Source organism: Lygodium microphyllum, chromosome 5 (genome assembly GCF_053477565.2).
Source record: "Lygodium microphyllum isolate KBCC chromosome 5, Lygodium_microphyllum_v1.1.10, whole genome shotgun sequence".
Lineage (NCBI taxonomy): Eukaryota > Viridiplantae > Streptophyta > Polypodiopsida > Schizaeales > Lygodiaceae > Lygodium > Lygodium microphyllum.
The window spans coordinates 66,114,147-66,690,862 of record NC_141139.1 but is presented as its reverse complement, the minus strand read 5'-3'; the positions used below and the strand labels follow the sequence as shown (position 1 = coordinate 66,690,862).

The 576,716-nt window shown below is 42.4% G+C and overlaps 2 protein-coding genes across 6 annotated transcripts; one reads left to right on the top strand and one right to left on the bottom strand.

Moving 5' to 3' along the window:
- The first annotated feature begins 95,453 nt into the window (after positions 1-95,453).
- LOC148035922 (uncharacterized) lies at positions 95,454-448,348 on the top strand. 5 transcript variants are annotated; one of them, XM_087679035.1, is made up of 17 exons: positions 95,454-95,759; positions 98,569-98,718; positions 162,221-162,289; positions 165,933-165,971; positions 190,097-190,156; positions 215,344-215,437; positions 215,520-215,553; positions 225,239-225,317; positions 283,720-283,887; positions 396,814-396,990; positions 398,119-398,205; positions 436,066-436,166; positions 436,900-437,017; positions 437,636-437,668; positions 444,016-444,109; positions 444,220-444,287; positions 447,992-448,348. In XM_087679035.1, the coding sequence occupies exons 1-17, from the start codon at positions 95,571-95,573 to the stop codon at positions 448,133-448,135; spliced, it is 1,704 nt and encodes a 567-aa protein (XP_087535161.1). In that variant the 5' UTR covers positions 95,454-95,570; the 3' UTR covers positions 448,136-448,348. The 5 variants fall into 5 exon arrangements, with proteins under 5 accessions (XP_087535161.1, XP_087535159.1, XP_087535164.1 ...); XM_087679033.1 differs by having other exon boundaries at positions 444,199-444,287; XM_087679038.1 differs by having other exon boundaries at positions 444,237-444,287; positions 447,992-448,128.
- Positions 448,349-448,941: 593 nt separating this feature from the next.
- Positions 448,942-556,257, bottom strand: LOC148035921 (GTP-binding protein, HflX). Its single transcript, XM_087677921.1, has 13 exons — positions 555,543-556,257; positions 555,381-555,445; positions 506,141-506,203; positions 505,963-506,052; positions 482,893-483,005; positions 482,205-482,273; positions 481,954-482,101; positions 481,782-481,837; positions 481,621-481,671; positions 450,431-450,485; positions 450,187-450,243; positions 449,955-450,077; positions 448,942-449,731 (listed from the first exon to the last, which is right to left on the bottom strand). The coding sequence occupies exons 1-13, from the start codon at positions 556,114-556,116 to the stop codon at positions 449,384-449,386; spliced, it is 1,812 nt and encodes a 603-aa protein (XP_087534047.1). The 5' UTR covers positions 556,117-556,257; the 3' UTR covers positions 448,942-449,383.
- Between the last annotated feature and the right edge of the window lie 20,459 nt (positions 556,258-576,716).

The following is a 576,716-nucleotide window of genomic DNA, read 5'->3' as shown; positions in this document are numbered from 1 at the left end:
TAAAATACATGCTTTGTGGAGCACTCACACAAGGCATAGGGGGAGATTGCACCCAATTGGTCTCTTGTTCATGTCGTGAATGTTTTTTACCTTGAGTTTTGTGCAAAAAGTAGAGTTCTTTTGTTCTTGGGGACCTTCCGGCATTCACTACGCAAGCATACGGCATCCGATCTGCACACCAAATTCACTAGTAGTAATAAGGAGACGTCACCTACGTGCAAGAAATATATGAAAATACCCCTTATCTACCCCCTATTTATGGGACCTTACCTTATAAAGTGTGCCTTTCTTCCCTTAAATAACCCCCCTCCCTTACACTCATGTGGTACCATACGATAAACCCTAGTGGACCCCCCAGGTACCCAAGGAGCCTTTGATTTCCCAAGAGGATAATGAGCATCATAGGTGCAACATGTTAGATATGATCAATGCCCCACCCTCATTAGGTACTACCAATGATCCATGGTGCTCAAAGTTGTAAGGCCCCCATTATGAGGAGAAGCCAAATGTGAGCCCGGACATTGGTTGAGTCCTGACTTGTATATCAGATGAGGTCTATGTGACCGGATGGCAAAAAGGTGACTGTTGTGGGTCTAATCTTTGGGTTAGACGGAGTGGTTAAGCTGGTAGCAACTCGAGGCACATTGCATTGAGTTGCGTGGTAAGGGAGTTAAAAGGGGCCCCTATTGTGGGGTCCGGGGGCCGCGGAAGCGGCCCCTGGCTGGGGGGTCCCAGGGGGGCCAGCGGCCCCCCTGGCGGGGGTCCGGGGGCAGCGCCCCCGGCCCGATGGTAAAGGGAATATTCCCTGGAATATTCCCTGGCCGACTAGTGGAGGCTCATATGGTAGGTCGGTCAGCAGGCCGACCTAACGACCTTCGCGGGCTATAAAAGCTAAACCCCTTCGCAGCCATCTCACACTCATCTTTCACCCAGTCAGAGTTGTTGTTCCAGCTAGCCTTAAGCTCTTCACCTATCTTCTGTCTAGATCGCCATCTAAGCTTCATTCATTGGAAGCGCACGGGTGGACAGAGCCATCTTTGTATCAGTTGTTTGGAGTTAAAGAATTTTACTGATTCTCCTCTTATCTGTTGTGTACTCTCTATCTCTTTCTCAGATTCTGTTCGCTGCGCCGTGTAATATTTTACATGGTATCAGAGCCCAGGGGGCTCTAGAGATCGGAGAGAGTGCAAGAGGCAAAGGCTTCAACAGCAAAGAGAAACGATGTCGACTCCGGGAAGCAGTTCTGGCGCATCAGGAAGCGGTGCAGGAGGTGGTGCTGCTGTACCGGCTATTCAAACACTGAGGATTCGTCCACCAACCTTCAGCGAAGGCAAGTTAGATGGTACAAACTACACCTTGTGGAAGTTCAAAATTACTACTATCCTTGATTCTTATGAGCTTCTGGAGACTGTGCTGGGGACTGACGCAGAACCACAGCCTACCCCCGACCCATCAAATCCTAGTGTGATGATTCCTCCGAATGCAGATCTTCTACGAGCTTGGAAACGAAGGAATGCAGATGCATTGTGTGCCTTAGTTACAAGCTGTTCTGACAGTGTTTTGACTCTGATTCAGCATACAACCAAAGCGTCAGAGGCTTGGAATGTACTAAGGAGTCAGTATGAAACACGAAACCAAACAAGGATTCAAAACTTGGAGAATCAACTAGCAGCGGAGAAGTTTGCTGAAGGAGAGACGGTTGAAGCATTCATCACTCGGATTAAGAATCTGCGCGACCAGATGGCTGGCGCTGGGATACAAAAGACTAGCGAAGAGCTAGCTCGGAGGTGTCTTCGGATTTGTCCACAAAAGTTTGATGGACTAGTAACTGCCCTTAATACTCAGGTGAGACCTCAAGCTTTGACTTTTGAGGAGTTTTGTGCATTATTAATGGAGGAGGAGTTGAGGCTGAAAGCCCGAGAAGGAAGCAACAATGGAGATGCTGCATTCTCTGCCAATGCAAAAGGCAAAGGTGTTTCCTCCACCAAAAATGATGGTGACAAAAAGAAGAAGGGCGGCAAGAAGAAGTTTCAAGGAGAGTGCTTCTACTGTAAGAAGAAAGGACATGCAATTGCAGATTGTCGTGTCAAGAAGGCAGATGAAAAGAATGGTACCCTTAAAACTAAAGGGAAAGAGACAGCCAATACGGCTGAAGCAGAGTTGGAATTATTCATGGCGACCATTGAGGAAGTGTGCTCCTCGGCGCAAGAAGAATCTACCACTGACTCTTGGGTGTTGGATAGTGGGGCCTCCCGTCACATGACCAACAAGAAAGGTCTATACAGTTCTATGCAGCCTCTACAAGAATCCATCACTGTGACGGTTGGAAATGATGCTAAATGCCCTGCTGCGGGCACAGGTACTATTTCTTTTGTTGCTGCAAATGGTGAAGTCAAAAAGCTTTCAAATGTGTTGTATGTTCCCGAAATCAGGAGAAATCTCTTATCAGTTGCTGCCATAACTGATCTTGGTCATGAAGTGAGGTTCAAGAAGACAGGTGCAGAAATTATTGATAGTGCTGGCACAATTGTTGGCAAAGGAGAAAGAAGGAACAACCTGTATGAGCTAAGTGCTCTTACAGCCACCGCTGGAGTGGGCACAAGTAAGCTTTGGCATGAAAGGTTTGGACACATCGGATTTGCAGTATTGAAGGAGATGCAAAAGCAAGGTATGGTTGCTCACCTACCTACAATAACTGAATTGAAGGAACCATGTGAAGCTTGTATGATGGGCAAGCAACAGAGAAAGGCATTTCCACAAGAAAGCAAGAATAGAGCACATGCTCCTCTAGAGTTGGTGCATGCTGACTTGTGTGGTAAGATGCCTACACAGGCCTTGGGGGGATCTTCTTATTTTATGTTGATTGTCGACGACTACAGTAGGAAGATGTGGGTGTACTTCCTTCGTGATAAGGCTCAAGCTTTTGGTAAGTTTAAAGAATGGCTAATACTTGTTGAGAATGAAACAGGGAAAAGTGTGAAGAAATTTAGAACAGATGGTGGTGGTGAGTTCAACTCAAAGGAGTTTGAAGGCTTTTGCAAGAGCAAAGGGATCAAGCGTCAATTGACGACGCCTCACACACCTCAGCAGAATGGTGTTGTGGAACGCAGGAATCGTACCATTGTGGAGATGGCAAGATGCATGCTAAAGGGCAAGGGATTGCCTAACCATTTTTGGGCTGAAGCTGTTAATACTGCAGTCTACATTCTAAATCGGAGCTACACAAAGGCTCTCAAGGGAAAAACACCTCATGAGGCTTACACTGGTAAGAAACCATCTGTTTCACATTTCAGAATTTTTGGATGTGAATGTTATGCACATGTTCCAGATGAGAAGAGAAACAAGTTACAACCAAAAAGCAGAAAATGTATCTTCTTGGGTTATAGTGATGAGCAGAAGGCTTACAAGTTATATGACCAAGAGGCAAAGAAGATCATCGCGAGCCGTGATGTGGTGTTCAAGGAGGAGCCGCATACAGTGGAGGAGGAGAAGGCAAGGTCTTCCACTTTATCATCAAGCGAAGAAGTAGTCCACTATGAACCTGTCCCGAGAGCTATCCCTATCCTTAAGGAGGAGGAAGCATCATCTTCAGATGATGAGGAAAAAGTTCACCAACCTGACATCACCCCACCGGAAAAGCCATTGCCGCGCTGGGTGAAGCAGCTCTATGACCACAATAATCCTATGCCTGCATCTGTTGAGGAGAAGGCAGACGGACCAAGGAGGTCTCAGAGAATAGAGGAGCAAAGGAGGGCTTCTGCTCACATAGTCAACATGGCCTTGATGGTTGAGATTATGAGAGAAGTAAAGGAGCCAACTGACTTAGAAGAAGCACTTGCAGATCCATCATGGAAGGCTGCTATGCAGGCGGAGTATGACAGCATAATGAAGAATGACACTTGGGAGCTAGTGGATCGGCCAGCAAAGCGGAAGATTATTGGCACCAAGTGGATCTGGAAGGTAAAGTACAAGGCTGATGGTACCTTAGAAAAGTACAAAGCTAGACTGGTTGCCCAAGGATTTTCACAAGTTGAAGGGTTTGATTTTCAAGAGTCATTTGCCCCAACTGCCAGAATGACCACTATTCGCACGGTACTTGCAGTGGCTGCCCACAAGAAGTGGCCAGTGTACCAAATGGATGTTAAGTCAGCGTTCTTAAATGGTGACCTCAAGGAGGAGGTGTACGTGGCTCAGCCACCAGGGTTTGAGGCCCCCCATTCTGAGAACAAAGTGTGTAAACTAAAGAAGGCATTGTATGGGCTGAAACAAGCCCCCAGAGCATGGTACCAGCGGATAGATAGGTTCTTTTTAAACCTAAACTTCAAAAGATGTGCCTCAGATGCTAACTTGTATGTTTACAGGGATGGTAAAAAGTCTGTAGTGATTGTCCTATATGTGGACGACCTTCTTATTACAGGTGACTATGAAGATATGATCAACCAAACTCGAAAGGCTTTGAGTTTTGAGTTTGAAATGACAGACTTGGGCTTGCTGCACTATTGTTTGGGGATTGAAGTCTGGCAAGAGCCAGGAAAGATCTTCATCTCTCAGAAGAAGTATGCATGGGAGATCTTGAAGGCATTTGGCATGACCGAGTGCAAGGAGATAGCTACACCTATGGAGGTGAATGTAAAGTTATCCGTTGAGGATACATCAGCACTAGCAGACATTGGGAGGTATAGGAGGTTGGTCGGCAGTCTAATCTACTTGTGTAACACCAGACCAGATATCAGTTTTGCTGTTGGTGTTTTGAGCAGGTTCTCAAACAAACCTCATGAGAGTCATTGGAATGCTGGGATGCGGGTGCTCAGATACTTGAAGAAAACTCTTGACTATGGTATCACATACAGTTTCGGAACTTCTCTTGTGGGGAACTGTGACTCAGATTGGGCAGGAGACATTGATTCCAGGAAGTCAGTTTCTGGTTATTGTTTCTCTTTGGGTTCAGGAATTTTCTCTTGGATTAGTAAGAAGCAACCAACAGTGGCATTGTCTTCTACCGAAGCAGAGTACAAGGCAGCTTGTTTTGCTGCATGTGAGGCCGTATGGTTGAGAAGGATTCTATGGCATATGGGAGTGCAGGATGAAGAACCAACTGTGCTGAGATGTGACAATCAGAGTTGCATCGCCATTGCCAAAAATCCAGTGTTTCATGCACGCACCAAACATATAGAGATCCAGTATCACTATGTGCGTGATTTGATGGAGGATGGGATAGTGGAATTGGTCTACTGTCCAACAGAGGAGAATGGAGCAGATATCTTCACCAAAGCACTTACGAAGGATCTGCTTCAAGTTCATCTTCAGAGACTCGGCATTGGGCCGAGGAGATAGTTCACCTATGGGTGGACATTGAGGGGGGGTGTTAGATATGATCAATGCCCCACCCTCATTAGGTACTACCAATGATCCATGGTGCTCAAAGTTGTAAGGCCCCCATTATGAGGAGAAGCCAAATGTGAGCCCGGACATTGGTTGAGTCCTGACTTGTATATCAGATGAGGTCTATGTGACCGGATGGCAAAAAGGTGACTGTTGTGGGTCTAATCTTTGGGTTAGACGGAGTGGTTAAGCTGGTAGCAACTCGAGGCACATTGCATTGAGTTGCGTGGTAAGGGAGTTAAAAGGGGCCCCTATTGTGGGGTCCGGGGGCCGCGGAAGCGGCCCCTGGCTGGGGGGTCCCAGGGGGGCCAGCGGCCCCCCTGGCGGGGGTCCGGGGGCAGCGCCCCCGGCCCGATGGTAAAGGGAATATTCCCTGGAATATTCCCTGGCCGACTAGTGGAGGCTCATATGGTAGGTCGGTCAGCAGGCCGACCTAACGACCTTCGCGGGCTATAAAAGCTAAACCCCTTCGCAGCCATCTCACACTCATCTTTCACCCAGTCAGAGTTGTTGTTCCAGCTAGCCTTAAGCTCTTCACCTATCTTCTGTCTAGATCGCCATCTAAGCTTCATTCATTGGAAGCGCACGGGTGGACAGAGCCATCTTTGTATCAGTTGTTTGGAGTTAAAGAATTTTACTGATTCTCCTCTTATCTGTTGTGTACTCTCTATCTCTTTCTCAGATTCTGTTCGCTGCGCCGTGTAATATTTTATTTTACATGGTATCAGAGCCCAGGGGGCTCTAGAGATCGGAGAGAGTGCAAGAGGCAAAGGCTTCAACAGCAAAGAGAAACGATGTCGACTCCGGGAAGCAGTTCTGGCGCATCAGGAAGCGGTGCAGGAGGTGGTGCTGCTGTACCGGCTATTCAAACACTGAGGATTCGTCCACCAACCTTCAGCGAAGGCAAGTTAGATGGTACAAACTACACCTTGTGGAAGTTCAAAATTACTACTATCCTTGATTCTTATGAGCTTCTGGAGACTGTGCTGGGGACTGACGCAGAACCACAGCCTACCCCCGACCCATCAAATCCTAGTGTGATGATTCCTCCGAATGCAGATCTTCTACGAGCTTGGAAACGAAGGAATGCAGATGCATTGTGTGCCTTAGTTACAAGCTGTTCTGACAGTGTTTTGACTCTGATTCAGCATACAACCAAAGCGTCAGAGGCTTGGAATGTACTAAGGAGTCAGTATGAAACACGAAACCAAACAAGGATTCAAAACTTGGAGAATCAACTAGCAGCGGAGAAGTTTGCTGAAGGAGAGACGGTTGAAGCATTCATCACTCGGATTAAGAATCTGCGCGACCAGATGGCTGGCGCTGGGATACAAAAGACTAGCGAAGAGCTAGCTCGGAGGTGTCTTCGGATTTGTCCACAAAAGTTTGATGGACTAGTAACTGCCCTTAATACTCAGGTGAGACCTCAAGCTTTGACTTTTGAGGAGTTTTGTGCATTATTAATGGAGGAGGAGTTGAGGCTGAAAGCCCGAGAAGGAAGCAACAATGGAGATGCTGCATTCTCTGCCAATGCAAAAGGCAAAGGTGTTTCCTCCACCAAAAATGATGGTGACAAAAAGAAGAAGGGCGGCAAGAAGAAGTTTCAAGGAGAGTGCTTCTACTGTAAGAAGAAAGGACATGCAATTGCAGATTGTCGTGTCAAGAAGGCAGATGAAAAGAATGGTACCCTTAAAACTAAAGGGAAAGAGACAGCCAATACGGCTGAAGCAGAGTTGGAATTATTCATGGCGACCATTGAGGAAGTGTGCTCCTCGGCGCAAGAAGAATCTACCACTGACTCTTGGGTGTTGGATAGTGGGGCCTCCCGTCACATGACCAACAAGAAAGGTCTATACAGTTCTATGCAGCCTCTACAAGAATCCATCACTGTGACGGTTGGAAATGATGCTAAATGCCCTGCTGCGGGCACAGGTACTATTTCTTTTGTTGCTGCAAATGGTGAAGTCAAAAAGCTTTCAAATGTGTTGTATGTTCCCGAAATCAGGAGAAATCTCTTATCAGTTGCTGCCATAACTGATCTTGGTCATGAAGTGAGGTTCAAGAAGACAGGTGCAGAAATTATTGATAGTGCTGGCACAATTGTTGGCAAAGGAGAAAGAAGGAACAACCTGTATGAGCTAAGTGCTCTTACAGCCACCGCTGGAGTGGGCACAAGTAAGCTTTGGCATGAAAGGTTTGGACACATCGGATTTGCAGTATTGAAGGAGATGCAAAAGCAAGGTATGGTTGCTCACCTACCTACAATAACTGAATTGAAGGAACCATGTGAAGCTTGTATGATGGGCAAGCAACAGAGAAAGGCATTTCCACAAGAAAGCAAGAATAGAGCACATGCTCCTCTAGAGTTGGTGCATGCTGACTTGTGTGGTAAGATGCCTACACAGGCCTTGGGGGGATCTTCTTATTTTATGTTGATTGTCGACGACTACAGTAGGAAGATGTGGGTGTACTTCCTTCGTGATAAGGCTCAAGCTTTTGGTAAGTTTAAAGAATGGCTAATACTTGTTGAGAATGAAACAGGGAAAAGTGTGAAGAAATTTAGAACAGATGGTGGTGGTGAGTTCAACTCAAAGGAGTTTGAAGGCTTTTGCAAGAGCAAAGGGATCAAGCGTCAATTGACGACGCCTCACACACCTCAGCAGAATGGTGTTGTGGAACGCAGGAATCGTACCATTGTGGAGATGGCAAGATGCATGCTAAAGGGCAAGGGATTGCCTAACCATTTTTGGGCTGAAGCTGTTAATACTGCAGTCTACATTCTAAATCGGAGCTACACAAAGGCTCTCAAGGGAAAAACACCTCATGAGGCTTACACTGGTAAGAAACCATCTGTTTCACATTTCAGAATTTTTGGATGTGAATGTTATGCACATGTTCCAGATGAGAAGAGAAACAAGTTACAACCAAAAAGCAGAAAATGTATCTTCTTGGGTTATAGTGATGAGCAGAAGGCTTACAAGTTATATGACCAAGAGGCAAAGAAGATCATCGCGAGCCGTGATGTGGTGTTCAAGGAGGAGCCGCATACAGTGGAGGAGGAGAAGGCAAGGTCTTCCACTTTATCATCAAGCGAAGAAGTAGTCCACTATGAACCTGTCCCGAGAGCTATCCCTATCCTTAAGGAGGAGGAAGCATCATCTTCAGATGATGAGGAAAAAGTTCACCAACCTGACATCACCCCACCGGAAAAGCCATTGCCGCGCTGGGTGAAGCAGCTCTATGACCACAATAATCCTATGCCTGCATCTGTTGAGGAGAAGGCAGACGGACCAAGGAGGTCTCAGAGAATAGAGGAGCAAAGGAGGGCTTCTGCTCACATAGTCAACATGGCCTTGATGGTTGAGATTATGAGAGAAGTAAAGGAGCCAACTGACTTAGAAGAAGCACTTGCAGATCCATCATGGAAGGCTGCTATGCAGGCGGAGTATGACAGCATAATGAAGAATGACACTTGGGAGCTAGTGGATCGGCCAGCAAAGCGGAAGATTATTGGCACCAAGTGGATCTGGAAGGTAAAGTACAAGGCTGATGGTACCTTAGAAAAGTACAAAGCTAGACTGGTTGCCCAAGGATTTTCACAAGTTGAAGGGTTTGATTTTCAAGAGTCATTTGCCCCAACTGCCAGAATGACCACTATTCGCACGGTACTTGCAGTGGCTGCCCACAAGAAGTGGCCAGTGTACCAAATGGATGTTAAGTCAGCGTTCTTAAATGGTGACCTCAAGGAGGAGGTGTACGTGGCTCAGCCACCAGGGTTTGAGGCCCCCCATTCTGAGAACAAAGTGTGTAAACTAAAGAAGGCATTGTATGGGCTGAAACAAGCCCCCAGAGCATGGTACCAGCGGATAGATAGGTTCTTTTTAAACCTAAACTTCAAAAGATGTGCCTCAGATGCTAACTTGTATGTTTACAGGGATGGTAAAAAGTCTGTAGTGATTGTCCTATATGTGGACGACCTTCTTATTACAGGTGACTATGAAGATATGATCAACCAAACTCGAAAGGCTTTGAGTTTTGAGTTTGAAATGACAGACTTGGGCTTGCTGCACTATTGTTTGGGGATTGAAGTCTGGCAAGAGCCAGGAAAGATCTTCATCTCTCAGAAGAAGTATGCATGGGAGATCTTGAAGGCATTTGGCATGACCGAGTGCAAGGAGATAGCTACACCTATGGAGGTGAATGTAAAGTTATCCGTTGAGGATACATCAGCACTAGCAGACATTGGGAGGTATAGGAGGTTGGTCGGCAGTCTAATCTACTTGTGTAACACCAGACCAGATATCAGTTTTGCTGTTGGTGTTTTGAGCAGGTTCTCAAACAAACCTCATGAGAGTCATTGGAATGCTGGGATGCGGGTGCTCAGATACTTGAAGAAAACTCTTGACTATGGTATCACATACAGTTTCGGAACTTCTCTTGTGGGGAACTGTGACTCAGATTGGGCAGGAGACATTGATTCCAGGAAGTCAGTTTCTGGTTATTGTTTCTCTTTGGGTTCAGGAATTTTCTCTTGGATTAGTAAGAAGCAACCAACAGTGGCATTGTCTTCTACCGAAGCAGAGTACAAGGCAGCTTGTTTTGCTGCATGTGAGGCCGTATGGTTGAGAAGGATTCTATGGCATATGGGAGTGCAGGATGAAGAACCAACTGTGCTGAGATGTGACAATCAGAGTTGCATCGCCATTGCCAAAAATCCAGTGTTTCATGCACGCACCAAACATATAGAGATCCAGTATCACTATGTGCGTGATTTGATGGAGGATGGGATAGTGGAATTGGTCTACTGTCCAACAGAGGAGAATGGAGCAGATATCTTCACCAAAGCACTTACGAAGGATCTGCTTCAAGTTCATCTTCAGAGACTCGGCATTGGGCCGAGGAGATAGTTCACCTATGGGTGGACATTGAGGGGGGGTGTTAGATATGATCAATGCCCCACCCTCATTAGGTACTACCAATGATCCATGGTGCTCAAAGTTGTAAGGCCCCCATTATGAGGAGAAGCCAAATGTGAGCCCGGACATTGGTTGAGTCCTGACTTGTATATCAGATGAGGTCTATGTGACCGGATGGAAAAAAGGTGACTGTTGTGGGTCTAATCTTTGGGTTAGACGGAGTGGTTAAGCTGGTAGCAACTCGAGGCACATTGCATTGAGTTGCGTGGTAAGGGAGTTAAAAGGGGCCCCTATTGTGGGGTCCGGGGGCCGCGGAAGCGGCCCCTGGCTGGGGGGTCCCAGGGGGGCCAGCGGCCCCCCTGGCGGGGGTCCGGGGGCAGCGCCCCCGGCCCGATGGTAAAGGGAATATTCCCTGGAATATTCCCTGGCCGACTAGTGGAGGCTCATATGGTAGGTCGGTCAGCAGGCCGACCTAACGACCTTCGCGGGCTATAAAAGCTAAACCCCTTCGCAGCCATCTCACACTCATCTTTCACCCAGTCAGAGTTGTTGTTCCAGCTAGCCTTAAGCTCTTCACCTATCTTCTGTCTAGATCGCCATCTAAGCTTCATTCATTGGAAGCGCACGGGTGGACAGAGCCATCTTTGTATCAGTTGTTTGGAGTTAAAGAATTTTATTGATTCTCCTCTTATCTGTTGTGTACTCTCTATCTCTTTCTCAGATTCTGTTCGCTGCGCCGTGTAATATTTTATTTTACATGGTATCAGAGCCCAGGGGGCTCTAGAGATCGGAGAGAGTGCAAGAGGCAAAGGCTTCAACAGCAAAGAGAAACGATGTCGACTCCGGGAAGCAGTTCTGGCGCATCAGGAAGCGGTGCAGGAGGTGGTGCTGCTGTACCGGCTATTCAAACACTGAGGATTCGTCCACCAACCTTCAGCGAAGGCAAGTTAGATGGTACAAACTACACCTTGTGGAAGTTCAAAATTACTACTATCCTTGATTCTTATGAGCTTCTGGAGACTGTGCTGGGGACTGACGCAGAACCACAGCCTACCCCCGACCCATCAAATCCTAGTGTGATGATTCCTCCGAATGCAGATCTTCTACGAGCTTGGAAACGAAGGAATGCAGATGCATTGTGTGCCTTAGTTACAAGCTGTTCTGACAGTGTTTTGACTCTGATTCAGCATACAACCAAAGCGTCAGAGGCTTGGAATGTACTAAGGAGTCAGTATGAAACACGAAACCAAACAAGGATTCAAAACTTGGAGAATCAACTAGCAGCGGAGAAGTTTGCTGAAGGAGAGACGGTTGAAGCATTCATCACTCGGATTAAGAATCTGCGCGACCAGATGGCTGGCGCTGGGATACAAAAGACTAGCGAAGAGCTAGCTCGGAGGTGTCTTCGGATTTGTCCACAAAAGTTTGATGGACTAGTAACTGCCCTTAATACTCAGGTGAGACCTCAAGCTTTGACTTTTGAGGAGTTTTGTGCATTATTAATGGAGGAGGAGTTGAGGCTGAAAGCCCGAGAAGGAAGCAACAATGGAGATGCTGCATTCTCTGCCAATGCAAAAGGCAAAGGTGTTTCCTCCACCAAAAATGATGGTGACAAAAAGAAGAAGGGCGGCAAGAAGAAGTTTCAAGGAGAGTGCTTCTACTGTAAGAAGAAAGGACATGCAATTGCAGATTGTCGTGTCAAGAAGGCAGATGAAAAGAATGGTACCCTTAAAACTAAAGGGAAAGAGACAGCCAATACGGCTGAAGCAGAGTTGGAATTATTCATGGCGACCATTGAGGAAGTGTGCTCCTCGGCGCAAGAAGAATCTACCACTGACTCTTGGGTGTTGGATAGTGGGGCCTCCCGTCACATGACCAACAAGAAAGGTCTATACAGTTCTATGCAGCCTCTACAAGAATCCATCACTGTGACGGTTGGAAATGATGCTAAATGCCCTGCTGCGGGCACAGGTACTATTTCTTTTGTTGCTGCAAATGGTGAAGTCAAAAAGCTTTCAAATGTGTTGTATGTTCCCGAAATCAGGAGAAATCTCTTATCAGTTGCTGCCATAACTGATCTTGGTCATGAAGTGAGGTTCAAGAAGACAGGTGCAGAAATTATTGATAGTGCTGGCACAATTGTTGGCAAAGGAGAAAGAAGGAACAACCTGTATGAGCTAAGTGCTCTTACAGCCACCGCTGGAGTGGGCACAAGTAAGCTTTGGCATGAAAGGTTTGGACACATCGGATTTGCAGTATTGAAGGAGATGCAAAAGCAAGGTATGGTTGCTCACCTACCTACAATAACTGAATTGAAGGAACCATGTGAAGCTTGTATGATGGGCAAGCAACAGAGAAAGGCATTTCCACAAGAAAGCAAGAATAGAGCACATGCTCCTCTAGAGTTGGTGCATGCTGACTTGTGTGGTAAGATGCCTACACAGGCCTTGGGGGGATCTTCTTATTTTATGTTGATTGTCGACGACTACAGTAGGAAGATGTGGGTGTACTTCCTTCGTGATAAGGCTCAAGCTTTTGGTAAGTTTAAAGAATGGCTAATACTTGTTGAGAATGAAACAGGGAAAAGTGTGAAGAAATTTAGAACAGATGGTGGTGGTGAGTTCAACTCAAAGGAGTTTGAAGGCTTTTGCAAGAGCAAAGGGATCAAGCGTCAATTGACGACGCCTCACACACCTCAGCAGAATGGTGTTGTGGAACGCAGGAATCGTACCATTGTGGAGATGGCAAGATGCATGCTAAAGGGCAAGGGATTGCCTAACCATTTTTGGGCTGAAGCTGTTAATACTGCAGTCTACATTCTAAATCGGAGCTACACAAAGGCTCTCAAGGGAAAAACACCTCATGAGGCTTACACTGGTAAGAAACCATCTGTTTCACATTTCAGAATTTTTGGATGTGAATGTTATGCACATGTTCCAGATGAGAAGAGAAACAAGTTACAACCAAAAAGCAGAAAATGTATCTTCTTGGGTTATAGTGATGAGCAGAAGGCTTACAAGTTATATGACCAAGAGGCAAAGAAGATCATCGCGAGCCGTGATGTGGTGTTCAAGGAGGAGCCGCATACAGTGGAGGAGGAGAAGGCAAGGTCTTCCACTTTATCATCAAGCGAAGAAGTAGTCCACTATGAACCTGTCCCGAGAGCTATCCCTATCCTTAAGGAGGAGGAAGCATCATCTTCAGATGATGAGGAAAAAGTTCACCAACCTGACATCACCCCACCGGAAAAGCCATTGCCGCGCTGGGTGAAGCAGCTCTATGACCACAATAATCCTATGCCTGCATCTGTTGAGGAGAAGGCAGACGGACCAAGGAGGTCTCAGAGAATAGAGGAGCAAAGGAGGGCTTCTGCTCACATAGTCAACATGGCCTTGATGGTTGAGATTATGAGAGAAGTAAAGGAGCCAACTGACTTAGAAGAAGCACTTGCAGATCCATCATGGAAGGCTGCTATGCAGGCGGAGTATGACAGCATAATGAAGAATGACACTTGGGAGCTAGTGGATCGGCCAGCAAAGCGGAAGATTATTGGCACCAAGTGGATCTGGAAGGTAAAGTACAAGGCTGATGGTACCTTAGAAAAGTACAAAGCTAGACTGGTTGCCCAAGGATTTTCACAAGTTGAAGGGTTTGATTTTCAAGAGTCATTTGCCCCAACTGCCAGAATGACCACTATTCGCACGGTACTTGCAGTGGCTGCCCACAAGAAGTGGCCAGTGTACCAAATGGATGTTAAGTCAGCGTTCTTAAATGGTGACCTCAAGGAGGAGGTGTACGTGGCTCAGCCACCAGGGTTTGAGGCCCCCCATTCTGAGAACAAAGTGTGTAAACTAAAGAAGGCATTGTATGGGCTGAAACAAGCCCCCAGAGCATGGTACCAGCGGATAGATAGGTTCTTTTTAAACCTAAACTTCAAAAGATGTGCCTCAGATGCTAACTTGTATGTTTACAGGGATGGTAAAAAGTCTGTAGTGATTGTCCTATATGTGGACGACCTTCTTATTACAGGTGACTATGAAGATATGATCAACCAAACTCGAAAGGCTTTGAGTTTTGAGTTTGAAATGACAGACTTGGGCTTGCTGCACTATTGTTTGGGGATTGAAGTCTGGCAAGAGCCAGGAAAGATCTTCATCTCTCAGAAGAAGTATGCATGGGAGATCTTGAAGGCATTTGGCATGACCGAGTGCAAGGAGATAGCTACACCTATGGAGGTGAATGTAAAGTTATCCGTTGAGGATACATCAGCACTAGCAGACATTGGGAGGTATAGGAGGTTGGTCGGCAGTCTAATCTACTTGTGTAACACCAGACCAGATATCAGTTTTGCTGTTGGTGTTTTGAGCAGGTTCTCAAACAAACCTCATGAGAGTCATTGGAATGCTGGGATGCGGGTGCTCAGATACTTGAAGAAAACTCTTGACTATGGTATCACATACAGTTTCGGAACTTCTCTTGTGGGGAACTGTGACTCAGATTGGGCAGGAGACATTGATTCCAGGAAGTCAGTTTCTGGTTATTGTTTCTCTTTGGGTTCAGGAATTTTCTCTTGGATTAGTAAGAAGCAACCAACAGTGGCATTGTCTTCTACCGAAGCAGAGTACAAGGCAGCTTGTTTTGCTGCATGTGAGGCCGTATGGTTGAGAAGGATTCTATGGCATATGGGAGTGCAGGATGAAGAACCAACTGTGCTGAGATGTGACAATCAGAGTTGCATCGCCATTGCCAAAAATCCAGTGTTTCATGCACGCACCAAACATATAGAGATCCAGTATCACTATGTGCGTGATTTGATGGAGGATGGGATAGTGGAATTGGTCTACTGTCCAACAGAGGAGAATGGAGCAGATATCTTCACCAAAGCACTTACGAAGGATCTGCTTCAAGTTCATCTTCAGAGACTCGGCATTGGGCCGAGGAGATAGTTCACCTATGGGTGGACATTGAGGGGGGGTGTTAGATATGATCAATGCCCCACCCTCATTAGGTACTACCAATGATCCATGGTGCTCAAAGTTGTAAGGCCCCCATTATGAGGAGAAGCCAAATGTGAGCCCGGACATTGGTTGAGTCCTGACTTGTATATCAGATGAGGTCTATGTGACCGGATGGAAAAAAGGTGACTGTTGTGGGTCTAATCTTTGGGTTAGACGGAGTGGTTAAGCTGGTAGCAACTCGAGGCACATTGCATTGAGTTGCGTGGTAAGGGAGTTAAAAGGGGCCCCTATTGTGGGGTCCGGGGGCCGCGGAAGCGGCCCCTGGCTGGGGGGTCCCAGGGGGGCCAGCGGCCCCCCTGGCGGGGGTCCGGGGGCAGCGCCCCCGGCCCGATGGTAAAGGGAATATTCCCTGGAATATTCCCTGGCCGACTAGTGGAGGCTCATATGGTAGGTCGGTCAGCAGGCCGACCTAACGACCTTCGCGGGCTATAAAAGCTAAACCCCTTCGCAGCCATCTCACACTCATCTTTCACCCAGTCAGAGTTGTTGTTCCAGCTAGCCTTAAGCTCTTCACCTATCTTCTGTCTAGATCGCCATCTAAGCTTCATTCATTGGAAGCGCACGGGTGGACAGAGCCATCTTTGTATCAGTTGTTTGGAGTTAAAGAATTTTATTGATTCTCCTCTTATCTGTTGTGTACTCTCTATCTCTTTCTCAGATTCTGTTCGCTGCGCCGTGTAATATTTTATTTTACATGGTATCAGAGCCCAGGGGGCTCTAGAGATCGGAGAGAGTGCAAGAGGCAAAGGCTTCAACAGCAAAGAGAAACGATGTCGACTCCGGGAAGCAGTTCTGGCGCATCAGGAAGCGGTGCAGGAGGTGGTGCTGCTGTACCGGCTATTCAAACACTGAGGATTCGTCCACCAACCTTCAGCGAAGGCAAGTTAGATGGTACAAACTACACCTTGTGGAAGTTCAAAATTACTACTATCCTTGATTCTTATGAGCTTCTGGAGACTGTGCTGGGGACTGACGCAGAACCACAGCCTACCCCCGACCCATCAAATCCTAGTGTGATGATTCCTCCGAATGCAGATCTTCTACGAGCTTGGAAACGAAGGAATGCAGATGCATTGTGTGCCTTAGTTACAAGCTGTTCTGACAGTGTTTTGACTCTGATTCAGCATACAACCAAAGCGTCAGAGGCTTGGAATGTACTAAGGAGTCAGTATGAAACACGAAACCAAACAAGGATTCAAAACTTGGAGAATCAACTAGCAGCGGAGAAGTTTGCTGAAGGAGAGACGGTTGAAGCATTCATCACTCGGATTAAGAATCTGCGCGACCAGATGGCTGGCGCTGGGATACAAAAGACTAGCGAAGAGCTAGCTCGGAGGTGTCTTCGGATTTGTCCACAAAAGTTTGATGGACTAGTAACTGCCCTTAATACTCAGGTGAGACCTCAAGCTTTGACTTTTGAGGAGTTTTGTGCATTATTAATGGAGGAGGAGTTGAGGCTGAAAGCCCGAGAAGGAAGCAACAATGGAGATGCTGCATTCTCTGCCAATGCAAAAGGCAAAGGTGTTTCCTCCACCAAAAATGATGGTGACAAAAAGAAGAAGGGCGGCAAGAAGAAGTTTCAAGGAGAGTGCTTCTACTGTAAGAAGAAAGGACATGCAATTGCAGATTGTCGTGTCAAGAAGGCAGATGAAAAGAATGGTACCCTTAAAACTAAAGGGAAAGAGACAGCCAATACGGCTGAAGCAGAGTTGGAATTATTCATGGCGACCATTGAGGAAGTGTGCTCCTCGGCGCAAGAAGAATCTACCACTGACTCTTGGGTGTTGGATAGTGGGGCCTCCCGTCACATGACCAACAAGAAAGGTCTATACAGTTCTATGCAGCCTCTACAAGAATCCATCACTGTGACGGTTGGAAATGATGCTAAATGCCCTGCTGCGGGCACAGGTACTATTTCTTTTGTTGCTGCAAATGGTGAAGTCAAAAAGCTTTCAAATGTGTTGTATGTTCCCGAAATCAGGAGAAATCTCTTATCAGTTGCTGCCATAACTGATCTTGGTCATGAAGTGAGGTTCAAGAAGACAGGTGCAGAAATTATTGATAGTGCTGGCACAATTGTTGGCAAAGGAGAAAGAAGGAACAACCTGTATGAGCTAAGTGCTCTTACAGCCACCGCTGGAGTGGGCACAAGTAAGCTTTGGCATGAAAGGTTTGGACACATCGGATTTGCAGTATTGAAGGAGATGCAAAAGCAAGGTATGGTTGCTCACCTACCTACAATAACTGAATTGAAGGAACCATGTGAAGCTTGTATGATGGGCAAGCAACAGAGAAAGGCATTTCCACAAGAAAGCAAGAATAGAGCACATGCTCCTCTAGAGTTGGTGCATGCTGACTTGTGTGGTAAGATGCCTACACAGGCCTTGGGGGGATCTTCTTATTTTATGTTGATTGTCGACGACTACAGTAGGAAGATGTGGGTGTACTTCCTTCGTGATAAGGCTCAAGCTTTTGGTAAGTTTAAAGAATGGCTAATACTTGTTGAGAATGAAACAGGGAAAAGTGTGAAGAAATTTAGAACAGATGGTGGTGGTGAGTTCAACTCAAAGGAGTTTGAAGGCTTTTGCAAGAGCAAAGGGATCAAGCGTCAATTGACGACGCCTCACACACCTCAGCAGAATGGTGTTGTGGAACGCAGGAATCGTACCATTGTGGAGATGGCAAGATGCATGCTAAAGGGCAAGGGATTGCCTAACCATTTTTGGGCTGAAGCTGTTAATACTGCAGTCTACATTCTAAATCGGAGCTACACAAAGGCTCTCAAGGGAAAAACACCTCATGAGGCTTACACTGGTAAGAAACCATCTGTTTCACATTTCAGAATTTTTGGATGTGAATGTTATGCACATGTTCCAGATGAGAAGAGAAACAAGTTACAACCAAAAAGCAGAAAATGTATCTTCTTGGGTTATAGTGATGAGCAGAAGGCTTACAAGTTATATGACCAAGAGGCAAAGAAGATCATCGCGAGCCGTGATGTGGTGTTCAAGGAGGAGCCGCATACAGTGGAGGAGGAGAAGGCAAGGTCTTCCACTTTATCATCAAGCGAAGAAGTAGTCCACTATGAACCTGTCCCGAGAGCTATCCCTATCCTTAAGGAGGAGGAAGCATCATCTTCAGATGATGAGGAAAAAGTTCACCAACCTGACATCACCCCACCGGAAAAGCCATTGCCGCGCTGGGTGAAGCAGCTCTATGACCACAATAATCCTATGCCTGCATCTGTTGAGGAGAAGGCAGACGGACCAAGGAGGTCTCAGAGAATAGAGGAGCAAAGGAGGGCTTCTGCTCACATAGTCAACATGGCCTTGATGGTTGAGATTATGAGAGAAGTAAAGGAGCCAACTGACTTAGAAGAAGCACTTGCAGATCCATCATGGAAGGCTGCTATGCAGGCGGAGTATGACAGCATAATGAAGAATGACACTTGGGAGCTAGTGGATCGGCCAGCAAAGCGGAAGATTATTGGCACCAAGTGGATCTGGAAGGTAAAGTACAAGGCTGATGGTACCTTAGAAAAGTACAAAGCTAGACTGGTTGCCCAAGGATTTTCACAAGTTGAAGGGTTTGATTTTCAAGAGTCATTTGCCCCAACTGCCAGAATGACCACTATTCGCACGGTACTTGCAGTGGCTGCCCACAAGAAGTGGCCAGTGTACCAAATGGATGTTAAGTCAGCGTTCTTAAATGGTGACCTCAAGGAGGAGGTGTACGTGGCTCAGCCACCAGGGTTTGAGGCCCCCCATTCTGAGAACAAAGTGTGTAAACTAAAGAAGGCATTGTATGGGCTGAAACAAGCCCCCAGAGCATGGTACCAGCGGATAGATAGGTTCTTTTTAAACCTAAACTTCAAAAGATGTGCCTCAGATGCTAACTTGTATGTTTACAGGGATGGTAAAAAGTCTGTAGTGATTGTCCTATATGTGGACGACCTTCTTATTACAGGTGACTATGAAGATATGATCAACCAAACTCGAAAGGCTTTGAGTTTTGAGTTTGAAATGACAGACTTGGGCTTGCTGCACTATTGTTTGGGGATTGAAGTCTGGCAAGAGCCAGGAAAGATCTTCATCTCTCAGAAGAAGTATGCATGGGAGATCTTGAAGGCATTTGGCATGACCGAGTGCAAGGAGATAGCTACACCTATGGAGGTGAATGTAAAGTTATCCGTTGAGGATACATCAGCACTAGCAGACATTGGGAGGTATAGGAGGTTGGTCGGCAGTCTAATCTACTTGTGTAACACCAGACCAGATATCAGTTTTGCTGTTGGTGTTTTGAGCAGGTTCTCAAACAAACCTCATGAGAGTCATTGGAATGCTGGGATGCGGGTGCTCAGATACTTGAAGAAAACTCTTGACTATGGTATCACATACAGTTTCGGAACTTCTCTTGTGGGGAACTGTGACTCAGATTGGGCAGGAGACATTGATTCCAGGAAGTCAGTTTCTGGTTATTGTTTCTCTTTGGGTTCAGGAATTTTCTCTTGGATTAGTAAGAAGCAACCAACAGTGGCATTGTCTTCTACCGAAGCAGAGTACAAGGCAGCTTGTTTTGCTGCATGTGAGGCCGTATGGTTGAGAAGGATTCTATGGCATATGGGAGTGCAGGATGAAGAACCAACTGTGCTGAGATGTGACAATCAGAGTTGCATCGCCATTGCCAAAAATCCAGTGTTTCATGCACGCACCAAACATATAGAGATCCAGTATCACTATGTGCGTGATTTGATGGAGGATGGGATAGTGGAATTGGTCTACTGTCCAACAGAGGAGAATGGAGCAGATATCTTCACCAAAGCACTTACGAAGGATCTGCTTCAAGTTCATCTTCAGAGACTCGGCATTGGGCCGAGGAGATAGTTCACCTATGGGTGGACATTGAGGGGGGGTGTTAGATATGATCAATGCCCCACCCTCATTAGGTACTACCAATGATCCATGGTGCTCAAAGTTGTAAGGCCCCCATTATGAGGAGAAGCCAAATGTGAGCCCGGACATTGGTTGAGTCCTGACTTGTATATCAGATGAGGTCTATGTGACCGGATGGCAAAAAGGTGACTGTTGTGGGTCTAATCTTTGGGTTAGACGGAGTGGTTAAGCTGGTAGCAACTCGAGGCACATTGCATTGAGTTGCGTGGTAAGGGAGTTAAAAGGGGCCCCTATTGTGGGGTCCGGGGGCCGCGGAAGCGGCCCCTGGCTGGGGGGTCCCAGGGGGGCCAGCGGCCCCCCTGGCGGGGGTCCGGGGGCAGCGCCCCCGGCCCGATGGTAAAGGGAATATTCCCTGGAATATTCCCTGGCCGACTAGTGGAGGCTCATATGGTAGGTCGGTCAGCAGGCCGACCTAACGACCTTCGCGGGCTATAAAAGCTAAACCCCTTCGCAGCCATCTCACACTCATCTTTCACCCAGTCAGAGTTGTTGTTCCAGCTAGCCTTAAGCTCTTCACCTATCTTCTGTCTAGATCGCCATCTAAGCTTCATTCATTGGAAGCGCACGGGTGGACAGAGCCATCTTTGTATCAGTTGTTTGGAGTTAAAGAATTTTACTGATTCTCCTCTTATCTGTTGTGTACTCTCTATCTCTTTCTCAGTGCTCATGATAAGGGTAATTGCTCAATAAATCAAATGGTAGAGTTGTCTAATAGCCATGAGCAAATCTTTCAGCCATCACCTAGGAGTCCCAAGTCTCCTACACCCTCTTTCTCTAAATGAACACAGGAAGCACAGCATCAGTTGTCAAGTACAACTACTCAATCTCTATCTCTATCTCCATCTGAGCTTCTAAATGTCCAAGATGCGGGACATGACAACACCCCCTAATTCTCAACCTAAGGATATGCATGTGTAATCCATTGTGACTATTCAATTGATGCTCAATCTGCACAAGTGAATGTGCGAAGGGCAAAAAAAGACATGGCCACTTTTGATCTACTTAAGGACTTAACACCACAATCTTCTAATAGTGGCCAACCCACTGAACTAGCCGCTACTACTTCCAATTAGGAATCACAGCACTCACAACCTTTGGTCGTGATGATACCCCTAATGTGTCCTTAGCAATTCAAATGTGGAAGAGGTGTCGCAACCAACATCCTTGACACCTCTAGCATTGTCGAAGCACCTAAATCCTAGGCTTGAGGAAAAATCTCTCGAAGATTTAGCCAAGGAGATAGCACATATGACCAATGAACCAGAGATGAGGTGCCTGATGAAGCTCGATCACAAGTTGACAGCCATCACATGTGCATACATCCATGTGGACATGGGAAGGCCAACACTAGAGCACACAAAGCTCATAGCTGAACCCCTGACTTGGGATGAGCAACAACATGTTTACTCCCGCTATGCAGCTATTGCTGAGGAAGTCATAAAGGATATCCCAAAGGCCACATGTTAACCCCAACATGAAGAAAGCAAAAGGAAGCGGAAAAGATGCAGGGCAAAGGCAGAAAAAAAGGTAGCCCGACTGAAGGAAGAAGAGGAAAAAAGACCAAATACGCAAGGGCAACCTTAAAAGTCCAAGGCAAATGTCGAAGGGGAAAGGCGCATTTTAAAATGAAAAAGGCGCACCCTGGAATATTGTAAAAGAGCGTCACGGGCTCTCACCCATGCAATTTGTAAATGCAAACAGGCAGTGGAAAGGAAGCTAGGAGGATAGATGGACAATGAAAAAAGGGGCCTAGGCTGAGGGCCGGCCATGTAAAAAAAAAGGGGGATGACCGCCCATGGGAATTAGGGCATGTATATAAATTTAAAAAATGAATAAGAAGAGCATCCTCGTGTGTGGTAGACAGCATCTTCTTCTTCTCCTCCTGTTTCTCACCTTCTTGCCTCCTTGCTTGTGCTTGTGAGAGGGACTGAGAGCGTGTGAGGGAGTGAGGGAGTGATCGTGGGAGGGCAAGAGATCTTGGAGAAGAAGCTCTCCATCCTCTCTCTTCATCTTCTCCTCCTCTCTTCTCTCCTCTGGCCTTGAACATGGCTATGGAGGATGAAGCTCATGGGAGAGGGATTGAGGTTGCTTGAGCTCGCCTCAAGGATCGTGGAGCTACAGGGGTACAAGAGAGAGGAAGGTACTCGATCGAGCATCAAGGTAAGCTCACTACACCCACAAGGTAGGCGTTGCGCGACAGCTATGTGAGAGGTAACCACGGCTGCTCAGTTCGAAATGCTTGAGTAATAAGTGGTCCGTAGGTCTCCGGGATAGAGCTTGAAGAGCTCCCACATTTTGGTTCTGTTGTTGCCGGGACAATGGAATCAAGCTTTGAGTGCCGCGCGCATCAAATCGAGCATGGAAGTAGGGTTTGCAGCCTGAACCAGTGCTCGAGATAACTAGGAGACTTAGGAGGTTTTAATCTGAGGAACATGTAAATATTTGGGTTTGTTGGAAGCATTAGATCAGGACTACTGTTCTGCATTTCTGTTTTTCATATTGGCTGCACTAGATTGAGGTTAGATTAGGGTAAAAACAGAGAAAACAGAGGTTTTAGCTGCTGCTAGAAACAGGAAAGCAGGGGACTAGACTCAAGCTTTTGTGTGAAATAGGGACAGGGAACTGGCTGTAAGGTTTTGCAGTGCTAGGAAAGAACCTTAAGAGGCCTGGGAGGCCAGGACAGATCTCATTTCCTTAGTTGGCTTTGTTTGTGAGAGAGAGAGAGTTTCTGGTTCACGGGACGAGGAAACACAACCTCGATTCTAGGCGTACTCGATTCGTGCTATTTCAGGTGAGTACAGTGAGTTCCAGTAGCACTCTGATCGGTCATGGGGTGTTTTGTGATGATTGAGTGCAACAGATAGTAAGGAGGATTCAAACGAGCCGGAATTGCACCCGCCGCTGACGCAGTCGAACCAACCTACAATGGTCCAATTCTGAGAATTGGACCCACCCCCGTCCGACTGAGAGTGAGTCAGACCATCCTGGTCCAACTACCAGAATCGGACCAGCCCGATCGGACATGCCACGTGGCACTCGGACTACCCTTATAATCGGACGCCTCGTCCGAATGAAGAATCGGACCCAACCATGTCCGCGACTCGGACCAGTCCAGAATCGGACCGACCACCGTCCGACTATTAGAGTCGGACCATACCGAACCATCTGACTCTCAGAGTTGGACCATCCCGGTCCGATTCCCAGAATCGCACCATCTTGCCAGAACAAAGATAAGGATCTTTTGCCGACCTGACCACAAACCTGACCCCAGGACGCAACCTTGAACACCCCCAGAACCCAATTGGGCCATTAGAACCTCGGAGATTTATCGAACTCAGGGTGTAGAAGGACCATAGAATAGCCGGGAACCGAGTTGAAAACTCAAGTTAGGCTCAGAACATGGGTAGAAACAAGGTGGAGTTTGCATTAAACTCTTTGTGCATTGGCGTCTCACTTTTGTGCTCCACTAAACCTGCACAACAAGAAAAGAGAAAAGCCTGGTTTCGCACCGAGCACCACGAAAGCACTAAACACAACGTGTGGGTAAGGATCAACGCTGCTTTCAAATAACATGGAACACATCTAGATACCTAATAACATTAAGGAACCCACTAGTAGGAGGAGATCCCAAGACTTAGACAGGTGCCTGAACACCCTACTAGTAGTACCTGGAGAAGACACAAGACACGGGAAGCAACAAGATAGAGGAGTGGAAGCTACAGGAGCTGATTGGATTCATCGGCAACCTCGTGGAGCTGGAAGCAGAAACAATGTCGGGATCAAGAGGCGATCAAGGGGAAGACCAATTAGATTTAGGAGAATTTCCAACTTTGGTCCAGGAACTGGTACACGACTACGATCTACTCACCAGGACTGAGATCCAAGGTAGACCTGTAGAGGAAGTAGTGGCTAACCTGGAAGAAGAGAGAAGAGCTATCAAGAGAGCATTGGAAGGCTGCCTACAACCATGAGCAGAGGGCTAGAAGGCTACAACAGGACGTGGATATGTACGAGGCTAGACGAGTACTAGACCTAGCAGGGGCAGCCAAGTCCGGACCAAACATAGAGAGGGAACGGGCAGCAGAGGCTGGCATGACATTGAGTAAACTGGTGGCAAAGCGACTCATGGACAATACATCCGTGGAGCAAAGTGCTACTGCCCTAGCCACCGTGCTACTGTCAGGATTGGGAGTCACGCAAGGAGCTACAGAGTAGGCTAGAATCCCCATAGTGGCAAAACAACTAGCTCGATACGAACCTAGCAGTGACCCGTATAGCTTCATGGAGCAGTTCGAGCAAGTGTGTGAGGCGAACGGCCTTACTGACCCTGCGCAGCTAGCTCAAGCTTTCGGCCTGTGCTTAGGCGACAAGGGGAGGACATGGTACTCTAGTCTGGATGACACAGAACGTACAAACTTCGCTCGTCTTAAGGGCCTCTTCATCAAGAGGTTTTCGGAGGCAGGGTACTCGGACAACCTCATCGTTAGGTTGATGAATATTAGTCAAAGGGAGAAGGAGGATGTTGGGGATTATGTTACCTAGGTGCGCAGTCTCTATAAGAGAATCCCTGCCAATGAGCGACCCACCGAGAGGGCAGTGTCTACAGTGTTCATGAACGGGATTCGAAGCGAGGAGATCTACAAGGCTTTGGCCAGTAACTCCACCTTACAACGAGACATGCTAGCTCGAGTCTTCGAGGAGGCAATACGTGTAGATGATCAACTCAGGGAACGCAGCATGAGGATTACCAACCGAGATAGTGTGAGCCAGAGGGACCCTAACAGATCAGCCATCTTAGGGGAAAAAGTAACTACTAGCACGCAAGACAAGGGAAAGAGTGTAGACCACGACCAAGGGATGGCAGAGATGAGACTGGAGATTGCGCGATTGCAAGAGCTCGTTAGAAAGCCTGTGAGATCGCATGTACAATGTGTGTATTGTGGTGGTAATCACCTCCCAATGGAGTGCCAAGATCCTAGATCTCGGCCGTGCTCAAATTGCGGTAGATTCGGACATGATGCAGCGCACTGTAGAATGCCGAGGAGACTCCCATATACGCAGCAGTACAACCCTCCATACTTAGGCAATAGGCCACCTAATTTCTTGGGCAGGGGAACCCAGTTAGCTCTTCCAGCACCAATTGACCCAAGACCTATCGTGCCTAGGCTGGAGATGAACCCAACTGGCATACCTAGGCCACTAGGGCCTTTTGTGACTCACCCACCTAGCGATGCTCCTGTTCACTTTGTGGAGGAGCCCAATGAGGAAGAGGCATATGTCAATCCTTATGTATCCTACGACGAGGAGGGCAACCCAGTCCTGATGGACTATCAGCTAGTACCGGTGATGGCCTTGGGAAGAGGACGAGGCAGAGGCTTGGGAGGGCCAAGCCAGGATCCGGTCACATGCTGACTTGCGGCCACCCAAGACACATTTCATCACACTGCCCAAAGCGAGAACAAGCTAACAAGGACAAAGCGGATCTCCGATGCACAGAGTGTGGAATCACACATCTATTTCCTGATTGTCCTAGGCGAAAGCCATCAACGAGCGCTACCAACATGCCATCGGTGCCTTTGGGGCTCTTTGGAGTTGAGACTTTTGGTAGTGAGGATATGCCCATACCACTACATGCTATGACGCGAGCTCAAACGAAACAAGCAGGCATCTCCTTACCAGGGCCAAGTAACCTTGATGCAACCTCAATAGGGAAGAAAAGCCGGAGGAGACGGAAAAAGAGAACTAATGCGAAGATAACCCTTAAAACCAAGGAAACGACTACGCTGGTAACAGGAAAGAGGGTCACAGACGCAGAGATAGAGACCTCGGCTCCTAAGATAGCAGAGCTGGGGAGTGCCAAGGTAGGGGAATATCCCCATCCCAAATGGCAACTCGAAGCTATAGCCAAGGTCAAGGAGTGGGTCAAGGATGCCCAAAAGCACCTTGAAGATGCTGAACCCATATTGAAGACCCCATGGACGACTTCTCCAGTGTTAGCACACCAGTCTCACCCTCAAAACCACAGGTTGGGAACATGCCTGCACCACTAAAAGCCTCCTCACAACTTTGCTGTCCACCCCAGTAACTCTAAGCCTGGAGGATCTGCTTAGGCAGAATCACCCCTTGTGGAAGGAGTTAAAAGACTCGATCGAGGGACACGCAGAACTTGTGGGCACTGATCCACAAGATCATGACGCAGTTACACGAATCCCAAGTCTAACTCTACACATAGATCCAAAGTCTTTGCACATCAATGCTTTTTGGGAGGGCACTGAAATGCACGTAGTTTTGCCCGTCCTAGCCTTAGGAGACATGACTCGGAAGGGAATTGTAGACACAGGCGCCGGTGTTAGTGTGCTAAACCATGCGGTCCTAGAGGCATGGGGAAACCCTCCCGTAGAGAATGCTAGATTCAATGTCACACTAGCAAACGGAATGAAAGTAAGACCATTTGGGTCTTAAAGAATTGGCCGGTAAAGATCGCCGGTGTGCAATTCTCGGTAAACTTCATTGTCATGAAGGGAGTGGATTACGACATACTATTAGGCCGACCTTGGATGAGGAATGGACGAGTCATAGAGGATTGGGGCAATGGATTGATTTTCCTAGGGAACAGAACTAGTGCAGTGAGGGTAGAGATGGACACTTGGACGACGATGTCTGTTGACCTGGCAACCATCTCAGCCATGCTAAAAGGCAATACTCAACGGACCAAGCCCTATGGATCACTTGCTAGGTATATTCCTTGCCCTGAGGATGAGAGGGATTGGATGCACATACTGGCAACCATTGACCTACCATTCTCGAATTAGGAAGGACCACATCAGCAAGCTACTAAAACCGCCACCGTGCCAACTGAGGAGCCAGTTGTGCCGCTTTGCATGATGGTAGGAAGCTCGCGACCCAGGCAAACCGGCCTCATCTCGCATCCCCAACAACAAACTAGAGCTTGAGGAGATCGTAGAGTATCTGACTGATAAATTGAACGGCAATTTGGCCGCTAACTTAAAGCCTCTACGTGACCTTTTAGCTAAACCAGAATGGAAATGGAACAAAGTCCATGACCTGAACTTGTTATATAACTGGGCTTTAGTTACTGACGACAAGGAGAGTGAACAGGGGAGCTTAGGGGATGATGAGCAGTCAGAAGAACAGGACCAGGACGATGAGGAGTATGAGGACTGTTGCTCTTCGGGAGAAGAGAGTGAAGAAGAGGTAGACACGATAGAGTACGACATAGAGGGAAAAGCGATAGAGCAAATCAGGGCAAACTTAAGGCCTAGGAAAGAAGAACTCAGTCGAAACGAAAAAGGAGTCATACTAATGGAGTGTGACAGATCCTGGCTGGAACGAATAGAAGCCGTAGATTACGAGCAAGCTGGAGTGGCACAACGGTGGATAATCCCAGTGCTCAAGACGGATTCACCTACGGAACTAAGACCCCCTGGGGAAACACCTTCCTCAAGTGAAGGATGCGAGTTCAACTCAGAGTCGGAAGTTAGTACTGAGAGTGATCCCGAGATACCGCAACCCTCTGAGGTCGAACGCACCAAGGGAGACTTGCCAATCCACCTAAGGCACAGGAGGCTAAAAGAGGAGGCCAGGAAGCAAGAAAGGGGCTCGGAAGCGGAAAGGCAGAGGAAACCACAGGATCTACCCAAACGGTTTACAAAATTTAAAAAGGGTGACAAAGTGGTGGTCCTGCTAGGTGCAAAAAGACAAGGTCAGACTAGTGAACCAATAGAGTCAAAGAGGTGAACTTGGCTGGGAAAGGCGAAAAACCAAGACCGGTATTCATCACAGATGACTTGGTGGAAGAGGAAGAGACCAAACTTGTTACGCTCCGCAAGAGTACATCGAAGTGTTTGCCTGGCGAACTTAAGGGAGTCGACCCTAGGGTCGTGACTAATAATATCCCAATGATTCCAGATGCAGTGCCAACAAAACAACGACCTTACCCCATGAATCCTAAACACGCTCATGCAGTGAAGGAGGATGACAAACTCATGAGGGCAGGTTTCATATATGAGATTGAGCACACGGAGTGGGTGTCACCTATCGTGATTGTCATGAAGAAAAATGGAAAGATCCGAGTATGCGTAAGCTACAAAAAAGTGAATGACGCTACAAAGAGGGATAATTATCATTTACCTTATACCAAGACATGATGGAGAGGGTAGCAGGGAAGGAAGCCTATAGTTTTCTGGATGGCTTCTCGGGTTACAATCAGGTGCAAGTACACCCCGAAGACAGGCACAAGACTGCCTTTGCCACGGAATGGGGCGTATTTGCCTACATTGTCATGCCTTTTGGGCTAATGAATGCAGCTGCAACTTTCCAGCGCCTAATGTGCACCATCTTTAAAGACATGCTTAGGCGCAAACTGGAAGTGTTCGTAGATGACTTATGTTTACACTCTAGTTGGAACGAACACTTGAAGAAATTGCGAGCTGTCTTTGAAAGGTGTAGGCTATACCACCTCTCACTAAACCCCTTAAAGTGCCAGTTCTGGGTAAAACATGGATGCATCTTGGGGCACGTAGTGTCAAGGAACAGCATCGCCACTGACTTCTCCAAAGTCAGAGTCATTGTTGACCTACCGCCACCCGACAACTACAAGGGAGTTCAGTGCTTCCTGGGACACACTGGATACTATCGATGATTCGTGCTAAATTATGCATTAATAGCTAGACCTTTCTACAAGCTATTGATAGTGTTTGAGTGGAAGGAGGAGTGCTAGCGCGCATATGAAGAATTGAAAAAGGCTCTTATGACTGCACCAATCTTGCGAGCCCCAGACTGGAATGTGACATTCCATGTGCACATAGACGCCTCTAAGTTCACTATTGGAGCCGTGCTATGCCAGCCTGGTGAGCATAACTTGGATTACCCGGTGAGTTTTTCCAGCAGGCAGCTCACAGAAACCAAGATGAACTATTCCATGCAGAAAGGGAGGGGTTGGCCATGGTATTTGCGGTAAAGAAATTTAGGCATTACCTGTTGGCCACTCCCTTCGTCTTCTTCGTTGACCATCAAGCCCTACTGTATCTTGTAAACAAGCCTTGCGCTACGGGGCGCATAGCTAGATGGTTACTCCTTTTACTGGAGTTTGACTTCTCTATGGTTGTACGCAAAGGAAAGCAGCACTACATGGCTGACCACATGTCCTGCATACCCATAGGAGAAGTCGCTGGACAAGGCGTGCCTGATGATTTTCCAGACGCCCATCTTTTTAACTTGTCTAGTGAACGAGAATTGTTTAGAGTGGATCTGACGCCATATTGGGCCGATGACATAGTGCAAGTGCTAGAAAATGGACTACCAGAGCGACCCATTGAGAAGGCCAGGCTGAAGAGACTTATCCTGAAAATTCAGCCCTACCAACTGATAGCTGGCCAACTCTACAAGATGGGACAAGATGGTTTATTGCGCAGATGTGTGTGTGACCACAAGATGCACGATGCATTAAATGAAGCGCACGATGGAATCGCTGGCAGGCATTTTAGTGGGGACACAACAGCCCGAAAGGTGCTACAATCCCAGTTATGGTGGCCCACCCTATTCCGCGATGCAGCTAAATTTGTAAAGCACTGCGATGAGTGCCAAAGGACCCAAGTGCCTGTGTGAAAGGACAAGATGGAGATGACCCCTGTCATAGCCCGACAACCCTTTGAAAAATGGGGCATTGATTTTGTTGGGTCTGTCAGTCCTACAGCACAATATTCCCAAGCTCGATACATCATAGTGGCAACCGACTATCTAACAAAATGGGCAGAGGCATGAGCCACGAGGAAGAACGATGCTAGGACCACTGCAAAGTTTTTGTTGGAGCATGCCATTTCACGGTTTGGTTGTCCAATCGAACTAGTAAGCGACCAAGGCACACACTTCATTAATGAAGTGATTGCCCACTTTCTCTCTACTTTCCTAATAATTCATCGGAAGTCCTCTCCCTATTACCCTTAGGCTAATGGCTAAGCTGAATCCACGAACAAAATCCTGGTCAACGTGCTTACCAAAGTTGTGTCTACTTCGAGAAGTGACTGGGATAACAAGCTAATGGCGGCCTTGTGGGCCTATCGGATAGCTTATAAAACGGCTATAGGACAGATGCCCTTTAGGCTGACTTACGAAACTGAAGCCATTCTGCCTGTAGAATTCTTCATCCCTAGTTTGAGGCTAGCAGTCCAGGAACGTTGGGAGGGAAGAGAGGCTTGGACCAACCGCTTAGTAGAACTTGAGCGCTTAACGAAGACCCAACTCCTCGCCACTCATTCTCTAATTTGTGAAAAGGCTCGACGAAAGATGTGGTTTGACAAGCATGTCACGTAGAGAGACTTCGAACAAGGGGACCTTGTTCTGTTGTACTCAGTAAAAGGGCATAAACAGAAGATGAAGTTTCGGGGGCTAGGGCCTTTCAGGGTACGCGTAATCGGTAGGACCGAAAATGTCGAATTGGAGACACTCGACAGTGAGGGAATAGGCTTTTTTAATGGCAGCCGCATTAAGAAGTACTATCCTCCTTCACATCCATTGCACGAGCCGCCCATGCTAGAACCCCCACTGAACGTCCGCATGGCTACTGTAACTGACCTGACAGATCAGGACGAAGAAGTAGTGGCACCGGCATACCTGCGGATCACAGTTGTAGCAAGCGCGGTGTATTCTTTCGATGCCTTGATTGATGAAGGTGCTGACTGCAACATCCTAACACATGACCATTGGACACGCATTGGTCAACCGCAACTACAGCCCACTAATGCCCAACTCACCCCGTTTGGGAGTACTGCTTACCCACTCCTAGGGAAATGCAAGGTGGTCATTTCCATCGAGTCTGAAACTTTACCAGCCTTCTTCCATGTGTTGCTTGACACTAAGGACGCTGGTAATGTATCACTTAGGTCGCACTTTCAAGAAACAAACCAAGTGTAATGTGGATTACAACCTAAATCACATACATCTTGCCATCGGCAATGTGCGCATAGTGACGACTTTCAGCAAGGGCTTCCCTAACCCCCCACTTTTACGAAGCCGGCGATAGAAATCCCTACGACCAAGTTCCAGCTCGAGTCTAAACAGACGGAAACTACGGCCACGTGCCAAATTCTCAACCCCAGACTCACGCCCACCAAGAGCACTCCCAAGGCCAAAGAGTCCAAGTTTCTATGGGTGCCAAAACGGCACAAACCACATTCGGGTAAACCACCCAAGTGTGATCCTAAACGTCCAAATCATCAACCGTCCCAACCCAAGAGGCAGTCTCAGCGCTATCGCTGTAGATGCACTACCATGCCGCGTTGGATTCCCAAAGACCTCTTGCGGGCACAAGGATACCACGAGGGCAATCACTGGATTTGGGTGCCTAAAAAGGGTCCGCTAAGAACCTCATCTACAAACAACCTCACTCTAACGAGAGGGGTTTGCACACATGGTGCCCAGAACATAGTTAACGGGCCAGGGCCAACGACGGCTAGCAAACCTCAGCTCGTCTATCGACCAAAGCAAATGCCCCATGCCTTAAACCTACCTAATCTTAAGAACTTACAAACCACGATGACTGCCCGCTCAGAACCCAATACAATCCCCATGTCTCTAGAGCTTCCTACAGCATCTCAAAGTGTTTCCCATTGTGAGGCCCGAACCGTGACACCGATGAGGAAGTCACAACTATCTAGTCCAGTTGCACCAGCACCACCAAAGGGTCTTAAACCCTCCTACGCAATATGACCTTTCCTCTCTTTGGCTAAGGACCTTGCCGCAACTTCTGGGGATGATTTAATAACCTGCATTAAAATGTTAGATGAAACTTTCACTACATTTGCTAGAAGCTACGACAAGCTAGACCTAGGTCTTCTTGACGAAATGCTTGCTTCGGATGTTCGAGCGTTACCATGCACTTGGCAGGAATACGAACTTATGACCACTAAAGTTTCCAAAATTGCTACCGAGCTGATAGCAAACGATGAAATCTCAAAGGATCAGGCTACACTCAGAAGACTTATCACTTCTTACCATAAGCCTCCACATTATGCTCCTGAACAAGAGCTGCAAGAGCTCACGCAGATGGCACGCTCACCTTCCACATTCTTGCAGTAGTGGTTTACACTAAGGATCCAATGGGAGAAAAAAGGTTGTCGCATAATGACCAATGTTGAGCAACACAGGGCAATCAAAACTATCAAATATAACCCCACATACGTGGCACCCATCTCGTTTAGGGTCTTGGCCATCACCCGTGATCAGCATTTGGACGACCATGTGCTCGCCCACCCTTATATTGACCAATTCCTCACCCAAGAGTAATTACATGTTGCCAGTCGCCTCAGTACCAGAGATCTCTTCCACGATGTTCTGACCTACATTTCCCAAGTCTCCATCCAACCATCCACTCTGGATTGTCATGCCCAACTCGAATACAATCCAAACTTCTATAATTGGCTATTGGCAAGGTAAGTCAATCCACGTGAACAAGTGCTTACCTCGCCCTTCCGGTGCTAATCCTAGGAAGGATTCTTTGAAAGGTTCTTGACGGAGGGAGGAGCAAGGTGACCAAGAGCAGAGGAACGATGAAACGTTATGTTATCTAGCTAGCAGATTGTTATAATTAAAAAAGTTTCTATGGAAGAATATTGCAGAATAAGACAATAGCAATGGTCAAGCCTCTAAGCAAATGTGCCCACTTTAAGCCCATCTATTTTTCTCTCAAACTTAGTTCTAATTAGAAATGCGCCGATTGTTGGGCATTAATTATTAGCATGGTGTGTTGACAGGTCACTACCATGGCAGGATAGGACAAAGGAGACAAACTACCATTTTCAGAAGAAGAAATGACCAAATTCGGCATCGCCATCGAGACGCGCGGATTCAGTCACTTCACCTTCAAGCACACACTGAATCTGGACGAAGCCATCATGGAGGAACCCGCGATCAAAGACTTAGTGGACAGATGTCATCTCCACAAGTACGTGGAAAAGGTGGGGCAGGCGGTGGATTATAGTATGTGCGAGGATTTCCTGAGAAATTTCGACAAAAGCAGGAACTGTGGCACCGTCACAGTAAAGACAGGGGAGCAAGAAAGAAGAATCGAAGTGCCCCTCAATGCAACGATCATAGAAAAGGCCCTAGGGCTTATGCCAAAGAAAGAGAGAAGGCCACGGGGAGACATTTACACCATGCTGGGGGTCAAGAAAGAAGCAGTGCGTACTGTGGATGGAATCAGCTTGGCTGACATCTCGGACCCAATGGTGAAACTACAAGCAAAAATGATCCATACCCTCTTCTCGGGCCAGCGTTACAATGCATTCATGAACAGGATCGGGGTCCCACTATTGGAAAGCATAGCAGCAGGAACCCCTGAAGAAATAGACTGGAATGGATTCGTACAGAAAACCATTCAAAGTTCAGCTGCCCTCCTCACCCTGGTGGAAGCATCAGCAGAAGGAGAGTCCTCTGCCTCAATAGCGTGCTCCGCAAGGAAGAAACCTACGTCGAAAGCGGCTAGAATCAGATACAGGGGTATCCTGACAGCCATCATAGATGAAGCAATAAAGAATGGGAGCATCATGGAGGAGGAAGCGGCGCATCAAGGCTCAGCTCACCACGGCGGAGGGGAATCGAGCGAAAGAACGGTAAGCGACAAGGGACAGTAGGAAGTGCCACCTCGACGAGCGACCAAACCCGCAGAACAAAGCAAAAGTAATAGGAGATAGAATGAGAAAAAAGAGAAATTAAGTAAAGAAGAATGGGCTGACATCAAAAAAGCTAAGAAAGAGTCTCGAAGGGCCGAGGAAGAAAGGAGGAGGAAAGAGGAGAAGGAGATCACCAGAATAGGAGAGGAGTCGAAGAAGGCGGAAGAGGATAGGAAAAGGAGGGTATAGGAAGAAGTCGAGGAGCAGCGACTCAAGGAACTGGCCGAGCTAGCAGAAGCCACCCGAAGGTCGGTGGAAGAGACCCATGGGGGCGGAGGACTCAAACCCGCAAGCCCTGGCCATAAAGCCGAAGCCAGCGCAAGTGTGGAAGCAGCACCGGTGGTCGTAGGCAAGGGCAAGTCCCTCCTACACCCACTCCCTCTCTCCTTTGCGCCAACAATGGCTGAAACTGCGACCGCCGCCACTGCGCACCCCACACCTCCTCTCGATGCAGCACAGCTCATGACCATGATGCAGATGCTCGTGAGCAGGGTGGCCAACATTGTCCCTGAAACTCGATTGAAAAGGCCCGCCACAACAGATGCAGAGTCTCGGCAAGACCCCAAACGACTGAGGCTGGAGGCATCGACCCACCATGCCTAGTACTCCCATACCTGCCGCAGACTATGACACATATGTGGCCAAGTTACTGACTCAACTGGACAAGGAAAAAGAAGAAAAGAAGGTGGCCCTGCTGGAACTGGAAAAGGAAAAGGAGATGTCAGCTGCCCTCAAGCTAGAGGTCTCAAGGCAGGAAGTTGACAGACGGAGAGAGATAAAGGCCCTGCAAGACTAGCTAGAAGAGAAAAAGAAGCAAGCCTAAACCAATGAAAGTTGCCTTAGGCAAAGGCTGGAGGATGAGGAGCAGAGCTTGGTGGTAGAACAAAGGAACATAAAACATTTGATGCAGCAATACAGTGATCTCCAGCAAAGGGTGGCCCAAGTGGAAAAGCTCTACCGGGAGGCTCAGGAAGGCGAGGCCATTGTTCCACAAGAGCATGCAGGGGAGCCCCAGTCATGGCACGAACAAGAAGAACAGGACAGGCTAATCAGGGAAATCAAATTCCTGAAAAATGAAGGGCCGGGGGTCTCAGTACAGCTGAAACAAAACGACTACAGGATGAAGTACAAAGATTGCAAGATGCGCTGGAGACCTCCCAGGAAGATGTGGAAGCCCTCATGGCCATGACCTTTAATCAGAAGAGGCTGCTCCGCGCTAAGATCCAGAGTCTAGAATAGTTGGTCCAAGAGAAATTAGAAATCCTGACCGAAGCGCACCACAGGCTCAGCATTGTTGATCAAGCAAGAGGGATCGCTGAAGAACAGCTAGCTCAGAAACTAAAAGAAAGAAACCAGTTATGTTTCTTATCAAATGAGCAGCAACAGGTGGTAACCACCCTGGCGGGCCAGCAAGAGAAACAAAGGCAAAAGATGGAGAAAAGAGCCATGGAGTGGGAAAGGAAGAACTTTGACAGGGTGAGGGATTTAACAGAACGGCTTGCGGTGGCAGAGTGTGAGAGAATGCTGGCCAAGGCTAGGGCTGAGGCTGTAGAGATAACCACTAAGACCCAGTGACAGGCCTTTCTCAACACGATGCTCCATGTGATGCAAGCCGAGGGCAATGATACAGTGGAACAGGTAAAAAGAAAGTTGGAGCTAAGCACCCAAGCACTACGATACGGCCTTCAAGAGCGGGAGCTTCCAACAAGTACAGGAATAACTAAAGAGCAACAGTTCTACTACCTGCGCTGTATAGGCCTTTCCACTGCGGAGCTCAAGGAGTTGGGTTTTCAGGAGCAGGAGCAACCGCCGCCACCATCACCAGTCGTTCCTCCTGTGGTAGACCGAAATGTCGAAGAGGGCTCGGACTTCGAGCAAGATGAGGACGAAGAGCCACCAAGGATGCCGAGTCCGCCTCAACCAGAGATCCCACAGGAGGAACTTGCCGATGCCGAGCTACCTAAATGCATAATTGCAGCAAGGAGAAGGAGGCAAGAGCTAGCAGAGGAGGCCCAACGCTGAGTGCACATACTTCCACGACAACTTCCTGAGGAGCCCATGCCACTGCGAAATGATATGCATCCTGTGGATTGGCCCCAAGAGTTGATCATATGGTGCTAGAGAGAGCTACATAGAAGGCCATTCGAACTTTCATTCTCTTTTCCACGCTCCCTGGACTGGGCCCTACCTCTAGGAGTCCGAGCCAAGATCAAAGATCTGGCTAACGAACTCACAAACAGATGGATGGAAGAGAGAAGCAGGATAACAACCAGGTGGAGACAAGAGCCACGAGAATACTGGGAAGACAAGGTCGGCGGTCTGGTTCCCAAATCCATCCAAGGCTATGAGGCACAGCCGAAATGGTGAAGGAGGATTTGGGACACCAATTTTGATGCCTGGACCGCATTTTGCAGCTCCCTCCCCGAAGAGCTCAATGACCCCATCTACATGCCCTACCCCTGTAGGCATGGAGTGGATTACAACAGAGATCTGCATGGGGATTTTGACTTCCCGAGAATCTACAATGTAAATGCTAGAAGCTTGGAAAAGTGCTTAGTATGTAGGGTAGAAGATTTGCTTCCCTCCATAAATCGTTTCCTTGTAGATTTCTCTTCCTGCCCCGATCCTGCATTCTTAACTACTTGTAATTACCTCAGGCTTCTCAAATTACTACTGCTCCAGAAACTTGCAACAGAGGAAGCCCATCTCCCTCCACTCTTTTTTTATCTTAACCTAGGAATAAACAGTAGAGCCATGACGAGGTTGATGATGCACGCTACTCTCCTCCTAGCTTTCTGCTTAGAGCTATTAGAAAATATGAGTGATACCCATTTTGCAAACTGTAATCACCCCTTTTTGTCCACCACTCCTCTAAGAGCTAGGGCCAGTATTAAGGAATACTTACAAAGTGGCGCATTCTTATCACGAGGCCTACGACCGCCCCGTGACTAAATAGGTGCCCCATACATTGCCCAATGTACTTTCTCTCATTCACCACCAAAAAAAAAAGTGCTTGTTGTCTTCATTCACTATTGTGGTACACCATACTCACTGCATCTAGAGTCCTCTCTAGCCCCTCCCCCACTTCACACTTAGGGCACATCAAGGGCAAGACTTTTCGGACCTATCACCCTGAGTTCCACACCGCACCTCAAAAGCCACACAAACTGGGTCCTCAAGTGTGGGACATTACCAAGGGCTTGCCCAAGGTTAGACCCATCTCCCAGTTCCACTGGCACAGGCACCATGCACTACACAATAAGACAGACACACCCCCTAGGAAGTGCACCACCTTTCTTGCAGGTTATGTTCGTGTTTCAAGAACGGGTTGCTTGGCTGAAGGCGATCGTCTACTACATCCTCCAATGACAAGGAATTTTTCCAGACATCGGGCATGACCCCCTTACAACTTCAGGAGCTTTGCTGTGAAGGTTTCAATGGCACCACAGATTCCATGTTGACAACCATCCGCCTACTGATGGGCTACCATTGGCATAGATCTTGGAACCTCACCGTCCGATGATCCATGCCCACTACCTCAAGATCTACGGATCGCTTATTAGCACCACAAACCTAAAGACCTTCAACTCAAAACGGAAGGTCCTCTACTCCCAGATAAGGATTTTCAGCCTAGGCCACGGTTTTTCAAGGCAAACAATGCTCGGGGGGTTTCTCCAGAATAAATCCCTCCAATATCATCCTCCTAAGGGACTGCTTCTTGTTTCAAGCGTTTCGGATACTCAAACGACGACTGACTCCATAAGGGCACCAGAACAGTGAGAAAGATATCGAGACTCGTCAAGAAAACTGAAACACGCTGGAATCTCTCCTGGTCGTCGTCATCACACCCCCTCACCTCTCATTCACGAGCTCAGTGTCCTCTACCCACCTGGTACACCTAGCAATAGTATCATCTATCCCACTACTTCCCACCACAGTGCCATGGGATTGGCACTCGTCTAGGAGGGGTAATGTTAACCCCAACACGAAGAAAGCAAAAGGAAGCGGAAAAGACGCAGGGCAAAGGCAGAAAAAAAGGTAGCCCGACTAAAGGAAGAAGAGGAAAAAAGACCAAATGCGCAAGGGCAACCTTAAAAGTCCAAGGCAAATGCCGAAGGGGAAAGGTGCATTTTAAAATGAAAAAGGTGCACCCTAGAATATTGTAAAAGAGCATCGGTCTCTCACCCTGCAATTTGTAAATGCAGACAGGCGGTGGAAAGGAAGCTAGGAGGATAGACGGACAATGAAAAAAGGGGCCTAGGTCGAGGGCCGGCCATGTAAAAAAAAAAAAGGGGGATGACCGCCCATGGGAATTAGGGCATGTATATAAAGTTAAAAAATGAATGAGAAGAGCATCCTCGTGTGTGGCAGACAGCGTCTTCTTCTTCTCCTCTTGTTTCTCACCTTCTTGCCTCCTTGCTTGTGCTTGTGAGAGGGACTGAGAGCTTGTGAGGGAGTGAGGGAGTGATCGTGGGAGGGCAAGGGATCTTGGAGAAGAAGCTCTCCATCCTCTCTCTTCATCTTCTCCTCCTCTCTTCTCTCCTCTGGTCTTGAACGTGGCTATGGAGGATGAAGCTCATGGGAGAGGGATTGAGGTTGCTTGAGCTCGCCTCAAGGATCGTGGAGCTGCAGGGGTGCAAGAGAGAGGAAGGTACTCGATCGAGCATCAAGGTAAGCTCACTAAACCCACAAGGTAGGCATTGCGCGATGGCTATGTGAGAGGTAGCCATGGCTGCTCAGTTCGAAACACTTGAGTACTAAGTGGTCCGTAGGTCTCAGGGTAGAGCTCGAAGAGCTCCCACATTTTGGTTCCGTTGTTGGGACAGCAGAATCGAGCTTTGAGCGCCGTGCGCATTAGATCGAGCATGGAAGTAGGGTTTGCAGCCTGAACCAGTGCTCGAGATAACTAGGAGACTAGGAGGTTTTAATCTGAGGAACAGGTAAGTATTTGGGTTTGTTGGAAGCATTAGATTAGGACTACTGTTCTGCATTTTTGTTTTTCATATTGGCTGCACTAGATTGAGGTTAGATTAGGGTAAAACCAAAGAAAACAGAGGTTCTGGCTGCTGCTGGAAACAGGAAAGCACGGGACTAGACTCAAGCTTTTGTGTGAAACAGGGACAGGGAACCGGCTGTAAGGTTTTGCAGTGCTAGGAAAGAACCTTAAGAGGCCTGGGAGGCCAGGACAGATCTCATTTCCTTAGTTGGCTTTGTTTGTGAGAGAGAGAGAGTCAAATGCATATTACTCAAGACCCTAGGAATCCTAGATCTCTATGCTTCCCATCAACACAACCCTGACTTCTTTAGTTGGTTTCATCCAAGCTTACATGACAAGAATCCTAGACTATCTCTTGGTTCTACATTAGAGTCACCTAAACCTCCTGAGCAAGAGAAAAACAATCAGATGAGGAGCTAAATGGAGAGAAATTAGTTGAAGAGATAGACTCTCCAAAAAGAGAGGTAGTTGTATCCTCACAACCTAGCGAGGCTACTCAGCAGTAGGCCGCAGCTATGTCCCATGAGGAGACACTAAAGAAAGAGAATGTTGAGGCCCAACCAAGCACATCAATGACGGTTGACCTAGTTCAGGGTCCCAAGTCTTCAAGGGATACACCTCAATTAGCTAAGAAAAAGAGAAGAAAAGAACCAAAACAATAATGGTAGTTGCAAGTGGTTGTAGATGCCAAGAAGATTGAGACCAAGGGTTTTGAAGAGCTAAGGAATAAAGCATTGAATCCATCCACTAAGGAACCCAATGCCATCTCTCTTAATAGCGGTGAAAACTCAAACACATCCATATGTTCTGATAAATCAAAGCAACCATTACCATCAACAGTTGCTTGCAACACTCAATCCACCGACAACAGAACTTACATTGACCAATCAAGAGTGGATACAACACTGTCATAACAAATTGACGAAACTATACCAGTCACATCCGAGGAGAACCATGATAGAATAGCATCAAAGCCTCAGGCGAAACATGAAAGCCCTGAGAACATAAGCAATCCTAGCATTGACAAATCTTTCTCATCTAGGCTTGAGCCGCCAGCTATGCTAAAGCCTAGGGAAACCCCTAGAACCTTGCATGAGATAGCAAACGAGCAAGCCTTCATAGAACTAGAAGTGTCACAGAGTGCTTGGCTGAGTTGGATGCTAAACTCAAAATATTCGCACGTGTCTATGTCCTTGCAAACATGGGCACATTCCCTAGGGAGTAGCTTGAGGAATACTTTCCATATCCTCTATCTTGGGAAGAGCAAGAATATCTTAACAAGCACTATGACAAGCTCCTACATGAATGCATGCAACTCATCTCTAACGAGGAGGCCGACGAACTACCCTTAACTATGACATTCAATGATGTACAAGTATCATCAAAGGAGCTACTTGCTGGAATCCACCCCACACTTGAGGCACTACAAGTATCATCAAAGGGGCCATCCCTCTACAGCAAATACTGCATGCCTTGTCTCACCCCTCCTCGTCATATGCACATGTTAGCCTATTATTTAATCCCTCTCATGTGAGTAGCTCTATCTTACCTCATGGTCTAACCCTTGGTTCACATTTTTCATGTTCCTCAACAGTCACCAGTCATGGAGCACCCCATGCCACTGGCCTGCAAGGAAGCTCTCCTCGGCAGAAGGGAGCACATGGTGTGAGCTCCACCACTGGAATGCTACGTGCCCACCCTAAAGAGGTATTTGTCCAGATGAGGCCCAAGGCAGAAATTCCCAGGACGCAAGCCAAACACAAGAACCCCTCCCCAAGCCAAGAAGAGGGAGGTTAAAAGGAATGCCCAGAGGGTAGCAACCCATGACGTGCAGACCTTCCACAGATGCTCGGGAACTAGATGCTCAAAAGAGAAGAAAAAGAAGTAAAAATCAAGAATGAAATTGTTGAACTGCTCCAGAGAATTATTAATATGGCAACAACTAGGGACTGCACCATTTGGATCCCAACCGGACTCCTCCACTGCCCTTAGCCCGAATCAAGATGTGCAACTCTCCCCAACTACTCAGACTTTGGCCCCTCACATGATGGATCAAGAAGAGGGTTCACATGCAATACCTCAGTCATCTAGTCACTCGAACTCACCCCACCTCATACAAATAGAATAGCCCCTATCTTGTATAAGATGTTTACCAAGTGCTAACTGTTGAGAATCAGAGTTTGCAGTAGTAGAATGTGTGCACAAGAGGGAGAAGAGAGCTCAAAGTACAAGAATGAAATCTTGCTTACTAAGTTGCTTAGAGTACAACTTGGGTACACTCTCTCACCCTTTGATAGCGACCCATAGGTTGTTTATATAGCCCTTTGCCAACTAGGGTTAGGGTTTCCCTTGCCCCTAGGGCTATTCACACTCATCTGCCCTTATACTCCCTTGCTTACAGTGGGTTTCTATGTCCATCTTCTAACACCCCCCATCAATGCCAAGGTGGCATTGGATTCACAAGGCATGTAAGAGATTCCCCCCTTTTTGGGATGCCTTTATAAATCAGGCTTACAAGGTTGTTTTAGGTAGATGATTTAAATAGTCAAAATAGTCGATCTTCAGATGAATTGAAGACATAGTTGGCCACCAATTCTTTGGGTATTTCAGGAGTGTTGGGGCATTTACTAGTGATATGCCATGTCTTCTTGCATTTGTTACATTTCATCTTCTTGGGATACTTCTTCCAGCAGTTGTTTACAAGATGTCATTTTTTCTTACAGAAAGAACATTTAGTGAGAACTGTATGAACCAATACTTGTTCACAGGAATTTGAAGTTGCCTGACTGTTGCTACTTTCTTTGTGGTTCCTCTTTTCTTCATCCAAATAGGATTGAATGGTACTTGCCAAAGTAGGATCTGGAATGTTGGTGAGAGTGGTTACAAGAGTAGGAAACACATGTTTTACAGCTTTCAAGAGAATAGCAATAGCATCTTCTTCAAGTGTTGGAGCTTGTACAGAAGCAAGCTATGCCATAAGTCCCTTCATATGAGAAATGAATTCTCCCAAATCTTCTCCTGAACGATATTCCAAGCTAAAGAATTCAATTTTAAGGAAGATTTTAGTATTTTTGCTAGTGGCTCCATAGAGCTTTTCAAGCTCATCCCATTTTTCTTTAGCAGTGTTTAGTTGATCAACATGATGAATCAGGGATTCATCTAAGTGTAGCATTATGATTGCTTGAGCACGTTGGTCATCCTCTATATCAATCATATTTGCAGAGTTTATAGCTCTACTGCCTTGAATAAGAGGCCAATACCCTCTCTCCATCATTTTGTATTTTATGAGTACCTGCCATGGGTGGAAATCCTTACCATCAAACTTTCGAATTTGAGGACGGACATCAGCATATGTTGTGGTCATTGGGAAGGTCTTACCACTTGTTAGGACAAGGGCAGTATCTAGTCCCTTACAAACTTTTCACTGAATGCAGAAGCAAATAAGACAAAGTGAAGTCAAAGTTGCAATGAAGAGAAAGGCTGAAAATCATATAAGTGTAATATTTCAAAGTATGACTTTGGTGGTCCTTTCTTATGTGCAAGCTTCTTCCGTGGTTTAATAGTCTTTTTAGGTTTTAATGAAGTAAACCTAGACTGGACTTCAGGCTCCTCCTTATGGTACGGCTTAGTGGATGAAGCTTGTGTTGGACACGGTTTGTCTATGATCTCAATGCTTGTTGCTGATGATTCCGAGGAGAGTATGATGACACTCATGCTATTGATTTCACTGACCAATGTACTTGAGACAAAGTCACTCACTGTATGCAATACACTTCTTGTGCATGATGGTCTATGTGTTAATTTTACACATAACCTTACAACAATATATGAAGAGGAATAAAAAAACTCACTGGGTTTTAATGAATGCCCAGCAAGCAATTAACCTGATGATTTATGATTAGTGTTAAAAAAACACTATTGTCAAGCTTACTGAAGTGCTTGAATGGAACCCGGTTGGAAGTCGGCTTCCCGATGCTTAGTGATGTCCATTGAGCATGCCCAAGAGCTTTAGACTCTGGAATAGGATTCAGAGACTCTGCTTCAGTGATTAGAATCACTATTAATGAAGCTCAGAGTGTAAAAATGACAAAATGTCAAGCTTGGAGCTTGTTGGCTATGGCTGCCCAAAAAAGCACAATTAGGGTTTGGCTTGTAGCAGCCAGCAGAGGTTGAATTTCTCAGAGCCCTCTTAGGGGTAGATGGCCCACTAGGGGGGCTACAAAAGCCCTGTGGTAGCCACCATTAATGCACCTTCTATAGCCCGCATTTCAGCACGAGGTAGTCGCCTGCCCAGAACTACGCCGTTTTTGAAATCCACGCAATGTTGTCCTTCTGCGTGCCTTATTTCACGGTCCAGGGTAATAGGCAGATGCGCCCTGAGATGAGGAAGAGTTCCTCAGAAGAAAGCAGAGGGAGATATGGCCTCCTTTGTCCTCCCCAAGTCCTCAAATGGAGGTAGGTTGCAAGCAGCTATGGAGGAAAGAAGGATAGGATGAAGAAAATGATAGCTCATGTGCACTTAGTGATAACTGATGCTGAGGGAAGCCGAGGAGATCAGAGACTGTTGAGAATCAGAGTTTGCAGTAGTAGAATGTGTGCACAAGAGGGAGAAGAGAGCTCAAAGTACAAGAATGAAATCTTGCTTACTAAGTTGCTTAGAGTACAACTTGGATACACTCTCTCACCCTTTGATAGTGACCCGTAGGCTGTTTATATAGCCCTTTGCCAGCTAGGGTTAGGGTTTCCCCTGCCCCTAGGGCTATTCACACTCATCTGCCCTTATACTCCCTTGCTTACAGTGGGTTTCTATGCCCATCTTCTAACACTAACTTGCCATGACTTTTGGTCTTTAAGTGGTTAAAATGGGCAAGTTCCCCAACTGTATAAACTTTCCTTACCTAGTTCTAATACATTTCACGTCTTTAACAAAAAAAGATAATCAAGTGCCGATGATATGCATCGAAGTCAACACCATAGGATTTAGATAAGTGATGTCTTTTTGCATCGCACTTGTTCATTATAGTTGAAGCATGTGACCTGCATGTACTCTCACAAGTTGTCAAGTGGATACATGATGACACAAGTCTCAATAAGAAAGCATTCAAATGTCCAAGTTACCACAAGACCACCAACCCCACAAAGAGCCATTGCAGAAAAAGTAACAGAAATACCAAGAACAAAGAGCCATGATGAAATCCTCACTGTTGGGAGAGAAAATCACCCTTGCAGAACGCCCACATTGCATTTGAGCATGGCCCAAAGCATAGTCATTGGCTACTCTCTCTTTCTTGGCCAAACTCTACATTTGGCTCACTCCAGTTGCTACCTCAATTGTACCGATATCTCACATATTACAAAGAGGTTTGCAAAGTCTCAAGTGTATCTCTCCATCTCAACAATTGTTCCTCTAGCATCGAGGCTAGTAACACAATCATCATTGTAAAATCCATTTTCACAACCTTCGGATCTCGACATTTCCCAATCCAAATGAAAGGCTGCTAACCTCAACGTATTGCAATGATGTATTCCTATTATTTAAAAAAACAAAAACAAAAAAACAAAAAAGAGAGAAAACAAAAATAAAATAAAATAAAAGCAAATAAAAGAAGAAAGGCACCCACGATCACGACACAACATCTAGGGGTCCTCAAATTGCATACATCCAGTGACCTTGGTCTGCTGGCTCCGCCCCTAGTCCCCTAGGCCCTTACACATCCCCCACAATTGTTTAAGGCACATCAAGGGTAGGACATATCTAGGGATCTTGTCTCGCCTATGGTTAGACCTATCACCCTGAACCATTTACACGATTCTTTTTTGCACTCCATCTCAACACCATTGCAATCAACAGTGGTAAGCAATGCACGAAAGACCATGGAAAGTATACCGTACTCTTCGAACAATACAAGTAGCCACCAACTACCAATAGTTAAGGTGTCAATGAGCTCAATTATGCTAATCGTGTTGTCAAAATCACAAATGATGTCTCAACAAACCTTCATGTGTACTTCTCCTCAACATTGACAACTTTTTCCACCATATGGAACCCTTGCTTCATCCACACATTGCTACGAGGAACCAGATCAGCAGTCTTCTAACTATGTAATATCTAAAAATGCATGAGCACTCACATACTATCTAAACCACAATCTATACATAGTTTGGGTCCTCAAGTGGACAATATTACTCTCAACATGTGCTTAGAGTTCGACCTATCTCCCAAACTAATCAAACTATGTCTTGTGCACCCGATAAGAAGACTAGCACTAACCCCTAGGGAGAGACCATATGAGAGGTTTTCAATTGCAGGCATTGACGACTCCAACAAAAGTATTGTCAGCTCTTCACCAACACTCAACTCTGAACTCTTGTCCTTTCTCATCATGCAAGCCCACCAAAGAATCATCGAGTACAAAATCCCCACAAACCCACACATGTGCCCGCTATCATTGCGATTCCCAACAATGAACATCCCTATCCCCAACTCCAACAACCCGACCACCAGCCACCCAGGCCAACAACACATGCTCCCAATGGCCTTCATCCGCACCACCACCAAAACTCCTCCAAGGCAACCACATATGTCCTTTCCATCCACTCTTTAGTGAATGCCAAAGCCTACTACTTATGACAGTGAGTGCCATGGGACTGGCACTCATCTAGGAGGGGGGTAATGTTAACCCTCACACGAACAATGTGGAAAATCTAGAAAATCTAAAGTGAAAGACAAGGCCAAGGTAAAGGAAAACAGAAGACGAAGGTGTGCTAAGAAGAATCTGAAAACACAAGAAGTGCAGAAAAGTCCTAAATCAAGGAAAAAGGTGCACAAGAAAAAACGCACGTCAACACTTTTGTAAAAAAGTGCAAGGCGCACCATGATTTATTTTTAGAGTGCCCATGCAAAATGTAAAGGTAGATGGGCAGTAGAAAGAAAGCTAGCAAGATAGGAGGACAATGGGAAAAGGGGCTTGCCATGTAAAAAAGGGGATAAGGGGATGACCGCCCAAAAGGGATTTAGGGTTTTGTATATAAAATTGAAAAGTGAATGAGAAGCTCATTCTTGTGTGTGGCCAAAAGTAGCTCTTCTCCTCTTCTTCTTCTTCTTGTCCTTGCTTGCTTGAGCTTGTGCTTGAGAGAGGGAGTGTGAGAGTGTGAGGGAGTGAGTGTGTGAGGGTAAGGGACCGTGGTGGAGAAGCTCTCCATCTTCTCCTCTCCTCTCCTCTTCTCTTCTCTTCTCTTCTCTTCTCTTCTCTTCTCTTCTCTTCTCTTCTCTTCTCTTACTTGTGGCAATGGAGCTTGGAGCATGGAGCTTGCCTGAAGCTTGCACTTGGATTTGTGGAGCTACCGGAATGCTCGAGAGAGGAGGCAACTTGATCGGACATGAAGGTGCTCAGTACGCTCATAGAGATGGATAGAGCGTCGGCAATGTGATAGGTAGCCATTAGTGCTCGACTTGGAACACTTGAAACAATAAGCGGTCTGTGGTTCTCAACGATTTATCACCTCTACAACCAAGCTCGAGTTGTTGAGGAAGATGGTTCTGATATAACTTGAAGGGAGTGAGCCATGAAGTGGAAGCACGGACTTGAAGCGAGAGAGAGAGAGAGAGAGAGAGAGAGAGAGAGAGAGAGAGAGAAGATGTGGGAACTCCAATAGTCACAATATGTGGCCAGCCCTTTATTCAAAATGCCACTGAAAGAATAAAGAATGGAGTGACAGTGATGGGCGCCCGCCATACACCTGCAGTGTACAGGTATGCAAGCATGTAGGTACTATCGGTGTAACTAATACATAGGGACTACTAGGCACATGCGCCTTTACCCCCAACACTGATCACATACATAAATAATAATACACTAATACACTGTAATTATAAAAGCAAGAAAAAGAATTATTAGACAATGCTCTTTCTTGCACATACATATATTTCTTGTTCTATTTTCAAATGGTGCACACACAACATAGCATATAGATAAAGTGAAACATATATCATAGGTATAGTAGGAACTTCCAAAGACAATCATGTTGGCTTGAGTTTGATGTTAATATGATGTTAAAAGATCATGCACTTATCTTTGATCAATGATCTAGAAAACTATGTTAATTATATTATAATATAATTATATGTGTATAATATGTGTGTGTATAATAAATCATTAAATATGTTTAGTTATTAACCTGACTTATTGTATATTATATATTTATTTATTTATATTTATATTTATATTTATATATTTATATATTTATGTATGTATGTATGTATGTATGTATGTATGTATGTATGTATGATATCCTTTAAACCATTTAAAATTACCTCTATATGTGTGTGCGTGTGTGTGCGCATGCGTGAGAGATTTATTCTTTGTTTTTTAATTTTAGAAAACGATTTTGATACTCTCTCTAACCTTATATTAGTGATTCTTTTTCTTAGTTCAATTTTAGATGCACCCTAGAATCATACTGAAAAAATATTTGAATATGTTGGTACATTTATAGAGAAGTGCTTTGAGCTTCAGTACAAATCAGTAAGAGAACATTAGTGCAAAGCATCGATAGAACATTGGCGTGAAGTGCCATGAGAATCTAGATACATTGTGTCTCAATATCTATCTGGATCACTATCTAAGCTTCTTAGTGAAAGTGAATGGGTAGACTAAGCCATGTTTATATTAATATGTTTGGAATTAAACAAGTTTCTATTCTTCTTATATTTGTTATATTACACTTCTATTCCTTGCAGAGATTCTATTCACTACATATATAATGTAATTTTTACATGAACTTGGATTCTTATAAGTGTATTTTGAAAATGGATTGGTAAATCCCGAGTAAATTCCCAAGGATTCACAAATCCATTGTGAGAAAGGCCAAGTGTCATTCCATAATTTGAAGGAAAATCAAGTATGTACATAGGGTGAACCTATAAGTAAGCCAAAGATTCAATTGGATAAAGTCTCACGTATTGATCAAGGTAAAAGAAAATTATTATTTTTCTTAATTAATCTCCTCATCTTAACTTCTTGGATGAACGAGTATGCGGATGTGTTCCCCATATAAAGTTGACTAAACTTCTTTGCTAAGAGGGAAGTTGAGCACAAGATCAAGATAGAAAAAGAAGCTAGACTAGTGGAAAAAAGACCTTGACAAATGTCCATTGTTGAAGACATTGAGTTGAAATAACAACTCAAACAACTCTTGGATTGACCAAGTAACTCCCCTTTGCAAGTGTTACTCTTATTTCAAAAGAAGAAGCATACTTTGAAGCCTTTCATAGATCACCATGAGCTAAACCACATGATAGTGAAAATAAACGCCTAAGTCCCAAGATTGATGAGATTCTCGACAAAAATTGTAAGGGAAAAAAATCTTCTCAAAGGCTACTATAAAATCAAAATCAAAGAGGAAGATATGCCAAAAATTGCATTCAATACAATGTATGGATATTATCACTTTATTGTAATGTATTTTGATTTGACTAATGCTATAGCTACTTTCAATAGACTAGTATAATAAATATTTATACCTTACATTGAGGAGTTTATCCTTGTCTTCTTATTCTAAAGAAGTAGACCATGAAGAAAAAATGTGAAGTATACTTGAAAAAGTATAAATGCACAAGCTAAGAAGACAAATTATATGTTCTTTGAAAGGCATACAAGTATCCTGCATTTGTAGTACCCAAGAATAATTTTTATCCAAGAAGAGAATTCCAATAGACATATACAAGGTAAAAAATATTTGCGAATGGCCATCTTGAAAATCACTCAAGAAATTATGAAGATTTATAGGCTTAACTTGATGGTATCGAGTTTCATGAAGGATTATATCTTAATAGCTACACCTCTTCCTCATTTTCTTAATAAGCAAACTTATATTATGTGGATCCTAGTTGAGCAATCTAGCTTCATAAGGCTCAAACAAAGTTTAGTGATAGCTCATATCTTAAAGCTTCCTAACATAAGCCAAGACTTTTAGATCATATGATAGATGCCTCAGAGAGGGGTGTTAGATAAGCCAAGACTTTTAGATCATGTGATGGATGCCTTAGAGGGGTGTTAGATATGCTCAATGCTCCATCCTCGTAAGGTGCCACCAATGATCTATGGTGCTCAAAGTTTTAAGGCCCCCAATATGAGGAGAAGCCATGTGTTATCGTAGACATTGGTGGGTCCTGACTTGTATGTCAAATGAAGTCTATGTGACTAGATGGCCAAAAGGTGACTCCTATGGGTCTAGCCTTTGGGTTAGACCTCGAGGAGGGAGTCCACCTTTTGAAACATGTAAGATACCACATGAGTTCAAAGGAAAGGGTATTTTATTTGGTAAAATTTATAGGATTATATTTACAAAAAAGGGTTTTTCAATTATAATTTGAAAAAAATGCATTAGGAAAGTAAAAGGGATCATTTTATGACCTTATAGCATGTAAAGAAAGAGTGTTTCTTAATATCCTTTGAACACACGTTACATAGATGATTTCTTATCGATCTACCCCCTTGAGGGTTAGACAAAGTAGTTAAGGAAGTTGGTAGCAACTCAAGGCACACCGCATCTAGTTACGAGTTTTGAAGGACCCCTATTTTGGGTCCAAGGACTATTAGAGTAGCCCTTGGCTAAGGATAGGGAATATTTTATGGAATATTTTTTGGCCAACTAGTGGAGGTGCATATGGAAGGTCAATAGACACATGTGCACATGGAAGATCAATAGACGCATTTTTAAATGGAAGGTCAACAAGCATAGATGCATATGAAAGGTCATCTATTATGACCCCCTTCATAGGCTATAAAAGGTAGACCCCTTCACAACTTTCATGATCCATTATTTCACCCAATCATAGAAATTCTAGCTAGCCTTAAGCTCTTCACCTATCTTCTGTCTAGATCAATATCTAAGCTTCACATTGGAAGCGCATGGGTGGACAAAGCCATCTTTATATTAACTTATTTGGAGTTGGAATAAATTTTTGTTCTCCTCTTATCTTCTATGTACTCTCTTTCTCTATCTCTTGATCAAATTCTATTTAGTCCGTTGTGTTATTTTTACATGGTATCAAAGTCAAGTGGCTCTAGGGATCAAAGAGTGTGTGAGAGGCAAAGGCTTCAATAGCAAGGAGGAGTGATGTTGACTTCTGCAACTAGTTCTACCGCATCAGGAAGCAATTTTGGAGGTGTTGCTATACTAACTATTCAAACACTGAGGATTTGTCCACCAATTTTCAGGAAAGGCAAGTTAGATGGTACAAACTATACTTTGTGGAAGTTTAAAATCATTATAATCCTTGATTCTTATGAGCTCTTAGAGACAGTGTTGGGGACTACTGTGACCAAGAACCACAACCGACCCTTGACCCATCAAAATTGAGTGTGGTGATTCCTCCAAATGTAGATCTTCTACAAGCTTGGAAATAAAGGAACGTAGAAGCATTGTATGCCTTAGTTACATGCTATTCTGATAATGTTTTTACTTTGATTTAGCATACAACCAAGGCATCAGAAATGTGGACTATACTAAGAAGTCAATATGAAACATGAAATCAAACAAGGATTCAAAACTTGGAGAATCAACTAGTAGTGGAAATTTTTTTTGAAGGAGAGATGGCTAAAGCATTCATCACTCGAATTAAGAATCTATGTGTAGAGCTGAGCACAAGCTCAACTGCCAAGACCCATGGACCGCTTATTGATCAAGTGTTTCAAGCAAGCACTAATGGCTATCTCTCATATAGCCAACGTGCTATCACTCTCTACGAGTGTAGTGAGCTTACCTTGATGTCTGATTGAGTTGCTTCCTCTCTCAAGCATTCTAATAGCTCCACGACTCACCAATGCAAGCTCAAGCATTCTTAAATGGAGCTTGGCCTCACATTCAATGGGTTGTTCTTTAGGTTGGAGCTTGGCCTCACATTAAATGGGTTTAGTGGGAGTTTCAGTTGGCGTGCCACTAGGTGCATTCGAGATGTGAGAGGTATCATTAGCGCTAGAGCTGGGCATTTTGCTAGTAGTGGACTGCAATTTTGGAAGATAGATTGGTTCAAGCCCTACTGAGCTAGACTTTGGAGGTTCTACAGACTTAGCAGCCTGATTCCCTTGTGGTGTGAGTGACTTGGGCATGATGTTTTGTGTGGTCAAGTGTCAGGGTGGCATTTGAGTAGGGTCTTTGGTTGTTTTGGCTTTAGGTAGCCAAAACCAAGTGTTACCCACATAGTATCCTTGCGCTTGCAATCAGGTCTTGGGGACCTAATTGTGCGTCGATGTTTATGGCAAAGCCTTGGCTTCCTAGGTTTTGGATGCTAATGATTAGCCTTGCAAGGCCATGGGTTTCTATTCCTAGGTGGCCCTCCCTATTTAGGTACCCATTTGAACCAGGGTTCATGGGCTTTAGTGTGGGTTCTAGTGGGTTGCTAGCCTCGAGGCTGGGTAGGTTGTGACGAGTCACGACCCCCCTCCTTCGCCTTGGTAGCGGGTTTCTCTACCGGTGGCTTTATAGACTTGGAAAGGGTCACACCCCCTTGCTAAAAGCTATAACTATGCGGACGTTACCCATGGCAAGGTGGATGCACTGCGACTCATGGTCGACATCGCAACGAGCTTGCTTCTTGAAAGTTTTTCCTAACAACGATTCTGTGACTGCATTCTTAGTGTTGGGAAACACATAGAAAATTATTAGCATGCTCTCAATCTTGATAGAAACTGTAACCTCTCACTTTCCCATAAGGTTGTAGGGTTGGCCTCCATAAGGGGTGAGACTAGTATTAGTAGGCTACAACGACGTGTCAAGATTTTGGGAGAGAAGGAAGGAATCTCACTTGTAGCTTTCTTGCTTGCACAATGGGGGAATATTGCTGCTTTATGCCATGCTCCTGCAGGAACCTTGCAAACTCATTTGAGAGGTACTCTCCCCCTCCATCTGACCTTAGGCATTTTATTTGCAGGCCTGTTTCTTTTTCAACCATAGCTTTAAGAGTTTTGAAAAGCCCAAAAACTTCACTTTTCTTTTTCATAAAATACACCCAAACTTTTCTGCTGTAGTCATCAATAAAAGTGACAAAATAATGACAGCCTCCAAGAGATGCAGCTTTAGTCATCCACACATCAGAGTGGATTAATTCCAATGGCTTCTTACTCTCTTGAACATGTCTAGGAAATGGTTTCCTTACCTGTTTTCCAAACTGACAGGCTTCACATACCTTATGCATTTCTGCAACCTTGAATTTAGGCAATCCTGCAACAATGTTTTGGGCCTGCATTGATTTAAGTCGCTGTATATTAACATGACCAATGCGTTTATGCCAAATATCAATATCTGCAACTACACCGGTCCCATGTGCAAACATTGTTGCACTCAATTCAGACATGCCTGCATCCAACGTAAACATTCTGCCCTTCTTCTTTCCTTTTGCTATCAAGCGACTTTTATTTTTCATATCCTCAACAAAGCATCCATGAGGATTAAATCTGACCTGCAAGCCCTGCTCAACCATTTGGCCAACAGAAACCAGATTCTTGGTGATATTCGGGACATGAAATACATCGGACAGGTATTTCTTTTTCCCATCCTGCATAGACAAAGGAATTTTTCCAATCTGCACAATAGGATGTGCAGTATCATCACCAATCTCCACAAATCCTGGTTTTTCCATTTTCCTTGCATCCTCCATCCATTCTGCATGACCTGTCATGTGGTTTGATGCACCTGAGTCAACATACCATACATCATTGCTTTCTTCTGCACTTATCACAGAATTGTTCATGTGCTGCACCATAAACAAATGCTCATTTCTGTCATCACCCTGTCTACTAGAAGATGCATAATTTCCTTGTTGCAGTTTTCCATTCATGATGTCATTCTCCTTTTTATAGCAATCTTTAGCCATATGACCCATTTTACCACAGTAATAGCATTCAACATTACTGTTTGCATTTTGCCCTCTTTGCCATCCACCACGACCTCTTTGGCTCCCCCTGCCTCTAGAGTTACCACGTCCTCCTCCATAGGACTGGTTTTCTTGAGTTTGCTGCATATTCTGATTTCTACCACGGCCTCCAAATCGGCCTCCTCTACCTCTGCCTCTACCTCTTCCAGCATTTGAGTAGAAGACAGTTTCTTTTGAAGTTCCTCCTGAAGAAGATGCACCACCATTTCTCTGCTCCTCAGAAATTAGAAGAGCAATCAACTCCTCAAAATCAGGAAACCTTTCAGGAACTGAAATAGATGTCCGAAACTGTGCATAATCCTTTCCTAGACCATTCAAGGTCACAGAAACTAAATCATCATCTTTCACTGGCGACCCAATGGAAGCAAGTGCATCTGCAATCTTCTTCACCTTCATGTGGTAGTCATTGATGCTCATACTTTCTCTTTGCACATTATGCAACTCTTGCTTGAGCTGCATTTTCCTGGCTTGAGTATTTGTGCTATACATTTTTGACAAAGTATCCCATGCCTCCTTTGGCGTACTTGCATCCTGAATATGCACAATCATAGAGTCTGAAATACTGGCTCTCTCATGCCATGCTTTAAATGCCTGCATTTGCTGTTGATTGGGAACATCAGGAAGAACTGGTTCTTCTTCATTTCCTGCAACAAATTCCCAATATCCTTTTCCCATAAGGAAATTCATCACTCTAAACTTCCATGCTTGGAAGTTGTTCTTGTCAAGCTTTTCAGTGACAATCTGTGAGAGAGAATCAAACGCCATTATAGAACACTGCAAAAAGTTCTGTCACTGCAAAGAACACAGCTTCAGCCTCACAAGGGCTAATCTGCAAAACTGACGAAAGTGGTATTTGACCACACAGTCACTTCCTAGTGACGATTTTGCATCAATAGGCAACAAGGATGATTCTGTAACTCCCAATGTCTCTGCACACAAGCATACGACGCAATTTCTACAGTAACTTTTCACCGACCTGTAGAACAGTCGTCGCACAGCATAAAACTGGGCCTTTTCCTGAGTGCGTGCAGAAAACTTCCGCCTCCAAAACAGGCCCCGAAATGGCCTCAAATCAAAAAAACAGGGTCGCCAAGGGCTAAAGCCCTTACCTGCAGCATATACTGCCCTCTTGGTTCACCGCGAAGGGCGTCTCAACCTAAGACAATGCACTCTTGCAATTTCCGGCTGTGCTACCTGCAGAGATCTGCTCCCAAAACAGAAAATGAAAGCAACACTGCTCCTCTTACCAGAATACCGCGAGCTTAGCTTGCTTTCTTGAGCTCCTTACCACGAACAAGGCTCTGATACCATGTCAAGATTTTGGGAGAGAAGGAAGGAGTCTCACTTGTAGCTTTCTTACTTGCACAATGGGGGAATACACACAAGGGTGGAGGCTGAAAACAGTTTTCCTCTTCTTAGTTGTGTAAGCCAAAAGAACTCTCATACAAAGAAATAGAAGAACCCTATATATGGGTCTCAAACCAAACTCAACTAACTAAGGTGGCATACTAACTGAGCCACGAACTAGAGTAGATAAGGATAGCTGTCATCTAGCTATTATTCATGGGCGGTGTACCAACCGCATCTGCAAACAACTGACAAGTTGGTGACATAAATGCACAACGGTCACCCTGGCATATCACGAGTGGAGCTCGATCGCTCAACACGATGATTTGCCAATTTGGGTCCAATGGTCATGGGTTAAGATATTAAAATCAACTCCCTCATCAATCAATGCGTTGATGGTGCACGTGTGCTTAGTAGTGACTGTCATGTTGAGATAGGCTAGGGATCTTGCTTCCTCATCCTCACCGTCTATTTCAGTGATGGTGGCTACTCGTACGTGGATAGGTAGCGTTGGCATTGGGGGCTCATGCAATGGGTGCATGGGGGAAAAGTACTTATTTATGTGGCTGTGGAGCCCCAAGAGGAACACCAAGGAAAAGGGGATTCTACTACAAGAAAATCTATCTTGTAACATCGACAAGCTTTTATTTCATTCTTTTGATGACCAAAACAAAGAAAATAACAAGTCTTCACACAACATCATAGTAAATATCTCCCACGGATTTGATAAAATCAACCATAATCTTCAACATCTTCTTAGAATCCATGAATAGAACAAGGAACATAAAAGAATACACCATTTTTGAATGGAAATCAATCACATAGTATTCATCTTCAATGTCTTCATAGTTTTCTCTCTCAATCTCTCATGTACAGTTACATTGTTTTGATAGAAAAATTGACTCTCTCTCTCTCTCTCTCTCTCTCTCTCTCTCTCTCTCTCTCTCTCTCTCTCTCTCTCTCTCTCTCTCTCTCTCTCTCTCTCTCTCTCTCTCTCTCTCTCTCTCTCTCTCTCTCTCTCTCTCAATAGTACATCATCTCCTCACTACAATACTCAATAATAACTCTCAATAATCCTTCTTAGGTCGTGGATGCACCTCCCAAGAGGTATGTCTAATGCGAAGAGGCACCAAAGCCACTACAGTGTCTCTTCATAGCTCACTGCTGTCACTGTCACTCCAGTCTTCTCTTTAGTCTTCAGCATCTGCTTCTTCCATTTGTTTTAGCTCTTTTGAACTTAGATTCATCCTTTCCAAAAGTTAGAAAACTTTTTCAAAGTCACACATATATTCTACAGAACACTTACAGAAGATCTACAGAACATAACAGAACAGGAACAGAGCAGATACAGAGCAGAGAGTTTACAGAGGGTTACAGAAGATCATCAAAGAATAGTAAATCCTCATAACTCATATTAAAACCATTCCAAACTATCAAAAACTATTCAATAAGCTTTCAAAATATTTCAACCTTCATCAATCATCAATGCATGCTTCATACAGAAGAAAATCAGAACAAAACAAAAGCTATATAGAAGGCATCAGAACCAATCAGAACTTCAAGAGAACCTATCAGAACATCACAGAGCTTCATATTTTTACTAAGAATCATCATGAGCTTCCAAAACATAATCAATATCATCTAAAACACTCTCAAACACTTCCATTAATAATCATACATCACTCTAAATCCATCAAAAATCAATCATTCAGACCTCAAAAGCAACAAAAATCAATTAAAATTTCAGTCTTTTTCCACTCTCAACATATCCCCACACTTAGAAAGGAAGCTCCTCACGACCTAAGGAAAAGAAGAATATAAGTTCACTAAAGAGGTCAATTTAATCTTCTTTATTATCTTCAATAATCACTCCACCACGACCCCAACTTATCACCTATATCTCTAGAAAAGAATACTACTAAATGAAAACTTCATTATTCATTAATACATCTGATAAACAATAAAAAGTCATAACAAATTTGTAAAGGATATAAGAGGTTCTTCAACTTTCCATCGTAGGCTTGCCATCCTCCATCACCATCAATAGTTGAAAAGAGAGCTCTTGAACAAATTATTCAACCAGTACGAACTCGTCACATACAAATTATTACAAACACACACAAACACAACCATCTGAATGGCACCTCCAAAAAATGTCTCATTAAAAAGCACAGAAGATACATCCAGGGGTATCAATGAAGATGATCCCTCTTGAAGGCTTGATGATTTCAAAAGTGATCCATGAATAAAGACTCATCTACAAAAGATTTTGGAGGATTCTGAAAGAATTGAAGGCAGCACATCCGTTCTAGCAAAACAAGGTATTTGTTAGGTAGACAAAGGGCCTGAAAATATAGGACATCCAACTGTTGGGAATCAATGTTCACATTGACATTCATACAAAGCTTTAGAATGGCCTTTTGATCGTTATGGGAATGCCTATGCATATATGCTAAGTACCAAGCAAAATGGGCTGTCAATCTCACTGAAGGATCTAGAGATTGTGAATATTGTTGAGAAAAATGGAGGTAATTTTGGTATGCTTCCCCTGGAATTAATGGCCAATTAATATGTGGTCCCGTGAGAAAATCAGTTGAGCTCCATCCTCTTCTTCTCGGAATCTGCTGATCAAATCCTTCGTACCCACTAACCAACTGAGGGGGTTGAGAAATAGAAGTGGCAGGAGATGGAAGTGGAATAAGTAAAAGAGAATGAAGAGATGGATAGGTAAAATCATAAAATGAGGAGTAAGCTATAGAAGGAGTGGCTGAAAATTTAAGCAAATCAGTTAGGAAAGGTATCAATTGATAAGCAGGAAAAGTAGAAGGTATATGCATAGACGGAGAAGGGCATGGCAGAGAAGGGAAAAGACTCAATATTCAATGAAATAACAATAGGTAAAGATTGGAATTTGAGGAAAACCCTGAGGTTGAAAAAGGAGAGATAAGATAGCTGCTGAGTTAGATTGATAAAGGGAAAAATAAGCATCATAGTGATTGCCCATTTGTTGATAGTACAATAAGCTAGGAACAGAGGTACCTAAAACAGATCGTCGATGGTAGGCATCAAAGAAGGATGAATCAAATGGATGGTTCTTGGAAAGATAAGCTAGGAGATCCACCCTCAATTGGTTAGTGCTCTGCACATAAGTAGAAGCTATATTTTGGGGTTGGTTCAGGACTACAGAATCAATCATTGAATGCCATAAAGTATCAGGGCAAGTAGCCACTTTAGAAGAATAGCACTGGAACATGTCATCTATCCTCAACTCCAAATAGTTGACATATAAGGCAGCTTGTAAGACCACATCCCCCACATACCAAGCCAGATCTACATCATTTGGAATTAACAGATCACCTCGTAGATACATATAAGACAGCAACATGGTATCCATCGTCACGGAATCTTCAAAGACCATACTGACAAATTCTATTAGCAAATCGGAAGACCAAACCTGACTCCAACCATCCTCTGGAAGAGGGAGATCCATCATTGAGAGCTTAATATAGAAGGCCAACTTCTGCAGTTGATAGTGGACAAAAAAGGAATGGTCCGGAGGAAAATACTCCTGAAAGTGCTCAAATGTAGACCATAATAAATCCATCCTGGACTGCAATCTTTCCATTTTATCTTAAAACAATAGACATAATGTGGCATGTCTTTGGAGAACTGCCAAGTCCTACTAAGATATAGAAGGAATCATAGGAACATTAGGACTTGGAGGAATGGACCGTGACTGCGCCAGTTGGTCCTGCAATTGCTTAATCTGGGAAGCTTGGGATTCCAATGTATTGTGAGCAGTCTGCAAAGTTGACAGTTTCGTATCTAAAAGTGTCTTAAACTCTTTAGCTTCTTTAGACATTTGCTCTTTCTCTTCAGAAACTCTAGTGACCTCTCACTGAGCCTCTGCTAACTGAATTTTCAAAGAAGATATTTCTTCTCTTTGGGTCTCAATCATTTGTGTCTGCTGCTCCATCTACTTAAATAGATCAGCAAGAGTGCCTTTAGCAGAGGTTAACTCTATGGTTGCCTTATGCAACTAATCTTTTGATTGCATCAATTCTTCATAGAAAGAATCATATAACTGTTGAACACAAGCTATCACTCAGAGTTCAATAGAACTCCGGATGTCGTTACAAAGAAAAGGAATAGCATCCCCTGACACTAAACTATTCAGCAAAGGAACTGATATTTCCAAAGAACCCTCTCGATGTGCCCTGAATAAGTTATTGCATGTGAGATAGGCAGGGAGGTCACTTTCAAAGGTGTAGGAACTATTACTGAGGGAATGACTGGTGGAATTTTCTCTGCCACACGCTTCAAGCGCTTTTGCTGAATGACCAATGGAGGAGGGGAATCAAGATCCTCTATGTCAATGGGTTCTGAATCCTCTGAAGGTGGAGGGGAAGGGACTTAATTAATGGAGGAGGAGGAAGCACACCCTTCTTAAGGCCTGAGTATGTCAAGAAAGCATATAAATATGAACCACATGTTGCATCGGTAACATTTCCTCTGGTCACTTTGATAAAATGTTGGTCCATCTTCATAAGAAGGTAAGTACTCTAGTCAATGGAAACCCCTTTTAACACCATCCTAGAAGCTGTGAAGAGCTCCTTGGATAAATAGTGAAATGGTGTCTTGGCAAGCATGACTTGTCTTGGAGAAATTGGCAGACTGGCAAAGAGGATCAGTGATCATTGAGAAAGACACTCCTGAAGTGTTAATCACCTCTTGACATCAAGGATCTCTTTGGTCTGCTTCTGTAACAGATTGAGAATCTCGTCATTTGAGAATAACTGTCTGGCTGTAACAAAGGGTTCTCCTTTGTAGAGAAGAGACAACAAAGCCTTCCCTAACCCTCTAGGTGTCAAAACCAAGGATGTACCACGAACCAAGCCCGATTTCTTACTGTATGATGCAAGGAACTCATCACATAGGGCTGGATCATCTAGAATCAAAGGGAGTGAAGCAACCACAAAAGTTGCAAGGCCTGCTTTTGCTATAAGCTCAAAATTCAATAGTGAAGAATAATCCCGACTGACCAATGGGACATACTGAATAGGAGGAGGAGCTTGAAGTGCCATTCAAATGGAATATACACACACCAAAAACACACGCAATCACAGAGAATGTCTGTAAAACAACAAAATAGCTATCAAAAAGAAATCAATCAAAATAAGCACACATAGGTGTAACTAACCAATTGACCACCCCAAACAATCCACATCCTAGAAAAAATTCTGCATGACCCCTACACATATGCGACCGAAAGGTTCATGCTATGCAATAAGCAGGCACCCAAGACCCCGTAGGCAAAAAAAAAACTATAGACCCCACCCGTAATCGTATCACACAATCAAACCATAATACCTTAAAAACCTAATCATGACATAGCCAGAACTTTGATAAACAATGTCAACTTAAAGGACTATACGTGCCCATCCCACGAAGCATATTTATTAAAAAGGGAAAAAAGTGCAGTGAGGGGAATGATTTTAATGAACACTACAAGATATAGGCCTTATACCAACGTTAAAAGCGACAAAAATATAAATAACAAAATTTGTCCATGTCGTCGCAAAAAGCATCATTATTGGCGACGCCATAGAACAATTGGTATCAGCGTCGGTATTAGTGTCGCTATTTGCATTGGTATCAGCGTCGCAATGTGACGCTGATACCGATGCAAATAGCGATGCTGATAACGACGCTCTGCAATGCTAATAACGACGCGCGTAGGTAAATTTGCGACGCTAATAGTAACGGTAACAGGGGAAAAAAATTTTGTGGCTACCATATAGCACTGTATGCTTTATTTGGGCCATACAAAATAGTTTTTGCACTATGTACAATGCTCATGTAAACAAAAACAAAGTGTACTTAAATCATAACACTGATACATCAAATAAATACATGATCACATAATGAAAGTGACTGGTACAATCATGACAAGATATCACTACTACATAGAAAATGCCTACACAGATCAGGCGACCAAAGAAGAAGGGTGTGTGAGCTCTAGGGATCCAAGGGCGAGCTACATATCCTCACCATCCGAAAGCTCATCCCGTCGCTAAGGAGCATCGAACGGACTCTGCAAAAAAAGAAACAACTACACATCAGTCTACCATACAATAATGCATTCTAAATAAACATGGTAACTATGGACAAGAAAGACGAGTGACTTATATGGCCTCCGTGTCTATACAATCGATCGATCAATGCAGTGAGACCGTGCCTCTCTGCATATGGAGTCTCAAGGCCGGTCCGATCGCGAGTTGTAATGGAGTGCTACAAAGAAAACAAAATACTAACTGTTAGAAACATGATTGTCAGTACAAAGAATATTGCAAAAAAATAAGCAAGCAAAACAAAAGAAAAACTTACAAAGTCCTCCAGATATGTCCTGTGGCTGCCACTCCCAAGATGATGGACCACTCCGGCCTCTAGTCGTACCCTCGCCGCTCACCCTGCTAACTCCAACGTCCTAGAAATCTGTAGCCTCCTCCCTCAGTCGGCACCAATCGTCCGCGTCTAGCCACTCGAGCTTTGCAGCCCCACTCTTGAATGCCTTGCGTGCGTCCGATTGTCTATGTGATATATATGCATGCATGCAGTCCATCATCCAACCCGTAGAAAATCTATTTGATGTGACTAGAACCGGAAACTCCTCATACAAGGATGCTACTATGTAGTCCTTGCTCCCCTCTGGTGTGTTTTTCCAATGATCTAAGATGTTGTGCCGAAAAACTTCTTGGCACAACTCTCTCATGTGAGCCATCACCCTCCTCCCCTCATCATTCATGATGATGGCTCCTGATCTATCATCGACAAGATAGGCATATCCCTCTGGGTATGCCTAAGATGGGTCCTCTCCCACCTGCGTCCACGCTCCTAGGCATATCCAGGAGACCCCTGTACATCCAGTGTACCGACAGGGTAGTATCTATCGATGTAGCACCCATAGGGGTGCCACCTACAGACGGCAAAGCAAAAGCCGGAGTAACTGGAGTAGACATCTCCACAGGTGTAACAAATCCTGGAGGTGACGCAACTCCAACACAACGACGAGACGGAGACACTACGTCTGTGCCTCCATAGCAACCACCTGAGCCACGCTCCGTGGAACCGCCACAAGAGCGAGGTGTCACACCTGTATCCCATGCTGACCACGGGCTCACTGCCTCCGTGTCTCTATAGCATCCCCTTGACCCTGAAGCACTCCCTCCCTCTAGCCCAAGTCTGGAGCATCGACCTCATTTGCTCGAAGCTGAAGCATCTAATCGTGCCGAAGTAGATCTAGTAGAGCGGCCTAATGATGTTCGAGATAGCTCCTAGTCCCCGTCATGTCTGTGAATCTCACAATCTGATCTGGGAGACATGCGCATGAAGATATCCTGCAACTCCTCATCGCCTGGGAAGGTAGAGTCAATGTGGCTCCATGCACGTGAGTCCGCTGATATTCGTTGAACTCCATCTATGGACCTATTATGTGCATACCACGTTGTCAAGCTCACCATGCCAAACGTACAAAACATGTGGTTTATGCAGGGGATAAGTGAAAAGTGTCTAAGAAATTTTTGAGGGGATGGTTTGCCCTTGCAAGTCCTGTCAATACCTATAAGCACCACACTTTGGACATGTCTCCATAGTCTCGTATTCTCCTCGAAATAGTATGCAATCATTGATACATGCATGGATGCTGTTGTAGTCCATGCCAAGCTTTCGTAAAACATGTCGCGCATCATCACGAGACTCATGCATGGTATTTGCAGGTGGTAATATATGATATTTCAGTAAACTGAAAAAAATCATGAAACACCTTGAAAAAGCACAAATGTTTTTAATGATAGTGCCGAAAAGAAATCAGCGAAGCATACACACAAGGTACTTGAATAACTTGGTCACACTCGCATCGCTCCACCCGTATTTTGCTTGCATACTTAGAAGTGCAAGCAGTGTCTTCAGGCGAGATACTCAACACCCATCATATAATGGTATGGATGCTTCCTCTCTAAGTGGATTAGAAGTCTCAACATCCATGGGAATCAATGCATCGATCATTGCCTCCATCTCAGGCTCCAAGATTGTAGGTAGGTCTGGAAGGCTGCCTGTCTCCTTTGGTATTGACGGTATAGATTGGGTAGTACCTTTCAAGTGGTATAGATTGACGGTATAGATTGGGTAGTACCTTCCAAGTGGTGGATTGGCTCAAGCACTCCATCCATCGCACGCCCACAAACTCTTCTAATTGGTCGCAAAGGGTGCACTCCTCCTTGGGACGAGACGTCACCTCCCTAGATAGAGAATTTTCCAGCCACACCCAATCTTCTTGTATATGGTATTCAATTAGCTTGCGAGTATAATGCATGATTGATATTAACTTTTCTTATCATTTGTTGAAAATCCAAGATCGCCTAATCAATGATCTCAAATTGAAACTCGTTGAAGCGTCGTACGTGTTCTATAGACAATCAACGTTTTCATCTAGTTGCCAACTTGCATTAAGAGCAAGGACATGGGACACGTTGATTAAGATACGCCTCGCGATCTTGAACAACAAGACCTTCATCGTTTTCCATTTTGTCTACGTTACGACAAACAATTTGTTTTTGTTATTATTCTTTTTTTCTTTCTTAAATTGTTTGAGAAGGGATTTATTCTCTTATAACTCAGCAAAAATTAACGTATATAAAGTCTCCACCCACCCACCCACATATTAATGTATATATGTCGGAGTGTTTTCCATCTCGTGGTGTTGCACCCAACCTCCCCACCACTCTCTCTTTGTTTTTTATCCATTCATTATCTCCTCTCCTTCCATCTCTCTCTCTCTTTCTCTTTCTTTATTATGTTGTATGTTTATTCCCTCTCTCTCGTTCCTTCTTCTTTTTTCTCTTCCTCCCCCTCTCTCATTTTCTTTAACGATCACGGCTTACGACTACGATGAAGACCACGACCATGACTACGACTACGACCATGACCACGACCATGCCATGACCATGACCATGACCACGACCATGACCACAACTACAACTACGACTATGACGACCACGACTACGACTACGACCACGACTATGACTATGACCACGACCACGACCATGACTACGACTACGACTATGACTATGACTATGACTATGTCTACAACTACGACTATGACTATGACTATGACTATGTCTACAACTACGACTATGACGACGACGACCATGACCATGACCACGACCACGACCACGACCACGACTACGACAACCACGACTACGACCACGACCACATCTACGACTACGACCATGACCACGACCACAACCACGACCATGACTACAACTACGACCACGACCACGACTACGATCACGACCACGACCACGACTACGATAACCACGACCACAACCACGACTACCACTATCACTATCACTACCACGACTACGACCACGACTACGACTACGACCACCACATCTACTACTACCACTACCATGACTACAACCACTATAATAAACAAGAAAAGAATAAAAAAACTACTACTACTACTACTACTACAATAAAAAACAAGAAAACTAAACAACAATAAACAAGAAAAAAAAAACTACTACTACTACTACAACAAACAACAACAATTAATTTCCTTTTCTCTCTTCCTCTCCCTCTCCTCCCTCTCCCTCTCTTTCTCTCTTTTCCTATCAGGTTTAATGTTTTTTCTCTCTTTTTCTCTCTCCTCTCCCTCTCTCATTTTTTCTCTCTCCTCTCCTTCTCTCATTTCCTTTTCTCTCTTTCTCTCTCTCACTCATTTTCTCTCCCTCCCTCACCCTCACCATCTCTTTCTCTCTTTCCTTATTATGTTTAGTTTATTTTCTCTCTCCTCTCCCTTTCTCGTTTCCTTTTCTCTCTTCCTCTCCCTCTCTCATTTCCTCTCCCTGCCTCACCCTCTCCCTCACTTTTTCTCTTTCCCTATTAGGTTTAATGTTTTTTCTCTCTCCTCTCCCTCTCTCATTTTTTCTCTCTCCTCCCCCTCTCTCGTTTCCTTTTCTCTCTTTCTCTCCCTCTCTCGTTTCCTCTCCCTCCCTCACCCTCATCCTCTCTTTCTCTCTTTCCCTATGAGGTATATGGGTTTTTTCTCTCTTTTTCTCTCTCCTCTCCCTCTCTCATTTTTTTCTCTCTCCTCTCCCTCTCTCATTTCCTTTTCTCTCTTTCTCTCACTCTCTCGTATATGCTCTCTCCCTCACCCTCACCCTCTCTTTCTCTCTTTCCCTATCAGGTTTAATGTTTTTTCTCTCTTTTTCTCTCTCCTCTCCCTCTCTCATTTTTTTCTCTCTTTCTCTCATTTTCTATCCCTCTCTCATTTTTTTTCTCTCTTTCTCTCCCTCTCTCATTTCCTCTCCTTCCCTCACCCTCACCATCTCTTTCTCTCTTTCCCTATTATGTTTTGTGTATTTTCTCTCTCCTCTCCCTCTCTCATTTCCTCTCCCTGCCTCACCCTCTCTCTCTCTTTCTCTCTTTCCCTATTAGGTTTAATGTTTTTTCTCTATTTTTCTCTCCCATCTCCCTCTCTCATTTTTCTCTCTCTTCTCCCCCTCTCTCATTTCCTTTTCTCTCTTTCTCTCCCTCTCTCGTTTCCTCTCCCTCCCTCACCCTCACCCTCTCTTTCTCTCTTTTCCTATTAGGGTTTTTTCTCTCTCCTCTCCCTCTCTCATTTTTTCTCTCTCCTCCCCCTCTCTCATTTCCTTTTCTCTCTTTCTCTCCCTCTCTCATTTCCTCTCTCTCCCTCACCCTCACCCTCTCCCTTTCTTTCTTTCTTTCCCTATTATGCTTAACATCTTTTCTCTCTTTTTCTCTCTCCTCTCCTTCTCTCATTTTTTTTCTCTCTTCTCTCCCTCTCTTTCCCTATTATGTTTAATGTTTTTTCTCTCTTTTCGTCTCCCTCCCCCTCTCTCATTTCCTCTCCCTCTCTCATTTCCCTATTATGTTTAATGTCTCCTCTCTCTCTCCCTCTCCCTCTCCCTCCCCCTCCCCCTCTCTCATTTCCTCTCCCTCCCTCTCCCTTCCCCTCTCTCTTTCTCTCTCCCTCCCTCTTCCTCTCTTTCTCTCTCATTTCCTCTCCTCTCTCAATACAGACAAATTATACCAAAAACAAGTAAAAGAGAGAGAGAAAACTCTCTCTCTCATTTTCTCTCCCTCCCCCTCCCCCTCTCCCTCTCCCTCTCTTTCTCTTTCTCTCTCCCTCCCTCTCCCTCCCTCTCCCTCTCCCTCTCTCAATACACACGAATTATACCAAAAACAAGTAAAAGAGAGAGAGAAAACTCCCTCTCCCTCTCTCAATACACACGAATTATACCAAAAACAAGTAAAAGAGAGAGAAAACTCCCTCTCCCTCTCTCATTTTCTCTCCCTCCCCCTCCCCCTCTCCCTCTCTTTCTCTCCCTCTCAGCAAGATGCTCGCTCTCCCTTTTGCTCTCTCTTTCGAGAATGGGCGAAAAATGACGCGCTCAGGTTTCGGCCTGCGTTTTTTTCCTCTAGTTATCGTCGCTATTTCTCATCGCTATACCCTCATATCCTTGTAGTGGAAGGGTTCATTTTAAGAAATTATTAACAATGGTTGAAATTTTATTAGGTTGTAAACCTTAATAAGAAAATGGCGATTCATTTTTAAACTGTTAGTTATAATTTATTAATGTGAAATTGTACTTTTAATAAAACCTGGACTATGATCCCTAAACTGTGGTCTCTAAATGCATATTCATTTATTAAAAATTTAATGTATTTGAAGCGCTCTTCTTTTTCAACCCATGTATTTTTGTGACGACTGGTTTGTTTTTATTTAAAATTAAAGTGCCTCTGAAGCACACGTAGTGCATTCAAAGTGAACAGCGTGTTGATTTCAATTTATTAGAAAAATGTGTATTTGACGCGAGTGTGCGTGAAAAAGTGGGTGAATAAAATTCATTTTAACAATTAACTGTGGATAAGGGATGATCAAAATAAATAAAGCACGAAAAATAGATACATGGTAGGTGTGTGTATGCAAAAGATTGGGGGCGCACTGAGTAGTCCCAAATGCAAGGAATCCAACCAAAAAAAGTAAAAACTACTAACTGGAAAAAATAAAACACATTAGTATTTTTTTTAAATAAAAAATTTATCAAGGCAATGTTAGTGGCATCTCATTTGGTTTAGGCAATGTTCATTACTGTTTGGGTGAAATTGTTATTATATATATATGTATATATAAATTATAATTTAGGTGTATTTGTATTTTTTAATATTTTTTTAAAATAATTGATTTATTAGAATATCAATCAAACCTAATTTAAAATAAAACCATCAGGCTTCAACAATGGATTTTTAATTATTTTTTAATTTAGCAACTTATTTTTGAAATTTAAAATAATTTTTTTATAAATTCAGATTTAAAAAGTATCATTTAGGTCCAAAAATAATAGGATGATAATGTGCCAAGGTATTTTCAGTGTAGAAAATATTTTAAAAGCAATCAAATGCATTGATAGAAATTTTTGTGATTTTTTAAACTTTAATTCTGATTTTTAAATATTTTTAATGAATTTTTCTCAATTTTTAGTGAGTTTTAAAAGAATTTTAGATATTATTAATTTTTTGTAATTAATTATTTATATTATAATCAACAAGATCAACCAAAAAAATTTCCAATTTAGGAAAGAATATTCCAGTAATTTTTTAAATTTTTAATTTACTTTTTATGAATTCTTTAATATTTTTAAGTGTTTTTAGGTATTTTTCTCGGGTTTGTGAAAAATCAAAAGAGATATTCGAGCTGCGTGTGAATAACTATGTGTGCTTTGTTTTTTTTTTAAATTTGAATTTGTGTTTTTTTTTTTAAAATTTTGATTTTGGTGTTGGTTGGTTTTTCTTCTGTTGTTTTGTGGTGGTCTTTTGTGGTTTGTATGTTTTGCTCTCTCTTTTTTTCTTCATTTTTTTGTGTTATTTATTTTGTGTTTTTTTTTAAAAAAAATTAGTTGTTTATTGTTGTTGTGTTGTTGTTTGTTTGTGTTATTATTTGTGGTGGTTGCGGTTGTTTGTGGTTTTCTATGTGTCTTGTTTTTGCTTTTTTTCTTTTTTGTTCTTGGTTTTTGGTTTCTTTTTTCTTTTAGTTGTTTTTTTTGTGTGTTTTGTATTTTTTTTGGGTGTTTTGTGTCTATGTATATATGCGTGTGTGTTTTTTTTCTTGTTTTTGTTGTTTTTGTTTTGTTGTGTGGCGAAATCCATTAAAAAGTGAGCGCCACCCCCGTCCCGTGCGCATGCGCGGGGCGAGAGTAAAAAAATTTGCATCGGCGGGATCAGACAGGGCGGGGACAGCGACACGCAATGCATATAAGCCACGTGGGCGTGCCCAAGCGCTTAAAACCAAAAACGTGCGCGTTCACGTGCGACACGAGAGACGTGGCCACACGTCAAGAGGAAGAAAAATTAATAAAACCCAAACCATACACCAGATTGAAAGACCGTAAAAAGGAAAAATGTGCCGGGAGATGAGGGGAAAATGATAGAAAAATGCGACACGGGTTCTAGGGCAAAATCTGGGTGTTCACATGGAAAAAACACAAAATATAGCTCTAAAAATACATTCGAGGATTAATATAGAGAAATCCGCTAGCCGGAACGCATGGTGGAAAGAAGGAAAAATGTGCCAAATAATGTTCTTGTACATAAGCTTCTTCTTCTCACGCCTTGAGATACCAGGAGGATACTGTTGAGTTGCTAGGAGGTTGGCTATGTCTGCATACCAGAGAGTAACTGCTTCAACTAGAAACAAGGAAGCATCAGGAAGGTCTGGATCATCCTGTTCCTCTCTTGCAGTTTGAGGGATCCGTGATAGATGATCGGCTAGGACATGGGAATGACTAGGCTTAGTGACCACTTCAAAATCAAACTCGTGGAATAGGAGCAACCATCTCATCAGTCGTCCTTTAGCATCTGCTTTACTCATAAGGAAGGACATGGATTCATGATCCACGTAGAACTTGAAATGCGTTGACAATAGATAGTGTCGAAATTTCTCTAGTGCAAACACCATTGCCAAGCACTCAAGCTCTGTCACTGTATAGTTCCATTCCCTATCAGTGACCTTCCAGCTTCCATAATATATAGGTTGATCTAATTTAGAGGAGGCATTTTGACATAGGACAGCACCTAGCCCTTATGGCCCAAAAGAACTCCTGATGAGACATCAAAGACACATTTATCGGGGTTGAGAGAAATCCCATACTCTCGGCATCTATCAAAACATTACTCTAGGTGTCCCCAATGCTCACGGATTAAGCTATAGACACAAAAGTCATCAAGGTACACCTCAATGAAATCATGCAAATGATTTTGAAAAGCAGCCATCATTACTCGTTTTGAAAGGTGACAGAAGCATTACAGAGCCCAAATGGCATCACTCTATAGGCACAAGTCCCCCATTCTATGGTGAAGGTTGTTTTGGATTGGTCCTCTTGTGCAATTTGGACTTGGTTATATTCGTTGAATCCATCTAAGAGGGAATAGAGCTCATGGCTTGCCACTATATCCAACAGTTGGCCTGTAAAAGGGATAGGGAAATTATCATTCTTTGTCTTCATGTTCAGCTTCCAAAAGTCCACACATATTCAAAGTTTCCCGTTCTTCTTGGGTACAACCACAATGGGCGAAACCCATTCACTGTTAGCCACAAGATAAATGAACTCGGTTCAAGAACTTTCAATAATTCAGCCTTCACCAGAGCAGAATAATTCGGATTCATACGCCTTTGTCTTTGCCTTACAGGTTTGTCATCGAGCTCTAGGTCAATGTGATATCAGTTGGCATACTGTGGGATCAATCCCCTTTAGATCTTCATATGACCAAGAAAACACGTCTAAGTTCTCTTTGAAAAGGTCTCACAGGACCATTAGTTCTTCTTCAGGAAGATTGAGACCCACTTTTAAGTGAGGTTTAGTACTGTCAGTATCCAAGAATGTTACTTGTCTTTCACCTTCCACTTCGTGGATAAATGTCCCACAAATTGCTTCTGAATAGATGTCTGACTCTTTCAAGGGAGTAGTGTCATCGTTTGATGTTCCACTAGAACCAATGTCCTCCTTCTGAACAGGTGACTCATTTGTCAATTGAGGTTGCTGAAAGGGTATCAGAGCTTTGTTTGCTTCTGTGTGAGTGGTGATTTCTTGTGGACTTAGGGATTCATCTTCAGAGGATGCATCCAGGAATATCACATAGCATGGACCTTCTAGAAGCTGAGGCTTTGATAGCTCTGGCTTCTGTTGGCAAGGGGCATCATCATCATCTTTTCTCTGGACTGAACAGTCAGGGCGACATGAGCCACTGGTGAACTTAATTTTTATGCCTTTGATCCATTGCTTATACAGATTCTGCATACTTTGTGGTCCATTGGCCAACCCAAATGGAACCATGGTCATTCCATCCAACACCCCAAGATCTTCGGCCTCTGAGGTCTCTGTAGGGCCATCAACAAGATCATCCACTATCAGAGGATCTTCTTCAACTGCACTTTCATAACCTGCTTCGTTTTCTTTCTCATCATATCCATCCTCTTCCTCTAGAGGCTCTGTCTCTACTTCTATAGAGGCTATGTAGGAGAAGAACATATCTTCTGCCTCTGCGTTTGCTTTTTCTTTTGCTTCTATCTCTGGTGGATCCATTGCCTTTTTGTGATCTATACAACTTCAACACCACTTTGTTGGGTCCTCTGCCTAGGGTTAGGGTTCCTTTTAACCAGTCCGTCCTGGCTCTCAATTCAAAAAGCCAAGTTCTTCCTAACAGTAGAGGGTATGAGGTCCCATAAGAATTTGGTTTGACCACCAAATATGTCAGCCAATAGTCTCTTCCTGCAAGGGTTGTTTTTACGTATGGGAGGATGCCGAACGGTTTAATTCTACTTTGGTCAGTCAATCTGATAAGCCATTGTGTAGGTTGAATTCCTTACAACCCTAAGTCCTTCATTGTCACATCCATCATTATGTTTACTGATGAATCTCCATCAATCAATGCATTTGATATAAAGCATCCTTCAATCCATACACTAATCTCTGGGGTTCCAGGATCTAGGAAGGTGTTAGCCACATCTACTTCCTTCACAGGTTCTGCGGCTCTCTTTGACTTTATTGTTATTGGGGGAGCAATCCTTAGTCTGCGTCTTCTCGTCAAAATGCTTTTGAATTTCTTTCGGCAACTGGGAGATAGCATCAGCAACTGCCGGAAGGTTAAGTTTGGTTTAAAAGTGTCTAGGTCTTTGACCAAGTCATATTCTTTGATAGGATCCACGGGCTTCTCCAACCTGCTAGGAAATGGGGCTACACCCATTTTCATCTTTCCTTTTTCTTCTAGCAATAGCAATATCAGCATTTCTTGTATTTCTGGAAGTGCTTCTATATCATCCATCTCCTGGACCTCTAGTACTGTTTCTGGGACTGTCTCTGTGACTCTCTGTGGCACTGTAGTGCTCTGTATTGCACTGTTCAGTCCCTTTGTTAACAGGTTGAACTTCACAGTCTTAGCAAGAGAATTATTTTTGTTCTGAACAACTGGTTCCTTCTTCTTGGCGTGCATGACAATGGTAACTTCCAACTCTACCAAATTGGAGGTAGGCTCTTGTAGCTTCTGTTGGCTATTAGTACCATTGGCCTTTACAAGGGTTGGACTTGGACAGTTCTTTATAGTGTGGCCTTCTCCTTTGCATCAGATGCATAAGGGCTTGTAATCCATAGATCGTCTAGGGTTTGGACAATTCGGGGAGATGTGACCCTTTTCTCCACACCTGTAACATTCCACCTCTGATCTCTGACCACCGCGAGACCGTCGTCATCTGTAACTTTGAGAGGGAAACCACCTTGGACCGAAATTAGGACCAAATTCCCTAGCCTTTGGTCCAATATCCTATGTTGTCATTTTGGATTCTAGCAAGTTGAATCTTGCATTTTCATCCTTCTGTCTTCTTTCATGCATCTCTTTCAAAGAGCAAATATCCTCTGTATGGTTCTTCTGCAAACAATATGAACAAAAGGCTCCAGGAATGGTTGATTTTCGGATATATTCGGTGGCTAAATGTCCCGCTTGATGACACTTTCCGCACCATGTATTAGAGCGCATCACATCTCTTCTAGCTCCCATAGGGGTGGATATATTGGCGGTATTCACCTTCAGCGTCTGTAGCTACTCTGTAATCACATCCATAAGCTCTTTCTTAATACTTGCAACTAAGTTGGATAAGTAGTCCTTCAGATTTTCACCTCTTGAAGTACTTGTAGTAGGGTTTTGTGAAGCTTCTATAATTACTGCATACACTAGTTGGGTTGATCCAGGTCCTTTGTTCTAATTCTGGTTCAGAGCTCTTGCTAAGACTTGGGATTGTTGATTCCAGTTGGTAGGGTTCTGTTGTTGAGTTGCCATTGAAGGAACTGTTTGAGGCCACTGTTGTTGTGGTTAACAATCATTTGAGGCACTGTCGTCTATGGCGACCACAGTGGATTAGGTGCATTATACTGTGGTATTGTTTGCATCTAGGGATAGGGGTAGGGAACTGTCCCTGGGATTGCATTTGGTGGGTATACCATTCCTGGCATGGGAGGAGGTAAGACTCCTCTTCCTGGAGTCATTGACAGCCTTGCTTCAACTTCATCATACAATCTTGCACCTTCCACTGCAGCTTGCAAATTGATTGGTCTTCTCAATTCTACGAACTTGCAAACTTGTGGTTGTAGGCCTCTAAGGAACATTCCTTTCTGAATGCATTCATCTAAATGATGGTTAGTCCATCTCTTCAGGATGGATTCCATTCGCAAGACATAAGCTTCTACTCTTTCTCTAGAGGACTGACTTAGGTTCATGAACTCCTCTCGCATACGCTCTTCAAAACCTTCACTCCTAAATTTAGTGAGGAAGGCCAACTTAAGGTCGTCCCATGTGCCAAAAGTTCCTGCTGCTTGTCTCTCATACCACTGAAAACGCCGCACCTTTGAAAGTGGCGGGGAATATTGGTAACCAATGCTTAGGGGTTCTTGCATTGTTAGCCACACATGCGACCATAAATTCTGCTACATGAAGATCAGGGTCTTCATTGTACTCTCCCTTAAAAATTGGCAATGGAACTACATTTGCTAGCATGTCATCAATATTTCTAGGACGAATTTGACTAGGAAGGGGACCTTGAGTTGCCATGGGGACTTTTGTAAAGAGTGCTTTTAGGGCGTCAAAGGAGGCTTCTGCTGCTGCGAGCTCGTTTTCAGCTTTGATTTTTGCATTCTCCCTTCTCACGTACCTCTGGACTCATTCTAACGCTTGCCTCTTGATTGCGTCATTCATCAGGGGCTTGGCTCCAAGCGGTTGTTCAGTACTCAATAGAATAGAATCGGAGAGGGGCTTCAATCTCTGGGGGATTCTGTGGCCAACATATCCTCTACTTCCTTCTTTTCAACATCTTTGAATTCGAGTTTCAAATCACTATAGAGGGGGAGATATTCCATTATGAAAGTATCAAAACTCATTTTTCTTAAGATCATTGTTGTGCCAACATTATAATAATGCCAGCTTCTTATGGTTTCAACAGTGTATGTTGTGAAAAACACTCTGTCTACCAACTTCCACTAGGTTGCTAATTGGACAAACAGAAGATTGTCAGTGCACCAAGCATCCCACGTATCTTATTGTTGAGCATCCACGGACAAATTCCAACTCTTTTCCTTCTTGTTTTTGTGGACCTCCACATACCACGACTCCTGAAGCTTCTTCACGATCTCCTACTTGATGATGTCTAGAAACTTCTCAATGAATACCAAATCTTCCATGGATAGTCATTCTCTTTGCTTCTACTCTTTAGTTTGTTCCCAAACAATTTTCCACCAAGATGCAAGTTTCTGCTGCCTCAACAGGAAGAGGAAATAGTCCACCACATAGAGCATGCATCATGATGGTAATATGTTTCTGCCATTGTGGGATAAACTTCTTGTGGAAAGTGGCTTTGATAATCAGAATCTCTAACTCTTCAGTGGAAGAAGGAACTTTGCAAACATCTATTGAATTCTTCTCTTCTTGGCAATGCCATTTCCTTCATTTTCAGTCTCTTCTAATGCTTGTTGATGGCAAGTTTTCCCCGGCTGCGCACCAAAAAAAAATGGAGCCCCAAGAGGAACACCAAGGAAAAGAGGATTCTACTGCAAGATAATCTATCTTGTAACATCAACAAGCTTTTATTTCATTCTTTTGATGACCAAAACAAAGAAAACATCAAATCTTCACACAGCATCATAGTAAATATCTCTCATGGATTTGATAAAATCAACCATAATCTTCAACATCTTCATAGAATCCATCAACAGAACAAGGAACATAAAAGAATACACCATTTTTGAATGGAAATCAATCACATAGTATTCATCTTCAATGTCTTCATAGTTTTCTCTCTCAATCTCTCATGTACAGTTACACTGTTTTGATAGAAAAATTGACTCTCTCTCTCTCTCTCTCTCTCTCTCTCTCTCTCTCTCTCTCTCTCTCTCTCTCTCTCTCTCTCAATAGTACATCATCTCCTCACTACAATAGTACATCATCTCCTCACTACAATACTCAATAATGACTCTTAATAATCCTTCTTAGGTCGTGGATGCACCTCCCAAGAGGTATGTCTAATGCAAAGAGGCACCAAAGCCAATACAGTGTCTCTTCATAGCTCATTACTGTCACTATCACTCGAGTCTTCTCTTCAGCCTTCAACAACTACTTCTTCTATTTTTTTTAGCTCTTTTGAACTTAGATTAATCCTTTCCAAAAAATAGAAAACTTTTCCAAAGTCACACATACATTCTACAGAACAGAACAGAACAAGAACATAGCATATACAAAACAGAGACAGAGGCTCTACAGAAGGTTTACAGAGGGTTATAGAAGGTCATCAGAGAACAGTAAATCCTCCTAAACTAAAACCATTCCAAACTATCAAAAACTATTCAATAAGCTTTCAAAATATTTAAACCTTCATCAATCATCAATCCATGCTTCATACTACAGAAGAAAATCAAAACAAAACAGAAGCTATACAGAAGGCATCAAAACCAATCATAACTTCAACAGAACCTATCAGAACATCACAGAGCTTCATATCTTTACTAAGAATCATCACGAGCTTCCAAAAAATAATCAGTATTATCCAAAACACTCTCAAAAACTTCCATTAACAATCATACATCACTCTAAATCCATAAAAAATCAATCATTCAAACCTCAAAAACAACAAAAATTAGTCAAAAATTCAGTCTTTTTCCACTCTCAACAGGCTGCCATTGAAGAAGCCTATGCCCTCGCCCTCTTGGGTTTCAAGTTCTACATTGCCAGTTTGGCTAATGGTTCAAACCTTGAAAGGTCCTAGCCCCCGAAATTTGAGTTTTTTCTTATGTCCTTTAACTGAGTACACTAGTATAAGTAACCCTGTTCGAAGTTGCGCTACTTTACATGCTTGTCAAATGAGCTTTCGCATCTTAGCTTCTTGCATATAAGCACATGGGTGGCTAGAAGCCAGGTATCCGTTAAGCATTCGAGTTCAATCAAGAAATTTTTCTATGCCTTGTTCCCATCCCATCTTTCTTGAAGGGCGATCCTGAGGCTTGGTACGAAGAATTCCAAGGGAAGAATTGTCTCTGTACCATATGTCAATCTAAAGGGGGTCTGTCCTACCACCCTCTTGTAAGTCGTGCGGTAGGCCCACAAGGCCGCCATCAATTTATTATCCTGTGGGTAATATGGTGAAGATTTATGATGGGTGATTAGGAAGGAGGACAAGAGGTGAGCTATCACTTCATTGATGAAGTGGGTACCTTGGTCGCTAACTAGTTTGATGGAGCAACCAAATCGTGAGATCACATGCTCTCATAGGAACTTAGTGGTGGTCCAAGCGTCATTCTTTCTTGTAGCTCGCACTTCTACCCATTTGGTTAGATAGTTGGTGGCCACAATGATGTATTTAGCCTCTGAATATTGTGTCATGGGACTAATGGGGTCGATGAAGTCAATCCCCCATTTCTCGAAAGGTTGTCGTGTGATAATTTGGGTTATCTCCATGCAATCTTTACGGATAGGTACTTTAGTTCGTTGGCACTCATCACAATGCTTCACCAATCGCGTTGCATCTTGAAAGAGGGTAGGCCACCACAGCTTGGACTGCAACACTTTGTGAGCTGGTCATGTCTCCGTTGAAATGTCCTCCTACAACTTTGCCATGTGCCTCTATCAATGAGTCATGCATTTCATGCTTACACATGCATCTGTGCAGTAACCCGTCTTGTCCCAGCCTGTAAAGTTGGCTAGCTATCAATTGATAGGGTTGGATTTTTAGGATAAGCCGCCTAAGTCGAATCTTTTCTATCGGTCATTCCGATAGTCTATGTTCAAGCACTTGAATTGTATCATCTGGTCAATAAGGCGTCACATCACCTCTAAACAAATCTTTTTCGCTGGACAAGGGGAATAGATACGCGTCTCGGAGTTCATCCACAATGCGTTGTCTAGCCGGCTCTCGCATGGGGCGGATGCGAGATAGATGGTCACCCATGTAATGTTGTTTCCCCTTACACACCATCACAGAGAAATCAAACTCCAAATGCAGAAGAAGCCATCTAGCAATGTGTCTTGTAGTGCACGGTTTGTTAACTAGGTACAACAAGGCTTGATGGTCAACAAAGAAAGTAAAAGGTGTGGCTAGAAGGTAATGCCAAATTTTCTTTATGGCAAACACCATGGCCAAGCCCTCTCACTTTGTTGTCGAGTAATTCATTTCGGTCTCAGTGATTTGCCTCCTAGCAAAGCTCACAGAGTAATCTAGGTTGTGTTCACCGGGTTGGCACAATACTGCTCCTACGGTGAATTCTGAAGCACTGATGTGCACATGAAATGTGAGTGTCCAATCTGGGGCTCATAGAATTGGTTATGTGGTCACAACCTTTTTTCAGCTCCTCATATGAGCGTTGGCATTCCTCGGTCCATTCGAATATGATCAACAACTTGTATAGAGGTCTAGCAACTAATGCATAGTTCAATACAAAGTGCTGATAATGCCTTGTATGTCCTAAGAAGCACTGAACACCCTTGAAATCAGTTGGGGGTGGAAGATCAACAATGGCTACCCTGACCTTTGAAAAATCTGTGGCGGTCGGGCTAGGCCTGCTCGCTCATAGTAGATTGTGCCCGTGTGCTCCAACCAAGTTCGATTGCAGTCCTTGTGCCTGACTCCTTCCCCTACTCTAGGTGCACTTTGCTTACGTAGTCTGGGGTCAACTTGTACTTGTTCAATCATATCCCCCCCTCAGTGTTGTGCTCTAGGGTATCAACTTCATTTTCATTCTCATCATTGAAGAAACAACAGTCCTCATATTCGTCTTTGGAGATATCTTTGTCATGTTGTTCCTGATTGTCCTAGTTCTTCTGACTATTCCCTTCTTGTTGGTCGAGAAATAAGGCCCAATTGTACTTTAAGTTCAAATCGTGCACCTTGGACCATTGCCATTCAAGCTCATCTAAGAGATCTCAAAGTGACTTAAGATTCGTTGCTGAGTTGCCCATCAACTTATCGCTTAAGTACCTTAGGATCTCCAGGATTTCTTGTCCATTGTTTGGGATTTGGAATGCAACAGGGTCGGGTTTTCCACGTAGGCTTCCAATCATCATGCAAACCAGCACCGAAGGTGTGTCCTTGAGTTTGTGAGTTTCCTTGATGGCTTGTTCATACTCTTCAGTGTGTGAGAATGGTAGGTCAATGGTAGCAAGAACATGCATCCAGTTTCACTCGTCCTCAAGGCATGGGATATACTTGGTAAGAGCTCCATAGGATCCCCTAGTCTATCCATTGCCCTTCAACATGGTGGAGATGGTATCTAGGTCGACTAGTGTGGTCTTCCAAGTGTCCATCTCCACTCTCACAGCTTCTCTTCCCTGAAATCTTTACTAGCCAATTCTTCAATACTCTGAATGGCTTTACCTACATTCCATTTGCTAGTGTGACATTAAACCTAGCAGTCTCGACTAGTGGGTTACCCCAAGTTTGGAGCATAACATGGCTTAGCACACTTACCCGTGCCCCTGTGTCCACAATTCCCTTTCTTGTGACATCTCCCAGAGCTAGGACTAACAAGACTGCATTCATTTTTGTGCCTTCCCAAAAGGCATTGACGTGAAAGGATTTAGGCATGGAGTGTGGTGTCAGACTCGGTATTTAAGTTTCTGCATCATGCTCAAGCAGGTCCATGGTAATTGGGTGTTATCTAAGCAGGTTGCCTAAGCTTAGAGTTACAGGGGTGGTCACCAGTGTATTGAGGAGGTTGCTAGCTGCTTGCCTCTCTTCTAACTCCACGGTTCTTGGCCAATGGCTTGGTGGCCCGAAGCATTTAGACTTTGTTTGGGTGGCCCAGCTTGTGGTGCCATCGCCTCCCTTCATCTTGATCGTGGGGGAGAGATTAGCATGCTTATGCTTGAGAGATCATCAATCTCGTCCTGTAGTATAGGTTTAGCATCCTTTAGGTGTTCTTGGACCTCCTTCACCCACTCCTTCGCCTTCTTGATGGCTTTGAGTTGGTGCTTTGGATCGGGATACTCCCCGACCTTAGCACTTCCCTTCTCAATTGTCCATGGAGCTTATGTTTCTTCCTCTGCATCAATGACTTTCCTTCCAACTGGCAGTGTTGTGGCACTTTCAGTTTTGAGGGTGACCTTGGCATCCGATCTTTTCTTCCTTCATCTCTAGCTCTTCTTTCCAACTAAAGTTGCATCAAGGTTGCTAGGCCCTGGCAATGATATGCCGACATGCTTCGTCTACTCTTGGGTCATGATGTGCAATGGGATAGGTGTGGCCTCCCCGTGGAGTGTCTTGACAATGAAAATCCCCAATGGAATTGATGGCTTGGTTGTCGAACTAGAGGATGGCCTCCATTTAGGGCAATCGACAAAGAGATGAGTGATTCCACACTTAGTGCATCTCAAGTCAGCCTTATCTATATTTGCTTACTCTCTCTCCAGGCAGCGTGAAGAAGTATGTCCGTAGTGACTGCAAGTCCAAAATACCATCAGTTTTTGGGCTTGCCTTCCTAAGCCTCTGCCTCTCCCTCTACCTAATGCCATCACCGGTACTGGTTGATAGTCCATAAGGATAGTGTTGCCTTCCTCATCATATGACACATATGGGTTTACATAGGCCTCGTCGTTGCTAAGTGCTCGTCCACATAGTGGATTGGAGGATCACTCAGTGGGTGGGTCCCGGTGGTCTAGGGATGCCTGTAGGATTTATTTCCATTCTAGGGATGGTCGATTTAGTGTCATTAGGTTCTGGGAGAGCCAACGGGGCTCCCCTTCCGAAGAGGTTCAGTGGCCTGTTCGCAAGGTAGGGTTGATCGTAAGAGTGCGAGTATAGGAGCCTCTGAGGTAATTGACAATGCATGGTGTTATGGTCGAACCTACCACAATTAGCACAAGGTAATGACATAGGATTGTGACACTCATCTGGCAAGTGGTTCGTGCCACAATGCACACATTGAACGTGTGGGCACATTGGCTATCTCATCATCTCATGTAGTTTGGTTATGTCCATCCTGATCTCTACTAGCTCTTGTCTTGCATCAGTACCCTTCCCTTTATCTAGCATGCTTGGGTCTACTCTTTCACTTGGTGTTGAGGTTCTCTCAAAAATCCTGGCACTCGAATCTTCTTGATTCAAGCCTCTGGAGCCTCTTTCCTTGAGCTGGTCATCCACTCTAATAGCTTCTTCAAAGACCTTGGCCAATGCATCTCGCTGCAAGCTTGAGTTGCTAGCTAAGGCTTTGCAGAGCTCTTCGCTTTTTATTCTGTTGATGAATACCGTGGATACTACCCTTTTGGTTGGTCTCTCACCCATGGGAATTCTCTTGAAGAGGCTCCTCACATGGGTCACATAATCTCAAATATCCTCCTTCTCTTTTTGCTTGATGTTCGTGAGTCACACCAACAATTTATCGGAGTATCTAGGTTAAGAAAATATCTTAATGAAGAGATTTTCAAGCCATTGAAATTAGCATGCTCTATAGCATCTAAACTTGTGTACCAGGTCCCTGACCCTTGTCGCTTAAGCATAGACTGAAGGCTTGGGAGTGTTAAGTAGGATCAATAAGGTCGTTGGCCTCGCAGACTTGCTCAAACTACTCCACAAAGCTGTATGGGTCATGAGTAGCTTGGTATTTGTCTAGGTGCTTTGCTACCATAGGGACTTTTAATTGACTCTTAGCACCTTGGTTGACTCCCAACCTCGTTAGTAGCGATGTTGCCAATGCTGCAACGCCTTGTTCTGCGGTTGTGTTATCTAGCAGCCGCTTTGTCAAGAGCTCGCTCAGCCTGAGATCTCCTTCTAGCGTTCTCTCACTCTCAGACCAATTCCTACTCGCTAAGGCTAGCACTCCATTTCTAAGCTCTAGCGTAAGTTCCTAGTTTGTTGATCATTGTTGTACCTAGCAGCCCACAGGTCTTGCAGAGCCCTGTGGGCTTATGTTTAACCTTTAGAGATTCAGTCAAAGCCTTAATTAATTTATTCAAAAAATGTGTCCCACGATCAGACATAAGCTCCTTAGGTGGACCAAAACGGCAAACAATCTGCTTAAAAATAAAATTAGCCATCTCCTTGGCATTATCTTTCATTATAGCATGGGCTTCGGACCACTTCGTGAAATAGTCAGTCACCACAATAATATAATGCTTTTGTGTAGTTGACAAAGGGTATAAAGGGCCAACAAAATCAATACTCCACTTCTCAAATGATAGTATACCCATGATAGGAATCGATGGGTGCTTTTTATTCTCCCTGTTGTCATGTCTTTGACATGTATCACATCTCTTAACATATGCAAATGCATCCTAGAAAATGGATGACCACCAATATCTGGCTCTCAAAGCTTTCTGCGTAGTCAATTTTTTATCAAGTTCCCCTCCACAAGCAAATTCATGACACTCTTTAGGTATGATACATTGACAATAAACATCATCGACCCCTTGCCGATATAGTATTCTTGCAATCAAGGCAAATTTCAAGGCTTGCTGTCTAATTTTCCTCTTTTTAGCCTTTGACAAAGCAGCTCTAGCCTCTCATATGGATAGATTATGTGTTACATTAATATACCATGACGGAATGGAGGTCGTATCGATTTTGAATAGACCCTCAAGGTCACTTCCTTCAGCTAAGAATTCCTTCGGCTCCTCCAAATCCACAAGACATTCAATGATGCCCTGCAACTTTGGAAGCTTACTCGTAATTTCATAGTCAAACTCCAACAAAGTGATTAATCACTTCGCTAGGTGGTCATGCGACTACAACTTATTCAACAATACCCTTAGCCCCTTTGCCTTCATATAAAATACTACCTTTTCGTACAGGATGTAGTGTTTAAATTTCTTCATTGCAAAGACCATCTCCCAAATCTAGAGTAAATAGCACAACCGATATTATACATCGTAGTTGTTGAAAATATATTAAATATCTCACCCCTCTTAGGTGCTTTCAAGATTGGTGATGTTGCCAATTCTTGCTTCACATCCTTAAAGGATGCTTGATGCAGATCACTCCAAACAAAAAGACAGGTAAAGGACAATAGATTCATCAATGGCAATGTCCTCTCAACCAGTGCATTAATAAAGCATCAATAATATCCGACTAACACCAGAAAGCTATGTACTTCTCTAGGAGTGCATGGTGGACTCATAGTGACGACAACCTTTATCTTTTCAAGATCGGTTGCAATACCAAAGCCAAGCTAACTACATGGCCCAATAGCAATTTATAGGGCACTCCAAAGATGCACTTTCTTGGATTGAGAACAATGCAGAATTGCATGCATTGCTCAAAACATTTTCTCAAAATAATCAATTGTCTCTCCCTTATGGTGGCTACCCCCAGATTGTCAATGAAGACTTTTAGATTCTCTAGGGAAATATCAATGAAAGTTTTATCAACTGTACGTTCCCAAGACCCTGGCGCATTGCATAATTCAAAAGCCATAACATGATATGCAAATGTGCCAAAGATAGTGATAAATGTCATTTTCAACTTTACCTTCCTCTCTACAATAGCCGAAATATCAAGCTAGCCTTCGTAATTTTTGTAGCTCCTTAAATAGTTCATCCCTTAGCTCAAAAGGCATAAGCCTTACTTTTTGTCGAACAAGATGACTACCCTCCTTGAGGGGAATAGTATGCACATCTAGTCTAGGAGGAATACCCCTCAGCTCATCATAGCTCCATGCAAAAATATCATGGAATTCTTGGATCAAGGATACATAGTCCTTCCTCTCTTGCGAATTGAGCATAGATCCTAATTAATCGATCGTAGCTCATCCAACGTACCAAGATCTAGTTCAATCACATTCGTGTCTCTGATTATGTCTTACTTTTATCAGCTCATTCAGAGTCACCTAGTAGACATCTTTTGTGGTGGACCCTCTCTTGATTCATTGTTTGATGAAGTTTCACTACGAGAAGGATCCTCTAATGCATCTAATTTTGTCAAAGATAAAGCTCCTCTCTCGCTTTAAGGAGATTCGGGGTATGTATCCACAATTATGTGTTTGGCACCTCTACCAAAAATCAAACAACTAAAGGATATATTAACTTGATAGCTAGATTGGAGGATTCATGGCCTTTCTAATAATGCTTGATAGCTTGGTTGCCATGCAAACCTAATAACCCTAAAGTCCAAAATCCATTCCACATCAGCAACAATCATGTGGACTTTGGTAATGCAGCCTTTTGCTTGTCTTAAATTGTCATTAGCCACCCCATCGAGGAATTATGGAGGCATCCTTTTGGATTTCCAATCCCAATCTTTCTATCAATTTTGAACTCATAATGTTGACGGAGGATCCCATATCCATAATGGCATTATCCACTAATTGCCATCAACATATGATGCCACCCTTGGGCAATGCTTTTCAGCATATTCAAACCAATCATCTCTCACATGCACTATTCCCAAGGGTTTGATAATATACCCTAGTGCGAAGGATCTTCTTAAACTCTTTACGCACTCCTAGAGATAACTTGATCAGTTGACTACATAAGATTCACATCAGGCTTTACCTCACAAAGAGAATTGACTAAGTCAGATTCATGATAATTAGCAATGGTTCTCTTCTCCCACTAGACCATCATTTCTCTTGGTCATTGAACAAGCTTAGGTGCCTCTTTCTTGGCTTTCACCTTCTTCTTTGCTTGCTTCATATTGGAGTCAACTTTGCTATCAGTAGCTTTTAGAGGACCGGCTTCCACATTAGGGGTAAGAACTTGTGTCCCCTTATCATCCTGTTTAGGGTTTGCCTCAATAGGTTTTACATTATCCTTATCACCTTCTTTAACCTTCTATCCTCTTGTAATGACTCATAAATTGGAAGCCTTAGTGGTGTTGACACACACAGCTTCGATAAGGCTGACACCACTACCACTAGGTAGCTCTTCTATGATAGCTTTCCCTCTCTGCAATATTTGCTTTGGTCCCTCATCCTGTTGAAGGTTATTCTCCTATGCTCAATGATTAATTGTAATTAGCTGACAAGTTCCTTGCTAAAGAGACCTGATCTTACTTCAGCAAGTACTAGCTAAATGACCGAACTTCCCACATATGCCACATTTGATAGTAGGGTAATTTCTTGAAAAGTGCTGACCACCACACCACTTATAGCTAAATCTTCATGGACCACCCTCTTAAAGACATCGACTTCCTATCAAGTTTTTTTGCTTCTTTAGGAAATTAACATCTATGGCTATTTGTCTATACTATTCCATTATCATATCAGTATAATGCTTCATCATGTCCCTGACTTTGCCAACAACATTTGATGCACTAGACTCATAACCGTGATCATTCGCTTGCTGTTCAGCTGGTCTAACCACCTGATTAGGGAGGATTGACTACTATTGATTAGTTACTATGACATTAGAGTTCTTCACTTGGATTTCATTATTTAGTGGAACCATTTGGCTAGCCATTGGCACAACAACATTAAGAGGAGCTAGAAGCACGGGCATATTCTGCATTATGCTTCCTCTTCCATTCGAATTGGTCATAGGTGTACTGCTCACACCTTGACTTCCATTGATCAATGTCAATTTATTTCCAGAACCTAGTCTTGAATTTAGGTTTTCCCTAGATGCATATGCCACTTTTAAGCATGACTCTACCTCCTTTGCTCATGTATTAGCATTGTCTATATAAGAAAGAGTAACACTACTCAACTGCACTTGGATATTGAAGTCTAATCCATGTAAAAAGTACTAAGTTGGGCAATAGGTGGAATAGGAATAGAGGTTTGCAATTTGTGAAACACCTCGTTCAATTTCTTGGCATACGCTCAAGCATTCTCATGGGGCTCTTGACATGTCACATTCAGAACACACAATCAATACTTACTGGCTCTCTCAGGTGTGAACTCTATTTGAAAGGGTGAAAATAATAAATTTATTGTGGTTATAGTTCCAGCTTCCAAGCCATGATACCACATTGCAACTCTTCCTTTCAAAGTCATGTTGAAGAACATAATGAGATGTCCTTTGTCGTCCTAAATTCAGCAATTGAACATTAATTTTTGGAACTCATTGATGTGGAGCTTCACATCTTCCTCTAGGTAGAGGAAAACCTAAGGCTGGCAAATTCGACATTCTTGTAGGCATTACAATGGGTTGCACCATCATGATGGCCGTGTTTGCTCTAGGGGTTTGTATTGGAAGGGTTACACTCCCACTCAAAGTAAATTGACTTTCGGGGAAAGTGGAATGCTAGAGCTTGCTTCTCCCCTTAACTGACTAATTAGGATATTAATTGGATCAACAAGACCTCTCTTTCTCAAGGATATTAGACTATTACGCTTAGAAGAATACCTCCTAATGATCTTAGCTCACCGTCTAGCCCTTTTGTCTCTTTTCTTGTCATTGAATCTTGGCTTGATGGTATCCGAAAATAACGGATCTATTTCAATGCTCTTTGGCATACACTAATTGATTGGTCCCTAATTAACCAAGGTTCGGGAACTGCCACTTATTAGTAGCTCTCGGGAAAACACACCATCTGTGGGGACCTAAAGTGTGCCCAACACTGGCTCTAGGGATCTAACCGGGCTCCTATGCTCACCAAACCACTCTCATGACCTTGTGGCTAGGAGTGTCTAGAGGCTATACACTGATCTAGCTAAATCATGCATTTGTATCGATTTGTACTCCAACGGTTGTGCTCATCCCAACCTCAATAGAGGGAGTATCCAAATATATAGGTGATCAACATCTCATATCACATACATAAAGAGCTTATCCCCAACAAATGTGGCTCTTACAACTCTCATATGCCCTGGATTGGCCCTAGGATGTACTTCTAGACATAGAGAACAATTGTAACATTGTCCACTCTTTGGATAAAGCATTCGAGGAGATAATTTTTTTTCCTCACATAAGAGTCCCCAAAGGAAATTGTTCTATCCTACAACTCGAAAATCCTCACATGCTCGTCGTTTGTCAATAGTTTTAGCAATCAAAAGCCATGTATCCATAATATTTTCTCTTAATACCATCTATAAGAAGGAAAATGCAAGGTAGAATGTCATATATTACTCAAATAAATTAATCACAAATCAATCAATGTGTCGTGCATAAAACATTCTTTCAATGATTTCCTTTCTAATGTATTGTTGTGTTGCTCGGAAACAATATTGAACAAATCCGTGCTATTATCCCTTTAAAACTATTGAACGAACCCTATATACTTTGTTTCAATGCGCAAGCACTTATATTCATATATAAATCTCTTAATATTTCAGCTTCTTCACATGTTCACTTATTATGTAGGGCATTTTCAATGTTTCACGATATTTTTTTCCCTAAAAACACCCTCTAAACAAAAACTTTAACACAGAAATGGGTGTAGATTGAGGCCAATCTCATGATCTACAACCATTATACACTCACAAGCTTTCCTCTAATTTTTAGTAAATTTTATCATCCTTTAACTAGAAATTTTCCATTTTTCTCTACCCCAAAACTTCAGTTTTTGGTAATTTTCTTTATTTTATTTATGTAAAATGCTATATGTTCTAAATTTTTACTCCCAAAAACTAATTTGGATTGTGTTCCATCATCACATTTAATATCATTCCATACGAACATCGTATGATCACTTGAAACGAAAAATCATCATTTTTACATATAAAACAAGTGTTTTGAATTTTAATTAATTAATAACACACAAACATGGATACAAATTACACATTTTATGATTTCTAGCCCTAAGATACATCACAATCAAGCTTCAAACAAATTTTCACCACATAAGAACATGATTTATATAACAAAATGACAAAAAGATTCAATTGATAAAAAAGAATTACCATCATTTTGCGTGTTTTGGGTCTCAAGAATTGAATAGATGGACCACAATTGGGCTCACCATTGGTCTCCAAACAGCACTGAACATCACTTCTCAACATCGTTATTATTCTTTATCCATCCAGACCCATTGGTCTGCATCTTGCTCTTCTCTTGATAATCCCCAAGCCATTTGAGAAGCCGAAGGTAGTGAGGGAGAAAAAAATTACTAAAGGGGGATGGTATGTTCGATTACTATATGTATGTTGAAGCTTTCCATGGCCTATGACTCCCCCCCTCTCGTTCTCCATTTGTCTGCACCTGCCGAGGAGCCTTTATTTTTTTTCGTCAAGAAAAAATGCCCCCCCCCCTAATCACATGTTTTTTTTTTTTTTGCCGGCGGGGGGGGGGGGGGGGGGGGGGTGCGAGAAGGGGCCCCAAAGGTCATGCCCCTTCCCCCTCTTGCCTCTTCCAATCTTTCTTTGGCCCTCCTGCTTAGGCACTCCCTGTTTTCATGTTTGGCCTCCGAATTGAGGTTTGAAAATTTTTGCATGTCTACCTCAAAGATACTTGCCATCATCCATTTTGGTGCTCAAAAAATTTTCTAAAAATCCATGACTGCTACGAAGTCCATTGAAAGTGCTTTGAAAACCCATCTTCCATGGTCACTTAAAATCGTGAGGTCCACATCCACCGCTTCCGGTGGACTTTCACTTTTGCCTCCAATTGACAAATTTTGGCACATTTTGGGCCCTTTCCTAGTCTCAAAATCTTGCTGTCAGTCAATGTATACTCAATGTTGGTGGTTGATAGATTTAGGGGTTTTCTTTCATATGTCCCCTCATAGAGAGTGGTTTCACTCCCATTGCAGTTTGACTAGATCTGCTCATTTGGGTAATGATCTAGCACTTGAGATAGTTGGTATTGGTGATGTGATTTAGGTTGCGTGTTTACTCTTCATGATGTATGTCATGTACCAACTCTTAGGAAGAGCCTTATCTCTACTGGCACTTTGGATGATGCAGGTTATGTGGTTTCTTTTCATGATTCCTCATGGAAGATTACCCATGGGAATCTTGTCATTGCATGTGGTGCTAAGTCCAACACTCTATATCCCTTGCTTGTATCTGGTTCGGTTGACCATATTTTGGCACTGGATACAGTTCCACATGTGTCTCTTTGGCATCATCGCCTTGGGTACATGTCCTTGAAAGGATGCTTACTCATTTGTAGTATCTTCCACCCCTTGACTATAAGTGCTTTGAGTCTTGTGATTATTGTTTATATGGTAGGCAAACACGTAATATGCATAAAAAATTGGTATGGCATGCATGGGTGAGCCATTAGCTCTCATTCATTAAGATGTTTGTGGTCCCATGCCCTACAAGTCGTTAGGTGGAGAGAAGTATTTCGTTACTTTCATTGCTGACTATACACATAAGGTCTTGGTATACCCTATTAAGCAAAAATCAAAAGTCTTGGCTAGATTTTAGTGTTGGATTGCTTTAGTTGAGAACCAATCTGGGTATAAGTTGAAATACCTAAGGTCAAATAATGGGGGTGAGTATGTCTCTAAAGCCTTTGAGCAGGGAGGGGTGTTAAGCATCAATTGATCACCCCCCTACACCCCACCCTAGAATGATATGGTGGTTGAGCGCATGAATAGGACAAATCAGGAGCCCATTGAGAGTATGTTTAGCCATTCGAATCCCATTTGGAGTATGTTTAGCTAGGCATGCTTACCACAACATTTTTGGGCTAAGGCAGTTACTATTGCTAAACACTTGATAAATTGATCCTCATGCACTGCTCTTGACTATTAAGTTGTAGAGAAGATATGATTTGGAAAACCTCCCTCATATGCTCATTTGTGTGTCTTTGATTGTGAGGCTTTCTGTCGTGTACCCAAGGACAAGTGCAATAAGATGGATCCTAAGTCTAGAAAGTGCATCTTTCTTAGTTATGGGGGTTCAGGTGAGATGGACTATCGCCTATGGGATACGCAGGCTTGAAAGGTTATTCGCAGTCATGATGTTGTTTTCCATGAGGAGAAAATGCATAAGCAGCTTGAGTCTATCGTTGAGGTACACATGGTGATATTTCAAGAGGAGCCTCCTGCTACTATATAGCCCACTAGATAGCCTGCAATAGTAGCTAATGCTCCCATGACCTAGGTCCCTGATGCTCCATAGGATGTATAGGTCCCACAGCCAAGTGGTCTACTAGAGATAGATGACAACCAGCACGGTTCAAGCCCTTTATGGATTATGTTATGGTGATAGATGCTAGTGAGCCTCTTACTTATGATGAGGCCATGCGCAGAGGTGATAGTCACTCTTGGGAGAGGGCCATGCAATTAGAGTATGAATCACTACAAAAAAATCATACGTGGGATTTGGTTCCTTTGCCTAGTGGCAATTGTGTTTTGCCATGCAAGTGGGTGTACAAGTTGAAAAGTATCCTTGGACGCCCCAAGCCAGCGGGATACAAGGCTAGATTTGTTGCTAAGGGCTTCAAGCAGGAACATGGTGTGGACTTTGATAAAGTCTTTTCTCTTATTGTGAAGATGATTACCCTACATTTGGTGCTGGCTTTGGTTGCTGAGCTTAACTTAGATCTTTATCAGTTGAATTTCAAGATCACTTTTCTTCATGGGAACTTGCATGATGAGATTTACATGGAGCAGCCTAAGGGCTTTGCAGAACCTGGTAGAGACCACCTAGTGTGCTTATTGAAGAAGAGCCTTTATGGCCTTAAGTAGGAACCTAGTGAATGGTATCACAAGTTTCATGCCTTTATGTATTCACAGGGATATTCTCGTAGTGATATGGATCCGTGTTTATACATGAAGAAGGCTCATGATGGTAGCCTTATGATTTTAATCCTCTATAGGGATGATATATTGATACTGGGAGTGCTCATGATGAGTTGAATGCCTTAAAAGGTTAGCTCAAGAAGGGCTTTGAGATAAAGGACATGGGACATGCCTCACATTTTCTTGGGATGCGTATTATGCATGATCACTCTAAGGGGCTTCTTTGCTTATCACATAACGAGTACATCTAGAAGGTCCTTGAGCGGTTTCATTTGTAGGATATTAAGCCTATTGGTTGTCCTTTACCTTCTTATGTGAAGGTTAGTTAGGCCGATTGTTCATAATTTGATGAGTAGAAGGCCAAGATGGCCAATTATGCATCTGTAGTGAGCAATTTGATGTATGCCATGATAGTCACTCTCCCTGACATAGTATTTGCAGTAGGAGTTGTGGCGTGTTATATGGCTATACTTGGCTGATGACATTGGGATGTCGTCAAGGGTATCATGAGGTACTTGAAGGTCACAATAGCTATGTGCATGAGTTATCATGTCTAGGATACAAGAGTCATGGGGTACACTAACTCTGATTATGCAAGACATGGTGATAGTAAGAAGTCCACCTCTGGCTATGTTTTCACTTTTGCTAGAGGTGTTGTTTCTTGGATGTCTTGGGTGTAGAAATGCACGGCCCTATCTACTACTATAGAGGTAGAATATGTCGCAACCACTTAGGCTCTCTGGCTAGGCCATCTGGTGGTAGATCTTGGCATTACTAATGCGGTCCGTTCACTACATTCAGATTCTATGAGTGCTATTCAGTTGGCCAAGAATCCGGCCAAGAATCTGGTCTTTCATGTGAAGGCAAGCACATTGAGGTACATTACTACTTTATTTGAGAGGTCGTTGAGGATAAGTCCATTGAGCTTGTCAAGAACTCAACTGACCACAATCTTGCAAATCTGCTCACTAAAAGTCTATCAGCGGAGCGATTTTCCTTCCTTAGGAAGTTGATGGGCGTTGGATGACATGGGGTCTTTCCTCATCCTGTTGTACTTATGTATATTTGTACTTTGTCACTTTTTTTGGTTCTCTCCTCACTAGGGGCACATTCGTCTTTAAGTAGGAGGTTTTCAGGGATGAAGGTGCCTGTGCCTAGCTACTCGTATATTAGTTACACTAACAATACATGCATACCTACACATCTATACACTGCAGGTGACAGACCCATCACTGTCACTTCATTATTTATTCTTTTAGTGACATTTTAAATAAAGGGAAGGCCATTCACACATTATGAATGTTGGAGTTTCCACATCTTGTGTGTCTCTCTATTGCTCTTGCTGCTTCCACCATAGCTCTTGCTTTTGCTGCGTGCTTCCACTTCAGGGCTCACTCCCTTCAACCAGTGTGATCAAGGCTTAAATGAGGTTCGACACCACTCTTCTCTATTTCTATCTTTCTCTTGAGTCCCTTTTTTCCTCCCATCTTCTCTCACCCAAATGCACTTGCAACTCAAGTGATTTTGTTGCACTCAAGCACTCCCTCTCTATTCCTTGCCCTTGAGAACCTCTTAAGAAAGAGCTCTTGACTGCTTTCAAATGGATGTAACTCGAGTGCTCTTTAGAAGCGTGCTTAAGTGTCTGTCTTCTCTTCAATTTGAGCGGCCTTGCTCCAGTTTCGTGAACCCTTAGTTAATATAGTAAAAGGATATATGATATTATGTGGTGGTCTAATAAAAGAGAAGGTGATAATGATGGGGTGAAGACTTTTGTGAATGTTTTGGTGCATAAAGAAGGAAGGTTTAGGTAACCTAAATCAAAGAGAGATAGAGAGACACATATTTTTAAATAAAAATTCAAAATTTATTCAACTTTGGATTTATTAAAGGCAAGGAAAAGGAAGTGAGTTGGGTTGATGGCGATGGGATGATGCGAAGTTGACTGGGATGCCAAATCTTTTCATTTTTGAGACCCGGGTTGTCAATAAGGAGAAAAAATAAATATATTTTGTTTTTTCCATTTCTTCCTTCATTTACCTAGAAAAATGAGAGGAGACATATAAGAATTTCAAAAAATTGAGTGAGGGTGCCATATACAAACCAAATGCACACACGGTGTGGCTACAGTTAGTGAGTCCCCCCGTCCTCACTCTCTTATATCCTTGCCCAGTGCATCTCTCTCCTATCCTTTTTCCCTTGTCCACCATAGCTGCTGCCTGGCCCTGCCTTAAGGTGATTGCAATAATGCTTTGAGGCCCATTGCCCTTAAGAGACTGCAATAATGTCAGTCGATCGTCGAGGTTGTGGGGATGCTTGACCTTGCCTTAAGCCACAGCAATTATGCAACCTTTAAGGCAAGAAGAAGAAGATGAATTGATGACCATAGCCAAGAACTCACATATCCACTTTCCAACTTCTCTCAATCACATTCAAAGGGCTGGAAGAGAGTGGATGTGAAAGAGCCTTGCCCTTGACTTTATACTCTCTTAGTTGTTCCGATCTCCCTTTCTACATATGGGACAAATAGAACAAGAGCAGCGGCTTCTTTGTCCCTAGATTTGAACAAATGCCACATGAAATGCATGAGCCATAGCAAGCTAGTGTGATTTGTGGGGGGACGACAGGTCACCACATGGCACCCTAGCAAACCTTTCGTTAATATAGTAAAAAGATGACACATAATTGTCATGGCTACATCTTCTTGGGTTATTTATTTATAAGTAAGATGTTTTTATTTACCCTTTGAATGCTTCAATTTCATGGCTACATTGGTGGTTTGAACATGCATTATGATGAATGATGAGCTAAGAGCCATGTTGCACCCAAGGTTTTGGGAAGGGGGGAGTGGAACACCACTCCACCCACGAATGTTGGGTTGCACCTTGTGCTTCCAAGGGGAGTGGAGTTACTTTAACCCCCACTTTGCCCTACCGGCACCCGCTCAAAAGTAAGTGGTGTACTAGCACGGATGAATGGTATTGCTCATTTGCGAGATTGCTCGTGTAGCAACACATTTCGTAGTTACATTGTCAGCTTGGAGAAGCGGAGCCAATGGGAATCTTTTTTTTTTTCAATTGTTAATTTGAATCTTTGCTTTCTAGCACTGGTGTGACCTCAATAGTAGCTGTGTCTTGCTATTACTTTTTTGCCCCTGCTTCCCTTAGGGTGACTATGCTATGAGATTTTGTTTCCAAGAGGAACTAGAATGATTAAGAAAAATGTAAAATAGAATATTTTGTTTGTCATGTATCTATGTCACAAAGTTGTCTTAGTTACACTTTCTAGGGTTATTTATTTATAAATAACTTGTAATTTATTTACCCTTTGAATGCTTTAATTTCATGGCTACATTAGTGGTTTGAACATGCATAATGATAAGTGATGAGCAATCTATCACTAACTCAATAAAGTGGGTTATGACAAGATATAAGATGCTACACATGGGGGGGGGGGGGGGGGGAGTAAGGAGGGGTTGCATTTTACTCCACCCTATAATAGCAGCTCGATAAAGTGGGTTATGATAAGATATAAGATGTTATAAATGGGGTAGGGAGTAAGGAGGGCTTGCATTTTACTCCACCCTATAATTGTAGTTCCTTCCATCTCTCCACTCTTCTTAGATGTTGTGCATGGATATGAGAAATACATGCATGAGAGAGAGAGCTCCATGAGTTCATCACGCTTCTCTATCCTACCATCTCACCTGTCACATATAGTCATGATAGAAGCCCCATTTTTTTCTAGCATCACCAATGCTTGGGTGTATTCTTTTATATGGATTGAACCATGCATTGGAATGGAAAATTTCTTCCACGTTGTTGATATAGGGAGTAAGGAGGGGTTGCATTTTACTCCACCCTATAATAGTAGCTCGATAAAGTGGGTTATGATAAGATATAAGATGTTATACATGGGGTAGGGAGTAAGGAGGGTTATGATAAGATATAAGATGTTATACATGGGTAGGGATAAGATATAAGATGTTATACATGGGGTAGGGAGTAAGGAGGGCTTGCATTTTACTCCACCCTATAATTGTAGTTCCTTCCATCTCTCCACTCTTCTTAGATGTTGTGCATGGATATGAGAAATACATGCATGAGAGAGAGAGCTCCATGAGTTCATCACACTTCTCTATCCTACCATCTCACCCATCACATATAGTCATGATAGAAGCCCCATTTTTTTCTAGCATCACCAATGCTTGGGTGTATTCTTTTATATGGATTGAACTATGCATTGGAATGGAAAATTTCTACCATGTTGTTGATATAGGGAGGTTATAGCAATTGCCATAGTTGAAGGGGTGATCTATCAATGCCTTACTAAGATGTAACAATGTATAAGCTTTTTTCAAAGGTGATCGGGTTGATATGGCTATCATTGGAGGGGGGATTGTTAGCTTATAAAGATTAAGATTTCATCATGATTACCCATTTTACATTATGCTTCATTATTGAATTGGTATAATGTGAGCATTTTTTACAAGAGCATTATGTGTGGAGTGTGTGCACACACATGTGATACAATAGAAATAGCATACTAGAATTCTGAGAGAGAGAGAGAGAGAGAGAGAGAGAGAGAGAGAGAGAGAGAGAGAGAGAGAGAGAGAGAGAGAGAGAGAGAGAGAGAGAGAGAGAGTTATATTAACGTCTTCTAAAGACCAAAACTGCCCTATAAGACAAACTGTGATACAACTGATGAGGTCCAGCTATCCAAAATAAAAGTGCTGAATGAAAAGCTAAAAACTGAAAACTGAAAATACGGTGTTGTGAGTGTGATAGGTGTCGTGTATGTGTATGTGCGTATGTAGCTCTGGTACTCCAGATAATGGCTACAAAAGGGAAACAAATGTCGGCTGTGATAGGGGAACAACTGTCGGCTGTGATAAAGTGGTGCGATGTGTATATGTAACAGATGCAGGGAGATATACTATCCTGGGATGTAGTAGCAGTCGTCGAAGTTGCTAATAGCAGGTGATCCCTCCTAGATGCAGGATGTGGTACATCAGCGGTGGAGAAAGAGCAAATTGGAGGTCTGAGATCCAATGTGTCGAGTGTCGTCGGATCTTAGTCTGCTGTCGATGTAGATCAAGAATCCTCCAGATCTCCTTGTCGGTGTGGCTGTGGGGTCCGAAACCCACGGATCCTCGTGCGGCGTCGGGTACGCTGGTCCTCAGCCTACTGTAGTGTGAGGCCGGAGGTCTGGCTGGAGGCTGGTACAGTAGTTCTCACTCTGTCTGTCTGAAAGAACTGTGTAATAGTCGTCTGGGTGGGCCCCTCTCTGACTGGGACCCGCTATGTGCTCTGCTCTCTGATGTGCCATGCCTCTCCCAGAAAACGGGCAAATGATCTCTAATCCATATCAGTCATACATCCCTGAAGTGAGCTGCTCAATGTGTATCTAGATCTCAACTCTGAGTATGCCGGGCATCTGAGAACAAAATGCTCCTCACTCTCCAACTCTGATCTGCAAAGGGGGCATATCATGTCCTCCCGTGGGATGCCACTGGCTCTGCCACTCTCAATCATAAGCTGATGTGATGATACCTTGAGCTGTCCAATAAGAACTCTCAATCGATGTGGCATATAGATCTGCATATATCTCGGAATCTCTATGAATCCCTGCTCTGATATACTCAAGAACTGTGTATAATAATGTGCCATCTTCGATGGCAGTGGCTGTGCATGGCTGACCCATGTCCTCTGTATATAAATATGCCATATCTCCTGTTTGATGACTCTGTTCCTCTCAGAGAGAGAAAGGGTGTAAGTGGGAGCCTGAGTATCATATAGAAGAGGTGGGAGTCTATCAATGTCCAGCCCATGTCTGTCAAACCAAGCTCTAGTCTATGCATACCATGATGTGGTATCCCCCGCTCGAGCCATCTCCTGAGATGCCATATATGCAATGCGATCTCTGTCCATATCCTGAAATCTGTTTAGGAAGCAGACTGTCTGAAATAATGCCTCGACTAGCATGGGCGGTGTGGCAAGCTCTGCTCGCACAATGTCATGTGGGACTGAGGCCTTGCTGCGAATCAATCTAGATATCATGATCACCTGAGGTCTCTCCATCAATGTCCATACATAATCGGCAAGGCTTGGCCCCCATATAGCTGCTCCATACATCAGTGCTGGAGTGATTAGAGTATCAAAGAGCCACCCCTTGGTGCGGGGCTCCTGGAAATGTGCCTGATGACACTGTCGCTCCATAAGAGCCAATGCTAAGTATCCTCTAGTGAGGCAGTCACGAGTTGCCTGTGTCATCGAGAAAATCCGTGAAGCTGTTGTAAAGGTGACTCCCAAATATACATATGATCCAGTGACCTCAATACTCCCTCCTGCTACCATGAAAATACTCTGCCTGCGTATGAGAGAGAGAGAGAGAGAGAGAGAGAGAGAGAGAGAGAGAGAGAGAGAGACAGAGAGAGAGAGAGAGAGAGTGTGTGTGTGAGTGAGTGAGTGTGTTCTTCCTAGACATGATTTGCTTTCTTGGCACATGGTGGCTTCTTTAGTCTCATTGTCAACTATATAGGCACTTCTAAGTCTCTTTTTCACATACACGTACTCACAAAGATAGACTTTAACACATGCTTTACACCCATACATTCCCACACATTAAACTATAACACACCTTGTGTGTGGAAACACCCCTTGATACACATAAGCTACAATACCTATACACATACATAAATGGGTTGGTTTGAGAGAAGTGAAGTTGCCATGCTGCTATCCCCTAAGATATATGAACCACAACACCTATACACATATGCATAAACTAAGTGGCATGGAAGAAATGAAATTTGCAACTACAACTTTCCTTCCCTCACACAAGGCCACTCGATAATTACTTGTTAGCGATAATATCATGTAAAGCATTCGCAAAGTGGCCTAATGCTACTAAGTCCAAATAATTGTTGCAACAAAGGAAAATCCGACCAACCACGTGTACTAAATGTAGGCAATCGACAAAGGACGAAGAATTAGTAATAGTTAATTAACAAGCATTTTCGGTGTGATGGATTTAATCAATAGTCAGTTCACTATTCACCACCGCAACGAACAACGAACTCTGGTTGCCCCGAATGAAGGACACACTGTCTCCCTCTCCACTCTAAAATAAAACCCGGCTCAGTCTCCCTCTCCCTTCCTCTGACGAAATATGCACATGAAGTCATGTAGGGGCGCCCAAACATGTCTTCTCCTCCTTCATCTTCTTCCTCTTCTCGTCCTTCCGTCTTCTAGCCTCACCAATTTCGAGCTCTTGAAGAGCGAGGTCCAGTATTGCCTCACAGGCGACTTGAAATGCACCCGCAAGCTCATCGTGGAGCTCGAAACATATCAGGGATTTGTAAGAAAGAATCTCTCTCTCTCTCTCTCTCTCTCTCTCTCTCTCTCTCTTCCCTTTTGCTCATTCTTAACGTCTTCTCATGCCTCTATGTGTATACTTTCTACAGGCGTACATATGTATCTATGATGCATGCATGCATGCAAACACACACGCACAGAGAGAGAGAGAGAGAGAGAGAGAGAGAGAGAGAGAGAGAGAGAGAGAGAGAGAGAGAGAGAGAGAAGACTTGGAGACACATGTAGTTGCTCTTAGTTGGTCACTGTTCCAGGCTTTGTGTGAGGGCCATCACCCTTGGCCTTTGATTGCCAGGTTTTTCCTAGAGGCTCAGAGTATTAAGCATTATTTCTGCATCAAGGTGATTTTGGAAATTGGTCCTTGCTAAATCTTCTTGGCACCCACCTCTAGATCATTTCGAAACTTCTCATATGGAAGGGCAAATGGGGCCTCTGGTGAAAAGACAAATAGGAACAAAGGCTGATGTTAAATCGAATGGCGAGAGTAGGACTAGTTAGTATTGGTGATGCTCTTCTACACACAAGCACAGTTGTCATGTCTTGCCGATCTGTACAATGCTACTTCCACGTTCCTAGAGGCTATAGTCATTTATCAGTCTCCCTTTGGGCCAAGATTCCCCTTGCGTGCCATGGATCCTTTCCCCCTTTGGACCAAGATTCCCCTTGGCAAGAGTGGATGATCAATGGCCTGCTGCGTTTGGGCCATGTTTCAGTGAATCAGATATACCACTTGCTTAATAAGGAATAGCTCTCCCTGAAGGGCAACAACACTCGGGGGTCTCCAGAAAGGTGAAACTTGGTGGAAATCTATGGTAATAATAGGCTGGATCAACAAAAAGCCTTTCAAATACAAGGACTTCATCTCGCAAATGTTGGTTGGTACCCTTCCTCTTGCCTTTGCCCTCTTCATGTCCAATGGCTTCTGTTTCTTTTGTGAGACATGTGTGAAAACCCCTTGCCATTGGTGGAAATCTATGATAATGATAGGCTGGCTCAACAAAAGGCCTTTCAAATACAAGGACTTCATCTTGTGAATGTTGATCGGTGCCCTTTCTCTTGCCTTTGCACTCTTCTTGTCTAGTGGCAAGAAAAGTTTGGTTGCTCCTATCAGACATTTGGTTGCGAGTGGTGGGGCTATTGATGCTTCCAAAGGATTACGTCTTTGGAGATCCCAAGTTCGTGGATCCTATGCAGTCTAACATTCCGATATGAAAGTACTCTTTCACTTTTGAGGCTGTTAGCACATATGGACTATGAGGAATACATTCATCTTTGATTCTTCTTTGGGAGTTTTTATATAGCCTCCTTGGGAGGCCTTCTTCATTGACAGCTTGACATGATTGAGTTGGCAGATATTCTCCCCCGACAGGATTTGCTTCCTTGGCACACAACAAATTTTTTGGCTCCTCTGTGGTCTATCTAGTTCCTTTGTACTTTTGGTTATGCTCTCTCTTTGTACAAGAGAGAGAGAGAGAGGATCACCTATCTTTGACTTTGCCGCAAGCATCTAGGGATACATAGCCAAACTCAAGGGTCTTCTACATTGGTAGTTAGATCTTGTGCAGCATGCTGATCTTCTCCCTAGGGAGGATTTAGCTCCTTGGCATACGGCAATATCTTTTACTTCTTTGCTATGACTTTTTGTATCTTTCATGTCATTTGACTTTTGTATGCCTTTTGTAAATTGATATAGTATAAATTAACCATTACGAAAAAAAAGGAGAGAGAGTCAAGTCTTGTATCAATCATATAGAGCACCAACACATAAAAAAAAGAACTAAAAAGACCAATCCATGACTTAGCACAAGTAAAATGCTACCTTCAATTCCCTGTACGTCTAATAGACTGAAATACTCTCCTTAAATCAATCAAGGTCACTTAATTCCTCCCCAAACCATATAGAATAGTTGCCCATTATACGGCTTTTTAACTCCATTTCATTTATCCACTGACTGGCCCTGCCCTTGTTGTGCCCACTTCATGATCCTCTTCTTTTGTTCCTGTAGCATGGTGTTTTCATAGCCTTTTGGCTTCACAAGTGTTTGTTGCCGCTCTGGCTTGGCTGGCCAGCAGGCCTGGTGTAAATATCTCTATACATTAATTTAAATTTCTTCATGGAGAGAGAGAGAGAGAGAGAGAGAGAGAGAGAGAGAGAGAGGTTCCTCTGCTGTCCGTTTAGTCTATTTGTGACTCTTGTACTTTTCCAGTAATTAATACAACTTCACCGAGAGGGAGAGAGAGAATGGTTTTACAGAAAGCCATAAAGTCTGTATGGAAAATATATACTAAAACTGCAGAGGCAATGGCCTACTGGCTGGGAAATTAGGCTTGTGCACAAGAGATAAATGCTACATGAGATATAGCAAACAGGACATGGTTAGGTCAAGTAAGTTTCCTGTGTGATGAATGATGAATTAACCTCAGCATTGATGGGGCAAGAAACCGTGCCTTGCTCCAGTGGTGTGCTTGTGAGCCACATAAGCATAGACTTATTGAGTCTGCTGCTGAGGCTGGTTCTCCCCAGACTGTGTATATCCCAGGGCAGGTGCGACATTGCATATCAGCATTGTAAATGCTATGGCTCAGGTTGGCTGCAGATCTATATGTCTTTTTGATAGCCACCCTCAATCTCAGCATAGAAGAGTTCTGCTATAATGTAGTTTGTTACTTTAACTCGTTATGTACAAGTCAGTGCAGCTGTCAAATGAGCAGTTATTCAACAAGTTGTAATTGAGGTAGTGCATATTTATCACTGAACACTTCCAACACATTGCCATGACTTTATCCTCTAACAGGACATAGGTGCAGAGGATGCTATATTTGTGATTGACAGTGCTAAAGATCTTACAAGCAGTTCTGGAGAGTATGCATACTTCACAAATCCATTTGGTTTAAGAATTCATAAAACGGAGGCTCTCATTGTATATCAGCTGAACAAACTTGAAGTAAGCTTCATTAAGCACTGAGACCATTAAGTGACGCTTAAAGTTGTATTCACGGTTGTCCAAAGTTGCTGCTGCCTGGAACGTTTTCTTGTTTCAAGCTAGGAAGCATGTTGAAAATGTATGAAATCAGAGTTTGATGCTTTATTTTAAAGAGGAAACCTAGTAATCACTGAATTTCCTGTTTGCAACAATTCTGTTAGATCCTTAAAGTGTGGTGTGTCTTGAACTGTATAAGTTCTAGGATTCGGGACATTGTCTTAGCTTCTTAAACATCATTGTACTGGAAATTGTAGCTTGCTGGAGACAGCAAAAACTGCCCTGATTGATTGGGTCAATGGCTCTGTCAAGTAGTTCTTGTTTTTCTCACAACTTACGTAGTAGATTTTGTCCTGATAATAAAATGGCTCTGTGAAGGCTTCCTATCGGGGCTAGAGAAAGCAACCTGCATGAAGAATTTCGCCCAAGAAAGATAAATCCTTTGTCCAAGAGTGTGGCCAGACTTGCATCTCAGGTAGTGGTTAAAGAGAAGAGGCTGTTAGAGGATGCACCTCCTGTATAGGTGGTCGGGCTAGGCAGGCAGCATGGGCAGGGCAGACACTAGTGCAGCAGAACCCTGAGGATGGGCAGCTGGCAGTAGGCCGTGGGCAGACAGGGTGATGGGCAGACTGATTGTGGGCAGTGGGCAGCAGGATATGGGCAGCAGCCTGGGCAATGGGCAGCAGACTGATTGCAGGCAGTGGGCAGCAGGGCTGGAGAATGCCTGGTGGGGCCAGGATGGTGGGCACGGCCACTTGGCCTGCCTGCCTGCCTGCCACGTGACAGGCCGACCAGGCCAGCCTGGCTGGCTGACTGATTGTGGGCAGTGGGCAGCAGGACATGGGCAGCAGCCTGGGCAATGGGCAGCAGACTGATTGCAGGCAGTGGGCAGCAGGGCTGGAGGATGCCTGGTGGGGCCAGGATGGTGGGCAGGGCCACTTGGCCTGCCTGCCTGCCTGCCTGCCTGCCATGTGACAGGCCGACCAGGCCAGCCTGGCTGGCTGAGTGGATCATTCTCCTCCCCTTTTCTTGGCCTATTCAGGTCCACACATTGGGTGCAGCCCATCATTCGTGGTGTGTACTTGAGATTTGTGTACTTGAGATCTCTGGCTGTCATATGCACACAGCCTTTTGTTCTCAGCATTCTGCCCTGTTTATTCAGCATTCAGTTTTCTGTGTTCTCAGCATTCTCTCTCTCTCTCTCTCTCTCTCTCTCTCTCTCTCTCTCTCTCTCTCTGACGGGACGTGACGAATGCTGATGGGACGTGTGACGAATGCTGACGGGCATGATGACTGCTGTGTGACGCTGGCATGATGGGATGGCGTGACATGTGACGCTGACATGACGGGATGTTGCATGACGGACGGGACATGCCTGGCGTGACGGACGTGCCTGTCGTCGTGAGTGACGGGACCTGACGGGACTGTCAGGTCCGTCCTCCAAGAAGCGGCAGTCTGACAGCAGGGACGGCAGTCTGGCATGAATGCTGATGTGAAGGAGCTGCTCTAAAGGGTCATGTCTCTGCGCAGGGGGACAGCCGCTGTCCTGCAGGGTCAGGTCCCTACACAAGGAGACAGATACTGTCCTGGAAGTTGCAGAGGTATTGGCAGTCGTTTAGGGGTCTCTGCAGGGTCAACGTGGGGCTGTGCAAGGTACAAATGCAAGCACACTGAGTGGATGTCTTGGACTGCGAGATGGCAGAGACTACTGATAAAGAAACCAGTGGACATGAGACTGAAATTGACACACAACCAATTGGGCTAACCACAGGAGGCACTGCATCAGAAGGGCAGTACAAGACCCCCACTAAGGACGAAAAGTTCTACTATTGACAAAATAGAAGGAGAGCCTGTGAAAATGCCACTCCCACAAGCGCCAACAAGCGATGGACAAAGATGCAAAGGCTGATTGCAACAAATGGTTTGGATGACATGAAAGCCCTCATAAGAGCTGAGATTGCAGCAATATGTATGCCAATGATTGACAAGGTATCAAGTGACATGAATGCAATGCATGAAACATGGGGAAAGGAATTGAATGCTAAAATGGATGCAAACCTGAAAGCATGCATGAGGGTGTGTGGCAACGTGCAACAAAAAGTCATGAATGACATGGATACAAAGCAAAAAGATATGTATGGAAAATTACAAGAGACATTCAGGAAAGAACTAAGTGCTATTGTAGAAACAAATGGGAAATCATACTCTAATAGTTAGGACGATGCAAAATATAAAGAAATCAAGGCTCACTTGCAAATGGATATGATAGATAACTTGAACATGGCAAGGGACGCTTGGAAAGCAGATATGGATGCATTGAAAGCTGATACAAATGCATGCATGGCAGCCAAGGACATGGAGATTGCTGAACTCAAAAGGTAGTTAAAGTCATGTAAGAATGAATTAGGGACATACAAGTCAATGATGGATGCACAAACAACAATGCTAGATGCACTAGAATTAAAGAAAGAGATGGAAAGTTTAAAAAAAGACATGTACACATGGGTGAATGTGGTACAGGGAGCTCAAAAGAAAGTAGAAAATGTTTTGCAAACAACGAACAAAAATGCACAATGGATTGAGGTAGTCAAAAGAAACAAAGGGATGCCTCAGAACAAAGTAGAAATGATGAACACAACACTAGAGGAGGAAGCAAAGAGAAACTCCGTGCATTGCGTGTACGTGTGGTGGGATGGGCTAAAAAAAGAAACCCCCAAGAGGATGCAAAAACACTTTTGTGCTAAGATGGGTGCAGATGAGACACGCATTATGGATGCTTGGAGGATAGGTGATCCAAATGACAAAAGAGGTCAAATCCTCGTGCTGAAATTTGAGGACATGGATAGCAAAAAGGCCTTCTTATCAAAGAGAAAGGCTTTGAAGGGCGAAAAGATTTATCTCAATAAGGATCTCACACGCGCAAGCACAGAAGGGCTAGCATGCCAAAAGTGTTGGAGGCACGTAAAGAAGGCAAGTATGCTGTGTATAGAGATGGCAGAGTAGTCATAGCAGAACGGAGGTCACAATGACGGTACAAGGCCTATCATGTATACAGAGACACATCAATGTATAAATTCTAGATTATCGGATGTTGTGGGATACAAATGGGAGAGCGTCTATAGACCTCAACCCCATAGACCAGGAGGAACCAGGGGGTCAGGTGGGGTGGCTATTCTTTATTGTGAGAGCCTCCAAGACATGATTCACGTGGTGTCACGAGATGTGTATGCTAGATATATGTGGGTAAGGCTGAGGATAGGGCACCCGAGGGATCTATATGTTGCAGTATGCTACTTCCCACCTGCCTCTTCAACATTTGCTCTTGGGGAGGGATCACCATTTGAAATACTACATGAGGATATTATGAGATATGCAAGCAGTGGGGACATACTTCTAGTGGGAGACTTTAATGCTCGAATAGGAAGTGAGTAGTCCGCCTTCTACGATACTGAAGATGAAATGTTTAAGTAATTGGCATTGGATGAACTAGGGCTTGTCAGGACATCTCATGATAAGGAGGTGACATCATATGGATTCCATCTACTATCTTTAGGAAGTGCTCACGAATTGGCTATATTCAATGGCCTATTAAGATGGCCGGGGGTGGATGCTTTCACTTGTTGGAACAACAAAAAAGGGGCCAGTGTTGTGGACTATGTAATGGGCTCGCCAGCGTTAATCCCAGAAATTAAGCATTTTGAGATATCTGATAAGCCGATTGGTATAGCAACTGACCATGCAATCCTAAAATTTACTCTAACATGTGGTCAGAGACAAGAAACATGTACACAGTTACACACATTTCCACATTATGAATTTCTAGAGCAAACGTCGCATATCTATAGTGATGCTGTACGAGATGGCCTAAGCTAGCTAGACCAACATGAACCACTGGAAGATGTCACTAGATCTCTAATGAAGGTTTTACATGCTGTAGCTTCAGAGGCATTCCCATGTAAGATGGGCTCTACAGCAACACGTAGATGTACTGCCCCTCAAAATGCTTGGTATGATGATGAGTGCAAACAGACTAGGACCCGTCTATAGAGGGATATTACACTAGAGACATGTACACACAAACAGGCAAGGAATATCTTTCGTCATCTTGTGTGGAAAAAGAAGAGAGATTATTTAGCCAAACTAAAGTCAGAGATGTATTAGCTCTTTTTGAGCAGAGACAACAAGAAGGCATGGAGAAATTTCATGGGTTTCCATCACAAGAGCAGATACCCTATCCATCAAACTCTAGGCTAACACAATGTGGTTCCTTTACGGAAAAGATGGTGAGATATGCCATTTGGAGGTTGAAGAATGGAAGAGCACATGATCAAGATGGCCTTGTGGCAGAGCATTTTGCACATGCATGTTATGCACTGGCCCCTATCTTGGCGAATCTCTTCAATAGAGCCGTACGTGAGGGGTTTCCAGTAAGTTGGTGTGACCACACAATAGTGCTGATTTTTAAGAGTGGATATCCATTGGTTGCTAACAACTACCATACTATTATGATTGGCCATATGCTAGCAAAGATATATGCCTCTATTGTGGAGCATGAGTTGAGTTGGTGGGCTGAAACAAGGAAAATATGGTCCGTAGGACAAGCTGGCTTTCACCGCGGGCAACATGCTAGACCATATATTCACGCTAAGGGCCTTGATTGATGAGGGATGATCATGGAGACAAAAAATCTATTGTTGTTTTGTGGATTTTCGCAAGGCTTTCTATATTGTACCACGTGCAAGACTCATGCAAAGGTTGTGAGCCATTGGGGTCCCAGAGGATATGTAGGGGTGTACTTATGCATTGTATGAAACTGTAATAGGGAGAGTACGAGTGCCTGGAGGTACAACAGACTTAGTATCTAGCACGGTTGGTGTAAAGCAAGGCTGTCCCCTCTCTCCTTTGCTGTTTGGATTGTACATTGATGAGATTTCTGATTACATACAAAGATGGGGTGGTATGGGAGCCAGCTTGGCTGGGGTACTGATACCAAATTTGTTAAATGCAGACAATATGGTGGTTATCTCAAATTCACCCAAGGGACTACAACAACATCTAGATGCATTGCATGTGTTTTGTGATGAAGATAAAGGTCTCAAGGTTAATCTTGGAAAGACTAAAGTTATGGTCTTTAATACCTCAGCAGCTTGTGTGACACGTTCAGAGCATCACTTTAGGTATAACGGTCAGCCTGTGGAAATGGTTAGACAATATGTATACCTTGGGGTCACTTTCAAAGGGCCACAATTTTCATGGAAGGTAATTGCAGAGGCTAGGCTTGCATGGGCATATGTGGCTTTGGGTACCTTAGAGCGGCATTGTGCACACATACAATTTCAAAAGCCTTGTACCAAATTGTGGCTTTTTGACACTTTAGTTATGCCCACACTACTCTATGGGGTAGCCATTTGGGGCGCAAGCCTTTATCATACTAGACGGATGCCACTTATGGATTGTGATGGACTGGAAGCACAACATTATGATGGTTGGGAACATATGGAAAGACCGCTGGTCATGATGATAGCACGTATGATAAGGGCAAAATCTTCGGTACCATAGGAGATCATCCGAGCAGAATTGGGCGCTCACCCATGGTAGTTGAGGCATTATTCCAAGCAATTACTTTTCTCTAGAGGATATGGCAGCTCCCTAAAGATAGATACCCTAGACTAGCCCTAGAGTCTTCAAGACATCTTGCAACAGAGGGGAATAGACAGTGTTGGTATGCACATATGAGCACATGGCTGAACTTACATGGCATGAGTACAGATAGACCGCCACCGTTCGATTACAGCCTTGATTGCCCTACTTTGAGTCGTCTTAGTCGTGCAGAGCTGAATAGTGTGATCAGAGCAGATATCACTAAAGTGGAGACAGGAAGGACTTGGTCCAAGCTCCCTTTCCCATTAGGCACCAAAATGGCACAATACCAATGCCACTTCTTGCAACTCTCTCATGATGGTTTCGTAGTGAGGTTGTGATACATGGATGCTCAACTCTCCCATGGACTCCGAGTTGCTATTGGTCAGATTCGCACCTCATCGCATCAGTTGTTGATTGAGAAAGGTCGATGGAGTGTAGCCAATGAGAGGATGTGCCAACTTTGTGGATGGGAGCTAGAAACGGAGGAGCATATGGGTTTTTTTTTTTTTTTGCAAATAAAGTGTGGCTAATTATATTACTTCAGAAAAAACCCTAAATACAAGGAAGTGCTTATGCTCAATAGATTAGCTCGAGCTGATGCAGATTCACAGATATATTAGATGTACAAGCCTCTCAGGGGGGTCTAGGGGGGATGGGGGCAAGAAGCCATGGAGGGGGGGTGTATCGCCATCTGGGGCTGCTTGCCTGCATCACGAAAAACAGGTCCTAGCCACCCCAATTGTGCATGAGATGACAATGGAGCTCCTGACGAGCCCTGGACTCGCCTTGCACTTGGTCCCATTGGCCATCGAGGGAGTGGATGATGGAGGTCCAGAGCTCTGCTAAGGTCGCCTAATTTGAAAGTCTCTCTCCGCCAAAAGCCTCCTGACTCCGCGCCTTCCAAATATGCCATCCAGTAAGACTCCCTATGATCTCCCATACCTTAGAGCGGTCTGCTGTGGGCTCCAGTACTTGGCGGATGGGTAGAGCCTCCAAACCAACCACTGTGCACATCCCTGCCTCAATACTGAATATCGTTTCTTGCATCCTGATCTCATACAGAAGGTGATGACCCTGGTTGACTGCATGCTAGCAGAAAGCTCCCCATGAGATACATCCTAGACTGGGTGCTATACGGCGAAGGATGCGACATGCTCCTCTCCGCACGAGCTACGCTCCCTCATACGACCAAAGGCAATGCTTTGGGGTTTCCAGAGGTTGCTGTGTGTAGCGCTTACGATTCCCTTCTTCTGTATCTAGGCTAGCCAACTTCCCACCGCCAAGCCTCCATGTGCCACCAGCCATAAGAAATACGATACCCTCCTCGGCCTCCAACTATCCCATAGGCAGCGCCAGAAGTTCTGTCAAAAAGGCTCCGTGATACTGTGCTCCGCCCAGTGCCTGCTACGTGACAGCGCCCAATCCATGTCCTCCTGCATCAGTACGTGTCTGCCAATCCTGGCTGTGTACTCCAGGAACCTCGGTGGCTTCTTGGCGACCGTAGTGGCCGGCCATAGCCACTCTCCCGGCTCCCACTCCAGCTCATCAAGTGGCCTGCGCTTCTAGATTCAGAGACACCACTCCCTAAGCTCCTCCCAGAAGACATAAGGGTCTAGCCACCACATCTTCCCCTGAAGGCCAATCACCCAAATCCTCCTCCGTGAAAGGACAGCTATCCCCTCATCCTGCTGCCCTCTGTCAAGGGCTAGACGCCCTCCCTCCTGCACGGTGAAGAAGGTCCCAAGCAGAGGGCCGCCCACTCTATCTGCCACCTGTAGGGGGATACGTGCTAGTGAAAACCTAGCAGCCCATACCTCCTCGGGCTCTTCCGGCTCTTGTATCAAGGGACCAAGCCACTCCTGAGATATTGCTGCATCTATCTCTCTTCTCCTCAACTCCACTCCTCTCTGGCAGCTTGATACTCGTTGCAGCACCTCCTTGTCCACCATCTTATACACCTCCTACCATGTCTTGATGGTACGAGCCAGGCCAGTCTCCCAACCAGCCCATTGGATGTGGGGGCGCTCGCTAATCTGTGCCCCTTCCCGATCTCTGACCTGGGGGTTCCAGATCACCGGCTGACAGTCTATCTCCTCCTGGCAGCCTGGGGAGCTTTGGATAGGGCCTTATGGAAGCCCTGCCACACACAGAGCAAGCTGCATAGGAAGGGGGATTTGGGGAGGGGGTGATTAGGGCTGTCGTGAAGATCCATCTCAGGGACAGCCTCCATTCATTGCCAAGCCTTGGTCTACAATCTTGAAGACCCTCCTGCAATAGGACCTTCCAGGTTTGCCCTCTTGGTGTGAGGCCACGGACTACTATCTTGCCTAAGAGGGCCATACTCTGATACTTTGGGTCTATGATCCCAAGCCCTTCCTCTAACCGGTGCTAGATTGTGGTCACCCACGCCACCTTGGCCCGGGAATCCTTGGAACCGTTTTACCCGGACCAAAGGAAGTTGTGTACTAGGTGGTGAAGCTGAACTATACAGGATGAGGAGAAGCACCAACATGAGGCGATGTACCAGGCTGTCGCTAGGAGGACCTGGTTAACCACTAGGGCTCGGCCTACTAGGGAGAGGCGAGCAGTACTCCAATAGATCAGCTTCCTCCGAATAGAGTCGAGGACTGGAAGAAACTATTGGGCGGGAGTGATGTCGAGTCCCACCTGGAACCCTAGGTAATAGACGGTCTGTCACCCATCTAAATCCCAGGTGGACGCCCCACTTCGTGCTAGAGTCCGGGTCTGTAAGAAATCCAACTGACATTTGCCATTGATTTTCGCTCCTGTTGCAGTACAGAACACCTCAAGAGCCAGTCTCACTCTCTCCAGCATCAACTCATCGTCCTCTATGTAGTGTTGTATCATCTGCATACTCTGAGTCTAATAACTCCGTCTCCTCTCTCATTGGAAGTCGGAGGCCACGTAACCCACTCACACGTGACCTGAGGAAGTGAGACATCGCCTCTACAAAGAGTAAGAACAGGTACGGGGCCAGGAGGCAGCCCTGCCGGACCGATCTCTCCAGTTGAAACTCCTCCCCTTGCCTACCACCTATGAGAATCCTGCTGGTAGCTGATTTGTAAAGTGTGGAGACCCGGCAGATCCATGCCTGGGGGAAGCCCAACCTCACCATGGTGCTTTCTAGGAAATCCCAGTCCATCGTGTCATAGGCTTTCTTGAAGTCCAGGAGTAGTACCACCAGTCCCTGCCTACTGTGCTGAGCTCACTTTGTCGCCTCAAAGAAGGTGAATATATTATCTAGGATGCTCCTATCTTGGACAAAGCCTGTCTGTGTGTCATGGATGATGTCTGGAAGCACAGGGCGTAGTCACCTACCAATCATCTTTGCTAGTACCTTATAGGCCATTGACAGTAAGGTGATCGGTCTCCATTGGGAAAGCTCCAACCGGTCTCTCCCTTTGGGGAGAAGACTGATGAGGCCTGCCGAAAGAGTCCCTGGCATCTGTCTTGAAGTGAAAATCTCCTAGAAGGCCATCAGTAAGGGGTCCTTCACCACCTCCCAGTGGATAGTGAAGAAAGCCTTAGAAAGGCCATCCTCTCCCAGGCATTTTTACCCGTCTTGTGTATGGAAAGTCTCCTCTAGTTCATTCTCTGTGAAGGGAGCTAGGAGGGAGTGTCCCATCTCCTCTGTGATGAGGGATGGGATGTGATCCCAGACCTGTTGTCTACATCGTTGTCCTCTAGTTGAGGCTCTCTTGTTGGAAAAGGCATTTTTAGTACTCGGTGGCAATCTCCATCACCTCGTCTGGGCTAGAACGAGTCCTTCCATACTGATCTTGAAGGCTGCGTATTGGCTCTCCTGAGGTGCGGGGCTGGTGCACCTGAAAAAACTCCCTGCACATCGTATCCTCCTTTCCCGCCCAAAAGGCTGCTGAGGTGTGGAATGAGAACTCTGAGTGCCTGTCCTCTAAGCAGGCGATGGTTGCTCGCACGTGCACCTCTTGTGCGTTGAGGGTGGGATCTCCTAGTGCCTCCTATAATAATCTTTGCATGGCTGCAAGGTCTCGCCGGAGTGCTCTCTCCTCCTCCCAGCTCTGTTGCGTGGCTTGTAGGGCTGCCTCTTAGCAGATATTGCTCGACTCGGCTAGGACCTCTGCAACCTCCTTTGCGATCTGGTCCCTCCTACCCCACTCCCTAGTCCAAATTTGCTCAATCTATCTCTTCACCTTCTCCCTCCTATAGATCGACTCGGGGATCCGACAAGATTGTGTCTAGGGCAGATGCTGGTGGATCAAGTATCAGGAGAATCGGGCAATGATCAGGGACAACATGGTCCCCCGCCAACTGCCCAACTTGGTCTCCACGAGAGCATCCCCACTCACGCACATAGAATCTATCCAACTGCTCCAACAAGACTCCATCTAGCCGCCTGTATCCCCAAGAGAAGTCCAACGACCTCTCCCTCCTATGGAAGGCAGGGTCTCTCCAAGCATCGCGTGCTCCTACTGCTAGTAGATAGACCTCCCATGCCTCTTGCTCCTCCCCAGCCATGCCCTGGTAGTTTCTGCTTCTGCCCTATTGGTCCTCTAAAGCCTCCATGTTGTTGACGTCTCCTCCAACAATCTAGGAGTCCACCTCTGGGAGTCTTGCCGCAATCCCCACCTAGAACCTGTTGCGTGCCCTAACCTCAGTAGGGGCATAGACATTGAGGACTCCAAGGCATGAGTCCCCAATATCCAATCTGATCCATAGAACCCTCCCTGCCACTATCGTCCCGTGGTCTCCTACACAGGTGGTGAGACTCAGGCCAATAGAGGTGCATACGCCTCCACTCCTACAGTGGGCACCGATGGTGTGCTCCCAGTAAGTGTGTGAATTTCCCGGGAGTACCTTCCCTACCCGCTGGGCCTAGGCGGGAGTGAGCTTGTGCTCCTGTAGAAGTAGGATGTCGATCTATCCGGCAAGGGTTGGCTGTAGCTCCTGGTGAACAATCAAATTTTTGGAACCAAGTGTCCCACTAAAGTGGAGGCTATTCACATTCCACGATGCAAGGTGTAAACTCATAGGGAGACTTGTGACTGACCGAACAAGCATCTGTTTAGTGTGAAAGTTGCTGACAAAGAAGAGGAACTATGAGGCATGTGTATACGCTTCGTTGCCGGCCTGGATGGTGAACTCCATTCCCCCGTGGTAGCCCTCTGGTGGACCATGGGGGTGATGGATGCGCCTGGTGGTACCACCAAGGCATCTATCAACTAGGCTGAGAGGCGAGACTCTGTACATTGGTAGAAACGGGCCACCTGTGCCAGGGGCCACTCGATCACATCCATCGGCACTCTCCACTGTGGAGGGGCTCGAAAGATAATGCTTAGACGAGGGACCTCGGCTCCAGCCCACTAGTTAATGTCCATCATGCAACTTGGCTGCTGCTGGGAGAAAAGTGCCAATCCACCTTCTCCCATCCATTGGGAGATGTGGTCTGCCACTTGGCTCTTCACCTCCTCCTCTATTTGAGTCGTCGTCGAGTCTCCTGTGTGAGAGGTCTGAAGGAAGAAGGCGTAGTTTGGTCCATCCGATGGTGCTAGTAGAGGTCTCCTGTGTGAGAGGTTTGAAGAAAGAAGGCGTAGTTTGGTCCATCCGGTGGTGCTAGTAAATGGACCTTGTTGCTCCTAGACTTGCGTACCATGAAGATTCCCACCTCCAGGGGTAGTGGGAACACTTCGTGCTCTGCCACTCTCAGGTAAGACCACGGCCCATTGTGAAAAAACTCTGTGGTAGGAGCTACGCCTGTCTCGGGAAAGTGTGACGGGCGGCATGGACAGATGAATTGGTGGCTGTGTGGGGGGGAGGGGGGGCTAGACTGCCGGTGGGTGGAGGATGTTGGCGTATGGGGCTCCTCACCTTCTGTGGGAGGGGGAGGGATGGGTGGGGGAAGGGCCACCTGTGCTGGGTGGAGATTAGGGGGGCTGGTCGACGACGGTGATGGTGGGGAGGGGGAGGATTGAGGGGTGGTGGGGTGGTCGGAGGCACACGGCGGGTGTGGGAGGGAGGGTGAGGGGGAGGGGGTGGGGAATGTGGGCCCTCGGGTGAGGCGGCTTGTGACACCTCCGTGGGGGTTGGATGTGCAGGTCTGCGGTCCTGTCGGGTAGTGCGAGGAGGGGGGGGACCGTGTGGTGCTCTGCCGGGGGGTGATGCTCACCCTCCTACTCCCTGCTGCCGTGGTTGTGTCTGAGGAGCTGCTATTCAAGGTAGAGTCATTCCCCGGACAGGCTGTGTTAGGATTTTTGCACAGTACAATAGTATACAGCATACGATAGAGGACACGTTAGCAGTAGGATGCCACCTCAGCACAGTACAGATGCCACGCCAGCAGCTGCAGTCGCGGACTGTCTGCAGTCAGACAGTTTTTAATTGTTTTTACTGCAGTCAGCCGACCTGGTGTGCTGGGGATTTCCTATATTTTGGCTATTTATAGCCAGTTCGTGGTACACTCCAGCATTCATTCATTCAGATTCTGATCTTGAGATCTGTGGGCTGAGACAGACTGTGCTCGGGTTGACGGAGATTGAGGTCATCAAGTCGGAGACAGACACAGATATTTCCTCTGCCCCCATGTATATTTCTGCACTCTTATACAGCATACTGCACTGCAGTTTTTCTGCATTTACACAGTCTCCTTTTCTCTCTATGTTCACTCTATCTCAGTCTTTGTCCTACGCTTCCGCATCGCTGTACTCTGACATGGTATCAAAGCGGTGAAGACGGACTGACTGTGTGCTGAACCTATTTAAAGAGGAGATTTCAGCGCGACACAAGGCAGCATTTCTAGGATTCGAGGTTGAGCGGAGGGCTGCGTATCGGATCAGGGCTGAAGCGAGTGTGGGTGTGCGGGAAAGGAGTCCAACTGATGAATTTGCTGCAGGTTATTGCTATTCGAAGGGGAGGAAGGCTGCGTTTGAGGCCTTCTATTGCAGATTTTACCTTTTCATCGCCTCCGGCGGGTGAAGAAAGTTTGGGCAGCGGAGAAACCAGCCCTAAAAGGCTGCGTTTACACAGTCAGAGGGGGCTGATTTTGCGTTTGTGGAGGTATTGCAGGTTAACGTGTCTACAGAGACAGATTTGGAAATCCAGGCGATCGTGGACAGGAAGGTGCCTGTCCTACCAGCTCTTCCATCGGATCAAAAGCTTGACGGTGACAATTACCGCATTTGGCGGGTGATGATGTTGGCCATTTTGGAGTCTTATGATTTGGCAGAACTGGTGATGGAGGAGATTAACCTGCCCTCGGTAAGAGATGAGTCCAAACTCTCTTTCAATGCTCGTGCGGAGTTGACCAAGGCACAGTCTCACTGGGACAAAGCGAATGCTAGGATTCGATCTTTTCTATTTCTGTCTTGCACTATAGTCGTGATAGCTCACATCGAGCACTTGACGGTGGCTCGAGAGATATGACTGGAGCTCAATCAGATGTACAACCGGATGACCCTGATGAAGAGGGTTTCTTTGGATGTGCAGATACGAACCTTGTCCGTGAATAAGTCTTCTCCGCTTCGGGAACACATCAATAAGCTTTGGAAGCTTCAAATGCAGGTTCAAAATGTGGGGAAGCCTGTTTCCTCCGAAGACATAGCGATCACTTTACTGTCCCAGTTGCCGCCACGATTCGGTACCTTTTATTCTGCTCTTATTGCATCAGGGCGGGTGTCGACTCTTCGGTGGGAAGAGTTGGTTCCTATGGTCTTGGGCCAAGAGGAACAATTGAAGGGACAGAATGCTTCCAAATCGGAGGCTTTGGTTGGTCAAGCCTCTCAGAAGAAGGGGAAGGACCAAAAGAAAAAGGAGGACAACAAATCCAAGAAGGACAAGGAGAAGGAATCGACTTGCCACATTTGTGGTAAGACCGGTCATTGGAAGAAGGATTGCCCCAACAAAGACAAGAAGGACACCAAGAAGAAGAACACGAAGGATTCTGGAGCGGTGGCTACACCCTCATTAGTTGCTTTTCTACACTTAGCAGTCATTGAGGACTCTACATTGAAGATTTCTGATGCTGCGATAGCAGCTCCCCACACAGTCTGAGCTATGGTATGCTCGGTTTGGCCACCTGAACTACGAGTACCTTCGGAAGGCATCACCAGGGTTGTTTGTCCGAGGATTACCGGACATAGTGGTAAGCCATCAGCCATGTGTCTCCTGCATTCGTGGGAAACTGCATCGGGATGCGATTCCCACCAAAGCTTCTAGGCGGTCTACTTCACCCATGGAGCTTGTATCTATGGATCTTTGTGACCCGATGAGGACTGAGTCCCTGAAGGGGAGCTTGTACTTCATGTTGATCGTAGATGAGTACAACAAGATGACTTGGGCCTATTTCTTGACATTGAAGTCGGAGGCTTTCTCTCACTTCAAGGATTGGCTTCTCTTTGAGAAGAACCGATCTGGCCGGCGACTGAAGACCTTGCGTTTAGACAAGGGAGTTGAATTTATGTCTAATGAGTTTGCTCGTTTTTGTGCAGATAGGGGCATGCACTAGGAGTTTGCTAACACCAACACTCCTCAAGAGAATGGCATTTTGGAGCGGAAGAACCCTAGTGTGATCGAGATGGCGCGCACCATGATGGAGCACCGACAGACATCTCAGTTTCTGTGGTCATTGCTTTCAGTAGGAGGAATAGGAACTTTTGGTGGATCAATTGGCAAGGTAGGAACTTCCTTCGGAGGGGCAGCATATGCCAAGAAGACAAAAAGGTAGGAACCAAATGTAACATTAGTTACATTACCCTGTGTGGCTTTGACAAAATGTTGATCCATCTTTGACAAAAGATAGGAACTCCAATCAATATTAATGCCTTTTAACACCATTTTGGAAGCTGTGAACAACTCCTTTGAAAGGTAGTTAGAGGGCATTTTAGCAGGCATAAACCTGTCTTGAAGAAATTGGCACAACTGCTTCCAAATACGATTAGAGATGATGGAGACACTCATGCATGAGGTAGTAATAACCCTCTTAGGGTCCAACTCATCCTGTGTCTGCTTCTGCAACAACTTAAGGATGTCCTCGTTCAAGAACAATTGTTCGGCATTAGTTGGATAACTAGAATGGAGAAAACGTAAATGGAGAAGCAACATGCAATAGAGCTCTTTTGTAAAGAGATTGAGGAACTCAAGAGTGCAGCTACTTCTGGTGTAATGGTTGCCACTCCTTGGTGTACCCTTTGTCAACAAGAAGGGCATGTGTCAAGTGAGTGCCCTCGACGTAAATCTTGTAACTTTTGTCACAAGATGGGCCATGAAGATCGTGAATGCTACTACCTTAAGGGACTCAAACCAATCCCCTAGGTAAGTCCACTGCTAACTACTCTTCCACCCGCATATGCCACCTCTTCGGTACCACCCTTCACAAAACCAAGGGGCCTGACCCTCCCATATTGTGCTATAGGTGTGGAGAATACATACATTATCAAAGTAGACACACCCTCCCCAAAGAAACACCTCCATGCCGATTTTGCCCAATTTCTTGCGACCACTATACTCGAGATTGTCTCAAAACCAAAAATACACAAGCACCTCAAACCACAAACTTGATTGATATCACTTCCCCTACCACTAGCACACCCGCTCCCTTGGTGGCTGTTCTCACATGAGCACAAGCACAAGTAGAGGCCCTTAAAAATTCTTCTAGTCCCATCTCCCCAAGCACTCCCTCCACTTCCTCCTTAGACAATCCACAATTTCCACCAAGAAATTTTGATAAGGTCCCTCCAAGAAACTCTAAACTACCAACATCAGTACATGAATTTGTAGCAAGAGAAAAATGCTCACTATCTTTTGCAGGATAGGTTGTTACTGAGGCACTAAAACAGCAAGAAGGCTACAATGTTATAGAAGAGGCTTTTTGGCAAACTCGAGCAATTATGTTATCCATCCCCGATAACAAAGATGGCCAAGGCCCTTGATGATCGGCCACCAAGTGAATCTTTGCTCTGAAAAATTTGCAACAGTAAGTGGCTTCATCTCTCTCTTCCCCAAGCTTGCGTTTTGAGTCCTCTAGTTCAAGAATATGTGTAGAATATTCTGATCAAGTCAAGGGTCCACAATCTAACCCAATTAGTACTCCACTATCTACTAGTGTCAATTGTCACCTAGTGTTGGACATTCCTATCATTGCTAACTCTCATAGCCCATGACTTTCGGTTGAAATCAAAGGGCATGCTATTAAAGGGGCCAGAGTGGATGGTGGCTCGGGAGTTAACATAATGCCGAAAACAATACTTTTAACATTAGGGCTTACAATTACTCGACCCACCCCTTTTGCCATTCACTCAGATATTTGGGAAGTGCAACCCATGTGATTGGTTGAAGGGGTCCTAGTGCACATACAAGACCTCCAATTCCATATGCCCTTGTAGTGGAAATTCCAGCCATGGAAGAATTGTACCCATTGCTTATTTGCTGCCCTTGGTTGCACATAGCTAGGGTATGCCAAGATTGAGACACAGATAAGCTATGGATTAAGCATGCCAAGGGGCTAACACCACTACAATTAGAGAAAGAGCTAGCCTCTTCTTCTATCATGGTACCTGTTGCGGAAGCTGCCACACCCACTCAACCAACTAGGCCCCAGACCTTTGATGACCTGCCCTCTTAGACTGGCTAGGCACATTGTCATGCAATATGGTGCAAATAAGCGAGCTTCCCCTTGCCACTCCGCCAAATGAAAAAGAGCGACCATTGCAAAACTCTTACAAAGCCTTAGCTGTGACACCCCATCCGACTTCTTAAGATGTCTCTAACAACCTAGATCTTAATGCCATACTTCTGATTGCTGAGACTTGGAACATACCTATGGGTACAGTGTAGAACTTGCTGGTTCAGTGAATGCAAAAGTATACCTCTCTGTGTAAAATCTAATGTGACAGTGAGTGCAGTAGTCGTACATGAAACTGTGAGTACAATAGTTATGCATTGGATACTGTCATGCCAGTAATGCAGTCATGTATGCTCTGCGGTCTGACATTGTAAGACAAGTTTTGAATATCTTTAGTAAGGGGAGTAGGGAAAGCCTGAAAATTGCAGAAATCACAGACATTTCTCTGATTTGACATGTGCCAAATAAAAACTGAGTGGCCTTGCACACAATGTGGTGGTATTGGAGAAATCTACCAAGTTGTCTTCCATCTTGCAGTACTCCACCTCTATGGCACCATTCAAAATCCTCTCTCGGATGTGGTGGTATTGGATCTCAATATGCTTTGTCCTTTCATGAAACACCGGGTTTCAAGCAAGAGCTATGCAACTCTTATTGTCACACAATAGAGTAGTAACTTGGGTCTAAGGAGAGCCAAACTCTCCCAACATCCACCAGAGCCACACAATCTAACATGTGGTAGAAGACATCGCTTGGTACTCGGAATCCATAGATGATAGTGCAATTGTTGCTTCTTATTGCTCCATGAAACAATGTTGGCACCAAGTAGAAAGTAGAAACCTATCATCGATTGGAGAAGATCAACATCATCATCCCAATCTGAATTTGTCCATTGTTGTAACACCAAACTGGTGTCTCCTAAACCTACATGATAGAAGGTACCAAGGTCGAAAGTTTCCCTAAGAAAGCCAAGAACGTGCAAGGCAGCATACCAATGAGTCTTCTTGGGCTCACTCTATGAACCATGCAAGCAAACCAACTAGAAAACAAAAATCAATCCAAGTATTAATAAGCCAAATCAAAGATCCAATCATCTTTGTCCCTAGTGCAAAGCATCAACAACCAGCAAATTTGCATAGGCTAAAGCCTTCCAATTTGGATCCATATGAGTGGAGATCTGTTAACATGTAGACATCTCAAATGCAGTTAGAAACTCCTACACATACCTTTGTTTTTAATGTTGTCGGAGCAAAAGTGTCATCAATATCTACACCTGTCCTTTGAGCAAAAGCTTTTCCCACCAAACCAGCCTTTTTATTTGTCCAACATGCCATCACTGTGACTCTTGGTGTTGAACACCCACTTCACTCTAATCACTTTTGCGATGAACAGGCCTAGACACAAGATCCCACATGCCGTTCCACTCTATAGCCTCCAATTCCAATCCCATGATGTTCTGTTGATAATCATACTTCAACACCTCACCAACTGCTAGAGGTGTCAGAGTGCAGCGGTGCGGAAGCGTAGGACTGAGAGAGAGAGAACGCAGAGAGAGAAGGGAGAGAAAGAGACAGTGTACACTGAAGATCTGCTGTATAAAGAATGCTGAATACAAAGATATACACGGGCGCAGTGCGCTGGACTGCGTGTCTCCACCTCGACGATGCGACCTGCTGTCCACCTCGAAGTCTGCTGCAGTCTGCACTGTCTGCTGTCTGAAATCTGCGAACAGAGACAGAGATCTGCACGGCACCGGTCTGTAATCTGCGACAGAGAATGAATGCCAGACTGCTGAAAACGTCAGCAATAAATAGGCGAAAATCTGCCTAGAATGGGGCGCCAAAATAGGGCGCAGCCAGATAAAAATCAGCTGCAGGCAGTCGGACTGCCACGTGGCAGTCCGACTGCACAGTCCGACTGTGCAGCTGGACTGTGCAGCTCCTGCCTGCCTGAAACCAGGCTATGATCTCTGACACCCCCTCTCAGAGCCTGGACAGGGCAGAAGCCTGAGGGATCTGGAATGTTGCCGAAGTAGAGCCTGAGGAAGCGCCTTCGTAAACAAATCCGCAAGATTATCCTCCGTCTTGCAATACTCCACAGTGATGGTCTCATCCAAAAGCTTTTCTCGGATGAAGTGGTACTGGATCTCAATGTGCTTCGTCCGGGCATGAAAAACAGGATTCCTCGCCAAGGCAATGCAACTCTCATTGTCACATCGCAGCAATGTAGGACGAGTCTGGGGGCACCCAAGCTCCTCCAACAGTCTCCGAAGCCACACAACCTCGCATGTGGTGGAAGACGCGGCCCGATACTCCGCCTCAGTAGACGAAAGGGCTACCGTGGGCTGCTTCTTGCTACTCCAAGAAATAACACCCGCACCCAAAGTAAAGCAGTAACCTGTTGTAGACCGCCTGTGGTCCACGTCACCGGCCCAATCCGAGTCGCTCCAACCTGCAAGTACAAGATCTGACCCATCTGTCCCTGCGGGGTAATGAATCCCCAAATCAGACGTCCCCCTCAGATACCGAAGTATCCTCTGAGCAGCCTGCCAATGCACCGTCTTAGGTTCACTCATGAACCCTGCCAAGAGCCCAACAGCAAAACATAGATCAACCCTCGTGTTGAGAAGCCAAATCAGAGACCCTATCAACTGTCGATAGCGGGAAGCATCCGCCAAAGGAGAAGCTGAGTGGGAAGTGGCCTTCCAGTTCGGATCCATAGGAGTAGAGAGGGCTCGACAATCTTCCATCTCAAAAGACACCAAGAGTTCCTGTACATATCTCTGTTGAGAGAGAAAGATCCCCCTCTGAGACTGAAAAATCTCATGTCCTAAAAAGAAATGGAGTAGCCCCAAATCCGTCATCTCGAACGTCCGATGTAAGGCTGACTTTGTCTCCTGGACCTGCTGTGCATCATCACCTGTGACAATCAAATCATCAACATATAATACAAACAGCACACAACCATCCTCGGAAGTGTGAACATACAGCTGCGGATCGGCCTTGGACCGCCGATATCCCAACTGAGTCTGGAGGAACGAATCAATCTTCTCGTTCCAAGCTCGCGGGGCCTGCTTGAGACCATACAGGGCCTTCTTCAACCTGTAGACTTTCCCATCTGAAGAACCAAAGCCAGGAGGCTGCTCAACGTAGATCTCCTCCTTCAAAGCACCATTCAGGAAGGCCGACTTCACATCCAGCTGATAAACAGGCCATCTCCTATGGCCAGCCAAAGCAAGAACAGCTCTAATGGTTGCCATACGAGCTGTAGGGGCAAAGGTGTCATGACAGTCAATCCCTGGGCGCTGGGCAAAACCCTTAGCAACAAGGCGAGCCTTGTGCTTATCCAAAGTACCATCACTGAGATATTTGGTCTTAAAGACCCACTTGACTCCAATCACCTTCTTCTTCGGGGGGCGTGGCACAAGTGACCAAGTGCCATTCCTCTCAATAGCCTCCAACTCAGCTTCCATAGCTTTCTTCCATGGGGCGGACTGTAAAGCCTCCTTCACGGAGGTGGGCTCTCGATCCTGCATAACTCGGGACATCAAACAATAATTGGAGCACACAAGCTCCGAAGAATGCGCCTGGTGCCTCCGTGACCGCCGCGGACCATCCTGCGGTCCCCACTCCTCAGGAACCCCCTCGATCCCTGAATCACGGAGTGTGTCACGGGCCCAGCGAGGAGGAGGCCGAACCTCCCCTCGTCATTCTCCATCAGTAGAAGACTCTGGAATGTCCACCGGTGGTAACTCCTCAGAAGGATCCGGTGGAACTGTAGACTCTGTGTCAGAAACAGAATCATAATCAAACGGCACAGGCTCCAGTGGAACTGTAGAAGGAGCCAAACTCTCCCCTGGATCTCCAAGAACGGGATGCTCCTCACCCGTTGAAGAAGCCGGAACCTCCACAAACCGCACATCACGGCTAGTATATACATCCCGCTTGACGGGATCATAGAGTCGGTAGCCTTGGGACTGGGAGCTGTAGCCAACAAATACCTTTTTGCGGGAAGCCGCTTCGAATTTGTCACGGTGAGCTTTGGGAATGTGAACATAGGCATCACACCCAAAGACCCGAAAGTAAGAAACATCTGGCTTCGACCCAAAATACGCCTCAAATGGAGTCATCCCTTCCACGGCCGAAGTAGGAGATCGGTTAAGAATGTGGACTGCAGTAGCCACAGCCTCGGCCCACAGAACCTGGGGGGTCTGTCGGTGCTCCATCATGGTGCGCGCCATCTCGATCACACTACGGTTCTTCCGTTCGAGAATACCATTTTCTTGTGGAGTATTTGTATTGGCAAACTCCTGGTGAATTCCTCTATCTGCACAAAACCGAGCAAATTCATTAGAGACAAATTCACCTCCCTTGTCGGATCGCAAGGTCTTCAACTTCCGGCCTGATCGGTTCTCCTCAAAGAGAAGCCAATCCTTGAAGTGCGAGAAAGCTTCTGATTTTAGTGCCAAAAAGTAGGCCCATGTCATCCTGCTATAGTCATCCACGATCAGCATGAAGTACGAGCTCCCACGCAGGGACTCATTCCTCATAGGGCCACATAGATCCGTAGATACTAACTCCATCGGTGAAGTAGACCGCCGCGAAGCGGTGTGGGGAATGGCATCCCTATGCTGCTTCCCCCTTATGCAGGAGACACATGGCTGCTGGCTCACCACTATATCCGGCAACCCTCGAACAAGCTGTCCCCGTGACGCCTTCCGAAGATAGTCATAGTTCAGGTGACCATACCTAGCATGCCATAATTCAGACTGTGACTGTGAGGTAAGAAGAAGAGTAGAGAGGGCAGTGGAAGACTTCAGTTTGTAAATGCCGTTCTCCTCATATCCAGATGATAGAACCTTCCTCGATTCACGATCAAGGACTCGCACTGTAGAACTGTCAAACTCCACCAGAAGACCAAGGGAACAAATCTTATGGACTGAAAGGAGATGGTACCCCAATCCTGGTACATGCAAAACCTCTGAAGTATGGGTGCCACCTCGTCCATCCGGAATAAGCTGCATCTTACCCCGACCTGCAATAGAAACTGAAGAGCTGTCTCCAATGAGAACCTGCCCACGCGACGGGCGCAGCTGGGCAACACCATCTGATGAAGGAGTCATGTGCCGTGAGGCACCACTATCAATAATCCACTCTCGAGATTGGGAAGCCGCCATCGCAGCATCAGAAGCATTCGGTGAAGCGTCCTCAATGACAACTAAATGTAGAAATGCAGCTGATGAGGGTGCAGCCACCGCTCCAGAATCCTTGGTGTCCTTCTTCTTGGTGTCCTTCGAGTCTTTGTCAGGGCAATCCTTCTTCCAGTGGCCAGTCTTTCCACAAATATGGCATGTGGAATCTTTGTCCTTGTCCTTCTCCTTGTCCTTCTTGGACTTGTTATCCCCCTTCTTTTTCTTTTGGTCCTTCCCCTTCTTCTGAGAGGCTTGACCTGTCAATGCCTCCGTCTTGGAAGCATTCTGTCCCTTTAGCTGTTCCTCTTGGTCCAAGACCATAGGAACCAACTCTTCCCACCGAAGAGTAGACTCTCGTCCCGAAGCAATAAGGGCAGAGTAAAATGTACCGAATCGTGGCGGCAACTGGGACAAGAGTGTAATCGCCATGTCTTCGGAGGAGATCGGCTTCCCCGCATTCTGAACCTGCATCTGTAGCTGCCTTAGCTTGTTAATGTGTTCCCTTAGCGAAGAAGACTTATTGACGGACAAGGTCCGCATCTGTACCTCCAAAGAAACCCTCTTCATTAGGGTCATCCGATTGTACATTTGATCAAGCTCCAGCCATATCTCACGAGCCACCGTCAAGTGCTCGATGTGAGCGATCACGGCTGTAGTGCATGATAGAAAGAGAAAGGATCGAATCCTGGCATTCAGTTTGTCCCAATGAGACTGGGCCCTAGCCAACTCCGCACGAGCATCGGAAGAGAGTTTGGACTCATCTCTTACCGAGGGCCGGTCAATATCTTCCTGTACCAACTCCGCCAAATCATAGGACTCCAGAATGGCCAACATCATAACGCGCCAAATGCGGTAGTTGTCGCCGTCGAGCTTCTGATCTGTAGGAAGAGCCGGTAGGACAGGCACTTTCCGGTCCATAATCGCCTGGAACTCCAAGTCCATCTCTGTAGACATCTTCACCTGCAATGCCTTCTCAAACGCAAAAGCAGCCCCCTCTGACTGAGTAGACTCAGCCGGCTAAGGCTCTTCAGCGTCCCGAAGCTCCTTCACCCGCCGGAGGTGATGAAAAAGCAAAACCTGCACTTTTAGGTTGAAAACTCAAACTTTCTCCGCGACAAACAGCAGTAAACAGCAGCAAATCCACCACCTGTACTCCTTTCCTGTGCGCCCACACTCGTTTCAGCCTTGTTCCAAGGCGCAGCACTCCTGTCTGCCCTTAAACGCAAAAAACGCAAATTTGTGTCGCGATGGAAACTCCTCTTCAGGTTGATTCTGCGCTCAGTCAGCCCTCAAACACTGCTCTGATACCATGTCAGAGTGCAGCGGTGCGGAAGCGTAGGACTGAGAGAGAGAGAACGCAGAGAGAGAAGGGAGAGAAAGAGACAGTGTACACTGAAGATCTGCTGTATAAAGAATGCTGAATACAAAGATATGCATGGGCGCAGTGCGCTGGACTGTGTGTCTCCACCTCGACGATGCGACCTGCTGTCCACCTCGAAGTCTGCTGCAGTCTGCACTGTCTGCTGTCTGAAATCTGCGAACAGAGACAGAGATCTGCACGGCACCGGTCTGTAATCTGCGACAGAGAATGAATGCCAGACTGCTGAAAACGTCAGCAATAAATAGGCGAAAATCTGCCTAGAATGGGGCGCCAAAATAGGGCGCAGCCAGATAAAAATCAGCTGCAGGCAGTCGGACTGCCACGTGGCAGTCCGACTGCACAGTCCGACTGTGCAGCTGGACTGTGCAGCTGCTGCCTGCCTGAAACCAGGGTATGATCTCTGACAAGAGGTTCCCGATCCTACATGGCACAGGCCATCAACTTGTAATTGGTGTGTAACGACTTCCCCAAAAGTGCCTAGTTCCAATGAGATTGCCGTAGTCCATTTGCAGCTCCTACTCCTCAAGAAGACCATCTATCCACACAACAAGGAGTGTCTCTCAAACCCAACAGAAAGGAGGCCAATACTCCCCTTGTCGCTCTACCTCTACTAAAATCTCAAGAACATCCATTGAATGTGGATTCTCCAACTCCTTTGCTCTCGAACCTCGAATTCCTTTGGCTCTACATGGCTGACTGAGATGCCCAATTGTCACCTAGATCTCCAAGAACAGGGTGCTTCTCACCCCCCTCTGCAACTATAACCTTGATTGACCAAACATCTGGACTGGTGTAGACATTCCTTTGGCTCTCGAACCTCGAATTCCTTTGGCTCTACATGGCTGACTGAGATGCCCAATTGTCACCTAGATCTCCAAGAACAGGGTGCTTCTCACCCCCCTCTGCAACTACAACCTTGATTAACCAAACATCTCGACTGGTGTAGACATTCTGGGAAACAAGATCACAGAGCCGATATCCCACTAACTAGGAGTTGTAGACAACAAACACCTGCGTTTTGACCTTAGACTCAATTTTATCACACTCTTTTCTCAGGATAAAGTCATATGTGTCACACTTAAGCACCCTAAAATAAGAAACATCAAGCTTGTGACCAGAGTATGCCTCAAAAGGAGTCATGTTCCAACAGCAAATGTGGGTGATTTGTTAAGAATATAGACAGCTGTGGCTACTACCTCTGCCCATAAAAATTGGGTTATGTACCGATGCTCTAGCATAGTCCTAGGCATCTCAATCACGGTCATGTTCTTGCCCTCCAAAAACCCATTCTCTTGCAAGGTGTTGGTGTTCACGAACTCCTAATGAATCCCTTGCTCCGCATAGATGTGAACCATTTCTTTAGAGGTGAATTCCCCAACTTTTTTAGACCTGACAATCTTCAGCTTCTGCCCAAACTGATTTTCCTCAAAGATGAGCCCATTTCAAAAATTTCGCTTGTGGCTTAACTTGCAAAAAATAATCCCAAGTCATCCTGCTAAAATCATCACCAATGAATATGAAATAGGTACTCACCTTAAAAGGCTTGCTACATCCATCCATACAAATCTATAGACAATTCCAAATGGTCTAGCTTAATGAGAAGCTTTATTTTGGATGGTATGATGTTGTTACTTGCCCCTGTTGCAGGATACACAAGGGGTATGTTCCACCCAACATCTGGCATATGAGCCAACCAATCACAGGCCATCTTTCGAAGTACTTGTAGTTGAGGTGAACAAACCATGCATGCCATAGCTCATTCTATGAACTAAGAAGAAAGAAGATTAGAAGTAAGAGCTTCTGCACTCCAAAGCTTGTAGACATCGTTATCCTCCTTCCCTTGACATGCCATCTATCTAGATTAGCCGTCTAGAATCCTTAAGATAGTAGTCTCAAACTCCACAATAAGGCAAAGTCCGCATATATTACTGACCAATAGTTAATGGTAGCCAAGATCAGGGACATAAAACCTTTGATGAATTAACACCACCATGTCAATTGGAAATAATCTGCATATCTCACCAATGCCCTATATCAAGATAAAAAAACTATGTCCAATAGGAATATGTCCTTGCATCAAATGCAAGTGGGCAATAGCTTCCTTGGATAGAGTCATGAGTCAAGAAGCGCCACTATTAACAATCCAGTCACAAGCCTATGCAGCCATCAACATTGCTTTAGATGTAGAAGGTGTCTTGATCACTTCTAGATGAACAAATGCCGATGAAGAGGGAGTAGTGACTGCTCTTGATGACTTAGAGTCCTTGTTCTTCCCCTTCTTGTCTTCCTAGTTGTCCTTCAATGGGCCATCCTTCTTCCAATGTCCTAACTTGCAACATATATAGCAAGTTGTATCTTTCTCCTTCTTGGACTTTGACCCATAAGAGCCTCTAATCTTTGAGGATTGAGGATCTTGAATTGTTTTTTCCTCCTCCAAAGGAACCAAATCCTCCTACTTGATGATATCTATATGCCTTGAGGTAATCAAAGAAGAGTAGAAACTACCATACCCGAGGGGCAACTATGACGGAAAAGACATCCTCATGTCTTCAAAAGATATCATTTTTCTAGCATTCAAAATATCCATTTGTAATTACTGGAGTTGATTTGTAACATGCCAAACTAAGGATCCCTCAATGGCATGATTTAGTGGTCCATCGAGATACTGTTTTTAAACAATGATGCCTGGTACACCTTAGAATAACACAAGGTTTGTTACCTAGGCTCTCTTGAATCCATCGCACAACGAAAGGTTCTAGCTATAATCCATAAGGATCCAGGTCCTAATTTGACACTAAGGTCGCCTATTAGCTTAGCTAGCATCAGTCCTTGAGCCACTGTATTCACAAAGCAACTCAACCCGAAGTAGATCAATGTTGCACTTGGTTCATAGTTAGTGAGAGAAACGAGGAGGAGGAATACGCGTTGACCCCTCTACCTATAGGATATACTCTCAACTCCATTCCCCTAAAACGACATTGATCAAGGTCTAAGACAACACACTAGACAGTCACACATTCAGCCACTCCCTAAATCTAGCACCTTGAAGAAAAACTCTCGGTTCACCGAGACCACCCATCCGTAGGATGGATCCGTCCGGGATCTTGCCCTCCTGCTTTTCTTGAGGGTTTGTTTCAGCTTTCTAATTATCCTAACACATTTAGGTTTGACATGCAAAGACAGCTTCCTTAATTAGCCATTAAACACCGGTTTCTTCACTTAAATTAAGTCACAAATACAAAGATAATATCAAAGCACTTTTTTAAAAGCACTTACAAACAATGTACTTGTCCCGCATCTTCTCCTAGGTGCAATGCCAATCTAGCATCCCATCCCTTAATTCGAGACTCGTGTCCAACCTTAGGCACACGATCCACCAATTGGCCCTTATCTAGCATCAGGGCCTTCCAAGAAATCCATCCCGGGTTATGCACGCCGGTCCTTGACAAACCCAAGGGATTTACGGCCAAAGCCCCCTTGGCAACCTTGTCACCTCCTAGCCTAATGTCCTCCCTACGGAAAGGCCTCTTGCATCTAGGGTCGGTCCTAACCTCCAATATGGTCAAACAGTCCCTTGATAAAGGGCTCCTACTACTAATCTTGGGAGAGGTTTAGTGCATAATAAAAAAAAATCCACCCATGAGGGCACAAGAACTTTTGTGCAAATACATGGCCAAGCAATCAGCCTATGATCAACAGCTAGGATAACATTTCATTTCCATACTTTGAACACTATAAAAATCAGCCACTTATCTTAGATAGCAAGACTATCTATTTCACAAAATAACTAGTCTTTTCTTTAAAGACAAATTCAACAACCCAAACCACATCCTTTGTCCCTGATGCTTTGTGAATGAAGATGCAATCCCTTTTCTTTAAATAATTTGCAAGAAAGATGCAATCTATAACAGCTTCTCCTTACATTAAAGTGCAATTTCAAAGTGCTACATGCCAATCATATAGTAGAGTAACATGTTATTCAACCTTGATCTCTACAGCACAATGATTTGCACCCATGCATAACTCTCTGTGCTTCAGTCCCATGAGTGATCTTTATTCAAATGAGAGACCGTTCCATCATTCCTATGCTAGCTTAGTAAAGAAAGTCAACTTTATAGGAAAGAACTTGGGGTTCCCTTGCAAGTCGTGGATTGCGGTCTCTAGCTTGGCACTATCGGACTTTAGCAGTACTTCCGCTTGTGAAGGACTTGGTACTTGTACAAATTGAACTCTAGTCTTGCGTCTATGGATTGCCTTCCAGTTCTTCATTGCACGATGATGAGAATTGATGGAAGAACTCACGAGGTGATGAAGCTTACTATAGAGAACTTGCATAAAGTATCTCCCTATGCTCTACTTCTACCTCTCTCTTCTATCCTCCCTTCAGTCTTTCCTCTTCTCTTCCTTTTGTCCCCCCCTTCTTCTCCTCTTCTCCTCTCTTATTTCTCTCTCTCTACCTATCTCTTCTTCTTCCCTCTCTCTTCTCTTCTTCCTCTTCCTTAGCTCTTCTTCTCCTCCTCTTCCCTGTCAGAGATCATAGCCTGTCCTGTCTTGGAGGGCAGTACCAGCAGCAGCAGTCGGACCAGCAGCAGTCGGACTGCCACGTGGCAGTCCGACTGCCTGCAGCTGATTTATTCCTGGCTGTGCCCTATTTCTGGCGCCCCAGTTCGTGGCTGTTTTCGACTATTTATAGTCGACGTTTCCAGCAGTCTGTCCACTCTTCTCTGTCGCAGATTACAGACCGGTGCCATGCAGATCTCTGTCTCTGTTCGCAGATTTCAGACAGCAGACAGTGCAGACTGCAGCAGACTTCGAGGTGGATAGCAGGTCGCATCGTCGAGGTGGAGACACGCAGTCCAGCGCACTGCGCCCGTGTATATCTTTGTATTCAGCATTCTTTATACAGCAGATCTTCAGTGTACACTGTCTCTTTCTCTCCCTTCTCTCTCTGCGTTCTCTCTCTCTCAGTCCTACGCTTCCGCACCGCTGCACTCTGACATGGTATCAGAGCAGTGTTTGAGGGCTGACTGAGCGCAGAATCAACCTGAAGAGGAGTTTCCATCGCGACACAAATTTGCGTTTTTTGCGTTTAAGGGCAGACAGGAGGGCTGCGCCTTGGAACAAGGCTGAAACGAGTGTGGGCGCACAGGAAAGGAGTACAGGTGGTGGATTTGCTGCTGTTTACTGCTGTTTAACGCGGAGGAAGTTTGAGTTTTCAACCTAAAAGTGTAGGTTTTGCTTTTTCGTCGCCTCCGGCGGGTGAAGAAGCTTCGGGACGCGGAAGAGCCTTAGCAGGCTGAGCTTACCCAGTCAGAGGGGGCTGCTTTTGCGTTTGAGAAGGCATTGCAGGTGAAGATGTCTACAGAGATGGACTTGGAGTTCCAGGCGATTATGGACCGGAAGGTGCCTGTCCTATCGGCTCTTCTTACAGATCAGAAGCTCGACGGCGACAACTACTGCATTTGGCGCGTTATGATGTTGGCCATTCTTGAGTCCTATGATTTGGCGGAGTTGGTACAGGAAGATATTGACCGGCCTTCGGTAAGAGATGAGTCCAAACTCTCTTCCGATGCTCGTGCGGAGTTGGCCAGGGCCCAGTCTCATTGGGATAAACTGAATGCCAGGATTCGATCCTTTCTCTTTCTATCATGCACTACAGCCGTGATCGCTCACATCGAGCACTTGACGGTGGCTCGTGAGATATGGCTGGAGCTTGATCAAATGTACAATCGGATGACCCTGATGAAGAGGGTTTCTTTGGAGGTACAGATGCGGACCTTGTCCGTCAATAAGTCTTCTTCGCTAAGGGAACACATTAACAAGCTAAGGCAGCTACAGATGCAGGTTCAGAATGCGGGGAAGCCGATTTCCTCCGAAGACATGGCGATCACACTCTTGTCCGAGTTGCCGCCACGATTGGGTACATTTTACTCTGCCCTTATTGCTTCAGGGCGAGAGTCTACTCTTCGGTGGGAAGAGTTGGTTCCTATGGTCTTCGACCAAGAGGAACAGTTAAAAGGACAGAATGCTTCCAAGACGGAGGCGTTGACAGGTCAAGCCTCTCAGAAGAAGGGGAAGGACCAAAAGAAGAAGAAGGGGGATAACAAGTCCAAGAAGGACAAGAAGAAGGACAAGGACAAAGACTCCACATGCCATATTTGTGGAAAGACTGGCCATTGGAAGAAGGATTGCCCTGACAAAGACTCGAAGGACACCAAGAAGAAGGAAACCAAGGATTCTGGAGCGGTGGCTGCACCCTCATCAGCTGCATTTCTACATCTAGTTGTCATTGAGGACGCTTCACCGAATGCTTCTGATGCTGCGATGACGGCTCCCCAAGCTCGAGAGTGGATTGTTGACAGTGGTGCCTCACGGCACATGACTCCTTTATCAGATGGTGTTGCCCAGCTGCGACCTTCGCGTGGGCAGGTTCTCATTGGAGACAGCTCTTCAGTTTCTATTGCAGGTCGGGGTAAGATGCAGCTTATTCCAGATGGACGAGGTGGCACCCATACCTCAGAGGTTTTGCATGTACCAGGTTTAGGGTACCATCTCCTTTCAGTTCATAAGATTTGCTCCCTTGGTCTTTTGGTGGAGTTTGACAGTTCTACTGTGCGAGTCCTTGATCGTGGATCGAGGAAAGTTCTATCATCTGGATATGAGGAGAACGGCATTTACAAACTGAAGTCCTCCACTGCCCTCTCTACTCTTCTTCTTACCTCACAGTCACAGTCTGAATTATGGCATGCTCGGTTTGGTCACCTGAACTATGACTATCTTCGGAGGGCGTCACGTGGACAGCTTGTTTGAGGGTTGCCGGATATAGTGGTGAGCCAGCAACCATGTGTCTCCTGCATACGGGGGAAGCAGCATAGAGATGCCATTCCCCACACCGCTTCGCGGCGGTCTACTTCACCGATGGAGTTGGTATCTACTGATCTATGTGGCCCTATGAGGAATGAGTCCCTGCGTGGGAGCTCGTACTTCATGCTGATCGTGGATGATTATAGCAGGATGACATTGGCCTATTTTTTGGCACTAAAGTCAGAAGCTTTCTCGCACTTCAAGGATTGGCTTCTCTTTGAGGAGAACCGATCAGGCCGGAAGTTGAAGACCTTGCGATCCGACAAGGGAGGTGAATTTGTGTCTAATGAATTTGCTCGGTTTTGTGCAGATAGAGGAATTCACCAGGAGTTTGCCAATACCAATACTCCTCAAGAAAATGGTATTCTAGAACGGAAGAACCGCAGTGTGATCGAGATGGCGCGCACCATGATGGAGCACCGACAGACCCCTCAGGTTCTGTGGGCCGAGGCTGTGGCTACTGCAGTCCACATTCTTAATCGATCCCCTACTTCGGCCGTGGAAGGGATGACTCCATTTGAGGCTTATTTTGGGACGAAGCCAGATGTTTCTTACTTTTGGGTCTTTGGGTGTGATGCCTATGTTCACATTCCCAAGGCTCACCGTGATAAATTTGAAGCGGCTTCCCGAAAACAGGTATTTGTTGGCTACAGCTCCCAGTCCCAAGGCTACCGACTGTATGATCCCGTCAAGCGGGATGTATATACTAGCCGTGATGTGCGGTTTGTGGAGGTTCCGGCTTCTTCAACGGGTGAGGAGCACCCCGTTCTTGGAGATCCAGGGGAGAGTTTGGCTCCTTCTACAGTTCCACTGGAGCCTGTGCCGTTTGATTATGATTCTGTTTCTGACACAGAGTCTACTGTTCCACCGGATCCTTCTGCGGAGTTACCACCGGTGGACATTCCTGAGTCTTCTACTGATGGAGAACGACGAGGGGAGGTTCGGCCTCCTCCTCGCTGGGCCCGTGACACACTCCGTGATTCAGGGATCGAGGGGGTTCCTGAGGAGTGGGGACTGCAGGATGGTCCGCGGCGGTCACGGAGGCACCAGACGCATTCTTCGGAGCTTGTTTGCTCCAATTATTGTTTGATGTCCCGTGTTATGCAGGATCGAGAGCCCACCTCCGTGAAGGAGGCTTTATAGTCCGCCCCATGGAAGAAAGCTATGGAAGCTGAGTTGGAGGCTATTGAGAGGAATGGCACTTGGTCACTTGTGCCACGCCCCCCGAAGAAGAAGGTGATTGGAGTCAAGTGGGTCTTCAAGACCAAATATCTCAGTGATGGTACTTTGGATAAGCACAAGGCTCGCCTTGTTGCTAAGGGTTTTGCCCAGCGCCCAGGGATTGACTGTCATGACACCTTTGCCCCCACCGCTCGTATGGCAACCATTAGAGCTGTTCTTGCTTTGGCTGGCCATAGGAGATGGCCTGTTTATCAGTTGGATGTGAAGTCGGCCTTCCTGAATGGTGATTTGAAGGAGGAGATCTACGTTGAGCAGCCTCCTGGCTTTGGTTCTTCAGATGGGAAAGTCTACAGGTTGAAGCAGGCCCTGTATGGTCTCAAGCAGGCCTCGCGAGCTTGGAACGAGAAGATTGATTCGTTCCTCCAGTCTCAGTTGCGGTCCAAGGCCGATCCGCAGCTGTATGTTCACACTTCCGAGGATGGTTGTGTGCTGTTTGTATTATATGTTGATGATTTGATTGTCACAGGTGATGATGCACAGCAGGTCCAGGAGACAAAGTCAGCCTTACATCGGACGTTCGAGATGACGGATTTGGGGCTACTCCATTTCTTTTTAGGACATGAGATTTTTCAGTCTCAGAGGGGGATCTTTCTCTCTCAACAGAGATATGTACAGGAACTCTTGGTGTCTTTTGAGATGGAAGATTGTCGGGCCCTCTCTACTCCTATGGATCCGAACTGGAAGGCCACTTCCCACTCAGCTTCTCCTTTGGCGGATGCTTCCCGCTATCGACAGTTGATAGGGTCTCTGATTTGGCTTCTCAACACGAGGGTTGATCTATGTTTTGCTGTTGGGCTCTTGGCAGGGTTCATGAGTGAACCTAAGACGGTGCATTGGCAGGCTGCTCAGAGGATACTTCGGTATCTGAGGGGGACGTCTGATTTGGGGATTCATTACCCCGCAGGGACAGATGGGTCAGATCTTGTACTTGCAGGTTGGAGCGACTCGGATTGGGCCGGTGACGTGGACCACAGGCGGTCTACAACAGGTTACTGCTTTACTTTGGGTGCAGGTGTTATTTCATGGAGTAGCAAGAAGCAGCCCACGGTAGCCCTTTTGTCTACTGAGGCGGAGTATCGGGCCGCGTCTTCCACCACATGCAAGGTTGTGTGGCTTCGGAGATTGTTGGAGGAGCTTGGGTGCCCCCAGACTCGTCCTACATTGCTGCGATGTGACAATGAAAGTTGCATTGCCTTGGCAAGGAATCCTGTTTTTCATGCCCGGACGAAGCACATTGAGATTCAGTACCACTTCATCCGAGAAAAGCTTTTGGATGAGACCATCACTGTGGAGTATTGCAAGACGGAGGACAATCTTGCGGATTTGTTTACGAAGGCGCTTCCTCAGGCTCTACTTCGGCAACATTCCAGATCCCTCAGGCTTCTGCCCTGTCCAGGCTCTGAGAGGGGGTGTCAGAGATCATAGCCTGTCCTGTCTTGGAGGGCAGTACCAGCAGCAGCAGTCGGACCAGCAGCAGTCGGACTGTGCAGTCGGACTGCCACGTGGCAGTCCCACTGCCTGCAGCTGATTTATTCCTGGCTGCGCCCTATTTCTGGCGCCCCAGTTCGTGGCTGTTTTCGACTATTTATAGTCGACGTTTCCAGCAGTCTGTCCACTCTTCTCTGTCGCAGATTACAGACCGGTGCCGTGCAGATCTCTGTCTCTGTTCACAGATTTCAGACAGCAGACAGTGCAGACTGCAGCAGACTTCAAGGTGGACAGCAGGTCGTATTGTCGAGGTGGAGACACGCAGTCCAGCGCACTGCGCCCGTGTATATCTTTGTATTCAGCATTCTTTATACAGCAGATCTTCATTGTACACTGTCTCTTTCTCTCCCTTTTCTCTCTGCGTTCTCTCTCTCTCAGTCCTACGCTTCCGCACCGCTGCACTCTGACATTCCCTTGAAATTCTCCCCCTCTCCTCCTCTTCCTTTCCCACTACTCCCTCCCTCTCTCTGTCTCTCTAGGGTACCTGCTCAGCAATGTAGGCATGCTCATATGCGACACATTTGCATCACGATTGCTCGTTATAGACGAAGATTACCACGATGACTCAGTCTCAGAGGTAGCTTGCAAAGCGTTGGTGGATTTCATACACTGAGAGGGAGATACTCTATACTGTTTTCAGTTTTTCAGTTTTCCATATTTTTCATTTTCCATTTCAATTTATCATGTAGACCTAAACATAATTCTATTTTCTTCTCCGATGAGAAATGATGATACCATTTGTATTAGTTATGGTCTCATGGGCCATTCTGGCCTTCTAGAGACATTAATATCTCTCTCTCTCTCTCTCTCTCTCTCTCAAAATGTGTTCAGCAAATAACTAGTGCACAAAAAAACAACAGGCTTAATTGAGATTTAGCTAAGGCTTTTATAAGCCTTAGCTAGAGGCTATGCAGGTAATGGTCGTCGCCTACTCGGAGTTTACTCTCTTCGTGTGGTGGCATGTTGGCTTGGGGGATATCATAGAGAGAATGGACAGATCGCTGTGAGGATTATGAGGTCGAGATCCATTGCATACTTCAAGCAAGTCATGAAGAATGCAAGGCGGGTGGTAGCACCCATTAGATATTGACGACCACTTCGAGTTTTTTCGTGCTTTTCTTATTGGAGAAATTTCCTAAGGTTGAGAAGTTTAAATCTCACCCCCTCAAGCCCCTTGTCACACGCAGGAGGGGGCGGAGATATCACATCGTATCCCCCTTAGAGGAATCAAGATGTCCTCATCTCGAAAGACTTAGGGATTAATGTTTTGATGGACAAGTTCTTAGGGTATCTAGGACCTGTGGATTGGGACCCACCACGCTTCCGTTGCATCACTCTGATTATGCATAAGCATTTAACGTCAAGATAACTCAATGAAATCAAGGACAATCTTATTGCAACATATTATAATTCAATTGTTATTGCATATAATATTAGGGAATCATTATAAGTATAGGGCTTATTACATCACATAAAGAGCTTTCTAGGACTTCTAATCATCTTGAAAGATTTCAGTAGGCTCTAGGTCTTCATCACTATCTAGCTCTTGATAGAAGCCAAATGCAGAACTTATGCGCCTTTGATTTGTGACCAGTTCCTCCGCTTCTTGATCCAATGCAGGGCAATTGACTTGGAGATGTCGTAGCTCATTGGAAAGGAAGCATCGGCGATTTGGGCATCTCTTTTAGATGTGCTCTATCTCACTGCACTCATGACACTTCTTCCCTTGGTCCTTTGGATCATCATAGTTTTCTTCAGTGTTTGTTACGAAGTAGTCATCTTCAAGAAGTTGATCTCCATTAGGCCTGGGGATTGTATGAGAGCGTCTTGCAAATTAGTTGGCCTTAGGGATTCTGAATGAGTATCCAACAGCTCATTTAGTTCATGGCAGAATTTGGCCACTTGTTGGGTAATATCCATAGGTGGTGCATATTTTTATAGTGTCACAAACCGAAAGCCTATAGGCTTAATCCTAGCTAGCGCAAGGAAAAGAACTCGTTCATCTTGATGTTACAATAGGAGGACGGCAGGTATCTCTATCTTATGGCCTTCTTGATATTCTCCCAACTTACAAGTTTTTCGGTGGTAGCATTATCTCAACACGACTGCTTCCACCATAAGCGTGCCTCACCTACCAGTTTCAACTTGGCAATAATTGTCTTGTTGTATGCACTTAATCCACCCTCATCAAAATAATCCTCAAGGATTTTGATCCAAATTTCAGCATCACTCAAAACATTGGATTCTTTCCCTGTAAACTCAGGCGGCTTGACTTGCTTCAAGAGGAACTTTTTTTCTTAGAGCTCAGCATATCGATGTTAACAAAGTGCGTCTCATAATCAAAATCATATCATTTAGACAATTTCTTTAGGATAGCTTCAATTTATTCCACTCTTGAAATTACAAGTAAAAATATTAAGATAATACATGCATAGCCTATTGCTAACTTATTCGTGTTTGCTCTGATACCACGTGTAATGTGCCCGACTAAGGATCTCTCACCAACACGATTTAGTGGTCCATCAAGAGACTGTTCCTAAACAACACCACCTGGTACTCCTTAAAATAACACGAGGTTTGTTAGCTAGGCTCTCTCGAGTCCACCCTGCAATGAAAGGTTCTGGCCATAATCCATAAGGATCGACCTAAATCCGGATTCCTAATTTGACACTAAAATCACCTATCAGCTTAGCTAGCATTGGTCCTTGAGCCACTACATTCACAAAGTAACTCAACCCGAAGAAGAAGTAGACAATATCGCACTTGGTTTATAGTGAGTGAGAAATGAGGGGGAGCAATACGCGTCGACCCTCTACCCATAGGGTATAGTCCCGACTCCATTCCTCTAAAATGGCATTGATCAAGGTCTAAGACAACACAGTAGATAGTCACACATTTGGCCATTCTCTAAATCTAGTGCCTTGAAGAAAAACTCACAGCTCACTGAGATGACTCCATCCATACGATGGATCTGTCGGGGATCTCGCCCTCCCACTTTCCTGGGGGGTTTGTTTTAGTTATCTAATTATCCTAATACATTTAGGTTTGACATGCAAAGACAACTTCCTTAATTAGCCATTGAATGTTGGTTCCTTAATGTAAATTATGTCACAGGCACAAAGATAATATCAAAGCAATCTTTTGAAAGTAGTTATAAAACAATGTACTTCTCCTACACCTTCTCCAAGGTACAATACCAATCTGGCATTCCGCCCCTTAATTTGGGACTCGTTTCCAATCTTAGGCACACAATTCACCAATTCGCTCTTATCTAGTATCAGAGCCTTTCAAGAAATCCAACTTGGGTTATACAAGGGGAGACCCAAGGGATTTACGGCCAGAGCCCCCTTGGCATCCTTGTTGCCTCCTAGCCTAACGTTCTCCCTACGGAAAGACCTCTCGCATCTAGGGTCGGTGCTAACCTCCAACACGGTCAAAGAGCCCCTTGGTGAAGGGCTCTTGCCAATAACCTTGGGGGAGGTTTAGTGTATAATAAAAAAAAATCCACCCATAAGGGCACAAGAACTTTCATGCAAATACACGGCAAAGCAATCAACCTATGATCAATAGCTAGAAAAACATTTCTTTTCCATAATATCAATCCAATAATTACTTTGAATACTCCATAAAAATTAGCCACTTATCTTGGATAGCAAGACTATCTATTTCACAAAATAACTAGTCTTTTCTTTAATGTCCCCTTGCTCGAACTTGTATGCTAGAAACACAACCTTTGTGTCACGCTAAATCTTCCTCTTCAAGTCTGTCCATGCTTGGCCTACTCTGATACTATGTTAGAGTGCTATGATGTAGAAGCATGTGCTCAAACTGATTGAGTGCGTTGAACACGGAGAGAGAGAGAGAGAGAGAGAGAGAGAGAGAGAGAGAGAGAGAGAGAGAGAGAGAGAGAGAGTATATTAACGTCTCTAAAAGGCCAATGTGGCCTATGAGACCAAAGCAATACATACAATGATGGTGTGTTTCTCATCTGGAACGAGAAAAAGATGAAAAACACATGCCTATAAGACTGAAAAAAATGAAATAGTGTCCTATAAAAGGGAAACATGTCAGTGATCTGAAAGTGAGAGTAGAGAAATGAAAACTCTCCATCAATGATATGTCTGCTCTCTAAGGAGGTGTATCTCTGCATGGCTGAGGCGTCTCGGCATCTATCTCCTGTGGCACTCAATGATGGCTTTAATTTGTCTGTGGTGTGGATGTCTAGGCCTTCGTCCGGGTGGACGTGGGTGCCTAGACCAGCTAAGTGCCACTGCTCTATCCAAAGGGACACCTACAGGAGATGAGGTCCAATGATGATGTTCTCCTGTAGGCTGTGTGGCAGTAGTAGTGGTATCTGCCATACTTTGTCGTGTATCAGTGAAAAAGCTAGTGACTGCTCTCTGTCTATGTGAGCCAAGCTGTGGGGGCCTCCTACTCCGTAGAATTGTTGCTCTGCGCCTCTGGAGCTCCAAGAGGAAGAATCCCAAGCATCTTTGATCCTCAAACTGCATGATCCATCTCAGGGGTCCAAAACCCTCTCGAAACAGACAGTGGTATCTACCTCGTATGCCATAATATACAGTGCATCGGCAGATGTAGTGTTTATCTCTCTGGCTCTCTGTCGCATAGCGGGCATATGCGTTCTTCTGTCTGTATACCCTCCCATCTGCCTGTCTCAATCCTCAGGTGGTGGGATGAGGTGCGGATCTGACCAATAACTGTGCGTAGTCCATGGGGCAGCTGTGTGTCCATGTAATTGGGTCGGGTGACAAACCATCCTTGGATACCTGAGGGAAGTGGGTCTGGTAGTGTGCCATCCTCGTGCCATGGGGGGAGGGGGGTCGGATCTAGGTCTTCTCCGTATCTAACTTTAGTATGTCTGCTCTGATCACATCCTGAGAGAGAGAGAGAGAGAGAGAGAGAGAGAGAGAGGAGCAGGCAGAGGAACACGTGAGAGAGAGAGAGATGACGGGCTGCTGCTCCCGCGCCGTGCCGCCCTGCCCTCGCTAGGTCTGGCGCGACCTGCGGGCGCGTTTTCCTGCGCCGCCGCCGCCTGCAAAACCCTACCTGTCGCCACCCCGCGTTTGTCTCATGCGCGTCGTCGCCCCTGTTCGCCAGGCGTTCGAGTTCGTCACCACCATCGCGGCCTGCGTCTCTGCCTCGTTCGACCAGCCACGCCTGCGCCCTGTGCTGCGGGCGTCATCCCTGGTGCCGTCGTCAGGCAGTCCTGCTCCTGGAGCCGGCGGGAGCAGTCGCCCTGCCCCTGGAGCTCGCATCCTCTGTTCTGGCCGCCCTGTCAACGCCCAGCTGCCCTCTCGCTGTTGCCCTATTCAGGATAGCATCCTCCTGACGCCCTGTTCCCGGACGCTGCCGACGGACCCCTAACCGACATCCCAGCCTGTCCCGTCCTGCTGTGGAGACCGCCCGGCCTGTGTTTCGCCTGTCTGCCCTTGCACGGAGACAGGTAAACCTCGGTTTTCATTAGCTCTTCTTGCTGAGTGCACCCCTGGACAGCGCCTCGGTACAGGAAAAAGGGAAAGCGAGAGAGACGGCAAAACAGAGGGTCAGTCCTCATTCGAGAGCAAATCACCATCTACGATGGCTGGTTTGGATCTGGACTTCATAGATCAAACAGTGGCAGCACTGGGCCCGGATTCTGATGCGGAGGAACCCGAGGATATGGTTCCATGCAATGAAGAGATGCCCCCTGGTCCTGACATCCAGCCTGCGGGGAAACGTACCAAGCATGCTTCGGAAGAGATAGGCGTTTCTCAGGATCGGTCCTATGCCCAGGTTGCTTCGGATTCGGTGGACTCTCAGGAAGTGGACTGGGAACACTTGCTGGAATTTGCAAACACTTTGCTGGGCGATTATGTTCAACATAATCAGGAAGCCTTTTCCGACTCTGCACCTGACGATGTGCTGGATGCCACCGTGGACCCAAAAACGGTCCTACGCTCCTTTTCGGTATTCTATGATCGCGCTGTGATACTTTTCTTCACTGGTCGAATCCCGTTGCTTTCCCGTATTCGCCAGTGGTTGCAACATCTGCTGCAAGGGGACTGTGTTGAAGAGATTTTTATTGGCTCCCGGGGTTTTTTTGAGGTCCTGTTGAAATCAGAGACGCACCGTGCTGCTCTCCTGTCGAAACTGCCTTTGTTTTTTGAACGCCGATTGGTTCATGTGGTTCCATGGCGTCCAATGGCAGACTTTCAGCGTCTGCTGCAACGTGAATGCCCGGTCTGGGTCGAGGTGGAAAACTGTCCGGCTGTTTATTGGCCGCTATTGAAGGATGCTATGGCCGCTGTGGGCACTGTTCTGGTCCCTCCCAGTCTCCGGGCTGTGAATCGCAACCGCTTGTGTATGCTTTGGGACACTGCAAGAAAAAGGCCTGCCTGGTTACGCCTCAATTGCCCTGGCATGCACCCTTTACACTTTCGATTGAAATGGGGCAATTTTGCAGGGCATTGCTTCTCCTGTGGACAATTGGGGCACTTTATGGCCGAGTGCCCGGAACAGCAACCCACTTCCCATAATGGCCATGCTGTGCCGCCCATGGAGGAGATGGTGTGTGATGCTCCATCACTGGATGCTACTCATCAGCCCCAAGCTTTGGCCAAAGGTAAACAACAGGTTGCGGGTCTGGATTCTAGCGCCAATAATTGGGTGGAAGTAGGTGCAAAAAAAGGCAACAGGGTTGTTGCGGCCATGCAGAACAATGTGCCTACTACATCTCAAGATTCCATGCGTACATACATGCGAAGGAAGGAAATGCAGTCGGCTGAGCGCTCGGCTCCTGCTATGGTTTCCTCTGGCCCCCGTTATCAGTCCGCCAGGAAAATGTCTTCGGATCATTCTAAGGGTCCCTCTGCGAAGCTCGCATTTGATACCAGAGGTAATGTCATTACCCCGTGGGACCGTCGTTATCCCCCGTCCATCCCAAAGCCAGCAGATATGCCGTCTACTTCCAAATCTGGTCCGCAGAACTCTTTTGCAATGTTGGCAGATTTCTTGGACGAGGGAGTCCTGGACATGCTCGCTGACAAAGTCCAATCGAGGCAAGCAGTGCCTCGCACCTGATTTTGCTTGGAGTATACATGAAAATCGCCACGTGGAATGTGCGTGGAATTTGTTCTCGCCACAAGCAACATGCTATGTGGACTGTGTTGCATGAAAATCAGTGGGATGTCCTGTGCGCTGTTGAGCACAAGAGTCACGATGAAGCCGGAAAAGTGGTAGATTGCCAGGGCTTTAGACTGTTTTATGCTGGGTCACAGGCCATGCATTATTCGGGTGTGCTCATGATTGTCCATGACAAATATCAGCCTGTTCTGATTAAAAATGATGTTCATGGCCGTTTTTTGGTGATTGAAATTATATTCGAAGGCGAAATCTTATGGCTACTTGGCCTCTATGCTCCGAATGATTCCATATCTCGTCGGGCGCTTTGGCAAACTTTGCAGGCCTCCTTGGCGCTTGGTAGACGGGGCTTCTTCATGGGGGATTTCAATATGTGTGTGGATTCCTCCCAGTCCACATCGGAGCATTCGGTGATGGATACGCCGGAAAGTCGTATGTGGCAGGCGTTGGTTCTTGACGTCCTCAAGCAAGATCTCTGGTCCTGGTTACACCCGTCCTCTACAGGGTTTACTTTCCACTCTGCCCAGTATGCAACAACATGGTCGAGATTGGATCGTATATATATCATGCAGAATGATGATTTTCTTCCTGAGCTGCTCGAAATAAAAGTATTGCAGCAATATGCCCTGTCGGACCATTTCCCTCTGCAGCTTGAGCTGCTTGCACAACCCATTGCCCCGTTCAAGCAATTTCTAGAGAGACTCCCTTTGCGTTTCAATTCGTCTTACCTGAAGCATGCCCTCTTTCAGGGCTATATGCAGCAATTGATCGACAGATTTCTCTTCGACTTCGCTTCTCAAGGCACTGCGCCCTTTGACCGATTGCTCGCTAATGTGCAGCGGGTTGCGCGGCAGTATGGGATCCACCATGCCTCTCTTTGTCGGCAGCGTCGCAAGGCAGCTGAGGACATGCTGGCTTTGGTTCGTTCTTTGCTGGGGGACACTCCGGATGATGCCTTTCTGCTCGCACTGGCCATGCGACTGGCGGATCTTATTAAAGAATTCCAATTGAAATCATATCAGCAGGCCAAACTGCAACATCTGACAGAGACGTTGCAAGATAATGCATGTCAAACCCATAAGTTCTTTCGAGCTCTTCACGCCTCTCCTGCTAGAGAAAATATGACCAGACTTGAGGATGCAGAAGGTCACCTTATCATGGATCCGCAGACTATTGTGCAGATGTGCACGAATTATTTCCGTGACCTTCTCGGCACCACTTCTCCACCCTCAGGTCAAATCACTCAGGCCCGTTCGGATTTTTATGACCTGGTCCGCAATCAGATACCGCAGGACATGCAAGCTATTATGGAGTCGGATATTGGTGAGGCAGAGGTTATGGACGTCTTGTTACATTTGCCCAAGGATAAAAGCCCGGGTTGGGATGGTCTCACCAATGAGTTCTTCGAAGCTTTTGCTACCCAACTGGCGAAACCATTGCAGGCCTTGTTTCAGCAGGTGTGGCAAACCGGGATCATGCCTTCCTCATGGAAAGAAGGCCTTATTAAACTGCTTCCAAAAGTTCCTTCGCCATCTACGTTGACACAGTGGCGCCCCATTTCTTTGATGGGTTCAATGTACAAAATCTTTTCCAAAATAATGGCGAATCGGCTTCATAAGCATCTCCCGGCCATTGTGCATCCTCTACAGTATGGTTTCATTAAGGGCCGAAATATTCTGCACAACGTATTGAATGCTCAACTAGCTATTGATTATGCAAGGCATTCTAACCAGGAGGTGGTACTGATTCAATTGGACCTGGAAAAGGCTTTCGACTATTTGGATTGGTCTTTCGTCGCTGAACTTATGTCGGCTATGGGCTTTGGTCCCCGGATGTCTCGTCTAATCTATACTGTTAGCGCTGCGGCATCTTCGCGAGTCATGCTGAACGGAGGTGTTACTGAGCCATTTGTACTTGCCCGCTCCGTCAGACAAGGATGCCCTTTGAGCCCGCTATTCTTTGCCCTCGCGACACATCCAGTTCTTTCCATGTTATCCCATATGGTAGCCTCTTCTCGGTTGGCCGGTCTGTCGCTTCCTTCAGGCCACCACTTCATTAGCCAATCCCTGGCGGATGATACTTTTATGATTTTGCGGGCGGACAAGGACAACCTCAAGCGCGCATTGGATGTTTGGGGCATCTTTGGGCAAGCCTCCGGCCTTCGCATCAATGCGCTCAAATCAGCCATTCCCAGCTGCACGGAGTCGGATTTACAGTCCTTAGACTGGCAGGGTCTGGTTGTTCCTCGTGGCTCCATTGTCAGGCACCTTGGGTATCCTTTGGGTGTCGACGTTCCACCAAAGCAGCTTCTGCAGTGGATTTCTCAGAAAATGGTGGCCAAGTTTATGTATTGGAAATCTCAAGCCTGGCCCTTCCATATTCGTCTCAAAGTGGCCCAGACAATTATGCTGCCAATGCTGACATATTTTTTGCCATTATTGCCCTGGACTACTACCACTCTCAATGCTCTTACTCAGTCTATTCGCTTCATGCTATGGAAGAAGGACTCATTGCATGCAGGTATCTCGTGGATTTCGTGGTCGCATGCCTGCACCCCTAAACGCATGGGTGGCGGAGCTATTTTAGATGCCCAAATTCACATGCAGGCACTCCGTTGGTCTCTCTTCCGCGCCATGTGTTCGGATCATCATCCATGGGTCGATATAGCCCGTTATCTCCTTGAGAGCCATGGGCTTCTACATGGCAATACCCAAATCCGGACTTCTTGGTGGCATGTTCTTAATGCTGATTCGAGGTTCTCCAGTTCCTCTTCGTCGCTGCTCAATCATTTGGTATTTTCCTGGAAACGGGTCCTTCTAAAGGCTCAGTGGCATCCAGCGGAGGATCGCTTTACTACGAATTCTTTTCAATTGGAATTATTGGCAGTCTCGCGTTTACTTGCATGGGAAGGCAAAAATGAGCTTAGACCACAATTCAACCGGATGGCTCGTTTGGGCTTGTCTTCGGTCGCGGATGCCACCCTTGCTAGTCGCAATGTGCTTATCTCATTTCGTACAGCCAGGAGGCTTTACAGGATTCCGCGGGGATATAGGCCTTTATGGGAACAGCTTTTGCGTATGCTCCAGAGCAGACAACCCTTTCCTGCCCTTGCTTCAGATCATCCCTGGCAGGATTGGGACCTACAAGGCCGGCTGCCTTTAAGCAAAGCTTCTGCTAATCAAGTTTATCATATTCTGATCAAAGATCAACAATGGTTACTTACCAAAGCCAATGCTTTATGGGGCCTACGAAAATCCCGGTCCTGGTGGAGGGCAACTGTGATGGAGGGCTGGTTGAACAAGACCCCCTTCAAATGTAAAGTATTTCTTTGGAGAGTGATGATTGGTGGTCTTCCGCTTGCGTCGGCTCTTTCCAAGCGACGAATTTCCAATGGCAACTGTTTCTTTTGCACCACTGCGGTGGAATCAGCCCGCCACAGATTTATTTCTTGCCCTGTCGCAAAAAAAATCTGGTTCTTTTTGTCGGCTGTTTGGCAAGGAGCGGTTGGAGTCACGCTGCGCCCCTTTGATTGGGTTTTCGGGCAGCCCAAATACACCACTCCTGCACAGCCACATATGAAGCTCATGTATCATTTTCTTCGATATTGGGGTTGTTGGCATAACTGGACAATTAGGAATGCTTTTCTTTTTGACTCCGCCTATAATGTTCAGCGACATATTGCGAGGCTTAAGGGCCTTTTGTATTGGCAGTTAGATCTTCTCCGGCATTCTGATTTGCTCTCTAGGGAGGACTTCCGTCCCTGGCTTATGGCTATTTCATCTGCCCCCTTGCCATAACTTTGTAACATGTAGCACTTAGCCCATCTTTACATGATGGCCTGGATTGGCGTCATGTATCTTGTAATCAAGTTATCTTGTACTTTTTTTCGTAATTAATACAATTACCTTTTACGAAAAAAAAGAGAGAGAGAGAGAGAGAGAGAGAGAGAGAGAGAGAGAGAGAGAGAGAGAGAGAGAGAGAGAGAGAGAACATTATCTCTGGTATCAAATGCCAGCTTAGCAGAGGGCCCCTTTGAACGATCCGAATACATTTTCTTGGCGGGCTGATGAAGGGGGGCAGAGGAAATCATAGCAGGAGCCGAGCGCTCAGAAGACTGCATTTCCTTCCTGCGCATGTATGTACGCATGGAATCTTGTGATGTAGTAGACGCATTGTTCTCCATGGCCGCAACAACCCTGTTGCCTTTTTTTGCACGTACTTCCACCCAATTAGTGGCGCTGGAATCCAGACCCGCAACTTGTTGTTTACCTTTGGCCAAAGCTTGGGGCTGATGGGTAGCATTCAGCGATGGGGCATCACACACCATATCTTCCATGGGCGGCACAGCATGGCCATCCTGGGAAGTGTGTTGCTGTTCCGGGCATTCGGCCATAAAGTGCCCCAACTGTCCACAGGAGAAGCAGTGCCCTGCAAAATTGCCCCATTTCAAACGAAAGTGTAATGGGTGCATGCTAGAGCAATTGAGGCGTAACCAGGCAGGCCTTTTTCGTGCAGTGTCCCAGAGCATACACAAGCGGTTGCGATTGACAGCCCGGAGACTGGGAGGGACCAGAACAATGCCCACAGCGGCCATAGCATCCTTCAATAATGGCCAATAAACAGCCGGACAGTTTTCCACCTCGACCCAGACCGGGCATTCACGTTGCAGCAGACGCTGGAAATCTGCCATTGGACGCCATGGAACCACATGAACCAACCGGCGATCAAAAAACAAAGGCAGTTTAGACAGGAGAGCCGCACGGTGCGTTTCTGATTTCAGCAGGACCTCAAAAAAACCCCGGGAGGCAACAAAAATCTCTTCAACACATTCCCCTTGTAACAGATGTTGCAACCACTGGCGAATACGGGAAAGCAACGGGATTCGCCCAGTGAAGAAGAGTATGACAGCGCGATCATAGAATACCGAAAAGGAGCGTAAGACAGTTTTTGGGTCCACTGTGGCATCCAGCACATCATCAGGTGCAGAGTCAGCGAAGGCTTCCTGATTATGTTGAACATAATCGCCAAGCAAGGTGTTTGCAAATTCCAGCAAATGTTCCCAGTCCACTTCCTGAGAGTCCACCGAATCCGAGGCAACCTGAGCATAGGACCGATCCTGAGGAATGCCTATCTCTTCCGAAGCATGTTTGGTACGTTTACCCGCAGGCTGGATGTCGGGACCAGGGGGCAGCTCTTCGTTGCACGGAACCATATCCTCAGGTTCCTCCGCATCAGAATCCGGGCCCAGTGCTGCCACTGTTTGATCGATGAAATCCAGATCCAAACCAGCCATCGTATCTGATGAGTTGATCTCGAGGGAGGACTGACCCTCTCTTTTGCCGGCTCTCTCACTTTTCCTTTTTTCCGTACAGAGGTGCTGTCCCGGGGTGTGCTCGGCAAGGAGAGCTAATGAAAACTGAGATTTACCTGTCACCGTGCAGGGGCAGACATGCGAAACATAGGCCGGGCGGTCTCCACAGCAGGACAGGACAGGCTGGGGTGCCAGGCAGGGGTCCGTCCGCAGAGTCCGGGAACAGGGCGTCAGGGGGATGCTACCATAGACAGGACGTCAGTGATCAGGCGTCTGGGCGTGGACAGGGCGGCCGGAACCGAACACGCTGTAGGAGTAGGGCGACTGCTCCCGACTGCTCCAGGCGCAGGACTTCTGGAAGGCGACACCAGGGATGCTGGCGGCAGCGCAGGGCGCAGCTGCGACTGACAGAGGCAGGCAGAGAGGCAGCCCGTGAGTGAAGTGACGAGACGCAACGGCCTGGCGCACAGAAAGGACGACAAGCCTGAGGCGAACAGTGGGCGTCACCGGGTGGGGCATCAGGCGGCGGCGGCGCAGGTAAACGTAGGTACAGGACGCGCCAGACCTAGCGAGAGCAAGGCGGCACGGAGCGGGCGCAGCATTGGATGTTTGGGGCATCTTTGGTCAAGCCTCCGGCCTTCGCATCAATGCGCTCAAATCAGCCATTCTTAGCTGCACGGAGTCGGATTTGCAGTCCTTGGACTGGCAGGGTCGGGTTATTCCTCGCGGCTCCATTGTCAGGCACCTTGGGTACCCTTTGGGTGTTGACGTTCCACCAAAGTAGCTTCTGCAGTGGATTTCTCAGAAAATGGTGGCTAAGTTTATGTATTGGAAATCTCAAGCCTGGCCCTTCCATATTCGTCTCAAAGTGGCCCAGGCAATTATGTTGCCAATGCTGACATATTTTTTGCCACTATTGCCCTGGACTACTATGACTCTCAATGCGCTTACTAAGTCTATTCGCTTCATGCTATGGAAGGACTCATTGCATGCAGGTATTTCCTGGATTTCTTGGTCGCATGCCTGCACCCCCAAACGCATGGGTGGCGGAGCTATCTTAGATGCCTTCCGCGGCATGTGTTTGGATCATCATCCATGGGTCGATATAGCCCGTTATTTTCTTGAGAGCCATGGGCTTCTACATGGCAATACCCAAATCCAGACTTCTTGGTGGCATGTTCTTAATGCTGATTCGAGGTTCTCCAGTTCTTCTTCGTCGCTGCTTAATCATTTGGTATGTTCCTGGAAACGGGTCCTTATAAAGGCTCAATGGCATCCAGCGGAGGATCGCATGGCTATGAATTCTTTTCAATTGGAATTATTGGCAGTCTCGCGTTTACTTGTATGGGAAGGCAAAAATGAGCTTAGACCACAATTCAACCGGATGGCTCGTTTGGGCTTGTCTTCGGTTGCGGATGCCACCCTTCCTAGTCGCAATGTACTTATATCTTTTCGTACAGCTAGGAGGCTTTACAGGATCCCGCGGGGATATAGGCCGTTATGGGAACAGCTTTTGCGGATGCTCCAGAGCAGACAACCCTTTCCTGACCTTGCTTCAGATCATCCCTGGCAGGATTGGGACCTACAAGGCCGGCTGACTTTAAGCAAAGCTTCTGCTAATCAAGTTTATCATATTCTGATCAAAGATCAACAATGGTTAGTTAACAAAGCCAATGCTTTATGGGGCTTGCGAAAGCCCCGGTCTTGGTGGAGGGCAACTGTGATGGAGGGCTGGTTGAACAAGACCCCCTTCAAATGTAAAGTCTTTCTTTGGAGAGTGATGATTGGTGGTCTTCCGCTTGCGTCAGCTCTTTCCAAGCGACGAATCTCCAATGGCAACTGTTTCTTTTGCACCACTGTTGTGGAATCAGCCCGCCACAGATTTATTTCTTGCCCCGTCGCAAAAAAAGTCTGGTTCTTTTTGTCGGCTATTTGGCAAGGAGCGGCTGGATTCACCCTGCGCCCATTTGATTGGGTTTTCGGACAGCCCAAATACCCCACTCCTGCACAGCCACATATGAAACTCATGTATCATTTTCTCCGATATTGGGGCTGTTGGCATAACTGGACCATTAGGAATGCTTTTCTCTTTGACTCCGCCTATAATGTTCAGCGACATATTGCAAGGCTTAAGGGCCTTTTGTATTGGCAGTTGGATCTTCTCCGACATTCTGATTTGCTCTCTAGGGAGGACTTCCGTACCTGGCTTATGGCAATTTCATCTGCCCCCTTGCCATAACTTTGTAACTCGTAGCAATTAGCCCCTTTTCACATGATGGCCTGGAATTGGCGTCATGTTTCTTGTAATCAAGTTATCTTGTGCTTTTTTTCGTAATTAATACAATTACCTTTTACGAAAAAGAGAGAGAGAGAGAGAGAGAGAGAGAGAGAGAGAGAGAGAGAGAGAGAGGAATCGTCGCCATAGCCATCGTCCGCCGGAGCAGCAAGGCCTCATCGCGCGATACAAGAAGAAGCCTTCTGTCGCGTTCCAGGCCGCAGCTCGCCTATCCCGCCACGACGCAAAGGGGCTGGACACGAGGCTCCTCCCCGATTGCTTCGAACGGCAGAGACCCCTGCCGTCGCCCTGATCTGCGTCAGATCCGCCGCTGGTCGCTGGTGCTGCGCCAGCGAGCAGCGCCCTTCCAAGCTGCCCCCTCGACGCCTGGCCTGTGCCTGCCCCTTTGCCCCCTTCCACGCTGTCCCCTCGACGCCTGGCCTGTGCCTGACCCTTTGATGCCTCGCCTGCCCTGTCGACGTTTGCCCGGTGCAGAGCCCTCCGTTTGTGTTCGGCTGCTCTGCGTCAGCGTGGAAGCCTGTTGCAGCCGCGTTGAAGCCTCACTGTCCTGTTGCTGCAGCCGGGTGGTTCCCTGATTTTGCAGGTTTGCGGGACTTGCACAGAGAGAGAAAGAGAGAGAGTGAGGGAGCGAGCGAAAGCGAGAAGCCAATAGTATGGCTGGCCTGGATATGGATTTTCTCGACCGGACGGTGGCAGCCCTTGGCCCTGATTCCGATACAGAGGAGCCGGAGGACATGGTGCCATGCACGGAGGAGCCGCCTCCGGGTTCTGAACTGCCGCCTGCAGGCAAACGCTCCAAGCATACTTCAGACGAGCCAATGGGTCCTCGGGACCGTTCCTATGCGCAGGTTGCCTCTGAACCTGTGGATTCGCAGGAAATTGACTGGGAACATTTGGTGGACTTTGCCAATACTCTGCTTGGCGATTATGTCCAGCATAATAATGAAACTTTCTCTGCTGCGGTTGCGGATGATGTGCTGGAAGCCACGGTGGACCCAAAATCAGTCTTGCGGTCCTTCTCGGTGTTTTATGACCGTGCAGTTATACTTTTTTTCACCGGCAGGATCTCAGTGCTCTCACATATTCGCCAGTGGATGCACCATTTATTGCAAGGGGAGTGTGTTGAGGAGATCTTCCTTGGACCTCGCGGCTTTTATGAGGTGCTGTTGAAATCGGAATCGCATCGAGCTGAGCTCCTGTCCAGGTTGCCACTATTCTTTGATCGCCGCTTGGTCCATGTGGTACCATGGCGCCCTATGGCTGACTTCCAGCGTTTGCTTCAACGAGAATGCCCGGTGTGGGTGGAAGTGGAAAATTGTCCAGCGGTATATTGGCCATTGTTGAAGGACGCGATGGTGGTTGTGGGCACAGTGCTGGTTCCCCTAAGCCTCAGGGCTATGAACCGAAACCGTTTATGCATGTTATGGGATACAGCCAGGAAAAGGCCTGCGTGGCTTCGCCTCAATTGTTCTGGCATGCATCCTTTGCATTTTCGCCTGAAATGGGGCAATTTTGTTGGACACTGCTTTTCATGTGGTAAATTAGGGCATTTTATGGCCGAATGCCCGGAACGGCAACCGTCTTCTGAGGAGGCGCAGGTTGTGCAGCCCAAGGATGACATGGTGCTTGATGCCCCGATGCAGGAGACCCTTCAGCCACCTACTGCCATGGATAAAGGCCAACAACAGGTCCGGGGTTTGGATTCCCCTAGCACTGACTGGATTGAGGCACGACAAAAAAAAGGTAAAAAGTTGGACGCAAGCCTAGCAGATCCTGGGCCTAATGCTTCCCCGGATTCCGTGCGCACGTACACGCGCAGGAAAGACATGGTCACCTCACAGCAGGCTGCGCGTACTATGGCCCCGTCCGCCCCCCGTAATCCGTCTTCAAGGAAAGTCTATTCAGAGGGCCCCAAGGGCCCACCTGCTAAGCTGGCGTTTGATGCAAAAGGTAATGTGATTACACCTTGGGATAGGTGTTATCCCCGCCCTACTCCCAAGGCAGTGGATTTCCCTTCTACCTCTAAAGCAGGTCGCCCGAATTCGTTTGCAGTATTGGCTGATTTTCTGGATGAGGGTGTCCTGGATGCTCTCGCGGAAAAGGTGCAATCGAGGCAACAGGCGCCTCGTTCCTGACTTCCTTTTTTGAAAATATATGAAGATTGCCATGTGGAATGTGCGAGGCATTTGCTCTCGCCATAAGCAACATACCATGTGGTCTGTCTTGCATGAGAACCAGTGGGATGTATTGTGTGCAGTGGAGCACAAAAGTCACGGTGAGGCAGGAAAAGTTGTGGATTGTCATGGATTCCGTCTGTTTTATGCAGGGACACATGCTAAGCACTATTCGGGCGTGCTGATGATTATCCATGAGAAATACCAGCCTGTTCTTGTTAAAAATGATGTGTAGGGTCGCTTTCTGGTAATCGAAGTCTTATTTGAAGGAGAAATTTTATGGTTGTTGGGACTCTATGCTCCGAATGATCCCACATCCTGACGGGATCTATGGTCGACTTTGCAGGGCTCCATGTCACTTGGCCGCAGGGGGTTTTTGATGGGAGATTTCAATATGTGTCTTGACTCTTCTCAGTCCACCTCAGGGCATTCGGTAATGGATACGCCGGAAAGCCGGGTGTGGAACTCCTTTGCTTTGCACGTACTTAAGCAAGATCTTTGCTCGTGGCTTCACCCTTCTGTCTCAGGTTTTACTTTTCATTCCGCACAATATGCAACCACTTGGTCGCGGTTGGACAGAATGTATATCATGCAGGGGGATGATTTTCTTCCCGAGATGCTGGAGATGAAGGTCTTGCAGCAATATGCGTTGTCGGATCATTTCCCCCTCCAGCTTGAGATGTGGGCACAATCTATTGCACCTTTTATGCAGTTGCTGGATAAGCTCCCTTTACGCTTCAACTCCTCTTATTTGAAGCATCCAATTTTTCAGGGTTATATGCAGCAATTGATTGAGAGGTTCTTATTGGACTTCGCCTCTGAGGGCTTGGCTTCGTTTGCACGCCTGCTCTCTAATGTGCAGCGGGTTGCTCGGCAGTATGGGATTCATAATGCCTCTCTTTGTCGCCGACGTCGACATGCAACAGAGGACTTATTGGCCTTGGTCCGTTCCTTGCTCCTGGACTCCCCAGATGATGATTTTCTGCTGTCACTGGAGCGGCGTTTGGCCCATCTTATTCAAGTATTTAGCTTGAAATCTTATCAGCAGGCCAAGCTGCATAACTTGACTGACACATTGCAAGATAGTGCCTGCCAGTCTCATAAGTTCTTTCGCGCCTTGCATGCTTCTCCGGCTCGCGAAAATATGACTCGACTCCAGGATTCGGAAGGTCGCATGGTCACTGATCCGCAGACCATTATCAATATGTGCAGAAATTATTTTATGGATCTTTTTGGTTCTTCTCCCTTGCCTTCTAGCTAGGTTACGCATGCCCGCTCGGTCTTCTATCATCTGGTTCGCCAGCAGGTTCCATTTGATATGCAAGCCACTTTGGAGGCGGATATTTGCGAAGAGGAGGTTATGGATGTTTTGTTGCACCTGCCTAAGGATAAAAGTCCTGGTTGGGATGGTCTCACTAATGAATTTTTTGAGCACTCGGCCACGCAGTTGGTAAAGCCATTGGTGGTCATGTTTCAGTAGGTTTGGGAAACAGGGGTCATGCCTTCTTCATGGAAAGAAGGCCTTATCAAACTGATTTCCAAGGTCCCCTCGCCGTCAAAGCTGCAACACTAGAGACCAATTTCGTTGATGGGCGCGATGTATAAAATCTTTTCCAAAGTGCTGGCAAATCGGCTTCACAAGCACCTTCCAGCTATTGTGCACCCTCTCCAATATGGTTTCATTAAGGGCCGCAACATTTTGCATAATATCTTAAATGTGCAAATGGCTATTGACTATGCGCGGCACTCCAATCAGCAAGTGGTCTTGATTCAATTGGACCTGGAAAAGGCGTTTGACTGTGTGGACTGGTCTTTCCTTGCAGATCTTATGTCTGCTATGGGCTTTGGTATCCGGATGTCCCGATTGATCTACACCATTAGTACTGAGGCTTCTTCAAGAGTTATGCTTAATGGTGGGGTTACAGAGCCATTTGTCCTTGCACGCTCGGTCCGACAGGGTTGCCCTTTGAGTCCTCTCTTCTTTGCCTTGGCGACTCACCCGGTCCTTTCAATGTTATCCTCCATGGCGGCTTCTGCCCAGCTGGCAGGGTTATCTCTTCCTTTGGGGCAGCACTTCATTAGCCAATCTTTGGCTGATGACTCCTTTATGATTTTGCAGGCGGACAGGGATAACATTCGCAAGGCATTAGATGTTTGGACGCTCTTTGGTCAAGCCTCTGGTCTTCGCATCAATGCCTTTAAGTCAGCCATTCTCAGTTGCACGGAGCCTGATTTACAGTCATTAGGCTGGCAGGGCCAGGTGGTTTCCCGTGGCTCCATTGTCAGGCATCTTGGATACCCATTGGGGGTGGATGTACGGCCAAAGGACCTGTTGGAGTGGATTTCACAAAAACTGGCCGCGAAGTTTATGTATTGGAAGTCGCAAGCCTGGCCGTTCCATGTCCGCCTCAAAGTGGCTCAGACAATTATGCTACCAATGCTGACGTATTTCCTGCCATTACTGCCATGGACGCCCACTACTTTGAAGGCTCTCACTCATCCCATTCGTTTCATGCTATGGAAGAAGGATTCACTGCAGGTAGGCATTTCCCGGATTTCATGGTCACATGCATGTACCCCTAAGCGCATGGGTGGTGGAGCTATTTTGGATGTAGAAACTCATATGCTGGCTCTTCGTTGGTCTCTTTTTCGTGCCATGTGTGTGGATCATCACCCGTGGACCATCATAGCCCGTTACTTTCTTGAGGACAGCGGGCTCCGCTAGGGTAACACACGGCTTCGGGCCTCATGGTGGCATGTCCTTAATGCTGACTCTCGATTTTCCAGTCCCTCTTCCTCTTTGTTACTGCATTTGGTCGGCTCTTGGAAAGTGGTGCTCCAAAAGGCCCGTTGGCATCCTGTAGGGGACCGCTTGCAGACTAATTCTTTTCAGCTGGAATTGTTGGCAGTACCCAGATTACTTTCATGGGAAGATAAACATCAGCTCAGACCAAGATTTAACCGTATGGCCCGTTTGGGTGTGACTTCGATTGCGGATGCTACCCTTGCTACTCGCAATGTTCTCGCATTGTTTCGGACTGCTAGGAGACTTTTCAGGATCCCGCGCGGATACCGTGATTTATGGGGGAAGCTTTCGTCGGAACTTCAGGGTAGGCAACCCTTTCCTGCCCTGGCTATGGATCGCCCTTGGCAGGACTGGGACCTTGCAGGCCGGTTGAGTCTGGAAAAGGCCTCTACTAATCAGGTGTATCATCTTCTCATTAAAGATCACCAATGACTGGGTGTGAAAGCTAATACTGTTTGGGGCCTGCGGAAATCACTGTTATGGTGGCAGGCAACGCTGATGGAGGGATGGCAGAATAAGGCACCTTTCAAATGCAAGGTCTTTCTGTGGCGGGTAATGATTGGTGGTCTTCCTCTTGCCTCGGCCCTTTCCAAGCGTCGAATCTCGAATGGCAATTGTTTCTTCTGCACCACTACGGCGGAATCGGCCCGACATCGTTTTCTTTCTTGCCCGCTCACCAAGAATATCTGGTCACTCTTGTCGCAAATCTGGCGCGCAGTGGTGGGTCCTCACTGACTCCTTTCGATTGGGTGTTTGTGCGCCCAAAGTATCCCACACCGCCACCGTTACATATGAAGATCTTATTTCACTTTTTCAGATACTGGGGATGCTGGCACATTTGGACCACCCGAAATGCTTTTCTCTTTGATTCGGCCTCTAATGTACCGCGACATATTGCAAGGCTTAAAGGGCTCTTGCATTGGCAGCTAGATCTCATCAGGCACTCTGACTTGCTCCCTCGGGAGGATTTGCATTCCTGGCATTTGGCAATTGCCTCTGGGTCCTTGCCATGATTGGTGTAACCTTTTTAGTATACTAGTCCGGGGATTTCCCACACGTTGGCCTAGGGCCCTCGTGTCTCTTGTACTCATGTAATCATGTAATCTTGTACTTTTTTTCGTAATTAATACAATTACCTTTTACGAAGAGAGAGAGAGAGAGAGAGAGAGAGAGAGAGAGAGAGAGAGAGAGAGAGAGAGAGAGAGAGAGTTCTCCAGTTCTTCTTCATCACTGCTTGCCCATTTGGTATGTTCCTGGAAATTGGTCCTCCGGAAGACTTAGTGGCATCCGGCGGAGGATCGCTTAGCTGCTAATTCTTTTCAATTGGAATTGCTGGCAGTCTCGCGGTTACTTTTATGGGAAGGTAAACAAGAGCTTCGACCACAATTCAACCGTATGGCACGTTTGGGCTTAACTTCAGTCGCATGTGTCATCCTTGCCAGTCGCAATGTGTTAATATCGTTTCATACAGCCAGGAGGATTTTCAGGATCCCTCGTGGATACAGGCATTTATGGGAACAGCTTTTGATGGTGCTCCAGAGCAGACAACCCTTTCCTGCCCTTGCTTCAGATCGTCCTTGGCAGGATTGGGAATTTGAAGGCCGGCTGAGTTTAGGCAAAGCTTCCGCTAACCAGGTCTATCATCTTCTATTAAAGATCATCAATGGCTGGTTACTAAAGCTAATGCTCTATGGGGATTGCGTAAATCCCGGTCATGGTGGAGGGCAACTGTGATGGAGGGGTGGTTGAACAAGACACCCTTCAAATATAAGGTCTTTCTTTGGAGGGTGATGATTGGGGGTCTTCCGCTTGCTTCGGCTCTTTCCAAGCGACGAATCTCCAACGGCAACTGTTTCTTTTGCACCACCAGTGTGGAATCCGCCCGTCACCGATTTATTTCTTGCCCTATTGCTAAGAAAATCTGGTCGTTCTTGTCAGCCGTTTGGCGAGTGGTGGTTGGTTTCTCGCTAAGGCCCTTTGATTGGGTCTTTGTGCAGCCCAAATACCCAACACCGGCACAGCCACATATGAAGCTCGTGTTTCACTTTCTTAGATATTGGGGCTGTTGGCATAACTGGACCATTCAGAATGCTTTTCTTTTTGATTCCGCCTGTAATGTTTAGCGGCATATTGCTAGGCTTAAGGGTCTCTTGTATTGGCAGATAGATCTTCTTCAGCATTTTGACTTACTCTCCCGGGAGGACTTACGTCCCTGGCATATGGCAATTTCCTCTACGTCTTTGCCATGACTTTGTAACTCTTAGTACTGGAACCTTTTCGCATGATGGCTTAGTGTCATCATGTATCTTGTAATCAAGTAAACTTGTACTTTTTTCGTAATTAATACAATTACCTTTTACGAAAAAAAAGAGAGAGAGAGAGAGTATATTAACGTCTCTAAAAGGGCAATGTGGCCTATGAGACCAAAGCAATACATACAATGATGGTGTGTTTCTCATCTGGAATGAGAAAGAGATGAAAAAACATGCCTATAAGACTGAAAAAAATGAAATATTGTCCTATAAAAAGGAAACATGTCAGTGATCTGAAAGTGAGAGTAGAGAAAGGAAAACTCTCCATCAATGATATGTCTGTTCTCTAAGGAGATGTATCTCTGCATGGCTGAGGCGTCTCGGCATTTGTCTCCTGTGGCGCTCAATGATGGCTTTAATTTGTCTGTGGTGTGGATGCCTAGGCCTTCGTCCTTGTGGACGTGGGCGCCTAGACCGCGGCTAAGTGCCACTGCTCTATCCAAAGGGACACCTACAGAAGATGAGGTCCAATGATGATGTACTCCTATAGGCTGTGTGGCAGTAGTAGTGGTATCTGCCATACTCTGTCGTGTATCCGTGAAAAAGCCAGTGACTGCTCTCTGTCTATGTGAGCTGAGCTGTGGGGGCCTCCTACTCCGTAGAATTGTTGCTCTGCGCCTCTGGAGCTCCAAGAGGAAGAATCCCAAGCATCTCTGATCCTCAAACTGCATGATCCGTCTTAGGGGTCCAAAACCCTCTCGAAACAGACAGTGGTATCTACCTCGTATATCATAATATACAGTGCATCGGCAGATGTAGTGTTCCTCTGTCTCTGGCTCTTTGTCACATAGTGGGCATATACGTTCTTCTGTGTGTATACCCTCCCATCTGCCTGTCTCAATCCTCAGCTGGTGGGATGAGGTGCGGATCTGACCAATAATTGTGTGTAGTCCATGAGGCAGCTGCGTGCCCATGTAATTGGGTCGGGTGATGAAACCATCCTCAGATACCTGAAGGAAGTGGGTCTGGTAGTGTGCCATCCTCGTGCCACGGGGGGAGGGGGGTCGGATCCAGGTCTTCTCCGTATCTAACTTCAGTATGTCTGCTTTGGTCACATGGTTTAGCTCTGATCGGCTTAGGTCAAGTGTAGGGCAATCCAGGCCATAGTCAAAGGGGGGTAGTCTGTCAATCTGCAGCCCATGTAGACTCATCCATGTACTCATCTAAGCATACCAACAGTGTCTGTCAACGTCTGTTGCTAGTTGTCTAGAAGAGGCCAGGGCTAGTCGTGGGTATCTATCTTGGGGGAGCTCCCATAGTCTATGTATGAAAGTCACTGCCTAGATCAAGGCCTCAGCCACCATGGGTGATGCTCCCAACCCAGCTCTGATAATCTCATGTAGGGTCGAGCTCTTCGCTCGTATCATACGTGAGATCATCATGACCAGTGGTCTCTCCATATGCTCCCATCCGTCATAGTATTCCTTCTCTGGTCCATCCTGGTCTCCCAAAGGCTGTCTCCTCGTGTGAAAGAGACTCAGACCCCAAATAGCTGCTCCACATAGGAGTGTGGGTGTAACTAGGGTGTCAAAAAGCCACAGTTTGGTGTGCGGCTCATGAAATTGTATGTGAGCACATTGCCTCTCCAATGCCCCTAAGGCTGCATATGCTTTTGCCAAACGAGCCTTTGATGTCTCTCTCCAAGAGAACTGTGGTCCCTTCAATGTGACCCCCAAATAGACATACTGCCTAACCATCTCCACTGGCTCTCCATCAAAAGTAAACTGGTGCTCAGCTCTTGTCACCCAAGCAGCTGAAGTGTTAAATACCATAACTTTTGTTTTCCCAAGGTTCACCTTAAGATCTCTATCTCTGCAAAAAGCTGATAATGCATCCAAGTGTCTATTTAGTCCCTCAGGTGAGTCAGATATAAGTACAATATCATCGGCATAAAGCAGTAATGGTATCAGCACTCCAGCTAGGCTGGCTCCGGCCCCACCAGTCCTATCCACATATTCTGAAATTTCATCTATATACAGCCCAAATAGTGTCGGTGAAAGTGGACAGCCTTGTTTCACCCCAATGGTGCTATTGATTGTATCTGAGATGCCCTCAGGTGTTCGTATTCTGCCCGTCACTGTCTCATACAAGGCATAGATACTCCACTGTATCTCTACGGGCACATCAATGTTTTGCATTCTTCTCATAAGTCTAGCACGTGGCACTGTGTCAAAGGCCTTGTGAAAGTCCACAAAACCCGACTCGCCAAGCCCCAATGATGGGTACATCTGTAGCCCCAATTTTGGTGGCAAGAGCTGTAGCATCTTCAATTGGGGAGCTTTTCTCATCTAGTCCAACTACTCTTATGTGGAGTGCGCGTGCCCGTCTTTTTGCCTCTTCTTCCAAGGTGGCATTCATAACTTCCACTTTGTTGCCATGCATTCCTTTGTTCTTTTTTGCCACATCTATCCATTCTGCATTTTCTTTGACGGTATTCTCAATATTCTCCATTTTCTTTTGGGTGCCTTCCACCACACTTGCATAGGTGTGCATATCCTTTTTTAAAACATCCATTTCTTTTTGTAGTTCCGGTGTGGTTTGTGGTTCCTTTTGTGCGTCCAGTTTCTTTTTGCATTTCTCTAGTTCTTCTTGTAGATTAGAGATCATTGAGTCTTTCTCTGCCATGTGTGCATTCAATGTTTGTTGCATCTCCTTTTTTAGTTCTTCCATCATTTCAGCTCAAACCCGCTATTGTATGTCCCTTTCCATTTCCTCCCTCATGGTACGTATTTCAGCATGAAGTATGGTCAACATCTCCTCATATAGTGTTTCATTAATTTTGTGGGATGTCTTCCCATATCTACTCGACGCTGGAGAGACATTCCAATCTCGGGTTTTACACCCGTAGGTTTTGTATCTCGTGTTCTTTGGTGGTGTATGAAACATTGTCTCCATGGTTGGTTTTGTGATTCCTTCATTGTCACTTTCTTCCATCATGATTATAGTATGTGCTATAGCATAAAACTGTTTACAGTCTGAGTAGAGTAGTAAACCAGTAACATAAACTATCACTATAGCATGAACTGTCAGTATATCATAAACTATCAATGTGACTGCATCATAAGATATGATTGTAGCATGAACTGTCAATGTAGCATAGAACTGTCAATCTCACATAAATTGTCACTGTAGCATGAAATGTTAATGTACGTCAGTCTGAAATCACGCAGGTCTCCAGTCTACACAGCATGCAAGGTTCACATCAGTCTGAGTACATTTGCAATCTCAGTACATTCACACAGGTCTGCATTCATGTCAGTCTGAGAGAGTCTACAGATTTCTTATACAGTCACAATCACGGCCCAAAACTGTCCCATTAGTCCTTGTGTATCTCTACAGATACTGCTCACAAGGCCTACCACTGTTTACTGTAGGTACATCCTGTCACTGTTCATTTAGTGCTCATTCGCTGCTGCCACAGTACATTCGTCACTACTGCCACAGTCCGTTCGTCATAGTGCATTCGTCAAACTATATTCGTCAAAGTACACGTGCTACCAGATACGTGTGCTGGTGTCACGTCTGTCTGTCTGCATCTGGCTCATCACGCCTGTTGCGTCAGCATCCGTCCGTCATGCCCGTAGAGAGAGAGAGAGAGAGAGAGAGAGAGAGAGAGAGAGAGAGAGAGAGAGAGAGAGAGGCATGTGTTCGTTTCTACCGCCCGTGAGCTCCTGGCTCTGCATCTGACCTGCACAAGTGGTGATACAACATGGCTGGTCTAGATATGGCTTTTATCGACCAAATGGTGGCAGCCCTTGGTCCGGATTCTGATACAGAGGAACCAAAGGGTATGGTTCCTTGCATAGAGGAGATGTCTCTTGGGCCTGACTTCCAGCTTGCAGGCAAACGTATCAAGCATACTTCGGAAGAGACAACGGATCATCAGGAACGTTCTTATGCTCAGGTTGCCTCTGATTTTGTGGATTCTCAGGATATTGACTGGGAGCATTTGCTGGAGTTTGCTAACACTCTGCTTGGTGATTATGTCCAACATAATCATGAAGCTTTTTCTGACTCTGGAACTGAAGATGTTCTGGAAGCCACGTCCACCCTAAGTAATGTTCCAAGTCTCTCACTTAAAGATATTGAGCACTCTCTTCTTGATGAAGAGAACAAACAGAAGAATAAGAATGCAAAAGATGGTGTCCCATCATCTAGGGAAAATCTCTTATACACAAAAGGGGCTGCTGGACCCAAAGGAAGAGATCGAGGATTCAACACTGACAACAAAGATTGGATGAAATGTCATTATTGTGGTAAGATTGGCCATATAGCCAGTGAATGTTTCCACCTTTAAAGAGCACAATAGATACAGAATGGTAACCACCAGAATCAGTTCATGAATGAAAGAGAAGAAGAAGAAGAAGATGCTTCCGCTACCATCAACAACTTTGACAGATTGTTTTAAAGAATTTTCATTGTATCTTTCATATGTTTTTCCCATAGTGGATCTCTATGTTTCCCTTAGTGGATTTGCTTTGTAAAAACCCCTGCCAAAGATGTAAAGTTTCAAGCTTTAACTTGACTAGGCTGCCTATGAGCTAGTCTCCTGAGCCATGTCACCATGTAGGGGGGGAAAAAGCCAGCAAGTGTAGGAACTCATCATTTGAGGGGGGCATTGAGAAATGACAAATGATGTATGCTCTAGGAAGAGATGTCTTGAATCCCATAAGCATAGTGGTATAGAATGCCACCTACCCAGCTACTATAAAGCATTGTACTTGACTATTACTTTCATATGGAATGAATACAATATCATGATGCTTTCCTCTTTCAGTTGGTGTCATTGTCATTGTCAATCCATTCCACAAGATTGTCTTTATGAGTCCAAGCTTCCATCTTGAAATCTAATTCACTTGTGTAACAGTTGTCTACATTGTCTATGTCAACATGAATCTTGTCTTCATCTTCCATCCTCCATAGCTCCTGCCATGCTCTAGATTCACATTTCTCACAAGAAATACATATTTCTTATCTACCCCTCTACTTTGATATAAGCTACGGAATCAACAGACATGGTCTTCAGGATCTTCAATGGCTAGCTCCTTGAAGGTGGGCAGCTTTATATTTATTATTCCTAGTGCCTTGTGGAGAGGCTCAAGGGCATCAGCCCCTACCCCTTAGCTGCTGCTAGCTCCTGTACGCGTGCTAGTCATTTCGGACTTATGTTTTGGTGTAGGGAAGAACTTCCTAGAACTTGGCGTCTACTAAAAACTCAAAAAAGAGGAGTTTCAAGAGTGGAAACGAAAGTTACCTCGAAGGTTTGCCAGAGCGGGTCGTAGGCATACACTTTGGACTCCCAATGGTTAGCAAATTGTAGAGCTGTGTCCTACCATGATCGCCAAATTGTAGGGGTGGTTGTCATGTGACGGTGCACATATGAGGTGCGGGGGGGTTCCTTAGAGCAATATGCTCACTCTGCAATCAATTCATTCACCTTGGAACTTCTAGACGTTGCTCGTTTATGCAAGATGACCAAGAAACAAGGTCTAGTGAAGAGGGGATAGAAGTGTAGGAGGAAAGGGGAGTCTTGAAGGAAGAGGAACAATGTTGTAGAGAAGTTAGACAAAGAAGTCTGAATGCAAGAAGTCCCAAGATATAGACGTTTGTGAAGGGGTGAAGTCTGGGACAGAGAAGTCTTAGAAAATGGTGAAGTCTGGAGGCAGAGAAGTTTGGGATAGAGAAGTCTGGAGACAGAAGTTTGGATACACAGACAGAGAAGTCTAGGGAGGAGGAGAAGTCCGAGAAGTATGGAGACAAAGACAGAGAAGGATGAGGAAGAGGAGAAGTCTAGAGGTAGAGGAGAAGAAGTTTGGATGCAGAGACAGAGAAGTCTAGAGATAGAGACCGAGAAGTCTAGGGAAGAGAAGTCTAGAGATAGAGGAGAAGTCTAGAGGCAGAGATGGAGAAGTTTGGAGATAGAGAAGTTTAGGGAGAGAGATAGAGAAGTCTAGTAAATTGAAGAAGTCCGAGAAGTTTGGAGAGAGAGACAGAGAAGTTTCGGGAAGAGAAGAAGTCCAGAGGTAGAGGATAAATCTGGAGGCAGAGATAGAGAAGTTTTGGTAAGAGAAAGTTTGGAGGTGGAGAGAGAGAAGTTTGGAGAAGAGGAAATTTGGAGGCAAAGAATTCTAGAGACGGAGAAGTCTGGAGGTGGGGAAGGAAGAGAGAGAAGTGAAGTTTGGGGTAAAGGGGAGAGAGAAGTGAAGTTTGGTATGAAGAGGAGAGAGAAGTTTGGAGAAAAAATGAGAAAAGAAAGATAGTGATGCTTGAGTGGTGAGAGATAGAAGTACATAGATTTGTAGGAGCACACTTCTATTAGCATAAATGATTGCTTGATACACTTGTTGCCTCCCCTCTCTTTTTCTAGCTGACGGGAGGGGAGGACAAAATATCTTCATATAATATCAATATCTAGAGATGGAGTGATGGAGGAGGTTTTCTCCATACTGTTGCCATAAAATCTCTGGTTCAGGAACCTGCAGTCAGGTCTAGTGTGCTTTCAGAAGTCTCCACACACAAAATCCTGGAGGAAAAAATCTCTGACAAGGTGGTTCTCGAGCCAGGTGGACTGCTAAGGTCAAAGAAGTCTCCAGAGAAAGTCTAGTTTGGAGAAAAGTCCAAAACTCTCTCTAGAAAAAAACATAAGTCACTTAAGTAAAAAGTAACCTACTAAACTACCTTGTACATGATAAAGATTGTTCCTATACGATAAAGTGAGTACAACTCAAACACTTGCTGCTATATACAAGTGTGCAATACAACTAAAATTGTTTTACAAAAGAGCTCAAGTGTGGTGTTGACATGCACAATTTGCAAACAAGCTGATACCAAGTGCACCACAACTAAACATGTAACCTTTTTCACTGATTGCACAACAATAACCACAATCTACAATTTGTATGTAGATGCCTTCTATGTTTGCAACCTAGCAAACACCTGAAACCTTACAGATTTGAAACTTGTAATCTATTTTAAATCCTGGACTGGGCAATGCCTAGAGAAGTGTACTTTGGTCTAAATCCAAGCCACCCGGGAGAGTGGCTGAGTGGTTAAAAACGACAGACTGTAAATCTGTTGGAAACTCTTCTTCGCAGCAGGTTCAAATCCAGTACACTTGGCATTGGGGCCACCCTTTGCGTGTTGATGTACAGCCTAAACAATTGCTGCAATGGATTTCTCAGAAGTTGGATGCCAAGTTTCTTTATTGGAAATCTTATGCCTGGCCTTTTCATGTCACCCCTTAAAGTGTCACAAGATATTATGCTGCCCATGCTTATTATTTGCCTCTTTTCCCAAGAGTATCCTGCACAACCTTATGAGGCATATTTGTTTCATGCTATGGAAAAAAGATTCAGTGGATGCTGGTATTTCTTGGATTTCCTGGAGCCATGTCTGTACTCCAAAGAGCATGGGTGGAGGGGCTGTCTTGGAGGTTGAGACTCACATTTATGCTCTCTGCTGGTCATTGTTTCAAGCCATCTGTGGAGATCATCAGCCCTGGGTCTCTATTGCTTGCTTTTTTTTTGGAAAACCAGGGAGTTGCATGGTAATACTAAAATTCAGGGTTCGTGGTGGCACATACTCAATAAAGACTCCTTGCTCTCAATTTCGTTTTCTATTCTATTGACCCATTTGGTATGCTCGTGGAAAACAGTCCTTTAGAGGGTGAGTTGGCATTCACTAGAGTATAGATTGCATATTAATTCATTGTGGATGGAATTATTGGCTTTCTTTTGATTAGAGATCATTATTGGTATATCTCTTGATTAGAGATCATTATTGGTTGGTGGCCAAGGCCAATGTTGTTTGGGGCTTACACAAAAGCAAAGCATGGTGTAATGTAACTATTATGGAAGTGGGGCTTAATAAGACCCCGTTCAAATGCAAAGTCTTTCTTTGGAGAATTCTGATAGGTGGCCTGCTCCTCACCTCTGCCCTCTCTAGGTGCCGCATCTCAAATGGTAATTGCTTCTTTTGTACTACCAGTGTGTAATCTTCCTGCCATAGATTTATCTCCTGTCCATTGGCCAGGATGATCTAGTCCATGTTGTTTGACATTTGGAGGGCTGTGGTGGGTCCTTCCCTCCATCCATCAGATGGCGTCCTTGGCAAGGCAAAATATCCTACTCCGGTACAACCACATATGAAAATATTATTTCATTTTCTTAGATTTTGGGGCTATCGGCACAATTGGATCACACGGAATGCTTTCATATTTGATTGTGTCTTGGGGGTTCAAAGTCATCTTGCTGGGCTGAAAGATCTTCTTCATTGGCAGTTGGATCTTGTTCAACACGTTGGTTTTCTCCCTAGGGAGGATTTAGTCCCTTGACATACAGCAGTCTCTTCCGCTACATTGCTGTGATTCTTGTATTTCTCACATGATTAATAATATGATTGCCCATTACAAAAAAGAAGAGAGAGAGCCTAGAGATGAAGGCAATGAAGGTTTGGAGACAACAGCACGTAACTTGGGAGAGGATGAGGAATGGCTGGAGGCAGGGTAGCTAGGAGAGAACCGCATAGGGGTGGGAAGACAATGAGGAGAGAGGTAAAGGGGACATTCACAAAATTTCATGAGGTAAATTTGGCTTGGGCACTAGAACATAAGAATCTTTTCTACATCATGTATCATCTGGGAAATTTATTTTAAGGCTTATCCTTCCTACAGAAAAGGCACCATTGTATGCTATCCTTTTGCATGGACTTGCAAAAATAATTCCTGCTTACTTACAGATGTTTGATCTTAACATTAATTTTGAACAAATATTCTTATGTTTATATTATTTGTAAGCAATGCTAAAAGTGATAATTTCATTTTATTGCATAAGTCCCATATCTACTGAGATAGCATGAGCTAATTTAGAAGAGAAGAAGAATGAGAAGATACTTTTGCACTCATGTTAGCTGCAATGATAAGTACATGGTAATTCACTTAGCTTGTATCTTTACATCTTAATCACTAGATGCATGCAGACATTTATATTGGATTTTGCTTCCTTCCAGCACGTAACCTATGGTCGGCATTACGAAGCATATGGAAAGACCCAGTGCTTGAATGAAATTAAAACATTGGTACTGGACATTGCTTATACTCTTCTTTACTCGTGATAGCTAATTTGAAAATTTTCCTGGAATTCTCTCAACTTCAGGTCTAGGAACTGGATTATTGTTCCCTCTTGACATGCATGTTTTGTGTTTTTTTACCCATCTTGAATTTATGTATCTTGAAATTGTGGAATGTCCAGATCCAGCATTGTAAAGTTTACCCAGCTAGAGGTCCTCTTTTCAATGTCTAGGATGCTTTGCACAAGTTTCTCTTTGTGTAATGCTTAAAAATTGGGAATGTTGTTCAAGTTTTATTTTTTCTTTTTGTCAGCAATCATGACATTTCTGCCTCAGTGGGAAACTGGTTTGCATTTCAAGAGTACTGTAGAAGATCACAGGTTGTTGAGGGCATTCAATATGTCATAAGAAATTATGGCAAAGGTTATATAGGCTTCATTACAATTGGTGCAAGGGCTGAATCAATCTTGGTCTACAGAAAGTAGCCAACTTACATGTTCTTGATGCATAAAAAATGGATGAAATGGATTGAATAACTTGATCCCGAGAACAGGTGTGGAATAACAGACTTGGCTTCGATAGCGTAAAGATCCAGTTGGCTGGTATGAGGCTTTTTCTTGAGGGACTGAACAGAATAAGAATGGGATAGTGACATGGATATATAGATCAAGGTGTCTTGTTGCTGTAAATAGATATTCATAAAGCTTTTGACTTTTATGTCTTGGGATGTCACAATCATGGCTGAATTGTGCTTTGGACCTAAACCACATCATATCATTTATTTGCTTTACCAAGACAGTAATGCCTCCTGCATTCTAGGATCTGATTTGATGACTTCATTGTGTTCGGAAAATCTGTGAGACAAGGATGTCCTCTCCACTTTGTATTGTATGCTATAGTGATTCATCCACTTTCATGTTGTCGTGATCATATTATGGCTTCTGATTAGTTTCATGGTTTGAGACTTTATGATGGGTCTCAGTTTGTTGCTCAAGCATATGCAGATGATTCTTTCTTCTTGCTGGCAAACACTTAAGGGGATCTCTCTAGTATTGCTTTGGCTGCTGTTTTAAGGGTCAATTCCAAGAAATTGAAATTGCTTCATCTAATTGGCATTTACTGTTGTGGCTAGGTGAGACTTTTGCTTTCCTATTGGTAAGAATTTGATCCTCAAACAAATGTCACGATGGGTGCCTTAAAAACTAAGAGTTAAATGTGATTATTAGAATGAGTTAGAAATTGTCTACTTGGCTTTTGCAGGTTTGTTCACGAATTGTGCAATCTATCATATTGGCCTATATTCAGTTCTTCTTGCCCCTTGTGATGTGGTCAAAATCTGAAATTAACTCCTTTATGTCGATGTCCATGGACTTTTAATGGAAAACTGAGAGGCACAATAAGGGGCTCAGACTGTTAGCCATGCAAAAGCTTTGTTATCCTGAGTCTCATAGTGGGCTGAATATTGACATTTGTATTCATGTGTTGGCTCATAAATTACCCTTGTTACAGAGGTTTGTGGAAGGACAACAATCATGGACAAAAATATTGTCTGCTTGTCCCTTGCCCTTTTACAATTTTTTTTGGTAATTGGATTATTTTGGTAGAGAACTGGATTTTAGGTTGTTTTCAAGCTTCCCTTCCAGCTTGTCCATTTGCAAATGCATTGATTGCATCCTAGAACAAAAAAAGTTTTCGCATTAAATGGAATGGAAGATTTGATGCAATGGAAAATTGTATTTCTGACAAGTGCTTGCATTGGAGTAAAACTTTTGATGCTTCGTTGGCTTATTGTATGAGGCAAAGGTGCAAGATATGATATTAATAATCAAGGTTGGCTCATATGTTGTGGTAGGCCTACAGGCTTTGCCCAGCTGCTAGGTAGAAGCCTACGGTGTCGCTATCCGAGGTATGGGAGCTCATAGGGAACCTCATAGGGTGGCACATCTAGAAGGCATGTTGCTAGATACTTTTCAACATAGAGAGCCTTTCAATGTATGCTACTTTGGTTGCTCATCATGCACTCACTTTGTGGTGGCTCTGAGTAGCTATAGGGTGACTCTTGACATAGACAGGAGCTTTGACCATAGTTTCCTCACACTTGGGGTGGCCATGAAATTTTTTTTACCTTTCAAGGATGGCCAACTTCGGTGGTGCTATATTTATCCTCGACTTCTATCCTCCATCCTTCCCAGACTGCCTTGTGAGGCTTGTATATACGAGTGGTGTTTTTTCTATAGATGGCTCCAGCTAGATTGTTGACCATTTGTTCTTCATTCAAAGGAGCCTCTTAGGGTGGCACATCTAGAAGGCATGTTGCTAGATAATTTTCAGCACAGAGAGCCTTTTGATGTATGCTACTCTGGTTGTCATCATGCACCACTTTGTGGTGGCCCTGAGTAACTACAAGGTGACCCTTGACACAAATAGGAGCTTCGACCATAGTTTCCTCACACTTGGGGTGGCCATGGCACATTTTGCTGGAGGTTGGTTTCACATTGTTGATTTAGGGTGACCAGTTTTTAACCTAGTGATCAGCATTTTCTCTGATAATTTATTGCTTAGATCAGGTTGTCCAGCATTTATGGCCCCATCAGTATACAGTTGGCCACTTTTTTCAGCTTTTTGGCCATTTCGAGCTACCCCCTTTAGTGGCTGATCTCATTGTTTTGCTGATTACAACACTTTTGAACTTCCAGTGGCATTCCTTTGTCATCCGGTGTTTCCTTCCATTGTCAACCTGACTTGGTGCCCTCATTGACGCTTTGCGCTACATGCAGGGGCTTATCAATCCAATTGTATTCAACAATCTCTTGGCATTCAATGCAGATTTTCTTCTTCCATTCTCTTCTTTCATTGCTCTTCTTGCATTGTCCACTCTCATAATAGGCTAGTTTGGAGAATATGGGGAGGAGGAGAGATGCATTCTCAAGACTTGGGATACTTCATTGTCAGGCACCCATGTGTGGCACTATAGACCTCTTGATTGCTTATTCACTCAGGCCTTGTAATAGACTTCTCCTTTGTTGTATATATTTTGTTTTGAAAGTTAGATGGATATTTTTATACTTTTCCTTGAATACTTTATCCCAAGGGGATTCATTAGTAGAACCATTCTTTTCTTTGAGAAAAGAAGTTCTATAGACTAGCTAGCATAATTATGTACACTGGGGTCTAGATTAGGGGCTGCCTATTTTGCAAAAGAACTTGACAATGTACCATTTATGTGACACATGGCACATCAAAATATATGTCATTACAAATGCTATATCGTGGCCCCATAAAAAACCTCAATTGTATTACAAGTCATAAGTCGCACAATAGTGCATGACATTTCATAAATCACATCACACGCTGTGTCACTTCGCAGTAAGCATTGGGGTTTCCGAACAATTTATGGCATTTACCTTTTGTCACAAATTATGCTACAATGACGTTTTATTTTAGTAAGGAACAAATACTGCTTATCGTTAAGGTATTAGGACAATGTGGTTTTTCAAAAATGTATGTACAATCTTACATTTGATTAAAGCAACTAAGGCCAATGGTTGTCTTCACATGATGGCAAATTACAAATCTGCTAGAACTGTTCCTTTATTTGCTATATCTTGACTAGAAGCAAGTCTAAAATTGGACTTTATATGCTTCATTGCAGGATGCCTTAAAAGTGTTGAAGCATCCTTTCTCACCATCTGTAAGATTCCATACTTGCACTTACAAACATTTAGAATATGGAAGTAATAATCTGAACACATAGGAATACAAGCCTAGTTTGTTTAAAAAGTTGAATTGTTTTTGTTTAAGGACCATGAAATAATGAATGTTATATGCTTAGGGAATAGAGTTACCAAGCTAGCCACTCAAAAGGGATAATATGTTATACAAAGGCCATCAGAGTATTTGCGTGTGGAATAAACATCTCCCATGCTAGCCACTGTCAAGGGAGAATGTGTAACAGTAGGGCTGTCAGAATAACCAATCTGGCTGTTTGTTATGTGAAACCATATGAGAAACATGTAGATGTAAAAAGGTGTTTAAAATCCAAGTGACTGAGAAAGTTGAATTGTTTTTGTGTAAGGACCATGAAATAATGAATGTTATATGCTTAGGGAATAGAGTAACCAAGCTAGCCACTCAAAAGGGATAATATCTTATACAAAGGCTATCAGAATACTCGCGTGTGGAATAGACATCTCCCATGCCAGCCACTGTCAAGGGAGAATGTGTAACAGTAGGGCTGTCAGAATAACCAATCTGTCTGTTTGTTATGTGAAACCATATGAGAAACATGTAGATGGAAAAAGGTGTTTAAAATCCAAGTGACTGAGAAGGCCTCAGCCACTTCCTCGTACATGAGTGAGTGCCTTAAAGGTTGAGGAATGGTACCTCTCTGTAGTCTGGTAACATGTCGTCAGGTTATCATGCTAAACATGCATAATATAAATTGTTTTTTAAGATTTCCAAAAGGACTTATTTTGATGTTTTGCAAGTCCAATTGAGAGTATTTTGAAGGTTTTGGGAAAGCATCAAGGGCACTTCTAGTCATGCTAGAGGAGAGAATACATGAGTTAAATGAATAGGGAAGTGTTAGTGGATTACCAATCATTGAATAGGGAAAAAACTCCTATGAGAAGTTTGCCATGGGAATCACGCTCGAGTACTAACCACAATGACAAAATTAGTGTGACCTGAAAGCCTCTTATCCATAGGTTGAGCCTTTGTCTATGACCCAAGGACCCCCAAGTAAACCATCATAGTCTCTCTTGTACCATGGAAGATCATCTTGAGGGATAGAGCAGTGCCATAATTAGTGTCTTTGAGTCTCCTCTAGCTCACCATATCTCACCAAAGCTCTAGGGACCTTGCCATAGCCAAGCCATGTGGCAATTGGCAAACTCCAATGAGATTTTCCTAGGTCTGAATTTATCTTCCAATCTCCTATAAAAGTTACCCAAGAAAGGGGGAAAGGTGCCTTGTCTATACCAATGTAATGTAGCAACTGGTTTCACTTTGACCTTTCTCATTTTTATCCTCTCTCCAACCTGGTGGTGTAATCAAGGAGGGCTGCATGGGAATGTGGTTGGACAGTCCAGATTGTTTTCACCACTCTCTAGGTCCAACTATAATCTCTACAAGGAGATCCTTTGTTGATAGGACTAGTATCTCCATCTCTCCATCTCTCCATCATCCAAGTGTTGAGCTAAAAATGCATTACAAACTGATTAGCTCTTTAAAACAGCCCCAAAACATGCAAATTATCAAAAGTTTCATTAAATGGTGTGTGGTCCTAGAGTTTCCATGTTCCATAAGCAAAACCCTAATTTGGGAGGATCCTTTTGCATCTATATTGTTTTGCAGGGAACATTAGTCCTCACCGCCTCTGCTACTGTTAATGTCCTGTTTCCAGCATGTAGCCCATAGGAGCTTCCAACTTCTGGCAAGTGCATTTACTGCCCCAGAAATCGCTGTCCTAGCTGGCCGCCCTACTCATCAGCATCATCATTTGCTTCAGCTAGCTGCGTTTATCATAGTGTAGGCCTGTGCATCCTCCGATTGACCTTTCTCAGCTGGCGCCCTACTGTTTACAGCCTTAGTGATCAGTTTGGATAGTACATTGCTGCGTTCACTAGTTTTCAGCCTCTAGATTGCTGCGTTTTGGGGTGACCAGACTGCTCCCCTTCCACATTCAGCATTCTTTCATGTCCAACTGGTGGTCAATGAGTGCCACTACCTACTATACAAGATAGAGATATGGAATACAATCTTCATCAAGGTTGGCCCTTGTGCAGTGGTGGGCTTGGAGGCTTTGCCCAACCTCTAGGTATTGGATCCTATTGAATTGTGATCAAAGTTATGGGAGATCATTGGGAACCCCATGGAGTGGCATATCTGAAAGGCACAATGGTAGTTGGATTTTAGTGGTGAGAGTCTATCAATGTATGCCACCTGGTAGAGCTCTGGTCATCCATTATCCACTCCCTTTGTGGCTAGTGTGAGCAACTACAGGGAGACTCTTGACAGTGATGGGAGATTCGAGAATGGTTCACATTTGGGGTGGTCATGGCCAGTTCTTCACATTGTAGGATAGTCATCGTCAGTGGTGTTGTATTCCTCGAGCATCTCCCTATCTCCCAAATTTATATAACCATTATGGATTTTAATCACAAAATTTTGTCCTTTTATGCTATCTATTGTTATATTGCGAAGTAGTGGCATTATCCCAAATGTAGAATTTTAGGGAAGACTCTCTGGTGATTGTATACTGTGTTGAATTATGGGTCTTCTATTTGTGAAGTGCATGTGTATGTATGTGTTTTCAAGTTACATATTTACATTATAAAATAGAATTATTTGGGCTTATATATATAGGCATATACATGAAATAATGTATGCATGCATGTACACTAAAGAGGACTGCCCCTTTTGTTGCCATACATACGATCCCATTGAAGGAAGGTAGTAAGCTAGTGAGATAGAAGGTCTTTCTATCCCCCATTCCCCAAGACTTCCCTAAAAGGCTTGTATACTAGATTGTTGACCATTTGTACTTCGTTGTGTTTTCCCTCAGCATTCTCCCACGAGAGCCATCAGCTGTTGGAAAACTCTCCCCTTGAGCATCTTGTAGACTCTTTCCTTCATTTACAACATTCATTCACTCACTTCAGTAGCTTGGGGAGCTTGTTTGCTGCCACCAATGCTGCAGATTTGCAGATGTTAAGTGGAGAAAGCATTGGATGATAAGTCTGATTAACTTTTAACACACAGTGAACAGTGTGCTGTATAGAGTGAGCGACATACAATAGCAAACAGCAGTGTGCAGATCTGATTTTCAGCGGTAACACTAGGATCTTTTGATGCTCTGATGTGGCAAACAATATAGGTCAGTTGTCGGTGCTAAGCTAAATCACATATGAGCAATTTTGATAACCAAAGTATTGTACAATACGACTTTGGGCAACACCTAGGCTATGTACCTTGTCATGAGGGTGGATCATACTCCAATGGATTTGATCAGCAGTAGTTTACTAGTTCCATCCCCCGAGAGACTATTGCGTTTTGGTTTCAAGCTTGCTGCCCTTCCACTTGCAGTCTCATCCTAGCTCTAATAGGTGGTTATAGCACTCAAGATCCATCTTTAGTGGACATCACATTGTTACTACTCCCTTAGCCTAATGTTTTTGCGTTTTGCATTTTTTCATTTGTGTTTGATTTCTCTGTGATTCAACTGAGGTTGTATACTTTTGTTTTCTTTTGCAAACCCTAGCATATCTCCACATGGTATCAGACCAAATGCTTTTGTAAAGAGGTACTTGAGGCTATGGTGGATTAATTCGTTTGTTCTTGATTACATTATACATCATGTGCTGACTCATGATGGCTCATACCACTCTATCTCGGGATCCTCTAAAGCTTTCTCAAGCTACTCCTTCAATTGAGACTCTATTGAGGCATTATGGTCTCAATTTTTGGAGGACAATGCTCTATCTACTAACCTTATTTTTATGGATCATTTGTCGATGCCTAGCTCTTCTTTATGTCATAACCCTTCACAAGGTGCATCTCAATTGGAGTAGTCTGTTGGCGAGATTGATTGCTTCTCAATTCACGAAAGACTATCCACTTGGGATGAAGCTAAAAGTTGAAACTCTTCGTAATCAAGCCCAGTGGCAGCATTGTATAATCCATTTTTACGTGAGTATGATTAATTCTATATTGTTCCTTTAGTTATGCAGGGATTGGCTATAAGTCATCTAGGAGACCTTGTTTGATATCAGTATGGATTAGAAGAACACTCTATGTTCAAAGATGTTTCACAAGGTAATCCTTCACCCTTTGTTTCATTTGAGCATGAGTTTGGAGCTTCTCATTCACATTCATATTTCTTGCCCTTCCCTCCCACTTTCACGCCACATTTCAATCATCTACATTCAATTTAGACCCTTACTTTAGACCTATAATAGGTTATTTAGTCTTAACTCATGTTGTCCTTGATGCACATCTTGATTTTAGGTCATTAGGAGACCCTAATATTAGAGCGGGTCCTAGTAAAAGGAATAGAGAGAATATGCAGGTTAGGCCTCTGACCTATTTGTGTAATTTCTCATCCATCTTGCCTGTCTCATTCCGAATTTCAAAGGAATCTTCAATTTTTTACACTTAGTGCCAAGAAATTTGGGGGTTTTTTATGGACTTGCCCAATTTCTAAAATTCTTGAAATTTTCATTAACAAGTATGGATTTTGCTGAAATTGAAGTGGGTACCACCTAGCCCATTTACCTATCTTATCCGTCTCTTGCTTATTATTTGAGCTAGGAAGAGTGTTGAAATATGCCTCTCTAATAGACTCATGTAAATCCTCCTAGTTAGTGGAAAAAGGGGGAGATGTATTTAGATCCTTTTCATCAAAAGTAATTGGACCTATGCGATCCTAATATCATTGATGATGCAAGCAAGCCACTTGCCTTAGCCTATATAAGCACTCATTCTCATTGTAACAAATAGCACTTCGATTTTTCAATATGGATATATTTCTACTTTGCAAATAGCTTGTCTATCTTGCTCTCTCCTTTCTCTCTGCAGACACATTTTCTCACACACACAATCATGAGAACTCTATAGTACCATCCTCCATAGCTTTATCCTCAAGCGTGTAAAATCTAGGGATTTATCATTGACATTGGTTATTGGCTGTAAGTAATTTTGAATTTCTGTAATTTCTCAAAATCTGTATAGATATATTTGGGCCTTTTTGCTTTTCTGCCTGGTGGTACATCATTAAATTGCTATTTTGATCAGTTTGGGCATAGAAATTGGGGCATTGACAGCCATTGTTTGGCTACACAACAGCAAGTACTCTTGTTTGCATCGGGACCTCGAAGAAGATTTTGGCCATTTACACCTCTTCTGTGTTGGAAGAGGACAAATTGGATGGTACAAATTAATCCCTCTGGAGTTTTATGATTCAGAACCTCCTTGTGGCCAATAAGTTATGGAATTATGTCACACATGATGAAGTTAGAACCTGCAACGATTGCTCCTGGCACATCTCCTTTCATGCAAGGGAGAGGTGGAGGACAGTTTTTTGCTGCTGCTGCTGCTGCTGTTGTTACACGTGACTAGAAGAGATGGGATTCTAGAGATGCACAAGCTTTGTCTTTGATAGCTCTATCAATGAAAAGAGCCATCATACCTTACATTCAGTCTTGCAAAACCTCACATGCAACTTAGATTGTTTTGGAACAGATGTGTGCAGCCAGGAATGAGGCCCATTCTCTTTCTTGTGTAGAGAGTTGGCCAATGCTCACATGAATGAAGATAATGCTATGACATATCACATCACATACATTTAGGATTTATGTGAGCAGATGCTCAACATTGATGTGAGGTGATTGAATATGGTGAGATGGTGAGCATCACTTTGAACTCTCTTTCAGAGTCGATTTTGGTTTTCACACTTCATTAAATTTGTCATTTAGGGGGATTGGTGAGCCCCTCACATTCATGGAGTAGACCGGCCTCTTGGTATAAAGTCAAAGAATATGGTCCTACGTTCAAGTAATTCACCCATGCTTTCTAGGTTTAAAGGCAAAGGGAAAGGGAAAGAAAATGCAAATCAGCCCAAGGTTGATGTTAGGCAGCCTTCAAATAAGGGCAACAATGATGTAGATAAGTCTAAGAAGGGAAAATGGCACTATTCCAAATAGCAATATACTTTTAATATGTCAGATATGGGGCTGCTTCACTATTTTTTAGGGATTCAATTCACCCAAAATCAGCATGGTATTGTTATGTCTCAGTCATAGTATGTTCAGAAGTTGCTAGTAAGGTTCAACATGCAAGATTGTAAACCTAGGAGCACACCTTGGAAATAGGGTTGAAGCTTTCAATGTGTGATGGCAGTGATCTATTAGATGTTTCTATTTATAGCTAGGTTATTGGTTGTCTCATCTATGTATGCAACACTTGTCTTGACATACAATGTGTTGTATCACAAGTGATCGGATACATGCACAGTCCACGGACACTACACTAGCAAGCTGTTAAGCGCAATTTTCACTTTTTGCAAGGAACACAGTCATATGGCTTGCTATTTTCCAAGGGGGAGACTTACAAATGCATGCTTATAGAGATTCGAATTGGGTTGATGATCACGATACAAGGCAATCCTCTAGTGGACATTGTTTCTTTTTAGGCCAGTCATGCATTTCTTGGCTAAGCAAGAAGCTGCCCACTGTGGCTACCTCATCTTTTGGAGCTGAGTATAGGGCAGCTTTCACAACAATAGTTGAATGTGTTTGATTACACCGTGTATTGGCTGACCTTCATGTTCATTTGGACGGATCCACTCCTATTCTTTCTGACAGTCCCAATGCTATCATAGTAGTACGGAATACAATGTTTCATGCTCATACAAAACGCATTGAGATACATTATCACTGTGTCAGAGAGAGATCACATGCAGGGGAGATTAGCATGATCTACATCCCCAAATAGGAGAATGTTGCAGATATTTTGACCAAGGCACTATCATGTGAAAAGTTTGAGAAATTTTGAAAATTCTGGAACTTACTACCTTTTGGTAATTGATACACTCCTTGTACATTATTAGATTGGTGCTACAAGGGGGTGTTAGAATTGGTCTATTATGGGTAGTTCCCAATGTTTTAGGAGAGTTAGTTTAACTCAAGTTGAGTTAGGGATAGGTCTAACTTACTTAAGACCTATTATACTTTCATTTTATCATTCTAACACTTGCATCTTTTGAGGGTGGGATTGCTGCCCACTCTTGGTCATTGTCTTGTGTTCACACTCTCTCTCTTCCTTCATTTCCAACACCCTTATGTGAAGATCTTTGGAAAGCATACAAGGAGAAGTTGTGCTTCAATTGTTTGTTCCCTCATGAATGCAAAGATTGTCCACAACTCAAGTACAACAGACTTGACAAGAACAAGGATAAAGAAAACGCAATGCACATGGTGCAAATGCTTCCTTTGGAGGCTTGTTCTAAGTATTTTGTTGTACAAGTTAGCCATGAGGCTGACGAGCATGAGTGTTGTTTGACTATCTATTCATGACAATCTACATTTGGCCCCCATGCATTGTTTCATATACATAGCATGATCAATGAATGATGAGTTCGTATTCTTGTGGATGATGGATCAACTCATAATTACTTAAAATGTACATTGGTTAACACACTACATTTGCCTCAAGTGTGTAGAACTTATACCTATGTTGTCTTTCTTATGAATGGGAGTGATAAAGAATATATAGGTATGAAAGTATGCGATGCTTCTTTAGAGGTACAAGGGTATACTATGAAAATGAATTCAAAGTTATGAACATAACTAGGGTAGATATGGTCTTAAGGCAAGAGTGGTTGTGTAAGTTGAATAGTATACTAAAACATAGTTGAGCATAAGACACTTGCATTTGAGGACAATGGTTTGTTTGTAGTGATAAACTTGATTATTTGGCTAAGCATAATGAAATAGGTGTCTATTTTTGTTGTCTTCTTCCTTTTTCTCTTTGTACAAGTTTATGCCGTACATGTATAGTGGAATGTAATGAGATGAATTCAATACATACTCTCTCTCTTTTAACAAAAAAATTCTCACCGTAACATTTTCTTACAGGCTCTCATTTTCTTTCTCTTACACATGTTCATGATTTTTTTTTTCTTTCCAGTAGAATGTGGCTGATTATATTACTCAAAAAAACTGATTACAACAGAGTGCTCATGCTCAACAGAATAAACTGGAGCTGATGCAAAGTCACCACTACATCATGTATTCTCAAGGCTGTCTAGGGGGGATGGGGGCAAGAAGCCATGGGGGAGGGGTATATCGCCAAACGGGACTGCCTGCCTGCATCACGAAGAATAGGCCCTGGCCACTCCAGGTACGCATGAAGTGACCACGGAGCTCCTGACGAGCCCTGGACTCGCCCTGCACCTGACCCCATCGGCCGCGGAGGGAGTGAATGATGGAGGTCCATAGCTCTGCTAAGGTTGCAGGTGCTGAGAGTCTGTCACCGTCGAAGGCCACTTGGAAACACGCCTTCCAAATGTGCCATCCAGTAAGACTCCCTATGATCTCCCATATCTCTGAGCGGTTTGCTGTGGGCTCTAGTACCTGTTGGATAGGTAAGGCTTCCAGACCAACCACTGCGCATGACCCTTCCTCGATCATGAAGATCGTGTCCTACATCCCGGCCTCATACAGAAGGTGGCGGCCCTGGCTGCCTGCCTGCCAACAGAAAGCTCCCCATGAAATATACCCGAGGCTAGGGGCTATACGTTGAAGGATACGGCATGAACCTCTCTACATCAGCTGCTCCTTCTCACAAGATCAAAGGTAGTGTTTTGGGGTTTCTAGAAGCTGATGTGTGCAGCGCTTACAACCTCCCTCCTTCTGCATCTGGGCAAGCCAGCTTCCCACCGCCAATTCTCCATGTGCCACCAGCCATAAAAAATACGACACCCTCCTTGGCCTCCAGCTATCCCATAGGCGGTGCCAGAAGGTCCGTTGGAAGGGCTCCGTGATGCTGTGCTCTGCCCAGTGCCTACACCCAGTCCATATCCTCCTGCATCAGTACATGTCTGCCAATCCTGGCAGTGTATTCTAGGAACCTGGGTGGCTTTTTTGCAACCGCAGAGGCCGGCCATAGCCACTCTCCTGGATCCCACTCCAGCTCATCAAGTGGTCTACCCTCCCAGATCCAAAGGCGCCACTCCTTGAGCTCCATCCAGAAAACATAGGGGTCTAGTCGCCAAGTCTTCCCCTGAAGACCCACCACCTGAATCCTCCTCCATGAAAGGGTGGCAATCCCCTCATCCTGTTGCTCTCTGTCAAGGCTCAGATGTCCCCCCTCTTGAACGGCAAAGAAGGTCCCCTAGGGGGTGCCACCCACTCTACCTGCCACCTGAAGAGGGATGCCTGCTGGAGAGAACCTGGCTGCCCATACCTCCCCGGCCTCAGTTCTCGTATCGGGGGGGCAAGCCACTCCGGAGGTATTGCTGCATCTATCTCTCTTCTCTTCAACTCCACTCCTCTCGTGCACCATGATACTCGCTGTAGCACCTCCTTGTCTGCCATCATGTACACCTCCCGCCATGTCCTGATGGAACGAGCCGGGCCGGCCTCCCACCCAGCCCACTGGATGTGGGGGCGCTCACCTATCTGTGCCCCTTCCCTATCTTTGACCTGGAGGTTCCAGATCACCGCTGACAGTCTATTTCCTCTTGGCAACCCGGGGGGCTCTGGATTAGGGCCTTACGAAGGCCCCTGCCACACGCAAAGTAGGCTCCGTAAGAAAGGTGATCTGGGCGGGGTAATCTGGGCTGAAGTGAAGATCCATCTCAATGACGGCCTCCACTCCCCGCCAAGCCTCGGTTTACAGTCTTGAAGGCCCTCCTACAGTAAGACCTTCCAGGTCTGCCTGCCTGGTGTGAGACCGCGGACAACTAGCTTGCCCAAGAGGGCCATACTCTGATATTCTGGGTCTATGATCCCAAGCCCTCCCTCTGATCGATGTTGTATGATGGTCGCCCACACCACCTTGGCCCTGGAGTCTCTCGAGCCATCAGACCCCGACCAAAGGAAATTCCGCACCAGGCGGCGAAGCTACCCTACGCACGATGAGGAGAAACACCAACACGAGGTGATGTACCAGGCAGTCGCTAGACTAGTGAGAGGCGAGCCGTGCTCCAGTAGGTCAGTTTCCTCCTAATAGAGTGTAGAACAGGAAGAAACTGTTGGGCAGGAGTGATATCAAGTCTCACCTGGAACCCTAGGTATTTGACGGTCTGCCCTCTGCTCACCCATCTAAAACCCAAGTGGACTCCCCACTTTGTGCTGGAGTCCGGGTTTGTGAGGAAACCAACCGACTTTCGCTAGTTGATTTTCGCACCCGCTGCAACACAGAACACCTCAAGAGCCAGCCTCATTCTTTCCACCATCATCTCATCGTCCTCTATGTAGAGTCCTGTGTCGTCTGCGTACTCTGAGTCTAACAACTCAGTCTCCTCTCTCACTGGAAGTCGGAGGCCGCGTAGTCCACTCACATGTGACCTGAGGAAGTGGGACATCGCCTCTGCGAAGGGTAGGAATAGGTATGGGGCCAGGGGGCAGCCCTGTCGGACCGATCTCTCCAGCCGGAGCTCCTTCCCTCGCCTTCCGCCTATGAGAACCCTGCTGGTGGCCAATCTGTACAGGCCGGAGACCCCACGAATCCAAGCATGGGGAAATCCTAACTTCACCATGGTACCCTCTAGGAAATCCCATCCACCCTGTCATATGCTTTCTCGAAGTCCAATAGTAGTACTGTCGCCTCAAAGAATGTAAATACATTGTCTAGGATACTCCTATCCTGGATAAAGCCTGTCTGTGTGTCATGAATGATGTCTGGAATCACATGGCGTAATTGTCTACCAATCATCTTTGCCAAAGCCTTATAGGCCACTGACAATAAGGTGATCGGTCTCCACTGGGATAGCTCCAACCGGTCTCTCCCTTTGGGGAGAAGACTAATAAGGCTTGCCGAGATCCTCCCTGGCATCTGTCCTGAGGTGAATATCTCCTGGAAAGCCCTCAATAGGGGATCCTTCACCACCTCCCAATAGGTAGTGAAGAAGGCCTTAGAGAGGCCATCCTCCCCCGGGCATTTTTGCCCATCCTGTGTATGGAAAGCCTCCTCTAGTTCCTTCTCTGTGAAGGGGACTAGGAGGGCGTGTCCTGTCTCCTCTGTGACGAGGGACGGGATGTGATCCCATACCTGCTATCTGCATCTCTATCCTCTAATTGACGCTGTCTCTTGCTGGAAGAGGTATGTGTAATAGTCGGTGGCAATCTCCATCACCTCATCAGGGCTAGAACGGGTCCTCCCATACTGGTCCCTAAGGCTGCGCATTTGTTCTCCCGCGGTGCGGGGCTGGTGCACCTGGAAGAACTCCCTGCACATCGTGTCTCCCTTCTGTGCCCAAAAGGCTGCTGAAGTACGGAAAGAGAACTCCGAGCGCCTATCCTCTAGGCCATCAATGGCTGCACGTGCGCGCACCTCCTGTGCGTGGAGGATGGGGTCCCCTGGTGCCTCCTGCAACAATCTCTGCGTAGCTGCCAGGTCCCGTCGGAGTGCTCTCTCCTCCTCCCAGCACTGCTGCCTAGCCTGTAGGGCTGCCTTTTGGCAAATTTTGCTTGACTCGGCTATGACCTTTGCAACCTCCTCTGCTAACCTGCCCCTCCTAACCCACTCTCTGGTCCAGATCTGCTCTATCTATCTCAACACCTCCTCCCTCCTATAGATCGAGTCAGGGATCTGACAGGATCATGTATCTAGGGCGGATGTTGGGGGAACAAGTGCCAAGAGAACCGGGCAGTGATCGGATAGTGTGGTGCCTATCAACTGCTCAATCTGGCCTCCGCGAGAACCTCCCCATTCTCCCACATAAAACATGTCCAACCGCTCCAGCAAGGCTCTGCCTAGCCGCCTGTAACCCCAAGAAAAGTCCAACGACCTCTCCCTCCTGTGGAAGGCAGGGTCTTTCCAGGCATCCCGTGCTCCGACTGCAAGCAAAAAGACCTCCCATGCCTTCTGCTCCTCTCCAGCCATGCCCTGGTAATTTCTTCCTCTGCCCTGCTGGTCCTCCAAAGCCTCCAGATTGTTGAAATCTCCTCCAATAATCCAGGAATCCACCTCTGGGAGTCCATCTACAATCTCTACCCAAAACCTGTTGCATGACCTAGCCTTCGTAGGGGCATAGACATTGAGGACTCCAATACACACATGTTCATGATTAAAAACACCAGCTATCTAAAGAATACAACGTTGTGTTTCCTCTTGATTTGCACCAGATTTACCTTTCAATATATTGTAATATATAATATTGATATTCTATCAATGAGTAAATCCATTAGTTGGCCACCTTAATACTTAGAGCTAGTGAAGATAGTGAAGTGGCGAAGTAATTGATTGACTATCTCCAATGAGGAGTTATTCAACGTAGTTATTTTCCATGGGCTTTACCAATATGGTAAGAAGAAGGATGGGTTCATGTGTATATGCATAGACTATCATGGTCTAAATGTGATCACAAAACAAATAAGTATCCTCTTCCTCTATTGATGAGTTTCTTGATCAACTTAAAGGAGTGTGATACTTCACTAAGATTGACTTGAGATCAAGGTACCATCAAGTTCTAATATGCATAGAGGATGTGTCAAAAATAGCCTTTCAAGTACGTGCTTGGGTCATTATGAGTTTTTGGTGATGCCTTTTGGTCTAACTAATGCCCTGCAATATTCATGACACTTATGGATAGTATCTTAAGTTCATATTTAGGAAAAATTGTTATTGTTTTCCTTGATGATATTATTTTCTATAATCATTCAAAAGAATATTGGAAACATCTTTGCTTAATATTTTTGTTGCTCAAAAAGCATAAACTATTTGTGAAAGAAAGTAAATGTGAATTTGGAAAGTTGGAAATTCACTATCATATAGAACATTATGTTATCAAATACCAAAAGTGCTAAGAGAAAAAAGTTGAGTGTTAAAGGCTCTATTACCAATTGTGGTCATAATGCCATTTGGGTAGTAGTGGATAGACTCACTAAGATATGTAGATTTATACCAATAATAATTACTCCCGAATTAGCGTATCCTCGTTGCTATGGAAAAGACACAAGTCTACAGTGCCCTTAAGGCATCTGATGATATCTGTCACAACCTCCCAATGGTGTTGGCTAGGTGTCACCATGTAACAAGCCATGACTACCATTGCAAATGCTATATTAGGTCTAGTGGCTATCATGGCATACATCAAGCTGCCCACTACCGATGCATACGGAATCTTGACCATCTTGGTCTTCTTATCATTTGAGTGGGGACAATCTACCTTGACTAACCTTCATATTAGAAGGTAAAGGGGTACCAATGGGTTTACCACCCTGCACATGGAGCCGCTCAAGTATCCTATGAATGCACTCCTTTTGTGACAAGTAGAGTCCCTTAGAGCGATTGCATGTAATATGCATACTAAGTATATGAGAAGCATGCCCCATGCCCTTTATCTCAAAGCTCCTCTTGAGCCAAGTCTTTAAAGCATCTAGCTTATCATGAGAAATCTTAGCAATCATCATATCGTCAACATGGAGTACTAGAATAATAAGGCTAATATCACGGGCCTTCTCGTGTTGAGACATGGATCCATGGCATTGTGGGAATAAGACTACGAGCACATAAAGGCATCAAACTTATGATACTATTCCCTAGGTGCTTGCTTAAGTCCTTAGAGACTCTTCCTCAACTTATACACTAGTTGTTCCATTGCCCTTTTCCACAAAGCCCTTAGGTTGTTGCATATAAGCGTCCTCATGTAGGTCCCCTTGTAGAAAAGCCATCTTAACATCCATTTGATACAAGTCAAAATCTAACTATGCAACCAAGGCCAAAACCAAGCGAAGGGTAGTCAATTTTGACCATAGGAGAGAAGATCTCATCAAACTCAACTTCCTTTTCCTATTGAAAACCTTTTGCAACCAAACGGGCCTTATATGTTGGCTTAGGGCAACTAGGGATATTCTTCAACTTATACACCCACTTGCATGGCAATGCATACTTTCCACTAGGTAGGGAAACCAAATCTTATGTATGGTTTTTCTACAACGAGTCAAACTGCATAGCCCTCTCCCAAGAAAGTCTATCACCTTTGTGTATAGCCTTCTCAAAAGCAAGGGGCTCAGTAGAATTTGTCACCATGGCATGATCCGTGTAGAGGACTCGTAATGATCAGGAGCACGTGAGGCTCTGGTACATCATCATAGAACTGGCTATGGAGCCTGTACATCATGTCCTCTTATTCGAACATCAAAATGATCCTGCACAATAGGCAGATCTTGGTCTACTAGAGTATCAGCAATAACTGCATATTGTCTAACGGGGGCTAGTTGTACAATAACAGAAGGCTCCTCCTGAAAGATCACCTTATGCACCTCAATCACTTGCTCATGTTTCTTGTGCATCTTATTCTCATGGAACACAACATCATTGGCTGTGGATAACTTTTCTAGCCTACAAATCCCAAAGACAATATCTCACTTGCATCACCATATCTAAGAAATATGCATTTGACAAATATCAAATCCAACTTGTTGTGCTTGTCTTTGGAAATATGATAGAATGCCTCACCTCCAAAGACTCTTAAATGTGCATATAAAGGAGGTTTACTAGACCATACCTCCTATGTAATGCTACCACCAAAGCAGTGCATGGAGATTTGTTAATCAAATGAATTGTAGTAGTAACTACCTCATCCCGAAATGTATGGGATGAGCCTACATGACTGAGCATACTACGGATCCTCTTCTGAATGGTCCTATTCATATGCTTGGCAACACCATACTGGGGTGGGTTATATGGAGTGGTCAATTTGATGTTTAATGCCCCACTCATCACAGAATTGCTCAAAAGCATAGGATGCATACTCACCCCCATTATCTGATCTTAGGCATTTTAGCCTATGCCTAGACTAGTTCTCAACAAAAGCAACAAGGCAGTGAAAAGTAGCTAAAATATATGATTTCTACTTCATGGGATAGGCCTAGACTTTACGTGAAAAATCATCAATGAACATAACAAAATATTTAGCATCACCCAAAGATTGATAGGGCATGGGACGACAAATATGAGAATAAATAAGAGCCAATGGCTCACCCATGTGTGTAAAGCCAAACTTTTTATGAGCATTATGAGTCTGCTTGCCATATAGACAATGATTGCAAGAATCAAAACAAGAATAATCGAGGAACAGAAGATACTGCAAATGTGTCAAAACTTTCATTCCTTGAAGCGATATGTGTCCAAGGCGATGATACCATGGAGATATATGAGGAAAATCAATGATAGCCAATACATGATCCGTAGATCCAAAAACAAACAAGGGATAAAGATTGCCAAAAATCAATGAGCCTATATGAGAAAGTCCCATAATCTCTTAAAGACAAGCTGTGCAATAAAATCTGAAAGTTCTTCCATTGGAAGTAAACCAGAGTATCCAAGAGCAAATCAAGCTTAATACATATATGTCATAACATCCAAAAGCCGAAAGATACCAAATAATACATCCAAGAGAATGTAAATAGCATAAGCATTTGTAATTAAGAAATCACTGGACCATGCAACCTAATCAAAGAGCATTCCTAGATGGCATGTAAGCATAGATTGCGCTAACATTCAAAGCATATGCTTGCTGTCCATAGCAAAGATCATTTCAATGGCTGAGGAAAATGAGCTCTAATCAATCCATAGAGCATCTACACGCATCGATACATCATCCCCACATTGAAATCTTACTGAATAAGCATCAGTGAAGCATAAATATTCAAATGCTTGCTATCCCAAACAATAAAAGCAGGTCTGTCCACAAATGACAGTCAATGGCTGATGATTTCTTCCCCCAATGATTCCAAAGATGGAGCCAAAAGTGCCGGAAGAAGTGCCTAATAGTTGAGCAAAGACTAGGAAGAAGTGTTGGACCCAAATGATGATGCAGGAGGAGCACGACATGACCCAAAAAATGAGCCAAAAATTGTGGGCTGCTGCTTGGGGCCTTCTACTGTAGCTAGTGATCCTCTTGGTCACTTGGTGTTGGGATAAAGGGCAGTGCCCGTGTCTGCCCATAAGGGCCAGGTTGTACATAGTACATATATCTATCTAAGACATTATTGAGGTACACTCTTCAGTACCACAAATCGTGTGTCTCTATCTCTTCTCTCTCTCTCAACATGCATCTCTATATACAGAAGCTCCATTGCAGCTAACTCAACAAACTAGTATCAGAGCATGGTTCAAGCAATCAGGAGCTTGGCATTTCTTTATGTGCAGGAGCTTGAAGTTGAAGAAGAGTTCACTGTGAAGAGTCTGCAGGCAGGGAAGCAAGGTTTGAAGCTTCTTCTTGAAGCTTGAAGCTTCCCTCTTGATTTGAACTTGTTGACAGCCATCGTTGGCCACTTGGGGACTCTCCTCATCATCTCCAACACTTGGACCAGTATTCTAATCCCTTTAGGGCTGAAGGCGCCATTAGCATGGGTATGCAGATCTGGTTTTCAGCAGGCTCAGGACCTACAACAGCTTCTCTTTATTTGGAATCATGGTTGTGCTCCAGACTTTGCATCTAATGCTTAGCATTGAGCATTGAAGTGTAGTATTACACTTGGGGCTGATATACATTCAGCTTCAAGTCTACAATACACAGTATTCAGATCTATAATAAATAGGGCAGCACTTGCTCTATTGAGATTAATGCTCATTTGATGGCTATTGGATGTCAGTGGATGCTGGATGTCTCAGGGATTATGTGGCATTTCCTTGAGGTCATTTGGAGCTAATCTTGGCAATCATTTTGCTCTGTTTGCAGACGTACTTGTGGCTGGAATACACAATCCACAGCCTGCAATTTGCAAGCAGCTCTCTGTCCTTTAATGAAATTGGTCCTTGGACATGCATGTTGATGCGTATACATGCTCAAGTGATGTCAAGACACTGAGGAATGATATGTCTTATTGAAGTGCATTTGGGCTGATTTTGATTGAGATTTCACTCAGTTTTGACAGAGATTTGGCTGCTGGAATAATAGGGCTGAATGACATTTTGACTGCATATGCATTATGTCTTGCTTCTAGACTTGGTCTCGGGCATTCTATACCATGTATTCATGCTTATGGTTGATGTTAGATGCTTGGATTTGATTCTAGAATGCATTTGAGCAGTGATTAAAGGTCATTTTTTGGATCAGCTTTACTTACAGGTCTACTGCTGTACATTCAGGACAGTTTCCTGCATATCCAGGACAGCATACCTCATTGTTAGGAAATTTGATGTTTAGAGCAACTTTGCATGGTCTTTGGAGCTCAATCTCAGTTAGTTTGAGAGGTTATTTCAGTTCTGAATTTTCAGGGCAGATTTTTCCTGAATGTTTGGGGGATGCACTCTTGAATTGCAGGACAACCACCTGTATTGTCAGGATTTTCTGGACTGCACTCTGTTTTTGTCAGGAAATTGGGATGTTTACGGTCATTGAATGCTTTTGAGGTATTTTGGGCAATGAACTGATGTATGTTCTTGCTGTACATACTTGGGGATATTCCTAACATACTACTGAGTGGATTTTGGAGCTTTCATCGCTTAGCATTAGCTGTCATTTACTGTCATACAGTTATTTGGTAGTGAATCATGGCTAGCAGCAATGACAATCATCTTATGCATATCAAGAAGCTTGAAGGAGCACACAACTTTGCAGTTTGGAAAAAGTAGTGCTATAATATCTTGCTGCAGAAAAAGCAAGCAAAGCCGATTAAAGTAAAGGGAACAAAACCAGCTGATGTAGAGCAGGATGATTGGGATGAGTTGAATGAGCTTGCATGCTCAACCATTGAGCTATCGATTTCAACATTGAAGGGTCGGATTCTGCTTATGACATTTGGAAGCGACTGGAAGAATTGTATGCCCAGAAGAGTACTGCAAGTAAAGTCTACTGGCTGAAGAAACTCATGGATTTGCGTATGAAAGAGGGTACTGCAATGGCTACTCACCTTAGTGAGTTTAACTCCATTTTCAACCAGTTTGCCGCTTTGAAATTCAATATTGATGATGAGTTCAAAGCTACATTCTTTCTTTGCACTCTGCCAGAGAGTTGGGAAACCTTCAAGACTACTATGAGCAATTCTAATGCTATGCTTTTGTATGCTAATGTAGAGAGTGCTCTACTCATGGAAGAAATGAATTGGTAGAACAATGCATCCAATAAGTCTTCTATGGCTTTGCATACTAGAGGCAGATCACAATAGAAAGGCAAATCTGATAGCAAGGGACACAGTATATCACGTAATAAGGATGTTGAATGCCATCACTGTGGCAAGAAGGGTCACTTCAAACATGAATGCTATAAATGGAAGAAAGAGAAAGGGAAAGGCAAGAAGATGGATGACAATAAGGAAGAGAAGAAAGAGAGTCAGCCTGCTAAGAAGAGCAGTGTAAAGATCGAAGAGGTGAATGTAGTTAGCCATGAGATCGACAGTGGGAATGATGTACTCTTTGTCTCTTCACGTTTTAGTACACATGCTTTGATAGCCGATACGGATGATGGCATGCACACTTGGATTTTGGATTCAAGTGCCTCTTTTCATGTCACCCCTCACTGTGAGTGGTTTACAGACTATACAGGGGGTTGACATAGTGTTGTCCATCTTGGGGATAATTATGAATGTGACATTGCAGGCTTTGGCAGTATGCAACTGCAGCTTCAACATGGATCTTGTCTTCACTTTTTAGAATGTAAGGTATGTATCTCAACTCAAGAAGAGCTTGATTAGTATTGGATAGCTAGATGACGATGGATTTCATACCACCTTTGGCGATGAGAAATGGAAGATTTGCAGAGGATCTAGTGTTATTGACAGAGGCTCAAAGAGCGATACTTTGTATCCTCTCCATGTATCTAGTATGTATGACCATGTTGTTGCTATGACCGAGCAGCCAAGTGTTTCCTTGTGGCATAACTGGTTGGGACACATGAGTCAAACAAGAATGAAAGTACTTTCTCGTTTGGGTTACTTGCCTTGTCTTCGTTATGGTGATTTTGAGCACTGTGATAATTGTGGTTATGGTAAGCATGCGCAGACATCTCATAAAAAGTCTTTCGCTGAAATCTTTGTCTCTAGTACATTCCGATGTATGTCAGATGTCAAGGTTATCTCTAGGAGGAAAGAAGTACTTTGTCACATTTATCGATGATGCTACTTAGAAGGTATGGGTTTACCCTATTCGTAGCAAGGAAGAAGTGCTTGACAGGTTTAAAAAATTATTGGCATTGATTGAGAACCAGATTGATAACACACTTAAGTGTCTTCCCTCTGACAACGGTGGGGAGTATGTGTTCAAAGACTTTTAGGCATTTTGTGACAGCAAGGGGATAAAGAGGGAGCTCACCTCCCCTAATAATCCACCCCAAAATGGAGTTGTAAAGCGTATGAATCGTACCATACAGGACAAGGTCCAAACAATGTTGTCTCATGCTGCATTACCCCATGGCTTTTGGGTATAGGCTGTTATGACAGCCGTTCATTTGATTAAGAGGCCATCATCGAACAGGTCTTTGGGGGGGGAGAGTCCCTCAAGAAGATTGGTTGGGTAAGACACTTTCTTATGCTCATTTGTGAGTGTTTGGCTGTGAGGCTTTTGTGCACATACGGAAAGAAGAATGCAACAAACTGGAACCAAAGTCCTGTAAATGCATATTCCTAGGATACAGTGACGAGGGTGAGATGGAGTATAGACTTTGAGATCTCTAGAAAAGAAAGATAGTACATAGCAATGATATCATCTTCCGTGAAGATCGCATGCATAAGCAGTCCGAGAAGACTGAAGAAGTCAAGAGGGTTGTTTTCAGGGAGGATGTACCTTTTAGACAATCATTTGTGCCTAGTGGACAGCATCGTATACCTACTGTAAATACTCTTGAAAATGCAGGAAATGGTGCTGGAAATGACCAGCAAGGTATTGCCCATGTACACCACAGTTTCAGCCTGAAAACATGCAGTTAGAACAGCCTGAACTATCAGGACAGCATGTTGGAATTTCAGGACAGCAACCTATACATGCCGAATTACAGGTCCGTATTTCAGGACAGCAACCTGTAAATGCAGATTTGCAGGCCCAGTAGCCAGCAAATGCTGAGCCTTCGCTCCGTAGGTCAACTCGACCATCAAGACCACCTAACAAGTTTATTCCTGGTGTGCAGTATGCTGCAGATTATGTCATGTTGACGGATTGTGGTGAATCGTCATGCTTCAAGGAAGCAATGACTAGACCAGACAGTAAGAAGTGATTCAAGGCCATGTCAGAAATGGAATCACTTGATAAGAATGGTACTTGGGACTTGGTGTAGCTGCCTAAAGGGCAGAAAACTCTTCCACGCAAGTGGGTTTACAAGATGAAGGTCACTTCTGGTTCTTCGCCAAAGTACAAAGCACGGTTAGTTGCAAAGGGGTACAAGTAGAAACATGGAATTGACTTTGATGAGATCTTCTCTCCTGTAGTCAAGATGACTACTCTAAGAACCATTTTGGGCTTGGTTGTAGCTGAAGATATGGAGCTCATTTAGATGGATGTAAAGATTATATTCTTACATGGTGATCTTCATGAGGACATATATATGCAACAGTCTGAGGGTTTTGTTGCTAAAGGCAAAGAGACGATGGTCTATAAACTGAAACGGAGTTTGTATGGGCTGAAATAAGCACCGTGGGAATGGTATCATAAGTTTGATACTTTCATGTAGTCTTAGGGCTTTCAGAGAAGTCAAGTTAATCATTGCTTGTACACCAAGAAGGCAGCAGATGGCAGCCTGTTTATCTTGGTTTTGTATGTTGATGATATGCTGATTGCTGGCAGGGATACTCATGACTTGGATTCATTGAAGCAAAGTCTTCATGGTAGCTTTGACATGAAGGATCTTGGTGATACCAATCACATTCTTGGGATGTGGATACTCAGATAGTTTGAAGGGGTTACTCTATCTATCTCAGTAGGAGTATGTATAGGAAGGTGGGGAGTTGATCTTTATCTCAAATGATTGAAGACATGGCTGCCATGGAAGTTGGGGTTGAAGCTCTCTTTCCCAGTTGAAGCTCCTCGAATGCCCACTCTAATACTAGTTGAAAGGGTGAGCACAGATGGAAGCAAGAGCAAGAGCTATGGAGGTTTAAACAAGAGAGAGCAAGACTAGTGTATGGGAACTTCCAATAGTCACAATGTGCGCTTGCTTTTTCTTTATTATTCCATCATAGTAAAGAATAAGGAATAAAGATGACAGTGATTGGAGGCTGCTGTAAAGAAATACTCTGACACAGAAACACAAATAACAATCGTACGACAAAGCAGAGACTGATAAAAGAACACAGTTAGGGTTAGGGTAACTCAGAGACAATGAACACAGAAAATAACTCAAGTGATATAACTGCTGAATATACAATGCTCATGCAGCAAATACACTATGTAGTGAATGAATACTGAACCTCGAACTCCTATATCTCAAGGATCAGGGCAGGGGTAATGAGCTGGAGAGTGTTGTACTCTAAACGAATCCCGAATCGTAGCAAGGCAGCCTTCGGATGTCGAACAACAACAAACGTAGCAGTGAGAAGTTGGATCTGATGCAGACGATAGTGAGGAGAGAGAAATACTAAAAACGCAAGCTGTAGAAGAGAGAAAGACAAAACGCAGGCAAGACAGCTTGTAGGAGAGAGAAAGACTAAAAATGTAGGGAGGACAGACTGCAGGAGAGTGAAAACTGCCAAACGCAAGCAGAACAGCCTGGCGACAGCATGTAGGAGCTAGTGACTGCTGGAGGAGAGAGAAAACTGCCAATTGATAGGCAAGATAGTTGGGTGACAGCCTACAGGAAGCAAACGTAGGGATGTGATAATGTGGCAGGTTGTACGGCAGCAGCTCTGCACAGGAACAACAGTCGTACAGCTAGAATCAGCTCCAAACTGCGTGAAGAGGGTTGGAAATCAAGCGCCAATTGATGGAGACAGCAATGGATATCTTCGGCTGAGATGTCCTCCGCGTACAGGGTGTGGGCAGCAAGCTGAAACACTTGAAATCTGCAAAAACGAGATTGTAGACTGAATGGAGGGCAGCATACTTATTTATAAAAAGTTTGGGCCCTCCCAAGTGGGTTTGTGCTTATGGGACACATAAACTCTCTAGGATCACGTTTCTTTTAAATAAACTAGGTTTCTTCATTAATATTTAAAGTTTTTGGGGCTGTTTAAGTAAAGGTAATGCATTTTTAGCTCAATAGCTACTACTTGCAGTGTATAGATGTGTGGGCATTGAGTATAAGGTAAATATAAGCGGCCAGGCACAGGCAGTCTTTAACCCCCGACAAGTCCTATCCCTACGAATGACACATCTGAAAGATCTACCAATCTAGATGATATGGAGCAAGAAGTACTCATTGAGGCTAGGAAAATGAATTATGATAGTCGTGCCATTCTTGATCATGTAGTAATCCTTGCCCTCAATCCATTTGTCAAAGACGGCCACTACTATTCAAACATCCAACAGGCTGGTGGCAAGCACCGCTTTGAACTGCTCTGTTGTGCTGAAGTTACCCTAAAACACACCTTCCCTAGCAAGGCTACTCGCATGACCCTTGTGAGGATGCTCGAGAGATGCCTTACTATGCCTTTCAATAAGTGCATTGGTGTCTATTACCTGTAAGCTGGCATGTTAGAGATGATGCCTCCAAGGCCATGACTCTGTTTTGTAATGTTGAGCTCTATATCTGAATTGAACTTGATCATTGGCATGGTATAAGCATGGGATCTGTGGGGGCTGCATTGGAGTCCCTCGAGGGGAAGAGGGACTGGCCACTATCCCACAAATCAAGTTTTCTCTTCCTTGCTGCTATGTGGGCCCTCCGTTGCTGAAATTTTCAACATTGTTGATCTTGTGCAGTTGCTTGTGAGAAATGAAGTAGTGAGGAGGAAAGGGAAGAGATCATTGCTTGAAAACATGCTGCTGAAGTGGGGGGATACACGACCACCCTCAATGCATTGATCGATGAGGGAGTTAACTTTAATGTCCTGTCTCATGCGCATTGGACCCAATTTGGCAAACTGCAGTTACAGCCCACTAACGCCAAACTCACCCCATTTGGGGTCCGATCATATGCCCTCTTGGGAAAGTGCAAAATTGCAATCTCTATCGAGTTTGAGAGCATAGCCATGATCTTTTATGTGCTGCTAAACACTAAAGATGTAGGTATGGACTCGTTGTTAGGACACCTGTTTAAAAAGCAAGCTCATTGCAATGTCGACTATGAGTCCCAACACATTCACCTCACCATAGGCAACGTGCGTATAGTCACTGCTTTTAGCAAGGGCTGCACGACTCCTTCAAAGCTGCAAAGCCACTGGTAGAGAGCCCCATCATCAAGTCTAGGGAGGGGGGTTGTGACTTGTCGCCACCCACCAAACCCCAAGACAAGTGAACCACTAGAGCCAAAGCTGAGGCCTGCAAACCAAGGCTTCAATGGATGCATAAACATCCAAACCCGCCACCTAGGAGCAGACATAAAGGAGGCGGTGGCAGGCAGAGCTAGAGCAGTAGGCAAGGAAGAAGGGGGGGGGGGGGGGGGGATGGCTGGATCTGCTGGGTAGGTGCAGGTTGGTGGCCAGTAGTAGGGTGATGAGCAACAAAGAGTCCAGGAGCAGCATGTCACGTAGGAGCAGGATGGCAGGCAATAGGAGGATGATGGCAGGCAGGAGGAGGACGGCAGCAGGCAGCAAGGATAGGACACGGAGGTGCAGCACAGGGCCAAATGCACCATGCTCATTCCATCAGCTTCATAAGAGTGTGTTCAATTGCAAAACAACATCCTGACACAAATTTAATAAGAAAGAAGGTTATATGTGGAAGTTTAAGGGGCTTTTTTGGATGATATGATTTTAAGGAAAGTAACTTTAATTGGTAAGTATAGACATAATGATGAAGGATGTCACAAGTTCACATTCCCTTTTGGGAAACTCAATGGCGTCTTACCTGTGGTATGAACAGCCTTATCATTTGTAGACAAGTAGTGGTTTCTCATACAATGCTTTGTCATTTTCTTGTCTCCATGAAATGTTAGTATCACACCTCTTTTAATCTAGACTTATTTACTTCTTGTCTCCATGAAATGTTACTAGCACACCTCTTTTAACCTAGACTTATTTACTTCTTGGACTAACATCATTATTCTGAAACAATGTGCAGAAGTACTATGACTATATTTATGTACCAAATTATTTGCCTCCATGCGACCAGGAAGGTTTTGTAAGCCCATTTTCTGTTTCTAAAGACGTGGGAGTATATAATAACAACAAACATAGGTCCAGCAATTCAATTGATGTTTAGGAACTTTGCTATTTCAATCATCCTTGTCATCTTTATGAAGAATATACTATACAATTTTACTTCATCTTAACACAATTCCAAAAGCTGACAAGCACTTTAAAGCATTCAGCCATCTGATGAAATCCAAACTTTAAAGTCTGATGACTCGCAAGTTTTTTGCTTGGTTTTACAGGCTTTTTGTTATACTATAACTAATGGCGCTAAAATCTGATGTTCAAAATCTCTCCTCCAAATCAGAATTTAACAACTCACTTGACATCCACCTTGGTTTGTCATAAACAATGGCTGAAACTGATATGATAATTTTTCTGTCTTGACTTATCTGGGTAATAAAGCAAATAGTGAAACCTAGACTTTCTTATCAGGAATTCAGAGGCTGTGCTAAGTTTGATATTTCTAGGCCATGTAATGGCAGTCTGAGATTTGTGATCCATTAGTTGCCCAGGGTAGGGAACAATAAGTACATGGCTTTTATTTATGCAAAGGAGCATCATTTGAGCTTAGTATATTAAAGTTGGCCTCACAGATTCTAGTCAAAAACTAAAGAGAAAAAGGTTTGTGTGGAGAACCATCCATGTCATGTGTAGGCTGGGGGACCCTTGACATTATCACATATTTTGCGTTTTTCTGGCTCTTAGATCAGTCCCAAAAAGCAATTATTTCATTAAAACAACACGAAGACTTTTTAGTAGGACAACTGGTTCAAAATGTTTTGTAAAAGGGTGAGACAATTGCATTGCCATTCTCGTCCCTTTTCCTTTATTTTTCACCCTCATCAGTGCTAGCCCTCCTCCATCATCTTGCTCATCTGTATTTTCTTCTTCTGTCCATGACTGCTGCCCTGCCCTTAGGAATCTGCCACCCATCCACTGGAAGCTGCTTCTCTCTCTGCAGGCTGCCACCCAGCCAGCTGGTGCTGCTGCTGCCCATACTGTTGAGGCTGTCATCCTGTTCAGCTGCTGTCACATGGCAGATATTGTTTCCTTTTGACTGTTGCTGACACCCTGTTGTAGTCTATCACTCTTGGTGGCTGCCTATTTACCAGCTGGTGACTGTGTTCGCTGCTACACTCTGTCACCTACAGGTCGTGATCATTGTACTGCTGCTCTTCTGCCTCATCACACACCCTCCATCAACTGTGGATTGCTGGTCTTTGCTACTCTCATCCCTTTCCTCCACTCCTTGGCATCCTTTGTTGTTAACATTGGTGGTTTGCTGCACTTAGATCTGTCACATTGGAGAACATTCCAACACTCTCCCTCAGCCTGCTCTTATGACAGGTAGTGACTGTTAGATAGCCTCTGCCCCTTGAGCACTCAGTTGTGTCTCTATCCTCATTTATCATTCATTCATTAGAGTCTTCATCATCCTCTTCTTCTTCTTCTTCTTCTTTTGCATTCTTGTCTGTGTTCACACTGTGTTAGTTGTGTTTGTATGCTCTCTGTGTTTCTCTACTCTAGTGTATACTCACATGGTATCAGAGCTGGTGCTATTTTGAAGAGTATCCTATGTGGCCATCATAAGAAGCTAGGTTTTGCATGAACACGACACATCTATCTCTCTAATGTCTCAAACACTTCCATCTTGGAAGCCTATAGTGCTGAATTGGACTTTTCTTTTCTAGAGGTCTTGAGGTGGCATTATTCTCTCGATGTGGAGAACAACACTTGATATTGTCTTCTCCCTCTTCTTATCCTTTAAGTAGACCAGATTTTGGCGGTCCCTGACCTGGGGGTTCCAAATCACCGGCTGACGGTCTATCTCCTCCTGGTAGCCTTGGGGACTCTGGATAAGGGCCTTATAGAGGCCCTGCCACACACAGAGCAAGCTGCGTAGGAAGGGTGATCTGGGGGGGCGATCTGGGCAGCTGACGTGAAGATCCATCTCAGGGACGGCCTCCACTCACCGCCAAGCCTTGGTCTACAGTCCTGAAGACCCTCTTACAATAGGACCTTCCAGGTCTGCCCTCCCGGTGTGAGGCCATGGAAACTAGCTTGCCTAGGAGGGCCATACTCTGATCCGTGGAGCCGTCTGACCTGGACAAAAGGAAATTCCGCACTAGGCGGCGAAGCTGCATGACACAGGAGGAGAAGCACCAACACAAGGCAATGTACCAAGCCGTCGCTAGAAGGACCTGGTTAACTACCAGGGCTCAGGCAGCTAGTGAGAGGTGAGCCGTGCTCCAGTAGGTGAGCTTCCTTCGAATAGAATCGAGGACTGGAAAAACTGCTAGGCGGGAGTGATGTCGAGTCCCACCTGGAACCCTAGGTATCGGATGGTTTGTCCTCTGCTCACCCATCTAAATCCCAGGTGGATGCCCCACTCCGTGCTAGAGTCCGGGTCTGTGAGGAAACCAACCAACTTTCGCCAGTTGATTTTCGCTCCCGCTGCAGAACAGAACACCTCAAGAGCCAACCTCACTCTCTCTAGCATCAATTGGTCGTCCTCTATGTAGAGCATTGTATCATCTGCATACTCTGAGTCTAACAACTCGGTCTCCTCTCTTACTGGAAGTGGGAGGCCACGTAAACCGCTCACACCTGACCTAGGAAGTGAGACATCGCCTTTGCAAAGAGAAGGAACAGGTACGAGGCCAGGGGGCAGCCCTGTCGGACTGATCTCTCCAGCCAAAACTCCTCCCCTCGCCTCCCTCCTAGGAGAATCCTATTGGTGGCCGATCTGTAAAGTGCGGAGACCCCGAAAATCCAAGCCTGGGGGAAACCCAACCTCACCATGGTGCCCTCTAGGAAATCCTAGTCCACCCTGTCATAGGCTGTCTCAAAATCCAAGAGTAGTACGGCCAATCTCTGCCCTCTGTACTAGGCCCACTTTGTCGCCTCAAAGAAGGTGAATACATTGTCCAGGATGCTCCTATCCTGGACAAAGCCTGTCTGTGTGTCATGGATGATGTCTAGAAGCAAGCGGCGTAGTCGCCTACCAATCATCTTTGCCAATGCCTTATAGGCCACTAACAGTAAGGTGATTAGTCTCCACTGGGAAAGCTCGAACCGGTCTTCCCCTTTGGGGAAAAGACTGATAAGGCCTGTCGATAGACTCCCTGGCATCTGTCTTGAAGTGAAAATCTCCTGAAAGGCCAAAAGTAGGGGGTCCTTCACCACTTCCCAGAAGGTAGTGAAGAAAGCCTTAGAGAGGCCATCCTCTCCCGGGCATTTCTACCCGTCCTATGTATGGAAAGCCTCCTCTAGTTCCTTCTCTGTGAAGGGCGCTAGGAGGGAGCGTTCCATCTCCTCTGTAATGAGGGACGGGATGTTATCCCAGGCTTGCTGTCTACATTGCTGTCCTCTAGCTGAGGCTATCTCCTGCTGGAAGAGGCGACTATAGTAGTCGGTGGCAATCTCCATCAACTCGTCTGGGCTAGAATGGGTCCTCCCATAGTGATCTCGGAGGCTGCATATCTGCTCTCTTGATGTGCGAGGCTGGTGCACCTGAAAAAACTCCTTGCACATTGTGTCCCCCTTTTGTGCCTAGAAAGCTGCTGAGGTGCGGAAAGAGAACTCAGAGCGCCTATCCTCTAGGCCAGCAATGGCTGCTCATGCACGCACCTCCTGTGCGTGGAGAGTGGGATCCCCTGGTGCCACCTGTAATAATCTCTGCGTGGCTGCAAGGTCTTGCCGGAGTGTTCTCTCCTCCTCCCAACTTTGCTCCTTGGCTTGTATGGCTGTCTCTTGGCAAATTCTGCTCAACTCAGCTAGGGCCTCTACAACCTCCTCTGCAATCTGGCCCTTCCTGTCCCACTCTCTGGTCCAAATCTGCACTATCTGTCTCGTCACCTCCTCCCTCCTGTAGATCGAGTTAGGGATTCGACAAGATCGTGTATCTAGGGCATATGCTGGGGGATCTAGTGTCAGGAGAACCGGACAATGTGGTGCCCGCCAACTGCCCAATCTAGCCTCCCCACTCTCCCACATAAAACCTGTCCAACCGCTCCAGGAGGACTCCACCTAGCCGCCTCTATCCCCAAGAGAAGTCCAACGACCTTTCCCTCTAGTGGAAGGTAGGGTCTCTCCAGGCATCGCGTGCTCCTACTGCCAGTAGAAACACCTCCCATGCCTCCTGCTCCTCCCCGGCTCCCTCTGCCCTGCTAGTCCTCCAAAGCCTCTAGGTTGTTGAAGTCTCCTCCAACAATCCAGGAGTCCACCTCCGGGAGTCCTTTCGTGATCTCCACCCAGAACCTGTTGCGTGCCCTAACCTCTGTAGGGGCATAGTTTTAAGGACTCCAAGGCACAAGTCCCCAATTTTCAGTCTGATCCATAACACCCTCCCTGCCACCACTATCGTCCCGTGGTCTCGAACACAAGCGGTAAGACTCGGACCAATAGAGGTGCACATGCCTCCACTCCTACTGTGGGCACCTATGGCATGCTCCCAATAAGTGTGCGTGCTGCCTGTGAGTACCTTCCCTACCCGCTTGGCCTGGGTGAGGGTGAGCTTGTGCTCCTGTAGAAGTAAGACTTCGATCCGTCCGGCAAGGGCAGGCTGCAGCTTCTGTCGAACAATCAATTTCCTGGAACCACATGCCCCACTGTAGTGGAGGCTATTTACATTCCAGGATGCAAGGTGTAAGCTCATAGGGAAACCTGTGACTGCCCGAATAGGCATCTGTTCGGTGTGGAGGCTGCTAATGACGAGGAGGAGCTATGAGGCATGCAGGTGCGCTTTGCCGCCAGTCTGGACGGCGAGCTCCATTCCCCCATGGTGGCCCTCGACCGAACCATAGGGGTGATAGAAGTTCTAGGTGGTACTATCAATGTATCTATCAGCCATGCGGAGAGTCGAGACTCTATGCACTAGTAGAAATGGGCCGCCTATGCCAGGGGCCACTCAATCACATCCCTCAGAGCCCTCCACTGTGGAGGGGCTCGAAAGATAATGCTCAGGTGAGGGACCTCGGCACCAACCCACCAGTTAATGTCCATCATGCAATGAAGCCACTGCGGTGCAAACAATGCTAGTCCTTATTCTCCCATCCACTAGGAGGTGTAGTCCGCCACCTGACTCTTCAACTCTTCCTCTATCTGTGTCATCGTCCACTCCCTTGAGTGAGAGGACTGAAGAAAAAAAGCGTAGTTTGGTCCTTCCGGTGGTGCTAGAAGATGGACCTTGCTCCTCCTTGACTTGCGAACCACGAAGATCCCCACCTCTAGAGGTAGTGGGAACTCTCCGCGCTCCGCAACTCTCAAGAAGGACCATGGGCCATTGCGGAAGAACTCCTGTGGCAACAGGTGTGCTTGTCTCGAGAACATATGACAGGCGGTAGGGGTGGATGAGCTGGTGGCTGTGGAGGGGGAGGACTGCTGGTGCAAAGAGGATGTAGGCGTGTGTGGCTCATCACCTCCTGTGGGAGGAGGGGGGGTGGATCTGGGGGGAATCACCTGAACCAGGTGTAGATTAGGAGGGATGCTCGGTAGGGGAGGTGGTGGGGGGGAGGATGATCGAGGGATGGTGGGATGGATGGAAGTACATGGCGGGTGTGGGGGGGGGCTGGTGGTCCTGGAAGTGGGGGGCTGTGGGCCAAGGTCAGTGGGGGGGGAGGGGCATGGGATGTGGAGGGAGATGGGTGTGGGGGCTGTGGGGACTCAGGAGAGGTAGTTTGTGGTGCGGGTGGTGGATGTGGGGGGTTGTGGTCCTACCGGGTGGGGCGGGCAGGGGGGGCTGTGGAGTGCTCTGCCGAGGGGACGTCACACGCCCTCCTACTCCCTACTAGCGAGGCTAGGTCTGAGACGCTGGCTGTGCCCCCTCCCTGCCGTCTCCCTCTCTATCGTCTCTGGATCCGTGTAAAGCCATCAGCGTCCACCTGCGGGCCTGCCAGCGGAGCCACCTTGCCTTTGAAACGCATGCAACATGTTGCTTGATGCCTAAAGTCGTGGCAGCGCAAGCATTGCCCTGGCTGCCCCGTCACAATGACTTGTTGCCTAAAGGAGTGCCCGCCTGCCTTAATCTCTAGGAATTGTGGGATATTCTTGACCTCTTTCACTGCCACCCATACCTTTGGGACTCCTGCCGCTGTCACTGTATTTGCGAAGGACGCAGAAAGGATAGTGCCGAAGAGCCGACCGAAGTCTTCCAGCAACTGGCGATACTTTATCGCCAGGCCGGGGAAAAGAAGGGTGACTAGGTGCCGGAGAAACCTGTTGTGGAGTGCAAACGCCTCCACAGTAAAGCCGCTATACCAAGGAACCATGTATATGACCCCCTTCGTGGACGCATTTGGTAAACCTGCGAGTAACTCGCCAGCTGTGCCTGCCGAACTGAGCGGGACCATGAAGATCCCTTGGCCCATTAGGACCACTTCCACGATCTGCGCTGTGCCGATGCGCAACGTGGAGTGAAGCCAGTCCCGAAGCTGGGCCTTGGTTGGGGAATGTCCTACTACCTGACCATAAATCGCTGCTTCCTTTAGCTCCAGCTCCTTAGCTCAGACGGCTAAGAGCTGCTCCTCAGAGAGAACGACGTGCAAGGTGTTTGACTGGGGGGCACTCGTTGAGTGCGCCGGCGTCTAACTAGAGGTTTCCATTACCCATCCCTTCTGCGAGGACTACCAATCACGTTGCTGTGCTACCTGAGGGGGGGAAGTTGCTGCAGATCGAGGGAGCAACTTGGAGGGTGGGGGATCAATGGCGAGGGCGGAGACCGCTTCTGTTTTGACACACCACGGACGGATTCGGGGTTGCAGACAGAGGCAGCAGCGCACTATCAGGGCGGGGGGGGGGGGGGGGGCGCTGTCTCGCTTGGGCGGACAGGCGGGGGGGGGGGAGCGGCCAGGCGGAGGGGAAGAATCCAGGTGGGCGAGACGTTCACGACTGGTAGATAGGAAGGAGGAAAAAATGGGAGGAAGTGGTCAGACGGGCGAAGAGACGGGGGGACGGCCAGCGAGACTGGAGGCGCAATCAGACGGGGCGGAAGGAGATCAGCCGAAGCGATGGGGCGTGAAGGAACTGGGGGGATGGGCGAGATCCAACGGAGCCGGGGGAGCATTCGACGTGACGGGTGTCGAGTGGCTTTTGTTAATCATTTCATAGTGTGGGACTTGAGACCCAAAGATATCACGAAGGGGGTCATATACATGGTCCCTTGGTACAGTGGCTTCACAGTGGAGGCATTTGCACTTCACAATAGGTTTCTTCGGCACTTGGTCACACTTCTCTTTCCCAGCTTGGCGATAGAGTATCGCCAGTTGGTGGAAGACTTTGGATGGCTCTTTGGCACTGTCCTTCCCGTGTCTTTCGCAGACGTAGTGACAATCGCGCAGGAGTCCCTAAGGTACGGGTGGTAGTGAAAGAGGTCAAGAATATCCCACAGTTCCTATAGAGATTGAGATAGGCGGACACTTCTTTAGGTAGCAGGTCATTGTGACTGGGCAGCTAGGGTAGTGCTTGTGCTGCCATGACTTTGGGCACTAGGCAGTAGAGTGCACACGCTTCGGTGCTAGGCCGGCTCCGCCGACAGGCCCATAGGTGGATGCGGATGGTTTCACACGAGTATAGAGACAACACAGAGGGAGACGGCAGGGGGGCCGCAGGGAGTTCCTCAAACACAGCCACGGCAAGGAGCTGGAGAGCGATCGTCCACCCCCCCCCCCCCCCCCCCCCCCCCCCCCCCCCGGCAGAGCACCACGCGACCCCCGCCCCCTCCTTGCCTTGCCGGACAGGTCCACAGATCTTCACATCCACCGCCCACAAAGGCGTCACAGGCCACCTCACCTGAGGGCCCACAACCCCCACCCCCTCCCCACAGCCCCTCCCCCGACACCCCAGCCTACACCCCCCTCCCCCAGAGACATTGGACCCCCTCAACACCTCCCAGGTGCCTCCGACTCTCCTACGTCTCTCGATCCTCACCCTCCCCACCATCACCCCCTGCCGCCACGCACCCCCCCCCCCCCCCCCCCCCCCAAGTACAAGTGACCCCTCCCCCACCCATCCCTACCCCTCCCACAAGAGATGAGGAGCCCCAAACGCCAACATCCTCCACCCATCGGCTATCTAGCCCCCCCTTCCTCCCTCACACAACCACCAGTTTATCTATCCATGCTGCATGCCACACTTACTCGAGACAGACGCAGTTGCTACCACGAGTTTTTTTGCAGTGGGCCATGGTCTTATTTGAGAGTTGCAGAGCACGGAGTTTTCCCACTATCCCTAGAGGTGGGAATCTTCGTGGCGCAAGGCTAGGAGCGTGAAGGTCCATCTATTAACACCACCAGATGGACCAAACTATGCCTTCTTCTGTTAGACCTCCCACACAGGAGGCTGGACGACGACTCAGGTAGAGGAGGAGGTGAAGAGCCACGTGGTAGACCACATTTCCTGGTGGATGGGAGAAGGTGGATTGTCACCTTTCTCCCAGCAATGGCTGGGTTGCATGATGGACATCAACTGGTGGGAAGGGGCCGAGGTTCCTCATTTGAGCATTATCTTTCGAGCTCCCCTATAGTGGAGAGCGCCAGTAGATGTGATTAAGTGGCCCCTGGTACAGGCGGCCTGTTTCTACCAGTGTACGGAGTCTTGCCTCTCAGCCTAGTTGATTGATGCCCTAGTGGTACCACCAGGCACATCCATCACCCCCATGTTCCAACCGAGGGCTACCATGGGGGAATGGAGTTCACCATCCAGGCCGGTAACGAAGCGTATCCGGATGCCTCATAGCTCCTCTTCTTCGTCTGCAGCGTCCATGCCGTTGTTCGGTCACTCACAAGTCTCCCCATGAGTTTACACCTTGCATTCTGGAATGTGAATAGCCTCCACTATAGTGGGGCACGTGGTTCCAGGAAGTTGATTGTTCGGCAAGAGCTCTAGCCCGCCCTTGCCAGACGGATCTACAACTTACTTCTACAGGAGCACAAGCTCACTCCCAACCAGTCTCAAAGGGTAGGGAAGGTACTCTTGGGTAGCTCGCACACTTACTGGGAGCACGCCATTGGTACCCACGGTAGGAGCGGAGGCGGATGTACCTCTATTGGCCCAAGGCTCACCGCTTGTGTACAAGACCATGGGACAATAGTGGCCGGGAGGGTTCTATGGATCATATTGGATCTTGGGGACTCATGCCTTGGAGTCCTCAATGTCTATGCGCCTATTGAGGTTAGGGCACGCAGCAGGTTCTGGGTGGAGATTGCAGATGGACTCCTAGAGGTGGATTCTTGGATCATTGGAGGAGACTTCAACAACCTAGAGGCTTTAGAAGACTAGTAGGGCGGCAGAGGCAGAAACTACCAGGGCATGACTGGGGAGGAGTAGGAGAGGCATGGGAGGTCTTCATACTCGCAGTAGGAGCATGCGATGCCTAAAGAGATCCTGCCTTCCACAGGGAGAGGTCGCTTGATTTCTCTTGGGGATACATGCAGCTAGGTGGTGTCTTGTTAGAGCGATTGGACAGGTTTTATGTGGGAGAGTGGGATGCTCTTGCGGAGGCCAGATTGGGCAGCTGGCGGGCACCACGCTGTCCGATCATTACGAGGTTCTCCTGACACTTGATCCTCCAGCATCTGCCCTTGACACGCGATCTTGTCGGATCTCGAACCGATCTATAGAAGGGAGGAGGTGACGAGACAGATTGAGTAGATTTGGACCAGGGAGTGGGGTAGGAGGGACCAGATCACAGAGGAGGTTGCAGAGGTCCTAGCCGAGTCGAGCAGTATCTACCAAGAGGCACCCATACAGGCCAAGCAACAGAGTTGGGATGAGGAGAGAGCACTTTGGCGGGACCTTGCAGCCACGCAAAGATTATTACAGGAGGCACCAGGGGATCCCATCCTCCACGCACAGGAGGTGCGCACGCGAGCAGCCATTGCTGGCCTTGAGGACAGGCACTCAGAGTTCTCTTTCCACATCTTAGCAGCTTTCTGGGTGCAGAAAGGGGACACGATGTGTAGGGAGTTTTTCCACGTGCACCAGCCTTGCACCTCAGGAGAGTAGATACGCAACCTTTGAGATCAGTATGGAAGGACTCGTTCTAGCCGAGACGAGGTGATGGAGATTGCCACTGACTACTTTTAAGTTTTTGCGTACTTGAACGATGACTCAGGAGGAGATCTATGTAGAAGGTCCATGTTCTATTTATAGGCACATGAGTTGTTGAATTGTGTAGGGTAGCGCCCAGACATAATAAAGAGTACAAATAAAGCCTTTTTGGGGCTTTAAATGGAAATAAAAATAGATACTAATTTGATATAAAGAAGTTTATGACTTTGGTTGCACAACACCCCCTCTCATGTCGAGAACGGTGATCTTGGCCATGAGGTGAGGTTCAATAAGGCAGGTGTAGAAATTATCGACAGTGCTGGCAAAGTTGTCGACAAAGGAGAAAGAAGGAACAACCTATATGAGCTAAGTGCTCTTACAGCCACTACTGGTGTGGGCACAAGTAAACTTTGGTACGAAAGATTTAGTCACATTGGTTTTGCGGTGTTAAAGGAGATGTATAAGCAAGATATGGTTGCCCACCCACCTGCAATAACTGAAATGAAGAAACCATGTAAAGCTTGTACGATGGGTAAGCAATAGAGAAAGACATTTCCATAAGAAAGGTAGAACAGAGCAATGAATCCTCTAGAGTTGATGCATGCTGACTTGTGTGGTAAAATGCCTACACAAGCCTTGGGAGGATCTTCTTATTTATGTTGATCGTCGACAACTACAGTAGGAAGATGTGGGTGTACTTCCTTTTCGTGATAAGGCTCAAGCTTTTGGTAAGTTTAAAGAATGGCTAAAACTTTTTGAGAATGAAACAGGGAAAAGTGCGAAGAAGTTTAGAAAAAATGGTGGTGGTGAGCTCAACTCAAAGGAGTTTGAAGACGTTTACAAGAGCAAAGGGATTAAGCGTTAATTGACGATGCCTCATATACCCTAGCAGAATGGCATTGTTGAATACCGAAATGGCACTATTGTGGAAATGGCAAGGTGTATGCTTAAGGACAAGGGATTGCCTAACCAATTTTGGGCAAGAACTGTTACTATTGCAGTCTAAATTCTCAATCGGAGTTACACAAAAGCACTTAAGGGCAAAACTCCTCATGAGGCTTTTTCTGGTAAGAAATAATCTATCTCACACTTTAGAACTTTTGGATGTGAATGTTATGCACATGTTTCAAAGATTAAGAGAAACAAGTCAAATCCAAAAAGCACAAAATGAATCTTCTTGGGTTATAGTGATGAGCAAAAGGCTTACAAATTGTATGACCAAGAGGCAAAGAAGACCATAGCTAGCCACATACAGTGGAGGAGGAGAATATAAGTTCTTCCACTTTATTATCTAGTAAATAAGTAGTCCACTATGAACCTATCCCAAGACCTGTCCCTACCCTCAAGGAGGAGGAAGCATTATCTTCGGATAGGGAAAAAGTAGTCCACTATGAACCTATCCCAAGAGTTGTTCCTACCCTCAAGGAAGAGAAAGCATTATCTTCGGATAAGGAAAAAATCCACCAACTTATAATCACGCCACCAGAAAAGCCATTAAGCTAGCCAACTCCCACTAATCTAGTGCAATTCTTATGCTGAGCCTTTGCAAGACTCTTAGTGAGAACATCTGCAGGGTTATCTTGGGTTTTGATCTTAGACAATGTGACAAGACCATCATCCAAGACCTGTCGAATGAAGTGGTACTGAACATATATGTGTTTGGTACATGCATGAAACATGGCATTCTCAGTCAGACATATGGCACTCTGGCTATCACAACCAAGCATTGGAGTATGTGAAGGGAGATCAAAATCCTTGACCAAACGGCCAAGCCAAATAGCTTCCTTAGAAGCTTCTGTGGCTGAAATATATTCAGCCTCTGTAGTACTCAGTGCCACAAATTTCTGCAACCTTGAATACTAAGAAATAGCCCCACTAGCCAAAGTAAACACATACCCACTAGTTCTAGTGTCAAGATCTTCTACCATGTCCGAATCACAGAATCCTTGCAACTCTAGTGTATCCTTTCCATAGCATATCACTTTTCATGTGTACCTTTTAAGTATCTAAAGCTACATCTCATTGCTTCCCAATGTGGCTTTGCCAGGGTTAGACATGAATCTACTAATAACTCCCACTGCAAGAGCAATATTAGGGCGAGTTGCAACCATGGCATACATCAAAGAACCACAAGCTGATGCATAAGGCACGCCCTTCATAGCACTAGCCACTGCATCATTCTTTGGGCAATTAGCTTTTCTAAGCTCTGTGTGTGGCAGTAAAGGCATACCAAGAGGCTTAGCATCAGCCATATTAAATCTGTCAAGTACTTTGCTGATGTATTTGTCCTATGAGAGAAACAACAAGTCCTACCGTCTTTCTCATTTAATGCGCATGCCCAAAATGTGTTCAGCTGTCCCCCAAATCTTTCATCGAGATGGCTGAATTCAGCTGCCTTTTGAGAGCATTCAAAGTACTCTCATGCTGTCCTGCAATCAACATGTCATCCTCACATAAGACCAACACAATAAGGCTTCCATAATTAGCCTTTTTAGTGTATAAGCAGCAATCTGTATGACTGCATTTAAATCCATGGCTGAGCATGAAGGTATCAAACTTTGTTATATCACTGTCTAGGGGCTTGTTTCAGCCCATATAAGCTGCGTTTCAGCTTACAAACCAAATGTTCTTTCCCTGGAATAGCAAAACCTTCGGGCTGTTTCATGTACAGCTCTTCATCTAGGTCACCATGAGGAAAAACAGTCTTCTTATCCATCTGATCCAACTCTAAATCCAAGAATGTAGTGGGAGCAAACAAAACATGGAGCATAGTCATCTTCACCACTAGTGAAAAAACCTCCCAGAAGTCTATGCCTTCCTTCTGTGTATAGCCCTTAGCAACCAAGCATGCCTTGTACTTGGGGGCTTCCCATCAATATATTTCACCTTGTAAACCCATTTATTAGGGATAGCTTTCCTATCCTTGGGCAAAGGTACAAACTCCCATGTGTTATTCACATACAAAGACTTTATCTCTTCCTATATAGCAAGCTCTCACTTTCTCTTGTTTTCACATGACTGTGCCTCTCTAATTGTCATAGGTTCACCTTCATTAGTCAATAAAATGCAATCCAAAGATGGCTGAAACCACTGTGGCTTCTAGCTCACATGAGGTGATGGAGATTGCCACAGACTACTACAGATGTCTTTTCCAGCAAGAGACAGCCTTAGATGTAGACAGCAGGTCTAGGATCACATCCCGTCCCTTGTCACACAGGAGATGTGATGCTCCCTCCTAGCCCTCTTAACAGAGAAGAAACTAGAGGAGGCTTTCCATACACAGGACAGGCAGAAATGCCCGATAGAGGGTGGCCTCTCTAAGGCCTTCTTCACTACCTACTAGGAGGTGGTGAAGGACCCCTTACTAATGGCCTTTCAGGAGATTTTCACTTCAGGACAAATGCCAGGGAGTCTTTCGGCAGGCCTCATCAGTCTTCTCCCCAAAGGGAGAGACCGTTTGGAGCTTTCCCAATGGAGACCAATCACCTTATTGTCAGTGGCCTATAAGGCACTGGCAAAGATGATTGGTAGGCAACTCCGCCCTGTGCTTCTAGACATCATTCACGACACATAGACAGGCTTTGTCCAGGATAGGAGCATCCTAGACAATGTATTTACCTTCTTTGAGGCAACAAAGTGGGCTCAGCACAATGGGCAGGGATTGGCCGTACTACTTCTAGACTTCGAGAAAGCCTATGATAGGGTGACTGGGATTTTTTAGAGGGCACCATGGTGAGGTTGGTCAGAGGGAGGGCTTGGGGCAGCCCTGCTGGACCGATCTCTCCATCCAAAACTCCTCCCCTCGCCTACCACCTATGAGAACCCTGCTGGTAGCCAACCTATGAGTTTCGGCTGGAGAGATCGGTCCAGCAGGGCTGCCCCCTGGCCCCATACCTGTTCTTATTCTTTGGAGAGGTGATATCTCACTTCCTCAGGTCACATGTGAGCGGGTTATGTGGACTTCAACTTTGAGTGAGAGAGAAGACAGACTTGCTAGACTCAGAGTATGCAGATGATACAACACTCTACATAGAGGACAATGAGTTGATGCTGGAGGGAGTGAGACTGCCTCTTGAGGTATTATGTACTGCAGCGGGAGTGAGAATCAATTGGGGAAAGTCGGTTGGATTCCTTACAGACCCGGACTCTAGCATGAAGTGGGGCATCCACTCGGGATTGAGATGGGTGAGTAGAGGGCAGCAGGCCGCCATCCGTTACCTAGGATTCCAAGTGGGACTCGACATCACTCCCGCCCAGCAGTTTCTTCCAGTCCTTGACTCTATTCGGAGAAAGCTGACCTACTGGAGTACCGCTCACCTCTCCCTAGCAGGCTAAGCCCTGGTGGTTAACCAAGTCCTCCTAGCGACGGCTTGGTACATCGCCTTGTGCTGGTGCTTCTCCTCATCCTGTGTAGTTCAGCTTCGCCCCCTAGTGTAGAGCTTCCTTTGGTCCGCACCAAACGGTTCCAAAGATTCCCGGGCCAAGGTGGCGTGGGTGACCATTATCCGGCATCGGTCAGAGGGAGGGCTTGGGATCATAGACCCAGAGTATCAGAGTATGGACCTTTTGGGCAAGCTAGTAGTTCGCAGCCTCACACCAGGAGGGCAAACCTGGAAGGTTCTACTGCAGGAGGGTCTCTTGGATTGTAGACCGAGGCTTGGCGGTGAGTAGAGGCCGTCCGTGAGATGGATCTTCACGACAGCCCAGATCATCACCCCCCCCCCCCTCCCCAAATCCCCCTTCCTACACAACTTGCTCCGTGTGTGGCAAGGCTTCCGTAAGGCCCTAGTCCAGAGCCTCCCAGGCTGCTAGGAGGAGATAGACCGTCAGCTGGTGATATGGAACCCCCAAGCCAGAGATCGAGATGGGGCATAGATTAGTGAGTGACCCCACATCCAGTGGGCTAGTTGGGAGGCTAGCCTGGCTCGTATCATTAGGATATGGTAGGAGGTGTACAGGATGGTGGATGAGGAGGTGCTACAGCAAGTATCAGGCTGTTAGAGAGGAGTTGAGTTGAGGAGAAAGGAGATAGACGCAACAATACCTCAAGAGTGGCTTGTTCCCCCGATACGAGAGCCGGTAGAGCCCGGGGAGATATGGGCCACTAGGTTCTCACCAGCAAGTATCTCCCTATAGGTGGTAGGTAGAGTGGGCGGCGCTCCACATGAGACCTTCTCCACCGTGCAGGAGGGGGGGCATCTGACCCTTGGCAGAGGGCAACAGGATGAGGGGATAGCTGTCCTTTCATGGAGGAGAATTCAGGTGATTGACCTTCAAGGAAAGACATGGCGGCTAGACCCTTATGTCTTCTGGGAGGTCTCAGGGAGTGGGGCCTCTAGATCTAGGAGGGCAGGCCACTTGATGAGCTAGAATGGGATCCGGGAGAGTGGCTATGGCCGGCCACTACGGTCGCCAAGAAGCCACCGAGGTTCCTGGAGTACACAGCCAGGATTGACAAACGCGTACTGATGCAGGAGGACAGGGATTGGGCGCTATCACATAGCAGGCACTGGGCGGAGCATAGCATCACGAAGGCTTTTTGACGAACCTTCTGCGCTACCTACGGGATAGCTAGAGGCCGAGGAGGATATCGTATTTCTTATGGCTGGTGGCACATGGAGGCCTGGCGGTGGGAAGTTGGCTAGCCCAAATGCAAGAGGGAGGTTGTAAGCACTGCACACAGCAGTCTCTAGAAACTCCAAAGCACTGCCTTTAGTCGTGTGAGGCAGCGCAGCTCATGTGGAGAGAAGCATGCTGCATCTTCAGCCATATAGCACCCAGCCTTGGATGTATCTCATGGGGAGCTTTCTGCTGGCACGCAATCAGCTAAGGCCATCACCTTCTGTATGAGGCCGGGATGTAGGACACGATATTCATTATTGAGGCAAGGTCGTGCACAATGGTCGGTTTGGCGGCTCTACCCATCCGCCAGGTATTGGAGCCCACAGGAGACCACTTTGAGGTATGGGAGATCGTAGGGAGTCTTACAGGATGGCATATCTGGAAGGAACGGTGTCAGGAGGCTTTTGGTGGAGAGAGACTTTCAGTACAGGTGACCTTAGTAGAGCTTCGAACCTCCATCATCCACTCCCTCTGCGGCCGATGGGACTAGGTGTAGGGCGAGTCGAGGGATCGTCAGGAGCTCCGTTGTCATTTCATGCGTACTTGAGGTGGCCAGGACCTGTTTTTTGTGATGCAGACAGGCAGCCCCAGATGGCAATACATCTCCCCTCCATGGCTTCTTGCCCCCATCCTCCCTAGACCGCCCTGAGAGGCTTGTACATCTGATATATCTGTGACTCTGCATCAGCTCCAGCTAGTCTGTTGCATGAGCCCTTGTATTCAGGTTTTGTTTGAAGTAATATAATTAGCCACACTTTATTTGCAAAAAAAAAAGAAAACTGATGTGGCTGCTTTCTGACACGTGTAGACCTTCTTACCCAATGATCTATATTGTTAGGCAATGGGCCTACATCCTCAAGTATGTGCACACCATCACCTGGTGGCTGATTTTCAGCATTTTAGGACAATAGGTTACTACTCATTTTCAGCATCAAAAGGGACAGAATCTTCAGCTAATGGCTGCTGAATGGCTGGCTGTTCATGCTGAAATTTGACCTTCTTTTTGTCAAGGTCACCATGTGTAGCGTTTTTTCAGTAACTTTGCCTCATTAAATACTATGTCTCGGTAGTGTACTATCTTCCTATCCTAAGGAAGGCAAACTCTATAACCCATCTCTCCCTCATCTCCATATCCCATGAAGATGCCCTCGATGGATTTTATGTCTAGTTTAGTCCTCTGATTTACAAGAACATGCACAAAGGCATCACAACCAAAGATACGCAAATGATCATATGAAGCAGGTTTGCCAGACCAAACCTCTTCAGGAATGCCTTTTTTCAATGTACGATTGGGAGAGCAATTGCATACATGAATTGCAGTTTTAAGAGCCTCTCCCCATAATTGCTACAAGAGATTAGCTGTGGACAGCATGTATTTGACTCTCTCACAAAGTGTGCGATTATATCTTTCAACCACGCCATTTGATGTAGGATTATAAGGGGCTATCAATTCCCTCTTAATGCCATGTATCTCACAAATTTTTTTTAACTCATTAGAAACATATTCGCCCCCATTATCCGTTCTTATAGCTTTTAATGTAAGCCCTTTCTGTGTGGTAACAAAAACATGAAACCTTTTAAAGGCATCCAACACTATCTTTTTGCTCTTTAACACATACATCCATGACTTTCTAGTGAAATCATCAATAAAAGTGACAAAGTACTGTGCATCCCTATGTGAATTAACACGCATAGTGTACACATCAGAGTGAACTAAATCAAGAGCATTGAACTTCTTACCAAAGTAATAAGGAGACTTCACATGTTTTCCATATATGCAATCATTACAAAAGTCGAGACGAGAGCCTTTTATATCAAATCTCCCTGAAGAGTAGAGAACTTGAAGGCCTTTCTGGCTCATATGGCCAAGTCTTTTGTGCCAAAGTTCCATCTGTGAATGAACATCAGTCCATAGCCAAAAACTTGTTAGATAATGCTTTACAATGCAAATAGTACAAAGTTTCCTTTTTACTGCCTTTAACAATCAGCATAGAGCCCTTGTGGACCTTCCACGATCCACCACCAAAGGTAGTAAAATATCCCCTTGCATCAAGCTACCCAACTGACAATAGACTTTTCTTTATGCCAGGTATATATCTAACATCCTGTAAAATCAGCTCTTGGACATTTTCAAGGGCCAAGTGAATGGTACCTACACCCTCTATCTCACATGCATAATTGTTGCCCAAGTAAACCTTGCCTAGGCAACTTGGAGTGTATTCAGAAAATGACTCCAAAGAGTGAGCAACATTTGCCTTTGCAACTTCTTTTGAGGGAGAGCTATCATAATCTTTCTTCTCATCCTTCTTTTTCTTTCCTTGCTATTTCTTTCTTTCTTGCTCTTTCTTGTGGTACCGACAATCGGGCTTTTTATGCCCTTTATGCCCACACTGATAGCAAGTAACATCTTGCTATTTGCCCTTGCTTTTACTCCTGCTTTTGCTTTTATTTCTTGCATTACCCCTCTTTTCTGACCTGCCTTGATACGCTGAACCACTGCTTTCTCCACTGGACTTTCTTATAATCTCTTCATTAAGAATAGAGTCCCTAACACCATCAAAGGTTAAAGCCGGATTATTGCTTAGTGAAACAACCAAAGACTCCCAACTATTAAGCAAAGTCATCAACAAGAAAATAGCCTTCGATTTATCATTGAAGGGCTACAAACCAGAGTCCTACAAGTGACTCAAAATCCCTGTGAAAACACTCAAATGCTCAAATGCTGGCTTAGACTCATCCAACTCTAGGTTCACAAGCTTGCGCATGAGATGCACTTGATTTACTGGAGTTGTATTTTCATAAGTGTCCATCAACTTGAAACAAAATGCTTTGCATCCTGTCCTTCCACAAATCAAAGCCAGTGCCATTAAACCTCTTGATCTCAAGAAGGGATTAAGTGTCACTGCTGCTAGAAGCATTAGTGGCCATTGTTCAGCAAAGTGCAAAGTACCAATGCTGTATTTTATGACAGTAAATATTAGACTGAATATTCAGCTACTTTTAGCCCAAAATTTTAGGAGATAAGAGCAAGATTTGATCCAAATACATGTACAACAGTAGAAAGGATGAATTTCATCAATATAACTGAGATTTCCATATACAATCCATGCATACACCATTGCAAGGTGACTCACACTTCAACAATATCACCAAAAATACATTTGCAACAATCCCAGATGTGCAAATGATCACTAAGACTGCTACACCATGAATATTCAGCAATACATCAACTCAATGGGAGCTTCCAAACATGTGTACTACATACATATGTGCCCAAAAGCACTTTTGATACACAAAAACACCAAAATTCTCTGCAATTTCTTCAAAATCTCACAAGTAGGAGATAATAAACTCGAATTTCACTACTTATAGCACCAAGATTGCTTCAGCAATGTCCCCAATGTGTATTTCACACATCAATTTTGCCAAAATTCACAAATTTCCGCAAAAGTCCCAAAATTTCACTAACCAATCTGCCCCAATTGCATTGATATATGTTCCTGAGAGCATAAAACAAGCAAATTTAGCAAAATCTAGTAAAAATTTGCAAAAGCCCCAAATTTCTCTGGTCCAAATGTGCACCAATGTCAGTAAATTCGGCTTAGCCAAGCAAAAGTACATTTATACATGAAAAGCCCCAAAGTTCTCAAGGCTAGTATGCCCAATTTCAACAATTTCCAGGTCCAATGTCACTATTATGCATGAACATCATCAAATCGGGGAAAACCCCCAAAGTTTTGGGGCATAAATATGCACAAATTTGAGAGCTGTGCTTATGCTTGCGAACCCCCGTCAATGAGAAGGGGAACAGACTGCAGAAAATTAAAAAAATGATGGAAAAAAATGATGAATGTGATGCCATTGACTTGCCCGCTATTGCATTGTCTCCGCTAGGTCATTGCCTAATCACACCTGACCTGCTCACGATATCCCCTATTCACGCCGCCTGACCTATCTAGGCTGAAAACAGCCTATCACAGCTGACCCGCTGCACACGCTGGCCTGAAAAGATGCGGCTGACCAACTTGACTAGTTGCCTGGTCAAGACGAATGCCTGCTGCCCATCGACTGGCTGAAAGGTGAATGACCTGACTCCTCCTTCACACGAGCACGCTGAACTAACTCGCACTATCCTCAAGAAGCGCATATGCTCTTGCGGCAGCTTTGATACTAGTTTGTTGGGATGAGTGCATAATGAAGTGCGAGACAGAAATGGAGCAGTAGTGTAGAGAGTGAGAGTGAGAGAACTCCAGGATGAGTGTACCAACTGTTGAGAAACCCTTCACTTGTAGTTTGCATTTTGCGTTTTGCGTTTAGGGTTTCACAGTGGACATCCCCAAAAAGGGGTTGGGCGCCCATAGTGGGGTACTACCCTAGACAGTCGCCGCCCTCCCTCCAGGCGCCACCCTAGATAGTCTCTTGCCTATTCATAGGCTGCCTCTGTCACTCATTCTTCACGGTTGATTCATTCAGTCTGTTACCTCTTCTCTCCAATCTGTCCACTGCCCTTACACTCCTTTAGGAGGACATAGGCTACCTCTGTCACTCATTCTTCACGGTTGATTTGTTTAGTCCGTTATCTCTTCTCTCCAGTCTGTCCACTGCCCTTACACCCCTTTACGTGGTTCGTGGCTATCTTCATCATCTTTTTTTGCTATGGCACCCTTGTTCCCTTGTATCACATTCACTCCATGATTCAAATCAGCATCAGAGTTTCTTCTCTCTTCTCTTCTCTTCTCAGTGTTTGCCAAGTTCACTCTGTCTTCCTCTCCGCAAATCCTATTTTCTCGTTGGTACGTCATCTTTTGATATGATATCAGAGTTGGATATGCTCAAACAGCAGCAAAGATCCTCCACTCCAGTGAAGGCGAAGACCAGTGGCCGGTTCGACATCCACTTCTCTTCTTCTTTCGTTGCATCAACACCTTACTTGGCAGCTGCTCTTCCTTGCACCACCTACTATTTTCTACTAGGTGGCGGCTCCTCCCTGCTATTGGTGGCTCAGCTAGGCTACTAGCGGCTGTTCTCTACAACCTAGCAGCTCAGCCAATTTGCTGGCGGCTACTCTCTGCAAAACCCGGTGGCTCCTCCCTACTGTTGGCAGCTACTCTCTGTAAAACCCGGCGGCTCCTCCCTACTGTTGGCGGCTCAGTCAGTTTGCTAGCAGCTATTCTCTACTCAGACACAATTGTTCTCTGTAGCTAGCGGCTCCTCCTAAACAGTTGGCGGCTCCTCCGTGTTGTTGGCGGCTCAGCCAGTCTAGTAGTGGCTATTCTTTGCAACCCGGTGTCTCTTTTTAATCTGTTGGAACTTGCGTTTTCCAGTTGTGGCATCTCATCCTTCTCAGTCGCCGGCTCCTCCCTTTAGCTGGTGGCTCCAACATACTATTGTACCCTGTGTTTTTCTACTGGCAGTTCTGCCTAGTCCGATGGCGGCTTAGCCTGGTTTGCTAGTGGCACTTTCTGACTACTAACAGCATTCCAACACCTACTTCTATTGTTGAAAGCTGCGTTTGTGGCTGGTGGCTCTTTCAAGTTAGCTGGTGGCTACTCCTAACTGCTAGCTGCAACATCTTACTGCTGGTAGCATCCTCCCCCCACTGGCAGTTCACGTCCAGCCCTTCTACTACCCTCCCACCCCTTGAGGCGGACATTGCGTTTTGTGCTTTGCACTGCTCTTACACCCCTTGAGGTGGACATTGCGGTTCATGGTTTGTGGTTGACCTCCTAGCGGAGGCCTTTTACCTTCTTCTTCCACCCTTGGATGGGGTGGCTTCCTTCCAACAGTCATCGCACCTATTGAGTCCCAGGATCTCGAGGGTCTACCTAGATTGGGGCCTTGGAGATTCAGCCCCAACTTGGTGACAAGGTCTTCATATTCCTTCCCGCATGGATGCATAGAGCTAGTGGCTTCTCTCCCGAGGTTGAGTTTTGGGTTCTCCAATTCACTCATTCTACTGTTCTTTACTACAAGTTACCTTTCAGGTGGAAATCTTGGATCTTAGGGATCCTCTACATCTTCTTCCTCCTCTCCTTCTTGCCTTGGTCCCTTGGTCAACATGGAGCCAACTCCTGAGATTGAGTACGGGCATATCCTTATGGTTGTCGGCACCACATAAAGTCTGACATTCCTCCTATGCATTGCATGATTTTATCATCTTTGTCCTAGGGCGCTTGGGCAAGTGAACAAATTTTCCACGAGCGACACTCTCCAAGTGGCACCTGTTGCATGAGCATTCTTCAACCTATAGCATTGCATCTCCATCTCTCTCTTCTCTTATTCTCCTTTTTGGGTCTAAGGGGGGGTGTTGAGAAACCCACCTACACTTTGCGTTTTGCATTTTGCGTTTAGGGTTTCACATTGGACAGCCCCAAAAAGGGGCTGGGCGCCCACAGTGGAACACCACCCTAGACAGCCGGCACCCTCCCTCAGGTGCCACCCTAGACAGTCTCTTGTCTATTTATAGGTTGCCTCTATTACTCATTCTTCATGGCTGATTCATTCAGTCCGTCACCTCTTCTGTCTAGTCTCTCCATTGCCCTCACACCTCTTTAGGAGGACATTGTGGTTCGTGGTTCATGGCTGCCTTCATCATCTTCCTTGTGCTACGGCACCTTGTATCACATTCACTCCATGATTCAGATCTTCATCATTCCATTCATCAGAGTTTCTTCTCTCCTCTCTTCTCTTCTCAGTGTTTGTGGAGTTCACTTTGTCTTCCTCCTCGCAAACCCTACTGTCTCGTTGTTGATACGCCATATTTTGACACCAACAAGTCCTAATACACAAATAATAAAATGTACTTATATGTTAGGGTATAAATAAGGATGTGTTCACACCTGTATGAGTTTATACACACGGAGATTAAAGGGACTTTACACCCAACATAAAGTCCACAAAGCAACAATATATTCTCTTTACATGTGCTCGTCCCTCCTCAATGATGGCTCTGAGCATAAGTACATTGTCCAAGGTTGTGTAAACTCTCCTAAAGTCATCCTGCCCCATAGCCCTATGTTCCTCACTACCTAGCTACTCAATTCATGCTCAAGGAATAATGTGTAGATTTTTTCTAGGCAGTGACCAATCATAATAGCCATGTACTTACTAGGGATCAAAGGGCCTCCACTCTTGAAGAGTGGTACAATAATATTCTTGGTCCAGCTGCTTGGGAAGCCTTTGCAAACAGCTCTATTATATGTGAACCAAGAGAACATAGTGTATCACAGACATCTGATGGTCCCGTTGCTGTGAGGTGTGTAAGGGGGGTTGCCTCTAAATATCAGAGACATCTTTCACACATGCATTTCACCACTTAAGAATTGTATTATGGGTGGGTGGCCCTCTACTGTCCAGTTCCAAGAATAGCTAAGCTGTCAAATCTAGTTAGGTATTTTGCTTTTTCCTCCGTACCAAACATCAAAAGAGCATTTTATTTTGTTTGTGTATGGTGTTACAAAGTGCAATCTCCTATTAGAATATGTTTTGCATTCTGTGGCAATCATCGTCATACCAACTATTTTGGGGAGCTGAGTAGCACGCGGAATCTCTCTACTCAATGTTTCTATGTAGGAATGCAGAGGTTGTCACATCATGTAGAATATCTGGTAAATCTCTAGTGAGTTTCTCAGGTCATGCATCTGGATAAAGAGCAGAGAGCCTATCAAACAATATATTGCCATGTATTCTGGATTTATCTCTGGTGAAGTGATATTTTGGGTGTCAAGAGAGAGATGCATCCATATCATCTCGTGTAACTGCAAATCATATTGAAATCCAAGAATGCATGATCGTTTGCTAGTCCAATAGGTCTACCTGAGATGGCAAATTTCTTAATGTTCTATAGTAGAGTGAGCAAATTCATGAGCTAGCCCACTGTCATGGCTCCTATGTAGATGTTCCAGCAAGTTAGTGCATGTGAAGCTGGCCAATGAGCCAATCCATTAAAAATCACTAAGCCATGTGCACTGCCCAAGGCAAGAAAATCACTGCCCATAGGCACTAAACTGTGTTGTCCAGAATGCATTCTCATCTATAGTTGCCTTTCTTTGTTTTGTTACCTCTCCAGAGGATTTCATCTCTTTCTCCAACTGTTCTTCAGTACTTTTAGCTTTTCTTGCACTTGGGTTGGTATGGCTGTGCTTTGTCCATCTTTTCGTGTCTCTAACCTCTCTTTGCAAGCTTTTAACTGCCCCTGTAACTCTGAGATGATATTTATATAATTCATCCCATGCAAGCATTCTCTTATTCTTGAACTTCTTTTTGTATCTCTTTCCAGTTCTGCCTTAAGGAGAGAACCTGCTACTTGCATTTCCATTTGGCCATTTTTTTGTGTTTCCAACATTTCTTTGGAAGCTTTTAACTCCCCTCGTACTGCAATGCAGGAATCAAGTTGTTTTTGCATCTCATTCTATGTCTCTGTTTTAAATTTCGCTTCATTTGAGCACTTACTATTTGCCTTTCCATTGGTACCCAGTTCTGCATCCTCACGTTTCATTGTAACACATTGATCAGTTAGCAATTCACCCATCTTTCTCTCTCTTTTTGCCTTCATCTCCTCTTCATGCAACAAACATATTTCCATCCTAACAAACTAGTGTATCTCATCATGCATCTCCTGAATTCTGATCTCATTCAATATTCTTGAATCCTTTTCATGCCTTCTTGACCTTGTCCACTCCTTGCACTTGCTTTACATAATACTTCTTTAGTTGCAACATCTACTCCCGCATAGTGAGGCTAAAGCGTCTCAACCAGTGACTCTTATGGAGACAATAATGGCCCAAAGCTATCGGTAATGAGGGTGGCGAAGCCGTCTTCCTAGGGGTGGAGGATGCCTCCCCTGGCATAGGCCATCCCGTCCCAGGTTTTGGGCATAGGAACATCCGTTCCTGGGTTTTGTGCAAGATGCCATCAATGAGCACTTTACCCCTAGTGCGTCCCCATGTCATTCATTTGTTGTACACATAATGCCTTCAAATTTTGTTCATTTTTAGGTGTTTATGGTCATGTGGGCCGCATTTTGAGGGTGTTTTGGCAAGTGGGTTCAAAGATTATTATTGGTATTGTCCTCAGAGAGGTGGTTACTCTGTGGATGGACAATGGAGATCATCTTTTCCAGTCCTGTTGTGTGCACTGCGTGATTTGCTTTTCTTCTGGTAATAGCCTTGCGGCTTTCTTTTTATCTTTGACAATGCCTCAATGTCCAGAATCCCTTTCGTAAATATCACTATTATTGAAATCAAAATCCTTATAGTAAAAAGAAAAGGAAAGGAATGTTAAGCATCTTGCAAAACCCTTTCAGAAGAAAAAGGAAAAGGAGAGGGACTTGTGTATTTTACAAAATCCTTTTGATTAAAAGAAAAAGGGAGGGACTTGAGTATTTTGCAAATTTCTTTTTCAAGTATTGTAAATATTACTATTACTGTATGGAAAATCCTTTTAAGTATTGTGAATATTACTATTACTGTATAGAAAATCCTTTAAAGAAAAGAGAGCTTGCAGGATCTGTGCTGCACTTGCCAAAACAACGTGGGTGCTTCCAAGGAGTATCCAACGCGCCGCGTGGAACTGGATTGTGGAAAAGAGCCAGAGATATGTATGTATGGACAGCTTTACTTCCTACTTTGCTTTGAAATTATGAGGAAACTTTGAGGTGAACGTTCCTCATCACTTCTCAGGTTCTTGGCATAGCATGCGCGAGGAGGAACCTCTGTAAGTAGCCAACACTCAATCATTTTCCAATAGTTTATTAATCGTGGGCAGGCACATGACTACGTAGAACGCAAGCAACATCTCTAGCTAATATCCTAAGCTTATACTGTTCAAGAGCATTGTAAGTCATCATGAATGTGACAACATATTGTAGCTCTTAAATTTAATCGGTTCAGATGAGGTTGCACTCGCTGTATATTTGCCATACCACATTCTTTGACCATGCTTGCTTCAAAATCAACGAGGGTGGTCCAGAGACACCAAGTTTTTTCCTCGTTAATTCTTCAAAATCTCATACAATCTAAGGGCACAGGCCTATCCTTGCAACCAATGATAGATATGCTAGCATAGAAAATGAGAAAAGACTCACTATTATACTCAAGAAACACTCCACCTCTTATACATATGGTCCAACAATATCTTCTAGTCAAAAGCAAAGAGGCATGTATTAGCCTTGCAGGATAATAGCAATGTATACAATAAAGGGGCCAATATAGTGATGTTTATCTATTCCCCACTAGATTTCCTATATAGGTGAGTTGTATGATATTTTCAAAATATTTTATTCATATGTGTCATATTACGGTCAATTGAAAAGATTTGGGACACTTTCGATATTTTTATCAAGTAGACCTATTATAAATAAAGGATTTCATTTTTACTCACATCAAGCACATATTTACTATAAAAAGTTCGATTTCATAGCTTCAAGTGGGTAAATTTGATACATTTGTTGTATAAAATTATCACTAAATTTGAGTGGGCACATTTTACTTATGGGGTGTATCAATTTAGTGGACTCTGTCTTGAGATGGAAACACTATAAGATGTACTATGGTTTTTACACCTTTACAAAACTCTTATTTTGTTCACAACTTGATCTTAAAGCTAGACTATAGCCAAAGTTAGGGGATATAAGAATTTCTACATGTGCAAATTGTTCAAGATGGACTACAACATTAATGATCCACATGCACGTCATGATAGTTGTGGACCCAACCATGAATAGATGACACTAGGAGATAAAGAGGGATGGAGAAGTGAGAAAGCATTAAGCCTAGATGTTGTGCAAGATTGATGGAACACTCTTCATTCTTTCTAGAGCTCACTCATTCTTTGTTCATCCACCTCTAAGAAGGATGGCTTTATATCTCACTTCACTCTCTTATCTCTTATCTACTTCACTCATTCTCTTATGAATGCAAAATTGATTTAATATTCTTATTCTTTCTAGAGTTGATTCACTCTTTGTCATTTGTCTCTAACAAGGATGGCTTTATCTCTTGCTTTCACTCTTATCTTTGGCCTACACTCATTCTCCTATGAATGTAAGCAAATAAGACAGCAAGAGAATGCTCACTAATAGATCTCCTGGCATAGTAACTTTATGACCTTATTGTCCTTAAGCTCATATTCATAAAGAAGAGAAGTAGTTACCTAACAATCTCAACTGTGTGACATATCTACCCCTAGCCAAGCCATGGCAGAGGATATTTGGTAGTCACTTGGACACCTTTCTTGAGCAACACCATCCAAACTAGAAGGATCAACGTGAGGGACATATGACCTATTAGTCTCTATTAAAGAGAGTGAGAGACAAAGGGGAGTTAAACTCAACCCCTCTACTCAACATGATTTCACTTTGGTCTCCTAAAATAGTGCTAGTTAAGATTTGACACTTCCCTAGGTAGTTAGCGTTTGGCCTTGTTCCTAAAAATTCTATTAAGGGCTTGACTAATCAAGTCTACTCATTTGTAAATAACATGGTTGTGAGACAAACTTTCCACCATGCACCCAGTATTCTTAACTATTAATTAGGGTCCTAGCACAATATGGGAACATATAAAATCAGCTTCATTAAGTAACTCGGTACACATGGTTCATTAGATGTTCTTAAGCATAATACAAAAACAAATGAAAATAATATTTTCTAAACCATGTTTAACCATTTTTGTTAGAATAACTCAACTAGTCCTGAACTTAGATTAAAGGGATGCTTCAATCCATGTCAAGTTCTCCCATCCTCAATCCGGTCTCTTTGATATCCCATCTTTGGATACATTTGACTCTAGCTTGGGTCCATCTCACCCTTATCTAGCTATATAGCTTTGGATTGTGGCATCACCTTGTTTTAGCCTACACAATCTCACTAGCTTTTGGGCATTAGTCCTCTCTAGCTGGAACTACAAGTGGAATGTTGCTCGGGCATTGTCAAACATTGCCCAGCTGTTTTCCACCTCGAACCAAGCTGCCACCTCTTTCTACATCAAAGACTCGAATATGGTTACCTTATGGGCAAGATCCACTTGGGTGGGGATATTGACCATATATGCCACCTTGAATCGCCTAAGGAAGGCACTTGGGTCCTCAATTGATGAGGCAACAAACTTCAATAATGAAACATGTGCCTAGGTAGCCATCCAAGTGTGGACTGGAATACTACAGGGTGGAATGGGTAAAACCATGATTGGTTTAGCTGATGCAAAGAGCTGCCTTGTTAGCATTAGCAATGTCACAGGAGCGAGTGATGGATCAAGGTGCACATTTCAAGGTATAGGAACAAAGTGCGAGTGCTGTTTGTGGGGCTATGGAGTGGACTCCTTCGCTGGGAAATCACCATCATTGAAGAACGAATTCCCCTTAGGAGATGGAATCCGAAGACACTGTTGGTCATGATCGAACCACCATGAGAACACAAGCTGAACGTCCTTTGGTAGACCCTAAGAGTGTGTGCACATGGAAACCTACGCATGTGGGAAAGATCAGCATGGTCACCATGTGTAATGGGATCCAAGTTCTAGTTGTGGTCGCCAGGTGCAAGTGGATTGCACCAGCTTTAGTAGAGCTTGAACATATTCATAGATATAGGGGTATGTTGGCATTGCAAGTTCAATAGTAAAGCATATCGAAAGAAGAGATTACCATATGCACTAACTAAGACAATACATAATCAAAGGGAAGAGGTGCTCATATATTCTAGCAAGGTTTCTTATAGAATTTACTAATAAACTTGGAGCTTGGAGTACATCCCAAGGGGTGATCACTTAGGAAAATACATTACAATGGACTAGTCAATCATGGTTGCCATCGCAACATTGCAATGAATGGAAGAATATAAGGTGATCTCAGAGTTTGGGAAAGGTCAGGACCCAAAAAGAGAGTTGAAGAGGGACAAAGGGGAAGTGAAGAGGGACACAACACTTCTTCTCCGACCCTTCTTTAGCTTCAAGTGCCCACAATGTCAAGAAGTCCCTTTGCCCTAATTTGTGGCTAATTCGCCACCTTCTAATACTGCACCGCTACTGTCAGCGTTGATGGCCTCTTTTAGCCATGAATGCTATTTTAGACCACCAATTGTGGCCATTCTAACAATCTCCACTCACATAGACTCTTTAAGTGTACAAAGCGGTAGATTGCATGGAAATGTCCATTCAAAAGCTAGAAACAGTGGTAAATCAAATGTATAAAAGAAACCTCACTATCTCCAAGTTCACAACTATCATATAATGATTGCTACAATGAGTGATGAAAGAAATTGTATGGATGTATTAATTGAATTCTCATATATGCATGGTTTCTTTGATTTTGAATTCTCCAAAGAGCTCGAAATCTAACCCAAGGAAAGAATTGGTATAGGGAGATAATGAAGACAATAAAATAACCAAGTCATCCTTTTTTAAAGACCAAGGAAGTGAATGAACCATTTGTTTTCCAAAATAGTAGAGAGAGCTCTAATAATTTCTTCTCTCTTTATACATGGCTTTTTTAAGATAAACTTCCTAAAAACACCATAAAATGCACACTTGTAATAAAGTATCCTCCTAACAATGAATTTATCCATTAACCAACTCCATTCACTAAAGGAAGCTTTCTAGGAAAGCAAGTGATCAATGTTGTGTTTGATATCTTCTTTTTCAAGTTAACATGGTGGGTAATTTCATTTTGTACTTAATAGTTAGGACAAGTTCACCCCATCATTGTGCGACTTTGGTGAAGATATATTGGCACTAGAAGTTTCCTTATCAGGAAGAAGTGGAACATCCAATGGCCTTGCTTTGGCTGTAGGAATTGCTCCTTGCACCTACAGACAATTGTGTTTTTTGTAGGTAGTAGTAACAAAGGTAAAGTTGTAACAACAAACACACACACCAAAACACACATTCACAAATAAGGAGCATGGGCCAAAGTAGTTCAAAGAGGGACTAGTTCCACATGGCAAGGAACCCAAAAGAAAGCAAAGATAAAGAGGAGGCTTTGCAACAACAAGAGAAGCCCCAAAGGAATGCAAATATAGGCAAGCAATATAGGATGTAGGCTGTAGCAACCTACAAAAAATAACATGTAGGTTGTTACAACAAAAAAGGGTAGCTCATAGGCAATTATAAACTAAAAGGGAAGCACATAGGTCACACTCTTTACACATGCATGTGTGGGTGCATGCACAATCACACACTCTCTCCCCCATCCTCTCTCTCTCTACCATTGCTTATTATATCATGAATGTAGAAAGTGAGTAGACCTCATGACAAAGTACATTTCAAAATACTACAAAATGGTTGAATAAATCTAGAAGGGCTAAGTTTTGAGACATGTATGGTCTCTTTGGTTACAAATGTTTTCAAATATCCCATAAGTTTGCACAATTGAATAAGTTGTTATATAGAGATAGTCAACACAACAAAAAACTACTGAATAACCATAAGAATTTACCAAATCCTATGCATAGGAAAGTGGGCAAGCTAATGTGGAGAAAATTAATTAAGAAGTTCTTATTACTTGGCCAATACCAAATAAGATGTGTAGTCATCCTTGAAACATGAGTGTCTCAAATAAGGAGAGAATGCAATGTTATGTTTTACCATATTTTGCCCCATTGGCAAAAAACAACTCACTATTGCAATTTTACCAAGATTTAACTTCATTTCAATCATTTACCTAATCACCAAAGATCATTATCATACTTGTCTATTCAAGGTGGAGCCAAACATTTAATTAAGTTTAATCCAAACACCCCCCCCCAAAACACACACTCACTCTCTTGCACACGAATTCTTCTTTTTCTTTTGAAGCATTGTCTTTTATATGATAAATGCGCAAAGAGAGTAGGGTTGATGGCAAAGTCTATCCTTGAAAAGTAGAAATAGTGGTAAAACACAACCAAAGAGAAGCATTGATATCAGCAAGCTAACAATCACCATGTAAAGTTGAGTTTCCAATCATTAAGCATATTAATTTCATGAAGAGGAGTGATAATTAATAGTTATGCCAATAAAGTTGTTATGTTTCTCCAAATAGGCTGATTATGCATGTGAAGAGCATGTGCAGAACAGGCACATGGACTTACAAATAACCTCGTACTTTGAGTTGACCACATCACCCAATATACCTAATATTTGATTTCAAAAAATTGTAAGCTATATCAAATCTTGCATAGCCAATGAATGTTCAAATAGTCCAATCAAATGAATGTATTATTTCCATATGGAATAAGCCTAGGCTAACATGCTATAAAAAACTATTGAATGCCAAAAACTACTATCTTTCAATCCTATGTCATTTGAGTGGAGTATGTACAATGCTGAATTTTCCCATAGAGTGACTCAAAACCATTTCCTACTTATCTATAAATTTCCATCTAAATTAGTCATCATATTTATAGTCATGGCCATCAACATGATTGCCCATGGCTAATTGTTGCTCAAAGAAAGAATATAATAGGAGACCCTTTTGTGCTAGCATATAATATTGAATATTCAAAGTATGTAGTTATCCTTATATCTTTGGCATGTAGATCAAATCCCCCTTGAGAAACCTTAAATCTTTGTGATGCATAGACAATTGTCATAGATGTTCCATGGTCACAAATATAAGTGCATTAGTATCTTTTCTAGTTCAAGGCAAAGAGGTAAGTAGAGCTAAACATAAGCCATAATAATTGGTTGCACTACTTGGAGTCAAACATGCAATTAGCTAAGTGGATTCTATGACACCCATTGTGAGAGTGACTTTCCATCCAATGGCATAATCCAAATGTTATAATTTGGTGTGGCATAAAGATGAGTCTCATCAAACTCAATCCATTAGATTCAAAAGTGTAAAGTTAGAAGTTTAGATCTATCATTCCTTTATCTATCCAATGGTTAAAGAATACTAGTCTCTTGAAGCTTTTGACATTGAACTTTAGGCCATGACAATTTTTGTCTTTCTTGTAACATATATTATTATACATAACCTAGAATCATTTTTTGCATTAAAAAAAGAAAGATATGCCATGGAAATTCTAAGCCTCTTTAAGCATGTTCCATTTTGAGAAAATAGCCATCCTTACCATATTTTAAAGTTTCTCATTGGAAAGATAACTATTCTTTATGTTTAGCAATCTTTGACTATCTTGAGAGTTGTCTTCTATCAACATATCAAAATAGACACCTAACTACAAAGAAGTAGCTAAAGAGAGTAATAAAACCAAGTTTTACATGTATAAGATTCACATTTTTTAGTATGAAATAGATACCATATATTCATTCTAGCCTAATAATTCTTGAATGCATTGTACATGAAACACTTACATCCAAATCAAAAGTTTCCATATGTTTGTTTTTAATGCATAAGTTTAGTCACAATCTAACCTAACAAACAAAAATCAACATGTCAATAAAAATTTATGGACAATTTAGCTTGAAGATATGATTTTTTCTATTGAACTATCAATCTTGGTTGGAAGAGATGCTTGTAGAGAAAGAATAGAGTCAAAAGAAGAAGAAGAGAAAGAACCACTAAGGAATGGGATCTTAATGAAAGATTCATATCTTGAATTTGTACTTAGATCATCTGTGCTAGCAAGGGAAAGAAGGATAAGTATGTTCAAGTGAAAAGTGAAAAAAATGTTAAGGGAAAAAGTTGATTCATAAAGAAATCTCATATAGATTTGTTAAGGAGAGAACATGAAGCACAAGCTCACAAGTCCTACTTTGTAGTAAAGATTCTTAACTAAAAATATATAATCTTAGCTACAATTACATTGACCTATATTTCTATTTCTAAACTTTTAAGCTATTGAATGATAGTTGTCAACAAGCAACATAAATCTTTGTATGCAACAAGATTGTCTAATTGGATCACTCTCAAAATTAAGGCCTAGGAAATCAATTATATTTTATCACTGATCTGAAGCCATCATTAAATGTCATCATCAAAGTAGTGTGAGCTACACATTTATAGATCCAATATATTGTTTCTTTAAAAGATTTAGTATGAGTAAACTTGAAAATCCTTCGACATATGAAATGATAGGTTTAGAATCTAGGAGGGAAGTGCATACATAACTCAACCCATTTTTGAAGCCACTTAGCCTAAACTCTACATAAGTAATAGTAACAATTTAAGAGGATAACACACATATAAGAAAGACATTTGCAAGCCATCAAGTCAAGTAACTATATAAATGGAAGATCCAACTACCAATAAACAATAATCTCCTCATCAAGATCATGGATGCATATGAGCATGGTACTCATAACCATTATGAGTAGGTCTCACAAAATTTTGAAAAGAACATAGTTTATAAATTAAGTATATAAACTCCAAATTTTGGAGACCATAGTTTAGAACCTACTTTTATGTATATTTTATCCATATGTTATCTAAGGGGTCTTGACAAAATATTCTATGCATGTTAGAAGTATCTTATTGTTGCACATTTATAGAAATCTCTTAAACTAGAGGGGTATGTTTCTTAAATAATCACAAGAAAATATTAAAAGGCTTATTTTTCTTGAACAATGAGTAAAAGTGTACCTACATGGCTTCGACAAACTTTTGTGTGTTGTTTGGATGTACCTATTAATAAAAGTAGATGATGATGATGAGGAGGAGGAGGATGACAACGATGCTAGTGGTGGCAATAATTATGATGATGATGATGAGATTAACCCTATGTGCAAAATTTGGTCCCTAATTGAAATAGTGCTAACAAAATCCATTTTCTACAACCAATTGAGAAAAGAAAGTACTTAACATGATCAGATGTAGATTAGCTCATTGTCAAGGTTTGGTGTGTCTTTTACGAGAACACACACTAAAGAGTTGTGATAATGGTAGGTCATCGATCAAATCAAAGTTCCCAAAGTATTGAAATTTAGGCTCCTTATACTTCATGATTTGGGGATTGACCAACTTGTCCAAGCATAATCGGACATATAGAGTTCAACCAACATATATGGTTTGCAATAACATTGTGTAAAGGCATATATTACATAAATGCCCTCTACAAACCATATTCCAAATAAGGAAACCTTTCCACTATGGAAGTACTAGTGAGGTAATTCCTTGAAATTTTGCAAGTCACCATGAGCACACTTAAAATATGGTTTTTTCTTCCCCCTTATGCTTTAGTTTTGAAGCTGTCATATTAGTGAATAATTTAATCCATAAGTGAAGTTTTTTAGTTCTGATTAAGAATCTTGTTAAACACAATAATTGCTAGTGAGTTAAGATTTATGCGAGGCGTTGATAATACATTGGTAAATTGTAGATTTAGCTTGATCTTATCTGCAACTAATTAATAAATGCTAGATTTAGCTTAAGCTTACCTACAACCAATGGGATGTATGGACATTGTTTCCTATGCAAGTAGACACCTCTTTGCTTTGATACCCACAAATTTCTCTAGCATCATAAGCAAGAACTTACATAAAACTCTTAAAGCCAATGAACATAATTTAGAATTCCAAAAAGAGAACTATCTACTTTTCTTGTTGTCTTTATAGATTATATTGCTTCCATAATCATGATAAATGTATTGTCAACAAATTCCAAAGATAAGTGTGGGCCTTTAGACATGCAATCATTAGCTAATTAGATTTGTAATAATCTATCTACTTCTCTTGTTGGCTTTATAGATTACATTTCTTCCAATGATGAATGTACTCTCAAAAAATACCACATGTAAGCCTGGGCCTACATGCATGCAATCAAAAGCTAATTAGTTTTATAATAAGTGAGTGTAGACCATATTTTGTTCATTTTCCTTAGATGAACATTTTTGTATTAGACTTTATTGGGCTTCAGCCCAATACCTCCACCTAAATTTAGAACACTCCAAAGGGTGAGGCACCATGGAGTTGCTTAGTTGTAGTTTTTGAACCTTAGACCTTTCATAATTCATGCATCAATCCTACTAGTGGTGGCTATCACTCACTAGTATAGATCAACCATTGTTGTCAAATATTTTGATGAAAAAATATTTTGTGAAATCTTTTGGTGATCCATGATGTGTGTAAAGCAATGAGGACATGTTTAGAATATGGGATTGGTCACATGTGGTTCTCCTTGCCCCAGATCTATATGTCTAGATTAATATCAAAAGTCACATCTGATAGAGACTAACATTGTATCTAATTGATATGTATCACAAGCTATTTCTTATCCTCCTTTTAGTAAATACAAACCTTGTCAGTTACTCGATAATCAATTTTTATACCATAGAAGGATCCTTACAATCGAAGTACACTAATAAGCACTATATTTCTAGATCATGTTGATTATATAACAAAATTTAACTTTTTCATCTAGAATATATGAAAATTTCTATGTTATTTGCAAAAGTGTTATCTAATGATTTACTCTTAATGATGATATACACCATAAATTTTTCAAGCTCATAGATGTCAATTTTTGTAAATAGTTTTCGTCAATGGACAGCATTTGAACCAAGCTTTTCTTTCGATGTGACTGTGGCCATTGATATCAATGGTGAACTAAAGGTTTCTCTCTCTCTCTCTCTCTCTCTCTCTCTCTCTCTCTCTCTCTCTCTCTCTCTCTCTCTCATTCATAGAGTCTTTAATACATTGTCAAGGGTGTAATGTCTCTATCTAACGAATCCTAATATCATGAATTCTTGGTAGTCCTTTAAGAGGTAATCAAGGTAACTTTCATTTGTAACTCCCATGGGAAACTTGAGCTCCATAGCCTATGCTTCTTGAGCTTATCTAACAAGGAAAGCTCCACACCTTAATCCCACAAGGATCCACCTTAAGGAGGGACTAAATTATTACTACGGTCTCCTATCAGCATTTTCTAACATCAACATAAGGTGGCTCCTTTATTATCATTCCTTAAACGAAAGTAGACCATTGGCACACTTTGTTCAAAGAAAGTAAAAAATGAGGGGGAGGGATACATGTCAACCCCTCTATCCATAAGGTATAGTCTCCACTTCACCCCCCTAACGGACCTTCCTAACTTATCCTTACCTATAATTTTAAATATTTTTTTTCATGTGTAAGCCTCTCGACTAATTGAGACAACCATGCCATAGGAAAGGTCTCATGGATCTAACCACTCACTTTCCATGAAAGTAGTTTTATTTTGCTAATTAACCTAATATATTTTAGTTTGATATTAAAAAATCAATTTTATTAATTAATCCAATAAACAATATTTCTTTACATGAATTTAAGTATAAACATGAATATAAAGAAAAATAATCATTTTAAAATATAAACCATTTATTCAAATTTATTTTTTTCATTGTTGTGACAATACGTTTTCCATCCTATATCAAGACTTTGCTCAAAGGCTAAAAACATCCACAAAGTTTTCCCTTTGCTAGCATAGGGGCCTTCCGAGAGTTTGATGCATGTTGACAAAGACATAGAGAAACAACTTCAGAGGGAATATGATGATGTATGTAATGTTGATTTGGAGCAAGCTGATGTTGAAAATGGGTTAAATGGGAGTGTGGACAGAAAGCTTGTAGTAGCTGAAATTGGTCTTATGGGCAGTAGCAAGCATAGAGAGAAGGCTATGTATAATGGGGATGTCCATCAACAAGTACATGAAGAAGAATATGCTCATTTTATTCTAAGCAGTCATTATTCACGAACACATTGGGCTCGTGCTACAACAGAGACAATTGTTAAAGTGGGAGAAAGAGAGATACCTTGCATAGCTCTCTTGGATCATGGGCAACAAACAATTTATCAGGGAATCTTTATGCAGCTTGTCTGAATGTACCAGTGACTATTGGAGATATTAGGGATGAATATCATTTTTTTGTGCAAGATTCATGTAGGTACTTGGTGATTTTGGGGCAGACCTATATTTCGGAATCAAGGTTGGAAACAAAAGCCCTAGATGATGATTCTTCATATGCTCGGGTTCGGAGTAAAGACAATACAAAGGTGGTACAATTTCTCACTATTTGTGTGAATCATTCCCGCAATTGGGATAGGGTATAGGATAATCCCATGCCACCTAGTGTACAAGAGTTTAAGGGTTTTTAGATAGCAGTGCTATAAGTGGAGGCTATGGTAGTGCCTCTAGGAAGATAATTATGCCTCCAAGAAAGGGAAAAGTCTGGATTGCAAGAATGGACATCATGTAGTCTTAGTAGTTTAAAGAATATTTCAGCCATGTGCAGGGTTGAAAAGAAATATGTAGTATGGGCTAAAAAAGAGCTGAAGACATATGGTTTGATGGCTGCAAATGAAGGTATTTCAGGGCTGGTTGATGTTGATACAATGGTTGAAATTTCTGCAGCAATTAATGCTGAAAATAGGGCAAAAAAAGAGGTTATTTATGTTGACACTTTAGAGATGTATGAAGCCATTCAAGAGTTTGTTGAGCATGAATATTATGGGCTGCAAAACAACGCTGAAGCAAGGGTGGATACAAAGTACAAAACAGTTGCAAAGAAGGTTAAGCCAGTGACTTTGCCTTTACCACCTGAAAGTGATGGGTTGGCTAGAAAAGTGACTCAACAACCTAGTTTGCGGGATCCACATGGAGTAGGACATAAATTTACAACTGAAACTTTACAAAAGCTGAAAATTGGTGATACAAGATTTCTTTTGCCTATAGAAAGAGCTTGTTTCTTGAAGATGTTGGCAAGGCATGGGAAAGCCTTTGTGTTTCAGCCAGATGAAATTGGATGTGTTGATCCTAGTTGCACCTATGGTGATGGTTACAATACCTCATGTGCCATGGAATTTAAAGCCTATTCTAGTACCTCGGGCATATTTTCCTAAGTTGCTGGAGCTTTTGAACAAGAAGATCACGATGCGGATTTTGGATCCCTCTTCAGCTCCATATTCAAATTGGTGGTTTACTATTCCAAAGAAAAATGGTTCTTTGAGGTTTATACAAGATTTACAACCAGTTAATAAGATCACAATAAGGAATGTTGGATCAGGCCTGATAGTGGATGAATTTGCAGAAGCATTTGCAGGGAAGGCAATTTACTCTATGGGTGATTTATTTAGGACATGATCAGTTCCAGCTTGCATTGGAAAGTTGGGATATCACCACCATGAAGACACTGCTTGGATTGGTTAGGATGTGTACGCTTCCACAGGGAGCAACCAATTTAGTGTGGCGCATATCATGAATGCTATGCATAAAGTTTTGAGGAAGTATATTCCTCAGTTGACCTTACCCTTTCTTGATGATATGCCCATAGAAGGGTGCGATATCCCTGAGAAGAATGAAGAGCTGAATGAGCAGGGATGTAGAAGATTTTTGGTTGATCATATTGTTGATTGTGACAAGATTTTGAGCCATCTTGAAGAAGTGCATTTGACTCTGTTAGGAGAAAAGTCAGTTTTTGGAGTGGAGAAAGTATTAGTTGTTAGGCATATGTGTGGACCATATGGGAGAAATCCCTGACCAATAAAGATTGATGCCATAAGCAAGATGCAGGAGACATGTTCGAATGTATTCAAGGTGAGAAGATTTTTGGGTGCATGTGTCTTTTACTTGATATGGATTTTGCATTTTGCTCATGTGGCTGAAAGTTTATATCAACTCTTAAGAAAATGGCAAAAGTTTTGGTGGGGTAAACAACATACAAAGGCAATTCAGAAGTTAAAGAGCTTATTGATTTCAACCCCAACACTAAAGAGAGCAAATTATGAGAATGGGTAGCCTATTATTATCACCGTGTGGATGTAAGCCCAATTGACATTGGTTGGGCAGTGGGTCAGGATGATGCTGATGGGAATAGGTATGCCATTCGGTTTGAAGCAAAGGTCCTCAATGAATGGCAATGGAAATATTCTCAAGTCAAAAGAGATATTTGGGGTATAATGGCATCCCTTAAGTGTGATAAAGAGTATTTTATGGGAGCTCATGTAGTAGTAGAGACTAATTGTCTACCTCTATTGGGCATGATAGCAAATTGCTCAACTCCCGATGTTGCCATGTTATGGTGGATTGCATATATAAAGTTACTTAACCCTGATTTTCAACATATTGCAGGTAGAGAAAACCTTGTGGCTGGCATGCTTTCATGTGCAAGATTTGAAGATGAAGAGGAGCTAATGGAAGATGAAGAGGATGATGTGATAGGTACTGAAAACAACTTTATGATAGCATGGAATGAGTACGCAGCTATTGTTACTGGAGGTACAAGTGTTATAATATGAATTTCAGTAGTAAGAAAATAACTTACAGCCATGGGGAAAAGATGGGCAGTAGAGAGAAAGCATAATTGGTGTTATGCTTCAGTGAGAACAATTTTTTTGGAAGAGTTGTATGAGGATGATTGGCTAAAAATAGGCCAATATCTCAGCCTTATGATAAAGAAGGTTGAGTGGTCTGAAGTTGAATTCAAAAGGATTAAAAGAAAATCTTATGGGTTTTTCTTGAAAGACAAATATTTATGGAATCATGCAAAGAAAAAGAGAGGAGCTCTAGTACGTGTATTGGGAGATAGGGCTTCTCAACAACAGGTGATGTAGGAGTTTCATGAAAGCTTATGGGCTGGACATAGAGGAGTTTGGGCCACATTTGCTAAGATCAAAGAGAAATATTGGTGGCAAAACATGTATAAAGATGTGGAGCATTATGAGGAATCATGCATTGTCTGTCAGATGTATTCCATGGTAAAGCATAGAGATGGGTTGCAACCAACCTATCCATTGTCTATGCATTACAAATGTGTAGTTGATTTGGTTACCATGCCTACAGGTTTATGGAATATGAGATATCTTGTGCTTGCATGAGAAGACTTGACAAATCAAGTGGAAGGTCAAGCTCTTAGTACAAAGACTACTCAAGCAGTTTGTAGGTTCTTATTGGAAGAAGTCTTTTGTAGGTATGGTTGTGTTGGTAAAGTGGTTACAGATACAGGAGAATTGGATGCGGATGAGGCTCGTGACTTATTTTCATGATTTTGTATCAATTTGGCTTTAACTTCAACCTACAATCCTGAAGCAAATGGCAAAAGTGAAAGAGGTCATCAATCTATCATTAAGGGATTAGCAAAGTCATGCAAGGGCAGGATGAAAGAGTGGCCAAGAATGTTAGCCTTTGCTTTATGGGATGATAGGACCACTCATAGTGTAGTTATAGGGTATTTTCTTGTTGAATTAATGTTTGGACAACAACCAATCATGCCTATTGAGGAGACTATTGCTACTTGGAGTGTTATACCATGGGAAGAGGGTTTGAATAGAGAAAAGTTGCTAGTCCTACACATTAGGTAGTTAGAAAGAAGGCCTAAAGACATTGAGACAGCCATAAAAAAGCTGAAGACTGCAAGGATCAAGAATAAGAAGAAGTTTGTCAAGCGACAAAGACTTCGACACGAGCTATACAAGAAGGGGATTGGGTGCTAGTTTATGATAGTAGCTTGGAAAATCACATAGTGGCAATTGGAAGGTGGCAAAGCAGTGGTTTGGTCCATATGTGGTAAGGTTTGTTTTTAATAATGCAACCTATGCATTAAATAAGATGGATGGGACATCTCTAAGGATTTTAGTGGTTGGAAAGCGTATTAAGCTCTTTCAACATAGGGAGTCTTCAGTATATAAGTTGAACGAGTCGGATATTGAGCATGAACATGAGAATATGGAAGAAGAAGAGGTAGAAGATGAATACATTAACATGATAGAGGATACTTCTTTTGACACTGCAGATCTGCAAGACTTTGGCACATGCCAGAGGATGTGCAGGTTAGGAGGGGGTGGATGTCATGCCGCTACATGGTCACAGTGTGAAAAACTCTAGAGTGCATCATCATTTGGCTTTCTTATTGATCTAGAGATCCAATGCCATATTAGTCATTAATGTCAGTGTTCGTAGTGTGGATGGTTCAAAAATACTAGATTTTTAGACAAGTTTAGCCAATTTTTGATATATTAGATATTATCTCTTATCAAGATCCAAAAACTGTAGATAACTTCTAGAACAGGATGACATGTAAAAAAAAGCAAGTGCCTTTCAACCATTTTTGGGGGATTTTATGCAAATAGAAGGATTGGCAAAATTATGAGACCGCAGTTTTTAGATAGTGAACAACACTCCAAGAACTGGGAGAAAAAGAAGGAGTTATCTGGGAGAATCCTGGGCAGGTATCCTAGTATTTTACCCCCCTTTCGCAACCAACATAAGCATTAGATTGGCGGTCTAAGCAATAGAGAGAAATATATTGTTTTATGTACATTTTTAGTCTACAAGAGATTTATCTTCTCAGGATGCATAAATAAATTGACAGGCTTCACCTCTATGAGTATTCTTCTACATCTTTTATTTCTTTAAACCCCTTCTCTTCCATCTAATCCTCTCCCTGAATCTCCCTTCACCCTACTATCTCTTATCCTTGTGGTAGACTTTCAACCCTAAATGTTTTGACAATGTGCCTTCGTGATGTGGCATGATATTATTCACTAGCATATTAGGTGACTGGCATGAGGATATGTTAGTGATTCTGTAGGTAGACTACATCCATGTAGTTCATCCTTTGTTATGGCAAATTTATTGTGCCACCTCTTCTTTCCTAATGGGTTCACACTTAGTGATTGTATGTACATCCATTGTGGTACTTTTATATTAGTCTTTTATCATGTTGAAGACTTAGTTCTTTTGTGTGAAGAAAAAGAAAGAAGAAGAAGAAGAAGAAGAATTTAACCTTATCTCTATGTGTTCTCAAGTGTTCATTGCTTTTGTGTATGTTCTCTTGGGTGCTTCACCTCTCCCCTCTCTTATCTGTTTTTATGGTATCAGAGCCATCCCACTGCTACGTGAAGATTGGTTGAAGGCTAAGGTGAAGGCATTAGAGCAAGAAAGCAAGTAAGCAATCAATGGGTAAAAAGCTCTCCCACTTTGCTTGATTTGCCTTAGGTTATAGGCGCAAAAGGCTCCTAAGGTTTGCACACTTGCAATCTTCGATTGCAGTGAAACTTGGTGAGCAAGAAGAATAGTGTGTATACTATATATTAGCCCTTTCTAATTAATCACTATGATTTTTGGCATCTAAGGTCATTTCGACCTCCATTTAGGGCCTACACGTGGTCTTAATAGCAATTTGTTGGATATACTATAGTTTTATCTGTGTCCTCATTTAGAGGTGCACAGGTTATAGATTTTAAATGTGTAATATTCCAAGTGTCTATTGGGTTGTAGACACAAAAGACATTTATGTACAAATTGTAGATTATAGTTATTATTGTGCAGTCAGTGAAAAAGGCTACGTGTTTAGTTGTGGTATACCTGGTACCAACTTGCTTACAAGCTTTTATAAGGTTTTCTATTTTGTCAATATTCATGAAAGCTTCAACCATCTTGTCAATAAGAATCTTGATAATAACAATTAACCTATATGGAACTTCAGGATGATAATTTTTTTGAACGTCAAAGGTGTTTGGAGTTACATTGAAGGAGACATGAAAGTAGCACCTAAAGTTCCTATATGAAATGCTACTGTAGAATAATTAAAGGCTAGGAAACATTGGGAGCAAACATAGAGTAAGGTCCTGTATTGGTTGTCAGTCAGTCTCATAGATAGCATGATGGGATATTTGTAGGAATCTAAAACTCCCACTATTGCATAGAAGAATTTGGCAAGGCTGTTTTAAGTAAATACAAAGACTAAAAAGCTACAAACCAAGTGAAAAGAGAGAATCTTTCCATTAATGATTATGCCTTGAAGATCAAGAGTATTGTGGAAGCTCTTGGATCTATTAGTGTGGTAGTTGATGATGATGATGTCGTGTGCGTATGCATAGATGGACTTGGAGATGAATGCGAGAGCTTTAGGTTATCTAAGAATATGAGGGATGATATCTTTGATTCCAGAGACTTGATTTCTATGCTGATACTTGAGGAGAATAACCTTGGCTTAGATTTCTCTTCTTCTCAAAGCAAGAACAAGTCTAAATAGGTATTTTACTCTACTAATAGCGGTAAAGGTCATGGCAAAGGCCAAGATGGTGATTGTAGTCAAGGTTATGATGCACAACAAAATAGAGGAGGACATTCTTGAGGAAGGGGGGGAGCTAAAGAGGGCAAGTTGTAGATTCTAATAGGCAACAAAATTTTGCTGATAGCAGAGAGTGTTGACATTGTGGTTAAAAATGCCACATTTCTAATGATTACTTTAAAAACAAGGTTGAAATTAGAAATGGAAAAAAGCAATAAGGTAACTATGCATCCAATAGTAGAAATAGTGATGACAGAAGTAAACAATAGTTTATTATGTAGCACATTATAAACACTATGACTAGTAATGGTTAATCAAAGAATGATGTATGGTATGTAGATTCAGGTGCATCTAACCACATGACTTCTCATGGAGAGTGATTTAGAAAGATGCACAGTCCAGAGTCTCCAGACTATGTGGAGACAAGTGATGGTATAGCTCACCCCATTACTCATGTTGGAAATGTTCCTTTGAGTATGCAAGATAGCAAAACTAAGTACTTGGTTGATGTGCTGCATGTACCAAATATTACAAAAAACTTGGTTTTGATTGGTTAGATGGTAGTACAGGGATTGTTGGTTTGGTTCACATCTGATGGTTATTTTATGTAGAAGATCTTAAAAATCATTGCAGGTTGATTGCAAAAGGAAAACATGCTGAAAGATTGTTTACTCTTGATGTAAGTCTTTCGGAAATGGATACTACAATGTTTGCACAAGGTTCAAGTATTGTGGTTGATATTAAAATTTAGCATATTTTAATCATGTGAATGTGCAGTAGCTGAAGGACATGCAATCAAAATAGATTGCGGATGGATTGCCTAAGTTGAGAGTTGATGGGATGCACAAAGCATGTAAAGCATGCCAACTTGAAAAGAAAGCAAGGCACACATTTCCACATGAAAAGCATATATGCAAGAAGCTACTTAAATTGACACATTTTGATGTGGAGTCCTACAAAGACTGCAACTTTGAGTGATTATAAGTATTACATTTTCTTCATTGATGATCATACTTGCAAAGTATAGGTTAATGCATGAGAAAGTGAGAAGTTCACTAACTTTAAAAGCTTTAAGGCTTGGGTTGAGAAGGAGACATGCTTGCATATTAAATGCCTACAATTGGATGGAGGGGGATAATATCTCTCCAATGAGTTTTTTGATTTTCTGTAGAAAAGTAGTATACATATAGATCTACTTCCTAGTAAAATGGAGTTGCTAAGGAGAAAACATGCATATTGCAGAGGTGGCTCATGCACTGATGTCACAAAGAAATTTGCCTCATTACTATTGGGCTGGAGCAATTGCTACCGCTATATACATTATGAACAGGACACCCACTGCTATTGTACATGGTATGATACCTGAAGACAAGTTTACAGGTAGAAAGCCAAATCTATTCCATTTGAAATTATTAGGATGTATTTCTTAAATACATATTCCTAATGAGTTACATAGGAAGTTGGATTCCAAAGTAGAAAAATGTGTATTTATTGGACATTCTCTTGAGTAGAAGAGATATAGATGTTATAATCTTGTTACACACAAGTTGAGAGTTAGCAGTGATATTGTTTTTTATGAAATGAGTAGCTGGTACAGTAATGTATAGCAATTGGGATTGATGAGCATGAGAGTGTGGTTGTGTAGAAAACAGGTCAGTAATCGTAGACATTGAGTGGACCACAAGAGTCTCCTAATCATAGTTCTATTGATAGACCTTGGAGTGGCAAATTGAGGTCACATGTTACTGTCAAGATTGTGGGAGAGAAGGAAGGAGTCTCACTTGTAGCTTTCTTGCTTGCACAATGGGGGAATACACACGCATGTGGAGGCTAAAAACAGTTTTCCTCTGCTTAGTTTGTATACGCCAAAAGAACTCTAGTACAAAGAAATAGAAGAACCCTATATATGGGTCTCAAACCAAACTCAACTAACTAAGGTGGCATACTAACTGAGCCACGAACTAGAGTAGATAAGGATAGCTGTTATCTAGCTATTATTCATGGGTGGTGTACCAACCGCATCTACAACTAACAAGTCGGTGACATAAATGCACAACGGTCACCCTGGCATATCACGAGTGGAGCTCGATATCTCAACACTCCCCCTCGAGCTCAATCCCAATTCCTGCACAACAAGCAGGTCTCTGAGCTTGCGCAGCTTCTCTGCACCCAATGCCTTCGTAAATATGTCAGCTACCTGATCCTCTGTGCTGACATAAACTAGATCAATAAGACCTAGTAAAACCCTCTCCCGCACATAGTGAAGAGTAGAGATAACAGGTTGAAGCTTCTTAATGTGTAGGAGAGGACTATCTAGGATCTTCTAGACTACTATTCTAAATAGGGCAAACAAGTTGTCTACTATTGTTCATGAGAACAAAGTATTCATATCTACCTTGGATCTATGGGAGATTATTACTTTTTACTATTCCAATAGGGGGATATTGAGGAATGTTTTGGGTTTTCTTGTTCTACTACTACAACCAATTGAAAGCTGATATTTTTGGGCTAAAAGAAGTATCTTTGGAATAGGTTACTTTGGGTCTATATGAGCTTCATAAGTATTGAACTATTCTATTCCATGTTTCGAGCCCATTTTTGAGCCTTGGACATCTTGTTTGATGCCTAATCTCATGTATAGCAAGCACTGATGCATATGGGCTGATTTAAATCGGGTTACTATTGAGTCATAGCCTCAATTTTATGGTCTTTATATGATATATATATTGTATAATGATTTATCACAAGCCCTTATGTAATAAATATATTCCATTATTGGGTTTCATTTATCTCTTAGATTTTTATTGCTTCATACCTTATACTTTTGTAGAGTTTCTTTTCTTTGTGTTGTGACCTCTTCTTACCTGCATTCCATGATAGGTTTTGGTCATACATGATAGATATCGCACATCTTTGTTGAGCTTGATATGAAAGGCTGAAGGAAGAGATTTGCACTATGGAGGATTATACACATTCATTTAATATGTGAGGTAATTGTTGTGGACTTTTACCATGTATCTACAACAATAGTAAGCAATAGTCTTATGTGAAGCATGGGTCATTGTTGTGACAAAAGTATTGCAAGCTATTGAAAGCTAGATTAAATTATTTGATAGTCCTAATGTTTCAAGTTACTTGACGATTTATGCAAAGAAGTTGGATTTCTTTGGGATACCTACTCATAGGATGAGTTAGTATTTTGTGTACAACTTGAAATCCATGAGTTGAAACTACACATAAACTTGCAAAAAGGGATACATGGGATGACTTTAAGAAAGCTCTAAAGGAAGAGTACTTCTTCATGGAAGATACAAGATTGGTCACTCAAAGAACTTTCTTGAAGTGGATTGCAAAACCCAATAAAGGGTTGATATAAAGCTTTTACGTGAGTTTGATTGGAGGTAAGACTAGTTGAATAATATGGAGCAATAGGCTCTAGATTAAAAAAGGATAGAATTATTTCTTCAAAAGATAGATTTTTCCTTGCACTTGAGCCTTGAAGAGCTTTTAGAAGATGAAATTACCGAACATGGATTCGAGACATATTGGCATAATGTCAAGGATGCTCTATCTATGCTTGTCAAGAGATAAAGAAGAAGAGCCAGGATACATGTTGGGTTAATTCCTTCAACTTCAAGCAAGGTATTTGATCATGTAGATAAGCAGCTGGTTTCAAATGGCTATTCTGACAAAAGATGATGTGATGGATGAATTGTTTAAGGGCATGCATGAGTTGCAATCAAAGCTTGAAAAGATGGAGGAAAAAGAATGATTTGCATGACCAAGGGATTCAATTCACTTTGTACGAAGATGTATCTAGTGTGATAGCATCAAGCACAAGCACAAAGATTGTGAAATGTACAAAGATGCATTGGACAAAATATAATTTTCTTCAAAGCTAGAAAGATTCATTGGTGTGAGATAGGTTTACTACTTAACTCAAATTTTGGAAAGGGTGGAATGCAAAAATTGATTAATGATATGGTTATAAAGAATGCATATGCTACAGTTGAAGTTACTACCTTTGGTTTATAAATTGAGAAATTTCTTGCTTGTGTATGTGTGCTTGGCAAGAAGATGATAATATAAACACATGATGCTATGCATACTATAGAAAAGGGAAAATTTCCTAGAGTAGACTTAAATGAAGCAGGGAAGAGTATTAGGAAAAAGACAAGATGGGGTGCTCTACTGGATTCTTTTTCTATTTATGCTTATCTTGCCAGGTCGCAAAATATAGAAGCTATAGTTGAAGAAAAGAGAAAGAGAGATTATGGAGGTCCATATATATCAAAGAGGGAAAGAAAAGGGAGTGGTAGATCTTACTCTAATAAATTGTCACCTCCTATTAGGCCTTCACATGAGCATAATATGGATGATGATTCAAGAGAGAAGTAGTGGGAACATGTTAAACCAAAGGAAAAATGGCCAAGCTCATTTTTGGGCTCACTTTTGAGCCTTTTAAGTAGTTTGGGATTCTATAGAATATTCCATAAGGACAAATGAAGATGAGACTACCATTACAAACTTTTGAGGTTACTTTTTTATTAGAAGGGCATAACTTGAGCATATAAACTCCAAATATGTTGGAGGTTGGTGTGTTAGAATCCTCTCATCAAGATTTCCCATGATATGTTATATGATGTAGTTTTGAGACACAATGTTGGTGGGAAACCTCTCATCTATTTTACAACCTAGTCAGTCAACTCCAAAAAAGCATAAAACCTAACCCAAAAGGATATGTCAACCATCAATACTATTAACCCGATCAGAAGATGCATTAGTTATCTTCAGCTTACAAGCATAAGCATACACTCTTATCATTTGTATGCTTCTGGACAATAAATTTGGTTGCTAATATACTAAATTCAAAACATCAATGACAACTGTACTTAATAGCCTCTCATTGAAATAAGAGTTTATTGTAAAATACTACCCTTCCAATGTCCATGGACACACATCCAAAAACATCCAAGACAATCAGCCTTAAAAAAATAGCATCAGTTGAGCCAAGTTGTTGGGCTAGTTTGACTGACCAAAGTAAGAAAACTTTTTATTGCCAATATACTGAATTCAAAACAACAATGGCAACTATACTTGATAGCCTCTCATTGAAACAAGAGTTTCTTGTTATTACTACCCTTGAAATCTTCATGGACACACAACCAAAAACATCGAAGATAATCACCCTTTAAAAATAACATTAGTTGAGCCAAGTTGTTGGGCTAGTTTAAATGATTAAAGTAAGATTTTTTTTAAATTTAGTATCTATATGCTAAAGAGCAACCAGTTAGGCTTTTAATAGAATACCAACCGCAATGATAAAACATGTCCTTAATACTTTACAACTATAATTGTAGGCATACTTTATTGCCCCTTTTATGCCACAAGATAGCTAGTTAGGCTATGACTAAAATGTAAGACCACTCATATGTGTTTCAAACTAGTCATATAGATCAAAAGTTCCATCAGTTCAGCTAACCATGTCAAGGTAGGTGATCTCACCAAAGGAAGCTCATTGCTCAACAGTATATAGCTACAAACCTAAGTTTTAACACCTATGTGCTAAAGGTGTAACGTGCCCACCTATCGAGAGACGAATCTAAGTGACACCACGTACACTCCCATGGAATGTTAAAGAACTTTCCAATGATAGGTCACATCATATGGTTTTGAGAAACTTATGGTCATGTTATCCGGGTGCCACCTTTTTAGTATTCAAAAAATGGGAATTGGGAGATTTCCAAACTCATTAATATTGTGTTACTACGATCATGGTGTGCGTGATTTCACAAATCCTTCTTTTTTTTGTATTAGATCTCCAAAACAAGCTAAAAAATCACTTGCTTTTTTTTACATGACATCCAATTCTAGAAATTTCCATATCTTTTTAGGATATTTACAATAAGTAAGATCTAAAATATCTAAAATATTCAAGTTTTTGCCCAAAAATCTAATATTTTTGGACCATCCATACTATACACATTAACACTAGTGATTAATATGACTCATAACTCTCGTACATGTTGTAACTTCCATGAAGGGTGGCTACGGTCCTTGTCAATCTGAGAAAAATGCTGGATTATGACTCTCGATTTTTAAAAAATATATTTTTAATTAAATAAAAATTGTTAGTTATTAATGTTAGTTAGTTTTTACTTTAGTTAGTCTTTAGTTAGTAACCTTACTAACTTATTAATTGACTAACTTTTGAACTAACCAACTAACTTTTAATTGCGTGGAAATATTACAAAAGGGTAACTAGATAGGCTATTTGCTGAGATAAAGTCACTTGTGAGACAAGCAAGTAGATCAAAACGAATACCAATGCCCTATAGATGCACAAAGTATTAGTCAAAGGTGCTTATATAAGCAATGAAAAGTTTACCTGATAGTCTTTCATTGAAACAAGAGGTTCTTGTTATTATTACCCTTGCATTTTTCATGGACACACAACCAAAAACCATACAAGAGAGTCACCTTGATTAAAAATTAGCATTAGTTGAGCATGCCAAGTTGTTAGGCCAGTTAAAATGACCAAAGGAATCATCAATAGAAAAAAAAATATTTATTATTTGTATGCTAAAGAGCAATCAGGTAGGTTGTTAATAGAGCACCAGTCATAATAATCAAACATGTCCTTACTTTTCTATAGTTTGTGACTGTAACCATACTTTATTGGCTCATCTATGTCACAAGGTAGCTAGTTAGATTGTGACTAAATTTTAGAACCATTCATATCATGTTTCAAATCAATCATATAGACTAGAAGTTTCATCAATCAAGCTGACCATGTAAGAGTAGGTCAGCTCACCAAAGAAAGCTCATTGCTCAATAGCATATAGCTACATGTCAACTTAGTTCTATCACGTGTGTGCTAAAGGATAGTCAATTTGGTTGTTTATTGATATAAAGCACTTGTGAGATAGTCAATATGACATCTCGACTTTAATTTAAGATCTTTCCAACTTCTCGCAAAATGGACTTCAAGAACTCTAAAACCATTAAATAGAGAAGATCTCGAGAAAAAAGACTCGAGGATCGTACCCTGACATTTTCAGGATTGACAAGGACTGTAGCCACCCATCATGGAAGTTACCATGTGAACAAGAATTATGAGTCATATTAATCATTAGTGGTCCAAAAATACTAGATTTTTGGACAAAACTAGTATATTTTTGATATTTTGGATATTATTTATAGTAAATATCCTAAAAATCTATGAAAATTTCTAGAAAAGGGTGTCATGTGAAAAAAACAAGTGGCTTTTTCAGCCAGTTTTGGAGATTTAATGCAAAAAGAAACATTGATGAAATCATGCGTATCGCGATTGCAGTTTATAAGCAGCAAATAACACTTTCAACATGGAGAAGAAGGAGTGATCTAGAAGAATTCCAACTAGGTGTCGACAGATGTCTTGCAGTTTTACCCCCCTTTTGGAGCCAATGGAACCATTAGATTTGTGGTCTGAGTATTAGATTACTGATTTTGCCAAGATTCCCTCCATAAAGAACTCTTCTTCTTGGCCACAACCCTTCCTCTCTAATTTAGCTATAAATAAAAGATATAGGGAGCCATTGGGAGTAATCTGAGCAAGAGGGGAGAGGTCCTTCTCAGAAGTATAGAATAAGAGAGAGTGAGGCAAGAGAAGCACAAGCATAGGAATTTCTCGTTGAGAAGATAAGGAGGATACTCTGCGAGCTCTCAAATTCAATTCCTCCATCCCTTCTATCCTATTCATTCCTGTGGAATCAAGACTCTTCTCGATTTCTCAAAATCTTTGGTGATCGCTTCCCCCCTCCCCCTGGTCAATCTAATTAACCCTTCACCAAATTTTCCTTTTCTGCGGTTAATTAAAGACCATGTCCCTAAAGAAGAAAGCTACAAAGGTCGTGGAGGCAGGAGCTGCCAATAATGTTGTAGACACAATTACTACAAACGGAATGGCGAGTATGCAGATTATAAATGAAGGCGTGAATACCATCACTGAAGCACTCGTCATGGATCTTCAGGTACTAATCGTCTTAAATAAAAGCAGCTAACAGGCCTTTATCCCATGAATAGGCAACAAAAGTTGCATGCAAAAAATAAGATTTTATTCTATTAATGCATATAATTTCTTTGAGGAATTCTTAACCATGAATTCGAAGGGTTAACTTGGGTCTGTACAAGATGAACCTATGCGAGTACAAGGAAGGTACTGTGTCCCTAAAAGATTTAATATTTCTGATTTTTGTGTTGATCAAATGAAATCTCTGAATCACAAATGCTAATCCTCGGTATATAAGAGACCTTGATATCCAATTGCCAAATGATATTGTTCATAATTAAACTAATCAAGATTTTCTTTTATTGCGGGCAAAGACCCACGAAACTCCAAGGGAATTATCCTCAAGTATGAAATTCTTGCTTAAATTCAATCCAAACTAATCCCCAAGGAAGAGGAAATCCAAGAAGACTATTGAAAGGTATTGCCACTTATGTTGATTTGTCTCGAAGTTATTTTGTCACTTATGTTGATGTGTCTCGAAGTGATTTTGTCACTTATGCTGATTTGTCTTGAAGTTATTTTGTCACTTATAGTTATTTTGGCACTTATGCTAGATTGCCTCAACGTTATTATTTTTGGAAAGAAAAGATTTGTCTTGAAAATAAACTTGTTAAGAGCTTATGTATAATGCATTCGAAATAAGATATTTGTGATTGTAAGCTAGGTTCTAATCTTTCCTAAAATCATCAGGCTAAAAGATGGATGACTAAGTATGGATCGCCGACTGAGGTAGTATTTTGGTAAACATAGAATGCCGGCTAAGGTAGTGTTCTTGATGGCGCTAGACCTCCCCAAGGCCAGTGTGAATAAAACCTACTCCAAGGGGTTTTTCTTATTTTGTTTTGCGTTAGTGACTTTAGACCAATCATGACGCAAAAGGTCTTATTGTAGGGGTTTCTAGTTAGTAGGAAGAGGTGAGGATACCAGGGGGCTTTGGTCATAAACTCCTTAGGCTCTTATGAACTACCAACTACCCTTCGATTTTCAAACTATATTCTGGAAGGTCCAATACTAGTTGGGGAACGAAACTTGGAGAGAATAATACTTCGAACAGAAAACATTCTAAAAGTCATTTTTTTGAAAGGAACTATTAAGAAGGAATTACTTTACTCTGTTTTTTTATCATAAATTAAAGGCATGTAATGAATTCGTATTAGGAAATCATTCAAGGATGCTAATTTTATATGTTGAACCTAAAGTGGTAAGTAATTAAATAACTAAAACTACTCTCTCAAGGAAAGCAGGAGGATGGACTAGATCTATGGCTAGTGGTCTCGGTAAGCTGAGACCTTTCCTAAGAAGGAATAAAAATCACACTTGATGGATCATTAGAAACCAAAAAGACTAATTCACATCACTTTAGAATCTGCTAATATTAACTAGCCACTAGTAATAGATTTGATTTAAAAAACTCAAGTCGATCCTTGTTGGAGCAACTTAAACTTCCACTATGGGGTAGACTCAAACTAGCCTAGTTAGCAAACTTTGAGGGTTTTATCAAAATCCCAGATGGTACTTCCTAGGATATCTCTTGATGGGCTACAAAGAATGTAGCATCGAGGAATAACTCAGGCGGCACGTCACAATTGGTATCAGAGCACATGTTGATGTAGGATATGATGTAAGCAAATAAAATTATTTATATTTATTAAAAAAATTATTAAGTAGTAAAATCTTCTCTTGTTGATATATGTTCTTGATTTTTGGCAGAAAGACGAACCTTGGGAACGATTCGTGATTTTTCAAGTTATGTTTATGTTAGCAATGCACTCCTCTGGCTTTAGCTAGAGAAACCAGATGATGTAGATATTAGATCAGATATATAATCCTTCACTCCTATATTATGAAAGGTGATGGATGTTAAGCAGAGGATATTGTTACATTGACAAAAGCCATCTTACTTACCTCCAGGATAATTTAAAGAGATTAAGGTGTTGAGATGACAAGCTCAACACATGCAGACATTGATGATGGACCGCCTGGTTAGATGGGTCCACACGTCTACACTTAGCACGTCGGTGGTCATTATGACTCTCACATGGCTACTGACTCATTACTTATTATATTCAGGTTGTTACACCTATTTACAGCTGGCATAGTTATAGTGCCAGTCGACTAGTGTAGTCGGTTATGAATTGTTTGACTTAGTAGACCACTTTCATTTTATGTTGTATCTTATCTATACTTTGTGTACATTGTAAAGTGTGTAGAAGAAGAAGAAGAAATCAGCAAGAAAACGTTTTGGCCTCCATCTCTCTTCTTGTCTCTTGAGTGAGCTTCTCCTTGTGCATTCTGTGTGTGTTCGGCGCATCATCTTGAGCAACTCCCCCCACCATGCGATTCTTGACATGGTATCAGAGCCGCACCACTGAGAGAGGCTGATTTCAAAGGTTGAAATAAAGGAGAAGAAGCAAGGTTCGAGCAAGCAAGCCATGAGTAAGAAGCTCTCCCATCCTTCCACTCTTTCTCTTGGATAGTGCCTGTGGAGGCACCGGAAGCAGGGCATAGCAAAAATTTCAGATTGCAGTGAGATTTGGTGTGCGCGAAGAGCGTTGTATATTTTGGGCATTTGAGGCCGTTTCACGGCCCGTTTTAGAGCCGCAAGGTTGCGGACAATAGTTTTAGGGTATGCTGTGACTTCGACTATATTGACCGAAAGTGGGTGCGTAGGTTACAGATTTCAGATCTGTAAGTTCAAAGGTATTTACCAGTGAGTAAACACAAGGTTTATCTACAAACAGGTTACAGATTGCATGTATTGTTGAGTAGACAATGAAAAAGGCTGTCTGGTATATTGCTGTGCACTACAGGTCAAGGGTTGCAGAAGATTTGCTTGCTGTTGGTATTAATTTTGTGATAATAGCAGAGAACAGTGGAAGCCCCATCATTGAGAAGCTCGACAAGAACAACTACCCTTCATGGAAGTTCCGTGTCACGAACTTCCTTATTGGAAAAGGCCTCTACGAGTTTGTTTCAGGTGAAGAAAAGGAGCCGAAAATGAGTGATCCTCCAACGACAGAAGAGACAAAGGCACGGAAAGAATGGAATGCAAAAGATAAGAAGGTCATGTATTGGTTGTCTGCAGTAATTGACAATAATATGCTGGGACGCATTAGAAATGCAGAGAATTCATATGCAGCTTGGACCATACTTGAAAGTATATTTTCTGTAAATACAAAGACACGAAAGATTCAACTCAAGCAAGAGTTGAATACATTGAAGAAAGGGAAGATGTCTATCAATGAGTATGCACTGAAGGTAAGAAGCATTGCAGATGCATTGGCAGCGATTGATGCAATGCCCAATGATGATGATTTGGTGTCGTCTACCTTGGGTGGACTTAACAATGAAAAGTTTTGGAAGTTTTTTGTAACTTCTGTATATGTCAGAAAGCCATTTCCAGATTTCGATGAGTTGGTCTCCCTTATGATCCCTGAAGAGATCAACATGTAGAGTGAGACATTTGAAAGAAGTGGTGAATAGGTCCAAGCTTTCTACTCTAATTCAGGAAGGGGACGTGGCAGGTTCTCTTCAAGAGGCCGTGGTACAGGACGTGGTAGTGACAACCAGCAAAACAGATTGAATCAGCAATTTGGCGATATGCAGGTTTCAGCAGGTCGTGGTAACTTTAGAGACAGGGGGAGCTTTAGAGAAAGAGGTGGATGGCAAAATAGAGGCTCTAACAATTCTGGTATTGTGTGTCACTATTGTGGCAAAACAGGTCATATTGCAGCCCAATGTTATGCTAAGAAAGATGATATTCGCAGTGGTAAGTTGCAACAAGGAAACTATGCATCGTCTTCACGACAGAATGAAGACAAAAATGAGCGTTTGTTTGTTATGCAGCATATGCTGAATGCTGTTATAGGAAAGGGAACACATGAAGATGTTTGGTATGTTGATTCAGGTGCATCCAATCATATGACCAGCCATGCAGAATGGTTTGAAGAGATGCAGGATTTGCAGAATGCAGGTTATGTGCAGACGGGTGATGACTCATGCCACCCAATTTCACACATTGGAAAAGTTCCCTTGTCCTTGCATGATGGTAAGACAAAGAGTCTTTCAGATGTATTACATGTGCCATCTATTACAAAGAACTTGGTGTTAGTCGGTCAAATGGTAGAGCAAGGGCTGCAAGTCAGATTTAATGCAAAGGGCTGCTTTATAGAAGATTTCAATGACAAGTGCAGGTTGGTAGCAAAGGGAAGTAGAGTTGGACGTATGTTTACTCTGGATGCTGGAATTTCTACTATGAATGCTGCTATGTATGCCAAAGGAAAAGGTGTTGTTGCAGACATTGAAATTTGGCACAAACGCATTGGACATGCAAATGTACAAAGGCTGAAATTAATGCAGTCCAAAGGGTTGGTTATAGGTTTGCCTATATTTAAAGTTGCAGAATTTCATAAGGTATGCGAAGCATGTCAGTTTGGTAAGTCGGCAAGACAACCCTTTTCACATGATAGAGATGTAAGCAGAAATATCCTTGATGTTGTGCATACAGACATTTGGGGACCTACACAAAATGTATCTCTTGGAGGCAGTTCATACTTTGTCACATTCATTGACGATTGTTCTAGAAAGCTGTGGGTATATTTTATGAAGGAAAAGAGTGAAGCTTTTGAGCACTTTAGAACTTTCAAGGCTGCAGTTGAAAGAGAAACATGCTTGAAAGTAAAGTGCTTGAGGTCAGATGGAGGGGGAGAGTACCTCTCAAATGAGTTCAGTGATTTTCTGAGGTCTCATGGGATAAAGAGATAGTTCACATGCAGGTATACCCCACAACAAAATGGGGTTGCAGAAAGGAAAAATAGGCATATTGCAGAAGTTGCACGTGCCTTGATGGCTGAAAAGAATATGCCTAAGCATTTTTGGTCTGAGGCTATTCATACTGCTGTTTATATTATGAATAGAACTCCCACAGCTGCAGTTCATGGTATGACCCCCAAAGAATGTTTTACAGGTAAGAAGCCTCATGTTTCACACTTGAAAGTGTTTGGCTGTATTGCGTATGTTCATGTGCCAGATGAGTTGCGGAAGAAAATGGATCCAAAGGCTGAAAAGTGTATCTTTATTGGATACTCTTTAGAGCAGAAAGGGTATCACTATTACAACCTTGTCACATGTAAGTTCAGAGTGAGCAGGGATGTCATCTTTGATGAAATGAGCAGTTGGTATGCATCTAGTGGTGATGCATTGGATGATGATGATGATCATGACACTCATGTGCAGGCTGAAAAGTAAGAATCACGAGCTCTTAGTGGACCAAAGACATCATCTGGTAGTCCTTGGTCTGGGAGACTAAGGAGTAGCTCTACATCTTCAGGTGCATCTAGTAGCACTACATGTAAAGACAAAGGAAAGAGTAAAGTGTCAGAAGGCATTGATGTAGTTCTTGATGGAGACTCCAGTGGCTCAGAGAGCTTGGATGATGAGCTTGGCATTCCTTTAGTGAGGACTCTAGGTGTGCAGAGAGCACACGTTAATGCAAAGACTCCATTGAGTGATCCAGTGGTACGTATGTCTAGCAGGGTGAGATACCCTATTAAAAGATTTGGTTTTGAAGGTTATGCAACTCACCATTATGCTTATATGGTGAAACTAGTTGAGGATATTGAGCCTACATGTTTTGAGGAGGTTGTTGGTCATGCTCATTGGGATGCAGTAATGGATGAGGAGATGGCTGCACTAGAGGCCAATAAGACTTGGGATCTAGTATCATTGCCAAAGGGAAAGAAAGCTATTGGATGTAAGTGGGTTTATAAGATGAAGCACAATGCAGATGGTTCTATTAACAGGTACAAAGCTAGGATGGTTGCAAAAGGCTATGCTCAGACATATGGCATAGATTATGATGAAACCTTCAGTCCAGTTGCTAGGATGACAACTGTTAGATGTGTGATTGCTTTGGCAGCAGCCAAAGGTTGGAGGTTGCAGCAAATGGATGTGAAGAATGCCTTCTTGCATGGTGATTTACAGGAAGAAGTGTATATGGATCAGCCAGCAGGTTATGAAGATTTAGAGCATCCCACGTATGTGTGCAGGTTGAAGAAGGCGCTCTATGGGCTCAAGCAAGCACCTAGAGCATGGTCTGACAAGATCAGAGAGTATCTTGTCAATATTGGCTTTTATGTTTCTGATGCTGATCACTCACTTTATGTGAGAAAGGGAGATGCAGGTTTGGTCATCATAGTCATCTATGTGGATGACTTGATTATTACAAGTGATAGTGATAGTGGGATTGCTAAAGTCAAGGGCTGTTTGAAGATGAAGTTTGAGATGAAGGATTTAGGTGAGCTAAGGTACTTCCTTGGCATTGAGGTGATCAGATGTGATGATGGTATATGGCTGTCCCAAAGACAGTATGGCTTGGATATGTTGTCCAAGTATGGTATGACAGCATGCAAACCACTTTCAATTCCGTTGGAGCAGAATGTAAAGTTGAGTGCTGATGTTGGGGATGAGATAGAAGACCCTACTATGTTCAGGAGGATAGTGGGGAGTTTGATCTACATGACCATTACAAGGCCAGACTTGAGGTACGCTATTGGTCTTGTGAGTCAGTTTATGCAAGTACCTAGAAAGCCACACTTGGATGCAGTCAGACGCATATTGAGATATATGAAGTCCACATTACATTATGGACTTTTCTATGAGGCAGGTACAGATGTACAGGTGTTTGGATACACAGATGCAGATTGGGCTGGTAGTATGTCTGATAGAAGATCTACCAGTGGATACATGTTCTCTCTTGGTAGTGCAACAGTTGCTTGGAGAAGCAAAAAGCAATCTACAGTGGCTTTGTCAAGTACAGAGGTTGAGTATAGAGGTGCTGTTGTTGCAGCATGTGAGGTAATATGGCTGCAAAAGTTATTGGCTGATTTGAATGTGCAGGTGGAAGGTCCAGTTGTCATTTATTGTGACAACATGAGCAGTATACAGTTGGCTAGGAACCCTGTGTTCCATGCCAGGACAAAACATATTCAGGTACACTATCACTTTGTGAGAGAGAATGTACTAGCAGGTGAGATTGACTTGGTGTATGTCAGCACACAGGATCAGATAGCTGACATCTTCACGAAAGCATTGGGTACAGAGAAGCTTCAAAAGTTTCGAAGTTTACTTGGAGTTGCAGAGATGCAGTTGAGCTTGAGGGGGAGTGTTGAGATGAAAAGCTCAACACATGCGGACATTGATGATGGACCGCCTGGTTAGATGGGTCCACATGTCTACACTTAGCACGTCGGCGGTCATTATGACTCTCACATGGCCACTGACTCATTACTTATTATATTCAGGTTGTTACACCTATTTATAGCTGGCATAGTTATAGCACCAGTCGACTAGTGTAGTCGGTTATGCATTGTTTGACTTAGTAGGCCACTTTCATTTTATGTTGTATCTTATCTATACTTTGTGTACATTGTAAAGTATGTGGAAGAAGAAGAAGAAATCAGCAAGAAAACGTTTTGGCCTCCATCTCTCTTCTTGTCTCTTGAGTGAGCTTCTCCTTGTGCATTCTGTGTGTGTTCGGCGCATCATCTTGAGCAACTCCCCCCACCACGCGATTCTTGACATAAGGTGGATGGAAGCCCTTAAGGTTGCCAAGATTTATCTCTTCTATGAGGCCAAAGTAAACTCAAACATGTTCACTAGAGGGCAACACATCAAACTAAACTGATACATCTATGAGGAGGTTACAAGGGTTATACCGGCTGATCGAGTCATGGTTCTAGGATGCTCTAGTTGCGGCAACTACAAGAAAGATGGATTACTTGATCTTCCTTTGAAATATAGATTTTTGGATATCTATTCTCAGAATTCTAATTACTATGCGATGGATGTATTACAATGCCATGCCTAGATTATTGTAGGAAAATATTTTCCAAGCATAATATGAGCTCCCAAACTACTTGAATAATGTCCCTTCCTATTGGTGTAAAGAATTATTTTTGTCCATTTGTTTGTCTCCTTGATAAATCAAAAATAGTAAATAGACTTTTTTTCTTGATTAAAAATCAAATGAAATGGGAAGCTTTATACTCATAGGAAGGAGCAATGAGACTCCAAGGTGCTTTATACCCCACAGGGAGGAGTAATGAGACTCCAAGGTGTTTCTATTGCAACGAACCAAGACATTTCAAGAGGTAGTGCCCAAAGCTTAGCCAAGGTTAGTTTTGCAAACAACGCCAAGATGCTGGGGAAATGTTGCTAGAATAAACCTAAAGGAGGATAGTAATGATAAAGATCCCACAATGGAATCCGATATGGAAAGAGCCAAAGTACATGCCACTCTCAATAAGGAGGGTCCAAATTGCCAATTCTCAGTAATTCAAACACTAGCATATTATCAAGGTAAACCCTTTCGAAATTAATTGATTATGGAAGTACCCACTCTTTCGTATCACCAAAATGTGCAAAAAGGCTAGGCATAAGCACTATTCTTGCACCTAGAATGCTTGTGGAATTATAAAATGACAAAGAAGTTCTATCAACACAACAAACTAGCAGGGTAGAATTTAGCTTGGGTGGCAATTCTTCCAAAATGAACTTTCGAATTATGAACCTCGGGGCTTATGAGTGTTTGCTAGGAATGGATTCGTTAATTCCAAATAATACCCATATTCATTGTAAAAAGGGCTAAATCACATTCCAGAACTCAAAGGGAGAACAAGTAACCACTTAGGGAAAAGCAGGAAACCTTAAGGTTCAGCTGGCTAAAGCCTCCTGCGAATAGTAAAGGGATTGAAGAAAGGATTACCCGTCTATCTAATTAAACTCAACAAGACTGAGTAGGATAGTGAAGCCAAGGATCAACAATTTTGGCTAAAAGAATATGTGGATGTTTTTCCAAAAGACCTGATAGAGCTCCTACCGGCAAGGGAAGTAGATCATGAAATTCAACTCATTCTTGGCACTGTCCCCATCCCCAAATGACCTTACCGAATGTCGATTACTAAAGCCTTTGAGCTAAAAGAACAACTCAAGCAGCTATTAGACCAGCGATATATTTGGCTAAGTAATTCACCATGGGGAGCCCCTGTTTTATTTTAGAAAAAGAAATATAGAATAATGTGTCTTTGTATAGATTACCATGGATTAAACCAGGTGACAGTGAAAAACAAATATCCAATTCCTAGGATAGATGAGTTGCTTGACTGGCTCAAGGGAGCAAAGGTCTTTTCAAAGATCGATCTTAGATCATGATATTATCAAGTAAGAATTAGGGAGGAAGATATCTCTAAAACTACTTTTAATACAAGGTACAGTCATTATGAGTTTATTGGGATGTCATTTGGGTTAACAAATGCTCATGCCACCTTTAATAGGTTGATGCAAGACATTTTTTGGCCCTACCTTGATGACTTTGTTCTCGTATTCTTTGATATCTTAACATATTCCAATAATGAATAAGATCATGAACCACAGCTACGAACAGTTCTTGAAATAATGCGAGCCCACAAACTGTATGCTAAAAAGAAGAAATGTGCTTTCTTCAAGAAGAAGATTGAATATCTAGGATTCATAGTATCGACAAATGGTAGTTCAGTGGATCCTGCCAAGGTCTAAGATGTACAAGACTGGCCACCCCCAACAACGGTCAAGGAAGTGCAAAGCTTTCTAAGGCTAATGGGTTGGTATAGAGTCTTCATCAAAGACTATGCTTCCATCACCACACCTCTCACTGACCTTCTCAAAAAGCAGGTATCCATTACATGGATGCACGTCGAACAATCTAGCTTTGAGGCTTAAGCAGAGTTTAGTAATTGACCCTATCCTAAGGCTACCTGACCTTAACAAAGAATTTGAAGTTATAACTGATGCAAGCTCTCTTGCTTTGGGTTGTGTGCTTATGCCAAGAAGGACATCCAGCAGCCTATGCTTCAAGAAAATTAAAGATCCACAAAAGAAACTATGCTATACATGATCTATAATTACTTGCTTAATTCATGCCTTTAAACTATGGAGACATTACTTGCTTGGTAATAGGTTTTCTCTAGTCACTGATCATAAGAGCCTAAAGTGGATTTTTATTCAGCCAGATTGCAATATGAGACGACGCTGATGGATTGAGACCTTGCAAGAATTTGACTTTGAAATCAATTATAAACCAGGCAAGGAGAATGTAATTGCAGATGCCCTAAGCTATAAATCATTCCTTAATGCTCTAATCCTAGAAGACCCTATAGGGCTGGAACTCTCCTAGAAATAAAACAAGGGCTGGAACTCTTACCACAGGGGCTCTTAACACATTATTCTCTTAACAAGCCCTTGTTTTATTGAAATGCCCACTAACACTCTCCTAGAAATGGCTAAAAAAGAGGCGATGAATGATCCAAGCTATCAGGGCTTGTTAAGAGAAATTTATGTCAAGGATTGAAATCCAAAACTCAAGACTAAGTATCAAGATTTTTCCATAAACGAGGAGCTTGCCTATTACAAGGCAAGACTATGTATTCCTACAAGTCAGGAACTCAAAAGGAAAATACTCTAGGAAGCTCACGATTCCCCATTTTCAAGTCATCCTGGTTATGCTAAGACTCTTAATATAGTCAGAAAAAGCTTCTATTTGGGAAAGACTCAAGGGTGATGTACTCAAGTATGTCACCGAATCCCTAAACTACCAATGAATTAAGACCGAGCATGTCAAGATGCCACGAAAGCTCCAGCCACTTGACATCCCTAAAATGAAATGGGAGTATATTAGCATGGACTTCATAGTTGGATTACCTCGATACAAGGAGGATATAACTCCATAATAGTAGTCATTGATATGTAGACAAAAGTTGCACACCTTATTCTTGTAAAAACCAATTACAAGGCTTCCGATATCACCAGGCTTTTCATTAAGAAAAATTTTAGGTTACATGGATTATCCCAAAGAATCATCAGTAATCACGATTCTCTCTTCACCTCAAACTTTTGGAAGAGTTTGTTTGAAGCTCTAGAAACCCAGCTATGCTTCAATACTGCTTACCATCCCCAAACCGATAGTCAAATAGAGCAGGTCACCCAAGTTATTGAGGACATACTAAGGGCTTATTGTAATAGGGAACCCAAATGATGGATCCAGTACCTACCCTTAGTTGAATTCGCCTACAATGCATCATACCATCAAAGTATTCAAATGACTCTTTTTCAGGCACTATATGGGCAAGATTGTCTTACTCCATTAAAGTTTTTCAATCCTACCCTACGGATAGAAGCATCTAGGCAAATGCTGGAAAAAATGGATCAATAAGTGAAAGCTATAAGTTAAGATATTCAAGCTGCCAAGAATCAATAGAAGACATATGCAGATCAACGAAGGCAAGAATGCATCTTCAAAGAAGGTGACATGGTTTTCCTACGAGTTTTCCCAAAGAAAAGTTCCTTATCTTTAGGGAATTCAAGAAGCGAAGTCCTAGGTATTGTGGGCCATAGAAGATGCTAAAGTGTATAGGGCAAAATGACCACAAGCTGCAACTCCCCAACGACTTGAAAGTATATAATGTATTTCATGTTAGTCTATTGAAAGAATATGTCCCTAACCCAAACCATGTACTTAATGATCAAAAAATTGTGATGCCAAGTCAGGGAGTCCTTGAACTTTAACCATAAAAGATACTTGACATGCGAGAGAAGACTTTAAGAAGAAAAATCCTTAGAGAATATCTCGTCCAGTGGAAAGACTACCCTGAAGAGGATGCCACTTGGATTGATCATGAATCGCTATGTAACCAATATCCCCAGTTTCATTCGAGATGAGGACATCTTGATTCCTCTAAGGGGGAGAGGATGTGATATCTCAACTTTAATTTAAGATCTTTCCAACTTCTCACAAAATGGACTTTAAGAACTCTAAAATCATTAAATAGAGAAGATCTAGAGACCCGAGAATCATAACCTGAGATTTTTTGATTGACAAGGACTATAGCTACCCATCACGGAAGTTACCACGTGAACAAGAGTTATGAGTCATATTAGCCACTAGTGGTCCAAAAATACTAGATTTTTGGACAAAACTAGCATATTTTCAATATTTTGGATTTTATTTATTGTAGATATCCTAAAAAGCTATGAAAAATTATAGAACAGTGTCATGTAAAAAAAACAAGTAGCTTTTTCAGCCAATTTTGGAGATTTAATGCAAAAAGAAGGATTGGCAAAATCTCCTGCATTGCGATTGCAGTTTACAGCCAGTAAAAAACACTTCGAACAGGGAGGAGTGACCTAGAAGATTTCTAACTAGGTATCAAGTATCCTGGGGTTTTACCCCCCTTTCAGAGCCAATGGAACCATTGGATTTGTGGTTTAAGCATCATATTGCTGATTTTTCCAAGATCCTCTCCATAAAGAAATCTTCTTCTTAGCCACAACCCTTTCTCTCTAATTTAGATATAAATAAGAGGAATGGGGAGCCATTGGGAGTAATCTGAGCAAGAGGAGAGAGACCCTTCTCAGGAGTATAGAACAAGAGGAAGTGAGGCAAGAGAACCGTGAGCACAAGAATTTCTCATCAAGAAGACAAGGAGGATACTCTGCGAGCTCTCAGATTCAATTCCTCCATCCCTTTTATCCTATTTCTTCCGGTGGAATCAAGACTCTTCTCAATTTCTCAAAATCTTTGGCGATCACTTCTCCCCACTCCCCCCGTCAATCTAATTACCCCTGTGCTCCTTTGCCAAAATTTCCTTTTTTGCAGTCTCGCGATTAAAGACCATGGCCCCAAAGAAGAAGGCTACAAAGGTCGCGGAGGCAGGAGCTGCCAATAATGCTGCACACACAATTACTACAAATGGAATGGTGAGTATGCAGATTGTAAATGAAGCCACGAATACCATTAATGAAGCACCCGTCATGGATCTTTAGGTACTAATTGTCTTAAATAAAAGCAGCTAGCAAGCCTTTATCCCATGAATAGGCAACATAAATTGCATGCAAAAAATAAGATTTTATTTGATTCATGCATATAATTTCTTTGAGGAATTCTTAACTGTGAATTCCAAGGGTTAACTTGGTTCTGTACAAGATGAGCCTCTGTGAGTACAAGGAAGATACTATGTCCCTAAAAGATTTAATATTTTTGATTTTTGTGTTGATCAAATGAAATCTCTGAATCACAAATGCTAATCCTCGGTATATAAGAGACCTTGAGATGCAATTGCCAAATGATATTGTTTGTAATTAAACTAATCAAGATTTTCTTTTATTGCGGACAAAGACCCATGAAACTCTAAGGGAGTTATCCTCAAGTATGAAATTCTTGCTTAAATTCAATCCAAACTAATCCCCAAGGAAGAGGGAATCCAAGAAGACTATTCAAAGGTATTGCCACTTATGTTGATTTGTCTCGAAGTTATTTTGCCACTTATACTGATTTGTCTCAAAGTTATTTTGTCACTTATAGTTATTTTTCCACTTATGCTAAATTGTCTCGATGTTATTATTTTTGGAAAGAAAAGATTTATCTTGGAAATAAACTTGTTACGAGTTTATGTATAATGCATTCGAATTTGTGATTGTAAGCTATGTACTGATCTTTCCTAAAATCATTAGGCTAAAAGATGGATGACTGAGTATAGATCGTCAACTGAGGCAATATTCTAGTGAATACAGAACGCTGGCTGAGGCAGTGTTCTTGATGGTGCTAGACCTCCCCAAGGCAGTGTGAATAAAACCTACTCCAAGGGGTTTTCCTTTTTTTGTTTCACGTTAGTGCTTTAAACCAATCATGATGCGAAAGGTCCTATCGTAGGGGTTTCTAGTCAAGTAAGAGGAGGTGAGGATATCATGGGGCTTTGGTTATAAACTCCTTAGGCTCTTAGGAACTGCCAACTACCCTTCGATTTTGAGACTATGTTTTGGAAGTTCCAATACTACTTGGGGAACGGAACTTGGAGAGAATAACACTTAGAATAGAAAACATTGTAAAAGTCATTTTTGTGAAAGGAACTATTAATAAAGAATTGCTTTATTCTGTTCTTCTGTCATAAATTAAAGGCGTATAACGAATTTGTATCAGGAGATAATTCAAGGAAGTTGATTTTATATGTTGAACCTAAAGTGGTGACGAAGGAAATTCGGTATGGCAACCTCTATACTATGCCAAACTCCCTTCTGCCACAAAGTGAATGAGGTAAAGGTGCCACCTAGTCATGGAAGAACGGACTAGGATGCTATGCAAGAGGGAGATGAGCTTGTGAGGGAGAAGAGAGGAAAACTAAGACACACAAAGAGAGAGAGAGAGAGAGAGAGAGAGAGAGAGAGAGAGAGAGAGAGAGAGAGAGAGAGAGAACTACAAAAGATAGATGAACCAATAAAACTTAAGAGGGAACAAGAGATAGAGAAACCTCAAGACATAACCAATATACACAATATGGACACCAAAAGCATGGGCTTATTACATTGTAGAGCATGCATGAGCTATAGTAAGGGAATGAACTACATAAGCTCATGAGAGAGAATGGGGAAGACTCAATAGGGCTGAAGAAAGCCTCTTGGCTCTCTCTTTTTCTTGCAAATTACAAAGGAGAAGGCCTCTTTATATAGGCCTTGAGGGTGTTTAGGGAGGAGTTTAAGATATAATAGAAATTAATACCACCAAAGCTGCATTAAGTCGGTTCCACCAATGTGGAAGCTCCATCTACATGTTTTGTTAACCAATTTGTACTTAATCAAGCTCCATCATATGTGAGTTATCTCCATTCTTCCCCCAATATCTTGAGTCCAAGAGCTCTCCTATAAAAAAATATAGAGAATCTTCATAAAATAAGATCATATCTAGCAATAATAGAGAGAGAGTAGTGAGAATTCATACATTACTACTACAATTAAGGATGATTTGAGGGTGATTTAGGATGGGAATTCTAATGGTTTATTAGCTTGAGCGAGAGGAGAAGAGAGGGGAAAGGGTTGGGAGTCTAATGAATGATCTTTTATGGAAGCGTTAAGTGTGGGGAAGAAAGTATGCGTGTGTATAAAATTGGGAAGTGGTCTCCACCACAGTTGGAAAAAGTTGGCATCCACCATTTTGGCTATATCTCCCAACTTGTAGCTCCAAAAAAGTATTAAAAAATATCAGCCAAAACTTTAGCTCATGCACTACAAGTTTCATGTTGAAAAGTTATTTTGGATTGGAGTGAAAGTATTTTTAAAAAATCTTACAAAATTATGTGCCTGATTTTTCTTCCACTAATGCTTCCAAGAAGGGTCCCATTTGGTTGAATTATCATAAGGCTCCAAAGTCATGACGTTATGAGCCTCACATGCCCTTTGGATGGCTCCAAATCCATTTCATATATTTTCTTTTCACATTATACATTTTCCCTTCCACCTTCCTCCATTGATCTTTACTCTTGACCCCCCCTTGGTAAACCGGTCCATGAAATATTTCTATCCAGTGATTTCTTGGATTTCCCAAGAGGTTGTTCCCACCCTCTTCTTTATTTCAAAGCTTCAAATGTATAAAAAATCAACAAAGTGTTAGACAAAGATTTTTTTGTGATTTTCTCGGATCATATAGCCGACACTCTTTGGTATCTTGAGCTGACCCCACATTGATGTGATAGGGTTTTAAGCGCCATCCATTTACCTTGGTCTTGTGCACTTTTCCCTCAATGTCTTGAAGTTTGTAGGAGCCATTGTTGAATTTTTTTGTGACCCAAAACGGTCCCTCCCACCGGTAGAGAAACTTGCCATTCTTTCTTTTATCAAAGCGATTGTCATATCGAAGCACTAAAGATCCCTCCTTCATGTTTTTATCTGTTAGCTTCTTGTTGAACTTTTCTCTATGTTCTCAGCTTCCTGGGAGTAGTGGTTGATGGCTTCTCCACGATCCAATTATAGCCTCTCTAGGTCTAGTAATCTTTGATGTAACTTCTCCTTTTGAGAGCCTACTATGCCACCTAATACCCGAAGGCTAGCTAATTTCACCTCAATAGGCAAAAGAGCCTCTTGTCCATAAACTAGATGAAAATGTGTGAACCCTAACATGGTTTTGAAGGAGGTTCTGTAAGCCCATAGAGCTCCACTAATGTGCTTGTCCCAATCCTAGGGCCTTGAATGTACCTGTTTGCTGATGATTTTACAAATCATTCCATTTACCTTTTCCACCAATCCATTGCATTGAGGGTAGTAAGGGGTAGAGTCTCCTTGTTGAATATTTAGCTTTTTCATGAGTTCACCCACCACATTAGCTCTAAACCTTGGTCCTCTATTTGATAGTATTTCAAGAGGGGTACCAAACCTACAACAAATGTGGTCCTCTATCTGATAGTATTTCAAGAGGGGTACCAAATGTTGGGGGTAAAGGCGCCTCCGCCGTGCCGCCCCGTGTATTACTACACTGACAGTACCCACCACTGCACACTGCAAGTGGCGGGCGCCCGTCACGTCACTTTATTCTTTATTATTTTAGTGGCAGTTTGAATAAAGGAAGGCCCGGTCACACATTGTGACTGTTGGAGTTCCCATTTCTTGTCTCTCTCTTTCTTGCTCTTGCTCTCCCGCCATAGCTCGCGTGCAAGATTCGATCCTTCTCACCTTTCAACTGGTATCAGAGCTTGGCATTCTCTTGCTCGAGCTCGACTCGGTGCTTCCTGACCTTCGCATCGACTCACTTCACGCATTGGGTCTCCATCCCGGCAGCCATAGCCGACCTCTCGAGCTCCCGACTCTCCCCGGCTTCCCAGCTCCATCCCGGCCTTCTTGAGCTTCATCAGGGCCTTGCCCTTGAGGTATTGCTTCAGCATTTGCAGGCATTTGAGTGTATTCTCAGTTTGAAACCTGCTCATATCTTCCCTCCCCTTTGCATTGGGCCTTCATGGCTTGGTATGTCCCTACCTTGGGCCATCATTGAGCCCCCCCACACTCAACATTCAGTCACGTGATTAAAGCAGCACTCCAGGCCTCAACATGCTAAATATGGCGCCCATTTTCAGACTTTGACCTCCACGTTTTACAGCTGAATGCTTTGTTGCTCATGGAGCACTCATCATTGGCCTATTTGGAGGGCATTTGAGCCATTTTTGGATGTCATTTTGATGCTTTGGCTTGACATTGAGATTGGGAGCTGATCATTCTTAGTTTTGAAATTGTCATTTACTGCATAACAGTGCTGGAAACAGGGCAGCACCCCTGACACTGACATTTGTTGCTTATGCCGCATTCCATTGGAGCTATTTGATGCCCGTATGCGGTCTACTTCCTACCCGGATGTATTGGGGATGTATGCATTTGGTTTGACCATGATTTTGGCTTGAATTCGGGGCTGAAATCTACTGTTTAGAATAGTAAATACATGCTGGAATAACAGTGGGCTGAAGGTACTTTACATGCTTTGGCACTTACCTACCAATACAGGATGTATGCTTTGAGCTTTGGCATGATGTCTCTGACATTTGGGGACGACTTGGAGCGATTTTGGCTTGAATACAGGGCTGAAATCTACTGTTTAGAACAGTAAATACATGCTGGAATAATAGTGGGATAAATGTACTTTACATGCTTTGGCACTTACCTACCGATACCGGATGTATGCTTTGAGCTTTGGCATGACGTGTGCGAAGATGATGCCATTATGCAGGCTGGAAATGCCCAAACAGTCCAAAACTGCTTGCTGTTTTACTGCAGAAACTGCCCAAAAATGACCAAAACGGGGTCCAAAGGGCAAGCAAAGTGTGCCAAAAGTTGCTGCCCACTTAGTACTAGGTGCGGTACACCAAATCAGGATATTTCAGCATGAAAAGTACACCTCAGTCCACCAATAACTGCTTGCTGTAATAAATTGCAGGTATGCAGTCTAGAGAGCAAACTGTCCCAAAATAGGATCCAATGTCAAGCAAACAATGCTAGGTCCAAAGCCGGTATGAAACGGACATAAGCAAGGCCAATGATAGTGAAAAGAACATGAGCTCAACACCGAAGTATGTCAAAATAACATCTGCCAGTGAAAGGCACACCCCCAGACACTCTAGGCAAAGTGTTCCTGTAACTGCCAAAACTTGACACAAATAGGTGTCTGCTAAAAAAGAAAGATCCAAATATGAGACTTAGCTCATAAGCATCCTATGAACCAAGAGTACATCAATGCATATCCATAAAGATCGGAGTATGATCCCAAAGTCTCAATGCGTATGTAGCTGCTCAAGACATAAACTGCTCCAAATACATGTAAGTGCTCCAATAGCATGCAACTGTCAAAGGTCAAGCAAGCATGTAAAATGCTCCCACTGGCACAAAAGGCATACAAAGCGAGCTCAGAAGCTCAAACAACCCAAGAGAAAGCACCAGTGATAAGTGACCCTGTCAATGCATCAAGCACATCCAAGAGGGCATGACATACATGAAGCACCGGTCGTATTAACCATGAAGCAATACATAAGCCCAAATAAGCTCTCGGTCAACTCAATGACATCCAAATAGCAACCAAGATCAGTGATCCAGTAAGCCGGGAATGCTCAAATACATCCAAATCCAAGCTCCAAATGTCGGTATGGCATACACAAACCAAATAGCATATGTCACGAACCAAAGCATGTAATGCAAAATGTATTTGAGGAAGCACAGAGTGCATGGGATCTATGGAATAAGATCAAGAATCTTTATGATAAGAAAAGTCCGGCGAGTCAGATGTACTGGTTGAAGCAGCTTATGGATCTGCGCATGAAGGATAATGTGACTATGTCTGCTCACTTGAGCTAGTTCCATGCTATACTGAAGAACCTAACTTCGCAGGATATCACCTTTGGAGAGGAAGTAACTCCTCTTTTCTTGCTTGGGACTCTGAATGAGTCATGGGATGTATTCCGCACTGCTCTTTGTGCCTCTAGTGCTACTCTAAAATTGGCAGATGTTGAGAGTGCTCTTCTTCAGGAAGAGGTGAATCGCAAAAACTTGGATGCCTCTTGTGGTAGTCATGCTTTGACAGTTAGAGGCAGGAATGACATGTATGACCGTGGTAATGGCCGAGGCCGTGACTCGCAGAAGGGTCGGTCTAAATCTCGTGGCAAGTCGCGTAGTAAGTCACGTGGGCGCAATGCAAATGTCACTTGTCATCATTGTGGGAAAAAGGGCCATATTAGACCATAGTGTCATGAGTTGCGCAATGAGAAGCGCAAGGATAAGGGGAAAGATAAAGTGCAGGAGAAGTCCTCTGATCGCAGCATAATACCTGCGAAGTCCAGCGTCAAGATTGAGGAAATTAATGTCACGCAGACTGAGGAGTCCGATGGTAGTGATGAGTTTATACTTGCAGCTAGTTCTTCTGATGCTTCACACTTGACTAAGACATCTAGTATGTATGCACAGTGCTGGTTTTTGGATTCAGGAGCATCCTTCCATGTGACACCTTACCGTGAGTGGTTCCACTCTTACCGCACTATATCTGGTTCGGACTTGGAGACGACAGGTCTCTTGACATTGTGGGCATGGGTGATATTCATTTGCAGTTTTCCACTGGCAGTTCATTTTTTCTTAGGGATGCACGTCATGTACCTGCGCTTACGCGCAGTCTTATGTCTGCAGGACAGTTGGATGATGCAGAGTTTCATGTCTGTTTTGGGGATTCTGCCTGGAAAATTACCAAAGGCAGACTTGTGCTTGCTAGAGGCGCCAAGGCTGGCAGCCTCTATCCTCTTGTTGTATCTGGGTCTTCTGTAGACCATGTTTTGGCAGTGGGCTCTATCCCACATGTATCACTTTGGCATGCCCGTTTGGGGCATATATCTTTGAAGGGAATGAAAATGTTATCTGGTTTGCAGTATCTTCCGCCTTTGGACTATGCACGTTTTGACTCGTGTGATCATTGTCTTTATGGTAAGCAGAATAGGTCTACGCATAAGAAATCGGGTAGGCCACGCATGAGTGAGCCCTTGGCATTGGTGCATTCTGATGTTTGTGGGCCTATGCCTTGCATGTCTATGGGTGGCGCGAAGTACTTTGTTACCTTCATTGATGATTTTTCTAGGAAAGTGTGGGCTTATCCCATAAAGCAAAAGTCCGATGTCTTGGCAGTCTTTCAGCATTGGCTTGCTCTTGTTGAGAACCAGACTGGGTATAGGCTGAAATGCCTTAGGACTGACAATGGGGGAGAATATGTCTCATGTGCTTTTGAGCAGTTTTGTGATGACAGGGGTATTAAGCGTCAGTTGACTGCCCCTTACACCCCACCCCAGAATGGTTTGGCTGAGCGCATGAACAGGATTATTCAGGAGCATGTGCGCTCTATGCTTAGCCATGTAGGCCTACCCCAGAGTTTTTGGGCTGAGGTAGTTAGTACGGCAGTGCATGTCATAAACCGATCGCCTTCCAGTGGATTGGATTTCCAGGTTGCAGAGGAAGTTTGGGCCGGTAAGCCACCCTCTTATGCACATCTCCATGTCTTTGGATGTGAGGCATTCTGCCATGTGCCCAAGGACGAGAGGAGTAAATTGGATCCAAAGAGCATTAAATGATTATTCCTTGGCTATGGTGAGTCAAAAGAGATGGGCTATCACCTATGGGATCCGCAAGCACGAAAAATAGTACGCAGCCATGATGTCGTCTTCCATGAAGACAAGATGCACAGGCAGCCTGAGAAGGTGGTTGAGATCCGTAGAGTGATCTTTCAAGAGGAGCCTAGAGCTCTAGCACAGCCAGTAGTACAGCCTACAGCAGTTCCTCCACAGGGCCAGGGTGTTGGACAGGCAGTTAGACAGGCAGCAGAGCCTGTGGTGAGACGGTCTGCTAGAGACAAACGTCCACCTGACAGATTTCAACCCTCTATGCATTATGTTTTGGTTACAGATGTAGGAGAGCCTTTCACTTATGATGAGGCTATGCGCAGGGGTGACAGTCACTCCTGGGAGAGGGCTATGCAGTCTAAGATAGACTCCCTGCATAAGAATGAGACTTGGGATTTGGTTGCCTTGCCTAAGGGCAAGAAGGCTTTGCCATGCAAGTGGGTGTACAAGCTGAAAAGTACCCCTCGACACCCCAAGCCGGCATACAAGGCTAGATTGGTAGCAAAGGTTTTTAAGCAGGAACATGGTATGGACTTTGATGAGGTCTTCTCTCCTGTGGTTAAGATGACCACCCTGCGCTTAGTCTTGGTTTTGGTTGCACAGCTTGACTTAGATCTATATCAGATGGATGTCAAGACGGCTTTTCTACATGGGGACTTGCATGATGAGATCTATATGGATCAGCCTAAGGGCTTTGCAGAACCTGGCAGGGAGCACCTAGTGTGCAAGTTGAAGAAGAGCTTGTATGGCTTAAAGCAGGCACCTAGGGAATGGTATCATAAGTTTGATGCCTTTATGCAGTCACAGGGCTACAGCAGGAGTGCTATGGATCCATGTCTTTACCCGAAGAAAGCCCGTGATGGCAGTTTGCTTATCTTGGTACTCTATGTTGATGATATGCTGATAGCAGGGAAAGCTCATGATGAGCTAGATGCTCTTAAATCTGAGCTGAAGAAGAGCTTTGAGATGAAGGATTTAGGACAGGCCTCACATATACTTGGGATGCGCATTAAGCGCGATAGGCATCAGGGGCTTTTGTATCTCTCACAGCGGGAGTACATTCATAAAGTCCTTGAGCGCTTCCGCATGCAGGACGTAAAGCCTATTGGCTGTCCATTACCTTCTTATGTGAAGGTATCACAGGCCGATTGTCCACAGACAGATGAGCAGAGGGCCGAGATGGCCAAGATCCCTTATGCTTCAGCCGTGGGCAATTTGATGTATGCCATGATAGCCACTCGTCCAGATATTGCGCATGCAGTTGGTGTTGTGGCACGCTATATGGCTACACCTGGCAGCAGACATTGGGATGCCGTGAAGGGTATCATGAGGTACCTGAAGGGCACAACAGATTTGTGTATTTGCTATGGCAGCCAGGATACAGGGGTCGTGGGATACACTGACTCTGATTATGCAGGACATGCAGATAGTAGGAAGTCCACTTCTGGCTATGTATTCACCTATGCTGGAGGGGCTGTCTCTTGGATGTCCAGGGTTCAGAAGTGTACGGCTTTGTCTACCACTGAGGCCGAGTATGTTGTAGCCACCACTGAGGCTTGTAAGGAGGCCATATGGTTAGGCCGTCTAGTTGCTGACCTTGGGATTGATGCTACACCTACCCTACATTCGGATTCTATGAGTGCCATTCAGTTGGCTAAGAATCCGGTCTTCCATGCGAAGATGAAACACATTGAGGTGAGGTATCACTTCATACGTGGTGTCATGGAGGACAAGTCTGTTGACCTTGTCAAGATCTCCACTGATGAGAATCATGCAGATCTGCTCACGAAGAGCCTCACTACTGAGCGCTTTGCCTTCCTTAGGAGGTTGATGGGAGTTGGATGAGATATCGCCTTTCCTCATCCCTTGTACCTATGTACATTTGTACTGTCTTTTCTTTTTTCTTTTCTCTCTCACTAGGGCAGATTCGCCTTTAAGTGGGAGGTTGTTGGGGGTAAAGGCGCCTCCACCATGCCGCCCCGTGTATTACTACACTGACAGTACCCGCCACTGCACACTGCAGGTGGCGGGCGCCCGTCACATCACTTTATTCTTTATTCTTTTAGTGATAGTTTGAATAAAGGAAGGCCCGGTCACACATTGTGACTGTTGGAGTTCCCATTTCTTGTCTCTCTCTTTCTTGCTCTTGCTCTCCCGCCATAGCTCGCATGCAAGCTTCGATCCTTCTCACCTTTCACCAAACCTACAACAAATGTGGTCAAATATGAATTTACTCACTTCCTTTGCAGTGATTCTTCTAGTTGGCATAGCCTCGTCCCATCTAGTCATGTAATCTACCCCCATGATAATATACTCTTTTCCTAATGGAGTGCATGGTAGAGTCCCTATGGCATCAATTCCCCACTTCTCAAAGGGTCCATAGACCTTGATTGGGGTTTGGGGTTCTGCTATGAGCAGTCGTGGTCCTGATTTTTGACATTTTTCACATGTTTGACACCAATATTTGACATCTCGATGTAGACTGGGCCTAGAACCTTTCTACTTGTGATATCGTGTGCAAAGTGTCCTCCACACACATCATCATGGAAATCTTTTAAGATTTCTTCAATTTTCCATTTTGAAGGCACTTTCCTAAGCACACCATCCTTACCAAGACAATACAAACTATCATTTACCATGCGATATCTTGTAGCCTTCCGAGCTAGCCATTGTCTTTCTCCCTTGGTCAGGTGTTTGGGAGCTTCTCCTTGCTCTAAGAGATGTAGAATATCTTCTAAGTCTTCCTTACCTTGTCGAAGTGGGGGTTTGATAGCCACTGCTCCCACCATTGACTCATTCAGCTTTGATGATGCTAGATGGTCAGCATCTTTGTTCTGGTCTCTTGGCACATGATGTACTTGTGCCTCCCTAAATCTTCTCATAAGAGATTTGTCCTCTCTCATTTTACTAGAGAGGTTTGTATTTTTTCATGCCCATGTACCTTGCATCTGCCTTACCAATAGCATGGAGTCTCCAAAAGCATTCAACCTCTCGATTGAATTACTAAGACACCAACAAAGACCATGAATTAAATCTTGATATTCTGCCTCATTGTTAGAGTGGACACCTTCCAAGATGATTCCTTCACCATAAATTTTCTCTCCTAAAGGAGAGAAAACAACAATGCCTGCGGCTGCCTTATCCTTAGTTCTCTTGTATGCACCATCAAAGTAGAGGCTATAAGCATCTACAAGAGTTTTTATGGATGGGGGTGGTGGAAGGTTCTTTCTTTTCACCCTGAGATTTTTCTCGTAGCACCTGTTTGTCAAAATATCAGCCAAACATGCCCGAGTTGTTTTTTCAACCTGCACTGTATAATCAAACTCTTGAAGTCGGACCACCCACTTTGCTATTTTGTTAGAGATTTCCATATGTTGTAGTGCACTGGGAAATATATCCTCCACAGTGATGATCACAAACCTCTTTGGAAGCAAATATGGCCGAAATTTGGTTACTGCAAACATGAGGGCCAACACTAATTGTTCCATGGAGGTGTAAGCCTTCTCTGAGGCTTTCATGAGGCGGTTGGAAAAATACATATTGGAAGAGAGAGGGAGAGAGACAATGTAATGGAGCAGCAACTTGACCTTCAGGTCGTTCATCATCTTCCATTATTTCATAGACTACTAACATAACATAAGTGTATACAATAGTACTAAGGTCCGTAGGACCATTCACACTGGGTCTAAGACCACCCGACTTATTTAATGTCCCACACTTGCTGATATAGCTGGACACAGCTAATGTCGGTCATACATACTGACAGGAGAGTAATGGGAGCTTGATATTCTAACACTCCCCCTCAAGCTCAAATCATCTGATGAACTCCAAGTAGCTGTCTAAAACTGCTAAACTTATCTTTACCCAAAGACTTGGTAAAGATATCTGCAACCTATTCATTAGTCTTCACATGCAAAAGATCTACTCTCCCTGCAAGAACCATCTCTCTGATAAAATGGTAGTGTACCTCTATGTGCTTTGTCCTGGCATGGTATATTGGATTCGTTGCTAGGAGTACACTACTAAGATTCCACCTGAATATCCAAGTTAGCCATAAGCTTGAGCAGCCATGAAATCTCACATGCTGCCAATGCAGCACCCCTGTACTCTGCCTCTGTACTAGACAATGCAACCATTGGTTGCTTCTTGCTGCTCCAGCTGATCATGCCACTTCCAAGGCCAAAAGCATAACCACTCGTAGATCTGCGATCATATGAGCATCATGCCCAATCCGCATCTGTGTATCCAACTAGTTTCAAGGGCTTATCTCTCATATAGAACAACCCATAATCTATAGTGGACTTAACATATCTCATAATCTGCCTAACATCATCCAAATGTGGCTTCCTGGGCTTCTGCATAAACTGACTTATGAGCCCAACTGCATAACTCAAATTTGGTCTAGTGATGGTCAAGTAGATCAGACTTCCAACCATCTGCCTGTACATAGTCACATCTTGAATTTTAGCTCCTGTGCTAATGTCCAGCTTGACATTCTGATCAAGGGGTGTATCCAATGGTTTGCATTTAGCCGTGCCATACTTCTTCAGCATTTCCATGGCATAATGTTTCTGCATCAGCCATAAACCATTTTCAGCCTTGATTACCTCAATACCCAAAAAGTATTTCAATTCACCTAGATATTTCATGCCAAATTCAAATTTCAGCATCTTCATTACATGCTGTATGCCCAAGTCATCATCACTAGTGATTATCAAATCATCAACATATATGACCAGCACTACCAAGCCACTGTTGGTCTTCTTTGTAAATAGGCTGTGATCAGCCCTACCAACATATATGACCAGCACTACCAAGCCACTGTCGGTCTTCTTTGTAAATAGGCTGTGATCAGCCCTACCAACAATAAAGCCCAACCTCTGCAATTACTGATCCTAGCATGCCAAGCTCTCGGAGCCTGCTTTAGCCCATATAGTGCCTTTTTTAGGTTGCATACATAATGCTGAAAATCAGGGTGAACATACCCTTCTGGATGAACCATATAGACATCCTCTGCTAAGTCACCGTTAAGAAATGCATTCTTAATGTCCATTTGCTGTAATTTCCATCCTCTAGCAGTAGCCAAAGCAATCACAGTGCGTATGGTTGCCATTTTGGCAACAGGGCTGAATGTTTCCTCATAATCAAGTCCATACTGTTGGGCATACCCCTTAACAACCAGCCTGGCTTTGTACCTTTCCACAGTGCCATCTGACTTGCATTTGATTTTGTAGACCCATTTGTAGCCAATGGTCTTTTTTCCTTCAGGCAGTGGCACAAGATCCCATCTCTTATTTTCAGCCAAGGCATTCATTTCTTCATCCATGGCTGCACACCAGTTCTCATTTTCCACTGCTTCAACATATATACCTGGTTCTTTGATCTCCATCACTTTTGTCATGTAAGCATAATGCTTTGCAGTGTAGCCACTATATGTCAACCTGTCAACAGGGTATCTAACCCTCTGTGAGCATCTAAGCTATGGTGCACTGCTCGATTCCCCTCTCTCATGAGGCGGAATGTACCTGCTCTGCCTTGTGCCAGGCGTATAGATAGTCGGAATACCAAGTTCACTATCTAAAGTGTTAGTAGACTCATATCCAGAAGTCATCCTACTAGGTGTCATCATCCCAGATACATCCTCAGTAAATTTTTCTTTTCCTTTATTTGTGACATCATATCTCCCCCTCACTGATATACTGGTGTCAGTGGACGATGAGTTCCTCAATCTCCTTGTCCATGGAGATACTGTCTGACTACTAGGTCCTGTCATAGCACTGCTCTGCTACATATCAACTGTAGATACATGAATGGAAGGCATATCTGATGGCACTGTTGCCGGTGATACATATCAAGAACCCATCTCATCAAAAATGACATCCCTGCTCACGAAGGTCTCCCTGGTAGAGGGATCATAGCATTTGTATGCCTTCTTCTCTTGCGAATATCCAATGAAGACACACTTATGTGCTTTTGGATCCATCTTCTTCCTTTTTTCATCTGGAATATGCACATAAGCAAGACAACCAAAGACTTTCATGTGACTTACATCCGGCTTATAGCCATACAGCTTCTCAAACGGTGTCATCTCATGAATACCTGCAGTGGGAGTCCGATTCAAGATATACATGGATGTCATAACAGCCTCAGCCCAATAATAGAGTGGCATCTTCTTCTCATTCATCATGGCACGAGTAGCTTCCATCAAGACCCTATTCTTCCTTTTAGCTATCCCATTTTGCTGAGGAGTGTAGCTACAGGTGAACTGCCTACATATGCCATTTTCAGCCAGAAAGTTGTCAAACTCATTTGACACATACTCCTCACCGCTATCTGACCTCAAGCAAGAGATATAGCACTCAAATTCCTTTTCAACTTTCTTTTTAAACTGCTGAAAAATGGCAAACACCTCATCCTTTGTCTTCAGAATGTAAATCCAAGTATAGCGACTGTAATCATCAATGAATGTAACATAATACTTCGAGCCTCCCATGGATGAATTATAGGCTGGCCCCCAAACATCAGAGTGTACTAACTGCAATGGACGTGTACTCTGCCTTACATGCCTGACAAATGGCAACCTTGACTGCTTACCAAATTGGCAAGCATCGCATACATGACTAATATCTGACTATTGGAACTTGGGTAAACCTGTAACAAGCTATTTTTTCTGCATAATTTACCGCCTTTCCAAATTTACATGCCCCACTTTCTTGTGCCAAATTTCCAAGTCTCTGATAGTGCTAGAACCATGGGCAAAAATGGCTGAGTTCAGCTCTGGCAAGGTAGCATCAAGAGTAAACATTCTGCCATTCCTGTGACCACGAGCTATTAACTTGCATTCATTACCAAACTCTTGAATAAAGCAACTATGCTTGTTGAATCTAACCTGCAAGTTCTGCTCCGTCATCTAACCAACAGACAGTAGGTTCTTTGTAATCGAAGGAACATACAATACATCATGCAAATTTTTCTTTTTGCCATCATGAACCACAAGAGGCACTTTGCCTTTATGCTCAATGCTATGCTGCGTGTCATCACCTGTACAAACATAGCCATTTTTTTTAGCCACCATATCAGTGAACCAATCACCATGAGGAGTCATATGGTTCGATGCCCCTGAATCAATATACCAAACTGCATTATCAATGGATTTTTCAGCAACTCTGTCTTTTACATACTGCATGGCAAACAATCTATCTCCTGAAGTATCACCTGCCTGACTAGATGTAGCAAAATGCCCATGTTGTTTGCTTTTCTGATTGCCCTGCTTCTTCCAGCAGTCCTTGGCAATATGCCCATACTTACTACAGAAATGACAATCCTTATCCTTGTTCGGATTGTTAGACGGACGTTGTTGTTGCCAGGAGCCTCTACCTCTAGGGCTAGATCTCCCCCTGCCTCTAAAGTTTCCACCACCTCTTGCATTCGATACATGCTGATTGTTATTGCCATAGGATGCATTTTGCTAGCCTCCTCTACCAGATCCATAGCCTCTACCACGGTTGCCACAGCCGCTCTGATTGGAATAGAAAACTGCATCCTTGTTTGTAGAATTGCTAGATCCTGTAGCCAAGCCAAGCTTAACCTCTTCATGGATAAGCAATGCAACCAGCTCATTGAAATTAGGCATTTTAGCCCGCACAGACACAGAAGTGTCAAAAGACTTATACTCAGGCCCCAAGTCGTTCAAGGTCATAGCAACCATGTCTTCATCTTCAACTTGTGAAGCAACAGATGCCAACTGATCCGCAATGGTCTTAACCTCCATGAAATAATCCTGTATAGATCTGCTCTTCCTCTCCATGTTGTTGAACTTCTGCTTCAACTATATCTTCCTGGCACTTGTGGTTGTGCCATAATACTTGACCAAAATGTCCCATGCATCCTTAGGAGAGCTGCAGTTCATTATCTGCATTACCATGGCATCTGAGATACATAAAGAGAGCCAGTGCAAGACTCTACGAGCTCTTTCTGTCCAAGCTTGGTGTAATCGTCTTTGATCAGCCGTAGGTCAATCTGGGAGCTCAGGTTCAGCTTCCGCTCCAGTCACCAACTCCTAATAGCCTTTCCCTATTAAGAAGTTCTCCATGCAAAACTTCCATATGGCATAATTATTACTGTCAAGCTTTTCCCCCACTATCTGGGTTATGTTGTCAGTCCTTTCTGCATTTGCCATATTGTACTAGACACTATTTAGTCACTGCCTGACTTCCTGCAAGCCAACAAGTCACTCTAACCAACCTTAGTCCTAACTATTTATGATAGTTTTCTGCAACTATTCTCTGCAAAAAACCTGTGAGAAATGCGGGATCTAGAGCATGACAGAGGCGGAAGCTATGGAGGATGGAAGATGAAGATACTACTCATGTTGACATTGACAAAGAAGACAACTATTACACAAGTGAATTAGGTTTCAAGATTGAGACTTGAACTCATAAACACAATCTTGTGTAGGACTGACAATGACACAGGGACTTGACACAAAGAGACAAGTACTATTGTATTATCATCATATCAAAGTGATAGTCAAGTACATCATTATATAGGATTGCTTGGTAGCACATTTCATCACTGTGCCTATGGGATCTGTCTCTCTTCCTAGAATGAACTGCATCTTCCTAGCCTAGTTGTTCCATACAAAGGGGCATACATAGGGTGTGATTGGCAGATTCTCAACACCCATCCTCAATCACAACCTGAAAGTACAAAGTGTGTAGAGGCTTTAGTGAGAGCAGCACCTGCAAAGTGTGGGATACCACAAACATGGCAAAACACTAGAGGCTGTCGCAGAAAAGGCTAAGTGTGGGTACCATAAACATGGTGAACATCCAAAGGCTGTAACAGGGGCCTCACAAAGTGTATAGAGGCTGTAGTACAAGGCTACATGAGGAGTTTACAAAGCTTATGAAAGGAACATTAAGGCAGGTACAATGCTTTTAAAACAGAAAATGAGAGACAAGGACCGATAGGCCCTTGTGGTCTTTTTCAGCATATGATTTCTCTTTGTCAGCATGGAAAATCTTCTTGTCTTTCATCTTTGGTTCTTCAGCTTTGAATGATGTGGTCTTTTGGTCTTCATGGCTGATCTTCTTATTGTCCTTCTTCCTTTGCTCTTTGATCTTATGGTCTTCTTGGTCTGGTTCTTCTTTGACTTTTCTTGCAACTTTAGTCTTCATGTCCATGTCTTTGTCCCCCTCAAGCAAAGACATCTCATTCTTCATGATGGCCAAGGTAACTGGAGTGTCTTCAAAAACTTTAGATGGAATCATTGATTGCACTTTAGTATGAGCAACTCCATGTCTCTCTGCAAGTAGATCACAAAAATCTTCTATGTAGTGTAGATAAGTCATGTTACTTTTCATAAAGTGTATCCACATATAAATCTTCTTGGTTATCATAGATATGACCAAGAATCTGCTTTAAATCTGTGAGTAAGTGGCAACCAAATTGATCTTCAATGTGTCAAAAAACACAAGTGAAGATAGTGTTAAATCAACACTCTTAAGTATCAAGGGATACTAGAGTTGAAGATGGTGATTCTTGATGCCGATCCTTTGCTTGATGAACCCGTTGTTTGAGTCCCCTCCTTAATCTTGCTGAACACTGAGTAAATACTCAGATCAGATTAGCAAAACCTTCAGTTGAGTGAAAAGAGTAAGAAAATGAAGCTTTGGAGCTCAAGTCTATGAGAGGTCTTCAAATCTTCAATGGTCTCTAAGTGCTTCAGAGATCTCCCCTCCTTGATTTGATGGACAAATGTTGTTGGAGACTAATCAAATTAGTGAATCAAAGTGGCAGAGTTTAGCTTGACTCAAGCCAATGAGGAAAATCAAGTGAAATGAAAGCTTGAAAGAAAATAGCTATGGAGTCCCACAGTTAGGGTTTTCAGCCTGACTGGTTTTTCTACTACATCAGCCCAGAAATCCGATCATTCGGCGTCAAACTCGAGCTGGAGGTAGCTTAGGTCATGGGCTTACAAAGCCCTATGGTTGTAGGACAAGGCGCAGTACAGACGGGCTCCATGGCGTGTACGATCGGGCAGAGGCGCAGATTTAACAACGATCTCGAATTCACGCAATGCTGGGCTCGATGATGAGCAACATTTGACTGTGATGTATCAAGAGGCTGCGCCCTGATCTAGGCAAGATATCTCTAGAAGAAAGCGGGTCAAAATATTGAGTGTGGAAGGAGATCAAGAAGCTCCAAGGAGGCAGGGTGCAGTCCTGGCTATGGCAGACACAGATCAAGATGAAGGTCAAGTTGAAAAATGGAGTCATGAGCTGACATTGAGTTGGATGTGAGCTGGATAGAGGTTGAGAGGAATCAAGAGAGGCTGGAGAAGCAATGCCACGCCCAACTGGGCTCTGATACCATGTGAGAAATGCGGGATCTAGAGCATGACAAAGGCGGAAGCTATGGAGGATGGAAGATGAAGATACTACTCATGTTGACATTGACAAAGAAGACAACTGTTACACAAGTGAATTAGGTTTCAAGATTGAGACTTGAACTCATAAACACAATCCTGTGTAGGACTGACAATGACACAGGGACTTGACACAAAGAGACAAGTACTATTGCATTATCATCATATCAAAGTGATAGTCAAGTACATCATTATATAGGATTGCTTGGTAGCACATTTCATCACTGTGCCTATGGGATCTGCCTCTCTTCCTAGAATGAACTGCATCTTCCTAGCCTAATTGTTCCATACAAAGGGGCATATATAGGGTGTGATTGGCAGATTCTCAACAAAACCAGGGTATTTCAGCCCTTTACAACCTCAAAAACATCCACACATATAACCCGTAGGTACATCAGTCAGTACATAGACTTTGCAGGTATTGTAACTCTATGTCATGCAAGCTTGTTGTAGTAAAGAGAATACGCAGTTTGAAACCTATAATTTTTCAGTAATCAGCAGTGAATTTACTATCAAAAATCACTTTAAAACATTTCATACATGCTCCAAACTTTCCTAGACATTTGCTAGTATATGTAGACAACTAGACATAGTCATATGGGCACAAAACAGTGCATATCCAGTAAGTACAAGTGACATAAATCTGCTCACAGATTGTATACACCCAATAAACTGTCAAACCAAGATTTATTTCAGCCCAAGAGATCCTCAAGCCACTTCATACATATGCCACTGTGTGTAGAGGTCAGTACATGACCAAACAAGCATCCGCAGACACTCTATCTGTAAGAGGCAATGTCATATAATGCATTCACTGTTTATGACCATCCAATACCCTGTGAATACATTTGTTTCCAGATTCAGATTTTAGTTTTTAAGAGCCTTCAATGCTCATCTCAATGCTCATAGTATTCAACAATCATATCCTGTACCATACTACTCCCTGTAGGTAACAAAAATACATGTACTTCTTCAAGGCCAATGAGTATATAATATTGACAGTTTTATGACAGTTTTCAGTCTGTCATTGGCTTCCCAGAACTGAGCATTTCAATCAAAAATTTCAGTCCACAATCATGTCAGATAGTGCATATGGTTTACAAAGAATGTTTCTTCCCAACAAGGCTGGAGGATTATAGGAAGTGACCCCAACATTTTCTTTATCTCCTTAAAATGTCCTTCACTTTGTTCACTCCATACAAGTGTTTCTTGGCATGTCAGTTGCTGCAGGGGATATATGGCCTGAGAGAGTAAGTGTATAAATCTACCAAAATATCTTAGCTTTTGTAAGAAGGAGACTAATTGTTTGATGGAGGTTGGGGAAGGTAGAGCTAGCAATGTTTCTACCTTATTTAGATCTACCTCAATTCCTTCAATTGACACTACATGCCCTAGTAGTGAGTTGTCCACCCAACCTAGCTAAGCGAGTAAATCCTTCATCAACCTTGCGTAGATGTATGTTCCTTGAGTTGTAAATACAAAAGTCATCTATGAAAACCCTTATGGACTTACCAAAGTAAGGTTGGAAGACCATATTCATGAATCATTGAAAGGTTGCTGGGGCATTTGTGAGACCAAAGGGCATGACCCGAAAGGTAAAACAGCCCCATGGTGTGATGAAAGTGGTCTTCTTTTGATCCTCCTATGCAATGCGAATCTAGAAGTAGCCAGAGTAGCCATCACACATCGTATACCACTCATGTCCTGCTACTTCATTCAAGATTTCATCCTGAAATGGGAGAGGGAAGTGGTCCCTCTTTGTTGCAGCATTTAATGGCTTGTAATCTATGCATACTCGCCACTTACCATTTTTCTTTGGCCTCACTACTACTAGGGAGACCCATTCTGAATCTTCCACTGGGTATATGAATCCTGCATTCAAGAGTCTCTTCACCTCCATCAACAGTGCATCCTGTTGCACAACTCCCAGTCTTCTCAATCTTTGTATTATAGGTTTGCTTCCTTCTTTGAGTTGGATGTGATTCTTCACTGCAGTGACACCTATAATGTGAGTATAATCAGAAATAAACAATGATGCATGATTCTTGAGAACATTCACATAACCCTCACTTTCTTCATCCTTTATATCCTTGGATATCATCTTCTCTAGGCTAGCATCCCACACATCTTCTCCTTGGATTCTTGGGTTGTCTTTTGATGAGGTAGGTTCCTTTAAGGTGATGCCCATAACTTCAAGAGTGTTATCACTCTCTCCACTTGAACTCTCTTCCTCTTCTACCGATGAACATCCACTTGAGCTCCACTCATCGACAGACGTTTCTAGTTCAAGGTTCTCTTGACGCCCACTCTTCAAGTTGTAAACCACCTGTTGATCATGACCATCCACCTTACGTGGCCTCAACTCCAGATCTCCTGTTGCCCAGTCTTGCCTAGCTTCGATGCCCATAAGCCAAGGTCTCCCTAGGATGAGGGGATATCCTTCTCTCTTTACTAGCATCACATAAACATCCACTGTTGCAGTGATTCCAAAAATAAAAACTCTCAAAGCTTTCACTACACTCACACATGTGATTGCATCATTGTTGGCCATCTTTGCCCTAAAGGTTGAGGATTCCATTACTTCTAAGCCTAATTGATGCATAAGCTTTTATGTCATGACACAAACCTCTGCTCCACTATTTATGTATGTTTTTCGAATCCATTGACCTTTTATTTGAGCCTCCACTAAAGGCACTATATCTTTGAGGCCATATGCCTTGATTGTACTAACCATTTTACCTTGCCTGGCCCTTATGCATACCATTTTTTACCATTGTCATCGTAGCTTTGGAGAGGCATGAAGTAGTTGTGGCCAAGTAATTTTTGGCCCTTGAGAGCTTACATCTGTTACCAGATCATAAGGTTGTATCCGAGAACCCAAAGGGAAGTCGGAGATATCAATTTTAGACCTAGCTCGAGTCTTTCTCTTCTTCCCTTCATCTCTAGGTGCCCATGATGTACTTGCCTCATTGATTGCTTCCTTGCTTGCCTCAGTTTGGACACATACCCGCTTGATAGGCATGGTCTCTACTACATCTACCTTCATCAAATCTTTCGCTATTTCTTCTTGGAGCCTTCTATCCCTAACCACCTCCTATATTTTTATGACATTGCAGGTCGTGACTGATCTTGCTCTTGCAGGTCGTGACTGCTCTTGCTCTTGAGTCCTAGCATGAGGAGGGCTTACTTGTTGTCGAGGACCTCTAGTAGGGTGATCATATCTTCTAGGGTGAGGACAATTGTACATGCCATGTTCATTTTATCCACAGTTGTAACACAATATCTCCCTTGTTTGTCGCTGCATTTGTGGTCGATTTCCACCATTCCCCTCGATATGTCTTCGTGCACATTGCACAAGATTCACTCTCAAACCCTCTAGTTGATTAGTAAGATTGTTTATTTGTTGGATCATGTCTTCTTGACCTCTAACAAGGCATGGTGCATTAGATACATTTGGGGGAACTTGAGAGGCCTCCATAGTTGTGATGTTGTCTCCCAAAACTGCTTGGCTAGCTTGGGCTTGGTAGAGAATCTTTCGATTCTTTTCCCTAGTGGTTCTCAAAGCATCTCCAAAAGTGTTTGGAAATTTCACCTTTACCTTCTCCCTGACCAAGGGGTACAAACTTGAAATGAATCGATCCTTTTGAAGGCAGTTTGGAGCTCTCTCTCTAGGTTTTAGTGAGTCTGACCACTGCCTCCAAAGCTTCAAAAACCCTTCCTCATAAGTTGCATAACCATAAGGATAACTTTGATGGAGGGCCAAAAGCCATTGACATAACTCTTCAGCTGAGTTAGTTTGTTGAAATTTCTGCAATAAAGCTGCCTTCAATCCCTCCCATTCACCTCTTTGGGCCGGATTTAGAGTTTGAAACCACATTCTAGCTTCTTCCTTGAGCACCAAAGGAAAATCCCTCAACTTTAATGCTTCATCATCCCTCCCAGAGAGAAGAAAGGCCATCTCAAGGTTGTCCAAAAAATCCACTGCATTTTCCCCATTGCGCCTAAAGAAGCTTGGAAATGCCATGTTGCCTTAGTAGAGTACAAAGATGAATACGTCTAGACTTAAGTTGTATTTTATGAGGGGAAGGATGAATGGGTTCACATATGCATTGATGTTAGCAAGACGTCTAGGCCCCAGTATGCTTCTAACAATGCCTTGGAATCTAAGCTTTGTGCTGGCTACAATATGCACAGTTTGCATAGCAAGAGGTTGGATTGGTCCATACAACTCGTGGTGATTCATGAGAAAATATTATAATAGAATAAAGACATGTACATTGAAGGATGCATCGTAGTCTAGCATTGGGAAGATTATAGGTTCTGGTGATACAAGAATCTCCCTTCATCTTTTAGGCCCAAAGTACATGATAAGATGCTGCTCGAAGAAAATCTTCCTACTAATGCATACATTAACTCAGATGTTTTGTACAGAGTGAAAGGTGTAGAAATTCAGGCCATTATTATTATTCATCAGTGGAGACTATTTAAGGGAGTAGAGGGAATGCACTTTCTTGAATTATAAAGGATTTTTTCCAAATTTTTTCTTTCTAGATCCCACCAACTTTGCTATATAGAGAATTTTCTCACCAATGAGATTGTTCTTGCCTTAATGTGTCTATCCTCGGTGACATATATTTCATAAGGTGTGATGGCCACCTTTTCAACCACACCCAACCTTCGAGCTAGCAACAGTTGAAGGCAGTCTCCATACTTTACATTTCTACAAAACTCCATACTGTTCATGCATAGTTGTCCACCTTTGATGTGGATTAGGCCAGAGAGAGAGAGAGGGATTTGATGATTTGGAGAAATGTGAAAACGTCGTAAGATGATGGATGCCTTCGTTTCTCAACTCCAGTTCCTTATATGTGCGACATCACCGACTGATCTTCTCCGTGTTTAAATCACTAAAGTTTGAACACAAAAGCAACCTATCCAAACTCCTTACCGTTGCTCTCAAAACATCGCTACATCTCGGCTTCAAATTTCCTAATTCCCTTACGAATCTGGTGTAGGGCATTCTTATGTCACAAAATGTCACAGCAGTACTGCAGCGAGGTGACAACAGTCTGTTAGATGAGTCTTTAAACCCTGGTTTGAAGAGTTCCAGACAGTGATTTTATTCGTCAGGTTGCTCAAGCATAGTGCCGTCATCTGATAGGCATACTTCCTTTCTTGGGCTTCCTTGGGAGACCATTGTGGGAGTCGTGGAATTTGACCAGCTTCAAAAAGATTTGGTGAAGGCATTGGAGATGAGCAACTTGGAGCACTTGTTGTAGATGATGCATCACTATGTGTTGTATTGTCCCGCATAAGGAGGTAGAGAATTGTAGATGAGAATGTCCTCAGCTGGGGCACCAATTTATGATGAAGGAAATTCGGTATGGCAATCTCTATACTATGCCAAACTTCCTTCTGCCACAAAGTGAATGAGGTAAGGGCACCACCTAGTCATGGAAGAGCGGACTAGGACACTATACAAGAGGGAGAGGAGCTTGTGAGGGATAAGAGATGAAAACTAAGAGAGAGAGAGAGAGAGAACTACAAAAGAGCCAAACTTCCTTCTGCCACAAAGTGAATGAGGTAAGGGCACCACCTAGTCATGGAAGAGCGAACTAGGACACTATACAAGAGGGAGAGGAGCTTGTGAGGGAGAAGAGAGGAAAACTAAGAGAGAGAGAGAGAGAGAGAGAGAGAGAGAGAGAGAGAGAGAGAGAGAGAGAACTACAAAAGATAGATGAATCAATAAAACTTAAGAGGGCACAAGAGATGGAGAACCCTCAAGACATAACCAATATACACAATATGGACACCAAAAGCATGGGCTTATTACACTCTAGAGCATGCATGAGCTATAGTAAGGGAATGAACTACATAAGCTCATGAGAGAGAATGGGGAAGGCTCAATAGGGCTGAAGAAAGCCTCTTGGCTCTCTCTTCTTCTTGAAAATTACAAAGGAGAAGGCCTCTTTATATCGGCCTTGAGGGTGTTTAGGGAGGAGTTTAAGATATAATAGGAATTAACACCAGCAAAGCTGCATTAAGGCGGTTCCACCAATGTGGAATCTCCATCTACATGTTTTGTTGACCAATTTGTACTTAATCAAGCTCCATCATATGTGAGTTATCTCCATTCTCTCCCCATAGCTTGAGTCCAAGAGTTCTCCTATAAAAAAATATAGAGAATCTTCATAAAATAAGATCATATCTAGCAATAATAGAGAGAGAGTAGTGAGAATTCATACATTACTACTACAATTAAGGATGATTTGAGGGTAATTTAGGAGGGGAATTCTAATGGTTTATTAGCTAGAGAGAGAGGAGAAGAGAGGAGAAAGGGTTGGGAGTCTAATGAATGATGTTTTATGGAAGTGTTAAGTGCGGGGAAGAAAGTATGGGTGTGTATAAAATTGGGAGGTGGTCTCCACCACAGTTGGAAAAAGTTGGCATCCACCATTTTGGCCATATCTCCCGACTCATAGCTCCAAAAAATTATAAAAAAATATCAACCAAAATTTTAGCTCACGTGCTACAACTTTCATGTTGAAAAGTTATTTTGGATTGGAGTGGAAGTATTTTTAAAAAATATTACAAAATCATGTGCCTGATTTTTCTTTCACTAATGCTTCCAACAAGGGTCCCATTTGGTTGAATTATCATAAGGCTCCAAAGTCATGACATTATGAGCCTCACATGCCCTTTGGATGGCTCCAAATCCATTTCATATCTTTTCTTTTCACATTATACATTTTTCCTTCACCTTCCTCCATTGATCTTTACTCTTCACCCCCCCTTGGTAAACCGGTCCATGAAATATTTCCATCCAGTGATTTCTTGGATTTCCCAAGAGGTTGTTCCCACCCTCTTCTTTATTTCAAAGCTCCAAATGTACAAAAAATCAACAAAATATTAGATATTTTTTTTTTGGTGATTTTCTTAGATCAGTGGGGTAGGTAATTAAAACTACTCTCTCGAGCGAAGCGAGAGGATGCGGGATCCAGACCTATGGCTTGCTGGTCTCAGTAAGCCGAGAGTTTTCCTAAGAAGGAATAAAATTTGCACTTGATGGATCATTAGAAACCAGAAAGAATAACTCACATCACTTTAGAATCCGCTAATATTAATTAGCCACTAGTAATAGATTTGACTAGAAAAACTCAGGTCTATCCTCGTGGGAGCAGCCTGAACTTCAACTGTGGGGTAGACTCAAGAGAACCTAGTTAGAAAACTCTGAGGGTTTTATCAAAATCCCAGATGACGCTTTCTATGACATCTATTGATGGGCTACTAAGAATGTACCACTGAGGAATAGCTCAGGCAGAATGTTACAATCAAGTAGCTCAAAAGCAATGGAAATGCCCTACAATTACACCAAGCATTAGTAAAAAATGATTAGGTGATATGCTCAACAAGTCAACAGGAGCACCAATGCTCTATAAACATATCTTATTTTCATCGGTATTACTAAGATAAATTTGCTCTAAATCTCCCATATTATGGATTTAGTTAATTTAGACAAGCCTACCCCAAAGCAGTCACATACATCAAAAGTAATACCAGTCAAGTTGGCAAATTAATATTTTAGAGCATGCCACTTGATCAATTATGACTAGTTTTAGCAATAATCATTTTTAGTATTAGGCAACAACTCTATCCATGATCTAAAATACATCAAAAGTGATTGTTTATGCATAAAATTATACATCCCCTCTTGTTTTGTAGATTCATCATCATTATTTAGTCATTTGCATGATATGTACTAGTAAACTTGTACTACTCAAGATGACTATGTAATCAACTCAATTAAAATAGATATGTATTCATACCTATATCCAAATATGCCATCATGAGTTATTTCTTAATCTCAAAACAAGGTCCACATATAATTTTAAACCATCCTCTAATGTGATTATCAAATCATAAAGAGCACAACAATTATAAACCAAGCCAGTTTTATGATCAATCTCCCATATATCTTTCAAAGGTGACCCATACCCATAGGTATTTCTGTTAAAGTAGCAAATCTAGGAGTGTTTAGGATTTCTACCAATTGCTTTGTAATAAAGGAGTAGAGAGGTTTAAAGTCACGTATGTATGAGATTATGCTTAATATTATACTAGGGACAGTCATATAAATTTATATTAGAAAAATTACATCATATGACTATATTGATTCCCATATCTTAGAGCTTGATGCAGAAGGTACCACTACCATGCTAGGATATGCCCACAAACTTGAGAAAGTCCAAATTAAAGCAATCAGCAACAAAGAGGAAGGAAGTGGGATGAAGACAAGCTAGAGTTGCCACATATTTGTACTATGAAATTACCCTACATATACATGAACATTTTAACATGATTGGAAATTTTCTCGGGGAAGTTACTATATGTATATCCTCTACATCACGTGCGTTCAAAGCCTATTTATAAATATCCTTATCTGTGAATTTTTCCTGAATAAAACATAACCATTTTCTATTCAATATGTAAATAATCCCTTTATATTATACCCTTTTGTATGTAAAACATGCATAAAAATAGTATTTTAAAAATCCCTTATTTTGAAGGCACGTGATGCACACATATATTCATGAGTAACTTACCTGAGGAAATTTGTTCAAGTTTAGAGAATCCCCCACCAATCAAGAGCAAGGGAGAGAATCAAGCATCTAAATTAGTTTTGGTGCTCATGCTTTACAGATCTGCGTGTGTGTGGGGGGGCAAGAGAGAGAGAGAGAGAGAGAGAGAGAGAGAGAGAGAGAGAGAGAGAGAGAGAGAGAGAGAGAGAGAGAGAGAGAGAGAGAGAGAGAGAGAGAGAGAGAGAGAGAGAGAGAGAGAAGTGAACCACAAAGAGGAGTATTGTGACATCCACATAAATGGAGTGGGTGCATGTTTAAACTCAAGTTTGTGTGAAAGCTTCACCCCCTTCCTTTTTATCTAGCCTCATTATGGCACCAAAGTATGCATAGCAAGTGCTTCCCTATAGCACTTACCCCAATCATGTCACATCAAACTAACCAAGTTCTCTTAAATCTCAGCCTTTCATTACTTGTTTTTGGCTTAAATGATTGAATGGAAATCTCATAAAATCATTATACCAAAATAATAAAATTGAAATTACCTAGGTCGAATTTATAACTAAAAATAGGATTAATAGAGAACTTAAGATACTAGCAAATCAATTTATTCTGGAAAGGAATAAAGTAATTATAAAAAATATAAATCTAGATGAAACATTGAAATTTATTATTGGAGAAATGACAAGTGACTCATGTGAACATAGATATAATATTATTTGATTTCAACAACTCAAACAACTAGCATTTTCTATGTATGTATAGTGCTCAAAGTTGAGTTCAACTATTTATGTAGGTGGATAGCTCACCTTGACTTGCATCCCATGCAGTTGACCAAGTCGCATACAATTTCTTACATATATGACATATGGTAATCCAACAAATATTATTTATACCTTCACATGCACTTGTTGAAATTGGTCTCCTATTGTATACTCCACTATCTTCATTACCTCTTTTCCAATTGATTGAAAAATCAATTTTGCATATGACATCCCATAACCACTTGATTCACAATCTTAGATCCCTTCAATGTCTAAAGTGGGAATCCTAATGATGGCCAATGCCTATCATAGCTTCTTCTCATTTGGAGGCCTTACAACATTGGATGTAGATCGCAAGTAACTTAAAAGGGAGAATTTCAAATATCCCCAACAGAGAGTATAAGGCCCAAAATATGTGGATACAAAGTGAGCCAAAGTGAAAGAAAATGACATTTAAGATCCATATATTAATAGTCCTTGAAAATGATATTGACTTAGGAGAGCCTTTGGAGGATAGGTCTTAGACTAGTATATATTTTCTATAATGTATAAACAAAAGGAAAAGAGTGATGAAAATGACTACTAAAAGAATTTCAATGTGCTCTTTATCTACTTATAATGATATGAAGGGCATGCCCTTTTTGCAAGCACACTATTTTGTTAATAACTAGAGTTATACATCCAACTAAATCTTCATCTATGAATATGAAATGCACAATAAGTAATAGAAAATTGGAACAACTCTTCCAACTCAAGCTCAAATATTACATAGATTCTATTGAGTGGGTACACTAATTATAATTGTGAATAGAAAATGGCAAGGTCATGTGGGTGTGTTGACTTGAAGTAAATACAACCATACTAATTAACTCATAAGACCACTATCCCTTTCCACTCGTAAAGAATGTCTTGGTATGTGCCTTAAATGAGTTTTCAAGTTACAATCAAGTGAATGCAAGCATTTTTTCAGAGCACAAGACTTCCTTCACAATCAAATTATGTGTTTATGCTTTCATCATCTAGTCAATTTTTCTAAGTAAGACTTTACATTCCAAAAAGTGTAGAATATAGTGTTATAGAAGCACTTTAGCATTAGTTGAGTGGACAGTCATGGAAAAGGTACTTAACGTGTCATTAAAAGGTGTCAAATGATGAGTTGAGAATATTGTATCATCTCAAATTCCAATTTTTGACTAACTATGAGTTTTTTAATGAGATATTGCATTAAAAATTGGACTAGTTATGATGGTAGTAAGACTTGACTAATGTTAGTATTGTGTCTCCTTATTAACTTCAAAAGAATTTCAGCAATCATACATTATACTTTCCAAAATTTGCTTAGAAGCTGGGAGCTTCTTTTGATTTGAAATATTAGCATTGAAACTTGTAGTTGTTGGAAGTAACTAAATCTAGTAATAGCTAAGTGTTGCATCTATGCCAAATGAATGGCAATACTCTCTAGTGTTAGCTATTGATGATTACTAGTCTTTACTAATATCTCTAATTTTCTAATATTTTGAGACAATGAGTGTTTTATGGAATTATCTGATGTAAGTGGAAAGCCTTTGAAGAAGTCTACATAGCTACACCAATCAACACTTAAACATATTGAATATAGTAACACATTGTGCAAACTCAACCTCCCTAAATACTCCACAACTACACTAACTCCTACTACCTCCCTGTGTAGAACTACTAGTAATGCCCTTGAAAATTTATAATCATGAATTTAGGATATCCTATGAAAAATAGGCTTGGACAAGTCACACCATAGTAGGAGACGCCAACCCCTCATTGGACATTGCTTTGCATGTTGTATATAAAAGATGTTAATAAAGATACCCAAAATAAACCCTCAGCTCTAAAGTATTTGCATACTAGAGGCATTGAAAATCACATATGCCTCCATGAATAAGCAAAAATGTTGATACAACTACATGACAAAATTTGGCCATGGCAATAAATTATGTGTGCATAGCACAAAAATATTGTAGTCAAAGTGCTTCATTGGTACCCAACATAGGCCTACACAAAGGATTCATGTTTCGTTTTATATCACCTTAGCCACATATCACAGTAGGAGTGCTTTTAAACTAGCTCTCAAAGAGCGTCTTCTTCGAGCTTTCTAGAAGAACTTGAATTAAAAGCTTATGTACCTTTATGGGCATGTATTTCAACTAGAGGAAATCTGTAGTGACCATTTAACATGTTTCCAGATGAAAACCTTTCCCTATATGAATTTTAGTGCTCTATTTCATGGAAAATCTCTTGTATGTGTTTCATTAGGTTTATGGTTTCAATATTATGCTTTCCTAAACACTAACAAAAATAGATCTTTGCATCTAAGCATTATGGAAGTGTTATTGTTCTTGGATCTCTCTACCCCCCCCCCCAAATGTAGGTGTCCAATAGGCAATAAAAATGTTTGTATTAATGTGGCCAACCTAACCTTTAGAGTATTCCATTGGTATCATCCAATGTAGGTGTGATTGTAGGTCTTATTTTGTGGCATGGGTAGGCTTTATTTATGGGTAACCCGACAACAATTAAAAACATGCAAATAACAATCTAGCATCAAATTATGACTAAATAGGGACACCTAATGAAATTTTTCCCCATATGCTATAAGGATTTAGGTATGTGAGTCCAAATTTTATGCAGGCAAAATTTCAACTTAACAAGGATGAAAGTATTGGAGTATCACGAGATGCATCAATCAAGGTTACCCTCACTAGCAGATTCTTTTCAGATGAAGTTCTTCCCCCTATTGACTATTCCAAGTATAACCAAACACTTCCTAAACTTTATATACCATGTAAAACTAAACAGGTAAACCTCTCTCTCTCTCTCTCTCTCTCTCTCTCTCTCATATTCTTTCTTGCATTGAGTTGAAACATAGTGTGTTGTTTTGTATTGACATATACAACACATTTGGTTTTACATGCCCTTTTTCCCTTTTTTTGTTTCTTTCACTAGTAGGTCTCCATTAATCACAACTTAATCCTCTAGCTAGCCTTATATTCTACTACTTGTATTCAAGTCTACATTAGTTATCCCATTGTTCTATCCATAACACTCGTGCTATATTCATTATTCCTAGTCACCATCACTAACATCCTCGTAGTAGAAAAATTCTTTGATAGAAATGTGGACACCATATCTAGTTGCTAATCATTTGATTTTATTCCCCAATACCTTTTGGTTTGAGTTCCATTCACCAATCAAAAATGTCTAATTTTTCTCATTGATGATGCTCTTATGTTCAATAAATAATCAACTTTGTGGAATGGGGCCTAATGAACATCTTCTTGATCCATTAATTGATTAGGTATTCCTTTTCCTAGCACCTTTACAATTTCATTAGTCCAATAAAAAGTAAGGTTTGCTTTACATAGATCCTCCTTCTAGGAAATTTTTAATAGATGTGCATCAGGAAGATCATCCATAATAATTTTTTCCATTGGTTCTCCATTAGGTATTCATGATAGATTATTAGCCACATAGTATTGCTTTTCCTTTTTCACTAGTGAATTCAAGACAAAACAGTAACTAATCAAGCTATGTGTCCCGTCGCACATGTTTTGTCTACTAAGTACATCAAAGCCAAATAATCAACAAAGAATGTGAATGGCATCGAAAGTAAATAGTGAAAAAAATATTTAATGAAAAACAACATTATTAAAACCTTTCTCTAAATAATGGATTAGTTTTTCTTGGTATCCATGAATTGGTGGCTAGTGAAGCTCAACCGATAATCTAGACTATGCTCTCCAGGGTGGCACAATATGCTTGCACAATGAATTTTGATGCATCAATGTCCACATGGAAGGTTATGTTTAAATATTCACCTTGTTAAATTGGATCAATGTTAGAGCCTTTTTCAATGCCTCATAAGTATATTGGCATTCTTTGGTCCACTCAAAGACAATCAACAACTTGTATAATAGTCCACTCAAAGACGATTAGCAACTTGTATAATGTTTGAACATTTTAATACAAATCACCTCGCTAATAATACCCTCCATAATCGAGAAAGCATTGAAATCCTTTATAGTTTATTAGTAGTGATAGGTCAATGATCACCTTGACTTTTGAGAAGTCAATAATGATTTTTTTGGAAGCCATCTACCCTAGGATACAACCATGTTTTACCCATAACTGGCACTTCAAGGGGTTCAATGAGAGACCATATTATTGTCAATGTTCAAATATTACTCAAAGTTTTCTATATGTTCTTCCCAATTGGTGTGTTCAGAGGTTGTCCATGAACACTTTCAGAGAGCATGATGCCCATAAAGATTACACAAGTCATTGAAAGGTATCAAGGTTGTTAGTTAAGGAAGAGGGATGATAGTGTTCCTAGCACTTCCAAGAAGACTAAAGGGGTGAGCCTGCAACACTGCCTTCTAGACCACGGCTTGATCAAAGTAAAGAATATCTACAAAGGAAGGATAATAATAGACCAAAGGAACGGTAGGGTTACAAAATTTCTTCAGATAGTGATTCTGTGACAGATCTTTAAAAAGTGCTAGAAGAGAGGATGTTGAATAACAAGGTTGAGTTCACTCTAGGAGATGTTTTAGGGATTGCAAAAAAGAGAGTTTCATGAGGAGATTATAGATATCATTAAGAGGAAGAAACATGTGATTCAAACTACAAAATTATAGATATTAGTAAGAGGAACCTATTATGAAGAATATCACGATTGGGGAACTCGCTGAGGAGAGTGATAATGATATCCTGTTGAGGCTATGCTGAAATAGAGGTGCAAAGTGGTTCCAATTTTGTGCAGGTTCATTCCCTAGATATGTATCATGAGATTGTTGCTTTTGTGTAGCAAAAAGGGTTGGATGGCGAGTCTTTTCAGAAAAAGAGTCATTGGCTGACATATTTTAGTAAATAAAAAGAGGGATGGATTATTTTGGCTAACATATTTCAACCAAAAGAGTTTGATACTAATTCATGTCAACATATAGAGGCTAGGGCTATTTATATCTAGTCCAAAGAGAAGAGGTTTGATTTATGTCAGCCAACAAAGTTGGGTGTTGTGCATTTGTAGCAGGAGCTGAGTTTACTAGAGGAGAAGAGTGAATTGCACCAAGTACAAACCGATTGATAAGAAAGTATTTGTTGATGTTGCGATGATAGAGTGTGTAGATGCCATTATGCAAGAGGAATGATGTTATGGTAATTGAGAATGCAAAAGAAATATATGCTTTGGGAGAGTGTTCAATTGTGCAGATGGTTCATCCAATTATGATTTATGAAGGGGAAGCTGTAGAGTACGAACTATTACAATAGCATTTTGGATTACCATTTGATCCTAGATGGCCTTTGGTTGCAGAGGGTTACATGATAGTTGGATGTCTTGAGCTATGAGTGCCTTATGATCTAAATAGTAGTGTTTGGGATTTTAGTGCATTTCTAAGAATGCTTGTGATTTGGATTTATGATCCTAGAGGAAGGATGAATACACACATGCTTGTCGGGTGATGATCATATGGGTGTTTGATTTGGGTGGGCTATATAGTGTGGAACATCCAAGGGATATGCAAACTCAAAGGGGGTGAATGTCATATGGAAAATCCACCACATCAAAATTGAAGATGCAACATTCTCTAGGACAACTTCAAAGTGCAAAGGATAGAGCTTGAATGGCATTGGAAGGTTTTTGGCATGAAAATTATAACTAGGTGACCTTGGAAAAGCTATACTTTGGCATCTCGAAGAATAGTGAGCACAACAACATAACCAAGGCTTTTGCAATTCATAAAAATTTCTTCCAATGGTTTTTTCTTCATAGCATTTTGTATTTCTTTTAAATCACCTTGGTAATTCAAGTGAAAGATAAGGTTTCATTAGCTTAGCTTTTCTTATCCTAAGGCTACTATGGCCTTAAAGAAATCTTTTGAACCAAAAAGGCAGGCATGGATTTTGAGGGAGGGGGTTGGATACTATTCATGCTTTGGATTTTTTATGGATGGCTAGACACTTGATAGAGACTCGAAGATGTTGTAAATTGGGTGGCTTACCAAACCAGTGAAAGTATGGAGTGTTCTTAGGATCAAAAGCATGTGGGATGTGATTCTAAAGGTAACCAATAGTAGTAGTTGCTTCCTCCCAATATGCTTTTGATAGGCCCACCGTGAGCAGCATTGCACGAGCAGCAGCACCAAGGGTTCGATTCTTTCTTTTTGAGACTCCATTTTGCTAAGGACTGTAGAGAACTGTATATTGTTGCTGGATGCCCTCATCAAGACAAAAATTTTGGAATGCCCTAGAAACATATTCCCCTCCATTGTCTGATCGAAGCACTTGTACAAGTAGATCATGCTGGCGCACAACAAGGCTGCAATACTCCTTGAAACATGTGAAAACTTGGGAGATATGCTTCAAGAAATAGATGGTGGTGTACCGGCTGAAATCATCAATAAATAAGAGAAAATATAAAGAACCTGTAAGAGAGATTGACTTCATGGGTCCACACAAATCAGAATGAACCAATTGGTTCAGCTGAGTGGTTCAACTTTGAGAATGAGGAAAGGATTTATGACTTGCTTTACCCATAAGGCAACCTTCAAAAAGATCAATTTGAGATAGGTTTGGTGATAGCCCAGAGCATAAGTCATTCTTGGTCATGCGATGGAGCGTGGGACCATTAATATGTCCAAGCCTGTAATGCTAGAGTAGTGTAGCTACTGCTTTGGTTAGATGAAGGGAGATAGCTGAATTGGAGGCCACTGTAGCATCGTAGCCAAATTGATTAATTTGAATAGGATACAGGTAGTTCTTTTGAGGAATCTTGAGAATTTCATACTTGCCATTGGGTAGCTTGAAGTGAATCACACAGGATGTTGAGATATCGAGCTCCACTCGTGATATGCCAGGGTGACCGTTGTGCATTTATGTCACCGACTTGTCAGTTGCAGATGCGGTTGGTACACTGCCCATGAATAATAGCTAGATGATAGCTATCCATATCTACTCTAGTTCGTGGCTTAGTTAGTATGCCACCTTAGTTAGTTGAGTTTGGTTTGAGACCCATATATAGGGTTATTCTATTTCTATGTACTTGAGTTCTTTTTGGCTTACACAACTAAGAAGAGGAAAACTGTTTTCAGCCTCCACCTGTGCGTGTATTTTCCCATTGTGCAAGCAAGAAAGCTACAAGTGAGACTCCTTCCTTCTCTCCCACAATTTTGACATGGTATCAGAGCCTTGTTCGTGGTAAGGAGCTCAAGAAAGCAAACCAAGTTCGCCGTGTTCTGGTAAGAGGACCAGTGTTGCTTTTATTTTTTTGTTTTGGGAGCAAGTCTCTGCAGGTAGCACAGCCGAAAAGTGCAAGAGTGCATTGTCTCAGATTGAGACACCCTTCGCGGTGTACCAAGAGGGTAGTATATGCTGCGGAAAGGGCTTTAGCCCTTGGTTGCTCTGTTTTTTTTATTTGAGGCCATTTCGGGGCCTGTTTTGGAGGCGAAAGTTTTCTACACGCACTCAGGAAAAGGCCTTGTTTTATGCTATGCGACCACTGTTCTACAAGTCGGTGAAAAGTTACTATAGAAATTGCATCGTATGCCTGTGCGCAGAGACATTGGGAGTTACAGAATCATCCTTGTTGCCGGTTGATGCAAAATCGTCACTAGGAAGTGACTGTGTGGTCAAATACCACTTTCGTCAGTTTTGCAGATTTGCCCTTGTGAGGCTGAAGCTGTGTTCTTTGCAATGACAGAATTTTTTGCAGTGTTAGTTCAAAATGACAAATTTCCTTATGGGAAAAGGATATTGAGAATTCATTGCAGGAAATGAAGAATAACCTGTTCTTCCTGATGTTCCCAATCAACAGCAAATGCAGGCATTTAAAGCATGGCATGAGAGAGCCAGGAAAGTTATGTATTGGCTATCTATCAGCATTTCAGACTCTATGATTGTGCATATTCAAGATGCAAGTACGCCAAAGGAGGCATGGGATACTTCGTCAAAAATGTATAGCACAAATACGCAAGCCAGGAAAATGCAGCTCAAGCAAGAGTTGCACAATGTGCAAAGAGATATTATGAGCATCAATGACTACCACATGAAGGTGAAGAAGATTGTAGGTGCACTTGCTTCCATTGGGTCGCTAGTAGAAGATGATGATTTAGTTTCTGTGACCTTGAGTGGTCTAGGAAAGCATTATGCACAGTTCCGAACATCCATTTCCGTCCATGAAAGATTTCCTAATTTTGAGGAGTTGATTGCTCTTCTAATTTCTGAGGAGCAGAGAAATGGTGGTGCATCTTCTTCAGGAGGAACTTCAAAAGAAGCTGTCTTCTACTCAAATACTGGAAGAGGTATAGGCAGAGGTAGAGGAGGCCGTGGTAGAAATCAGAATATGCAGCAAACTCAAGAAATCTAGTCCTATGGAGGAGGACATGGTAACTCTAAAGGCAGGGGGAGCCAAAGAGGTCGTGGTGGATGGCAAAGAGGCCAAAATGCAAACAGCAATGTTGAATGCTACTACTGTGGTAAAATTGGTCATATGGCTAAAGACTGCTATAAAAAGCAGAATGATATCATGAGTGGAAAATTGCAACAACAAGGAAATTATGCATCTTCTAGTGGACAGGGTGATGACAAAAATGAGCATTTGTTTATGGTGCAGCACATGACCAATTCTGTGACAAGTGCAGAAAAAAGCAACGATGTATGGCATGTTGACTCAGGTGCATCAAACCACATGACAGGTCATGCAGAATGAATGCAGGATGCAAGGAAAATGGAAAAACCAGGATTTGTGGAGACTGGTGATGATACTGCACATCCTATTGTGCAGATTGAAAAATTTCCTTTGTCTATGCAGGATGGGAAAAAGAAATACCTGTCGGATGTATTTCATGTCCCGAATATCACCAATAACCTAGTTTCTGTTGGTCAAATGGTTGTGCAGGGCTTGCAGGTCAGATTTAATCCTCATGGATGCTTTGTTGAGGATATGAAAAATAAAGGTCGCTTGATAGCAAAAGGAAAGAAGAAGGACAGAATGTTTACGTTGGATGCAGACATGCCTGAATTGAGTGCAGCAATAATTGCACATGGGACCGGTGTAGTTGCAGATATTGATATCTGGCATAAACGCATTGGTCATGTTAATGTACAATAACTTAAATCAATGCAAGCCCAAAATATCGTTGCAGAATTTCCTAAATTCAAGGTTGCAGAAATGCATAAGGTATGTGAAGCCTGCCAATTTGGAAAACAGGCAAGGAAACCATTTCCTAGACATGTTCAAGAGAGTAAGAAGCCATTGGAATTAATCCACTATGATGTGTGGACTACTAAAGCTGCATCTCTTGGAGGCTGTCATTATTTTGTCACTTTTATTGATGACTATAGCAGAAAAGTTTGGGTGTATTTTATGAAAAAGAAAAGTGAAGTTTTTGGGCATTTCAAAACTCTTAAAGCTATGGTTGAAAAAGAAACAGGCCTGCAAATAAAATGTCTAAGGTCAGATGGAGAGGGAGAGTACCTCTCAAATGATTTTGCAAGGTTCTTGCAAGAGCATGGCATAAAGCAGCAATATTCATGTAGTCATACCCCACAACAAAATGGAATTGCAGAAAGATAAAATAGGCATATTTGAGAGGTATCTCATGCCATGCTCAATGAAAAAGACTTGCCAGATTTTTACTGGGCTGAGGTAGTTGCTACAGCAATCTACATAATGAACAGGACTCCCACTGCAGCAATACATGGCATGAGTCCAGAGGAGAGGTATACTGGTAGGAAACTGGATATTTCTCATTTGAAAATTTTTGGTTGCATTGCCTATATTCATGTGCCAGATGAGTTGAGATCCAAGTTGGATCCAAAAGCTGAGAAGTGCATCTTTATTGGTTACTCTTTGCACAGCAAAAAGGGTATAGATGCTATAACCCTTCTACTCGTAAGTTTACAGTAAGCACAGATGTTGTTTTTGATGAGATGAGTAGCTGGTATAAACCAGTAAATGTGATTGATAATGTAGATGCACAAAATGGTAATGCTACATAGAATTCACAGCAACAGTCACAAGATATTAGTGGACCTGGAGCATCCTCTAGCAGTGGTTCACATTCTTTGCCATAGACAGGTAGATTGAGATCAGGAGAATCTTCTCAAAGCAATACAGATAGTGGTATGCAGGTTTCAAGAAAAGGAAAATAGAAGGTAGATCAGCCCATGTTTGATGTGAATGCAGGTCACTCTTATGTGGATGGTGAATCCAGTGGCTTAGAATAGAGCATTGATGATGAGTTGGGTATTCCTTCTATAGTTACACCTGGAGTAAGAAAGACTAGGGATGTTTTGAGAGCACCTGGGAGTGAACCTACTTTGCGCAGGTCTACCAGAGCTAGGTATCCTGTGGATAGGCTGAAATATGATGGATTTATAGCCATTCACTATGCCTATATGGTCAAAGTGATACAGAAACCAGAACCCACTTCTTTTGAGCAAGCCATGGGAAAAGAAAAATGGGAGAAAGACATGGATGAAGAAATGGTTGCCTTGGAAGCAAATGTTACATGGGAATTGGTACCTTTGCCTAAAGATAAGAATGCAATTGGTTGTAAGTGGGTTTATAAGGTGAAGCACAATGCAGATGGTTCTATGAATAGATACAAGGCAAGATTAGCAGTCAAGGGGTATGCACAAACATATGGCATTGATAATGAAGAAACATTCAGTTCGGTTGCAAGGATAGCAACCGTAAGAGCAATCATTGCTATGGCTGCATCAAAGGGATGGTCTTTACATGAAATGGATGTAAAGAATGCCTTCTTGCATGATGATTTGCAAGAAGAGGTCTATATGGAGCAGCCACTAGGTTATGTGCATGTTGTTCATCCTGAGTTTGTTTGTAGGTTGAAGAAATCCTTGTATGGCTTGAAGCAGGCACCTAGAGCATGGTCTGACAAGATAGGATGGTATCTTGTCACTATTGGCTTTCAGATTTCCAAGGTAGATTTCTCACTTTATGTGAGAAAAATAGAGAAAGGTATTATGCTACTTGTCATTTATGTTGATGATTTGATTATAACAGGTGACAGTGATGAAGATATCCTTCACGTGAAAATGCTATTGAAGCAGAAGTTTGAGATGAAGGATTTGGAAGAGCTGCGCTATTTCTTGGGCATTGAGGTGATTAGATCACCAAGTGGGATACGGCTCTTACAGAGGCAGTATGGATTGGACATGCTGTCCAAATATGGGATGACAGGCTGTAAGCCTATTTCAGTTTCTTTGGAGCAAAATGTGAAGCTAAGCGCAGATGTAGATGAGCTTCTGGAAGACCCTACTATGTACAGACGCATAGTAGGAAGTTTGATTTATATGACTATTACCAGGCCAGATTTGAGCTATGATGTTGGATTGGTAAGTCAGTTTATGCAAGCTCCAAGAAAATCGCATTTGGATGCGGCTAGACGCATACTCAGGTATGTGAAGTCTACATTGCAGTATGGACTATTTTATGAGACTGGGATTCAGATACAGTTGCATGGATACACTAATGCTGATTGGGCTGGTAGGATTTCTGATAGTGATCTACCAGTGGATATGTGTTCTCTTTTGGAAGTGCTGTAATCACTTGGAGCAGCAAGAAACAGCCTACAGTTGCCTTGTCGAGTACAGAGGCTGAGTACAGGGGTGCAGCAATGGCTGCATGTGAGGTAGCTTGGTTGCATAAGCTACTTTATGATATACATCAGCCTACAGATGGGCCAGTTGTCATTTATTGTGACAACATGAGTAGTATACACTTGGCAAATAACCCAGTCTATCATGCTAGAACAAAGCACATTGAGGTGCATTATCACTATGTGCGGGAGAGGGTTTTACTAGGTCTTATTGATCTAGTTTATGTCAGCATAGAGGATTAGGTAGCTGACATATTCACGAAGGCATTGGGCACAGAGAAGCTGCGCAAGTTCAGAGACCTGCTTGGTATGCAGGAATTGGGATTGAGCTCGAGGGGGGGTGTTGAGATATCGAGCTTCACTCGTGATATGCCAAGGTGACCGTTGTGCATTTATGTCACCGACTTGTCAGTTGCAAATGCGGTTGGTACACTGCCCATGAATAATAGCTAGATGACAACTATCCTTATCTACTCTAGTTCGTGGCTCAGTTAGTATGCCACCTTAGTTAGTTGAGTTTGGTTTGAGACCCATATATAGGGTTCTTCTATTTCTATGTACTTGAGTTCTTTTTGGCTTACACAACTAAGAAGAGGAAAATTGTTTTCAGCCTCCACCTGTGTGTGTATTCCCCCATTGTGCAAGCAAGAAAGCTACAAGTGAGACTCCTTCCTTCTCTCCCAAAATCTTGACATAGGAGTCATGAAAGAAGTCAATGGAGGAGCCTGTAGATGTGGCTATAGTGACTGACAATATGTTGTGGCTGAGACCCACGATGTGATAAATATCTCGCAAGAGGACAGTAGCCCCACTAGGCAAGGTGACATGGAGATGGCCGAGTCTGACTACAATAAGCATGTGATTATCCCCAAGATAAACTTGAATAGGTAGAGAAAGTTTCATGTATTTCCTAAGCCAATAAGCATTTTGTCTCATATGATGTGTTGCACCAGTATCGAGCAACCATTCTGATGTGGACGACGCTGAAGGCAAGACCTAAAATACAGTGGGATTAATTGAGGAATGAGATAATTACAAGGATTCCATACCATATTGGCTGGGGCCAGATATGTCAAGATGTTGAAGTTGAGCCCCTGGGCATTGGTTATCTCATTGTTGATCTCGCCGTTTGGTTTGGCACTCAGGCTCAAGATGGCCATGGCGTCCACAATAGTTGCAAATTCATGTAGAAGTGAGATTATTGGTAGGATTCCTTGCATTGTTGAAGCAACGAGAAGCCCGCCTCCTAAATGTTGATTGTCGCTGCACATATTGCATAGAGAGTGTAGCAGTGGGGGCAGCTGTGCTTGTGTTGCCTCGCATGACATCTTCTTGATGTATTCGAGAGATGAGTTGCTCAACAGTAAGGCCAACTACTGAGGCTTGTGTAGTAATGAAGGGACGCCAAGAAGAAGGCAGGGTAGCAAGAATGAGCGTGGCTTAGAGGCTTTAATCCAAATAAAGGCCTGATAGGAGGACATTATCCAAGAGTGTACGCCATTCATCAAGAAACTTGGAGGTGTCTTGTTGGTCTATGTGTACAATAACAAAAAGCTTCTTGAGAGTTGTGACATGGGTAATTAAATCCTCATGATGATAGGAGGAATGGAGGAAAGTCCAAATCTCGCTGGAAGTTTGACATTGCCTGACCATTTGGACCTGACGATTACCCAGATGAAGCATGAGTTCAGCCTGGGCTTGTAGGTCTTTGGTTGTCCAATTAGTAGTGTTGGCAGCAAGTTTGGGAGTGATGCCACTCACTATGTCCCAAAGCTCTACTCGTTTGAGTGGTAAGGTTACCTTTGTGGCCCATGTGAGATAGTTGGGGCCTATCAACTTATCAAGATGATAGCTGTGCACAGTGGAGGGAATGATAGAGACATGAGTAGTAGCTTGTTGAGACATGCTTGCTGTCTAGATCAATGAGCAGGCACAAGAAGCTGCGCAGGGGAAGGGGAAGAGTGGTGGGTTGAGAGCATGCTTGGAGCCCCAAGAGGTTCATTGATCGTTATGGGAATGCTTATGCATATATGCTAGATACCAAGCAAAATGAGCTGTCAATCTCAATGAAGGATCTAGAGATTGTGAATATTGGTGAGCAAAATAGAGGTAATTCTGGTATGCTTGACTAGCAATTGTCCAGTCCCCTAGAATTATTGGCCAGTTAATCTATGGTCCTGTGAGAGAATCAGTCGAGCTCCATCCTCTTCTTCTCGGAATCTGCTGATCGAATCCTTTGTATTAACCAACTGAGGGGGTTGAGAAATAGAAGTGGTAGGAGAGGGAAGTGGAACAAGTAAAAGAGGATGAAGAGATGGGTAGGCAAAATCATAAAAGGAGGAATAAGCTAAAGAAGGAGTGGCTGAAAATTTAAGTGAATCAGTTAGGAAAGGTGTCAATTGATAAACAGGAAAAGTAGAAGGTATATGGATAGATGGAGAAGGGCATGGTGGAGAAGGGGAAAATACTCGATCTTTGATGAAAGAACAATATGTAAATATAGGAATTTGAGGAAAACCCTGAGATTGAAAAAGAAGAGGTAAGATAACTGTTGAATTGGTTTGATAAAGGGAAAGATAAGTATCATAGCGATGAGCCATTTGTTGGTATTACGATAGGCTAGGAATAGAGGGACCTAAAACATATCTTCTCTGATAGGCATCAAGAAGGATGAATCAAATGGATGGTTCTTGGAAAGATAAGCTAGGAGATCCACCCTCAGTTGGTTAGTGCTCTGCACATAAGTAGAAGCTGTATTCTGACGTTGATTCAGGACCACAGAATCAATCATTGAATACCATGAATAGTTAGGGCAAGTAGCCACTTTGGAAGAATAACACTGGAACATGTCATCTATCCTCAACTCCAAATAGTTGATATACAAAACAGCTTGTAAAACCATATCCCCCACATACCGGGCCAAATCTACATCATCTGAAATCAACATATCACCTCGTAGATACATGTAAGACAGCAACATGGTATCTGTTGTCACAGAATCTTCAAACACCATACAAACCACTTCTGTCACAGCAAATCAGAAGACCAAGCCCCACTCCAACCATCCTCTAGAAGAGGGAGATCCATCGTTGAAAGCTTCATATAGAAGACTAACTTTTACAACTGATAGTGGACAAAGAAAGAATGGTCCGGAGGAACATACTCCTGAAAATACTCAAATGTAGACCATAACAAATCCATCATGGATTGCAAACAATGGACACAATGTGGCCTGTCTTTGGAGAACTGCCAAGTCTTGTTGAGAGATAGAAGGAATCATAGGAACATTAGGGCTTGGAGGAACAGACTGTGACTATGCCAGTTGGTCTTGCAACTACTTAATCTGGGAAGCTTGTGATTCCAATGTATTATGAGTAGTTTGTAAAGCTGACAGTTTTGCATCTAAAAGAGTCTGAAACTCTTAAGCTTCTTTGGACATCCTCTCTTTCTCCTCTGAGACTCTAGTGACCTCTAACTCAGCTTTTGCTAACTGAATCTTCAAAGAAGATATTTCTTCTCTCTGGGTCTCAATCATTTGGGTTTGCTACTCCATTTGCTTAAACAGATCTGCAAGAGTGTCTTTAGCAGAGGCTAACTCTGTGGTTGCCTTATGCAACTGGTCTTTTGACTACATCAATTCTTCATAGAAAGAAACATACAACTGTTGAGCACAAAGCTGTCACTGAAAGTTCAATTGAACTCTAGATGTCATTACAAAGGAATGGAATAGCATCTCCTAACACTAAACTGTTTAGTGAAGGGACTGATATTTTCAAAGAACCCTCTCTATGTGCCCTGAAAAAATTGTTACATGTGAGGTAAGCAGGGAGGTCGCTGCTAGATGTAGCAGGAATTGTGACTGAAGGAATGACTGAGGGAGTTTTATCTGCCACATGCTTCAAGTGCTTCCACTGAATGACCAATGGAGGAGGGGAATCAAGATCCTCTATGTCAATAGGTTCTGACTCTTCTGAAGGTGGAGGGGGAGGAACTGGATCAGATGGAGGAGGTGGTAGCACACCCTTCTTAAGGCCTGAGTATGTCAAGAAAGCATATAAGTAGGAACCATAAGTGGCATTTGTGACATTCCCTTTGGTTACTTTGACAAAATGTTGGTCCATCTTCGTAAGCATGTAAGTACTCCAATCAATGGCCACCCCTTTTAACACCATCCTGGAATCTGTGAAGAGTTCTTTGGACAAATAGTGAGATGGTGTCTTAGCAAGCATAAACCTGTCTTGGAGGAACTGGCAGACTAACTTCCAAAGAGGATCAGTGATCATGGAAAAAGATACTCCTGAAGTGTTTATCACTTTCTTGACATCCAAAATCTCTTGCAATCTTTCCACTTTATCTTGAAACAATGGACACAATATGGCCTCTCTTTGGAGAACTACCAAGTCCTGCTGAGAGATAGAAGGAATCATAGGAACATTAGGGCTTGGAGTAACGGACCGTGACTGTGCCAGTTGGTCTTGCAATTGCTTAATCTGTGAAGCTTGTGATCCCAATGTATTATGAGAAGTTTGTAAAGCTAACAGTTTTGCATCTAAAAGAGTCTGAAACTCTTGAGCTTCTTTGGACATCCTCTCTTTCTCCTCTGAGATTCTAGTGACCTCTAACTCAGCTTCTGCTAATTGAATCTTCAAAGAAGATATTTCTTCTCTCTGGGTCTCAATCATTTGGGTCTGCTGCTCCATCTGCTTAAATAGATCTGCAAGAGTGTCTTTAGCAGAGACTAACTATGTGGTTGCCTTATGCAACTGGTCTTTGGACTGCATCAATTCTTCATAGAAAGAAGCATACAGCTATTGAACACAAGCTGTCACTGAAAGTTCGATCGAACTCTGGATGTCATTACAAAGGAATTGAATAGCATCTCTTGACACTAAACTTTTCAGTGAAGGGACTGATATTTCCAAAGAACCCTCTCTACGTGCCCTAAAAAAAGGAATGGAATAGCATCTCCTGACACTAATCTGTTCAGTGAAGGGACTGATATTTTCAAAGAACCCTCTCTATGTGCCCTAAAAAAATTGTTACATGTGAGGTAAGCAGGGAGGTCATTGCCAGAGGTAGCAGGAATTGTGACTGAAGGAATGACTGAGGAGTTTTATTTGCCACATGCTTCAAGTGCTTTTGCTCAATGACCAATGGAGGAGGGGAATCAAGATCCTCTATGCCAATAGGTTCTGACTCTTCTGAAGGTGGAGGCGGAGGAACTAGATCAGATGGAGGAGGTGGTAGCACACCCTTCTTAAGGCATGAGTATGTCAAGAAAGCATATAAGTAGAAACCATAAGTGACACTTGTGACATTCCCTCTGGTTTGAAAAAATGTTGGTCCATCTTCGTAAGCAGGTAAGTACTCCAATCAATGGCAACCCCTTTTAACATCATCCTAGAAGCTATGAAGAGTTCTTTGGACAAATAGTGAGATGGTGTCTTAGCAGGCATAAACCTGTCTTGGAGGAACTGACCGACTAACTTCCAAAGAGGATTAGTGATCATGGAAAAAGATACTCCTGAAGTGTTTATCACTTTCTTGACATCGAGAATCTCTTTGGTCTACTTCTATAAACAGCTTGAAAATCTCATCATTGGAGAATAATTGTCTGACTGTAGCAAAGGGTTCTCCTTTGTAGGGAAGAGACAAAGCCTTCCCTAACCCTCTAGGTATCAACACCATGGAAACACCATGAACTAGGCCCGACTTCTTACTGTATGATGCAAGAAACTCATCACACAAGGATGGATCATCTGGAATCAATGGGAGTGAAGCAGCCATGAAAGTTGCAAGTCATGCTTTCGCTATAGGCTCAAAAGCTAGTAGGGAAGAATAATCCCTACTGATCAACGGGACATACGAGATAGGAGGAGGACCGTGAGGTGCCATTTAGATGGAAAACACACACATCACAAACAGAGACAATCACAAAGAATGCCTGCAAAACAACTAAAATAGCTATAGAAAAGAAATCAATAAAAAAAAGGACACACAGACGTAACTAACCAATTGACCACCCCAAACAACCCACATCCTAAAAACAATTCTGCATGACCTCTACACATATGCAACCGAAAACTTCATGCGATGCAAGAAGCGGGCACCCAAAACCCCATATCAAGCAAGAAAGAAAAAAAACTTCAATCCGCACCCATAATTGTAGCACATAAGCAAATCATAATACCATAAAATCCTAATCAGGACCTAACCATAACTTTGACCAATAATTTCAGCTAAGAGGACTTTACGTGTCCATTCCATGGAGCGTGTTTATTAAGAGGGGAAATAAGTGTAGTGAGGAAAAATGGTTTTAATAAGGGTTCATTTTAAGAAATTATTAACAATGGGTGAAATTTTATTAGGTTATAAACCTTAATAAAAAACGACGGTTTCTTTTTAAAATTTTAATTACAATTTATTAAGGTGAAGCCCTGCTTGAACGAAACCCGGACTGCGATTCCCAAACTGGGGTCTCTAAATGCAAATTCATTAATTAAAAATTAATAGTGACGTGGAGCACTTTTTTGCCAGTGCGTGCTTTTTTGTGATAGTTGGTTCATTTTTATTCAAAATTAGGGTGCCTCTGAAGCGCACATAGCGTATGCAAAGTGAACGGATGGTTCATTTTTTAATCATTAGAAATATTGTGTGTTTAGCGCGAGTGCAAGTAAAAAAGTGGGTGAATAAATTTTCTTTTAACAATTAATTGTGATTAAGGGATAATGAAAATGAATAAAGCTAAAAAATAAATACCTGATAGGGGTGTGTATGTAATAGATTGAAGGCACATGGAGTAGTTCCAAATGTAAGGAATCTAGTCAAAAAAACAAACACCACTAACTAGAAAAAATAAAGCACCTTAGTGTTTTTGTGTTAGTTTTATTTTATTTTTATTTTTTTATTTTTTAAAAAATTATTTTAGATGTGTTTGTATTTTGTACGTTATGTGTGTATGTTTTTTTTCTCTTTTTAGTTTTTTTTAAATTTAATAAATAAAACGAGACATAGGACACATGAATATATTGTGAAGTGTAAGGATCAAATTTCAGCAATCCAACAAGTGTCAATAATATTTTGTAATTTATCCATAATTTTTAAGCTAATTTTCAGAATTTAAAATGAATTTTCATGAGGTGAAGTATTAAAATTTAGGATTTTGGCTTCAAATAATGCTTTGGCCATTTATGAAAGCATTTCCAATTGAGAAATTATTGGCAAAAGGGGCAAATGGATTTGTGAAAATTTTTGGACTTTTTTGGAAACATTTTTGAAATTTTACCAATTTTTAATGAATTTTACTCATTTTGCATGTATTTTTGAAATAATTTTGAAGTTTTGAATTTTTTACAATTTATTTTCTTGAATTTCGACTTTTAAAAATAGTCCAAATGATTTCAGCAATGTTGGAATTTTTAAATGAATTTTTATGCAATTCATTTAGATTTTAAATAAATTTTAATGAATTTTTAAAGTTTTTTATGTGTTTTATGTGCTTTTATATATTTTTTGGGTGTGAAAATTAAAAGGTGGTACCCACGCTGCATGCGAACAACGGAGGATGACTGCGTATGAACGGCTGATTGCAACACACCATCGCACGAACAACCTGAAAGCGCGTCCTCGCGTGTGAACGCCCGCGAGCCACACCCGTACACGTGCGCAATTGATGGAGGAACAAAGAAGGAAGAGGGGCAAAGGGGCAGAAATGGGGGCTAACACGGGAAAATGATGGTTAGAAGAAGGGTAATTAGGTTAGTGGAGTAACCTAAATGAATTAGGGAAATATAGTAAGTTAAGTCAAGGGGATTAAGTTAGTAAGATAAGTAAAATAGGTGAAGTTAGTAAGTTAAGTCAATTAGGTTAGTAGACTAACCTAATGGAGGAGAAGAGGAGATTTGGTGGTGGTGGTGGTGGAAGAGGAGAGGAGGAGAGGAGAGGAGTCAGGCGGAGGGTGGGGGAGAAGACGGTGAAGATGGGGTGGAAGGGGGGAAGGAGGAGACAGCGGAACCGAGGTGGTGGGGCGGCGTGGGAGGAGGGAGCCGCGAAAGGAAGAGGCGGGCTGGAGGAGAAGGGCCGGGTGGAGGTGGGAGAGAGGGCGGAGAGGAGGAGTTGGAGGGACAGGCGAGGCGGAGGAGGTGAAGGGGCGGAGAGGAGGAGTTGGAGGGACAGGCGAGACGGAGGAGGTGAAGGAGGAATTGGAGGGACACGCAAGCCGGAGGAGGTGAAGGGGCGGAGATGAGGAGTTGGAGGGACAAGCGAGATGGAGGAGGTGAAGGAGGAGTTGGAGGGACATGCAAGGCGGAGGAGGTAAAGGGGCGGAGAGGAAGAGTGGAGGGATAGGCGAGGCGGAGGAGGTGAAGGGGTGGAAAGGAGGAGTTGGAGGGACAGGCAAGGCGGAGGAGGTGAAGGGGCGGAGAGGAGGAGTTGGAGGGACAGGGGAAACGGAGGAGGTGAAGGGGCGGAGAGGAGTGAAGAAGGTGGAAGGAGGAGGAGCGTGAGAGCAGATAGGTCTGAGGAGGGAGAGAGGGCAGACGCAAGCAGGAGCTTCGTGAGAGGGGAGGTGAACGGAATATGTCGGGGGCGCGAGGAGGAAGTGGAGGAGGGTGCGAAGAACAATCGACACGACAGGGATCAGATAACTGTTTTTTTTTTCTTTTTTCGTTTTGTTTTTTGTTGGTTTTTTTATTTTTAAAATTAGTAAAAATGTGTTTGATTTAATTTCAGTTGTGGTGTGCTCTTTCTTTGGGTTTGGGTTTTTTTTTTGTTTTTTAAAAATTATAAAGGGTGTTTTTTTAATAAATTTAATGTGGGTTGTTTTGTTTTTATGTGTGTTTATTTTTTTAAAAAAAAATGGTGTGTGTTGCTTTTTGGTTTTGATGTTTTTTTCTTTTTTAAAAATAAAAATAAATAAGATATGGGTGTGAAAAAGGAACACACCCCTGTCTCGTGCTCATGGGCAGGGCGGGAGTAAAAAAATTTGCATCAGCGAGATCAGACGAGGCAGAGATGGCAATGCGCGAGCCGCAGACGCCACAGGGGCATCCCGAGGCATGTAAAATAAAAAACAAGCGCATTCACGCGCGACACGAGAAACACGGCCACACGGCAAAAATGAAGAAAAATTAATAAAATCCAAACCACACGACGGATCGAAAAATCGTAAAAATAAAAAATATGCCGGGAGACGAGAAAAAGATGATAGAAAAATGTGACACTGGTTCTGAGGCAAAATCAGGGTATTCACATGGAAAAAACACAAGAAACAAGCCCGAAAACACATATGGGTATTAATATCGAAAAATCTGCGCATCAGAACGAAGTGTGGAAATAAGGAAAATTGTGCAGAATAAGGTGTCCAACAACTTATCATGGCAAAACACAGTTCCGATCGAGATAGGACATGTTCATAAGGGAAAAATCCCAAAAACTGATCTGAAAATAGACTCGAAAATTAGTACGGGAAAAACCGGGCACCGGAATAGAGGACAATAAAAAGAAAAAATGTCTGAAAGAAAGGGATTCACAGGGTTGGTGCATCAAAACTCGGTTTGGGGGAAATTGGGAGGGATTCATATGGAAAAAACACGAAAAATACATTCGAAAACACTAGAAAAAATTAATAACTAAAAATATGGCAGTCGGAAGAGGGGGGAGGAAAAAAGAAAAAGTGGGGAAAAAACTGACAGGACACGGCTATCAAGTTAAACTAGAAGTCCGATGAAAATAGAGCAGGATCACATGGAAAAATGTAAAAAAATATGCACAAAAAATGTCCGAAAACCCGCAAAAATTAATAACGGATAAACCATGCATTGGAATGACACGGAGTAAGAAGGAAAAATGTCAAGGGAAATGGGTAGGATAGGGCTGGCACATCAGATGAGGGTTCCAAAGCAATAAAGATGTGTTCACATGGAAAACCGTCCAATTTACGGGAATTACTTCAAAAATTAATAACTTTAGAACCGTCCATCGGAATAGGGGTTGGTGAAAAGGAAAAATGGGCAGTTCAAAGGGAAGAACATGGATGTAAGGTTGGATGTGATTCTCACTGAACGTAGGGTGCGTTCACATGGAAAAATTGCAAAACAAAGAATAAAGGCAAACGGACACGGAACAGTCTCGAGGATAGGGTGAAATAGAATGGAGGAGGGGGGAAGGGACCCTAGTAGGGTAAAATAAAGTCATGGCATAGATGCGTGATCATAGTAGGGTATATGCATGGAGGTATGCAACATAGACGCGCAGGGACGCGTTCCCATACTTAAAACCTTAGCAAGAAGGGTAAACTAAACATCAAGGACCTTGCACCACACATGAGACCAACCACGAACATCCCCACACTTAAGACATGACCATCACTGAGAAATAGAAGGTGTAGGGTTAGAAAAACTTGGCCCAAATTGCCGAGGAGTAATGTCGACTATCGAGGTTGCGTCTTGGATCGTTGTCGACTACAGGAGGTACCAAGGTGTTTTCACAGCACACGTTCAACGTCCTTTGTGGCAGGGACCACGCGGTAGCACCCAGGGAGGTAGCTGATTGAAGGAATCACTGAAAATTCATCGATGATGACGAGGAATATTGCACTCAACTCACGATCACTCAAATGGAATGAAAGAACAGTCACTCGTCCCATTACTAATATCACTCGAGGAAATAATAATGAAACCCAGATCTCACACTCGGTTTAGGAATCGACAAGGGAATGGTACAGAGAGAGTATGCCAGGGTGAACAATCGATGGTGCATCGGTGCGTTCAATCCGTATGAAGGAAGGCCAGGGAGCCTTGTAGTGCAATGTACAGAACAGGATGACGTGTCCCGTGTTGATGGCAGAGACCCATCCCGTGGATGCATAGGAAATCGAGAACGTACTTGACTCCAAGGGTCGTAACGTCCCTCAATCCTCACCTCTCAATACTTGATTGAAGAAACACCAGTCACACTCAGCCCACCCTCTGTCTCACGCTCTGTTGAAAGATACAAAGGGCATCCCATTCCTGAAACCCATTGATGTAATCCTCACCATCACTTGTGTAGAGGTTGTATGCTTTGTGTGCATTGGATGGTGCAACTGTGCATCCCACCCTGTGTCGGCATACAGTGCAAGAAGGAAGGCCAGGGAGCCTTATGGTGCAGTGCACACAGGAACAAATCATGCATTGTGCATTGAGAGGCCCATCCCGTCTGTGCAACACTCCGTTCACACATCTCACCTCTCATTGATTGGAAGGGAAAGACTAGTCACTCACCCCACCCTCTATCTCACTCACTGATAGATACAGAGGGCAGCCCATACTCACATCCCCATCCTGTTAGGATGAAAGCTCACATCACTTCAAGGGGTTGGTGATGAAGATCATGTCGGCTGTTGTTGTCATCAAGATCTTGAAGACGAGGCGTACCTAGGGGGACATCTTATAAATCTCATACTTTAATGATTTGTAAGAAGAGTCGTCTATTAAGAAGGATAGACGGACTGATATTGCAAAGACATCACACCAAGGGAGGTGGCTTCAAATTACTTATTGAAAAGGTAAAACTGGTGAGTCAACTATCCTGCACTGTGGGGTGTTATCACCTTTTCCACAGTCAGCTTCCCGCCCAAGGGTGTTTCCACCTTTTCTTGGAACGAGTCTTGTTATGACAGGGAATTTCTTCCTTTTCTCCCATAACAGTTTTGTTTGTTTTCCTTTTTTTTTTCTTTTTCCTTTATTGTTGTTTTTTTTTTCGTTAAGAAAGAGAATGGTAGAAATACCATGTGTTAGGACCAACCTCGCCACCGTTGTTGGATCTGAAAAGAAGAGAATAAGGTCGGATTGAGATGTATCTGCGAGGGGCTAGCAGAACGAGACCGCCTCATGAGGAGAATCATAAGGGCTATCAGAAGCACGACGAGAAGGACAATGCAATGCCCAAAAGGGGAAGGGTAGGTCGAATGTGATTGTCAAGATCCCCAGGGAGGGAAGTACTTTTTCAGACGATAGCCATTGATCAGGAAAGGATCATCAGAGGCATCAACGGTCTGCACCTGAATAGAGCCATTAGGATTGACAGCAAGTACCTTGTACGGGCCCATCCACCGTTGTTGAAGCTTGCCAGAAAACTTGCCAAATCTCGAATCATAGGCTAGGACAAGATCACCTTCTTTGAACTCCTTGTGCTTGATGAAACTGTCATGATAGGCTTTGCATCCGCTTGAGTGGTTTTCATGTGCTGTAGGGCCATCTGCCGTATCTCATCCAATCATTCCAAGTGCAGGAGATGGCGTTGCAGTGACTCATCATCTCCCAAATGTTCTTTGACTGCCACTCGCAAAGAGGGCAATTCCAATTCAATAGGGAAGACGGCTTCTATACCATACACTAACTGGAAAGGGGTCTGTCCTCTAGCTATCTTATGGGAGGTTCTGTACGCCCAAAGAGCATCTATAAGTTGATCGTCCCAGTCACGACGATATGCAACAATCGTTCTTTTCAGAATTGAGGAAAGGAGGCGCTTGGTGACTTCAACTTGGCCGTTGGCTTTGGGGTAATAAGGAGTGGACTTGCGATGGCGGATCTTATACAGGTCTGTCAGCTCCTCCATGATTTTGTTAAGGAAATGAATACCTCTTTCACTTACCAGCTCGAGGAGACTGCCAAAACGGATGATAATATTCTCATACATGAACAGGGCTACACTGTTACCATCGTCCCGTTTCAGAGCTTTAACTTCACACCACTTTGTGACATAATCCGTACATACTAAGTTGTATCTATTCTGCTTTTGTCTCATGGGTGGATCAATGTGACCCACAAAATCAATCCCCCACTTCTCAAACAGCTTTAGAGGAAGAATGGGTTGCAATGGCATGGCACTTGTTTTGGTGGGTTTCCCCATTCGTTGACAAGCATCACATCTCTTACAGTAATCATATGCATCCTTGTGGAGGGTCGGCCACCAGTATCCTACTAATAAAGCCTTCCTAACTGTCGCTTCTCTTGCAAAGTTTCCACCACATGGTTCGTCATGGCATGCTTTCAATACTATGCCGATTTCATCCCCTACAACACATCTTCGCAATACTTTATCTTTGCCTCTCTTGTACAGTGCACCACCTAGCAAGGTGTAGGGGGCTGATTCTAATAGAAGCTTCTTCTTCTCATAGCTTGAGATGCCAGGAGGATACTGTTGAGTTGCCAGGAGGTTGGCTATGTCTGCATACCAAGGAGTAAGTGTTTCAACTAGAAACAAGGAAGCATTAAGAAGGTCTGGATCATCATGTTCCTCTGAATCTTCTGTTTGAGGAATCCGTGATAGATGATCAGCTAGGACATGGAAACGGCTAGGCTTAATGACCACTTCAAAATCAAACTCCTGGAATAGGAGCAACCATCTCATCAATCATCCTTTAACATCTGCTTTGTTCATCGGGAAGGAGAGGGCTTCATGATCCATATAGAACTTGAAATGTGTTGACAATAAATAGTGTCGAAACTTCTCCAGTGAAAACACCATTGCCAAGCACTCAAGCTCTGTCACTGTGTAGTTCTGTTCCCTATCAGTGACCTTTCGGCTTGCATAATAAATTGGTTGATCTAATTTAGAGGGGCCCTTTTGACATAGGACAGCACCTAGCCCTTCGACTGATGCATCTGTGTGCACATGAAACTCCTTCGTCCAGTGAGGAGGTTGCAAGATAGGTGGTTGGATAAGGCATTGTTTTAGGGTATTAAAGGCTTTTTCACAGTCATTAGTCCAAAGTAAATCAGCATCTTTCCTTAGGATCTTCTGTAGAGGGGCTACCTTGGTTGCAAGTGCAATAAAACTTCTGTAGTAGCCCATATGGCTAAGAAATCCTCTCAATTGCTTGAGATTTATTGGTGCTGTTAAGACGGCAATCTTTTCAATCTTCGTCGGGTCTATTGCAATCTCTTGTGCAGAGACAATATGGCCCAAAAGAACTCCTGATGAGATGCCAAAGACACATTTGTCGGGGTTTAGGGAAATCCCATACTCTCGACATCTGTCAAAACATTGCTCTAGGTGTCCCCAGTGCTCACAGATCAAACTATAGACACAAAAGTCATCAAGTTACACCTTTCATTACTCATTGAAAGGTGGCAGGAGCATTACAGAGCCCAAATGGCATCACTCTATAGGCATAGGTCCCCCATTCTGTGGTGAAGGTTGTTTTGGATTGGTCTTCTTTTGCGATTTGGACTTGGCTATATCCACTGAATCCATCTAAGAGGGAATACAACTCATGGCCTGCCATAGTGTCCAACAGTTGGTCTCTAAAATTGATAGGGAAATGATCCTTCTTCGTCTTCGAATTGAGCTTCTGAAAGTCCACACATATTCGAAGTTTCCCATTCTTCTTGGGTACTACCACAATGGGCAAAACCCATTCACTATTAGCCACGAGATAAATGAACTCGGCTTCAAGAAGTTTCAATAATTCAGCCTTTACTAGAGCAGAGTAATTAGGATTCATTCGTCTTTGTCTTTGACTTACAGGTTTGGCATCAGGCTCTAGGTCAATGTGATGTTGGCATACTGTGGGATCAATCCCCTTTAGATCTTTATATGACCAAGCAAACACGTCTAAGTTCTCCTTTAATAAGTCTCGCAGAACCACTAGTTCTTCTTCTAGAAGATTGAGACCCACTTTCAGGTGACATTCCGTACCGTCAGTATCTAAGAACGTTACTTGCCTTTCACCTTCCACTTCGCAGATAAATGTCCCACGGATGGCTTTTGGATAAAGGTCTCTTTCAAGAGAGTAGTATCCTCGTCTGATGTTCCACTAGAACCAGTGTCCTCCTTCTAAACAAATGACTCATTTGTCTATTGAGGTTACTAAAAGGGTATCAGAGCTTTGTTTGCTTCTGTGTGAGTGGTGATTTCTTATGGACTTAGGGATTCATATTCAAAAGATGTGTCCAAGAATGTCACATAGCACGGACCTTCTAGAGGCCGTGACTCTGAGGGCTTTGGCTTCTGTTGACAAGGAGCATCATCATCATCTTTTCTCTAGAATGAATGGTCAGGGTGACAAGAGCCACTGGTGAACTTAATTTTTATGCTTTTAATCCATTGCTTATACAGATTTTGCATACTTTGTGGTCCATTAACCAACCCAAATGGAACCATGGTCATTCCATCCAGCACCCTGAAATCTTCGGCCTCTAAGATCTCCGTAGGGATATCAACAAGATCATCCGCTATCAGAGGAAGTTCTTCATCTGCACTTTCATAACTTGCTTCGTTTCCTTCCTCATCATTTTCATCCTCTTCCTCTAGAGGCTCTGTCTCTGCTTCTGTAGAGGCTCTGTAGGAGAAGAATAGATCTTCTGCCCTTGCATCTGCTTTTGCTTCTATTACAATCACTGTCTCTGTGACTATCTCTGGTTCTGTCTCTGACTCTGCTTCTGCTCTGTCTCTGTTCTGCATCTGCTCTGTCTCTGTATCTATTACTATTTTGTCTCTGTTTTGTCTCTGCGAATGTCATGTAACAGGGAGAATAGTATATCCATACTTCTATTTCATTGTCAGAGGTGATTTCAGAAGTCAATTCAAGTTCAGACAGGAGGTATTCTCCCATGAACAAGGACTTTGCTTCCCTTGGCAATTGGCTTATAGTGCCCACTATTAGGGACCGTGCCTCTGTTTCCTTAGGAAAGATTTGTTTAACAGCCTCTTCGTCTCCTAATGTACCATCTGTTACCTCATTGGAGGAGTCCGTTATGACTTTGATGGATGTGGATCCATTGCCTTTTTGCGATCCATACAACTTTAACACCACTTTGTTGGGTCCTCTGCCTAGGGTTAGGATTCCTTTGAACTAGTCCGTCCTAGCTCTTGCTTCAAAAAGCCAAGGTCTTCCCAACAACAGAGGGTATGAGCTCCCATAAGAATTTGGTTTGACCACCAGATATGTCAGTCAATAGTCTCTTCCTACAAGGGTTGTTTTTACGTATGGGAGGATGCCCAACGGTTTGATTCTGCTTTGGTCCGCCAATCTGATGAGCCACTGTGTAGGTTGAATTCCTTGTAACCCTAAGTCCTTCATTGTCGCATCCATCATTATGTTAACTGATGAGCCTCCATCAATCAATGCATCTGAAATAAAACATCCTTCTATCCACACACTAATCTCTAGGGTTCCAGGATCTAGGAAGGCGTTAGCCACATCTACTTCCTTTACAAGCTCTGGGGCTTTATTGGTCTTAGTCATTGTTGAAGGAAAAATCCTTAGTCTACGTCTTCTCTTCAAGATGCTTTTGAATTTATTTCGGCAACTGGGAGACAACATCAGTAACTTTCCAAATGTTAAGTTAGGTTTAAAAGTGTCTAGGTCTTTTACCAAGTCATAATCTTTGATAGGATCCATAGGCTTCTCCAACCAGTTAGAAAATGGGGCTACACCCATTTTCATCTTTCCTTTTTCTTCTAGTAATTGTAGCATCAACACTTCCTCTGTTTTTGGAAGTGCTTCTGTATCATCTATCTCCTGGACCTTTGGTCCTATCTCTGGGACTGTCTCTATAACTCTCTGTGGCACTACAGTGCTTTGTACTGCACTATTCTGTTCTGTACTGCTCTATCCCTCTATTGGTAGGTTTAACTTCACAGTCTTGGTAGGAGAGTTATTTTGTCCTGAACAACTGGTTCCTTCTTCTTGGTGCGCGTGACAGCGGTAACTTCCAACTCTATCAAATTGGAGGCAGGCTCTTGTACCTTCTGTTGGCTATCAGTGCCATTGGCATTTACAGGGATTGGGCTTGGACAGTCCTTTGCAATGTGACCTTCTCCTTTGCATCGTCTGCATAAGGGCTTGTAATCCATAGATCGTCTAGGGTTTGGACAATTTGGGGAGATATGACCCTTTTCTCCACACCTATAACATTCCACCTTTGATCTCTGACCACCGCCAGACTGTTGTCCTCTCTGTAAGTTTGAGAGGGAAACCTCATTGGACAAAAATTAGGACCAAATTCTCTAGGCCTTGGTCCAATATCCTGTGTTGTCATTTTGGATTCCAGCAAGTTGAATCGTGCATTTTCATCCTTCTGTCTTCATTCATGCATCTCTTTCATAGAGCAAATATCCTCTATATGGTTCTTCCGTAAACAGTAGGAACAAAAGGCTCCAGGAATGGTTGGTTTTCAGGTATATTCAGTGGCTAAATGTCCCGCTTGATGACACTTTTTGCACCATGTATTAGAGCTCATCACATCTCTTCCAGCTTCCGTAGGGGTGAATATATTCGCGGTATTCACCTTGAGTGTCTGTAGTTGCTCGGTAATCACATCCATAAGATCTTTCTTTATACTTGCAACTGAGTTGGATAAGTAGTCCTTCAAATTTTCACCTCCTGAAGTACTTGTAGTAGGGTTTTGGGAAGCTTCTGTAATTATTGCATACATTGGTTGGGTCGATCCAGAAGGTCCTCTATTCTGGTTCTGATTCAGAGCTCCTATTGAGACTTGGGGTTGTTGATTCCAGTTGGTAGGGTTCCACTGCTATTGACTCATCATTGGAGGAACTGTTTGAGGCCACTGTTGTTATGGTTGAACCATCACTTAAGGCATAAACCTCTGTGGTGACCATAGCGGATTAGGTGCATTATACTGCGGCACTATTTGCATCTAGAGATAGGGGTAGGGAACTTTCCTTGGGACTGCATTTTGTGGGTATACCATTCCTGGCATGGGAGGAGGTAAGACTCCTCTTCCTAGAGTTATTGATAGCCTTGCTTCGTCATACAATCTTGCACCTTCCACTGTAGCTTGCAGATTGACTGGTCTTCTCAATTCCATGAGCTTGCAAACTTCTCGTTGTAGGCCTCTGAGAAACACTCCTTTTTGGATACCTTCGTCCAAATGATGGTTAGTCCATCTCTTCAGGATGGATTCCATTCGTGAGACATAAGCTTCTACTCTTTCTCCAGAGGACTGACTTAGGTTCATGAACTCCTCTCGTATCCGCTCTTCAAAACCTTCACATTTGAATCTAGTGAGGAAGGCCAACTTCAGGTCATCCCATGTGCCAAAAGTTCCTGTTGCTTGTCTCTCATACCACTGAAATGTCGCGCCCTTGAAAGTGGCGGGGAATATTGCTAACCAATGCTCAGGGGTTCTGGCATTGTTAGCCACACATGCTATCATGAACTCGGCTACATGAAGATCAGGGTCTTGATTATATTCTTCCTTAAAAACTGGCAATGGGACTACATTTGTTGGCCTGTTATCAGTATTTCCAGGACGAATCTGACTAGGAAGGGGACCTTGAGTTGCCATGGGAACTTCTGTAAAGAGTGCTTTCAGGGCGTCAAAGGAAGCTTCTGTTGCGAGCTCGTTCTCAACTTTGATTTTTTCCTTCTCCCTTATCACATACCTGTGGACTCATTCTAACGCTTGCCTCTTGATTGCGCCATTCATCAAGGGGTTGGCTCCAACCAGTTGGTCTGTACTCAACAGGATAGTATCAGAGAGGGCTTCAGTCTCTGAGAGATTCTCTGGCCAACATCTCTTCTACTTCCTTCTTCTCAACATCTCTGAATTCGGCTTTCAAACCACTACAGAGGAGGAGATATTCCGTTCTGAAAGTATCAAAACTCATTCTTCTTAAGATTGGTGTTGTGCCATTATAATAATGCCAGCTTCTGAGGGTTTCAACAGTGTATGTTGTGAAAAAAACTCTATCTACCAACTTCCAATGGGTTGCTAACTGGACAAACAGAAGATTGTCAGTGCACCAAGCATCCCACGTATCTTGTTGTTGAGCATCCACAAACAAATTCCAACTCTTTTCCTTCGTGTTTTCATGAACCTCCACAGACCATGACTCCTGAAGCTTCTTCACAATCTCCCACTTGATGATGTTTGGAAACTTCTCAATGAATACCAAATCTTCCATGGATGGTCATTCTCTCTGTTTCTGCTCTTCAGTTTGTTTCCAAACAATTTTCCACCAAGATGCAAGTTTATGTTGCCTCAACAGAAAGAGGATATAGTCCACCACATAGAGCATGCATCATGATGGTAATATGTTTCCGCCATTGTGGGATAAACTTCTTGTGGAAAGTGGCTTTGGCAATAAGAATCTCCAACTCTTCAGTGGAAGAAGGAACTTTACAAGCATCCATTGAATTCTTCTCTTCTTTGCAATGCCATTTGCTTCATTTTCAGCCTCTTCTGATACTTGTTGATGGCAAGTTTCCCCAGCTGTACACCAAAAACATGGAGCCCCAAGAGGAATACCAAGAAAAAGGAGATTCTATTGCAATAAAATCTATCTTGTAACATCAACAAGCTTTTATTTCATTCTTTTGATGATCAAGAGAAAAGAAAACAACAATTCTTCATGCAGCATCATGGTAGATATCTCCCACAGATTTGATAGAGTCAATCATAATCTTCAACATCTTCATAGAATCCATCAATAGAACAAGGAATATAAAAGAATACAACAATTTTTGAATGGAAATCAATCACATAGTATTCATCTTCAATGTCTTCATAGTTTTCTCTCTCAATCTCTCATATACAATTACATTGTTTTGATAGAATTAGCTATCTCTGACTCTCTCTCTCTCTCTCTCTCTCTATATATATATATATATATATATATATATATATATATATATATATATATATATATATATATATATATATAAATAGTACATCATCTCCTCACTAAAATTCCCTGATAATGACTCTCAATAATCCTTCTTAGGTCGTGGATACACCTCCCAAGAGGTATGTCTGATGTGAAGAGGTACTAGAGCCACTACAGTGTCTCTTCATAGCTCACTATTGTCACTGTCACTCAGTCTTCTCTTCAGTCTTCAGCAACTACTTCTTCCATTTGTTTTAGTTCTTTTGAACTTAGATTCATCATTTCCAAAAGTTAGAAAACTTTCCCAAAGTCACACATACTTTCTACAGAACACTTACAGAAGATCTACAGAACAGTACAGTATAGTATCAGAGCAGATACAGAGCAGAGACAGAGGCTCTACAAAAGGTTTACAGAAGATCATCAAAACCTCATAACTCATACTAAAACCATTCCAAACTATCAAAAAATATTCAATAAGCTTCCAAAAGATCTCAATCTTCATCAATCATCAATCCATGCTTCATACAAAAGAAAATTAGAACAAAACAGGAGCTATACAGAACCAATCAGAACCTCAACAGAACCTATCGGAACATCACAAAGCTTGATATCTCCACTAATAATCATCATGAACTTCCAAAACATAATCAATATCATCCAAAACACTCTCAAAACACTTCCATTAACAACTATACATCACTCTAAATCCATCAAAAATCAATCATTCAGTCCTCAAAAACAACAAAAACCAATCAAAAATTCAGTCTTTTTCCACTCTCAACAGTGCTCTACAGTGATACCATATTATGAAATAGGCATGCCTACAGAGACACATGATAGAGACACTAAGCAGGCAAGAAAGGAGATGTCGATTGCTGCAGCCAAGGGCTGTTTATATATACAAAAGGGGGGCCGTTGGCCCATTAGTTACAATGCATAATAGACTGTCTAAGAAAGTTTTGAGACATCATTTGATTATTAGATAATTATTTCACAACAATTTGAAGGGGCCTTGTGTAATGTTATCAGCTTGTACTAGATCCATCATAGTAAAATCGTCTACTTGAGCTTGAAAGTTTGACAAATTGACAAAGAAGAAGAAGAAGAAGAGATACTGAGAAAGAGCTTTTGCACATTAACGAGTGTCAGATGCATGAAGGAGACGACTAGTTGGCCTATATGTTAAAAGGAGCCAGGACTCCAGTGTGCTTGAAAGAGTTGAATGGATGTTGTTTTTGCCAAGTAGGAAGCATGAAGGAGACGATTGATTGGCCTATGTGTTAAAAGGAGCCAGGACTCCAACGTGCTTGAAAGAGTTGGATGTTTACCGTTTTTGCCGAGTAGTGTGGACAGCTTAAAAGAAAACAATCAAATCCTAAAATAAAACAATAAAACTAAAATAAGCCAAACAGTCAGGAAAAGAGGGTCACACCTTTTCAGTGTGACCCACCTTGTAAATATGCAATCTTCATCAATATGATTGTTACTATGTATCAAGAATCTCTCCCTCTCCTGTTTGTATTCTACATTATGTTCTTGATTAATAGTAGAAAATTAATGCCCACATGGTATCAGTTGTGGTGTATTAAAATCTGTTGTTCCCTCTATGACAAGCTGAATCATTGAAGCCTCCGTTGTAGCCATTCCTTTTTTACTGATCCGGATTTTCTTTACGAGTTATGGCCACTGTAGCATCAGCAATTTTATCTTTGTCCAAATTCTACCACATTGAAAATTTGACTGAACCAAATTGTCTACCATGTAGTCTACGTCTGAAGATGGTTCTTGAAAAAGCAAGGAATTGGGGTATTGTTGATGGCATTGAACCTGACCCAGCCTCTGTTTCACTTGCAGTGGGACAAGCTGCCCCTACAGTCGATGAATTAGCAGCATGTGTTGATATATCGAGCTCCACTCGTGATATGCCAGGGTGACTGTTGTGCATTTATGTCACCGACTTGTCAGTTGCAGATGCGGTTGGTACACCGCCTATGAATAATAGCTAGATGATAGCTATCCTTATCTACTCTACTTCGTGGCTCAGTTAGTATGCCACCTTAGTTAGTTGAGTTTGGTTTGAGACCCATATATAGGGTTCTTCTATTTCTATATACTTGACTTCTTTTTGGCTTACACAACTAAGAAGAGGAAAACTGTTTTCAGCCTCCATCTTTGTGTGTATTCCCCCATTGTGCAAGCAAGAAAGCTACAAGTGAGACTCCTTCCTTCTCTCCCACAATCTTGACATGTTATCAGAGCCTTGTTCGTGGTAAGGAGCTCAAGAAAGCAAACCAAGTTCGCGGTGTTCTGGTAAGAGGACCAGTGTTGCTTTCATTCTACTGTTTTGGGAGCAAGTCTCTGCAGGTAGCACAGCTGGAAAGTGCAAGAGTGTATTATCTTAGATTGAGACGCCCTTCGCGGTGTAGTAAGAGGGCAGTATATGTTGCGGGAATGGGCTTTGGCCCTCGGTTGCTCTGTTTTTTTTTATTTGAGGTCATTTCGGGGCTCGTTTTGGAGGCGGAAGTTTTCTGCACGCACTCAGGAAAAGGCCCAGTCTTATGCTGTGCGACCACTGGTAAAAAGTTATTATAGAAATTGCATTGTATGCCTGTGCGCAGAGACATTGGGAGTTACAGAATCATCCTTGTTGCCTGTTGATGCAAAATCGTCACTAGGAAGTGACTGTGTGGTCAAATACCACTTTCGTCAGTTTTGCAGATTTGCCCTTGTGAGGCTGAAGCTGTGTTCTTTGCAGTGACAGAATTTTTTGCAGTGTTCTATAATGGCGTCTGATTTTCTTTCACAGATTGTCACTGAAAAGCTTGACAAGAACAACTTCCAAGCATGGAAGTTTAGAATGACGAATTTCCTTATGGGAAAAGGATATTGGGAATTTGTTGCAGGAAATGAAGAAGAACTAGTTCTTCTTGATGTTCCCAATCAACAGCAAATGTAGGCATTTAAAGGATGGCATGAGAGAGCCAGGAAAGTTATGTACTGGCTGTCTATCAGCATTTCAGACTCTATGATTGTGCATATTCAAGATGCAAGTACGCCAAAGGAGGCATGGGATACTTTGTCAAAAGTGTATAGCACAAATACGCAAGCCAGGAAAATGCAGCTCAAGCAAGAGTTGCACAATGTGCAAAGAGAAAGTATGAGCATCAATGACTACCACATGAAGGTGAAGAAGATTGTAGATGCATTTGCTTCCATTGGATCGCCAGTGGAAGATGATGATTTAGTTTCTGTGACCTTGAATGGTCTAGGAAAGGATTATGCACAGTTCCGAACATCCATTTCCGTCCGTGAAAGATTTCCTGATTTTGAGGAGTTGATTGCTCTTCTAATTTCTAAGGAGCAAACAAATGGTGGTGCATCCTCTTCAAGAGGAACTTCAAAAGAAGCTGTCTTCTACTCAAATGCTGGAAGAGGTAGAGGCAGAGGTAGAGGAGGCCGATCTGGAGGCCGTGGTAAAAATCAGAATATGCAGCAAACTCAAGAAAACCAGTCCTATGGAGGAGGACGTGGTAACTCTAGAGGCAGGGGGAGCCAAAGAGGTCGTGGTGGATGGCAAAGAGGCCAAAATGCAAACAGTAATGTTGAATGCTACTACTATAGTAAAATGGGCCATATGGTTAAAGACTGCTATAAAAAGGAGAATGACATCATGAATGGAAAATTGCAACAAGGGAATTATGCAATTCTAGTAGACAGGGTGGTGACAGAAATGAGCATTTGTTTATGGTGTAGCACATGAACAATTCTGTGACAAGTGTAGAAGAAAGCAACGATGTATGGTATGTTGACTCAGGTGCATCAAACCACATGACAAGTCATGCAGAATGGATGGAGGATACAAAGAAAATGAAAAAACCAGAATTTGTGGAGATTGGTGATGATACTGCACATCCTATTGTGCAGATTGGAAAATTTCCTTTGTCTATGCAGGATGGGAAAAAGAAATACCTGTTCGATATATTTCATGTCCCGAATATCACCAAGAATCTGGTTTCCGTTGGTCAAATGGTTGAGCAGGGCTTGCAGGTCAGATTTAATCCTCATGGATGCTTTGTTAAGGATATGAAAAATAAAGGTCGCTTGATAGCAAAAGAAAAGAAGAAGGGCAGAATGTTTACGTTGGATGCAGACATGCCTGAATTGAGTGCAGTAATGTTTACACATGGGACCGGTGTAGTTGCAGATATTGATATCTGGCATAAACACATTGGTCATGTTAATGTACAATGACTTAAATCAATGCATGCCCAAAATATTGTTGCAGGATTGCCTAAATTCAAGGTTGCAAAAATGCATAAGGTATGTGAATCCTGTCAATTTGGAAAACAGGCAAGGAAACCATTTCCTAGACATGTTCAAGAGAGTAAGAAGCCATTGGAATTAATCCACTCTGATGTGTGGACTACTAAAGCTGCATCTCTTGGAGGCTGTCATTATTTTATCACTTTTATTGATGACTATAGCAAAAAAGTTTGGGTGTATTTTATGAAAAAGAAAAGTGAAGTCTTTGGGCATTTCAAAACTCTTAAAGCTATTGTTGAAAAAGAAACAGGCCTGCAAATAAAATGCCTAAGGTCGGATGGAGGGGGAGAGTACCTCTCAAATGAGTTTGCAAGGTTCCTGCAGGAGCATGGAACAAAGCAGCAATATTCATGCAGTCATATCCCACAACAAAATTGAATTGCAGAAAGCAAAAACAGGAATATTGGAGAGGTATCTCGTGCCATGCTCAATGAAAAAGACTTGCCAGATTTTTACTGGGCTGAAGCAGTTGCTACAGCAGTCTACATAATGAACAGGACTCCCACTACAGCAATGCATGGGATGACTCCAGAGGAGAGGTATACTGGTAGGAAACCAGATATTTCTCATTTGAAGATTTTTTGTTGCATTGCCTATGTTCATGTGCCAGATGAGTTGAGATCCAAGTTGGATCCAAAAGCTGAGAAGTGTATCTTTATTGGTTACTCTCTGCAGAGCAGAAAGGGTATAGATGCTATAACCCTTCTACTCGTAAGTTTACAGTGAGCAGAGATGTTTTTTTAAATGAGATGAGTAGCTGGTATAAACCAGTAAATGTGATTGATGATGTAGATGCACAAAATGGTAATGCTGCACAGAATTCACAGCAGCAGTCACAAAATATTAGTGGACCTGGAGCGTCCTCTAGTAGTGGTTCACATTCTTTGCCATGGACAGGCAGATTAAGATCAGGAGAATCTTCTCAAAGCAATGCAAATAGTGGTATTCAGGTGTCACAAAAAAGAAAAGAGAAGGTAGATCAGCCCATGTTTGATGTGAATGCAGGTCACTCTTATGTGGATGGTGAATCCAGTGGCTCAGAACAGAGCATTGATGATGAGTTGGGTATTCCTTCTATTGTCACCTGGAGTAAGGAAGACCAGGGATGCTTTGAGAGCACCTGGGAGTGAACCTACTTTGCGCAGGTCTACTAGAGCTAGGTATCCTGTGGATAGGCTAAAATATGATGGATTTACAGCCATTCACTATGCCTATATAGTCAAAGTGATACAGGAACCAGAACCCACTTCTTTTGAGCAAGCCATGGGAAAAGAAAAATGGGAGAAAGCCATGGATGAAGAAATGGATACCTTGGAAGCAAATGCTACATGGAAATCGGTACCTTTGCCTAAAGGTTAGAATGCAATTGGCTGTAAGTGGGTTTATAAGGTGAAGCACAATGCAGATGGTTCTGTGAACAAATACAAGCCAAGGTTAGTAGTCAAGGGGTATGCACAAACATATGGCATTGATTATGAAAAAACATTCAGTCCGGTTGCAAGGATGGCAACCGTAAGAGCAGTCATTGCTATGGCTGCATCAAAGGGATGGTCTTTACATCAGATGGATGTAAATAATACCTTCTTGTATGGTGATTTGTAAGAAGAGGTCTTTATGGAGCAGCCACCAGGTTATGTGCATACTGTTCATCCTGAGTTTGTTTGCAGGTTGAAGAAAGCCTTGTATGTCTTGAAGCAAGCACCTAGAGCATGGTCCGATAAGATAGGACAGTATCTTGTCACTATTAGCTTTCAGATTTTCAAGGCAGATTTCTCACTTTATGTGAGAAAAACAGAGAAAGGTATTATGCTACTTGTCATTTATGTTGATGATTTGATTATGACAGGTGACAGTGATGAAGATATCCTTCATGTGAAAATGCTATTGAAGCAGAAGTTTGAGATGAAGGATTTGGGAGAGCTACGCTATTTCTTGGGCATTGAGGTGATTAGATCACCAAGTGGGATATGGCTCTTGCAGAGGCAGTATGGATTGGACATGCTGTCCAAATATGGGATGACAGGTTGTAAGCCTATTTCAGTTCCTTTGGAGCAGAATGTGAAGCTGAGTGGAGATGCAGGTGAGCTTCTGGAAGACCCTACTATGTACAGATGCATAGTAGGAAGTTTGATTTATATGACTATTACCAGGCCAGATTTGAGCTATGCTGTTGGATTGGTAAGTCAGTTTATGCAGGCTCCAAGGATACCGCATTTGGATGCGGCTAGACGCATAATCAGGTATGTGAAGTCCACATTGCAGTATGGACTATTTTATGAGATTGGGGTTCAGATACAGTTGCATGGATACACTGATGCTGATTGGGCTGGTAGTATTTCTTATAGACGATCTACCAGTGGATATGTATTCTCTTTTGGGAGTGCTGCAGTCACTTGGAGCAGCAAGAAACAGCCTACAGTTGCCTTTTCGAGCATAGAGGTTGAGTACAGGGGTGCAGCAATGGCTGCATGTGAGGTAGCTTGGTTGCATAAGCTACTTTATGATATGCATCAGCCTATAGATGGGCCAGTTGTCATTTATTGTGACAACATGAGCAGTATACACTTGGCAAATAACCCAGTCTATCATGCTAGAACAAAGCACATTGAGGTGCATTATCACTATGTGCGGGAGAGGGTTTTACTAGGTCTTATTGATCTAGTTTATATCAGCACAGAGGATCATGTAGCTGACATATTTACGAAGGCATTGGGCGCAGAGAAGTTGCGCAAGTTCAGAGACTGCTTGGTGTGCAGGAATTGGGATTGAGCTCGAGGGGGAGTGTTGAGATATCGAGCTCCACTCGTGATATGCCAGGGTGACTGTTGTGCATTTATGTCACCGACTTGTCAGTTGTAGATGCGGTTGGTACACCGCCCATGAATAATAGCTAGATGACAGCTATCCTTATCTACTCTAGTTCGTGGCTCAGTTAGTATGCCACCTTAGTTAGTTGAGTTTGGTTTGAGACCCATATATAGGGTTCTTCTATTTCTATGTACTTGACTTCTTTTTTGCTTACACAACTAAGAAGAGGAAAACTGTTTTCAGCCTCCACCTTTGTGTGTATTCCCCCATTGTGCAAGTAAGAAAGCTACAAGTGAGACTCCTTCCTTCTCTCCCACAATCTTGATAGCATGGAGGAAGAAATATTTGGAGGCATGAACTAAGATTGTTCTCCATCTTGGTGATCGTCAGTTACAATTGGTTCGCCAACTCACCGTGGCCAAATCAATGTGGGAATTTCTGCAGCAACAATACCAACGGACCAATGTTGTTTCTTGTGTCCTTCTGCACAAACAACTCAACAAAGTTGTTATGAAAAACTATTCAACAATAGAAGCATTCCTAGAAGCTTGGCAGCAAGCCAATGATAATGTCTCCTTGGTAGGATTAATTCTACCTCTAGAAATTCAAGTGACTACCCTTCTTATCGCCTTGCCCTAAACTTGGCAATCTTTTATAAGTACTCATTCTACCAACTCTACACTGACAATCAACAAACTCTTTGCATTGATTCATCAAGAGGACCAACTAAGAGGTAAAACATCGAATCCAGGACATGCTATGCTTGAGGAGGACCCCAATTTCCTCCTCGGGATAGGTGGTCCTCTTCCTTCCACCCATCCCCAAACCCAAGGTCTTCACCTAATTCGGTTAATCAATTGCATAAATCACCCATGAGTGGTAATCAATCCCAAACCTATCAGCCTTCTTCATGCTTTGGGAATGCAGGTCCTAATCCTTAGCCCTCGTCCTTTTGCACCTACTATAAATGACGTGGCCATGTCATACGGGACTGTTGTACTCGTTGCCATGCATTTGGGGGTTCTTTTCGATCTCGCAATCAAGCGAATATTGCAACCACTGAAGTATCTCAGCAAGAATTTGGTTAACAGGAGGAACAAACTCTTCAGCTGTTTACAACTTCAGCTTTAACCACTGAAGACTCTACCGTATAGTACCTTGATACAGGTGCTACCTATAATATGACAGGGACACTTGACTGGTTGCTGAATTACAGGCCTTTACAATCATAGATGACTGTCCGCCTTGGTGATAATGGACTTTATCATACTAAAGGAGTTGGGGAGGTTCATTTGAAACTTGCGACAGGCGAAATAACCCCTATTCTCCAAGTTTATTACATCCCTAGTCTTGCAAAGAATTTTTTGTCTGTTAGCGAGCTTACACAAAATGGCTCTTAATTGAAATTTTCTCGCATCACTACATAATTAAAACACTTACCAAGAAGGGTCAACTGATTCGGGTCATTTGTCAACAGAGAGGTCGTTTGTATCCACTTTGTGTTGGCACTCTCAAAGCCTCACCTTCAATGCATGCTTCCCTTGTAGCTGAGGACCCAGCAACATCCACATTACGATGGCATTATAGACTTGGGCACCCGCATGTTCAAGCCATGTAGACTCTTCAGAGGTATAACATGGAAAAATGGGTTTAATCCCTCTTTGACTACCATTAACTTGTTCGAGGCTTGCATCAATGGGAAATTAACGCGCATGAAGTTTCCAATATCAAATACCAAAGCCACACAACTATTGTAGCTGGTGCACTCCGACTTGTTTGGTCCAATGCTGATACAGTCCCTAACAAATCATCTCTATTTCCTCACATTTATTGATGATTATTCAACGTACTCAGCTCTCTACTTTCTTAAGCACAAGTCGGAGGTTGTTACTCAATTCAAACACTATTTAACAATGGTGGAATGGCAAACTTCACATAAAATTAAATCCATTCATATTGATAACGAAGGGGAGTGCGTCTCTCATGAATTTTCCACTTATTGTCTTGATCTAGGTATCATTCATCAATTTACAACTCCATACACTCCTCAACAAAACGGTGTTACTGAATGAAAGAACCGTACCTTGCTTAATGCTGCACGTGCCATGCTCCAAGTCGCCGGTGTTTCCTTGGCTTATTGGGAAGAAGCCGTTGCTACAGTGAATCACCCCATATGAGCGGTGGTATAAGTTGAAACCTGCAATGTCTGAATTACAAAATTTTGGATCATCTTGCTATGCCTTGGTACCTAAGGAGAAAAGAAATAGATTGTCCACCAGAGTGGAGAAATGCTTATTTGTAGGCTATGGTGAGCATTTTGGGGTGAAGGCATACAGACTTTATAATCCTCAAACTCGACTTTTCTTTTTCAGTAGAGATATGATTTTCCATGTAGAGCCCCTCTTGAATCTTCCTGCAACAATGGCCTCTACATCACATACCTTAGAGACCATGCCTTTGGTTTTCGAACCTTTGCACCTCGAATGGTGGACCAATACATTACCACAACAACATCGTGGTCCTATGCCTATTGTGTCTGTACCTGCTACCCCTGATCCTCCTCTTTAACAACTTATTCAAAGTGTGCAGCCTGCCGTGGCTACTCCAGAGCCTACGCTACACGTTTCTTCTATCAAATGGGTATCTCCTCATGTTCATCATTCTCTGCATCCCTGTAGCCCTAAAACTGCCCCACATTTACTCGTTTGGAATACCCTGGTTCTATTCAAAATTGTGGGTGCCCATCTATTCGTAACCATGCCATCAACTCTGGAATAGTTCAAAATGTTACACACGGTTCTCCTTCTTCAACCACGTGTTTGACCAATACTAATTCCACTATCAACATTTCGACAACTCCTTCTAGCTTGGTTTCAACCCCTTTCTCTATGCCTCCACTAGCCCCCTCTTCTGCAACAGATGTTGATACACCCTCTTCACGACCTCCTCGCTATCGAAGCATATCAGATATTCTTGCGAAAGGTAACCTTACCCAAGCCAGTAATGAGTCATCTTCTTCTATCAATTCCTTGTCTCCTGATGGGTCCATCCCTGTTCATGAGGCGTTGGCATCTCCAGAGTCTCCTGGTGGGCAGCTATGCATGAGGAAATGTCCTCTTTGCGAGCCAACAATACTTGGGTTCTTGAACCCCTTCCTCCCAGTCGACGATCTGTGACCTGTAAGTGGGTTCTCAGGAAGAAATATAACTCTGATGGTACGGTGGCATGTTTGGTGGCCCGATGTTTTTCTCAGGAGTATGGTTTTTCTCAGGAGTATGGTGTTGATTACATTGAGACCTTCTCTCCGACAGTACGGCTAGCAACCTTTCGATCTCTACTTGCTTATGGTGCATCGGTTGATATGGAGATTCATCAAATGGATGTTCAGACTGCCTTCCTTAACAGATTCCTTGATGAGGAGATATATATAGAACAGCCTCTGTATTTTGAACAAAAGACCTCCACACCTCAAGTCTGTCTTCTTAAGTGCTCTATTTATGGTCTGAAACAGTGGCCTCAATTATGGAATGCACGCTTTGATTCCTTCACGAAGACTTCGAGGTTTATTCGGCTTGAGACTGATGTGTCACTCTATCATCATCCTACCAATGGCAAGTTGGTCATCCTCGCCCTGTATGCTGATGATATTCTTATCATGGTTACCTCTCTTCCTCCTCTTGCTGCGGTCAAGCAAGAGTTATTTGCCGCATTTCGCATGACCGATGGGGGGGAATTGAGTTACATTCTCGGCATGCAAATTCGGCATGATCAACCTTCAAAGACTCTTCATATTTCACAACAGAAGTATGCTGAGGATGTTTTGTCAAAACACAATGTCAAGCCCTTTAGTGCATCAAGCACCCCCTTACCATTGTCACATAAACATCTTCAAAAGATAGGAGCTTCAGCACAACAGTGGGTCAAAAGTGAAGAAGCAACACAATATCAAAGGATACTTGGTAATATATGTTACTTGGTCTCATGTACAAGACCGTATTTGGCTTTCTCCTCCGGTTTACTTTCCCAGTATATGCATGATCCTATTGATCAACATATGGCAGCAGTAAAGAGGTTACTCAACTATGTTTCAAGTACTAAGAATATGGGTATTACATATGGTGGGAGATTAAATGGTGAACTCATTATTCAAGGCTATTGTGATGTGATTGGGCATCAAATCATGAGACAAGGCTCTCAACTAGAGGGTACATCTTTCTCATTGCAGGTGGAGCTGTTTCATGGAGAAGCAAGCATCGAACAACAGTGTCACTATCCAGTTGTGAAGCTGAATACAAATTAGCGTGTGATGCATCAAAAGAAGTTATTTGGCTTGGAAATTTATTTAAGGAATTGGGAATTTCAGTTCAGAGGCCTTATACAATCTGCTGTGAGAGTACAACAACGATAGATGCATCAAAGAAACCGAAGCAATTGGAGAAATTGAAGCATTTGAATATTCAAGACCACTTCATTCGGTAACGAGTGGAAAATCAGATTATAAAGCTAGAATATGTTCCAACTATAGAGAATGCAGCTGATTTTTTTTACAAAATCTCTTTCATGAGACAAGCTAAATGCTTGCAGTGTTCTGGCTGGACTAGAACAGATCTAAACTCTGTTTTATTTTATGGGAAGGTGTGGATAGTTTAAAATAAAATAATAAAATCCTAAAATAAAACAATAAAACTAAAATAAGCTGGAAAGTTAGGAAAAGAGGGTCCCACATTTTCAGTGTGACCCACCTTATAAATACCCAATCTTCATCAATATGATTGTTACTGTGTATCAAGAATCTCTCTCTCTCCTGTCTCTATTGTACATTATGTTCTTGATTAATAGCAGAAAGTTAACGCCCAGAAGGAGGAAGCGTGTTCCAAAGGGGGGCTATTGACATGATTCTGGGAATGGGATTCGACAGAGCTGGAGCCAGTGTAGAATGATTATTGGCTGGTCAAGAAGAATCGAGGGCACTGAATAGATCTGGAAGGAGCGTGGAGCTTTAATGAGGAGGACAAGAGCAGTATTATGAAGAAATCAAAAAGCAAGCTCGTGCTGAAAAGGCACTTAATTCCGAGGGTGGTCTACTTTTTGATGGGGAGGTCGTCATCGTCTTCTCCTCTTCGATCATCATCCTGTGCTCTGTGTTGTAAAACTACAGGACGTATCTCTTCGAGATAAGCTCCTATTCGCAGATACCGCACAACTGTGTTTCTTGTTCTTTGTCAGGTGGGCGACTCAGTTTAACATGCATTACGACAAATTGTACCCCTTTGCATGGTACTGTTGAATCAGAATTTGAAGATCCAATTGCAAGATTCCTTGTTTTGTTACATGAGATCGTGGGAATCAAAGACTCTGAACGGGCTTCATCATTAGGATGATGCTGGCAAAGTTGAAGAACTCTGAAGGTGATCATAGCCGTGTTCATCATGATTGCTAAAGGTTGCCTTATTGTGATTGCAAGTGATATTTCGGAACCGTCCAAGGTGGCGGACTTCCGCTTCATAAACACTAGATTCATTTATAAATTAGCGAGCACGATGGAGTTTGCTTAAACGAGGAAAGTGGAGCTCTGCACAGCTGAAGCAACAGCTCTTATCCACACCAAGCGGCAGGATATAAACAAGTGACTAATTCTTTGGGTAAACAAGTGACTAATTCTTTGGGGCTTGAATGTGGAAATACTCCTTCCATGAAGGAGATGTGATGAGGAAGTGTGATACCTAAATTTTAATTTAAATTTTTTCTAACTTCTCGTAAAATAGACTTTAAGAACTCTAAAGTTATTAAATAAAGGAGATCTTGAGAAAAAAAACCCGAGGATCGTAACGTAACATTTTTTGGATTGACAAGGATTATAGCCACCCATCACGGAAGTTACCACATGAATGAGAGTTATGAGGCATATTAGTCATTAGTGTCAATGTGTATAGTATGGACGGTCCAAAAATATTAGATTTTTGGACAAGACTATCATATTTTAGATATTATTTATTGTAAATGTCTTAAAAAGATATGGATATTTCTAAAATAAGATGTCATGTAAAAAAAGCAAGTGGTTCTTTTTCAGCCAGTTTTGAAGATTTAATGCATAAAAAATGGATTAGCAAAATCGGAACATTGCAATTGCAGTTTACAGGCAACAAACAACACTTCGAACAAGCTGGAGGAGAAGAAGAAGTGATCTAGAAGATTTCTAATCAAGTGTCTTGGTATTTTACCCCCCCTTTAGGAGCCAATGAGACCATCGAATTTGTGATCTGAGCATCAAATTGCTGATTTTGCCAAGATCCCCTCCATAAAGAACTTTTCTTCTTAGCCACAACCCTTCCTCTCTAATTTAGCTATAAATAAGAGGCATGGGGAGCCATTGAGAGTAGTCCAAGCAAGAGGGGAGAGGCTCTTCTCAGGAATATAGAACAAGAGAGAGTGAGGCAAGAGAAGTGCGAGCAACACGGGAATTTCTCGTCAAGAAGACAAGGAGGATATTCCGCGAGCTCTCAAATTCAATTCCTCCACCCCTTCTATCCTATTCCTTCCTATGGAATCAAGACTCTTCTCAATTTCTCGAAATCTTTGGTGATTGCTTTCCCCACCCTCCGTCACTCAAAATTCTGTCAATCTAATTACCCCCAAGCTCCTTCGCTAAATTTCCCTTTTTTATGGTCTCGCGATTAAAGACCATGGCCCCACAAAGAAGAAATCTACGAAGGTCACAGAGGTAGGAGCTGCCAATAATGTTGCAGACACAATTACTACAAACGAAATGGCGAGTATGGGGATCATAAACGAATCCGCGAATACCATCAACCAAGCACTTGTCATGGATTTTCAAGTACTAATTTTCTTAAATAAAAGCAGCTAGCAGGCCTTTATTCCATGAATAGGCAACAAAAGCTACATGCGAAAAAATAAGATTTTATTCAATTCATGCATATAATTTCTTTGAGGAATTCTTAACCGCGAATTCCAAGGGTTAACTTGGGTCTGTATAAGATGAACCTATGCGAGTACAAGGAATGTACTGTGTTCCTAAAAGATTTAATATTTCTTATTTTTGTGTTGATCAAATGAAATTTCTAAATAACAAATGCTAATCCTCGGTATATAAGAGACCTTGAGATGCAATTGCCAAATGATACTATTTGTAATTAAACTAATCAATATTTTTTTTTAATTACGGGAAAAGACCCATAAAACTCCAAGGGAGTTATCCTCAAGTATGAAATTCTTGTTGAAATTCAATCCAAACTAATCCCCAAGAAAGAGGGAATTCAAGAAGACTATTGGAAGGTATTGCTACTTATCCTGATTTTTCTCGAAGTTATTTTGTCACTTACAGTTATTTTGCCACTTATGCTAAATTGCCTCGATGTTATTATTTTTTTGAAAGAAAAGATTTGTCTTGGAAATAAACTTGTTAAGAGTTTATATATAATGCATTCGAAAAAAGATGTTTGTGATTGTAAGCTCGTTACTGATTTTTCCTAAGATTATCAGGCTAAAAGATTGATGACTAAGTATAGATTGCTGAGGCAATATCGCTGAGGCAGTATTTTGGTGAACACAGAATGCCAATTGAGGCAGTATTCTTGATGGCGCTAAATCTCCCCAAGGCCAGCGTGAATAAAACCTACTCTAAGGGGTTTTTTTTTTTTTTTTGTTAGTGAGTTTAAACTAATCATGATGCGAAAGGTCTTATCATAGGGATTTCTAGTCGGCAGGAGGAGTTGAGAATACAATGGTGCTCTGGTCATAAACTCCTTAGGCTCTTACGAACTGTCAACTACCCTTCGATTTGTAGACTGTGTTGTGTAAGTTCCAATACTAGTTGGGGAATGAAACTTGGAGAGAATAATACTTCGAATAGAAGACATTGTAAAAGTCATTTTTCTAAAAGAAACTATTAAAAAGGAATTCCTTTACTCTATTTTTGTATTGTAAATTAAAGGCATGTAACAAATTCGTATCAGGAGATAATTCAAGGAATCTGATTTTGTATATTGAACCTAAAGTGGTAGGTAATTAAATGACTTAAACTACTCTCTCTCGGGAAGCGGGAGGATGGACCCCTGATGGATCTAGACCTATGGCTGGGTGGTCTCGATAAGTCGAGAGCTTTCCAAAGAAGGAATAAAAATCACGCTTGATAGATCATTAGAAACCAGAAATATTGACTCACATCTCTTTAGAATCTGCTAATATTAATTAGCCACTAGTAATAGATTTAACCAGAAAAACTTAGGTCGATCCTCGTGGGAGTGGTCTAAAATTCCACTATAGGGTAGACTCAAGCGAGCCTAGTTAGTAAACTCTGAGGGTTTTTCCTAGGATATCTCTTGATGGGCTACTAAGAAGGTACCCCCTAGGAATAGCTCAAGCGGCACGTTACAAGAAGAGCCACTTTGATTATGCTAGAAAACTTGGAGTGAGGGAGGCCATTATGATAATTGGATAATCGATCTTTTGCCTAGAGCTTATGTATTTGAGGAAGGCTTGCCCAAGTATGAGATTTGATTTCGAGTGATGTTCTTGAATTTGTTTACAAGAGTAAAAGTTCAAAGAGGTGATCTAGATTGCTTTTGAGTCTTGGTAATAGGGACTTTGCTTTGTTCTTAGGCCCTTTTTGAATTCAACCTGCATTAAGAAGGGATTTTGTATCAAAGCAAGAGCTTGATTTTGTTCTCTATTGAAAAACAATTGTATTACAGAGTTTGCTTTGAGACTTTCATGAGTTGATGGTTCTTGAACTATCATAGTGGATTAAACTTTGACTTGGATAGTGCAATATATCTTGTAGGAGCATTTCTCTGAATATAAAGGGTCTCTTTTGGTCTCAATTTGCCATTCTCCTACCTTGTAATTTTTCAATCTGATCCCCTGTGGATTGTGGCTTGTTGCGATACCCCTTCGATAACATGGATCAAGGCCTCTCTCCCCTATCATACATAACCGTAAGATTCTCTCCCCCCCCCCCCCAATTACATTCCGTCGTCGCCGTCAGATCACACCTTAAAAGAATTAATATTAAAATAAATTTGTTTTAACATCACCCCCTGTCAAAGCCGTCGGTTGGCGGAGGGAGGGGGAGTAGAACTCCGAGTCGATGGGAGTGAGAGAAGGAGACGATAGAGGTAAAGGAGGGAGGGGAGGGAGCTAAACATGTAGTTGAGGTAGGAGAAGAGGATGACGAAGATCACGGAGCTGTAGTGGGCATTGACACCGAGAGAGGGCAAGTAGATGATGACAAATTCAATGGGGGGAGGGGCACACGTGTGCCACCTCCAACACCCCCCACTATCTCTCCTTATCCTCCAGAAACTACTGCATGGCGGGAAGGATGTTCTAGCCGCTTGAATGGAGGGAAAGGGAGGGGGCCCCGTATCACACCCCCAATAATACCTTTCTCCTTCCCTATTAAAATCCCCCCTTAAGAAAGGACATGAATCCTCTTCCTTTTCCCCCCCTTAATTATCACCATCTTTCCCTTATAAATCATTTCCCCTTCCCTTCCTTTCGCTGGACACGCTATTCTTCTCCTCCCCTTGCTGCTAATTTGTGAAGGAGAGAAGGAGAGGGAGAGGTAGTAAAGGAGAGAGAGAGAGAGAGAGAGAGAGAGAGAGAGAGAGAGAGGGGAACCTAGGGTAAGAGAGAGAGAGAGAGAGAGAGAGAGAGAGAGGGGAACCTAGGGTAAGAGAGAGAGAGAGAGAGAGAGAGAGAGAGAGAGAAGAGGCCCAAGTACAACTCCTTACCTAGATGAAGCGTCGAGCACCCACTCTCCCCATTGACACTTCCTGAGATCTCTCCATCGATTGCCTCTAGTTGACAAGGAGATCGCGAAAGTCAAGACAAGGCGTAGGAAACTCCGACACCAAGGAGTCCTCTTAGAGGAGTGAAGGATGCATCCGAAGCTCCGAAATGGTCCCAAAGCATAAACTTTCCCAAGTAACTGGAAAAGCTGCAGAAGGAGGATCGGGCAAAGATGCCACCATCAACACGAACGGGTTATCGAGCATAAATGCTAATTCAACACTCCAAAACTAGGTACCACTACTATGTCTAGTACTTGAAATCGAATATTTAAGCATGGACATCATTAGGAAGAGGTCATACCTCGCATTGCATAACTTGCATAACTCGAAAGGTAGTTGAAAAAGGATTAATAACCATGAGTTTTCATGAATAGATTAAGCATCTATGGATTATGGTTATAATTAAGCCAAGTGTTAGGTTCAAGCTTTCGCAAATGCATCATAGATTGCCGGTGTACAATAAATATTCTATATAGATCAATTGCATCCTGTAGACCATTGGAGTGAATTAACTCGCATTTACAATGAACTCATATACACTTGCATTTAAATACCTAGGTCACACATTATGAATTGCATAAAAGCACTAGAAGGAATTATCATGAGTGAGGATCCCGCATTGTATCATCAACTCAGGAAAGACTTGCATCTATATTTGCATGGCATCATGGATAGCCTTAGTTGCACCACATAATAGGGATGCATCTAAAAAGGTAGATTCAAGATGCATATGTGAAATATTAAGCTTAATTGCAAGGGCCGGTTTGGTAAAAGAAATCATGTATGATAAGTGAAGCCAAGATTTAGTTCAACTCAACTAGGACTTTAGTCGCAAATAGGTCAAGTTGTCCTTACGACCATATTTTGACTTAGAGTCAACATACTCTCTAGTCTCTATTCCAATAACTAGCCGTGATGGGTCCAAAACACTCTTGGGTATATCGTTTTCAAAATATGATACACTTCGAAGCTAACACAAGTAAACTCAAATGGCATATCCACAAGAAGAATGAACATTTGCCACGTTACCTTCGATATTCGAAACTATTTAAGGATTGTAAACGGGCTTAGTTTACGCTTGACTTGAGAGAGGAATAAACACAAGTTCCTGCTATCTTGAGGGAAGGAAACCCTGGGGTAAACTTAGAACCCCGAAAAACTCTAAGGTGGGAAAATGGTTACCAATTGACCAATTGAAGTCCTAGACTAGGACCTTATGATAAGAACCAAAGGTTAGTAACTTAGGGAAGCTACCATCCGAAACTATAACATAATTGCTCACCCCTATTACATATGAGTGAAGTCAGAAAGATGGTAATTCTCTATCCCTTAGAGGATAATGGGAACCGATAACTAGGCAAGATGACCTAAGAAGGGCAACGCTAGCCATTCAAAGATGGAAACTCCACCTTAGCATATGTCCGAGCATTCGTCTTCATTGTTGTTTGTGCTTGTAACACTGGATTCAATGTTTGTGAAAGGATTGTATGACCTAAGCTCACAAAAAAAATTCGAATAATGAATCAGGTTGAATTCATGGAGGATACACCAAGCCACCCCCAGTTGGCCGCCAACCCTAACCAAGGGGGTTCTAAATAACTGTGATAGGAACGTGGACCAAACCCATTACAAGAGGTCCCTCCCTGGGTTAGTTTGAACGTAGGAGGACGCTTGGATGCCAGGGGGGCTCTGACTATAAATTCCCTACCTCTGGGTCTTACTCAAACGATCTATCTGACTCGAGATGGACTCTCAAGGCCTTGTTACAAGGGCGAAAACTTGGAAGAAATAAGATGCATCCTCATGGACTGCGGGAAATGTCCTTTTTGGACAAGAATTGTATCTTAGTTAAAATGCTAATATAAAGTTTGCTTCCAAGAAACCTATTGAATTGTTTTCATGTCAGCGCCATAAGTTAAGTGAATGAACCATGATCCTTAAAAGGCTTAATTAAGGAAGCTAATTTTAATTGTCACACATAAATATGATAGGACCTAATCAGATAACTAAAGAATGCCTATTGAGGAAAGCGGGTGGGCGGAACCCTCGATGGGTCTGTCTTATGGAAGGGTGGTCCCAGAAGACTGGAAGGCTTCTCACAAGGTTCTACAGTCATACGATCTTTAGGTTATAGCAAGTTAGAACCTGATTCATGCCGTTTTAGGGGACCAGAATGGGACTATACCCTATGGGCAGAGAGGTTGAGCGGTGTATCCCTCTCGTTTCCCATTCTCTTTGAACCAAGTGCGGTATGGGTCTGCTTTGGCTTGGGTACCTCTGCATAAAGTAGGATGTCCAGGATCCAATGCTAGAATGCTGTTAGGAGACCTTGGCAACTAGGAGCCCAGATTTTAGGCCAATCCTAGTAGGTTCAGCCACGAACGTTGCATTGTGAGGCAGACTCACGAGGTGACAAACCCTAGAACATTCCATGGGAGTGCTAGGCAGTGACACTTAGATTCATTTCTCGATGGACTGCCAAAGAAATGTACGTTACACTCCCTCATGGCCTAAATTGACTTTCTTTGAGGATTCTTTACCTTTATGGGTCCTCCTATCAATTTTCTAGCTTTTCCATATCACTTCACACCTAGCAATACCATGATCTAATATTCTTTTTTGAATTTTGTAAAGCACTTGGTGTGATCCTAAGGTGTTTTCTACTGCTCAACTTCTAATTCTTTGGTTCTTTTCTTCCTTTCCTACGTCAACTTTTCACAATAGAGGCAGACTAGAAGGTTTCCCTTGGTGCATCAAGTTTTAGGTGGTAATGAAATTTCTAAATCACTATCAAAGCTTATTTCCAATTCATAGTTGTAATCAAAATCCTTCACTAGATGAGCATGTTTCATCTCAAAGTCATAGCTCGGATTCTCGACTCCAACTTCATATAGTGTAGAAAACTCTACTTGGTTGAGTCTTGATCTAGTGCTTCGAGATACTCAAGCCAAGTTTGGTCACATTCTATTTTGACTACTCCATCAATAACCAATGTAGGTGTTTCCCTTGCTTTAGAATCAACAATGAATTACTGTATCATATGCCCATCGATTTCATAATCGATTGTTTCAAGTTCATTACATGAGACTTCTCCTTTAGATTCACAATTGATCTATATGCTCTTTGTATCCACTTCATTGTTGAAATATTCATCATTGAATAGTGCACTATTATCTAGAGCATCATTCTCTTTAGAAGGACCCAATTATAAAAAATGCACTTCTTTCACTCACCTCTTCCCTCCTCATCCCAAATCCATCATTGGAACAACTCTAGAGTCCATTAGGATTGGATTCCCCTCTTCATCATTAGATACATAAGGATTCAAGTAAGCCTCTTTGTCCATTGGCTTCTCCATGTAATGCACAAGTGTATCACTTTGTAAATGGGTGATGATGGGTCCAAGTGGTCTAGGTATGTTTGTTGTATTTATGTCTCTACCTTAGGTGCTACAAATTGTTGCTCATTAGGTGTTGCTCGTTAGGTGCTAATAGTACTAGTAGAGCTCCTCATCCATAATTAAGTTCCATGTTCATAAGATGAAACTGTTGCAAGTACCATTGAGAATATAGTAACCTTCTAGATAATCAATAGTATATGGCTTCATGCCCAAACCTTCCACAATTTGTGCAATTACATGGTCATGGATCAGGGCATTCCGCAAAAATGTGATTTCTTCCATAATAGACACATTACATGTGTAGTATTGCAAGCCATTTGAAATCATACTGGAGCTTTGTGATCTCAAGCTTGAGGCCTGCCATCTCTTGGGTGAGATCTATTTCCTTTCCCTTGCATATTGAATGTTGCTTGCTCACTATGCGAACGGTGAATTCTCATTATGTGTGGTGATGATACTTCTTGGGCTGAATAGTCTTAGAATTTATTTCCTTTACGATGTTATCAACTCATATATCTTCTCCAAAGACTTTAGCCATACATGTCTTTATGGACTTGAATTGTTGGGCACTAAGGCTTTGTAAAACTCTCCATTCCTGATTCCATTCAGAAGGTGGCTTAGGTAGTCTCATAATAATTGTGGTCTTGCTCCTAATTCGTACTCTCCATTGGTTGTGTGGTCATTGGATAATGTCTATTTTGAGCATGGGATTTGAATGATTGATTTAGATGTTGAATCTGAATGCAATATTTGAATGGGCACTTTGGACATAAGTGCCAAATGCAAGATTTGATTGCTTAGAATGATCCTAGGAAAGATTCAAGTGTCAGGGAGAATCACAATGTTGGGTTCAATTATGGAATTGAATGGAAAGATATACTTAGCCTTAGTGAGTATAAAGTGGGTAGCTTTTGTGAGCCTGTCTACTACCACATATATGTTGTTCCATCCTTTCTTGGTTATGGGCAAGCCTATAATAAAGTTCATGGTGATGTACATCCATTTTCCCTCAAGGATAGGCAAGGCTTGTAGTAAACCAACTGGTCTAAGAGTGTTGTCCTTGTGGTATTGGGATGAAACATAGCTAGACACAAAGTCCTTAACATCCCTCCATAGGCCCTTCTAGTGAAAGCTTTTGGAAATCCTATCATATGCCTTAGAGACACCCAAGTGACCAATAGTGTGGCAAGAATGCATCTCTTCCATGATCTTCAGTGTGAAGGGAGAAGTGTGGAAGATGAAAATGTGCCATGAGACCATATGAGTCCATTGTTAAGCTAATGTCAGGAGTTTTCCTCCATTGCCCCATGTTGTAATTTCTAAAATATGTGAATGAATTCTAAATTCAACAGCTAGATTTCTTGGAGCTCCTCAATCCATGCAACTTCCATATGAATGACACTTTGCATCATCCATCACAATGAGTCAACTACTACATTGTCTTTGCCCCTATGTCAAAATCATAATTCTATAAAGTTGCCACCCATCACCTCTACTTAAGAGTCAAAGTACATTGAGTCAGGAAGTACTTGGGGACTTGATGGTCACTCTTCACTCTAAACCAAGTACCATAGAGGTAATGGTGCCATTTCTTAACATCATGAAGGATGGCCAATATCTCGTATTCACAAACATTCATCTACATTTCTTTTCATCAAGCTTACGGTTCTCAAAAGCAATCACACCATGTTCTTGCAATAAAAAAGTATCTATATCTCTACCACTATCATCACACTAAATGGTTAACTCTTTTGAGAAGTCATGGCATACGAGGATAGGGGGTCAAGTAAGCATTTCCTCCAATTGATTGAAGCTACAATCAACTATAGCATCCCAAAAAAGTGACTCCTTCTTTAGTTGATCTATCAAGGGTGCTGCAATTGTGGCATAATGCTTGATGAATCTCCTCTAAAATGATCATAGACCAAGGAAACCATGTAAGGAAGTGGTATTGGAGGGTTGGGCTAGTCCTTATAACACATTGCACCTTTTTAGGGTTAGCATGTATGCCATTTTTTCTTGTAATATGCCCCAAGTACTCCACTGATATCTGTATGAATACACACTTTCTCTCTTTAACATGTTATATATCCTCTCTCAAGACATCAAACACCCTTCTTACATGTGCCAACTACTTTTCCATTGACTTTTTGTAAATAAGAATGTCATCAAAAGATACGAGCACAAACTTGAAAGGAAGGGGTGTAAGATTCTATTCATAAGACTCTAGAATGTGGCCAGGGTATTTGTCAATCCAAAAGGCATCATTAAGTCATGATAAAAAGGCCATAATTAGCCCTAAATGCTAATTTTACCTCTTCACCCTTTCTCATGCATATCTGATGATAGCCAAACCTTGCATCAATCTTAGTAAAGTACTATGCATGTTTTAGCTCATCCAGCAAGTCATTAATCTTAGGGATAGAATACGGGGTCTTGACTATAATCTTGTTCAAGGCTTTGTAGTCAATGCATATGTAGAAAGTGAAATCTTTCTCTTTGACTAACAAGACTGGGGATGCATAAGGGAAAGAACTCGGCTCAATAAACCCCATTGCAAGCAATCATTTGACACACTTTACAACTTTTTCATGCTCACACTTGAGAGTATATAAGGGGAAAATGAGGCTATATATCAATGAGGTGATCTGTGTATCTCTTAGGAGGGAGCATTATGGGTATCTCTAGAACAAAGCTTTATACTCTTCAAGGAAGTTTTTCAATGTTGAAATCTTTGTCACTTTCAAGGATTGATCTATGATATCTTTATTCAAGTGCAAAATAGATATCTAGGAGCATTTCTTAAACTCCCATTTGAGTTGTTTTGTTGTAATAAGCTGAAAATTTCATTATATTGACCTCCCTCTAAATGGATGAGCTACCCCTCCATGGCAAACTCCATATACAATTGAGAGAAGTCCATTGAAATTTTACCTAAGTGTTTCAGCTAGTCACAGCCCAAGACAACATTAATGGGGTCCATTTCTAGTGCAATCAAATCAACAAATGCCACATAGTTTTCAACTAAGCATAGAGGAACCTTTGAGTATACATGTGTGTTGATTTTTTCATCACAGTTTGCCACTTGAACTTTAAGGGGGTGTTGTAATTTTGTAGGAAAACATTGTAGCCTATCAAGGGAAGATTTATTAACAAAACTATGTGTACTACCAATATCCACCAAGATGAATACATGCATCCCATTAATTTTCCTTGAATATGCAATGTGTTGGGGCTCCTAGAGCCCATCCATGTGTCCATAGAGATGGAGAAAATGGAATTGGTAGCATGAGTGTAGTAGGACTAATCAAGTCAAGGTCATAAGTGTGATATTTTGACTTTTATTTCAACTCTCTCAACTTCTCATAATTAAGATTTGAGAGTTACACTATCAAAAAGCGAAGTCTCAAATAATATAATCTATATCCTGTAACCTGACACCTTCCGAGACTGATAAAACTACAAACATCCTTACACAAAAATTATCGTATGCATGGTGGTCATGGGTCATAAGTCTAGAATTGACTTAACACATTTAAGACTTGAATAGTCAAAGACTTGACTAGTGGGACTAAGAAAGAAAGAAAGGAAGAAAAAAAGCTTTAAGCTTTAATAAGAAAGCTTAAGGAGAGGAAGTTGATGAGCTGGCACCATCCCCTCTCTTTTTGTGAAAAAAGTACCATCTCTCTCTTCCTTCCCAAATTGGGAAATGTGGAAATAAGAAAAACAATGTGAATTCTCCTCCTCAATTGCAACATAAGACTCCAGCGTTCTCCCCCCTTTTTCAGTTTGACAAGAGGCCCAGATTGGAGCAAGATCACTCGAGAGCCAAGCGAATCAGTCATGGCATCTCTGACAGTCTCTCTAGACCTCAAAGATCAGATTGCCAACATCAAATTACATCTTGAAAGCTTCCAAATATCTGGATTGGCAAGATGCCCGCCATAAAGAACTCATCTTCTTGGCCACAACCCATAAATCCCCTGCCCTTCAATTTAACTATAAATATGGGGCATAAGAAGCCATTGAGGATCAGCCCGAACTAAGAGAAGAGGCTCTTCTCGAACCAAGAGAGAGGAGCAAGAGTGAGAGATGTAAGAGGAGTGCAAGAAAGGAAATTCTTATCACGAAGACAAGGAGGATACTCTGTCGGCTCTCAAAAATTCAATCCCATCTCTTCTACCTTCACTCCCTGTAGAACCGAGACTCTACTCGATTTTCTCTCAATTTCTAATAGATGTCATCTCCATCAATCCAATCGAGACAACCGAAAGCTTTATTATCGAAATCTTCTCTACAATCTCATGATTAAAGACCATGGCCCCGAAGAAGAAAATTATGAAGGTCACGAAAGCGGGAGCTGCTAATAATGTTGTGGGTGCAACCACTACAAATGAAATGGCAAGTACTAAGATTACAAATGAACCTACAAATACCATCAACCAAGCACTCATCATAAATCCCCAAGTGCCATATCTGATTATTAACTTAAATATTAAAAGCAACAAATAGATCATCATCCTATGGGCTACTAACAAAAAGTTGCATTTATTAGAATAGGTTTTCTTTTAAAAATCCCTTGCATTTAAAAAAAATCTTGGATAAATTCTTAACCACAAATTTCAAGGAATAATTTGGGTTTGTATGAGATGCACCAAGAATAGGGTGCAAGGAATATAATGTGCTTCCCAAAAGAGTTAAAATTTTCGTTTGTATTGAACTAATGGAACCTTTGATTGATAAACATGGATGCTAATTCTCTAAAAATTTTCTTGAGATGAAATTGTTAAAAATACTTTTTGTAATAAAAATAACAAATAATTTTGAATTATCACTAAACAAGGACCCACGGAACTCCATTAAGAATAAGAAAGAGATCATCATGGGAGTTTCTCTCAAAAATAGAAGTCTAGGAAAAAAAACCCTAATTTATGTCTAACCCAAGCTAGATCCCAAGCGGAGAGTAATCCGAGAGGATTATTGGAGGATATTGCTACTTATGCTAAGTTTAGCCATGATATTGTTATTCTAGAAAAGGGGTTTGTCTTGGAAATAATTTCATTAAAAGTTCATGTATAATGCATTTGACATAAGATGTTTGTGATTGTAAATTAGATATTAATCTTTCCTAAATTATTAGACTAAAAGAAGGATAATCGGAGACAAATCGTCGATTGAGGCAGTATTCCGATAGGCATAGAATGCCAACTGAGGCAGTGTTCTCTAATGGCGCTAAACCTCCCCAAGGTCAACGTGAATAAAACCTACTCCAACGGGTTTTTGTTTTCACGTAAGTGAGTATAGACCAATCATGGCACGAAAGGTCCTATCGTAGGGAACTCTAATTGACAGGAGGAGGTGAGGATACCAGGGGGCTCTGGTCACAAACTCCTTAGACTCTTACGATTTTTCAATCACCCTTCAAACCCAGATAGTATTCGGGAAGTTCCAAATACTATTCTAGGAACTAAACTTCGTGAGAATAATACCTTCTTTGGGTTGACATTATGTCTAGCCAGGACAAAAAACATTGTAAAAATATATTTTTCTTAAAGGAACTATTGAGAAGGAATTGCTTTACACTATTTTTGTGTCGTGAAATAAAGGCGTGTAACAAATTTGTGTCGGGATATAATCAAAGAAGCTATTTTTATATGTCGAACCTAAAGTGGTAGGTAATTAGGTAATTAAAAATACTCTATCGAGGAAAGTGGGAGGATGAATCCCCGACGGGTCCAAACCCACAGTTGACTGGACTCAGCAAGCTTAGAGCTTTTCTCAAAGGGAAAAATTTTTGTTCATAAATAGGTAAACGAATGACCACTAGATAATAGGAAACCTCACTTGCATTATTTTAGGGGGCCAGAATGGGATTTTGTCCTATGGGTAGAAGGATCAATGTGGCATACTCCCCTTTGTCTCCCGTTCTCTTTGAACCAAGTGTAATGCAAGTCCACTCAGTTCGAGTAACCCTACAAGAAGTGGAAACTCAAATTACTAACACTAACCAACCAATAGCCTAGGTGACTTGACCAATAATAGAAACCTAAAACTCAAGTCGATCCTCATGGGAATGGTCGAAACTTCCACCACAAGGTAGACTATAGCGAGTCTAGATAGCAAAATCTGAGGTATCTATGGAATCTCGAAGGACATTTTCTAGAATATATCTTGATGGGTTACTAAGAATGTGCTAAGAAAGCAGATGGCTTGGGCGGGCATGCCACAATTGGTATTAAAGCCTACGTTGATATAGGATATGGCGCAAGTATAAAAACTAATAAAGATTTGTAATTACAACATAAGATAAATTTTCCTTAAGTTGTGAATTCTTCTCTTGTTAAAATATATTATTGATTTTTGGTAGAGGGACAAACCTTGGGACAATTCTTTTCAAGTCATATTTATGTCAGCAATGCACTCATCTAGTTTCAGCTAGAGAAACCAAATGGTGCAAGTATTAGATCAGATATACAATTCTTTGCCCTTGTACTATAAAAGACGATGGATGTTAAGCGGAGAGTATTATTACATTGATGCAAACCATGTTGCTTACCTCCAGAACAAATTAAAGAGGCTAAGATGGATGGAAACCCTTAAGGTTGCCAAGATTTATCTATACTATGAGGCCAAAGTAAACTTGAACATGTTCACTAGAGGTCAACAAGTCAAATTAAATCAGTATATCTATGAGGAGGTCACAAAGGTTATACCGACTGACCGAGGGATGGTTGTAGGACACTCCAGTTGCCGCAATAACAAAAAGACAAATTACCTAATCTTCCCAAAAAATATAGATTTTTGGATATCCATTCCCAAAACCCTAATTACTATATAATGGATGTATCACAATGCCATGCCTAGATTGTAGTAGGGAATCCTCTTCCAAGAATAATATAAGTCTCTAAGCTACTTAAGTAATATATTCCTTTTCTATTGACGTAAAGAATTATTTTTGTCCACCCATTATAATCAAAGCTGGTTGTCTCCTTAGCAATCGATAATAATGGAAAGATATTATCTGTTGATGAAGTTTTTTCTTAATTTTTGATTGGTTAAACCCTAGTAGAAATAGAGTTAACTAATAGCAAATTATTTCAAGGTGACGAAGTCAGAAGAAATTCCTTGCATTTCAAGCCATGTATATATCCACCATGCATTCATAATAAACGACAAAATAATTTTATAACTATCTTATAATGAATATATGGTCCATATCTCTCCTATCTAAAATGGCCATATGGGATAGATTGATACGTTGAGGCTAATTGCCCCAACTATACCAAAGATCAACCTTAGGTGAATTCAATGGATGGAGAACTCAAAATCTCATTGAACTATCTCTCCTTGATGACCTTGAACATGATCCCATTCTTGATATTAATGACTAACCATATTGTCAAAAATCATTGTGTAAGTAGAGAACCAACTAAGTTCGTCTCGATTGATAGAATTGCTTGAGGAAGTTACTATATGTATGCCCTCTACATCACATATGTTCAAGGACTATTTATAAATATCCTTATCTATGAATTTTATCTAAATAAACCATCACCCTTTTATATTCAATCTGTAAATAACCCCTTTATATTACACCCTTCTGTATGTAAAACATGTATAAAAATGATATTTTAAAAATGCCTTATTTGGAACCCACGTGATGCACACATATATTCATAAGTAACTTACCCAAGTAGAATTGCTATTCTAGGGAGTAACCCTCATCATAATTTCTACAAAGGAGGGCATCTAGACCTACCCACTAAAATACCAAAATATGGATAAGTCAAAATACATGTGCTACCTGAGACCCATGGGTAAGTCAAAATAATTTCTGATTGAAATTAAAACTCTCTTTAAATAAACCCTGATCATTATCAAAAAGACTAAATAGTATATACTTCCCTTCCTAAATTAATGAGATAGATTAAAAGTTAACATCTTTTTGAATATTATTACTAAAGGAGAATTTCATCATGAAAACTGTTTAAATCCCCAAGATGTCACCTCAAACCTCAATATCACAGAAGCTCAAGAGAAGAAATTTCTTCTCAAGCAGTATAAGCCACCGGAATTTGACGGTAAAGGAAAGGATATTCCAATCAAGGCAGAAACATAGATAGAATCTATGGAAGACTATTTCATTGCTGCAAGGATCACCATCAAATCAAGTAATGATCGCAAAACTAAAACTCACAGGTGAAGCTTGTCTTTGGTGCAAACATTTGTGCAAGGACCAAAGAACATTTGAAATTGCTATCACTTGGGACAAGATTAAGGACATTATGAGTGGAAGATACCTTCTGCCCATGTATCAAGCCCAGAAGACGAATGAATTTTTCAACTTAAAGTAGTTAAGCCTAAGCCTAAAAGCTTACTACTCCAAATTCGTAACACTTCTAAAATATGCACCTATAATGGATATTTCACATCAAATATCCAAATTTTTCAATGGTCTAAATCTGCCCTGGAATAAGCACCTTGAGTCAATGAGATCTTTACAGGAAAGAATTACTTCAGCTAAGGAAGGACCAATAACATCCATTCAAGCTATTTATATACCTATGGATAATTCAACTAACCATCAAATTTACAGGATGCATTGATTCAAGTAGCCCCAATAGTTCAGGAGCTAGAACAAAGGCCAAGAAATGCTAAAATTTGGAGCAAAAACCATCAAAATAAGGGCAGCTTCCAAGGATATGCAAAAAGAGCCCAAGGACAGTATCATCTAAACAAGACAAAGAGAGCCAAGTCAAACGCAGTGAGAAACTTTATACCCAGAGGAAAAAACAATGGAGCTCCAAGGTGTTTTTATTGTAAGGAACCAAAACATTTCAAGAGGCAGTGCCCCAAGCTTGGCCCAAACAACCAACAATGTCAGTTTTGTGGGCAAAACCAAGTTGCCAGGGGCAAAGTTGCTGGAGTAAATCTGAAAGAGATTAGTAATGATAAAGATCCTATGATGGAACCTGATATGGAAAAAGAAAAAGTACGTGCCACTCTCAATAAGAACGGTCCAAATTATCAATTCTCAGTGATCCTGACACCAGCAAATTATCAAGTTAAACCCTTTCAAATTTTAATCGACTGTGAAAGTACCCACTCTTTCATATCACCAAGATGTGCAAAAAGGATAGGCATAAACACTACTCCTATACCTAGATTGCTTATGGAGTTAAGAAATGGTAAAGAAGTTATTTCAACACAGCAAATTAGTAAGGTAGAATTTAGCTTGAGTGGCAATTCTTCCTAAATGAGTTTTCAGATTATGGACCTCGAGGCTTATGAATGTCTGCTAGGTATGGATTAGTTAATTCCAAATAATGCCCATATCTATTGTAGAAAGGGTCAAATTACATTTTAAAACTTAAAAGGAGAATGAGTAACCACTCAACCGGAAGTAGGGAACCCTAAGGTTTAGCTAGCTAAAGCTTCTCGAATAGTGAAAGGGCTAAAGTAAGGATTACCCGTCTATCTAATTAAGCTCAATAAGGTCGAGCAAGAAAGTGAAGCCAAGGAACCATCTTGGTTAAAAGATTATGCAGATGTTTTCCCAGAAGACCTGGTAGAGCTTCCACCAGCAAGAGAGATATATCATGAAATCCAACTCATTCTAGGCACTGCCCTCATAGCCAAACAGCCCTACCAAATATCAATTCCTGAAGCCATTGAGCTAAAAGAACAACTCAAATAGCTATTAGACCAAGGATACATCCAACCAAGTAATTCACCATGGGGAGCCCCAGTACTATTTCAAAAAAAGAAAGACGGAACACTCTACCTTTGTATTGATTACTGTGGATTGAACCAGGTAAGAGTAAAAAATAAATATCCAATCCCCAGGATAGACGAGTTGCTAGACCAACTCCAGGGAGCAAAGATCTTTTCAAAGATCGACCTCACATCTAACTACTATCAAATAAGAATCAAGGAGGAAGATATCCCTAAGACTGCCTTTAACACAAGGTATAGTCATTATGAATTTATTGTGATGTCATTTGGATTAATGAATGCTCCCGCCACCTTCAACAGTTAATGCAAGACATTTTCAGACCCTACTTGACAATTTCTTCCTTGACTTCTTCAATGCTATCTGAACATATTCCAAGAATGAAGAAGACCATGGACCATAGCTACAAATAGTTCTTTAGCTTTGAAAAGCTTAAATATTGTTTGGTAACTGCCTCTATTTTAAGGCTACCTAACCTAAGCAAGGAGTTCAAAGTCATAAAACTGATGCAATCTCTCTTGCATTGAGTTGCGTGCTTATGGAAGAAGGACATCTAGTAGCCTATGCTTCAAGGAAATTAAAGATCCATGAAAGAAACTATGACACACATGATCTAGAAGTACTTGCTATAATTCATGCCTTCAAATTATGGAGACATTATTTGATTGGTAATAAGTTTTCCTTAGTCATTGATCATAAAAGCCTAAAGTGGATTTTTACTCAACCAGACCTCAATATGAGACAACGTCAGTGGATTGTGATTTTGCAAGAAATGACTTTGAAATCAAGTATAGAGTAGGCAAAGAGAATGTGATTGCAAATGCCCTAAGCCGTAAATCATTTCTTAATACTCTAATCTTGGAGGAACCCTCTGGGGCAGAAACTCTTGCTACAATGATTTCAATGCCAAGTAACCCTATCATAGAAATGGCCAAAGAAGAAGAAGTGAAGGATCCAAGCTATCAGAGAATGCTAAGACAAGTTCCCATTAAGGATTTAAGTCCAAATCTCAAGTCTAAGTATCAAGATTTTTCCATAAGCGAGGAGCTTGTCTATTTCAAGACAAGACTATGTATTCCTACAAGCTATTGAGTCTTCTATTGGGAAAGACTCAAGGGTGACATACTCAACTATGTTACCGAATGCCTAAATTGCCAGCAAATTAAGGCTGAACGTGTCAAGTTGCTAGAAAAGCTCCAGCCATTCAACATCCCTCAAATGAAATGGGAGTATATTAGCATGGATTTCATGGTTGGATTACCCTTGTATAAGGAGGATATAACTCACTAATGGTAGTCATTGATATGCTAACAAAAGTTACACACCTTATTCCTGTAAAAACCAATTACAAGGCTTCCGATATCGCCAAAATTTTCATTAAGGAAATTTTTAGATTACATGGACTACCCTAGAGAATCAATCAGTGGCCATGATTCTCTCTTCACATCACACTTTTGGAAGAGTTTGTTCGAATCTCTAAGAACCCACCTCTACTTTAGTACTGCTTACCATCCCCAAACCGATGGTCAAACAGAATAGGTCAATCAAGTTATTGAAGACACACTTAGAGCCTATTGCAACAGGGAACCTAAGGGGTGGATCCAATACTTATCCTTAGTTAAATTTGCTTATGATGCATCATACCATCAAAGTATTCAAATAACTCCTTTTCAAGCATTGCATGGGCAAGGTTGTCTTACACCACTAAATTTTTCTTATCCTACCCTATGGGTAGAAGCATCTAAGCTAATGCTAGAAGAAATGGATCAGAAAGTGAAGGCTATAAGACAAGATATTCAAGCCGGCAGCGATTGACATGAGGCATATGCCAATCAACAAAGGCAAGAACAAGCTTTTCAAAGACGGTGACATGTTTTTTATTCGAGTTCACCCAAAGAAAAGTTCCTTATCTCAAGGAGAATTCAAGAAGCTAAGTCCCATGTATTGTGAACCATATAAGGTGCTAAATTGTCTAGGACCTAATGCTTACAAGCTACAAATCCCTGACAACTTGAAGGTACATAATGTATTTCATGTCAGTCCATTGAAAGCCTATATTCCCAACCATGACCATGTCCTTAACAACCAACAAATTGTGATGCCAAATTAAGAAATCCTCGAACTTCAACCAGAGAAGATACTTGACATGCAAGAGAATATTCTAAGAAGCAAAACCCTTATGGAGTATCTCATCCAGTAGAAATACTATCCTAAAGAGGACGCTACTTGGGTTGACAAAGAATCACTATGTAACCAATATCCCCAGTTTCATTCGAGATGAGGACATCTTGATTCCTCTAAGGCAAAGAAAATGCAATATTTTGACTTTCTCAACTTCTCATAATTAAGATTTGAGAGAGTTAGACTATCAAAAAGTGAAGTCTTGAATAAAATAATCTATATCTCGTAATCCGACACCTTCCAAAATCAATAAAATTGCAAACATCCTTACGCGAAAATTGTCATATGCACAATGGTCATGGTTCATAAGTTCAGAATTGACTTAACACATTTAAAACTTGAATAGTCAAAGACTTGACTAGTGGGACTAAGGAAGAAACAAAGGAAAAAAAAAGCTTTAAGCTTTAATAAGAAAGCTTAAGGAGAGGAAGTCGATGAACTAGCGCCCCTCCCCCCTTCTCATGAAAACAGCACCATCTCTCTTTCTTCCCAAATTGGAAAAACTAAAAACAAGGGGAAAAAAGCCTAAATTCTCCTCCTCAATCTCAGCTTAAGACTCTAGCAATCTCCCCCTTTTTTCAGTCCAACAAGAGGCCTAGATTGGAGCAAGATCACCCAAGAGCCAAGTGAATCAGTCATGGCATCTCAGATAGCCTCTCTAGACCTCAAAGATCAGATCGCCAGCATCAAATTGCATCTTGAAAGCTTCCAGATACCTGGATTGGCAAGATGCCCTCCATCCCCCTCCCCTTTAATTCAACTATAAATATAGGGCATGAGGAGCTATTGAGGATCAACCCAAAATAAGAGAAGAGGCTCTTTTCAAACCAAGAGAAAAGAGAAAGAGGGAGAGAGTAAGAGGAGCACGAGAAAGGAAATTATTGTCATGAAGATAGGAGGATACTCCATCGGCTCTCAGAATCGAATCCCATCTCTTCTACCTTCACTCCCCAGTAGAATTGAGACTCTACTTGAATTTCTCTCAATTTCTAATAACTGCCAGCTCCATTAATCTAATCGTGACAACTCAAAGCTCTATTGTCAAAATCTTCTCTACAATCTCGTGACTAAAGACCATGGCCCCAAATAAGAAAATTTTAAAGGTCACAGAAGTGGGAGCTGCTAATAATGTTGCGGGTGCAACCACTACAAATGGAATGACGAGTATTGGGATTACAAACAAAGCTGCAAATACAATCAACCAAGCACTCGTCATAAATCCCTGGGTACCATATCTAGAAATCATAATCATTTATTACTATCATATTTTTTAATAGCTCTACATCATGCCTATCTTTGAAAAATATGAAGGAATTTGAATATAAAAAGCAACAAATAGATCATCGTTCTATGGGCTGGTAATGAAAAGCTGCATTCATAAGAATATGATTTTTTTAAAAATCCCCTACATTTAAAAAAATCCTAGAGAAATTCTTAACCACAAATTCCAAGGAATAATTTGGGTTTTGTATGAGATGCATCGAGAATGTGAAAGGAAGATACTGCGCTTCCCAAAAAAGAGTTAAACTTTTCATTTGTATTAAACTAATTAAACCTTTGATTGATAAAATATGGGCGTTAATTCTCTGAAGAATGTATTGAGATGAAATTTTTAAAAATATTTTTTGTAATAAACATAACCAATAATTTGGAATTATCACTAAGCAAGGACCCATGGACCCATGAAACTCCATTAAGAAAAAGAAAAAGATCATCACAGGAGTTACTCTCAAAAATAGAAGTCTAGGAAAAAAAACTCTTATTTAAGTATAACCTGGGCTAGATTCCAAGTGGAGAATAATCCGAGAGGATTATTGAAAGATATTGCCACTTACGCTAAGTTTAGCCCTGATATTGTTATTCTAGAAAAGGGGTTTGCTTTGGAAATAAATTCGTTAAAAGTTCCTGTATAATGCATTTGAAGTAAGATGTTTGTGATTGTAAATTAGGTACTGATTTTTCCTAAATTATTAGGCTAAAAGATGGATAATCGGCGGATATAGATCACCGATTGAGGCAATATTTCAATGGGCACAGAATGCCAACTGAGGCAGTGTTCTCTGATGGCGCTAGACCTCCCCAAGGTCAATGTGAATAAAACCTACTCCAAGGGGATTTTGTTTTCACATTAGTGAGTATAGACCAATCATAGCGTGAAAGGTCCTATCGTAGGGAACTCTAATTGGCAGGAGGAGGTGAAGATACCAAGGGGCTCTGGTCACAAACTCCTTAGACTCTTACGAATTATCAATTACCCTTCGAACCCAGATAGTTTTTTGGAAGTTCCAAACACTAGTCTAGGAATTGAACTTGGTGGGAATAATACCTTCTTCAGGTTGATATTACATCCAACCAGGATAGAAAACATTGTAAAAATATATTTTTCTTAAATGAACTATTGAGAAGGAATTGCTTTACAATGTTTTTGTGTCATGAAATAAAGACGTGTAACAAATTTTTGTCAGGAGAGATAATCAAAGAAGCTGTTTTTATATATAAAAAATAAAGTGGTAGGTAATTAGGTAATTAAAAATACTCTATCAAGAGAAGCGAGAGGATGGATCTCGACGGGTCCAGACCTACGGTTGGGTGGACTCGGTAAGGTGATAGCTTTTCTCAAAGGGAAAACTTTTTGTTCATAAATAGATCAACAAATGACCACTAGATAATAGGAAACCTAACTTGCATCGTTTTAGGGGGCTAGAATGGGATTTTGCCCTATCGGCAAAAGGGTCGATGTGCTGCACTCCCCTTCATCTTCCATTCTCTTTGAACCAAGTGCAATGCATGTTTGCTCAGTTTAGGTAACCCTACAAGAAGTGGGAACTTGAATTACTAACACTAACTGACTATTAGAAGGTGACTTGACCAATAATAGGAATCTAAAACTCAGGTTGCTCCTCGTGGGAATAATCGAAACTTCCACTACAAGGTAGACTCAAGCAAGCCTAGATAGCAAACTCCGAGGTATTCTATGGAATCCCGGAGAATGTTGCCTAGAATATCTCTTGATGGACTACTAAGAACATGCCAGGAAGCAAGCGGCTCGGGTGGGCACATCACAATAAGGCAAGCAACCTAGGTCAAGGGAAATCCATCCTCTAGGTCAATGTGCTCTTCATAGTTCTTATTTTCAACATGTACTAAGGTATTTATAGCACTTAAAGCATTTGAATCCTCATCTTCATTTTTCTAATCCTCCATAATATACATTTTGTGAGCTTTGATCTTTATTGTTCTATAGGGGCACTTTGAGGCATGATTCATTATGTACTTATCTCCACACTTAAAATGTAAGTCCTATTCTTTTTTGTCCCCTTCTCAACATCCGACGAGATGCACTTTAAACCACTTTGACCAATTAGGTTAATGCATTTCATGGCTTGTTTTCAACATACTTACCATCTCCATGTGTGCTAAGTGTTGTCCCAAAACTTTCATATTTCCTTTCAGCATTAAAGGAGCGATAAGTGAGGATTTTGTGGCCCTTTTAGGGCTACTAATAGGCATGGGACTTCCTCTATAAACACTACCATATTAACCATGTCTCATTGGAGTTCTTGACTGCCCAAAACCTTACTAGAGAACCTTCATTCTTGTGGTATTTTCTTGCATATTTTTCAAGAAATTCAATTGCATCAAATAGGGTAGATGGCTTTTGGGCCATTACATCAATAGATAAGCCTTGTTCTAACCCATAGGTGTATTTGTGTAAGTTGGCATCATTACTAATACTCTTAGTATATATGATCAAGTTCATAAATAGATTCAGAGATTGTGTTGATCAAGTTGGCACCATCGTCTTGCCAACCGCTCCTTTTTCATAAGAGATACAAAGAGTTGAACCATGTGCATCTCAAAGTCTTCCCAATAAATGAACTATTGATTCTCTCTACTCATCTAGCATAAGCATGTGTGGGAAAAACCTTCCAAATGGAAAGAAGAAAAAGTATTTTTTTGGGTCATCAAGGTGCAGGTAGATGTTGAAGTATGACTCACATTTGGAGGTCCATTCTTCCAAGTCTAATGGGGGGATGGTGATTGCTAATTGTACTAAGTAAGAATGATCTTATCATGGAAGTCATTGAGGCCTTGATGCTTGTGAAAAAATTGTTGCCCATACATCCCATGTTGCTCATACATATCATATTGTCCATACATAACATGTTGCACATTTACACCATGCTTCCCATTATAACCGTGCTACGAATGCCATGCTAGATATTAATGCCATGTTTTCCATGATTGCCATGCTCGCCATTAATACCATGCTATCCATGATTCAATTGAGATGCATAATTACTATTGGGGCTTGTAAGGAAGGTGGGAGGGCTTCTGCCAATGGTGGGTAGGGTTCTCACTAGAGGGTTGGCTTCATGGATGATGGGAGAGCTCAAAAGAGACTTGTCATTTATTTGGGAGAACTCACCAACCTCATAAGTGCTAGATGGGATACCCCTAGCTCCAATGATGTCTTATTGACCACATACCCACTTCAATGGTAGATGCATTTGTGTTTCAAGCTTGAACTCATTTGTCTTCTCTTGTGCCGAAGTGGTGGCTAACTAGACAACAAGAGTGGTGAGCTACTCCAATGTTTGTTGAGTCCAAGAGTTGGAGAGGGCCATTTATTTGATTTATTGATTAATCTTAGAGAGAATTTGATACTGGTTGGCAAACATATCATTGTGCCTCTCCATATGGCAAAGTTTATGCTAACATAGTGTATGATTGAGCATTCTGTAGGGGTACGTATCTGGCACTTCTTCATGCATTTCACATTTATACTCTTGGGCTAAGCTAGGTTCATCATTCATTGATTGTTGGGAATCTCTGATCTCCCTTTAGAACTCCTCCCGAGCCTTTCCCTTGCATCTATGTCCTACCATTTTAGTGTAAGTCCACAAGACCTTGTTACACAAAAATGGGCATAACTTACAGCTTGTAACTTTGAATTGAGAACTTTTTAATTCAAATCAAATTTGACTATACCTTCTTTGAGGTGGGCTCTATATCTTTCCAAAAAAAACAATATGGATTTTTCTTGTAAATAGATTTCTATAGCTATCTAAAAATTTTCATTTTCTGGCCTCTTTAGGGGCTAAGAACCCTATGGGACATTGTGCAAGGCATATACATCATTGCATGTATACTAGGAACTCAATACATATACATTGTGTGGCCTCTTTAGGGGCTAAGAACCCTATGGGACATTGTGCAAGGCATATACATCCTATGGGACATTGTGCAAGGCATATACATCATTGCATGTATACTAGGAACTCAATACATAGATTGAAATGTGTTGCAACCCACTAACTAACTAGTACTTGAGCCCAAAATTGCATAGATTCAACCCTTTTTCCAATACATTTTTCAATCATATATTTGCCACTGTCAAAAGGCCTTCAAGTGGGGTAAAGGGAGTGTGAATGGGCTAAAGGAGAGTATACCTACATTTGACAATCATATATTTTCCACTGTCAAGGCCTTCAAGTGGGGTAAAGGGAGTGTGGATGGGCTAAAGGAGAGTATACTTACACTTGCAAATGTGTATTAGAATCTAAGACTTGAGGGGTGTGCAAAGTTACTCCTCAAGCAGGGTTGTACAACCCTTTAGGGTCGTTGGTGGAAAGGGAGGGTCACCTCACTCTTATCTTGCAATCTTGCCTGGCATTAGCCTTTTCCTCAATCAATAATTGATATGGCAGTAGCATACTATGCTAATAAAATAGCATGAAATGCAATTTTGATAGAAAGACTATTTGTGCTTTCAATGCTATGCAAGAGCAATAGAAAAATGGACCAAGGAAGGGATTACCTTAGTAGCTCAGTGACTCACTAGCTACTAGCTTACCCTTTTACAATTTATTTTCAAATTTTAGTAAAGGGGATGACACAAATCAAAAGATGTTATAGTTTAGAATATAAATTGATTCAAGGATGAAGATGAATCCATTCATTGATCATTGATGCATACAATAAATGATTGAAAGGGGCTAATGGTATTAATTCATCCATTTCATGAAATGCAAATGGTTGATTGAAGAAGAGGGCTAAATATCTAAATCTCTCAAACAAATGGCATTCCCTTAGCAAATGGACTAGACAGAAATAGAGATTAGGATTCAAATAATATACCACTTCCATGCTTGAATTGAGTGGAGAAAGCTTTTCCAATCTATAGGCCCAAATCTTTTACCAAATCAGCCCGTGGACCATGATTTCTTCAATAGGTTGTACTCTTCAAGGACTTGAGGCATGCACTAATAGATAGGACTCATGTGAGCTTGTCTAGCTTCCTCTTTAAGAATTGAAAGCTTTAGATGAAGCTTTCATGGCTGCCCATGAAGAATCCTAGAAATTGGAGATCTAGGTCTTCAATCGCGTGCAAACTTTGCCAAGAATGTTTATAGAAGGGTCTTGCAGTTGAGATTCCAAATATTCTTAAGAGTTTGAGAGCTTGGGAGGCTGAATGGCTACCCTTGCTACCCACATCAGGGCTCTTTAAGATTATAGAGAAATGCCAAGAGTGGAGAAGAAAGATATCATTGCAAAGGTTAGAAAAATGCCATTTGCAAGGGGGGGAAAGGCTGAAGGTAAGATCAAGCAATGGAGAGTAGCAGAAGAGCAGAAGGGAGGCAACCTAATTTGCACTGCCAAGTGCATGCTTTCCTCCTACTAGCTCAAATGAGGCTTGCTAATCAATTATGGTACTTAATATACTCCTTGTAGCCTTTGTAATGCTGCTCAAAGGCTACTGAGTCAAGGGGAGGGCAAGTGCAAGAGAGAAATGGAGATCCCTTGGCTATGAATCCATGGTAGCTTCAACAATAAGCAGAGAGAGAGAAGGTCAAGACAAAAAGTGATTGGGTTTTATTCCTTCTCTAACTCCTATGGAAGTCTCATTTTTTAAAAACCCCTAAAATTGAGCACAAAACTTAGTGACAACCTGCTAATCTAACCATGTTACCTCTAAATATATAAAAAATTCAACCATAAACCTACTTATCCTTAAGAGAGCTGATTGCTAAGTGTAGTCCTCTTGGTTATACCTATACTTACTACCTAAGTAAGTAGGGTTTTCCATTTTGAAAAGAAAGCTAGATTGAGAAAGAGAAAGGGGGAAAGGACCAAAGCACTAAGCTCTAATACCAATTGTAAAGAAGAGGACAAAAGAAAGAGGGGAGAGGAGAGAGGAGAGAGAATATTGTATGTAGAAGAGAGAAAGAGAGAGAAATGGGGACAGAAAGCCTAAAAAGGGATAGAGAAGGACAGAAAGAGAGAGAAATAAGGGAGGAAGCCATAAAATCTTAGTGAAGGTGGAGAGATACCCTAACTACGTCTCTTAACACCTTTTATAGCCCAGTCAGTGTGACTGGGTATTTACACGGGGTCTCTGTGGAATCTCATTCTTTACAATAACTACCTGGATCAAAAAGGAAAACCATCAAGCTAGTCACAAACTAATCAATACCATCTACAATTTTTTCCTCATCCACGTGGTCATAAGAATGTTAAACATCCTCCTCATCACCTGATTCCTCCATACCAAATATAGTATTAGCATTGTTCTCCTTTTAAGTACACTTGGTTACATGATCCAATGTGTATTCTTTCCCATATCTCAAACATAAGCCTTTCTCCTTTCTTTTCTTGAAGAGACCCATAGGGATAAACTTAGTATTACCTCTTAAATGGAAGTAGTTTTTTGACATTGAATCATGCATTCTTGTTCTTTTTTTGGCGTTGTTTGAGGGTCTCAATTTGACTTCTTGCCTTGTGGCAATGTAGAGAAGATGTAGAGATCCTTGGCTTACTAATTTGCAAACTATACTCTCCTAAAGAATCCCCAATTTGGCCCTATTTCGCAAAAATTATTTACCAATCAAATCCCTATTGAATGGTAGGTTCTATCTTGTACTTCCTTGCATAATACCCTACTAGCTCAATGGCCTTAAATATAGTAGTAGGGGATTGGGCATGACATCAGCTAAGAGGCTACGTTCTAAGCCATACACATATTTATAAATCTCAGTATCATCACTTGCGCTTTCAGCATACATGGTAAGGTTGAGAAATTTATTTCTACACTAACTAATGATGAGTCCCCTTTGTTCTAACCCATACCATTTGTATGAAAGCTTCTTTTTTTCTTCCAATGAGACAAACATCTAGACTACAAGTGCTTTAAATACCTCCCAAGTCTCTATAAGCTAATGTAGAGATGTCAAACTTAACACAAGCTAACACTCACATATCTAGATGACTGCTTCCACATTTATATCACTAACATGGTTGGTACCTTCATCAACATATCATTCCAATGATACTTCATAGTCCACCTACTTGAGTTATGAGATATCTATATAGTTATATCTTTACTTAGCATGTTCACACTATGGACTGCTTGTATATGATGTATGTTGTACTCTCTTATTCGTGGTAGACTCAAATAGTGAAGAAGAAGAAGAAGAAGAAGAAGAAGAAAGACCTCGGGAAAGTTACTATATGTATATCCTCTACATCATATGTGTTCAAGGCCTATTTATAAATATCCTTATCTATGAATTTTTCATGAATAAAACATAACCCTTTTCTTTTTAATCTATAAATAAACCATTTACATTACACCCTTCTGTATGTAAAAAAAGTATACAATTGGTATTTTAAAAATACCTTATTTTGAACCCATGTGATGCACACATATATTCATGAGTAACTTACCTGAGAGAAAGACTAGGGTTTCAACTTCCTATCTTATGTACATTCTTTCTGTGTGTTTTGTGTCTTATAAGAGCTCAATCTCCCTTCTCTCCCCATCTTTTTATGGTATCAGAGTGGTGTTCAAGTAAGGAGCTATGAACCCACTTATTTTGAGGAAGCTATTAGTCACGTGCATTGGGAGAAAGCCATGGATGAAGAAATGGCTGCATTGGATGTAAATCAGACTTGGAATTTTGTGCCACTACTTGAGGGAAAAAAGCTATATGCTACAATTGGATTTACAAAGTAAAAATAATGTAGATGGTAGTGTGAGCATTATAAGGCAAGGATGGTTGCCAAAGGTTGTGCACAGACTTATGGGATTGATTATGAGGAGACATTTGCTTCAGTGGAAAATATGGCAACTATAAGAGCTTTCATTGAAATGGCTACAACAAGAGGTTGGTTTTTGCATCAAATGGACATAAAGAATACATTCTTGCATGGTGAGTTGCAAGAAGAAGTGTACATGGAGCAACCACAAGGTTATGAGAGCATGCTTCACCCTAATTATGTATGTAGGCTATGCAAAGCATTGTATGGACCGAAACAAGCACCAAGAACATGGTAGGTGCCTTGTAAGCCTCATTTGGACAGTGTGAGATCTACCTTGTGATACCTTAAGGCCACATTGGATTATGGTCTCCTTTATGAGGTTAACTCGATGATGCAGTTATTTAGTCATACTATGCAAATGGAGCACATAATGTATCTAACAAGAAGTCTACCAATGGCTATCTATTTTCCTGGGAGTGGGGCTGTGACTTAGAGTAGTAAGAAACATCCCACTATTACACTATCAAGTATAGAGATAGATTACATGGGTGTTTCTATGGTAGCATGTGAGGTAGTTTGGATGCGAAAGCTACTTGATATTTGGAGATATAGATAAACAGGAGAGTTGTTATTTATTGTGACAACATGAACAATATACAGTTGGCTAAGAACGCAGTGTTTCATGCATACACAAAACACATTGAGGTTCATTACCATTTCATTAGAGAGTGGGTCTTGGCAAGTGACATTGATCTCATATATGTGACCAGAGAGAAGTAGGTTACATATATTTTCACCAAGGCCCTAGGAGTAGAAAAGCTTTGACATTTTCAAAGCTTACTTCAAGTACACTCATGGAAATGAGCTTGAGGAGGAGTGTTGAGATATCAAGCTCAACATGAGCTGCATTCACTTACTTAGATGATGATTTTTGCATTCATATCACTAGCGTGGTTGGTACATGTATCGACATATCATTCCAATGATACTTTACAGTTGGGCATCAATTAGAGTCCACCCACTTGAGTTGCAAGATATTCATCTAGTTATCTTTCTACATAGCATTTTCACACTATGAGTTGCTTATATATTATGTACGTTGTACTCTCTTTTATGCTTGGTAGACTCATATAGTGAAGACTCGAGGGGTTTACTATATATATATTCTCTATATAACATGCGTTCATGGCCTATTTATAAATATCCTAATCTGTGAATTTTTCTTGAATAAAATACAATCCTTTTCTATTGAATCTGTAAGTAACCCCTTTAAATGACACCCTTCTGTATGTAAAAAATGTATAAAAATGGTGTTTTAAAAATCCCTTATTTTGAACTCACGTTATATATACATATATTCATGAGTGCCCCCCCCCCCCCCCCCCCCCGAGAGTGAAGAAGAAGAAAAGAAGAAGAAAGACTAGGATTTCAGCTTCCCATCATGTTTGCATTCTCTTTGTGTGTTTCGTGTCTTGTAAGAGCTCAAGCTTCCTCTCTATCCTGCCATCTTTTCAACTAATTCTCAATGAAGGAAAAAAACACATAGAATTTCAACAAAGGAAAAACACATAGAACAAGAGAATGGAAGATCAAAAGCATGTCTAATAGAGTGCCAACTTAATGCTTGAGGTTGGAGCAATCAAATCATTGATATTTCTTTGCTAAAAATGGAGGATAACAATTGAAAAATCAATGCACATTGTATTGGTTGTCCTAAAGGGTAAGCTTGATCCAATCATCTTCAAAGTGCTACTCTATCTCTTTCAATTGAAGTATAGGATGCTCTCTTGTAGTCCTTTGATGCCATAAAAGGAACAATAAAGTGATAGAAGCCTAGAAATTCATTGGGAGCTTGAAAATGAGCTAAAAAAAAGATAGTTTGAGAAGTAGAAATGACTAGAGTCCCCTCCAAGTCTAATGAAGCTCCTTTTTCCAAAATGACCACCAAGAATGACTCAATATTTAATGATCTACTACATTTTTCCAACTTCCACCATGTTTGTCCATCTGTAATCCCAATATCTCTAGACTTATCCCCTACCAACTAGGGAAGATCCTCCAATCATCCAAATGTAAACATCAATGGTCTATACAACATTATTTTGGATCTTTTTGGATTAAAGATAAAAATTGAGATAGGAATATTAAAGAAATGTGTAAGAAATGGATCAAAGACCTAGCGATGATACCACCTTGAAGAGAGAGAGAGAGAGAGAGAGAGAGAGAGAGAGAGAGAGAGAGAGAGAGAGAGAGAGAGAGAGAGAGTGTGTGTGTGTGTGTGTGTGTGTGTGTGTGTGTGTGTTGGGGGGTGGGGTGGTGGGTCGGTGTGTGTGTGTGTGTGTGTGTGTGTGTGTGTGTGTGTGTGTGTGTGTGTGTGTGTGTGTGTGTGTGTGTGTGTGTGTGTGTGTGTGTGTGTGTGTGTGTGTTGGTGGGGTGGGGTGCCCAAACCAATTGGTTTTTAATGTTTTTAATGTTTTTAATGGTTTTTTATCCTTGGATCTCATTGTTAGCATTTTTCTAGTTAAAGCCAAAATTATGAGTTGACAACTTTGCTACAAAACATTAAAAACCAATTGGTTTGGGCACACCATTACCACACATAAAAAACATATTGGTTTGGGCAAACCATTACCACAAGGACTAATTAGATATAAATGTATACAAAATTGAAGAGTACCAAATACCAATATGAGAAGTGGAGAAAGAAAAAGAAACCACAAAAGAGGTGCAATAAGCACAAAAGAAATCCTAAGAGATGGAACAAGAAACGTTATTGGGTGCCCAAGTATGTACATACCCATGGTTATTGAGAATGAAACCACCCATTTATCTACTTAGTTCCAAGCCAAAAACACAAAGAAACTTGTGAGATTTTGAAATCCATGCATGAAAGTGTAGTCAAGATATTTTAAGATATTGGCGTATTGGATATTTTACCTATAGGTTTATACAAATTGCATGAAAGTGAGCCTAACACTAGGGTTTTGCAAAATAAACATTATGTATGGTATATGTATTCTAAAACTAACATTAAAATGTTGTGGAATAGAATCACTACAAGATACAGGCCTCATATCGATATTCATAGTGACACAAATGTTCATAAAAAAAGTTGCCCCCGTCATCACTAAAAGTGTCAGTATAAACATCTCTACAAAATCATCGTAGAAACTGTCACTATTTGTGTTGCTATTTGCATCACATTTTCGACACAAATAGCAATGTATATAGTGAGGTAAATATTGACGGTTTGCAACGTGCATAGCGATGGCAATAGCGACGAGTGCAAAGAATCCAGCGACGATTACAAAGAAAAAGAAATTGTGGCAAGGCAATAACATATAGCACCATGTGTTGTATAATATTCTGCAAAGAAATTACATATTGGATACCCAATGGTCGTCAAGACGAGCACAAAAACTACTTGGAGCCCCAAGAGGAACACCAAGGAAAAGGGGATTCTACTGTAAGAAAATATATCTTATAACATCAACAAGCTTTTATTTCATTCTTTTGATGACCAAAACAAAGAAAACAGCAATTCTTCATGCAGCATCATAGTAGATATCTCCCACGGATTTGATAGAATCAACCATAATCTTCAACATCTTCGCAGAATCCATCAATAGAACAATGAACATAAAAGAATACACCATTTTTGAATGGAAATCAATCACATAATATTCATCTTCAATATCTTCATAGTTCTCTCTCTCAATCTCTCATATACAGATACACTGTTTTGATAGAATTGACTATCTCTGGCTCTCTCTCTCTCTCTCTCTCTCTCTCAATAGTACATCATCTCCTCACTAAAATACTCAATAATGACTCCCAATAATCCTTATTAGGTCATGGATACACATCCCAAGAGGTATGCCTGATGTGAAGAGACACTAGAGCCACTACAGTGTCTCTTCATAGCTCACTACTGTCAATGTCACTTCAGTCTTCTCTTCAGTCTTCAGCAGCTGCTTCTTCCATTTGTTTTAGCTCTTTTGAACTTAGATTCATCATTTTCAAAAGTTAGAAAACTCTTCCAAAGTCACATATACATTCCACAGAACACTTACATAAGATCTACAAAACATAATAGAACAGAAACAGAGCAGAGACAGAGGCTCTACAGAAGGTTTACAAAGGGCTACAAAAGGTCATCAGAGAACATCAAATCCTCATAATTCAAACTAAAGCCATTCCAAACTATCAAAAACTATTCAATAAGCTTTCAAAATATTTCAACCTTCATCAATCATCAATCCATGCTTCATATAGAAGAAAATCAGCACAAAATAGAAGCTATACACAGAAGGTATTAGAACCAATCAAAACCTCAACAAAACCTATCAGAACATCACAAAGCTTCATATTTCCACTAAAAATCATCATGAACTTCCAAAACATAATCAATATCATCCAAAACACTCTCAAACACTTCCATTAACAACCATACATCACTCTAAATCCATCAAAAATCAATCATTCAAACCTCAAAAACAATAAAAATCAGTAAAAAAATCAATCTTTTTCCACTCTCAACATATCCCCACACTTAGAAAGGAAGCGTCCTCGCGACCTAAGAAAAATAAGAATATAAGTTCACTAAAGAGCTCAATTTTTATTTTCTTTAGTATCTTCAACAATCACTCCAAACCACGACCCCAGCAAATTATCACCTGTATCTCTAGAAAAGAATACTACTAAAGGAAAACTTCGTTATTCCTTAACACATCTGATAAACAATTAAAATTCATAACAAATTTGTAAAGAATATAAGAGGTTCTTCAACTTTTCATCATAGGCTTGCCATCCACCATCACCATCAATAGTTGAAAAGAAAACTCTCGATCAAATTATTCAACCAGCACGAACTCATCACATACAAATTATTAGAACACACAAACACACACAACCATTTGAATGACACCTCCAAAAAGATATATCATTAAGAAGCACAAAAGATACATCTAGGGGTATCAATCAAGATGATCCCTCTTGGAGGCTTAGTGATTACGAAAACAATCCATGGATAAGGACTCATCCACAAATGTCTTGGGAGGATTTTGAAAGAGCTGAAGGCAGCACATCCTTTCTAGCAAAACAAGGTATCTGCTAGGTAGACAAAGGGCATGAAAATATAGGACATCCAACTGTTGAAAATCAATGTTCACATTGACATTCATACAAAGCTTTGGAATAGCCTTTTGATCATTATGGGAATGCCTATGCCTATGCATATATCCTAAATACAAAGAAAAATGGGTTGTTAATCTCACTGAAGGATCTAGAGATTGTGAATATTGTTGATAAAAATGGAGGTAATTATGGTATGATTGACTAGAAGTTGTCCAGTCCCCTGGAATTAATGGCCAATTAATCTGTGGTCCCGTGAGAGAATCAGTTGAGCTCCATCCTCCTCTTCTCGGAATCTACTGATCAAATCCTTTGTACCCACTAATCAACTGAGGGGGTTGAAAAATAGAAGTGGCAGGAGATGGAAATGGAATAAGTAAAAGATGATAAAGAGATGGGTAGGCAAAATCATAAAATGAGGAATAAGCTAAAGAAGGAGTGGCTGAAAATTTAAGCGAATCAGTTAGGAAAGGTATCAATTGATAAGCAGGAAAAGTAGAAGGTATATGGATAGATGGAGAAGGACATGGTGGAGAAGGGGAAAAAACTCGATCTTCAATGAAATAAAAATAGGTAAAGATTGGAATTTGAGGAAAACCCTGAGGTTGGAAAAGGAGAGGTAAGATAGCTGCTGAGTTGGATTTATAAAGGGAAAATTAAGCATCATAGCGATGGGCCATTTGTTGATAGTACAATAAGTTAGGAACAAAGGGACCTAAAACAGATCGTCGATGGTAGGCATCAAAGAAGGATGAATCAAATGGATGGTTCTCAGAAAGATAAGCTAGGAGATCCATCCTCAGTTGGTTAGTGCTATGCACATAATTAGAAGTTGTATTCTGGCGTTGGTTCAAGACTATAGAATCAATCATTGAATGCCATGAAGTGTCAGTGCAAGTAGCCACTTTAGAAGAATAGCACTGGAACATGTCATCTATCCTCAACTCCAAATAGTTGGCATATAAGGTAGCTTTTAAGACCACATTCCCCACATACCAAGCTAGATCTACATCATCTGAAATTAACAGATCACCTTGTAGATACATGTAAGACAGCAACATGGTATCCTTTATCACAGGATCTTCAAAGACCATACGGACAACTTCTGTCAGCAAATCAGAAGACCAAGCCCCACTCCAACCATCCTCTGGAAGAGAGAGATCCATCATTGAGAGCTTCATATAAAAGGCCAACTTCAGCAATTGATAGTGGACAAAAAAGGAATGGTCCGGAGGAACATACTCTTGAAATTGCTCAAATGTAGACCATAACAAATCCATCGTGGACTGCAATCTTTCCACTTTATCTTGAAACAACGGACATAATGTGGCCTATCTCTCTGGAGAACTGCCAAGTCCTGCTGAGATATAGAAGAAATCATAGGAACATTGGGGCTTGGAGGAATGGACCGTGACTGCACCAGTTGGTCCTGAAACTGCTTAATCTAGAAAGCTTGTGATTCCAATGTATGGTGAGCAGTCTGCAAAGCTGACAATTTCGTATCTAAAAGAGTCTTAAACTCTTGAGCTTCTTTGGACATTTTCTCTTTCTCCTCCAAAACTCTAGTCACCTCTGACTGAGCTTCTGCTAACTAAGTTTTCAAAGAAGATATTTCTTCTCTCTGGGTCTCAATCATTTGTGTCTGCTACTCCATCTGCTTAAACAGATTGGCAAGAGTGTCTTTAGCAGAGGCTAACTATGTAGTTGCCTTATGCAACTAGTCTTTAGATTGCATCAATTCTTCATAGAAAGAAACATATAACTGTTGAATACAAGCTATCACTGAGAGTTCAATAGAACTCTGGATGTCGTTACAAAGGAAAGGAATGGCATCTCCTGACACTAAACTGTTCAGCGAAGGAACTGATATTTCCAAAGAACCCTCTCGATGTGCCCTGAATAAGTTGTTGCATGTGAGGTAAGCAGGGAGGTCACTTCCAGAAGTAGCATGAACTGTTACTGAAGGAATGACTGGGAGAATTTTCTCTGCCACACACTTCAAACGCTTCTGTTGAATGACCAATGGAGGAGGGGAATCAAAATCCTCTATGTCAATGGGTTTTCAATCTTCTGAAGGTGGATCGGGAGGAATTGGATCAGATGGAGAAGGGGGTAGCACACCCTTCTTAAGGCCTGAATATGTCAAGAAAGCATATAAATAGGAACCATAAGTGACATTGGTGACATTCCCTCTGGTCACTTTGACAAAATGTTGGTCCATCTTCGTAAGAAGGTAAGTACTCCAGTCGATGGCAACCCCTTTTAGCACCATCCTAGAAGCTGTGAAGAGCTCCTTGAACAAATAATGAGATGGTGTTTTGGTAGGCATGAATCTGTCTTGGAGAAATTGGCAGACTAACTTCCAGAGAGGATCAGTGATCATGGAAAAAGACACTCCTGAAGTGTTAATCATCTTCTTGACATCAAGGACCTCTTTGGTCTACTTATGTAACAGCTTGAGAATCTCATCATTTGAGAATAACTGTCTGGCTGTAACAAAGGGTTCTCCTTTGTAGGGAAGAGATAAAGCCTTCCCTAACCCTCTAGGTGTCAAAACCATGAAAGTACCATGAACCAAGCTTGATTTCTTACTGTAGGACGCAAGAAACTCATCACAGAGGGCTGGATCGTCTGGAATCAAAGGGAGTGAAGCAGCCACGAAAGTTGCAAGGCCTGATTTCGCTATAGGCTCAAAAGCCAGTAGGGAAGAATAATCCCTACTGATCAATGGGACATCTTGAACAGGAGGAGGAGCTTGAGGCGCCATTCAGATGGAATACACACACACCACAAAACACAGAAAATCACAAAGAATACATGCAAAACAACAAAATAGCTATAAAAAATAAATCGATCAAAAGAAGCACACACATAGATGTAACTAACCAGATGACCACCCCAAACAACCCATATCCTAGAAAAAATTCGGCATGACCCCTACACATATGCAACCGAAAGCTTCATGTTATGCAACAAGCAGGCACCCAAGACCCCGTATCAGGCAAAAAAGAGAAAAAACTACAAACTGCACCCATAATCGTATCACACAATCAAACCCTAATACCTCAAAAACCTAATCAGGACATAACCAGAACTTTGATAAACAATATCAACTTAAAGGACTATGCATGCCCATCCTACGAAGCGTATTTATCAAAAAAGGAGAAAAAAGTGCAGTGAGGGGAATGATTTTAGTGAACGGTTTATTTTAAAAAATTATTAACAATGGTTGAAATTTTATTAGGTTGTAAACCTTAATAAGAAAATGGTGGTTTATTTTTAAATTATTAGTTACAATTTATTAATGTGAAACAGTGCTGTTAACAAAACCCAAACTGCGATCCCCAGACTCAGATCTCTAAATGTATATTCATTAATTAAAAATTTAATGTATCTGAAGCGCTCTTCTTTCTCAGTGCTGCGTGCATTTTTGTGACAATCGGCTCGTTTTTATTAAAAATTAAAGTGCCTCTGAAGCGCACGTAGTGTGTGCAAAGTGAACAGCGGGTTGATTTTAAGTTATTAGAAAAATGTGTGTTTAGCGCGAACGCGCGTGAAAATGTGGGTGAATAAAGTTTATTTTAACAATTAACTATGATTAAGGGATGACAAAAAATAAATAAAGCACAAAAATAGATACCTGTTCAGGGTGTGTATGCAAGAGACTGAGGGCGCACTGAGTAGTCTCAAACGCAAGGAATCCAATAAAAAAGCAAAAACCACTAATAACTGGAAAAAATAAAGCACCTTAGTTTTTTTTAAAGTTAGTTTTTTCTAAACAAAATAAATATCAAGGAAATGTTAGTGGGATCATATTTGGTTTAGGCAATGTTGATTAGTATTTGGGTAAAATTGTGATTATTATTTTTTTTAAATTTTAATTTAGGTGTGGTTTGATTTTATATTTTGTGTATTTTTTAAAATATTTTTTTAATTTTAAAATATTTCAAAGTAGTCAAATGCATTGATTTTTTTGTGACTTTTTTGAATTTAATTCTGATTTTTAGGGATTTTTAATTATTTTTTCTCAATTTTTAGTGAATTTTAAAAGGATTTTAAATATTATTAATTTTTTTCAATTAATTTTCTATATTATAATTAGCAAGATCAACTAAAAAATTACCCAATTTAGCAATGAATTTTTTTAAAATTTAAATTTTATAAATGTTTTAATGTTTTTAAGTGTTTTTAGGTATTTTTTCTCAAGTTTGTGGAAAATCAAAAGAGATACCTGGGCTGCGTGTGAACAACTGTGTGGGCTCGGGGACGCCACGCACCACTGCACGGAGAAGACCAAACACGTGTCCTCGCGCATGAACACCCGCTGGCCACACCCGTACGCGCAAGCACACCTAGAGAGGTCCACACGACCTGTAGATGGTGGAGGTAGAGTGGAAAAGGGGGCTAAAACGGGGGAAATGGATGTTAGTTGAGGTTAGTTGATTAAGTTATCTAAGTGAGGTGAGGTTAGGTAACTTAGGTTAGTTAAGTGAATTAAGGTGATTAAGTGAATTAAGTGAATTAGGTTGATTAGGTTGATGAGGTTGATTAGGTAAATTAGGTTGATTAGGCTAGGTAAATTAGGTGAATTAGGATGCGTTTACATGGAAAAAACCCCAAAAAAGGACCCGAAAAGGGATTCGGAAATTAATATGGAATGATCCGTGCACCGGAATGGAGGATAGTAAAAAGAAAAAATGTCCGGAAGAAGGGAATGCACAGGACTGTCACATCAAAACTCACTGTTGGCAGAGAGAGGAGGGGTTCAAATGCAAAAAACACAAAAAAGACACCCGAAAACACATGGAAAAATTAATAACTAAAAATTCGGCAGTCGGAAGAGGAGGGAGGAAAAAGAAAAAAGTGGAGGAAAAGCTGGCAGGACACGATTGTCAAATTAAGCTAGAATTGTGGTGAAAATAGCGCATGTTCACATGGAAAAATGTGAAAAATAGGTACGAAAAGGACCCGAAAATTTGCAAAAATTAATAGTGGACCAACGGTGTATCGGAAGGATAGGGTGTAAAAAGGAAAAATGTTAGGGGGAATGGATAGGGCAGGGCTGTGGATGTGATTCTCAGTGAACGTAGGGTGCGTTCACATGGAAAAATCGCAAAACAAAGGATAAAGGCAAACGGACAAGGAACAGCCCCAGGGATAGGGTGAAATAGAACGGAGGAGTGGGAAAGGGACCCCATCAAAGCATAAAAAATGAATTTCTACATTTGGAGGTGGATATATGTATTTTCATGATGGTACGCAGAACTAATACGCAGGGACGCGTCCCCACACTTAAGACCTTACCGGGCAGGGTTAGATGCAGCAACATAACCTAGGACTCATCAACTGACTGGACGCGGGCGTCCCACATTTAAAACATAACGTACACTTGCAATCATAAGGATAAGGTTAGAAAGACTTGGCCCGTTTTGCGTATGGTCGAAGAAACCGTCACTGCTACAGAAGGATTGGAGTCGGCTGCAAGAGGTACCACGGCTCGCTCCAGCGTTTAGCCAGTATGGCAGGAACCATGTAGCAGCACCCATGGAGATAGCTAGTTGATAAACCTCGTCGGGGGAGGTGCCATTGACGAAGGATAGTCACTCAACTCACTGGCACTCAAATTGAATGAGAGAACAGTCACTCGCTCCATAACTTACGTCACTCGAGGTAATATGGATGGAAACCCTGATCTCACACCTAGTTTAGGAATCAACAAGGGGGTGGTGCATAGGGAGTATGCCAGGGTGCACAATTGATGGTGCATTAGTGCATCCAACCACGTTTGGCATAAATGCAAGGAGGAAGGCCAGGGAGCCTTGCAGTGCAGTGTACAGAACAGAGTAACGTGTCCTGTACTGATGGCAGAGACTCATCCCATGGGTGCATAGGGAAACGGAAACGTACATGACTCCAATTGTCGTAACATCCCTCGATCCTCACCTCTCAATAATTGATTGAAGAACCATCTGTTACACTCAGCCCACCCTCTGTCTCACTCTCTGTTGAAAGATCCAGGAGGATAATCCATTCCTGAAACCCATTAATGTAATCCTCACTATCACTTGTGCAGAGGTTGTATGCCTTGTGCGCAATTGATGGTGCAATAGTGCATCCCGCCCGGTGCCGGTATACAGTGCAAGAATGAAGGCAAGGGAGCCTTATGGTGCAGTGCACAAGAACAAATCATGCATTGTGCATGGAGAGGCCCATCCCGTGCATGCAACACTCCATTCACACATCTCACCTCTCACTTGATTTGAAGGGAAAGATTGATCACTCAACCCACCCTTTGTCTCGCGCTCTGATAGATACAGAGGGCAGCCCATACTCACGTCCCCATCCTGTTAGGATGAAAGCTCATATCACTCAAGGGGTCGGTGACGAAAATCATGTCGACTGTTGTTGTCATCAGGATCTTGAAGATGAGGCATACCCAGGGAGGCAGCCAACAAGTCTCGTACTTCAATGATTTGTAAGAAATGTCATTTGTTAAGAAGGGCAGACGGACTGATATTGCAGAGACAGCGCACCAAGGGAGGTGGCTTCAAATTGCTTCTGAAAAGGTTCTATTGATGAGTCAGCTATCCTGAACTACGGGGTATTACCACCTTTTCCACAGTCAGCTTCCTGCCCAACCTTGCTATGTGAGGACCTTTTCATTAAGAAAGAGAATGGTAGAAATACCATGTGTCAGGACCAACCTCGCCACCATTGTTGGATCAGACAAGAAGAGAACAAGGTCAGGTTGAGAGGTATCTATGAGGGGCTACAGAATGAGACCACCTCATGAGGAGAATCATAAGGGCTATCAGAAGCACGAAGAGAAGGACGGTGTGATGCCCAAAAGAGGAAGGGTAGGTCGACTATGATTGTCAAGATCCCCGAGGGAAGTACTTTTTCAGAAGATAGCCATTGATGAGGAAAGGATCATCAGAGGTATCAATAGTCTGCGCCTGAACAGAGCCATTAGGATTGACAGCAAGTACCTTGTATGGGCCCATCCACCGTTGTTGAAACTTGCCAAATCTCGAATCATAGGCTAGGACAAAATCGCCTTCTTTGAACTCCTTGTGCTTGATGAAACTATCATGATAGGCCTTGCGTCACGCTTGAGTGGTTTCCATACACTATAAGGCCATCCGCCGTACCTCATCCAAGCATTCGAAGTGTAGGAGGCGGCATTGCAGTGACTCATCATCTCCCAAGCGTTCTTTAACTACCACTCGCAAAGATGGAAATTCCAGTTCAAGAGAGAAGATGGCTTATATACCATATACTAGCTGGAAAGGGGTTTGTCCTGTAGCTGCCTTATGGGAGGTTCTGTATGCCCTGTGGGCCTCTGTAAGTTGATCGTCCCAGTTGTGACAATGTGCGGCAATCATTCTTGTTAGGATCAAGCAGAGGATGCAATTGGTGACTTCAACTTGGCCGTTGGCTCTGGGGTAGTAGGGAGTGGACTTGTGATGGCGATCTTATACAACTCCGTCAACTCCTCCATGATTTTGTTAAGGAAATGAGTACCTCTGTCACTTACAGCTCGAGGGGACTGCCAAAACGGGTGATAATATTCTTGTACATGAACAGGGCTACGCTGTTATCATCGTCCCGCTTCAGAGCTTTAGCTTCACACCACTTTGTGACATAATCCGTACATACTAAGATATATCTATTCTGCTTCCGTCTGTTGGGTGGATCAATGGGTCCCACAAAATCAATCCCCCACTTCTCGAACAGCTTTAGGGGAAGAATAGGTTGCAGTGGCATGGCACTTATTTTGGTGGGTTTTCCCATTCGCTGACAACCATCACATCTCTTACAGTAGTCATGTGCATCCTTGTGGAGGATCGGGTACCAGTATCCTGCCAACAGAGCCTTCCTGGGCTGTCGCTTCTCCTGCGAAGTGTCCACCACATGGTTTGTCATGGCATGCTTTCAATACTGTGCCAATTTCATCCCTTGCAACACATATTCGCAACACTTCATCTTTGCCTCTCTTGTATAGTGCACTGCCTAGCAAGGTGTAGGGGGTTGATTCTAATAGAAGCTTCTTCTTCTCACGGCTTGAGATGCTAGGAGGATGCTGTTGAGTTGCCAGGAGGTTGGCTATGTCTGCATACTAGGGAATAACTATTTCAACTAGAAATAAGGAAGCATCAAGAAGGTCTGGATCATCCTGTTCCTCTTCTGCAAATTGAGGAATCAGTGATAGATGATCGGCTAGGACATGGGAACGGCCAGGCTTGGTGACCACTTCAAAATCGAACTCTTGGAATAGGAGCAACCATCTCATCAATAGTCCTTTAGCATCTACTTTGTTCATCAGGGAAGGACAGGGCTTCATGATCCATGTAGAACTTGAAACGCGTTGACAGTAGATAGTGTCGAAACTTCTCCAGTGCAAATACCATTGCCAAGCACTCAAGCTCTGTCACTGTATAGTTCCATTCCCTATCAATGACCTTTCGGCTTGCATAATATATTGGTTGATCTAATTTAGAGGGGCCCTTTTGACATAGAACAACACCTAGCCCTTCAACTGATGCATCTGTGTGCACATGAAACTCCTTCGTCCAATCAGGAGGTTGTAAGAGAGTTGCTTGGATTAGGCACTATTTTAGGGTATTAAAGGCTTCTTCATAGTCCTCAGTCCAAAGGAAATCCGCATCTTTCCTTAGGAGCTTGTGCAGAGGGGCTGCCTTGGTTGCAAAATATACAATAAATCTTTTGTGTAGTAGCCCATATGACCAAGAAATCCTCTCAATTGCTTGAGGTTTGTTGGTGATGTCAAGGCGGCAATCCTCTCAATCTTCGCTGGGTCTGTTGCAATCCCTTTTGCACTGACAATATGGCCCAAAAGAACTCCCGATGAGATGCCAAAGACACATTTATCAAGGTTGAGAGAAATCCCCTACTCTTGGCATCTGTCAAAATATTGCTCTAAGTGTCCCCGAATTAAGCTATAGACACAAAAGTCATCAAGATACACCTCAATGAAATCATGCAAATGATTCTGAAAAGCAACCATCATTACTCATTGGAAGGTGGCAGGAGCATTATAGAGCCCAAATGGCATCACTCTATAGACATAGGTTCCCCATTCTGTGGTGAAGGTTGTTTTGCATTGGTCCTTTTCCGTGATTTGGACTTGGTTATATCCACTGAATCCATCCAAGAGGGAATAAAGCTCATGGATTGCCACTGTGTCCAACAATTGGTTTGTAAAAGGGATAGGGAAATGATCCTTCTTTGTCTTCGAATTGAGCTTTCGAAAGTCTACACATATTCGAAGTTTCATGTTCTTCTTGGGTATAAAAACAATGGGTGAAACCCATGCACTATTAGCCACGGGATAAATGAACTTGGCTTCAAGAAGTTTCAATAATTTAGCCTTCACCAGAGCAGAATAATTAGGATTCATACGCCTTTGTCTTTGCCTTACAAGTTTGGAATCAGCTTCTAGGTCAATGAGATGTTGGCATATTGTGGGATCATCCCCTTTAGATCTTTATATGACTAAGCAAACACGTCTAAGTTCTCCTTTAGTAGATCTCGCAGGACTGCTAGTTCCTCTTTTGGAAGATTGAGACCCACTTTTAGGTGACATTCAATACCGTCAGTATCCAGGAATGTTACTTGCCTTTCACCTTCCACTTTGTGGATAAATGTCCCCCGGATTGCTTCTGAATAGAGATCAGACTCTTTCAAGGGAGTAGTGTCATCATTTGATGTTCCACTAGAACTAGTGTCGTCCTTCTGAACAGATGACTCATTTGTCTGTTGAGGTTGCTAGAAGGGTATCAGAGCTTTGTTTGCTTTTGTGTGAGTAGTGATTTCTTCTGGACTTAGGGATTCATCTTCAGAGGATGCGTCCAGGAATGTCACATAGCACAGATCTTCTAGAAGCCGAGGCTTTGATAGCTCTGGCTTCTGTTGGCAGGGGGCATCATCACCGTCTTTTCTCTGGACTGAACAATCAGGGCGACAGGAGCCACTGGTGAACTTACTTTTTATGCCTTTGATCCATTTCTTATGCAGATTTTGCATACTTTTTGGTCCATTGGTCAACCCAAATGGAACCATGGGCATTCCCTCCAACACCCTGAGATCTTCGGCCTCTGAGGTCTCTGTAGGGACATCAACAAGATCATTCGCTATCAAAGGATCTTCTTCAATTGCACTTTCATAACCTGCTTTGTTTTCTTCCTCAACATTTTCATCCTCTTCCTCTGGAGGCTCTGTCTCTGCTTCTGTAGAGGCTCTGTAGGAGAAGAACACATCTTCTGCCTCTGCATCTGCTTCTGCTTCTGCTTCTATCTCTCGATCTGTCTCTGTTATTGTCTCTATTACTATCTCTGTGACTGCCATGTAACAGGGAGAACAGTATATCCATGCTTCTATTTCACTGTTAGAGGTGATTTTAGAAGTTAATTCTAGTTGAGGCAGGAGATATTCTCCCATGGACAAGGACTTTGCTTCCTTTGGGTAGTTAGCTTACAGTGCCCGCTGCTAGGGATTGTGCCTCTGTTTTCTTGGAAAAGATCTGTTTAACAACCTCTTCATCTCCTGATGTACCATCTGTTACCTGGTTGGAGGATTCAGTTATGACTTCGATGGATGTGGATCCATTGCCTTTTTGCGATCCATACAATTTCAACACCACTTTGTTGGGTCCTCTGCCTAGGGTTAGGGTTCCTTTGAACCAGTCCGTCTTGGCTCTCGCTTCAAAAAGACAAGGTCTTCCCAATAGCAGAGGATATGAGGTCCTATAAGAATTTGGTTTGACCAACAAATAGGTCAGCAATAGTCTCTTCCTGCAAGGGTTGTTTTTACGTATGGGAGAATGCCCAACGGTTTAATTCTGCTTTGGTCTGCCAATATATGATAAGCCACTGTGTAGGTTGAATTCCTTGCAATCTTAAGTCCTTCATTATCACATCCGTCGTTATGTTTACTGATGAGCCTCCATCAATCAATGCATCTTAAATAAAGCATCCTTCAATCCATACACTAATCTCTGGTGTTCCAAGATCTAGGAAGGCGTTAGCCACATCTACTTTCTTTACAAGCTCCGGAGCCTTATTGGTCTTGATCACTGTTGAAGGAACAATCCTTAGTCCATGTCTTCGTGTCAAGATGCTTTTGAATTTCTTTCAGTAGCTAGGAGACAGCATCAGCAACTGCCAAAATGTTAAGTTAGGTTTAAAAGTGTGTAGGCCTTTTACCAAGTCATAATCTTTGATAGGATCCATAGGCTTCTCCAGCCTGCTGGGGAATGGGGCTACACCCATTTTCATCTTTCCTTTTTCTTCTAGTAATGGCAGCATCAGTACTTCTTCTGTTTCTGGAGGTGCTTCTGCATCGTCTATCTCCTAGACCTCTGGTCCTATTTCTCGGACTGTCTTTGTGATTCTCTGTGGCACTACAGTGCTCTGTATTGCACTGTTCTGTCATGTACTGCTCTGTCCCTCTGTAGGCAGGTTGAACGTCATAGTCTTAGCAAGGGAATTATTTTCATTCTGAACAATTGGTTCCTTCTTCTTGGCACACGTGACATCGGAAAATTCCAACTCTACCAAATTGGAGGCAAGCTCTTATATCTTCTGTTGGCTATCAGTGCCATTGGCCTTGACAAGGACTGGACTTGGACAGTCCTTTGCAGTGTGGCCTTCTCCTTTGCATCGGCTGCATAAGGGCTTGTAATCCACAGATCGTCTAGGGTTTGGACAACTCAGGGAGATATGATCCTTTTCTTCACACCTATAACATTCCACCTCTAATCTCTGACCATTGCCAGACTGTCACCCTCTATAACTTTGAGAGGAAAACCTCCTTGGACCGAAATTAGGACCAAACTCCCTAGGCTTTGGTCCAATATCCTGTGTTTTCATTTTGGATTCTAGCAAGTTGAATCTTGCATTTTCATCCTTATGTCTTCGTTCGTGCACCTCTTTCAGAGAGCAAATGTCCTCTATATGGTTCTTCCACAAACAGTAGGAACAGAAGGCTCCAAGAATGGTTGGTTTTTGGGTACATTCAATGGCTAAAAATCCCCCTTGATGACACTTTCCGCACCATGTATTAGAGTGCATCACAACTCTTCCAGCTCCTGCAGGAGTGGATATATTGGCGGTATTCACCTTCAACGTCTGTAAGTGCTCTATAATCACATCCATAAGCTCTTTCTTGATACTTGCAACTGAGTTGGATAAGTAGTCCTTCAGATTTTCACCTCCTGAAGTGCTTGTAGTAGTTTTGGGAAGCTTCTGTAAATATTGCATGCACTGGTTGGGTTGATCCAGAAGGTCCTCTGTTCTGATTCTGATTCTGAGCTCCTATTGAGACTTGGGGTTGCCGATTCCAATTGGTAGGTTCCACTATTGTTGAGTCGCCATTGGAGGAACTGTTTGAGGCCACTATTGTTGTGGTTGAACCATCATTTGAGGCACTCTTGTCTTAGGCGACCACAGTGGATTAGGTGCATTATACTGTGGCACTGTTTGCATCTGGGGATAGGGGTAGGGAACTATCCCTAGAACTGCATTTGGTGAGTATACCATTCCTAGCATGGGAGGAGGTAAGACTCCTCTTCCTAGAGTCATTGATAGCCTTGCTTCAACTTCATCATATAATCTTGCACCTTCCATTGCAGCTTACAGATTGACTAGTCTTCTCAATTCCACGAACTTGCGAACTTCTGGTTGTAGGTCTCTAAGGAACACTCCTTTCTGAATGCCTTCGTCCAAATGATGGTTAGTCCATCTCTTTAGGATGGATTCCATTCACGAGACACAAGCTTCTACTCTTTCTCCAGAGGAGTGACTTAGGTTCATGAACTCCTCTTGCATTCGGTCTTCAAAATCTTCATGCTTGAATTTAGTGAGGAAGGCCAACTTCAGGTCATCACATGTGCCAAAAGTTCCTGCTGCTTGTCTCTCATACCACTGGAACACCGCGCCTTTGAAAGTGGCGAGGAATATTGCTAACCAATGCTCAGGGGTTTTGGCATTGTTAGCCACACATGCTACCATAAATGCTGCTACATGAAGATCAGGGTCTTCTTTGTACTCTCCCTTAAAAATTGGCAATGGGACTACATTTGCTGGCCTGTCATCAATATTTCCAGGACAAATCTGACTAGAAAGGGGACCTTGAGTCGCCATGGGGGCTTCTGTAAAGAGTGCTTTTAGGGTGTCAAAGGAAGCTTTTGCTACGAGCTTGTTCTCATTTTTTATTTTTTCATTCTTCCTTCTCACGCACCTCTAGACTCGTTCTAATGCTTGCCTGTTGATTCCGTCGTTCATCAGGGGCTTGGCTCCAACCAGTTGTTCAATACTCACAGAATAGAATCAGAGAGGGGCTTCAATCTCTGGGGGATTCTTTGGCCAACATCTCCTCTACTTCCTTCTTTTCAACATCTCTGAATTCAGCTTTCAAACCACTACAGAGGGGGAGATATTTTGTTCTAAAAGTATCAAAACTCATTCTTCTTAGGATCATTGTTGTGCCATTATAATAATGCCAGATTTTGAAGTTTTCAATAGTGTATGTTGTGAAAAACACTCTGTCTACCAACTTCCAGTGGGCTGCTAATTGGACAAACAGAAGATTGTTAGTGCACCAAGCATTCCATGTATCTTGCTATTGAGCATCCACGAACAAATTCCAACTCTTTGCCTTCTTGTTTTCGTGGACCTCCACAGACCATGACTCCTGAAGCTTCTTCACAATCTCCCACTTGATGATGTCTCGAGACTCCTCAATGTTAATCCCAAGCTGAGAAGGCGGAAGGACGAATGAAAAAGTAGAAAAAAGATGGAAAAGGAGCAAGGACACGTAGGCGGTCTCCAAAGCTAAGCCGGGGCCAAAAGCGTAGCTTTAAATAAAAGGCACCTCAAAAACTCCAAAAACTCTTGTAAAAGAGCGCCAGGCTCCCTCCTGTGCCACCTGTAAAAGAATAGTCAAATATAGGCCTAGGGCATGAAGCAAAAAGAGGGAATTAGAAAAAGGGACCTTGCCACAATGGCCTGTCATGTAAAAAAGGATGGGTGCCCATGGGGTTTTAGGGTTTGTATATATAAAGTTCAAAAAGTGAATGGAAGCTCATTCTTTTGGTGTGTGCCCAACAAGATCTCTTCTCTTCTTCTCTTCTTCTCCTCTCCTTGCTTGTATGTGCTCTTGAGAGAGGGAGTGATTATGAGTGTGAGGGAGTGAGTGAGTGGGAGTGAGGGATCAAGGGGGTGAAGCTCTTCACCATCTCCTCTTCTCTTCTATTCTCTTTCCTTCTCTTGCACGTGCGGCTATGGTGATTGGAGCTTAGAGATGGAGGAGGCTTGAGCATGCTTGAGCTAGCATCTAGGATCGTGGAGCTACCGGAGTGCACGGGAGAGGAGGCAACTGATATCGGAATCAAGGTAAGCTCACTACACTTGTAGGATCGAGGGCGCGTCGGCTATATGAGAGGTAGCCATTAGAGCTTGCTTGGAATGCTTGAAACAATAAGCGCTCCGTGGGTCTTGGCGGTTGAGCGAAAGTTCCCACATTTTGGTTCCATTGCCAGGACCACGAATTCAAGCTTGAGCGCTTGCGCGCCCCATATCAAGCATTGAAGTAAGGGATTCTCCCCCGAAACGGAGCTTGAGGTAGGTAGGAAGGTTGGGTGTTTTGATCTTCAAAACAAGTAATTATTTTGGGTTATTTTGTTCATTTGATGATTGGAAAATAGAGAGAAATCATGTTAGTTTGTTGCTTTCGATTCTCATTGCATTTAGTGTAGGATAGCATTAGGAAATCGAATCGGGAAAGGGCAGGGTTTACTGTTGCAAACAGGGCAAAACATGGCATAAAACATGCAAAAAAATGGCAAAAAGCTAGCTTGGGATGCTTAATGTCGGCAAGTGAGTGATTGAGAGTGTCAAAGCCTTGCCTGGGAAGGGGTTTAAGGGCCAGGAGGCCAAGGGAGAGCTCATTTGCAACCATTGCAGTGAGAGAGAGAGAGAGAGAGAGAGAGAGAGCCCCTGCAAAGATTCGATTAGATCACATCATCGGAGAGCCTACCGCTCACCCCAAGTATACCAATCACTTCCCTTGGTGCTTTAGGTAGGATCTCGAAGTTTATGCAAGGGATGATTGCCTGAATAGGGAGATTCAATCGAAATCGTCATTGCGCGGTATTCGTCATGCCGCATTCGGCCCATCCGAACGGCCCTTGTTAGGCTGAGTCCCAGACTCGACCCTTGGGCCCGCCCATTCGGACCTCGACCCGAAAACCCTAATCGGCCCTCGGACCCGATACTCCACTCGGCCCTTCTGAGTTACTCCACTTGGCCCTTTGACCAAACCTACATTCGGCCCGCAGTCCACTCGGCCCAGGACCCAACTCAGCCCTCCCATCATCTAGCTCGGCCCGTCCGAGTCACTCCACTCGGACCTCGATCTACTAAAAAAACTTGTTGCACTCAAACAGAAGCGCGATTCGGCCCGTTCGAGTCACTCGCTCGGCCCCTGCAATTCGGACCAGTTGGGCTGAGTGTGTACCTAACTCAATCTTAGAGATTTGACTTGACCCAACTGGAGCTCAGCAACGCAACCTATCGTGAGCCCTCCTGACGATTAGAGCCTGATTCTGGCGCACCGAGTAGACAAATTTGAAAGCCATGCCCGCTTAAGAGTTTGAGTGGGCTGTTGCGATACCTAGAAACCCAGAGACCTAGAAGGTGACCCGCCGAGCCATGAAACCCTGATCGAGACCAAACAACGGCAAGGCAACGTAGCCGAAAGGCCCTAAATCCCGCCTAGATGGACAGAGAATTGATCTACAATGCCTATCAAGCTCGAGGGTGCATGAGACACTTAGAGGTTGTTTGTTGCATGCACCTTGAATTTTCACACTTAAAGTGCATTTAAGAAAAACTGAAAGCCTGATTGAACACATGTGCACCATAAAGAACACATGCACGGAGTGGAGATAACTTGAGAACTGTATTTAATAAGTCAAGGAACTCACTCAGATAAGCCACTCAAGGAACCCATGAATAGGAGAGAACCCACAGACGGAGACAAACCATCAACATGAAAATTAGGATCAAGCAAGTGGCACAAACAAAGGGGATTTGACAAACCCACTCAATCCAATCGATAGCTTGGCGAAGCACGAAAACTCGACTATGGTGGAGGAAAGCTCGGACCGCAGGTCCAATGAGGAACTCGACTTGGGCGTCTTCCCAGAGGCCATTCAGCAATTGGTCAGCAGCTACAATGCATGCGCCCGATATGAACACCGCGGTCGAATAGCAGATGCTATCATCGCAGACTTAGAAGAAGAGAGGAAGCTAGCCCATAAGGCATTGCAAGGCATAGCCGCGTACAATAGAGACCAACAGGTCAGGAGTCAAAGGCAAAGCACGGAGTTGCGTGAGGTACAGCAAGTGCTGAACTTAGCCAGAAGAAACCGAATAGATCACGAGAGAGCCCTAGAAGGACTCTAAACGCTGAGGGAACTTCTTATGAAGTGATTGTTAGACAACATCACAGCAGAGCAAAGTGTTGCAGCATTAGCAACCTCACTGCTGGCAGGGTTAGGAGCAACCCAAGGCTCTAAGAGCCAGTCTAAAATCCCGATAGTCACAAAGCAGATCGACAAGTACCAGCCCCATGACGACCCATACAGCTTTGTAGAGCAGTTCGAGCAAGTCTGCAAAGCCAACGGCCTTAGCGACCTAACTCAATGTTCTCAAGCATTCGGGCTCTGCTTAGGTGACAAGGGTATGACCTGGTATACAAGCTTAGACGCTGCAGAGTGGGCAAACTTCAATAGCCTCAAGAATCTCTTCATTAAGAGATTTGCCGAGCCTAGATACTCCGAAAATCTACTGGTGCAACTGATAAATGTCAAGCAGAAAGAGAATGAGAACATTAGCGATTACGTAACCCATGTAAGGAGCCTCTTCAAGAGAATCCCTACAGGTGAATGACCGACTGAAAGAGCAGTTTCAACTATGTTCATCAGCGAAATTCGAAACGAGGAACTGTATAAGGCTTTGGCAGCCAACTCAAGCTTGCAACAAGACATGCTAGCTAGGGTTTTTGAGGAAGCTATCAGAGTTGACGATCAAGTGAAGGAGTGGAACTCCAGGGAATCCAACTCAGAAGAAACCATCTTGCGAGGTTTGGAAAGAGCACCAACCTCTGGTGAGCAACCAACACCATCATCCCAAAATAAGGGAAAGGCCACCGAGACGAACCACGACTTGGCTGATGTCAAGATGGAGATAGTCAAGCTACAAGACCTATGGAGACGACCAACGCAGCCACACATCCAATGTGTGTACTGTGGCGGAAATCATTTGCCAGCGAGTGTCAATACCCTCGGTCGAGACCTTGAGCTAACTGCGGTAGGTGGTTCGGTCACGACGTTATGCACTACAGATTGCCCAGGAGATTTCCGTACTCCCAACCATATGGTCTGCCCTACCTAGCAAATAGACTGAAGCCACTTTTCAGAAGGGGAGCCCCATTGGCCCTTCTTGCGCCTAACGACATGAAGCTGGTTGTCCCCAGGATGGACATAAACCTTACACGTATACCTAGGCCGCTCGGTCCCTATGTGACCCATCCACCGAGTGACGCTCCAGTCCACTACGTGGAAGAGCCAAATGAGGAAGAGACTTACTTATATCCTTATGTCTCTCATGATGAAGAGGGCAACGCTGTCCTCATGGACTATTGACTAGTACCAGTGATGGCATTAGGGAGAGGACGAGGTAGAGGCCTAGGGGGGCAGATGCAAGATCCAATCATCTGTTGGGCCTGTGGACACCCAGGCCATGTCTCATCACGTTGCCCCGAGAGGGAGCAGAAGAATAGAGACAAAGCTGACCTAAGGTGTGTAGAGTGTGGAATCACCCATCTCTTCGTCGATTGCCCAAAGCAAAAACCTTCTGCAAATTCAGTCGAAGTACCATCTGTCCCATTGGGGCTGTTTGGCATTGAGAACCTTGATAGGGAAGCCACACCCATCCCGTTGCGGGTCATGACCCGTGCCCAGACAACAGCATATCACTACCAGGGCCCAGCAACCTCGATGCAGCCTCAACGAGAAAAAAGAGCCACAGGTGAAGGAAGAGGAGTCCGAAGGCTAAGATCGCACTGAAAACTGAGAGTGCTACAACTCTACCTGTTGGAAAGAAAGTCGAGGATGCAGAGACGAAAACTTCAGCCCCCAAGACGGCCGAAAAGGGAAGTGCCAAGGTAGGGGAGTACCCGCATCCAAAGAGCCAACTTGACGCCATATAGAAGGTGAGGGACTAGGTAAAAGAGGCACAAGAGCACTTAAGAGACGTTGAGCCCATCCTAGAGGACGGAGCGAGGATCTCATCAGTATGGGCATGGCAGACTCACCCCCTCAACCAAGGTCAGGAAGGGCAACCGCACCACACACAACACCCCTTAGGGCAAACCTTGATGCTACAAGCCCACAAATCAGTCACAGCCATTGGCCAGGACAATTCGGCACAGGAGAGGGACGAGCAACCGACAGCCTCCTCACCACGCTAGTGACCATCCCAGTGACGTTAAGCCTAGGAGACCTGCTTAAGCAGCACCCCACCCTATGGTGAAACCTCAAGCAGTGGGTCGAGGAATCACGAGAACACGCGTCGGATCTGCAGGATTAGGACACAGAAACACAAATGCCAAGTCTAACGCTACACAGTGTGCCAAAATCCTTCCACATTAACACTTTCTGGGAAGGCACTGAGATGCATGCAATGTTACCAGTCCTAGCCTCAGGAGACACAACAAGAAAGGGGATCGTAGACATGGGAGCCAAAGTTAGTGTGCTAAGCCATACAGTACTGCCAACTTGGGGAAACCCACCTGTTGAGACCGCTCGGTTTAATGTCATGTTAGTAAACGGCATGAGGACGAGGCCATTCGGGGTACTTAAGAACTGGCTAGTGAAAAACACAGGTGTCCAGTTCTCTGTTGATTTTATAGTCATGAAGGGGGTGGACTATGATGTCCTGTTAGGCCAGCCCTGGATGCGCAATGCCAGAGTTATTGAATATTGGGGTAATGGCTTGATATTCTTAGGCAATAGGATGGAAGCTATGAGGGTGGAGATGGACACTTGGAAAACCTCACCAATCAACTTGGATGCCATCTCCTTGATGTTCAAGGGCGATAGTCAGGTCAAGAAGTCTTATGGGCCCTTGACCAAGTATATCCCATGTCCAGAAGACGAGCGGTATTGGATGCATATCCTTGCTACAATCGACCTGCCGTTCTCGGACGAAGAAGCACATGAGCGAGCCATCAAGATGATGGGCACAACTGATGGCACGCCCTCTATATCAGTGTGCATGATGGAAGGAACCCATCTTGGGATACCTAAGCATGTCACCTTCCAAGTGCCAGGCAACAAGAGAGAACTCCAAGAGGCCCTGGAATACTTAACAGACAAGTTGGCTGACAAATTAGCAGCAAACCTCACACCACTCCAAGACCTCTTAGGCAAATCTGAGTGGCAATGGACCAGAATGCATGACTTGAACCTTATGTACAACTGGGCCTTAGTCTTGAATCGGCGACAAGAGGTGTACCAAGCCCTACGGACGACAAACCGGCTAGCGCAGAGGACTCTGACAATGAGTACAAAGACTGCCAACCCTTCAGTGATGGAAGTGAGGGTGAGGTGGATTCAATAGAGTACGACATGGAGGGACATGAAATAGAACAAATACGGGCGGATTCCAAGCCGCAAAAAAGAAGTGCCTACAAGATAGAGCGAGGACTCATGCACTCAAATTGTGACCATGCCTGGTTAGAACACGTAGCAGCCATAGACCTTGAGCAAGCACACCTAGCTCAACCAGGGGCAACACAAGTGCTTATAGTAGATCACCATCTGAATTACGACCGCTAGGGGAGACCCCCTCTTCTAGCAAAGACGGCGAGTTCGACTCTGAGTCAAAAGTGAGCTCAAATAGCGACCCAGAAATACCTAGGCCGCCAAGACCTGAGGCACTTACCCGTCCACCTGAGGCACAAACGATTGAAGCAAGGAAGGGTGACCCAACCCAGGGACACCCGAACAGACAAGCAACGAAAACCACGGGACCTTCCAAAATGATTTACGAAATTCAAGAAAGGAGATAAGGTAGTGATCTTGATGGGTGTCAAACGGCAAGGGCAAATGAGTGAACCAATCGAGGGACCAGCCAATGTCAAAGATGTAAACTTAGTCTGGGAAGGGGAGACACCCCGACCAGTCTTTGTTGCCGATGACTTGGCTGAGAACAAGGAAGCGAGTCAGGTCGCTCTCTTGCGAGAGTATGTGTACATGTTTGCATGGTCCTTGGAAGAGCTTAAAGGGGTAGATCCAAGTGTAGTGACTCATAACATACCCATGACACCTGACGCAGCACCGGTGAAGCAGCAACCGTACCCAATGAATCCTAAGCACGCTCATGCTGTCAAGGAAGAAATTGATAAGCTGATGAAAGCAGGATTCATTTACAAAATTGAGCACACGAACTGAGTATCACCCATAGTCATTGTGATGAAAAAAACAGAAAAATTAGAGTGTGTGTCAATTATAAAAAAGGCAAGGAGGCCTATAGTTTTCTGGACGGTTTCTCAGGATACAACCAGGTGCAAGTGCATCTTGCCGACAACAAGCATAAGACTGCCTTGGCCACCGAGTGGGGCGTCTTTGCGTACATAGTCATGCCTTTTGGGTTGACCAATGCCCCTGCCACCTTCCAATGTCTCATATGCACCATATTTAAAGACATGCTTCGCAAGGAGTTAGAAGTCTTTGTCAATGACCTCTGCATTCACTCGACCTGGATGAAACACTTGAACAAACTCCAAGCAGTCTTTGATCGGTGTCGCCTATATCGTCTCTCCCTGAACCCCTTGAAATGCCAGCTTTGGGTGAAACATGGATGCATCCTCGGCCCTGTGGTGTCGAAGAATGAAATTGCCACTGACTTCTCGAAGGTCAGGGCTATTGTTGACCTTTCACCCCCAACCAACTACAAGGGAGTTCAATGCTTCTTAGGCCCCGGGATACTATCGATGGTTTGTGTTGAATTACTCATTGATAGCAAGACCTTAATACAAACAGTTGATTGTCTTCAAATGGATGAAGCTTGCCAATGTGCATATGAAGAGTTGAAGAGGGCTCTAACCACAGCACCAATTCTACAAGCCCCGAATTCGACCATAACCTTCCACATGCATATCAATGCTTCTAAAATTGCTGTGGGGGCAGTGTTGTGCCAACCTAGTGAGCACAACCTAGATTACCCAGTGAGCTTTGCTAGCAAACAACTCACGGAGATGGAAATGAATTACTCGATGATGAAAAGAGAGGGCTTGGCCATGGTGTTTGATGTGAAGAAGTTCCGGCATTATCTATTGGTTACGCCCTTTACCTTCTTTGTAGACCATCAAGCCTTGCTGTACCTAGTGAAAAAACCTTGCACTCCAGAATGCATAGCTCGGTGGCTCCTTTTGCTTTTGGAGTTTGACTTCTCTATGGTTGTACGGAAGGGGAAACAACACTACATGGCTGATCATATGTCACGCATCCCCACAGGAGAATCTACTAGAGAAGGCATTATTGATGAATTGCCAGACGCCCACCTCTTTAACCTCTCCAATGGAAGGGATTTATTCAAGGCCGATCTAACATTATATTGGGGAGATGACATAGTCCAACTACTTGATCACGGACTTTCTGAACGACCAATAGAGAAGGCAAGATTGAGGCAACTTATTCTCAAAATCCAACCCTATCAATTGATAGCAGGCCAGCTATATCACTTAGGCCAAGATGGATTGATGCGTAGATGCGTGTGCAAATATGATATGCACGACATGCTCTCGGAGGCACACAGTGAAATTGCTGGTGGACACTTTTGCAAAGACACAATGGCCCGCAAGGTGTTGTAGTCTCAACTATGGTGGCCAACGCTGTTTCATGATGCCGCGCGATTTGTTAAGCATTGTGACAAATATCAGCAGATGAAGGTCCCGATTCGCAAGGATTAGATGGAGTTGACTCCAGTCATTGCATGACAACCCTTCGAAAAATGGGGAATCAACTTCATGGGACCCATCAGCCCTGCTGCACAGTATTCTCAGGCCAAATACATCATTGTGGCCAGACTACCTAATGAAGTGGGCAGAGGAGAGAGCAACCCGAAAGAACGATGCTCAAATGACTCCCAAGTTCTTATGGGAGCAGGTGATCTCACGATTTGGATGCCCCATCAAACTAGTCAGTGACCAGGGGACACACTTCATCAATGAAGTGATAACTCATCTCCTATCCACCTTCCTTATTATCCATCGAAAATCCTCTCCATACTACCCTCAAGCAAACGGCCAGGCGGAATCCACAAATAAGATTCTTGTCAACGTCCTAACCAAGGTAGTCTCTTGGCCTCATGCAGCTGACTGGGATAACAAGCTGATGGCGGCCTTGTGGGCTTACCGCACAGCTTACAAAACGGCCGTCAAGACAGACCCCCTTTAGGCTGACCTACGGAACCAAAGCAATTCTCCCCATAGAATTTTTCATTCCTAGCCTACAAATTGCACTTCACAAGCGTTGGGAAGGAAAGGAAGCATGGACCCAATGCCTAATAGAGCTCAAACGCCTCTCAGAGACTCGTCTTCTAGCCACTCATGCACTCATATGTGAGAAGGCACGACGCAAGAGCTGGTTTGACAAGCATGTCAAGAAATGCGACTTCGAGCAAGGCGACCTAGTGCTCCTATACTCAGTCAAGGGGCACAAGCAAAAAATGAAGTTTCAGGGTCTTGGACCTTTCAGGGTCTGTGCGATCAGCCGAACCGGCAATGTCGAGCTCGAGACTCTAGCCGACGAAGGAATAGGCTTCTTCAATGGCAGCCGCGTCAAGAAATACTATCCCCCCATGCATCCTTTGCATGAACCACCAATGTTGGAACCACCACTCAACGTCCAGATAGCCACCATCACCGAAATCGATGACACGGATGAGAAAATTGTGGAACTTGCATATTTGCACATCACGGTCACTGCCAAGTGAACATGCATCTTCAATGCATTAATTGATGAGGGAGCGGACTTCAATGTCTTGACTCACGATCATTGGACCCAACTTGGCAAACCACCACTACAACCCACTAATGATAGGTTAAATCCATATGGCGGCCGCTCCTATGCACTGCTCGGCAAGTGCAGCCGCCGTTTCTATCAAGACTGAAACTGTACCAATGATGTTCTACGTGCTACCAAACACCAAGGACGTAGGGACGGAGACGCTGCTAGGACGAACCTTCAAGAAGAAAACTCATTGCCATGTCAATTATGAGTCGCAGCGCATTCACCTTGCCATAGGCAACATCCGCATGGATACACCTTTCAGCAAGGGTTGCGCGCTGGAACAGTCCGCACGACCACCAATAGGACTATTAGCATCCGAATCTAAGGAGAAGGGTAGGGCCCCGGCCACCACCCACCACCTCTCAAGAATCACTACTCGTGGTAACAAAAGCTAAGGCTCAACAGCCTAGGTTCCAATGGAGTCCTAAACAGCCGCAACCGCCGCCTAGGAGTTGTCGCACACAACCTCATAAGACCCAAAGCACTAAACCTAGGATGCCAAGGTGCAGTTACAGAAATCAGGGCATGATCCGACAAAGGTGGATCTCCAAAGCCCTCCTGCACGTGCAAGGCTACTATGAGGGAAAGACGTGGTTATATATCCCTAAAGCCCACTTGGCCAAGACCACCACTCGTATGCTACCCCCAAGCTTGATCACCCTCAGCCCCATCAAACCTCAAAATCATGAGCCGCAGTGCTCCCCAGGCTCACATCCATCAAGCCCATCTACACATGCCTGAGAGACTCGAACAAGCCTACTGGCCCAAGCGACAAACGTCGTCGCATGACCCATCACCCACTAGAGTCCATCCAACTACAATGATCCACTCTGTAGGCAGTAGTCCATCAGAAGTAGTTGCTGCTCCCCCAGCCCTAAGCCAGGAAGCCCAACCCCAACCTAAGGCACACCCGAAACCACAACTATCCACTGTCAAAGGCTCTAGTGCTATCAAACCCCAACCACCAACACGTCTTCAACCCTCCTACGAGCGGAAGTCATTTTTGACACTAGCCTCAGATCTAACCGAAGATACAGGGAAAGACGTGGTTGATTGCATTAGATGGCTTGATGCCACCTTCAGAGAGCTAGCTCTAAGCTATGACAGATTGGACTTAGGCTTGTTTCCCGAGCCTTTTGCAATCAAAATTGGCACAATGCCTTGTTCTTGGGAGACGTTTGAGCTTGCCTTCGCAAAGGCAGCAAACTCCACTGTTGTATTGCTCGATAGTGAGGTCTCTAAAGAGCAAGCCCTCAAACAACGTCTCATAACGTCATACGATCAGCGAACCACTTCTACCATCACCGACCACGAAATTGCAAAATTATCCCAACTTGCTGGGGCTAAATCCCCATTCTTGCAGCACTGGTACACTCTTAGGTTGTAATGGGAAGTAGAGGGATGTTGAGTCATGACCAACGTGGAGCAGTGCCGTGCAATCAAAACAGTAGAGTACGACCCCACTTATATCGCGCCAACCTCGTACAAAGTGTTAATCACTCTTCACAACCGCCCCCTAGAAGAGTACATCAAGGGACAACCTTACCTCGATCGCCTACTAACTGAGGAGGAGCTACACATTGCTAGTCGCGGTGCCTCTGGTGACTTCCTAACAGATGTTCTCACTTATATAACACACATTGGCACTCGCCCTTTTGATCTCAATCGCACAGCTCAGTTAGAGTACAACCCCGATTTTTACACTTGGTTCCTACGCCGGTGACTCCTAAGACCCATTGCCAAAGGTCCTCAACCTCCCACACCTTCAATCCTAGTAAGGATTCTTCTCAAGCTAGGAAGGGAAGGGGGGTAAGGTGAATCAAGAGATCAATGGTGAATCAAGAGATCAATTAAAACCAGTGAAAATCAAGCAAAACGCATAAGCGCGTAGACAACGAGTGAGGTAGGAAGATGTCAAGAGAACTTTAAAATAAAAGGCAAAAAGTTAAAGTTGAAAGGGAAGGCTCCACATTGGATAAGATTTTAAGGCTTTCATTCAGTAAACACATATAGTCGTTCCTTCTTAGTCTATGATTGCTTTTGTGAATTGTTAATTTGGAAGCACTAATGGAAACTGGGGTTTATGACAGGAACAAAAGATGTCGCAACAAGACCGTGCCCACCAACTTCCATGCACAGAAGAGGAAAGAGCGCAGTACAACAGCACTGTGGAGAGCCGTGCCTACAACTAGCTAAAGTTCCGAACCATTCACAACATAGAAGGTTTGGTGGCCAAGGAGGAGGCGGCCAGGAGAGTCTTTGAAAAATGCAACTTCACCAAGTACCTAGAAAGATTCATACAAGACACAAAGTGTGTGGAATTTCTCAAGTCCTACGACCCCGACAACGAGTGCAGCACTGTCACAATAGGAAGGGGACAAAATGCCAAACAAGTACAGGTTCGCTTAACCCCTGCCTTGGTGGAGAAGGCATTGGGACTGGAGCCGAAAGTAGAAAAGAATCAGAAGAGAGATGTGTATGCCATGCTGAGGATGAGAAAGGTGGAGTGTTGACAAATGACAGCATTAGCATCCTAGACATCCCTAATGCAAAAACCAGATTGCATGCAAAACTTATACATGCTCTCTTCTCCAACCAGTGCTACAACGCATTGATGCACTGAATCAGTGTGCCTGTGCTGGAGAACGTAGTGGCTCATACCCTGCATGAAGTTGATTAGAACAACTATATGCGAAAAACTATTGACCAGGTGGCTAAAGCATTGGCTTTAGGAAGGACGCCCGCAAGAGGAGAGTCTCTAGCATCTAGGGCCACAGAAAGAAAGAAGGCCTTGTCCAAGGCCTCGTTCATTGCCTATGGAAGCGTTTTAACTGCGCTCATCTAGGAGGCAGTGAAAGAGCCGCAGGATGCAGAAGAAGGGGAAGGGGAAACGCCCGACAGGTCACCCCCTCATCAGTATCAAGAGAGGTCCAATGATAGGATTGAGACTGATAAGGAAGGACAGGGGTAAGAAGAGTAATCAAGCAAAAAGCAGGTCAAGGAATCCAAGAAGAAGACAGTGTAGAAGAAAAAGAAATCAGATGAAGGCCGTTAGAAGGAGAAAGAGGATTTGGAAAAAGCAAAAAGACAATCCCTCAAGGAGGTCGAGGAGAGGGAGAAGAAGAGGAAACAGGAAGAGGAAGAAACAACTAAACAAGTCAAGAGGGCTAAAAAGGCATCAAAATGGGAGGTTGAGAAGAGAAAAAGAGAAGAGCAGGAAGAAAAGGAGAAACTGCAGGAAGAATACAGGAAGCCGAAAAAGAAAGGCAAAGAAGAGCTACAAAGGAAGAAGAGGAACTTAGAAGAAAGGAGGGGGAGGACTTGGCCAAAGCCACACACCAGTCCATTGAGCTCCATCCTATCCCCACCCTCAGCACCCTCCACCGAACCAACTATACTTACCCCCAGCATCCCCACCAGCATGGAAGTTTCCAACTTCGTGGCTTGGATACAATACTTCATTAGTAAAGAAATGGCCCAGGGGGAAGAGCACAGAAACCATGGCCATGGGGCAAAAGAGGCCAGTCGCAGATGCTGAGTCGAGGCAAGACCAGAAGCGTCCACGAGTGGAGGCCTCAACCACCCCAACCCACACAACAATGATGCCACCAGGCAGTTATGACGAGTATGTCACCGAGCTGCTCTCACAATTGGAGAGGGCAAAGGAGGAAAAGAAAATGACGGTGGCTGAGTTGGTGGCAGAAAAGGAGTCAGTAGCCGCCTTCCAACTGGAGAAAACCTGCATAATAGCCATGCAACAATGACAAATCCTTGACCTCAAGCAAGAATTAAAATCCAAGGAAGACATGGAACAAAGCTACAAATAGCGGCTTGAGGAGGAAAATCAAGAACTGGTGTAGATGCAACGGGAATACAAGCTCCTCTTGATGCAACATGGGGAACTAGTGGGAAAAATCGCCAACATCGAGCAAATGATGGAGGAACTAAATGCCAAAGAATAGGAGAGAAGACAAGAGAGGGAGTAGCAGTGAAAAGAGATCGAGTATATGACCGATCAACTGCACCTCAAAAGGAAAGAGCACGTGAATATGAGTAGAGAACTCAGAGCCCAGGAGCAAAATCTCGTAACCCTAGCACAGAAACAAGGGGAGAGCATGGAAGGAATGAACAAAAGGGCAGAGGAACAGGCCGCACAGAACGAGAAACGAGTGAAGGCACTGGCGTAGCGCCTCGCTTTGGTGGAAAAAGAAAAGATCATGGCAGAAAGTAAAGCAGATTCCGTCCAGACAGCCTTCAGTGCCCAGCAATAGGCCTTCCTCAACACATTACTGGACACGACCCGTCCAGAGGGAAAGGAGTTGTTGGAGGTGGTGCAGAAGAAACTAAGTATCGCACGTAGGGCCCTGCATGCGAGGCTACAGATGCCACCCCAACCCACGGAGGTTTGGCTGGGCTTAGAAGAACAATGAAAGTACCTACTATTGGTCGGCCTAACCCCCCAGGAGTTGGACACACTCGGCTTTGAGGAAGGAGCGCAACTAGAAGACTGGAAGGGGGAGGAGGCTGACATTGAATTCGTCATAAGGAGAACTAGCGAAGAGATAATCCCACAACCCCCCCTCACCGCATGATCAAGAACAGCAATAGATTGACCCGCTCTCAAACAAACAAACTGCGCTCAGGGAGCAATAGAGGAAGTTAGTTGAAGAAACCAAGAGGCAGTTAAGAGCCAAACCAATTATACAGCCATCCGCACCACTCCCACCGTGCCCCAATGACCTCCCTGCGGGATTCCATGCGGAGCTAGTGATTTGGGAACGGCAGGAAAATGAAAAGGACCCTTTCATCTTCAGCTTCCTCATGCCTAACAGCCTGAGGAGGGTCCTACCAATTAAGGTAATGGAGGAGGTGATTGCGACTGGCGGTCGACTGGGCCAAAAATCGCTGGAAGAAAGAGAGAAGACCCCCACTCTATGGGGAATGGAGGAAGCAGAGTTTTGGCAAGATAAGGTGTTTGAAATACCCCATACTGTACAAGGCTACAACTGCCAACCTCTTTGGAGGAGGCGAGTGTGCGATATTAGCATGCTCGCCTGGATGGCATTTTGCAACACCCTACCCTACGAGAGGAACGACCCCACTTTCATGGCGTATCCTCATAGGGTAGGTGTGGATTTTGTTGCCACCCTCCATGGGCGGCATGATTTCCCCATCATCTACAACTCCAATGCCACCTCATTCGAGCATTCCCTCCTTTTTTACTTAGGAAGCCTAAATGATTCCATGACGCGCTTTCTCACGGACTTCTCCTCATGTCTTGATCCTGCCTTTATAACTACCTGTAATTACCTTAGGCTACTTAAGCTATTACTCAAGCAGGACCCGACCCCACAAGAGCATGGCTTACCTCCCCTCTTTTTTGACCCCAATGCTATTGATAGATGTGCCATGGCACGCCTAATGATGAGAGCTAGACTTCTTCCCTCCTTTTGCCTAGCTCTCCTAGAAGATATGAATGATAGCCAGTTTACTAGGTGCAACCATCCCTTCCTCTCCACTACCTCCCTCCACGTCCGCATGAACCTCAAAGGGTACATGCAAAGTCATCAATTTTTGAGCAAGTCCATCCGACCCCCTTCTCCGCCTCAATCAGACAAGGAAGATTAGATACATGCTGTCGTTCTCCTAGTATAATACCCAAAAAAAAAAGCACACCACATAGGCGGATTCTTACACATGGAATAAACAAAACAACTCACTTCCACAAGCACTTAGCACCACATAAAGCACAACCACCACACCTAGGGGTCCTCAAGTTAGGCGTGCCCAATGGCTTCGGTTGGTCGGCTCCGCTCCTAACCCCCTAGCCCTTTTTGCTCCCCCACTTCACGCTTAGGGCCCATCAAGGGCAGAACATAACTAGGGAGACCACTCGCCTATGGTTAGACCTGTCACCCTGAGCCACTTGCACTGCACACCACGATCAAGACCCCTCTCCTTAGGTGGAGCACCACCTCCTGTCCTTCCAAGCACCACCAACGTGCCCACCCACCGACTTCGGAGGCCCCCGTCCACCACTCACTATCCATTACTTCTCCAACCAACCTTACTACCACGCTTCCACGAGCACCCGAGTCTACATGCTGCCCTGCCCTCACATGATTGCTCTGCCAACTGCCCCTTAAAACACCAACAGTCGACCAGAGTGCCATGGGACTAGCACCCATCTCGGAAGGGGGTAATATTAACCCCAAGCCGAGAAGGCGGAAGGATGAATGAAAAAGTAAAAAGAAGATGGAAAAGGAGCAAGGACACGCAGGTAGTCTCCAAAGCTAAGCCGGAGCCAAAAGCGTAGCTTTAAATAAAAGGCACCTCAAAAACTCCAAAAACTCTTGTAAAAGAGCGCCGGGCTCCCTCCTGTGCCACCTGTAAAAGAAAAGTCGCATATAGGTCTAGGGCATGAAGCAAAAAGAGGGAATTAGAAAAAGGGACCTTGCCACAATGGCCGGTCATGTAAAAAAGGATGGGTGCCCATGGGGTTTTAGGGTTTGTATATATAAAGTTCAAAAAGTGAATGGAAGCTCATTCTTTTGGTGTGTGCCCAACAAGAGCTCTTCTCTTCTTCTCCTCTCCTTGCTTGTGTGTGCTCTTGAGAGAGGGAGTGATTGTGAGTGTGAGGGAGTGAGTGAGTGGGAGTGAGGAATCAAGGGGGCGAAGCTCTTCACCATCTCCTCTTCTATTCTATTCTCTTTCCTTCTCTTGTGCGCGCGGCTATGGCGGTTGGAGCTTGGAGATGGAAGAGGCTTGAGCATGCTTGAGCTAGCATCTAGGATCGTGGAGCTACCGGAGTGCACGGGAGAGGAGGCAACTCATATTGGCATCAAGGTAAGCTCACTACACTCGTAGGATCGAGGACACATCGGCTATGTGAGAGGTAGCCATTCGAGCTCGCTTGGAACGCTTGAAAAAATAAGCGGTCCGTGGGTCTTGGCGGTTGAGCGAAAGCTCCCACACTCAATAAATACCAAATCTTCCATGTAGTCATTCTCTCTGCTTCTATTCTTCAGTTTGTTCCCAAACAAATTTGCCACCAAGATGCAAGTTTCTGTTGCTTCAACAGGAAGAGAAAACAGTCCACCACATAGAGCATGCATCATGATGGTAATATGTTACTGCCATTGTGGGATGAACTTCTTGTAGAAAGTGGATTTGATAATGATAATCTCTAACTCTTCAGTAGAAGAAGAGACTTTGCAAACATCCATTGAATTCTTCTTTTCTTGGCAATGCCACTTCCTTCATTTTCAGCCTCTTCTGATGCTTGTTGATGGCAAATTTCCCTGCGGCTGCGCACTAAAAACATGGAGCTCCAAGAGGAACACCAAGGAAAAGGGGATTCTATTGCAAGAAAATCTATCTTGTAACATCAACAAGCTTTTATTTCATTCTTTTGATGACCAAAACAAAGAAAACAACAGTTCTTCACGCAGCATCATAGTAGATATCTCCCACGGATTTGATAGAATCAACCATAATCTTCAACATCTTCGCAGAATACATCAATAGAACAATTAACATAAAAGAATACACCATTTTTGAATGGAAATCAATCACATAATATTCATCTTCAATATCTTCATAGTTCTCTCTTTCAATCTCTCATATACAGATACACTATTTTGATAGAATTGACTCTCTCTCTCTCTCTCTCTCTCTCTCTCTCTCTCTCTCTCTCTCTCTCTCTCTCTCTCTCTCTCTCTCTCTCTCTCTCAATAGTACATCATCTCCTCACTACAATACTCAATAATGACTCTCAATAATCCTTCTTAGGTCATGGATATATCTCCCAAGAGGTATGCTTGATGTGAAGAGGCACTAGAGCCACTACAATGTCTCTTCATAGCTCACTACTGTCACTGTCACTTCAGTCTTCTCTTCAGTCCTTCAGCAGCTGCTTCTTCCATTTGTTTTAGCTCTTTTGAACTTAAATTCATCCTTTCCAAAAGTTAGAAAATTTTTCCAAAGACACACATACATTTCACATAACACTTACAGAAGATCTACAGAACATAACAGAACAGGAACAGAGCAGAGACAGAGTAGAGACAGAGGCTCTACAAAGAGTTAGAGAAGGTCATTAGAGAATATCAAATCCTCATAACTCAAACTAAAACCATTCCAAACTATCAAAAACTATTCAATAAGCTTTCAAAAGATTTAAACCTTCATCAATCATCAATCCATGCTTCGTACATAAGAAAATCAACACAAAACAAAAGCTATACACACAGAAGGTATCAGAACCTCAATAGAACTTATCAGAACATCACAGAGCTTCATATTTTCAATAAAAATCATCATGAACTTCCAAAACATAATCAATATCATCCATAACACTCTCAAAAACTTCCATTAACAACTATACATCACTCTAAATCCATCAAAAATCAATCATTCAGACCTCAAAAACAACAAAAATCTGTCAAAAATTCAGTATTTTTCCACTCTCAATACTATTTGAATCCACAAGACTGATAATTCATAGAATAAGTACAAGACTAGTGATAACAACTCATGACATTACATGAAACCATGGAGAGAGAGGAGAGCCAAAGCAAACATGAAATTCTATATGTAATTATCATAAGATGCGATTTTATACAAAGGATGATAAGTACATCTATGGAATATACATGGAAGATGACTGCACAGATCACATGACCAAAAACGAAGAGGGTGTGTGCTCCACGAATCCAAGCGTGAGCTATAGATCCTTACTGTCAGAAATCTCATTCTGACGTAAAGGAGCATCAAACAGACTCTGCAAAATGAATAACTACATATCATTCCACCATACATAATGCATTTTTAAAAAATAGTGACTACAAACAAGAAAGATGATTGACTTACTGGGCCGCAGTGTGCGTACAATCTATTGATGAGTGCAATGAGACCATATCTCTCTACATATCAAGTCTCCAAACCCATGGGATTGCGGTTTGTGATAGAGTGCTAGAAAGAAAACAAAATATAATTGTTAGAAACACGATTGTTAGTACAAGTGATATTGCAAATAATAAAGTGAGAAGAACCAAAAAACAACTTACAAAGTTCTCTAGATAAGTCTTGTGTCCGCCACTCCCCAGATGATGCACGACCCCTATCTCCAATCGTACCCTTGTTGTCATTGCCCATGTCTTGTAGAATCTATAGCCTCCTCCTTGAGTCTTCACCAATCATCTATATCTAGCCACTCGGGCTTCGAGCTGCCACTCTTGAGTGCCTTGCATGCATACAATCGTCTATGTGACATGTATGCACACATACACTCCATCCACCCAATGGAAAACCTCTCTACCATGGTAGATACTAGAAACTCCTCATGCAAGGATGCCACTATATAGTCCTTGCACCCCTCAGGTATATTCTTCCAATGGTCCAAGATGTTGTGTCTAAAACTTGTTGGCACAACTCTCTCATGCGAGATATCACCCACCTCCCCTCATCGTTCATGATCACAGCACTGTCCTATCATCTACAAGGTATCCATACCCCTCTAGGATACATCTAAGTCCTCTCTCATCTACAACCATGCTCCATAACCAAGAGACCCCTGTATATCTGGCGCACCCATAGGGATAGTATCTCTCGAAGTAGCACCCATAGGGGTTCCACTTGCAGATGGCTAAGAAAAACTGGAAGTCATTGGAGTAGATGTCCCTACAAGTGTGAAAAATCCTAGAGGTGACAAATATCCACCAGAATGACGAGAGGGAGACACTACATTGGTGCCACCACAACACCCACATGAGCCATCCTCTCTAGAACATGTATGAGAGCGAGGAGTAGCATCCCTATCTGCAATTGATTGTGAGCTCACAGTATCCACATCTCCGCAACATCCCCCAAAACCACTCCCTCGATGCAGGTCCAGTCCAGAGCATCGATCTCATCTATTGAAAACTAAAGCATCAAAGTATGCTGAAGTAGATCTCATAGAATGACATGATGGTGTCCGAGACAGCTTCTAGTCTGTCATGTCTCTAAATCATGCCATATAATTTGGAGACATATATGTGAAAATCCCCTACAACTCCTCATCACTCATCCCTCAACTCATCCTTCTCTCCAAGTATTGTCAAAGATAACCTGCACACAGACAAAAAATGATGTTAGCATAATCAATATAAAGATTTAGGTAAAGCACAATAATACAACTTTGAAAAAAATGATGCTAATTAAAATGCATATTCTAAAGTATCCTTAAAATTGAATCATCAAAAAATTGAGTAGGCGGATGCAAATATGACCCAGCCTATGTTCCCATGTCAATCTTCTAGCACAACTCTATGTATACTGGAAAGTCTATAGATAGATCACCACAGAAGGAGGAGTCCACTTCGTTCTCAAAGAATTATTGGCATCCTGTCTCTTCCTTATCATTATCCGTGTTTGCCTCCTCTACATGCTCCAAGCCCTCTTCGACCTCCACCATCCATAATATTGACCTCTCCACCTACATACTCTCCTTGTCTATGTAGGAAACATTGCTTTCATTATATACTCTCGCACTCCGAGGAGCTAATGGCACAACATACCACCATTAAGATTGTCGAAGATTTGGATAGAAAATGACCTATTGAAAATCACATAAGAGTGAATCAACATTTGTGACTGTTTCGTGTCGTGAAAAAAAAATTAAAAAATAAGTCATGAACCCATTCACAATGGCCCGACAGCAAGACAAACATGTCGCATAGATCCATCCATCTTTTCTCAGAATCTATTTTTAGAAATCCAGATGGACCTTACCGAACAATTGCCCTAGCTCCTTCTAATACCACTTTGAACCACTATACATTGAATATGATCATGGAGAAACTATGTTAATCCACTGAGATAATAATATGCAAGTTCCCAAAATGCTCTCTCATCTATAACGATGTTTGGATCCATGGCCCGTCATCGGCTCTCTTCCTTGAAATCTGCCATGACACCACAATCCATTGTGGAGCACATTGTGTCGATGCGCTCAATGTGGAAATGTCACCCGTGTGACCACGCCACATTGTAGATTTTGTACTGTATAGTGAAACAATTAGATTAATTGTTGTATATAAAATTTAGATATGATAGCTTATAAAAAATGTGGTCACCTTCGGACTACATCTCCCTGAGAATTTTCACTCCTCAATAGAGACCTCTACCCCTCACGAGAAGCTGAGATCAAAGCTCTATGTAACCACTCAGAGACATAAGATGTGGCATCTCCACCACGCCCTTAGGATATCGAATCGGTTGATGACATGTACTACATTAAAATTCTGATCACACTTCTTCCCAATCTTTCCTGGTATGCTCGTACCTAATGATCCACTTCTCCATGGATGCATGATGCAACATACAAAAACAATTCACTTTCTCCTCCATTGCAGCATCCATCCTTTTTTCTACCTCATTTCCAACCACCACATCTTCGGTCAGCCTATCATCATCCTTCGGTGACCATAGTATACTGTTGTCTGAATCCAGTGTTGGTAGCCACTGTGAAATATGCATTAATGCCTTGAATACTAGCCAATCTTCAACCATGCTACCTTCTTGCTGAGCTCATTATCTCACAAAGCCCTTCAAGGTTTTCATGAAGCACTCCAAGAAGAGCATCCATCATGACGGGTCCCACAATCTCCACCTCATCTATAAGATGTACCAAGAGGTGAGTTTGTATCGTGAGCATACTAGTGGCTAGGTACTTCTCAAAGAGACAGACCGTCTCCATCGCTCCCCACCTTGCAGATTCAATAGAGGATGTCTTGATCGCCTTCTGTAAGATTCATTGCACTAAATTCAACAACCTGTAAATTGCCTCGCGTATTTCTAAAGTGAGGAATCACGCAATCATGATCGGTAGTACAAACTGCCACAAATGAAAAAGGATTATGAACATGGACTAGACACTAAATAACAAAATACGTAGGCTACTTACAACTAAGGTTAAGACAAACTTGATATATCTTATGCAAATAATGGGATTTTAGCCCTAATATCTAGTCATCTTTAGAGAAAGCAGACCTCAAGGAATGCATCATACTCGTCAGGGTGTGGATAGACCTGATAACTTTCTTCATAATGTGCTCTTCTTTAGTGAACAAGACCCAAGGAGTGTAAAATAGTTGCAAGCAACCATCAGTGCAACTGTGGCCAAAGTGCCTCCATCTTGCCTACCTCTCCTTCAAATCCATGCATACCCCTGCAATGTCTCTCTTTCATGTGATGTGGTCCCATAATAAGCTACCATATTCTTAAAAATATGTATGGGATCTAACAAATCGTTGATTTGTAAGTGGGTCCAAAATGGCAACTCATAGAAAACCAAGAACCATCGCATTTCTTTTGGATGTAACTCCTTGTGGACCATTTTCAACTTGTACTAGCTTTGGGCATTCATTCGTGCTGGAGGTTATCCAAGAAAATGTTCCCTCAATTCATGACCCTCCGACAAGAAGGCAGTATGTCCTTGATATACCATCTTCTTCATGGTTCGTGACCTTCGGAAGTCTAATCGTGGCCTACACAATGGACATGCATGATAATCTCAGGTAACCAAAGCTATCCCAACATCTCTATTTAGTCAACACAAACTTGAACAAGATATATTAGATATCACCAACAAGAATGGAAGCCCACTTACCTGAGCACTCCTCGAATCCCGAAAATTCATGCATCGTCCGCATGAGAATGGCTCGTATATTGGTAGAACATCGACCATTGTGCTTGCTTATGTCTTCCATAGTGACCCCCTCCTCCCACAAAATCTTGAGCTCATCAACTAATGGATGGAGGTAGTCATCCATATTCATGGCTTTGTAGTGCCCAGGAATGAGCAAGCTAAGGATCAGGTGTCCTTTCTTTGTAGAAAGCCATAGTGGGATATTGTAGTTAACAAGGACTACAGGCTACACACTATAAGAAGTTGAGCAAATACCAAATGGATTCACGCCATCCATAGTAAGACCAAGCCAAAGATTCCTTGGCTCTTGTGCAAAGCTTGGAAAGGTGGAGTCAATATGGCTCCATGCGTATAAATCTGCTAATATTCGTTGGACTCCATCTATGGATCTATTTTGTCTATGCCATATTGTCAGTAGGCTCGCCATGCCAATGTATAAAACATGTGACATATATGTGGTATAAGTGGAAAGTGTCTAAGAACTTTCTGAAGGATGGTTTTCCCTTGCAAGTTTTGTCGATACCTATGAGCACCACACTTTGGACATGTCTCCACAGTCATGTAGTCTCCTCGAAACAGCACACAATCATTTATACATTCATGGATACTATTGTAGTCCATGCCAAGCTTTCATAACACCAGTCGTGTATCATCATGGGACTCAAGCATCATGTTTCCACGTGGTAATATATGATACTTTAGCAATTTGAAAAAAAATTAGAGGATGCCTTGAAAAAGCAACAACAAGTGTTTTTTATAATGGAATCAAAAAAATCAATGGAGCATAGAATGTACCTGAACAACTTGGTCACACTTGCATTAGTCCACCCATACCTTGCATGCACACTTAGGAGTGCAAGGAGCGTCTTCACGCAAGATACACAGCACCCATCATATAATGGTATGGACACTTCCTCTCTCAGTGGGTCAGATATGGCTCGGCATCCATGGGCATCAACGCATCGATCATTGCCTCCATCTCAAGCTCCAAGATTGGAGAAAGGTCTGAAAGGCTAACTATCTCCTCTAGTATCGAGGGTGTAGACTTAGTCATGCCTTCCAATTGTTGTATTTGCTTAGGCACTCCATCCATCCCAAGCCCACGAACTCTTCTAACTAGCCACAATAGGTGCATTCCTTCATATGAGACGTCACCTTCCTATATAAATTTATGAGCACATCTAATGTTTTTGTATATGATATTCAATTACTTTTGTAAAGCATGATGGATACACACTTTTCTTACCATTCGCTCAAAGTCTGACATCGTTTGATCAATGATCTTTGATTGAAACTCGCCGAAGTGTCATATGTGTCTATAGATAAGCAATGCTTTCATCTGATTGTTAGCTTGCATTGAGAGCAATGACACAGGACACATTGATTAAGATAAACCTCAAGATCTTGGATATCACAACCATTGTCGTTCTCCATTTGGTCTACCTTACAACAAACAACATGTTTTTTGTTCCCCTCATTGATGATCTTCATTTTTTTAAATCTCTATTCCTCTTTCTCTCCCTTTCCCTTTATTTGTTTGCATCCCTCCATCTCTCTTTATCCGTTCCTTTTCTCTCCATGTCTCTATGTCTTTATCTATACCCCTTTTTATTTCTCTCCTTGCCCCTCTTTCTCTCTCTCTTTTCCCTTTTTTTATTTTCATCCCTTTCTCCTTCTTTATTTCGGCCCTTTTTTTCTCAAAGCGGCATCACTATTTGCATTGCTAACAATGTCACAAATGCGACAATGTTAGTGACACTAATAGCAACGTCGCTATTTTCTATCACAAATGACCATCGCTATTTGCCCATTCCCTTCTAGTGCATGAGACTAAAAATATGAATAGAGAAGTCCATTAATGGGATGTTGGGAGGTTAGGTATTACTCTACTATTATTAGCATTCATATCTTAGTCTCTCATTTCTATTTTTGATTGTGAAAACCTTCATTTAATATTTTTAGGAGTTATATTTTTAGTGTCTTCTCTAAAATTAGAAAAAAATCGTTATTCACATTCATAATTATTATCAAAATTTTCTCATCATGCTCAATTTTTATACATGTTCTCCATATTAGTGCACTTCTTTCCATATGAAAGATTTCCTTGTAATGTTTCTTCTACATAATATAATGTTAAACTACCATGATTCCTATTTTTCCAATTAAGACTTTTCACAAAATACTTTGTTGATTCTAGTGCCTCAATTCAACAATGGATCGAAGACAATGGATCATATTAGAACAGGGCCAATATGGGACTGAACCTAATAGAGCTGATTTTAATTCGAGTTATTTTAAATATTACTTTAATGACTACAGTTGCTATCGACCACTAGGCTCATTGACAAGACATGACATACTATCAAGGCTAGCGGTATGTTTCTCCAAATCATTTTATGTAGACTTTTGCTTTTGAAAATCATCTGTAGAAGTTTATTTTTGAAAAGCATAAAGTAGTTCTTATTGAATATCAACTAAAAACATGGTGGAAGTTTCACATGACATTCTAATTATACATTTAACGCATGACCTTTGCCCTTAATATATTTAATCATTGACGTAGATTAGACTTTATGATGCTAGATTACTATCCAAATTCTTTTAAAAAGAGGCTTACATAGTCTACATAGCATTTATTAGGACATTAACTAAAGTTATTTCATAAGGTATATTTACGTTTTACTTGCTAATCTACTCATGTATAAGGAAAATACTTTGACTGCACAATAAGGTACTTTGGAACTATTCAAAATGTGCTAAGAAACTACTTATAAGGTGGTTTTGGATAAAAGGAAACTACCTATAAGATAGTTCTATCAAAAGCAACATTCAAACTCAATCAATCACTAGCAATATTAACCACTTTTGGGTGGCTAACATCTCTAAAATATTGTGAAATTTGATTATAAGTTGAAGTACAAAGTTGTATAAATGATATGATCAATGTCCCTACAAAATCTCATCATAAGTTTATTCCTCACTAAAAAGATATGATCTAGAATCACTCCCATTGTTTTGGAATTTCTGGCAAACTACCTACTACCAACTTCTATCCAACACATGTAAATATACAATGAGAGAAATCTAAATCAGCTAAGAGTGATGTAGTGTGAGTTTGGCTAGCTTAGTATCAAGGATTGAATCAATTCTCATTTTTCTCAAACCTATTACATACTATACTCCAACAGTTGCAGTCTTCTTAGTAACATAAGATTTCTTTATTTTAGTCTCTTTGTTTCAATTAGTATCTCCTATTCATTGTCTTTGGTACACTTACATTTACTAGACCTCAATCTAAGGTCAATTGGTAAAGTGGTTTGTATGTAGTGCTAGTTGATTTTTGATGCATTAGTAGGCATTGTTAGTGGTGAACATCTACTCATATAATAGGACAATCTACTTAAGGTTCTTCAAAATGAACAAGTCTACACATGATGTATTTACTTTTTGGTAATATTGTACTTCATTACAAAACCTTACACCTCTTTGGAAATTATTATAGGAGCAAGATGCATATGAGAAAAGATATCATAAATTGTTATACTCAATTGATCGTTATGGAAAGCCTACTACTACAAAACAACCTGATGTAAGACCATTCCAAATTTTTAACTTAGTGAGACCATTAAATTAGCTTATCTTTCTTCTGATCAAACAATGATAGATTAATTAGTTTATTTGTAGTGCAATCTACCTTAAATACACACCATTGATTCAAAAGATAGTGTTTGTTAGAAAGTAAGAGTGAGGTAAAGAAGTGAAAAAACAAAGTGATTCAAAAAATGTATTTGTCATTGTGTTTGATAATTATTTTCTTGGAGATAGCCCACTTGAATGTAGCATGGTATAATCTATGAATAAAGTTATGAACATCCTATCTCTTTTCCTTCTTATGTGAGGTTTTTTCCCTCAATTTTTTACACACCCTATTCTTTTTCATATTCAACCTATGTATTTATATGTTATACTTATTCTCTTCCATTATCTTCAGTAATTGTCATGAACTTGTCATTATTGAGTTATACAAGTTTAAAATTAGAGCCTTAACAAACTTCCTATTCCTTCAGGTGTCCTCACACACTCAAAGGCTCACCTATATTGCTCAACATCCAAGACTCCTACTCACTCTCACTATTCTTCTCCCAAGAATATGAGAAAACTTATAGAAATATGAAGAATCACAATGATCATTTACCTTTACTTTAATCTCTATTTTTAGTCTAGAGGAAGGAGAGGTGCATCTAATAGGCTTTAATCAATGTTGGTAGCTTATAAAGCTCCACCTGATCCACCTTCACTTGATTTCCAACACTTCACTAGTGAGGAATAAATAGAGAAAAAAGAGATGATAGAACATGTAAATAAATAAGAGAAGAGGCTCTCACTAGTGAAGAATAAATAGAGAAAAAAGAGATGAGAGAACATGTAAATAAATGAGAGAAGAGGCTCTCACTCTTGCAAGCTCACAAATACTCTCATGCAAGCAAGCAAGTTGCATTGTTGCTCATGCATGCAAGCAAGTTTCACTCTTACTCAAGGTTTAGATGTGGAGGGAAAGTGAAAAGAGAAGGTAGAAAGCAATAGTCCACAAGCTTTCAATACCAAATATCTTTCATTATCATCTTTTTAATTTTATATACAAATTTTGGTTAGCTATTCGCTCTTCCACTTAGCAACTTGGCCATCCATTTTTCATTTGTCAAAACACCTTCAAACTCTCTAGTAAACCTTTACAATTTGCTCAATGGAGACCAATTTGAGAATTTTGGCACAAATTTAAGAGGCTAGCACCAGTCTCTTTAGTCACATGGCATGGAACTTCAATGAGAATTCTCTTCATAAATGTCAAGGTTGGTTTTAAATATTTGCATCAAATACAATCTTTCTAAATGAAAGATTGTGGCTTTACACTTAAGGGATTCAAATTCTCAACTCTCTGTCTTGATCCTTTCACCAAGTTGGATTGAAACTTTTGTTTGAAATTCCTTAAGGAGTTTAGCTTTTGTGTATCTGTTGGTTCAGTGAATTTAACAAAATCCATAGGGACATCACTAAACCCAAGCCATGTGCTAACTAATGCTAATGAAAATGAAGAGCGAGAATTTAAGGTCTTTAACAATTACCTAAGCCATTCTAAGAGTAAGTCAAAAAGGGCTAACAAATGCCTCACAAATGCCCTATCTATGCCAAATCTGGGTAGAAGCTCATAGTATTTTATTATACTCATGTTAATCCTCTTTCCTACAAGTAATATATTTTTAAAAATAATGTATTGCAAGGTTTATCAAGAAAAGTATCATCCCATACTAAAAAGCATACTACTTGTTATATATGTTCAATGCCCCAATCTCGTAAGGTGTCACCAATGATCCATGGTACTCTAAGTTGTAAGGCCCCCATTATGAGGAGAAGCCATGTGTGAGCATGGACATTGGGTGGCTCCTGACTTGTATGTCAGATGAGGTCTATACTACTGGATGGCAAAAAGGTGACCTTTGTGAATCTAGCCTTTGGGTTAGATGTAGTTATGCTTATAGAAATTTGAGGCACAAATGCATTGAGTTGCAGGTGTGGGAGTTATCAGGGTCCCCCTATTTTGGGGTTCAAGGGCCACAGAAGTGGCCCTGGGCTAGGGGGTCTCAAGGGGGCTAGCATCCCCCCTAATGGGGGTCTGAGGGTAGCACCCCTAGCCTAACGGTAAAGGAAATATTCCCTAGTCGACTAGGAAAGGTTCATAATATGATCAGACTTGCCAGCCAAATTACCTTCCTAGGGTATAAAAGGAAGATCTCTCTAAAGCCATCATCAATCTATCTTTTACCTAGTCAAAGTTCTTCTAGCTACCCTCCTCGGGGATGTCGCTATATGTATATCCTCTACATCATGTACATTCAAGGCCTATTTATAAATGTCCTTATCTATGAATTTATCCTGAATAAAGCATAGGCCTTTTCTATTTAATAAGTAAATAACCCCTTTATATTGGCACCAAGTGGGTCTGGAAGGTAAAGTACAAGGCTAGTGGAAACATAGAAAAGTACAAAGCTAGATTATTCACAAAGGGATTTTCATAGGTGCTGAAGGATTTGATTTTCAAGAGTCATTTTCTCCAACTACTAGGATGACCACTATTCACACCGTAGTTGTAGTGGTTGCTCATAAGAAGTGGCCAGTTTACCAAATAGATATTAGTGTTCTTGAATGGTGACCTCAAGGAGGAGGTGTGTGTGGCTCTACCCACTAGGGTTTGAGGCCCCCCATTTTGAGAACAAAGTTTGTAAGCTAAAGAAGGCATGGTATGGGCTGAAACAAGCCCCTAGAGCATGGTACCAGTAGATAGATAAATTCTTTCTAGGTTTGAATTTCAAAAGATGTGCCTCTGATACTAACTTGTATGTTTACAAGGACAATGAAAAGTCTGTAGTGATTGTCCTATATATGGACGACCTTCTTATACAAACAAGTGACTATAAAGATATGATCCATCAGACTCAAAAGGCTTTGAGCTCTAAGTTTGAAATGATAGACTTGGGCTTATTGCACCATTTTTTGGGGATTGAAGTCTCATAAGTGCCTAGCAAAATCTTCATCTCTCAAAAGGAGTATGCATAGGAGATATTAAAAGCATTTGGCATGACCGAGTGTAAGGAGACAACTACACATATGGAGGTCAATGTGAAGTTATTCACTGAGGATATATCAGCACTCGTAGACATTGGGAGATACAAGAGATTGGCTCATCTACTTATGTAATAGCATGCCAGATATCAGTTTTGATATTGGTATTTTGAGTAGGTTCTCAAACAAACCACGAGAAAGCCATTGGAAAGCTAGGATGCAGGTGCTCAAATATTTGAAGAGAACTCTTAACCATCGTATCACATATAGTTTTAGAAGTGCTCTTATATGGGGAACTGTGACTCGCATTGGGCAGGTGATAGCGATTCCAGGAAATCAGTTTCTAGATATTGTTTCTCTTTAGGTTCAAGAATTTTCTCTTGGATCAATAAGAAGCAACCAACTATGGCATTTTCTTCTACTAAAGCAGAGTACAAGGTATCTTGCTTTGCTACATGTAAAGTTGTATGGTTAAGGAGGATCCTGTGGCATATGAGAGTATAGGATGAAGATCCAATAGTGCTAAGATGTGACAATCAAAGTTGCATCAGCATTGTCAAAAATCTTGTTTTTCATGTAAGCATCAAACATATTGAGATCCAATATCACTATGGGCATGACTTAATCGAGGATGGGATAGTAGAGCTAGGGTCTACTATCCAATAGAGAAGAATGAAGCATACATATTCACCAAAGCTCTTATGAAGTATCTACTTTGAATTCATCTTGAGAGACTTGGCATTGAGCCCAGAATGTAGTTCACTTGTTGTGGGTGGACATTGAGGAGGGGTATAAGATATGCTCAATGTCCCACCCTCGTAAGGTTCCACCAATGATCCATGGTACTCTAAGTTGTAAGGCCCCCATTATGAAGAGAAGCCATGTGTAAGCACCAATATTGGTTGGATCCTGACTTGTATGTTAGATGAGGTCCATGTGTGGATCTAGCCTTTGGGTTAGATAGATTAGTTATGCTAGTAGCAACTTGAGGCACAATGCATTGAGTTGCGGTGTGTGGGAGTTATGAGGGATTTCTATTTCGGAGTTTGGGGGCTACAAAAGTGGCCCTTGGTTGGGGGGTTCCTAATAGGGTCGGACTTGCTGAGAAGACTACCTTCCTGGGCTATAAAAGGAAGACCCCTCTAAAGCCAACATCAATCTATCTTTCACCCATTCAGAGTTCTTCTAGCTACCCTAAGCTCTTTGCCTATCATCTACTAGATCGCCATGTAAGCTTCATAGTGGAAGCGCATGGGTGGACAAAGCCATCTTTGTATCAATTCATTTGAAATTAAAGGAGTCTCTATTCTTCTCATATTTTTTGTGTGTTCTCTACTCCTTGCTCAAATTCTATCCATTGCACCATGTAATTTCTACACTACTATATAATGTTAATAAGAAAACTATTTTTTCCATATCTATATCATAAGGATTGAAATTCTCTTACCATGATTAAACAAAATCTTTATTTTGTTACAAACAATGTATTCTAAACCAAACCCAAACTAATTGTGATTCTTCTCATGCTTTTCCTAGAACTACTCTCCCCTCTTTCAACTACAATTTTGGCTACATGTTGTTTTCTCGATGAATTCCCTTATGGCTCTTTCATACTACTCTTTTTGTGTGTTGCTTTCTCGATGAATCCCCTTATGTCCCTTTCATACTACTCTTGGCTCTACTTTATCCCAGCTTCTATTCTTTTCTGCTTCTTTTTAGACCTCTTCTTAGTAGCACAAATTACTTGCCACTCCTCTTCAATTTTCCCTTCATCATAGGAGCTCACTTCCTCCTCTTCTCTTAGCTTTTTTTATGCATGTCATGCTCTTCACTAGGTCCGGGTTCTCTGTTTCTTGTCTCTGTCTCTTTTCTATTCCTTTGTTACCTTGATCTCTAGACAAGTCCCTCCATGTAGAGGCTAGCCTACAACCTGTGTTGGCAAGGTTTTGTGAAAAGAGACTCGTAGACTAACAACTACAACTTGGATGCGTGCACTAACCTAATTGACAATGATGTTCCTTGCCTCCATGCGGTTGAGCTTCATTTGTGCATCTTTGTGGAGAACCTTGTGGGCCTTGGCTAAGGATTCAGTTACGCATTTCAAGGAGATGCCATTTAGGTTTTGATTGACTAAGTTTCCTACCATGATGTCCTCTAACGACCATTTTGGTATCCTAGCAAGAGTTCCATTGTGGTTTTGTTGTAAGTAACTAGATGGTGGAACACCTCTATTGTGACTCTTAGCTCTTCTTTTGCAATCACTTTTTATAAGAATCCTTCATTATTCACCATTGAATTGTCCCACTTTTGAGATACTTGGGATTTTCATTGTGGTCTAGTATACTTTCTTGTTCCAATTTTGATTCCAAGTATCTCATCTATCAACTTTGGAGTGAATTCAATTCTCACATTTTGGTCTTCATAGCACTGGCCAAATTTTAATGAATACATGAATTTGTTGGTCTCAATATCTGAAGTTTAATTCCTAATGAGAGCTACACATGTCATAAAATGGATGCGAGTTCCTATGGTGCCAATATAGTGGGCTAGCACACAATTGGCTATGAGTTCTCGAGTGGTTTGCTACTTGTCAACCAAGCTTTCAAGGTTGGTTAGGATTTGAAATCATATGGAACCCACTTTTCACTTTAGTTCCATATTGAAGTTCTATCTTAACCTTGTCAAGATTGTGGGAGAGAAGGAAGGAGTCTCACTTGTAGCTTTCTTGCTTGCACAATGGGGGAATACACACAGAGGTGGAGGTTGAAAACAGTTTTCCTCTTCTTAGTTGTGTAAGCCAAAAAGAACTCAAATACAAAGAAATAGAAGAACCCTATATATGGGTCTCAAACCAAACTCAAATAACTAAGGTGGCATACTAACTGAGCCACGAACTAGAGTAGATAAGGATAGCTCTCATCTAGCTATTATTCATGGGTGGTGTACCAACCGCATCTGCAACTGACAAGTCGGTGACATAAATGCACAACGGTCACCCTGGCATATCACGAGTGGAGCTCGATCTCTCAACACTCCCCCTCGAGCTCAATCCCAATTCCTACACACCAAGCACGTCTCTGAACTTGCGCAGCTTCTCTACGCCCAATGCCTTCGTGAATATGTCAACTACCTGATCCTCTGTGCTGACATAAACTAGATCAATAAGACCTAGTAAAACCCTCTCCCGCATATAGTGATAATGCACCTCAATGTGCTTTGTTCTAGCATGATAGACTGGGTTATTTGCCAAGTGTATACTACTCATGTTGTCACAATAAATGACAACTGGCCCATCTGTAGACTGATGCATATCATAAAGTAGCTTGTGCAACCAAGCTACCTCACATGCAACCATTGCTGCACCCCTGTACTCAGCCTCTGTGCTCGACAAGGCAACTGTAGGTTGTTTCTTGCTGCTCCAAGTGACTGCAGCACTCCCAAAAGAGAACACATACCCACTGGTAGATCGTCTATCAGAAATACTACTAGCCCAATCAGCATCAGTGTATCCATGCAACTGTATCTGAATCCCAGTCTCATAAAATAGTCCATACTGCAATGTGGACTTCACATACCTGAGTATGCGTCTAGCCGCATCCAAATGTGATTTCCTTGGAGCCTGCATAAACTGACTTACCAATCCAACAGCATAGCTCAAATCTGGCCTGGTAATAGTCATATAAATCAAACTTCCTACTATGCGCCTGTATATAGTAGGGTCTTCTAGAAGCTCACCTGCATCTGCGCTCAGCTTCACATTCTGCTCCAAAGGAACTGAAATAGGCTTACAGCCTGTCATCCCATATTTGGACAGCATGTCCAATCCATATTGCCTCTGCAAGAGCTGTATCCCACTTGGTGATCTAATCACCTCAATGCCCAAGAAATAACGCAGCTCTCCCAAGTTCTTCATCTCAAACTTTTGCTTCAATAGCATTTTCACATGAAGGATATCTTCATCACTATCACCTGTCATAATCAAATCATCAACATAAATGACAAGTAGCATAATATCTTTCTCTGTTTTTCTCACATAAAGTGAGAAACCTGCCTTGGAAATCTGAAAGCCAATAGTGACAAGATACTGTCCTATCTTGTCAGACCATGCTCTAGGTGCTTGCTTCAAGCCATACAATGCTTTCTTCAACCTGCAAACAAACTCAGGATGAACAGCATGCACATAACCTGGTAGCTGCTCCATATAGACCTCTTCTTGCAAATCACCATGCAAGAAGGCATTCTTTACATCTATCTGATGTAAAGACCATCCCTTTGATGCAGCCATAGCAATGACTGCTCTTATGGTTGCCATCCTTGCAACCGGACTGAATGTTTCTTCATAATAAATGCCATATGTTTGTGCATACCCCTTGACTACTAATCTTGCCTTGTATCTATTCACAGAACCATCTGCATTGTGCTTCACCTTATAAACCCACTTACAGCCAATTGCATTCTTACCTTTAGGCAAAGGTACCAACTCCCATGTAGCATTTGCTTCCAAGGCATCCATTTCTTCATCCATGACTTTCTCCCATTTTTCTTTTCCCATGGCTTGCTCAAAGGAAGTGGGTTCTGGTTCCTGTATCACTTTGACCATATATGCATAGTGGATAGCTGTAAATCCATCATATTTCAACCTATCCACAGGATACCTAGCTCTGGTAGACCTACACAAAGTAGGCTCACTTCCAGGTGCTCTCAAAACATCCCTGGTCTTCCTTACTCCAGGTGTAACAATAGAGGGGATACCCAACTCATCATCAATGCTCTGTTCTGAGCCAGTGGATTCACCATCCACATAAGAGTGACCTACATTCACATCAAACATGGGCTGATCTACTTTCTCTTTTCCTTTTCGTGAAACCTGCATACCACTATCTGCATTGCTTTGAGAAGATTCTCCTAATCTCAATCTGCATGTCCATGGCGAAGAATGTGAACCACTGCTAGAGGACACTCCAGGTCCACTAATATTTTGTGACTGCTGCTGTGAATTCTGTGCAGCATTACCATTTTGTGCATCTATATCATCAATCACATTTACTGGTTTATACCAGCTACTCATCTCATCAAAAACAACATCTCTGCTCGCTGTAAACTGGTCTTTTTCATTGAGCATGGCACGAGATACCTCTCCAATATGCCTGTTTTTTCTTTCTGCAATTCCATTTTGCTGTGGGGTATGACTGCATGAATATTGCTGCTTTATGCCATGCTCCTGCAAGAACCTTGCAAACTCATTTGAGAGGTACTCTCCCCCTCCATCTGACCTTAGGCATTTAATTTGCAGGCCTGTTTCTTTTTCAACCATAGCTTTAAGAGTTTTGAAATGCCCAAAAACTTCTCTTTCTTTTTCATAAAATACACCCAAACTTTTCTGCTATAGTCATAAATAAAAGTGACAAAATAATGACAGCCTCCAAGAGATGCAGCTTTAGTAGTCCACACATCAGAGTGGATTAATTCCAACGGCTTCTTACTCTCTTGAACATGTCTAGGAAATGGTTTCCTTGCCTGTTTTCCAAACTGACAGGCTTCACATACCTTATGCATTTCTGCAACCTTGAATCTAGGCAATCCTGCAACAATATTTTGGGCCTGCATTAATTTAAGTCGTTGTATATTAACATGACCAATGCGTTTATGCCAGATATCAATATCTGCAACTACACCGGTCCCACGTGCAAACATTGCTGCACTCAATTCAGACATGTCTGCATCCAACGTAAACATTCTGCCCTTCTTCTTTCCTTTTGCTATCAAGCGACCTTTATTTTTCATATCCTCAACAAAGCATCCATGAGGATTAAATCTAACCTGCAAGCCCTGCTCAACCATTTGACCAACAGAAACCAGATTCTTGGTGATATTTGGGACATGAAATACATCGGACAGGTATTTCTTTTTCCCATCCTGCATAGACAAGGGAATTTTTCCAATCTGCACAATAGGATGTGCAGTATCATCACCAGTCTCCACAAATCCTGGTTTTTCCATTTTCCTTGCATCCTCCATCCATTCTGCATGACCTGTCATGTGGTTTGATGCACCTGAGTCAACATACCATACATCGTTGCTTTCTTCTGCACTTGTCACATAATTGTTCATGTGCTGCACCACAAACAAATGCTCATTTCTGTCATCACCCTGTCTACTAGAAGATGCATAATTTCCTTTTTGCAGTTTTCCATTCATGATGTCATTCTGCTTTTTATAGTAGTCTTTAGCCATATGACCCATTTTACCATTGTAGTAGCATTCAACATTGTTGTTTGCATTTTGCCCTCTTTGCCATCCACCACGACCTCTTTGGCTCCCCCTACCTCTAGAATTACCACGTCCTCCTCCATAGGACTGGTTTTCTTGAGTTTGCTGCATATTCTAATTTCTACCATGGCCTCCAGATCGGCCTCCTCTACCTCTGCCTCTACCTCTTCCAGCATTTGAGTAGAAGACAGCTTCTTTTGAAGTTCCTCCTGAAGAAGATGCATCACCATTTCTCTGATCCTCAGAAATTAGAAGAGCAATCAACTCCTCAAAATCAAGAAATCTTTCACGGACGGAAATGGATGTTCGAAACTGTGCATAATCCTTTCCTAGACCATTCAAGGTCACAGAAACTAAATCATCATCTTCCAGTGGTGACCCAATGGAAGCAAGTGCATCTGCAATCTTCTTCACCTTCATGTGGTAGTCATTGATGCTCATATTTTCTCTTTGCACATTATGCAACTCTTGCTTGAGCTGCATTTTCCTGGCTTGAGTATTTGTGCTATACATTTTTGACAAAGTGTCCCATGCCTCCTTTGGCGTACTTGCATCCTGAATATGCACAATCATAGAGTCTGAAATACTGATAGACAGCCAATACATAACTTTCCTGGCTCTCTCATGCCATGCTTTAAATGCCTGCATTTGCTGTTGATTGGGAACATCAGGAAGAACTGGTTCTTCATTTCCTGCAACAAATTCCCAATATCCTTTTTCCATAAGGAAATTCGTCATTCTAAACTTCCATGCTTGGAAGTTGTTCTTGTCAAGATTTTTAGTGACAATCTGTGAGAGAGAATCAAACACCATTACAGAACACTGCAAAAAGTTCTGTCACTGCAAAGAACACAGCTTCAGCCTCACAAGGGCTAATCTGCAAAACTGACGAAAGTGGTATTTGACCACACAGTCACTTCCTAGTGACGATTTTGAATCAACAGGCAACAAGGATGATTCTATAACTCCCAATGTCTCTGCACACAAGCATACGATGCAATTTCTACAGTAACTTTTCACCGACCTGTAGAACAGTGGTCGCACAGCATAAAACTGGGCCTTTTCGTGAGTGCATGCAGAAAACTTCCGCCTCCAAAACAGGCCCCGAAATGGCCTCAAATCAAAAAAATAGGGTCGCCCTCTTGCTTCACCGCAAAGGGCGTCTCAAGCTGAGACAATGCACTCTTGCAATTTTCGGCTGTGCTACCTGCAGAGATCTGCTCCCAAAACAGAAAATGAAAGCAACACTGCTCCTCTTACCAGAACACCGCGAGTTTGGCTTGCTTTCTTGAGCTCCTTACCACGAACAAGGCTCTGATACCATGTCAAGATTGTGGGAGAGAAGGAAGGAGTCTCACTTGTAGCTTTCTTGCTTGCACAATGGGGGAATACACACAGAGGTGGAGGTTGAAAACTGTTTTTCTCTTCTTAGTTGTGTAAGCCAAAAAGAACTCAAATACAAAGAAATAGAAGAACCCTATATATGGGTCTCAAACCAAACTCAAATAACTAAGGTGGCATACTAACTGAGCCACGAACTAGAGTAGATAAGGATATTTGTCATCTAGCTATTATTCATAGGCGGTGTACCAACCGCATCTGCCACTGACAAGTCGATGACATAAATGCACAACGGCCACCCTGGCATATCACGAGTGGAGCTCGATCTCTCAACAAACCTTCATTCAAGGGGTCTTTGATAAGTACTAGGCATCGTGTGGGCTTGAAAAAAAGGCCAATTGAGCTACCATATACAAGTTGATGGCATGTATCAGAGTCCTAGAATACACATAATTGACCCTTGTGAGGCAGCCACCCCTCATCAATAGCAAAATTCTTCCAATAATTGAGCTCATCATGTGTAAAAGAGGAGATGTGTGCAGAATTCATATCTTGTGCATGGATTAATGAGGGATCCCTTCTTTTAAGCACATTTGCACTTTTCATAAGAATTTCCATGCTCACATATCCCTCATGGAGATTCTAATATATCATTTTTCAATAATCTAAATGAGAGAGACTCAATCTCAAGCATTCTACTTAGAGCATCAGCTATATTGACCCTCCCCATAACATAGTGTGCAATTAAACTCCTAAATACAATATAAGTAATGATGCCACTTGTTCAAATAATGCATATGGCTCACATTCATAAGTAGAGTAACTTTCTTTAGAATTATGTAGCTTTTTACTTTCAAATGTCACAAATCTACCCTCTTGAAGTAGGATGGCCCCAATGGTTGTGGCATTATCATCAATTTCTACCATAAATTTTTTGCGTGGATCCACTTTTGCTAGCATTGGTGCAATAGCAATGGGTACTTAGAGTTTATCAATATAGAGTTGCCATGGAGAGGTAGTCAAGCAATAGTATGCTCATAAGCTTGGTGGCTAACTTATACAACTAAATACTTAGAACAAGCCTTCAAAGGACGCACATGCACCATGCATTTCCTTTTCTTTTCCCTTTCTGTTATTAGGTTTGTTGCCCTTCAGTTGTGGAAATATCATTGTGTTCATGAGGGCCTAAGGAACTAAAACACAACCTCACTTTATGTGCTCTTGGAAGCTCTTCACTACTTGAGAGTGGCCTTCTAGTAGCATTTGCTTCTTAGCCTTATCATCTTTTATTGCAAACTTGAACTTTATCCTTTTATTATTTTATTACTAATTTGGATGTAGACTTTAAACATGTAGATGCATATGTAGATGTTTTCCTATCTAACATATCATTAAAAAATATGTGCAGTCTTGATGGCATCTTCTAGCATTTTAGGATATTAGGTTCTCACTTTGGCCTTGTACTTGTTCTAATCCTAACAAGTCCTTGACCTCTTAAGAGAGTCGTCTAAGCTATCAAGTTGACAACTATATCTTTGTATTTGGAGATATGTTAGGTTAATATTAGACTTTTCATTGAACAATTATCCCAAACACTAAAATTACAGTCCTTTCCATTCTTAGAGAGAAATTCTTTTTAGAACAATTTCTCAAACTATACCCAAGTCAAAGGGTGAGTAGTGGCATCATGTCTCATCCACCATGTAGGCCTTGCCCTAGCCTCGAGGACTTTGATGGAATTTGGTGTATGACGTAATTGATGCAAGTCACTCCACTTTTGCAAAAATATATTTTTTGCAATCTTTTTATGATCTCATACTCTCCTTGAAACACAAGTGGCTTCATATTATTCAACATACTATTAGCCTCTTGTATATTGAGAGAGCTACAGGCCTTGTCGATGGAGCAAGCTCCAAGAGTAATCCCATCTTCTCAAGGGGCATGCCTTGGATGCCCAAAACTTACTATCATATAAGATGCTTTAAAAGGTTCAAGACTTTTGTGAGATTTTCATTAAGAGCAACAAATGTTTTCTATGTATTGTCATGTGAGTCACTAGCGTACCAGGACAATATTGTGCAATTTGGTCTTAGTTATCTAGGGTGTTGCAATCTTCTTATGAGTGTCATGATAATCCTAATATGCATCATCCAAGTAATTCTATGCATTTTAATGTTGGATCTCTACTATCAATTGTGATCATGATGCCACTTAGCTAGTAGGGATAGACTCGTTAAGATTTGTAGATTTATTATAACAAACACAATCATTAAAGATCCTAAATAAGCACAACTATTTTTAGACAATATTTTTTTCATTATATGGATGCCATCCAATATCATAAGCAATTGTGATCAAAAGTTCAATAGCCATTTTTTGGGAGTTTTACTCAAAAGGGGTTGGACATTATGCTCAATTTAGGTACCACGTGTTGAGAATAGCAAATGATGCTTAATATGAATGCCCGTAGAGGCTCGATGTGTGCCCAAAAGAGGCTTGCCCATAAGTGGCTTTGTATGAGAGAGAGACAAATAATGTATGCTCCAAGAAGAGATGTCCTAAATCCCATATGCACATTGAGGAGAGTGGAGAAGCTGAAAAGCTATAAAGACATGTACTTGGTTCACTTTTAAATCTATGCTATTAGTACTTTGTACTTCATTCTGAGTCTCTGTCATGGTCAGCTCAAGATTATGTTTATGAGTCCAAGCCTACATCTTGGAACCTAATTCACTTGAGCGATAGTTTGTCTTCTTGTCTATGTCACTATGAGTCTTGTTACTGACTTCCATCGTCCATAGTCAGTGCTATACTCTAGATCCATATTTTCTTACATCTTATCAAAGCCCAATCAGGCATGGCACTAATTCTCTAGCTTCATTTCACTCTTACCTAGCTCAATTTTAGCTCAGACCAACTCAGGAAAAGTCTAGAACCCCAATTCCTACTCCTTCTCAGTGCCCTGCTTGGCAGCCATAGCCACTGCACCTACCTTCATTTGAGCATTCAGATCTCATCATGTAGGCTGTTTCAACTCTTTCTTGCTTCACCAAAGTTTCTCCTTATCTTAAGGTGCTCCCTACTATCACATCGGACGGTGACATTACCCTCTACAGAATACAGCATTGTGCATCGATTGAAAACGGTGCAGTTTAGGATACTGAAATAGCCTGTACGACTATGCATGCAAAACAAGGTGCAATCTAGGCAGCCATCATAGGGCAATTGAAGCCCAAGATTTAAGCTTTCTTCCCATCAAAAAATCTCTAGAAATGATGATGTATACAGCCCACACAGATTGAAAAACCAGGGCCCTGTCCTGGAACCCTAACTAGCAACCATAGCTAAAGCTTGAAAACTTTATTTTTCCTCACTGTTCCTCCTCACTGAAGCCTCTGCCAATCAAGCCTACTCAGATTCCAACAAGATTTCTTCTCCAAGCCAATGAGAAAAAAACTTCAAGAAAAAGATTAAGCATCAATGCCCAACATTGAGCTCTAAGATAGTATCTCCTTGATAATCATATAGTGTTGTTAAACACTAATCATCCTGTGTCTCTTAACACATTGAGATACAACTTATTTGCTGGTTATCTGAAGCTGATTGCTATTGGTTAGAAATGGCAGAGCTTGAGCAAATAGCAAAGTTTGATGGGGAAGGATTTCATGCCTCGAAGAAGAAGACCATGTACCACCTTACGCGGAAAGGTTTTTGGAACTTGTTTGAAGATGAAGAGGAAGATGCAGATGACAAGAAAGAAGATATTGCAAAAGACCAGCCTAAAACAAAGGCATGGAAGAAGATGAATAAAAAATCTCTATGTATTATTTCCTGGGGTCTATCAGATGATGTACTACATCACATCTCTGGCATCAGGGATGCAAAGAAGGCATGGGAAAGACTTGACAATATCTTTGGTACACGAGCAAAGAATTCGAAGGTAAAATTACTTGTGTAGTTTTATAAGTTGGATGTAAAAGATAGTTCATCTATGACTGTACACATCAATAAGTTCAAGAGCCTTAAAACTCAGATAGCAACTCTTAAAAAGAACATTAATGAAGATGAGGCAATAGCAGTGCTACTTGCTAGTGTTAATCATGAACCATATGAGAAACTTGTTTCAACACTAAGTAATGTTCCCAATCTCTCACTCAAAGACATTGAGCACTCACTGCTTGATGGAGAAAGCATACTTAAAAGCAAAGATGTAAACGAAACTAGTTCAAGGGAAAATCTCTTATACACCAAAGGAGCTGTTGGACCCAAAGGAAGAGGTTAAGGATTCAACACTGACAAAAAAAGTCCGATGACATGTCTTTATTGTGGTAAGACTGGCCATATTGTCAATGAATGTTTCCACAAGAAAAGAGCATAGCAGATGCAGAATGACCACCACCAAAGTCAATTCATGAATGAAGAAGAAGAAGAAGATGCTTCCACTACCATCAACAACTCTGACACATTGTTCTAAGGAATTTGTTCTCATAGTGGATTTTCTTTGTAAAAACCCTACCAAGATGTAAAGTTTCAAGCCTTAACTTGACTAGGCTACCAAAGAGCTAGTCTACTGGTCCATGTTTACATGCAAGGGGGGCAAAAGCCAACAAGGGTAGAGACTTATCATTTGAGGGGGGGTGTTGAGAATAACAAATGATTCTTAACATGAATGCCCATAGAGGCTGGATGTGTGCCCAAAAGAGGCTTGCCCATAAGTGGCTTTGTATGAGAGAGAGACAAATGATGTAAGCTCTAGGAAGAGATGTCCTAAATCCCATATGCACAGTGAGGAGAGTGGAGAAGCTGAAAATCTATAAAGGCATGTACTTGGTTCACTTTTAAATCTATGCTATTAGTACTTTGTACTTCATTCTGAGTCACTTTCATGGTCAACTCAAGATTGTGTTTATGAGTCCAAGCCTACATCTTGGAACCTAATTCACTTGAGCAACAATTTGTCTTCTGGCCTATGTCACTATGAGTCTTGTTACCGACTTCCATCCTCCATAGTCAGTGTTATGCTCTAGATCCATATTTTCTTACACCACTAACCACCCTCAAATGGATGGGAAATTCGAGTAGGTAAACCAAGTTCCAGAAGATATGCTATGAACATATGTTTTTTTTAAAAAGCTATGTGATTGGGAAGATTAGCTACTCATATTAGAGTTTTCTTACAACAATGCCAAGCACATGACTATAGGGTTTAGTTCCTTTATGCTTGCATATGGATTTCAACCTTGACCAATGGGATTGGCCAATGAGAAAATCCAACATATAAAGGATTTTCATTCAATATCATTTTGATATGCTAAAACTAGCATGCTTGAATGTTAAGCAAGCTCAATACTACTACATGAAATATGTAGATGAATGTAGATGTATAATCAATTTTGAAAAGGGTAACAAATCTACTTATGAATTCAAAAACATTCAAAAATTTTGAATTCTAGACCAATTCCTAAGTTGTCTCTAATATATTTTGGTCCATTGACCATCCTTAACTGTGTTGATAAAGTTTCATATATCTTAGATCTACCATGCTTAAGTAGAGCCTATCCAATCTTTCATGTTAGCCAATTTCTAAAGCAACATGGTAATGATGATAGTTTAGTGTACTAAGGAGTGTTGGTAGATATCATTGAACCACCAACCTAACCTCATGATCTGGAATGGATTTTGGATTTTCATAAGCATTGTATATGTCATCCTATTCGTAAGCAAGAATTGGCCAAAATGGAAGGACCTAACAATGGTTCTACTTGGAAGCATTAGTGTACTTAAGAAGAGATTCCTATTTTGATTTTTTAGAGCAAAAACTCTCCCAAAAGGGGGAAGCAATGCCAAGACTAGGGTCCTAAGCAAACCTGATTCATAGGAAAGCTTGATTGTAATATTGACAGCATGCAATGGCCCAACATTAGAATAGGTTATTTTCTTGAGTGGCTAGGAGGTTAATAAAGATTTTCCTAGTGCTTGTGCTCATGGGAAACTAAGGTGTCTAGTGTGCATGAGAATTTGTTTCTAGCTCATTGGTGCATTAGCTTATGTTACATTAACTATCGATAAAGCATTAATGGTTATGGCTATAATTCATATAGTAATTCACTCTACCCTTATTTAAGCTTTTTCTATTTATCCTTAATATACTCTCTAATTTGGTTCAGGTTTCTTCTAAGTTTAAAGCCTCATCCCATGATAGGATAACCCTCAAAAATCATTAGGTATAGTTCTTTAAAATAATTAATTCTCATGTTCTTGGGTGATCTTACGCTAACCAGTTCACATATCCTTATGTTAACTTAATTGGAGGAAATTCTATAGGCTTAATTTCATATGTCTTCCAACCTTCACTAGCTTAGCAGCCTAACAAACATCCCTAACTTTGATTATTTTGCATTGAGATTAGGAAAGCCTAGCTTAAATTTTGCACCATAACTTAGAGAATCTTCAAGATAAAAGAGGACTAGTTCAAATGCATTTTCAAAGAGCATCTATTTCCAATGACTCCTATGGAAAAAGAATATGGACTCTTTCCTTAAAGATAGCTTGCATGATGGGGTATCTCAAGATGAAGAGAGAGGAACATTGATTTGCAAGATTAGGGAGCTCACTACCCAATTCAAGATCTTTGATAAGAGAAATGTCAGTTGCATTTGTGAGTGCTTTGGAGTTGTGTTTCAGTGAAGAGGGAGAAGTCCCAAAAAGGGTGGTACTCATACCTCCCAATGTAGCATGGACTCAAGCATGATGGCTCATTTTTTCCAAAGTTAATGGGATGCTTTTTGAAGCCTTTAAGCACTTATTGATATAACATTATTATTTTATTTACAAAATTATTTTGGTGGTTGGATGCCTTTGTGAGCCTTCTTGATTATATTCTCGTCCATGGTAATACATCATTGGTTAAGGCTATAAGACCTAATACGGCAGCATATCTTGTATGTACTCCATATAGTCCCCTCTATTATATGAAGAAAATTTGGGGATCCTCTTATAATGTCATTGTACCACTTATTTCTTCCAAGGACAACTACTTTATTATGAGTAATAATTTCAATACCACAATTATATGCATAGCTAGTTTGTGGCATAGGGCAGCCATCAATAAGCAAGGTGGAATTAACACTTGCTTCTTTGAATATGAACAACTAAACTATCTTCAGTTCTTTCATCCATTGGATATGCTTCAGGTTTGTATCTAGGTAGGAAAGCTTTCCAACATCAAGGAAGCAATATACTTTGCTTCAATTCCAATGCATAGAAAGACCTAATGGGCAATAATTCACCTCACCAATAATACTATCATGAATAGAAGGCCAACATATACATCCTTAAAAAGATAAGGAATCAAGACCAAGGGTCATCATGACTTTGAAAACAAGTTTATCCTCACTTAGCTTTGACATATATAAGTAAGAAGTTCATTTACACTATTAAAGTACACAAAATACAATTCATATAATGGAAGAAAATAACAATTTTCATTAAGGTGATCGAAACTAGATTGTTGCATTACTTTAATAATAAAACTTAGGTTTTTCCAATGTAAAATATGTAGATGTTTCCTTTGTATACCTCCAAAATCTTAACATCATAGACTATTCCAAGAAGATCATCAATATGTTGAGATACTACTACTCTAAGATTTGTGGATTATAATGCATAATTTTGATCGCAAGTGAATTTATAAATTTATTTTTAGACATTATCTAGCCATTGACATTGATCTGATTATCAAGATACATTCGACGTTCTTATTCAATACTAAAAGAATGCTTGATATTTCAAAAAGCTACCTCAATGAGTCCATCCATCTATGTAGAACACACATGTCAAGGGTAACATGAGGATAATGTTCTTCCACTTTTCATATACACATCCAAGGTTTTTTTTTTCTTATAATTAATATCCCACCACAATATGCATATATTTAAAAGCTTCTATAATCAAACACAAGGTTTTCTAAATGTAGTTTTAGGCATGTACATAAGGAAATTTTCCAAAATTGTCCTTTAGAAGATAATCTATTTTATGAAGAAAACGATATTCAAAATATGCTCCTTCTAGAGCAAGAAAATGCACCCTTCCTGAGATCCACCATACTTTTTATCTAGAACTAGTCCTTATGATATCCACCACATTAGGCTCTTGACAATTTCTTCTCCATTGGCCATTGGGATTACTACCCAACTAGAGCCTCACTTGTCCCCATGCTGCCATAGTTGCAAAACTTCATTCGTGGGCACCTCTTGCCTCAACATTGATCAATGATTTGGTGTTAATCCCAAGCCGAGAAGGCAAAAGGACGAATGAAAAAGCACAAAGAAGATGGAAAAGGAGCAAGGACACACAAGCGGGCTCCAAAGCTAAGCCGGGGCCAAAAGCATAGTTTTAAATAAAAGGCGCCTCAAAAACTCCAAAAACTCTTGTAAAAGAGCGCCAGGCTCCCTCCTGTGCCACCTGTAAAGGAATAGTCAAATATAGGCCTAGGGCATGAAGCAAAAAGAGGGAATTAGAAAAAGGGACCTTGCCACAATGGCCCGTCATGTAAAAAAGGATGGGTGCCCATGGAGTTTTAGGGTTTGTATATATAAAGTTCAAAAAGTGAATGGAAGCTCATTCTTGTGTGTGGCCAAAAGTGGCTCTCTTCTTCTTCTTCTTCTTCTTCTTCTTCTTCTTCTTCTTCTTCTTCTTCTTCTTCTTGCTTGAGCTTGTGCTTGACAGAGGGAGTGTGAGAGTGTGAGGGAGTGAGTGTGTGAGGGTGAGGGCGGAGGGGGGTAATGTTAACCCCAAGCCGAGAAGGCAGAAGGACGAATGAAAAAGCAGAAAGAAGATGGAAAAGGAGCAAGGACACGTACGCGAGCTCCAAAGCTAAGCCAGTGCCAAAAGCGTAGTTTTAAATAAAAGGTGCCTCAAAAACTCCAAAAACTCTTGTAAAAGAGCGCCAGGCTCCCTCCTATGCCAGCTGTAAAAGAATAGTCGAATATAGGCCTAAGGCATGAAGCAAAAAGAGGGAATTAAAAAAAGGGACCTTGCCACAATGGCCGGTCATGTAAAAAAGGATGGGTGCCCATGGAGTTTTAGGGTTTGTATATATAAAGTTCAAAAAGTGAATGGAAGCTCATTCTTTGGTGTGTGCCCACCAAGAGCTCTTATCTTCTTCTCTTCTTCTCCTCTCCTTGCTTGTGTGTGCTCTTGAGAGAGGGAGTGATTGTGAGAGTGAGGGAGGGAGTGAGTGGAAGTGAGGGATCAAGGGGGTGAAGCTCTTCACCATCTTCTCTTCTCTTTCCTTCTCTTATGCGTGCGGCTATGGCCGTTGGAGTTTGGAGATGGAAGAGGCTTGAGCATGCTTGAGCTAGCATCTAGGATCGTGGAGCTACCGGAGTGCACGGGAGAGGAGGCAACTCATATCAGCATCAAGGTAAGCTCACTACACTTGTAGGATCGAGGATGCGTCGGCTATGTGAGAGGTAGCCATTACAGCTCGCTTGGAATGCTTGAACAATAAGTGGTCCGTGGGTCTTAGCGGTTGAGCGAAAGCTCCCACATTTTGGTTCCATTGCCGGGACCAACAGATTCAAGCTTGAGCACTTGCATACCTCATATCAAGCATCGAAGTAAGGGATTCTCCCCCGAAACAGAGCGTGAGGTAGGTAGGAAGGTTGGGTGTTTTGATCTTCGAAACAAGTTAGTATTTTGGGTTAATTTGTTTGTTTGATGATTGGAAAATAGGGAGAAATCATGTCAGTTTGTTGCTTTCGATTCTCGTTGCATTTAGTGTAGGATAGCATTAGGAAATAGAACCAGGAAAGGGTAACATGGCAAAACAAGGCATAAAACATGCAAAAAAATGGCAAAAAGCTAGCTTGGGATACTTAATGTCAGCAAGTGAATGATTGAGAGTGTCAAAGCCCTACCCCGGAAGGGGTTTAGGGGTCAGGAGGCCAAGGGAAAGCTCATTTGCAACCATTGCAGTGAGAGAGAGAGAGAGAGAGCAAGAGAGAGCCCCTGTAAAGATTCGATTCGATTACGTCGTCAGAGAGCCTACCGCTCACCCCAGGTATGCCAATCACTTCCCTTGGTGCCTTAGCCAGGATCTAGAAGTTTATGCAGGGGATGATTGCTTGACTAGGGAGATTCGATTGAAATCGTCATTGCGCGGCATTCGTCGAGCCGCGTTTGGCCCGTCCAAACGGCCCTTGTTAGGGCGAGTCCCAAACTCGGCCCTCGAACCCATCCATTCGGACCTCGACTCGAAAACCTCACTCGGCCCTCGGACCCGATACTCAACTCAGCCCGTCCGAGTTACTCAAATCGGCCCTTAGACCAAACTAACACTCGGCCCCAAGTCCACTCGGCCCGACTGTCCACTCGGCCTAGGACACGATGCTCGGCCCTCAACCCAACATCTAGCTCGGCCCGTCCGAGTTACTCCACTTGGATCTTGGCCTACAAAAAAACTTTTTGCACTCGAACATGCAAGATTCGGCCCATCCGAGTCACCCACTCGGCCCCTACGATTCGGACCAATTGGGCCAAGTGCATGCCCCAACTCAGTCTCAGAGATTTGACTTGACCCAACTAGAGCACAGCGGCACAACCTGTCATAAGCCTTCTTGACGTTTAAAGCCTGATTGTGGCGCACCGAGTGGACAAAATCGTAAGGCATGGCCGTTTAACAGTTTGAGTGGGTTGTTGCGATACCTAGAAACCCAGAGACCTAGAGGTAACTCGCCGAGCCATAAAACCCTGATCGAGCCCAAAAGAAACAGAAAGGCAACGTAGGCGAGAGGCCCTAAATCCCTCCTAGATGGCCAGAGAATCAATCTACCAAGCCTATCAGACCCAAGGGTGCATGAGACGCTTAGAGGTTGTTTGTCGCACTCACCTTGAATTTCTGCACTTGAAGGGCACTTAAGAAAAATTGAAAGCCTGATTGAACACACATGAACCAGAAAGAACACCCGCATGGAGTGGAGATAACTTGAGAACTGCATTTAATAAGTCAAGGAACTCACTTAGATAAGCCAACCAAGGAACCCACAAATAGGAGAGAACCCATGGACAGAGACAAACCATCAACACGCAAAGTAGGACCAAGCAAGCAGCGCAAGTGAAGGGGATTTGACAAACCCACTCAATCTGATTGATAGCTTGGTGAAGCACGAGAACTCGACCATGGCGAAGGAAATCTCGAACCTCAGGTCTAACGAGAAACTCGACTTGGGCGTCTTCCCAGAGGCTATTCAGCAATTGGTCAGCAACTACAATGCGCACACCCGATATGAGCACCACAGTCGAACAGCAGATGCTATCATCGCAGACTTGGAAGAAGAGAGCAAACTAGCCCATAAGGCATTGCAAGGCATAGCTGCGTACAATAGAGACCAGCAGGTCATGAGCCAAAGGCAAAGCATGGAGTTGCCTGAGGTACAGCAAGTGCAGAACTTAGCCGGCAGAAACTGAATGGATCACGAGAGAGCCCTAGAAGGAGACTTAACGCTGAGCGAACTTCTTATGAAGCGCTTGTTAGACAACGCCGCAGCACAGCAAAGTGTTGCAACGTTAGCAACCTCACTGCTGGCAGGGTTAGGAGCAACCCAAGGCTCTAAGAGCCAGTCTAAAATCCCGATAGTCGCAAAGCAGCTTAATAAGTACCAACCCCATGACGACCCATACAGCTTTGTAGAGCAGTTCGAGTAAGTCTACGAAGCCAACGGCCTCAACGACCTGACTCAGTATTCTCAAGCATTTGGACTTTGCTTAGGTGACAAGGGCAGGGCCAGGGTATACAAGTTTAGACGCTATAGAGCGGGCAAACTTCAACAACCTCAAGGATCTCTTCATTAAGAGATTTGCCGAGCCTCGATACTCCGACAATCTGCTAGTGCGATTGATGAATGTCAAGCAGAAAGAGAAGGAGGACATTTGCAATTACGTAACCCACATAAGGAGCCTCTTCAAGAGAATCCCTACAGGTGAATGACCAACTGAAAGAGCAGTTTCAACTGTGTTCATCAGCGGAATTCGAAACGAGAAACTGTATAAGGCTTTGGCAGCCAACTCGAGTTTGTAGTGAAATACGCTAGCTAGGGCTTTTGAGGAAGCTATCAGAGTTGACGACCAACTGAAAGAGAGGAGCTCCAGGAACTCCAATTCAGAAGAAACCAGCTCGCGAGGTTTGGAAAGAGCACCAACCTCTGGTGAGCGACCCGCACCATCATCCCAAGATAAGGGGAAGGCCACTGAGACGAACCACGACTTGGCTAATGTCAAGATGGAGATAGTCAAGCTGCAAGACCTATGGAGATGGCCAACATGGCCACACATCCAATGTGTGTACTGTGGCGGAAATCATTTGCTAGCCGAGTGTCAGGACCCTCGGTCTAGACCTTGCACTAACTAGGGCAGGTTTAGTCACGACGCTATGCACTGCAAATTGCCCAGGAGACTTCTATACTCACAACCATATGGTTAGCCTTACCTAGCAAACAGACCGCAACCACTTTTCAGAAGGGGAGCCCCATTGGCCCTTCCTACGCCTAATGACATGAAGCTAGCTGTCCCCAGGATGGACATAAACCCTACATGTATACCTAGGCTGCCCGGTCCCTATGTGACCCATCCACCGAGTGACGCTCCAATCCACTACACGTGGAAGAGCCAAATGAGGAAGAGACTTAATTATACCCTTATGTCTCTCACGACGAAGAGGGTAAAGCCGTCCTCATGGACTATCGACCAATACCAGTGATGGCGTTAGAAAGAGGACGAGGTAGAGGCCTAGGGGGGCAGACGCATGATCCAATCATCTATTGGATGACCTGTGGACACCCATGCCATGTCTCATCGCGCTGCCCCGAGAGGGAGCAGGATAACAGAGACAAGGCTGACCTAAGGTATGTAGAGTGTGGAATCACCCATCTCTTCGTCGATTTTCTAAAGCGGAAACCTTCTACAAATTGAACCGAAGTACCATCTGTCCCATTGGGGTTGTTCGACATTAAGAACCTTGATGGGGAGGCCGCACCCATCCCGTTGCAGGTCATGACCTGTGCCCAAAAAAAGCAGGCCGGCATATCACTACCAGGGCATAGCAACCTCAATGCAGCCTCGACAAGAAAAAAGAGTCGCAGGCGAAGGAAGAGGAGACCGGAGGCTAAGATCGCACTGAAAGCTGAGAGTGCTACAACTCTACCTGTTGGAAAGAAAGTCGAGGACACGGAGATGAAAACTTCAGCCCCCAAGACGGCCGAAAAGGGGAGTGCCAAGGTAGGGGAGTACCCGCATCCAAAGATCCAACTCGACGCCATAGAGAAGGTGAGGGACTAGGTAAATGAGGCACAAGTGCACTTAAGGGACATTGAGCCCATCCTAGAGGACGAGAGCGAGGATCTCATCAGCATGACCATGGCAGACTCACCCCATCAACCAAAGTCAGGAAGGGCAACTACACCCCAGACCGCACCCCTTAGGGCAAGCCTTGATGCTAAATGCCCACAAATTAGTCACGGTCATTGGCCAGGACAATTCAGCACAAGAGAGGGACAAGCGACCGACATCCTCCTCACCATGCTAGTGACCACCCCAGTGACGTTAAGCCTAGGATACCTACTTAAGCAGCACCCCACCCTATGGCAAAACCTCAAGCAGTGGGTCGAGGAGTCATGAGAACAGGCATCGAATTTGCAGGATCACGACACAGAAATGCAAATACCGAGTCTAACGCTACTCTCTGTGCCAAAATCCTTGCACAATAACGCTTTCTAGGAAGGCACCAAGATGCATGCAGTGTTACCAGTCTTAGTCTTAGGAGACACAACAAGAAAGGGGATCATAGACACAGGAGCTAGTGTTAGTGTGCTAAGCCATGCGGTACTGCAAACCTAGGGAAACCCACCTGTTGAGACCGCCCAGTTTAACGTCACGTTAGCAAACGGCATGAGGGTGAGGCCATTCAAGGTACTTAAAAATTGGCCAGTGAAAATCGCAGGTGTCCAGTTCTCAGTCGACTTTATAGTCATGAAGGGGGTGGACTACGATGTCCTATTAGGCCAGCCCTGGATGCGCAATGCCAAAGTTATTGAAGATTGGGGTAACGGCTTGATATTCTTAGGCAAAAAAACGAAAGCTGTGAGGGTGGAGATGGACACTTGGAAAACCTCACCAGTCAACTTGGATGCCATCTCCTCGATACTCAAGGGCGACAGTCAGGTCAATAAGTCTTATGGGCCCTTGACCAAGTATATCCCATGTCTAGAAGACGAGCGAGATTGGATGCATATCCTTGCTACAATTGACTTATCATTCTCTGACCAAGAAGTGCATGAGCAAGCCATTAAGATGATGGGCGCGACCGATGGTACGCCCACTATACCAGTGTGCATGATGGAAGGAACCCATCTTGGGAGACCTAAGCCCATCACCTTCCAAGTGTCAGGCAACAAGAAAGAACTCCAGGAGGTCCTGGAATACTTAACAGACAAGCTGGCTAACAACTTAGCAGCAAACCTCACACCTCTCCAGGACCTCTTAGGCAAATCCGACTGGCAATGGACGAGAGTGCTTGACTTGAACCTTATGTACAAGTGGGCCTTAGTCCCAGATCAGCGACAAGAGAAGTACCGAGCCCTACAGGACGACGAACCGGCTAGCGCAGAGGACTCTGACGATGATTACGAAGACTGCCAACCCTTTAGGGATGAAAGTGAGTGTGAGATAGATTCTGTAGAGTACGACACGGAGGGACATGAAATAGAACAAATATGGGCAAATTCCAAGCCACAAAAAAAAAGTGCCTATAAGACAAAGCGAGGACTCTTGCACATGAATTGTGACCCTGCCTGGTTAGAATACGTAGCAGCCATAGACCTTGAACAAGCAAGCCTAGCTCAACCAGGGGTGACACAAGTGCTTAGAGCCGAATCACTATCTGAACTGTGACCACCAGGGGAGACCCCCTCTTCTAGCGAAGACGGTGAGTTCGACTCTGAGTCAGAAGTGAGTTCGGATAGCAACCCAAAAATACCTAGGCATCCCAAGACCCGACGCACAGCCGGGGACTTACCTGTCCACCTAAGGCACAAACGATTGAAGCAAGAAAGCGCGAACCAACCCAGGGACACTTGAACACACGAGCAACAAAAACCATGGGACCTTCCAAAACGATTTACAAAATTCAAGAAAGGTGATAGGGTAGTGATCTTGATGGGTGCCAAACGGCAAGGGCAAACGAGCGAACCAATCGAGGGACCAGCAAAGGGTCAAAGAGGTGAACTTAGCCCAGGAAGGGGAGACACCCCAACCAGTCTTCGTTGCTGATGACTTGACTGAGGACGAGGAGATGAGTTTGGCTGCCCTCTTGCGAGAGTATGTGGACGTGTTTGCATGGTCCTTGGAAGAGCTTAAAGGGGTAGATCCAAGTGTGGTGACTCATAACATACCCATGACACCAAACGCAGCATCGGTGAAGCAACGACCGTACCCAATGAATCCTAAACACACTCATGCTGTCAAGGAAGAAATTGATAAGCTGATGAAAGCAGGATTCATTGACAAAATTGAGCACACGAACTGGGTATCACCCATAGTCATCGTGATGAAGAAAAATGAAAACATTAGAGTGTGCATCAACTATAAAAAGGTGAACGCTGCCAAAAGGGATAACTATCCATTTCCATACACAGAGCACATGCTTGAAAGAGTGGTAGGCAAGGAGGCCTACAGTTTCCTGGATGGCTTCTCAGGATACAACCAAGTGCAAGTGCATCCTTCCAACAAGCATAAGACTGCCTTCGCCACCGAGTGGAGCGTCTTTGCGTACATAGTCATGACTTTCGGGTTGACTAATGCCCCTCCCACCTTCCAACATCTCATGCGCACCATATTTAAAGAAATGCTTTGCAAGGAGTTAGAAGTCTTTGTCGATGACCTCTGCATTCACTCGATCTGGATGGAACACTTGAACAAAATCCAAGCAGTCTTTGATCGGTGTCGCCTATATCGTCTCTCCCTGAACCCCTTGAAATGCCAATTTTGGGTGAAACATGGATGCATCCTCGGCCATGTGGTGTCGAGGAATGGCATTGCTAATGACTTCTCGAAGGTCAGGGCTATTGTCAACCTTCCACCCCCAACCAACTACAAGGGAGTCCAATGCTTCTTAGGCTATACGGGATACTATCGACGGTTTGTGTTGAATTATGCATTGATATCAAGACCTTTGTACAAACTGCTGATTGTCTTCGAATGGACTGAAGCCTACCAACGCGCATATGAAGAGCTGAAGAAGGCTCTAACCACAGCACCAATTCTACGAGCCTCAGATTCGACCATAACCTTCCACGTGCATATCAATGCTTCTAAAATCACTGTGGGGGCATTGTTGTGCCAACCTGGTGAGCACAACCTAGATTATCTAGTGAGCTTTACTAGTCAACAGCTGACGGAGACGGAAATGAATTACTAGATGACCGAAAGAGAGGGCTTGGCCATGGTGTTTGCTGTAAAGAAGTTTCGGCATTATCTATTGGCTATGCCCTTTACCTTCTTTGTAGACCATCAAGCCTTGCTATACCTAATGAACAAACCTTGCGCTACAGGACGCATAGCTTGTTGGCTCCTTCTACTTTTGGAGTTTGACTTCTCTGTGGTTGTAGGGAAGGGGAAACAACACTACATGGCTGATCATATGTCATGCATTCCCACAGGGGAATCGGCTGGAGAAGGCATTGTCGATGATTTGCCAAACGCCCACCTCTTTAACCTTGCCAAACAACCAATAGAGAAGGCAAGACTGAGGCAAATTATTCTCAAAATCCAGCCCTACCAGTTGATAGCAGGCCAGCTATATCACTTAGAGCACAATATTTGTGAGTTTGGGAATCTCCCAATTCCCATTTTTTTAATACTAAAAGGGTGGCACCCGGATAACATGCCCATAAGTTTCTCAAACCATATTATGTGACCTATCATTGGAAAGCACTTGAAAAATTGAATCTATTGAGCTATAGAGCGCTCGATTTGGAGTTATGGTGTTCAAGTTATGACAAATCCAAATATTTGACCATGTGTCCAAAACTTATGGGAAATTCCCATATTCCCCAATATAGTGTTTTAAGGCAAGATCGATTGATGCGCAGATGCGTGTGCAAACATGAGATGCACAACGTGCTCTCGGAGGCACATAGTGGGATTGCTGCTGGTGGACACTTTTACGGAGACACAATAGCCCGCAAGGTGTTGCAATCTCAACTATGGTGGCCAATATTGTTGCATAATGTCGAATGATTTGTTAAGCATTGTGACGAATGTCAGCAGACAAAGGTCCCAATTTGCAAGGATCAGATGGAGTTGACCCCAGTCATTACATGACAACCCTTCGAAAAATGGGGGATCAACTTCATGGGACCCATCAGCCCTGCTGCACAGTATTCTCAGGCCAAATACATCATTGTGGCCATAGACTACCTAACGAAGTGGACAAAGGTGAGAGCAACCCGAAAGAACGATGCTTGAATGACTGCCAAGTTCTAATGGGAGTAGGTGATCTCACGATTCGGATACACCATCGAACTAGTCAGTGACCAAGGGACACACTTCATCAATGAAGTGATAACTCATCTCCTATCCACCTTCCTAATTATCCATCGAAAATCCTCTCCATACTACCCTCGAGCAAACGGCCAGGTGGAATCCACAAACAAGATTCTTGTCAACGTCCTAAACAAGGTAGTCTCGGCTTCATGCAGTGACTGGGATAACAAGCTGATGGCGGCCTTGTGGGCTTACCGCACAGCTTACAAAACGGCCGTCGGACCTACGTAACTGAAGCAATTTTTCCCGTAGAATTCTTCGTGCCTAGCCTACGAATTGCGCTTCAAGAGTGATGGGAAGGAAAGGAAGCATGGACGCAACGCCTAGTAGAACTCGAACGCCTCTCCTCGGAGACCCGTCTTCTAGCCACTCATACACTCATATGCGAGAAGGCATGACGCAAGAGCTGGTTTGACAAGCATGTCAAGCAACACGACTTTAAACAAGGCGACCTAGTGCTCCTATACTCAATCAAGGGGCACAAGCAAACAATGAAGTTTTGGGGTCTTGGACCTTTCAGGGTCCGTGCAATTAGCCGAACGGGCAACGTCGAGCTTGAAACTCTAGCCAGTGAAGGAATTGGCTTCTTCAATGGTAGTCATGTCAAGAAAAACTATCCCCCCGTGCATCCTTTGTATAAACCACCAATTTTGGAACCACCAGTCAACGTCCGTGTAGCCACCATCACCGAAATCGATGACACGGATGAGGAAATCGTGGAACCTGCATACCTACACATCACCGTCACTACCAAGTGGGCATGCATCTTCAATGCCTTAATTGATGAGGGAGCCGGCTTCAATGTCCTAACTCACGATCATTGGACCCAATTGTTGAGATATCGAACTCCACTCGTGATATGCCAGGGTGACCGTTGTGCATTTATGTCACCGACTTGTCAATTGTAGATGCGGTTGGTACATCGCCCATGAATAATAGCTAGATGACAGCTATCCTTATCTACTCTAGTTCGTGGCTCATTTGGTATGCCACCTTAGTTAGTTGAGTTTGGTTTGAGACCCATATATAGGGTTCTTCTATTTCTATAAGAAGAGGAAAACTATTTTCAGCCTCCACCTGTGTGTGTATTCCCCCATTGTGCAAGTAAGGATATCGAGCTCCACTCGTGCTATGCCAGGGTGACCGTTGTGCATTTATGTCACCGACTTGTCAGTTGCAGATGCGGTTGGTACACCGCCCATGAATAATAGCTAGATGACAGCTATCCTTATCTACTCTAGTTTGTGGCTCAGTTAGTATGCCACCTTAGTTAGTTGAGTTTGGTTTGAGACCCATATATAGGGTTCTTCTATTTCTATGTACTAGAGTACTTTTGGCATACACAACTAAGAAGAGGAAAACTATTTTCAGCCTCCACCTGTGTGTGTATTCCCCCATTGTGCAAGTAAGAAAGCTACAAGTGAGACTCCTTCCTTCTCTCCCACAATCTTGACACCAACTTGGCAAACCACCACTACAACCCACTAACGCCAGGTTAAATCCATATGGGGGCCGCTCCTATGCACTCCTCGGCAAGTGCAGGGCTATTGTTTCTATCGAGACTGAAACTGTACCAATGAAACTATACCAATGATCTTCTACGTGCTGCCAAACACCAAGGAAGCAGGCACGGAGACGCTGCTAGGGCGAACCTTCAAGAAGCAAACTCGTTGCCACATTGATTATGAGTCGCAACTCGTTCACCTTACCATAGGCAACATCCGCATTGATACACACACTTTTAGCAAGGGTGGCACAATGGAAGAGTCCGCACGACCACCGATAGAACTATTAGCATCCGAATCTAAGGAGAAGGGTAGTGCCTGATCGCCCCCCACCACCACTCAAGAACCACTAGTCGTGGTGACAAAAGCTAAGGCTCAACAACATAATTTCCAATGGAGGCCTAAACAGCCACAACCGTCACCTAGGAGTTGTCACACACGACCTCATAAGACCCATAGCTCTAAACCTAGGACGCCCAAGCGCAGTTACAGAAATCAAGGCATGACCCAGTGCAGGTGGGTCTCCAAAGCTCTCCTATACACGCAAGGCTACTATGAGGGAAACACTTGGTTGTATAGCCCTAAAACCCACCTGGCCAAGAGTGTCATTCATATGCTACCCCTGATCTTGATCACCCCCAGCCCCATCAAACCTCAAATCCACGAGCTGCAGTGCTCCCCAGGACCACATCCATCAAGCCCATCTACACACATGCCCGAGAGACTCGAACAAGCCTACCGGCCTAAATGACAGACAACATCCCATGACACATCGCCCACTAGAGTCCATCCGACAACAGTGATCCACTCTGAAGGCAGCAGTCCATTAGAAGTGGCTGCTGCTCCCCCAACCCTAAGCCAGGAAGCCCAACTGCTACCTAAGGCACAGCAATAGCCAAAACTATCCACGGTCAAAGGCTCTAGTGCCATCAAACCCCAACCACCAGCACATCTTAAACCCTCCTACGAGCAGAAGTCATTTCTGACACTGGCCTCAGATCTAGCCGTAGATACAGGGGATGACATGGTTGATTGCATTAGACGGCTCGATGCCACCTTCAGAGAGTTGGCTCTCTGAGCTATGACCACTTGGACTTAGGCTTGTTGCCCGAGCCTTTTGCAATCGAAATTCACACGATGCCTTGTTCTTGGGAGACGTTTGAACTTGCCTTCGCAAAGGCAGCAAACTCCACTGTTGTATTGCTCGACAGTGAGGTTTCTAAAGAGCAAGCCCTCAAACAGCGCCTCATAACGTCATACGATTAGCGAACCACTTTGGCCATCACCGACCAAGAATTTGCAGAATTATCCCAATTTGCTGAACTGAATCCCCATTTTTGCGGCACTGGTACACTCTTACGTTGTAATGGGAAGTAGAGGGATACAGAGTCATGACCAATGTGGAGCAGCGCTGCGCAATCAAAACAATAGAGTACGATCCCACTTATATCGCGCCAACCTCGTACAGAGTGTTGACCACTCTTCGCAACCACCCCCTGGAAGAGCACATCAAGGGACATCCTTACCTCAATCGCCTACTGACTGAGGAGCTACACATTGCTAGCTGTGGTGCCTCCGATGACTTCCTAACAGATGTTCTCACTTACATAACACACGTTGGCACTCGTCCTTTTGATCTCGATCGCATAGCTCAGTTAGAGTACAACCCCAATTTTTACACTTGGTTCCTACACCGATGACTCCTAAGACCCATTCCAAGGTCCTCAACCTCCCTCACCTTCAATCCTAGTAAGGATTCTTCTCAAGCTGGGAGGGGAAGGGGAGTAAGGTGAATCAAGAGATCAATTAAAATCAGTGGGATTCAAGAAAAATGCATAAGTGCGTAGGCAATAAGCGAGGTAGAAAAATATCAAGAGAACTTTAAAATAAAAGGCAAAAAGTTAAAGCTGAAAAGGGAGGCTCCACATTGGATAGGATTTTAAGGCTTCCATTCAATAAACACATAAAGTCTTTCATTTTCAGTCTATGATGTTTTTGTATTGTCAATTTGGAAGAACTAATGGAAACTGGGGTTCATGACAGGAACGAAAAATGTCGCAACAAGATCGTGCCCACCGGCTTCCATTCATGGAAGAGGAGAGAGCCAGTACAACATCACTCTAGAGAGCCGCACCTACAACCAACTAAAATTCCGAATCATTCACAACATAGAAGGATTGGTGGCCAAGGAGGAGGCGGCCAGGAGAGTCGTTGAAAAATGCAACTTCACCAAGTACCTAGAAAGATTCACACAAGAACCTGACCACACAAAGTGTGTGGAATTTCTCAGGTCTTACAACCCCAACAACGAGTGCGACACCATCACAATAGAAAGGGGACAAAACACCAAGCAAGTGCCAGTTCGCTTAACCCTCGCCTTGGTGGAAAAGGCGCTGGGACTAGAACCGAAAATAGAAAAGAAGCAAAAGAGAGATATGTACGCCATGCTAGGGATGAGAAAGGAGGACGTACTGACAAATGACAGCATCAGCATTCAAGATATCCCTGATGTAGAAACCAGATTGCAAGTAGAACTGGTACACGCGCTCTTCTCCAGCCAGCGCTACAACGCATTGATGCACCAAATCAGTGTGCCTGTGCTGGAGAACGTAGCAGCTCATACCCTACATAAAGTCTATTTGAATGGCTATGTGTGTAAAACTATCGACCAGGCAACTAAAGCGCTGGCTTTAGGAAGCACACCCGCAGGAGGAGAGTCTCCAGCATCTAAGGCTATAGAAATAAATAAGGCCTCGTCCAAGGTCTTGTTCATCGCCTATGGACACATCTTAACAGCGCTCATCTAGGAGGCCATGAAAGAGACGCAAGATGCAAAAGAGGGGGAAGGGGAAACGCCCGACATGTCACCCCCTCATCAGTACCAAGAGAGGTCCAGCAGGATGGAGACTGATAAGGAAGGACAGGGGAAAGAAGAGCAATCAAGCAAAAAGCAGGTCAAGGAAACCAAGAAAAAGACAACATAGAAGAAAAAGAAACCGAATGAAGGCCGTAGGAAGGAGAAGGAGGATTTGGAAAAAGCAAAAAGACAATCCCTCAAGGAGGCCGAGGAGAGGGAGAAGAAGAGGAAGCAGGAAGAAGAAGAAATAACAGAGCAAGTCAAAAGGGCTAAAAAGGCGTCGAAACAGGAGGCTGAAAAGAGAAAAAGAGAGGAGCATGAAGAAAATGAGAAACTAGAGGGGCAAAGAAGAGTTGCGGAGAAAGAAGAGGAATTGAGAAGAAAGGAAGAGGAGGACTTGGCCGAGGCCACATGCCAGTCCATTGAGCAATAATGCAGGGCTGATGATCCAGGAGCCTGGAGCACACTGAGGGAAGAAGGGCCTAGCTCTAGCGCGCAGGTACCAGAAGTTGTGCCGCCTGCAGTCCTGGAAGGCAAAGGCAAAGCACCCCTCCATCCTATCCCCACCCTCATAGCACCCTCCACTGAACCCACTATGCTCACCCCTAGTATCTCCACCAGCATGGAAGTTTCCAACTTTGTGGCTTGGATACAATACTTCATCAGTAAAGAAATGGCCCAAGGGAATAGCACAGAAACCATGGCCACGGGGCAAAAGAGACCAGCCGCGGATACTGAGTCGAGGCAGGACCAGAAGCATCCCCGTGTGGAGGCCTCAACCACCCCCACCCACGCAACAATGACGCCACCAGCCAGTTATGATGAATACATTGCCGAGCTACTCTCCCAATTGGAGATGGCGAAGGAGGAAAAGAGAATGGCAGTGGTTGAGTTGGTGGCAGAGAAAGAGTCAGTAGCCGCCTTTCAACTAGAGAAAACCCGCATAATAGCCATGAAACAACGACAAATTTTTGACCTCAAGCAAGAATTGAAAGCAAAGGAAGACATGGAAGAAAGCTACAAATAGCGCTTGAGGAAAATCAAGAACTTGTGCAGATGCAGCGGGAATACAAGCTCCTCCTGATGCAACATGGGGAATTGGAGGCGAAAACCGCCAACATTGAGCAAATGATGGAGGAACTAAATGCCAAAAAAGAGGAGAGAAGATGAGAGAGGGAGAAACAACAACAAGAGATCCGATCAACTGCACCTTGAAAGGAAAGAGCACGAGAATATGAGCAGAGAACTCAGAGCCCAGGAGCAGAAGCTCGTAACCCTAACAAAGAAGCAGGGGGAGAGCATGGAAGGAATGAACAAAAGGGCCAAGGAATGGGCCGCACAGAACGAGAAACGAATGAAGGCACTGGCGCAGCGCCTCGCTTTGTTGGAAAAATAAAAAATCTTAGCAGAAAGCAAAGCAGACGCCGTCCAGACAGCCTTCACTGGCTAGCAATAGGCCTTCCTCAACACATTACTGGACACGACCCGGCCAGAGGAAAAAGAGTCCTTGGAGGTGGTGTAGAAGAAACTGAGCATCAAGGCCCTGCATACGGGGCTACAGATGCCACCCCAACCTACGGAGGTTAGGCTGGGCTTAGAAGAACAACGAAAGTACCTACTATTGGCCGGCCTAACCCCCCAGGAGTTGGACGCACTCGGCTTTGAGGAAGGAGCGTAACTAAACAACTGGCAGGGGGAGGAGGCTGACATTGAATTCGTCAAAAGGAGAACCAGAAAGAAATAATCCCACAACCCCCCTCGCTGCATGATCACGAATAGCAACAAATTGATCCACCCTCGAACAGACAAACCGCACTCAAGGAGCGACGTAGGAAATTAGTTGAAGAAACCAAGAGGCAGTTAAGAGCCAAACCAATCGTGCGGCCATCCGCACCCCTCCCACCGTGCCCCGATCACCTCCCAACGGGATTCCACGCAGAGCTGGTGATTTCGGAATGGCAAGAAAACGAAAAGGACCCTTTCACTTTCAGTTTTATCCTACCAATTAAGGTGATGGAGGAGGTGATCGCGACTGGCGGGCCAGCTGGGCCAAAAATGGCTGGAAGAAAGAGTGAAGACCCGCACCCTGTGGGGCACGGAGGAAGCAGAGTTTTGGCAAGACAAGATGTTCGAGATACCACACACTATATAGGGCTACGACTGCCAACCTCTTTGGAGAAGACGAGTATGCGATATTAGCATGCTCGCCTGGATGGCGATTTGCAACACCCTACCCTACGAGAGGAACGACCCCACATTCATGGCATATCCTCGTAGGGTAGGTGTGGATTTTGTTGCCACCCTCCATGGGCGGTATAACTTCCCCATCATCTACAACTCCAATGCCGCCTCCTTCGAGCATGCCCTCCTTTTTTATTTAGGAAGCCTAAGTGATTCCATGATGCGCTTTCTAGCAAACTTCTCCTTCTGTCCAGATCCCGCCTTTATAACTACATGTAATTACCTTAGGCTTCTTAAGCTATTACTTAAGCAAGACCCGACACCACAAGAGCATGGCTTGCCCCCCCTCTTTTTTGACCCCAACGCTATTGATAGCTGCGCCATGGTGTGCCTAATGATGAGAGCTAGCCTTCTTCCCTCCTTTTTCCTAGCTCTCCTAGAAGATATGAACGACAGTCAGTTTACTAGGTGCAACCATCCCTTCCTCTCCACCACCTCTCTCCACGTCCGCATGAACCTCATAGGGTACATGCAAAGCTGTCAATTTTTTAGCAAGTCCATCCAACCCCCTTCTCCACCTCAATCAAACCAGGAAGCTTAGGTACAGGCTGTCATTCTCCTAGTATAGCCCAAAAAAAAAAAAAAAAACCACGCAGGCAGATCCTTACGCTGGAATCAACAAAACCATCCACTTCCACATCACTCAGCACCACATAAAGCACAATCACTGCACCTAGGGGTCCTCAAGTTAGGCGTGCCCGGTGGCTTCGGTCGACCGGCTCCACTCCTAACCCCCTAGCCCTTTTTTGCTCCCCCACTTCACGCATAGGGCCCATCCAGGCCAGGACATACCTAGGGAGGCCACTCGCCTATGGTTAGACCTGTCACCCTGAGCCACTCGCACTCCACACTAAGATAGACATCCCCCTCCTTAGGTGAAGCACCACCCCCTGTCCTTCCAAGCATCACCGGCACGCCCACCCACCGACTTCGGAGGCCCCCGTCAACATCCGTTACTTCTCCAACCAACCTTACTACCATGCTTCCACGAGCACCCGAGTCTACATGCTGCCCTGCCCTCACATGACTGCTCTGCCAACTGCCTCTCCAAACACCAACAGTCGAGAAGAGTGCCATGGGAGTGGCATCCATCTCGGCAGGGGATAATGTTAACCCCAATCCGAGAAGGCGAAAGGATGAATGAAAAAGCACAAAGAAGATGGAAAAGAAGCAAGGACATGCAGGCGGCCTCCAAAGCTAAGTCGGGGCCAAAAATTTTAGTTTTAAATAAAAGGCGCCTCAAAAACTCCAAAAACTCTTGTAAAAGAGCGCCAGGCTCCCTCCTATGCCACCTGTAAAAGAATAGTCGAATATAGGCCTAGGGCATGAAGCAAAAAGAGAGAATTATAAAAAGAGACCTTGCCACAATGGCCGGTCATGTAAAAAAGGATGGGTGCCCATGGAGTTTTAGGGTTTGTTTATATAAAGTTCAAAAAGTGAATGGAAGCTCATTGTTTGGTGTGTGCCCAACAAGAGCTCTTCTCTTCTTCTCCTCTCCTTGCTTGTGTGTGCTCTTGAGAGAGGGAGTGATTGTGAGAGTGAGGGAGTGAGTGAGTGGAAGTGAGGGATCAAGGGGGTGAAACTCTTCACCATCTTCTCTTCTCTTTCCTTCTTTTGCGCACACGGCTATGGCGGTTGGAGCTTGGAGAAGGAGGAGGCTTGAGCGTGCTTGAGCTAACATCTAGGATCGTGGAGCTACTGGAGTGTGGAAGAGAGGAGGCAACTCATATCGGCATCAAGGTAAGCTCACTACACTCGTAGGATCGAGGGTGCGTCGACTAAGCGAGAGGTAGCCATTAGAGCTCGCTTGGAACGCTTGAACAATAAGCGGTCCGTGGGTCTTGGCGGTTAAAGCTCCCACATTTGTGTATTTATTATTTCCCTTAATGAGAGAGCCATGACAAGGACCTAGGGGAGGTACCATCACTCCTAGAGATGCTATCTAGGAAAAGTAGCAAGGGGGCTTGTGACATTCTCTTTGAGTACTAAAACATGCATCTCAAGCTTAATATCTCAAAATTGGTAGCTTTCTTTAAAGAAATGGTTTTCTTCCATATGAAGCTTATATGATTTATCTTCAACAATAAGGAAACATCTGCATCATCATAGCTCTAATATCATGTCAACAACACACACAAGGAAAACAAGATACTACATTATAATTGCTTACAAGAATAATAGCAGTCCTTCACACACAAAATATATCTATCTAAGCTTGTATACATGAAGAAAAAGCATTTATCATTTTCTTCATTTGGGTTGTATTTTGTTGTATCAACAACTATGCCAATACAAGCACATGGAACATCTAATTCAAACGATTTAAGCTTGCAAGTAGAGGATCAACATTCCTGATAGTATTACGAGTTATCTTCATGTCATTTTCACCAGCTTTCTATCAATCCTCTACTCCATTAGACATGTTGTCTTATTTATTTTCTTCTTCCATAGACATGTTGATAATGAATGTGATTAACTATGATCATTGTGCAACCCATTCTCAATAGAACCATTTAGATGATTAAGTTGCATACCTTACAAGGATCTATAGCTCTTTGGAATATTTCTTACTAGTTACTAATTTAAATATTGGTTGAGACTTTTTGCATCATTTCTTAGTTATTCAATGAAATATCTAGTTTCAATCGATATCTAATTCCAATCTAATTGGTATCTAGTTCCCATATAATCAGTATCTATTTTTGCATTGTCAAAAGTTATGCAATGACTAATTTATCCATTTTTGTGTAATTAGAGTTGATTTTCTAATAAATTACATTGAAAATTTGCATATTGTATTTTAGGATCTATCTCTTTTCTTCTCAGAAAGCTTTTCTTATGATTTCAAATTACAATCTTGTATTTAAAATTTGAATTTGCTACTAAGAAGATTGTGTTGTACTTTTTCAATCTATTTTTTAGGATATTTTAATAGATTTCGATAACTAATCAATAGCCTAGTTGTATTCTATTACATACTTTTGATCATATGTTAACCAGTACAAATTTTTCATAGCAGCCTTATGAGTATAATATTTTGTACATACCACATCAAACTAGGGATTCATCCAAGTTGAAGATAGAATTCAACATTGATGCAATAAATTTTTTAAAAAGGAGGTTCTCTCTCTCTCTCTCTCTCTCTCTCTCTCTCTCTCTCTCTCTCTCTCTCTCTCTCTCTCTCTCTCTCTCTCTCTCTCTCTCTCTCTCTCTCTCTCTCTCTCTCTCTCTCTCTCTCTCTCTCATGGAATATCATGCAAATGATGAGAAAATTTTAATTGAAGTTTCTTGCATTATCTCTTCATTTCTAATACCTTCTCTCTCCCTTTCTTCCTACAATGTGATTGTGTTGGTGGTTATAATTTTTTGTTCCAAAAGTCCCTAATGCCATAGATAAAAACATGAGAATAAAAGCATATTATAGTATTTTATGTGCTAAAGACATGGTCCTTGCCATTTTGCTAGGGATAGACTCATAAATGTAGTTGGAAGGCATAAATTGAGGCAATACGTTGCAGTACATGATATCTATTTCATATTTTAATAGATTTAAGAAAAAACTATAAGATTTTTAGAAAGAATGCTTGTATAACTTGCTTCCTTAGTATAAGAAAAGAGCATGCATCATTTTAGATTGCATTTTTTAGAGAAGCAAGGAAAAAAGAAGGCTACCTCATGTCAGAGCACACAATTAGGAGAAGTGAAGAAAATGTATTGTACATTGTAGATGCTATAAATGAAGAAGGAAAGCAAAGAAAAAGTAGACCATGATACTAAAGTAGCCTTTGCTCTTTAAAGATTTTGTGAAATTGAGGATACAAAATAAAGGGACAAGAAAAAAAATCATATGCAGGTCCATCGGAATAATTTACTCTGTGAAGATAATGCCACCAAGAACTGAAGGAAGTGATACAAGTGCAGTCACAACAATCATGAACCTTGGACCAACCACATCTGACTTTAAAATAACTGTAAAACTACACATTCTTTCATCTTCTTTAAATATCAAATTCATCTCATGATTCTTTGAAAATTCTATTTACAATTTTATAAGTTACAAATACCCTTATTTGCACTGATAAAGCTTTTTCATGAGTTACAAATACCCTTATTTGTACTCATAAAACTTTTTCAATATGAGTATTATTGGGGTTAAGGTAGATGATATAGTAAGTGATGGTTGTTGTTTTGTGCAAATTTTATATCATTTGTAGGAACATGTGAAAGCACATGAGAGGAATTAGTGGCTACATAACAATGTACATGAATTTTTGTCTAGTGTGTTTAGAGCCTACGAGGACTAGTTCAATAAACTTGATATTAGTGTGTCTAGAGCCTAGCAGAACTAGTTCAATCAACTTGGAGATACCAAATGCAAATTATACCAATGAGGGAAAAGCAATATTCATTTTATGGCCTTTTTAAGCATTTTGTGTCACCAATTCCTTGAAAAAGTGGTCACTTTCTTAAATATAGAAGATGGCAATCCCATATAAAATATTATCATGTGGACTAATACAATTGAGTTAGAGATTTTCGAATTAATGAAATCATTTTTTGATTTAGCATCACTTTTTTATTTTTTGCAGATGGAATGTGATGCAGCTATTGAGGTTTCTAAGGTATATTCATTTATTTCCAAATTCTAGAAGTATTTATAACTACACCTAAACTTGTTGTAAACCTTGTAGAACATCTATGCACATTCCATGTATGTTTGTGTATTTCTACATTATGAATAATCACGTGTTAAAACTTGTAACTCACACAAAGGTTTTGTCAGTTAGAGAGATGCACTCACATGTACTTAACTTCTTAATGTGGAGTATTCACCATTCCACGTAAGTTTGAGACATTGCAAGACCCAAGAGCTTTCATAGTACCACGTTTATTGAATTTCCTAATTCTATCCTATCCTTCCATAGTCTTCAAGAAAATACTTTAGCGTAGCTTAAAGATGCTAACAAGTCTTCTAATTAAACATGGGCATAGAAAAAACTAGACATATTATAGTTTTTTAATCCTTATTTCCTTTTTCTTCACCTCTTTAAAACCACTTCGTAACTAGCTATAGGTCGATTTATACATTGACCTCACCATCAATAGTATTCACATGTATCCCTTGATCATTATATGGGTTCTTCTATTGATATTAACCTCACCACTCACCAAAACAGTACAATTTTCATGATTCATCATTATGCAAACTAAATATTTGTAGAAAGTCTTGTATATATGAGACCAGATCATATCTCCTTTCCTTAAACCATTATGACCAAAGGTTTGACCAAGTTACTCCTTGAGCAAGGATTTCATTAGTCAAGTTCTTTATCAAGAGGATTTCATAGCCTTTACCAAAACAAGGAGACCAATGCTTATTTATTGTGCATTTACCATATATTCATGAATTGCTTAATTATCCTTATGGAGAAAATATTGCAACAAGGTTGATCTCAAATCACATCTTAATATATTGGACTCCACAGGCAAGACATCTCACCGTATCTTTCAATACTTGGTATGGTTTCTTTGTATTTTTATGATGTATTTTAAACTTATTGCACATGCTCATTTTTTTTTAACTTATGGAAAAACCCTTGGACAATAATTATAGCCCATTTTCTTTGTTGACATAGTGCTATATTCAAAGATAGAATAAGATTGTTACAATCATGCATGTATTGCTTTAGACCTACTCCATGATTATCTAGCATATTTATCAAAGATTGACCTAAGATAAGGACAACTATGAATTTACACTTGAAAAAGAATATCGATATTATTTGCTTAGCTAAACAACAAGAGAGTTTCAAAATGATTCAGTAGCAATCCTTAGTCAAAGCTCTTATTCTTCATTACTTTTTACTATCAGAATTTGCATATCTTCTTTGAAGCATTGATAAATTGCCAATAGGGTAGATAGTAGAGGTGTATTAGCGCAATAAGGGCATCTTGATTTGTAATATCAAGTTCATGATATGGACATCTAGGAACCATTCACGTCACATTTTATGTATACATGACCTTATAATATCTTTGTTTTGATTGATAGTAAGGGAGAGAATGAGCATTTGTGGCCTCTATACAAATGGATCAATCTCCTCACATTAAGGGATGCAAAAGGGACACCACCTAGCCAAATTAGAAGTGGACTAGGCATTTTTTACACACATGAGTAGAGAGGTGATGATATGGAAGAAAAAGAGATGAGAATATATGGTACAATATGAAGAAAATAATTGAAGATGATAACATCTAGGGTTACAACTAATGCATCCCAACCCAAAATGGTGGGGAAGACAAGCACACATAAGTGGAGGGATAATGGTGGTGATGATGTAGGAAGAGAAAGAGCAAGAATGGATAGAGGGGATGATAGTGCGCAGGCATTTGTGATGGTAGAATGAGGAGGAAGGGGATAATGGAGGAATGGAGAATGAGAGAGGATGAGGGTAAGAGTAGGAGAGGGTGAGGGTGAGGGTGAGGGTGAGGGTATGAAGAAGTGGGGGATAAGGAGGGTGATGAAGTTGAAATATAGATGGGGAGTAAGGGAGAGGGAGATATTGTGTGTGATGAAGTGGGAAAGAAGGGTGGTAGAGTGGAGAGCGGAAGAGAGTAGAGGTAGTAAGAATGGTGGTAGAGTGGAGTATGTGTGTCTTCCCCTTGAAGGCTCAAATGTCTTTTTTTATAAACACTTGGTTAGATTATATTATTTGGTAACCCTAATTAATCAATCCTGATTAATTAGAGTCCCAAATTGAATTATATATTAAGCGATATAAAGAAATGCATAAAGACTCCCTTCATAATACATTTTATTGTCTTGTGTGTATAAGTCTTAATAGTCCAACTTTCCAAAATAATAAGAAAAGAAAAGGTAAATTACAAATGTTAAAAAATGTGAGGGAGAGTTGTGCGTGTATTACTAATATAATGTGATGCTTTATAATATGGAATGGATAGTTTTATAAGGTTTTAAGTAGAGAGAATGTGAAAAGGTATATACACTTATTACAATATATTCCATTCTCCAAAAATGAGTGGAAGCTTTCTTTTGAAAGAGATTCATGGAGGAAAAGACTTGAATAATAATTGAGAAGAGTCTCAAATCTCCACCATTGTAAATGTGGCCTTTGTTACTAATCCTTTCTTTCATGCACCAATATATTATTGTCTTTTCTTCCTTTTGTGGCCCAAAGCTTTTTCCATGCATGTATCATATATGAAGCTCCAAATATTAAAAAGGAGAATATCATAGTTAATAGCCTAAGGAAAGTGAGATATATGAAATGAGAAAACATAAGAGATAAGAAAAAGTGAATCAGATGTATGTACCACATGAAAGAGTTATTGGAGTATTTTCCTAAAATACTCAAAGATATATGTGTCCAACCTTGGTCTCACCTTCTCCTTTCATTTTCAAAGTGCTTGGCTGCAAGTGACTGACAACTTTGATTTTTTTTTTAATGTGTCATCATATCCCCTTGTTTTCTTGCTGACTTTTTTGTATGCTTTGTACCATTTCCTTAAATGTTAGGAGACTCTTATGCACCACTCCAAGGTTTTCCTAATCCATCCAAGCCCAATGTCAGAATTAGTATAGATAAATATTTTCAAAGAGGATTACTTTTGAAAAGGAATTTCCTAAGGGAAAAGTAGATCACTCTTAATTGGTAGAAATGTGCAAGCCTTTGTAAACATTGGTTCCTATATAAGGCTTAAACTACTCACCCAAAAGCTATGTACACATTGTGTGATTCTAAGAGGAGGTTCATATGAAAAAATAAAAGGTTGTGAAATGGACCCATCAATAGCAAGAGCTCAAAATATGCTCTTATCTATTTGTATCTAACATATAGCAAGAAAGATTGTTTGAGACTCTTCAAGGTGGTAGGCATACAATTACCTAGTTTGAGTATCAACATGGTTAAGATTATGTATTAATAGTTGCTAATAGAAATCATGTCTAACTTCTTCAATGCTTAACCATTCCCTTATTTCTTGAGTATTGTAGCCTATATCTCAAGATCCCTATTTTACAAAGATGATATATACTTTTGTATAAGTTTGTTAACAATCATGCTATATTTGGATTCATGTATTTGCAATACATAATAAATTTTTCCCAAGTGGATTAAAGTTGGAATGATACTATATATGAAGCCACCAATCCTTTAAATGCATTGGTCATCCTAGTTATATAAAGATACTAAATTTGATAGATTCCTCTAGTTGCATTGGTCATCCTAGATATGTAAAGATACTAAATTTGATCATTTTCTCTAGTTGGGACCAAAATGATTATAGGTAGAGTTTATTACAACATTTCCTACTATTGCTAGAGAACGTGATTTTTAAATGTTCAAGTTTAGGACTTTAATACATCATCGCTTTTATTAGTAAAGGATATGATATCTATAGTGGGCCACCCTACCCTATTTGGGAGAAATATAGATTATAGTGTTACGCCTTTCATTTGGTTTAATGCATTTCTTTGAAGGCATTGACATTAACTCCTTTTTCATTATTTAGTTTGACTCACAACATAAAAGAGTCCTTTGAGTGGACATTGTAACTTTTGAGATCACCATAGATCTAATGGTCCAAACAATGTAGATGCTTCAAAGTCTTAAACGTAATTTTTTTTTTCTCAAAGCCACTACCAAGAGATTATCTAAGTTTACGTAGATGCTTGCTTGAGTGGCAAGAGACACCTAACTCGATTGAGTTGTAGTGATGTAAATAGTTACTCTTTAACGTCCTTTGCATTTTTTAAAACATTAAAGGGTTAATGAGAGGATAGAGAATGTCATGAGAGCTAAGAGCTAAAATCTTTGGATAGCTTACTAAAGTTTGATAGAGTTCCACATCTCAACAATAGTAAACCTTAGGGACATTTGAGCCTCTACATTCTTGAGGGAATTATCAAGGTCATAATCATTAATTTTTGTGTCCAGATTGAACAAGAATTCCTTATCAATGAGCTAAGAAATGTTTACAAACCCCTCATCCCCCTCTTCTGAGCTTTGTGATGGCTAGACATTGTTTTCATAATCAAATCGAAGCTTCTTGATTTTCCTAGAAAGCTTGGCTTTCACAACTAGATAAGATAGTTACAAAAGAGAAAATTATCTAACATGTTACTAAGAATGAAACCTCATGGAAATTAGGAATGATGTGACTGATATTATGGATGTGTGACTATATGGATGGGCTCAATGCATTGATTAGTGAAATGGAGCAAGCACAACAATGTGCAAGAAAGCAGTCCTAGAAAGAGCTACATCCAAGGTAAATACTATAATTGGTATTTTTATGTGGATCCATGATGATCTCAAACAAAAATGGAGAATGATTGAGTGAAGGATAAAACTTGAGTGCTTCTTGTATCCACTTAGATGCATTAGTATAAGAAAAGGTACAAGCATAGAGAACCATAAGTGTACTCAGCATGGATGAGCAAGACTTGAATGAAGCCCAATAGAAATTTCCCTTTGGTCCTCATCCCTTTAGAACTCAAAACATGGAGTGCAATAAAAATTAGGTATTATTTATGGATATTCCAACCATAGGTAACAATAAGGCCATACAAGTCTAAGGAGCTCCATGGTGTGCCATGTGGATACTTCATACTATCCAAAACCCTAAATTCCCTACAACTACATATTCAATGCACCATCCATCCTATTTAAAGATTGGTACTCCCAACATAGTCAATGTTTGTAGGTGTGCTATCTAAAATGATACATTGCATTTTTTTAGCCAAAAGGTTATAGGAAAAACTTTAGACTTACAGGATAAAATCTAGCTGAAGGGTTTGGGATAAGCAAAAAACATTAGGATAAGCTCTAGATGTTTGTTAGTGAAGGCATCAAATACACAAGAAAGAACTTGTCCTATGTAATGTCTCTGTATTGCTAATACATCTTGTATTTGCCAAAAAAAATGACTACAAGCCACTTATGTGGCTTAAGCCCTATTTGACTACATTCAAAATACATGTGCATATAATAGAGAAATCTGATGAGGAGTTATCAACATTGGTAGATTATAGAATCGAAGGTTCCTGATGAAAATAGCACTCAACAATACTATCTAAAGCTATAGAAAATTTTGATTATTTTATGAGGTTGCAATTCTACTAATGAGAATGCATTCAGTACATATCAAAGTAGTTTTCATAAAAATTTTGACGTAGTAGAGTAATTTTGACATGATTTGGATTAAGACCACTTAAAATTTTCTACTTTATGTGAAAATTGTCTCAAAATGCCTGTAAAAATATACACTTTCTAGATTATTTTTACACCTATATTTTTCTTCAACTATCATCTTATGTTGATTAGCTTCTCTTGTAATAATCATCATTAAGGAGAAAACATTTTTTTATTAAGGGTCTAGATTGCCACAAAATGGTTATATCTTATATACAAGCTTGTTGAATCTATGGCTTAGTTGGTAATTTATCTACGATCATTTGATGGCAAGTACCCAAATAACCAAATGCACCTTGGCTTTATTATCAAACTAATTGCCTCATTTTGGTGAGATTAACCACTCACATACCAATTGATGTAAGATGAGCCAATATTTCCTTCTCTTTTTTTGTTTATGACTTACAATGACAACATAAAAAAGAAGTATCCCCATAGACTAGCAAAAAACCCTCCTCTTTAACATGTGAAAACAATTGTAACACTATCTAGTGTTTTTTTTTTTGTAGTAAAAGTGGTTTGTTGGTAAGTAATATCAAATTCTAACTCTTTTGATTTATGGAAGTTGTAAATTATGGGGTCTAACTATTCGATTAACAAGTCCTTTTCTAGTAACATCTTTCTTTGAAAACAATAAATTTTACTTTAAAAAGAAGAAAAAGGTTATTTTCCACCATGGTAGAAATTATATTGAAATAGGCACTCCTTTTCTCACATGATTAACTAATTAACTTTTCTACAATTAATTGCATAAGGGGAACAAAGTAACTATAGCTTCACAAGGTCAAGGATCAATTGAGCTACTTATGATCTTGCCAAATGGACTAAGCTTTGAGTTTACATGTAGTGGTAAGATCCAAAACTCAAGTATTATAAGGAATTAAATGTGTAATCATTAGCTAGGTTTGCTGCAAATATTTGCTTATATTTTCATATAGTGACTCTATTGGATACTGAAGACAATCAACTTGATCAGCGCATGATTTGGGTTTCAACAACAGCATATGATTACTCTAGAAAATTCATGGTAATTGCTTTTTTTTTCGTGCAATATCCCTTCCATTTCGATAATTTCTCCAAGTTAAAAAAATTATTTAAATTGTATTTGCACTAATGACCAAGACCTATGATTTTTTCCTTCAAATAAAATGCAAATGGCATTTATAATTTTTCATTTGGTATCCATTTGCAATAACTATGTTTGGAAATTGATTATGAATTATTAATGGAGATGAAGAAAAAGTGTCTTAGATCTTTGAAATATGTGTTTTAATTCTATATGAAACAATGACCATGTTGCTAATTCATAAGTCTATCAAAGGAAATGCTTGTCTAGTAACCTTAGAATCTTTTTAGAGATCCCTACTCAAGGCATTTATGCATGTAGGATATTTTCTCAAATCATGATCATAAGAAAGAAAGTTGAAATTTTACCTTGCTAGTTAGTAGTACAAACCAATTCTGATAAGGGAGTTGAAACATCCTTATTATGATGCCTCTAAGTACCATGATATTGGAACTATCTATTTCAATTAGAAAAAGTTTTTTAGAATGACCTCTAAAAATTGGGAAAGTGGTTATAAATTTGTACAACACCCTCTAAACAATAATCCAAAGGAGAATGGTGCCTTTTCTTATAGCACACATACACTTTTTGGTGTGGTCTATTATGAATACATCTAAAGATCTACATAGCAAGATTAAGGATACTTTGTGGATAGATACTGTGGGTAGAACCATAGAGAAAATGCAAAGACCTAGATGCATGCTAAGCAAAAAGGTTCTTGTCTAATGAGGTCTGACCCAAAGAGGGATTGGTATTGTTGCACTATGATCAATAGCTATAAGGCTACAACATGAGTTCTATTCCCACCTATGCAAAAAGCAATCGTCACATCTAATTCAATAATCATGATGTTTATGTAAAGCAATGGCATGTAATTATCTCAACTATTACACTCTATAGGTACATTGAAGTGATCAAATTTGATGAGGATGTGAAAACATGCACAAACTCTAATGGACATCACTAATGCATCACCTACATTCTATGTTAATATTGCATTACATGTTTGTTGGTATTACAAATTTGGTTGGGGTTGGTTTAAGAAAATTCGGAAATATAAGAAACAAATTCAACATTTCATTTTCTATAGACACCAATGCTAACCGGTTAACCTAACTTCGTTATATACCTAGTAAGAAGGTGGCTTCATAAAGATGAGAGCTAGGGTTGTTTGTAAGACTGAGGATTTTATTAATTAGGTGCTTTACCAAAAAATGTGACCTTGTTGAAACTTGGCTAAAGATGATAATACCAAAGACCAAGTCAATTTTTACATTGATCAATGGGGAATGTAGATGAGATATATAAGATATAACTAGTTTGTAGAGCTCATTGCACTAGTATTGCACTATCACAATTTTTCTTTTGATAGCAACTTCTAGATGTTATTCTCACCATTTCATTCCATATGGACTTGAGTTTGTTGAATATGTATACCCCACATACAATTTGTGGGGTTCCTGTGATGGAACATGTTAGTCTACCTAAAAAGGTTCTAAGAACACTTTGTGCATAGATACAATGGGTATAAATGCATAGAGAAAATGCAAAGACCAAGATTCAATGCTTAAAAAATGGTATTTTCTAATGAGATATGGTCCAAAAAGGTATACTTATTCGTAGCAGCATACATTATAAGCAATAGCCAAAGGTTGTAGCATAAGCTCTATCCCTACATTGAAAGCAATAATCTCATCTATATGGATAACCATGAGGCTTTACATGTCATTATTTCAATTATCACCCTCCTCCTGGATTAGTGAAGTGATCAAAATTGATGAGGACAAGGAAATATGCATGAAATGTAATGCCATCATTAATACATAATCTCCATTCTATGTTTACATGTGTTGGTACTAAAAATGTTGGTCGAGGGTTGGTTGAATAGACTATAGAAATATAAGGGATGAAAATGAATCTTGCATTGTCTATAAGCACCCATGCTAACAAATCAACCTAGCTTCATTATATAATGAGTAAGAAAGTGGCCGCATAAAGATGAGGACTAGGGTTTAATTTAAAAAGCAATTACATTTGATTGGTTGAGTGTGTTACCAATCATTATGACCTAGTCAAGACTCAAGTAGAGGGATTAAGTATATAGCAAAGACCAAGTCAACTTAGCATTGAACCCTAGAGAAATGTTGGCTATTATACATAAGGAATAACTAGTCTATAGAGATCCTTGTAATAGTAGTCCACTATGCCCATTTTCTATAGGTAGGAGCTTCTAAACATTAGCCTCTTCATTTCAATACACATAGATTTAAGGTTACTCGATACTTGGAAAACATTTTCCATGGAATGATTGTTTTTCTCGAGTAAAATTAGGTCATATTAGACTCAATCACGAATATCATGGAATATCAAAAGGGCATGAAAAGCAAGCATTCACTCTACTAAACTATTAAATAGGCATGATCCAACCATTATGAAGCTTGAATGTCAACCATCATATAATGCAACCTTGATTAGGAACTGTTGAGGTAGCCACCAAATGAGGTTTGGAAAACAACCACAGATAATAGTTGAAAAATGAAAATTCACCCACTTATATTCAAGGGAAGTGAGATTCCCTTTCATAACATACAATCGCATACCTATAATAGACAAGCGTAGTTCAACGCATTTTTCATGAGTGCCATATTTTTTATTTTAATATCTTAATATATGGCATTCACATTAGGTTTTTTTACAAGAGGCTACCACATAAGTAAATTACACACTATCTACATCTTAATTCATGTTAACATAACCTTATTTGGGCATTTGAGTGGGTTTGTTCCTTTTTCTTTTTTTCCTTGGGGAAGGGCACCTTTTTATTAGCCTTCTATCCAATCTAGGAGCACTAAACAAGAAAATTCAATGCAACGAAAACAAGATGAACTAGAATATTGAAGAGAAGTTTCATTATATATGTTTAAAGTGAAACCTTAGGGCAAGGAGAGAAATGTAAGTATCCAATGTATTGTACTAAGCACATTTGCTAGATGAACATATTTGACAATGGGACATTGCAAAAACCATCATGCTACGAGTCCCTAGCTTCACACCATGTCATGCAAGGAGTGTGATGCAAAAAATGTTTCTTTTTGGGAGGAATTTGATTTTAAAACCCTAGCATAAAAGAGAGAACACAACCATGTAATCAAGTAGAGAAAGCGGCTTTTTAAAAATCAATTTAAAAATCAACTTGCTTTAAACAAAGAGCACCCCCCCCCCCCCCAACAACCCCAAGAAGACTTAAGGAAAGAACACTGGTCTCTTTTGTGCGTTAAACTATTGAAAGTTATTTCACATTAGCATTGTTGGCGCGTGTGCACTCAAATCTTGAAGTGTGCTACATCAAAAGATCGCTCTCGAAGTGTGCTACATCAAAAGATCACTAGTTTCTTGATGCCATCCTCGTGATTTTACTTCATAACAAACATTGTGGTATCCCCCTTTTGTCAATATACCATGTAAAGCTTGTAAAAATTAAGGGCTTTTTAATTGATTGCATGTATTCTTAGACATCATATTCTTTTATTTCCTAGATTCTCCAAGAACTATTTGATCATCTACTATATGTGTGAGGATAGACATAAAGACCCTAAAACTCTCAACAAAACGTTTGCTGTGATATTTTAGCAGGCTAACCAGTCAAAGTTTACGGTTTGTGTCAGGTGGAGTTGTGGCGTCTCCAACACCATGTTGGGGAGCATAGTTGGATTGGATATTTATATTCACTAGTGAAGCCCATACGAAAAATTGTGTCCATGCTCTCAAATTGTTTTGCGTTTTTAAAGAAATCCAATTTTCGACCTTAACAGACATTCCTCTCTCTCTCTCTCTCTCTCTCTCTCTCTCTCTCTCTCTCTCTAAAGAGGATAGACGAAGTACATGTAATCAATTAATAAAATTACAATTGCTGTCGAAGACACCCGCAGGATCAACAGAGTTCGGACGTTGATAATATGTTATACCTCTACTGTCTATTGTACATGTTGAATATCAGTGAAAACATGCCAAAAGAATGTGATCAAGACTGAATTATGTCAGCATATTGTCCCTACTTTCCACTATCATGTCAGCATATTGTTTCTCCACTTTCCACTGTCCCGTCTGTAAGTGTGATCGTGCCAAAAATATGCTTTCAAGTGTCCAAAACAACAAAATAAGCGTGTCAAAAGTAGATAGTGATTGGATAGAACGAAGCTCAACAGCAGCATCAATAATGCTTTCAAGAAATGGTCGTTAATTTCATGCATTGGATAATCTTGGAAGAAAAACATATCAAGTTGCAGAGGAAAGGTGCGAGAATATCAATTTGATTTGATCAATCTGCGCGTGCAGAATGTATGTTGAATGGCTTATACATTGCAATGTGAAATTGCCGATACATAACAACTTGGTTATTTTCATGCCAGCTGCATGCATTGTTTCGACATTATAGGGCAAAAGCAAGCATGTCTTACCCAGAGATTTGAGTCACCTTTGCTTATGGTCAAGAAAGCAGAGTTTTCAATTGCTAAAATCCTTTTAAAGCTCTGAATGTCTTAAAGAATGAATCGTAGAGTATCTGAATGTGCTCCAACAAAATCATTTTCAATTGCTAAAATCACTTTAAAGCTATGGATGTCTTAAAGCATCAATCATCAAGTATTTTCAAGTTTTCAGTCTGATAGAAAAAAAATGTGAACTGGCTTCTATAAGAACTTAACTCTAGTGTTATCTGTGAAGTGCTCACTAACTACGCCCTTGCAAACAGATGTTAAATAAGGAGCAGCCCTAGCATTTCTTAGACACAATTCATCAACCATCATAACATCCCCATACAACCACTTTATGTAGAACACAAGCCTACAATAATATTGGGTTTGCCAATGGGGTCGTAGCATAGTAAAAGTTACCACATCATCTACACCACTAAGAAGATTAACTGATACAATCCTAAAGGTCACCATCTTTCTTGAGATTTAACAAAAATATACATTTCACAAGGTAAGACATCTGATTCCAAAAATCTATCAACCAGCTGCAAATCGCAGAGACTATGAGAGCTTTCTCAAGAAGCTTCAGGTATGCATCTCCATATACGGTTTCGGGGAAGATTGCAACTTCTTGTCCAAAAGATGTAGTAACTCCTGTAGGCCGGTGCCTTCAACAGCGGAGGCACCGATGCGAGGAATTCCTTCATATACCCAGCTAGAACTTCTACATTTTACAGTCTCCTCTTGCTCTTTATTTCCCGTGTCTCCAGGATACTCATCCTCAAGTTGAGCATCCTCTGTTTTGTCATCATTATCGGAAGAGGAGGAAATATCTTCTGGACTGTTTTCTGGGGGAAGAAGACTCAGATCATCTAATGCCTCTAATTTCAAAGAGTCACTAGAATTGTTGGATGAATCTGAAGAAAGATCCACCTGCAGAAACATTAAACTTAAAATATGCAGTATTTGTATTCAATATTCAAAATTTACAAACAGCATTCAGGTGAATTATGTAGACAACAAAAGATTTTCAGTTCTATAATCAAACATCGAGTTCCAAATTCTAGTGGACTCTGACCAAAAACAATCCTCCAAAGATTATATTTTCCTGTTCTCTAAATTGTTATTTCATGAGAAACAAAAACCATCAACCAACCTTATTCCAAACTTCTATCGTGCAATTCAAGATTTTCTCTTTTGAAACTCCTATGCTTTCAAGCACTTCCAGGACAGTCCTGCGTTGCTCCTCAGCATCAAATGCACTGCTGTCAATTACATGCTTTCATAGGAACCAAACAAACAAGCTAACCTCAGTATAGTTAATCAAAACCGAAACAGACCAGAGGTACTGAAAAGAACAGACATTTCAAAGACCATAAGATACAAACCAGAAGGAAGTCAGCTTCCACCACCTCCTCTAGTGTTGCATGAAAAGCTTCCACAAGCTGTTAGAACCATATATTTAGACATTGCAATCGAATGAAATTTTGCAGAACTTCCAGAAAACACAAATTGTAATGAGAAATTCAAACTTAGTTACATAAGTATGCTTATAAACCAGAATGGGCAGGAATACAGCATCAACAAAAACAAAGATATATTACAGTGAAATTGAAAACAAAGTTATAAGACCTCAATAGGAAGGTCGGATATGAAGCCGACCGTGTCACTCAGGATGACTGTCTGCCTGAAAGACAGCAAACATGACAATCAAAACGCTCTCCCTTCCTCTTTTATTCACCCTCTCTTTCAGATGACTGAGTTGTTTCATTAAGATGCACTTTTGAGGATCATATTTTGACAAACTTTCTGAGCTCCAAAATGAAAAGCTTAAGTCATCAAACCTTAGAAAGTTCAAAAAGTCATGAGTGCACATCAAATACAACTGCATAATGTGACCATGCACCCAAGAAGACCACGAATACATAAGAGTCAAGTATTGTTAGCAAAAAACTGGCACTTCAAATTTTAATACAACAGTTAGTCGTAATGACTAAAATGTAAATTGGCCATCAATAATAGCAACTATTTTCAATGTTTTCTTTTCCTGAGAAAACAAAGATTCTATTAATAAATCCCCTAAGGACAAAGTGTCCCACAAAGTAGGACTTCCAAAACATACAACAAAGGTGAAGTACATTGCAAAGCCTAAGTGAATAACCAGTCAGGAGGTCTGAAACGGCAAACCATATGTGTTGATAGTGAAAGAATGTGCCAGTGAGCTTGATCAATGCTCTCAAACAAAGAAACAGCTTGCTAGCACTGCACAGATATTGCAGATCATAGATCCAAATAAACCCCATGAGATTCATTTGGATGCAGGTGATGGTTATTCTATCTCAAGACGGCCAACTTATTGCATATAAGAGCTGTAAGCTCACCAATGCCCAAACACACTAAACCACTCAAAAGAAGGAATTATTGGCAGTCACCTTGGTGTTTAAACTATATTGTCATTACTTCTACAACACCTGGTTCGTTATTTGGACTAACCACCATTCACTAAATTCCTTCTGCAATCAGCCCAATCTCCATGACCGAAAGGTGAGATTGGTAGAGCTTATGCAAAGGTTTGGCTTTGAGACTCATTACCATAAAGACATAACCAACAAAGTTGTTGATGCTCTTAGTCAAATCCCAAAAGTCAATGCTTTATCTTTCTCTTGGGATTTTGATGGTTTTCTATCTTTGTTTGAAGGGCTGTTCCCAAACCGGTCCTCCTTTTGATAGGATCTCTCAATCAATCAAAGATGGACCGAGTAGCCCATGAAGCTTTGACAGTCCAAATGCTTGAACACTAGTAAGAGAAAGATGGTAGAGAAAGATTCAATTAAAAATGGATTGCTATTTAAACAAGGCAAAGTATGCGTTCCTGATGATGAGGATATCTGCCAGAAAAATTTGCACGAGGGTCATGACACATTTGAGTAAGGGACACCCTAGCATACACTACACTTTGGCCTTCGTTAACTGGTACTTTTGCTGGCCATACATGAAGACTTTGGTTGAGTCTTCCGTGCGTAAGTGACCTACTATCAACTTAATAAAGTTGAATGACACAAACAAGTAGGGATATTTACAAATTTCCTATAAAAAGAGTAGTATTTCCAAGGATTTTGTAGTAGGATTGCCCTATACTAATCAATGTCATCATGTTATCTAGGTCGTGGTCAACTGACTGACGAAGATGTCTCATTTCATTCCAATGGATGATGACCATTTAAGGCCATGAATTGGCTAGTCTTTTTGACGAGCATCTCTGTAAGCTTTACAGCTTGCCTAAAGAAATAGTCAATAACCAAGATCCCCAATTCATTGGCCCTTTCTAGCCAATGGTTAGCCTGCACATACCCCTAGACAACAAGTCTAGGGCTAGATGCTGAATAGAGAGGTTTCAAGCTGCCACTACTGCCCAACATTTCACTCAGCCCCACATGATGCTATCCTATCCAGTTCTTCGTGCACAAGGAGAGAGTACAAATTGTTCTTTGCAACAAACTACTGAGGAGAGAGAGTGTTCACAGTGCAGTGTGCTCACAGTGCATGCACAATAGCCACGACCAGTGCTCCAACTGCTACAATTGCAAAAAAAGCTACCAACCTCTTCCTCCATTCAACTGCAACAACTATTCAAGAACATGCCACAACCATTCTGGAGTCCCCCATTTGCATGCTTCAGCTCTTTGCAAAAACATTTTCGGCTTTTGCATGGCTTTTCTCACATACAGCATAATTAACTCCAAATTTTATTAGATCCAATGGACATCCCAAACTTTTGGCCTCGTGCCTAAATTCAATAATTATGTTTAGAATTTCTCACTAAGGTCCAAAAATCCCCAATTAATTAAATATAGAGACATTTGCACATTGACTAATTCATTGAATCCATGGCTCTTAACTATTGAATCCCTGCTACTTATGGACTTGCCCGTGTCCTGCACAACCTATGCAATGTCCTGCATGCTTAAATGGCTAGAAGTACATCACATGTTAATCCCGAGCTAGGAGAAGTGCATCCTATTCACAATTCCACCACTAAATTAGCCAAGCAACTCACGAAAGGGGTTTTAAAGCTACATGTTCTACTATAGGCCATCATTCCCATAATATCCAGTTTATAGATACTTTTCGGGAAAGTGTTTTCAATTCCATGTGCACCAAATTAGCTCCTTTAACTGCCTATCATCCACAAACCAATAGGCAAATGTAGTGGGTCAACCAATGATTGAAAACTTATCTTCTTCCTAGAAGTACATTGGGCAAAATTTTCGCAACCATAATATCCATTCAAGTATTAGACCAACATTCTTTGAAACTATGATGGCTTTAGACTACATGTATCTTCCATTCTTTTTCAAAATGATGTTACCCCACCAATAAAGAAAAATGTATGTGAATGGAGGCTTTATTATAGCAATGCAAAAGCAATATGAAGAGAGCTCAAGACCTGACAAGGTGTATGCTGATGACAACTGTCATGAATTCAAGTTTCAAGAAAGAGATTATGTTTTTGAGAGTGCATAATTCTAGTTATGCTATACTAAAGGGTGAATCCAACAACAAGCTTGCATGTTGATTTGATGAAACCTAACAGATTCCTAAGAGAACCAAAGGATCATGTCTTTGATTGCCCACTACCACGAGAAGGTATGATTTGTACTATGTGTTAGATTAAGAGATTAGTGGACGTAAGAAAAGAGTAACGAACATAAAGGCTTGAATAACTTACATTCCCAAAGTCATTAGGTGGGTTTTTCTTTTTCTTTTCTTTTTTTGGGGGGCACTTTAAGAGTTTCTTACTAAGTGGAAAGGCCCTGTAGAGGATGCATCTTGATGGGTTCATTCTACTTTCCTTCGAGGGTATCCGCATTTAGTATTGCATGGGTCATTGTTGGTACCTCCCTTCATCATTAAAGTTCATTTAGAACCACTTGGTATTATACTCCATATTCTGAGGACAAATCCTCTCAAAAAGGGAGCAACGAGCCGCGCCTTCTGCTTATCCAAAGTGTCATCGCTGTGATATTGTAGGCCATCTCCCATGCTACACATTGATGCCCTTTGATCCATGATCCATGCTCCCTAGGTATTTAAATCGTTAGTAAATGCAATTGTTGCCCCTAATATCCTAGGCACTAAGTGACACTAGGATTAGGGTTTATTTTAGTCTTTCCTATGATGTTAAGCCGTTAGGGTTTTTATTTATTATAAATAGACACTTTGTGCTTCATTGACGCATAAGTTTGGCATTATTCAATGTGATCATATTCAGTGTGATCACCTTAAACGTTGTACTCTCTCTCACTCATTAATACACTACTTCTCATTCGAGATTCAATATCATTGTGCATTGATTAATGCTTTCATTTCCATCTATTTTCCATTAAATTAATCACACAATTGCTCCACGCCTGGGCCAACAATGGTATCAGAGCCGCTTTCCTAAATTGCCATCGCCGTTGCTCGTGACCACCTTTCACGCAATCATTGCCATTGAACGCCACACCTCAATCAACTCTGCCACCCGAAGCCATTGCCATCACACCGGCTTCGATAAACCCTGATGAGTGGGCATTGATGGTCACACGTCACTGTTTCTGCCATCTCACTCGGTCTTTGTTGCACCGTGCTACCCATTTGAGATAAGAACTACCACCCAACATGATATCCAATCCCGCCTCCCTATCGTTGACCCATTGACCTAAGCACAAGAGTTGCCACGCTACTGTCTACTACACCTACCGACTATCACACATTGCTTGTCCCTCAACCAACCCCCTTTGCCATCTTCATCGTCGTTTGCTTTACATTGTCCCTGTATCCTCTGCTATCGCCACCCTTGACACGCCAACTTGCCAATATAAGCGCGGCAACTTGCAGACCACCCTCGAAGTGCAGCCCAATGACCTCCACCACCTTGATTATAAGCTAACGCAAACCTTTTCACCCTATAGGCAAAAGACGATGTCTGCCTCATTGCCACATCAACATGACTCGCCACCCTGTCAACTTTCTCTTGATAGCCTCGACATCTTTTTTTTTTTAATTGGTCTTATTATTGTTATCACGCTATCACTAGCAAGCCCCTGTTTCTGCCCACTGTCCATCTAAGCACAATTGGACTAAATTTGGGGGTTTTCACCAAACTTGCCCAATTCAATCCAACTTTCAACAAAATTCTAGGATTCTTTATCAATTCCACCAAGTTCTTCATCAAGTCAAAGAAATTTAGCGGCATCATCAACAAATTTGGGTCTTGTCACCAAATTGCCAAAATTTTACACAAAGTTCACCAAGGAATTTGAGCTTTTCAAGAATTTGGAATCCCTCATCAACATTGAGGCTTGATTCATCAAGGCAAGTGACATTCGGCATTTTCAAGCCGGGCAAGAGGGAGCAAGTGCTTCAGTAGTTTCTTACTAAGTGGAAAGGCCCTATAGAGGATGAATCTTGATGGGTTCATTCTACTTTCCTTTGAGGGTATCCACATTTAGTACTGCATGGGTCATTCTTGGTACCTCCCTTCATCACCATCATCAAAGTTTATTTACAACCACTTGGTATTATACTCCATATTCTGAGGACAAATTCTCCCAAAAAGGGAGCAATGAGCCACGCCTTGTGCTTATCCAAAGTGCCATCATTGTGATATTGTAGGCCACCTCCCACACTACACATTGATGCCCTTTGATCCATGATCCGTGCTCCCTAGGTATACAAACCGTCAGTAAATGCAATTGTTGCCCCTAGTATCCTAGGCACTAAGTGGCACTAAGATTAGGGTTTATTTTAGTGTTTCCTCTTATGCTTAAGCCGTTAGGGTTTTTATTTATTCTAAATAGACACTTTGGGCCTCATTAGCTCACATGGGTGTAACATTATCTAGTGTGATCGCCTTAAGCATTGTACTCTCTCTCACTCATTAATACACTACCTCTCATTCGTGATTAAGTATTGTTGTGCATTGATTAATGCTTTCATTTTCATTTATTTTCCATTAAATTAATCACACAATCGCTCCACGCCTAGGGCATAAAAGAGCCGCTTTCCTTCATTGCCGTCCACGTTCTCACGACTACCTTTCACACAACCATTGCCATTGAGCGCCACACCTCGATCAGCTGCCACCCGAAGCCATTGCCATCACGTTGGCTTCGATAAACCTTGAGGAGTGGGGATTGATGGTCACACGTCACTGTTTCAGCCATCTCACTCGGTCTCTGTTGCACCCTGCTACCCATTCGAGATTAGTACTACAACCCAACATGGTATCCAATCCCACCTCCCTATCGTGGACCCGTTAACCTAAGCACAAGAGCTGCCACACTACCGCCTAGACCTACCGACTACCACACGCTGCTTGTCCCTCACCCAACCCCCTTTGCCGTCTTCATCGTCACTTGCTTCACACTGTCCCTGCTCCCTCTGTCATCACCACCCTTGACATGCCAACTTGCCAACACAAGCGCGGCGACTTGTACACCGCCCTTGAAGTGGAGCCGAACGACCTCCATCGCCTTGATTATAAGCTAACGCCAACCTTTCCACCCTATAGGCAAAAGATGATGTTTGCCTCATTGCCACGTCAGCACAACTGGCCGCCCTATCGACTTTCTCTTGATAGCCTCGACAGTAATTTTATTTAAAACTTGGTCTTATCATTATTATCATGCTTTGACTAGCAAGCCCCTATTTCTTCCCACTGCCCATCTAAGCCTAATTTCCTCTGAATTTGGGGGTTTTCACCAAACTCGCTAAATTCAGTCAAACTTTCAACAAAATTCAACGATTCTTTATCAATTCCACCAAGTTCTTCATCAAGTCAAATAAATTCAACCGCATCATCAATAAATTTGGGTCTTGTCACGAAATTGCCAAATTTTTCCCAAAGTTCACCAAGAAATTTGGGCTTTTTAACAATTTGGAATTCTTCATCAACATTGAGGCTCAATTCATCATGGCGAGTGACATTCGGCATTTTCGAGCCGGGCAAGGGGGGGATCAAGCGCTTCTAGAGTTTCTTACTTAGTGGAAAGGCCCTCTAGAGGATGAATCTTGATGGGTTCATTCTACTTTCCTTCAAGGGTATCCACATTCAGTAGTGCACGGGTCACTGTCAGCACCTCCCTTCAACATCAAAGTTCATTTACAACCACTTCATATTGTACCCCATATTCTAAGGACGAATCCACTCAAAGAAGGGAGCAACGAGCCACATCTTGTGCTTATCCAAAGTGTCATCATTGTGATATTGTAGGCCTTCTCCCACGCTACAGAGTGATGCCCTTTGATCCATGATCCGTGCGCCCTACTTACCTCTCTTCACGGATAAAGCAATAAGAGCATGTGCTAGGATGTCATAGCCATCCCATCGAATCTGATCTTGAGTAGGAGGTGTTGTGGAAGAGAAAGATGATTCGGCATCATGAGAGCCACCTCACAATGTGAAGGCGTTGCATCATGTAGGCCCACATTGGGTAATTGCCGTCGAGCTTGTCATCAGTGCCAAGCATGTCCATCAAATCATTATTATTGTTGGCCATGATTAAAAATAGCAACAAAATAATATTTTCCAATTGAAGAGACAGAAAATAGATGCCCAAATAATAATAAGCCATTGATAAATGAGATATTTCTCGCCTCAATGAAGCCAAATAAGTTAAAGAATAATACATTTTTCTTCTGTTTTCTTGCTGAGGAGAGAGAAAAATATGCAAAAAATAATTATTTCAGAAATAAAATATTACTCAATCAAGGCGGCAATCAGCAATATGCTAATATTAGAGATTAATGGCTAAAAGTGCTCCAATAATGCGGACAACAGCAGAATATACTGAAAATTTTCCCGATGATATGCCGAAATAATAAAGTGTCTTCAACGTCAGAAAAAAAAACAGGGCCAACAGCCAAATTGATGAATTTCAGAAAAGGCCCAAATTTTTCGAGAAAATTGGAGTGACATAGAGCTCAAATGATGAAAAGGCCCAAATATTATCAGGAAATTGAAGAGAAATTCAAAGAAGTTTGTGAACTTTTTACCAAAAATGCCGAATGTCACTTTCCGTGATGAATCAAGCCTCAATGTCGTGCGTGAAAGGTGGTCGTGAGCAATAGGGATGGCAATGAAGGAAAGCGGCTCTGATACCATTGTTGGCCTAGGCGTGGAGCAATTGTGTGATTAATTTAATGGAAAATAAATGAAAATGAAAGCATTTATCAATGCACAACGATACTCGATCACGAATGAAAAGTAGTATATTAATGAGTGAGAGAGAGTACAACCCGTTAAGGCGATCACACTGAATAATGCCACACTTGTGCGCTAATGAGGCACAAAGTGCCTATTTATAATAAATAAAAACCATAACGGCTTAACCGTAAGAGGAAACACTAAAATAAACCCTAATTCGAGTGTCACTTAGTACCTAGGATACAAGGGGCAACAACTACATTTACTGACGGTTTAAATACCTAGGGAGCACGGATCATGGATCAAAGGGCATCAATGTGTAGCGTGGGAGATGGTCTACAACATCACAATGATGGCACTTTGGATAAGCACAAGGTGCGGCTCATTGCTCCCTTTTTGAGAGGATTTGTCCTTAGAATATGGAGTATAATACCAAGTGGTAAATGAACTTTGATGATGAAGGGAGGTACCAGGAATGACCCACGCAGTACTAAATGTGGATACCCTCAAAGGAAAGTAGAATGAACCCATCAAAATTCATTCTCTAGAGAGCCTTTTCACTTGGTAAGAAACTCTTGAAGCGCTTGATCCCCCCCGCCCTGGCCCAAAACGCCAAATGTCACTTTCCGTGATGAATCGAGCCTCAATGTGGGTGAAGAATTTCAAATTCTTAAAAAGCGAAAATTTCATGGTGAACTTTGTGCAAAATTTGACAATTTGGTGACAAGCCCCTAATTTGTCGATGATACCGCTCAATTTCTTTGACTTGATGAAGAACTTGGTATAATTGATAAAGAGTCCCTGAATTTTGTTGAAAGTTGGACCGAATTGGGTGAGTTTGGTGAAAACCCCCCCATTCAGTCAAAATTGTGCTTAGATGGACAATGGGAAGAAACAGGGGCTTGCTAGTCAAAGCGTGTTAATAATAATAAGACCAAGTTTTAAATAAAATTGATGTCAAGGCTATCAAGAGAAAGTTGACAGGGCGGCCAGTTGTGTTGACGTGGCAATGAGGCAAATGTCGTCTTTCACCTATAGGGCGAAAAGGTTGGCGTTAGCTTATAATAAAGGCGGTGGAGGTCGTTGGGATGCACTTCAAGGGCAATGTGCAAGTTGCCACGCTTGTATTGGCAAGTTGGCGTGTCAAGTGTGGTGACTACAGAGGGGATAGGGACAACGTGAAGCAAGCAATGATGAAGATGGCAAAGGGGGTTGGTTGAGGGACAAGCAATGTGTGACAATCGGTGGGTCTAGGCAATAGCGTGGCAGCTCTTTTGCTTAGGTCAAGGGGTTGATGATAGGGAGGCGGGATTGGATACCATGTTGGGTGGTAGTACTAATCTCGAATGGGCAGTAGGGTGCAACAGAGACCGAGTGAGATGGCCGAAACAGTAATGTGTGACCATCAATCCCCACTCCTCAAGGTTTATCGAAGCCATCGCATAGCAGTGGCTTCGGTCGGCAGTTGATCGAGGTGTGGCGCTCATAGCAATGGTTGCGTGAAAGGTGGTTGTTAACAACAATGATGGCAATGGAGAAAAGCGGCTCTGATACCATTGTTGGCCTATGCGTGGAGCAATTGTGCGATTAATTTAATGGAAAATAAATGAAAATGAAAGCATTAATCAATGCACAATGATACTCAATCACAAATGAGAAGTAGTGTATTAATGAGTGAGAGAGAGTGCAACGCTTAAGGCGATCACACTGAATAATACCACACTTATGGGCTAATGAGGCACAAAGTATCTATTTATAATAAATAAAAACCCTAAAGGCTTAACCACCATAGGAAACACTAAAATAAATCCTAATCCTAGTGTCACTTAGTGCCTAGGATACTAGGGGAAACAACTGCATTTACTGACGGTTTAAATACCTAGGGAGCATGGATCATGGATCAAAGGGCATCAACGTGTAGCATGGGAGATGGCCTACAATATCAGAGTGATGGCACTTTGGGTAAGCACAAGGCTGCTTGTTGCTTTCTTTTTGAGAGCATTTGTCCTTGAAATATGAAGTATAATACCAAGTGGTTGTAAATGAACTTCGATGATGAAGGGAGGTACCAACAATGACCCATGCACTACTATATGTGGATACCCTCGAAGGAAAGTAGAATGAACCCATCAAGATTCATCCACTAGATGGCCTTTCCACTTAGCAAGAAATTTTTGGAATGCTTGATCCCCCCGGCAAGGCGCGAAAATGCCGAATGTAACTCGTCATGATGTATCAAGCGCAATGTTGATGAAGAATTCCAAATTCTAGAAAAGCCCAAATTTCTTGGTGAACTTTGGGCAATATTTGGCAATTTGATGACAAGCACCAAATTTGTTGATGATGCGGCTGAATTTCCTTGACTTAATGAAGACGTTGGGATTGATAAAGAATCATTGAATTTTGTTGAAAGTTGATCCGAATTGGGCGAGTTTGGTGAAAACCCCCAAATTCGGTTGAAATTGTGCTTAGATGGACAATCGGCAGAAACAGGGGCTTGCTAGTCCAAGCGTGATAATAATAATAAGACCAAGTTTTGAATAAAATTGATGTCGTGGCTATCAAGAGATAGTGCACAAGGTGGCCAATTGTGTTGACGTGGCAATGAGGCAGACGTCATCTTTCGCCTATAGGGTGGAAAGGTTGGCATTAGCTTATAATCAAGGCAGTGGAGGTCATTGGGCTGCATTTCAAGGGCAATGCACAAGTCACCGCGGTTGTATTTGCAAGTTGGCGTGTCAAGTGTGGCAACTAGAGAGGGGACAGGGACAGCGTGAAGCAAGCGACGATGAAGACAGCAAAGGGGATTGGTTAAGGGACAAGCAACGTGTGACAATCGGTAGGTGTAGGCGGTAGCTATTGTGCTTAGGTGTCAATGTGTCGACGACAAGGAAGCAGGATTGGATACCATGTTGGGTGGTAGTACTAATCTCAAATTGGCAGTAGGGTGCAACAAAGATTGAGTGAGATGGCCGTAACAGTGACATGTGACCATCAACCGCCACTCATCACGGTTTATTGAAGCCGGCGTGAAGGAAATGGCTTCAAGCGCAGGTGACCGAGGTGTGGCGCTCAATGGCAATGGTTGTGTGAAAGGTGGTCTCGAGCAACGAGGATGGCAATGGAGAAAAGCGGCTTTGATACCATTGTCGGCCCAATCGTAGAGCAATTGTGTGATTAATTCAATGAAAAATAAATGAAAATGAAAGCATTAATCAATGCACAACGATACTCAATCACGAATGAGAAGTAGTGTATTTATGAGTGAGAGAGAGTACAACCCGTAAGGCCATCACACTCGATACGCTAATGAGGCACAAAGTGTCTATCTGTAATTAATAAACACCCTAACGGCTTAAGCATAAGAGGAAACACTAAAATAAACCCTAATCCTAGTGTCACGTAGTTCCTAAGATACTAGGAGCAACAAATGCATTTACTGACGGTTTAAATACCTAGGGAGCACCGATCATGGATCAAAGGGCATGAATGTGTAGCGTGGGAGATGGCCTACAATATCAAAGTAATGGCACTTTGGATAAGCACAAGGCGCGGCTTGTTGCTCTCTTTTTGAGAAGATTTGTCCTCAGAATATGGAGTATAATACCAAGTGGTTGTAAATGAACTTTGACGATGAAGGGAGGTACTGACAATGACCCATGCACTACTAAATATGAATACCCTCGAAGGAAAGTAGAATGAACCCATGAAGATTCATCCTCTAGAGGTACTTTCCAATTAGCAAGAAACTCTTAAAGTACTTGATCCCCCCTGCTGGGCCCGAAAATGCCGAATGTCACTTGCCGTGATTAATCGAGCCTCAATGTTGATGAAGAATTCCAGATTCTTGAAAAGCCCAAATTTCTTAATTAACTTTCGGCAAAATTTGGCAATTTGGTGACAAGACCCAAATTTGTTGATGATGCCGCCGAATTTCCTTGACTTGATGAAGACCTTGGTGGAATTGATAAAGAATCGTTGAATTTTGTTGAAAGGTTGATTGAATTGGGCGAGTTTGATGAAAACCCCCGAATTCGGTCAAAATTGTGCTTAGATGGGCAGTGGGAAGAAACAGGGGCTTGCTAGTCAAAGCTGGTAATAATGATAAAACCAAGTTTTAAATAAAATTGTTGTCGAGGCTATCAAGAGAAAGTCGACAAGGCGGCCAGTTGTGTTGACGTGGCAATGAGGCAGATGTCGTCTTTCGCCTATAGGGTGGAAAGGTTGGCATTAGCTTATAATCAAGGCGGTGGAGGTTATTGGGCTGCATTTCAAGGACGGTGTGCATGTTGCCGCACTTGTCTTAACAAGTTGGTGTGTCAAGTGTGGCGACTAGAGATGGGACAAGGATAGCGTGAAGCAAGCGACGATGAAGACGGCCAAGGTGGTTGGTTGCAAGGAGCGTGTGACAGTCGGTAGGTGTAGGCAGTAGCGTGGCAGCTATTGTGCTTAGGTCAACGGGTCGACGATAGGGATGCAGGATTGGATAGCATGTTGGGTGATAGTACTAATCCCAAATGGACAGCACGGTGCAACATAGACCGATTGAGATGGCCGACACTGTGACGTGTGACCATCAATGCCCACTCCTCAAGGTTTATCGAAGTCGGCGTGATGACAATGGCTTCGGGTGGCAGCTGATTGAGGTGTCGCACTCAATGGCAATGGTTGCGTGAAACGTCGACGTGAGCAACGGGAATGGCAATGAAGGAAAGGAGCTCTGATACCATTGTTGGCCCAAGCGTGGAGCAATTGTGTGATTAATTTAATGGAAAATAAATGAAAATGAAAGCATTAATCAATGCAGAACGATACTCAATCACGAATGAGAAGTAGTGTATTAATGGGTGAGAGAGAGTACAACGCTTAAGGCGATCACATTGAATAATGCCACACTTATGCACTAATGAGGCACAAAGCGTCTATTTATAATAAACAAAAACCCTAACGGCTTAGCCATAAAAGGAAACACTAAAATAAACCCTAATCCGAGTGTCACTTAGTGCCTAGGATACTAGGGGCAACAACTGCATTTATTGACGGTTTAAATACCTAGGGAGCACCGATCATGGATCAAAGGGCATCAATGTGTAGCATGGGAGATGGCCAACAATATCACAGTGATGGCACTTTGGATAAGCACAAGACACGGATCCTTGCTCCCTTTTTGAGAGGATTTGTTCTCAGAATATGGAGTATAGTACCAAGTGGTTGTAAATGAACTTTGATGATGAAGGGAGGTACCGATAGTGACCCATGCACTACTAAATATGGATACCCTCGAAGGAAAGGAGAATGAACGCATTAGGATTCATCCTCTAAGGTCCTTTCCACTTAGTAAGAAACTCTTGAAGCGCTTTACCCCCCCTGCGGAGCCCAGAAATGCCAAATGTCACTTGCCCTGATGAATCGATCCTCAATGTTGATGAACAATTCCAAATTCTTGAAAAGCCCAAATTTCTTGGTGAACTTTGTCCAAAATTTAGTAATTTGTTGATGATGATGCTGATTTTCTTTGAGTTGATGAAGAACTTGGTGAAATTGATAAAGAATCCCTGAATTTTGTTGAACATTGGACCGAATTGGGCGAGTTTGGTGAAAACCCCCAAATTCAGTCAAATTTGTACTTAGATGGACAGTGGATAGAAATAGGAGCTTGCTAGTCAAAGCATGATAATAATAATAAGACCAAGTTTTAAATAAAATTGATGTCGAGGCTATCAAGAGAAAGTCAACAACGCAACCAATCGTGTTGACAAGGCAATGAGGCAGACGTCGTCTTTCGCCTAAAGGGTGAAAAGGATGGCGTTAGCTTATAATCAAGGCATTGGAGATAGTTTGGCTACACTTCAAGGTCGGTGTGTAAGTCGCCACACTTGTATTGGCAAGTTGGCGTGTCAAGGGTGGCCACTACAGAGGGGATAGGGATAGCGTGAAGCAAGCGACAACAAAGACGACGAAGAAGGTTGGTTGAGGGACAAGCAGCGTGTGACAGTCGGTAGGTGTAGGCAGTAGCGTGGTAGCTCTTGTGCTTAGGTCAACGAGTCGACGATAGGGAGGTGGGATTGGATACCATGTTGGGTGGTAGTACTAATCTCAAATGGGTAGCAGGGTGCAATAGAGACCAAGTGAGATGGCCGAAGTGTGACTATCAATCCCCACTCCTCGGGGTTATGTAAGCCAGCATGCTAACAATGTCTTCGGGCGGTAGCTGGCCAAGGTGTGGCGCTCAATGGCAATGGTTGCGTGAAAGGTGGTCTCAAGCAACAAGGATGGCAATGGAGGAAAGCAGCTCTCGTACGATTGTTGGCCTAGGCGTGGAGCAATTGTGTGATTAATTTAATGGAAAATAAATGGTAATGAAAGCATTAATCGATGCACAATGATACTCAATCACGAATGAGAAGTAGTGTATTAATGAGTGAGAGAGAGTACAACGCTTAAGGCAATCACACTGAATAATCCTGGACTTATGCGCAAATGAGGCACAAAGTGTGTATTTATAATAAATAAAAACCCTAATGGCTTAACTGTAAGAGGAAACACTAAAATAAACCCTAATCCTAGTGTCACTTAGTGCCTAGGATACTAGGGGCAACAACTGCATTTAGTGACAATTTAAATACCTAGGGAGTAGCATCAATGTGTAGCGTGGGAGATGGCCTACAATATCACAGTGATGGCACTTTGGATAAGCACAAGGCACGGCTCGTTGCTCCCTCTTTGAGAGGATTTGTCCTCAGAATATGAAGTATAATACCAAGTGGTTGTAAATGAACTTTGATGATGAAGGGAGGTACCAACAATGACCCATGCAGTACTAAATGTGAATACCCTCGAAGGAAAGTAGAATGAACCCATCAACATTCATCCTCTAAAGGGCCTTTCCATTTAGTAAGAAACTCTTGAAGTGCTTGATAGCCCGAAAATGCCGAATGTCACTTACCCTAATGAATCGAGCCTCAATGTTGATGAAGAATTCCTAATTCTTGAAATTCCAAAATATTTGATGAACTTTGTGCAAAATTTGGCAATTTGGTGAGAAGCCCCAAATTTGTTGATGATGATGATGATGCCGCCAAATTTCTTTCACTTGATAAAGATCTTGGTGGAATTGATAAAGAATCGTTGAATTTTGTTGAAAGTTGGACCGAATTAGGCGAGTTTGGTGAAAACCCCCAAGTTTAGTGCAAATTGTGCTTAGATGGACAATGGGTAGTATTGGGATAAAGGTCCTTTATTTAGCTTCGGTACACATGTATTATTTAGTTGTATATGTGAATGCACCTTACGTGCCCTAAGTATAAATAGATTTTATTCTTTGTGTACGAACACATTTTTAGTACACCGAAAAAAAAATCAGATCTCTCTCTCTCTCTCTCTCTCTCTCTCTCTCTCTCTCTCTCTCTCTCTTTGTTGCTCTCACTCACCTGCTTACTCTTGCAGCTCGAGCACACGCTCAACAACTGGTATAAGAGCTTAAGGTTCTGAATAGTTTCCAAGATTAAGGTGCAGCCGACTGACACGTGACTAGCTGACAACTAGTAGGCGACAAGAGACAAGTAGTGGGCAGGCAAAAGGCATGTGCAGTACGAGACAGTCTAGCGAGTGACCTGGCGACAAGTCGACATGGAGACTAGTCACTAGCATAACCAGTTAACATGATGGTTGGAGTTCGTGGTGACCAACGTAATGGACAGGCGACAAGTTGTGACAGCAGATCGTGGTGACCAACGTGATGGACAGGCGACAAGTTGTGACGGCGGATCAACAACACCACCACCACCCCACACCCACCCCCCTTACCCCCCCTCCCAAATTTTTAATCAGAAAGTTCTTTTAATCTTCCTTATCCCCCTCCTTTGACGAGGGTTTGCGCATGGAAGCACAGTCTTTAAATCTGGTTCGGAAATTTGGGGCTTTTCCCAGATTTGAAGTTGTTTATGCTTGACAATGACATTTGTGTCAAAAATTGCAGACATTGTGCACGTTGACCTCAATTAAATTGGGGATTTCGCCAAATTTGTCGGAATTTTGCTCATTCGAGTAAAGTTCTTGACATTGGACCCAGAAAAATTGGGGCTTTTCATATATAGATGAAGTTTTTCTCAGCTGGGTCAGATTGGCTGACATTTATACACTGTTGGACCTGGAAATTTGGGATTTTGTGCAGAATTTGGTAAATTTCTGCAGTATTTGCCTATGTGGTGGCTGGTGAATGTAAAAACAACAGAGATTTATTTCTGGTTGGGCAAGAACAGCAGTGTATTTGCTGGTTCAGCTTGTGCTTTTGCAGTTCAACGCATTTACTCGTGTTTGTGATAAAAATGGTTGCAACTTTTTCCAGTTCTGACATTAAGAACTTGATGGAAATCAAACAGTTTGATAGTCAGGGCTTTGACCTTTGGAAAAACCGTATGCAAGGCATATTGTTCTAAAAGGATTGTGAGGATGCTTTGCAGGAAGATAAACCCGCACAAATGTGTGATGCAGATTGGGCCAGAGTCAATGAAAAGGCTGTGGCTTATATAAAGATGGGTGTCACTGATGACATTTTAGCAAACATTAAGGGCTTAGATACTTGTTATGCAATATGGGAGAAGTTGAAAACTACCCATGAGATCACCACACGTGTTAATCAGGTGCATTTAATGTGCAAGTTGGTGAATATGCAACTGGATGAGTCCAAGCCTGCAACTGAGTACTTGAGTGCATTTACTGGCATTTTAAATCAGCTCAAGGATGGCAATTTGGATTTTGATAATAAGTTGAGGGCAATCTTTCTGATCATGACACTGCCTAATTCTTGGGAGACCTTGGTAGTTTCTCTCATTAATAACCCCAATCTCTCATATGATGGTGTGAGGGGTTCAATCTTGAATGAAGAAATTAGACGTAAGTCTAGTGGAGGAGGCAGCAACTCAGCTTATAATGCTAGAGGCAGGGCTGAAAAGAAAAATGCAAATGTTGGACAGAGAAACAGAAGCAAGAGCAAAGGAAAGGAAAAGAGTGATATTACTTGCTATCAATGTGGTCGAAAGGGCCACAAGAATCCTGATTGCATGTACTACAAGAAGGAACAAGAGAGAAAGAAGAATGCAGGAAACAAAAAGAAGAAAGAGGATAAGACAGATGTATTTTGAGGTAGCCAAAGGCAAGGAAAAGGCCAATGTGGCCTCCAGTGTAGTCATAGAGGAGCTCTCGGATACGGAGACTGATGTATTATGTGCACTTGATTATGATGCTCTTGTATGTTGTCACATGCAAGATATATAGATTACCAAGGCTGATGTGATTGATGCACTTTTGTCAGTTGATGATGGTGTCACTCAGATTTGGATTGTAGACTCTGATGCCTCTTTCCATATAACTCCTTGCTTGGAGTGTTTTGCTATATTCAATGCAAGAAATTATGGAAAAGTGTATCTTGAAAATAATCATGCTTGCAGCATTGATGGGATAGGCACGGCACACTTGTCTTTGGATAATGGGCAAGAGCTTGTGTTGAAAGATGTCAAATATGTGCCTGACATCAAGAAGAGTTTACTATCTGTTGGATAGCTTGACTTACATGGTTACACTACACTGTTTGGTGGTGGTTTGTGGAAATTGAAAAAGGGTTCCATGCTGATTGCAAAAGGAACCAAGAAGGATACTTTGTATTGTTTGCACTGTAAAGCTTTGAATGGCAAGTTTCTTGCAGTTGCTGAAATTGGCTGTCATTTGGAGTTGTCGCACAAGAGATTAGGCCATATGAGCGAGAAAGGACTTGATGTCCTTACCTCTTTGAAGAGCGAGATTAGGCCATATGAGCGAGAAAGGACTTGAGGTCCTTACCTCTTTGAAGAGGGTTGATGGAAAAGGCTTTAAAATTGACTTTTGTAATGACTGTCAATTTGGAAAGCAAATGAAAAATTCCTTATACTCTGGTGTCCCTCGTAAGTCCAATGTCTTGGACTTAGTGCATTCTGATGTATGTAGTATGCCCGTGAAATCGTTGGGTGGTGCTACATATTTTGTCTCTTTTATTGATGATTGTTCTAGTAAGATTTGGGTTTATCTATTGAAAAAGAAAGTGAAGTGTTTACTGTTTTTAAAACTTTTCATGCATTTGTGACCACTCAGACAAGTAGAAAGCTTAAATGCTTGAGAACTGATAATGGGGGTGAGTTCACATCTACTGAGTTTAAGTCTTTTTGTGACTCGCATGGAATCAAGAGGAAGCTTACAACTCCTTACAGCCCTTCTTCAAATGGGGTGGCTGAAAGATACAATAGGACTTTATGTGAAAGAGTGTGGTGCATGTTGTCCGCTGCTAATCTCCCTCATGAATTTTGGGGAGAGGCACTTAAAACCGTGGTTCACATTTGCAACCGCTCTTCAAACAGGTCCTTATGTAATGGCATTCCTCAGGAGGTTTGGTTTGGCAAATCGGCCTCATATGACCATTTACGGATATTCAATTGTAATGCTTTTGTGCATGTTAGAGATGAGGTAATGAATAAACTTGACCCAAAATCCACCAAAGGCATTTTCATGGACTATGGTGATGAAGGTGAATTTGGCTATAGAGTGTGGTTACCACAGTCCAAAAAAATTGTTCGCAGCTGTAATGTTGTGTATAATGAGGCAAAGTTGCTGAAAAGTACTTTAGCCTCTGATGAAGACATGAAAAATGTCAAATTTCAGAATTTGCAACCACCTATTACTTCAAATGATGAGCCTCATGATAATGTACCACAGGCTGAAACTGATGATCAGCCAGTTATTTCTGAGCCAGATGATGATGGACAGCAAATAGAAGCACAAGGAGGTGATGGACAGCAAGATAGACTCACTGATTATGAAAATGCAGGTGCTGATAATGAAAATGAAGGTGCTGTACGGCATGAACAGCATGCTGAAAATGGCTTATAGCAGCCAATAAATGTTGAAAATAGCACACCTCTTGATGTAGACCCAATTCCTAAAAATGTAGATCATCGGGTACGCAGGTCTACACGCTTAAGAAGGCAACCACAAAGATATCCCCTCTTTGCAGTATGTGATGCTTATAGATGAGAGTGAGCCTCTTACATATAAAGAGACCAAGTCATGCAAATTCAGCAATAAGTGGGAGCTAGCTATGTAGGAAGAGATTAAATCTCTATATGCTAATGATACTTGGGATCTTGTGTCGTTGCCCAAAGGAAGAAAACCTCTTCCAAACAAATGGGTTTACAAAGTAAAGACAGTTGATAGGAAACCCAAGTACAAGGCAAGACCGGTTGCCAAAGGGTATGTACAGAAGGAAGGGATTGACTTCCAAGAGGTCTTCTCACCTGTTGTGAATGTGACCACTCTACGTGTGCTTTTTGCTCTCACTACAATATTGGACTTAGAGTTGTACCAGATGGATGTGCTCTTGGGGTGCCCTTACCTCCATATCTTATGCTCTTGGGGTACCCTTACCTCCATATCTTAAGCTTAGTAAAGCCAATAGCCCAAAAGATGACACGGAAGCCAATGCTATAAAGGGAGTCCCTTATGCAACAGCTTGTGGCTCTCTTATGCATGCTATGATTGCTACTTGTGCAGATATTGCTCACATAGTGGGAGTTGTCAGCAGGTTTAAGTCAAATCCTAGCAAAACACATTGGGAGGCAATTAAGTGTATCCTTCGATATCCACAAGGTACACAAAGAACGTGTATTTGCTATGGGCAGGGTGCACTTAATTTGCAGGATTATTGTGATGCAAACATGGCACGTGACTTGGAGTCTTGGACACTCGCAGGTCCAATAGCAGGTATGTCTTTACAGTTGCTAGTGGGACTGTTTCTTGGTGCTCCAAGTTGCAGAACATTGTAGCACTGAGTACTATTGAAGCTGAATATATATCAGCACTGAAGCTTCTACGGAAGCTATATGGTTGAGCAAACTTGCAGAGGATCTCGACATATCCATGAGTACTCTAGTGTTGGGATGTGATAGCCAAAGTGTTGTGTATCTAGCTAAGAATGCCATGTATCATTCACGCACAAAGCATATAGATGTGCGATATCACTTTATCAGACAGATTCTGAAAGATGGTCTAATCACATTGATCAAGATTAAAACACAAGACAACCCTGCAGATGTTCTCACTAAAAGTCTAAGCAAGGCTCAGCATGAGCATTGCATACGACTACTGGGAGTTGGTTAGAGGTTCACTTCGGACCTTTCAGTGGGAGGTTGTTGGGATAAAGGTACTTTATTTACCTCCGTGTATTGTACACGTGTATTATTTAGTTGTACATGTGAATGCACCCTTTCGTGCCCTAAGTATAAATACATTTTATTCTTTATGCACCAACACATTGTTGGTACACCCAAAAAAAAAAATCAAATCGTACTCTCTCTCTCTTTTTTTTCGTAAAAGGTAATTGTATTAATTACTCTCTCTCTCTCTCTCTCTCTCTCTCTCTCTCTCTCTCTCTCTCTCTCTCTCTCTCTCCCCAGCTGCAACACACGCTCCACAGGTACAAACAGGGGCTTGCTAGCCAAAGCGTGATAATAATAATAAGACCAAGTTTTAAATAAAATTGATGTCGAGGCTATCAAGAGAAAGTCAATAGGATGGCCAGTCATGTTGACGCGGCAATGAGGCACACGTCCTCTTTTGCCTATAGGGTGAAAAGGTTGGCGTTAGCTTATAATCAAGGTGGTGGAGGTCCTTGGGCTGCACTTCAAGGGCAGTGTGCAAGTCACCACGCTTGTATTGGCAAGTTGGCGTGTCAAGGGTGGCGACTACAGAGGGGATAGGGACATCGTGAAGCAAGCCACGATGAAGACAACAAACGGGGTTGGTTGAGGGACAAGGAGCGTCTGACAGTCGGTAGGTGTAGGCAGTAGCATGGCAACTCTTGTGATTAGGTCAACGGGTCAACAATAGGGAGGCGGGATTGGATACCATGTTGGGTGGTAGAACTAATCTCAAATGGGCAGCAGGGTGTAACAAAGACCGAGTGAGATGGCCGAAAGAGTGACATGTGACCATCAATCCCCACTCCTCAGGCTTTATTGAAGCGGCATGATGGCAATGGCTTCGAGTGGCAGATGATTGAGGTGTGGCACTAAATGGCAATGGTTGTGTGGAAGGTGGTCGTTAGCAACAACGATAGCAATGGAGGAAAGCGGGTCTGATACCATTGTCAGCACAAGTGGGGAGCAATTGTGTGATTAATTTAATGAAACATAAATGAAAATGAAAGCATTAATCAATGCACAACGATACTCAATCATGAATGAGAAGTAGTGTATTAATGAGAGAGAGAGAGAGAGAGTACAACGCTTAAGGCAATCACACTAAATAACGCCACACTTATGTGCTAATGAGGCAAAAGTCTCTATCTATAATAAATAAAAACCCTAACGGCTTAACCGTAAGACGAAACAATAAAGTAAACCCTAATCCTAGTGTCACTTAGAGCCTAAGATACTAGGGGCAACAACTGCATTTATTGAGGGTTTAAATACCTAGGGAGCACAGATCATGGATCAAAGGGCATCAATGTGTAGCGTGGGAGATTGCCTACAATATGAGAGTGATCGCACTTTGGATAAGCACAAGGCGCTGCTCGTTGCTCCCTTTTTTAGAGGATTTGTCCTCAAAATATAGAGTATAATACCAAGTGGTTGTAAATGAACTTTGATGATGAAGGGAGATATTGACAATGACCCATGCACTACTAAATATGGATACCCTCAAAGGAAAGTAGAATGAACCCATCAAGATTCATCCTCTAGAGGTCCTTTCCAATAAGTAAGAAACTCTTGAAGCGCTTGATCCCCCTCGCCATGCCCGAAAATGCCCAATGTCACTTGCTGTGATGAATCGAGCCTCAATGTTGATGAAGAATTCCAAATTCTTGAAAAGCCCAAATTTCTTGTTGAACTTTGCGCAAAATTTGGCAATTTGGTGATAAGCCCCAAATTTGTTGATGATGCCACCGAATTTCTTTGACTTGATGAAGAACTTGGTGGCATTGATAAAGTATCGTCGAATTTTGTTGAAAGTTGGACCGAATTGGGTGAGTTTGGTGAAACCCCTAAATTTAGTCCAGTTTGTGCTTAGATGGACAGTGGACAAAAATAGGGGCTTGCTAGTAAAAGTGTGATAATAATAATAATACCAATTTAAAAATTAAACTGATGGCGAGGCTACTAAAAGAAAGTCGATAGGACAGACACTCGTGTTCATGTGGCAAAGAGACAAACGTCGTCTTTCGCCTGTAGGGTGATAAGGTTGCCATTAGCTTATAATCAAGGCAGTGGAGGTTGTTGGGCTGCACTTCAAGGGGGTGGTGCAAGTCACCACACTTGTATTGGCAAGTTGGCATGTCAAGGGTGGCCAATACAGAGGGGACAATAACAGCGTCAAGCAAGCAATGATGAAGATGGCAAAGGGCGTTGGTTGAGGGACAAGCAACCTGTGATAGTTGGTAGGTCTAGGCGGTAGCGTGGCAGCTCTCGTGCTTAGGTCAACGGGTCGACGATAAAGAGGCGGGATTGGATACCATGTTGGGTGGTAGTAGTAATCTCAAATGGGCAGCAGGGTGCAACAGAGACCGAGTGAGATAGCCGAAACAATGACGTGTGACCATCAATCTCCACTTCTCAAGGTTTATCGAAGCTGGCGTGATGGCAATGGCTTTGGGTGGCAGCAGACCGAAGTGTGGCGCTCAATAGCAATGGTTGCATGAAAGGTGGACGTGAGCTACGAGAATGGCAATGAAGGAAAGCGGCTCTGATATCATTGTTGACCTAGGCGTGGAGCAATTGTGTGATTAATTTAATAGAAAATAAATGAAACTGAAAGCATTAATCAATGCACAACAATACTCAATCACGAATGAGTAGTAGTGTATTAATGAGTGAGAGAGAGTACAACGCTTAAGGCGACCACACTGAATAATGCCACACTTATGCGCTAATGAGGCACAAAGTGTCTATTTATAATAAATAAAAATCCTAACGGCTTAACCGTAAGAGGAAACACTAAAATAAACCCTAATCCTAGTATCACTTAGTGCCTAGGATACAAGGGGCGACAATTGCATGTACTCACTCAGATCATGCAAGATAGCCAAGGATGCATGGCAAAAGCATGCATCATTATATCAAGTGTGCAATGAAGCATGTGTTGCTTACCTACGTAAGCAATTGGAAGACATTCTCATGGAAGGAGAAGGTAACATGGATGCCTCTCTCACCGGTATCAAAGATCTTATTGAACAATTATTAGATATTGATGAAGAAGTTCTGGATAATCAACTTGTTTCCAGCGCTCTCAATGGCCTATCAAAGTCATTTCAAGGTTTTGCTACCACCTTGGAGTTGGTAACTATGGGCAACCAAGTTACCTACAATTTCAACCAGCTTGTGTCTCTTTCATTACAAGAAGAGCAAAGCCATCTCAACTGCAAAGCTACCATGGCAACATAACAAGCCTTTTTTGCCCACCATTATGAAAAAGATCAAAATCAATCAAGTACAAGTACGTTGTCGTGTCGCTACGCAGACACAATGTTAAAAAACCTGGAGTGCATCATCATCCAAGTTTCTTATTGATCTAGAGAGTCAATGCCATATTAGTCATTAGTGTTAGTGTCCATAGTATGGATGGTTCAAAAATACTAGATTTTTTGACAAGTTTAGCCTATTTTTGATATTTTGGATATTATTTCTCGTAAATATCCTAAAAAGCTATTAAAAATTTTAGAATAGGGTGACATGCAAAAAGCAAGTTGCTTTTTCAACCGGTTTTGGGAATTTCATGCAAAAAGAACTTCCGAAATCACGCAGCATGCGATCATAGTTGGCAAGCAACAAACAACACTCCAAAACTAGGAGAATAAGAAAGAGCGATCCGAGAGAATTCTGAACAAGTGTCCTGCGCTTTTACTCCCCTTTTGGAGCCAACCGAGCCATCAGATTCACGGTCTAAGCAATAGAGAAGAAGTTAATGTTTGGTACACGTTTTTTATCTACAAAGGAGCTCCAAGAGATCTAATGCTTGGAGATTATTTCTGAGTAGTCCCACACAAGGATTTTTGTTTATCTTCTCAAGTTCTATCAATACATAGTGCTTTGATTCATTGTGCTTTGTCTTTCTTTTTCTTCTCTTCTATCTTTTATTCTCTACTTCCTTCTCTCTCTGATCCCTGGTGGATACAACCTTTCTACTAAAACCCCTCCAACATTGGTGAACCCGACGTAAAAGGTCATCCGAAGGAAATATAGGATGGGACAACCTTCAAGCATAATTTCTAGTTATGTTTTGCAACAGTAAGTGCAGATTATGAACATGATTATGCAAATACAACAACAATAACAGGTGATGCAAGCTTCCGCTCAAACAGAAACTGTTGTGATAAATGCTTTGGTGACAATAGAGCATGAGATAAAGTTGTTTAATGGCAAGAATGTATCTGCATATTCACATGCTTATGCTCAGAAGATAAAGTTATTTGGGGTGGCTCAACTTGCATGGAGCCAATATTTTATACGGGTTATTGTACATGAATTGAAACCCCAAGTTACTGAATTATACATGCAAGCTGCTAACTAGGTAGCTTTCAAGAAGACACTCAGGGAAGAATTTTACATTGAAGACACTAGTTTGATTACCTTCAAGACTTTCCAAGACTGGGCCCTAAAACCCAATAAGGGTCTTGTGGCTAGAGAGTTATTAAGAGAATTTGAAAGTCTGTTTGAACACTTAGATTAAATTGAACAGCTCTAGCAAGTCAGAAAATTGAATTGTTTCTACAAGCGGCAGATCTTGAGCTTCAAGAGAAGCTTGATAATTTGTTAGAGATCAGACTACAAGATAGGTCTTAAAACAGAGTGGAGACATGTTAAGGAAGCTGTTACTACACTCGTGAAAAAGCATAGAAGAAGAGAAAGATTGTATGTATCTAGCTTGCCCATTCTTACGAGCAAAACAGTTGATGTATCCAGTAAGCCACCTACTTCTGTGGCTAATCCTATGGCTGCACCTGTTGTTCCCACTATTAGGGAAGATGTATTAGATGAATTAGTTAAAGGCATACGGGATCTTCAGTTGAAGGTTACAAAATTGAATGAAAAATGACAAGAGGAAAGAGGGCGGGCAGCAACCCCTAAACAAGGAAAAGGATGTATGTGGTATGATAGTTTGCAGCATGAAAGAAATGATTGAGTTAATTATCAGGAGGCCTTAGCATGACAACTTATCTTTTGGAAAGATGGCAAGATCCATACACAAGAAACGAGATTGCCTCTTGCTTTGAATTTTGGAAAGGGAGGTATGCAAAAGTTGTTGAAAGACTTGGTTGTTCAAAATGCTTGTGTAGTTATATATGCTTCTACTTTTGATCTGCAATTGGATAGAATGCCTGTCCAAGTGATGGTTGGTCCGAAGGCTGCAATATGGACACGTACTTTGCATGCAACTGAAAAAAGGAAAGTTACCGATAGTGAAATATCTCATGCAGGGCAAAACATTTATAACATAACTAGCTGGAAATCACCGGTAGATGCATATTCAGTGGATGCATATTTAGCAAAAGAACAAAATACGAATGTACTTGTGGAAGAGAAACAGAAGAGAGATAAAGATAATGCAAAGATATCTAAGAGAGTGACAAGAAAAAGTGTGGATCCTCCTAAAGTTGCAAATCAATCACCTCACAAGCATGTTATGGAATAGGTTGGGTAGGAGCAAAAACAAGATAGCAAACAAGAGGGCAAAAAGAAGGGCACACAGTTGAGATATAAGCTACAACTTAACATTGAGACAGCCACAAATGCCATGGAAGTTTCAGTAGTGGAAGATTTAGCCATTTTCTTAATGCATCTGAAGAGGTTTACGAAGCTCATGTTTTACTTGATGTAGGGACTCAAAGGGAGATGGGTAAAGTGTTGGATGCACATGATTTGCAGGATACAGTTATCACTTACGAGACAATTCATGAGCTCAAGGATATGCCTTTAGAGGATATTAGATGTGATGCTCCACAAATGGAGAATGTTTTGGATGCTTTGTCAAATGCCTTGATAGGCAATTCAAAGATGCTTCAAGCTATGAACTGCTTCACTATTTCCGATGATGATCGACATGTATTGGATGTAAGTGAGGCTCAATTTATGTTTGATGCGGTACACAATTGTCAATATAAGTAGATTTCTGTGCGTTGGACTTTGAAAAAGCAAGCATGTTGCTATGTATTTGTTGATGGATACATTGATAGAATGTATATGGAGATTCCACATCCTCTAGGCCTTATGACCCATGAGGGGATACTAGGTGTGGCTGAAGAGTTATACAAATACTGAGTATTTTGATCAATGATCCAAGGGAATGCCTTCTTATGTGCATGATGAGTAACAAGTTGATGCTATGGGTGTTTGACCCGTGTGGTGCATCAATGGCACATACCGTAGGATGTGCAAGTTCACAGGGGGTGGATGTCGTGTCGCTACACGGACACAGTGTGAAAAAACTTGGAGTACATCATCATCCGAGTTTCTTATTGATCTAGAGAGTCAATGCCATATTATTCATTAGTGTTAGTGTCCATAGTATAGATGGTTCAAAAATACGAGATTTTTGGACAAGTTTGGCCTATTTTTTTATATTTTGGATATTATATTTATACATATCTTAAAAAGTTATAGAAAACTTCTAGAATAGAGTGACATGCAAAAAGTGTGTTACTTTTTCAACCAGTTTTGGATATTTCATGCAAAAAGAAAGACTTCCGAAATAGCGTGGCATGCGATCGTAGTTGATAGACAGCAAACAGCACTCCTAAACTAGGAGAATAAGAAAGAGCAATCTGGGAGAATTCTAACCAAGTATCCTATGGTTTTACTCCCCTTTTGGAGCCAACCGAACCATCAAATTTGCGGTCTGCGCAACAAAGAAAAAGTTAATGTTTGGTGCACGTTTTTGGTCTACCAAGAAGACCCAGGATATCTAATGCTTGGACACTCTTCCGAGTAGTCCCACACAAGGATTTTGTTTATCTTCTCAGGTTCTATCAATACATAGTGCTTTGATTCACTGTGCTTTGTCTTTATCTTGTGTACCTCTTGTCTATTCTTTTTCTTCTCTTCTATCTCCTATTCTCTACTTCCTTCTCTCTCTAATCCCCGATGGATACGACCTTTCAACTAAAACCCCTCCGACAATGCTGATCAAAAACTAGTAAATAACCATGCTGGCTATTCATCTTCTTCATCAAATAATTCCTCCAAGATATCTTCCCATGTTGATCCATTCTCTTTCCATCCCTCCCAAAGGTACATCTAATAAACCAAATAGGTACAATTACTGTCAAAAGAAAGGGCAAAACATCATTGAATGTCATAAGCGCATTGCATCAGAGAAGAAAAAGAGTCCAATCTCATCACCAATGAAATTGCCAACCTCGCCAAGCACAAGGAATATAATTTCTTCATTGAATGTCTATATAACCCTTCTATTCATGATGCTTGTTCTCTTATCATTGATGTGGCTTCTACTTGGTATTTCAACACTGGTGCTTCTAAGCACATCACTTCTTATTGAAAATTATTCTTATCCATTTCTCCTATACCTAAGGAGGGCATAGTCATGTGTGCAAACAATGCCTTTTATGCAATTGAAGGCATTGATATTGTGCAAGTTAATACTATTTCTAGCACTTCCATGACATTAAAAAATGTTCTCTATGTGCTAAGTATGAAGAAGAGCCTCCTTTCCATCTCAACCATTGCTACTTCGGGCTTTCGTCTCCTCTTTGATGGCCCTCGGTATGTGGTTTATGATGATCGGGTATCTTCTTCTATTGTATTGACCAGCAATCTCACATCAGCACTTTATTGTCTTGATGCTTATGATTAACAGCATGCTGAATTTTCTCTTGATCATCATGCTCCTTCGGCGAGTGATCTTTTTATGACACATGTTTTTTCAATGCCACATATTTCAGATTTGCTGATTTTTATTCCATATACTGATTATTTACTTATGATTGGGATCAATGCTGTCCAAATTGCAGCATTACAACATCATTTAGAGCAACCACTTGCTGTCATTTATATTCGTATACTTCGCCCATCTATGGCTCCACAATTTGTCACCATTGAGGGGGGCATATCCCATCACCAACAACGTATTCAGCTGCCCAATCAAGCATCAGAACTAACAACCCTTTTGTTAATCATTGGCAAACGGTGAAGCATGTCTTCACTTACCTTAAGGACACAAAAGATTTAAGCCTTTTCTTCAAGGCTGTTTCTTCACTTATGCATGGATTCATGCATTGTGATTGGGCTTGTTATTCAAAATATATTTTGACACATCTTTTTATGAAGGCTATTCCTCCATTAGAGTTTTGAGCTATTCAACTATTTCTACTCATGATACCTTTTAAAACATGATCTATCATTCATTGTATTATCATAGGTTGCTATATCCATCAAGATGCACATGTGAAACTATGACCACATATATCATATTTTCTAGGATTTTGTTATTATTCCTAGAACAATCCGCCCATTTCATGAAGGGGATCTTGTAGGCCATCTCACACACTACACATTGATGCCCTTTGATCCATGATCCGGGCTCCCTGGGCATTTAAATTGTCATTAAATGCAATTGTTACCCCTAGTGTCTTAAGCACTAAGTGACACTAGGGTTAGGGTTATTTTAGGGTTTTGTATGATGGTTAAGCCGTTAGGGTTTTTATTTATTATAAATAGACACTTTGTGCCTCATTAGCACAAAAGTGTGGCATTATTCACTGTGATTTCCTTGAGCATTGTACTCTCTCTCACTCATTAATACACTACTTCTCATTCGTGATCAAGTATCACTGTGCATTGATTAATTCTTTCATTCTCATTCATTTTCCATTAAATTAATTGCACAATTGCTCCACGCCTAGGCCAACAAATATTTGGTCTTAAAGACCCATTTTACACCAATCACCTATCTATGAACGTGCCTAGACACAAGATCCCAATGCCATTCCACTCAATAGAATCCAACTCCTGCTCCATAGCCTTTTCCAATGTTGTGAATACAAAGCCTCCTTCACGGAGGTGGGCTCTTTATCCTGCATGGCATGTGTCATCAAACAATAGTTAGTACAAACAAGCTTGGTGGTATGTGTCTAGTTCCTCTGAGAATGCCACGGACCATCTTACGGCTCATACTACTCACGAACTCCCTCAATCCTTGAGTCACGAAGTGTCTCGAGTCCAACAAGAGGAAGGTGATACTCCCCTCACCACTCTCCATCTGCTGAAGTCTCTGGAATATCCACCGGCACTCACTCAATGGGGGAATCCAATGGTGAAGCAATCTCCTCCTCCACTAAGGGTGGATCTTCAATAGGCAATGGCTCCAAAAGCATTGGGGTAAGTGTCCAACGATCACCTAGATCCCCAAGAATGGGATGCTCAACACCTCCCTCTGCAGCTAGAAACTCCACGAACCGAACATCTCAGCTAGTGTATGCCTCCCAGGAAACAAGATCATAAAGCATGTATCCTTAGGACACATGTATCACACCTCAACACCTTGAAATATGAGACATCCTACTTCTGTTCAAAATACGCCTCAAAAGGGGTCATACCTACCACCACCGAAGTAGGGGATCGATTAAGAATGTGGATAGCGGTAGCCATTGCTTCCGCCCAAAGAAACTAAGGTGTTTGATCATAGTCTACCCCATCTCGATCACACTACAATTCTTCCACTCCAATATGCCATTCTCCTGAGGGGTATTCACATTGACAAACTCCTGATGAATGCCACAATCTGCACAAAAACAAGTCAGCTCATGGAGGCAAACTCTCCTCCCTTGTCAGAACGCAAGGTCTTGAGTTTCCTATCAGACTTCTTCAAGATCAACCAATTCTTAAAATGTGATAATGCTTCGGACTTCAAGGCCAAGAGATATGCCCATGTCATCTTGCTAAAATCATCAACAATTAGCATAAAATGCAAACTCCCCTTAAGGGATTCCATCCTCACATATCCACATAAGTCTATTGAAACAAGCACCTATTGACCTGAGCCTCCATAGGCTGTGAATGCAAACTTTTGTTGCGAAGAATGCTCCCAATCAGGTCTGCCTATGATCAATCAACCCTTTTACACTGTTTTGATAGGATGTCAAAAGTGCAGCGAATGTGGAAGGATATGGATAAGAAAGACAATGAACACGAGAGAAAGGAAGAGAGAAAAGAGATAGAAGAAGAATTACGAAAAAAAAAGAGATAGAAGAACACAGAAATCTGCAGTCAATGAATGCTGAAATAAAGAGGGCAGATGTACAAGGGCTGTCAATGTATCTCCTTGAGCCGAATCTCTCCCACCAACACCTGAAAACCAAGTGAGGAGGGCAGGCAGCAAAGTGCCCATAAATAGTACGAAAGGAAAGCAAAAAAATATGCAGGTCAACCTGCAAAACTGGCTGACCAGCAGGTGGCCACAATAAATGCAGTCGACTGGCTGCACATAGCCCCAAAAAACTGTGATCAGGCCACAACCTGCCACATTGCACTGCTCTTGCCCATAATCCACTGCCCGTACACTGCGACTGCTGGGAATGCCCAAATAACTAACAGGAAATGGGTAAGTCCTTCTGAGAGAACTGACTGCCCCACCGACTGTATCCTGAGAAATGCTAGTCTAGGGGATGACTAACCTCTAGGACATAGCCACTCCTATGCTGATGGGATCATTGTTATCTTTGAGTTATGAATTTAAGGTCATTGTTGGCACCTCCCTTCATCATCTAAGTTCATTTACGATCACATGGTATTATACTTCATATTCTGAGGACAAACCCTCTGAAAAAGGGAGGTATTGTCATGAACCAAACTACCATGGGCTTATCAGATAAAACACCTTAACAAGTGGCTTAAGTGTTTGTAAGGCCTAGATATATTATGGCTTTCTTTTTCGGTGCGTCTAAGTGGAGGAGTGCTGCAGTAGATTTCCATAAGCGTTTTCCTTTCATTGTGCCTTAGACTGGCCTGCCCACCACAGGCAGATTCGTACATTCTTCCCCTCCAATTCCCTCCCTCCTCGTGTGTGCATATGTGGGTGTGTGTTTCCGCATCTGTCGTCACCTCTGCTGCCTGGCCTTTTACTGCTCTTATATATAGCTTTTAAAGGACTCTTTAAGCCTTCCATTTCTGTGGTCCTGCTCAAGCTCTCTTCTCTGTTCAACTGTGGGTAATACTGTAGATATACAGCACTCTGCAAAGCCTATACATCTGCATTAGGTGTGTTTGTTTTTGACTGGAAGTGGCAATATACAGCAGTCTACAAAGCCTATACATCTGCATTGGGTGGGTGGGGTTTTTATTTTACTGTAAGTGGCAACATCAGACAATATCCTATGGACACCATTCTTCAAATCAGAACTCAGATTTATTCACTAACAATGAGTGCTACATGAATTCTACAAGAGAACACAATAAGCAATTTTTAGAGCAGATAAGCATGACACGAAGAAGAATAAAATGGTGTTCCATCAATGGATCTTGAAGTTTAAAGGCAATACCAACAGAGCCTCTACCTAAACCAACCAAAAACAAAATAATCAGCTTGCAATAAGCAATACCTTGAGGGAAGAGTAACACTCCTTGATCGTGGATCAAGTGTAGCAAACAGCCTGCCCAAGGACACAAGGAGGCACTATAAGCAAAGTATGCAAATTATAGGACTATAGCTACGTCTATAAAATAGATCATATATGACAAGTATCATGTAGAGTTTGAGTACTTGTCCTCAACATATAGATTGCTGCGTGAAAGAGCTGAGACTAGAGAAGACTTTCCCTGTAGAGAAGAGGATTCAAAAACATCATCAGACCATCATATGACAGAAACACTGTGCTGCAATCTACAGTGGCAATATTGCCATCAGTGCATCTCATCAGAAGTTCATAACATACAGCATTGGTGTAGCCAACAACAGCAACCACTGTAAGGCGCTTGCCATGGCCTCCTATACCATGTTTTCTCCTAGATTCCCGATGCAATGCACGTGTTCTTCGTACTTCTTCCAACATGGTAAGTAAACGTTCTTTTCTTTCTGATATTCTAACAAACAGGGAATGCTTATCAATACAAGTAACCACCAAATGAATAGTATAGCTTCAACAAGTGAAGCGCACCATATGGAGTGAACACCAGGTAACCTTACCTCCGACGTTGCAGCTGAATTTCAGTTTCTCCTGCACCACTGATGAAACCTCGCCCTCCGCTTGCTCGCCTGTAACCACATTGAAGTTATGTGCCTGTAAAGGTTGACATTTTGAATTTTTTCTAAATTAGATTAGCCACTTCAACCTGCATCCTGGAGGGAGAAACCAACAGTTTTCTACTTAGACACTTTATTACGCTAAAACTAACGGACTGCAGTGAGGAGAATGGGTTAAACTCTCAAGTTTCAACAGGTTTAAGTAGGCTACAGCTATAATTATGATTGTAGAACAATCCTGGTTCACCGTAATATAAATCATCATTTGAGTTTGTGGTGTATATCTTTTTAAGTGTTTGGGCAACCCAGATTTGGTGAATTTAAGTCCACTCGCAGTTTTGCCTCCCCCTCTCTCACACATCTGTCCATGCAAGCTAACTGGCCGTTCTAACTGTGAACGTACCTTTAAGATCATATCTGCACCTTTTTTAACAAGGTACACATCAGGCAAAACAGTTTCCCCTCCATTCACTTGAGTAGCAGCCTCAACATCCATTCAAGTTAAGGTAACTAATTCTTCAGATTATTCAAGCAATATAGTTTCCAACTATTGATTTCAACATCTTATTTCTCACATGACATCACCTCGTATAAACATTAGATAAATTAAAAAGGTGCATCATAGTCTTACCCTCTTGCACTGACCACCTCAGCTTCATTGTTTAGGCCGAACGTTTGTCGACCATCCTTACTTTGCATACGCACCAATCGCGACCTCTTGTAATTTAAAGCAGCAAGCTCCACCTAGAACATAAATTGTTCAGAACAAAAGTAAATCTGTTGGAAACAAATATTGAAAGGTCCAGTGAATATTTGAACTTTCTAGCTGCAAGCTAAGCCAGCCATAATGTTTTGTGCAATCTTCCACTGTCAATGTAGTGTCGGTTCACCCCGTCGACCACAAGAAAGGCAACGTGAAGAACGATGACATAAGGAAGAGGTGAACCACCAGCTGGCTGAGGATGTTTCTGAAATGTCCTGGGAGGTAAAACTGGAGGAGGAGGCTGGGAGGTTGACATGAAACTGAAGGAAAAAGCCAATGGCATCAACAATATTGCTTGCAAGGCTATTATTCCATTCTTCACAAGAAGATCCCCGAAGGCTATGGAAGTCAACCAATGGCACAATCTAATCCTCTTCAAGTTTGCAGTGGACCAGACCTTTTACATCAGGAAAGAATTTCAAATTGCGACTAAAAAGAAACAAGCAGTGAGACTTCAAGAAGGGACAATTAGTTCGGAGCTTGACTTTTCTGTATGCTCTCCCATGGCAACCAATTTGCAGTTAACAAAATTTGATCAAGCATGCTTGCCTAATATGGGTTGAGTTTCAAGGGCTTTCAGTTTGCAATGTTGAAGTACCTGGTCATCCTGGCAAAAGACACTGAAAACAAGAATCTAGATGCATGCAAGTTAAACCATCAACAACCCAATCTGGAATTATAAAACAGACAGGGTTGCATTCTGTCCATGAATGGAGCGGATCTGTCTAATCCATCCAGTCCAGTTCGATCCATCTGATCCATCCAATATCCATCCAGTTCGATCCATCTGATCCAATATCCGTCCAGTCCGTACAAGATAAAAAACAAGGCCTTGCCATTTTGGAAAAAATCAAGAAAGGAAAGATTGAAAATTTTCCTCTTCCTCTACCTCTACCCCTACCTCCGTTACTCACTCCTCTTCCTCTACCTTTCTTATCACCACTTATTCCTCATTTTCTTCTTCTTCTACCACCTCCTTCTCCTCTACCCCCACCTCCACCACCTCTCTTACCACCTCTTCTTGCCCTACCTCTCTCTTACCACCTTCCTCTTGAGTTTTTCCCTAGCTCTCTTACAAGTTACCACCCTATCTTTACTAGTACTCATTGGCTTAGACATCATTCCGCCAATTAGTTGCACTAGCCACTCACCATGGTTGCCCGCTCTATTTTTTTCGCAAGTAAAATGTGGCTGATTATATTACTCAAAAAAACTGATTACAACGGAGTGCTCATCCTCAACAGACTAGCTGCAGCTGATGAAAGTCACAAATGCATCATGTATACAAGCCTCTCAAGGCGGTCTGGGGGGGATGGGGGCAAGAAGCCATGGAGGGGGGGTGTATCACCATCTGGGGCTGCCTGCCTGCATCACGAAAAACAGGTCCTGGCCGCCCCAAGTGCGCATGAAATGACATCAGAGCTCCTGATGAGCCCTGGACTCGCCCTGCACCTGATCCCATCGGCCACAAAGGGAGTGGATGATGGAGGTCCAGAGCTTTACTAAGGTCGCCTGTACCGAAAGTCTCACTCCGCTGAAAGCCTCCTAACACTGCGCCTTCCAAACATGCCAACCAGTAAGACTCCCTGTGACCTCCCATACCTCAGAGCGGTCTGCTGTGGGCTCCAGTACTTGGCGGATGGGTAGAGCCTCCAAACCGACCACTGCGCACGACCCTGCCTCGATAATTAATATCGTGTCCTGCATCCCAGCCTCATACAGAAGGTGACGGCCCTAGCTGGCCGCCTGTAAGCAGAAAGCTCCCCATGAGATACATCCAAGGCTAGGTGCTATACGGCGAAGGATGCGGCATGCTCCTCTCCACACAAGCTGCGCCGCCTCACACGACCAAAGGCTGTGCTTTGGGGTTTCCAAAGGCTGTGCTTTGGGGTTTCCAAAGGCTACTGTGTGCAGCGCTTACAACCTCCCTCCTTCTGCATCTGGGGAAGCCAACTTCCCACCGCTAAGCCTCCATGTGCCACCAACCATAAAAAATACGATACCCTCCTCGGCCTCCAGCTATCCCATAGGCGATACCAGAAGGTCCGTCGGAAAGGCTCCGTGATGCTATACTCCGCCCAGTGCCTGCTACATGATGGCGCCCAATCCATATACTCTTGCATCAGTACGTGTCTACCAATCCTGGCGGTGTACTCTAGGAACCTCGGTGGCTTCTTAGCGACCGCAAAGGCCGGCCATAGCCACTCTCCCGGATCCCACTCCAGCTCATCAAGTGGCCTGTCCTCCCAGACCCAGAGGCGCCACTCCCTAAGCTCCCGCCAAAAGACAAAAGGGTCCAGCCGCCACGTCTTCCCCTGAAGGCCAATCACCCAGATCCTCTTCCATGAAAGGACAACTATCCCCTCATCCTACTGCCCTTTGTCAAGAGCCATACGCCCCCCCCTCTTGTACGGTGAATAAGGTCCTAGGTGGAGCGCCGCCCACTCTTCTTGCCACCTGTAGGGGGGTGCCTACTGGTGAAAACCTAGCGGTCCATGCCTCCCCAGACTCTATCGGCTCTCGTATCGAGGGAGCAAGCCACTCCTAAGGTATTGCTGCGTCTATCTCCCTTTTCCTCAACTCCACTCCTCTCTGGTACCCTGATACTCGCTGCAGCACCTCCTCGTCCACCATCCTATACACCTCCCACCATGTCCTGATGGTATGAGCCAGGCCAACCTCCCAACGAGCCCACTAGATGTGGGGCACTCGCCAATCTAACCTGGGGATTCCAGATCAACGGCTGACAATCTATCTCCTCCTACCATCCTAGGGGGCTCTGGATTAGGGCCTTACAGAGGCCCTGCCACACGCAGAGCAAGTTGCATAGGAAAGGTGATCTGGGCTGACGTGAAGATCCGTCTCAGGGACAACCTCCACTCATCGCCAAGCCTCGGTCTACAATCCTGAAGGCCCTCCTGCAATAGGACCTTCCAGGTCTGCCCTCCTAGTGTGAGGCTGTGGACAACTAGCTTGCCCAAAAGGGCCATGCTTTGATACTCTGGGTCTATGATCCCAAGCCCTCCCTTTGACCGATGTCGTATGATGGTCGCCCACGCCACCTTGGCCCTGGAATTCCTGGAGCCGTCTGACCCGGACCAAAGTTCCGCACTAGGCGGCAAAGCTGCACTACACAGAATGAGGAGAAGCACCAAGACGAGGCGATGTACCAGGCTGTCGCTAGGAGGACCTCGTTAACCACCAGGGCTCGGCCGGCTAGTGAGAGGCGAGCCATGCTCTAATAGGTCAACTTCCTCCAAATAGAATCGAGGACTAGAAGAAATTGCTCGTGGGCGGGAGTGATGTCGAGTCCCACCTAGAACCCTAAGTACCAAATGGTCTACCCTCTGCTCACCCATCTAAATCTGAGGTGGACACCCCACTCTGTGCTAGAGTCCGGGTCTGTGAGAAAACCAACCGACTTTTGCCAGTTGATTTTTGCTCCCGCTACTGATTAGAACACCTCAAGAGCCAACCTCACTCTCTCCAGCATCAACTCATCGTCCTCTATGCAAAGTGTTGTATCATCTGCATACTCTGAGTCTAACAACTCAGTCTCTTCTCTCACTGGAAGTCGAAGGCCGCGTAATCCGCTCACACGTGACCTGAGGAAGTGAAACATCGCCTCTGCAAAGAGGAACATGTACAGGGCCAGGGGGCAGCCCTACCGGACCGATCTCTCCAGCCGAAACTCCTCCCCTCGCCTACCACCTATGAGAATCATGTTGGTGGCCGATCAGTAAAGTGTGGAGACCCGCGAATCCAAGCCTGGGGAAAACCCAACCTCACCATGGTGCCCTTTAGGAAATCCACAGTCCACCCTATCATAAGCTTTCTCGAAATCCAAGAGTAGTATGGCCAGTCTCTGCCCACTGTGCTGAGCCCACTCTGTCACCTCAAAGAAGGTGAATACATTGTCTAGGATGCTACTATCCTAGACAAAATCTGTCTAGAAGCACAGGGCGTAGTTGCCTACCAATCATCTTTGCCAGTGCCTTATAGGCCACTGACAATAAGGTGATCGGTCTCCACTGGAACAGCTCCAACCGGTTTCCCCCTTTGGAGAGAAGACTAATAAGGCCTGCCGAAAGACTCCCTGGCATCTGTCCTGAAGTGAAAATCTCCTGGAAGGCCATTAGTAGGGGGTCCTTCACCACTTCCCAATAGGTAGTGAAGAAGGCCTTAGAGAGGCCATTCTCTCCTAGGCATTTCTATCCATCCTATGTATGGAAAGTCTCCTCTGGTTCCTTCTCTGTAAAGGGGGCTAGGAGGGAGCGCCCCATCTCCTCTATGAGGAGGGACGGGATGTGATCCCAAACCTGCTGTCTACATTGTTCTCTAGCTAAGGATGTCTCCTGCTAGAAAAGGCGTATATAGTAGTTGGTGGCAATCTCCATCACCTTGTCTAGGCTAGAACGAGTCCTCCCATACTAATCTCGAAGGTTGCATATGTGCTCTCCTGAGGTGCGAGGCTGGTGCACCTGGAAAAACTCCCTGCACATCGTGTCACCCTTCCGCGCCAAAAAAGCTGCTGAGGTGCGGAAAGAGAACTCCGAGTGTCTGTCCTCTAGGCCAGCAATGGCTGCTCGCGTGCGCACCTCCTATGCGTGGAGAGTGGGATCCCCTGGTGCCTCCTATAATAATCTCTGTGTGGCTGCAAGGTCCCGCCAAAGTGCTCTCTCCTCCTCCCAGCTCTACTGCCTGGCCTATATGGCTGCCTCTTGGCAGATACTACTCGACTCGGCTAGGACCTCTGCAACCTCCTCTACGATCCGGTCCCTCCTGCCCCACTCCCTGGTCCAAAACTACTCTATCTGTCTCGTCACCTCCTCCCTCCTATAGATCGAGTCAGGGATCCAACAGATGCTGGGGGATCAAGTGTCAACAAAACTGGGCAATGATCGGACAACATGATGCCTGCCAACTGCCCAATCTGGCCTCCACAAGAGCCTCCCCACTCTCCCACATAAAACCTGTCCAACCGCTCTAGCAAGACTCCACCTAGCCACCCGTATCCCCAAGAGAAGTCCAGCAATCTCTCTCTCATGTGGAAGGCAGGGTCTCTCCAGGCATCGCGTTCGATCCAACAGCGTGTGAACTCTCTTTTATCTAAAGAATTATCCTTACAAAAAGAGGGTTCACGCGCTGTTGGATGTTCGATATGTCACATTCTCTCCCCCTTGGAGGAATCAAGATGTCCTCATCTCGAGATAAACTCGGGATATTGATGGTTGAGAGTGCTTTCATCTATCCAAGTGGCATCCTCTTCGGGATAATCTTTCCACTGGACGAGACATTCTCTCAAGGTTCTGGATCTCAATTGTCTTTCTCTAACATCTAAGATCCTGTCATGCCTTAGTTCAAGGACTCCTTGACTAGGCATTACAACTTGTTGGTCATCAAGTACATGGTTAGAATTAGGTACATACTTTTTTAATAGGTTGATATGGAATACATTGTGAACCTTTAGGTTCTCAAGGAGTTGCACTTTATAAGCATTAGGTCCTAGGCACTTGACGATCTTGTACGGTCCACAATAACTTGGACTTAGCTTCTTGCAATCTCCTAAGAATAGGGAACTCTTCTTTGGGTGTACACGAATGAAGACCATATCTCCTTCCTCGAAGATTCTATCTTGACGCTTCAAATCCGCGTATGCCTTCTGTCTATCCTTGGCAGCTTGGATGTCCTGTCTTATTGAAGCTTCAACCCTCAAGGTTGGATCTGAGAAGTTTAGGAGACTTCGACAGTCATGACCGTACAATGCTTGGAAAGGGGTCATTTGAATGCTTTGTTGGTAGGAAGCATTGTAGGCAAATTCAACCAAAGCCAAGTATTGAATCCACCTTTTCGGCTCACGACAGCAGTATGCCCTAAGCATATCCTCGATGACTTGATTTACTCACTCTGTTTGGCCATCCGTTTGGGGATGGTAGCTGTGCTAAAACAAAGTTGAGTTCCAAGGGCTTCCTAGAAAGGCACGTGGGGGGGGGGGGGGGGGGGGGGGGGGGATGACTCCCCCAGGCAGTGACATGACGGCCAAGGCAGCGTGGCCTACGGCTTCAGGCAGCAGCGCCGAGACGATTGGCAAGTGGACGAGAATGTGACATATCGAACATCCAACAGCGCGTGAACCCTCTTTTTGTAAGGATAATTCTTTAGATAAAATGCATTTTTTTTTTAAATTCCCCTCTCCTCCAACCAACTGTCGAGCTGGAGGAAGAGGGGAATAGCATGTGTAGGCAAGCTTCTTACTGGAGCTTGCCTAGGCTATGGCTCATGTGCCTCGCCACGCAGGGGAGGGAGGATCCCCCTCCCCTTACCTATATAAACGAAGGGGGGGGGGGGGGTGTGGTTGCAAGTGGAAGGAGGGAGGCACTACCATGAATGCCATAAGGGGAGGCTGCCAAACGGCATAAAGAGGGAGAGAGGAGGCTCTGTAGGAATCGTGAGGGAGGGAAAGGTTCTGTGTGCGCATTGTGAGGGAAAGAGAGACTGAATATGCCTCACGCTGGTGCTGCCCAAAGCAACTGCTCACGCCGCCGTCCACCTGCCAGTCGTCTCGGCGCTGCCGCTTGAAGCCGTAGGCCACGTTGCCCTGGCAGTCGTGTCACTGCCTGGGGGAGTCATTCCCCCCCCCCCCACGTGCCTTTCCAGGAAGCCCTTGGAAACTTCCAAGGTTGGGCTCCCTTAGAGCCCCTTACATTTAGCCTTAAGACTCCCCCCCCCCCCCTTCTTAAAATTCCTCCCTAAGGGCTCCCTTGGGGCCTTTTTCTTATAACCTTTAAGACTACCCTTTTCTCCCCCCCCCCCCCCTTGGAATTTCCCGCTTAGGGCTCTATAAGCCCTTTTCCCCCCAAATTCTCCTCGGAGGGCCTTTAAGAGGTCTTAGGCCCTTCCCCCCCCCACCAAAAAGCTTTTACCTTAAAAGCCCTTATTCTCCCCCCCGTATCGCAAATCCCCCTAAGGGCCCCCTTACCCCCCTTTTTTTTCCCCATGCAAAAATACTTTTTTAAAGCCCTGTCGTACCTTTTTTTTTTCCCCCACACGTAAAAGAAAAGAGGGTGTTAAGGGTTTTTGTGATACCTTCTTTCCCCATACAAAAGCCCTCGTAAGGGTTTCTACACCTTTTATTCCCCATTCGTGTGAGTCTTTAAAAAGGCCATTAAGCCTTTCCCATGGCTTTAATGGGCCTTATTCGCGAAAGATTTTGAAACACCCCCTTCCCGATTTAGAACCCTTTTCGTGGTTTCTCCCCTCCTCCACAAGTATCCCTTCGAAGAGCTGCTACGAAAGGAAAGAACAAAAGACTCATAAAGGATGGTGGTATTTCAAAAAGGAAATTCGCAAAGCTGCATCCACAACGGAAAGGCTGCATTCGCGATGCCTCCTAAGAAAGCCCAAGGCGCAGCCGCAGGAGGATCGTCTCCTAGCATCCACGTGGACATCTCACCACAAGTCCTGGTTTTCTTTCCTAATTTCTATTTGGTATTGTTATAATCGTGCGAGGATAATTGTTGGAAATAAGATGCATTTTTCGTCTTAAATGCTTTAGAAAATTGATATGCATTTAGTCCATATTTACAAAAACGGAATTAAGATAGTGCACTCCATTTAGGCATGGAAGTATAAAATTGCATGTCACAATATTAGGCCATATCTTCTTCGCAATGAGTCATTATGGAAAGTGCTAATAACCCATAGGAAATTGCAAAGCATGAAATGATTCTTACATAACTCTAGTCAATTATCGTTTTTCAACTGCATAGTTATTAGAAAAAGGTTGCTTGTTTTAGCATGAATCTCATTCGCAAGTCCTCGAAAAATAAATTATCAAAAGTTTCACTTTCGATGATAAATTGAAAATAGGTTATAACGTGACCTATGCTTGATCTTAAGTCAATAAGTTAGGATTGAAAATCAATTTACATGTAGACAATAAGTTATGTGCTTATGGAAATGATAATGTAATTATCTTCAAGAATTAAACAAATTGGCATAAACCTAAAACCCGCGGAGTACTCGTTTAGAAAGAGTTAATTCAATTCCAAAGATCTCACTAGGATTTAATACGTGACCTAGTCGTACGTATTGCTAAAACCGAAACTCCTTTACCCTGAATACTTGCCCACATTCACCGAATGTAGGGACAGCGGAACATACTGAAGAAGTGATCTAGGGTTGTCCCTAAGAATCTTACACTAAAAAGATGGAACTTGGATCCCTAGGACTAACAACATCAGCCTAATGTAATCAGGAACAGATTGTTTTGTGACTCCATTTGACAAGTAGAATAGTCTCATAGTTCAATGCGACACTTGTGCAACAAGTGCGGAGTCATATGATCTCGTGATTGGATCACAAGGGAATTCCCGCAATGAGGTTAGCAGGTCCTTACGCAAGTTATCTTGCAAGAGGATAAATAATCATCCTAATTTAGTATCTTTCATGAGTAAAGAAGATTGCTTGGAAGCAAAAGACAAACCGATAAATTGGAATAATCTATGAACTTAAGGTTTGACCAAGTCGGATTAATGGGGTACGCCCTAACCCAGGATATAGGGGATCTTGCCAAGTCGCAAGTCATCCCGGATCGAGTGCTAATGTATTCAAAAAGAAGGATTCATTCCTTAGCAGTTGGCTAACAATAAATGACCAATGGAAATGTTTGTGCTTGTTACAGATTTAAGAGCACTGTTTTGCCTTGTTTGATCAATGAATTAAAGGATAAATGGATATCTAATACTTCAGGTTGAAGGCCTGAAGGGAGAGGCAGCTTCAGTTACCCCCGACTGCCTACCTAACCCTAACCAAGGGAGTTGTTAACCGCGCCGGGAAGGTGGACTAAACCCGCCGCGAGAGGTCTCTCCGTTGAGCGCTACTTGGAGCAAGAGGACGCTTGGATGCCGGGGGGGCTCTGGCCGTAAATCCCTCACCTTCCGGGCCCTGCACAAGAGGCTAAAGTGACTCGGGATTGGATCTCAAGGCCCGTATACTAGTCTACGGGCGGAATCTTGGATTGGTAATCCCTGTGGATTGTTGGATAGCCTTCGGGCGGATTGTGGATAAGCCTACGGGCTGAACTTTATGTATTTCCAAGATAAATATGATAACCTGTTAACAAGAAACTTGTTTGACATTGCTTTTCTATGTCAGTGATATGATTACGTGAAGAAACCAGTGCCTAATGGGCTAATTAAGGAAGCTGATTGATATATGTCCAACTAAATGTGTTAGGTAATTAAATAACTAAAACAACCTGAGGAAAGTACGGTGGATGTGGCCATAGGTCCGTCCTACGGATGGGTGGTCCCGGTTGGCCGAGAACTTTTCTCAAATCACGATGGACAGTCAGGAGATCGTCAAAGAACACGACCAACAAAAGCATTGACCTAGAGTTATAATTGATCCCGATTTACGTTGTTTTAGGGGAACGGAATGGGACTATACCTTATGGCAAAGAGATTGAGCTTCGCATCCCTCTCGTTTCCCATTCTCCTTGAACCAAGTGCAGCGTGAATCCGCTTCGAACCTGGCGTTTCTACGTAAAGTAGTTCGCTAGGGTTCGACGCTAGTTGCCATTAGGAAATGACCAATAGGGAAAACCCAAATTCAAATCAGTCCTAAGTGGAAACGGTCAGAATACTTTCACTACGTGGCAGACGCAGAGAGTCCTAGATCGCAAACCCCGTAACATTCCATGGGAGTGCCAGACAGAGCCTTCTAGTTATACTTTCCGATGGACTGCTAAGACGTGTCCTGAAGATAACAGGTGGACACGTTGCACGCGTGCTCCTACTGCCAGTAGAAAGAGCTCCCATGCCTCCTACTCCTCCCCAGCCATGCCCTAGTAGTTTCTGCCTCTGCCCTGCTGGTCCTTCAAGGCCTTAAGGTTGTTGAAATCTCCTCCAACAATCCAGGAGTCTACCTCTGGGAATCCATCTGCGATCTCCACCCAGAACTTGATGCATGCCCTAACCTCCGTAGGGGCATAGACATTAAGGACTCCAAGGCACGAGTCCCCAATATCCAATCTGATCCACAAAACACTCCCTGCCACTATCGTCCTGTGGTCTCGTACACAGGCGGTGAGACTCGGGCCAATAGAGGTACATACGCCTCCACTCCTGCCATGGGCAGCTATGGCGTGCTCCCAGTAAGTGTATGAGCTGCCCAAGAGTACCTCCCCTACCCGCTAGGCCTCGGCGGGAGTGAGCTTGTGCTCCTGTAGAAGTAAGATGTCGATCCGTCTGGCAAGGGCAGGTTGTAGCTCCTGTAGAACAATCAACTTCCTAGAACCACGTGCGCCACTGAGTTGGAGACTATTCACATTCTAGGATGCAAGGTGTAAGCTCATGGGGACACCTGTGACTGACCGAAAAGGCATCTATTCGGTATGAAGGCTGCTAATGAGGAGGAAAAACTATGGGGCATGCAAGTACGCTTTGCTATAGGTCTGGATGGCGAACTCCAACCCCCCATGGTGGCCCTCAGCCGGACCATAGGGATGATAGATGCTCCAGGTGGTACTATCAATGCATCTATTAGTCATGCTGAGAGTCGTGACTCTATACACTGGTAGAAACGGGCCGCCTGTGCTAAGGACTACTCCATCACATCCCCCAGAGCTTCCCATTGTGGAGGGGCTCGAAACATAATGCTCAAGTCACCAGCCCCCACCAGTTAATGTCCATCATGCAACCAGGCCACTACTATGCAAACAGTGCTAGTCTTTCTTCTTCCATCCACTAGGAGATGTGGTCCGCCACCTGACTCTTCAACTTCTCTATCTATGTCTTCTTCCAATCCCCTGAGTGAGAGAACTGAAGAAAAAAAGTATAGTTTGATCCATCCGGTGGTGCTAGTAGATGGACCTTGCCCCTCCTTGACTTACGAACCACGAAGATCCCCACCTCTAGAGGTAGTGGCAACTCTCAAGTAGGACCATGGGCCACTGCAAAAGAACTCCTGTGGCAACAGTTGTGCTTGTCTCGGGAAAGTGTGACGGGCGACAGGGGCAAATGAGCTGGTGATTGTGTGGAAGGGGGAAAACTACTAGTGTGAGGAGGATGTAGGCGTGTATGGCTCATCACCTCCTGTGGGAGGAGGAGGGGTGGGTCTAGGGAGGATCACCTGAACCAAGTACGGATTAGGGGGGGTGATCGGCAGTGAAGGTGGTTGGAGGGAAGAGAATCGAGGGATGGTCGGAGATACGTGGCAAGTGTGGGGGGGGACTGGTGGCCTTGGAAAGGGAAGGCTGTGGGCCAGGGTTAGTGGAGGGGGCATGGGATGGGGGGGTTTTGGTTTGGGAGCTGTGGGATCTCAAGTGAGATAGTCTGTGGCACGGGTAGTGGATGTGGGGGCCTGCGGTCCTGCCTGGTGGGGCGGCGGGGAGGGGGGGGGAGGGGCTACGGAGTGCTCTGCCGAGGGGGAGTTGCTTGCTCTCCTACTCCCTGCTATCGAGGCTGCATCTGAGGAGCTAGATGTGGCCCCCCCTGCCGTCTCCCTCTCTGTCATCAACATCCACCTACGGGCCTGTTGGCGAAGCCACCTTGGCTTCGAAACACGTACAATCTGCTGCTTGATGCCCAAAATCGTGGCAACGCAAGCATTGCCCTAGTTGCCCAATTACAATGACTTGCTGCCTAAAGGAGTGTCCTCCTACCTCAATCTCCAAGAACTTTGGTATATTCTTTGTCTTTCACAGCCACTCGTACCTTTGGGACTCCTACAGTTGTCACTGCATCCGCGAAGGAGACAAGAACTGTGCCGAAGAGCCGTCCAAAGTCCTCCACTAACTGGCGGTACTCTACTGCCAGTCCGAGGAAAAGTAAGGTGACTGGATATCTGAGAAATCAGTTATGGACCGCAAATGTCTCCACTGTGAAACCATTATACCAAGGAACCATGTAAATGACCCCCTTCGTAGAGACATAGGGCGAGCTCTCCACTAACTCACGAGCTACGTCCGCAGAGGTGAGTCGAACCATGAAGATCCCTCGGCCCATGAGGATTGCCTCCACGATCTGCGTTGTGCCAATGCGCAGCATGGAGTAGAGCCAATCCCGTAGTTGGGCCCTCGATGGGGAGTGTCCAACGACCTAACCAAAGATCGTTGTTTCTTTTAACTCCAGCTCTGTGGCACGGACGGCTAAGAGCTGTTCCTCGGAGAGGATGATGCACGAGGTGTTTGACTGGGGGGCAATCGCAGAAAGCGCAGGCGTCTGACCAAAGGTTTCCATTGTGCGTCCCTGCTGGGAACCTACCTATCATGCTGATGTGCTATCCGGGGGGGAGTTGCTGCAAGGGGAGGGAGCAACTAGAGGGGGGGAAGGACTATAGAGAGGGCGCAGGGCGGGCGGGGGGACTTGCGCTTCGCGACGGAGGGCAGCTTCACGAGTGATGGCGAGGAGTCTCTTGGTTGGCCGCTCTATTACAGGGATGTCAAAAGTGTCTTTCCGAATGGGTATAAAGATCTTTATGACCTAAAGCCGACACCACGTTCATGATTCCATAGAATGGATAAGTTCCCCAAAACTCACGGTTGTCATTCTAACCCATTGGACCCACATTTGTATGTCAAGACTACTTCAAAGGGAGGTGACTATATCGTACATCAATGATTTATTTTTTACACGCTCAGATTCTGCTACTATTGCAGATATAAAGGCCCAACTTTACACCACATTCGAGGTGATTGACCTCGGATAGTTGTCCTATTTTTTAGGCATGGAGGTTGTTAGATCCAAGGATGAGATATTTGTATCTTTACAAAAACGCGATGTTTAGTTAGTTGAGTAATTTTGCACTGATCAAACACGGCCTGTGGCTATGCCTCTTGATCCCACAATGAAACTCCTCTAGTTGATTCATGTCACTATGAAAGGATCCCCAAGGTCAGCCAAGCACACTTACAGGTTTGTGGCAGGAAAACTCCTTTGGTTGATTCATACTCAACCAAACTTAGCTTACTCAATATCTTTGCTTAGTTTGTACTTCAATGCACCTTAGATGCCACATTGAATTACATCCATGGGTGTTGAGACATATTCGGTGTACCTATTCTTCTGGACTGACATATACTCAACCAAACTTAGCTTACTCAATATCTTTGCTTAGTTTGTACTTTAATTTTCCAAGGTTAAACTAATTCTAATTGGGCAAGCAATCCCGACACCCGACGTTCCCATGGCGGTTATATCTTCTCCCTGGGTATGGCTCCCATTACTTGGTCTAGCAATAAACAAGAGACAGTGGCTGTCTTCACTATTGCTAAGGCGGAGTACATGATGCTTTACAATAGCACCATCGAGATCATCTACCTAAGAAGCTTACTGACAGCGCTTCAATTCCTATGTAACATTCTAACTGTGACCACGTGTGACAATTAGAGTGTCATTGCACTTGCTAGTAACCCGGTCATCAATCCAAAGACAAAGCACATAGAAGTGCACTGCCATTTCACCAAAGAGCAAGTTGAGCTAGACACCCGCCTAGAGTTTGTGCCATCATCCAACAATTTTGTTAGCATTTTGCCGATTCCTCCGTACTTGCTACTTAGGATCTACATGGGTGCTCCCTCCGCTTCTACTTCAGCCTAATGGAAAAAGGGGATTTCCCTAGCTTTTTCCTTCCACATCCAATGGTGAGAGAGGGCAGCTTGTTCTCTTGGTGTTTACACGGTTTTGATCACATTTGCTTCATGAACATTATTATTATACTTGGTATCATTATCTATATCATCAGGATGATTATGATTATAAAAGAGTGCTTAGGCAAGTAAACAATTTTATCGACATTTTGACCAAGCTGATCAACCGCCCAATTCTTCAATACTTGCTATCTCCCTCCCCTTCTACTTCAGCCTAATGGAAAGGGGGAATCCCCCCCAGCTTTTTCCTTCCACCGTCTAATAGTGAGACGGAGCGGCTTCTTCTCTTGGTATTTACAAGGTTTTGATTACATTTGCTTCATGGACATCATTATTATACTTTGTATCATCATCTGTATCATCAAGATGTTTACGATTGTATAAGGGCACTTGGGCAAGTGAATAATTCTCCTGCGAACACACTATCCAAGTGGCACCATTGCATAGCATTTTGCATGAGCATGACATATTCCATTGCCCTTTGCATTACCATGTGTATTGGCATTTTGTTCTTGTGAACATACATATATGCTCATTTATCCCTTTTCAATCGAGGTAATTGACTATAGATCCACCATATTCGTGGCAACTCACATTGCAGTCTCCCTTTGCAATCTCTATGACAGTCTCTATACCCGATGTTAAGTTCATATAACCCCTTTAAGCCATATGATACAAAACCCTTCCATGTTTCTTCTACTCTTGTACAGACATCCAAATCATGAAAGATTTGATAATGTTAGCTTCAATAGAGGAGACTCTAGACGCAGACATACATCTATAGGTATATCTAGTAGTGTATCCTTTGTTCCTTTTAAGCATGATAGCTTAGGATTGAATTCCACAATTGCACACTAGGATTAGGATCATTTGTTTCCATTCCTAGCGCCTTTTCTTTTTCAGCACCACTTATCACCTACCCACAAGTAAATGCCACTCTACACCCAAGTAGATCATAGTGGGAATGTGACCCATTAACACTATCCCTTGCACACACCCACAAGTGAGCACATTTGTCTATCCTCCAACAACAGTGCTGGGTATCCCTCTCACTCCCCATGGACATCTGCCTACAATATCCCTATCTCCCCTCCTTAAGCTATTCATACAACTACCATGCCGATTCCCAATCAGCCTATACCCGCTTTTGGATCCACTGCACACACATCATGCATACACAAGGGACACTTTGGGGTTCATTTTCAAGTATGCTCAACTCTTTCCCTACCCACCCTACTGCTACAATTCCTCCCTCAATACTACTACCGCTACTACTGCTACGGCCAAAAATGCCTCTACGCAAGACTCATTTCAATGAGTCGAATTTCACCACTTGGTCTAACCTCACTTCAATCTCAAGGTCTTTGAAACTTGGTTGTTGATTTAGAGCCTATATCGGATCCTTGGCTGACCCACCCTGACCATATTCATCAATGAGAGCTTGCAAAGCTACAACAAATGTTGAGTTAATGTAGGGTACTTCCTGAGTTAATTATCAGCTGTAGGAATTTTCTATTAAGGAAGGGAATAATCTAAAAGTCAAATTAGCTAAATATAGACAACGAGTTCACCATCATTGGCTTAGCAAAGTCAAATGACAATCAGGTTACATTTTTCTTAAACAGGTTTCCCTCAAAATACTCCAATTTATGCAGCACATCATTCTGTTGCCCCAATTGCTGACCTCTATGAATTTGAATGCTAGTTCTTCCGTTACGCAAGGTTGCATGACCAAGTCCACAAGATGTTCTTTTCCTTATATTCATATATAAAAGGGACTCTGGTAACCACTTCCACGAAAGGGAACGAGAACACCAAAGGTAGCAAGAACTCTCAAGTTAGAAAGGCAACTTGAAACAAGGTAGCACCTCTTTCTCAAACAAAACCAAAGAAACTAAAGAAACCAGACCCATCTAACAGCAACTCCCTAAAAATAATAAATTTTGCACACACTACAACATTCAAGCCATGTAGATGAGAACTGTCATACTAAGGCCCAATGTCTTCCAATTAAGAAACCATACCATGCCGTGACTGCATCCATGTATGGTCCTCCCCCTACCAAATGAACAAGGCTACACCTTTAGCTACAGCAACACCTACTCCTTTTAGCACACTTGCCACTAGATATGTAAAATATAAACACACTTCTCCCCCACCTCATAGGTCTCCTGAAGGCTTGGGTGAGTGATCTGCTAACCCACTCCATTAGATTTCTCACCACACGCACTATTCACCACTATTCCAAGTCTCCTCCTTCACCCCCACCTGGGCTTCTTTCTCCACCTCAACAAAGTTTCATTGACAAAGACCTACCGATGGCCATGCACGCTAGTGGCCACACACTTAGGCCGGCACCCTTAGGATACTTTAGGCTAGTCTAGCTTTTCATTAGCACTTTTAGTTTATTAGACTAATGAATCAGGCCCATAGACTACTTTGTTTTAAGGCTACTTAAGCTTTAGGATTTCCTTCATTTGTCTTCGACTACATTTACACATTCAGTACTCTGTTACTCTTTCATTTCAACCCTACTTTCATTTTGTTTAGCTTAGAAGCATCTCACTGTGAAGCTCTATTTTCGCATATTCTAATCTCTTTTGTGGAATTTTGTATTTCAATCTAGGACCAATATGCAGGTTTGCACGATCCTTCTTGGGTCGGAGACATGGGTTACTCTCACCATTCCTTTGTAGTTTCATCTTCCTTGGAGACTTGCTCTTCTACAAGCATGGAGACTTCTCCTCGCAAAGCACATCTTGCACCATCTCTCGATGTTATCATAGCAGTAGCTTCTCCCTAGCTCCTCCAACTAGGATGCTTCCTCCTCATCCTTCATCATGGTTCCCGGCACCACACAAAGACCGACATCAGGTTCCTCTTTCTCCTTTGGTATTGGCATCCATGGTATATATTACACTTTCATGTTCCTCCTAAGCTCTGGTGTGAACACTCCCTTATCTCACGGGCACTTTTTACCTTTTAGCTAGAGAAGGGTTTTTTCCCCGTGTGAACACGGGTCAGTGGGTGTGGTACTTAGTTCCTTAAGGATTATACATTTATTATTACATGGTGGATATGACCTTCCAGCACTCTCTTCTCTCTTACTGCTCAATTGTTCACTGTGAGTGTGTGAGTGTGCGTGTGTTACTGAACCCTAACAATGATTGTGGTATCAAAGCCATACCTTTCAGCTGCCGCTATCACCGCTTGAGCCATTGTTGAGTACTGCACTTAGCTGCTCTTCTCCTTGCTCATCGTCAATGCAATGCTATGTACTGTGTTCTCTAACCTACACTGACAATCACACGTATGACTTGATTGCCCCTATCAACTACCACCAGTTTGCTTCACGCTGCTCCCAAACAGTCTTGTGCTGAGTCAATAGGTCCAACAACTAACACAAGACAACCCGAACAGCATCTGCTCACACATCACCTCTTGCAACAGTTGACAAGATAGACCAGGCAATGTCTGCTTGCATATTACTTGTGTCTGCAGCAGCTCATGCGACAGCCCCTAACAAACACCGCCAAGCCCATCACGCCACACGTCTGCTGACAATCTTGCCAACAGCCCATCAAGTTGCCGACAATCTCGCCACATCACATCAACAGCATTTAAAGCCTTGATACAATCCGCAAATCTATTGCTTGATGCCTAACACAAATATTATTAAAATATTTATCATCTCTAGCCTTAATCAACATTAAGCACTTTAAATTGCTCCTGTTCACCAATGCCCTTGTGAAGCACAAAATTTGCGGATTTTGTAGAAAATCCAAATTTTCCCCAAATTTCTTTCAAATTTTTAGGGCTTTTGCTCGAAAATCCCAAATTTTACAAAAATTTTGGAGATTTTGTACTCAATGCTCTGAAATTACTCAGTCTTGTGTCAAAATTTGAGGCTTTTCACATTAAAACTCCAATTTTACCAAATTTTACCAATTAAATTTGGGGCTTTTGTGAAATTTTTCCAAATTCATCAACATTGAGACCAACTATACCTTTTAGATTGACATTCGTGCACATTGGAGACTTTTGGCTAAAAATTCTTCATCGACGCCATTCATTTTTGAAAAATTATGAGTTTTTGGTCTTTTCTTTACTTTATTTTTATGCTACAATTGCATGTATACTTGGAACAGTAGCTACTTACACAAAAAGAACCAGAAATGTCAATAAGCAATGACCGAGCAAAATGATTTCCTCAACATGTTAGGGGACTCAAACAAATTAGATGGCACTAATTATCCCATGTGGGCATACATCATGAAGCATGTACTTGTTGCCAAGCAACTTTGGGCTTATATATGTGGCTCAAAATTTAGGCCTACAAGTTGTGCTACACAAAATGTTAGGTTCTTCTAGCTCATCCACAATTACTAGTGGATCTTCACTCCAACTTCCCCTGCACCTCCCATAGCACATTTGTTGATATGGGACATGCGTGACGCCCAAGCTCATGCTTTGATTACACTTTGGTACAAGAAACAGGTTATTCTGCATATTCGATCATACACAACGGCCAAGCATACTTGGGATAAGCTTTCCTTGTTGTATTAGGTACGCAATGAGGCTCACATAGCCTATTTGTGTAAGCAACTTGAGATGGAGCACATGACAGAGGATGATTCTGTGGATACATACATTACACGTGTCAAGGACATTACGGAGCAACTTGCTAATATTGATGAAATTGTTTCCAATGCATCTCTTATATCTACAGTCTTGGCTAGTCTACCTCATACTTATCAAAGTTTTGCCACTACACTCCATTTACTTGCAAAAGAAGATGCTAATGCTTACACATTTGATGCATTGGTATGATTATTGTTGCAAGAAGAGCAATCAAGCCTAAATCGCTCTAATATAAGTATGGATAATCAAGCACTTGCGGCTAGCCATCGAAACAAAGGAAAGTCATGGCAACCCTCAAACTCCACATGAAAAGGCAAAACTTCTTCTATGGACTCCTCAAGCACCAAGGAAGATGGTGCTTAGAAACAAAGGTGTAATTATTGTAGAAAGAAGGGGCATGTTATTGAAGAATGCAAAAAGAGGATAGCAAGTGAAAAGAAGAAACAATCAAGCATGAGTGTTGCTGAAAATTCAGCAAATGCAAAGAATTCAACCGCACATTTCGCAAGCTTGGACATTGGTCAATCTTATGCCTTTGTTGTGTATTACTCGTGTCATCCTTCTTCACATGAGTATGGCATTTCAATTGCTGAAAATTGCGACACATGGTATTTTGACAGTGGCACTTCTAAGCATATAACATCCTTTCATGACTTGTTTATATCATATGCAAATGTACAAAAGGAGGGATCAATTGTACATGCAAACAATGCTTCGTATGCAATTCAAAGCATTGATCAAATTCCCACTGTTGCAATGGATTGGAAAACCATCAAGCTTGAAAAGGTCTTGTATATGCCAGGCATAAAGAAAAACTTGCTTCCAATTTCAGTCATTGCATGTGCTGGTTTTGCGGTTAAATTCCACATGGATTGATGCAATATCTACAATTGTAGTGATGGGGATGCCCTCATTGTCATTGGAACTTTATACAATGGACTTTATCAGCTTGATTTATATGAGAGGAGAGCATCAAAGGATGCATTACATGCTGATGCCACCATTGTGGATGACATTGAGTTATGGCATGCTCAGTTTGGTCATCTTAATTATGGCAATTTGCTACACCTAAGAAGCAAAAATATGGTGCTTGATAAATACATCATGCTTCGTTTCCCAAGGGTTACACTATGCGAGCTGATCAGAATTACAACTTGTACATAGTGATGTTTGTGGGCCCATGCATGTCAAATCTATCAAAGGATACTTTGTACTTTGCCACATTCATTAATGACATGACTCATCATTGTTGGGCATATGCTTTGAAGCACAAATCCAAAGTGTTTGCATGCTTTAAAATATTCTTGGCCTTAGCTGAAAATGGCAGTGGATGAAGCTAATTACACTATATACCAATCAAGGGGGAGAATATATGTCACAAGAATTCAATTCCTTCTTGACAAACAGGGGCATTATCCATCAGTGTACTACGCCTTACACACCTTAACAAAATAGTGTAGTTGAAAGGAAAATTTGCACTTTGATGAAAATGGCACGTTGTATGCTGTTGCACAATAAGATGCCCTTGAAGTTTTGGCTTGATGCTATCATCTGTGCAGTGTATGTACTAAATCGCAGACCCAACTAAAGTATTGGGTGAATGTACGCCTTATGAGGCTTGGAATGGCCAAAAACCACTCATATCACATATCCGTGTCTTTGGTTGTTTGGCATGTGCTTTAGCGCCACAACCACAAAGACATAAAATAGAAGACAATGTCAAATGCATCTTGATTGATATAGTGCTGAAAGCAAAAGGTACCACTTATACGAACCATCCACCAACAAGATTTTTGTCAGTAGAGATGTGGTATTCGCCTGAACATGCTAGTCAGCCCTTCATGGACTGAAAAAATCAGCCCAATGTGGGTCGCATGGACATGTTTGACAACATGTTGCCTTTATTTCAGCAAGGTGAACCTGATTTTGGTCAATTTTAGCAACCTATTGAAGGTTTACAGCAGCAAACACATATTGAACAGCAGCCTGATTTTCAACCCATCAAGTAAGGTGTTGCTGATTATGAAGTGGCCGATGAGAGGGTTGCTAATCGGGAAGCTAAAACAGTCCCTAGATGGCTGTTAGATACATTACAGGACAGCAAACAGCCTATTCCTCTTCTCGGTAGAACTAGAGCAGCCACTCACCATGCATAGGGTAACTTGATTGTGCAAACACTTGAAGCTACTGTAGGCAATGAAGAACCTATTTATTTACATAATGCTTTATAAAACGAACATTGGATGGCAGCTATGCAATCAGAGTTAAACTCTATTGATAAAAATGGCACATGGAAGTTATGTGACCTGCCTGCTAGCAAGCGTGCTATAGGCACTGAGTGGGTTTACAAATTAGAATGTAGATGTGATGGTAGCATTGATCGCTTCAAGGCATATCTTGTTGCCAAAGAATATGCCCAACAACATGGGATTGACTATGATGAAACGTTTGTACCCACTTCACGTATGACCACTATTCACAATGTCATTGCTTTGGCTACTCATTATGATTGGCATGTGCATCACTTGTATGTGAAGACTACTTTTTTGAATGGTGATCTTCATGAGGAGGTTTATGTCACTCAACCTCCTGGCTTTGTTCAGAAAGGGTCAAAAACAAAGTGTGCCATTTGCATAAGGCTCTCTATGATTTAAAGCAAGCACCTAGGGCATGGTATGAGAAGATGCATGCATACTCCATTGCTCTTGGCTTCGATAATTCACATAGTGACAACACACTTTATGTCTACAAAGATGGGGATAGCCTCTTGATTCTCATTCTTGATGCAAATGATATATTGCTGACTGGACCTCACGATATACATATTTCAGCTTTAAAAGCTGAATTGCAACATGCTTTTGATGTGACAAATCTTGGCCACTTGCACTACTATATTGGCATACAGTTTACTGCAATCGAGGGGGTCATTATTTTGTAGTAGTCTAAGTACGTTGGGCAACTTCTTTGAGCATTTTCAAATGCAAGACTACAAGCCAGATATATCTCTACTCCCGTTGAGACGGCCACAAATTTACACTTGAGGATGCAAGAGAACCTTTTGACGATTCTTTATCAACAAGCGATTCGTTGTTTATTGTATTTGTATAATACACGGCCGGATATTCAACTTGGGGTCTCTCAATTGCCATGCTTTATGCACAGCCCTGGTACTATACATTGGCAAGCAGTTAAAAGTGTCTTTTGTTATCTTAAAGACACTCACAACATTGGGCCTTTTCAAGGGGATTCCTATCCTTCATTGGTATCTACAAGTTTCGGTACTTGTCTTTAACATCAGCCTCTCTTCCCTATTGTACCTACCCTTTGTAGTGCATAATCATCATCATCTTTGTAAAAGAGCTTGGGCATGTAAACAATTTCCCCACGAGGGACGCTATCCAAGTGGCACCTTACTTCATGTGCATTCTCATCATGTAACATTCATCTATGCATCTCATTATGCAAAGCACACCTAAGCAAATCGTGAGTTGTTTCCACCAGTGTCTTTCTTACCACCGCATTTTCATACTTCACTATTTTCCTTTGGCACCAACACCATAGACAAGTGGTTTGGATAGTGTTCTGTTTTATGATGTTGGGTTTCACCATTCCTTTATTTCTCACCATAGATGGGTGGTTGGAACAGTCTTCTGTTTTGTGATGTTGGGTCTAACCATCCCTTTATTTTTTCCCATGGGCACAGTTACTCCCAAAAAAAAAGGTTCAAAGTGGTTCCATTGCCTTTGTAAGTCCTAGTAGGCCACTAGGCAACTAATGAGCATCCCTTGCCCAATGCCTTAGTCTCTCTAGGCTGACCCTTCAGGCTCCCCAAGTAAGATAACCATCGTCTCTATAGTCTTGGTAGGTCCTTGGGCAGCCAATGTGCATCCTTGGCCCGATGTCTTCTTTGCAGTGGCCTGCTCTTGGGACTTCAAGCAAGAAGGGGAGGGCTGAGATGCCACAGGAAATAAGAGTAATTAAATGTTTGGAAGCACGCTGATACCAAATCTAACCCCTTGCTAGAGACTATGACTCTGCTCAGAGCCTCATGCACATGTAGGATAAGTATGTGTACATAAAACAAGAGACTAGGAAGTGCCCAGCCTATTTGATAAATGCTAAATCAGGGCAGAGCTGATAAAATAATCAAGTCAGCTAGATAAAAGCTTGATAACACTAGAATCGTGCCAAAAATACTCCAGAAGATGGGAAAATCAGAACGATATATCAAGCCTGCAGATCTTAGCTTTATGATTTTCCATTCCAATTTAGCTCCACCAAAAAGAAAACAAGGACTGCAGCCAACCTGGACGATAGCATGCTCTTTTTAATCAAGTAAAACTTTGCAAATACTCAATGTGCATGTACATTTCTATTTGATTTCTTATACACAATTTTGCACCTAAACTAAAAGATCTTGTGAGCATTTCATTTCCAATAGCTCTTACTATTACATAATCAATAAATAAATGCTAAATGAGTGAAAATGCCTTCCAATGAGCCCATAGATAGGATTAATCACTGCAATAAATGTGATTTTTATAAACTCTGTGCAATTATTTTAAGCAACATATAACATAAAGCATGCGGTCCATTGAAGTGAATCAGTAAGGTCCATAATAGTTGTTAAGTGTTCGGCTTGATACCTGTAATCTGGCTTCTTTGGTTTCAGCATGTGCACCAAAAATCTCTATAATCAGACCAACACGATCAAGTACAGGTTTACCCCATGCCCTCTGTTGACAGCACAGCAAACTGATTATACACAGTATGAAACTTTTGATCTACTGCACAGCATTTTAGTGAATTAAACAAAGCAAATACCTCAAGATTGCGCTGCTGAACAGCAGTGAGTATTGCATTCACAAAAACCGCATCCAATTCATGCTGCATCAGCAACATAAAATAGTGTCACAATCAAGGATAAAGAAATGACCAACCATAGAAAAATAGACAGTAGCAACAACAGTTTGACTTTAATAACAATAGCTTTGGCAACAAAAGCAAGTAAATACACACTGCCACATGCACATCCTAACTTGGTTAGAAGTTACTTGAATCTGTAAACCAGTAGTTGTGTATAGATCCTGAAAGACATGGTTATGCCGACTCATATAAGCACATTCTGCAAGTAAGCCTCGCAAAAGCATTCAGAAAAGCATACATCTGCTGGGTGTGACATGTCATCACTTTAGATCAAACGGAAAATGTTAAGCAAAGCCTAGATTGTGAAGGCATGATCTACTAGAATGGTGTGGAGGAACGGAAGCAAAGGGATAGAGCTAATGGAACTGTTGTTAACACAAAGAACAGAAGAGAACGGCAAGAACACAATGCATTCAAAAAGAATGGACTCCAGAAATGGATACCAAGACTCGAGTGTGTACAAAGGTATCCACTGTGGGCAACCAACCCTTGCAGTAATACTTTGACTTCTATTGCCATTGGAAGAAGTATACTAAGATCGCTCCAATCTCCTTCCAAATCCAATGTCACTTGCTGTCATCAATGATCAGCGAGCCTTCTTGTCAATTTGCCCCTTGATCTAGCAAGGGATTAGCCTCCAATTGACCATTAGCTGGTCAAATCTAGCCCCAAATCCAATAGGGATTAGCAGAGCTCTTAAAATCTCTGAAAATTCCCAAATTTGACTGCGGATTTCAAGTGCTAAGCCTTCCATTATCTGATACAAGACCTAGGGTGACTGGTTTAACCTTAATTTCAACTGCAAATTAGGGTTTACAGCAGCAGATGTCTCTGTTGTCCACCTTTAATGGCTGTGATCTGCTGTGAATGGCTGAGAATAGCTGACAATTGGCTAAAATATGATAGAGAATGTTGTGGAGAGGGAGAAGGACTTGCCGCAATCAGCAATCGCCTGCTGTCTGCAGCTCTAATAACACTGGCACCTGCTGTTTCCAGCCCAAGAACTGGTCGCCTGCTGTCCTAGTGCCTAAAGTCATTGTCTACTTTTTGGGGCTCCCTGATGCTGTCACCTATTATTGATGCCCTCCCTAATGGCTACAAAGATCGTGTGAGAGTGCGCAACAAAAGGAGAGCACAAACATGAAAAGAGAAGGGAAGAGAGAGACTGCAATGAAAGAAGAGCATGGAAGTGATAAATCTGCATTGGACTCCAAAAGAATGTTAAATACAATGTTTATTGCTCAATCCCTGCATGCAGCCCAAAGCATCAATGAGGGCACCATATCAGGTTGAAGACAAAAGACAGCATTGGACAACAGAAGAGAGTCTTAAAAGTCAAAGTGTGAAGAATTTGCGATGAAGAACGATGACCAGCTAGTGGGAGATGACTATGAATATACAAAATATGACAAAATTGGCTGCTTGTTGTGTAGGCATGTCCAAAATCTGGCCGATGTCACAAGGACGTGAATTTTTAATGCTTTGCTTAGCATTTGATTTTAGTTGTTAACCAAATGTGCAAATGTGAGGTGCACATGTTGTGCAAATCAATTAAGTTCCAATGACAGGTCAACGATCCCAAGATGTCATGGATGTCAAAGACAAAAGTTGTAATGAGTTATACTAGTCCGGTACTAGGTGGTACCTAGTCACAAATTTTGGCCTACAATATTTTATTAGCCATTAATGTCATTGGTGACATTAGGAACTAGGCATTAATTAATTCATTTAATGCCAATTCAAGGGCCAATAAATGCTCAAGATTGCTTGGATGAAGAATTGGCCTAGCCAGTTTGATTGTTAGTTGGTATAGTTAATTTTCTAAGCAAGAAATGATAATTTTCACAATTTAAATTCTGAAAAGTAATTTAATTTGGCTGAAAAATGCAATTAGAATGCTGCCACTTGACAGAACTTGCCCATGCAAGTGAGAGGAGACTGGTTGGAGGCTGTGGGGGGGAGAGAGAGAGAGAGTCATTTTGAAGGTCAATCAGCAGGAGGAGAGGCTGTTGTAACCATTGGCAACAAGAGGTGAATCTGAGCAGCCATTGCAGCCAGGACAGCAAGCAACAACTAAGGGAGGCCTTGCTCAAGTAGGTGCAGCATTCTAGCACAAGACAACAGCATTTATGAGCTCCCTAGCTGTATGCGACAGCTCCATGGGCTGTTCGGACAGGGCAGTACCAGATTTGGACCACCTCTTCACAATAGAAGTCTGATTTTTTTCTCTACTCATCCTTCTCTCCCATCCCCCAACCATCTCAAGTTCTCTCAACAAATCTCACCCATTGGAGGTGAAGAATTTAGAGATTCACTGCAGTAATCCCTAACTGACAGCAAGAATTGAGGTTTAACAGCCACTTCAGGAAGCGTGCTCAAAATTTAAAGCCTAATACTTGAAATTCAGCAGCTAAAATTTGGGAATTTCAAGGGATTTCAAGAGGCCGGCCAGCCAACATAAAGTTTGGGGCAAATTTTGTCTATGGAGCAAATTGAAGGCCAATCCCCATGAAACCAAGGGGCAAATTGGTTTGAAGGCTTGCGGGTTGCTATGAATAGCAAAATGTATTGAAGATTGAAGGAGATCGGGGCTGGATCTTAGTGTAATTCAACCTTTAGCAATACAACTTAAAGAAATACCACAAGAGGGGCTAGTTTTGGGGATAATTAGGTATCCAATGTCCAAGACTAAGTGGTAACATTTGCATTTTCATTTATATGAATTTTATGCTTTCTGTAATTAATGCTTAATCAAGTCATTATCACCCTATCTGAGAAGGAAAGTTAATTTTAAGCGACCTACCAAATCAGCAATAATATAATAAAATAATGCAGTCTCTAGTGAAAAAATATTGATCACCCATCTAGTTGGCGTGAACGCGACCTCTAGCCACTAACAAAAAAACCTTAGGTTGGATAAATAAATCAGCCAATGTGAACACACTAAAAATGACTAAAAAGAAACGCACACTATAATGCAAGCTCTAGAAAGAGCTGCCTCATCTATGAAAACACATGAAATTATAGACAGACAGAATATAAAAGCTCCTAATGTCCTCATCTCACTCAAACTAAGGCTCACATGCAAGAGATGACTATGCAAGTCATGACTACTAACACCCCCTCTCGAATCCTAAATGTGGCTAAAGGCCAAAGAAGACAAGATGAATCCAAGGGTGGCACAAGAAGTGCCAATGCTGATGAATTCCCTTGATGAAGAAACTCCTAACAATCTTGGAAAAAACCCCCCTCTAAAGCACAAGGAGCCAAGAAATCCATGGCCACATCACCACTATCAAACCCCCTTTGAGAGGGATGGGGGATACGAGGGAAACGCCAAAGGAGATAGTCGGGGCTGGGATGGAACCTATGGGATAGGTGGTGCATAATCGAAAACAAGTGCGACTATGGAAGACGGCGGGCTTAAAGGTCCATGCACAATGGAAGAAAAATGGAGCCGATATAGCCTCCTCTCCTATCAATATATCACTAAAATGGCCCTTGAAGAAGAATCCACAATAAAGGCGACCTACTCAATGAAGACAACCTGGGTACCAAGTCTAGTAAGGCAATGAACTAAGAGGAATCGAAAAGCCCAAATCCAAAACATGTATCACTTCCATGATAGAGCTCGATGGTCGGTCAAGCAATAACAGCAATGTGTCAGTACCACTAATAGGCACCAAAGAGATACCACCAACAATAACTATACCCCTTGATGGACGAAGATCCTATAACAAATCTCCTCGAGGAGTCCTATGACTTAAAATATTGCTATCAATGAAACAAGGCCTCTCTAAATACAAGACAACCAAGGAAGTGTCTGTAAAGAAAAATACCCTAACACAGAAACATAAATAGAAACCGTACGACAAAGCACACACTGATAAAAAGAACACAGTTAGGGTTAGGGTTAGAGTAACTCAGAGACAATGAACATAGTGAATAAATGAAATGATATGACTACTAATAATATGATGCTCATGCAGCAAACACAATATGCAGTGAATGAATACTGAACCTCGAACTCCTGTATCTCTAGGATCGAGGCAGGGATAATGAGCTGGAGAGTGTGTCGTACTCCGAACGGATCCCGAATCGCATCAAGGCAGCCTCCGGATGTCGAACACCAACAAACACAGCAGTGAGAAGATGGATTTGATGCATACAACAGTGAGGAGAGAGAAATACTAAAAAGGAGGCTGCAGGAAAGAGAAAGACTAAAAACGCAGGCAAGACAGCCTGCAGGAGAGAGAAAGACTAAAAACGCAGGCAAGACAGCCTGCAGGAGAGAGAAAGACTAAAAACGAAGGCAAGACAGCCTGCAAGAGAGAGAAAGACTAAAAACGGAGCCTACAGGAGAGAGAAAGACTAAAAACGCAAGCAGGACAGCTTGCAACAGAGAGAGACTCAAAACGGAGCTTGCAAAAGAGAGAAAGACTGAAAACGCAGGCAGGACAGCCTGCAAGAGAGAGAAAGACTGCAGTGACTTCAGACAGGAGAGAGAAAACTGTCATGGCAGCAGCTGGAGCCTGCAAACGCAACAGTTTGCTGACGTGGCAGGCTGTACGACAGCAGTGCAGATGAACAACAGTTAGTCACCAGGCAGAAATAGCAGCAATCAGCGTGTGGAGGGCTAGAAACATGCACCAGACTGTAGGGAACAGTGATGGACAGCAAGGACTGAGATGTCCTCCGTGACCGAGGTGTGGGCAACAAGTTGGTAACACCTGAAACCTGCAAAAACGAGATTGTGAAAGAGTGAAGGGCTGGCTGCAAATTTATAGAAAAATTAGGGTTCTAGATCCTCTCCTACTTAACTTTCTCGATCTGCTTCCCGTTTTAGGATTTTTGCTAAAATAAGCCTAAAATAAGCATGTTTTGGGGCTATTTAAGTAGCTAAGCGCATTTCTTAGCACAACATCCCCTCTCAGGCCCAAAATAGAGCAAGAAAAGTAGGCCAACCTAAATTTTGATTTACCCCAAGGTGTCCCACCCCAAAGCAGCCAAGGCATCGGCCAAAAGGTGCATATCGACTGCCCAGTGGCCTACCAAGACTACAGAGGCGATGGATATCTTACCAAGGGAGCCCAAGTGATCACCCCAGAGAGGTCAGGGCAGCGGACCAAGGGTGCTCGTCGACTGCCCAAGGGCCTACCAAGGCCTACAAAGGCGGATGGAATCAACAGTGGACTTATTTGTTTTGTTTTCTTTTTTTCTTTTTTCGTTTTCTTTTTTTTTTTAAGTGTTTTGAAAATGCATAAGTAATATAGGGGCAACGGCTGATTAAGTGACAGATAGGAAAAGATAAAGAGAGTTTGAAACCCAAGTTATTCACAAAACTAGCAAGTCAATCCCTCGCACTGACGAGGATAAGTGCCTAAGGATGATAAAAGTGAGTGTATATGTCAATCTTGTGTTCAATATGTGAGAGGCAAAAAAAACGGTGGGCTTAGCAAGACAAGCAAAGCAAGCAAGGGTAGGGAAACTGCCTTTAGGAGAACTGCCATGTATTACGCTACGAATATGGTGGATCCTAGAGTTGACCACTCCAAAAGACCGAAAAGGGATAAATACGCACAAATGCATGTTGACATAAACAGAATGCCAATGCATATGGTAATACAAAGGGAGATGCAAGATGTCAAGCTCATGCAATATGCTATGCAACGGTGCCATTGGGACAGTGCCCTCGTAGGGGAAGTGTTCACTTATCCAAGTGCTCTTTTACAATCAGGTCATCCTGATAGTGCGGATGAAGTTACAAATGCCCATAATACAATACAAAAGAATAAGTGAATGTAATGTCTAAAAAAAACTGTAAGCATCATCACTGTCACGATCAAGAGTAGAAGCCACCCCCTCTCAAACTCGAAGGGAAAGCAAGAGGGAAGCACCCTCTCCCCATCAAGTTGAAGAAGTAGGGGAGGGTGTACCCAAGCCGATCCTGGGTAGCAGGTACTGAAGAACCGGCCGGTTGACCGCTTTGGTCAAGATATCTGCAAAATTATCTGATGAAGGCATAAGCTCTAGGCGAATAGTGCCTAGCTCAACCTGCTCTCTGGAAAAGTGGAAGTGGACTCCCACATGTCGTGTCCGTGGTGTGATGATCGGATTGCCCGCAAGGGCGATGGCACTCTGGTTGTCGCAGTAGACAACTATGGGAGAGTCACATGGAAAATGAAGCGCTACCAGTAAACTCCTCAAATAGATGGCCTTGGTGGTGCCATCGAAGAGAGCCTGGTACTCAGCCTCGGCCGTGGAAGCCGCCACTGTCTCTTGCTTACGGCTGGACCAAGAAATGGGAGCCGTGCCCAAGGTAAAGAGGTAGCCACCATGGGAACGTCGGGTATCAGGATCTCCTATCCAATCAGAATCAGTATACCCCTGCAAACATAAACAAGAACCATATGTCAAGCCATAAGAAAAAGTACACCGCAACACACAAAGACATGCAATCCAATGTGACATCCTAGGTGCTGTGAAATATTCACTGAGTATGCTAACTGAGTAAGCTAAATCTGGCCTAGTGTGAATTAACCAAAGAAGTTTTCCTACAACAGAACAATAGGTGTGTACATCAAAGGGCTGTCCTAGGGTATCCTTTGACAAGTGGACAGTAGAATCAAGAAGAGTGGCCACTGGTCGTGTCTGATCCGAAGTGGTAAGCTTACCTATCTTGTCATCAGGCGTGTGTGTATACGCACGACACCCGAAGACTCTGAAGTGGAAAATAACAGGGCGAGAGCCAAAAAATGCCTTATATGGGGTCTTCTGAGGAAGAGCCGCAATCGGGCACCAGTTGAGGATGTACACCGAAGTATTAACAGCCTCGATCCAAAGGCGCTCAAGAAGCTCTGCTGCGAACAGCATAGAGCGTGCCATTTCCATGACTGTCCGGTTCCTACGCTCTACGACTCCATTTTGAGAGGGGGAGTTGGTAGAGATGAGCTGGCGAGAAATGCCATGCTTCTGTAAAAACTCGGAAAACTTGTGGGAGATAAACTCACCACCGCTATCACTCCTCATGCACCCAACACGACGACCAGTCTGGTTATGAACCAGCAGCACCCAAGCAGAAAAATATGTGAAAGAATCTGACTTATACTTGAGGAAGTACACCCACATGTATCAAGAATGATCATCCACTATCAGAAAGAAGTACAGCGTGCCGTTCAAAGCAGCAGTGGATGTCGACCCACAAAGATCAACGTGAATCAATCTAAGAGGCTCCTCAGCTCTATGTGTAGACTGCTGAGGAAATGGGGTACGGTGCTGTTTTCCGAGTTGATAGACTTTACAGACATCTCGAGCTAGATTCAGGCGTGGAAGGCCCTCAACCAACTCACGGCGTGACAACTCATAAAGTGAGTCATAACCAAGATGCCCTAAGCGAAAATGCCAAAGATGCTCATTGTGCGTAGGCTCTCGAGATGTGGCTAAGGCCTGGAAGCTATGGAACACGAAGTCTTCGGCGGTCGACTCGGTCAGAAAGTGTCATGTGGTATAGGCCATTAGATTGTGCTTCACCACGAGCAATCACTAAACCAGTCAGAGAGTCAAGAACCTCGACTGTGGTCGCTGTAAAGAAAACTGCTCGCCCCAACAGGCAAAGCTGCAGAACAAATAACAAATTCACCCCAAGCTGAGGGACATGATATACATTGTCCAGCAAAGCCAGATCCAGACCCTCGTAAGTGGCAAAACTGACACAACCTTAAGCCTAAATCTTGACGGAGGAGTTGTTTCCTACACGGACCCGCCCGGCTGCAGGGGCTCGAGTACGAAAAATGTCCTCTAAGCAGTCATGTGATATGTAGCTCCACTGTCCACAATCCAAATTAGAGCTGAAGTGCTCAGCTATGACGTGTGGGCCTCTGCAATAACCTCGTCGGAAGACAACTCACAGATGTGGACGAGACTCGCAGCTGATGTCTCTATGGAGACAATATGGGCCTCTGCAGACCAGTCAGACAAGCCCTCTAGAGTTGAGAATGTTGTCGACTGAGATGACTGTGCGGTGGCAGTGTGAGTCTGACCTTTAAATAGCCCCTTGCCATCACCCTGTCTCCCCTGCTATGGGTTGCCCAACTGAGGAACGGGGGTCTGAGACTTAGGTTTTGGTGCTGTGCCTCGTACCTTTGATCGACACTCGTCGTCAAAATGGCCAACCTTTTGATAATGTTGACAATACCTATTCTTTTTAGGTGCATTCTGCCATCCAAGTTTGAGTTGTGACTGGGAGTTTCCTTGAGAATCCCCAGATTGATTTAGCTTTTGAGTTTGATTTTGATTTTAAGTGGAGGTTTTGTTTGGTTTCCCTTCCCTTGTTGCCCTTTCTAAGAATGAGCAAGAAAAGCCCCCTCTGAAGAGGAATTCATATGAAACTGATCGAACAACCGTATGTAACGCAACAGCTGACACTCAAATTCATAGAATGTAGGCACGGTAGGCTTTGAAACTATTCCTTCCACAAAATTGAAGTATTTTTTCGAGAGTTTATTTAGGAACAATGTGACCTGATCGTCAGAGAACTTGGGGGTCCCCGTAGTGGAGAATTCAACGAGGAGACACCAATACTCAACCAACTTGACTTTCAAGTCATCCCGATCAGTGATTTTGAAAAGTTGAAGCTCATGGTCAAGATTAATATGACGGGTCCTATCTCAAGCCGCATAGCGGTCAGTCAAGAGTACCCATTGCTCTAACGCTAAGTCAAAATGCTGAAGCTGAGAATGAAACTCTGGCAATAAGCCCTGCATCAGCTCGACAATAGCGGAGGCATTCCTAGCCTTCCATGAGCGGACGACCTTGTGTGGAACAAATGTGGGATCGGGTTGGGATTTCAATCCCTGCACTAGATCTCATAGGTTCTATGAAACAAGGACATGTCTCATCAAATTCGACCAAGTAGTAAAGTTTGACCCGTTAAAACGAGTATTGACATTAAATGCATTCTTAGCAAAAGATGAGCTAGAACCATGAGGTCTCGGGTGGGTGGAGTAAAATGATGGTGGGAAAGATGGTAGAGGTGAGAGTGTCTCATAAGAGTAAGAAGGGGGAAGAGGTGGGTAGGCACAAGTAGGCTATGAGTGTCCAATGAGTGCCGATTGATGCGGAGGCATTGGAACATGAATGTTTCCATAAGGTGTCGGTGTAGGTGGAGGCACTGGAACACAATAGCCTTGTCCAAAGTAAGGTTGGGACACAGTATTATGACCAGAAGATCCACTAGACAATGCCATGGAGGCAAACTGTGGAGGCAACTGATCCATACTCAGGAGAGACTGAGTGGGATACCTAGGCTGCAATGATCCCGAAAGTGTGTATAAGATAGGTGGAACACAACCTAGCTGAGGGAAGGATGAGGTCCTGAAGGATGTGCCTATGTTTCCATAACCTCCCGATGTGATGTGCGGTGCAACATGAGGTGTCTGAAATGGAAATGTAAATGGTGTAAATGGAAGTGGTGAAGCAACGGAAGAATGTGGTGAAAAGGGTGGGTTTTGAAAGTGAGGTGTATGAGGTGCAGATTCTTTTTGTTCATTTTAATCATTTAAAGACTGAAAATGAAACTGTGAAGATGATGATACACCATATAATGAAGTGAAAGGAACACCAAATTCATTCTGATTATGTGAAGTAGACGGAAAAAAAGGAAGGACAAAAGAAGAGTTACCTAACTTTTTCTTATAATCCCCACGACGTGTGTTAACATACAAGAATTGATCCTCTAGAGGACCTTTTCCGTAGTCAACAGACTGGACTTTTTTTTCCACATGATCTCTACCAGTATATTGCAAAACAGAAGAGGTATAAGAAAAAAGCACAAAAGACGAATCTAAAGTACCTTGCACCAAAGAGGACGCAAGAGTCTGAAAAAATGGAACATACTCCAGATCTTGCTCTCCAAGAGGGGGGCCTATCCCTGATGGAGGTCTCGACGGCCCTGCAATATCATCAGACTTACGCGTAACATCTGAAGAGTGAAATCCATCCATACCTTCATTTAGAAGCTTTTCTTGAAGGGCAATCCTTCGATCGAGCTCCTCAATCTTCTTTCGTAGGCTATAATCAGTTTATATTCTTCAGAGGTCAACTAATCGGCCCACTCTTGCTTGCTATGTTTCTCAGTTTATAGCCTATCTTTTCTTCCATGTACTCAAATGTATCTTCCACCATGTCGGAACTTTGTGGAGCAAGCTAATCAGCCCACTCTTGCTCGGTTCTTAGCATAGGCTGATCTGGAGACTGAATCGGTATTGATGTATTCGAAGTCATTTGAACCTACTGTTGTTCTTGCTTCTTGCAAAGAGCTTTCAAATCAAAGGCTTAGGTTTCTCAGAGAGTACCAGGCTCTAATACCATGTCAAGAAAAATACCCTAACACAGAAACATAAACAGAAACCGTACGACAAAGCACAGACTCATAAAAAAAACACAGTTAGGGTTAGGATTAGAGTAACTCAGAGACAATGAACACAGTGAATAAATGAAATGATATGACTACTAATAATGCGATGCTCATGCAGCAAACACACTATGCAATGAATGAATACTAAACCTCGAACTCCTGTATCTCTAGGATCAAGGCAAGGGTAATGAGCTGGAGAGTGTGTCGTACTCCGAACGGATCTCGAACCGCAGCAAGGCAGCCTCCGAATGTCAAACACCGACAAACGCAGCAGTGAGAAGTTGGATCTAATGCAGATAGCAGTGAGGAGAGAGAAAGACTAAAAACGGAGTCTATAGGAGATAGAAAGACTAAAAACGCAGGCAGGACAACCTGCAGGAGAGAGAAAGACTGAAAACAGAGCCTGCAGGAGAGAGAAAGACTAAAAACGCAAGCAGCATAGCCTGCAGGAGAGAGACTGCAGCAACTGTAAACAGGAGAGAGAAAACTGTCAGGGCGGCAACTGGAGCCTGCAAACGCAGCAGTTTGCTAGCGTGGTAGACTGTACAACAGCAGTGCAGATGAACAACAGTCAGTCGCCAGGCAAAAACAGCAGCAATCAGCATGTGGAGGGCTAGAAACAGGCGCCAGACTGTAGGGAACAGTGATGGACACCAAGGGCTGAGATGTCCTCCATGACCAGGGTGTGGGCAACAAGCTGGTAACACCTGAAACCTGCAAAAACGAGATTGTGAAAGAGTGGAGGGCTGGCTGCCAATTTATAGAAAATTAGAGTTCTAGATCCTCTCCCACATAATTTTCTCGATCCGCTCCCCATTTTAGGGTTTTGGCTAAAATAAGCCTAAAATGAGCATGTTTTGGGGCTGTTTAAGTGCCTAAGTGCATTTCTTAGCACAATAGTATCGAGCTAATTCCTCAAAGCAAAACCTAGCATATCTTCACAAGAATAAGACTCCTCCATCTCAAGGACGTAAAAAAATACGAAACTCACAAATTAAGCTGGAGCAGAGGTATAGGAAGGCTCAAATGATTTAGTCTCATCCTTTGCTCCTAGACAAAGGTGAGGGTATTTCTTCCAACACACCTCCTCAAGAAGAGTACCCTTCCCATAGTGTGGGCATTTAGGCTTTCCCTCTGAAAAGAGTTAGAGCCCAACAAAGTCTCCAAGCACTTAACCTACTTGTTCTTGTTCTTTGCCTTCTTGTTGTCCCTTTTGTTTTCCCTTCCCAAACTTGCAATAAAAGCTTTAGTAAAGCTGGATCCACTGGCTCCAATCTTCGTGAGTCACTTTTTGTACTCCAAAACAAGCAAAACTAACTCCTCCCAAAGAATGGTATCCTTTAACTCTATAGATAAGCAAGCTCATATAGAAGACATCATACTTGGGATATAGTAAATGAGTGATGAGAATCATCGCCATGTCCTTCAATGAAATCATCTTGCCAAGGAATGCAAGCTCATCTCGTATATCCTCCATCTTGTTGATGTGATTTCAAGGAAGAAGAACCATCAACAAAAAGCATCTGGAGTTTCTTCTCTATAGAAATACGATGGGGAAAGGTCTTCAATCAGTAGAGGGAAAATAACTTTATCCATAACTCCACTACAGTTCAAAGTCTACGCACATGAACAATGACAAAATCCTGCAAACTCACAAAGAGAGATCTATTGTTAACCCGATCCCAAAGAGCATAAACACATTATTAATGTGAGCTCTAGAAAGAGCTGCCTCCTCCATCAAAACACATGAAATGACACATAAGCATAATTTCAAAGCCCCTAATATCCTTGTCTAACTAAAAACAAAGGCTCACAGGCAAGAGATGACTATCCTAGACACATGACTACTAACAGATAGAAAAACTATAAATACAAAGAACAAAAAAGAATAGCAAGAAGACAATAAACTCAAAGAGAATAAACTTGGAAAATGGAATCCATATACCAAGGCTCAAAAGCGTGTACAAGGGCATGTGTTGTGGGCAGAAACCAAAGTGTTGGAATCTCCCTCTCTCGAACAGGAAGTAGAATGCTTGTATGATGAGTGGAGAAAAGGAGCAGCCAATAAATAAAATACAAATGTCAAACATGATGCATGTATGGCAATCTGATTACCGAGCTTGTTGCAAGCTGACCCGGCAGTTAGATGGCCAGTGGAACCGACCAATTGGACCAATTGTTGACCCTCTTAAAAAACCTTTTTAGAGCTCCAAGACTTGTTGGATCATCCTCAACGTCCCTTTGCCCTTCCCTCTCCCATCTCAACCTATGGGCTTTATATTGTCAAACCAAGTGATGTTAAGCTAAGAAATGCATTACAAACTTAACCCATTCAATTAGCTCTTTAAAACAACCCCAAAACAAACAATTACAAAACTTTGTATTAAATCACCAAACTTTTCTAGAGAGTGTGTCCATAAGCCAAATCCCTAATTTTGGGAGGATCCACATCTATAAATAGAAGGCTGCCCACCACTCAGCCCTAACCTTGATTTGCAGATTGTTAACACCCTATCTACTAGTGTCTACGCCCCTCTCTAGGTCAATATCTCAGTTCGTGCTGCTGTTCATCAGCCAAGCACCTACCCTTCCATTGCTGCCACCCTACACTTCCACTGCTGCTACAAGCTGTCAATTGCTATTCAGGAGCTTTCATCTACAGCAGATCAGTCATCTTCAATCTCAACCTTGAGTTTCTCGGACAGTGCGCCCTCCACTACTGTTTAAGCAGCTCATCACTATTTGGAGGCTGCCTATTGCGATTCAAGATCTGACCGTTCAGCATACGACACGCTCTCCAGCTCATCTTTGCCCCAGTCCATTTTCAGACACCAAAGTTTGAGGTTTTGTATTCACTCTTGCATAGTGTGTTTATTGCATTGAGCATCGCATTCTTCATTATTTATTCTGTTGTGTTCATTGACTTTGAGGTACTCTTCACCTCTGTGTTGTTCCATTATCACTTTATGTTTTGTCGTACACTTGTGTTTATCTTTGCTGCTCAAGTATTTCTTTGCATGGTATCAAAGCTAGGTACTCTCTAAAGAGACTTAAACCTTGATCTGAAAGCTCGGCATCCGAGACAAAGAACTTTGAAGGGAGGATGACATCAAATTGTTCGACACCATTTCAATCTCATGAACAAACTTTGTCAAGAACCAAGCAAGAGTAGGTCTCTCATCTCACTCCTCAAGATTCTAACCATATGAGATTTCACCGGCCGAATATGATTTAATCCTCATGCATAAAGCCCAACAACTAGGTAACATTGATTATTTACCTTAAGTTTTTGTGCACAATTTCAATGAACTTGCAGGAAGGACCAGCCATCCTATTGAAGAAACAAACACACAATACAAACCTTTATTCTCTTCCCCTCCTTCCACTCTGATGTCAGATACAGAAGCTTACACTTCTATTTCAGCTCCTTCTGTTCCTACTTCCATGCAGGATTTTGATAATATTCAAGAAGGTAACCTTCAATCTGTTCACACAAGTCTAAGTCTTGAAGAGCACAGATACTTACATGTAAACACAAGAGGAGGTGCACATACAAAGGAATCAAGTAACCCTCCTAGTTTTCCTTCAAGTTTTGTATCTCATAGCCTGAAGTTGGTGCATCATTTCCATCATCCTCTACATTTCAATTTCCACAAAATTGTTCATCTCCAGTCACATCAGTCCCCTCCACACCACAATTTCCAGTCCCATCCCTCCCACCTTTCCCTTCCACTACATTCACACCTTCATTCACATTACCCTTCACCATTCCACCTATTTCATCACACTCTACACTGTGGGTTCTTCATAGATACATCCTTTCCCTTTAGGACCTCAAGCTTTACACATCCAAATAGTATAGCCACACCAATGGGGGGGCTCATTCTCCAAATCACACACTTACAGGATTGTTACCCACCCAAGCATTACCATTCCCAAATGTAGACTAGTTGGTGTTGTAGTTTGCCAACATGGCTATACCTAGCGGACCTTCTAGTAATATTCCAATGCCATAGTTGACAGTTGAGCAAGGATATCACGTTCCAGTGCCTCCTCCTCCTACGGCACCCTCTCGAAACTGTCATCCTATTCATGCCTACCCATTTAACCTTTTTATTTCTCTTACCCTCCTTACATGACACCTCACAGTTTAATTCCTATGGCACCCTCTCGGAACTGTCATCCTATTCATGCCTACCCATTTACCCTTTTTATTTCTCTTACCCTCCTTACATGACACCTCACAGTTTAATTCCTCGTATGCATTTGCCAAGAATGCATTCCTCGATAAGACCTGTTTTAACAAATCTAACTACACTACTTGGTCCAATCTGATGAGGCATGTTCTTGATTCCTAGAACTTGTGGAACTTAGTACAAGGGTTGGAATCCCAACCACACCCTCGCATTGCTCCACCTGAGGTTGTCCACCCTTGGCAAGCACAAAATGCTTCCATCATAGTTGAGTTAATGGTCCCTCTATCATCTTTAGAGGGGGCCCTAATACCCACGTCACAGAAGGGGAAGAAAGGGAAGGGCAATAATAATAGAACCAAAATAGTAATCACAAGGAAACACCTAGTAAAACTCAAATTGAGGTGGCAAAATGTACCCAAGAAAAATAGATACTACCAAGACTGTCAAAAGGCTAGCCATTTTGATGACAAGTGTCAATTAAAGGCTAAAAGCACACAACCAAACAAAAACAAACTCAGACCCCCATCCCTCTCTCACAGGGTAACTTCCAACAAGGGAGACACAATGGTGGCAACCAACAAAATCAAGGGTAGTGGAGATCTCAAACCTACACAACCATTGGTCACCTAGCACAGTCAACACCATTCTCAAATCCAGAAAGCATGTCTGACTAGTTTGTGATGAACTCCGTCCTTATACCCACCTCGTTGCCATCGAGACATTCAAGGTTGAGAGCTGTGTCAATATTCACAAGTTGCTATCTGACGAGGCAACCAAAAAAGCCCAATCTACATGACCTTGTGGCTCTCCACATGACCCCACTTGATGATCTATTCATTTCGTAAGCCCCATTTACTAGAAATGTCAAATGCAAAAATAACTCCTCAATCAAGATCCAAGGTCTCGGTTACATCAAGTTCGATATTGACAACTTACAAGGGCTTTGATCTCACATTGTTTAGTAAAATTTACTATGTCGCCAACTTGGAGTGAACCTCTTACCTCACTAACAACTTTGCCATTTAGGGCGCGGACTTTTCTTTATAGCAACCACAATTCAGGTACTTGATGCCCAAAGTAGTTTAGTGATTGCTCATAGTGAGGCACAGGCTAATGGCCTCTATATGATGACATACTTACTTTCCCACTAGCCTCTGACTCTTAAGTTTCACTAGTTTCATACCCTAGCAACCACTAGGGAGCCTACATATGATGAGCATCTCTAGCACTTCCACTTCAAGCACCTTGGGTATGACTCTCTTACAAGTTATCACGTTGTCGTGATGTTATGAGGACACAGTGTGAAAAAGTATGAAATGCGTCATCATCCGACTTCTTTATTGATCTAGAGAGTCAATGTGATCTGAGCCATTAGTACTAGTGTGAGTTGCATGGATTATCCGAAAGTACTAGATTTTTGGATAATTTTAGCCTATTTTTTATATTATTTATTGTAAAAACTTGAAAAAGTTAGAAAAAAGCTTCTAGATTAAGATGACATGCAAAAAGCTAGTTGCTTTTTCAGCCAATTAGAGGATTTTCACAAGAGGGACACATTGACGAAATCGCACCGTCGCGATCACTGTAAACAAGCTGAAAACTGCAAATTGAACTGAAAGAAAAAGAAGGAGTGATCTGAAGGATCCGTGACCAGGCATCCTAGGGTTTTACCCCCCTTTCGGAGCCAACGGAGCCATCAGATTTAGGTTCCGAGCAGCAGAGAAGGAGCTGTAATTTTTATGCACGTTTTGTTCTATGAAGAAGCTCCAAGAGATCTAATGTCTGGAGATTGCTTCTGAGTAGTGCGAAGATTCCAGGTTCTTTCAATACATATTGATTTAATTCATTGTGATTTGTCTTTGTAGTGTTTACTACTTGGGTATTCTCTATCTTCTCTTCCATCTCCTATCTCTACTTCCTTCTACTTCTGATCCTCGGTGGATTCGACCTTTCAACAAAAACCCCTCTGACAACGTCGTCAAATGGTTAAGGACCTTCCACACCTAAAACTATCCAAGGACATATGTAAAGCTTATCACTTGGATAAATAGCACTGCATACCATTTCCTCAATAAGCCATACATACAGCTAAGGGCCTCTTGGGTTGATTTACATTGACCTTCATGGATCCGCATCCATTCATAATGCCCTCTAATTCTTCATATTGGTGGATGATTTCTCAAGATATATATGGATCTATTTCTTAAAGAATAAGTATCATGCCTTCATATATTTCTCCACATGGGTGTGACTTGTGCAAAATTAGATGGTTGTCAGTATAGGGCCAATTAGAAATAATAGTGGTGGTGGTATTGGTCTCCCACCAGCTTTCCTAGTTCTTATATGAGCAAGGCATTCAACACCAACTCACCTCTACCAACTCCCCTTCAAAGAATGGAATCCTAGAGTGTAAGAACCAAACAATGATGGACCTCGCATGCTCTATGTTGTTTGCAGCAAAAATCCTTAAGCACCTATGGATTGAGGCTATTAAAACTTTGTGTACATTCTCAACGATACTCAACTATAGTAGTCCCTCATAAGACCCCCTACAAGGCATTCTTTGGCTATCAACCTGTGATTTCTCATCTTAGAGTCTTTGGAAATCATGCATGCATGCATACTCCTGATAACAAAACATGAAAGGCCATGCCCCTAAATGGAGCTCTTGATTTTTTAGGGCTAAAGCATACCAATTGTTTGATCCTAATATAAATCTATGGTGGGAAAACTCCGTTGCTTAATTCACACAAGGTCTAGTGCATCCTCAATTTCATCACTTAGTATTTCAATGCACCAAAAATGTCTTATTAAATTGCTTATTTACACGCATTAAGACATGTTAAGTACACTTATCCCTATGGCTTACATTACAGTGAAGTTTTGATTTTGCACATGTACATTGATTCTAATTGGGCAAGAGATTCTAACACCTAGCATTCCCATAGTGGCTACATCCCCTTGGACAGCTCCCATTGTATGGTCCAACTATAAACAAGAGATTACGGTTGCCTCCATTGATGAGGCTGAGTATGGTCCAATTGCAAATAAGAGAGTGGATGCCTCCATCGCCAAGGCTGAGTATCACGCTATCATGGGAATGTTTGCCCATGAATGAAAAATAACACTTTTTGTTGTTTCTCAACGACTCTAGAACTTTCTAGAGAGTTCACAAAATAAGTTGTTCTTCCTACTTCAATCACTCTTGTCCTTCACTTCTATTTTCATTCCAACATAATGTTCCATCCTTTGGACTTTCCGCCTTGAGTCATATGTTCCCACCTTGAATAAAGACAATGTCATGACTACCTTGAAGTTAAAACCCACTCTACTTTGCTTCTTTGACCACAAGTTGTAATAAGTCATGTAAATCACCAAGCTTAAAACATGATGTAAGATTAGGTTGTTGGAACTCTAGCCCTTTGATTCTGCCTTGTAAGCTTCTTTGTCACTATGCTTGAATGGGAAACCACTCTCTTAAGCTTCTTATAATTCTCCAAAGTGTATACGGTCAACCTAGTGCACACATGGCATTGTGTAAATGACTTGATATGACTTATGAGACTTTAAAACTTTTGTGTATTAAGCTTGTGGTAGAGGAGGATCAGCCTGCTTTTTCTGCCATGATTTTCGAGCAGTTTGAAGACAGGTCAAGGCGCCATGGATGGAGGAGGGAGAGAGGAGTCCAAGCTACCACACGAAGGAGGAGGTCAAGCCATGCAACCACAAGCAACATAAGAAGACTCTACTTGACATGTAAGTACCTCTCTTTCCATGCATTGACAGAAATGGAAGGCCACTCTTGGCTGTGAGAAACAGGGCAAATGTGTATAAAGAGGAGGGCAGCAGCCCATTCATGGAGATTCATGCTCATTGAGAAAGAAAGAAGGAAGCTTTGAACATTGTTTGTGTCTATGTCTATGAAGTAGCAACTCTCTCCTATCCAGTGAGCCTCTTGTTCCACTTCTTGATCTATATTATCAAGGCTTGTGGGCTGTACTTAAAGGCCCAAGATTTTGCTCTTTTATGCGCTGAATCTCTGTTTTACAAAGCACCTCTTGCACGGTTCAAGTGGTACATGTATTTGTGAAGAAGAAGAGAAGGGCAATGTCTTATGTACCCACCTCTTGATGTAGACTCTCTTCTCTATCAAGAAGAGATCTTTGGGAGACATAAAGCTCTGATTTTGGACTGTCATATGCAGCCCAACACTCTTTTTGGGCTGAATCATGTCTCATTGATGCTCCATTTCTACTCTTATGGTTTATGAAGAGAACATGCTCTACTTTCACTTGTAATTGTTGCATCTAATCACTTTTGCCTTGAAAAGGCATTGAAAGTACTCTTTGGGAGATTATTTATGTCATCTTGGATTATCCTTGGCAGCCCTAAAACAGGGTATTCATGGGCTAAAGCTTTATTTGTGATCCTCTTCTTTTATCTTGGTAAAACACGGGCTGTTCTTGGTTCTTATGAGTGACTACAAGCTATACTCTTTGTCTGAAAGTTTCAAGGACATCTTTTGGCACTGTTATGTGATACTTTTGGTCTCTTCTTCTCAGCCTAAAACAGGGTATTTCAAGGCTGAAACCTATAAACACGGATTCTTCTTCATCTACGATCATTGCAAGTACAAACTAGACTTGTAATTCCCTCTACATAGTATCTTGCTTCCTCTTCATTCAAGGGAGGTTTCAAAGAAGTCTTTTGGTGATTTCTTGCCATGCTCTGGAATTAATCTTGGCTGTCCATAACAATCATTCCGTAGGCTGAAGCTTTTATGCAGCTGCTTTCTTCGTGTTACGTTGATCTAAGTCATGAATCTCATGATCTTTTCATGAAAAACTAGCAACAGTGATGCTAGTTCCCTAACCTTGAATCATTGAAAGGCTGATATAGGCAGTCTTCATCTTGATCCTCTATCTTCATTGTACTAATCAGTTGAAAAGAGAAAGTGTCTTGAAAATCTTCTTCATGCCTAGGCTGAAATAGGCAACTATATTCATAGTCAAGGAAGGGCAAGACTCTTCTTGTATCAATTGAAGTAGTATTCCTATTTACAAATCATCCATCTTTGTGATTATAAGTTTCAAGCTCTTTCATCGTCTTAACCCATTTATTTAACTGTCTTATGTATAATCTGTCTTTCCAAGATAAGCCAAAGTATATGGTGAACTGAAGGTTGTGAAGTTCCTCTTGAACCTATAAACATTCACTGGAATCCTACTTATCTCTTGAAGACACATCTCCATCTATCTTGTCCAGTTTTCTTGCCAAACCCCTGTGGCGACCTTCAACCCTACGTACTGCGACATTGGTGAACCCGACGTGAAGGTCGGTTGTAAGAAAGCTCCAAGATGGGGGATTCTTCAGGAGATACTCTACAACAGTTGGTGCGCATACTGCAGCAGACTCAGCAACAACAAATCCAAATGTTACGACAACAACGAAGGCAAGACGAAGAGAAGATTGATTCCACAGCTATCAAGGCCCTAGAAGAAGTTAGACGAGAATTAAAACAATTTAATGGTCAAAATGTCTCTGTTTTCAATCGCTTGTATATTGAGAAAATACTCTTCTTTGGTGTACGGCAACATGCATGGAGTCGCTATTTTGCCAGACTAGCCAAGCACGGTCGTTAAGAGAGAATCCATGGTCTTTTTCAACGAGATGCGGATTGGGCTGCATTCAAAAAAGCCCTACGCAAAGAATTCTTCTTTGAAGACTCTAGCCTTATGACGAAGAAAAGTTTCACTGATTGGGTTGAGAAACCTAACAAAGGTTTAGCTACAAAAGCTCTATACCAGGAGTTTGAAAGTAAATTTGGACAACTTCATGCTGAAGACCAACAAAGTATGGAAGGTCAAAAGATTGAATTATTCCTTAAGGCTGCAGATCCCATCCTGCAAGAGAAGCTTGTTGATCGCCTAGAGAATTCTACCTCCGAAACAGGAGTCAAAACTGCATGGACAGATGTTACTGATGCAGTTAACATGATTGCTCAAAGAAAGCGGATGCGACTAAGATTGGGCTCTACTTCAACTTCAACAACTCCATTAATGAAGCCTATTCCGCCTCCAAAAACCCCTATCTCTTTGACTAATCAACCAACTCTTTCTTCTTCTGTTTCTTCTATTCCACCTCTTAAAAATGATGTCATGGATGAACTCATTAAAAGCATGCGAGATCTTCATCTAAATCTTACAGAAATTAGTTCCAAAGTAGAGAAGCTGGATGTTAAAGTTGAAGAACGAGGACGATCAACAACTCAAAGACCCATGAGAGAAGCTATAAGAGGCGTTGTATTTGCTATGACAACCAACAACATGACAAGAGAGAGTGTACTGCCTTCCGTGAGACTGAAGCACAGAAGCTCATCTCTTGGAAAGACTGAAAAATCCATGCAACTGAAACTGGTCTTCCACTGGAGCCAAATTTTGACAATGGTGGAATGAAGAAAAGATTAGAAGATTTAGCTGTAAAGAATGCCTACACAGCAATTGATGCAGCTACCTATGGGCTGCAAATTGAGCCAATTAAATCTAATTTGAAAGCATGTAAAGCTAATATGCAATCTAAAGTATGGATACAAGCATTAGATCAAATGGAACGTGGCAAAGCAACCAAAGATGATTTGACTAACGCCACTCAGTGCATTCGAGAAATAACTGGTTGAGAAGAACCGGTAGATTCTTTTTCCGCCTTTGCACATTTGGGTGAAGTCGATCATAAAGAAGTCTTGGTTGAAGAAAAGAGAAAAAGAGAAGATGAACCTGGCCCTTTCCCTTCTGACCCTCCGAAACGGGTAACTAGAAGAACGCTGTAACAACCAAAGCCTGCTGGAAATACAACCCCAGATCAAGAGATGGAAAATGCGCCACGAACTAAGAAGGCCGAAGGAAAGAAGAAAGACAAGTAGCCAGGCTACAAATTGCAGTCCGACATAGAAACTACAACCAATCTCAAACAAGTCCTAGAGGAACGAATTCTGGGAAGTAAAATTAAGTTTACCTTAGGCGAAATTCTTGGAATTGCCAAACGTGAATTTCATGATGTAATTATTAATGTAATTTTTAAAAAAAAGACAATATGTTGGTGATGATACTGAAGAAGCAGTGCATGCTTTTTTGCAAGCTCTTCGACTATTTGTGTAGGATGAAGAGAAGCTGAATGCACAAGGAATTCAGCTTGAGGCAATTAAAGAATTAATTGCAACAATTGAAGCTGAAGATAAAGAAAGCATGGAAACAAAAATTAAAGAAGTAAAGGCTGAAAATGTATTGGTCGGCTAGTCCAAACCAGTTGGGCAACCTGCCTCTCAAAAAGAAGGTCGTCTACAGCACAAGCATGATGACGAAGAAGCTCGATTCATTCCAAGTGGTCACTACTCCCGTACGCATTGGGCAAGAGCAACAACGGAGACAGTTGTCAAAATTGGAGAAAAAGAAACACCATGTATTGCACTCTTAGACCATGGTTCTGAGATAAACGTCATGGCTAGGAGTCTCTATGAAAGCGGCGGATGGCCCATAGATGTTGATCCAGGCTGGCGAATGCTGCAAACAATTCTTCTAGAGCGTTATATGCTGCATGTCCTAATATACAAGTAACTATTGGAGACATAAAAGACAATTTTCATTTCTTAGTTCAAGACTCTTGTAGTTACCCTATCATTCTTAGGCAACCTTACATTTTTTAAGCCCGCTTGGAAACAAAAGCTCTTGATGATGGTTCTTCCTATGCTCGAATCCGAAGCAAGGATAATGAACGAGCTGTCCAATTTCTTACTGTGTGTGTGAATCATCATCGAAACAGAGATCGATTGCGAGATTATCCTCTGCCTCCTAATGCCCAAGAATTCAAGGGTTTTCGGGCTGCACTCTTGTAAAAGGAGGCTATGACAGTGCTTCATATAAAAAGATTATGCCTCCTCATGCTACAAAAGCTGTCTCTCTAGCAAATCTACATGTATGTACAGCCAACAGTATGGGCTGTTATAAGTCTCTTTCAGCCATGACTAAAGCTGAAAGAATATATTTATGCCATGTAAAAAGGGATCTGAAAACTTATGACATGATGACTGAAAATAAAGATATTTCAAGCATCTTTTTTGGGCTGATTACTATTGACACATTGGCTAAAATATATGCAGCTGTTCATACAGAAAATTAGGCTGAAAATCAGTCCATAGAGGTATGTACATCGGATTTTGATCAAACAATTAAAGAATTTGTTGAACAAGAAGATATTGATTTTCTCAACAAGGCTGAAGCGCAAGTGGAGACAAAATACAAGACGGTAGATAAGAAAGTCAAGCCTATGGCAGTCCCACTGCCTCCTGAAAGTGAAAGGCTGGCTGATAGGGCAACAAATCAACCAAGTCTTCATGATCCTACCAACATTTTTCACAAGTTTACATCGGAAAGTATGAAAGAGCTCAAAATAGGTGATACTCTTTTCTTTTATTGGCTGAAAAACACTCTTTTATGCAAATGTTAATGAAACATGATAAAGCTTTTGTATTTCAGCCAAGTGAAATAGGCTGTGTGGATCCAAATATTGTGGCTCCTATGGTCATTTTTACGGTTCCACATGTGTCTTGGAACCTCAAGCCTATTCCTGTTCTAAGGGCGCATTTGCCCAAATTACTAGAACTTTTGAATGAAAAGATCAAAATGAAGATTTTAGAGCCTTCTTCAGCACCTTACTCAAATCGATGGTTTACTAAGCCCAAGAAAAATGGATCTTTACGATTCATTCAAAATCTACAGCCTGTTAATCGAGTCACAATCCGAAATGTTGATTCGGGTCCAATTGTTAAGGAGTTTGCTTAAGCTTTTACAGGTAGAGTAATTTATTTCATGGGCGACCTATATTTAGGATATGACAAATTTCAGCTTTCATTAGGGAGCCGAGATATTACCACAATGAAGACACCTCCTGGATTGGTCCGCATGTGTACTCTACCACAAGGTGCAACAAATTCTGTGGCCCATATGATGAACGCCATGCACAAAGTCTTAAGGGACTTTATTCCACAACTTACTCTTCCTTTTCTTGATGATGTACCTATCAAGGGATGTGAAGTCTATGAAAGGAATGAGGAGCTTGACAAACATGGCTGCAGGACATTTGTAGTTAACCATATTCATGATTGTGACAAGATTTTGACAAGGCTAAAAGACGTTCATCTTACCCTTTCTAGAGCTAAATCGATTTTTGGAGTTGAAGAAGTCCTAGTGGTCGGACATTTGTGTGGCCCCTACGGACGTAAACCTTCACCAATCAAGATAGATGCCATCAGTAGATGCAAGAAAAATGCATAAATATTTCAAAGGTGAGAAGATTTCTTGGCGCATGTGTATTCTATCTCATATAGATACCACATTTTGCTCATATAGCCGAAAATCTTTATCAATTATTAAGAAAATGACAAAGATTCTTTTGGGATAAAGAGCATACTCTCACTATACGCAAGTTAAAGAAGCTGTTAATTTCAGTCCCCACTCTCAAAAGGGCTAATTATTCAAATGAACAACCTATCATCCTTACTGTGGATACAAGTCCCATTGGGATAAGATGGGCTATTGGCCAAGAAGATCTTGAAGATAACAGATATGTAATTCGTTTTGGAGAAAAGGTTCTCAATGAATGCACAAGTAAAAAGGAAATTATGGGGAGTTGTAACAACATTAAAGTGTGATTGTGAATACTTTATAGGTGCTCCCATAGTGGTAGAAATTGATTGTCTTCCACTCTTGGGCATGATTGCCAACTGCTCTACACCCGACATTGTTATGCTAAGATGGATTGCATATATTAAATCTCTCAACCCCAAATTAAAGCATATTGCAGGAAAGGAAAATCCACTTGGCTAACATGTTGTCACGCACAAGATATGACAATGAACAGGAGCTGATGGAAGAAGATGAAGTTAAAGAGTCTATACTTGCTGAATTTCATTCCATGACTGTTGATAGTAAATTTTCAGTTGTTACATATGCAGAACCAAATCTGAAAACAGCAAATGTAGCTGATCTTTTTAATGGTACAGCATTAAGTACAGCAAGAATAGAAAAAGGTACTGCTGTAAATCAGAAAACAGCAGCAAAGATTAAAGATTTGCCTATGGAAGAAGGGTGGTCAGCTAGAAGCCAGCATGCTCATTGCATTACTCAAGTTCTAGCTCATTTCCTTGAAGAAGATTATGAAGAAGATTGGCTGAAGATCGGTCAATATTTGAGCACAATGAAGAAGAAGGAGACTTGGAGTGATAAGGAGTTCAAGTATATTAAGAGGAAAGCTTATGGCTTTTTTCTTAAAGATGGGTATCTATGGAAGCACACAAAGAAGAAAAAAAGAGCGCCTATCCGAGTTTTAGGTAAGAAAAAATTGCAACAACAAGTAATGAAGGAATTTCATGAAAGTTTGTGGGTTGGCCATAGAGGCATATGAGGAACCTTTATTAAAATCAAAGAAAAATACTGGTGGCAGAACATGTATCGAGACATAGAGCATTTTGTTGAAACTTGTTATGTGTGTCAGATGTACTCTATGGTTAAGCATCGAGATGGGTCCGACTTATCCCTTGTCTATACATTATAGATGGGTTATTCATCTTGTAACCATGCCTATAGGGATATGGAATATGAAGTATTTAGTGCTTGCAAGAGAGGATCTAACCAATCAAGTTGAAGGTAAAGCTTTAACAACCAAGACCACTCAAGCTATTTGTCGCTTTTTGCTTGAAGAAGTATTTTGCAGATATGGCTGTGTCGGTAAAGTAACCGCAGATAGAGGATCTAACCAATCAAGTTGAAGGTAAAGCTTTAACAACCAAGACCACTCAAGCTATTTGTCGCTTTTTGCTTGAAGAAGTATTTTGCACATATGGCTGTGTCGGTAAAGTAACCGCAGATAGAGGAGAGTTAGATGCTGATGAGGCACGCAACTTCTTTGCTCAATTGGGTATTAAGTTGGCTATGACATCTGAAACTAGTCTTCCTTCTTGGAATGGGTGGTGACAACCTAATTTAAAAGTTAATTACAGCAATAAATAAATGCACATAAAATGAAATACACACTTTACCATAACATTCTTGGACAGTAGACACCCTGTTGGCCCCAAAATTGGCGCCCCTTGCGGTATTTCTTTAGCTTTCATTCAATTGCAAGGAGTACAACTTGAGATTCTTCAATCTCCTCCTGCTGACCAATTGCTCTTGCTGTCATAAATGGCCAGCAAGCCTTTTGGGTCATTTACCCCTTGATTCACCTAGAAATTCTTCTCCAATTTGACCCTTGGCTGGCCAAATGCTGCCCCAAATCAATTCAGGATGGGCTGGCTCCTGAAATCCCTTGATAATCTTCAATTATCAGCTGCTGATTTCAATCTCTTGAGCCTTCAATCTCTGGCATAGATCCCAAGGTGGCTGCTAAACCCTAATTTCTGCTGTAAATTAGGATTTACTGCAGAAACTACAGATCGGCTTGCCAAAAATGGCTGAAATCTCCTCCAAATGGCTAAGAATTGCTGAGAATGGCTGAGCATAGGCTGAAGGAGATGAGAGAATGCTGTAGAGAGAGAAAATTCTGAGATTTGTCGCGAAGAACTGATCAAAATCAGCTGCTGCCTTGCTGTACCAGCCCCAAACGGATGCACCAACAACAATAGGAGCATCAAAGACTGTGATCTTCAAGAGAAAGTGCATCAGCAGCAATTGTCAGCTTCCCAAGGTCAAGAATATGCAATCTTCATCACCAAAATGGTCTCCAATGGCTGGGAAATGGCCCCAAAAGCTGGCAGCAACAGTCCAACAGCTCCAAAATGAAAAAACGAGATTTCCATCTCCCTTCAGCCCTATTTAGCCTTTTCCCCACTTGCATGGGAAAGTTTTGCCAAGTGGCAGCTTTCTTAATCCATTTTCAACAATTTCCAGTCATTTAATTAATTTTCAGAATTAATTAATTCAACCCTTAATTCATGCCCAAAAAATTGACCTTGCTCATCCAAAAATTAATTGGTAGGCCATTTGCAACCCAAAGTGGTCCCATGCATTAATTGACCCTTGGACAAGTATTAATCCATTAATTAATGACTAGTCCCTAGTGTCACCACTGACACTTAATGGCCAATTAATGGTCCTAGGGGCAAACTAACACCAAAATTCACCTAGAATCTAACAAGTGTAACTTGTTACAACTTTTGCCTTTGACACCCATCTTTTTCACAAGGTCCTTGGAACTTCAACTGTGAAAAAGTAGCTTGCACCTCACATGTGCAACACGTGTATCTTTTAATTGCACATTTGATTAATCCTTTAATCAAATGTCAATTAAACATAAGCAAAGCATCAAATTTTCACGTCCTCCTGACAACATCAGCCTACAATCCTGAAGGCAATGGGAAAAGTGAGAGAGGGCATCAGCCTATTCTCAAAGCTCTAGCAAAGTCTTGTAGAGGAAAGATCAAAGAATGGCCTAAAATGCTGTCTTTCGCATTATGGGCTGACCGGACTACTCACAGTACCGTAACTGGCTATATGCCAGCTGAACTTATGCATGGGCAGCAACCAATTATGCCAATTGAAGAATCTATTCTCACATGGAGCCTTCTACCTTGGGAGGAAGGCATCAGTAGAGAAGAGTTGCTGACTTTGCACATATGGCAACTAGAAAGAAGGCCTGAAGATGTTCAAGCAACTATTGAGAAGCTAAAAACAGCAAGACTAAAGAACAACAGAAGATTTGATAGGCAACATTGACTTCGGCCAAGAGCTATCCAAGAAAATGATTGGGTGCTTGTCTATGACAGCAGTCTAGACAATCAATACAGTGCTTCTAGGAAGATAGTAAAGCGTTGGTTTGGCCCATATATGGTAAAGGTTGTTCATGAAAAATGCCACATATTCATTGGCTAAATTGGATGGGACAAGCATGAAGATACCCATAGCTGAAAAAAGAATCAAGCTCTTCAAACGAAGAGAAAGTTCAACATATGAGTTAGAAGACTTGAATATAATCCAAGAGCATGAAGACATAGAAGAAGAAGAAGAAGGATTAGAAGATGAAGATGAAGACATGACAAATGAAGAATCTCTCTTAATGTTGCAAATCCAAAGAAGTGGCACATGCTGGAGGATGTGCAAGTTAGAAGGGGGTGAATGTCATGGGAATGTTTGCCCATAAATGAAAAATAACACTTTCTGTTGTTTCTCAACCACTCTAGAACTTTCTAGAGAGTTCACAAAATAAGTTGTTTTTCCTACTTCAATCACTCTTGTCCTTCACTTCTATTTTCATTCCAACATAATGTTCCATCCTTTGGACTTTCTGCCTTGAGTCATATGTTCCCACCTTAAATAAAGACAATGTCATGACTACCTTGAGGTTAAAACCCACTCTACTTTGCTTCTTTGACCACAAGTTGTAATAAGTCATGTAAATCACCAAGCTTAAAACATGATGTAAGATTAGGTTGTTGGAACTCTAGCCCTTTGATTCTGCCTTGTAAGCTTCTTTGTCACTATGCTTGAATGGGAAAACCACTCTCTTAAACTTCTTATAATTCTCCAAAGTGTATATGGTCAACCTAGTACACACATGGCATTGTGTAAATGACTTGATATGACTTATGAGACTTTAAAACTTTTGTGTATTAAGCTTGTGGTAGAGGAGGATCAGCCCGCTTTTTCCGCCATGATTTTCGAGCAATTTGAAGACAGGTCAAGGTGCCATGGATGGAGGAGGGAGAGAGGAGTCCAAACTACCACACGAAGGAGGAGGTCAAGCCATGCAACCACAAGCAACATAAGAAAACTCTACTTGACATGTAAGTACCTCTCTTTCCATGCATTCACGGAAATGGAAGGCCACTCTTGGCTATGAGAAACAAGGCAAATGTGTATAAAGAGGAGAGCAACAGCCCATTCATGGAGATTCATGCTCATTGAAGAAGAAAGAGGAAGCTTTGAACATTGTTTGTGTCTATGTCTATGAAGTAGCAACTCTCTCCTATCAAGTGAGCCTCTTGTTCCGCTTCTTGATCTATATTATCAAGGCTTGTGGGCTGTACTTAAAGGCCCAAGCTTGCTTTTTTATGGGCTGAATCTCTGTTTTACAAAGCACCTCTTGCACGGTTCAAGTGGTACATGTATTTGTGAAGAAGAAGAGAAGGGCAATGTCTTATGTACCCACCTCTTGATGTAGACTCTCTTCTCTATCAAGAAGAGATCTTTGGGAGACATAAAGCTCTGATTTTGGACTATCATATGCAGCCCAACACTCTCTTTTTGGGCTGAATCATGTCTCATTGATGCTCCATTTCTACTCTTATGGTTTATGAAGAGAACATGCTCTACTTTCACTTGTAATTGCTGCATCTAATCACTCTTGCCTTGAAAAAGCATTGAAAGTACTCTTTGGGAGATTATTTATGTCATCTTGGATTATCCTTGGCAGCCCTAAAACAGGGTATTCATGGGTTGAAGCTTTATTTATGATCCCCTTCTTTTATCTTGGTAAACATAGGCTGTTCTTGGTTCTTATGAGTGACTACAAGCTATACTCTTTGTAAGAAAGTTTCAAGGACATCTTTTGGCACTGTTATGTGATACTTTTGGTCTCTTCTTCTCAGCCTAAAATAGGATATTTCAGGGCTGAAACCTGTAAACACAGATTCTTCTTCGTCTACAATCATTGCAAGTACAAACTAGACTTGTAATTCCCTCTACATAGTATCTTGCTTCCTCTTCATTCAAGGGAGGTTTCAAAGAGTCTTTTGGTGATTTATTGCCATGCTCTGGAATTAATCTTGGCTGTCCATAACAGTCATTCCATAGGCTGAAGCTTTTATGCAGCTGCTTTATTCGTGTTACGTTGATCTAAGTCATGAATCTCATGATCTTTTCATGAAAAACTAGCAACAGTGATGCCAGTTCACTAACCTTGAATCATTCAAAGACTGATATAGGCAATCTTCATCTTGATCCTCTATCTTCATTGTACTAATCAATTGAAAAGAGAAAGTGTCTTGAAAATCTTCTTCATGCCTAGGCTGAAATAGGCAACTATATTCATAGTCAAGGAAGGGCAAGACTCTTCTTGTATCAATTGAAATAGTACTCTTGTTTACAAATCATCTATCTTTGTGATCATAAGTTTCAAGCTCTTTCATTGTCTTAACCCATTTATTCAACTGTCTTATGTATAATCTATCTTTCCAAGATAAGCCAAAGTCTTTGGCGAACTAAAGGTTGTGAAGTTCCTCTTGAACCTATAAACGTTCACTTGAATCCTACTTATCTCTTGAAGACACATCTCCATCTATCTTGTCCAGTTTTCTTGCCAAACCCCTGTGGTGACCTTCAACCCTACGCACTGCGACAACGCTCTCTACAACGATACCACAAAGGCCGTCTACTTTGGGAGCTTACTGGCAAAGCTTCATTTTCCATGTGGTATACCAACTATGGTCTTCTGTGGCAACCTAAGTACCACAGCACTAGTTGGTAACCCCATCATTAATCCAAAGATAAAGCATGTTGGTGTACGTTACCACTTTACCAAGAAGAAAAGGGAGTTATGCACCATCTACCTAGAGTTTGCACTGTCATCCAACAATTTTGCAAACATATTGGCCAAGCCACCTAATCCTACAGTGCTTGCTTCCATAGATCGGCATAGGTGCTCCCTTTCCTTCTACTTCAGCTTAATGGGGAGAGGGAGTCCCATAGCTTTCCATTCCACCATCTAGTACTAAGAAAGGATGGCTTCTTTTCTTAGTGCGTTCAAGATTTTAGTCACCATTCTTTTAGTGACATATACTTTGTATCATCATCCATTTGCATCTTCATAGTCAATAGTGTAAAAGGACGCTTGGGCAAGTGAACAATTCTCCATGAGGACACTGTCCAAGTGACACCAATCCATAGCATTTTTCTTAAGTATGACATTTTGCATTATATCGTGCATTAGCATTTTGTTGTTGTAGACATACATCTATACATAATTATCAATTTTCCTTCATCAAAGTGTGACTCCTATGGCTATCTCCATGACAAGACCTCTATATCAGCATTCCACACATACCTCCGTATTTTTCTCATCACCGATGCCTACAGGTGGTTGGGATAGCTTTCTATTCTATAATATTGGATCTAACCATCCCTTATTCTCCCCCACATACATAGATACTTTAAAACAACCCAAAAAAAGTTCAAAGCAGTTGTATTGCCCTTGCAGGTCCTAGTAGGTGTCACAAGACTGTGACAACTATTATCTTTTTGCTAATTTCTTTATTACTACTTTATTTGGTTTTTCTTTTTGAAAGGATCCCTCTTGAAATCTAAACGCCTGAGTTGCATGGCCAGTATGTGAAACGGACAGGAATGTCTAGTGAGTCAAGACTGGACAGCTAAGGTCCAGTACAAGCCTGGAAGAGACTTGTGAAAGTGTATATGGACAAGTGTGTTGAAGAACTAGCCATTTGGCTATGATGGGGTTACCAACTAGTGTTGTTGATGGGGTTACCAACTAGAATGTGCCAACTAGTGCCAAATGGACAAGTGTGTTGAAGAACTAGCCAAATTTGGATGTAGCCATAGTCTGCAAAGATGGTCAGAAGACTAGTGGGGATGCAATGGAAGCAACTCCTAAAATTTAGGGAGTTACTATTTTTGGACCCCAGAATCTGTTCGTGTCATTATCTTCGTTTTTGCACAAGGATTAATCCTCTAGTCTGTGCCGATGTCAAATTTTGTACCGAGGATGGAGAATTTTAGACCGGAAGGCTAGAACGGGAAACGCCTTCTAGTGCTGCCATTTGGCACAAATTTGTGTACTTTCCTCTTCAAAGAGGGGCTGGCGTGCAGTTTTTTTGGTGATTGGGGGCTCATTTGTAAAAGGGAAGAGGAACAGTTGCAGATGGAGAGCTATGGAGAGCTATGGAGAGCTGGTCTACCTTGTCTATGATGCACAGAGGGTGGAGCTTGCTCCCTACTTGCTCTTTCTCTCTCCCTAACAGTATGGTTATGCTTCAGAATCAAGGGCCTTTCTGCTGATTCATGTACAGTTGTGTGGGAATATGCTGTTTTTGCATGAGGCAAGAGCCTCCTTTCTCCAGGAACAGGAGCAGTTGTTTGCTGTCCCCAGGAAGAACAGGTGAGGGTGGTAACCTCACCAAGCGTCTGAAACAGCACTAAATCAGTACTAGTTCTGGACTGTTCAGAGGTTATTTCAGAGTCCAATTGATTTCAGAATCAAGGGGCACTTGGCACAGATGATGCAGAACAGTGCAGGGAACAATATGGGCTGAAAAAAGGTTTCAAAACAGGTCTGAACCAGTAATTACAGCAGGCTGAAATGGTCAATTCTGCACTCCAACCAGAAATTTCAGACTTGGGCAGAGTTTCCCCTCCTGGTCAACATGTTTTGGGTCTGTAATTGTACTGTTATGCTGCCAAATTTCACCCAGAATAGGTGAAAGACAGCCCATTGTACTTTCTCTCTTTTTTAAAATAAAGAAATACCGCAAGGGGCGCCTAACTTAGGGGCCAACAAGGTGTCTCTGTGGCAACAGGAGCATTCTAACTTCCTGTATTTCTTCTGGACTCTGTCTTTAAGTTCAGGTAAAGTGGACGACTGTGAATTGGGTGAAAGCATTTATATATTTTGGTTGTACACTACCGCCCTTCCCAATGAAGAGGCCGGTTACATGGTTCCATTGCCGGGATCGAATCACTTTTTCCCTAAAGAGAGAGCTAGGGTTTGTTTGGGTGTAAGAAAGACACAGAAATTGTGCATTATGGCTGATAGAAAGGAAGACGCCAGAGAGGAAGCGTCTTCATCACAGGAGATCCCTGTTGTTCATGAGGTGGGAGAGTCTCCTAGACCTCCACAGTTTGTTACTCCTCCTGTTATGGTTGAGCCACAAGTTCTTACGGCTTCTTCTATGGATGAAGACATTTTGAAGACTCAGTTAGTTGTTGCTGTGAGTATGTTTACTCAAGTGATGCAGAGTCCAAGGTTTTTGGCATTTTTGCAGCTTTCCCTTCCTTTACAGCAAGTTGGGCAATCTGCAAAGCTTTCGGATCCAGTAGAGGTCCAAGATAGGGGTAAGCATGCCGCAGATTCAGTGGAAACACCAAGGCAGCTTGCAGAGTCAATGGAGACTCCAAGATTGGTTCCGACTGTCCAGGAACAAGTGGCGGAAACGCTAGTTACACAGGCATTGCCAGTTCAGCTCGCCACTTTACAGCAGCCAAATGTTGGTTTAAATGGACAGGGAAACAGTTTTCAGGCTTTACCACAGGTTTTTTCACCGACCTCTGTACATCCTGGGTACTTTGGAGGTGGATCTGTATTTCAGAGTATGGCTGGTTATGTGCCTGGAAACCAGATTTATGTACCAGGAACAGTGTTTGGGGGTACAAAGGGTTTTATGCCAAACCCCATGTATGGCAATATAGGCATGCAGCCTGGATTTCAGAGAGTTCAAGGCAGTTTTGGCATGCCACAGGGCACTTTTGGTATGCCACAAAGCACTTTTGGTATGGCTGGTTATCAAAACCAGCAAGCAAGTATTGTGTCTACAAGCCCTGTAGTCAGTGGTCCGGCAACCCCCATGCCACCTATTAGTGTTCCTATGTTACAGGCATATCCTACGGACCCTTTGATGGCTCATGAGAAGCCAAAGCCATACAAGGAAGGTGGTGCAGCCGTACAGTTTAACATCTTTCGAGGATTTGAAGATAGGACTAAGACTCTTTCTTTCTTGCAGCAGTTTGATGCCGCATTTGCAGGAGAGAACTTTACAGAGCCTTCCAAGGTCCAGAAAGCTGCCACTTTTCTTAAGGACAATGCTAGTCAGTGGTGGAGTACACTGTTGATGCAAGGACAGGCTCCTGCCACTTGGACTTACTTTAAGCAAGTATTTGCTTCTACTTGGTTGACCAATGAATTTGAGATCGATGTTATGTCAGCTTGGCACAATTTGGATGCATCTAAATGCAAGAATATGGAAGACTATAACAAGAAGTTTTGGGAGGCTTTACTTCCAATCACTTCTTACAGGGTTGTGCCATTGACCGAGCAGATAGAGAAATATTCCTGTGGGCTGCCCAAGGAACTCCGGAATTATTGTACAAAGACAAAGGTCACCACTTTGACTCAGTTAATTGAGAATGCCACCACAGGAAATGCATTATTGTTGGGACAGTCAAGTGGTTTTGGGGGCAGCATTAAACAGGACAAACCTGAGAAATTTTCAGCAAAGAAGCCATCTGGTAAACAAGTTTCTCAAATTTCTCAAAGCACAGGTAAATCTTGGCAGTTCAAGAAGAAGCCAGCCAAGTTCTTTGGACAGCAGTCAAAGGACCAGAAGAAACCTTTTGTGTGCAAGTCTCTTGAAGAGAGAAAGGCTTTAATGGCTGAGAGGAAGTGCTTTATCTGTGAGCAGACTGGTCATATTGCATCTAATTGTCCGGACAAGAATAAGAGATCAACTGATGATGATAAAGAGGACAGGAAAGGAAAGAAGCCCAAACCTTCAACAAGTTTAGTGCCAGATATGCTGGGAGACAAGCCACACTCAAATGCTAATGAGCTTTGCAGAGCTTGGGGTAAAGTTAGGGATCAACAAGTACTCATTTTCTTTGATCCTGGAGCTAAGGCAAACTTTATCTCACCAGAGTTGGCTTCTACTTTGGGCATCAGAGCAGATGAGATAGGCTACACAGTAGAGGCAGGGTTGGCATGTCCTAGCCACTCAGAGTCTGTGACACCCATTCTTGGAAAGCTGCGTCTTCATATACAATCTTATGTTGATGCAGAAGAATTTCATATCGTGCCACTTGAAGGCTGCGATGTCTTGTTGGGAATGCCATGGATGTTCAGAAAGCATGGTGTGTTGGATGCCTTTAACAAGACACTGACTTTGGAACATAGGGGAAAGACTCATGTGCTTGATGTGAAGCTTAAAGGAGAGTCTGTACTTGTTGTATCGGCTTCTGTCATTACATCTGTAATAAAGAATCATCTTTCTGCGTACTTGATTTTTGCACGTGATGTCAAGGATAATGATGAGTCAAATTTCTCTATGTTAAATAGAGACAGGTCTGCTTTCTTGTCTCAGTTCAGTGATTGTTTTTCTAACTCATTACCATCACAGTTGCCACCAGAGAGGTCTGAGGATCATGCAATAGATTTGGTGCCAGGCAGTAGCCCACCAAATAGACCTCCGTATAGGGTTAGTGCAGCCCAACAGAAAGAGATATTAAGCCAGGTCAATGAGTTGTTAGAAAAAGGGCTGATTCAGCCAAGTTCATCTCCCTTTTGCTCACCAGTGCTCTTAGTGCAAAAGAAGGATGGCTCTTGGTGCATGTGCATAGATTATCGTGCATTGAACAAGAGTACTGTCAGGCGACGACCTTGATAGGAGGCTCTGAAGAAGACGATGAAGACCAGAGAAAAAAACAATCAATACCAATGAGCACAAGCGATCCTTTCACCTCCCAGCCTTGCCTAGTTCATTGCTGGCCACCCTCATCGTGATCCGATTGCCAGCCGTCAAACTTTGTGAGTCCTACTATTCTTGGACTCTCTTTGGTTCTAGGCTCCCCTAAACCCCGTTCGGGCGCCCAAGACCCCGGGTGGTCATCCTCGTGCATGTTTCCCTTAATTTACATTATAATGTAACAAGTACCATCAAGAACAGGTTCCCCATTCCAAGAATTGACAACATCCTTGACCGTTTGGAAGGAGCGTCAATTTTCAGCAGGATAGATTAGAAGAGTGGATACCATCAGATCAAGATTAAGCGAGAGGATGTGCATAAGACTGCATTTAGGACCACGTTTGGTCTCTATGAGTTCTTGGCAATGCCATTTGGACTTACTAATGCTCCTGCTACATTTAATCGAATGATGGACAGGATTTTTCGTCCATACAGGCAGTTTGTTGGTACATTCTTTGATGACATGATTGTCTTTTCAAAGAATGAACAGGAGCATGGAGAACACTTGAAAGCAATCTTTGATGAGCTTTGCAGTAATAGGTTGCTTATCAATGGCAAGAAGAGTGAGTTCTTCTTGGAAGAAATTCAGTTCCTAGGACACATAGTGTCAAAGGATGGTGTCCAAATGGATCCTACTAAGGTTGAAGCAATTAGAACATGGCCAGATTTGAAGACTGTCCATGATGTTAGAAGCTTCTTGGGTTTGTATTCCTACTACAAGAGGTTCATTCGCAATTTTGCAGAGATTGCTTCACCTTTACATGTTCTACAGAAGAAGGGAGTCTCTTTCCAGTGGACACAGAAAGAGATTTCAGCTTTTAATCTTCTTAAAGAAAAGATGACTTCTAGTCTAGTGATCATCCTGCCAAATCTTAGGAAGTCATTTGTTGTCCAGTGTGATGCCTGTGGCAATAGCATTGGTGCAATGCTAATGCAAGATGGCCGGGTAGTGGCTTATGAAAGTAAAATCTTGCGAGGGCCAGAGAAGACTATGCAGGTCTATGAGAAAGAATTGTTGGCTGTGATTCATGCGCTTTCTAGTTGGAAACACTACCTACTTGGGGCAGATTTTGTTGTCCAGACAGATCATCAGACATTGCGTTATTTCTTAACTCAGACTAAGCTGTCAGAAAAGCATATGCGTTGGGCAAACTTTTTGTCAATGTTCCATTTTCAGATTGTTCATGTGGAAGGCAAAAAGAATGTTGTGGCTGATGCTTTGTCAAGGAAGCCACAAATTTCAGTTGTGTCAATTCCTTATCATCATGAGCTTGATGATATGAAGGAACAGTATGCTGATGATGAAGATTTTGCAAGGATCTTTGATCAGCTTGTCAATGGACAACATCATAAGCATTATCTTCTCAAGGATGGTTTCATGTTGATGCATGGTAGACTATGTGTGACTATGTCATTGAGACGGAAAGTTATGACAGAGAGTCACTTTCCACCATACGCAGGGCATCGTGGTATTGATGCAATAGTCAAAGCAGTAGAGACATTCTTTTATTGGCCTACTTTGAGAAGAGACGCGGATGCTTTTGTGCGGCAGTGTTTGATTTGCCAGAAGGTCAAGTTTGACAGGCAAAAAGCACCAGGGCTTTTACAGCCATTGCCTATTCCAGATAAACCATGGGAAAGCATAGCTATGGATTTTATCTTTGATCTTCCAAGGACACAGACAGGAAATGATGGGATATGGACTATTATTTGCAGGTTTAGCAAACAGGCTCATTTCATTCCTGTCAGGAAGAAAATAAAACCAAATCAAATGGCACGTTTGTTTATGTGCAATGTCTTCAAGTACCATGGTATGCCACAGTCTATTGTCAGTGACCGTGATCCACGAATGACAAGTCTATTTTGGAGAGGCATATTTGAGAACATGGGCACAACGCTTAAGTTCTCATCGTCATTTCATATAAAGACTGATGGACAGTCAGAAGAGGCAAATTCTACTGTCTTGGATCTGCTTAAGTGCTATGTGTCAGAGCACAAGTCAAAGTGGGAGCAGTATTTGCCTTTGGTCAAGTATGCATACAATAATATTGTGCATTCGTCAACAGGCAAAGCCCTTTTTGAAATTGTTGAATGTGGTAAAAAGGTTCCTCCCATTTTGCATACAAAGGATAAGATCTTTCAGGCAGATCAGTATGTGCAGAGTATGGGGGTAATGTATCAGAAAGTTAAGCATGCCCTTGAAAGGACTCGGGCAAAGCAAAAGAAAGCTGTTGATCATTACCTTTGTGAATTGATATTTTCACTTGGTGATTGGGTACTGTTGCGGTTTGAAAAGGCACGCTTAAAGAAGCGGAAAGGCAAGGAAAGTCTTTTCACTAAGCTTAGTATGCGATACTATGGGCCTTTTCAAGTAACAGAGAAGATTAGTGATGTCAGCTATAGGCTGAAATTGCCTGACAATTGAAAGATTCATAATGCTTTCCATGTAAGTCTTCTTAGATCCTATGTGGGTGATGTGCCAAAAGATATGCAAGTTGAGGAACAGCCCGAAGTTAAGGAACTTGATGAAATTCTTGTTCCAGAACAGGTACTGGCACACAAGGAAAGGAAAGTGAAAGGCAAGGTTGCTAGAAGGTATTCGGTTAAGTTCAAGAACTATCCAGCTATAGATGCCAAGTGGATGGACGAAGGTGAACTTGCAGAGTCACCTAATGTGTTGGAACTTTACCTTGAAGCATTTCACTTGCAACCTACCTTGACCCCTTGTATCTCTAAGCTGAAATAGATTGTCAAAGTGACACTTGCTTAAGAAAGAAATTATGTACAGAAACAGATTTTGTACAGGTTAACACTTATTGTGTCCATATGGTTTTCTCAGTGCTAAAGAAGTAAGTATTGCTTGCAAGAATACAGTTTTTACTTCTATTGAATTGGATACATATTGTAACAATGGTTACTCGATCGGGCATGTATTCTGTGAATTGACTCAATGGGGATATCATTTTGATGTACCGGCCACTAGATCTCTAGTCAGGGTGATATGGAGTCATCAAATGAGAATCTGCCACTATGGGGATATCATTGTGGTGTACCGGTCACTATATCTGGAAACAGTGATGTGGAGTCACATGATGATAGTCTGCCATGTTTCACAGTTAGAACATACATGTGTTAACAGTGTGTTCAGTACAGAATGTTGACTGATAGCATATATGTGTTGTACATGTGTTGCCAAGTGTAAGTTCACTGGGTTAGTTGGAAGCATGTATGGCATTCATGCAAACGAGGACGTTTGCGATTTCGAGAGGGAGGTATGTCACAAGACTGTGATAACTATTATCTTTTTGCTGATTTCTTTATTACTACTTTATTTGGTTTTTCTTTTTGGAAGGATCCCTCTTGAAATCTAAACACCTGAGTTGCATGGCCAGTATGTGAAACGGACAGGAATGTCTAGTGAGTCAAGACTAGACAGGTAAGGTCCAGTACAAGCCTGGAAGAGACTTGTGAAAATGTGTGTCAAAGAACTAGCCTGGAAGAGACTAGTTCAAAGTGAAGATGGACAAATCTCCAAAAGATTAGTCTATATGGGGTGATCAGTGGAAATTCACTTTCAGTTGAGCTACATTACAAATTTGGATGTAGCCATAGTCTGCAAAGATGGTCAAAAGACTAGTAGGATGCAATGGAAGCAACTCCTAAAATTTCGGGAGTTACTATTTTTGGACCCCAGAATCTGTTCGCATCATTATCTTCGTTTTTGAACGAGGATTAATCCTCTGGTCTGTGTTGAGGTCAAATTTTGTACCGAGGATGGAGAATTTTAGACCGGAAGGCTAGAACGGGAAACGCCTTCTAGTGCTGCCATTTGGCACAAATTTGTGTACTTTCCTCTTTAAAGATGGGCTGGCGTGCAGTTTTTTGGTGATTGGGGACTCATTTGTAAAAGGGAAGAGGAACAGTTGCAGATGGAGAGCTATGGAGAGCTGGTCTACCTTGTCTATGATGCACAAAGGGTGGAGCTTGCTTCCTACTTGCTCTTTCTCTCTCCCTGACAATATGGTTATGCTTCAGAATCAAGGGCCTTTCTGCTGATTCATGTATAGTTGTGTGGAAATATGCTGTTTTTGCATGAACAAGAGCCTCCTTTCTCTAGGAACAGGAGCAGTTGTTTGCTGTCCCCAGGAAGAACAGGTGAGGGTGGTAACCTCACCAAGCAAGTGTCGGAAACAGCACTAAATCAGTACTGTTTCTGGACTGTTCAGAGGTTATTTCAGAGCCCAATTGATGTCAGAATCAAGGGGCACTTGGCACAAATGATGCAAAACAGTGCAGGGAACAATATGGGCTGAAAACAGGTTTCAAAACAGGTCTGAACCAGTAATTACAGCAGGCTGAAATGGTCAATTCTGCACTCCAACCAGAAATTTCAGACTTGGGCAGAGTTTCCCCTCCTGGTCAACTTGTTTTGGGTCTGTAATTGTACTGTTATGTTGCCAAATTTCACCCAGAATAGGTGAAAGACAGCCCATTGTACTTTCTCTCTTTTTAAAAATAAAGAAATACCGCAAGGGGCGCCTAACTTAGGGGCCAACAGGGTGTCTGTGTAGCAACAGGAGCATTCTAGCTTCCTGTATTTCTTCTGGACTCTGTGTCTTTAAGTTCAGGTAAAGTGGGCGACTGTGAATTGGGTGAAAGCATTTATATATTTTGGTTGTACACTACCACCCTTCCCAGTGAACAGGCCGGTTACAGTAGGCCACTGGTCACCCTTTATCCAATGCCTTCGCCTCTCTAGGGTGACCCCTTTGGGCTTCCAATGTAAGATAACCATCGCCTCTATAGTCTTGGTAGGCCACTAAGTAGCCTACATGCATCCTTTGTCTAATGCCCTAGCTACTTGGGGGTAGGATGCCTCCAGATATTAGGCCTAAGCTATGCTTTGCAATCCCTCCTAGGTTTCAAATTTGAGTCTGAGAGGGAGTGGTGAGCTAAGAAATGCATCACAAACTGAAATCATCCACTTAGCTCTTTAAAACAGCCCCAATACATGCTAATACCGAACTTTCCAAAAAAGTGTCTATGTCCTATAAGCCAAAATCCTACTTTTAGGAGGATCCACGTCTATAAACAGAAGGCTACCCACCATTCACCCCTAACCTTGATTTGCATATTGTTGGCATCGTGTCTACTACTATCTACACCCCTCTCCAAGCAAATACCTTAGTTCGCACTGCTGTCCATTAGCCACGCACGTGCAATCAGCCTCCTTCATTGCTGCATCCCAATCATCACCAGCCAGTATACAGCAAGGCAACACCGCAGAATTTGTAGTCAAGAGCTGCCATACAACTGCCACATCATCAACGTTGTTGTCGATACATGTTTCCAGTCTGCATTTGCTGGTTGCAACTATAACCCTGCCCTTCTTTGCTACCAAGAGGCATCGATTGTTGTTCAAGAGCTTTCATCTTTATTATATCAACCATCTTCGGTCTCAACTCTACGTTTTTAGGATAGTGCACCCTGTACTGCTGTTTACAGCAACTAGTCACTATTTGGAGAGGATGGTAAAACCTGATCAAGTACTTAATTATACCAATTAACAAATACAATAAACTGAAAATGCACACTTTACCATAACATTCTTGGACATTGGACACCTTGTTGGCCCCAAAACTGGTGCCCCTTGCAATATTTCTTTAACTTGTATTGCAATTGGATGGTGTACAATTGAGATTTCTTATCTCCTCTACTAATATAAGCCCCTTCCTATCACCAATGATTAGCAAGCCTTTCAGGCAATTTGCCCCTTGATCTTCACCCAAAACTTGTATTACTTGGACCCCTAACAGACCAAATGCTGCCCCAAATCAAATAGGATGGGCTGGCATATGAAATCCCTGGCAATTCCTTCAATTCCAAGAGCTGATTTCACTATGCCTCCAATTGCTCGCATGGGTCCCAAGGTAACTTGTAGACCCTAATTTCTGCTCTAATCAAGATTTAATGCAATCGCTTGCTATCGGGAGCCTTCAGAATGTTGTTGCCAGCCCCAAATAAGTGCATCCGCCACCTGAAGACCTCTGACTACTCTCGCCTACTCCACAATGCTGTCCATAGCTCCAAAATCTGATCAGCATCTCTCTCTCTCTCTCTCTCTCTCTCTCTCTCTCTCTCTCTCTCTCTCTCTCTCTAAGTGTTCTTGCTGAAAAAATGAGAAAAAATACTTTCTAAATGCTTGATTAGCATGCTTTCTATAATAATAATTGGTTTTTAAAAGGCGTTCATATGAGTAAAATTAAGTACACTTGCGAAAAACAGGGTATTGAGAGAAATTGAATGATTAGATGGATCCCAATGTTTGTATGGGTTCCCTGGCACGGAGATTGCTTCAGCATGCTCTCTCTCTCTCTCAACCAACATGAACCGAATCAACCTCTATAGCCCCCAAACAGCCTTCTCCCCCATTGCATGGGTATTTTTGCCAACAAGCGGCAGCCTTCTAATCCCATTTTCCAGCAAATTCCAGTCATTTAATTAATTTTCAAAATTTATTAATTCTGAAAATTAACTTCAGCCCTTCTGACCCTGCCCAAAATTAGATGTGCCCATCCACAATTTAATTAGCTAGACCATTTGCAATCCCAAGTGGTCCCCTGCCTTAATTAACCCTTGGACATGCACAAATTAATTACTTACTGCATAGTCCCTAGTGTCACCACTGACACTTATTGGCCAATTAATTGTCCTAGGGCCAAATTGACACTCAAAACCCGATTGGCAACTTGTCACAACTTTTGCCTTTAACACCCATTGCTTCCTCAAGGTCCTTACCCTATTACCGTAAAATATCTGCCATGTGCGTCACATGTGCCTTACAACATTGTGCATTTGATTATTAAATTAATCAAATGCTTCTAGCAAAAGCAAAGCATCTCAAAAATTTCACGTCCTCGTGACAAACCTCCCCCTTGAAATCCCTAGAATCGTCCTCGATTGCACTACATTGTGCCAAAGCAAAAGTATACTATAGAATTCCCATATGGCATAACAATCAACACGACATTGGTCAGTGCTATTGAACTATGCCATATGCCCAACACTTGCTGAAAATTTCCCAACCAGTATAAACATAACATAAAACTAAAAAATAGTCCAAAAGTATTACTAGAAGCGCATTGGATGCATCCATTTCTCATGTTTCTCAATTGTTCAAACTAAAGAGCCATAGTAAAGCATAAACTAAGCCTAAACGATGGCTGAATTGTCAATGGCATTCATTAAACATGTTGTTGCCCATAAAACAAGCTGAAAACCATTGAAAACTAAGCATAAACTAATCGTATGCTTATCTGAAATTGGATCACAAACTGCTGCAAATGTGATCCCAAATTGATCACAAACTGAATGCAAAAGCTAATTGCAAAGTGATCAAAAGCTGATACAAATGTATAGTTCTAGAGCTACCTCCCTTTTGAGCATCAAGCACTACTCTGGAACCCTGCTCTGTTAAACCTGACTGAGCCCGATCCAAAGTTAGCTCTAACTAAAAGGCATCTAGAGGTGAAATTGTAAGAGCTGTGGATGGTCTGCCAAGACATCCTCTTCCATCCATTTAGCATCCATTGGTGAATAGTTTTGAAACTTCACCAAATATCTTCTAGAAACTTTACCTCTAATCCTTCTTTCTTTATGTGTGAAAATCTGGCCAGGTAACAATATCTCATCCAGCTCCTCAGCCTCAGACTGAATTTCAGCAAATATATCTTCTAGGATATCATCACGAAAAGCCCTTAACAAACTAACATGAAAGGCATTGTGTATCCACTAATGTGGAGGTAATTTCAGCCAATATGCAACATCGTCGATCCTCTCCAATACTTGAAAGGACCCATAGTATCTCATACTCAACTTCGAATACAATCTCTCTCTACCTTTCATCTTTTTCAACCTTGCCTTTTCAAATCGCAGCAATACATAATCACCCTATGTGAAGTACAAGGCACATCTATGGCGATCAACTGTCTTCTTTTGTTTTTCTAGAGATCTCTAAACTGCATGCTTTATCTTTGCATAGGTTGTATCCAAGCTTTCCACACCGTGAACAACCTCAAAGATTTTATCCTTAGTGTGTAAAATAGGTGATACCTTCTTGCCACCCTCAACGACCTTAAATGGAGCTTTGCCAATGGAACTATGCACCGCATTGTTCCACCAATGGCAAATATTGTTCCCACTATGTCTTATGGTCTGACACATAGCACCTCAAAATCATCATCCTTCCATCCGCAAGCAAAAAACAAATTCCACAGTGAGATCTTTTGAGGTGCTATGTTTCACACCACAAGACACAATGGGAGTAGTATTTGCCCTGGGTTGAGTTTGCTTACAACACAGTGCATAGTTCTACGAGCAAAGCTCCATTTGAGGTGATAGAGGGTAGCAAGAAGGTACCACCTATTTTGCAAACTAAGGATAAGATCTTTGAGATTGATCATTATGTGGAAAACTTGGATGTAGATGCAAAGATAAAATATGCACTTCAGATATCGCAAGAAAAGTAAAAGAGAGCAACTAATCGCCACAGACATGCTTTGCAGTTTGCAGAGGGTGATTATGTATTGCTGCATTTTGAAAGGCAAGGCTAAAAAATATGAAAGGAAAAGAAAGATCATATTCGAAGTTGAGTATGAGATACTATGGGCCCTTCCCAATGTTGGAGAAGATCAACGATATCGCATATCAACTGAAATTACCAACACATTTGCGGATACGCAATGCCTTTCATGTCAATTTGTTGAAGCCTTTTCATGGTGATGTGCCAAATGATATATCTGCTGAAATTTAGCCTGAGGTTGAGGAGCTGGATGAGATTTTGGTACCCAAGCAAATTTTGGAACATAAGGAAAGAATGTGAAAGGTAAAGTTAACAAGAGATACTTGGTGAAATTTCAGAATTATTCACCAATGGATACCAAATGGATGGAAGAGGATGACTTGGCAAACCATCCTCAATTGTTGCAGCTTTATCTAAATGCCTTTTAGTTAGAGCTGACTTTAGTTCGGGCTCTGTCAGGTTCAATAGAGCAAGGATTCAAAATATTGTCTGATACTCAAAGGGGAGATAGCACTTCCACTCCTCCAATTAAGGACAGCTCTCGTATGTAGTGGATCTTAGATGCATTTAGCATGCATCCAAGGTACTGCATCAACAATATGTTTGCCATGAGGTCACTACTTAGTGTACTAGTCACTATGAGATGTATGCAGATGAGTATAAGTTTCACTAGAGTACTGAAACTTTACTTTTGTATCAACTTATGATCAATTTGGCATGAATTTTGCCTCAATTTTGAAACAAAAATTCTAATCAGTTTCAGCTCAATTTTTTATCAGCTTCAAAACCATTTATGTTACCTTTGGATCAGTTTTTGCATTGATTGCTAGTCAGTTTTTGCAATGAGTTTGTGATCAATTTGGAGTTGTGATCAGTTCTCAGATCAGCAAGCGATCAGTTTATGATCAGATTATGCAAAATTTTCAATTGTCTACATCTAGTTCCATGGACAACAACATATATTATGATGCCTTTGTTGTTTTAGCCATGGTTTATGCTTGGTTATGCTATGCTATGGTTTGGTTTTGCCAGATGAGTGGAGCTCATGAGAAATAGACATGTCACATGATAATCTGGCAATGTTTTTAAGATTCTTTGTGAGTTTTATGTTATGTTATGATTGGCTGGTAATTTTCATTAGTGTTGGGCATATGGAATGGTTAAGCAACAGTGCGCAATGTTGTGTTAACTATGATGCCTTGTGAAAATTCCAATCCACTATTTTGCTTTTGATGCATCTAGCAGTGCAATCGAGGACAATTGTAAGGATTTTAGGGGGGAGGGTTATCATGAGGACATGTATTTTTGAAACCTTACTTCACATGTGGATTAATTTTTAATCGTGTGGTTAAGTAAATGTTGCACATGTGAGGTGTAACTGGGTTTAGAGTAAATTTACGAGTCCGGGACCTAAGGAAATCATGGGATGTCAAAGATAAAAGTTGCTATAAGTTATACCGCACAAGTACTTGGTGGTATTTGGTGCCAGTTGTTGACCTAGGTCATTCATTTGGCCATAAGTGTCAGTTGGTGACACTAGAGAAGTGACATTTAAAGATATCTTATGCCAATCTGATGGTCAAAGATGGCGCAGAGACACTCCAGAATGGAACTTGCCTAACCAATTTAATTATTGGTCGATCATATTACTTTTCAAGCCACCAAAATAATTATTAGATTAATTTTTAATATTTAAAAATAAAAAATTAATATTTAATTATGAATAATGCTGAAAAAGCTATTTGGGAAGACTGCCACTTATCAAAAATGGCCATGCAAGACTGAAAAACGTCTTTAGAGACTAGAGAGAGACATTTTAGTGTATTCAACCTATAAGAGAGATGCAGAAGATACTATTGGTCTGAATTGCAGCCATTGGAGGACCTTCTCACGTAGCTAGGGACAGGAAAAGACTAATCAACAACATGTGACAGCATCTACAGGCTATTGAGACAGGGCAACAGCAGTAAATGACTGCTTTTCTTCAATTCTTTGCATCTACAAGCTATTGAGACAAGGCAGCAACAGTAAATGACAAATTTTCTTAAGCTCTTCGCAAAGAAAGTCTAAATTTTCTCTCCTCAATACGAAGATCACAGCATTGAGATCAAAAGAGGCTGAGAAATTTCAAATTTCTCTGTTGTAAACCCTAATCTACAGCAGAAATGAGGGTTTAGCACAGCAACCTCGAGAAGCGTACCAAAAATTGAAAGCTCCAAAGACTTGGATTCAACAGGGTTAAAGCTATTTTTAGTCAAATTCAAGTGGAGGGACCAACAAATCAATGAATTTGGGGCATTTTCCATCTCCATCATAGCGGATGAAGGCTAATTAATTTCCTGAATCAAGGGGCAAATCAAATTGAAGACTTACTGGTCATTTTGGACAAGGGGAGTTGAAATACCGAAAGGGATTGGGAAAATCCCATTGTGCATCAACTTATTCTTCAATTAAGTTAAAAAAATACCGAAAGGGGGCCACTTTCGAGGCCAACTAGATGTCCAATGTCCAAGATTATATGGTAAAGTGCGCATTTCAGTTTTGTGAATTTGTTAATTGTTGTAAATAGTGCTTAGTGTCCCTACCTATAACAAGTGTCACAACTTTATTTGCTTGAGTCGTAATGGAGACAATTTATGCAGGCTTGCCATTGTCTTCCAATAGAATATTCAAACAGTAGTACATGCATCTACTACAAAATATGTTAGGCCACTCTTGATCAAATCTTTAGCCTGCACCTTTGAGACATTGTTTATACAGACTTGCACCACATATTCCAGCCCAATATTAAGAATTATATCTTTCAAGATGCCAAATGTGTACTCACCGGACTTATGATCCTAACTTGTGCCAACTACTTTTAAAACAACAAAGCCATAAATTGATGTAGTCATGACATTGATAATGAATCTATGTCTCACATCTAACCATCCATTAGAAGAAATGCTATAGCCATATCTCTTGTTTCCAAGTATTAAGAAAATTACAATTAATGCATTAACTTTATCCACACGGTCATTTGTATGCAAGCTTCTATGATAAGGAGGTTATAACTTTGACCAACTTACCCTATTGGCTTCACCGTACCAAGAGAATACAAGCTCTTCACTTTTCAAAAGGAAACATCTTGTGCATAGAAGAAGCAATGAACAGCAATGTTTGCCTCCTTGTGTGCTCATAGCTCCCAAGCTTTTGAGCAAAGCACCCTATGACTTCAATACTTCCTTTTTTTTGCTCACATATGCTAGAGAGCTAGATAACCTAATAATAGCACTATCACATTTGATGCATCTAAATTACTACACTCACATAAGAAGCATCTTCCAAATTTGACATAATGCATCAACATTTGTGTGTGTGTGTGTGTGTGTGTGTGTGTGTGTGTGTGTGAGGTCTTCAACTTTAATACTACAAGCTAGTTGCAAACTACAATGTACAAATGTTGCAAGAGAAAAAAACTTACCCAGAATACCTAAAATACTAGACAAATATGATTTTCCACACAAGTGGATCTTTTTAAAGGTTGTGTAAGCTATAAGAGTCCATGAAGATGAGTTGATGCTTTTTCTCACCATAAATCAGTTTACGTCTAACTTCGAACACCTGGTGGCATATTTTCTCACTTTTTTTCAAAAAATTTGCCCCAAAATCATGCCACGTCTGAAATCCCCATATCATACTTCATGTTCACCAATGTTTTCAAACATCTAATTTAGATTCAAACACTTCTAGAAACAACTATGTCTTGCAAGGGTGATGACATGATGTAAGGTTGGAGCAACAGCTAGATCAAAAAACACAAGTGCAGCCAACAAAAACACAAACACCAGGGTGACAACCAAAAGTTGATGGTAATATTTGATTGAGATTTGATCACACCAAAGGTATAGACAGCAGCATCTCACTCTTGGGGTGGTGTTGCGTGGGTGCACCTCACTATGGCGACAAGGAGATAATGAATGGCAGCAACAATGACAACAACAATGATGATGATGATGACGACAATGACGATGACAATGGCAAGGGCTGATGGCAGCCATTGAGAGTAACGGGTGAAGGAGTGGCCCAGGCCATGATCCCCTTTTTAAAACTTTCTAAGCCAATTATCCTGCAAAAAACTCTCAGCTTCCATACATAAGTTTTTTCTACATAATGTTTTGGCTTATATGAGAACCAAAAAGAAATTGCCCACAATTTGCAAGTCAATTTTAGGCTGATTCTAAGTGGCATTTTTTTAAAGATAAGAAAAATACATGAATAACACCTCAAAGAAAATCCCCCTAACGTAAAATATAAAGCATGTGGAGTATGATACCTTTGTCCAAATCCTTGAGAAAGTCTCTGCAATGGAGATATCCTAGAGGTCTATAGCATCACTACACCTTGTGCTCCAGATATACTAGGGAATGATGTTAGCAATCAACTCCCATCTAGGATAGTATCCCTTAGTCCTCTCTACCTATGAGTAGTCTAAAGTGGGGATCTTGCTCAAGTGCTAGCCAATCATGAGAAAGGAGTAGCTCCCTTTAAAAGCATTATATCCACATGCTACGCCTCTTACCTGTGATCCAAGCTATGGCCCCCAAGTCATAACCATGGTCTCTCATAAGCCATGAAAAACCATCATGAGGACTCTCTTCCATACCTTCTAAGCTATATGATAATCTCATATGCAATGGCTCTATGTCACCTATGGCTCACCACATCCCACACATGTGACCAAGTCCCTAGGACTTTACCATACCCAAGCCATGCACTAACTACTGAGCTAATAGCCATAGGAAGACGGATATCTCCCTAGCCTTGAAGTTGTTATCTAGCCTTCTAAAAAAAGAACCAAGATGATCTATTTATGACAACGAAAACCTCCAAAGAGGCCTCCTTTGATAAGCTAATGTCTCCATCCATCTATCTAGTAGGTGATCAGGCTTAGATCGATCTGCCATCTCTCTCAAAATGTACTACTACTCTAATCCTAAGATAGGTAAGTCCTCTATCCAATAGTGTGGCCCAACTTTGATCACAATAGTGATTAAAGAGAAAATATTGCCTCCTTTCTTCAATAGTGGATAGTGGTAGCTAGTGAAGGCTAGATGAAAAGCTCTAACGATGGCAGCTGCAATTTGACCTCAAAGCTCCTCTCTAAGCCTATTGTCTTAATGTTGTGAAAGATCCAATGGATACTAATCGTCTGGCAACACTCTAAGGTCTGATTTCTTTGGGCAGCAGTTACAGCCACAAAGATCAAATGCGTTGGAGATTCCTCCTAACAGAATTGTACGTACGCTATGCTACATTTAGAAAATGTTTTCATTGAACACCAACAAAAGATACTTGAAACTTCTGACTAGACATTCATATTGACCACCAAAAAGCAATCTGCCTCCCTCCCTCCTCTTTGGCTTTGAGCTATGATCCTACCAGAGAGTCACAACCTGTGATTCAGCTGCCAAAATGTGTGCACGCACATTTTCAACTGTGCCCGATCCAAAATATGCATCTGCCAATTACAATCATAAACGTATGCAAGCCTCAGTAACTTCTTCAATTTTCCATAAAACTGTTTTGGTCATGCATTCCTGAAAAGTGTTATCTACCTGCACGCACTCGCTTGCGTCTTTTTTTTCCTTTCGAACTGTCAGGACTCTGAACCAAAACATAGGGTGGCAAATCTTTATCTGTTCTCTCTTCCTGTTCCTTGCGCAAGCCTTCCAATGAATCTGCCAATCTCAACGCCTCGTGCAACCGCGCTCTCAACACCGCTTGAGGATAGAGTCGAGGCTGTACAACAAGCAATCGTGGGGGTCGATCTGCAGTATCATGGTAAACAAGGCCTCGAGAGACCGGTGATGATGAGTGTATTGTGCGACAGCAGCACAATGCAGCACTAGAAGATGTCAGGAACACGGACTTGAGCATGGCAAGCATGGAGCATTGCCATGGAAGCATGTCCTGTTGTGAGACTTGGGAAACACAGGCGGTGCCTCGGATGAAGGATGCAAATGTTCGGCTTCTGGAGGGATGCTGCTGGAGGTGAGGAAGGTCCACCGCCAATGGACCATCCTGATGATGAGGATGACAACGACAATGATGATGAGTTGACCTGGAGAAGGCTACTAAAACAGCCTGCCTTCGTTGGAGCAGGCCCTTCATCCTCCCGTAAGGCAGCATGTCCCTGTGTTCCGCCCTTGCTTGTCCACTTCGGAGAAGAACGAACGCCTCGAGCTCCTAGCACATTGGTAAGCACTGCATTCTTTTGCTTGCCATACTGTGAGAGAAGACTTAAGAGTATTCCATTGACACCTATGTTTCCAAAAGGCCTCAAATCTTTAGAGTCTTGCCACACGTTTAGTCATTACTTGCATTTAAAAGTAAAGGTGACTACAATTTTAGAAAGTAGGAGGGAATCGAATCTCAACTTATTTAACATCTAAAATATTTGACAAGTTTACATGTGGATATACTATTAGTTTTAATCATCAATCCTTCTTACTAGCACTTTGCGTATGGATCTTTCTCCTTTAGGAAATCCATCAACGTAAACCCTTATAATGATCCAGTTGTCCCTACAACAAGGGGAGGCCATAGCACTTGGTTGTTGGGGTTTATAATTTTTCACTAAGGAAACTATTTTTCAATAACCCTGACAAAATAGCGCCTTGTCTCACAACACATCTCGGACTTTTGCACAACATATATTGATAAAATATATAAATTAGCAATAGTATTTGTTATTGTTATTAGTTTTGGTCTTTTAACTATTGCACTTTTGCTTCTCAAACTCTTTAATCAACCTCATACTTTTTATTAAGAAATTTCTAAGTCTTGCTTGTTTCTATCCCTAGCTTATGAACATATGTAGAGCTTTCACAATTAAGCATAGCTTCATTGTGCAAATCTTTGGCAAAACAGTGAGATTTCAATGTTTTGATTGAAATGTTTTGCATTTTTATGATTTTGAAGGACCTGTGATCTCTTATGGCTCTTTTCAAGCCCTCAATCAAGTGTTTTTAATAAGAAGCTTCTAAAGGGTTTGATACAATGCAACACTTATGATTTTATATAGTGGTGCTTTCCTTCCAATCATGCTTATCAATCTATTTTATTTGACAATATTTATGATGCACACAAGTGTGCATTGCTATTTATTCTACTATGACATTTAATATTAGTTTTCTTTTATGTGAGAACTTTGGGACACTAATCTAGTTGGGTTTTTGCAAGATCACGTGGCTTGATTGACAATGAGATGAAAACTCTATTTTGTATGTGTGTGTGTGTGTGCGCGTGCGTGCGCATGTGCACACACTATTTTTCCAATCTTAGCTTTATGTTTTTTGATACTAAAAGCTAGGTTTATTCTCCATCTTGCCTCCATATCAACGATGATCATTGCCATTTAAAGTTCTCTCCATTGTAGAGAACGCTTTGTATTTTGCCCTCTCTCTGACTAGGCTTATATTAGCAAAGGTCTCATGAAAGGATATGGGTTAAAAGAATCATGAATAAGACACCCAAAAGATGAAGTTCAAAAACTATGACTTATAAGCATAGCAACAAGCGTAGTAGAGGGTACTACATGTTAGCAAGTAGTATAAACAAATCACATTTAGGAATTGTAACAAAACACCTACTAATTCAACAAAGGAATTAGCAACGATATAGATACTAGATATGGAATACAAAAAGCATCATGATACTTTATTAGGGTATATGTCATTTATGGTTGAAAGCAATTGAGACTCAGGTAAGAAGAGTCCATAGCACAAAGAAAATAAAATTAGTAGAAGAAGGCGGTAAGAAGCAATAGAAATATAAGAGACAAATAAAACCCTGAGTGTAGAATGTATTTATCATATAAGAGCTTGAGCTCAATCCTTGTATAGCATATGCATCCACATAAAGACTGTAAAATTGAGGCCATGGCTCAGTGATTTAGCCCCTATATTTAGTGTTTGCCATTTACTTGAGATCAAGCATCAAACAATATGTCTAAGGCTCACAAAATAGACCCAAACATGCATTAGAATAGTTCAATACTTTCGCAACCACATAGACCAATAGTATCTTGTTTTGAAGCTTCCAAAGACCCTTCTTGCAATCTAAAAATCTTTGCGTTTAGATATTCTCACGTTTGTTCCTTTTGGATTGAGTCCTTGACATATCATACATCTATTTCTAATATGAGCTAAAATCCAATCAAGAAATAGCTTAGGTAGGACTTGTATACCCACATGATATCCCAATTGTCTCACAATGCTACCTTGTCTTACCACCTAATACAAATAAGTCTCATTCTATGCAACTTATGAGAGGTGATTTGTGGCTATTAATGTGCATTCCTAAGGCTAGAGCAAAAAAAGATTGTATGCCCATAACTTTGCAAACATTGTCCCTATAATCCTTTGAGGGAATAAAAGTGTCATCTACCAAGGCTTGGCCAACTAATTGTTGTTGCAATGAAAGAGACAAGATGACTGGTTCACCACTTTTTGCCAAATGGGATAACATCATTAAAATGGGATGGGTTGCATAGCAAGGAATAAAGTGTTGAGATGGCAAACTCAACACATGTAGACATTGCTGATGGACTAGCTAGCTACATGGGTATGTATATCTATGCTTAAACATCAATGGTTGTCATGATCCTCACATGGCCACAAACTCATTAGCTATTGTATTTATTTACTTACAATTGGCATAGTTACAGTGTTAGTTGATTATTACTGGTGCACAGATCAGATGCTGTATGCGCATGTAGTGAGCGGCGGAAGGTCCCCAAGAACAAAATAACTCTATTTTTGCACAAAAAACAAGAGAGAAAGCTTGCACGAAATAAAGCAAGAGACTAATTGGGTACAATCTCCCCCCATGCCTTGTGTGAGCACTCCACAAAGCATGTATTTGATATATTATTGATCTCCAAGCTCAAAAAATAGCCCAATTTACAATTAGCGCTCTTTAGCTTTTGTGTTTGCTTTTGTCCCACTAAAGAATTAAAGCTATTGGGCGCCCAAGGAGTTGAGCGGTACCCAAATACAATGCCCAATACAAATATTTAAATCGTGCGCCCATGCGCATACAAAAATAATAAATAAATATTAAGTGCTTCAATAAATAAGTGCATCAAAATAAATATTGGTGTCACACCTAAGATGCGCGGCCATCAAAAATTGATAATTTCTTCTAAATAACTTGAATACACGCTATCGCCCAGTGCTTCCCAATGCCACCGCTGTGTACTCTACACATCAACTAAAGCATTCACAATTGTTAGAAAATAATAAAATTAAACCGACAAAAGTGAATACCTAGCAGTCTTCAGCTACAAAATAAATAAATTGGTTAGAACTCAATCCTAACCTTAATTTATTACAAGTGCACCCTCTAAACTCATAAATGTCTATTAATTTAAATATGTATTTTGCGGAATCACCCACTATGGAATCACCCACTTGCACATTAAATTAACAAGATGTCCGAAAAGGATAGGCGTCCCCATCGACTTTTTGCACAACGAATCCACCTTGTGTATGAGCCCCGGCAATAAATATAATTTTATGGAATCCATCGCAAAACCTCACGGAATCCACCGTGGAATATGCCTCCTAGCATCAACTATAGTGAGTTATGCACTAGCTTTGCATTAGTTCACTTATCTATATGGTATACATGATTTATTCTTGATGCACATTGCACAGAGAAAAAAGAAGTAGAATAGTGAAAAAACGTTTGGTCTCCATCTCTTGTTTGATGTGCTTGAGCAAGCCTTTCTTGAATCTTGTGTGTGTGTGTTTGGTGTAGTGATTCAAGCAAGTCCTCCCACCATGAGAATTTTGTCATGATATCCAAACCTCACCATTGTTAGAGGTTGTTTTGAAGGCTAAATTGAAGGACAAGGATCAAGGATTCAAGCAAACAAGAAATAGGTAAGAAGCTCTCCCAAAATCTAATTCTTAGCTTTGGACATTATTGTGAAGACCAACAAAGCAGGTGAAGAGACAATCTTAGGTTGACTTGGGAAATGGTGTGCAAGAAGCATATATACTCCATGTAAGTCCATAAGGGCTCTTCTACTACTGGTTTTTGAGAGAAAGGCAACGGTGGTACGTGAGATAGAATATATGGAGTGCAAAAGCATTGAAAGAGAGAAGAACACACGATTTATGTGGCTAGAAAATAAATGGTATCCTTATCTTTGTTATTTTCACTTATATATAATTGTACAATATGTATATGTATACAAGGGATGCTGCCTAGCTATAAGCCATTAGCCTTTACTCCAACAACCTCCCACTTAAAAGCCAATGTGCCTTTCTGGAAGTATAAGAAGAAAGTAAACATACTATCCAATGCCCATCAACATTCTAGAGTGTGCAAAGCACTTAGAATGTAAACTCTTTATAAGGAGACTTGTAGCATTTATCATCCATATGGATCTTGACAAGCTCAATGCACTTGTCCTTAAAAACCTTATTGACCAAGTGATACTTCACCTCAATGTGCTTTATCTCTGCATGAAAGATAATGATCCATGCCAACTGAATGGCACTTTGACTATCAAGTGCAATGTAGGTACCTTTTCTACAATGCTGCCCAAGCCTCGCGCTACACAACTAAGCCATATAGCTTCCTTACAGACCTCATGGTTGCAACATACTCTACCTCAGTGATAGATAAAGCTATACATGGCTACAATTGAGAGACCCAAGAGGTTGCACCACTTATGAAAGTGAAGACAATACCTATAGTAGACCTCCTAGAGTCTATATTACCTACAAAATCAACATTTACAGGGTTTTCCATATACTTGCTAATCACTTCCACTACATATGCAATGTCTGGATATATAACAACCATGGCATATATCAAGCTACCAACTATAGATGCATATGAAGCATTGGCCATTTCAGCCTTCTACTCATCTAACATGGGGCTATCTTCTTGGCCAAGTTTCAAATATGGAGGCAATAGAACATTGATTACCTTTCCCCTCTCCATATTAAAATGCTTGAATACCTTCCCAATGTATTCCTTTTGAGACAAATAGAGTTTTTTTTAGTCTCGATCTTGCATAATATCAAGAATGTGACTAGCATTCCTGGAGTCCTTAATGTCAAAGGTTTCAAGCAATCTTTTCTTTAAAGCATCCACATCCATGACAGAATTCCTAGTAACGAGCATGTCATCCACATAAAAAATCAAGCTCATAAGGCTACTATCCCTAGCCTTCCTAGTGTATAGACAGTAATCATGTCACTCCTAGTGTACCCCTAAGACAACATAAAGGCATTAAACTTATGATAACATATCTTAGGATCTTGTTTCAAATCATATAAGCTCTTATGTAGGTTACACACCAAGTGCTCCTTTCCTTCCACAACAAAATGCCTTAGCCTACTGTATGTAAATATCCTCATGCAAGTCCCTAATGCTAGGAGGCATATTCCATGGTGGATTCCATGAGGTTTTGCGGTGGATTCCATAAAATTATATTTGTTGTTGGGGCTCATACACAAGGTGGATTCCTTGTGCGAAAAGTCGATGGGGACGCCTGTCCTCTTCGAGCATTTTGTTAATTTAATGTGCAAGTGGGTGATTCCATAGCGGGTGATTCCACAAAATACATATTTAAATTAATGGACATTTATGAGTTTAGAGTGCGCACTCGTAATAAAAAAAGGTTAGGATTGAGTTTTAATCAATTTATTTATTTTGTAGCTGAAGACTACTAGGTATTCACTTTTGTCGGTTTAATTTTATTATTTCCTAACAATTGTGAATGCTTCAATTGATGTGTAGAGCAGGCAGCGGTGGCGTTGGGAAGCACTAGGCGATAGCGTGTATTCAAGTTATTTAGAAGAAATTATCATTTTTTATGAGCGTGCATATTAGACGTGGTGCTAATATTTATTTTGACGCGCTTATTTATTGAAGCACTTGACATTTATTTATTATTTTGTATGCGCATAGACGCATGATTTAAATATTTATCATTGGACATTGTATTTGGGCACAGCCTGACTCTTTGAACACCCAACCGCTTTAATTTTTTAGTGGAACAAAAGTAAACACAAAAGCTAAAGCATGCTAATTGTAAATTGGGCTATTTTTTTAGCTTGGAGATTAATAATATATCAAATACATGCTTTGTGGAGCGCTCACACAAGGCATGGGGGGAGATTGTACCCAATTAGTCATTTGCTTTATATCGTGCAAGTCTTCTCTCTTTTTTTGTGCAAAAGTAGAGTTCTTTTGTTCTTGGAGACCTTCTGGCGCTCACTATGCACACATACAACATCCGATCTATGCACCAGTGGTATCAGAGTGAAGCTGAGATCGAGGGCTTTCAATCGCTTACCATCTCGCACGAAGATGGAGCTCCTGGAATGATTGAGCTCTATAGTCATTCTTGTGGCAATCCGTCAATACTAGCGTGTTCCTAGCAGTGAAGAACCCCTTGCTACGCAAACGGATCGCGAAGGACCAGCCTCTACAGTTGGAGGACCACCCGGGAAGCTCTCTTAAGAAGAAGTTTTTTTCTCTGAGATACAGATAAGCAATTATCAAATAGTTTCATTATAAAGCTTGATTAGCTTTATAAAGAATAGCTTAATCAATCAATTTTAAACATATGCAGCGACAGCATGCACTCACGGCCGTCGACGCCGTTTAGGACATGCCGTCGTCCTGGATTTAAAAAAAAGCTTTTTCAAAGCTTAAAGGCTTTAAGATTCTCTAAAGCTTAAAACAATTATGTTCTTTAAATCTTCTCATAGCAGCAGCTCCCACTGGATTAAACACAAACTCGTCTTCAATCTTTTGCAAGCCCCTGTTCATACTTGTGGATTGATATAGTTCAATTCTAGCAAATAGGTTGCTATACGCAGACTGCACACATGAATATCCTTTTGAAAGACGACCGTGATATCAAATTCAGTATCCTCAAAGAAGAAATACTGCAAAAAGCCACTTAAAAAAAAAAGAAATAAGCCTTGTAAACCCGACTTTAAGCTACGCTCATCCCGCTAACAAGATTTTGAGTGTGTGAGGTCTTTGGAATTTTGCAGGATGTCCGATCAAACCATGGAAGATTTTATGGCCGAAGGTGATCTACTGGAACCAACGATGGAGCAAAACCTGGATTTGATTATGATGCAGCTTCAAGAGGAATGAAGAGCATGTCAAACTTTGCAAGCTCAATTGGCCAATCTGCAATGATCTACCGCTGACCAAGATGGATTGCAATCTGAAGATCTTATATGACGTACGATCAATGCAACACTTGAAGTGCAATCTATTCAGAAAGAAACAAAGATAAGTAAAAGAAATTTCAAATTTCGTCCTTTCAATGGGTCATGCAATGGAAAGAATGTACTTGCTTTTATCAATCAATTTGATGATTATTTCCATGAAGAATAGTATGCTGAGAAAGACAAAATTAAGTGTGTCACTAATCATCTAGTGGACAGAGCATCCCTATGGTGGACTGTTGTCCGCAAGAGCATTGATTGTCCTACTACTTGGGAGACTTTCCAAAAGAAAATTTTGCAGAATTTCCTTCCACCCCAATTCCATGAAAAAGCAATCAAACAATGGGATCTTTTGCAACAGAGGGATTGGGAGCCTATTTCACAATATACCGAGCATTTTTGGAATGCTTTATTGCAACTTTGAATTCTCGAAGATGTACCTGAGGCAACCCATAAACGCAAGTTTATGTCTGGCTTACTTGGACATTTTTATGCGGAGGTGAACATGTTCAAGTCAATGACTCTCGAAGATGCAATTTCCTTGGCCCATGATACTGAAGACAAAATTCGAGGACGAGAGAAGCGACCACAACAATTTCAAACTAATGGTAACTTTGGTTCAAAACAATTCAATTCAAATTTTCAAAGATTCAATCAAAACAGTTTCCTTCCATCTTCATTCCGTAAATCTTAGACACGACCCCTTGCTTTACCATCAAACATAAATCCAAATCCTAAGCCATCTTTCCAGCCAAATTCCAACTTTCCTAAATTTCTCGCTATTACCAATAATGTGTCTAAAGTCAAACCCATAATCTATTACGAATGTCATCAACCTGGACATCTAGCGGCGAATTGTCAATCCAAAAAGCCAACTGTTCATTTTAATTATTTGGGAGCGACAAAAGATGAAGAACATGAAGAAATGCCAGATTTCACAGAAGACGATGACGATATCACTTTACCAGGTATAACAAATCCCCATTCTTTATTAACAATGAAATGTCTTGTGCATGGTAAATAAAAGACCGTTTTACATGATGATGGGAGCACACACGATTTTATCTATGCAAAATTGGTCAAAGAATTGAATTTACATACCGTTTCTACTCATTATCGCATCAAGGCTGCATTCTTAGGCACTAGATACAATGGAACACAAGAAGTGCATGACTTAGAAATTAAAATTGGTGACTATGTTAAACGTAGAAATTTCTTAGTTGTGCCTTTACAATCTAGTGACATTATCTTAGAAATGCCTTAGCGTCATCAGTATAATCCCGATATAGATTATTCCACGCATTCAATGAAGATTCATTCTAATGGGAAACAAATCACATTGCATGGTATGCACACTTTCAATAATTTTCCATTGCTTAGTCATACACAGGCTAAACGTGCATTTTATGAAAAGGTAGCAAATCCTACTTAATATGGGTGAATGAAATTGAAGCTAAAGAAAATCATATGCATCCTAGGCACGCACAATTTCAAGATTGTTTTGCTGTTAACTTACCACCTGTACGTCCCGAAGATCACAAAATAGACCTAATTCTTGGATCACAACCACCATGTAAAGCACCATATAGACATAACCAAATTGAACAGAAAGAAATTCAAGCCCAAGTTGAAGAATTGTTAATCTGAGGACTCATTAGATCCAGTAGTTCTCCATTTGGTACACTTATCCTATTAGTAAAGAAGAAAAATAATACCTATAGGATGTGCATTGATTATCGTTCCCTAAATAAGATCGCTGTTAAGAATAGATATTCGATTCCTAGGGTAGATGATCTTATGGACAAACTACAAGGATCTGCAATATTTATCAATATAGATCTTAAATCTGGATACCATCAAGTACGATTGGACACATCTGATATTTTCAAAACTACATTTAGAACGTAATTTGGACACTATGAATTCCTTATTATGCCTTTTGGTTTAACTAATGCACCAGCTGCATTCAGTCGTATGATGAATCGCATATTTTTGAAGCATTAGCATTGTGTCATTGTTTTCTTTGATGACATATTGGTTTTCAGTAAGAATGAGAACGAGTATTATGAACATTTATCTTTGGTTTTCAAATTATTGAAAGAGAATCAATTATATGCTAATCCTGAAAAGAGTGAATTTTTCCAAACACAAATTGAATACCTAGGACGTATTGTTTCATCTAAAGGTATTAAAGTTGACCCTAAAAAGATAGAAGTAATTTTGAAGTGGCCCATACCTAAAAACGTGCATGAATTACGTTCTTTCTTAGGTCTTGCTAGCTTTTATATAAAATTTGTGAGAAATTTTTCATTGCTTGCATTACCTTTGATAAAATTATTAAAGAAAGGCATTGTGTATCATTGGTCTGACAATCAACAAAAGTCCTTTGATTTACTGAAACGTGCTTTAACTCATATTCCTGTATTGCAATTACCTGACTTTAATAGACCATTTTTCCTAGCTTACTCTAGCTGCAAACCTAAACCCTCTGAACTTAAGTATTCCACTTATGATAAGGAATTGCTAGCAGTAGTACAAGCTTTACGTCAATGGAAACACTATTTAATGGGATATGAATTCATGATCAAAACTAACCAACAAAGCATTAAACATCTCCTTAGTCAACCACAAATATCTGACCGACACATTAAATGGGCTGCTTTTATTCAAAGTTTTCATCCACTTGTACAATATCAACCTGGAAAAGAGAATGTTGTTGCCGATGCTTTAAGTAGAATACCGACTATTCATAATATCTCTGTGATATCTTTTGACTCTTTTCTCCCTATGAAAGATACCTATGACCAAGACCCTAGTTTTCAAGTTGATTGGAATAAATTAGTCGCAAATAACTGAATTCCCATTGATTCATTGTCTTACGCTGATGGATTTATGTTCTATGAAAAAAGATTATGTGTAATTGTTCCATTTTGATCATTTGTTTTGCATGAAATTCATTATCCCCCATACCAAGGCCATAGAGGAATTATTTCTACTTTGCGTATACTGATTGAAGATTTTTATTGGCCACACATGGAATCTGATGTATCTAACTTTGTATCTGAATGCTTAATTTGCCAAAGAGTTAAACGACACCATGGTAAATAATATGGTTTATTAATGCCTTTACCAATTCCAGAACGACCATGGGAACAGATCTCAATGGATTTTATCACTAGTTTGCCTAACACTAAAGCTAATCATGACATGATTTGGACTATTGTCGATAGGTTTAGCAAACAAGCATATTTCATTCCATGCAAGAAAACGTTAACTGCATCTCAAGTTGCTCAATTGTTCTTGAAAACTGTTTTCACTAATCATGGTTTGCCAAAAGCTATTATTTTTTACCGTGATTCTAGATTCTACTATAATTTTTGGATTACTGTGTTTGCTAATTTAGGAATAAAGATTGATTTTTCATCTGCATTTCATCCTGAAACAAATGGGCAGACGGAAGCTACTAACAGTACCATTTTAGATCTTTTGCGTGCATACACAATTTCAAAACCACAAATATGGGATACACATTTACATTTACTTCAGTTTGCATACAATAACACACCACATACAGCTACACAGAAAGTACCATTTTGAAATTATTTATGGATATAGATTACATATACCTATTACATCATTGTCAAACAAAGTCAAGCTGCTGATGATATTACTAACAAGCATATTACTATTTTTGATGAAGTTAAAGATATGATTGTGAAAGCCCAGCAATCATATACAAAACAAGCTAACAAGAAAAGAAAAGCTATGAGTTTCAAAGTTGATGATTATATTTGGTTATGTATTGAAAAGCGAAGATTACAAAGTGTTGACAAACACCCTGTTGTAAAGTTAGCCCCTAGATTTTATGGACCTTTCAAGATCATTCACAAAATCAATGACGATGCATTTAAACTAGAATTACCACAATACTGGAAAATCCACAACACTTTTCATATTAGTTTGATACGACCTTTTAGAGGCCAATTACATGTACATCCTGTCTATGAAAACCCTCCTTTGCTAGAAGAAGATACTAAAATCCTTGAACCTAAAACTATTCTAGATACTGACTTTATGACCACTAGAACTGGCTGTAGATATTCTAGATATTTGGTTAAGTTTAAAAATCATCCTGTTGAAGAGGCCCAATGGATGCATGCTCGAGACCTAAGTGCTTACCCCTCACTGCTGGCTCCACATTAAGCTAATAGCAATTGAGGATAATTGCTATCCCACCCCGGGGGTATGATGCTAGGAGGTATATTCCACGGTGGATTCCGTGAGGTTTTGCAGTGGATTTCGTAAAATTATATTTGTTGTCAGGGCTCATACACAAGGTGGATTCCTTGTGCGAAAAGCCAATGGGGACGCATGTCCTTTTCGGGCATCTTGTTAATTTAATGTGCAAGTGGGTGATTCCATAATAGCGGGTGATTCCGCAAAATACATATTTAAATTAATGGACGTTTATGAGTTTAGAGTACACACTCGTAATAAATTAAGATTAGCATTGAGTTCTAACCAATTTATTTATTTTGTAGCCGAAGACTACTAGGTATTCACTTTTGTCGGTTTAATTTTATTATTTTCTAACAATTGTAAATGCTTCAGTTGATGTGTACAGTAGGCAACGGTGGCGTTGGGAAGCACTGGGCGATAGCGTGTATTCAAGTTATTTAGAAGAAATGATCATTTTTTATGGGTGTGCATCTTAGGCATGGCGTCGATATTTATTTTGACACGCTTATTTATTGAAGCGCTTGATATTTATTTATTATTTTTTATGCGCATGGCACACGATTTAAATATTTATCATTGGGCATTGTATTTGGGCACAACCCTACTCTTTAGGTGCCCAACCGCTTTAATTTTTTAGTGGAATAAAAGCTAAAGCATGCTAATTGTAAATTGGACTATTTTTTGAGCTTGGAGATGAATAATATATCAAATACATGCTTTGTGGAGCGCTCACACAAGGCATGGGGGGATATTGTACCCAATTAGTCTTTTGCTTCATGTCGTGCAAGTCTTCTCTCTTGTTTTTTGTGCAAAAGTAGAGTTCTTTTGTTCTTGGGGACCTTCTGGCGCTTGCTACGCACGCATACAACATCCGATCTGTGCACCAGTCCCCATGCAAAAAAACAGTCTTTATATCCCTCTAGACCAAATTTGTATTCTATATGGAAATCAAAGCAAGTATGGTATGAAGGGTGGTCATCTTGACTACTGACAAGAATATCTCATCAAAGTCGGTCCCTTCTCTTGCTTGAATCATTTGGCCACAAATCTTGCCTTGTGGTTAGGCAATGCATTAGATAGGGATACCTTCAACTTCTAGACCCACTTGCATGGTAGTGCATGTTTACCCTTACGCAAAAAGAGACTAGCTCCCATGTGTCACTATTTTCCAAATAATTCATCTCCAACTGCATTACCCCTTTCCATATATGATTGTCATCCCTAGTCATAACATTTGCATAGTAAGAAGACTCACTACAATCCGTGACCATGACATAGTCTAGACACAAAGTGTATCTATTAGGCTATCAAGAAACCCTTGTAGACTTGTGTAGAAGTAGCTCAATAAGAGCCTCTATTTGTCCCACGTATCTCTCATGTAAGCCATGAGGTGATCCACCATCCTGTTGCACTCCTATCTCATCATAAATAGTGTGATTAAGTCTTGCATCATGTGGAATAGGTCATACAATCTGCTCATATACTAGCTGCCAATCCTCTTGAAATACCACTATGTGGATCTCAACCATTTTGATAGGCTACTTTGTTGAGAATCAAGCTCGTGATCAGTATCACCAACATGACTGATCTTATCTAGATAGCTATTGTCCTAGATGTCACTCTCCATGTATGTTGTAATAACTGAGTCGGTCAGACTCAACCATAGTTAGCGGTATGGTTAGTTAGTGACCTAGTGTGTTTTCAGTTATGTGTGACCAGACTTTAGTAAGCATTATGGAATAATGAGAAGTGGAGAACAATGAGAGTATACTACTCTCTATATAGCTCCATGTCTTTGTCTCTCTCTCCCTCTGAATCGTGAACATGGTATCAAAGCCTAAAGCTTGAAGGCTTGGTGGTGGCATTGGCATTGGTATTGCAAGAGCTGGAGGTTGAAGTCAAGAGTTGCACCGTGACCTGCAAAAATTCATGTGTTGGTAGCCATTGGATTAGTTGGAAAGTATGCTTGTTGTGGTTTATCAGTTCACAACCTATTGAGGCTTCCTAGAGGGGTTCTCTACCACTTGAATGAGCTATGTTGGATGATCATTGAGGAAAAAAAATAGCAGCAAGGTAAAAAACGTGACCTACACAAATTGTGCTAGTTTGTTAGTCATCTTCTCTTGCTTCAACTCAGACATTGATAGCCATAAACACACTCTATTATTGATAAACAACTTGTCAAGGATTAAAGGAAGCTTCATAGCATTGGTATCTTGGTTCTCACTTTGTTTGTGGGATGTTTGAATCAAACATTGGTTGGAAAACAAAGCAGGTCTGCTGTTAATTATATACAGACAACATAAATCTACTTGGTTGTAGCTCATTGGGAGCTATATTGACCTCTATTGATGCTTGGTAATGTATATGCCTTTACCCTCATGCATTTTGGCATGGCTTTGAAGAGTTCAACACTCATATTTAAATGGTAATAGTAGGCTGAAATTTGTCTAGAATGCAGGCTGAAATCTATCCTGAATATATGATAGCTTACACATGAAGTTTTGGAGCATCTTGACACCTATTTGGTATCTATAAATGTTTGGCTGTTGGTCCATGAATATAAGATGTTTTGTGGATGTAAATGAGCATTGAATGCTCAGATGATTTGGGCTGAAATATTGCTAGTTATAGTAGTGGATTGGTTGTAAACAGCCTGTGGGAAGAGTATTTGGCACTGCTACTACTTGCACATAGTACGAACATTGATGCTTGTTTGGTCATGTATTGAATTCCCAATGTATTGGGACATGTCTATGGTGGGACATGTCTATTGAATCCCCAATGTACTGGGACATGTCTATGGTGGTTTAAGAATATTTTCGAGCTGAGGATAACCTGGTTATTGCAAAGTTTAAGCTATTGGCTCCTTGCCTATCATAAAATATGGGAAAGTCTAGTAAATGTCAGCATTAGTTCTATGCATCTATTGATGCTTGTATGGACATAGTTTGTTGCTGGGATATTTTGCCACCACCATAGAATGTTTTGAACTGATTTGAGCTTGGTTTATGTTTAGTTGACTGTGTTTTTTCATTGCTAGAATACAATTTACATCAAGCAGGTTGTCAGGAATTTGTACCTGAACTGCAAGAAACTGGTCATGAAGTGTAGGAAATTGTTCTTGAACCATAGGAAGTTTGTTCCTGAACTACAGGGAGTCAGGCACTTACAGATTGCATATAGCATTGAATACCTTAGTTGCAAATATGGCAAATGCTCAAGGCATTGACAATATCACTCAAATTTTGGGAGAGAAGCTTGATAATAAAAACTTTGCTTTATGGAAGTTTAGGATGCGAAATTTCTTGATTGCAGAGGCTACTGGGATTTATATATGGGAGCTAAAGCGGAACCCAAACTACCTGAATAGAATTCGACTCATGATCAGTGGAGAGCTCACTGACAGTGGTCCAAAAGAGCAAGCAAAGTATTATATTGGTTCTCTTTATGCATATTTGATGCAATGGTTATGCAAATTACCAGTTGTGAGTCCCCAAAGGATGCTTGGGATATTCTCACGAAGATTTATGATAATGTTACTAATGCCAAAAAGATACAACTGAAGCAACAATTTAATAACATGTCCAGAAATGGCAAGAGCATTCAAGCTTATACAACAGAGATAAAAACCATAGTAGATCAACTTGCTACTATTGGTTCTAAAGTCTCAGAGGAAGATGTGATTGCAATTACATTGTATGGACTAGGCAAGGAGTATAAAGCTTTTGATACTTCGATTTCTGTGAGAGCAGATCCCCCTGACTGGGATGAATTACTTGCATTGTTGCTACATGAGGAAGTCAAACTTGGTATGAATACAGGTTTGAGTACCTCTCAAAGTAGAGATATTATCTTTTACTTTAGCCATCGAGCTAGAGGTGGTAGAGCTCGTGGAGCTTTTTGAGGTCGTGGAGACACTTGGAATACGTATGGACATCAGCAACAGAATGCATGGCAAAGCTCGGATGTGCAAGGACAATGAGGATTTGGACCCTTTAAAGGCAAGGGGAGATCACCTAGAGGCAGAGGTGGCTCTTGGCAATCGCATGAGTAGTTTAACAGGGATAAAGATTGCCATTATTATGGAAGATATGGACTTATAGCAAAGGACTATCTTAAAAAGCAAGTAGATATGACAGCAAATTGATTGCTAAAGGCAAGAGAGATGGCAGAATGTTTACTTTGGATGCATCTATACCTGAGTTGAAAGTAGCCATGTTTGCTCGTGATAATGGAGTAGTTAGAGATTTAGAAATCTGGCACAAACACATTGGTCATGTAAATATTTAGCGGCTAAAAAATATGCAACAAAAAGAGGTTGTACTTGGCTTGCCAAAGTTCAAGTATACTGATCTTGGACATGTTTGTTCTGCTTGTCAGTTTGGGAAACATGCAAGGTTTCCATTTTATGAGACATGTTAGAAACAGTTCGAGAACTTTGCAATCGATACATTCGGATGTATGGGGTCCTATCCATAATGCATCTTTTGGTGGTTCTAGGTATTATGTGTCATTTATCAATGATTTCAACAAATATACATGGCTATATGTCCTAAAGCACAAGGATGAGGTGCTTAACGTATTCAAGGATTTTAAAACACAAGCTAAAAATGATTTTGGATGTTATATTTCATGTCTGAGATCTGATGGAGGCGGAGAATATGTCTCTAGAGAGTTTGACAGGTACTTGGCCAAATATGGCATAAAAAGGCAGCTCACATGCAGTTACACATCACAACAGAATGGTGTGGTAGAGAGAAAGAATTGTGTACTTATGAAAGTTGTGAGGGCGATGCTTAATGAAAAGAACTTGCCAAATGCTTATTGGGCTCAAGCAATTGTCAATGTTGTTTATGTATTGAATAGAACACCTACAACTAGAATTCATGATTTGACATAGTATGAGAAGTTATATGATCACAAGCCCAATATCAATCACTTTAAAGTGTTTGGTTGCATTGCTTACATACATGTACCTAATGAAAAGAGAAGGAAATGAGATCCGAAAGCTATAAAAAGTGTTTTTCTTGGCTATGCACAGGATAGAAAGGCCTATAAGTATTATAATCCGTCTACTCAGGAGACCTTGATTAGCAAGGATGTAGTATTTGATGAGATGGCATCATGGTATGGTGGTCTAAATGTAGTGGTTTTTGATGGACCAATCAACCCTACTCATGCTGAAAATTATCATTTAGCTAGTACTACCATGAGTAGACCTACATGTGATGGTTCTTCTACTGTTAGTCCTTGGACACAGGATGACTATGCAGTCATGTTTTTGCATCTGCTGACATGGATATGTTAGTGAGGGGGAGATTAGATAAAGGCAAATAGAAGATGTTTGATGATGTAATTGGCCCGCTTACAGCTGGATATGAGTCACCTAGCAGTGACAGACTTGACAACGAATTGGGCATACCGTCAATTATGTCGCCTGCTAGTGCAAGGCAAAGCAGGTATGTGCCGCCTCATGAGAGGCAATTGCATAGTGAACCACAATTGAGAATGTTAGAAAGGGTTAGGAAACTAGTTGATAGACTGACATACAAGTGGATATTCAGCTCGACATTATGCATATATGACAAAAGTGATGGGATACAAAGAACCTACTTACATGGAATTTGGTTAGTTTTCCTAAAGGAAAAACACCCATTGGCTATAAATGGGTTTATAAAGTGAAATGCAAGGTAGATGATTCATTGGAAAAGTATAAACCCTTGCTGGTTGCAAAGGGATATGCATAGCAATATGGCTTAGACTATGAGGAGACTTTTAGCTTGGTTGCAAAGATGGAAACCGTAAGAATAGTCATTGAATTAGTAGCTTCTAAGGAATGGAAGTTATGGCAGATGGATGTCAAAAATACATTCTTGAATGATGACTTGATTGAGGAGGTGTATATGGAACAACATGAAGGCTATGTACACCCTAACTATTCGACACATGTATGTAGGTTGAAAAAGGGCTTGTATGGGTTGAAACACGCACCAAGAGCATGGAATGCTCATATTAGTACTTATTTACAACATCTCGATTTTTAGATGGGTCATGCAGAACATAGCTAGTTTACAAAGAAGACATAGAATGGTTATGTTTTCTTGGTGATTTATGTGGATGATTTGATCATCATTGGAGATGATGATCATGTGATTGCTGAAATTAAGTCATGGTTATAGGCTGAATTCAAGGTGAAGGATCTTGGAGAGCTGAAATACTTCCTTGAGATTGAGGTTGTGTCTACACCTCAAGGTATATGACTGTCGCAAAACTAGTATGCTTATGATATGTTGCTGAAATATGGCATGATGGAGTGTAAAGCCATGGAAACACCATTGGATCATAATGTCAAACTTGCAGTTGATGTTGGGAATGAAATAGAGAATGTCGCTATGTATCAATAGATGGTGGGCAGCCTGATTTATCTCACTATCACCCGTCCTGACCTCAATTATGTAGTGGGACTGATTAGCCAGTTTATGCAAGAAGCCTCATAAGCCAAGTTTAGATGTAGTCAAGAGGATTATGTGATGTGAAGTGTACTGTTGATTATGGGTTGTTTTATGAACATGGAAAGTCATTTGACTTGACAGGCTATACGGATGCATTGGGCTAGTTGTGCCTATGAGATAACTGCCCACCATCTTCCAGGGTTTGTTCCAGGGCTAAGAATGCTAGGAGGGAAAGGAGGAGAGTGCTGAGAGGGAGTGCCCAAGGGTGGCAAAGAGCTTTAATAAGTTGCAGGAGGGCAGTAGGAGGGCTAGGGCATGTAGGAGCAGCCAATGGAAAATGCATCAAAAATCACAGACTGCTCCCTGGTGGCCATTCTTGGCTATAGCTAGCCAATGGGGTGCTCTATAGGTTGCTGGAGATGCCTAGGGTCAAGTGTGAATGGTGGTTGAAGTCCTAGAGGCAGTTGAGTAGAAATCTTGATGGTTCTTGTGGATGGCAGCCATGGCAACTTGCAAGAGAAGAGAGAGAAGGGGGCTGAGACAAAAAGTAACTGAGATTTTTACTCTCTTCTAACTTAAGAGTCTCCAAATTTGGTCCTGAAACACCTAGAAATTGCATGAAAAGGAGTGACAACCTGCTAAGTTAGCCATTTTACCTCCAAATATGTCCGAGTCTCTAGCCATAGCTCCTACTTGCTCCAAAAAGCTAAAACTAACTACGGTCCTTCTTGTTGTACTTATACCTGTGATCTGAGTAACTAGGGTTCCTGAGCTGAAAAGAAACTAAGACTAAAGGGAGGAGAGAGAGAAGAAGGATCAAAGATTGGTGCTCTGATACCAACTATAATGAAGGGAACCTAATAAGACCTAAGAGAAAGAAGAAAGAGTGTAGAAGTGAGAGAAAGAGACTGATGAGGAGAGATAAATACTTGAAGAAGAGAGAGAAAGATAGAAAGAGAGAGAGAGAAAGAGAGAAAGAAGAGGAAGAAAGCCATGGAAGCTCTGAAGGTGAAGAGAGAATTTCTTGATTTTTGCATGATAGCTGACCCAACCCTCTTACACCTTAAATACCATTAGGATGACTAGTATTTTCCCCTTATTTTTCATATATCCTGCTCGTTACAGAGATTCACATCTCTTGAAGACTTTGATTTAGTTTCTTGTAATTGGTATCCTTAACCTTATACCATCCAAGTCATTGAGATATATGTAGTCTTATCATGTACAATTCGGGGTCAGTACCTTGCATCCACTATGATTAGGCATTCTCTACTCTTAAAAATCTCTCAATGAGGACAATTAAAATACTCATAACTTTTTATCTGCCACTTAGATCATTGAGCTTTTTGAAGGAAAATTGTAGCCCAATTCTAGACTACAAGTTCCCCAAAGACACTAGAGCCAAATTCCCAAAGCTTTAGCCTGCAAAAAGCTATGCACAGCATGTAATTCACTTTTCTTGTGTAGAGTCTTCTACAAACATTGACCTTCCAAAGCATGTATCTCTGACTAAAATTGGATACCAAACTTATAGACCTCTTCCTTAGGTGTGAAGCCTTGGATGTGTTGTGCATAATGAGTGCATCATCAAAGGCTTTGTGATCACCAAATTTTGAAAGTAGCAAATTTGCCATAAAATTGCTAAGTGTAGTAACCCTACTCTATGCCCTGTCAAAAGCCCACTTGTGCATCTCCCAATTAATCATGTGCACAAACCTATTATCACCGAGATAAAAAATCTAGGTACATGCCATCCACATAAACATGTAGTTAACCCAAGCACTCCCTCCTAGATCATAGGGCATAAAAAATGCATATAGCCCAAAGTAGTCTCCCTTTGCATCCAAATCCACCAAAACCATAAGTCCACCAAGATCAAAAGGTAGCATTAAGACCTCCCTTCTTCCTTTTGCAAATAGTTTACTTGAATTTGGCATATCAAACCTAGCTATAGTTACCCCCAATGTCATGCATAGAAAAGTATACATCCTTGTCTAGTTTGTCATCATGCATATCAAGGCATAAAATCTCTATCTCAAGCAACCATAAAGAATTATCTTGCATGACAGATATCTCACTGTTTTGTATTTGGGAATCAATCTGCAATACATTATATTTGGCTTTTAAGATTGCATTATAGCAAGCACTGATTCCATATCTTGCACATTCGCATTTAAAATATGATCTTCACTCTTGGAAAACTTTCTTCTACACTCATAGTCAAAGCATCCTCTTTAGTCATATTATCAATTTATTTTAACTTCATTTACAAGCAAAGTATGCATATCATCCTCAAGCAGTACATCCTCCTCTACCACTATATCTACAATATCCTTAGGTAATGCATTTGCCAAAAACACATTAGTGACATTAGATAGCTTATCATCCTTATGTTGAATCTACGCGACTTCTCTCTGAGTATTGGTGCAAATAACTAAGTTTTCAACCAATACATCAATATTTTTACCCCTATCCAAGTCATTTATAGCATTGGACCTTTCCAAACGAGCATATGTATTTTTCTCATAGCCAGCTAGTATGCCCTACAAATTGAGCTTCTCTTCCATCAATACCATAGCATTTTTCGGATCAGTTAGAGACTATTGTTTCCTCTTTGTAATGTCTTAATTTCATTATGAAATTCACGCTTTACAATACCAAGTACCTCCCAAAGTTTAAATTCCACCTTGTTATTGAGAATATGCTCTTTAAGAACTTTCTTTATATCTTGTAGTCTCAATACTAGATTACAGCTTGTAATCTAGATATTTATCCTTTTTCTTCCCATCACGTCTCCCATCTTGTTTCTTTTCTTGACATATAT

Bases quoted from the DNA above. Each gene is read 5' to 3' on its own strand.
- LOC148035922 (XM_087679033.1), top strand. From the start codon at position 95,571: ATGCACATGAAGTCATGTAGGGGCGCCCAAACATGTCTTCTCCTCCTT. The intron at 215,554-225,238 runs GTAAGTAGCCAA...TTTTGTAAATAG, and splicing joins ATGCGCGAGGAGGAACCTCT to TTTTCGTCAATGGACAGCAT. The intron at 225,318-283,719 runs GTTTCTCTCTCT...AATTTTATGCAG, and splicing joins ATATCAATGGTGAACTAAAG to GCAAAATTTCAACTTAACAA.
- LOC148035921 (XM_087677921.1), bottom strand. From the start codon at position 556,116: ATGCTGCCTTACGGGAGGATGAAGGGCCTGCTCCAACGAAGGCAGGCT. The intron at 506,053-506,140 runs GTATTTGCTTTG...TGCTGTCAACAG, and splicing joins TTCAGCAGCGCAATCTTGAG to AGGGCATGGGGTAAACCTGT. The intron at 482,274-482,892 runs GTAAGACTATGA...ATGTGGTTACAG, and splicing joins GAGGTGGTCAGTGCAAGAGG to GCGAGCAAGCGGAGGGCGAG.